The sequence below is a fragment of the Bos indicus genome, chromosome 25 (genome assembly GCF_029378745.1).
Source record: "Bos indicus isolate NIAB-ARS_2022 breed Sahiwal x Tharparkar chromosome 25, NIAB-ARS_B.indTharparkar_mat_pri_1.0, whole genome shotgun sequence".
Taxonomy (NCBI): domain Eukaryota; kingdom Metazoa; phylum Chordata; class Mammalia; order Artiodactyla; family Bovidae; genus Bos; species Bos indicus.
The window spans coordinates 13,939,704-14,416,173 of record NC_091784.1 but is presented as its reverse complement, the minus strand read 5'-3'; the positions used below and the strand labels follow the sequence as shown (position 1 = coordinate 14,416,173).

At 43.8% G+C, this 476,470-nt stretch overlaps 1 protein-coding gene, 2 long non-coding RNA genes, 1 other non-coding gene and 1 pseudogene across 24 annotated transcripts; 2 read left to right on the top strand and 3 right to left on the bottom strand.

Annotated features, from left to right (window-relative positions):
- Nucleotides 1–84,793: 84,793 nt before the first annotated feature.
- LOC109578632 (uncharacterized) lies at nt 84,794–107,841 on the bottom strand. 7 transcript variants are annotated; one of them, XR_011564028.1, is made up of 5 exons: nt 107,558–107,841; nt 94,250–94,293; nt 91,338–91,467; nt 90,715–90,898; nt 84,794–88,642 (listed from the first exon to the last, which is right to left on the bottom strand). It is a non-coding gene; the product is annotated as an uncharacterized lncRNA (long non-coding RNA). The 7 variants fall into 7 exon arrangements; XR_011564029.1 differs by having other exon boundaries at nt 107,750–107,841; XR_011564027.1 differs by having other exon boundaries at nt 91,338–94,293.
- A 25,404-nt stretch (nt 107,842–133,245) lies between these two features.
- TRNAT-CGU (transfer RNA threonine (anticodon CGU)) lies at nt 133,246–133,317 on the bottom strand. Its single transcript has one exon. It is a non-coding gene; the product is annotated as a tRNA-Thr (tRNA).
- Nucleotides 133,318–133,473: 156 nt separating this feature from the next.
- On the top strand, nt 133,474–240,444 carry LOC109578352 (uncharacterized). 4 transcript variants are annotated; one of them, XR_011564022.1, is made up of 5 exons: nt 133,474–133,796; nt 187,008–187,070; nt 195,091–195,240; nt 236,234–236,305; nt 240,333–240,444. It is a non-coding gene; the product is annotated as an uncharacterized lncRNA (long non-coding RNA). The 4 variants fall into 4 exon arrangements; XR_011564021.1 differs by lacking the exons at nt 236,234–236,305; nt 240,333–240,444 and adding an exon at nt 221,036–223,204; XR_011564024.1 differs by lacking the exons at nt 236,234–236,305; nt 240,333–240,444 and adding an exon at nt 221,036–223,204 and having other exon boundaries at nt 133,474–133,802.
- MRTFB (myocardin related transcription factor B) lies at nt 159,104–450,622 on the bottom strand. Of its 12 annotated transcripts, XM_070779690.1 has the most exons (19): nt 450,533–450,622; nt 450,200–450,322; nt 361,471–361,533; nt 308,666–308,709; nt 291,334–291,550; nt 212,646–212,711; nt 206,301–206,356; nt 205,089–205,164; nt 201,003–201,164; nt 199,988–200,166; nt 183,975–184,109; nt 181,820–182,067; nt 176,742–176,874; nt 175,004–175,999; nt 173,473–173,610; nt 171,053–171,211; nt 170,633–170,794; nt 165,434–165,494; nt 159,104–164,545 (listed from the first exon to the last, which is right to left on the bottom strand). In XM_070779690.1, exons 5-19 carry the CDS (start codon nt 291,485–291,487, stop codon nt 164,010–164,012), a joined length of 3,261 nt encoding a protein of 1,086 aa, XP_070635791.1. In that variant the 5' UTR covers nt 291,488–291,550; nt 308,666–308,709; nt 361,471–361,533; nt 450,200–450,322; nt 450,533–450,622; the 3' UTR covers nt 159,104–164,009. The 12 variants fall into 12 exon arrangements, with proteins under 12 accessions (XP_070635791.1, XP_070635788.1, XP_070635793.1 ...); XM_070779687.1 differs by lacking the exon at nt 308,666–308,709; XM_070779692.1 differs by lacking the exons at nt 450,200–450,322; nt 450,533–450,622 and adding an exon at nt 372,191–372,260.
- Nucleotides 372,432–384,866, top strand: LOC109578112 (splicing factor 3B subunit 4 pseudogene; annotated as a pseudogene).
- Nucleotides 450,623–476,470: the final 25,848 nt, after the last annotated feature.

The following is a 476,470-nucleotide window of genomic DNA, read 5'->3' as shown; positions in this document are numbered from 1 at the left end:
AAAGTGTAGAGCCATTTAGAAGCTGCTTGAGATCCCACAACTAATAAGCGGGAGCACTGGACCTGGAACGCCATCCATCTCCCAGAGTCGGACTCTGGGCGGCCACCTGAGACAAGGAGCGGGGATACTTACACAGTGTGGGAGCCTTTCAAACGATGGGGTTTGTGGCTGTTATTCTGGAATCTTCTGAAGCTCGGTCTCCAGTACCTTTAGAAGTGGCTTTCCCCCAGCATCTTTTTATTTTTTTGACTGCGTCAGGTCTTATTTGCAGCAGGAATTGAACCTGCTTCCCCTGCACTGCAAGGTGCATTCCCAACCCCTGGGCCACCAGGGACATCCCTCCCTGGCACCTTCTCTAACCTTGGACTTGACACACCAACACTGGTCTTGGGCACCACCAGCTCCTGCCTGGTTCACAGTCCTTAGGACATTAATGAGGTGACCTCTTACTTCACCCCCACTCTTTTGTGGTGGGAGATCTAGCATTCTAATTTCATTTAAATATTTATGTAATAAGTTTCATAACTTAACATACATAAAACAATAAATTAACAGGTATTTTTTGTGCAATGGTATTTTTGGGGGGGCTTGCCTGGAAAATCCCATGGACGGAAGAGCCTGGTAGGCTACAGTCCATGGGGTCGCAAAGAGTCAGACATGACTGAGAGGCTGTTTCACTTTCACTTTCCCGGTGGCTCAGACAGTAAAGAATCCGCCTGCAATGTGGGAGACCTGGGCTCAGTCCCTGGCTTGGGAAGATCCCCTGGAGGAGGGCATGGCAACCCACTCCAGTATTCTCGCCTAGAGAATCCCCAAGGACAAGAGGAGCCCAGCAGGCTACAGTCCATGGGGTCTCTCGGAGTCGGACATGACTGAGCAACTAAGCACATGCACTGGTTTTGTACACGTTCCATCTCCACTATAAGGTTGCTTCATTTTTCATATACTTATTTCCTACTCGTGTGTCAATAAGTTACACTCCTACTTGTTTTAATTTGACTCATTGGAATTGCTTCTGGAGCGTTCAGACTCCAGGTGTCCCCTGCGAGGTAAGTGTCCCAGTTGTCACTTGCCCACGACACCTACTGCGATGAGTTCTCACATCCTCTTCTCCAAGGACAGGTGGGAGCCAGAGGCACTTGGCAGGGCAGGGGTTCTGAGGGGACAGGGGCACGGAGGGCGGGCCCCGGTGGCTTCTCTGCCCCCACCGTCCCCCTCAGGGGTGAACCTACAGCCTCAGTTCATGCCGGTGCTCGAGGTACCCCAGGGGCTCCGGGGCTCGGCGTCTGGGCTGGGCCCCGCCAGCAGCCAGAGGGAGCGGCCACGGCGGCCTGGTTCCCACTGCGCTGGAGGATGCCCTGCAGAGCCTGGCGGGTGGGGGGGCTGCGATCACAGCGGAACACAGACTCCAGATATTCCCTTTTGGGGCTGCAGAAGGGAAGCCAAACGAAATGTGAAGAGGTGTCTGAAAGCCCGGAGGAAACCAGTAGGCCTTTCCAGAAGTTCTATTTGTGGTAAGAAACCTTGGCATGGGGCAGCCGGCTCGACTGCAAAAATAGACCGAGGTGCCGAGAAACGGCTCAATTCGGGAAGCGATGTCCCTCCGCAGAGGAAGAGCCGCTCCAGGGAGTGGGGGAGGCCCCGTCCATCCCTGCAGCTTCCTTCTGGACCCCAGCACCAAATAGAGAGAGGGAGGGACAGCTAAACACGTGGCCATGAACTCCTGAGTTATCGCCATGTCTTTTCTGTCCTAAATGGGGCCCTTGGAAACACGGGGTAAAAGGATGATTTCATAAAAGCGTCTGGAAGCCAAAGGGGGGGGTCATAGTCCATCCCTATGTCTGCCAGGACCAGCTCCCCATCACTAGGTTCTTCCTCTCCTTTGCCTCCAAAGGAGTGAGACAACTAAGAAAATGGAGTCAGGGACTTGCCTGGCCATCCAGTGGTTAAGACTCCACGCTTCCACTGCAGGGGGCCCATGTTCCACATGCAGTCAGGAAATCAGATCCCACATGCCACACAGTGCAGAAAAAAAAGAAAACAAGAAAGAAAATAGCGTCCAATGTGTGGCACACGATTGAGCGTGGCTAGACAGAAACTGTAGACCTAAGTGATCAAAAACAGTATCCTGAGAAAGGCTGGTCTGAAGACCCTCCTTTAGAACACCAAGCTGACGGCCTAACAGGTGACTGAGATGCAGCTGTGAAAGGAGGCAAAGAGACAGAGTCCTGAGGTTTCCCCCCAACTCTGGAGGTCTGCCATTGCTCTCTGTCTCTTCCGGGGCTCATGTGGCTCCTCTCTTGGGCACAAGCATCCACTCTCTTAAGAGGGCTGCCCTCGCCTCTCACAGCAAGGGGACAGCAACCACACAGCAGCCATCTACCTGCTTCCTGACCCAAAGGTGCTCTGGGTGGTTCTGAGTAACCCCGCCCCAGATTCTCCTGGACTCCTGGCCACCTTAAGGCTGCTGTGAACAGATGCAAATGTGCACAGTCACCCACAGAGCTGTGCTTCTTGGAAAGAGATGTTTTATCTTTTGCCCCAAGTGAAGGAGCTTAGACCCTGTGTCTCCTCACCTGGAACTGGGATGTTGTTATTCAGTCACCCAGTCGTGTCCGATTCTTTGCGACCCCATGGACTGCAGCACAACAGGCCTCTCTGTCCCTCACCATCTCCCAAAGTTTGCCCAAGTTCATGTCCATTGCATCAGTGAGGCCATCCAGCCATCTCATCCTCTGATGCCCTCTTCTCCTTCTGCCTTCAATCTTCCCCAGCATCGGGGAGTTTCCCAATGAAGTCATCTGTTCACATCAGATGACCAAAATACTGGAGTTTCATCCTCAGCATCAGTCCTTCCAAGGAGTATTCAGGGTTGATTTCTCTTAAGATTGACTGTTTTGATCTCCTTGCTGTCCAAGGGACTCTCAGGAGTCTTCTCCAGCACCACAGTTTGAAGGCATCAATTCTTCAGTGTTCTTTACATTCTTTACAGTCCTGCTCTCACAACTACACATGACCACTGGGAAGACCATAAGCCTTGACTGTACGGACCTTTGTTGACAGAGTAATGTCTCTGTTTTTCAACACACTGTCTAGGTTTGTCATAGCTTTCCTGCCAAAAAGCAAAAGTCTTCTCATTTCATGCCTGCAGTCACCATCCACAGTGATTTTAGAGCCCGAGAACTGGGGTACATCAATCAAATCCGCTTGCCCCTCCTCCCCAGAAGACGCGTGGGGTCGGCAACTCCCTCCAGTTTCCTCTCTTTTCAGCCAAGAACTGTCAAGGTCCAGCTGTGGCTTTGCACTTAGCTGCCACTCAGCCCGTTGGAGTTGAAAGGTCAAATGTCATCTGGAATTAGCAGCCCGGCTTACCAGCAGCTCTTCCGTCTTCGGAGAACACGAGGACAGCTGTCAGAAGGCTTAGGCAGGGACTAGGGAGGGAATTCCCGCTCCGCCAACGGAGGAAGCTCACCCATCCTAGAGAGTATATGGCAGAGTCTGCCTCAGGACCTAAGATCTCCATTCAAACACAGCAGGTGGGAGAATGCGGGAGGTTGTCAGGAGGATAGAAAGCAGAGCGGGGAGCGGTGAGAGGCAAGGAGCCCCCAGCCAGGCTCAGGAGCGCCAGTGCACTGAGAGATCCATCTGCAAGCTGGATTCTGTAGGGCTCCTGCGTTTGCGCGTATGCGCAGGAAAACCTTCATCCACACATTTAACAACCCTCACATTACAAACCGGTTGCTTTTTTTCCCTGGAAGCATCCCGTTTCTTTGAGCCGACCATCCCCAGTCGCGTAATTCTAGCAGGATGCCGCCTTTCCCAGCACCACCACCACCACCACCACCCGGAAGGCACGTGACCCAGGCCCAGCCAATCCGAGTGCTCCCTCGCCCTGAGCCAGGCGAATCACTTCCTAGGCAGGTGGAGTTGCCAGAAAGAGGCTTGTGCCTATTCTGCGCTTGGCGATGGAAGCACGTGGTCTGGGGTTGCTGGCAGCCATTCGCCATCCATTGAGAACCCACTTGCAGTGGTAGAGAAGGAGGACCTGGTCTGAGCGAGCACATGGGCAGCAGGACCGTGGTCGTGGATCCCTCTGTGCCCAGTACTAGATCTGCCCTCTTCCTTTCCGGGTATGTAGATCAATAAACCCTCTCCCTCCTATTGCCTGTCTTAGTCTGAGTTACATTTCCGGCACTTGCTCTGACTACTACAGGGAATATTTGGGTACAGGAAGGACCCTGCTGTCTGTGAAAGAGCTTGCTGATATGTAGTGATTGTTGACTTGTGGGAAAAATAAAACAGAAATGTTTAGCTTAACTGGAGAAAGTCAAGCCTTTGCAGTCCCTTGAGTGGCACTCTTTGACCTAAGTGTTCTGTCTACAGCTAGGTTCTGTAGCTGTAGGTTCTACTGTCCTAGGTTCTGGTAAGGGAATGAAAGCAGTAAGTACCTCACCTGTGGAAAAGGCCAAACAGATGTTGAGTTGACAAGCATCACTTCGTGAGCAGAAGGCTGATTTCTCTGGCAGGTCCTGGGGTTTGAAATGGAGTTCATTAGTTAGGGGATGGCCTGTCTTTGCCAGAACCTTCCTTCATACTCTAGTGGGGGTCCGATTAGGATCTTCTCCAGAAGGACGTGGCTTTTTGCCAGAAGGCACCTCAGTCTGTCTGTCCCAAGAGAGTGCTATTACCAAATTCTGCCCATAGCCTGGGGCAGCCTGCTTTCAAACACAGACCATCTGTTACCCAGACTTTCACTCGTTCAGTCCAGCCTTCCCTATCACTTATTCTGAAATTGGGAATATTTCCCAAACCAACAATTGCCCAGTTCACCGTGTTCCTTGCCGAGTGTCCCTACAGGAGAGATGGGGAACATGATGAATAAAACACAAATCTCTGCTCCCCGCCCTAGTAAAAGGCCTGTTTTGCCAGGCTGTTATCACATACCATTCGTGTCTTCCATTTGATTTTATATGATGAAAACTCTAGAAGATGAGTAGGAACTCTAGATGATCTCTTTCTAGAAGCATTGGAAGAAGGATATTTTGTAATGAAACAACTTGGAAGTCAAGCCCAGGCTTGACCACTTACTTGCTTTTGACCTTGTGTAAGTTCTATATACGTAGGAACCTCAGTTTTCTGCTCTGTACTATAGGGACAATAATACTGCCATATTTAAGACTGGGCTGAGGTGTGAGTGACAGAGCTCTGAACTTGGTGACTTAAAACATTCGTGTAAAAGATTCCTGTGGATGGTGGTTGCCGGGAGCTGGAGGAAATGGAGAATGGGGAGTTATTGTTTAATAGGGGTAGTTTCAGATTTACAAGAGGAAATGAGTTATGGGAATGGAGGGTGGTAATGGTTGCACAGCAGTGTGAATGTGATACTACTCAGCTAAATGCTTAAAATGGCTAAGCTGGTAACTGTTATGTCACATGTTCAGTTCAGTTCAGTAGGCTCAGTCGTATCCAGCTCTTTGTGACCCCATGGACGGCAGCATGCCAGGCTTCCCTATCCATCACCAACTCCCGGAGCTTGCTCAAACTCATGTCCATCGAGTTGATGATGCCGTCCAACCGTCTCATCCTCTGTTGTCCCCTTCTCCTCCTACCTTCAGTCTTTCCCAGCATCAGTGTCTTTTCCCAATGAGTTACATGTATTTTGACTCAAAAAATAAAATGAAGTAATTTTTAAATATTTAAATAAAAATTTAAAAAATACATTAACCACCCACTCTCTACCCAAAAATACAAGGTTCCCAAGGCAGGCAGTTAGGGCTAGGTTGGATGAGTCTATGAAGTCTTTTCGCCACAGACCCAGGCTCCTTCAGTTTTCCCACCCTCGTTTCCATTCCAAAGGCCACCTCGTAGTTCAAAATAGCTGCTAGACCTCCAGCCATTATGTTCCAGGTGACAAGAAGAACTACATCCTGACTCCCTTTTTAGGAGCCTTCCCAAAAGTCCACCAAAAGATTTCTGCTTTTATGTCATTGGCTAGAATTTAGTCACATGGCCATATCTGGCTTCAAGAAAGTCTGGGAATGGTGGTTGCGGTAGGAAGCCTCCACTCACGGCCTCTTGGTGGTCCTCCCTTGTGTAATCCCCTCCCCTTGAGTGTAGGCCGGACCGAGTAACTTTCCTCTAATCAATAGAATGTGGAGAAGATGATAGGCTATCACTCCTGAGATTAGGTTACAAAGAAATGGTGACTTCTTTATCGGGTGCCCTCTCTTCTCTTTTACTCTGTGGAAAGCCAGTGCCCATGTCGTGAGCTACCCTGTGGAAAGACGCATGAAGCAAGTAACTGATGTCTCTGGCCAAAAGCTAGTGAGGACTTGTGGCCCTCAGTCCAACAGCCTCATGAGTGAGCTTGGAGGAACGTTCTCCCTGGTGGATATCTTGACTGCAATCTCTTGAGAGACCTGATCCAGAAAACCCACAAAACTGACCCACAGAAGCTGTGAGATAGTAAACGTTTTTGTTTTCTGTTAATTTGGGGCATATTTGTTACACAGGACTAACGAACTAATACAGTTTTCCAGATGGACACATTCCCAGGGTTCTGTGAGTAAGAAGGAAGGAAAGAAGGAATTGGGAGGCAAACAATGGTCACTGTCACCTACCTCACAGGACTATTGCGAGGATGAAATAAGATTAAGTCTACAAAGTGCTGACCTACCGTCTGCCAGCACCCAGGAAGTGCCTAAAGAGAGGTGGTTAGTGAAGGGCCACCATCCAGGGTCTGTTCCCCAGGCTTCTCACCAAACTCTTCTATGTGATTTTCCGGTCTCCCTCTCCGCTATTATAATTCAGAGACCCCTTCCCAAATCCAACCAGTAGAATGACTACTTCTGCAAAACCTAAGATCCTCTAGCCAGCTGGTGGGCTTACATAACAGTGAGATTTTAGAGGGAAAGGGTCTGAGAGCCCCTCAAATCCAGTCTCCCCATTTACAGTGTGAACCAGACACTTGCTTAAGAGATAGGAGTTGTATCCACCCATCCTCCAGAGAGATCCCCCAGCTCTCTGCTCCACCTTCTTTCTGCACCACTGTTGCTGAGGCAGATTTTGAGCATTTAGAGAGTTGCCCAAGATTCTGAGCATTTAGAGAGTTGCCTATAAAAACAATGTACTATTTCAACCGAATTTTCTCTCCCCAACAGGAGTCGAGGTCAGGCATATGAGGTAGTTTTAAGTAAATGAGTGTCATATTTCTTGCTGATTTTCTTTCAGGCAATTGGAAATGATTTCTCTTGTCTGTCTGAGACCTGGCATCCTTGCAGTGCCTTAAGAGCCAGCCTGTCCCTTGTGGGTATAACTGGGAGAAAAATATAGAGAGTGTCCCCCTGGGTCCCCTGGAAATATGTGCACCTAACTGAGGCAAGAATTGTCTTCCCCATGTATGACCACCCTTCTCCCAGGACCTAGGGACTTTGTCACCCTGGAAGACTGTGTACTCCTGAATCATTTTGTATATAATGAAACCCACTTTTTTAGAATGGGTTGAGACCAAGGGTTTTCAGTGAAATCAACCACTGTTCTGCGAGGAAAAAAAGGTTGACAATAAGTGCCAAGACTTTTTTCCCCTTAATCTCCTTCCATCATGATGGAAGGTAAAATATACCAGTACTCTTGCTCCTGGTTTTTATTAGTGAGCTAGGATATACAAGAACATAATAAAATATTCACAGAAGGCTTAACTACATTATTAAAAGCCTTCTTTCCAGTCCTTTGAATTTCATAAAAGCAGCAATTTCTTTAAATCAGTGAGTGAGAGGGAAAATGGGTGCATATGTGGGGTACTATTCTTCTTTAATGCCGGGTTAACATGTTTTTAATAAATTTCAAAAATTGGTAAGTTTCTAGCATGAAGTTGCAGGTGCTTATCTGGGTCATGCTTGTAAATTGCAAAGGACCAATGTCAAAGTTGTGTAAGCAGAGACTGGTCACTAACATCCCATGTGTGCATGTGCTTGTGTGTGCTTAGTCGGTCAGTCGTGTCTGACTCTTTGCTACCCCATGGACTGTAGCCCGCCAAGCTCCACTTTCCATGGGGTTGCCATTTCCTTCTCCAGGGATTTTTCTGACCCAGGGATTGAACCTGTTGTCTCCTGTGTCTATGGCATTGGTAGGCGGATTCTTTACCCCTGAGCCACCTGGGAAGCTCGTAACATCTCTGCTGCTGCTGCCAAGTCACTTCAGTCTTGTCCGACTCTGCGTGACCCCATAGACGGCAGCCCACCAGGCTCCACCGTCCCTGGGATTCTCCAGGCAAGAACACTGGAGTAGGTTGCCATTTCCTTCTCCAATGCATGAAAGTGAAAAGGGAAAGTGAAGTCACTCAGTCGTGTCCAACTCTTAGCAACCCTAAGGACTGCAGCCTACCAGGCTCCTCTGTCCATGGGATTTTCCAGACAAGAGTACTGGAGTGGGGTGTCATTGCCTTCTCCTAACATGTCTAGGAACACCTAACTTGAAAAGTCCAGCTCAATCTTGAGGGATAAAGCACAGAGTGAACAAGAACTCTGCATTTAGAAAGTTGTCACAACAAAATGACCCATAGAGAGTTTGAACACCCTCCCTTGGAAGGGAGAGTCAACAGAGGGATGTGTGTGTGTGTGTGTGTGTGGGTGCACGTGAAAAGGTGAGGCTTTGGGTGGGAGAAGATTGTTAAGGAAAAAATTAATACTCTTATTCTGATAAGGAGCCTGAGCATTTATTACACAGTCTGGAGCTGGGTATGTGTCAAGCTTAAGACTATGCGATGAGTGGTTGACAGCTGTTAAGCTTAGCGACAGAGTTAGGGCTGGTACGTGAGTGATGGTTTTTCTTTACACCACTCTCTGCCATTATGTCTCTGTTGGGAATTTGATATGCTCAAAGTGGCTCAGACGGTAAAGAATCTGCCTGCAATGCAAGAGACCTGGATTTGATCCCTGGATTGGGAAGATCCCCTAGAGAAGGGAATGATTTCCCCCTCCAGTATTCTGGCCTGGAGAATCCCATGGACAGAGGAAGGAGCCTGATGGGCTGCAGAGGGCTACAATCCATGGAGTCACAATGATTCAGACACGACTGAGTGACTTTCACTGTACTTGCCCTTCATGCTCAAAAGATAGAGTTAACTGTTTGCTGACAATGAGCCGCTTTCAGGTATCCACAGGAAACATCATCATTGGGTTTTGGTGACCCTGGCATCAGTATTTAGCTGGGGTGGCACTAGTGGTAAAGAACCTGCCGGCCAATGCAAGAGACGTAAGAGACGCAGGTTTCAATCCCTGGGTTGGGAAGATCCCCTGGAGAAGGAAGTGGCGACCCACTCCAGTATTCTTGCCTGAAGAATCTCTTGGACAGAGGAGCCTGGTGGCCTGCAGGCCATAGGATCACAAAGAGCCAGACACAGCTGAAGCCACTTAGCATGCACAGCTCCCTGGCCTTCACCTTCTCAGGCCTTAGCGGGTAGCCTTGTAACTCTGGAGCTGAAACTGCATGTACAGAGGTCTCTGGTCAAAGGGTGTCTGTGTGGGGACCCCATGAACACCAGGATTCATTGAGGATGGCTTGTCTCTCTGGATACACGGCTCTGTGGGTACCCATCTCTGTCTCAGGGCGATTATGTGTTTGCAGTAAACCATGAATATTCTCGTGAATATGTACAGACCTGAATATATCTTCTGAATATGAGAGTCAGCTGCAACTAGAGAGTAGCCAGGGTCTAGATGGAGGCTATCGTTGCTGGACAGGGCCATCCAGGTTGGGGAAAACCCACTCCCTGGCTCAGGGGGTGGGTCACAGGACTTGCTGTGTGAAGCTGGAGGAAAAACCTGGACCCTCAAGGGAAGGCCTCAGCTTGGGGAAGGCAGGAGGAAAGGGGTAGTTCAGGGCATGTGGTTACTAAAAGCAATGATACGCAGGAAATGATGATTACAGGAGTAGGCTGTTTGGTTACCAAGTCAGTGACTCAAGGACGGAGGTTAGTGATGGGCCATGTCTGGGACTCACCAATGCATCTTTATATTTTTTCTCCTTACACAGTTGGAAGAAAACTTGATTTTTTTTTTTCTGTCATATGCTCAGCACTCAAGAGATTTTTTTCATCCCAGGAGGACATGCTGGTGTTTTAGCAAATTAGGACTTCTCACCTGAAGCTCGTAAAGCTCTAGACAGAATCGTAACAGCTATAAGGGCAGGCACTTAGGCATCTGTGCTGTGAGCTGGGGATTGTTCCAAATGCCTTGTGTGTGTTTAAGAGCCGACTCCAGCCTAAGAACAGGCAGACGGGAGGGATTGGAGGCTGGGTGGGAAGTAGGCAGCCAGCCTTCCTGGTGGGATCCCTTAGCATTAGTTAGATGAATGAGTTTTACTCAGCAAACATAAGTTTGGTTTTGTTTTTTAAACATTTTAATTATTTATTGGCCTTGCTGTATGACAGGTGGGATCTTAGTTCCCTGACCAGGGATCAAACCTGTGCCTCCTGCAGTGGAAACGCAGAGTCCTAACCACTGGACTGCTAGGGAAGTCCCTGAACTTGGGTTTTTATTTTTATTCATGTTTGCATGTATGTGGGCTTCCCTGGTGGCTCAGCAGTAAAGAATTTGCCTGCAATGCAGGAGCCAAAGGAGACATGGTTTCAGTCCTTGGGTTTGGAGGATCCCCTGGAGGAGGGTATGGCGACCCAGTCCAGTATTCTTGCCTGAAGAATCCCATGGACAGAGGAGCCTGGCGGGCTACAGTCCATAGGGTCTCAAGGAGTTGGACGCAAAGAGTTGGACGCATGCATGCATGTATTTATTTATTTTAAAATATTTATTTATTTGGCTGTGCCAGGTCTTAGTTATGGCATGTGTCATGTAGGATCTAGTTCCCCGATCAGGGGTCAAACCTGGGCACCCTGCATTGGAAACAGAGAGACCACCAGGGATAACCCAACATGGGTTTGTTTTTTTTTAATGGAAGGGTTTTTTCCCTTAATGTTTTTCTTTTCATTTATCTATTAGTTTTTTGGCTATGCTGGGTCTTTTTTGCCGCACAGACTTTCTCTAGTTGCAGCTAACGGGCTACTCTCTAGTTGCGGTGCACAAGCTTCTCATTGTGGCAGCTTCTCTTGTTGCAAAGCACAGGCTGTAGGGCTCGTGGACTTCAGCAGTTGCAGCACATGGGCTCAGTAGTTGCAGCTTCCAGCCTCTGGAGCACAGGTTCAGTAGCTTGTGGCCCACAGGCTTACTGCCCAAGGCATGTGGGATCTTCCTGGATCAGGGATCAAACCCATGTCTCCTACATTACCAGGCAGATCCTTTACCACTGAGCCACCAGGGAAGCCCCAACATGGGTTTTTTAAATGTCACTATCCTTAAAGAAAAAAATTATTTTTTCTATTTAAAAAATTTTCCAGTTTTATTGAAATGTAATTGACATATCACATTTTGTGAGCTTAAAGTGTACAGAGTGTTGATTTGATACACTTATGTTGCAAAATATATCAATAACCTCAGATATGCAGATGACACCACCCTTATGGCAGAAAGTGAAATGGAACTCAAAAGCCTCTTGATGAAAGTGAAAGTGGAGAGTGAAAAAGTTGGCTTAAAGCTCAACATTCAGAAAATGAAGATCATGGCGTCCAGTCCCATCACTTCATGGGAAATAGATGGGGAAACAGTGGAAACAGTGTCAGACTTTATTTTTCTGGGCTCCAAAATCACTATAGATGGTGACTGCAGCCATGAAATTAAAAGACGCTTACTCCTTGGAAGGAAAGTTATGACCAACCTAGATAGCATATTGAAAAGCAGAGACATTACTTTGCCAGCAAAGGTTCGTCTAGTCAAGGCTATGGTTTTTCCTGTGGTCATGTATGGATGTGAGAGTTGGACTGTGAAGAAGGCTGAGCGCCGAAGAATTGATGCATTTGAACTATGGTGTTGGAGAAGACTCTTGAGAGTCCCTTGGACTGCAAGGAGATCCAACCAGTCCATTGTGAAGGAGATCAGCCCTGGGATTTCTTTGGAAGGAATGATGCTAAAGCTGAAACTCCAGTACTTTGGCCACCTCGTTGGAAAAGACTCTGATGCTGGGAGGGATTGGGGGCAGAAGGAGAAGGGGACGACAGAGGATGAGATGGCTGGATGGCATCACTGACTCGATGGACTTGAGTCTGAGTGAACTCCGGGAGTTGGTGATGGACAGGGAGGCCTGGCGTGCTGCGATTCATGGGGTCGCAAAGAGTCAGACACGACTGAGCGACTGAACTGAACTGATCTGATCTGATGTTGCAAAATGATTAATTAGCACCTGCATCACATTGTGTAATTCCCATTTGTTTTTTGTGGTGAAGTTTTCTCTCTCAGCAATTTTCATGTACCCAATACGGTATTGTTAACTAAAACCAGCCTGTTGCCCATTAGATCCCCAGAACTTATTCATCTTAGAACTAGAAACATAACCTTTGACTAGCATCTCCTTATTTCCCCCACTTTTCTACCCTCTTTTTCAATGAGTTCAGTTTTTTAAAAAAAACTCCACATATAAGTGACATCTTGAAGTATTTGTCTTTCTGTCTGACTTATTTCACATAGTATAATGCCCTCAAGTGTCTATGTTGTTGCAAATGGGAGTATTTCCTCATTCCACGTGATTGAATAATGTTCCATTGTATATATAAACCGAATCATCTTTTCCCATTCATCTGTTGATGGATGTTTCATTTTTTCCATGCCTTCACAATTCCGACTGATGCTGTAATGAACACTGAAGTGCAGACACTGTTTTCATTTCTTTTGAGTATATGCTCGGAAGTGACATCGCTAGATCCTATGGTAATTCTATTTTTAATTTTTTGAGGAACTTCTGTACTGTTTTCCATAGTGACTGCACCAATTTATATTCCCACCAGCACTACCCAAGGGTTCCCTTTTCTCCACGTCCTCCCCAACACTTGTTATCTCTTAAATTTTGGATGATAGCCATTCTAACATGTGTGAGGTGATATCTCCTTAAGGTTTTGATTTGGATTTCCCTGATGATGAGTGATGTTGAGCACCTTTCAGGTACCTGTGGCCATTTGAATATCTTCTTTGGTAAAATGTCTATTCAGTTACTCTACCCATTTTTTCTTTTTTTTAAATTTTGGCTATTCTGGGTCTCCGTTACGGTACATGGGCTTCTCTAGTTGTGGAGCAGGGGCTCTGGAGCACACAGGCTGTCTGCTTCTGGCACGTGGGTTTAGTTGCTCCACGGCATGTGATCTTAGTTTCCCTACCAGGGATCGAACCTGCATCCCCTTCATTAGAAGGTCGATTCTTAACTGCTAGACTACCAGGACAGTCCCCCTTCCCCCATTTTTAAATTAGATTGTTTTTCATTTGTTTTACTATTGAGTTGTATGAGTTTGTATGTGTTTTGGATATTAACTTCTTATCAGATATATCATTTGTGAATATTTTCTCCCATTTCATAGATTTTTTTTTCCTTTGGTTAATCTTTCTTTGGCTGTACAGAAGCTTTTAAGTTTGATGTAGTCCTACTTACTAATTTTTGCTTTTCTTGCTTGTGCTTTTTGTATCATTTTGAAAAAAAAATCATTGCCAAGAACAGTGTCAAGGAGTTTTCCCCTGTGTTTTCCTCTGGGAATTTTATGGTTTCAGTTCTTATGTTGGTTTTGTGGGCAAGATAGGGATCCAATTTCATTCTCTTCCATGTGGTTATCCAGTTTTCCCAACAGCATTTTTTGAAGAGACTTTCGTTTCTCCACTGAGTATAGTGTTGTCACATGTATGAGAGGGTTTTTCCGGGCTCTTGCTTCTCTTCCACTGGTCTGTGTCTCTTTTTTGCCACTGCCACACTGTTTTGATACTATAGCTTTGTAATGTAGTTTGAAATTAGGAAGTGTTATGCTTCTAGCTTTGTTCTTTCTCAGGATTTCTTTGGCTATTTGGGTCTTTAATGGTCCCATACAAATTTTAAGACTGTTCTCTCTATTTCTGTGGAAAATGCCACTGAAATTGTAACAGAGATTCCATTGGATTTATAGATGGCTTTGGGTAGCATGATCAAAAGGTCACAATTCTTTATGCCTCATAGTCAAATAGAATACCTTATGAGCCACCATCTGTTCAATACCAGGACTTCCCACCTTCACTCCTCAGATTTAGGAGAAAGTTTCAGGAGCAAATGGGGTCAGACATGGACAGAAATGCCCTCCCATCCTAAATTCACACTGCAACTGCTCTGTGCTCTGAGCCCCAAGCATCAAAGGGCATGTGCATCTGTGCATGACTACTGGAAAAACCATGGCTTTGACTATATGGACCTTTGTATGCAAAGTGATGTCTCTGCCTTTTAATATGCTGTCTAGGTTTGTCATAGCTTTACTTCCAAGGAGCAAGAAAAGCTCCTTGGAAAGACTTCCAAGGGTCTTTTAATTTCGTGGCTGCAGTCACCATCTGCAGTGATTTTGGAGCCCAAGAAAATAGAGTCTGTCAGTGTTTCTATTTTTTCCTCCATCTATTTGCCATGCAGTGATGGGACCGGATGCTGTGATCTTAGTTTTTTGAATGTTGAGTTTTAAACCAGCTTTTTCACAACTGAGGGTGGAGGAGGGGCAAATCGTCAAAGGAAACTCCAGGCCCCATTTCCAGGAAGAGGAGGAAAGGAGGCTGGGCAGGCTGCAACATTATGCGCTACGGCGGCGTCCTTCAGCATCTGCTCCTGGCCTGGCCGCTGGGGTCCTTAACCAGTTGCTCCTCCTCTTGCCCAGGTTCCCCTGCTTCACCCCAGTGTAGGCTGGTGTTGAAGGGTGAGGGTGTTCCCGCACTTGGAGCCCAGCCCCTGCACCACCTTCCAGGCAGAACTTATGACTATGACATCATTTGGAAATAGGGTCATTGCAGATATAATCAAGTTAAAGTGGGATCGTCCTGGATTAACACAGGCCCTAAATCCAGAGACAGATGTCTTTATATGACAAGGGAAACTTGGACACGGATACACACAAGGAGGGGGCTGTGTGATGAAGGAGGCAGAGACTAGAGTGATGCTGCCAACAGCCAAGGAACACCAAGCATTGCCAGGAGCACCGGAAGCTGGAAAAGGCAAGGAAGAATTCCTTCCTCGAGCCTTCAGAGGGAGCCTGGCCCCATGGACACCTTGACTTTGGACTTCTAGCCTCCAGAGTTGTGACAGAATAAGCTTCTGTTATTATATATCGTGTTTGACTCTTTGCGACCCCATGGACTGTAGCCTGCCAGGCTCCTCTGTCCATGGAATTCTTCAGGCAAGAATACTGCTGTGGGTTGCCATTTCCTTCTCCAGGGGATCTTCCTGACACAGGGATGGAACCAGGTCTCTGCATTGCAAGCAGATCCTCTACCATCTGAGCCACCAGGGAAGCCCCTTTATTAGAAGCTGCCCAGTTGTGACATGTGTTACAGTAGCAGGAATCTAACAGGGCGTTTCTGAGTCTACATGGTTCTTGTTTCACCCTAAGGACTTCAGATGGGAAGCTGGCCCCCTTCCAGGAAGAGAAGAAATTCTCAACTGATGAAAAACTTTAGCAGGAAAGGCCACATTGTGTCTGCAGCTGGGGCCACTTCAAAAGGAAGCCCCCTCCCCAGCCCACAGGCCAGCCTCTCATCTCCCTCGGAGCGTCGGTGGTCAGCATGGTCCTCACTCCCTTCTCTCTAGCTGCTCCAAGATCGAAAGGCCAGACATGGGTCTGCTGAGCCAGTGGCCTTGGGCAGCTAGAGCTCAGGTGACCAGCAGGTCCCTGTGGGGCCACAGAAGGCTTCCAGAAGCCCCGGAACTGGCCCGGTGTCTCTGCTTGTGGCAGTAGCTGCGATTTGGCGCTCATGGTTTCAACCCCACCCATTCCCGTTTCACATGTTTGTGTTACCAGACTGGCTCCCGAAGGGAATCCGTTTGCTGGGCTCTGACCTGCTTGAGCCTCTGACTGGGTGGAGCTTGTGCCTCGTGGCCCAGTGGGGCATTCACTGTTCCCAACCAACAAAGGGCAGAGTTTCACTCTGCGTCTAGTGGTGCTGTGAGAGCCCGGCAAGACCTGGCTGCAGATGGGTGAAGGGCCTGAGACCCGCTGTTTTGGGAGCAGAATTTCCTCTGCAGGCGCTGGGGAGGCAGGCAATTCTGTGGCCCTGGCTGTGGGGCAGGGGCCCTGGGCTACGGCGGAGGATACAAGCAGGACTAAGAGGGAGTTCAGCTCCTCCAGGCTGCATGCTCAGGGACTTGCCACCTCCGTGTCCCCCCCCCCCTTTTTTTTCCATCAATAAATCCAGAGAAATTGCTTTCATCTGCTCCACCTGTGTGAATAGGATTCCTAATTATATGTTACCTCCTCGGTAAAGTAGCTGTGAGAATTGAATGAGATGATTTGCTCTTTCATTCAACAAATTAATGTTATTATTATTTTTATTAATATTATTTGGAGTTAGGCTTTTTATTTCTTTTGAAAACATTTTTATACTTATTTTGGGCTTTCCAGGTGGCTCAGTGGTAAAGAATCCGCCTGCAGTGCAGGAGACACAGGGGATTCAGGTTTGATTCCTGGGTTGGGAAGATCCCCTGGAGGAGGGCACGGCAACCCACTCCAGTATTCTTGCCTGGAGAATCCCATGGACAGAGGAGCCTGGCGGGCTACAGTCCATGGGGTTGCAAAGGAGTCATACATGACTGAAGGGACAGAGCACGCACATATATATGTTATCTATAATGCATTTTATCTTCTATTTATTTTTAGTTGAGATAAAACTGGTTTATTACATAGTATGTTTCTCATGTCCCACGTGATGTCCCTACTTCTGTGGAGCCTACCGCATGCTTGCCACCAACAGTTTAGTTTCCACAGGTTGCTATACTGTCACTGATCCTCTTTACCTGTTTTGTGCCCTAGCCCTCTCCCCTCTGGTAACCATGGTTTTGGTCTCTAAGTCTACAGGTCTATTTTTCAACAAATATGTTTTGAGCAACTACTAAGTGTCAGGCTCTCTTCCAGATGGCAAAGAAAAGAAGGCAGAAATACTTGCTCTTTGGGGACTGACATTCCAGATCAGGGGGTTTGCAAACTGTGGCCCAAATGTCAGAACTGGCCTGACATGTTTTTGCATAGATTATAAACCAAGACTGGTTATTGCATTTTGAAATGATTGAACAAAAATGTTTTCTAGAGAATTTTATTTTATGTTTTAAAAACTTGTATGCACTTTATTACCTTTGAAAGTCTGAAATGCTTGAATTCGGGAACACGTGCGATCTCCAGGTTTGCAAATAGAGGACTGAGGACCTGTAGCATAGAATCATAGAAAGATTGAAGGCAAGAGAAGAGGGCGGCAGAGGATGAGATGGTTGGATGGCATCACCAACTCAATGGACGTGAACTTGGCCGAACTCTGGGAGATGGTGAGGGACAGGGAGGCCTGGCGTGTTTCAGTCCATGGGGTCGCAAAGAGTTGGACACGACTGAGCAACTTAACAACAGTAAGAAAGCATAGAATTATGAGTAAATGTTCAAGTTGGAAAATGGATGCGTGCTCAGTGGTCAGTCATGTCCAAATGGTTGCGATCTCATAGACTGTAGCCCAAAAGGCTATTCTGTCCATGGGATTTTCTAGGCAAGAATACTGCAGTGGGTTGCTACTTCCTACTCCAGGTATCTAGGATTTTTTTTTAATATGTAAAGATTTTTTGATGTATTTATTTTACTGTGCCGGCTGTTAGTGAGCACGTGGGATCTTTAGTTGCAGCGTGTGAACTTTTAGTTGAGGCATGTGGGTTCAAGTTCCATGACCAGGGATCAAACCCGGGTCCACTGGATTGGGAGCATGGAGTCCCAGCCACTGGACCAGCAGGGTGGTGGTCCCTTAAATGGTGGAAAATTTTAAAAAGTATTGTGACATATGGAAATTACGTGGAATTCAATTTTCAGTGTCCATAAGTAAGGTTTTATCATCACACAGCCACGCCCATTTGTTCTTGTATCATCTGTGGCTGCTTTGGGACTGTAGCCGTCACAACAGACATCACAGGGCCTGCCGAGCTGAAAATGGTTATTCTCAGATCCTTTATGGAGTAAGTTTGTTGGCCCCTCTTCTAGATTCTTGCTGTTCACAAGGCGATCTCTGGACGGCAGCATCAGCACCACCTGGGTGCCTGTTGGAACTCTAGAGCTCCTGAACCAGAGTCTGCAGTTTAACAAGATTCCCTGGGGATCCATGTGCCTGTTAAATATGAGGCATGCTGCCCTAAACTGATGCACATAAAATGCTAAGCACAGGGTTTGGCCCAGTGGTTGAGAATCCACCTGCCAATGCAGGGGACACAGGTTCAATCCCTGGTCTGGGAAGACCCCACGTGCCTTGGGGCAACTAAACCCGTGCCCCACAACTACTGAGCCTGCGTTCTTGAGCCCGAGAGACACAATTACTGAAGCCTGTGCTCCTGGAGCTCGTGCTCTGCAACAAGAGAAGCCACCACAATGAGAAGCCCGAACCCTGCAACTGGAGACCAGCCCCGCTCACTGTGACCAGAGAAAGTCCACAGTGACAAAGACCCAGCACAGCCAAGAGTACATAAGTACAGTATTTAAAAAATGATAAGCACAGGGCCATTTAGCATATGCTCAATAGATCTCTGCTGCGGTAGGTTGATTACCGTCGTAATTCCCAGAACCTGTGGCTATGTCAATTATACAGTCAAAGGGGCGTTGCAGACTTGGTGAAGGGTCTCTAGATGAGGAAGTACACCTGGGTTGTATAAAGCTGGCTTAAAACTCAACATTCAGAAAACTAAGATCATGGCATCTGGTTTCATCACTTCATGGCAAATAAATGGGGAAACAACAGAAACAGAGACTTTATTTTTGTGGGGCTCCAGAATCACTGCAGATGGTGACTGTAGCCATGAAATTAAAAGACTCTTGCGCCTTGGAAGAAAAACTATGACCAACCTAGACAGCATATTAAAAAGCAGAGACGTTACTTTGCCAACAAAGGTCCATCTAGTCAAAGCTATAGTTTTTCTAGTGGTCACGTATGGATGTGAGAGTTGGACTATAAAGAAAGCTGAGCACTGAAGAATTGATGCTTTTGAACTGTGGTGTTGGAGAACTCTTGAGAGTCCCTCCAACAGCAGGGAGATCCAACCATCTCCATCCTAAAGGAAATCAGTCCTGAATATACATTGGAAGGACTGACGCTGAAGCTGAAACTTCAATACTTTAGCCAGCTGATGCGAAGAACCGACTCATTGGAAAAGACCCTGTTGCTGGGAAAGATTGAAGGCAGGAGGAGAAGGGGAGGACAGAGGATGAGATGATTGGATGGCATCACCGACTTGATGGACATGAATTTGAGCAAACTCCGGGAGTTGGTGATGGATAGGGAGGCCTGGCATGCTGCAGTCCACGGGGTCACAAAGAGTCGGATGTGACTGAGCGACTGAACTGAACTGTTGCAGCAGCGATGGGAACACGCGAGAACTACTTTCTGTGCTGTAAGTATTGTCGATGTTACTTGTTGAGTGCTGGCTCAGCCGTCTGCACACTGAGTTGTTTCAGGCAAAGTTTTTTTTGTTTTGTTTTGTTTTTTCTGGCTGCTCTGGGTCTTTGTTGGGGTCCATGGGTTTCTCTAGTTGCAGGGCATCAGGTAAAGGATCGAATCTCTCTGACCCTCAGTTTCCTGCTCCACGGAATGGAGAACATGCTTTTCCTTGCTCAGGGTATGGCGGAGCGTCCATGAGAAGATGTGTGTGAAGGGCCCACAGTGTGGGTGGCCGTAATTATTGACCTTGGTGGCTGGCGACCGACTCTGGGTGACCCCCGTACCCTGTGGGGACTCATGAAGGGGCCTCCCTCCTACAGCAGTGAACCGAGACCCCGAGTGTAACTCCAGGTGGGCCTCACTAAGGAGAACGCAGATGTGTTGGTGGATGTTTAAATGGGGGAGTGTGGAGTCGGATCTCTAGACTGGGTGCTCGGAGGTGATGGCTCTCGGCGCAGCCTGGCTAGGAGAGAGGGGGAGGTGGTTAGTACTTCCTTTTCTGCTCTTGTTTTTCCCTGAAGGGAGTATCTGTGTCTCTTTACTTTTCTCTGTAGCTGCTGCAGACCCACTGGAATTGGCAGAGGGGAGAGGGGGGTTCCTACCTTCCTAGGGCTGGAGCTCACGCTGGCTCCCTGCGGAGGGGGAAAGGGCCATTGAGCCCAGGAGAAGCCCAGCCTCCCAACTTTAGGTCTGCCCTGCACTGAGGCCCTGGCTCCTCTAGGCCTAGTGGGGAGCCAGCACCCCAAAGGCCTGCCCATGGAACCCTGCTTTTTAACCAGCTCTCTCAGGCTTTGCTGCTCTGGGTCCTGGGTTCAGTCCCCCTGATCTGTTTATTCTATTGGATCGGACCTCTCTTGTCTCTGGAGGGGGAAGTTCCTGAAAAGCAAGGGTCTGTTAGAGTCTATGCTGGGGGCCTGGCATGCAGAGAACGTGCTGGACCAGCGAAGGAATGACTGACAGAGCTGAAACTGGCAGAAACAGGCAGGAATCCTGCCAGCCCCCAGGAGAAGCTAGGTGACCAGATGTTCCCCCAGAATCTGAGAGTCACTGAAGTGGCTCTGAAGCTTTGAGGACTGGAGGCAGCATTCTCCTGAAGGCCTACTGTGTGCAGGGCCTGGGTTGGGGTGCTGGCTTTTCTGCTTCCCAGTGTGCATGGGGGGGTTGGGGGTGTTAGTTCCCTACATGTCCCGGACACAAGGCTCAGAGAGGTGACAGTCTGATGCCGGCTAAGCCCTGGAAGATGTTCTGTGGGAAATGAGGGCTTTTCTTAAAGGTTTTGTAGTTTTACTTCTGTTGCTACTTTCCCCCTAACTTTTCATTATGAAACATCTCATACGTATTGTGATAACATTTGTATTGCATTACAAAAAATGTTGTATTACGTTTGTATGTAAATGCATTGTTACAACATCGTTTTGTTAGTTTACTAAACCTGATTGATCACACATCTATCCATTCCTCTGGTTGGATGGCATCATCATGGACTCAATGCACTTGAGTTTGAGCAAACTCTGGGAGATAGTGAAGGACAGGGAAGCCTGGTGTGCTGCAGTCCATGGGGTCGCAAAGAGTCAGACATGATTGAGTGACTGAACAAGAACAAAATCCATTCCTCTAAGCATTCATCAATTCAGCCTGTTTGGGGCGCATGGTTTTACTTTTTATTAGGAGAATTTTCACCGTGTACAAAGTAGGGAGCATAGCATGGCAGACTGCAGTGTGCCCAGTTTCAGCGTCTTCGCATTTGGCCTGTCTTGTTTCTCTCTCCTTCCCTGTCCCTGTTTTTTTTTTTTTTTGAGGTGGGGAGAACACGATATCCTTTTACTTGTAAATCTTTAGATGGAGAGTCCTCTGGTTATCTCTGCAGTCATGGGCTCTAAGAACCCTCCAGCCTGGTGGGCGGAGGCTGCACTGATGGGCCCAGACTGAATGCACGCAGAAACTTGGCCACACTGCAAGTTGGATTGGAGGTCTTCCCACTCCCCCTCCCCACCTCCCTCTCTTGGTGGCTGTATCCGGGGCATGGGATGCCCCCTGAGTGACAGGCAGGTGGCTCCTGGGTCTCAGTAATATTTTTTTTTAAAAAACTTTTAATTGGAGGATGATTCCTTACAAGGTTGTGTTAGTTTCTGCTGTACAACAACAGGAATCTGCTATCGGTATCCACATGTCTCCTCCCTCTTAAACCTCCATCCCACCCCATTAGATTGTCATAGAGCACCGCATGGGTCTCAATATTATTGACGAGGCACTTTTTTGGAAATTCACGTAAAAATTAGCTATTTAAAAGTGAACAGTTCAGCTACCTCTGTCTAGTTCCTGACTTTTTAAAAAATCACCCCCCCCCAAAAAAAAACCCTGTACCCATTAAGCTCCCCAAGGCCCTGGCAACCACTGCCTGTTTTCTGTCTCTTTGGATGGACCCGTTCTGGGTATTTCATGGAAATGGGGTTATGCGACATGTTCCATGTGTCGGGCTGCTTCTTCGCATCACGTTTTCAGGCTTTATCCTCGTCATAGTCTGTGTCAGGGTCTCATCCCCGACCAGCATCCTTTCCTGGGGCCCCTTGGGCAAATATTCTTCCAGAGGCGTCCCCGGAAGCAGGGTTGCTGGGCCACAGCAGTGCATCCTGGCCACCCCCATCCTGCCACCCTCCTGAAGGTCTGTACTACTTAGCATTGAAAGATCATTTCCCAGCACCAAGGTCAGACTCATTATTAACAAACGTTTTCATTTGGGCCAATCTTAGGAGGAAAAAAAAATCTCATCTCGTTATTTCAGTTTACCTTTTCTGATTGCCGGTATGGTTGAGCGTCTTTAGGAGATTTTCCTCTGTAATGGTGGAATTCTAGGTGCCTGCCATAGATGGATAAGGAAGCTGAGATGGTCTGGGAAGCAGGGACCTTCTGGATACCCTCAAATCTCACTGAGTGAGCAATTGCGTGGGTGACCACAAGGCCCTGGGTTGTCCAGGACTGTTCTGTTTTTAGCACTGAAATTCCCATGTTCCATAAATCCCCAAGTTCCAGACAAATGGGATGGATGATCATCTCCATGACTTCCTGTTGCCCCTGAACTTGGACCCTGGACTCCGGGAGGAACAGTGACACAGGGAGCTGGGGAGCTCCTGTTTTGCTAGGGGTGGGGAGTGGAGGGAGAGGAGATCAAACCAGTCAGTCCTAAAGGAAATCAGCCCTGAATCTTCACTGGAAGGACTGCTGCTGAAGGTCCGATATTTTGGCCACCTGATGTGAAGAGCTGACTCATTGGAAAAGACCCTGATGCTAGGAAAGATTGAAGGCATCAGGAAAAAGGGGGTGACAGAGGATGAGATGGTGGGCTGGCATCACGGACTCAATGGACGTGATCTTGAGCAAACTCTGGGAGATGGTGCAGGACAGGGGAAGCCTGGTGTGCTGCAGTTCATGGGATCGCAGAGTCAGAGACTTAGTGACTGAACACCGAGAGCAAGCGGGGAGGAGGAGGAGATGGCTCAGGTGTGCACTGCCTGTTCTGGAATCCTCTAGCAGTGATGTTTTGCACCTAGGGCCAGTGCTGACCTGCCTGGCCGGGGCCTGGCGGCTGAGACAGACGTCTGGGAACAAGAGTTCTGATCCACCCGCCCTGCCTGCTGCTGCCTGACTCACAGAGCTTTTGGGAGACAGACAGCCTGGCTTCTCACCACCTGCCCACGACCCCCGCTCCCCTCCACTTGTGCCTTAAGTGCCCCTCCCTCTGGAACCCCCTTCCAAGGGCAAAGATGACATCACCCTCCCAAGTCAGGTCAGAAGGCAGCTGCTTAGCTGTCTGAGAGACAGGGCCTGCCCCGTGTCTAGAGGCCTGGGGGTGGGCCAGGTTCCTGCCAGCCCAGAAGGACAGCCCTAGTAGAGAAGTGGAGTGGGGTGGGATGAACGCCAGAGGCTCGCTTTTTTTAAATTTAATTTTATCAAAGTGTATTTGATTGACAGTGTTGTGTTCGTTTCTGGTCTATAGCAAAGTGATTCAGTTTTATATATGTATAATATATATATTTTTTCCATTATGATTTATTACAGGATATGGAACATAGCTCCCTATGCTATCCATATGTAGTAGGACCTTGTCTATTTGTTTTATATATGGTCGTTTATAGGCGCTAATCCCAAACTCCTAATTCACCCCTCCCCCTCCCCCCTTGGGTAGCCATAAGGTTTTCTAAGTTTGTGAGTCTGTTTCTATTTTGCAAAGAAGCTCACTTGTATCATAGTTTAGGTTCCCCACATAGGTGATATCATGGTCTTTGGCTTTCTCTGTCTGACTTCACTTAGTATGATAATCTCTCCATCGGTCCATATTCCCACAAATGACACCTGTTTCTTTTTTATGGCTGGGTAATATTCCAATGTATGTATGTGTGTGTGTGCACACACACCACATCTTCTTTATCCATTCATCCGTCAGGGGACTTTAGGTTGCTTCCATGTCTTGGCTATTGTGACTAGTGCTGCTGTGGACATTAGGAGGCGTGTATCTTTCCCAGGTAGAGTTTCTCTGGATATACGCCCAGGAGTGGGATTCCTGGATCGTATGGCAACTCTAGATTTTTAAGGAACCTCCATACTGTTTTCCACAGTGGCTGCACCAATTTCCATTCCCATCAACAGTGTAGGAGGGTTCCTTTTCCTCCACACCCTCTCGAGGATTTATTATTTGTAGACTTGCATGACAGGCTCACTTTTTTGATCTGTCTTTGCATTTGTCCATCTGTCCAAGAGGCATCATTTCCCTGACTCTAATGGCCCATCTGAGACAAGATCTTGAAGATAAGGCAGGATGACCGGGCGGTGTGTGTGCCACTCAGGGGGAGGGAAGAATGTGAACTGTTTGCCCCCAAACAAACCCCCAGATCAGCAGGCCTGGGGGAGGGGCAGACGGCCAAACTGGAACTGAGCTAGGAGGTGGAGGATTTGGGGAGTGGCCGTCTCTGGGGATGTCAGCTACAGATGTCAGCTTAAATATCCTTGTCTGGGGAGTATGGGGAATCTTAGACAAGGGCCGAGTCTTACTATGTACCCTCCTATTCCTTGTGCTTATAACAGGACATGCTGTATTGTAGGGCTCAGCAAATCATTTCTAGACAGATGTATATAAGAATGGGACTAACACATCATGTGATCCTGGGCAAGTCACTTCTCCCCTCTGGGTCTGTTTTATCCTTTGTAGGAGGGACAGTGGGGGGTTCCCTAATTTTCCTAAAGTCCACTATCTTGAGCTGACCCCTCCCACCCCAGCCCATTCTTGGTCTTTGGCCTGCGGAGGCCCCAAGGTGGATTGTGGGCATCCCCCTAGCCTTTAGGGGATGGCATGGCAGTTGCTGCGTCTGGCCTCAGGGCATGCTGCCTGTTGGGGGCAGGGGGCACTGGACCAGCCCTGCGCTCCAGAGAGCTCAGCGCCTCCCCAAGAGGGAGCGCTCACGATGCTGCCTGGCCCCAGCACCACTCCCTGGACAGCTGGAATAAAATCAAAAATCCTGACTGTGGCTGACCCTGCTGAATCTCTAACCCCCCGACCCCTAACCCCTCAGTTCTTTCCTGCCTCAGGGCTGCTGCAATGCTCTTCCACTGCCTAGAGTCCCCTCCTCTAATCTTCCTTTCGCTGCATCCGCTTCACACTGCAGACCTTCACTCAGATGCCAATTTTTCAGTCTTCCCCTGAGAACCCCCCCATTATTCTCCATCCAAGAACCCTGTTCTTTTTCTTCATAAGATTATTACAGCTACATATTATTTGCTCACTTTCTTTTGGGGACAGGCCTGGGTCTGTCTTGTTCCCTATGGTAGCTGGCATAGAGGAGATGCTCTGTAAGTGTGTGTTGAATGAATACATGAACGAGGACCATACCAGTCTTAACTCCCATATCCCCTGTCTCCCAAGTCCTATATCCACGTTTTTGACTTCCTGAGGATTTGATTGGTGCTGGGGCACAGCGATAAACCTTTTATGTAGCAACCCAATGAGAAAGGCATTCCTAGTTCCCATACTTGACAGATGTGATAGCCGAGGCTCAGAGAGGTGAGGCCACAGGCCCCAGGTCACAGAGTACGGAGGATCCGATTGTAGGCGCTCCAGCCTCCAAAGCCCATGCTCTGAATCTCCACCCAGCCATCCTGAGGTGGGTCCCATCCTGGCCCCCAGCCCTCTGCAGAAAGAAGCAGGTGCTGGAGAATTATATGGGGCCCCGGATGTCCCACCTGGACAGTGGCCTCGCTCGGGGTGGATCAGCCTCTGGGCTGTGTCCTGCTGCTCCTCACTGCTTCCCAAATTAGTTCCACGTTCAGCCCGGGGCCTGTGGTTTCCACTTGTTTTCTGTAACTGGAGCTTCCCCGGCGCTTGGCACCGAGATCCAGAACTCGGCATCGGCTCAGCTTCCCGATTTTCTTGGATGTTGAGATGATGTCAGATGATATCACTGGCAGAGAAAAGCCCAGCGAAGGGGTCAGTAGGCAGATCACCCCCACCCCCGCCCCTTACTCAGGTAGGAAGAAGCACCGCGGCATCGGCAGAGCCTCCTTGGCTCGTTTCATCCTGGCAACAGATGATGGAAATTGAGAGCTCAGAGTGGTTGGGTGATTTGCCCAGGGTCACACAGTAAATGAGAAGCAGTGGGCAGTCTGTACAAAACATCCAAGCACTTCCTTCCAGATGCTCTTCAGACAGTGGACAGAACTGGAATGAGGGGACCCGGAGTGGTGAAAACCCAGACCTTGCCTGCTCAGGGCTCTAACTTGAGCAGAAAATGACCGGAATGAGTGCAAACAGTGATCAAAGCAACACCGGCCAACATGAGACAATATGTATTTTTAGACAGTGAGTGAGTCAGCCCTTGATGATTCACAGGCCTGGCTGGGCTTGCAGGGCAGCCCCAGGCCGCCAAGGGCAGGGCAGGAGATCAGCCACACCAGGGACAGGGAGGCTAGAGGGGGCTGAGGGCCACATCGAGGGGCCCCTCCTTGTCATCTGTTCCGTGAAAGGTTGGCTTCTTTGCAAAAGTGCTTGAAAAGAGCTCACGTTAACAGAACTAGAAGGTGACATTAAGAGGCAGCTTCGTGTCACTTTCTAGCCCTCCACACTGGGGTAGGTGCTCGGGAGAAGGCGGCAGAGAACAAAACTGACGAAGCCTGGAACTCCTGCAACTTCTTCATGGGCCATCCAGTCTCTGTCATAGCAGTTCAGCTCTGCTTGTTATTTTTTAAGGGAAAAAGACATTTCATTGAGATTTTGCTACATAAATAGCTACAAAAAGCTGGTAGGACTGACAGGAGCAGCTGCCAGCACTCTCTGCACAGGTCACTAAGGGACCTGTGGGCAGGCAGATTGGGAGGGAGCCTGGTCATGACCAGAGTGGGAGAGGGTGCCCTGGATGCTACTTGGCACAAAGAGTCTGCTACAAGAAAGTGGGAGGGGCTGGCAGTAGGCAATATGTAAACGAATGGGTGTGCCTATAAAGCTTTATTTATAAAAGCCGGAAGTGAGCCAGTGTTGTCCTGGAGGCCGTAGTTATCTGAACCCTGTTCTCGAAGATACCTCCATACACCCCCTGGCTCCCCTTATTTGCCCTCCACTGACTAATAGGGGCTTTCCAGGGAGTACAGTAGTAAAGAATCCACCTGCAATGCAGGAGGCACAGAGACTTGGGTTCAAGTCCTGGGTCAGAAAGATCCCCTGGAGAAGGAAATGGCAATCCACTCCAGTATTCTTGCCTGGAAGAATCCCACGGATGGAGGAGCCTGGTGGGCTGCAGTGCACGGGGTCTCAAAGAGTCAGACACGACTGAGCACAAAACAGCAACAAAAATAGCGTGACTAACAGACCCCTCCCCGCGGTGACTCACCTGAAACCCGGTCTCCTCCCAGGTGGCTTGCTAGTTCTGCAGGTAAAAATGGCCACACTGCTCTACTTTGAGTTAGAAAGTATTCTTGGCTGGCTTCACAAGCCCCCGACACACAGGATTTATGGACATACGGGACTGTGCTCTCCTGGGTGACAACATCTACGTGTCGCTCTGTCCAGCCTAGTGCTTGGGCCGAGGCCAGGGGTAGAAAAGCCTTTACAGAACGGAGACCCCCCAAGGCCGTGCCCAGTCCCATCTGTCTTCTGAAGTGAGAAGCTGGCAACAAACAAAAGAGAAGAGAGGTATGCGACAGACCAGGGCCCTTTCTTGGTCTCTGTCCCCCAGGGAGTCTGGGCAGCCCTAATGTCCCTCCCCACCCCAAGTTCATATGACAAGTCCAGCAGGAGAGAGATGAGGGGCCGTGGCAAGGGCCCCGACTGGGACTCCAGTCCTGTGTGTTGTGGACACACAGGTTTCTCATCTGCAAATTGGATGGAGACAAGGCCCACCTCCCCAGGCTTGCTAAGAGGTGCACGACTTGGCCTCTAAAATTCAAGGTGAAGTGTCCCACCTATTAATTATATGTATGTGGGTGTGTATATTCTCGGATAGACAATCTCCAATATACAGTGGTTCTACTTATGATGGTTCAATTTAAATTTTTTACGTTTTAAAAGAATTGTGTTTGGGGCTGCTTTAGATCTTTGTTGCTGTGTGCGGGCTTTCTCTAGGTGTGGCAAGCGGGGGCTACTCTCTAGCTGTGGTGCCCAGGCTTCTCACTGCTGTGGCTTCCCTTGTTACGGAGCACAGACTCGAGAGGGCAGGCTCAGTAGCCACTCGGCATGTGGAATCTTCCTGCAGCAGGGGTTGAACCCATGTCCCCTGCATTGGCGGGTGAATTCCTAACCACTGGCCCCATTTCTTGCTTTAAACAGTGTGAAAGCCCTGTGCCTTAAGTAAAGACCCGACTTCCAATTCTGAATTTTGATCTTTTCCTGGACGAACTCCTGCCTTGTGATGCTGGGCGGTGGAAGCCATGCGATCACAAGGGTGAATGACCAGTGCCCTTACTGTTGTTCTGTACTTCACTTTCAGTGCTGTACTCAATACATTACATGAGTCACACAAATTGACTATAAAGTGGGCTCTGTTAGGTGCTTTGGCCCAGCCGTGGGCTAATGTGTGTTCTGAGCATGTTCAAGGTAGGTAAGGCTCAACTCTGATGTTTGGAAGATCAGGTTTATTAAGTATGTTTTCCATTTATATTTTCAATTTATGTTGGGTATTTTGGGATGTAATCCCATGGTAAGTCGAGGAAGATCTGTGTGTGTATATATATGCAGAGAAGGCAATGGCACCCCACTCCAGTACTCTTGCCTGGAAAATCCCATGGACGGAGGAGCCTGGTAGGCTGCAGTCCATGGGGTTGCAAAGAGTCGGACATGACTGAGTGATTTCATTTTCACTTTTCACTTTCATGCATTGGAGAAGGAAGTGGCAACCCACTCCAGTGTTCTTGCCTGGAGAATCCCAGGGACCGGGAAGCCTGGTGGGCTGTCGTCTATGGGGTCGCACAGAGAATATATATATGTGTCCATAAATAAGGGATATACATAAAATCTCAGGAAGATACATGTCTTAGTAGCACCGCTGTGCTCAGTCATTGCCCCAAAGCAGCCTCTGGAAAGATGAGCTGCTCTTTCTACAGCTGAAAATCTATAACATTATTGAGAACTTGTTTTGTTCTGAACTAAGCCCTTCAAGAGAAAGTGAAGTGAAAGTGAAAGTCGCTTAGTCGTGTCCGACTCTTTGCAACCCCATGGACTATACAGTCCATGGAATTCTCCAAGCCAGAGTACTGGAGTGGGTAGCCTTTCTCTTCTCCAGGGAATCTTCCCAACCCAGGGATTGAACCCAGGTCTCCCGCATTGCAAGCAGATTTCCTACCAGCTGAGCCAGAAGGTTTTATTTAATTTAATCCTCAGTCGTGTGAGTTTGGTACTGTTCTTTCTGCCATGTTACAGATAAGGTCCAGAGAGGTTCAGTAAATTTCCCAAGGTCACACAGCCAGCAAGAAGGATGCACACCTGGGCAGTTGGACCCTTGTAAACAGCACCCCTCGCCCAGGGCCTAGCAAAGAGTGGGAGTAATTACTAACTGGTGTGTTTTGTCCAGAAGTTGGACCCAGGCCTGGCTGGATGCAAAATGAACTGTACTATGAGAGGTGAATACATTATTATGTCCAAGAAAATTAGCAGAATTTCAATAGCATCCAGTCTACAGTCAGATATTCTCAGTTGTCTCAATCTGTAAAAATATATTTTATAGCTGCTTAAAAAAAATTATTTTTGGTTGCATTGGTTCTCAGCTGCGGCTTGCAGGATCCACAATGCACCATGAGGGGTCTTTCGTTGCGTGCGTGGGGGCTTCTCTACTTGTGGTTCTCAGGCTCCAGAGCACGGGCTCAGCAGGTACGGTACATGGGCCCTATTGTTGTGTGGCATGTGAGATCCCAGTTCCGGAACCAGGGATCAAACTTGTGTCCCCTGCACTGCAAGGCAGATTCTTAACCACTGCACCACCAGGGAAGTCCCTTCATAGCTGCTTTTTTAAAACCAGGATTCTATCCCACCCAGTTCATACCTCACATTTGGTTATGTCTTTTCAATCTTTGCGACTATAGCCCTCCAGGCTCCTATGTCCATGGAAACTTCCAGGCAAAAATACTGGAGCGGGTTGCTATTTCCTACTCCGGGCGGTCTTTTAATCTTTTACTATTTTCATCCTGCCATCTTTCTTTCCCCCATGACTTTGACTTTTAGAAGAATCTAGATCTTTCATCTTACGAAAGTGTTAGTCGCTCAGTCATGTCCGACTCTTTGCAACCCTATGGACTGTAGCCCACCAGGCTCCTCTGTCCATGGAATTCTCTGGGAAAGAATACTGGAGTGGGTAGCCATTTCCTTCTCCAGGGGATCTTCCCAAGCCAGGGGTTGAACTCACGTCTCCTGCATTGCAGGCAGATTCTTTACTGATTCTTTACAGATTCTGAGCCACCAGGGAATCCCATATCATTACCTTATGCTGCTGCTGCTGCTGCTGCTAAGTTGCTTCAGTCATGTCCGACTCTGTGCAGCCCCATAGACAGGAGCCCACCAGGCTCCGCCGTCCCTGGGATTCTCCAGGCAAGAACACTGGAGTGGGTTGTCATTTCCTTCTCCAATGCGTGAAAGTGAAAAGTGAAAATGAAGTCGCTCAGTCGTGTCCGACTCTTTGTGACCCCATGGACTGCAGCCTACCAGGCTCCTCTGTCCATGGGATTTTCCAGGCAAGAGTACTGGAGTGGGGTGCCATTGCCTTCTCCAAATCATCACCTTATAGATGCTCTCAAATTCATATTGTCTAATGATGTGGTCCTGAGGGGCTTCATGCCCCTCTGTCTCCTGTATGTCCTGTCACCTGGAAGACTTAAGCCTAGAGGCTTAACTAGATTCTGATGCAACTGGTTAAGCAAGAATACCCCATGGGTGACGTTTCATGGCATCACAGTGAGGAACTCATACCAGCTGTTTATGTATCACTCAGTGATGCTGAGTTTATTTCTTAATTTTGGTGTTGCCTGCTTGGTTTCTCCATTTTACACTGCATTCTCCCTTGTGCAATAAGCAGCCCATGGGGTGATGATATCTTGGCACTGGGAGAGTATGCTGTCCCCAAATAGCCTTTCACCCAGGGCTTCCACGGCCAGCAGAGATCCTTGCCTGATTATGAATTGGTTACCACATTGGAGTCTGCAAAGTTTATTTTTCTGTCTTTCTTTCTGTGTTTTTAGCTAGTGTTCTTCTATTTGCTTGCTTGCGTGCGTGCTCAGTTGTGTCCAACTCTTTATGACCCCATGGACTCTTCTGTCCAGAGGATTTTCCCCTATGTCCCCACCAGGCTCTTCTGTCCAGAGGATTTTCCAGGCAAGAATACTGGAGTGGGTTGCCATTTACTACTCCAAGGGATCTTCCTAACCCAGGGATCGAACTCGTGTCTCCTGCATCTCTTAACATCTCCCATCTCCTGCATTGGCAGGTGGATCCTTTACCACTGCACCACCTGGGGAGCCTGGTATTCTTCTCTGGGAAGAGCTTTCCCCCACTTTTATTTTTTCAAGTATAGTCAATTTCCATTATTCGTGGTAGTTAGGTTCTGTGGGGTTGCCTCAAACCCTGAACCATCGCTCTTAGAGGAAATATAGGATTAGCTTCCTGAGAGCCTTGGGTCACAATCTTTTGGTCAACCAATCACTATGTAACTTTGTTTTGTGTGTGTTTTTGTTTAAAGTCTTTTTATTCAGTATGTGTTGTTGATTCATTAACATTGAGCTCATGACCAAAAGTGCTGAAACTCATACCTGGATGAAGCTTGTCTCACGCACATTTTCTCTGCAACACACGTCTTAGCCTCTTTTTGGGCTTGGGAGTACTACACAGCACTTTACTATGCCTGGGGCCATTTTCAGCAGCCAAATCATTGACAAAAACCACAAAAATGTGAAGTGGGGGTAAAAACCCTGGCACTCAGACCACAAAAAGGACTTTTGTTTATGGTCTGAGAGCTGAAACAAGGTAGGCAGGGTGTTGCCTTGTTCAACCTTACCTGTGAATATCCATGTCAAATGAATCTTTTTTTTTTTTTTTTAACCACTTGATCCATATCCAAGAAAGACTGTGACTGTTGCTGGATGAGTGAGTGTTGATTTGAGGATTACAAATAGAGTTTAGCGAGCAGACAAACTTGCAAATACTGAATCTGTGAATGACGAGGATACGCACAGTATCAGTGTGAATGCAGAGATATTTATTTATTGAATACCTTGCAGTTCATTATAGTCAGTATTCGTCTCAAAGTTAAGAAGTCCTAGTTTAGCCAAGGGGAGTCCCTTCAAGCTGGCTTTTGTGACCTTTGGTATGATTCTTTTTGTCTTTGGTAGCTTTCTTGCTTTTTGGTACAAGATATAGTAAGGCCATCTGGAATCAGCCATTTCTCCAAAGAGCCTCAGTTAAGAAGAAATGATGTTTAGAAACCACGACCTGAGTATTAGGTGTGCTCATTGCTACTGGGGTGTCCGTGCTCCTAAACCATTTCAGAAAATATATTTGTATATAAAAATCATGTACACATTTGTTGTTCATTTGCTCAGTTGTGTCTGACTCTTTGCAACCCCATGGACTACGGCACACCAGGCTTTCCTGTTCTTCATTATCTGTGGGAGTTTGCTCAGACTCGTGTCCATTGAGTCCATAATGCTATCCAACCAACATCCTCTGTCACCCTCTTCTCCTCCTGCCTTCAGTCTTTCCAAGCACCAGGCTCTTTTCCAATGAGTTGGCTCTTCGCATCAGGTGGTCAAAGTATTGGAGCTTCAGCCTCAGCATGTACGCGTATTGATACATGAATGTGTGTGTGTGTTAATAGCTCAGTTGTGTCTGACTCTTTGTGACCCCATGGACTGTAGCCTGCCAGGCTACTGTGTCCATGGAATTCTCCAGGCAGGAATACGGGAGTGGGTTGCCATTTCCTTCTCCAGGGGATCTTCCCAACCCCAGGATTGAACCCTGGTTGCCTGCATTGCAGGCGGATGCTTTAACATCTGTGCTACTAGGGAAGCCTGATACCTAAATATGTATTGATATTTCTGATTCAGATTTCACGTATCGGAAAGAGTATTTTCTTAATTACTTTTTTATTGTGATAAAATATATATTTGGCTGTGCTGGATCTTACAGCACTCAGAATCTTTTAGTTGCGATACATGAGATCTAGTTCCCTGACCAGGGATCAAACCCTGGTCCCCTTTATTGGGAGCCTGCAGACTACCAGGCGAGTCCCACGTGGGAAAGTATTTATAACAAAATTTGCCATCTTAACCGTTTTTTGCAACTGTCACCCACCATCCCTCATCTCGGAACTTTTCATCATCCTAAACTGAAATTCTGTACCCATTAAACAGTAACTCCCCATTACCTTCTCTGCCTGGCACCTCATAACCAGCATTCTACTTTCTATGAATGTGACTATTCTGGGTACTTCATATAAGGGGAATCATATAATATCTGTCCTTTTGTGTTGGCTTCTTTCAATTAACATAATCTTTCAAATCTCACCCTTGTTATACCATGTGTCAGAGTTTCCTCCCTTTTCAAGGCAGAACACTGTTCCTGTGTATGTTTATGCCGTATTTGGTTTATCCGTTGCTCCATTTATGGAGATTTGGTTTGTTTCCACCTCTTGGCTGTTGAGAGTCATGCTGCTGTGAACATGGGTGGACAAATTCCTATTCATCCTAACAGTTTTTACGTTATATTTGTATTTCTTTTTTCTTACACTGAAAATCTAGACTTCTAATATCCGTGTTTACTTTTTGCTTTATCCTACAATAGGTGTAGAATCGTTTCAAAATTGTAATAGTGGAAACTTCTAAAAATAAACAGTGGACAAAAGCAGATCGGTGGGGGGAGGGGATGAGGAGTGACCACTTAGTGGTCTGAAGGTTTTACTTTGAGGTGACAAAAATGTTTTAGAACAGTAATAGCAATAGTCACACAACATCACAAATACTGAATGTCACTGAATTGTAACCTTTAAAATGGTTAATTTTATGTATTCTAAATTTCATTTCAGGTTTTTTTTTTTTTAATTTCAGGTTTTTAAAAAACATTACTGGATGCTAGCTAAGATTCCTTTGCATTTCTTTTCATCCTTATACTGTGTCACTGTGAGGAAATACAGTCTGATCACTGTATTCAAAAGCTCTGAGAAGCACTTTTCTCATTGTGATTCTGTTATCAATTTGTTACACACGTAGGTTCGTTTGTTTCTATTTTGTTTTCACATTTGGTGTTTTTGCTTTCTTTTTAATTTCATTTCTGGAACATAAAACAATATATGAATGGAGCAAAGTTCAAAAGCCCACTCCCCTCCGGGACCCCTCGTCTCTAATCCCAACCAGCTCCCTTTGAGGGACTGTTTTTGTGAGTTTCTGTTCATTTTCCTTTCTTTTTGCAAAACTGAACATAATAGGTAGATACAGATATTCCTAGAGAAGGAAATGGCAGCCCACTTCAATATTCTTGCTTGGGAAATCCCATGGACTGAGGAGCCTGGCGGGCTACAGTCCATGGGGTCACAAAAGAGTCAGACATAACTTAGCAACTAAACTACAAACAATAGATATTCTTACTTCTTCTCGTCCAACGCAAAAAGTAGGGTACTGTGTTCCATTACATGCTTTATTTCTCCCACTTAAAATTATAAGGAACAATAACATTTTATCAAATTAGTGAATAGTTCTTCTCAAGTTTGTAGGTTGCCTTTCATTTCTGAATCAAGCTCCCCAAGGCTGTCAGAGATGACTGCTATGGGGCTGGAGTTTTGACCGTTGAGTAGAACTTTCTGGGTGGAACAGAGGAAAGCCAGTTGGGAACAGCATGTGGCAAACCAAGGAGGCCTCAGAGGATGGAGCCCAGGACCAAGTCCCTAAGGCTGGAGTAGGGATGAGGGGTGCACCAGTGCTGGGTGCTAGGGAGCCACTGAAGGCTCTAGAGCTGTGGAGTGGCCAGGTGGACCTGGTTTAATGATGGATCCAGGACTGGGAAGGGACAGCTTAGAGGGCTAGCGAAGGCATATCTGAGAAGCGCCAGTGTTTCTCAAAACTCCCTCTGGGCACTTAGATTCAGAGCCGAGGGCAACTCTGGTGTGTCCTGAGGCCTCTCCCCTACCCCTGGGATTGGCCAGGCCACGTCTCCATGTTGTGACTGGCGGTCCTCCTCCACCCCAGGGCCTCCCTGAACCTCCAGAAAGATCTAGACCCAATAAAAATGATGCACCTACTTGTGGGGTCTTGGCCTTCAAGCTCACAGCTCTTTCTCACCCCTTGGCCACAGCCTTGGTGTGTGTCCTGGCTGGGTTTACGGGATCATCCCAATGGGCTGGTGGGCCAGGGGGAACATGTAACCTTGGGCCATTGAGGAGCTGGGGGAGACCTGAGAGCAGCCGTCCAATCCCAGAGACCCTCTTCCAAAGCCTGGGCGGCTCACTGGGTGGGAAGGGATGTGAGCCTGGGTACTCGCCCAGGTCATGGGGAGAATGATGGCAGAGAGAAGCCTCTGGGTGGAGTGGACAGGAGGTGGGTGGCTCCCAGGCCCCAACCCCACCGGTTATTTCAGAGACCATGGAAGGCCTGGGGCAAGGTGGAGACACCAGGGCCCTGCCTGGATTCAGGGACTCCTGTACCTCACTGTCCCAACACTGGTTCCTTGGTGTGCCTGCTCAGCGGAGAATTCCCCCTACCCCTGCCCACCCCAGGCTGGAAGCAAGGCACCCCTTCCGTCTGTGGGGTCTAGGGTCACACAAACCGCTTCCACTCTGGTCTGTGTCCTTCCAGGTGAGCCCCTTCACCCCTCCGAGTCTCTTTCACACCCCCTTCCCTTAAAGTAACCTTTCCCAGGTGGCGCTAATGGTGAAGAATCTGCCTGTCATTGAAGGAGACTTGGGTTCGATCCCTGGCTTGGGGAGATCCCGTGAAGAAGGAAATGGCAACCTGCTCCAGTATTACTGCCTGGAAAAATCCCATGGACAGAGGAGACTGGTGGGCTAAGTCTATGGGATTTCAAAGAGTTGGACACGACTAAGCAACTAAGCACATAAACCCCTTAAAATAAGGGGATCATTTGACATGCTTGACACACAGCCTCCCTCTGTATACAAGGATGTCCACGTGGTTCCCTCCTGCCCTTCATCTTGGCAGAGATGAAGGACCCTGGGCTGCTTGAAGTACCAGAGACTGGGGGCTAGGAGGTCTACACAGAGCTTGCCAGATATTCCAACCAACAGGCGCCCACCATTCCTGTCCCCTTGGGACCCCTCTGCCCTTGACCTTGAAGGTCAAGCCCCCGCACACCCACCCCCCTTCCTTCTGGCCCCAGGAAACAGGAAGCCCCATGTGACCCTGGGCAAATCTCTCCCCCTCCTAGCCTCACTTCCTTCATCTCTGGGCCCAGAGTTGGACCCAGCGGTCTCGAAGGTCCTTCAGTGTACAAATTCCAGAATTCTTTTTTTTTTTTTTTTTTGAATAGTTGTATTCAAATACAGTTTACATACACTTCAGCTATTTAAAAGTACAACTCGGTGGGTTTTGCTATATTTGCAGATATGTACAACCATCACCACTATCAGTGTGAGAACATCTTCAACATCTCAAAAAGAAACCTGGTACCCATGAACTACCAGCCCTCCTAGCCTCCTCCCCCCACCTCCAGACACCACCATCTGCTTTCTGTCCCCTGGAGTTCCCTATCTGGACTTTCACATGAGTGGAATCGTGGAATACGTGGCCTTTTGTATCTTGCTGCTTTAGCTTTTCAAGGTTCATCCATGTCCTGGCCTGCATCAGTATTCTTTTTTTATGGCTGAATGATACTCCATTGTATGGATATACTGCATTTTGTTTGTTCATCTGTTGATGGACCTTTGGGTGGTTTCTGCCGTTTGGCGCCCATGAATAAGGCTGCAGGGACATTCGTGTACAAGTTTCTGTGTGGATGTAAGTTTCTGGTTCTCTTGGGTGCATATCTAGAAGTGAAATTGCTGGGTCATAGGGTAACTCTGGGTTTAACCGTTTGAGGAGCCACCTGACTATTCCACCAAGGGTTCTGTTTAGGTTTTCCCAACTCTTCTGTGAGAGTTTCTGGGTTAAGAAGAAAAGCTGCCCACCGTCCTGCTCTATACCCTAATAGATTGTTCGGGCCTGTTTGTCCACTCACAGCCAGCCCTGCCTCTGGGTCCTGCAGTGACCAGCTCCAACGTTAGGAGGAGATCAGAGTGAAGACAGGATGAGGGTCACAGAAAGTTCTATGTCCATGGCTTTAATCCTTGCCAGAGTCTACCACACTGGCACTGTAATATCATGACCATTTTTTGTTGTGATTTTCTAAAAAAAAATCATTCATTTATTTTATTTTTGGCTGTGCTGGGTCTTTGTTGCTGCCCACGGGCTTCTCATTGTGGTAGCTTCTCTCGTTTTGGCTCACAGGCTCTATGGCACGTGAGCTTCAGGAGTTGGAACGCGTGGGCTTAGTTGCCCTTCGGCATGTGGGATCTTCCCAGAGCAGGAATCAAACCCATGTCACCTGCTTTGGCAGGCAGTTTCCTAACCACTGGACCCCTAGAGAGGTCCCTGGTCATTTTTTGGATTAAAAAAATTGAGACTCTGAGAAATGCTAAAACTCACTGGCTATCAAAAGCTACCTAGTGGACAAGCTGGGATTTGATCCAGTCTGTTTGAGCCCAGGTTCTGAGCACCTAACCAGCAGTCTACACTGCTAACGCCCCTTGTTACTGAGCTGGTGGAGACTGACCTGCTATGCCTCTGGCATAGCATAGTTCCAGGGTTCCTGTTCTGCTCAGAAATCCTGGGGGTGGAGTTCCAATGCTGACGCCCATGACCCTGGGGAACTATTGGGGTGGGGAGGAGCCTGGCCCAGCCCCTTGTCTCAGTTGGCACCTGCGTCAGTTTATGTTGCCCAAGCCTCTGGCTGATGAGCTGTGGTTGCGTTTCCGAGCATGTCACAGTGAGTTGATTCCCCAGTAGCAATGCCCCTCCCCTGCCTAACTCCCCTGGGGTCTGTCCTCAGCAGGAGGGACTGGGGCGAGGGCAGGGTCACCCCAAAAGGGAGGCCCCTTATCCTGCTTTCATGCGTGCTCAGTCGTGTCCAACTCTTTGTGACCCCATGGACGATAGCCCGCCAGGCTCCTCTGACCGTGGGATCCTCCAGGCAAGAATACTGGAGTGGGTTGCCATGCCCTCCTCCAGGGGATCTTCCCAACCCAGGGATAGAGCCCGCATCTCCTACGTCTCCCGTATTGACAGGCGGATTCTTTTACCACAGCATCTCCTGGGAAGCCCTTATCCTGCTTTCAGTTCAGTTCAGTCCAGTTGCTCAGTTGTGTCCAACTCTTTGCAGACAAGGAAACATAGGCAGGCCACTGAGGAGCGCCACACACTCAGAGTCCCCCAGGGGGTCTCCAGATACCTCTCTGGGTCTGGGAGGCCAGCTTTTTTTTAAAGCAGCTTTATTGAAGTTTACTCAACATCCCTCCAAATTCATTTATTTAAAGTGCGCAGTTTGAACTTCCCTGGCAGCCCAATGATTAAGATTGAGCTTCCAATGCAGTGGGTGTAGGGTGGATCTCTGATCAGGGACCTAAGATCCAACATGCCTTGCAGTGTGGCCAAAAAAATAAAATAAAAAATTAATTTTTTTTGAAAGTACAGAGTTCTACAAATTTTAGTAAATTCACAGAGTTGTAGAATCATCACCGCAATCTAATTTTACATTTTCATTGCTTGAAAAAGAAAACTGGTGGCCATTTGCAGTCATTCCCATAGCTACCCCCAGATACAGGCAACCACTAATTTATTTTATGTTTCTATTGATTTACCTTTTCTGAACATTTTATATACATTTTATATAGTTGTTCTTTAGTCGCTAAGTTGTGGCCAACTCTTTTGTGATCCCTAGCCCACCAGGCTCCTCAGTCCATGGGATTCTCCAGGCAAGAATACTGGAGCCATTTCCTTCTCCAGGAGATCTTCCTGATGCAGAGATACAACCCGCATGTCTTGGTATCAGCAGGCGGATTCCTTACCACTGAGCCACCTGGAAAGCTCTACATTTTATATATAACAGTGAAATATATATATATATATACACATACATACACACACACACACATATACATAAAATAGTAAAAAATGGACTTCTTCAGTAAGCATGTTTTTGAGGTTCATCCATGTCGTGGCAGGCATCAGAATCCACTCCTTTTTATGGCTGAGTAATATTCCTTTGTGTGAACAGGCCGTGTTTTGGTTATCCATTCATGAAATGATGGACATTTGGGTGGCTTCCACTTTGGGGCTATTGTGAACATGCTCCTACAAGTTTATGCAGACGTGTGTTTTCATTTCTCTTTCCTTCCATAGATAGCCAGGTGTGAAGTTGCTGGGTCATAGGGTAATTCTCTGGTTCACCTTTTTTTTTCAATCGTGGTATTGAAAATAATGATTTGTAGTGTTGTGCCCATCTCGGCTGTACAGCAGAGTGACTCTGTGCTATACATATAGACATTCTTTTTTTGTAATATTCTTTTCCCTTATAGTTTATTCCAGGATATTGACTGTAGTTCCCTGTCTTATACAGTAGGACCTTGTTGTTGATCTGTTTAACTTTCTGAAGAACAAACTGTATTGCAGAGTGGCTGCTCTATTTTACACAAGGTTTCCAGTTCCTTCTACATCCTTGCCAATGTCTTTATTGTCTGTTTTTTGGTTCTAGCCATCTGAGCGGGTTTGAAGGGTCATCTCCTTGGGGTTTTGATTTGTATTTTTTTTGATGGCTAAGGATGCCGAGCATCTTCTCATGGTCTCATTGGCCTGTTTTTGGAGAACTATCCATTCACAAATGTTGCTCACTTTTAATTAGATGATTTGCTTTCTTCTCATTGAGTTCTAAGAGTCCTTGTTTATTTTTTATTTGTGTTTTTTGCTTTTTGACTGTTTGACATGTGGGATCTTAGTTCCCCACCAGGAATCAAACCTGTGACCCCTGCATTGAAAGTCTTAACCACTGGACCACAGGGGAAGTCCCTGTAAGAGTTCTTTACATAGTTTGGATAAAAGTCGCAGAAGGGCATCAAATGTCTCTGTTTCCAGTGCAGGCCCTGGAGATGGTGAGAACTTGCAATGAGTGTCTATCGGGCCCACTGAGTCAGTTCATTGTGGGACCAGAACCCCAGTTAGCTTATCTGGAGGGGGGGCGGTGCTCAGAGGAAAACCTCAGGGCCCAGGGCCTCTGAGGCCCAGCTGCCTTGGAATTTCAGTCAGTTAGTGGAGGTCTCTTCTTCTGACATCTGCTTAAGATGGGGGACTCCTCATCTCTGACCCCTCACCCCCTCCCTTCTAGTGAGGGAGTCTGTAACCTGGCCTTGTCTACCTCAGAGCCTCCAAGCCTGACCTTGACCCCAGCTTCTATCAGAGGGCCGCCAAGTGGACTTTGTGGTTCATGCCCAACTACCAAACCCCAAGCTGGGAGCCGTCAGCCCTCTAAGGCAACCTTTCCTTCATCCTCTCCCGACCTGACCACTGACCGCCCCTCCCCCCCCACCCCACCAAGTATTAGGAGCTGCTGCTTTGAAGATACTGTTTGTGGGGTTCTCGAGGCAAGAATACTGGTGTGGTTTCTCATTGCCCATGTGAGCCCAGAGGCAACCAGGCCCCGTTTTGCTCACCTGGTACAGACTAGGGGAAAAGAGGGTGTATCGGTCCCCTGAGGTCTGTGGTCCACCCTGACAGCTTTGGGCCTGGGTGCTGAGAACGTGTGACCCTTTGCTGGGGAAAATCTCCCAGCCAAAGGGGCTTTCCAGGGCCCAGGCAGAAGGCTTGGCTTTGGCTCTGGCGCCTGGTGTGGATTGGCCGGGAGCAGCAGCAAGAGGACAGGGAAGCAGTCCCGTCCCAGAGTGATGGCAGCAGAAGTCCCAGGTTTGGATCCCTTCTCTGTCTCTTGGCAGGTGATGCCAAGAGACAGAGTGCACCTCAGTTTTCCTCTTCTGCGAAATGGGTTGTGATCCATCTCACAGTGCTGGCTGTGGCCAAGGAACCAGGGAGTCTGGCTAGCTAAGAGAGAAGCAAGATGGTGGTTCCAGGGTTATCCTCTTCATCACCTGATTCCTCGTCCCTGAGCCCAGCCTGGGCATCACCTCCATCAGCGTCTCCAGGCGGGGTGATGGAGCTCCCCTTTGGGTTTCTGTGGCCCCCTCTTTGGCCCAGGCCCCAGCTCTGGGCATACTGTCTTCCTTCCTTCCTTCCTGGGCTGATCTGGAGCTCCTGAAAGTAAAAGTGTTAGTCGCTCCATTGTGTCCAACTCTTTGCGACCCCATGGACTGTAACCCGCCAGGCTCCTCTATCTGTGGGATTTTTCAGGCAAGAATACTGGAATGGGTCGCCATGCCCTCCTCCAGGGGATCTTCGCAACCCAGGGATCAAACCCAGGTCTCCTGCACTGCAGGCAGATTCTTTACCATCTGAGCCACCAGGGAAGCCCACCTAGGGGCAGGAATATGCCACATTCACCTCTCTGTGCCTAGGTTCTCATCTGGCCCTGGTTTGGGGTGGGTGACTGAGACTGGCTGAGCCAACAACCCCTCCTCCCCTGGTGGCCCTGGGTTCAAGGATTCTGAAAGCTGAGCACAGGTTCTCAGGATGCGTGGTCTTCATCCTTGTCTGAGGGAGCCAGGGACGGTGCCAGGCTGGGCTCAGCGCCAGCAGGGGAAGCTTGCCGTGTTGGCTGCTTGCTCCACTGTCCCTGCCGGTGTGTGGGCGGGGGTTTTCTTACAGCACAGGCCAGCAGGGGCTGGGTGCTCGTGCATGCTGATGCCCTGGGACCTGGGGCCTCTCCCCATCCTGGCTGCGCACTGACGGGGATTTCTCACTCGGGCCAGCCCTGGGTGGCTGGTGGCTCCTCTCTGCCAGACTAGATGCCCAGTGGAATTGCTCTCCAACCCTGGGGTTGGCTGTCATAACTCTTTCCATTCCTAAAAGGAAAGAAATCTGGGAGGAAGGGGACTGACTGGGTCAGGGTACGTACATCCTGGTCCCCGGGGGGCGGGGGTGGCCCAACCTCCCTGTTCGTCCCAAACTCAATGGGTGTCGCAGCACCGGCACGTGATGCTCTGTGCGTTTCTTCACCGGGGCAATTGCGGTCAAATGCATATTAATCACTAACATAATTAATCAACACACCTCCCCCCATCCTGTACCCACCTGTAGTAAGGTAAGGAGTAGGCAAATATTTTTAAAAATGAATTAATTTTATCTTTGGCTGTGCTGAGTCTTGGCTGCACACAGGCTTTCTCTAGTTGTGGCTAGCAGGGTCTCCTCTCTAGTCGCGGTGTTCATGCTTCTCTTGTTGCAGACAGGCTCTAGGCGCCTGGGCTCAGTAGTTGCAACTCCCAGATTCTAGAGCACAGGCTTAATAGCTGTGGTGCTCAGGCTTAGTTGCTCTGAGGCATGTGGGATTTTCCTGGATCAGGGGTTTAACTCATGTCTGCCCTGAATCTGCATTGGCAGGCAGATTCTTTACCACTGGAGCATCAGGGAAATCCATGTGCAGGCATGTTCAAAGGGTAGCACAGTGGCTTATCCCCCAGAAACTGAATTGCCTGGGTTCAAATCCAGCCTTGGACAGTCAGCAACCAGCACCCTGAGCCTCACTTCCTCACCTGTCCTGGCTTTCTCGGGAACATACCGAGTCACAATGTACGTGAAGGCATGCTCAGTGTGGTGCCTGGTCCGTGAGTGCTCAGTAAATGTAGGCACCAGGCAGTGATGCAGGAGCCCCTGCAACGCCCTGGCTCTCTGAGCCCTCTTCCACTGCCTTGATGTGCTGCCTGCCCTGTGGCCGCCCTCCCCCGTGGGTGTGAGATGACAGCCAGTGGCCAGGAGACCACCTGCTTCTTGCTCGCTGTCCTGGGCTGGGGAAAGCATTTCTTCCCACAATTGGCTAATGAGGGTCCTAAGTAGGGTCGCCAGATAAAATACAAGACACCAGGTTATTCAGATCCACAAGGAGTGAATTTTTAGTAAAAGTATATCCCAAATGTTTCCATCGGATATCCTTATGGTAAACAAAATTTATTTGTTGTTGAGTTGAAATTCAAATTTAGCTATATTTTTATTTGCAAAATCCAGTCCTGATTGTCCTTCACTCCCACCCCAGGCCTGGGACCAGCCCTGGGCTAACTGATGTAGGTATGCTGGGCTTGAATTGATTTAAACCAATTAAGGTTTGAGCTGGGGTTGGGAATGGGTGTGGGGTCCATCTCCCCCAACCACTGGGCTGAAGGGGCTGCCGGCGAGGTCACCCTGTTTCCCCACAATTGGGAAGGTGTCAACTACTGTGTGTCCTTCCCCTGCCCACCTAGAGAGAGACTTCTCCTGGAATGAAAAGTTCCAAATTCAGGCAGTGTCTGAATCTCAGCCTCTCCTTGTCCCTCTTTAAACAGAAGGCTCGCCCATTTTACAGATGGAGAGACTGAGGCAGGGAGCCTGAGAAGGGAGGTGGCCAGCTGCATGGCTGTGGCTTTTCTGACAGTGGGGACCCAGTGCCTGTCGACATCTCTTCCTCTGTTACCAACGGGGATATTTGTCAGGGCTGCCATGGTTTTATTCACACTCATCAACCATGAGATTATGAGCACCCACCGCTTCTGTCTAGGAATGAGGAGGACGTTGCTAGTCACTGTGCCTTCTTGGGAGCCCAAGATGGGCTGGGAGCCATCCTGGGAGCTTTTGGGAAGTGAAATTTCCTCTAGGAGGTTTATTCCTTTAAACTCTTGATTAAAAAAAATTATTTACATACTTATTTTTTGGCTGCGCTGGGCCTTCCTTGCTGCATGTGAGCTTTCTCTGGTTGTCACGCGTGGGCTTCTCTTGCTGTGGAGTGCAGATCCTAGGGCTAGCAGGCTCAGCAGTTGTGGTGCATGGGCTTAGTTGCCCCATAGCATCGGAATCTTCCCAGACCTGGGATCAAACCTGTGTCCCTTGCATTGGCAGGTGGCTTCCTAACCACTGGACCACCACGCAAGTGCTGGGAGGGTTATTCCTTCTTGCAGTGGAAGCTCAGGCTTGGGCAATGACCCTCCCAGGGTCCCGTGACTGTGGCTGAAACTCAGGGTTCCTGGCTTCTAATCCAAGTGGGGTTCTTTAGAGTCAACAGCCCAAGATTTCTTCCCAGGAGAGATGTAGGGGTGCTCAGTCCTATAACTCCACATCGTGTGCTGGGTCGAAGGAATGTGCTGGGACTCCCCAGCTTTGGAAAACCTGGAAAGGGGGCCTCCAGGGTCTAGGGGTTGAGGAGGGAGCAACTGAGACCCTCTTCTCAAAAGCTGGGCAGAATGGGGCCTTGTACTCCTGCTGAAGTGTATGATGGTTTTAGGTATACATGGTAAGCCATGTTTTATGTTTATAGTTAATTAGTTTACCATAATGCAATAGGTAAGAGAGAAGTATAAGTAGCCCCTTGGACTGATTTCACTAGATAGTGATAAAATATTTACATTTCAGATAAATAATGCATTTTTAAAAACGGTCCTATTATGGAAGGTATTAGGTAAGTGATGATGGAGGTGATATGTGTGGATATAGCAGACCTTAAAGGCTGGGGAGCCAGTGATGACCTTGGGCAAGCTGGCCTCGGTGGAAGGAGCTGGAAGCCAAAGCCCCCACCCTGGGCATCCTGGCTGTGGCCACAGCTGAGCTCTGCTGATGAGGTTGGGAAGAGTGTCTACCGGTTGGCCTGCCTTGGAGGTCAGAGTAACCGTGAGTGGGGCCCTGTGCCTGCTACATGGTCATGCCCACCTGTCCTGACCAGCAGTTCCCACGGCCCCTGGGGCTTGATCCTCGTGGCATTCATGTGGATCAGGGGCCTAGGGCTCCCCATCCCTAGGCTGGGGCCCTAGCAGAGCAGACTCCCACTGCTGACTTCTGGGGGAACCCCTCAGGGCTGCATCAGCTTTTCTGTGGGTCCCCCACTGCTTGCGTGGACCCCAGGCTGGCCCACATGTGTCCTCTCATCCTCTTGGCAGGACTCCAGGGGGTCAGGTGCTGTGAGCTGTGACCCATTGTGCAGATGTCAGACCAGTGAGTCTGAAGTAGCCTGAAGTTCAGACTGCGGGGGCTGGGTTCCAACTCTGCCACCTGCTCGCCCAGTCTCTTTGATGCCCTCTGCAGATAAAACAAGATAGAAGGGCACATCTAAAAGGTGTTTGTATACAGCAAGCACCTGATAAGTATCTGTTTTCGATGTTGATTGAGCTCTGGACTCCTAACCCTTGACTTTTTGTTTTTCGTTCACACGCATATGAGGAGCATCTCTAGATAACAGGCATCAGGCTTTGGATGGGCAGAGAGCCAGGCCAAGGGTCTCCCATCAAAGTTTCATAACAGAAAAGGCAAAGGGCCCCCAGTCTACCCCCTCCATATGCCCCAGCGGAGAGGAAGGAGAGGAGAAAGGACCAGCTAGAACCCAGGAGGCCTCCTGCTGCAGCCCGAGCTGCTGGGGTGTAGGTAGGTGGCAGCGTGGTTTCCACCCATCCTCTGCTCCTTCCTTGCTCAAGTGATGGAGTGTGATGTCTGGAAGACCAAGAGATGGACTCAGAGACTCTCTGGGTCAAGCAATGTCTTAAAGAAAGGTCAGCCCTGGCAGGGGGAAGGGATCACCCTTGTCCCTGCTTCCCTCTGTGAGTCTGAGGTGCTTCTTCTAGGGGATGGGTCCCCAGGTAAAGGCCAGGAGGAAGGAGAGGGCCTCCATGAGCTGTGTGAAGGCCTGGTGAGCCATCCCTGGACACAGCACGGTGTGCCGTCCTTCCATTGCGGGAACGATATGATAACAGACTCGCCCTTGGCCCCTTCCAGATGTCAGAAGCACGACCAGTGGTGCACAGACAGATGCACCCCTGAGTGGGATCCACTTTTATTTATTTATTCTTGGAATTTTATCAGGGCTTTCCAGGTGGTGCTAGTGATAAAGAACCTGCATGCTAATGCAGGAGATGTAAGAGATGCTGGTTTGATCCCTGGGTTGGGAAGATCCCCTGGAGAAGGAAATGGCAACCCACTCCAGTATTCATGCCTGGAGAACCCCATGGACAGAGGAGCCTGGCAGGCTACAGCCCATGGGGTCACAAAGAGTGGAACACGACTGAAGTGACTTAGCACACGCACATGCATAATTTTATCTGTTTGTTTTTGGCTGTGCTGGGCCTCCATTGCTGCAGGGGCTTTTCTCTAGTAGTGGCGAGTGGGATCCACCCTCTACTTGTGGTGGACGGGCTTCTCATCGCAGCGGCCTCTCTGGTTGTGGAGCCCAGGCTCTAGGGCGTGTTGGCTTCAGTAATTGCAGCTCCCGGGCTCTGGAGCATGGGCACAATAGTTGGGGTGCACGGGCTTAGTTGCCCTGTGGCATGTGGGATCCTCCCAGACCAGCGATTGAACCCTTAGCCCCTGCATGGGCAGGTGATTTCTCTACCATTGAGCTAATAGGGAAGCCCCAGGATTCACTTTTAGAGGCACCATGTTAGAACTGACACTGGGTACAGAGGAGCTAATTCTACCAGGGGGGAGGGTATAGAAAGGGGGCAAGAAAAATTTCAGGGAGGAGGTGTCTGCAGAGGAGTTAGACTTGGGACAAAGCAGTGAAATCAGTCCAAAAGGCTATTTACACTTCCTACCCGCCACCTCCAAGGCTGAGGAAGCAGCCTGTGCAAAGGCCCTGGGGTTTGAAAGAGCCATGACATCAGCCCAGCCGGGTGGCATGAAATTCAACAAACTGCTGTTGCTTTATGATGGAGTAGTGGGCTGCCCTCTGGGGGACGCTAGGCACCGCGTGTCTCCCTGCTCTCAGCACAGGCTGGAAGACCACAGTTTCTGCAGAAAAGGTCTCAGTCCCTTTCTTTGTCTGAGGAACATTATCATCTGGGATCTAAAGAAGAAGACTGAGCCTCTTAGTGCTTCCTGTGTTTGCAAGGCAGCCAGAAGGTCTAAGGGCAGAGGTGGTATCCCCAGTAGGCTGGTCCCTGTGAGCAGAACTGTCTGTGTGCCAGGACTTGCTGCCCCACAGCCTGAGCTTATGGATCACGACACCGCCTCCCCCCACCCCGAGTCACCTCTGGGCCCACCCCCGCAGGACTACCAGAGGCAGCTCCCTGGCCTGGAACTGGGGCTACAACAGGAGGGCTCCAGGCTTCCTGTCAGTTCTTTCCTCCTCTCCTTCCCCCTTTCCTGGGGCACGTGGGGTGGGGAGAGGTTGGGAATGGGTAGGATCTTGTGCCTTTTCTGCTGTGTAACTTTGATGGGAGGCCCTTGGTCTCACTGAGCCTCAGTTTCCTCATCTGCAAAATGGGGACACAGCCACCTGCCTCCCAAGTCTGGCATGAGTGTGAAACGAGGTGCCTGGAGCCCGCAGAGCCGGACTGGGACTCAAGCAGCGGCCTGTGGGGCAGACGCTTCAACCTCCACGGAGGGACTCAAAAAGGGCTCGTCCGTCTGGGATGCAGGGGTGTCCAGGAGGCACGTATTTCAGACCCAGTATTTATGTGCCTCTAAGATTTATTTTTTTTTCCTCAGATGTGAATAATTTCTGAAATTTGAGAGTCTTCCAAATAACGTGCCGGTTTAATGGGCTCTGGCATCGCTTGTGTTTATTGGTGCCTGGATGCTCGTGGGGCACCTGGGGTGCAGAGAAGGACCAGGTGAAGCCCCTGGCTTTGTGGCGTTCACATCCATGATGGGAGGAGAGGGAGAGAAAGGAGTATGTGAACACGATGATGTCAGGGAACTGAGTTCCAGAAAGAAAGAAAATAAGGCAAAGGGAGAGAGGGTATCCAGGGGGAGGCCTTGGGGAGGCCTGTCCTGGAGAGTTTTGAAGGGAAAGCTTCTCTAAGGAGGTGACTTTATAAAGAGTTAACGTATTTATTTTTGACTGTGCTGGGTCTTCACTGCTGCCTGGTGGCTTCTCCAGCTGTGGCGAGCAGGGTGCTCTTCGCTGGGGTGCTCATTGTGGTGGCTTCTCCTATTGGGAAGCATGAGCTCCAGGGCACATGGGCTCAGTAGTTGTGGTGCGTGGGCTTAGCTGCCCCGTGGCATGTGGTATCCTCCTGGACCAGGGATCAAATCCATATGCCCTGCACTGGCAGGTGAATTCTTAACCACTGGACCACCAGGGAGGCCCCCGAGGAGGTGACTTTTGAACTGAGCCCTGCGGGGGGAAAATTAATACAGGGCCCAAAGGTAGACATCCCCGGCTGAAGACATTGCCTGGCCAAAGGCGCTGAGGCACAAAGTAGCTGTGATTTGGCCCCATCGGGAGGCTTGAAGCCAGTGCAGGCGTCACTTTACAAAGGAGTAAGGTTGAGGTCTGCTGAGGGATCTGCTCCTCACCTTCCATGCCCCCAGCTCAAGCCATGGCAAGATCTGTTGGGAAAGCATTCTGGGAACTGGCATGTGCAAAGGTCCTGTGGCAGGAGGGGGCTGGGCCCACTCAGGGGATGAAAGAATGAGGCTGTTGCAGAGTCAAATGAGGGAGGGGTTTGTGTTCAGAGAGGTTGCCAGGGGCAACTCGTCCTGGAGCTGCAGACCTTGGGGGAGAGTTGCGAGTTGAAGCAGTGTATATATTTTTTGTCTAGATGGTGTTATCAGGTCATTAGCAGCTTAGAATGGAGCACACAGGCTTACTTCAGTCCAGCTGTGCTATGTGCTTTCAGTGGGGGCTCTCGGGGGCCCTAGGGAATGAGTCCCCTCACCCTGGGGAGCTCAGGGATGCTGTTCTAAGAGGCGAGGCTCCCAGGGTGATGGGGATGGTGGAGGCAGCTGGAGACCCCTGGCTATGTGCAGGGAGCTATTGGTACTTTAGGAGGACAGGAGAAAGGGGAGAGTGGAGGCCGGCCACCAGGGCTCTGTTCATCTGAGGCTGAGGGGCAGTCAGGCCCAGGCAGGCTTTGTGTGGCCTGTGCAGCACCTAGATTTCTCTGTCTCTCTGTCTCTCTCCATATATATATATGTGTGTGTGTGTGTATATATATAGTGCATTGCAATGTTTAGAAATTAGGATTTAGAACAATCTAGAATTCTGACTCGACTGAACAATGGAAAACTCTGGCAGTCCTGAACCCACATCACCACCCAACAGGTCCCAGCTGGAGCCAAGTGACAGCCACCCAGTGCCGGGGCCTCAGAAGGCCCATTGTCCACAGTCTCCACCACTCCCTATTGCCTCTCACCAGCCTCCTTTCACTCCCTGGTCCCCGGCCTGTCACTGAGGGCATGTGAGTTTATGGTTCTTGCTGGGGGCAGTGCAGAGCCACGTTGTAAGGGGGCGATCATGGAGACCAGAGTGGGGCTTGGAGGAGAAGACGGGTGCTGGGAGTCCAGACTGTTGTGGTCACCACCTCCCCCCCAGCCACCCCCACGCCAGGTGCCAACAAGTCTTGAACCCAGGTGGTGGGCGTGGGATGGAAGGATGGCGCACAAGCCTCTGGCCGAGACGGGTCTCCTGATGACACTCCACGGGTCTGTCTCCTTTTCCCAGGCTGTCTCCATCTCCTGCCCCCTCTCGCCCTCCTAGCTAACCTTTCATCCCACAAGGAACCTCTTCACGTCTGGATCAAACTCTCCATAAACTGTTCCGTAAAACCGTCTGGAAGGTTGTCATCAGCGGTAATTGAAGGCTTTGCACCCCACCCGGGGGCAGCCCCTGCGCAGAAGCGTCCTTTCTGGATGCGGGGGTGGCAGGGAGGCCTCCAAACAGTCCCCGGGGCACCCCTGCATTCGCCCTGCGCCTGCGGGCTCCCTGGCCCTCAGTCATGAGCCGCTGACCAGACTTCCTGGTGACTCAGCACCCTGTGCCGACCGTGGAAACCAGAGCTGCCCAGGGCCTTGCGGAAGGAGCCTGGAGGGCCCGAGATGCCGTTTCTAGTCTGGGGTCTGCCCCCACTCCACCGTGGAGGGGTGGGGAGGGAGGGGCAGGGCGGCAACGTGCCTGGGGCCCCACGGGCCTCAGTGCAGGAGAGCTCTCTGGGTGCTTCTAGCTGCTTCTCTCTCCTCACACACCTGCGCTTGTGTTCTTGCTGGTGTAGCCTTCTTTGTGAGGAAGCACTGCTTCAAGAAAGAAGAAAAAGGACTTCCCAGTGGTTCAGTGGTAAAGAAGGAAAAAAAAGGTTAGTCACTCAGTCGTGTCCAGCTCTTTTGCAACCCCATGGACTGTTGCCTGCCGGGCTCCTCCATCTGTGGAATTCTCCAGGCAAGAATACTGGGGTGGGTTGCCATTCTCTTCTCCAGGGGATCTTGCCGACCCAGGGATCGAACCTGGGTCTCCTGCAGCGGCAGGCAGATTCTTACCGTCTGAGCCACCCAGTGGTAAAGAATCCACCTGCCTATACAGGGGACATGAGTTCGATCCCTGGTTCTGGAAGATTCCACATGCTGCAGGGCAACTAAGCCCGAAGCCACCACAACGAGACACTGCAACTGGAAAAAGCCCTACACGCAGCAATAAGACCCAACACAGCCAAAAAATGAATAAATAATAAATTTAAAAACGGAAAGTCCTAGATGGCTGTAGAATGCAGTGGGGCGCTGGCTGCATGTCAGAGCTCCCCGGGCAGTAGGCCCATTGCACAGAGCGGGCAGCTGAGGCTCTGTTCCACCGTGATGAACAAGCAGGCATTTTCTGGGCTTGACAGGCAAATGTCCTTCCCTCAATCTTGAAGTCCCCGTGCCATCCCCTTACTCCTCCGTGACATGTTATGTTGATGAGACCGGGCTGGGGGCTGCCTCCCTGCCCTTCCTGGTCTGACTGGCCCTTCCTGGTTGGAGTGCTCATTTTTGGCCCAGACTCGCTGGGTCCTCTGGTCATCTTTCCAGCTCAGCTGGTGGCAAGTCTTCAAGTGGGGACAGAAAAGCATTTTCTACCCTGTATTTCTCTCCCAACTCATGCTTTAGCTATGAACCTGCTTTAAAACTTAAAATCATCACCATAAATAAGCTTTATGTACCACGGGCCTGGATCTCCGTGGTTGAATCACAGTCCTCAACCTAATGCCTGTGTGACCTTGGGCAAGGTTTCCCCTCCTCTCTGTGCCTTGGTTTCTCATCTTGCAGGTGGGGGTGGTAACGGTGCCATATCCTGAAGGACTTACTGCACATGGAGTCCTGACTGCAGGCGTGGTGCTCAGTCAGCTCTGTGCCTGGCTGCAGCCATCACATCTGATTTTCACAGAAATGCTGTGAGATCTGTGCTGTCATTGGACTCATTTTCTAGTCAACAAAACTGAGGTTCAAAGCAAGTAGTGACTTCCCCCAAGGTCAAGCTATCATTTTTTTTAATTAAGTTTTTAAAAAATATTTTTAATAATTTTAATTTTAATAATTTGGCTGTGCCAGGTCTTAGTTGCAGCACATGGGCTCTTTAGTTGCAGCATATGAACCCTTAATTGTGGCATGTGGCATCTGGTTCCCTAACCAGGGCTCGAACCTGGGCCCCCTGCAATGGGAGCTTGGCGTCTTAGCCGCTGGACCACCAGGGGAGTCCCCAAGGCATCACTTTTAAAGGTGGAGATAATAGTGGCACGAAAGGGATCAAGCAGGGTTGACTGGCAGAGCCACCCCCCAGGGACACTGAAGGACCACGCCCCTCTCCCCTCCCGTGACAAACCCCCTCCCCAAGCCTCCTCTTGCCTCGAAGCCATCTCCTCCCCAGCACCCAGACTCTGGGGAGAGTCCTGTGATCTAACCCCTTCTTGGGAGTTTTCCTCTCCCAAACACCCTCCTCCATAAGGAACCATCTCAGTCACCATCCACCACCTCCCCCAGCTTCCAGAAAGTTCTCTCTGGGAATTGGGAACAGCCCATGGACCCCTTTGGGCCCCACCCTCCAGATGGCCTGACGAGTGTGCGACCCAGCCTGGCTGGATTCCACAACGGTGGTTAAGCGTTATTTATTTCCTTTAACGCACATGTATACACATACAGCTGTCTGGAACGATTCCTGGGCTCAGAGCGGGTGTGAGTCAGGGCTCTCAGCACACGCCTGCATGCTGATGTCTGGGCCTACGTGAGCCCACCCATGTGTATCAGCATTTTTAATTTAATAGCTTTATTATGGAACATTTCAAAAAATGCACAGAAATAGGGAGGACCAGACAGTGATTCCGGCATCCCCACCCCTCGGCGGCGTCATCAGCAGTGTTTTGCAATCTTGTTTTATCACCTCCTTGTGGGCTCCTTCTCCTGCTTTTTTCCCTTTATGGCTGGAGTATTTGAAAGCCAATTGTAGACATCATACCATGCGTGCCATTAAAAAAAAAAAAAAAAAAACCGCTTCTGAAATAATTCTAGAGTCTGAGGAAATTGCAAAGACAGCACAGTGTGGTCATATGTATTCTTCACTCAGTTGTATGGTTATAGTATCAAAACCTGGAATTGAGATTGGTGTAGAGTATGTATGTGTGTGTGTGTGTGCACATGTGTGTACATGCACAGGCTCGCCTCTGTGCACACATAGTTCTGTGCCATTTTGTCACATGTGTGCATTCGCTTCACCACTCCCACAGTGAAGACTGGAACTACTCCATCATCACAGCATGGTCATACGGGGGGCCACCCCTGGCCCCCTGGCCACCACTAGCATGGTCTCCATCTCTGTAATTCTGTCATTTGAGAATGACAACAGCTGGGCTCACCTAGCTTGTACCCTAGGGAACTGGCATTTTCCCCACACGGCGTAATGCCCCTGAGATCCGTCTGAGTTGTTTTCTGTGTCCCTGGCTCATTCCCTTTTCTGGCTGGGGAGTAACCCACGACGTTCCTGTGCCGCAGTCTGCTTCACCTGTTGAGGGGCATGTGGGCTGTTTCCGGCTTGGGGCTGTTCTGAATGAAGATGCTGCCAGTTTTTGTGTGGCTCTAAGTTTTCATTTCTCTGGGCTAAATGCCCACCCAGGAGTGGGATGGTATAAACATCTGAGTTTATGTTTAGTGTTCGAGAAACGGACAAGCTGTCTTCCCGAGGGGCCATACAGGTCTATAGTTTGGAAGAGAAGCATCCGTTAGGAGACCCAGGGAGGCTGTCCTGGGATCCGGAGCAGCCTGTGTGCTGTGTTTGGTTCCTGTCCCACAGGGGCTATTCAGTCCCCTCTTTCCAGGACAAACAGCCAAAGCCTGGAGCTAGCAAGTGGGAACATCAGAATTTGAATCCAGCCTCATCTGACTCCCAAAGCCTCTGGGGCAGGAACCCTTCCTTGCTGAGTGGCAGGAATCGGTGTGGGAAGTCAGCGTGAGCAACAAGCAGACCAGGGAGGCGGACCTGGCGGGGGTGAGGAGGGAGCAGAGACCCTGGCGAGAGGGGGGTCAGGACCTGCCCACTCCCTCCTTGCCAGGCTGGACCAGCTCCTATCTCTTAACCTTTGCCCTGGCCCTTCCTCTCTCCATCACAGAGGGGGCCATGGATCTGTCACCGGCTGGGTCTCCTCAGCTCCAGTGGGTGGCCCTGCCTTTCCTGCCACCCGGGTCCCTGCTGGAAGGGACTCCCCACCTTCCCCCTGAACCTCTGCTTCCCCTATTGGCCTTAGAAGCTGTGGCTAAAGCAGAGGGACCCATTCTTTGCAATTCATCCTCCCCTGCAACCACCTCTGAGCCTCTCCGCTGTGCTTTCGTGTCATGAAGATGCCATAAGCAGCAAGGATGATGCCGCCTGTAAGGTTTCCCAGGTGTGGTGTCTGGTGCTTGAATATACGATTTCATGTGATCGGCATGACCACCCTGTCAGCAGGCTTTATGACCGTTGAACGCATGCAGAAGGTCCCCCAGGTCAAATGTGGCAGAGCTAGAAGTCAGAACCATGTCCCTTTGACCCAAACCTGGGAATCTCCTGGCTGAGCCCATTAGGACAGTTTGACGCCAGTTCGTCTGAAGGAGTCTTGTCTTTGAAGCCCCGGAAAGGGCCAGCCTGGGGCTCTGAGAGATCTAGACTCTGTCCAGGGGGCCCGCCTGCCCAGCTGTGGGTCCAGGCAGCAGGGGAGGGGCCCTAGGGATGAAGTCTCTGCCCAGCCCAAGGTTCCAGGCCGGCTCTTCTCCTCCGCTGGCTACTTTTTACCTTCCTCACTGTGTGAGCCCAGGAAGGTGACTTAGACTCTCTGAGCCTTGCTATCGCTTCCATATAGGGCAGTTGGCCTTTGCCTCTGGAGCTGGCCCAGCTGCCAACAGCTTCCTAACCTGGAAAGCAGCCAGTGGTCTTAAGAGGGACAAGTGGATTGGCAGGTGAGGGCCCAGCCTGGGTCCCAGCACTCACTCTGACCTTGGGCGAGTCCCTGCAGCCTGAGGGCCTCTGTTTCACACTCAGCCAGCGTGGCTGCCATGACAGGACTGAGCTGACTCACGGGCCGGCTCTTTGTGGACCGTGAGACACAGCACAAGTATGGAGCTTTCCTGGCCGTCAAACCGCAAGTCTAGAGCTCGGTGTTTTCATTTCTGAGCCTGCTTCGCTTTTGTGGCTCCACTTTCATTTTTTAAAGTTGAGTTGAGCAAGTATCTTTCTGATCAGATCACATTTTCTGTGCACTGGCGGAGTCGGGGGACACAACCCACCCCACTCTGGGTGCCTGCTTTGGTTCACTGGCATTTCCTGAGAGCTGTGCGTGCCTGGCTCGGCGCTGGGGATGGAGACAGGAGCCCAGCCATGGTCTCTGGCTGCCAGGGGCCCACAGTCCACTGTGGGGAGAGGGTCAGGAGTCAGGGGGTCAGACCATTATGACTCGAGGCGGGGAGCTCTGCCGGAGACCCTGGCAGGCCAGGTTAAAGGAACGAGGACCTCTCAGGTGACTTCCTTGGACACAGAAGTCTGAGATGGACCATAAAAGATGGAGTGGAAGATGAGCAGGCAAAGAAGTGGAAAAGGGTATTCTAGGCAAAAAGAACAGTGTAAACCAAGTCCTGGAGGTACATAAATGCAGTCGTACCCCTGTCCCCTTCTCTGTGAGTCTCAGGTATGTGAAATTTCCCAGATCAGAGGTCCCCAGCCTCCAGGATCTAATGCCTGGTGATCTGAGGTGGAGCTGATGTAATAATGATGAAGTACACAGTCAATGTAATGCACTTGAATCATCCCAAGATCATCCCCTGCCCTTCCCCACCCAGTCCGTGGAAGAATTGTCTTCCACAAAACCAGTCCCTGGTGCCAAAAAGGTTCAGGACCATTAGCCCCAAGCACCCTCAATGGTGCTCTTTCTGTTGGAGGCTCAGGGTTACCTTGAACCTGGGCTGCTTCTGGCATGCCCAGTTGGCACCTTGGGCCTGCCAAGTGTCTTTCTCCATCCTTAAATATTGACAGCTCCATCTGTCCCTCTCTTCATCTGTCTGTCCACCATCCATTCATGCATCAATCTCTCTGTTCATCCATTAGTCATCTATTCATTCATCCACCTCTCTATCATCTTGTCTGTCCATCCATGCATCTACTCACCCATCTGTTCATCCATCCATCCACGCATGCTTCCATCTGCCTGTTCATCCATCCACCCATTCATCTGTTTATCCACGCATCCATCCATTCACGTATCTGTGCATCCGTCTATCTGTCCAACCATCTATTCATCCAGCCAGCCAATCAGCCATACATTCAACAAGTATGTACTGAGTGCTGACAGCATGCCAGGCCCTGCTGGGCAGAGCCTTCTCTGGGCCAGTTGCAGGGCAGGTGATGAGCAGACGTGAGCTGAGCTTTGCTGCACTCCCTGCCAGGGCCCTGCCCGAGATGGGCACAGACTTGCCCCTGAGTCCCTCCTTCCCCATCCTGGGCTGCCCGGTCTTGTTAGGAGGGAGGCGGCCCTGAGCTCCCTAGCTTGGGAAACGATTCCTGACAGTCAGCTCTTGAGAGCCTCCCCTCCTCGGAGGAAGATGAGGAAATCACCCTGGATCACAGACGGCCATGTACCCCCCATGACGTGAGCTTCCTGCCGCCTGGCTGAGAACCCTGCCCTGGCTGCCTTTCTAGGGATGTTCACTCCGGGGCATGCTGAGTCACAGGTGAAAATGCTCCAGCTTTCTCTCCCCAACCCTGGCCTTTGTGTTTCCAGACAGAACTCCACATGCTCACACTGCCCGTCCAGCATCTCCATAGCCCATCCCAGCTGGCCTCGGAGCCTCACAGCAGTGATGTGACTTAGTTTTCAGTTACATGACTTAAACTACGTCCCCTCTGATGATGCTTGGGAAAGCCAAAACCATCCCTAACTTCGCCGTGGACCCTTCTGGCTTCCTGAGCCCTGAGGTCCTTGACCTTGGCTCCTATCTGGCCACTTAAGAGATCTGGGAAAGAAATGGATTGATTTTTATTTGGCTGCAGTGGGGTCTTTGGTCTTCACTGTGACATCTTTAGCTGTGGCATGTGGGATGGGATGGGATCTAGTTTCCTGATCAGGGATCAAACCCAGGCCCCTTGAATTGGGAGCGTGGAGTCTTAGCCTCTGGAACCACTACGGAAGTCCCGAGATGGGGAAAACTTGAGTCCAGTTTTCAAGTCGAACTATTTGGCACAGAAGTGTGGATGTCTGCCTTGCCCTGTAAACTGAAGGATTGGCCAATGCTTCATCCATGTGCCAGTCTGCTGGGGCTTTGGGGGGCTGGGGCCCAGAAGGACTGCCTGTTCAGGTGGAAGGTAGACGCTCCTGTATCCTGTTTCATGCTGGAGAAGAGCATGGAGAGAGGCAGGACTGAGTGGGTCAAGGCAAAGAGAGACCTTGCCTGCCTTGGGTGACCCCTGGTGTAATGACTTCACAGGGTTGGCAGTCAGTGGCATGGCTTTAATTCAGCTGTGGGTCCCAATCATTTCTTTTGGGAGGGGTGGGTTTCCTTTCAAGGAGTGAGCCTGAGAATAAACCCACCTTGGACCAGGAGCACAGCGTGGGGAAGGTAAGCCTCAGAACAGGGTCAGAAGTGACCTGAGGCTTTGGGGGTGTTGTGGGTCTGGATCTCAGGGGACTGAATTGTGCCCCTCCTTTGAGATGGGAGGTGGGTTCAGAGTAAAGACAGGCGGGTTTCAGAGACGCTCTGAAGATGGGCCTAGTGGTGGTGGGGCTTGGAACAGAATGCCATCTGTGGCTGACAAGGGCTGGAGTGATATACCCAAGCTACTGTCCCTGGGCCCATGGGGCAAAGCCTAACTCAGCAGCTTGGATGAAGTTTCCATCCTGGTGGGATCCTGGTACAGTCACGATAATCTGGATGTGAAATGAAAACCAGACTCTTTGTTATCACAGGCCTTATCATAGGAATATAATTTCTCTGATAAATGCTCATTGATACCCACTTTGTTGGGGGGGGTCTTCAGTTCAATTATTCTTGCCTCAGGGAAAACACAGTTGCAGCCATAGGGAAGGCTTCCTGGAGGAAGTAACACCTTGGTGGGAGTTGTAAAGGATGCAGTGAGCATCTAGGCAGGTGAAGCCCAGAAGAGAAAGGGCCCCAAGAGAAGAGAAACAGTGGGAGAAGGCACGGAGGCGTGGTGGCGCCCAGCCTGTTGGGGACAGAGGACTGAAGTGAGTTGGCCCTGGGGGATGAGGCTGGATCAGAACCGCATTGTTGAGGGTCTTCCCTGGTGATCCAGTGACCAAGACTCTAAGCTCCCAGTGTTGAGGGCCCAGGTTCAACCCCTGGTCAGGGAACTTGAGCTTACATGCCACAGCTAAGACCTGGCACAGCCAAATAAATATTGAACAACAAAACAAAAATGAGACTCAGGAAGTAGGAGCTAGAAGTGTGTCCTGATGCCAGTGGGGAGGAATGAAAGGGTTTTCAGTAAGGGGCTGAGGTGAGTTTTCTAGAGCCCTCAGCTGAATGTGGAGAATAGAGGGGTAGGGGGTTGCTATTACATCGCTGAGACATGGCCATAGGTGGTAAGAGATGAGATGTGGAAGAGGTTTAGAAGGAGCCCTGGGGACCACTGGCTGGAGGTGGATGAAGGACGACGTCTCTTCTCCGGGAGTGGGGGAAGCAGAGCCAAGAACCTTGGCAATGATAGACCAGGAGCCATTCCCTGAAAACGTCTGCCCTGAACACCCTAAGAAGACGTCCCCAGATCACTGGTGTTACATGGTGTAGGGAGGCCGGGAAGAGTTGAGATCTGAAGGATGACGATGAACTGGATGCATGTCGAGGGGAGAGTAGGGGGCACCTGTGGCAGCTGGCACAGCAGGTGCTAAGGCCCTGTGGCTGCAGAGATGGAGGGGGCAAAAGGGGCCTGAGTGGCTGGACATGGGAGCAAGGTACGAGATGAGGTGAGTGGATACAGGAGCCAGGCCGCAGGACATGAGTGAGCCACTGAAGCACTTTGGATGGTGACATCATCTCATATGTGTCTGCAGTGGTCACCAGGCTGCAGGAGGTGAAATTCTTAGATCAGTCCAGGAGCTGGAGCATGTGTCCAGATGAAAGGTGAACTCATGTGACTCCCACAACCAGAAAAAATACTAAACTGCATACATCATAGGCATTCGTTTCCTTGGGCTGCCATGACAAACTGCCATAAACAAGGTGGCCTAAAATAACAAAAACTGGAGGAAATACGGTTCAATGTAAAAACAGAAATTGTTTCGCTCAGAGCTCTGGAGGCTGGACGTCTGAGTTAGGTTGCTGGCAAAACCCTGCCTCCTCTCAAGTTTCCAGGGAAGGACTCTCTGCCTGTCTCTTCTAGCTTCTGGCATTTGCCAGCAGTCCTCGGTGTTCCCAGGTTGTGACTACATCCCTCCCATCTCTGCCTCCTTCATCAGAGCCCAGGCCTTCTTCCCTGGGTCCCTTCTTGTAAAGATCCCATTGATTGGACCCTAATCCACGCCGACCTCATCTTGACTTGATTATATCAGCAAAGTCCTGATTTCTAAGTAAAGCTATGGTATCTGGGCTTAGGACTTCAACACCTGGTTTTTTGGGCAGGGGCACAATCATCCCACTACATCAGAGGATCTTGATTTTGTTTCAAACACACGTGTGGTCACTCACATTCTGTTTCTTTTTTTAAATTAATGAATTTTTGGCTATGCTGGGTCTTCATTGCTTTTGCAGGGGCCTTCTCTAGTTGCAGCGAGCGGGGGCTACTCTTAGTTGTGATGTGAGAGCTTCTCATTGCAGTGACTCTTGTTGCGGAGGACAGGCTCTAGGGTGCACAGGTTCAGTAGTTGCATCTCCGGGGCCCTAGAGCGCTTGGGCTTTGGTAGGTGCAGCGCAGGGGTTTAGTTGCCCTGTAGCATGTGGAACCTTCCCGGGCCGGGGATCGAACCCGTGTCCCCTGCATTGGCAGGTGGATTCTTATCCACGGAGCCACCAGAGAAGTCCCAGTTCTGTTTTTTGATGCAGATGCTTGTTACCCAAGAGTTTTCACTCAAAATTGAGCTATGCATTGATCTGTACACCTTTCTGCACCTGTTCAGTTCAGTCGTGTCTGACTCTTTGCGACCCCATGAATCGCAGCATGCCAGGCCTCCCTGTCCATCACCAACTCCCGGAGTTCAGCCAGACTCACGTCCATCAAGTCAGTGATGCCATTCAGCCATCTCATCCTCTGTGGTCCCCTTCTCCTCCTGCCCCTAATCCCTCCCAGCATCAGAGTCTTTTCCAACGAGGTGGCCAAAGTACTGGAGTTTCAGCTTTAGCATCATTCCTTCCAAAGAAATCCCAGGGCTGATCTCCTTCAGAATGGACTGGATGGATCTCCTTGCAGTCCAAGGGACTCTCAAAAGTCTTCTCCAACACCACAGTTCAAAAGCATCAATTCTTCAGCGCTCAGCCTTCTTCACAGTCCAACTCTCACATCCATACATGACCACAGGAAAAACCATAGCCTTGACTAGACGAACCTTTGTTGGCAAAGTAATGTCTCTGCTTTTCAATATGCTATCTAGGTTGGTCATAACTTTCCTTCCAAGGAGTAAGCGTCTTTTAATTTCATGGCTGCAGTCACCATCAGCAGTGATTTTGGAGCCCCAAAAAATAAAGTCTGACACTGTTTCCCCATCTATTTCCCATGAAGTAATGGGAGCGGATGCCATGATCTTCGTTTTCTGAATGTTGAGCTTTAAGCCACCTTTTTCACTTTCCACTTTCACTTTCATCGAGAGGCTTTTTAGTTCCTCTTCACTTTCTGCCATGAGGGTAGTGTCATCTGCATATCTGAGGTTATTGATATTTCTCCTGGCAATCTTGATTCCAGCTTGTGTTTCTTCCAGTCCAGCGTTTCTCATGATGTACTCTGCATATAAGTTAAATAAGCAGGGTGAGAATATACAGCCTTGACATACTCCTTTTCCTATTTGGAGCCAGTCTGTTGTTCCATGTCCAGTTCTAACTGTTGCTTCCTGACCTGCATACAAATTTCTCAAGAGGCAGATCAGGTGGTCTGGTATTCCCATCTCTTTCAGAATCTTCCAAAGTTTATTGTGATCCACACAGTCAAAGGCTTTGGCATAGTCAATAAAGCAGAAATAGATGTTTTTCTGGAACTCTCTTGCTTTTTCCATGATCCAGTGGATGTTGGTATTCTATTTCAATTAACATATTAACGTGTATGTACATGTTGAAAACAGAGGCTGGCAGCCACTGTCTCATGATGTTAATAGAGGCTTCCCCGAGTGGTGGGTTTTTTGGATTCATTTTCTCCCTGGATGTTCCGATTTTCTGCCATAAGCATATGTTAACTTTATTACATAATAAATAAATAAATCCGTGTGTATCCTAAAAGAAGAGCTAGAAAGGAACCCTTACCAGTCCTTCCCTGAATCCAAAGCTATTGTAGCAGGAGGTGGGGGTTTGAGCGGGGAATTTGGTCTGCCCTTCCAATCTGTTCCAAATAAATATTTTTAGCCCCATTACCCACCCCTTCAAATGTCCTGCTAATGATTTGTGGCTCTGATGATCCAAAGAGACTTTCTGTGGAGCGTGTGGCTTGGCAGTTACCTCACCTGTGTCCTCTTCTGGAGCGAGGACGGAGGTAATAATAGAACTGACCTCATGGGTGGCTGGGAGGCTTCATTGGAATAATGCACGTGAAACCCTCTGCACGGGGCGGGGCTGCCACGAATACCCTCCCGATTAGGAAATGCACAGACCACAGTGGCAGGCATCTCGCTGTCCTAGTTGAGTGGCTCAGCTGGTTAAGGGAAATGATACCTCGTCCCGGAGCACATGGTCATCCTTGGGGGATGGTCAGGGGCTGATGGGGGCTTCCCTTCCCGGCGTGTTTTCGTGTTTTGCTCCCTTTTAACACAGCTTGGTGCTCTTCTCCTGCTGACCTCCTTACCTGTTGCAGCTGTGTGCTAATTAATCGTGTTTAAGGCCATGCGCTGCCGTGACGGTTTAGTCATCATGGGAAGATTTAGAGGAAGCAGGTGGGGAGCGAGTGCTGAGAAGGTGGCTGGACGAGAGGAGCCAGCGCTGGTGGGGCGAGGGGGTGGAGCTGTTTGTGTATTCCCTGGGGCCCGCCCACTGCCCTTGGCCACGCCCCCTGCCCTGGACCACACCGCCGGGGGTGTATCTCACCGGTCTCTGTCCACCCGCTTAGGAGGTTGAGCTGTACCTTGTTTGGAATCTAGTTTCTCCTTTAGCAATATCTGCCCAAATTACAAACGCAGAAACCCTCTCTCCCAGCTGGGCTGTTGCCCAGCAATAATCCTACAGATAAACCGGGACTCATGGGACATTATTTATGTACAAGGTTATCCTTTGCAGCATTGTTTAAAAGCCAGATACTGAAAGCAACCTAAACCCTCCATCAGTGGGGGGCTGATTAACGACACCGGCGCAATCCTATAATGGGATACTGTACTCTGCTGCTATAAAGAACAGTGTGGAACTTTCTCTAAGCTTTATTAGGTGAGAAAAGCAGGGTTCCAAACAGTATATTCCTCTTTGCATAAAAAGGGAGGAGTGAGTATATATTTGTATCAGCTAATATTTGCATAAAGAAACTGTGGCTACCCACTGAATGACTAAAGGTTAACTGTGGAGGTGGGGGGTGAAACTTGGTGGTTGGGGTACACAGAGACGGGAAGGGACATAGATTTGTTCATTGCCTGTTTTCTGGGTGGCTCAGTGGATAAAAAAAACAAATCCAGCTGCAGTGCAGGAGAGGCAGATTTGATCTCTGGGTTGGGAAGATCCCCTGGAGGAGGAAATGGCAACCCACTCCAGTAATCTTGCCTGGGAAATCCTGTGGACAGAGGAGCCTGGTGGGCTATGGTCCACAGGGCCACAAAGAGTCGGTCATGACTTAATGACTAAACAACAACATGTGAACTATCTAGTTTTCAAAATTGCAAATTAAAAAAAAAAAGTAGCATCTTTGAAAGAAAGCATTTTTTGCTTTGTTTTTAAAATATTGATTTAGCTGTTTGGCCATCCCAGGCTCTAGTTGCGGCAACAGGGTCTTTGCTGCAGCATGCCAGGTCTAGTTCTCTGAACCTGACTGATCCTGGGCCCCCTGTGCTGGGAGCCCAGAGTCTCAGCCCCTGGACCACCTGGGAAGTCCCTGAAACAAGCATGTTTTAAAGCAGCAGCTGGGGCTCAGACGTCCCGGTGCGTCTTGCTTCAGCCTCTAGTGGCTGTGTGGCCTTGGGCAGGTTACTCAACCTCTCTGGTTTCAGTTCCTCCACCCATGAAGTGGGAGTAATAACAGTCCCAACCTTGGGCTGTTGGAAGGATTAAATGAGATCAGTGTGCCCAGTGCCTGGCATGCAGTAGGCAAGTAACAAGGGTGGGTAGATGGTGGCAGAGGGTTGGCTTTCTGAAAGCAATGTGATGTGAGCCCCAGAGCTGCTGTGAGCCTTCTCTCTAGTGTCTGTGTCTGGCCTCTGCCGCAGGGGCCCTGGCCTGACAGGAGCCATTTGTTAAGTGCCAGTGGTGTCTCCTGTCTTTCTGTCTGCTCTCTATCTGTGTGCTCAGCGCAGCATGGAGAGATCTCACAGTCTTGAGTCCTGAGTGTGTATCTTCGGGAAGGAAGGGAGAGGAGGGCTGAGCTCAGGCATGTGAGGACCAGTTGGGTTGCTGTGAATGGGGGCCCTGGGTGGTGTGTCCCTTTGGAGCTGGCTCTGGCCTCCTGCCATTGGTGCTACTTCCTGGAAACCGCAAGTGTGCGGAGCCCGGGGTGTCGTCCTTGCGTGGACCCCCATGACTACCCCAGCCCTCATGCTGCATGGATGACACCAACAGAGCTGGGCACCGCCTGCCCAGACTCCAGCCCTGGACACAGAGTGAGCCAGACCCAGCCCTCAGGTCAGAGGCCTTCCCACTCCTGCCCAGGGAGGATTTTTTTCCCCAGATGGTTCTTACCGCCAAAGCTTTGGGGGCTGGTTTCACTGGAGAAACAGCCCCTGAGCCTCACTTTGTTCACCATTGCCCGCCCCCGCCCCTGCCTCCTCCCCATGAAGACAGAGGCTTTCCTCCTTTGGAGGGAAGAGGGACTGGGGGACCCATGCCCTCATCTGTGCATTTGCCTTTACTTAGTGGAGACAGTCCTGAAATCCAAGTCGACGTGGCTTCTGTCATGTGACTTGTGATTAATAGACTTTTTTCTTTTCTTTTCTTTTTTGCCTACTCTGGATCTTCCTTGTGAGCTTCTCTAGTTGTGGCACAGGGGCTTAGTTGCCCCGTGGTGTGTGGAGTCTTTTAGTTCCCTGACCAGGGATTGATCTCCCACCCCCTGCCTTGGAAGAGGGGTTCTTAACCACTGGACCACCAAGGAAGTCCCTAAAATACAGTCTTGAGTGGATGAGTAAGACATAGCTCCAGACTCGGATGTCTGGGAGTTTGAGTTTTGTATAAATTTATTCCATTGCTGTTGGTTCTCCATCCTGCCAGGCTGGCAGGAAGGTTTAGCCTCGGTTTGTCAGGGCTGACCCTCCTGTGAGAGTGGACGCGGACACTGACAGATGCAGATGGTGCGTGCGGAGGGGGCGTCAGGGGTCCCTTGAGATCTCGATGATTGAGGCTGCCTGGGACAGGACCCAATGATCAGGGTCATCCCTTTTCTCTCTTGGGGGTCTCTCTGATGTTCAGGAATCACAGTGTGGGTCTCTTCTTCCCCTACTCAGCATAAGCTTTATGCTAGTACTTCCAGCGTGTTCCTGGTCCAAACATGGCGCCCTGGCCTCCATTCCCTGGAGGCACCGAGGGCGAGAACAGGGGTTGGCAAACTTCCTGTAAAGCGCCAGATAGTAAATGTTTCAAGTTTTACAGCCTGTATAGTCTCTCTGTGGGTCAGAGGCAGCCCCAGACAATACAGAAGCAAATGGGCAGGGCCGTGTCCCAATAAAACTTTATTTACAAACATAGCATGACAGAAGAAACAGTCAACTTGGGAAACCACGTGGAGGCTCCTCAGAAAATTAACAGAAGCACCACGTGGTCCAGCAATTCCACTTCTACATTTTTATCCAGAGGGATTGAATCAGGATCTCGAAGAGCTATGTGTACTCCCGTGTTTATTGCAGCATTCTTCCCAGTAGTCAAGATATGGAAGCTAAGGTCCACCGACAGATGAATAAATTAAGAAAACATGGTATACGCATACAGTGGAATAGCATTCGGCCTTAGGAGAGATGGAGATCTTGCCATTTGTGACATGGATGAAACTGGAATACATGGGAAAGGAAATAAGTCAGTTCCAGAGGGATAAATAGTGTATTTTTCCACTTATATGAGGAATCTAAAATAGTCAAACTCTGGCTTGCCTGCGGGTCTACTGGTTAGGAATCCGCCTGCCAATGCGGGGGACACAGGTTCAGTCCCTGGTCTGGGAAGATCCCATATGCCACAGAGCAACTAAACCCGTGCACTGCAGCTACTGAAGCCCAAGTGCCTGGAGCTCATGTAAACCACTGCAGTGAGAAGCTCAGCGCACCGAAACTAGAGAGCAGCCCCCACTCTCTACAACTAGAGAAAGCCCGCACTCGCAGCAACAAGGACCCAGCACAGCCAAAAAATAAAAAAAGAGTCAAACTCACAGAAGCAGGGTGATAGTGCCAGGGGCTTGGGAGATAGGAAGAGGGGGACTTGCTGTCCAATGAGTATCAAGTTTCAGTCGTGTAAGATGAATAAAGTGTATAGATCTGCTGTACCACAGAGTGCTGTAGTTGACAATACTGTATTGTATACTTAAACATTTTTTAAGAGGTTGATTTCATGTTTTCATGTTAAGTGTTATTTGTTGTCGTTCGGTTGCTAAGTCATGTCTGACTCTTTGCAACCCCATGAACTGCAGCATGCCAGGCTTCCCTATCCTTCGCCATCTCCCAGAGTTTGCTCAAACTCATGTCCTTTGAGTCATTGATGCCATCCAACCATCTCATCCACTGTCGCCCCCTTCTCCTCCTGCCTTCAGTCTTTCCCAGCATCAGGGAAAAGACTGATGCAAAGAGCATCTTTGCATCAGGTGGCCATAGTATTGGAGCTTCAGCTTCAGTATCGGTCCTTCCAATGATTTCCTTTATCAGGATTGATTTCCTTTAGGATTGACTGGTTTGGTCTCCTTGTAGTCCAAGGGGCTCTCAAGAGTCTTCTCCAACACCACAGTTCAAAAGCATCTCGTCTTCAGCATTCAGCCTTCTTTAAGGTCCAACTCTCACATCCGTACACGACTAATGGAAAAACCATAGATTTGACTGTGTGGACCTTTGTCTTACTACATTAAAAAAAAAAAAAAAAAAATCCCAAACCAGACTGTGGCTGGCTGCTCCTGGCCTCAGCATGTGTAAGCCAGAGCCTTAGTGTAAAGACCCAAAAAGTGATGCTGTCACACCTGTCGTACTTCTCCTGGAGGTCAGAGGAAGGGCAGACTCTTCGCTGAGAAAGAAGGAAAAGGAGAAAGTGCCCAGAGGACTGAGACTTTTGTAAATCAAATACTCCCTAATTTACCTTTGAGGGGAAGATACATTTCCCTACGGAGATTTGCCTAATGCTACCTGTGCTTGATGCCTCCGGGGTCAACAGATTTTCAAAAGCTCTTTTGCAACCATCCTGAGTTCTGGTAAGTCCCCAGCACTCCCAGATGTGTAACCGATGTCTCTTGACTAAGGCTGGTCTGGGGTGGGTCCTGGTTACCACTTTCTCCCTGACTCTGAACAAGATGCCCTGCCTCTCTGTGCCTAAGCTGTAAACTGAGGAAATCCACACCACCTCTGCTCAGGGTTGTCCCAAGGCTTCCATGGCACAGTTTGTGAGGTTCTGCACCCAGGGCCTGGCTGAGGTGGGTGTTTAATGAATGCAAATTGACAACCCAGCCTCATGTTCTAATTATCTTGGGCAGAGAGTTAAGGCAAGTGATGAGAGAGATGCTTAGACATAGAAATGGCAGGATTCAGGAAGTGAATTGAAGGCAGGAGAAGAAGGGGATAACAGAGGGTGAGATGGTTGGATGGCATCACTGACTCAGTGGACATGAGTTTGAGCAAGCTCTGGGAGTCGGTGATGGACAGGGAAGCCTGGCACCTTATAGTCCATGGGGTCACAAAGAGTCAGATACAACTGAGCGACTGAACTGAAGGGAGTGAAATCCTTAAGTCCCCCTTCTTTCTGTGTATTGTGGTCTCGCTGTGGAACTTCCCAGAGCCTCAGTTTCTGCCTCTGTGAAATGGGGATGATGAGTAGGATCAACTTGTGGAGGATGTCAGTAAAACTGCCCAGTGCCTTGCAGGCCGTGGGTGCCTGATAACAGGGAACATTTAGTGTTAACCTCTGCTGGATCCCTTCTTCACTGCCTTGTGCTATGTTGACTCATCTGGGTTTCACCAGCAGCCTCTTGGGGACAGGGTCCAGGTCTTGGTTGGAGCAGGGAGGGTGTGCCATCCCTCGGATCACTCAGGGAGAGAGTCTCATGCTGAGGCTTCACTCACCCAGAGCCTGGATGCCAGCATCTGCTGGAATTTATAAGATCATCTCATTTTCATCTCTATTTACACAGCTACTTGCTACCTACAGCGAATAGTCCAGGCTTTCCTCTGTGACAGATGTGTGCTGAGTCCTTTAATAATGTTTTCGGTTTAAAAAAAATGAGTTGGTTTCGGGATTTCCCTGGCAGTCCAGTGGTTAAGGTTCCGTGCTTCCACTGCAGGGGCACAGGTTCGATCCTTGTTCAGGGAACTAAGATCCCACATGCCATGGGGTGAGGCCATAAAAAAAAAGAAGAGTTGATTTCAAGAAAAAATATTAAGCAAAGAAAGAGAACAGGAGGAAAAATCAAACGTGATTCAAGTTGGGGAAGGCCTGGAATAGCATACAGAACAGGCCTGGGTTACAAGGAGCGGATTGGGGCTGGTGAGGTAGGAACCAGATTTCGCAGGGGGAGGGCGTACTTCAAGGACTTCAAAGTGCTTAACATCTCCAGGCCTCAGCTTCCTCATCCGCAAAATGGGGGAGGTGATGATGGTGAGAATTCATTGAGGTCAAGCGCCCGAAAGACTTGGCGTGTCTGACCCTCAGCTATCATTTTGGGGATGGGGAGGGGAGCTGTGACATGATATTCTAGATTGGATGCTGGAACAGGGAAAAAGGCATTCATGGAAAAAACGGGGGAAATCGAATAAAGTACATAGTTATAGTAACACGTTAATGGCTTAGTTTGGACTGAAGTACCACAGTCACGCGAGATGTTAGTGTGAGGGGAAGCCACGTGAAGTGTGTGTGGGACTCTGTGTTCTATCTTTGTGACTCTTCTGTCAATCCAAAATGTTAGTCACTTAGTCGTGTCCAACCCATTTCGACCCCATGGACTGTAGCCCCTCCAGGCTCCTCTGAACATAGGATTCTCCAGGCAAGAAAACTGGAGTCGGTTGTCATTCCCTTCTTGAGGGGAGGGCTTCCCTTGTGGCTCAGCTGGTAAAGAATCTGCCAACAATGCAGAAGACCTGGGTTCAATACCTGGGTTGGGAAGATCCCCTGGAGAAGGGAAAGCCTACCCACTCCAGTATTCTGGCCTGGAGAATTCAATGCAGTGTATAGTCCATGGGGTTGCAAAGAGTCAGACATGACTGAGCGACTTTCACTTTCTCCAGGGGAACCTTTCTGCATTCAATCGAACCCAGATCTCCTGCCTTGAAGGCAGATTTTTTAACCTCTTGAGCCACCAGTCAATCCAAAATGTCTCCTAAATAAAGGTTATTAACAAACATCAAAATGAATGGGGCAAAATGCTATAATCAGAGAAAGAAGATGTGGAGGCCAGCTTGGGAAGTTAGGAAAAGACCTCTCGGAGGAAAGGAAGACTGAGCCGCAGAGAAGAGCATGGTGTTCCTTGAGGAAGGGGCCTCTGTCTCCGGGGGAGGATGCAGGGAAGCCAGCCCTTCCTGGCCTCCTGGTCTTTGCATCTGCTCTTCCCTGACCTGGAGCCGCTCTTACCCCCTTCCCTTAATCTGGCTCAGAGCCAGCATTGCCCCGTCAAGGGTTCTCCTTTGCTTTCCGCCCCCCATACTCTCAGCTTCTCTTTACCAGGGTCACCTTCCTCTGCCTTCTGGGGGCAGGTGGGCAGGGGTGGGACCGGTGAAGCACATGATAAGCTTTGAGAAGTACCATAAGGGGAGGTGGGTCATCGAGGCAGGGACCTAGTGATCAGAGATCACTCAGTGCGTATTGTGGATTAGATTTCTCTAATCTAGTCAAGGACACAGGTCAAGGCCATGACCTGGAGGTCTTAAACCTTAAGCCCCTGGCCCTCTCCTTAAACCTGCTGTGGGATGGTTCTTCCTTTGGTCCCGGCAAATGTTGAGCACCGACTGCATGCAGGTGCCCTGACCGGTCTAGGGATCATGCAGCCGAAAGGCTGGGCGAGTCTCTGTGCTCCCAACCTCCAGCATCTCCCAGGGGACCCTCCGCAGAGCCCATATGGTGATTAGAGAATGAGAGGAAGAGGCGGGGCTCCTTCAAGGTCATCTCAAAGAGAACAAGGCGCTGGGAGACAAGGGCAGCAAGCTGAGGGGGGATCGGGGTCCCCTGAGACAGGCAGGTCTCGATTGAGCTCAGCCCCAAAGTACAGAAGCGGGAGCCAGGCTCAGAGAGGAGTGGGGAGCGGATGGTTCCTGGTGGTTGAAGGCGGCTTTACTCAGACGGTAAAGTGTCTGCCTACAATGCGGGAGACCCGGGTTCGATCCCTGGGTCGGGAAGATCCCCTGGAGAAGGAAATGGCAACCCATTCCAGTATTCTTGCCTGGGCAATCCCATGGACGGAGGAGCCTGGTAGGCTATAGTCCATGGGGCCGCAAAGAGTCGGACACGACTGAGCGACTTCACTTTCTTTCTCTTTCCGGGGAGCGGCTGGGAGGCTGAGCAGGTGAGGGGTCCAGGGTAACTAGGAGAGCAGGGCTCCTCGGAAAGTCAGAGCTTCCCTGGTGGCTCAGTCGGGAAGGAATCCGCCGGCCATGCCGGAGACCTGGGTTCGATCCCTGGGTGGGGAAGATCCCCTGAAAGGGGAATGGCCACCCACTCCAGTATTCTGGCCTGGAGAATCCCATGGACAGAGGAGCCTGGCAGGCTACAGTCCATGGGGTCACAGAGTTGGACACGACTGAGTGACACACACTGGGAGTCAGCCCACAGGACTGTGAGGAAGGAGCCAGGCCACCCCTCAGATCCTCTGGCCAGACCCCAGCCCCAGCCCCGGGCCTCTGGGACGTAAGGAACGAGCCTCCCACTCCATCCTCTGGGAAGCGCTGGCTTGGGGGACAGCCAGCTGTTCATTCTGGAGCAGGGGCCCAGCCCCACATGGGGAGGACTGGGCCCCTCCGTCTTTCCTCTCTTTCTCCCCCAGCCATTTGTCCCTTCTGTGTATGTCTGGGGGATGTTGGTAACTGTGGGTGCCAGGCAAGCTCCCTCCCATCTCACCCTGGGTGGACAGAGAGCACCTGGGGTGTCCCTTCAGGGGACCCCTTGGAGGCACCTGGGGACTCCCAGAGCAGCCTCCCCTCCGAGGGCCTCAGCGGCCCACAGCCCCAGCTGTTCCTGCCCATCACCCCCAAAATAAACCTCCCAGGGAGGCACGGCTGAGCCCACAAGGCCAGTGCCAGGGAGGGAGATCAGAGGGCGGCCCCAAGTGCCATTCAGGGAGAGGCCCCTGGTCTAGGAACCAGAGCCGGGAGGTCTGGGTCTCCCCTAGGACCCAGCTGATGAGCTAGCTAGAGGCAGCGGCATAAAACCCTTGCCCAAAGCGGTCCCCTTGACCTGGCACGTTCCTGCCACACTGTGGCTCAGGTCATGCTTACTGAGGTATCGGAATACTGAAACATTTCCAGACTCAGCAAGTAGCTGTAGCCTGGAGACCTCCCAGAGAACCCCATTGCCCCAGCCACCCTGGCCCCACCCCTGGAGCTCCTGTGACCAGCACCAAGGGCTTACTGCTCAGCGTGGCGGAGGCCACAGGACAAGAGCAGGCACACGCTCTGATTGGCGTCTGTGCGGTCAAGGTCAGACACTTCCAGTCCATCACCTCCCTGCCTACCTCTCTGCTCCTTTGGCGGCTCATGTTTTCGTCTTCCTGGTGAGACCCTGGGTTTATTTTCAGTTCAGTCGCTCAGTCGTGTCCGACTCTTTGCGACCCCATGAACCTCAGCACACCAGGCCTCCCTGTCCATCACCAACTCCTGGAGTTCACCCAAACCCATGTCCATTGAGTCGGTGATGCCATCCAACCATCTCATCCTCTGTTGTTCCCTTTTCCTCCTGCCCTCAAGCATCAGGGTCTTTTCCAATAAGTCAGCTCTTCACATCAGGTGGCCAAAGTATTGGAGTTTCAGCTTCAACATCAGTTCTTCCAATGAACACCCAGGACTGATCTCCTTTAGGATGGACTGGTTGGATCTCCTTGCAGCCTAAGGGACTCTCAAGAGTCTTCTCCAACACCACAGTTCAAAAACATCAATTCTTCGGTGCTCAGCTTTCTTCACAGTCCAACTCTCACATCCATACATGATCACTGGAAAAACCATAGCCTTGACTAGATGGACCTTTGTTGGCAAACTAACGTCTCTGCTTTTTAATATGCTATCTAGGTTGTCATAACTTTCCTTCCAAGGAGTAAGTGTCTTTTAATTTCATGGCTGCAGTCACCATCTGTAGTGATTTTGGAGCCCAGAAAAATAAAGTCTGACATTGTTTCCACTGTTTCCCCATCTATTTGCCATGAAGTGATGGGACAGGATGCCATGATCTTCGTTTTCTGAAGTTGAGCTTTAAGCCAACTTTTTCACTCTCCTCTTTCACTTTCTTTTTTTTTTTTTCCTCTTTCACTTTCATCAAGAGGCTCTTTAGTTCTTCTTCACTTTCTGCCACAAGGGTGGTGTCATCTGCATATCTGAGGTTATTGATATTTCTCCCGGCAAGCTTGATTCCAGCTTGTGCTTCCTCCAGCCCAGCATTTCTCATGATGTACTCTGCATGTAAGTAAAATAAGCAGGGTGACAATATACAGCCTTGACGTACTCCTTTTCCTATTTGGAGCCAGTCTGTTGTTCCATGTCCAGTTCTAACTGTTGCTTCCTGACCTGCATACAGGTTTCTCAAGAAGCAGGTCAGGTGGTCTGGTATTCCCATCTCTTTCAGAATTTTCCACAGTTGATTGTAATCCACACAGTCAAAGGCTTTGGCATAGTCAATAAAGCAGAAATAGATGTTTTTCTGGAACTCTCTTGCTTTTTTGATGATTTTCTCTTGCTTTTTCGAGCGGATGTTGGCAATTTGATCTCTGGTTCCTCTGCCTTTTCTAAAACCAGCTTGAACATCTGGAAGTTCACAGTTCACGTATTGCTGAAGCCTGGTTTGGAGAATTTTGAGCATGACTTTACTAGCGTGTGAGATGAGTGCAATTGTGGGGTAGTTTGAGCATTCTTTGGCATTGCCTTTCTTTGGGATTGGAATGAAAACTGACCTTTTCCAGTCCTGTGGCCACTGCTAAGCTTTCCAAATTTGCTGGCATTTTGAGTGTAGCACTTTCACAGCGTCATCTTTCAGGATTTGAAGTAGCTCCACTGGAATTCCATCACCTCCACTAGCTTTGTTCGTAGTGATGCTTTCTAAGGCCCACTTGACTTCACATTCCAGGGTGTCTGGCTCTAGGTGAGTGATCACAGGTTTATTTTGCTCACCTGCAACTCAGATGTTTTGCTTTACTATTATTTATTTATTTGACTGCGCCGGATCTTAGTCGCAGCACACGGAATCTTTGTAGTTGTGACATGTGGGATCTTGATCCCTGAGCAGGGATTAAGCCAGGGCCCCCTGCTTTGGGAGCATGGAGTCTTAGCCACTGGACCACCAGGGACGTCCCCAGCGTGTGTGTTTTGAATGAATGCTTGCATGACAGTGCGGGCATTAAATACCTCTTCTGCCTCAGGCTTTGCCTCCTGCTGACTCTCCAGGAAGACTTAACCCCCTTTCTAAAGAGCTTCTCCCTCATTTCCCTACAGGAATGTATGCCTACTATTGTAGCAATTCTCATTTGCTAGTTGCTGCTGCTGCTGCTGCTAAGTCGCTTCAGTCGTGTCCGACTCTGTGCGACCCCGTAGATGGCAGCCCACCAGGCTCCTCTGTCCATGGGATTTTCCAGGCAAGAGTACTGGAGTGGGGTGCCATTGCTGCAATTCTCATTTACTAGTAGTAGCTGCCAAACCTTTGTTCGTCTGTTCATCCATCTGACACATCATTTCTGTGGCCCTACTACGTGCCAGCTGCTGCTCTGGGCGCCGACGGTCCCCCAGGGAGGAAAGCGGTCCAGAAGCCAGGATGCAGTGTTTAGAGAGAGGGTAGAGGTGGAGTTACTGTGATGTTCAGTTATCGGCGATGGTGAGGATCAGGAATTGGCCCCCGTGCAGGTGGCTGGCAGGGGAGAAGGATGGCGTGCTGGAGCCGAGAAGATCAAGGACCCCAGAGGATGGTCAGCAAGGATGCTGGTGGAGCGGGGGCAGGGAGAGGGGTGGGCAGGCGCGCTTGGCACCAGCTGCATCCCACCGCCTTGGCTGAATGCTCACGGCCAAGCTGGGCGGGCTGGACATGCTACCACGGCCCCTGTCTTACATGTGTGGGGACCGGGGCGGTGGCGTCCTTGGGGTCACAGCTCAGTCTCTCATTTGTAAATGAGGACTGAAGTCCCCTCCCTGCCTGTGTGCTGTGGCACCTCACGGCGCTACAGGGGCTCAGTCTGCACCGCACCTTTGGGATCCTCAGGTCATAGAACTCTTATCCGGAGGGTTCTCTGACCACGGGGCTCCCCAGGGCGGGCAGGCTCTCTGCTGTCTCCTAATCTCATTAGTGTTGCCACTGGAGCCACCGCCTGTCCCCTGGAGCACTGGCAAAGGATGAGGGTGACATTTGTCTTCATCTCTGCTAGCTTGGAGACAGCCTCCAGCCTCATGTCGGGAAGTGAGGCTCCGTGAAAATCCAGAACTGGGGTCCCCTCCAGGGCCCACCTGTGCTCCTGGTTCTTCCTCCTTCCCCTTTCTCCCTTTTTACAAGCATTATTTATTTGGCTGTCTGCAGTCTTTAGTTGTGGCATGCGGGCTCTCTCGTCGTAGCACACAGGCTTAGTTGTCCCACATCATGTGGGATCTTAGTTCCCCAAGCAGGGATTGAACCTGCATCCCCTGCGTCCCCTGCATTGCAAGGCAGATTCTTAGCCACTGGAACGCCAGGGAAGTCCCTTCCTCAGGTCTTTCTTAAGCTCTGAAAGTAGTATTGTAGAGCTTTCTTTTCCCTGCTGGTGGGTCAAACCATGTCCCTATTGTGGGTCTGAGTGGATGTCTGCCCTGCTAAGGCCATCGGGAACCTAGGGGCTTCTGGAGACAGCAGAATAAAATTGAGGCTGCCCACGATCAGTCACGCAACACACATTCAGCAGCACATTTTTATTGAAGAAAACAGAACTGTGCCCATTGACCTCACTCTAGAGAACCCCTACCATAGAAACGAGGATGTGGATGTTAGGGGGGTCAGGGCAGCATGAATGGCTGAGTGAAGCACTGGAAACATCCTAAATAGCATCAGTGAAGGGGAGTGGGCAATTCCATGCAATACACTGAGGTCTGTCACCAATGCGGAATACTGTTGTATTCCCCTTTTGTTGTTCAGTCGTGTCTGACTCTTTACCACCCCATGGACTGCAGCATACGGGGCTCCCCTGTCCTTCACTATCTCCTGGAGTTTGCTCAGATTTCATGTCCACTGAGTCGGTGAGACTATTTAATCATCTCATTCTCTGCTGCCCCTTTCTCCTCCTGCCTTCAATCTTTCCCAGCATCAGGGTCTTTTCCAATGAACCAAGTCTTCTCATCAGGTGGCCAAAGTAATGGAGCTTCAGCTTCAGCAGCAGTCCTTCCCATGAATATTCAGGACTGATTTCCTTTAGAATTGACTGGTTTGATCTCCTTGCTATCTGAGAAACATTAGGAAGCCACTAAAAAGAGGGAGATGGATTTCTATGGTACTGGCCTGGGGAAATATGGATGGAATGAACTCATAGCTGCACAAATGAGAGCAATAAGTCACACACAGGCAAACGGATGACTCTGCAAAGAGAACAGTTTGGAAGGAAATATAACCACTGTTACCTCCTCCAGGGACACACAGGGTGTGTGCAAAGGGGCTGGCCTTGTGCAACTGGAGTAAAGGCAGAGAAGGAGATCTGTTGTTTTCTTTGCTCACTTCTGCTGTTTGGCTTGTTTCAAGGAATGTATATTGCCCCTCTAGCTTGGAAGGAAAATCGAAAACAACATATCCTTAGAAAGGTACCAGGTTGGGTGCTCTGCTAACAATGAAGTGACCACGTTTATCCGGTGGGTTCTGTGTGTCTGGTGCTGCACTGGCATTCCAAGGCCTTAATGAACACAGCGGGGTGTGTGCACTTATCACCTTGATCTTTCAGATGGGGAAACTGAGGACCAGGGAGGTTGAGTGACTTGCCCACGGGGGCACAGCTGGCAAGCGTCGGAGGTGGTGCCTGGGGACAGAGAGGGATCTTACATCACATTATCCATGTCCCATGTTTGAAGGGCCACAGCGAGTTAGGAGGAAAGTACAGAGTTGCCTGTTTAGGGGTTGAGTGGGAACCCCTGTATCTGTTGCAGAACATGGTTCTGGACGTGCATGGTGTGAAGGAGGCTGGGAACCATGCCCACTGGCTCACCCTCAGGTGGGACAGAGATAGAACCTAATTATATCAAGAGCGAATGGAAATCTCCAGCCATAGGTAGAAACCATGTGGGGAAATGAGGTATGTTGTCAGTACTCTAAGCATAACAACCAGCCCTCGACCAGAGACTGGGCTTCCCTGGTGGCTCAGATGGGAAAGAATCTGCCTGCAATGCAGTAGACCCAGGTTCGATCCCTGGGTAGGGAAGATCCCCTGGAGAAGGGAATGGCCACCCGCTCCAGGATTCTTGCCTGGAGACTCCTGTGGACAGAGGAGCCAGGTGGGCTATTGCCCATGGGGTCACAAAGAGTCGGACACAACTGAGCAACTAACACACACACACTCTGAACAGTGACAACCAGCCCTTGACCAGTGACTGGAGGGAGATGGTGTGTAAATACTCCAGTTCCCTCGCCTCTCTGCTGGGTCCGTTCTGCGGTGTATGTTCACCATCGTCTCCCCAGGCTCTTCAGTGGAAATGAGCCCTGGCTGCCCACAGAAGTAGCGTGCTTTGTGACACATCACCACTGGCTTTCTTTCCTGTCTCCCCTCCTTCTCCCCACCCAGGCTACCTCAGATCTCCCACCAGATTACTTCTACCACCTAAAATTGTTGTTGTTGTATTTTTGGCTGCACTGGGTCTTCATTGCCGCATGCAGGCTTTTCTCTAGTTGTGGTGAGCAGAGGCTTTTCATTGCAGTAGCTTCTCTTCTTGTGGCTCATGGGCTTCAGTGGTTGCAGTTCACGGGTTTAGTTGCTCTGCAGCATGTAGGATCTTAGTTCCCAGACCAGGGATCAAACCCGTGTCCCCTGCACTGGCAGGTGGATTCTTAACCACAGGGCCACCCGGGAAGTCCCACGTCTACCATTCTGATCCTTGTCTCAGCATTTGCTTCTAGGGCAGCTCAAGCTAACATCAGATACTTCTTTTCCCACCTGATCCAATCTCTAAGTTCTATCAAGTTTTTTTTTTTCTGCAACATGTCTCAAATCCCTTCCTCAATTCCACAGCCACTGCCCCAAACAACAGATCTTCCTGGACAGCAGCAGCAGCATCTTTGTTAAGGTCCTTCCTTCCATGACCTCCCTTCAATCCATCATCCACACACAGTAGAGGTAACTATTGAAATCTAAATAAAATCATGTTCCTCTTCTGCTCAAAACTTCCCATGGCTCTCCCAAAACACCTGGAAAAAATTTCCAGTTGTTTCTCATAACTTCTGCTTTATTTTTATTTTTCAAAAAGTCTTCATTGAATTTGTTATAATACTGCTTCTGGGTTTTTATTTTTATTTTTATGTTTTGGTTTTCTGGCCATGAGGTGTGTGGGATTTTAGCTCCCTGACCAGGGATTGAACCTGCGCCCCCTGCATTGGAAGGTGAAGTCTTAACCACTGGACCACCAGGGAAGCCCCATAACTCCTGCTTTAGACTGAGGGTTTGCATCCCCTGAAAATTCATATGTTGAAACCACATCTTCCATCTGATGGTATTTGGATGTGGGTCTTTGGGGAGGTGATTAGGCCATGAGGGTGGAGCCCTTATTGATGGATTCATGCTCTTATAAAAGTGACACCACAGCGTTCTCTCCCTTTCTAGCATCTGAGGACACGGCAAGAACATGGCCCTTAGCACACACCGAATTGGCCAGCCGTGACCTTAGGACACGACTGAGTGACTAACACAGTTCTTGATCTTGGAATTCCCAGCCTCCGGAGCTGCTGGAAATAAATTGAGTTGTATATAAGCCACACAGTCTGTGGTATTTGGGTTCTAGCAGCCCGAAGGGACTAAGACAGCCTCCAAGAGCACAGTTCTGGCCTGGCCCACATTTCCTTCTTTGTCTGCATCCACCCTTCTCCTTACCTGCCCTGCTCCCACTTTGCTAGAAATTCCAGTTCTCCATCTTTCCTCAGGACCTTCGCCCATGCAGTTGCTTCAGTTTGGATTATTTTCCCTGAGATTCTTTGCCTGTCTCTCTACCTTTCTGGTGGACTCAGCTTGACCATCACCTTCTTGGAGAAATCTTTCCTGACCACCTGATGTAAACTTACTTCATTCCATCATTTTCTCTCCTCAGGACCTCTTAGTTTCCTTCACAACATTTTTTACAATTTGTCGTGGCTCGGTTACTGGTTTACTCCTGTCTGTCTTCTTCCCTAAATTTCGAGCTTCCTGGGATCAGAGATTGCGGCTTGCTTCCACAGACACGGCACCTAGCTTAGTGACTGTCCCCTGGCAGGCGTGCGGCAGTTGGTCTCTGTGTAAGTGAAACACATTTGTCAAGGTCCCAAGAACACCTTCCTTCACATGGATGACCCAGAAGGGTCTTTGTAGGGTTCTGTACCTGAGCTGCCCACACTCAGGGGCTGTATCCTCCTGAGCTGTGTGGCCACAGTCCCTGCCTCTGAGAGGCCCAGATTCTGGAAATGGCAGACCCAGGTTCGAATCTCAGCTTGGCTTCTTACAACATGTCTCAGTGAGCCTTGGCTGCATGACAAACACGCCCTAGAACATACTGGCTTAGAACAACAATGTATTGCTTTTCATGATCCTGTGATTGGCTTGGTTGGATTCCTCTGTTGGTTTTGATTGGGTTCCCTTGGCTGGAGGATTAGCCAGACAGGAAGGTCCAGATGTCCTCCCTTAGATGTGTGGCAGCTGGTGCTGGCTGTTGGCTGGGTGGCCTCGGTTGGCCTCTCATATTCCAGTGTGCAAAACCTGCTTCCTTTTGTGGAGGCTTCAGGTCAGCGTTCTGAATCAACAAAGACAGCAGCTGCCAGGCTTCTTGAGGCCTGGGCTAGGGACTCAAACAACATTACTTCTGGCACATTCTAGTAGTCAAAGCAAGTTATAAGAGGAGTGCAGAATAGAATCTGCCTCTTGGTGGAAAGAGCAGCAGGGAATTTCTGGCCATATTTGATCTTCCATGAGAAGTGAAAAGTTACTCAGTCATGTCCAACTCTTTGCAATCCCATGGACTGTAGTTCACCAGGCTCCTCTGTTTATGGGATTTTCCAGGCAAGAACACTGGAATGGGTTGCCATTTTCTTCCCCAGAGGACCTTTCTGACCCAGGGATCAAACCTGCGGCTCCTGCAGTGCAGGCAGATTCTTTACCATCAGTAGGCTATAAAGTCTTAGGCAAGTGACCTAACCTCCCTGTACCCCATTTCCCCACTCTGAACTGGGTCTGTTGGGGTCTATTTTATAGACTTGTTTGTGAGAATTAAACATGACATATGCAAAGTGTTTAGCGCACAGCCTGTCTCACTGAATGTGTCCATTGAATGGGAACTGTTATTATAGTAATTATAATGGGAATTTAGCAAATGTTGGGTGAATGGATAGATAGGTGGATGAACAGGTGGATGGATGGATAGGTAGGTGCGTAGATGGATGGATGAACAGACAAATGGCTTTGGCATTCAAACAGTATATAGTCCTGATGACAGTATGTTCTCATCTGGTGGTAAGAAATCATCTCATTTTATGGAGTTCGGAATAAACAGCAGCTCTTTGCTGCCGAGTTCAAACAGATTTCTAGAGAGACCTGCCATGTTGTTTATTTTACTTTTTGGTCACCTGTATTTGGCAAATGGGGAAGGTCAGGCAATCCTCCGGCAGGTTTGTGCACCCTCTCTCTCTCACACACACATCCCCCCACATCCCCGGCCTTGGTTAAATGTAGCCAAACATTAACAATTGTGACAAACACAGCCAAGCTTCCCACTGGAACGCTGAGCAACAAACCACATGTGGTCGCAGCCCGAGGGGGGTTGTTGACATCTGTTGCCCCAGGCGCTGGCCGGTGTGCATGAGGCTAGGGCAGGCTGTGGTGAGGGGCTCCCTGACTAGCTGTTAGAGCAGAGCCCACAATCTTTGAGGGCTTCAGGGATGGGGCATGTCCCCCTGGAGCCAGAACCTCTCCAGGGCTGCCAAGGGCAAAGGTGGAGGTAATTTTCCTGGAAGAGATGGTTTTTAAGAACATTTTGCCTCTGGGATTGCCCAGGTGAATTGCAAAGGGGACATTTTTTTCCTACCCCAGCCTGACACCAGGTGTGGGAGAGCGGGAAGGACCTGCTGGGGAGGTGCATGACCTTCCATGGGGTCCATGGAAAACCACCACAAACCTGGAGACATAAGACAACAGAAATTTACCAGCTCACCATTCTGAAGGCGAGAAGTCTGAAGTCGAGATGTCAGCAGGGCCATGCTCCCTCCAAGGGCTCTAGGAAAGAATCGGCCCTTGTTTCTTCCAGCAAATTTCCTATAACCTTTGTCATTCATTCCTGGCTTGTAGCTACATCACCACAGTCACTGCCTCCATTGTCACATGGCCTTCTTCCTGTGTGTCTTCTCTTCTTTCTTTTTTTAGACTTTTTTTTAATGTGGATCATTTTTAAAGTCTATATGGAATTTGTTAAAATATTGTTTCTGTTTTATATTTTGTTATTTGGGCCGCCAGCCATGTGGGATCTTAGCTTCCTGACCAGGGATGGAACACATAACTCCTGCATCAGAAGGTGCAGTCTTAACCACAGAACCGCCAGGGACATTCCCTTCTCTCCTTATAAGGATGTCAGTCATTGGATTTAAGGTCCACTCTAATCTAGTATGACCTCATCTTATCTTGATGACATCTGCAAAGACCTGGCTTCCATGCAAGGTCACATTCTGAAGTTCTGAGTGGACATACAGGAGGGAAGCCAGAGGCAGACTTATAGAGATGGGGGAGGCTCAGGGTGCAGAGAGCAAGGGTTCCACACTAAACCAGAAGGCCGTGAGCACAGCAGAACTGCCTTTTTTAAGACTTGGGCAAGTCTGGCCCTGTGACTTGCAGGGGCCCGTCCCAGTCCTTTTCCAGCCAGGCTCCTCCACACAAGGTAGGGAGCCGTGGAGCCAGAGGGATATGCCCACATGGACCCCAACTCCGCATTTCTGTGCCACGTCCTGGGTGTCCGGGACTCTCAAACTCCCTGCCCCAGCAGCGCTGAGCCAGTTCCAAAGCCTGCCCAGGTGTCTCCTCGAGATCTGCCCTGCTGACCTCAAGTGTGTGCACCCCTAAACCCAAGAGGGGCTTGGGACAGGCCTTGGACTTTTAACCTGAGGTGTGATCACAGGTCCCTCAAGGCAGAGTGGAGAGTGGGGAGAGAAGGTGGTGGCTTGTGGAACTCCAAGGAATTTGGGAGAGGTCTGAGTTCAGCCTTGGCCTCCTGGGTTGCAGACTGAGATATAAGATGAAAGCATCTAGGAGCCTCTGGACTCAGACTCGAAGAATTACCTTTGGTCCATTATTTTCTGTATTATGTCACCCGTGTGTATGTTTAACTTTTTGTTGGTCTTCCTTACCAGCATATATGTTTCATGAGAACAGGGATCTTTTCCTTCTCCTCTGTAAAGTGAAATGAAGAATAATCACTGTTTGGGGAATTCCCTGGTTGCCCAGTGGTTAGGTCTCTGCACTTCCACTGCAGGGGGCACGGGTTCAATCCCTGGTCAGGGAACTAAGATCCCTCATGCTGCACAGTGTGGCAATAAATAAAAAAGAGAAGAAAACAAATTTCCAAAAAAATTTTTTAAATAATTCACTGTTTCATAGAGTTGCTGGAGGAGCAAGCCAGAGTGCAGGGTTGGGCCCTCAGCGAGTACACTGTGAGGTTTGCTCAGGCTGCTATTTTTTGTCTCTGGACGCCCAGCACAGTGGACAGGGCCTGGGAGGCGCTTGCAAATCTTTTTTAAATAAACAACAGAGTGGCTAAGAATGCAGGCGACTGTGTCCTTCCCAGATCTGGCCTTGCTGACTTTTTGCCTGAAAGTCAGGTAGGACCAAGGGGTTGTATAAGTCTCAAAACCTCCCCAGAAACAAATGTGGCATCAGATCAATAAACACAGACTATCCCAGCAAGGCTTTATGACCAGATTGGCATTCTGAGCCAATTCCTCTGAATGCCAAGGGGAGCCGTATTTGGAGGAGGGGGCAGGAATGTGTATGAGTGTGTGTATAGGAGAACCGGGGCTTCCCTGGAGGTTCAAACAGTAAAGAATCTGCCTGCAATGCAGGAGACCTGGGTTCGATTCCTGGGTCAGGAAGATCCCCTGGAGAAAGAAATGGGTACCTACCTGCTCCAGTGTTCTTGCTGGGGAAATCCCATGGACAGAGGAGCCTGGTGGGGTACAGTCCATGGGATCCCAAAGAGTTGGACAGGACTGAGTGACTAACACTCTCACTTTGCATAGGAGAACCAGGTGGGAGGCAGTTCTAAAAGGGCAAGACTTTGACAAGTGAGGACAGCTTGGGCAGGGGTGGAGAGTTGGACAGAGGAAGGAGTAAATTGGTTGCTTCCAGGCTTGTGGAGTGGCGGTGGACAAGACTTGGTGAGGCTGGGAGGGGCCAAGGAGAACACCTGGCTTCCAGTTAACCCCACCAGACTGAAGGAGGTGCTACCCCTGAGATGGGGGCCCTGGGGGAAAGTCAGGCTTGGAGGGAGGTTCTCAAATTCAGCTTTGGACAAGTTGAATTTGATGAGCCACCAAGACATCCATTGGACCAGGTTTGAGTCCCTGAGCACCTACTGGCAGGATCATCTGCACCAGGCTCCCTCAGCCCTCTGGGCCTTGGCTTTCTCATCTGCAAAATGGAATACCTCACCAGGTGATTGTGAGGACCCTGTGTGGGAAGATATGAAAATTGCCCACCCCAGAGTCAAGCACCACAAGGAGAAAACATGTGTCAGTGTTATTCACACTCTGTCAGTTAAAAACAACAGATGCACAAGCAGAACTGGCTTGAACACACTAAATAATAATTTCAGTTCAGTTGCTCAGTCGTGTCCCACTGTTTGCGATCCCATGGACTGCAGCACGCCAGGCTCCCCTGTCTTATCACCTACTCCCGGAGCCTACTCAAACTCATGTTCATCGTGTCAGTGATGCCATCCAACCATCTCATCCTCTGTCGTCCCTTGCTTCTGCTTTCAATCTTTCCCAGCATCAGAGTCTTCCAATGAGTCAGTTCTTCACAGCAGGTGGCCAAAGTATTGGAGCTTCTGTTCCTTTAACTAGAATCCAGGAAATAGATCTGAGATCTACAGCTGAATGCAGAACTCAGCATTATCTCAGGGGCTCCTTATCTCCCTCAGGCACTTTCCACCTGTGTTCACCGTGGTCACTAGATCAGCAAGTCCAGTGGCAAGAGGGAGGCTCTTCCTATAGTTTTGGCAAAAAAAAAAAACAAACCCCAAAACACACAAGAATGATTCTGATTGGCTCAGCTTGGCCATGTGCCCATCCCAGAGCCAATCACTGTGGCCAGGCTTGGGTCACATGATTTCCTCTGTCATGCTTCCCCTGTTAGTCAAAGATTTGAAATAGTGCAGGGAAAACCAGTAGACATCCATCATGTTCTGTGTCCAGTGGGAGTTTGGGGATGGAAGGAGATATATATGTAAGTTTCTAGCACAATAGGCAAGACGTGGAGGCAACTTAAATGTCCATGGACAGATGAATGGATAAAGAAAATGTGGTATATGCGATGGAATATTATTCAGCCTTGAAAAGAAGGTAATTCTGATCTACGTGAACACACAGATGAACCCTGGAATGCATGACACAAAGTGAAATGAGCCAGACACAGGACAAATACTACGTGATACCTCTTATATGGAATCTAAAAGAGTCAAACCAGAGAGCTGGAGAGTGGACTGGGGATTGCCGGGGGTGGGAGGCGGGGGGACAGGAAGATGTTGCTCAAGGGCTCCAAAGCTTCAGGTCTGCAAGATGCCTGAGTTCCGGAGATCTGATGTACAGCATGGCACTGACAATTAACAACACTGTATGGTACACTTAAAATTTGCTAAGAGGGTAAAAGAACATAAAGAGGGCAGGAAGAAATTTTTGGAGGTGATGGATATATTTATGGCATAGACTGACTGGTGATACTTTCATGAGTATATATTTATTTGGTGGGGGGGAGGCTTCCCCGGTGGCTCAGTGGTAAAGAAGCCACTTGCAATTTAGGAGCTGCAGGAAATGTGGGTTCAATCCCCAGGGCAGGAAGATCCCCTGGAAGAGGGCATGGCACTCCACTCCAGTATTCTTGCCTGGAGAATCCCATGGACAGAGGAGCCTGGTAGGCCACAGTCCATAGGGTTGCAGAGTCAGACACGACTGAAGTGACTTAGCACAAATTTCATTTACACTGTTGTGTTAATTACTGCTGTACAGCAAAGTGGTTCTGTTATAGATATATATTCTTTTTTAATATTCTTTTCTATTATGGCTGATTATAGGATATTGAATATAGTTCCCTGTGCTATACAGTAGGACTTTGTTTATCCATTCTATATATAAAAGCTTACCTCTGCTAACCCCAACCTCCCACTCCATCTCTCCCCCACACACCCGCCTTGGCAACCACCACTCTGTTCTCTATGTCCCACGGGTGTATGCTGCTGCTGCTGCTGCTAAGTCGCTTCAGTCGTGTCCGACTCTTAGCGACCCCATGGACTGCAGCCTACCAGGCTATGGACTGCAGCCTACCAGGCTCCTCCGTCCATGGGATTCTCCAGGCAAGAGTACTGGAGTGGGGTGCCATTGCCTTCTCCATGCCACGGGTGTATACTTATCTCCAAACTCAAGTTGTATACATTAAATGTAGACAGCTTTTTGTATGTCAACCATACCTCAATACAGTGGTTCTAAAAAATAAAAGTTTCTGGCGCACAGTAGGAACTTAGTTCACGGTGGCTGCTTGTATCAGTGTGCTGGAGGTGAAACACCAGATCCCAGGTGCCCTTGCCATCTACATGTTTTTATTTGGCTGCGTCTGGTCTTTCACTGTGGTGCCCGTGCTCAGTAGTTGTGGCACATGGACTTAGTGAGATCTTAGTTCCCTGACCAGAGATCGAACCTGCACCCCCTGCATTGCAAGGCAGATTCTTAACCACTGGACCACCAGGGAAGTCCCCATCGACCTGTTTTAACATCTTTACAAATGCAGCCTCTGCCCCTGAACAACCCTACATGCAGTGGCTTCTACTCTCCCTCAACCCCCTTGAGCCTTTCACCAAGCTTAAGAGATGGCACGAGAGAGGTCAGACAGGCGAGGTCTGAGGCAGCCCCCAGGCCGTGGCAGGACACCACGCTGTCATCTCTGGTCAGCCATGAACAGACCCTGGGCATTTCTTTCACTGACCCCAAACCTGGCAACCCAGGGACTCTCTATTCCTCCAGGAACAGGGGGATATTCCAGGACTTCTGGTGTGCCCCCAGTAGCCTGCACACCGAGAGAGAGAGGCAGACGAGATCAAGAAAACAGGTTTTGTACAGTTAGAGAAAGACTTTTGATGGTTCATAACATCAGGGAAAAAATTCCAGTACCCCGGGGCAAGCTGCAATGTGGATGCTCCTTTCAGCAGCCTGCCTCTGATTGGAGCCGCCTGGAACCTCCCTGCCAATCAGCATGGGCGCTGGGAAACCTGGAACTTTATAGCTTAGCAACGAGAAATCTGGAGGAACTCTGGAATTAATTTAAGGAAAGGAGAAGGGAGGTGGGGAAACCTAGAAGGAAATTAGTAGCCAAATAATCAGACTTCCTGACTTTATTATTACCTTTGTGGCCAAGGCAAGTCATTTTCAGCATTAATTACAAGCAGAGAGGGAATGGGCCAGCTATCTTGTCTCAAACTCTGCGATGTTTTGTTTTTGTTCTGTTTTTTTTTTTTTTCTTCCTGCACTGGCGCTGGGGTGGGGATGTGAACAGAGCCAAGAAAGAACAGACAAAACAGGTACAATAATTAAAGAAAAACCACACCCCTTCGTCTGCCATAGCTCCCTCCAGGAGCCTTGTTGGCAGTCTCTCTGGAGTCACCTTCTATCATATGACATCGAGGATGTCAGCCTGTCTGAAATGGGAACTGGAGGTCACGGTGGCTCTAGAGGGTTTCTGCAACTTCAGATGGAGGCGCAGTCAGAGGTGGTGATAGCCTGGTCGGTCGGTCCATCTGATGAATGTTTACTGAGCATCATTCATGTGTCACCGTTGAATCAGGGGCTGTAAAACAGAAGTGTGCATTACATACCAGTCCCTGCCTCCCGTGGGTGGGGAGTCTGGCTGGGGTGGGGGAGCCTAGATATTAATAATCAGTTTTAATTTTATAAGGCATGAAACCCCAGTACTTCTGTGGGGACTTGGCGCTGGTTCTCACGTCCTAGAAAACATCCCTTTAGATGCCTCGCTGTGAGACAGAGTGACTGACTCATCCCAGTTGGCTCTGAACTCTCTTGATTTAAGCACCTAAAGTTCCCAGTCCTGGGAAACCCCGAGATGACTGGTCACCCCACCCTGGGACAGGCTGAAATGGGGCAGGAAGCAGCCTCCCTTATGTGGGACTTCCCCAAGCAGCTTGGACACAGGTCAAGCGGCCAGTTTGCTGTGTGGCTTGAAGTAAGTTACTTGGTCTCTCTGGGCCACTGTTTCCTTAACTGCAAAATGGAGTTTGACCTGGTGAGCTTTTCATCTCCTGGAAGTTCTGGTTTCCTGGCCCTGCTGCTGCATCTCAGAACCGAATCAATGCAGAGTGCTGAGCAAAGAAGGCAGGGCCGTGTACCCACAGTGCAGCCCGGGCAAGTATCTCACTTCCTCCATAAAATAGTTGGAAGAATGGTACTTACTTCGTGGAACTATGAGCACTCAGTTAAGTAAAAGTATCCTATGGGTTTGGCATAGCTGGATACTCTCAAGTTGCAAAGTGTGGATATCTTGGTTAACAAAAAGTAAGATTAAGAAGTATGACATTATGATTAAGAGTTATGGGAATTCCCTGGTGGTCCCAGTGATTAGGACTTGGTGCTCTCACTGCCTGGGCCCTGGGTTCGATCCCTCATCGGGGAACTAAGATCCCACAAGCTGCAGGGTCAAAAAAAAAAAAATGAGTTACGGTGTTTCCTAACTAGTGACTGCCAGTTTTCAAAAAAGTTTTTTAAATATGTACTTTATCACAGTACATACTCTTTTTTTTTTTTTTGGCTGCTCTGGGTCTTAGTTGCAGCACTTGGGATTTTCAATGTGGCATGCGAACTTTCAGTTGCAGTATGTGGGATCTAGTTCCCTGACCAGGGATCGAACCCAGCCCCCTGCATTTGGAGCACAGTGTTAACCACTGGACCACCAGGGAAGTCCCTTGTTGTTGTTCAGTTGCTAAGTCGTATCTGACTCTTTCTGACCCCATGAACTGCAGCACGCCAGGCCTCCCTGTCCTTCACCATCTCCCACAGTTTGCTCAAACCCATGTCCATTGAGTTGATGATGCCATCCAGCCATCTCGTCCTCTGTCGTCCCCTTCTCCTCCCGCCCTCAATCTTTCCCAGCATCCGGGTCTTTTCCAATGAGTCAGCTCTTTGTATCAGGTGGTCCAAGTACTGGAGCTTCAGCATCAGTCCTGCCAATGAATATTCAGGACTGATTTCCTTTAGAATTGACTGGTTTCATCTCCTTGCAGTCCAAGGGACTCTCAAGAGTCTTCTCCAACACCACAGTTCGAAAGCATCAATTCTTCGGTGCTCAGCCTTCTTCATGGTCCAACTCTCACATCCATACGTGACTACTGGAAAAGCCATAGATGTGACTATACAGACCTTTGTGCACAAAGTGATGTCTCTGCTTATTAGTATGCTGTTTATGTTGGTCATAGCTCTATCACAGTACATACTCCTGATTGCCTTTCACCTTCAGGTGTCTAGTTCCATGAGGTGGAGACGAGGTCCTTTTTGCCACTGTCTCCCCATAATAAAGATTTGTTGAGTTCACTGAGGTTGTATCAAGCTCATTTTACTGGTGAGAGAATTGAGGCTCGGGGAGGTGAAAAGTCCTGCCAGTAAGTGGAGAAGAACTGAGCCTGGAACTGATTCAGGGTCTTGTTCTCTCCATTTATTGGCCTCTGCTTCCTCAGGGGGCACATAGGGAAGGCCTGAGTGATGGCAAAGGAGTGCAGGAGGCGGATGTGGTGGAGGGAGTAGGGCTGTGAAGATCTGCCTAGGAATTCTCCAAAGGGAGCAGCTATGATGGGCCGAGCGTAACGCCAGCAGCCTGGCTTGATCCTCATGTGGACAGGAACATTTTGGATGCTGCTTTCTCACCTCGCTGGTTGCCATGGCGACACAAGAGGGTGTGCACACATGCATGCACTGAGATGTATCGCAAACCTGCTACCCAGGCTTGCCTCAGATGCCAGCAATGGGTAGGCAGGTCAAACAAATAACACAAGTGCACACAGGTACACGGTACCGTAACCCTAGCTGTGCATCACCCAGCTTCAATAATCACCAAGTCTCAGCCAACCTTGTTCCATCTATAACCCCCCTTCCCCTCCTTCCTCATCCTAGATACTTACAAGCAAATTCCAGATATCTTCTGCAAATATTTTAATGACTCCAAAAATAAGGATTTTTTTTTTACTGCCGTCATCCATACTAAAACGAATAATGCTTTAATAATCAGAAAATATCCACTGTTCCCAATTTTCTGGTTGTCTCATTAACTATCTTCTTTACAGCTGGCTAAAATCATTCATACAAAATGGCTCATACATTGTGGTTGGTTCACACGCCTCTTACCTCTTTCTTGATCTCCTCCCCTCTCTTTTTCTTCTCTTGCAATTTATTTATTGAGAAAACTGAGTTGGTTGTTCTATAGAGTGTGCCAGTCTGGGTTTTGCTTATTGGAAAATCCCATGGACGGAGGAGCCTGGTAGGCTGCAGTCCATGGGGTCGCTGGGAGTCGGACACGACTGAGTGATTTCACTTTCACTTTTCACTTTCATGCATTCGGGAAATAAATGGCAACCCACTCCTGTGTTCTTGCCTGGAGAATCCCAGGGACGGGGGAGCCTTGTGGGCTGCAGTCTATGGGGTCACACAGAGTTGGACACGACTGAAGCGACTTAGCAGCAGCAGCTGGCATTATATCAACATAATATAATACCTGTTCCTCTCTGCTCTATATTTCTTATAAATCAGTAGTTAGATCTAGAAGTCCACTTAGACTCATGTTTGTTTTTTTGTGTGTGTGTATGACTGCTTCCTAGTGGATGCTTCCTATTTCTATTTGAAGACACATAATTTGTGGTTGTCCCCCTTCATGATGTTAGCAACCATTGATGACCGCTGTCTAGATCCATTAGAGGTTGAAAATGGTGGCCTACTAATTCTATTCTTCTGTCTTGGTTAGCTGGAATATGCCTATAAAGAGACCTCTCCTAATCAGCCATTTGGTTCCTGTAAAGTATGGCTCATACCAGAAAGGATACATGCTTGACTCTTTCCTCTTTGACAGTTTTCAAACTAAGAAGCTGGTCCCAGGGAGTTCTCGGGTGGCCTAGTGGTTGGGATCCCAGGCTTTTGCTGCCAGGGCCTGGGTTCAATCCCTGGTCTGGGAACTGAGATTAAAAAAAAAAAACACATCAGTCCCAACATCCTCCAAAGATGACAAATGAGTTTATGTTTTCCTGTTCTTCTAAGTATCATTGTGAACTTACAGGTTTGGACATACATAACCCATTTTCTTCCACTGCAGTTATTATACTTACCGATGCTCAAAATGTCCCATCTTTGGCCAGTGGGAATCTCTTCACATTGTCTTCCTGACTCCTTTCTGACAAGTCCCCTTAAGTCTGTGACAGTTTCTGAGCCACCTGGATGCCAAGCTGTTCAGGCTCATCCTCCACATTTCCTGCCTCAGACCTGGAGTCTGCCCTCTCTCCACACAGCACTTCTAGTTAGAAGTGGGGTTTAGAGACCACAGTGTGGGTGCTTCGAGTGCTCACTGTTCCTGAATTGCCCATTACGTCAAACCTTTTCAGTGGACAGGGACAGGAAACACATGCTTTATTTTGTAAGGCAAAATGTAATACCAGTCTATTATTCTGTAATACCAATACTTCCCATTCGGACTGGGGACTCCAGGTTTTTCACTTCATCTCTACGATCTTACATCCACATCTCTTTTCTTGCATGACCATGCGACAGAGCCTGTTTCTAAAAGCAGAGCTCCCCATTGGATCTCCCATCAAGCAGGAAGCATGTGGGAAAGCACTTAAGTCTTCCCCTCAGAAATGAGCCTGTCTCTGATGAGGAGGTTTAGAAGTGGCTCTGAGAGAAGCCCAAGTTGTGGTCCACAAGGGATCACATTCTCACGGCAAATGAGCCAGCACCTTTCACGATCCTGTGTGTGGAGCCTCACATCTGATTGCTCTTAATTCACAAAGCACCTTTAAGTCACATGAGGAATTATAAAAACCCCTCTCAATCACAATTAAGTCAGAATCTCTGGGGCTGGGACCCTAACACTTTTTTAAAAAGCAGTCCAGGTAATTTTATTTATGTGGCTGTGCAGGGTCTTAGTTGTGGCATGTGGGATCTAGTTCCCTGACTAGGAGTTGAACCCAGTGCCCCCCCGCCCCGCTCCCCGAATCGAGAGGGCAGATCCATGCTTTCCTGGACTACCAGGGAAGTTCCAGTCCGGGTAATTTTTCTTTTAATGTTCAATTCACCAAAATTTTAGAAAGTCAGTATAGTTAACAGATAATAAAACATTGATAAAGGAAATAATTCAGTCTTACAGCTATTTTGCCTATCTGGAGTATAGTCATTAAAATAGCCAGATAGGATATTACATAAGAGTCCAGGTGATTTTAATGTGCAGCCAGGGTTTAGAATCACTGCTCTAGTCCTTCCTTCTCAGCCAAAGGAAGAGAAGGAAACAAGGACTATGGTGGATGCTGCCTTCAAAGCCCATTAGCTTGAGGTTGAAACCTAGCACTGCCTGTCTCTACCTAGGAAACCTCTGGAATGGCGCTGAACAATGGAACTTTCTGCAGTAATCGAAATGATCTATATCTGCACCATCCAATGTGGTGGTCACTAGCCCTGTATAGCTATTAGTGCAACCTAAGCAGTGAAATTTTAGATTAAAACATTTTAAACTAATTTACACAGAAATAGCCACAAGTGACTAGTAGCTATCATCTTGGACACCACCACTCTGGGAAATCACTTAACATCTAGGAGTCTCATCTTTATAAAACAGGGACAAATAAGAATGACTTCCTTGGGCTGTGGTCGGGACTAGAGATAATGTATATTAACTGCCTGGTATACACAAGACATTCAATAAAATGCTGCTTATTTTCCTTATTAACATCAGCCTGTCACTCCTTAAAGAAAGAAAGAAAGGAAAACTTGCCCAGAAAATAAGTGCTCAAAAGTACCGGACTACAGAGACTAAAAATTCTGAGCTGTTCCAGAGAAACTCTCAGAAAATATTTCTTAATTGTAGAAGTTCAATTACAGCGAGAGGTTATCAGTTGCAAGGGCTGTATTTCATTACCGATCTAGCCACAGCTCAATAAATTAAGCAATCACTCAAAATAACATGTTGCTTTAATCCCCTCTTGGAATAAATTCAAGTTGCTTGGTTTTATATTAGCACAGCTCTTGAAAGGCAACTCACATTGGCCTCATTTCTGTTTCTTCAATTCATCAGCCCCTCTCTGGATAAATCTTTGCATCTCCTGACTAGCAGGACAGAGGAGTCCCAGCCGAGCAGACCTCCTTTTATTAAAACCGGAGTGTTTTCCATCATTTGGCCTTTACATGTTCCACGTTTCATTTGCTGAAATTACTGGCAGGTTTATCTGCAACAAAGACAGAAAGAGAGCAAGAGGCAGCAGCCCAGTTCTGAAACACCCCTCTGAGAAGCCCAGCTCGGACGTGCGAAGCAGACGGTGGTGGCTTTTCCACCCTCATCTTCTCCCTGGTGGTTTCTCATCTCACAGTAGAATTTCGTTTCCCCTAGAAACTTGGCACCGGAGGTGTCAGCCCGGGAACATATTTGTTTGTGTAAATTAAAAGGAGAATATGTTTTGACCATATTTAAGTTCTAGCTGTGCTAAAGAAATAAATACTGAGTTGCACAATGCGCCTCACTGCATGGTTCTGGCTCACCTCCCCAGACTCGGTCTTTGTTTATAAAACCTAAACGAGAGCTCTGAGCAGCTCAGTGCCTCAGACAGCTACAGGGAAAACCTCACGGGCTATGCCCACCCCACAGGCCCACATGGAAAGTCCTCTTACCTGAGTTTGAGATCTGACATGCTGCTGTCTTGACAGGATGGGCGAGGGTGTTGGCAACAGACACCCTCACCTGTGCATTGTTGATGGGCGTGTGAATTTCACCACCTTGGTGAATGGCACTGGGCAATAGCTGTAGAAATTTAAAATGTACACATTGACCTGGAAATCCCACGTCTAGGAGTGTATCCAATGGTGTATAGCTGGACAGATACCAGAGAGTATCTATAACATTAAAATCCTGGAGTTAAGTGCTTACAGTAGGGGACAGGTTAAGTGTGGTGCATTGCTAGAAGTCCTTAGAAAGCTTCTGGTAGGTCAGAGGGCTGTCGTGCCTTCAGGATATAAGCTATCCCAGCCCCCCGCCACTGTTCTTAATGTTAGAAGCCAAACAAGTGTGTGCTCTCGAATATGCTTAGAAAATTTATGAAGATTATGCAGACTGCATATGGTGATTACATTTAAAAAGTAAAACTGGAGTTAAGAGGAAAATTGCAAAGGGGCTCCTGTATCTCCCATGTTTCTGTACTGTTTTTCTTACCATATGCATGGTATTATTTTTGAAAATTGGGATAATTAAAAACACAGAAAATGGCGTTTAAAAAATCATTTCCACACTTGACGGGAGCGAGGTAATATGATGATAATACTCTTTTCATCACATATCTGTCAGGCCAATGAAGTGGTGGTGGGAAAGCTTTGCTTTTCTGGTCTTTAAGCAAATAATATAGAGGGCTGAATGGTGACTCCTAGAGTGAGCAAAGGTATGTCCACGTCTCTCCCAGAGCCTTTACAGGTTTCCTTATATGGAAAAGCTGCGGTTAAGTTAAGGGTCTTGAGGTGGAATTTACCCTGGATTATTCAGATAGGCACTAAATGCAATTACAAGCATCCTTTTATGAGAGAAGCAGAGACAGACACACAGGGACGAACACAGGAAGACAGAGGCAGAGATTAGAGTGATGTGGCCACATGCCAAGGAGTACTGGAGCCACCAGAAGCTGGAGGAGGCAAGGAATGGACCTTCCTCTGGAGCACCTGGGCGGGGTGTGTCCCTGCCAAGTTTGGACTCCTAGCCTGCAGAAGTCATAGGTTTAATAATTATAACAATAAGGAAATGATAGATTTTTGTTGTATCAAGCCACTCAGTTTGTAATAACTCACCCTAGGAACCTAACACATCAGCCGACACTCACAGCACCTGTAAAATGCATGAATTGCATTTTTGTTGCTTAGTAAGTCCTGTCTGATTCTTTACGACCCCATGGACTGTAGCCCGCCAGGCTCCTCTGTCCATGGGGATTCTCCAGGCAATAGTGGCACTTCCTTCTCCATATCAACATATGGAATGCAGTTCACCAGTCACAGGGAGCTCTGGATGCTGGGAGAGTGGGTGGGAAAAGCAATCTTCTCAGCAGCTCCACTGAAATCAGTCCTGGATCGGTCCTGCTTAGGTCACACGACCACACCTGAACCATATGAAGTGCATAGGGAGAAACAAATTTGGTAAGGTGGTTTTGGTGAATTCGTGCCACACACGGTTCGTGAGCATCTAATAGGCGCTGCGGACACAGCAGAGAAGAAATTAAAGATAGCTGCCCACCTGGAGCTGACACTTCCGTGAGAGCAAGTAGATAAATAGAGCATGGAGAAAGACCAGTGGTGGTAGAAGGGAACAAGAAAGCACGGAGAAAAGCAGGGATCGAGATGGGGTCTGGGAGAATGCAGTTCACTGGCAACTGCAGTACAGGAAATCGGAGAACTGACTTTGGAGGAGAGGCCTAAAGGAGATGAGGGCATGAGCTGTGTATCCGCCTGGTGCAAGAGTATCTGGCAGAGGAAACACGTATAGAACTTAACACACTGGTTGACCTGAATCAGCAGGAAGGAGCGACCCTCTCTCCCCTTCTTTCCCTGCCTCCCGCACTTGCTGCCCACCTGCTGCATGCCAGCCACTGGAGTGCAGAGATGAGTGAGACCTGGGCTCCAGGCTCAAGGTCACCACTCACAGGCAGAACATGTCATTCCATTAACGTGGTGGGCGTTGGAGCAGAGGCCAGGACAAGCTGCAGGCTCCGTCCTTGGTGGAGAGCCCGGTGAGGAGAAGTGGATGTGTGTTGGGAATGAGGTCACAGAGATGCAGGCAAGCAGAAAGAAGTTGGGACTTGAAGTCCAAGAATAAATGTTGAGCTCTGATTCAGTGGTAAATTAATTGGAAGCAGGCTGGTGGTGGTGGGCAGAGATGGAGAGGGGCCCAGGGGAAATCTCTCATTCCCAAACACAGCAAGGCAAACCTAGGCGGAGAACTGAGTTCTGAGGATAACCTACCCTGCTTAGCTTCACACAGTCCATGAGAAGGAACAAACAGTTCCCAAGTCCTGAATTGGGATGCTCTGGTGCATACAGAAACCAGAGCTGATCTGACTGAGGTATGATGGGGGATTCATTACTCAGGTAACCATGCTGAAGGACGAGAGAGGCTGAGTCACTCTTGGATCCAGGGACAGAATGCAGCGCCAGTCTCTCTGTTTCCTCCCCAAACCCCCATCCCATCCCGTGTTCCTCCCTTCCTCCATGTTGGCCTCAGTCTGTGTGGTCACTAGTAGCTCTGGATGCTGGTGAGTGGGTGGGAAAAGCAATCCTCTCCCCAGCTCTACTTAAAACAATCCTGCCTTGGCCCTGCTTAGGTTACGTGATCACACGTGGACCAAGCACTGCAGCCCAGCTCAGAAGTGGGCTGCTATGATTTTTCATATCGAGTCACGTGTCTACACTTGGACCCATTACTGTAGCTGAGGCTTCAGTGTTATATGCAGCCATCTTTGGCCATATTCCCACTGGGCATACTGTCTCTTACTCGGAGGGGTAGAAAATGCTGGCAGGAAAAAAAACCCAAAAAACCCAGAGCCACTTACCTCTTCCAGAGACTTCTCCTGGCTGTGCTGCTTCCATAGTCACTCTGAGGGGAAGATTGCCACAATTCTGAGTTAGGCCTTGCATTAAGATATGCTGTTTGTAAACCCCATATTTGCAAGGATTTACTCAGACCTGGTGTTGTAATTGTTTCCTGCCATTGTTGCTATATTATTTTAATCAAATATAAAGTGTTTTCTTCCTCTTTGGTTTATGATTTCCTCTCCTGTCCCTAAGTAGGAACTGTGTCTGTCTTGTTGGTTACAGCTCATGCCCCATACTTAGCCTCTTAATTTATAGTTCAGTTCAGTCGCTCAGTCGTGTCCGACTCTTTGCAACCCCATGGACTGCAGCACATCAGGCTTCCCTGTCTGTCACCAACTCCCAGAGCTGGCTCAATCTCATGTCCATCAAGTTGGTGATGCCATCCAACCATCTCATCCTCTGTTGTCCCCTTCTCCTCCTGCCTTCAATATTTCCCAGCATCAGGGTCTTTTCTAATGAGTCAGTTCTTTGCATCAGGTGGCCAAAGTATTGGAGTTTCAGCTTCAGCATCAGTCCTTCCAATGAATATTCAGGACTGATTTCCTTTAGGATTGACTGGTTAGATCTCCTTGCTGTCCAAGGGACTCTCAAGAGTCTTCTCCAACACCACAGTTCAAAAGCATCAATTCTTCAGCGCTCAGCTTTCTTTATGGTCCAACTCTCACACCCATACATGACTACTGGAAAAACCATAGCTTTGACTAGATGGATCTTTGTTGGCAAAGTGATGTCTCTGCTTTTTAATGTGCTGTCTAGGTTGATCATTGCTTTTCTTCCAAGAAGCAAGCATCTTTTAATTTCATGGCTGCATCACCATCTGCAGTGATTTTGGAGCCCCCCAAATTTATAATTTATAGTAATATAGTAAGTACTCAGATAATTGGGCTTCCCTGGTGGCTCAGTGATAAAGAATCTGCCTGCTAATAGAGGAGATGCAGGTTCAATCCCTGGATTGGGAAGATCCTGTGGAAAAGGAAATGGCAACCCACTCCAGTGTTCTTGCCTGGGAAATCCCATGGACAGAGGAGCCTGGTAGGCTACAGTCCATGGGGATCACAAGAGTCAGACAGGACTGAGCGACTGAAGTGTTAGTGTTAGTCACTCAGTCGTATCCGACTCTTTGTGACCCCAATGACTAAACAACAGCTTAAGAAATTGAATGAATGGACATTCACGCATTCATTGAACATCCCACAGAGAACAGGAGGAGCTGCCAGGTCCGTATCTGTTCTCTCCTCAGGGATGCGCGCCCCCCTGCCCCCTGCCCCCGGCCCCCTGCCGCCTGCCGCCTTCTCAGTCATGTTGCATTCCCCTTCATGACAAAGTTCTGTTAAAGCCATGTTGGTGTGATTCTGCCATGAAAAAGAATGATGTTCTGATATGGCTGCAGCATGGACGAACCCTGAGAACATAATGCTGAGTGAAAGAAGCCGGTCACAGAGGGTCACCTTCCGTATGAAATATGTATTTCCTTTGTATGAAAGACCCAGAACAGGTGAATCTATAGAGACAAAGAGGAGATTAGCGATTGTTTAGGAGTGGGGGATGGGGGGGGGTTAGAAGATTCGGTGGGAGTGGTGGGCTGTTAAAGGGGACAGGGTTTTCTTTTTGAAGTGATGAAAATGTTTTAAAATTGATTGTGTTGACTGTCGCACAACTCTGTGAACATACGCAAAGCCATTTGGGGGGTGTACTATTTGAAATGGTTGAATTATGTGGTAAATGAATTCTATCTCAATACAGCTGTTGGGGAAAAAAGTCATGTCTCCCTGCCCAACCCCTTCTCCTGTCAGGAATCCACAGGCTCCAGCCTCCTGCCTTTGGGAAACCTCTCTCCTCCACCCTCTCTCTGCACACACACGCGTGCACACACACTCTTCCCATCTCCCCTTCTCGTTACCTTCTTCTGCCTTAAAACATTTTCCCTCCTGTTGCCATTCTTGCCAACTCCAGAGAAATGCCTTCTCCAAAGAGAAGTTCCTTCCACAGCCAAAGTGCCCCATTGAGGTATTTTCCTAAAACTCTTTTAACACTTTCCTCTTTAAGTTACTCACTTAACAGGTATTAAAATTACAGTTTTAAAGTCCCCATGGCGATCGATCATGGCAGTCACTAGTAAGTCCTAATAGTTGTAAATTCCAAGAGCTTCATAATCCCAAGGAAAGAGAGGCCAACTGACCCTCTCCCAAGGCCCAGCGGGCTCTGTTCTGAGACATGACTGAGTCGCCTCACAGGTAGGGAGAGACGGTGAGGAAGAATGTGGCCAGGGCCAGGTGCTTCCTAACTGGAAGGCAGGTGTTAGGGTCTGGAACGCGGAGGGGAGGTGAACTATACAGTCTGTGGGGCCAAAATTACCCTACTTCCTGATTTTGTAAATAAAGTTTTATTGGAACACGCAGCCAGGACCACTCATTTACTTAATGCTTCTGGCTGTTTTCTTGTTACAACAGCAGAGTGGAGTAGCTCTGACAAGGGACTGTATGACCTGTAAAGTCTAAAATATTTAGTATCTGGCCCTTTCCAGAAGAAGTTTGCTGACGCCTGATCTGGAAGGTTCCAGCTTGAACTCTGGCTCATCACACACTGGGTGTGCGACCTTGGACAAGTCAGTTCCTCTCTCTAAGCTCGCTGCTTCATCAGGAAGCCAGAGGCAGTAACAGTGCCTCCCGATATGTTGCTCGTGCAACAAGACTTCATACATGTGAAGAGTTTAGCTCATATAAAACACTCAGTGTATGCTGGCAGTTACGATATTATTTAGAAATGAGACCAGTAACTTCTACTTCATATGCCGATTATCTGAAGCGATAGAGATCGAGCCTGTGAAAACAGCTCGCCCAAAACACATTAATTATTGTTGTAAATCTCTTAAAGGATTTTCAGATGATTCTTTGCTTGTTAGTAAAACTAAGTTTTTTTTTTTTTTTTTTTAAGGGAGCAAATTTGGAACTGTAAGAATGTAGAAAAACTCTAATTTCTGAGGAAAAGAGGAACTTGAACCGCCCCCCAAATCCAAACTCTCATTTAGCAGTCCAGGAAACTGTACCCCCTGATCCTTGGCTGGGACTTGAACCTGCCCAGAATTACAATATTCTTTTGGCTGAGATGGTATCTTCTCCAATAACTGGTGCTCAGGGATCCAGGCCTATGTTTTCTTTAAACAGTTGTGTTGCCTCTGAAGTCCCCACCAGAGCCTGTTTTAGGTTTTTCTGGCCATACCACGTGGCATGTAGGATCTTAATTCCTGAATCAGAGATGGAACCCACCTGCAGTGGGAGCATGGAGTCTTAACTGCTGGACTGCCAGGGAAGTCCCAGAACCTGTTTAAACAGTAATCTGCTGCAAGGCATTGGCATTCAGGTTTGCCGCCTGGGGAGGGAAGAGACCTTTGCCTCCACACCCTTCAGGGGACTGTCCAGAAGCCAGGGCAGGATGGCCACCACTTTGACCTGCTTTCTTGGTAGTGTCATTTAAATCTGTTTTAGTTCAGGAGATCCAGCGGCCTGCCATTCATTTGCTTCATTTCACAATTATTAACTGAGCAGCTAGTACATGCCAGGCCCTGGGGATTCAGCAATGAATGATTCACCCCCTGCCCTGGGCAGCTGCCCCGCCTTCCTTCTAATGGGGACACCAGACAATCAAACAAAAACTAGGGCAATTTGGCCCCGCAGTAAGTCCTGTATGCACCCCAGGATTTCAGTCCCACACTAAACACGGTAATGATGAACTGGAAAACTGTTCTGGACCATCCATCTGTGAGAGATTGATGGTAGGAGTTAAGAGGGCCGGCTTTGGAGGAAGTCAGATCTGGGCAAGACTGGCTTTGTAATTTGCAAAATGAAAACGTGAACCCCTTATTCCCAAAATTATTCAGAATTTCAATGACAAGAGTGGAGCATTGAACCAGCAGGGCCCACACTGTGAAGCCGACCCCACACCCAGGGTCAGACTGCTTTAAGCTGGACACAGATGTGTCCACGTGGATATGTCCACGTGGACACATCTCTTCACCTGCCTGAGCTTCCGTGTCCTCATCTGAACAAAGAGATGCTAAGGCCTACCTGAGGCTGGTGCGGCTAGAGAGAAGAGGCAGGCAAAGCTCTGAGTGGGGGAGAGTGGGCTCAACAGCATCATGGCTGCTCTCAGCCTGCAGTGATGGCCTCATGTCATCTGTGAGGACAGGGAGTGTTTATGATGCTTAGTTAGTAGACAGTGGCTGAGACTTAGCAGACGGTCGATGCCAGGCGACTGTCTTTAGTTCTTTACGGATATTCATTTCATCCTCCATGCAGCCCTGCTCTGTAGGTACCATTATAGAGACAGAAATTCAGGCCCAAAGAGAAGAAATTTGGTTTGGGTTTCACACCCATCAGTGGAAAAGTCCAGATTCAAATCAGGGACACCTGGCCCCCCAGGTCTGTGTTCTCAACTGACCTATGTGTTCCAGGAGTCGTCACATCCCTGACACATACACGTGCACACACACACACGTACACATGCCCCTTCCCTGAGATGCTGACGTGAAGCGGACTGTGTGGAACTGTCCCCATCATGTGGGATTCTTTCTCTCTTTACTTGCTCTTTTGATTTTGCCGTACCACTCAACCGGGAGCCCTAGGAGGGCAGGCGCCGTCTTGCTTCCCACGGCATCCCTGGCGCCGGGGACCATGCCGAGCACACAGTAGGCCCTCAGGAGGCATGCACCAGTGGAGGCAGCAGGAAGCAGGCGTCCAACCAGAGCACTCTGATGCAGAATCAATAGCGGCAGTTCCAGGAACCTCAAGACTGTGGGCTAAAGAACATGTCTGGGTTGGGGGAGATCTCATGGCTAGAAGAACCATCTCACACCCTGCTGGCTTCTCTCACTTGGGGTTCTCCCACTGGGGCAGGGGTGGGTAAGAGGCATTCACAGGGAATCCCTGGGGCCCAGCCCCCAGCCCCCAGCCCAGCAGGCAGAAGGGCGAGGGCACAGGTTGTGCTCTGGCAGCTGGGCCCCAGCTGTCCGCCAGCCTCTCAGTGCCCGCCCCAGCTGGCCAGCCGGGCCCCGATGCCACCCCCCACCCCATGACACAGCAGAAAGTGAAACCAGACCCGCCCCTGCTGGCTGGGACCCAGTGCCCGCTGTTTCCCCATCCCAGGGGGTGGGCGGGGAGAGGATGGCCGGGCCAGGCAGCAGCCTGTCCAAGGAGTGCCCCTCCAGGCCAAGGGTGCCACTGTGCCCCTGCCCATCCCAGGGTCACTGGTGCCCACCACCTTCTGAGCTGTGCCCTGTTTGTGAGCCATCAGAGCTCCCCAACTGAGTTCTGGATCTTCACACTGCTCTAGGCGGGGTGGGTAACTATTCTCCCCATTTCACAGAGAAAACTGAGGCTCAGAGAGGTGCCCTGGTCAGGAAAGAGGGCACTGGGGTAGCAAGATCCTAAAATAAGAGACCAATCAGAGCTATGGGTGGGTGTAGGGGCAGAGATCCGAAGCGTCTCACTGGTGTTGGCACGCAGGGCAGGAGTTGGTGGGGGGAGACTCGTGGCACCCAGGTTGTCACAGGTGGAGCCCACCACAGGGTGGAAGTGGCATACCAACTCCACAGGTGCGGAAAATCCCTAAGACAAATTCTGAAGAAGTGGACTATGGGGACATCCTAGGTGGCCCAGTGGTTACGACTCCGAGCGCTCACTGCCGAGAGCCCGGGTTCAATTCCTAATCTGGGAGCTAAGATCCCACAAGCCAGGAACAAAAGAAAAAGCATATGAAACTTTACAAAGGATCATCTCGAGTCCTGCCCCATTCTGCCACCTGTACTTGCCTTTGCTTGAATGTTTCCTTGCAAGCAACTCATCCTCTTTATCTTACATGCTTACTGTGCTTGGTCGCTCAGTCGTGTCCAACTCTTTGTGACCCCATGGGTGTAGCCCACCAGGCTCCTCTGTCCATGGGGATTCTCCAGGCAAGAAATTGATGTAAAAAGAAAAAAGTCCTCCTCCCCGGAACCCTAAACTGAAAGCCAACTGCTTGCCACAGTAAAAATCAGCTGTACGAAAGAAATACCTGTTCGAATAATTTACATCTCTAGCCAGGAACCACTTAAAATCCTGTGCCTATCAGACTTGAGAAACTTCTATCCCAGAACGTGGGTTTCCTGTGAGAGGCAATGGAAGTCCATAGAGGCTGAGTCACTTGCCTAGGGGGGGAGACACACTGCAAGAGCTGCAGAGCTGGGGCTGCCTGATTCCAGGATTGCAGAAACCTGTGCGTATGTCGGACCGCAGTCCTGCTCCTGTCTGAGTTGTCTCTGCGTGCACGGCGGGTATTAGTATCAGCACAGACAGCTTCCATGTGTAATGCCTGTCCCCACTTTCCCAGCGCCTTCTGAGCCTATCACTTGAACTCACGATAACACGGCAGATACAAGTGAGAACTCTTTCAGGCTGGAGCACGGGGGTGGTGGTCCCTCCCTTGCCAGGGTAGGAAACCGAGGCAGAGGGTGGGAAAGTGGGCTGATTCGGGGAAGCCGGTGAGCCAGTCATGACTGTCCAGGGCTTCTGCCAAGGTGAGGAGCCCAGAGGCCCTGCTGGAAGGCCCAGGCTAAATGTGAACCAGCCTCGTCAAACAGGTAACACTTGTTTCTTCCCCACCTCCCCCGCCACGAACCCCCACAGCACACGCGGACAGCAGCCGCAGTTGTCCCGTTCCCCAAGCCTCATCTCCGACATTCGGACCCTGGAGGGCAAAAAGCGTGTTTAGCAACCATCTGCGGATGGCATCTTTTTTATTTTCCGTGGTGATCACCAACCAGTTCTCAATGCCACGAGGGGAGCACTCCCAGGGACCAGAAAGAGTTTGGGGTGGGGGCGGGGGGGACATCTTTCTCTCTTCTTTTAGTTGCTGGAGAAACTCAGCTGCCGTGGCTGGCCCAAGGACCCCCGAGGAATACTGCAAGAGCAATAAGGATTTTTAGGGGCATTATGATAGTGGAATGCAAACACATCTGCCCCCAAAAGTCCCTCATTTTCCCTGCGGTAACCAACCAGCTGGGCAGGAAGTGAGGGCTCTTGGAACCCCAAGAGCCAAAACTAAAAAGGAAAAAATGCAGATAGTTACAGCAAACTTGAGACAAGCCGACGCTTTCCCTGGTGCACGGCGGTGGCTCCACCCAGGCTCCCTAAAGGCTAAGAATTGGCTAACTAGGTCTCCACGCAGCGGTTTCCATACAGATGCACCTCCTCCATGTCCAGAAAACCAGGATCTGGGATTTCAGGGCAGGTGATAAGGATCAGTCCCTCAGGTCAAGTGAGTCTAGGGAGCCTGGGGCCATCTCCCCCAGACCATGAATGATTATTATTCCCAACCCTCATTACTAATCTGAGTGAATCTCGGATCCTTCCATTTCTCCTTTCTTTGGGATGTGGAAAGTTATAAACTCGGAAACACGGATGAAAATATTAGCAAGCAGGGATTTGCAGAGCTGTATGAACAAGTGAAGGGTGAGAGCTTGGGTCAGGGAGCCTGGTGGTTATCACTGATGGGGCGAGAGTGGAAAAACCATGGCAAAGGTCCACGGTGCAGACTCAAGAAATCAAGGGCAGGGGCTCCCTGGGATGTGTGATCTCCAAGGGTCTCTGGGGACAGGGCCCTCCCCCTAGCCAGTCAGCACCCGGTCCCCCCTACCCCAGCCTTGAAAGGGTTAACCACTCCATTGTTGCTGACACAGGAGGGGGCGGTTGCTCGCTCAGCAAGCTGGCATATCATACTGGGCCATCGGGGAAGAAGGGGCTGAAAACAGCCTCTGTGAGTTCTGTGAATGGAAGTGGCCTTATCACCATCAGAGCGAAAAACGGGGCGAAAAGCCCTGTGGACACAGAACCCACGACCCAGCTGCTCCCTGGCTCCCTGGCACCGTGTCGCGTGGCCCTGACGCTCTGGCAGGGACTCGGGCATCCGTGGCCATCAGCACCCACCCGGTCAGGCCTGTGAGGGAGCCATCCCACACTTGCCATGTGACAGCCGGCAACCAGGCCCAGATCTCGCCTTTCAAACGGCACCTAAAATATTCTCCGAGTGAACCTGAAGCTAAATATGGCCTGGCCTACGAGTGCCTGGTCTGGACCTTTTAATGCCATTCGAAGACATACAATCAGGAACCCACGGGCCTTTTGGTGGCCTGGAGTCCAGTTACTGAGGCCAAATGGGAGGCCCGTGGGATTGGCTGGCTCGGGGCAGGGTGCACCACCCCCCAGAGGGGGCATCCCGGTGCCAAGGCTTCTTTGCTGCATGTTTTATCCCGCAGGGCCCACCCAGTTCTCTCTCTTTGCCGACCCCCAGAGGGCTGGCTCAGACGCGCAGGGCCCCTCATCTACCCCCCTCGATCCCTCCTGCCCCTCGATGACTTGCCATAGCCTTCTCCCCACTTTCAGGCTGCAGCCTTGTCCTCCTGGCATGGGTTTTCCCTGTACTCGGATTGAAACAAGAGGGCTCAGGACCCCAGGTGGACGGGGCGGCCTCTGGCTGGAGAAGGCACGTGAAAACACAGCCACATGGGGTGGCTTGCACGGTAGCTTCGATGTGTCCCTGCTCTGGGGCTGGCCCCATGCCATGTCCCCCTTGGCCCACCCCGAATGGCAGGATCACAGCCTGGAGGGAGGGCGGAGAGAACACTCAGCGCTCTCGGGCCTGGAACCTACTAGCCTGCTCTGAGCAAAGTTGGGTTCTGCCCTCCACAGAGGCCACCTGATAACTGGGACAGTCAACCCCGAACAGTCTCTGGGGAGGCTATTATCAAGAGCCTAAGCCCCCCTACCTGCCCCCACACACAACCCGACACTGCCCTTCCAGCCAAGAAATGCTGTGTGCCTCCCTGAGGGCCCCAGCAGGAGAGTCCCCCCATGAGCACCTGTCTGGGGCTTGTTTGGGCTCTGGTGGTGGCTCCAAGGCCACGTTCAGGCCTGGGCTGGCGGCGCTCCAGGCTGTTTTTGGGCAGAGATGCCAACAGGTCCAGGCACTGATCTCACAGGTTATTCCAACCAGGGAGTCTGGTTTTCGGCACGTCTCACAGAAAATTTTCACGCCGTGCTGCGCAGCCACCTCGGGGCTCTCCCCTCCCCGTCTGGGCCCAAGACTCCAGCAAACGCTAAGTTTGCCGCCCTCTTCCCAGTGCCTTTCGCCAGTGGCTTTCTTGGGACACCGACACAAGTTTTCATTTTCAAGGTGTGCCCCCCATTTATGCTAGTGCTGCAGCCTTTCCAGAGACACTGAGAAAAGGGGTTTGCTTTGGGGTTCCTTCAACTCAAATGTTTTATATCACGAAGATGATGTAAAACCAGAAACTTGAAACTTTTGTAAATATTTACACAGCCCCCCTACAATGGAGGTTGCTGGGAAAGAGGATTTGTTGGGGGGGCGGATTTTGGACCCCAAATCCACTCCTTCCAAACTGTCTTCTACATGCACCCTTTTGACTGAAAAGTCTTCTTGACCTCTAGGCCTAAAGTCTGTGATCGTTTTTTTCTATGGCATTTGCATAGGTGTTTTTCTTGGGTGCTTACTTTCACCTTGTTCCCCATATGAGAAGCAAAAAGGACTTTGCATTTTCCCAAGTTTGGGATGCTGAGCAAGAAAGAAAATTCCAGAAAGAAAATGGATTATTTTATTGGAGGATGCCCTTTCTGGCAAGTAAGTCTAAGGACCAAGTTTGCCTTCACTTTTCATCAGATCCATTTCTATCCTCATGCCTAAAATAGCTGTATTTACTCTGCAATCGCAATTACAAGAGGCTGAGCTGGTCTACTATTAGGAAGCTGTAAATTTCTTTGGCCAGACTCTTCTTTCTGCTCTTAATCTCAGGGGGGTGGGAGGCTGCAAAGCAACAAATAGAGAAGAGTGCTCCCCTAGGGACTTTTCCAGCTTTCATTGGCTTGAGTCAGAAACTCACTGTTTTATTTTTAAGGAAGTAGGCGTTTCATTGGAGCCCCTCTTCTAAATATTTCACACATACACCGCAGCTACTCTATATTCTTTTCTATGGAAACATTTTTCCCCCTAGGGGAGTCACTATAGCTTGTGTCTTGCTAAGACTGAAATTCAAAGTTGCTATTTTTTGTTTTTGAAATCCACTTGGTGGGGGGGGCGGTGGGGATGACATCTGATTAGTGAAATTTCACACAGGGGAGCAAAAGGAGAAACACTGAAATGTATTCAGCAGTTCCACCTTTGAGCTATTTTTTTTCTTATTGGTTGGGGTAGAGGGGAGGGCAGTGGTCAGAATATGAAAAGAAACTGTGATTCTTTGCCGAATTAATGACCACTTCTCACTGCAAAGTGCTGATTTATAATCTCTTCACCATACTACTATGCCTGTTTCCAGGCTTGGGGCAGGGAGGTGTGTATGTGTTGCGGGGGGCAGTTTACTTAATGTATTCATAATTACATGCACCCTTTCAGAGGGCTGAGTGTAAGCAGGGGCTTTCCTGTTGCAAATACTCGCATTAAAGCAGCCCCCGGCTCACGTTCAGCACTCAATTCAGATTTTCCACACTTAACAATTCAGTCATTTTAACATGCAGCTTCATCACTGCGATTAGAGCTCAGTATCTTGGCGCGACATTTGGTGTTCCGGCCTCGTTAATTCACGTAAAACACCCTATTTGTAGAAGTATCATTAGAGGCTAATTTGGTGAGATGTCCTTATTTAGCAAAGTAAATAGGACCTGACAGTCAGCTCTCTGGCACTACGATGGGGGTGACGATTCAGCAATTCACAACGTGACAATTTCCCATCGCCCAGCCACGCTGGGATTGTGGACTCCTGAAAATTGTGCTGTTTCATCGTGTCCCATAACAAAGGGAAAGAACTCTGAAAAGTAAAGAACTGGTTTTTGCCAAGGCCCCAGGAGCGCACATGTCATCAGTGTCTATGTGACATTTCTATTCAACTCGAATTTTCTATCAGGGACTTTGTGTTCAAAAGTTTTTCAGGTAGCTCCCTTTTCTATGCCCTGCTGTGAACACCTGATTGAAATCCAGGTTTGCAAATAAATAAACTTAAGATATGTGAAAATCCATATAGGTTACAACTGGAGGGTAGGGGTGTGTGTGTGTGTAAATTAACAGAACTTAATAAGGTTTATGGGAGGGACATTTGTACCCCCCATCACCCTTGCCTTAAAGAATTCCCTGATAACACATTATCCGGAGTTCCTTATAAAATAACTAAGATCCAGGGTAACAGAATTGCGAAGATACTGCGATTCCATGTGGGGGCAAGCAGGCAAATCTAATGTAACTGCAATTCACGATTTCAGTGATGTTTTGTTTCGAGGGTGTCAAACCGTTTGACACGACCCATATTATCACTCATTCCCTTAAAATCCTGTCTACTGAAACATCTCAAACCACTGGCAGTGGGGTGGGGTGGGAGGTTACTTTCACCTTCTCATACCCTTCTGGGCCTCCCAAAGAAAGGCCCCTGAAAACAGCAGGCTCAACAAACAGAGAACACATACATACACATACACAAAAATGATCATCTAGACACCGCCTTTTGCTTTTACCAAAAGTAGCAAACTTCCCCCCTTTTCTCCCACCAGAGCTTTTCTCTACCCTCACCACTACCAACCACCTTCGCAGTGCAACTAGCTCTCTCTGCCCTTTCGCTACAGGGGCCGCAGAAGTTTGAATCCCTCGCCGTCTAGAATGACCCCAAAAGCGGGACTTTGTGGGCCAGTTGGATAAAACATAAACTCATCTCGCCCTCAAAACCCCGATTCTGGGACCACAGCCTCCAAAGCCTCCTTTCTCCAGAAAGGTGTCCCCCTCCACAGCTCACACAGCAAGTGGGGCAGGCTGCCTTTGAGGCAGATTTTTGGAGAGTCCTGGATAATTAAAGGAATCATTACTGGGTTTTCCTGAAGGAATGATGGGATAATAGTGGATCTCCCCCAAAGCCAGGACTGCTTGGTAGAAGCGGAGGGTGCTTTCTGCCTGCCCCATGGGGTATCTTTTCCCTCCCTTACCCCCTAGACCCATAGCTGGGCCTGACATCTTCGGAGGAAGACTTTCAGCGTCCAAAACGTCCATCAGCAGAAACGCAAAAGGAGTGCCGGGTGCCTCCTGCGGTCCCACACCCCCTACTCCTTCCCAAATGCGGCTAAAGTTTAGTTGTTTGTGCCCTTAATTGTCTTATTAAAGTCAAATTTGCAACTTGCCCAGACTGGGGGAAGTGATTTCCATCTTAATAGCTCAATTAGCCTCTGGGTTCTGGAAAGGCCACCGGCTACACACACCTTTTCTCCCCATTTTAAACCCCCTCCCTTTTTCACAACTTCTCCTAAAAATAAATTATAAATATGGATGTGTCCTCAGAGGATCTTAGCGGCACATTCCAACGCTCCCCACGGTGGGGCTCAGAAGCAGGAGAAACCAGAAACGCCACCCCCCCCAACCCCAAATCAAAATGACTTTTCCTTTTTCTTCTCCTAACTTTTGCCAGAGCAACTTGGTGTGGTCTCGGGCCCTGCCACCCGGATCCGCACCCCGGAACCTAGTTTTGTTTTTTTTTTAACTCCTGTCCAGCAAAAGCTACAGCCAACAGTGCCATGGCTGCCTGCTCCTCGGAAGGAGGGGGCAGCCAACTTTACTTCGGGGAGGTGGTAACTCTCTGGGGACGATGCTCCCGGCTTCTCTGGTTGTCCCCGGGGCCCGGCCCCCGGAGGCTGGAGCCGGGCCCCTCTGCCTGTGCCAGCGCGGCCCCGGGCGCACGTGGAGCGGCGCGGTGCGGCGGGCGTGGACGGGCGAGCGGGGCGGCCTGCGCTCCGCGTGGCACGGATATCGGGGTCACGCCGCGAGTCAGTTTCCCGAACGGGCTTTCCGGGGTGGGGGCGGGGTGGGAGGCTTCCAAAGCGCCTCATTAATTTCCGAGCCCCGGCATTAGGGCGGTGAGGGGTGCTGCCTCGCCCCCATTCCACCTCCCCGCCTAACACGCCCCTCTCCAGAGCCAGGGAGGGGCGTCGGGAGCGGGGGGGAGCCCAGCCCCGCCGCCTCGGGGGGCGCGCAGTGGCGGCGGATCCCCTCCCAGACGAGCGTCTAGCGCTGCGTCCCGGGAGAGTCGCGCGCTTCCCCCGCCGCCACCTCCCCTCTCGCGTCGCCACCCACCCCCCAGGCAGCCACCCCGCACCCCCTTCCGTCCCGGGGGCCTGGGCACCCACCTGCCGCGGCCCCTGCCCTGGCCCGGGGGAGGGGTGCCATGCAGGAGAAAAAAAGGGGAGACTCACCGCCGCTGCCGCCTCTGGGGGTGCAAGGGGGGCTCCCCGGGCTTGTGCCTTCCAGGGCTCCTGGGAGGCGTGCGCGGGGCGGGGGGCGCCCCGCGGGCCCTGCAGCCTCCGCCTAGATTGGAGCCCAGCCCCAAATCCTTCACCGCGGGTTGTGGGGGGGGACTTCCAGAAAAAAAAAAATACCCTCCTTACCCAGACCAGATCCAAGTGATGGGCGGGGGGCGTAGAAAAGCCCTTTCAGCCGGGAGCGCGGAGCCGACGGGGCTGCACCCGGCCTCCACGGTCCGCTGCCGCCACAAAGCCGCGCCCCCGCCCCCCCTCCCCACCCCAGCCCGGCCCGGCCCCCACCCTCCCCCGCTCCCCACCCCCCACGCCCTATGGCCGGCCCGGGGCGGGGGCTGGGCCAGCCCGGGGTTGGCCGTGCTGGGGAGGCGGCGGCGGCGGCCCAGCCGGCTGGGCCGCTCCTCCCCGGCCCGGGAGAGAGGGCGAGAGCCTGGAAGCCGAGGGCGCCCGCCGGCCCGGGGTGGGGGCTGGGGCGGGGGCCGGGTCTGGAGTGGGGGGGCCTTCCTAGAAACCCTTGCCAAATATAGTCGGCGGATAGGGGCATTCCTCGAAATGCGGCGGCGACGTCAGCCCCGACCTATGGGGGGGCAGAGGCTGGGGTTCTCCAAACTGGGGGGGAACGGGGGAGATGGGAGATCCCCCACTTCCAATACCCCCGCGGCCCGGAGGAGGGAGCCTAGGCTGGGCCTCCCTCCGGGCGGGGGTGGGGGGAGGATAGGATTCCCCCAAATGCGCTCCAGGGATCCCTCAGCCGGGGGTGTCTGAATGGGGATACATCTGCTTAAGATTCAGACCTCGCCCCCAGATCACCACCCACCCCCCCCCACTTTCGGGAACACTCAGTGACCTTGCCAGCCGGCGCTTTCAGCCCTTCCTCTGCTGCTTCTCACTCCCCTATCCCTCGTGAACCAACAGAAGAAGTCGGGGCTGCACCAAGTCTGGCCCCACACCTGGTCACCCACCCCTTGGCGGCCTCCTAACCCCCTCCTGGGAGTCCCCCAGAAGCCCCAGGGTTGAAATTGGACGGACATGCTCTATACCCAAGAACTCCCCCAAATACCAACCCCAAACCTAAAGTTGTGCTTCCCCTCATCCAGTCCAGTCCTGTTGATACTTTCAGAGTCCCAGGCTCTGGGAGATAGTCTCGAAATTGAAGGGTAGGGCATGAGGATACCCTCTCCACCTGGCTAAGATCCGGCGCCTGGTGCTGACCGCCCCCCACTCCGGATAAGCTACTCCCGCTCCATAAGCTTCAGAAGGTTCCAACAGTATGGGGGACCCTCTCCCACAAACTAGCCCCCTCCTCAAGTCTGCCCCCGCGCTGCTGCACCCCTTTCCCAGAACCCTCAGGTCATCCCACGAGTGACCCCTCTTGCCCGAAGAGTATCCACATAACTGAGACATGACTTGTATGTAGCCTTTGGCCGCCCAGCCTCTTTTCACGCAAACGTGACTGGACTGAGCCTCCCAGGATCATAAAAAATGTATTTGCTGTCCTCTGTTGGCGGCTGGGTGTCACACTCGGAAAACACATCACCCAACCCCGTGGACGCTCCCGATGCCATTGGAGGTGGGAGGAGTGGCTCCCAGGGACCCCAGCCAGAGGAAGTGAGCCACACAGACAGCCCGCTCCTCTCCTGCCGCAGCTGCGCCCCTACCCTGCCCCCACCTCCCTGGGAGGTGGCTTGTAGCCTCTGCACTGGACTTTGACCCACTGGCCTTGCAGCTCTCGTCCCTTCTCCCTCGTGAAGGTGTGTTGGGCTCCAACTCCAGAAGTCTGGGGGAGTCGAGCTCAAGGAGAGGCAAGGTGGGGACCTCTGGCTCACCCCCGGCTGGGGGACACCCTCCCAACCCCCACCCCTGCCCCCGTCCCCCCGACCCCCACCATGGGATGGTTTCTCCAATAAGTGCTTGGAGGAGGGTTGAGGGAAAGGGGGACTAAGTCAGACCCCTCTTAAGGCAGAGGACTGGTAATCAATAATCCCCATTTCCTCCTGAGGACCTACTATGTGCCAAGCACATAGTGTATATACTCTCTTACTGAACTCACCCCATTACCTTACCTTGGTCACGCGAGAAGGCTGAGGCTTAGAGGTTGTCCATTGAATTAAGGTTTGCTTGCCCTCTGTCTGCTGAGCACAGAGCTGATGCTGGGACCACACTGGCAAACGGGACAGGTCCCTGCCCTTGAAGAACTCATTATCCCAGGAAGAGACCCAAGTCAGCAGCGGGTTACCGTGCTTCCCTCTTGGTCCAGGACATGAGTGTTGGAGCCCAGCTGCCTGGGGTCAGGGAACACGAGAGACTGAGGCTGGGCTGGGACATCCCACTCAGTGTGCCTCCATTCAGGCTGCATTGTCCTCTGAGTCGGTCCCCTCTTCGGGCTAGAGCCAAAGAGAGGCTTTGTACCCCCTGCTGCTTCTTACCAGTTGCAAGTCCCTGGGCCCAGTTTAGCATCTCCAGGCCTCAGTTTTCTCGTCTGTAAAATAGGACTAAACAACAGTACCAGCGGTATAGGACATTTGGGGGGGAAAAAAATGAGACAAAGTTCATGTAGGAGAATTTGGCAATCAAAATTTCTTTTTCTCTTCTAAATACTTTCTTTTTATTTATCTTGTGTTTAGAGGTCGAAGTATTTTTTAAAATGTTTATGCGGCTGCAGTGGGTCTTAGTTGCTGCATGCAGAATCTTTGATCTTTGTTGTGGCATGCAGTATCTTTTTTAGTTTGGGTCACACGGGTTCTTCAAGTTGCGGCATACGAACTCTTAGTTATGGCATGTGGGATCTAGTTCTCTGACCAGGGATTGAACCCAGGCCCCCTGCGTTGGGAGCACAGAGTCTTAGCCACTGGGCCACTAGGGAAATAGCAGAAGTTGCAGTTTTAAATATATTGATAAAACATAACAAAAGCTTCCTAAGAAGTGGAAACAAAAATTTGCTGAAAAAAACGGGCTTCATTAACATATTGAGACATTTACTTAATACATTCTTTGTTGGAAATTAGTGATATGACTTCTGTAGATGGATTAACATTTCCAGATCACTCTAAATAGGAAGCATTTCAGGTCTTCACCCTCTATACTGAAAGTAGAAAGTCACTCAGTGTCTGAATGCAATACTGACAAACATCAGAAATGGTCACTCGGAGATCCTGCTGACATACTGTTCTGTTCCTTCGTCTAAAGATGTTTCTGTTGAGTAAGTGTCCCTATGCTTCTTTTTTTCTCTTTGCTCTGATCTTCCTGCAGCTTCAGGGTTATATTTCAGATTTCTTCTCTTTTTGCTCTCATTTTGCAGATGGAAGCCAGTTTGCCAAATTCGTTGGTAGTTCAAAATTGAAAACTGGATTTCTCCTGTAATATTAACATTTGATCAAGAAGGACCTCTGAGTGCATTCATCAGATGATTGGTTGTGCCCCGTGTTATTAACGTGGAGGAGGGGATGTCTGTGCTGAGATTGGAAAGAGGAAAAATACTGGGGCAGCGAGAGGGGTGGTGTAGCCCATGGGAAGCGCCTCTGGGGAGCTTGAAGTGGCTCCCAGACTATAGCAGCCTGGCTCAAGGTCCTGGCAGGAGCTCACCCCCAACCCACATCTGTGCCCTGAGCCGCGGGATTCTGGAAGCTCGCCTCATCACTCCCCAGTTCACACCCTGAGCGCTGGATGCAGAAGGAAAAAGCAGGTTCTAATGGGACCAGCAGGGCCCATGGGCAGAGTTTCACCAAAGGCAGCGAGGGCCCTGCCTCTGCCTTGCACTTTAAAAGCACCCTAAAAGATGCCCCCTGGATCCCTTTGAGGCCTGCCCTTGCCTGTTCTGGCTCAACTTCCCATGACTCAAGCTAGTGGCGGGCCTGAAATCCAGTTAAGCACCGGAAGTGCAGCCAGACTCCCAAAAACAACCCGCTCTTGGGCCGGAAGCCCCAGAGGCCGGCTCTGGCCTTCTCCCAGGAAGGAGCCCCACCCGCACCTAGGTTTCTGGCCCAGGGAGGGTGCCAAGGCCCAGGCCAGGAGTGCAGAGAGGCCACATGGATGGAGGGCGAGCCTCCTGGAAAGGCCTGGACTCCTGGCTCCCAGGCCCGGAGAGAGAGAGAGACCGAGCCAGGCACAGGTCTCACCCTGCCTCTTTGTAGGTTTTCCTCTGGGCCTGCAGAAAGGAGGCCATCTCCTGAGACTCCTACAATATCAAAAATGAAAGACTTCCAAAGCAGGCAGACAAAAGTCATTGTGCAATAGATTTTTTAAAAAAATCTTTCTATTACCCTCTTTTTTTAACAAAAATTATTTACTTATTTTTGGCTCTGCTGGGTCCAAACCTGTTGCTGTGCAGGTTTTTTCTCTAGTTGCCACGAGTAGAGGCTACCCTCTAGTTGCAGTATGTCGGTTTCTCATTGTGGTGGCTTCTTGTTGCGGATCACGGGCCCGAGGGCCCACGGGCTCAGTAGTTGTGGCGCATGGGCTTCGTTTCTCCGAGGCCTGTGGGGTCCTCCCCGATCTTGGATTGAGCCTCTGTCTCCTGCATTGGCAGGTGGATTCTTTACCACTGAGCCACGAGGGAAGCCCCTGTACAATAGGTTTTAAACATTTGCATCAAACAGGTGTGGACTTTTAAAAAACAGATACACACAAACAGGATTACAGTTGTAGTAAAGTAGTTACACCAGACATGAAACAGTGGCAGGATTTACAGAAAATATATCCTTAGGTGTGTCCACCAAGGTACATGGGACATGAGTCTGAAGTCTGATCAGGAGGCAACAGTGACCACCCTTGTGACAGCTTCTGGAGATAATGTTCAGAATCTAGCCTAAAATAGCTTTCTGAATACCAGGCCTTAGGCCCAGTGGTCCTTACAAGTTTGGTTCAAAGCCCCTTAAAGCCAGCAGTCCCCACACTCTCACCCTACCCTAGCCTAGGTCCCTGAACAGGTTGCTGAGTGGGTGGGAGCAACTGCAAGGCCTTACGTTTGGCCCTGCCCACCCGCCACAGTGGTGCCTGTGCCCCGTAGGGAACAACAGGAATTGGGGGCAAAGAGCAGGAAAGGGAAACCAGTTTCCATGGCCCTGGCCCTCGGGCTCTGTGATGGCAGATGGAGACATCCTGGCCCACCTGCATTTTCTTTTCTTTCTTTTTCTAATATTTATTTATTTCATTTGGTTGCACTGGGTCTTAGTTGCGACATGTGAACTCTTGTTGTGGCATGTGGGATCTAGTTCCCTGACCAGGAATTGAACCCAGGGCCCTCAACATTAGGAGTGCAGAGTCTTAGCCACTGGACCATGAGGAAAGTCCCCTGCCTGAGTTTTATTAAGGCCACCAAGAGTCACAGGTCCCTGTGGGCCTGTTGTTGTTTAGTTGCTCAGTTGTGTCCAACTCTTTGCGACCCCATGGACTGCAGCACGCTAGGCTTCCCTGTCCTTCACCATCTCCCAGAGTTTGCTCAAATTCAGTGATGTTACCCGACCATCTCATTCTCTGTTGTCCCCTTCTCTTCTTGCCTTCAATCTTTCCCAGCATCAGGATCTTCTCTAATGAGTTGGCTCTTCGCATCAGGTGGCCAAAGTATTGAAACTTCAGCATCAGTCCTTTCAATGAATACTTAGGATTGACTGCTTTGATTTCCTACCTGTCCAAGGGACTCTCAAGAGTCTTCTCCAACACCACAGTTCAAAAGTATCACTTCTTCAGCACTCAGCCTTCTTTATGGTCCAGCTCTCACATCCATACATGACTATTGGAAATACCATAGCTTTGACTATACAGACCTTTGTAGGTGAAGTGATGTCTCTGCTTTTAAATACACACTGTCTAGGTTGGCCATAGCTTTTCTTCCAAGGAGCAAGCATCTTTTAATTTCATGGCTGCAGTCACCATCTGCACTGATCTTAGAGCCCAAGAAATTAAAGTCTGACACTGTTTTCATTGTTTCCCCATCTATTTGCCCTAAAATAATGGGACCGGATGCCATGATCTTAGTTTTTTGAGTTCTAAGCCAGCTTTTTCACTCTCCTCTTTCACCCTCATCAAGAGGCTCTTTAGTTCCTATTTGCTCTCTGCCATGAGGGTGGTGTCAACTGCATATATGAAGTTATTGATGTTTCTCCCAGCAATCTTGATTCCAGCTTGTGCTTCATCCAGCCCAGCATTTCTCGTGATGTACTCTGCATATAAGTTAAATAAGTAGGATGATAATATACAGCCTTAACGTACTCCTTTCCCCATTTTGAACCAGTCTTTTGTAGGCCTGTAGCCTTGTGTTTCTTTATGAAATGGGGAAACATGAGGGCAATCTACTCACTCAGGTCCTGTAGCCCCACCACCCTGACCTGTCTGGCACATTTGTGGTTCAGTTGCTAAGCTTTGCGATCCCATGGGCTGCACACCAGGCTTCCCTGTCCTTCACTATCTCCCAGCATTTGCTCAAATTCATGTCCATTTTGAGTCAGTGATGCCATCCAACCATCTCATCCCCTGTTGCCCCTTTCTCCTGCCCTCAATCTTTGCCAGCATCAGGGTCTTTTCCAATGAGTTGGCTCTTTGTATCGGATGGCCAAAATATTGGAACTTCAGCATCAGTCCTTCCAATGAATATTCAGGGTTGATTTGCTTTAAGATTGACTGATTTCATCTCCTTGCTGTCCAAGGGACTCAGCACCATGGTTTGAAAGCCTCGATTCTTTTGGCGCTCAGCCTTTTTTATGGTCCAACTCTCATGTGGTAGGGCAAAATAAAGATTTGTTAGAAAATGAATAAGAGAAGGAAGGAAAAGTACTGAAAGAGAGGTAGTGAACCTGGAATGTCAAATTTGCTAGGAGGTGGGTAACTTCAGGCCCTGGGTGGACAGAAAGACGAAGTGCCATTGGTGAGACCAAGGGATGCGTGGTTCCTGTTGGGCCGGGAACAAGATCTTCTCCTGCTAAGGGGATCATGACCCCAGTCCTCAAGAGGCTGGTTAAGAGAGGCTTTGTAATGAAAAGAAAAGGTAGAATTATTTGTTTTCATACCTTATTCAAGACTCCACATTGTTTTGCATTGAACAGCCTCAGCCGCATGCAACAAATTCTGATAAATTCTCTTTTCATTTTTATTCTATTACAAGTATTTTCTATTTCCTTGTTATGGCTTCTTAGGTACACCCATCATTTAAAAGTAGACATTTAATTTCCAAATACATGGGATTTTTAAAGTAAAAAAATAAAAAGAGAAGGTAGAAATCAGGCTCTGACTTGGGACAAATCCTTAGTCTTCTTGAATCTGTTTCCTCATTGTCGGCAGTGGGGATATTAAAAGTATTACATTGCATGATTTTCATGAAGTGCTTGTCTGGGTCTGGCAGATACTAAGTGCTCAATAAATTGTAGCAATTATCATTAGCTCTTCAATAGGGGTATTGAAGCAGCCATGGCTGGGATGTAGGAATAGATTTACGAGTGCAAGGGCTTTTCCTTTAAGATGTGATTGGTGTCCCTGCCATCAGCTTCATCCGCGGTCGCCTCTCAGCCCAATGAAGCCAAAGTGGAAGCAGCTCCAGGGTCTGGGTGGGTGGGCCAGCTCTACCCACCTAGACCTGCTCACCCAGAAAGTGTCACCCAGAGTTGGCTTCTTGGAATTTCAACATGGGTGGCCAAATTGTGTCACAAAACTGGAACAATGCTCCACGTCCACCCCAGGTGGAAATGAAAGCATTGACCAACGTCTCCTTTGTAGAATTCTTCTCTGGAACTCACATGACCGTGGACCCAGTACCATCTCTCAGACCAGTAGTGATTTGAAAATAAATGCTGTTGAATTTGGAGTTTTTTTGATGTGAGGTTGCAAATGGCAGCTCACAGGCCAAGCAGGGCCCACAGATGTGTTTCATTTGGCCTACAGAGTCTTTGAGATGCTAATAATAAATTCGATTTGGTGGCCAACATTTTTAAATCAGGAAATTTCATATTTAAAAATCCAGATTTCTAGCTGCTTAAAAAAAAAAACAAACAACTGATGAGCAGAAGATCTGGCAGTTATGGGCCTGACTTCCTGCAAGGGCCACAGTTGGTTGGAGCAGAATAGTGGATAAAAAAGTGTTAGTCCGGAAAGGCCAGCAGCTATAACTAACATCCCCAAGCTTTCAGTGGCTTACCACAATATCAGTTCATTTCTTGCTCATATTGTTACCAAGTCCAAGCTCATACTGCTCGCCAGCAGGCCAATAAATGGAGAGATGAGTTGTTGGGGTAAGAAATAGAGACTTCATTCAGAAAGTCAGTAGACCAAGAAGATGGTGGACTTGTGTCCCAAAGAATCATCTTGCCTGAGTTAGAGTTCCGGCTTCTTTTATACTAAAAGGGGAGGGAGTAAAGTCAAAGGTTTCCTGGTTCCCATCAGCCTCCAGAGGAGATGAGTTAATTTCTTCCTTCCTGTAGTCATTCATAGGCGGGACTGTATGTTTCCTGTGAGCTAAACAAAGGTATTTTAGCTTAATGCTCATTACTTGAGAAACAGGGTTTCCAGAGAAGGGCTATTATGTATAATTTAAGCTTGTAGGCAATATCCCCTTAGGAATTAATTTGTAATAGATTATAAATTCCTTATTACAGTATCACACCAGGAAGTAGGGGTTGGGGGTGTTTTTTAGGCACCCAAGTGTCTCCCACTTTGTGGCTCTGTCTTTAAGGACTTCATTCTTCCTTCGTTGAGCTGGAGGATCAGGAAGGAGGCTATAGGAAAGCAGACCAGGTTTTGACTGCATCAACTGGGAAGTGTCCCACATTGGTAGGAACCAGTCATGAGGCCCAACAGGGACCCAACAGAGCTATGAAATGTGGTGCCTGGCTTGGGACAAGGGGGAAGAGGAGGACACAGAGGCTTATGAGCAGCAGCATCCCCGTTGCAAGCGGCTGCCCTTTCTCCCCTTAGTCATGGGAGTTCTATTCTTCCCATTGTCCTTCTCTGCCTCTCCCCAGCTCAGTCACTGGGCCCAAGGGAAACTGTCATTGGTTGGAGAAGAGTCATGTGCTACAATCCCAACCAATGAGACAAGATGAATTTGGATACAGTGCCTGGAACATCAGGAGCCATATGGGGACCCGCCTTGGGGGCTGAAACCAACACAGGGATGGCAGAAAAGAGAGCCAGAAGGAACCTGTGTGTCTGGTGGCCTGATATGTTACTGTTCAGTTGCCAAGTCATGTCCAACTCTTCAAAACCCCTGTCCCCCACCATCTCTGGGAATTTGCCCAAGTTCATGTCTGTTGCATCAGTGATGCCACCCAACCATCTCATCCTCCGTCACCCCCTTCTCCTTCTGCCTTCAGTCTTTCTTAGCATCAGGGCCTTTTCCAGTGAGTAGGCTGTTTGCATCAGGTGGCCAAAGTATTAGAGCTTCAGCATCAGTCCCTCCAATGAGTATTCAGGGTTGATTTCCTTTAAGATTGACTGGTTTGATCTCCTTGCTGTCCAAGGGACTCTCAAGAGTCTTCTCCAGCTCTATAGTTTGAAAGCATCAGTTCTTCAGTGGCCTGATGGAGCTGCTCAAATAACTAATCCAGAAACATACCCTACTTCTAGATTTCCTGAGAAATGCATAATAAATTATCTTACTGTTTAAGCTAGCTTGAGCCAAGAAATTCCTGTTCCTTATAGAATAAAGTATCCAAACTGATCCACTTAGGTCACCTGCCTGGCTATATATGTTTTCGAGTTTTGACCTCTTGACCTAAAATGCTTTCTTTTTCCAGTTGGAGCTGAGGTCAGTTTGGCCAGCTGACCTTCACATGACCTGAAGTGTTTTACCACTAACGGATGCAATGTGCAATTTTCAGCGCTTTCTGGGACAACTTGGGCTCATCCAGGGTCTGGATCTCTACCTGCTTCTTGGGGATACAGCAATCCTTGGGGGACACTGACCGCAAGATGAGCAGATATGGATCTGAACCCTCGCTCTGCCAGTTTTTAGCTGGGTGAACTTAGACAAGCCCGTGAACCTCTCTCAGCTTCCGTTTCTGGTTGCTATGATCATTGATGGAAGATTCGGTGACTTGTCATGTAAAGGTCCTTCTCCCAGGCTCAGCATCCAGAGAGTTCACAGTAGATGTTGGCTGGTGGTGGGGTCGATATACTCTGAGAGTCTCCGAAGGATCAGATGGCTCGTTGCCAGCTATTGGCTTATTGTCCTACTACCCTCCCTGGGGTCTAGTGGTTAGGATTCAGCGCTTTCACTGGTGCAGCCCAGGTTCGATTCCCCGTTAGGGACCAGGTTACTCTTTTGAGTATTCCCTGTTGACTCAGATAGAGTCCACCTGCCAATTCAGGAGACTCAGATTCGATTCCTGTGTTAGGAAGAACCCCTGGAGAAGGAAATGACAACTCACTCCAGTATTTTGAAGATTCCCGGAGAACATCAAGACAGAGTAGAGCCTGGCAAGCTACAGTCCATGGGGTCTCACAGAGTTGGACATAACTGAGCAACTAACACTCACTCCATTGGCTTATTGGAGAGACCTAGCTCTAACACCCGGAAAAGGCGATGGCACCCCACTCCAGTACTCTTGCCTGGAAAATCCCATGGATGGAGGAGCCTGGTAGGTTGCAGTCCATGGGGTTGCTAAGAGTCAGACATGACTGAGCGACTTCCCTTTCACTTTTCACTTTCATGCATTGGAGAAGGAAATGGCAACCCACTCCAGTGTTCTTGCCTGGAGAATCCCAGGGATGGCGGAACCTGGTGGGCTGCCGTCTATGGGGTCACACAGAGTCAGACACGCCTGAAGTGACTTAGCAGCAGCAGCAGCTCTAACACCCCCTGCTGGCTCAAGTGGTAAAGAATCTGCCTACAATCCGGGAGACCTGGGTTCCATCCTTGGGTTGGGAAGATCCCCTGGAGGAGGGCACGGCAACCCACTCCAATATTCTGGCCTGGAGAATCCCATGGACAGAGGAGCCTGGTGGGCTACAGTCCATGGAATTTCACAGAGTTGGACAGGACTGGGTGACTAAGTACACCCCACTAATGTACAAGGCCTATATGGTAGAACTAGGTTGATTTTAGATCCTGCATGGAGGAGGCTCTGAATAACCATTCCCTTTTCACTTTTCCTATACCTCTTCTGATCTTGTGAAGAAGAAAGTCTTAGTTGGGTTTTTCTCTGTGTTTAATACCCCACTCCAGTACTCTAGCCTGGAAACTCCCATGGATGGAGGAGCCTGGTAGGCTGCAGTCCATGGAGTCGCAAAGAGTCAGACACAACTGAGCGACTTCACTTTCACTTTTCATTTTCATGCATTGGAGAAGGAAATGGCAACCCACTCCAGTGTTCTTGCCTGGAGAATCCCAGGGACGGGGGAGCCTGGTGGGCTGCCGTCTATGGGGTCACACAGAGTTGGACATGACTGAAGTGACTTAGCAGCAGCAGCAACCCTTATTAAGCCCTCTGTTAAGGAAGGGAGCCCAAGCTTCTGGCTTAGAACATTTCATTGGTAGCAGCGTTGATATGCAATGTACCAACACCATTTTGCTTTCATCGCATTTTAAAGTAATTATCATCTATTTGTGGCAAATGGTGCTCTTTTTCCATCTGTGTAACTGAGATAACATGTTTCTTTTGAAATAAAAATCATCCAAGTTATCAAGGTGAGTAAAGTGAAAGGAAAATATTAGCGGAACACCATGTGGGAGGCACAGGATACGGTGGAAATCAAGATGATGGGGTGTGAAAGACTTGAGCTTGGGCCCTCATCAGTTGGGCCCCCAACTTGATTCCACCCTGTGGATCCACGATTGTATACTCTTCCACTTCCCTTGGTGGACACTTAGCTCTTCCCAACAATGTTGCTCTGAGCAACCTGGTGAATGTGAATGAGAATTTCTGCATGGTTTGCATCTCAGAATAGGATTCCTGGGTCTTGCCTACGTGAGGTTTTCAGAAATATGGTGCCCTTTCACCTGGCATGTCCTCTCAAAACTGTGGAGCCTGGGGTTCCAGCAGGAGCAGGGCCTTTCTGGGTAGTCAGAAGCTGGCAGTCATTCCTAACAGGAGTGACGAGAGCTGTGGCTTGTCCCCAAGCCTCTTAACAGAGCCCCTGAGATGACATTCAAACTGGCTTCCTTGGCAAGGAAGGAAGTGGGGAGATCCCAGCATCCTGGTTTGCCCAGGATTGAGAGGTTTCCGGGGATAAAGCTGGGATAGTCCCAGGCGAACAGGGATGGGCGGGGAGTGTCCTTGGCTGTCCTGGGCTGCGGATTTGGGAGGAACAGAGTTGCTGGGTCACATCCATGAGAGTGGTCAGCCTTGTGAAAAGGAAGTATTCTTTTTTTAAATAGCCACAGCCTCTCCCCCAAAGACTCAGAAAAATTCTGTCTTAGCCTTGGGAACAAGGTTTCTCGGTAGGTCTGTCAGGATAACAGGTGAGGGGACAGGTCAAAAGGAACCTGGACAGGTCGGAGATACACCCGCGAGAGACAGTCTGAGGAAGATAACTCATGGTGTGGCGGGCTGGCTGGCTGGTGCTTGGGACAGTCTGGGGAGAGGCCAGGGGCTGCTTCCCACTGAGGTGGGTGGACAGTGGAGAAGCCGCCAGGCGGTGTACTCGGTGGAGTGCTTGCCACGCCCAGCCCCTCTGGTACCTTCTGGGAGCCCACAGTGGACACTGAAATAGCTGGTCAGAGAATTCCCCTGGCGGTCCAGTACTTAAGACTCCATGATTCCACTGCAGGGGGTCTGGGTTTGATCCCTGATCCAGGAACTAAGATCCCGCATGCCAAGTAGTGCAGCCAATAAAGCTGGGCAGTTCCTTTTCAATATTGGATTGCTATTGCCTGGAAATGCCACATTCTGCAAAGATCAGAATAAGCCTGAGCCAGGGCGGGCTGGTTCCAGGGGAGATCTCAGAAACTGCCCAGAGATGAGCCACTCCTATACCTGCCCAGGCTGTTCCAGCCTGGCACCCAACACCAGTGCATCCCCCAGGCCCCAGGGAGAGGGCCTCCTCTCTCTTCCTCTCAGTCATCCCATCTGTGAAGTGGAGATAGTATTTCCCTCACCATCTCTGTGCCAGGCTCTGTGCTAGATGAGATGTGGGTTAGACCGCAGTGGACCCACTTTTTGTTTTTTTAAGTATGAGCTATTTCAGGCCAATCGAAAAGGAGGGGAAATAAGTTAACAAACGCCCATGTGCCTACCACCCAGCTGAATTAATACATAAATCCAGATTCAGCTAAGACCCTTGTGTGACCTTTTTCCATTTCGGTCCATCTTCTGACACCCCCATGGATAACACTGTTCTGAATCTAGACTTCGTCACTCTTGAGCCTGTTTCTATGCTTCTACTACCTCCATAGCCAGAAACAACAAAAAGGGCATTCTTTGCACAATGTTGATTCTGTATGATGGTATCATGGTGAACCATTTTTCTATGTCTGCCTTTTTTGCCCCTTTCTGTGAGTTTTACCCACATCTTATGATGGAAGTATAGTTTATGTGTTTGAACCATTGAACTTGATTCCACCCTGTGGATCCACCATTGCATACTCTTCCACTTCCCTTGAGGGACACAGCTCTTCCCAACAACGCTGCTCTGAGCAACCTGGTGAATGTGAATGAGAATTTCTGCATGGTTTGCATCTCAGAGTAGGATTCCTGGGTCTTGCCTACATGAGGTTTTCAGAAATATGGTGGCCTTTCACCTGGCACATCCTCTCAGGTTCTTCTCTGTCTGCACTGGTCCCTGTTGTCTTGTCCCCAAACCGTTTCATGTGTTCGCATGATCTATCTGGCTCCTGTGGACATCTGGGCTTTCAACTTCTAGGTTCTTAGGAGATATTTGGCATTGTGAGCTGGTAACTGTAGCATCCTGTGATAAGTGCTATCAAAGTGATACACCCAAGGTGCTGGTGGTAGATGTAGGAGACAGCAACTAACTCCAACTAAGAGGCTGAGGAATGAGTCCCAATCATAGTGACGTTAGTAATAGTTCAGGACTTCCCTGGTGGTTCAATGGCCAAGATTCTGAGCTCCCAATGGAGGAGGCCTGGATTCCCTGGTCAGGGACCTAGATACCATATGCTGCAACTAAAAGTCCCCCATGCCACAAATATGACCTGGTGCAGCCAAATAAATAGGTTAAAAAAAGTTAGTAATAGTTAGGCAAGGTTTTGAGGAATGAGTAGGAGTTTTCCAAGATGGGGGTGAAGGAAGAGCATTATAGGCTGAAGGAACAGCATATACACAGAGGACTAAACATCATCAGAGGACTGAACTGAAGGACTGACAGGCTGGTGGGGCAAGAGCAAGGGTGGCAGAAGGGACACCTGGGCCCAGAATGCCATGCTAAGGAGGGAGGGAGGGAGGATTTATCTTGGTGGCAGTGGTGGGCTCCTTGTGAAGGACCAAAAGATGTAAGTGACATGTTCACTGCTATGTCTGAGAGAGGTCAGGGGACCGTGGGAAGAGATGAAGGAAGAGCGAGCCTGAAAGGGGACCAGTTAGGAGTCTCCTGCAAGAGTCCGGAGGCCAGACAGCAAAGGAGAAAGGGGACAGTGAAGCCAGAGCAACACAGATTTGAAGAGAGGTTAAGGCAGTGACTAATGAGATGGTCAGGTGAGGAGGAGGGGTCAGGCAAGGGTTAGGGTAGGCAGAATAATGATCTCCCAAATATTGTCCACATCCTAATCCCTAGAACCTCTGGCTATGTCCTGTTTTGTGGCAAAGGGGATTTCAAAGATGCGATTAAGCCTTTCAACTCTGAAATCCATTAAGTGATTAGCCTGGATTATCCAAGTGGGCCCAATCTAAATCCATGAGCTTTTTTTCTTTTTTTTAAATCTTTATTAAATTTGTTACAATATTGCTTCTGTTTTACATTTTGGTTTTTTGGCCACAAGGCATGTGAGATCTTAGCTTCCTGACCAGGGAGCGAACCTTCACCTTCTGCATTGGAAGGCAAAATTTTAACCACTGGACTGCCAGGGAAGTCCCAAAATCCATGAGCTCTTAAAAGCAGAGAACTTTCTTTGGCTTGCATGAGAAAGAGGCAGAAAGGGAAGTCAGTGAGATTTGAAATAGGAGAAGGATTTGACCCAGATGTGGGGACCCCAAGTGCAGCCACTATGGTGAGACTTGTAGAGCCAAGGAAACAGAGGATTCAGTCCTATATGTGCAAGAAACTGGATTTGGCCAACAACCTGGATAAGCCTCCTTGGAGTAGCTCATCTGGTCAGACAGGCTTTCCTGGTGGCTTAGACAGTAAAAAAAAATCTGCCTTCAGTGCAGGAGACTCAGGTTCCATCTCTGGATCAGGAAGACCCCTTGGAGAAGGAAATGGCACCCCACTCCAGTATTCTTGTCTGGAGAATTCTGTGGACTGAGGAGCCTGGGGGTCTACAGTCCATGGGATCACAAAGAGTCAGACATGACTGAGCGACTAACACTTTGCTTTTGCTTGATTTTGAAAGACCCCCGAGCAGAGGAACCAGCCGAGTCAACCTGGACTCTGACCTACAGAAAGTGTGCTCTTTTAAGCCACTAAGGATGTAGGAACTTGGTACACCAGCAGGAGAAAACAGACACAAGGATAAATCCCAGGTTTCTGGCTGGGCTACTGGGTACATGTCATCGTGAACCACGTGGGAACTCAGACAATCAGATTTTGGTATTCCCTGTCAAACGTTTCCTGCATAATAGTATTACCACTAACGTAGCAGCTGACAACAGCACATGTGCGTTATCTCCCAGATTCGGGGGTCAGAGAATAGGCATGGCACAGCTGCATTCTCTGCAAGGCAACAATCCAGGTGTTGGCTGGGGCTGAGTTCTCAATGCCCAGCCAGGGTCCTTGTCAGTTCAATGTAAGTAAGTACCACAGACTGGGTGGCGTAAACAACAAACATTTATTTCTCACAATTCTGGAGTGTAGGGAAGTCCAAGATCAAGGTATTAGAAGATTCAGTGTCTGGTGAGGGCTCTCGTCCCAGTGTACAGATGGCTGCCTTCTTGCTGAGTCCTCACAGAGCCCAGAGAGAGCTTTTTTTTGAATTAAAAAAATTTTTTTAACACCAAAAACATTTTGTAGTGGGGTGTAGCAAATTCACAATGTTGTGATAGTTTCAGATGAACAACAAAGGGACTCAGCCATACACAAAAATGTATCCATTCTCCCGCAAACTGCACTCCCATCAGGCTGGCACACGACATGGAGCAGAGTTCCGTGAGTAGGTCCTTGTTGGTTATTCATTTTATAAATGGCCGTGCGAACAGGACCATCCCAAAGCCCCTAATTGCCTCTTCTCCCCACTACACACCCCTCACCCCCACCCCAGCAGCCATAACTTTGTTTTCTAAGTCTGTGAGTCTCTTTCTGTTTTGTAAGTAAGTTCATTTGTATTGTTTCATTTTTAGATCCCACATAGAAGGGATGTCATATGAAATTTCTCCTTCTCTGACTGACTTCACTCCGTATCAGATAGAGCGCCTGGTAAGACGTTGATTCTACCATGAGGGTCCCACCCTCGTGACCTAATCGACCCCCAGTCACCTCCCAAAGGCCTCACTTCCAAACACCATCACACAAGGGGTTAGGGCTTCAGTGCGTGAATTTTGGGGGGCTGCAAACATTCAGGCCACAGCACCCAGCGGGGGACTTGCTTCCACATTCATGTGGCTGTTGATGAACTCACATCCTTGCAGCCTGTTGGACTAAGGGCCTCCGTGTTTTCCTGGTTTTGGCGAGAAGGCTTCGGTTTCTTGTCATTTGGGGCTCCCTCCCACGGCCGCCTGTTTCCCCACAACAGCGAGAGAGTCTTCTAGCAAGATGGGTGTTGCCATCTAATGTGACAACAGAGATGTGACATTGTGACACCTCTACTGTAGCCTGTGGGCTGTTGTGGCCCCACTCACATTTCAGAGGAAGGGATTAACACAAGGGTGTTGATCCTAAAAGGAAGGGTAATGGATTTCTTAGAGTCCATTCGCCAGCACGTCTCAAAGGGACGTGTGGACTTTGTTATTGGGGCCTGTTTCGAGAATTATTACAGATATGTATTTTTTTATCCAGCAGGGCCTTGGGTTCAGGGATTCTTTTTAATCCCCCCAGTAAGTACAGATCAGCGCAGCTCACCTGTGTTGGAAGGGCAGGGCAGGGGCCGAAGGGAACACAGCCTCGGGAAAAGCGTGTCGTGCGCCAGCCTGGTGATTCGCTAAGCAAAACTCAAGTGGATGTGACATAAACAACGTCTGTTGCTTCCAGAGGCCTGCCACAATATTTTCTTTTAAGTGCTACTCATGCCTGAAATACACGTCTGGTTTTGAAACGCGGTTCTCGGCTCCTGCTCGGCTACAAACCACTCACTCCCTTATTAAGCGTCCCATTTTTTATTCTTTAATGTAGGTTTTCTCAGCGCATGATGTCAGCCCAGATGGGAGACGTGCCAGGGCAGTGGAGGGGAGGCTCCCCTCGGAGGGGCTCAGAGCGGAGGATGAGAGAACCATGGCGCTGGACGCTCGTTGTCTCCTGCATGCGGCGCCAGCTCTGTGTTAGCGCCTGCGCTCCCCAGAGCCTGCCATCTCTAGCTTCTTTACATTTTCTCTTGTTTCTGTTGAGACTAGTGAATCCAAAGCAACACAGTTTTTCTTTCCAATGCCACGATATGACGGGGAAAATATTAGTTATTTTTCCTGCAATTCCCTTCCGCCTCTTGCCCCACAAATTCATTGTCAATTTACAATGTTATGTTAGTTTCTACTGCATGACAAAATAAACCAGCCATACCTATACAAATATCCTCTCCCTTTAGGATGTTTATTGCAAGATATTGAGTATAGCTCCCTGTGCTATTCAGTAGGTCCTTGTTCTTTACCTACTGTATATGCAGTAGTTATGCTGACTTATTTTGTACAAATGACATTGAGCCTTCTGCCTGGGGTGTGGACATCCTTCACATTCAAAAAACAGTATACACTGCACTACTTGTATTGGTCAGTTGCTTATTTATTTATGGCATCTTGCTGTTTAGTCACTCAGTCATGACCGACTCTTTGCCACCCCATGGACAGCAGCACGCCAGGCCTCCCTGCCCATCACCAACTCCCGGAGCTTGCTTAAACTCATGTCCATTGAGTCGGTGATGCCATTCAACCCTCTCATCCTCTGTCTCCCCCTTCTCCTCCTGCCTTCAATCTTTCCCAGCATCAGGGTCTTTTCCAATGAGTTGGCTCTTCGGTAGCCAAAAGGATTGGAGCTTCAGCCTCAGCATCAGTCCCTCCAGTGAATATTCAGGACTGATTTCCTTTAGGATTGATTGGTTTACATATGTTTAAAAAGTTTTTTATTGAAGTATAGTTAATGTTGTGTTTGTTTCAAGTGTACAGCAAAGTGATTCAGATACATGTGTGTGTGTACATATACATACACACACCTCAGTCAGTTCAGTTCAGTCTCTCAGTCGTGTCTGACTCTTTGCAACCCCATGGACTGCAGCACACCAGGCTTCACTGTCCATCACCAACTCCTGGAGCTTGCTCAAACTCATGTCCATCAAGTTGGTGATGCCATCTAACCAACATATATATATTCTTATTTAAGATTCTTTTCCATTATGATTTATTATAAGATATATTTTTAAATTATTAATTTTTAAATGTTTATTAATTTATATGGCTGTTTTGGGTCTTTGTTGTAGCATGTGGGATCTTCATTGCATTGTGTGGCTCTTTTGCTGTGGCACACGGACTCTCTCGTTGTAGTGCAGACCCAGAGTGCATGGGCTCAGTGGTTGTGGCTTGCAAGCTTAGTTGCTCCTCAGTATGTGGGATCTTAGTTCCCTGACCAGGGGTTGAACCCTGTACCCTGCATTGCAAGGCAGATATCTAACCACTGGACCACCAGGGAAGTTCCTCTTAATTTTTATTGGACTACAGTTGATTTGCAATGTTGTGTTCCTTTCTGAAAGTGAAAGTGAAATGGAAAGTCCCTCAGTCTTGTCCGACTCTTCACAACCCCATGGACTGCATAGCAAAATGGATCAGCCATACCTATTCACGTATCCCCAAACTTTAGGAGGTTTATTGCAAGATATTGAGTAGAGTTCCCTGTGCTCTACAGTAGGCCTTTGGTGTTTACCTGTTGTTTATATAGTAGTTATAGTTATTTATTTTTTCAAAAAAACAGGATGTTACTTACAGTTACACAAGATGAATGACCGCAGTGTTGTACATCAACTGTACTTTAATTAAAAAAATTTTTTAAAGAAAAAATGAATAACTTCTAGATATATTTTGTACAACAGAGTGCCTATAGTTAACAGTACTATAAAGTGTATTTACAAATTTGTTAGGAGGGTAGATCTCACATTCAATGTTCTTATCACATACAAAAAAAAAAAAAAAGCAAAGGGATACAGGAAACTTGAAGATGATGGATGCGTCTGTTACCTTGATTATGGGGCTATGTCCCAGCGGTATGCAAATGTCCAAATGCATCAAGTTGGATATATAAAATATGCACCATTTCAGTTATAACCTCAGTAAAACTGTAAGACAAAAGCCCCAAACCAGATTACCAACTTTCCTCAATTAGCTGTATCTCATTATCGCTTCTTCAAACCAATAAATCAGTCATTTCTTTTTAAAAATTATTTGTTCCTTCCCCGTTAAAATTTTTTTATTACTTACTATTATTTTTGACTGTGCTGGGTCTTTGTTGCTGTGTGTGGTTTTCTCTAGTTGCGATGAGCAGGGGCTACTCTTTAGTTGCGGTGCATAAACTTCTCATGGCTTCTCCTGTTGTGGAGCATGGGCTCTAGGCATGGAGACTCAGTAATTGCTGCTCGCTGGCTCATAGAGCACAGACTCAGTAGTTGTGGCACAGGCTCAGTTGTGGGCTTATTTACTCTGAGGCATGTGGGATCTTCCCTGAGCAGAGATAGCACCTATGTCCCCTGCTTTGGCAGGCAGATTCCTAACCACTGGACCACCAGTCATTTCTTTTAATGTCTGCCCATGATGCTTCCCAGGTGGCTCAATGGTAAAGAATCTGCCTGCCAATGCAGGAGATGCAGGAGACTTGTGTCTGATCCTTGGCTGGGGAAGGTCCCCTAGAGAAAGAAATGGCAACCCACTCCAGTATTCTTGCTGGGGAAATCTCATGAACAGAGAAGCCTGGTGGGCTGCAGTCCACGGGGTTGCAAAGAGTCAAACATGACTTAGTGACTAAAACAACATTATGCCATGAGGCAGATGGCTCACCATTTACTAAACCGTTCTGTCTGGTGAATATTTATGATGTTGTCACCAGAAGAATTGCATGAGAGGGGAAGCCACTGAAAGTGTAGCACTCCAATGTTATGGAGAAATCGAGGCACAGAGAGGTTATGTGCTAGCCTGTGTCTCCCATTGGTTCTTGGAGATGTGGGGGAGGGGATCCGTCTAGTGCTGCTCTTGCTTCTTGCTGCCACGTGGTGTCGCTGTTGAAGATTGCTCCTGTGCAGCCTCTGTTGACAAACAGCCCTCCCTTGCTAACACTAGGATTCTGGCTCCCTCTTTGGCGTCAAAAGTCCTATTGAACCTTTTTCTGCCATTGACTATCATGAGCTATCCTTATAGGTCTCTCTAACTTTAGAAAATGGGAAAGTGGGTTATTGTTGTTCAGTCGTGTCCAACTCTTTGCGGCCTGGTGGACTGCAGCACACCAGGTTTCCCTGTTCTTCGCCATCTCCCGAAGCTTGCTCAAACTCATGTCCATTGAGTCAGTGACGCCATCCAGCCATCTCGTCCCCTTCTCCTCTTGCCTTCAATTTTTCCAGCATCAGGGTCTTTTCTAATGAGTTGGCTCTTCGCATCAGGTAGCCAAAGTATTGGAGTGTCAGCTTTAGCATTAGTCCTTCCAATGAATATTCAGGACTGATTTCCTTTAGGATGGACTGGTTGGATCTCCTCGCAGTCCAAGGTACTCTCAAGAGTCTTCTCCAACACCACAGTTCAAAAGCATCAATTCTTCAATGTTTAGCCTTCTTTATGGTCCAACTCTCACATGAGTACTGGAAAAACCATAGTTTTGACTAGACAGACCTTTGTTGGCAAAGTAATGTCTCTGCTTTTTAATATGCTGTTGAGGTGTGTCATAGCTTTTCTTCCAAGGAGCAAGTGTCTTTTAATTTCATGGCTGCAGTCACCATCTTCAGTGAATTTGGAGCCCAAGAAAATAAAGTCTGTGACTGTTTCCATTGTTTCTCCACCTATTTGCTATGAAGTGATGGGAGTGGAGGCCATGATCTTAGTTTGTTGAATGTTAAGTGTTAAGCCAGCTTTTCACTCTCTTTCTTCATCTTCATCAAGAGGCTCTTTAGTTCCTCTTCACTTTCTACCATAAGGGTAGTATCATCTGCATATCTAAGGTTATTGATATTTCTTCCGGCAGTTTTGATTCCAGCTTGTACTTCATCAATTCCGGCATTTCGCATGATGTACTGTGCATGTAAGTTAAATAAGCAGGGTGAAAATATACAGCCTTGATGTACTCCTTTCCAAATTTAGAACCAGTCCATTTTTCCATTTTTGCCTCTAACTGTTGCTTCTTGACCTGAATACAGGTTTCTCAGGAGGCAGGTAAGGTGGTTTGGTATTCCCATCTCTTTCAGAATTTGCCACAGTTTGTTGTGATCCACAAGTCAAGGCTTTAATGTAGTCAATGAAGCAGAAGTAGATGTTTTTTCTGGAATTCTCTTGCTTTTTCTATGATCCAACAGATGTTGGCTATTTGGTCTCTGGTTCCTCTGCCTTTTCTAAAGCCAGCTTGAACATCTGGAAGTTTTCCATTTATGTACTCTTGAAGCCTGACTTGGAGAATTTTGAGCATTACCTTGGTAACATGTGAAATGAGTGCAACTGTGTGGAAGTTTGAACATTCTTTGGCATTTCCTTTCTTTGGGATTGGAATGAAAACTGACCTTTTCTAGTCCTGTGGCCACTACTAAGTTTTCCATTATTGCTGGCATATTGAGTGCAGCACTTTAACAGCATCATCTTTAGGATTTGAAATAGTTCAGCTGGAATTCCATTACCTCCAATAGCTTTCTTCATATTGATGCTTCCTAAGGCCCACTTGACTTCATACTCCAAGATGTCTGGCTCTAGGTGAGTGATCACACCATCGTGGTTATCTGGGTCATTAAGATCTTTTTGTATAGTTCTGTGTATTCTTGCCATCTCTTCTTAGTATCTTCTGCTTCTGTTAGGTCCATTCCATTTCTGTCCTTTATTGTGCCCTCTTTGCATGAAATGTTCCCTTGGTATCTCTAATTTTCTTGAAGAGATCTCTAATTTAATTTCTACTTTCCCAGAAAGCGCTGGGCTTCTTATGCAAACCCATTTCCTTCCCAGTGGTCCAGTTTGCACAGCAGGGTCTCAGGAGGTCCCTCTAGGGTCAGTGACACCTGCCTCTCTTTCCTCATAATCCCAGCCTTGGGGGTCTTCTATTCTCTTTACATTTCTAAGGGAGATCAGAATATGATCCTTCATAGAACAAAGACCTCTGGCTTCAAAGTGACTTTCAGACATGAAATTCATACAAAAGTTGCTGAGATCCAAATACGACTTTATATATTCATGAATACAAGCAGTTTAAATCAACACAGAACATATTGCTTATTCAGACATAAGGTCTGCTGCCCCCTACTCCTTCTGCCTTCAATCTTTCCCAGCATCAGAGTCTTTTCCAATGAGTCAGCTCTTCACATCAGGTGGCCAAAGTATTGGAGCTTCAGCATCAGTCCTTCCAATGAATATTCAGGGTTGATTCCTTTTAAGATTAACTGGTTTGATCTCCTTGCTGTCCGAGGGACTCTCAATAGATATTTTATGCATTGTGTGTGTGTTTGTGCATAAGTGGAAGCCTACAGTCCATTGGGTAAACTTTCTAAAGTCCTTCTTCACCTGGGGCAGAGAGAGGAGCACCCTCTGCAGGGTGGGGTGGTCTGGGGTGTGGTGGTGGTGGATGAGAGTGAGCTCTTTCCTGGGATGGTGTCACAGAGGAGTGTTGCTTCATTGTTCTGGAGGGAAGGACAGGAAAATCTGTGTGGACCTCTAAGCAGCGCCACAGATACTGGCCTGCCTGTTGGGGGCAGTGTGGTCTTTTAATGGAGAGGACTATTTGGGGATATTTTTAATAGGGAGGAACATAATGTACTTTTGTGTCACTTAAAAAAGAAATGATGAAACACCCCAGTGGAGAGCAGAGAACACTCGAGCATTTATGTGACAATTCTGGATTGTGTAATTTGCCTGCAGCCTAATAGGTTATCTTTGCCTTTGTGGACTTTGGAGGTGATTCTAGGAGGTGATCATCTGGTAGAAAATCCAAGCAGTGTGAAAGTTCACAGGGTGAGAAGTGAAGGAATCCTCTGGACAGCTCCCCCATCCTACTTCCTTCCAGAAAGGTAACAACTGTTAGTGACCCCAAGTTCATGTGCCTGATGAAGAGGGAGGTCAAACAAAGTGAAACATCAGCGTTTAGAGCAGAAGAAGGTTTATTGCAAGGGCTATGCAAGGAGACGCGTGGCTTCTGCCCTTGAGTCCCTCAGGCTCCCTGAAGGGTTTCAGCAAAGCATTTATAAAAAAACTTTTATTTACTTAATTTTGGCTGTGCTGGTCTTGGTTGCCGCATGGGCTTTTTCTCTTGTTGCAGGGCACGGGCTTCTCACTGCGGTGGTTTCTCTTGTTACAGAGCACAGGCTCTAGGAGGTGAGAGTTTCAGTAGCTGTGTCATGGTGGGCTCAGCAGTTGTGACTCCCAGGCTCTGGAAGACAGGCCCACGGGCTTGGTCAGCAGCATGTGGGATCTTCCTGGACCAGGGATCGACCCATGTTCCTTGCATTGGCAGATGGATTCTTTAGTCCCACCAGCAGAGAATTTATAAAGGCCAGGTTGGGGGTTGGGGTGTCCCAGCGTATGTGATCAGCTTGCACACAAACGCTCTGGTTGATGGTGAGGTTACAGGGCGGTGTCACAGGGGTTGACATTATCAATCCTTAAGCTCTAGGAGGCTTGGAGGCTATGTGCTCGGTCATCAAGTACTGTAGTTGACATCTTCCATTTGGTGGAGGTTTTTCACATCTGTAAAATAACTCAGGAAAAGTGCATTAGCTACTATAATCTAGGTACTTCAGGGAGGAGCTAAAGCAGAGGTGTGGGGGAAGGTCTCCCTTCCCCAGGCTCCCTAGTGTCCTGATCAGTTTCAGTACTTTGGTCAGGATCCTTCTTTCCCCCTGTATTCAGTGAGGGGGGCGGTGACCAGCGGGCGTTGGCGTCGCCAAAACACAAGTTAGGCACGCGGAGCTTCAGGCTCCACCTCAGAGCCCCAGAGTCAGACTTGCATTTTCACATCATCCCCAGGTTGAAGTGTGAGAAGCCCTGGTGTTCACTGTTTTATATGTGGTAACTCACATGTTTGTGTTCACGCATACACACGTGCTCCTAGGTTTAGAATGTGGCTATAAAATACCCTTATTTTCGGGGAAATGGTTCTGGATGGGTGGTCCGGGGAACTAGCAGAATCAGGATCACCTGGGGGCTCCTTAGAAATGCAAATGTCAAGCCCCAGCGCAGACTAACACAATGCGGACGCTCTGGGGTGGCGCCCAGGGCTCCGCATTTTAACTTTCCCTCCAGGTGATGCTGATGAATACTGCTAAGTGGGAGAGCTCTGCGGCAGAGGACGACTCAGCCCCAGCCGCTCCTGCCAGGCTCTCCGACCCTCTTCGCATCCATCTCTCCCACCTTCTCGCACTGAGAGAGCCCCCAGAGTCCGGCTCCACCCGGCCCACACCAGGAGCTCCATGAATGCTTTCTTCCGTTAGACATCTCGCGCTGAAAACAGGTTTCCCCAATTTAGGTCAAGCTGGTTTTCAGATTATACAATATGCCAGCTCCTGGAGGGTAGGGGTAATTGCATAATCTTTTTGCATAACCTCTTTAAATGCAGGCGGGCAGCCCCGTGGTGATGCAAAGAAAACAGGTGCCCAACGACGGTAGCTGCGTTGACTGAGGCCGCAACTACAGCCAGTCTCTCGGCCAGTGCTGACCAGAGACCCATTTTACTGGGGGGGCAAAAGGAGGCTCAGAGAGAGAAAGAAAGGTGCAGATTTTCCTGTCGGACCAGCTCCAAGTCTGGGCAGGATTTCCTCCCTCTAATGCAGTGCCTACAATGGATTTCCTTTTAAAAATAGCAAGCCAGACACCAGCTGACTCTGGGTGTGGGCTCAGGAACAGGCAACGGCAGTTCTCTCAGGAGAGTGGATTCAATTGGACTTTAATGTTCAGAAAAATGCTTAGTGGCTCTTGAGCCAAGTGCCATCAGCCGTAGGTTTTTCTGCGCTAAAGTCAGCGCTCGGACCACGGTTTCAATGTGATCCCTGGAGCCCGCGACCCCAGTCCGCCAGGCGCCCCCCACCATCCCGAACTCAGAGGTCAGACCACCCGGACTTGGACCTTCTGCGCGGGAGAGGGAGCCTGAATTTAAACTGAGTGAAAACACTTGGCCCGCTTGGGATCCTGGGCGAGGACCTAAATACCGGGTCCAAGACGGGTAGAAAATCGATCATCGTTGTGATGTCACACCCCTAAAAAGTCTCCCCCTAGAGAGGGAAGATTTAACACCACAGGCACGGACGGGGTTCGAACCCGTGATCTTCGGTTTACGAGACCGACGCCTTACCACTTGGCCACCGCGCCTGCGTTAGAATGGCGGCTCGGCGAGCCTCTATCCTGGCGCCGCTCCCTTGCGCTCGCGCCGCGAGCACGAGCGCGGGCCCAGTGCGCGCGCCCGCCCGGCTCCGCCCCCTCGCCGCTGCCGGCGGGGCGGGGCTCCAGCGTGCGCGCGCCGGCCCCTCCGGCGGGGCTGTCCGGCCGCTCCTGCCTGTCCGAGCCGGGCCCGGGCGGAGTCTGCCGGGTTTTCGCTGGCTCTCCAGACCTGGGGAGACTCGTTTGGAGCTCGGGAGCGGGCGGGACGCTCGCCGGCGTTTCATAGTCTGGGGTTCGAATCCCAGCTCCGCCAGAGAGACTTGGCGACCTTGGATGACCGGTCTCGGGGCCTCAGTTTCCCCTCTCGGGTGAGACACCCAGGAAGCGAAGGAGAGGTTGCTGACCCTTGGGGGCGGTACACCGCTGCCCTGCACGGAGCTGACGCTCAACAAGAGCTGTTGAATGAATGTGTACGTGTAAGTTTTCTGAAGTAAAACTCCCAAACTCCTCCTCCTCTGAGCCCCGGGGATGTGCCTGGCCCCAGTACCAGCAGCAGCACCTGGGAGCCGGTTAGAACTGCAGCTTCACCCCCGCTCGCCCCAGACCTGCCGAATTAGACCAGTTGCTGGAGCCCAGTAATCTGGGCGGTAACAGGCTCTCCAGGTGATGCTGATGCGTGGGAAAGGCTGAGCCCCAATGCTCTGGCCAGTTGATACGCATATTCACGTTTATAGACTCCAACGTGCCCTTTTGTTTTTATTCAAGTGGACTGACTTGACAGTTCTCTGCTCTTTGATTTTCTATGAGTTAATGTGTTAACTAAGACAATGGCTTGCAGTGCATAATATAATCGCGATAGATAATAGCATATATTATTTTTAAAATGAATTAAATTTCTCATACATTAATGTGATATGTACTATTACAATATTGCGTTTTAAATTATATATACTGCATTATATACTATAATATCACTATGCATGGATGGGATGCCATATTCTCTTTAATTACTGCTCGGCTTTCCACCCAGTGACTGTATCATAGTTGATTTAATCAGTTTCTGGGAGTAAGGCTTTGGGTTGTTTGCACCTTATTTCCCGCCGCCCCCCCCCCCCCCCGCCCCGCCCCTGCACAGAACATTCTACTATTCGAGCCTTTGTCGGCCTGGTACCAGTGATGTTTGTAGAGTGTAAGGAGATGTAAATTAAGAATGTCCACAGCCTACAGTGCAGGTGTTTAGGCAAATAGAAATCCTAAAATTGTGTTCACCAAGTTGTTTTAAACAACAGGGTTTGGTCAGGCGACTGGAAAAGGCTCTGACATTTACCCTCGGACACAGGGATAGGAACTCTGAGACTCTGCGCCAGGAGGGCTTGAGGTCTGGGTGCACACCACACTGTAGCTCCTTAATTTAAATTTAAAAAATTGAACATATTCATAATTAAAACATGTATTTCTGAGCATTGCTTTCAAATAGTTGAGGATAAAATTGGTTCCACTGTCGCCATCCATCTTTTTGGTGTTGATTGAGTAGTTGAAATTATTATGCAGAAAGGACGGGGCTTATAAAAAGGGTAAAGAAATTAGCAAATGAGAGAACATCATGTGCGGGCTGAGCCCAGAACTAACTGGCTGGTGGAATGGAAATTAGATTCTAACAGGTGCTTTTTTCAGCTTTGTCCTCCAAGGGGAGGGAGGGTGTTAAACAATAGAGATGCATCTGTATATCTTGATGGGCCGGTGGGATGCCCATGGTACTCAGGGTCTGGGGTGTCCTGAGGGAGGCTGGCCCTCTGACCATCCCTGAGCCCTAAAGTAGAAAACACAGGTCTGAGCCTCTTTATCTCACAGGTGTAAGGAGCACTGAGAAGCCACAGATCTCGGACACCTGGCTGAAGGAGCCATCTGTCCTGGCCCCTGCACAGCTGGGTCTTCAAAAGTATTATTGGGGAAATTAGCATGTGGGTTCCTTTCAGTGTGATTTCTCTGTGGTACTGGAGAACTTCCTTGGACAGCGTCTTCCAACCACGGTGTCAAGACAGTCCTGGTGCTGAACTTCCAATAAGCCCTTCCCTGATCAAGGAGAAACTTTCACCTTCTTAGGTGATAAGGAGTCGTCCACTGTTCACCCTTATGGATGGAACTTAAATCCAGTAAATGTTTCTTGTGCCCTTACAGGGTCCCTGGGACAGGGGGCCTGATGTCACACAAATGACTGTGACCCCATCTTAGGCCTCCCCAGATGCTAGGGGGAGAACTAGGGCTGGCTGAAACAGATGGTGCTTTGAGGAGTCTGGGAAAGTGCCGTTTTAAGTGAGAAAGTGTTGAAATTGATCTGGTGATGAAGCCAGGTGACGTGATGGAATACGTTTGATCTTTTGGGTTTCATCTATGTAACTGAGTTAGCCTAGATCTGAATAATTGATAAGCATCTGCATTTATGTGCTGAAATTTTGTTACCTTTTTCCACTTTAGAAAAAAAGTAGTTCTAAAATCTTTTATTTTCCTGCCCTTCTAATTCTCTGTGCCTCTCCCCAGAGCAGGGATTCTTAATCTGGTACCCATTGCACTCAAGACCAAGAAGTCTTGGTCAGAAGTGTATGTAAAATGTGTGTGTTTCTGGCAAAGGGATGTCACAGTTTTTATTAGGTTTTAAGAAAGGCCTGCTAAGGGTCCTTGAAACCGCCAAGCCTTTTTACTCCTTCCCTCCTCTTCCTATGGTTCATGATTCACCCAGATCGGACTCAGAGGCAGTGGCGTCTAAAATTGATTCACCACAGTTGAGGTTGCTTAAAAAAAATGAAGGTATCTCGAAAATGCTGTCCCCTTCCGGGCAGGACTCCTGCAGCCAGGCTGTTGTCCTGGCCGCCCTCACCCCGCTTGCTGCCCATCTCCGCCCCGCCCCACCCCCCCCCCCACCTCCCAGAGCAAGGGCTCCATCTGCTTCAGCAGTGCTTCAGTGTGTAAGGGGCTCGCACCTGCATTAGCTCCATGGAGCCTTGGTTGTGCCTTGGCATGCTCAGCCCTTGGACCTGCACATCTCGGGAAAATGCAGACAGACAGTGTGGTGGGGCTGAGGTTCTGTCTTTCTCACAACTCCCAGGCCGTGCTGGTGCTGCTGGTCTCTGGGCCTTCACTTTGAGAACCACCGCGCTAAAGTATTCTTGGAGAAATTCATTTTCTTGCAAAAGAGGGTTAAAAAAAACCCAACCGATCAGGCTTGGATATTTAGGTCAGCTGAGGTGATGACAGCAGGGTTTTCTCTGATAACCTAAATCAAGACTTCACCTGAAGAAGGCTCACTTAGCTACTCACAGCATCCCCATGATTCACTGTCAGTGATGGATCGTTTATTTTGTATAGATATTTATTTACTTCTTTGGCTGCACTGGGCCTCAGTAGTAGCACGTGGGATGGTCAGTTTTGGCATGCGAACTCTTAGGACCCCTAGTTGTGGCACGTGGGATCTAGTTCCCCGGCCAGGGATCAAACCCCAGCCCCCTGCTCTGGGAGTGCAGGGTCTTAGCCACTGGACCACCAGGGAAGTCCCAGGGATGGACAGTTTAGAACCCAGACCCAGAGACGGAGGCCACAGCCCCCTTTCATTGCTTTATCTGATAAAATCAGGATTTTAGAGCAGGCTGAGCACCTCAACGGCTTGGTGGGGCTGCGCAGGTTATATTATATGAACCTGTGAACTGAATGGGTGGAGGACACACAGAATAAGGGGTGGGGGGCTGGGGGATGTGCTGTTTTCATTCCTGCCAGAAACACGTGAGTTCCAGTTGAATCACATCTTTCAACTTCTCTATTTACTATTATTATTTTTTTGATTGGCATATAGTTGACTTCAATGTTGTTAATTTCAGGTATATAGCAAAGTGGTTCAGTTATACATACACATACATATATACTTTTTCAGATTCTTTTCTATTATAGCTTATTACAATATACTAAATGTAGTTATTTGTACTATACAGTAGGACCTTGTTTATTTTTATATATAATAGGTTATATCTGCTTTTATATATATTAATATGCATATATATATATATATATAGGCTTCCCAGGTGGCACTAGTGGTAAAGAACCCACCTGTCAATGCAGGAGACATAAGAGACGTGGGTTCAGTTCCTGAGTTGGGAAGATCCCCTGGAGGAGGTCATGGCAACCCACTCCAGTATTCTTGTATGGAGAATCCCATGGACAGAGGTGCTTGGTGAACTAGAGTCCATAGGGTTGCAAAGAGTGGGACGTGACTGAAGCAACTTAGTGTGCATGCCCGTACGTACACACACACACACACACACACACACACACACACACTTTATATCTGCTAGTCCCAAACTCCTCATTTATCCCTACCCCACTTTTCCTCTTTGGTAACCATCAAGTTTGTTTTCTATGACTATGAGTCTAATTCTGTTTTGTATACAAGTTCATTTGTATGATTTTTTTTTGATTCTGTGTATAAACGATATTTGTCTTTCTCTGTCTTCACTCAGTATGGTAATCTCTAAGTCCATCTGTATTTTTCATTTTGGTTACTCTAGTCAGTATATGGTATCTCATTTTACTTTGCGTTTCCCTGATGACTAAAGAAATTAAGCACCTTTTCATGTGCTCATTGGCCATTTGTTACATCATCTTTTGTGAAGCGTCTACTCAGATTCTTTGCCCATTTTTGTAGTTTGTTTGCCTTCCTGTTTTTGAATGACCAGCTTGTTGTATGTTCTGAATATGAGTCGTTTTTCAGATATCTGTATTTTGAGTATTTTCTCCTGCGCTATGGCTTGCATGTTCTTAATAGTCTCTCAAAATGCAGAAGTTTTAATTTTTAAAAAATATCTATTTTTGGCTGCGTCCAGTCTTTGTTCAGCGCGGGGGCTTCTCTCTAGTTGTGGTGAGCCTGCGCGTGGGCTCTGTAGTTGCAGTATGTGGGCTCAGTTGCCCTGTGCCATCTGGGATCTTAGTTCCTCGACCAGGGATCGAAAATGCATCCCTGCGTGGAAAGGCAGATTGTTAACCGCTGGACCTCCGGGGAAGAGCAAAAGTGCAAACATTTTTTGAGTTAATTTTTGTGTATGGTGTGAAAGTGGGCTTGATGTCCACTTGTTGGAACAATTATCCTCTCTCCATGGAATTGTTGTGGTACCCTTGTTAAAATTCATTTGACTGTGAACATGGAGTCTGTTCTTGGAGTTTATGTTCCACTGATTTACATGTCTGTCTGTATACCAGTTACCACAGTCTTTGCATTTTATGATGAGTCCTAAAATCAAGTATTGTAAATCCTCCAACTTTGTTTTTTAACCAAACTGTCTGACTATTCTAGTCATTCATGTCTGTATGATTTTCTATGTACTTTTAAGAATCAGCTCGTCAGTTTCTACAAAATTGCCTGCTGAGATTTTGATTGGGATTGTATTGAAGCTGTAATTGACTTTGAGAGAAATTGATATCTTAACACTATTAGGTCCCCTCATTCTTGAATATTTCAGTTGTTTGCTGCTCCTGTTCAGTTGTTTCCTGTGCCATGTGAGTTTCCTGTGCTTTTCAGTGGAAGAGCAGCTAGAATGTTCGTGGTACCTGTGTCGACCTTCTTTCGTCTCTCCATCCAACCACAGATCCCTGCCACATGGAGGCCTCTGCAGGACGTAGCAAGCTGAGGACTGAAGCAGAGTGGATCACTTGTGTAATATCTGAAAAACTCAGAAGTAAAGCTCTCCTTGGAAAGAGAGTCAGGAGTTGTTTCCACCCCCTTTCACAAATAATGCCAGCCGGTCACAGAGTGGTATAAAGATGAATTCTGCAGAAAAATTACAGCTGAGTGGAATGCCCTGGTATCACCTCATCAAATCCATCTTAGAGCCTCTAACCCTGGGAAATCATGTTTCAACTGGTTCATTCCAGGGTCAGGATAAGATCACGTTGGCAGCTATGAATAATATAAAGTTGGGTTCTTTTTCTTTTCCCTTTTACTTTTCCCCAGATACGCTCTGAGGGCTCAACTAGATTATCTGAGGTATAAATACGAGCATCCAGAGTTGACAATGGTTTTATGTATGTGAAAAGCAGTTTACGGTAACAAAATAAAATCACTATTTCTCATTATTTGTTTTGCATTTGGTAGAGGACTCCCGCCCTCTCAGCGCTCTATCCTCCTCCTCTTTTCCAGGGGGACCACTCTCAGGAGTTTATTTTGGATCTTTCCACATCTTTGTCTTTTTGTATTGATATGCATTCATACGTAGGAAATGCAATGTTTCCCTCATGGCTCAGATGGTAAAGAATCTGCCTGCAATGCCGGAAACCTGGGTTCGATCTTGGTGGGGAAGATCCCCTGGAGTAGGAAATGGCAACCCACTCCAGTATTCTTGCCTGGAGAATTCCATGGACAAAGGAGCCTGGCAGGCTACAGTCCATGGAGTCACAAAGAGTTGGACACAACTGAGTGACTTTCTCTTCACTTCTCCCCCATTTGTTTTAAAAAGTTTTAAATTTATTTATTCGGTCTTACTTGCAGTATGTAGGATATAGTTCCATGATCAGGGATCGAACTGGGGCCCCCTGCATTGGGAGCACAGTCTTAACCGCTGCACCACCAGGGAAGTCCCTCCTTTTAATTGCTGCCTTCTAGTCTGCTGGGGGACTGTAGCTCAGTAATAATAAATCCCCTATTGCTGGCCATCTGTGTTGTTTCCAGGTCTTTCCTCACTGCAAGCAAAGCTGCTCTTGCATCTTTGCCTGTGGCTCCCTGAGCACACGTGTGGAAGCTTCTTGAGCAGAGATGTCAGGGTCATTGCTTTCCTAAGCTAACTTTCTGCTGTACTGTAGCAGCCTCAAGCAGACAGTTCTACGCATTTCTGCTTGCTGGTGAGTGAGCTGGCCATTGGTACTACTGGGCTACGGGCGTGCTATTTGCTCTTACATGAGGCTCTCATTTTCAACTTTGTGTAGTTTGGTTGGGAGGAGGCAGAAACAATCAGCCATACACTTCGTGTGATGTCCTGGCCGAGGTCCGCCCAGTGTGGTGGAGACGCGCTGCGGGTGTGCGCGTGGTGATAACAAATCTAACAAGTTCCTGTGGCTTCCATCTAGTACTGTAAGCTTATAGGAAACATTGTGTGAATGTCCTCAGTGGATTCCTTCACGTATGTTGCCACTTTCTGTAAAGTAGTATCAGCATCTCACATGAATGGTACATGGTTTGTGTTTCTTAGTACTGCAAAGAGTCATTATTTTCCTTTAAGCTTGTTTTGTTTTATTCAGCAGTGCCAGGTCTTAATTGCAGCATGTAGTATCTAGTTCCCTGACTGGGGATTGAACCTGGGTCCCCTGCATTGGGAGGATAGAGTCCACCGGACCACCAGGGAAAGTCCTCCTTTAGGTTTATTCATATTACAGGATATTTCAAAAACTCAAACGTTTACTTAATCAGGAAGTCATTTTGATAGATAGATGGTGCCCTTTTCCTAGGCCTTGTATTTTAAGATCATTGTTGCATAAGTGACACTTGATCTAACGGGTTTCAAAAACATATTTTTTTTAGCCATTGCTAAATTTTGGTGAATTTATGCTTGTTATTGGGGCATCTTCCACATTACCCGCACCCCACCCCCATTTTTAAAGCTAAGCATTGAAGCAGTCTATACATGGTTAAAGACGAAATGTAGCTTAAGAAATTAAAAGTGGCTATTTAAAAATGTCATCTTCCATCATCAGATACCAATTATCCTATCCCCAGCTTTTGGTGTGGGAGGGGATTATTCCCAGGGATGTTCTTGGCAACTTGAAAAGATAAATGGGTGGAAGGAAATGAGAGCAGATGTGCTGATGAACTTACAGAGCAGAACATACCTTTTGCATTTTCCCCTCCTGGTTCTGCTGTAGTGCTGTAAAACCATATGTGCAGACGTAAAAAGCCGGGAGAAAAACATTGAACACGAAAGACGACCTTTTCCCTCGTTCCATTATGGACACATTAGAATTGCTTTTATGGAAACAAGAGTAAGATTTTATCAGAAACGGTTGTTTCTCTCTCCTCTTCCACGGTTCTTAAAAAGCTCTCGCTGTGTTTTCTTGTGATGCTCTCTGTCTCTGCAGCTGTTCGTTGGGTGCCAAGTGTGAATGGTTTCTCTCGTGCTTAGCCCTGTGTGTTTTGCCAGTTGTTGCCGTATATTAGGGAATGCTGTTTAATCCTGTACTAGCTCTAAAGAAAACACAAAACGTTTAGGGAAAGTTTAAACACTATATCCAGACCTCAGCTTATCTCAGATAAAAGCCCTAGTTCCATTCAGGTAAAAACACCCATAGAAATCTAGGGTGGCTTTTTTCTTTTGAATTGGGGTTTTGGTTATTTCCTGTCATCCTTTTGTTAACCGTCTCCCCTACCGTCCAACAACATTATGCTTTCTGTCACTGTCTGTTGGTTTAAATATCCTAGAATTTTATATAAACGGACTCTAAACAGTATGGATTCTTTTCCTTCTTTTTTAAAAAAGAAATTGATTTACGATGTTGTATTAATTACTGTTGTATGTCAGAGTGATTCAGTTTTACATATATATATTCTTTTTGTAAATATTCTTTTCCATATGGTTTATCATAGGATATTAAATATAGTTCTCTGTGCTATTCAGCAGGACCTTGTTGTGTTATGTGTTCCTTTCCTGGATTCCTTCCTTCAGTTTAATTATTTCAAGACCCATCCATGTTGTGCATTATTGAGAGCCAAGAATTTGTTCCTTGTTACTGATGGGTGGTATGGACATTTGAGTTGTTTGCAGTTTGGGGCCATTACAAATAAGGCTGCTATGAACTTTTGTATACAAACCTTTGAAAGGATGTTAAAAAGCTTTCATTTCTCTTGGGTGAACATATAAGAGTGGAATGTCTGTATCACATGTTTATATTTTTAGGAAACTGTTTTCCAGAGTGGTTGTGCCATTTTGCATCCCCATCGGCTGTGTTGGACGGTCCAGCTCCTCCGCGTCCTCACCAACACCTGGTGTGGTCAGTTCTTTTTAATTTAGCTGTTCTGAAAGGTGTGCAGTGGTATCTCACTATTTTAATTTGCATTTCTCTCTAATGATGAATGAAACTGAACATTTTTTCATGTGTTTATTTACTGTTCCTCTGTCTTCTTTGGAGAATTGTCTGTTCATATGCCTTATGCATCTTTTCTTGGGTTGTCTTTTGGCTGTGCCACATGGCTTGTGGGATCTTAGTTCCCTGACCAGGGATTGAACTTGTGGCCCCTGCAGTGGAAGTGCAGAGTCTTAACCCTTTATTATTGAATTTTGAACATTCTTGATATATTCTGGGTACAAATCCTTTATCAGGTATGATTTCCAAATATTTTCTCCCAGTTTGTGGCTCTTTTCCTTCTCTTAACAGTGTTCTTTTAAGGGCAGGAGTTTTAAATTTTGATAAAATCCAATTTATTTGTCCTGTGGATCACTCTTTTCTTCTTGTATCTAGGAAACTTGGTCTAACTCAAACTAACAATTTTTTTGTGGTGGTTGTATGTTTTCCTATAGATGTTTTGTAATTTGAGATTTTACATTTAGTTCTATGACCAACTTAGAGTTAATTTGTATATGATGTGGGCTATGAATGGAAGTTCACTTTTTTGTATATAAATATCAAATTGTTCCAATGTCTTCTGTTGAAAGAATCATTCTTTCTCCATTGAATTGGCATTGCGCCTTTGTTGAAAATAAGTTGTTCACATGTCTCTGTGCTCTATTTTGTTCCACTAATCTATTTTTACACCAGTTCCACACTATCTTAACATATTTTTATAATAAATCTTAAAATCAGGTAGTGTTAGTATTCCACCTCTGCCCTTCCTTTTGGCTATTCTAGTTCCTTTACATTTCAATGTGAATTTTAGAATTTGGTAACAATTTATACAATAAGCCTCTTGGGATTGCATTAAACCTGTAGGTCAATTTGGAGAGAATTTAGCATATTGACACTATTGAATCCTCCAATCCTTGAACATGATCTATTTTCTGATTTATTTAAGTCTTCTTTAATTTTCTCCTTGGAAAATTCTGCTCCTTGGAAGAAAAGCTATGACAAACCTAGACAGACAGCAGAGACATTACTTTGCTGACAAAGGTCCATCTAGTCAAAGCTATGGTTTTTCCAGTAGTCATGTATGGATGTGAGAGTTGGACCATAAAGAAAGCTGATTGTTGAAGAATTCATGCTTTTGAACTGTGGTGTTAGAGAAGACTTTTGAGAGTCCCTTGGACTGCAAAGAGATCAAACCAGTCAATCCTAAAGGAAATCAGTCCTGAATATTCTTTGGAAGGACTGATACTGAAGCTCCAGTACTTTGGCCACCTGATGCAAAGAACTGACTCATTGGGAAAGATCCTGATGCTGGGAAAGACTGAAGGCAGGAGCGGAAGGGGACAACAAGGATGAGATGGTTGGATGGCATCACTGACTCGATGGACATGAGTTTGAGCAAGCTCCACGAGGTGGACAGGGAGGCCTGGTGTGCTGCAGTCCATGGGGTCGCAGAGTCAGACATGACTGAGTGACCAAACTCTTTAATTTTCTCAGCAGTGTTCTTGTTGTTCCCAGTGTACACATCTTTAACATCTTTTGTCTGATTTATTTTTCATATAATATTTTGGAGAGTTTTAGAAATGATACTATTTAAAAATTTCAATTTCTGATTATTTATTACTGGTAAATAGAAGTGTGCTTGAATTCTTTATACTGGCCTAGTATTCTGCCACCTTGTTAAACTCACTTATTTGTAGTCTTTTGGTAGATTCTTTCAGATTTCTATTGGCCATCATGTAGTCTGTGAATAGTAACAGTTTTACTTCTTCCTTTCCAATCTGAATGCCTTTATTTGTTTTTCTTTATTGGTTAGAACTTCTAGTATAATATTGAGTAGAAGTGGCGAGGACACTCTCAGAGGACATTCTTAGTTTATTTCTGATATTCAGGACAAAGCAGTCTTTCAGTATTAGGCATGGTGTTCCCAGTGGGTTTGTCACAGATGCCCTTTATGAGGTTGAGGAAATTCCCTTCTACTCCTAATCAGTGAGGGATTTTTTTTTTTTAAATCAGGAATGAAAGCCAGCTTTTTCAGTTGCTTTTTGTGTCTATTGATATGATCAATTTCATCTTAAACTTTTTTTTAGTTTTATTTGAGACCCCATATAGACACCACATGGACTGTAGACCTCCAGGCTCCTCTGTCCATGGAATTCTCCAAGCAAGAATTTTGGAGTGGGTAGCCATTCCCTTCTCCAGGGGATCTTCCCAGCCAGGGACTGAGCTTGGGTCTCCCACATTGCAGGCAGATTCTTTACTGTCTGAGCCACCAGGGAAGCCCAGTATGGTAAATTACACTGATTTTTAAACATTCAACTGTCACTACATTCCGGACAGACTCTACTTGGTCAGGATATATTATCCTTTTTATACATCGTTGGGTCCAATTTTGTAAAATTTGTTTAGATATTTTGTATGTTCATGAAAGATATCGGTCAATTTTATTTATGTTTCTGGTAATGTCTTTGGTTTCAGCGTCAGGGTAATACTGGCATCATCATATAGAATAAGTTGAGGGGATAATAAGTTGCCGCCTTTTCAGTTTTCTAGTTTGCAGACAACTGGTAATATTTCTTCCTTAAATGATTGGTAGAATTCAATAGGAGAGCTATCTGGGCTTGGGTTTTCCCTTATGAAAAGTTTTTCACTATTAGTTCAACTTCTTTAAATGATATGGAGCTAATCAGGTTATCTATTTCTTAAGTGAATGAAGTGTGACTCTTTCAAGGAATTGTTTGATCTAAGTTGTTGACTTTATTGATAACACTTTTCATATTTCCATATTATCCATTTCACATTTGTAGAATCTGTAGTGACATCACCTCTCTCATTCTTGATATTGGCAATTTGTGCCCTCTTGCTTAATTTTTCTGATTTGTCTGACTTATGGAAGGTTTGTCAAATTTGCTGATCTCCAGGGATCAGTTTCCAATTCTGAGTTTTTCTGTATTGCTGTATTTTCTGTTTATTTCATTGATTTCTGCTCTGGCCTTTATATTTCCTTTTTTTCCATTTTAGGTTTACTTTGCTTTTCTTTTTCTAGTTTTTTTTTTTTTTTTTTTAGAGCGGACGCTGAGGCCACTGATTTGGGAACTTTTTTGTTTTTGTTTTTTCCCCTAATAAAGGCATTCAAAAATTCCCTTAAGGCGCCACAAAAGTACCCTTCGTGTACTGCTTTAGCAGCATATCATACCTTTTGATATATTGTGTTTTTTAAATTTTCATTCAGTTCAAAATACTTTTCTCCCTTGGCTTACTGTTACACAGAAGTATGTTCATTTCTAAATATTTGGGGATTTTTAAAAGATCTTCCTTTTATTAATTCCTAGTTTAATTTCCCTGTGGTTGGGGATCATGTGCCTTTGAAAAGAATGTGTATTCTGTTGCTGGGTGAAGCATTGTACAGTATAAACATCAATAATGTCACACTGACTAATAGTATTGTTTAAATCTTTTTTAAAATAAAATCCTATTGATTTCTTCTTGACTTGTTCTGTCAATTACTGAGAGAGGTTATTGACATCTTTTCCTGTAATTATGGATTTTTCTATCCCTCTGTGAAGTTCTGTAATTTTTTTGTTTCCTGTAGTTTGTTGTTAGGTGCATAAACATTTAGGATTCTTCCGACTTCTTCATGAATTTGTCATTATGAAATGATCTCCTTTTTTAAGTTTATTTTTTAATTGAAGGATAATTGCTTTACAGAATTTTGTTGTTTTCTGTCAAACATCAACATGAATCAGCCATAGGTGTACACATGTCCCCTCCCTCCTGAACATCCCTCCTAGCTCCCTCCCCATCCCACCCTTCTTGGTTGATACCGAGCCCCTGTTTGAGTTCCCTGAGACACAGAGCAAATTCCCATTGGCTGTCTATTTACATATGGTAAGGTAATTCTGTGTTATTCTCTGCATACATGTCACCCTCTCCCCCCTCTTGCTGTGCCCATACATCTATTCTTTGTGTCTGTTTCTCCATTGCTGCCTTGCAAATAAATTAATCAGTACCATCTTCCTAGATTCCACATATATGCGTTAATGTACATTATATATCTTTCTCTTTCTGACTTATTTCACTCTGTATAATAGGCTCTAGTTCATCCACCTTACTAGAACTGACTCAAATGCGTTCCTTTTTAGGGGTGAGTAATATTCCATCGTGTGTATATACTATAAGTTCTTTATCCATTCATCTGTTGATGGACATCTAGGTTGCTTCCATGTTCTAGCTATTGTAAATAGTGCTGCAGTGAACATGGGGGTACACGTATCTTTTTCAATTTTGGTTCTTCAGGGTATATGCCTAGGGGTGGGACTGCTGGATCATATGGTAGTTTTATTCCTAGTTTTTTAAGGAATCTTCATACTGTCTTCTGTAGTGGCTGTATCAATTTACATTCCCACCAACAGTGCAAGAGCGTTCCCTTTTCTCCACACCCTTCCCTTTTCTCCACACTCAGCATTTATTGTTTGTGGACTTTTTGATGACGGCTGTTCTGACCAGTGGTATCTCACTGTGGTTTTGATTTGCATTTCTCTAATACTGAGCTGTGTTGAGCATCTTTTCATGTGTGTGTTAGCTGTCTGTATGTCTTGGGAGAAATGTCTGTTGAGGTCTTTTCCCCACTTTTTGATTGGGTTGTTTGTTTTTCTGGTATTGAGTTGTATGAGCTGCTTGAATATTTTGGAAACTAATCATGGGTCAGTTGTTTCATTTGTTACTATTTTCTCCCCTTCTGAGGGTTGTCTTTTCACCTTATTTATAGTTTCCTTTGCTGTGCAAAAGCTTTTAACTAGGTCCCACTTGTTCACTTTTGTGTTTGTTTCCATTATTCTAGGAGGTGGGTTGAAATGACCTTCTTTATCTCTGATAATATTCTTTGCTCTGAAATCTCTGAAATTTTGTCTTATATAAATATAGCCATTCTAATAATTGATTAGTATTAGCATGGGATACCTTTCCTATATGCTTCTTTTTAATCTTTATCTGTGTCTTTATATTTAAAGTGTTTCTTATAAGCCGCACAGAGTTTGGTTGTGCTTTTTTAGGCATTCTGAAAATCTGTCTTTTAACTGAATTATTTAGACCATTTAAATTTAATGAGACAATTTGATATGAGTAAGTTTAAATTTATCATTTTACTATTTGCTTTCTACTTGTCCCATCTGTTTTTTCCTTCCCTTTTCTGTCTTTTTATACATTTTTGATTCTGTTAGATTTTATAGTTGAATTAATCCCTTTGTTTGACTTATTAGAAATTATTTTTTTTTAAGTTTAGTTGTTTGCTATAGGGCTTCCCTGGCGTCTCAGATGGTAAGGAATCTGCCTGCAACTGAGACCTGGGTTCAATCCCTGGGTTGGAAAGAACCCCTGGAGAAGGGAGTGGCTACCCAGTTCAGCATTCTTGCCTGGAGAATTCCATGGACAGAGAAGCCTGGTGAGCCACAGTCCATGGGGTGACAAAGACATGACTGAGTGACTTTCATAGGATTCACAATATCCATCTTTAATTTATTAGTGTCCACCACTAAGTGGTACTGTACCACTTAACATATAACATAGTTTACAGTAATATGCTCCCGTATCTCTTCCTGACCTTTGTGTTATTGTTCTCACGTGTTTCACTTTTACATATGTTGTAAAGCCCATTTTGTTGTTAATTTTGTTTAAATAGTTAAACTTCAGGAGATTTGAGGAGACACAGACACGGTGTATGTGACCAGTGGTTTGTTCAGTTCAGTTCAGTCGTGTCCAACTCCCTGTGACCCCATGGACTGCAGCATGCCAGGCCTCCCTGTCCATCATCAACTCCTGGAGCTTGCTCAAACTCATGTCCATTGAGTCGGTGATGCCATCCAACCATCTCATCCTTGTTGTCCCCTTCTCCTCCTGCCTTCAATCTTTCCCAGCATCAGGATCTTTTCCAGTGAGTCAGTTATTTGCATCAGGTGGCCAAAGTACTGGAGTTTCAGCTTCAGCATCAGTCCTTCCAATGAATATTCAGGACTGATTTCCTTTAGGATGGACTGATTTGATCTCCTTGCAGTCCAAGGGACTTTCCAGTCTTCTGTAACACTGGAGTTCAAAAGCATCAGTTCTTCTGCACTCAGCTTTCTTTATGGTCCAACTCTTATATCCATACATGACTACTGGAAAAACCACAGCTTTGACTAGACAGACCTTTGTTGGCAAAGTAATGTCTCTGCTTTTTAATATGCTGTCTAGGTTGGTCATAACTTTTCTTCCAAGGAGCAAGCGTCTTTTAATTTCATGGCTGCAGTCACCATCTGCAGCGATTTTGGGGCCCCCCAAAATAAAGTCTCTCACTGGTTCCATTGTTTCCCCATCTATTTGCCACGAAGTGATGGGACCAGATGCCATGATTTTAGTTTTCTGAATGTTGAGTTTTAAGCCAACTCTTTCACTCTCCTCTTTCACTTTCATCAGGAGGTTCCTTAGTTCTCAGCTATAAAAAAAGAATATGTTGCCATTTGTAACAACATGGATGGATTAAGTTAAATAAGTGAAGCATCCTTTGAGAAGAATAGGTGTTAACTTTTCTCTAAATGTTTGGTAGAATTCACCTATGAAGCCATCTGGTCCTGGACTTTTATTGGGAGTTTTTAAATTACTGATTTATTTTCATTACTGGTAATTGATCTGTTCATATTTTCTATTTCTTCCTCATTCAGCTTTGAGAGAGAGTACATTTCTATGTTGTCCATTTTATTGGCCTATAATTGTTTATAGTAGTCTCTTATGACCTTTTGTAGCTCTATGATATTGGTCGTAACTTCTGTTTCACTTCTGATTTTATTGATTTGGGCCCTCTCTTTTTCTTGATGAGCCTGGCTAGAGATTTATCAATTTTGTTTCTTTTCAAAGAACCAATTCTTAATGTCATTGAGCTTTTCTATTTTTTTTTTTTTTTACTCTGTATCTCTGCTCATTATGATTTCTTTCCTTTTATTAACTTTGGGTTTTGTTTGCTCTTTTTTTTTTTCTAGTTGCTTTAGGTGTAAGGTTAGGATGTGTATTTGATATTTTTCTTGTTTCCTGAAGTAAGCTTGTATCATTATGAATTTCCCTCTTAGGACTGCTTTTGCCGCATCCCGTAGAGTTTGGATTGCTATGTTTTCATTTCTGTTTGTCTCCAGGTATGTTTAAATGTGTTCTTAGATCTCTGCAGTGACCCATTGATTGATTGGTTGTATATTGTTTAGCCTTCACATGTTAGTGTGTGTTTTTTTTTTCTTTCATTTTTTTCCCTTGTAGTTGATTTCTAGTTTCATAGTGCTGTGGTCAGAAAAGATGTTTAATATGATTTCAATTTTCTTAAAATTACCAAGGCTTGTTTTGTGTCCTAGTATGTGATCTATCCTGGAGAAAGTACCATGTGCTGGAATTATATTTGTCTTTTTTGACTGGCTTATTTCACTTAACATAAGATCCTCAATGTTCATCCATGTACAGTGCACTGGAATTTCCTTTTTAAAGGGCTGAATAATATTCCATGGTATGTGTATGGTTTTGTTTATCCATTCATTTATCAATGAACACTTGGGTTGCTGCCACCTATTGGCTATTGTGAATAATTCTGCTAAGCATAGGTGTGTATAAATATTTCTTTAGGATGTTGCTTTAAATTCTTTTGGGTATATACCCAGAGTGGAACTGTGGATCACATGTAATCTGTGTTTAATTTGTTTTGAAAGGACTGTCATATTGTTTTACATAGCAGCTGCACCGTTTTACATTCCCATGAATGACTGCACAAGGATCCCAATTTCTTTTCCAAATCTTCACCAGTACCTGTTATTCTGCTTTTCTGAAAGAGTTGGTTGGATGGCATCACTGACTCAATGGACATGAGTTTGAGTAAACGCCAGGAGTTGGTGATGGACAGGGAGGCCTGGCGTGCTGCAGTCCATGGGGTCGCAAAGAGTCAGACATGACTGAGCGACTGAACTGAACTGACTGAATGATTAATGATGTTGAGCATCTTTCCATGAGTTTATTGACCATTAATATACCTTCTTTGGAGAAATGCCCATTTCGGTTGTTTGTCCGTCTTTAAATTGGGCTGTTTTTTTGTCTTTTGTTATTGAATTGCAGACATTCTTGATATATCCTGTCAATGTCTGCTTTATATATTTAGAGTCTGTGATTTTTGCATGTTTGTAATCATTCTATTCTCGGTGAGTTGACCCTTTCATCCATAAAGTCCTTCTTTATCTGTTGCAGTAGTTTTTTTCTTTAAAAATTTAAAGTCTGTTGCATTTGATATTACATCACTACTCCTGTTCTCTTGTGGCTACTGTGTGCATGGAATGACGTTTTCCATCCTTTCACTTTAAACCTGTGCGTTTCCTTAGCTCTGAAGTGAGTCTCTCATAGGCAGCATCAAGTTGGATTCTCTTTTTAAATCCATTCTGCCAGTCTGTGTCTTTTAATTGGGGGAATTTAATCTACTTACATTTAATTATTGATAGGGAATTGCCATTTTATTTGTCCCTCCCTTCCATCTTGCCTTCCTCTGTGTTTACACAGGTTTTGTTTTCAGCAGTGACATGTTTTGATTCCCTTCTCATTTTCTTTTGTGTATATTCTTCGTGTATTTTCTTTGTGTTGTATAAAACACACTGTGATTACGTTTAACATTCTAAGGTTATAAAAATAGTGATTACATTTAACATCCTAAAAGGTTAGGATAATCCATTTAAACTGAGAACTGTTAAACTTTTCTCACATACAAGATTCTACTTCTTTACAGCTCCTCTACACCCACCTTTGTTGCTAATGTCACAAATTACATCATTATTTGTTATGTACCCACTAATATAGGGAGAAGGCAATGGCATCCCACTCCAGTGCTCTTGCCTGGAAAATCCCATGTACGGAGGAGCCTGGTAGGCTGCAGTCCGTGAGGTTGCGAGGTCGCTGAGTCAGACATGACTGAGCAACTTCACTTTCACTTTTCACTTTCATGCATTGGAGAAGGAAATGGCAACCCATTCCAGTGCTCTTGCCTGGAGAATCCCAGGGACGGGGGAGACTGGTGGGCTGCCGTCTATGGGGTCCCACAGAGTCAGACACGACTGAAGCGACTTAGCAGCAGCAGCACTAATATAGACTCAGAGTTAATATGATGCTTTTTTCTTTTAAAGCTTATTATGAATGAATAAAAATTGGAGTTAAGATCTAAAATGACAATATTACATGTTTTTACTTGTCCATATACCAATATTTACCTTTACTAGAGAATCTTATTTTTCATAGGACTTTGAGTTACTGTCCATCATCCTTTCATTTCAACTTGAAGGAGTCCTTTAAGCATTTCTTACAAGACTCGGCTAGTGGTGATAGCTCTTTTAGTTTTTGTTTATCTGGGAATGTCTTAATTTCTTCCTCATTTTTGATGGATACTTTGTTGTATTTAGAATTTTCAGTTGACATTTTTTTCTTTCAGCACTTTTTCATTTTCTCCCCAGCTTTACTGAGGTATAATCAACTGTATATATGTATGGTGTATTTGATACATTTACACAGTTTGAAAGGATAATCCTAGTCAAGCTAATTAACACATTCATTATCTCACATACTGACCATTTTTTTGGAAATGTGATGGAAATATTTAAGATCTACTCTTTTAGCAAATTTCAATACAGTACAGTATTGTTAATGGTTTTCACCATGCTCTACATTAGATCCCCAAAACTTATTCATCTTATACTTGCAAGTTTGTTCTCTTTGATCAATATCTTGCCATTCCTCCCCCCACTCCTGTACCTGATAGTCATCACTACTCTCCGTTTCTGTGAGGTTGGCCTTAATATCATATATTAAGGGATATCATCATAGTATTTGTCATTTTCTGTCTGACTTATTTCACTTACTATAATGCTCTCAAGTTTTATCCATTTTGTTGGAAATGACAGGATTTCCGTCTTTTATAAGGGTGAATAATATTCCTGTGTGTGTGTATCACATTTTCTTTATCTGTTCATATGTCGATGGACAGGGAGGTTGTTTCTGTATCTTGGCTACTGTAAATAATACTTCAATGAACATGAAAGTGAAGCTATCTCTTTTGAAATACTGATTTCATTTCCTCTGGATATGCATCAAGAAGTGGGATGACCATATCATATGGTAGTTCTATTTTTAAGTTTTTGAGGAACCTCCTTACTGTTTTCCATAAAGACTGTACTAATTTACATTTTCACTAACAGCTATGGTTTTTCCTGTGGTCATGTATGGATGTGAGAGTTGGACTGTGAAGAAGGCTGAGTGCCAAAGAACTGATGCTTTTGAATGTGGTGTTGGAGAAGACTCTTGAGAGTCCCTTGGACTGCAAGGAGACCCAACCAGTCCATTCTGAAGGAGATCAGCCCTGGGATTTCTTTGGAAGGAATGATGCTAAAGCTGAAACTCCAGTACTTTGGCCACCTCATGCGAAGAGTTGACTCATTGGAAAAGACTGATGCTGGGAGGGATTGGGGGCAGGAGGAGAAGGGGACGACAGAGGATGAGATGGCTGGATGGCATCACTGACTCGATGGACGTGAGTCTCAGTGAACTCCAGGATTTGGTGATGAACAGGGAGGCCTGGTGTGCTGCGATTCATGGGGTCGCAAAGAGTCAGACACGCCTGAGCGACTGATCTGATCTGATCTGAACAGTTCACAATAGTTGCGTTTTCTCCACATCCTCATCAACACTTGTTATCTTTTGTCTTTTTTTTTTTTTAATTTGTTTTTTTTTTTAATCTTTGGCTGCACTTAATGGCATGTCGGAGAAGGAAATGGCAAGCACTCCAGTGTTATTGCCTGGAGAATCCCAGGGATGGGGAGCCTGGTGGGCTGCCGTCTGTGGGGTCGCACGACTGAAGCAACTTAGCAGCAGTGGCATGTTGGATCTTAGTTCCCCAACCAGGGATCCAACCTGCTTCCCCTGCATTGGAAGCACAGAGTCTTCACCACTAGACCACCAGGGAATTCTCTCTCTCATCTTTTTGATGACAGTTATCCTAATAGGTATGAGTTAATAGCCTACTGTAGTTTTGATTTGCATTTCCCTGATGACTAGTGACGTTGAGCATCTTTTCATATACCTGTTGGCCATTTGTACAGGTATACCTCACAGATATTGCAGGTTCAGTTGCAGACCACTCCTAAGTAAATAGAGTGCATCACATGGATATTTTAATTTCCCAGTGCATATAAAAGTTATGTGTATGCTATACTGTAGTCTGTGTACAATAGCATTATATTTAAAAAATAATGTACATTAAACTTTAAAAATACTTATTGCCAAAAAATCCTAATCATTGAGCCTTCAGCAAGTCATAGTATAAATTCAAAGATCACAAATAATAATGAAAAAGTTTGTATCGAGAGTTCCCAAAATGTGACATACAGACTCAAAAATAGTAAATGCTATTGGGAAAATGGCACTCAATAGACTTGCTTGACAAAGGGTTGCCACAAATATTCATTTGTAAAAAAAAATGCAGTATCTGTGAAGTGCAGTAAAGCGAAGCACAACAACACAAAGTCTGCTTATATGTCTTCTTTGGAAAAAATGTCTATTCATATCCTTTGCCTATTATTAGATGGGTTATTTGTTTTTGATTTTGCTGTTGAGTTGTATGATTTGTGTATTAACTTATCAGATACATAGTTTGTGAATATTTTCTGTTCTGTTGTGTTGCTTTGTCATGTTTTTTGTTTCCTTTGCTGTGCAGCAACTTTGTCGTTTGATAGAGTTCCACTTTCTCTTTTTTCGCTTTTGTTGCTGTGCTTTTGGTATATCTAAAGTCATTGCCAAGACCCATGGTAAAGAGATTTTCCTCTATGTGTTCTTCTTGGAGATTTATTGTTTCAAGACTTACATTTAAGGCTTTAATCCATTTTGAATTAATTTTTGTGTGTGGTGTCAGATGAGGTGAGGGTCCAGTTTCATTCTTTTGCATGTGGATGTTGAGTTTTCCCAGCACCACTTATTGAAGAGACTTTCTTTTCCCCATTGTATACTCTTGGCTCCTTTGTCATACATTAGTTGACCATATAGTTCTGTTATTTTTTTTTTTTTTTGCTGTGTCATGCAGCTGTGGGATGTCAGTTCCTCGCCTGGGGATAGAACCCAGGCTGCAGCAGTGAAAGCCCGTTATCCTAACCACTAGGCCACCAGGGAACTCCCGTACATGTCTGTTTTATGCCAGTACCTTACTGTTTGGATTACTATAGCTTTGGAGTATAGTTTGAAAATAGGAAATGCGATGACACTAGCTTTGTTCTTCTCTCTCAAAATTGTTTTTGCTATTTGGGGGGTCTTATGTAGTTCCATACAAATTTGTGGATTGTTTTATTTCTGTGAAAAAATGTCATTGGAATTTTGATAGGAATTGTATCTGTAGATTGCTTTGGGTAGTATAGACATTTTACTAATATTAATTCTTCCAGTCCGTGAACATGGAATATATTTCCATTTATTGGTGTCTTCAGTTTCTTTCATCAGTGTCTTACAGCTTTCCGTAAACAAGTCTCTCACTTCCTTGGTTAAGTTTATACTGAAGTATTTTATTCTTTTTGATGCAATTCTAAACATTATTTCCTGAATTTCTCTTTCTCATAGTTCATTATTGGCGTACAAAAATGCAACTTATTTTTGTATATTAATTGTATATCCTGCAACTTTACTGAATTTAACAGTCTTTAGGGTTTTTCTATATAACATGTCATCTTCAAATACTGATAGCTGTACTTCTTCCTTTCTAATTTAGATGACTTTTATTTCTTCTTCTTGCCTAATTGCTCTGGTTAGGACTTCCAATGCTATGTTGAACAAGTGGTAAGAGTGGGCAACTTATTGCTCTTTTTTTTTTTTTTTTTTGACATGTGCATACTGTTATATTTATGGCTGTCCTGGGTCTTTGTTGCTGCACACGGGTTTTCTCTAGCTGCATAGAACGGGGGCTACTCTCCAGTTGCGGTATAGGGCTTCTCATTGTGGTGGCTTGTTTTGTTGTGAAGCACAGGTTCTGGGTATACATGCTTCAGTAGCTGCAGCACATGGGCTCAGTAGTTCTGGCTTGGGCTCTGGGGTGCATTGGCTTCAGTAGTTGAGGCACATGAGCTCAGTAGTTCCGGCTTGGGCTCTAGGGTGCACGGGCTTCAGTAGTTGAGGCACGTGGGCTCAGTAGTTCCGGCTTGGGCTCTGGGGTGCACGGGCTTCTGTAACTGTGGCTCAGTAGTTGTGGCGTGAGGGTCCTAGAGCGGGCAGACTTCAGTAGTTGTGGTGCATGGGCTCAGTTGCTCCGAGGCATGTGGGATCTTCCTGGATCAGGGATTGAATCTGTGTTCCTTGCATTGGCAGGCAGATTCTTACCCACTGAGCCACTAGGGAAGTCCTTGTTCCTCATTTTAAAGGAAAGGCTTTCAGTTTTTCTTTCTTGTTGAGTCAATTTTTGGTAGTTGGTATCTTTCAAGGAATTTGTCTATTTTATCTAAGTTAACTGGCATGCAGTTTTTCATGGGATTCCTGTGTAATTCTTTTTTTTTTTAAGCTTATCTTTTTCTAACTCATAGTAAAGAATAAGGGCAAATAAAGAAATCAAGTATCAGTAAATAAGTCTTAATATTTTGCTATATGGCTATAGAATTACTAAAGAAATAAAATATAGAAAAAATTAAAACATTCAGTATTAATTGAAGCCTGCTTTATTTGCAATCTTAACTCCTCTCTTCCAGAAGTATCTTGAATCTTGGTATTGACATAAATCCATATTTTTATACTTTATATAAAAAAGTGAACAGCATTATTGATTTAAAATGTTACTTGAATTATGTAGGCTTCATTTTGCACTCATCCTCAGCACCCTGAGATTCTTTCACATTGATACATTAGATATAGTTCATTTATGTAAATTGCTATGTTTAAATATTTGCAAAATGAAAAACATACAAGTTGTTTTCGATGTTTGTAAACAATGCTTTCGTGTTTATTCTTGCATGTGATTGCCTGTGTGCATGTGTTTCTCAAGGATGAGTATCAAACAGTTGAGCTGCTGAGTCACAGGGTTTGTATCTTCAACTTTACTAGATATCATAAAATCATTCTATAGCTCCTAGGTTTTTGGATATGCTCAAGTGGCTCCACCCAAGTGGCACAGTGGTAAAAAAAAAATCCTGCCTGCCAATGGAGGAGACACACCTTTGATCCCTGGGTTGGGAAGATCCCCTGGAGGAGCAAAGGGCAACCCACTCCAGTATTCTTGCCTAGAAAATCCACGGACAGAGGAGCCTTGCAGGCTACAGTCCATGGGGTCACAAAGAGTCTTGACACGGCTGAGCGACTTGAGCACATACGCATGTGTGCAGGTGGCTCCAGAAGTCCCTGTCCAGGTGGGCAGTTTCGTGAGTCATTGGGCGTGGCCCCGCCATGGGCTTCACTTAAGATACCGGTCCTGTAACCCACGTTCTGATTGGAGCTTACCTAGTACACGCTGTTAACCATCCATGTGAGTAGCTAGCTACTTTGTCAAATGTGTGAGATTGAGGAGACTTGAGACCCCCAGTTGGGGTGAGACTGACATTAGCCAAATCTGCTGTCATCAATTGACTTCGTCATGTATCTGAACAGAAGATGTTGGATTGTGTGTGCCGAATGTACAGAAATGGTTTGGGTTCTGGGATGTTAGAAGCTTGGTCTCAAATCCACATTCTACTTTCTAATTCCAGGCAAGACGTTTCCCTTCTCTGTCTTGAACTGCCACGTCTGTTAAATGGGGACAGTAAGAGTTCCTCCCTCTTAGGCTTATGGTTAAATGAGGTTATATACAAAGTGTTTGGCACAGGGCCTGGCATCTAGCTGCATTTAATACATTTGCTGCTATTTCTATTAACCTGTGTCTCAACTGCATTCCTGTGCCCTGGTGCTGTGTACCAGGGCGTGGGGAGAAGGGTGGGTACATTTACTGGGGTTAGAGCACACAGGGCCATTGTCAGTAGCATCCTCCTCGAATGATCTGTCGCATGGCCGTATCCACAAGGGCAGTCAGATAGCTGATGAGTGGCCTTGCTTTTTGTCTAAGTATACACTGTATGTTTAATTTTAATAACCTGTCATAAAAATTAGCAGAAAAGACAGCCAGGATGTCCAGATGAGTTTCTTTCTGAATCCATCAGAAAGGGAAGCTATTTGTGGAAGGAGGAATGAAGGAACGGTCATTAGGTGACTTGGGATTATGTGACACAGAAAGTTGTTGGTGACACACATGTAGTTTGCATTTTCCTGAAACCGGTCTTCCCTGGACTCAGTGGAGGAGCTGCCATTCACCTCCAGCATCACGTGTGTGGGTGTGTCTGTTTACAAAGGCTTGGGTAGTCGCTTTGATTTGAGAGCAAGTGTGCTGCAGAGGATTGTAGAGATGCTAAATGGTGACTCTTGTCCACACTTTGCAAGGCTTCTGGAGGCCTGTACTTCCCAAAGAAAACAGCATTATCTCCAGAAGAGTCTTCAGCCCTTTGGGGTCTGGGAGCCTTAGATGCCCCGCTGTCGACCCTTCCAGACTTTCTCAGCACTGTTTGTCCCCGCGCCCTTGGTGACCCCCTCTCAGCATTTCTTGACCAGACTCTGTCCTGCAGCCACACTTTGGTGCCAGCCCTCCACCTGGCACAGAGCAGGGCCTCAGCCAAAATCCCGTAACTCTGACCTCGCCCGAGGAGTCTCCTCTGCTGGACTGTCCTTTACATGTCCTAACATCTCTCTCCCCTAAAGCTCCCGGCTCTGTCCCTTGCTCACTCCTGGGAATGCCTGGGGCGCCTTCTGTCCCCTCAGACGTGGTTTTCTCTCCCTGAGGGCAGGATCCTGGCTGGCAACATGGGATGTTACAAGCGTCTCAGTCCCTTGGAAGCATCATCTATTTACTGGGCCGCTGAGGCGGATCTCTTGGTCCCTAAAAGGCCAGACAATGAAATTTCATTGTATGCTGGTGACTAGTGATCTTTCTTTCTCCCTCTCTGAGGGTGGTAAAACACCCGCTTCATAATAAGATACTGATATGAAAGTGATGGCTGCCAATGAAGTTGTACCCATTACTGTTTTATTTCATCAAAACAAAGAGGAAAATATAATACTGTTCTCAAAACTATATTTTAACCATAGGCTTCTGGGTTGAAAATCAAATTACATCTTTCTCAAAGAAATTGAATTCTAAAGACCATTTCTTTTGGTCTATAAAAATGCCTAATATATATGCTTTTGAAACGAGGCTGAACTGAAGGATGACCCGGGTCTTTGAGGAATCCTGTCGGTGGCTCATTTATTAGTGTCAAAGCGAGAGCCGGTTTTCTGCAGGCACGCGTGTGTGCATTCATCCCTGGGCACCAAGGCTTTTGCCAGAGCCCTCACTTGGGATTTCCTCATGCCTGTGGGAGAATGGACATGTCTTTGGTGTAAGTCTTGTTATGGTCGAGTTCAGCCGCTCCCTGCCTGTTTGGACCTGGGGCAGGGGTGCACCGCATGTGTGATTCACGGAGGCTGCCTCCGCAAGCCCGCTGGTCGTGTCTGGTGACTTGGCTGTAAAGCTTGTTCTGGACAAGGGGTCTCCTCCTGGCCCCCTGCCCCCACCCTGCAGCTCCCGTGACCCACAGCACGTGGTCTTTCCTCTGCACAGCGAGAGTCATAGTAAATCAAAATGTTGTTTTTTTTTATTTGAGACACAAAAATGCAAAATTGCTGAGATATCAAACATTTCCCGATCAGCTCCAATACGGCCACTATGTACAGAAGATCAGATGATAAATGTGCACACATATAAAAATACAGTACGCATTACCTATGTACAGCACATGTGCAAAATGTATGGCATTCAAACATGATACGGAATTGATTTCAGGGGTGCAAACAGCAAATACAAAGGCATCATGGTTTTTCTTTTAAAAAACAACATAAAGGCAATACATGAATGGACCCCCGATTGCCATCATTTTTTGTTTATTAAACTACTGCTTTGATAAGCAGGGCTCTGTAGATTGGTATCTTTCTCCTTGTTTTTCATAGAGTGAGATGCTAAGACATAATGTGACAATGAAAATAAGAAGAGAAACACCTATCTCATTGCATTTCTATTGCAAGCAAGAAAACAAGAAAATGAATTTGTATGTAGAAAGGAAAAAACTCTGTATTACTGCTAAATATGTATTATTCTTAACCCAACAAAACAAATCTATACTATTTTACATGAAAACAATAGAGGAATATCTACATCTTTGTGAAAATTATAACCTTAAATGGATAATACCTTTTTGGGACTGATTTTTGAGAGCTCATTAGTCTCAAATTTTAAATAAAAAGTGCCTTCTTTTGGCAAATACTTGGCAATGCCTTTGGTTCCTTTAAAGCAAGTTTGCATTACTAGTAGTTACTCGAGGTTAAGTACTTTTGGTAGCAACTAAACCCTTTCCTAAATGCTTCCTCCTCCTAAGCCAGCAAGTTTCCTTACAGCATGATGTGGAGAGGTAATCGTTACGAGTCTCGGTGATTCTAGAACTTGGTTAAAGCTTTGTCTTAGTGGTTGGCACAGAGCTCTGTTAAAACATGACAGCTGCGTCGAGATCGCCAATGACATGATGTGTTTGATTCCAGACAGCACCTTGCAGGTCTGAGATTGCCACCCTGTTATCACAGGGCCGTGACATTTTCTGATGTGATTCACGGAGCAACATGTTTGCGTGGAGGGGAAGAGCTCGTTTGTAAACATGTGCAGCTTTTGGAATTACAGGCCTCGAATCTGAGAGTTCAGGTAGAGACCCTTTGTAATGATGCATTTCCTCAAATACTGCGAGAAAGGGCGAACGGGGACAGCCGGAGGCCGGCTTATTGCCATGCGGCCACTTCACGGATAAAAACGCAGCCCGGAAAGGTCACTGAAGGAGCAAGTTATCAAAGGTTTGAACTGAGAAGAAGAATGACTACATCTGAGTTGTCATTTTCCAGTTTTGACCGAAACCACGTACAAGATGAGCGGAAACGCAGTGAGGCTGCTCTCCAGATACACACGTCCGCACGTGTGAGCCGCTTCCTGGTGACCCTGACCTTCCAGTTAGTGTTCTCTAAGAGTGTGGGCTGACTGTGTGGCCTCCAGGTGGGGGTCACTTTGCCTGGTGGCAGCGGTCAGGACTGACGTTTACGGTGACAGGTGGTGGCCTGTGGGGCGCTTCTTGTGGGCCTAGCTGTGTGGCCCGGTGGCTCTGCTGATGGATGCTGACAGTTGGTCTCTGGGAAGTTCTCGAGACAGCCCCTGGTGCCACTGCACACCCTCCAGCTGACTCATGGCGGGAGCCACCAGACGCGCCCGGACATGCGTGTGAGTGAGGGGTGTGAACCCAGCCGCAGGCTGGCTGTGGACAGTAACGAGACGGTCCGGCCCTGGCGCGGACAGCTCTTTTGCCAGCTGTGGTGGCCAGTTTCAGCCTGGGATCCTGAAAGGGACTCTGGAGAAAGCTTGTATGGCTAGAATGATCTGGGGTGGAGGAAGCCTGAGTCAGCTTTGGTGACCAAATAGGTGACACACTCCTCATCAGCTGTCACTTGGCGTCCACTGACCTCACAGCTCGTGACGGTGCCTCTACGGGCGGCAGCTGGGGGACCACACCATGTTGCTTTCACCACAATTCTGAGAATGCACATCCATGGATCACAGAACCGTGAAGTTTTTGCAAAAAGGAAATTTAAATAAGATCTCTTTAGTGCCATAAAAATATTCATATAAAACAAACACAAACAGTATCTGAGCACGAAGTTGCATGAACTCAGACTGCATCTATGTACAAATACGTGGCAGATACTATACAGTAGATTGCACATTTCAGGAAAAACACTAGGACGTGAAGCACGCAGTGTCCTATGAGATTTTCTAGTACATGCTTTGCTGAAATGTACAAGATGACCACATATGCCTGGACTTGCCAAGGCTCTGCAGCATCTTCGATGTAACTTTCTGTTCTTCCCATCCTTAATGACGTGACCTGGCACCTATATACACTAGTAAGGTAAGCTCGATACTACTGTGTTTCAGGAGTATTTAGGAAATAAGACTGGACGTGAGATAATGTTTCTAGAAGGTGGCTGTCTGCTGGGCAGTATGGTACTTTGCAGGGTGGTACACAACAGTACCACCCCCTCCCCCCAACTACACACGCACCAGGACGGGAGGGCAGGCGGCAGCCGCGAGCGTCAGTAACTGGACACTCCTTGCTGCCTTCAGGGGAGATGCTGCTGCGTGAAGGTGAAGTGGGCGCTTCAGCGAGTCATCGTCAGGAGAGAGCAGGCTATATATAAGATGGCATTCTGTGCACTGCAGTGTGTGTTTTTGGAGAGCAACCTTCCTGTGGCATGTTTCAAACCTATCTCAGCAAAGCAATAAGGGGAGCTGAGGGCTAAAGAACAATCTATATACACAGTGCAGGATGACAGAGATAGAAAGTTAAGTCAACAAGAGCCAATACCACTAGCTGTTCAGTTGCTTCCTACAGTCCCACTGATATCTGCTGCTAATTTAATAACATATTTCAATCTAAATGAATACGATGCTCAGAGTCTAAGTGTGGGCCAGACAAGCCCCGGACAAAAACTCAGGGCCCAGACCCCCCCTAAGAAAAGCACATTCCCGAGTCAGTAGCCCAGCCCTGGAGACAGGCCTTCTGAGAGGAACCTACTCACGCCCAGGATGCTGACCATCTCGCTGGGCTTGGTCAGAAGGTGGTGCTCTGCTCAATGGTTACGATTTCCCACCTGTTGGATGACCAATCTCTAAGCACCCAAAATACCTACTACAGACCACGCTGCGCCTGACCACCTCTGCCCGAACCATCCAGAAGCACTTTCCAGTTGGGAGGGCTTTCCACTGAGGGCTCCAGGGTGCCGGGCAACTGAACACTGGGAAAATGGACTTTTCTTACAGAGTAAAATTCACAAACTGAGATAAAAATATAAAGTCAGATCAGTTCTTGGGCAAAACACAAAACCTAGAAATGACTCACAGACTCTTTCCAGGTAATGGGTCAGGCTGCCCGTCACTGTGGGAACATTCAACGTTTACCGACCCACAGAAAACCTGACTACGGTTTACCCAAGGTGAGGTGAGAGCACAACGCTCTTATTTAGTAAAAGTCTCAACACTTATAAGTAGATTTCGGGTGGGTTTTTTTTTTTTTTTTCAGTTATTTTATATTTTGTCATATACTTAAATGACTAGCAATTGACTGAAATAATTTTGGAAATCCTGTGACAGTTGGCATTTTAGAAAACTCTGAAACTATCCTACTCGACAAATATGACTTTTTCAATATAAAAAACTACTAATAAAACCTCCAGTTTCTCAACCTTCAGCCTGATGATACAGTGAGAGCTCAGGTATGACATCCAGTTACAAGCCTGGAAAACGGTAACCAGGGATTGGTGACCGAGAAGAAGAAGGCCAGGGCTGGGTCTGCTGGCCGACCTGGTGCCACTGTGCCACCTGAACCGTGCTGGGAATGCCCTTGGGGGACGACAGACTGCTGCCTTCCTTCTCTTGGCAGCTTACCAGCGCAGAAAGATATTTCATGCCAAAGCCTTTTCTTGGTTCTTTGAGATGGACCTGGTTACCTGAAAGTTAGTCAGCAATTCCTTAAATACGGAAATAGACATGGCTCAGGTACTCTAGAAATATTCGAGTTATTAAAACAAGTAGGACCACTGGGTATCCAATTCCTTACTCCAATGTAGGCTGTACAAATCACAATGTCAGAGCATACATACAAGTGTCTAATATACACATTAAAATCAATGTAATCAACCCGGAGGGCTGCTAATAGACTTTTCAGTGTTATCAATACACCTGGACTTCTTAGAGTGGATTGTTTATGACAGTATTTTGTAGACATTGTCTGGTAATGGTGAAAGATCTCCCATTTCAATTTAAATCTGGAGATCCGAAGTAAGATTCCCCCAAATCACAAAATAAACTAGAACACACACAAAAATTACATTGGTTTCTGAATGGAACCAAAAGTCTTCAGCGGGAAGCTGTCACTGAACTGGCTGGTGCTGGCCACTGCCCTTGACCCTGGCTGCATCTTGGGCCGGGCTCAGGCCATTTCTAGGAGATACCCTGTGCAGTGATCGCTCACCTTTCTTTTTGAGTGGAGCTGTCTGCCTTTTATTTAAGGTCTTAAAATGACCACAGAGGTTTAACTGTAGCTGATGACCAGAGGCCCTCATGTTGTCACCCTGCATACCTTATTCTTCGCGTTTTTAATCTAAAGGTACCTTTCGTTCTTGACTGAAGTCTGGAGAAACAGATGAGTCTTCTTGGAGTAGTGTTATTTTCAGAAGGCTCTGTGCTATATTAAATCACAGGCATTCACTGCTGGATGCAATGAAATGTTTTCAACTTGGTTTCCAGCCTCTGACCATCCATCCCATTCCTCTGTGACAACATATTATAATTGCAATGATGCAACTCTGGATCTGTCTCTAAAATCTGACCTTTTTGAAACATCGTCGTTGTCTTCAAACCTCATAAAGTCTGAGACGAGAAATCTGTGCTGTTAGTCCCATGGCAGCGGCAGGTCCTGTGGGTCTAGGAAGTCGGCAGAGAACATGCTGGGAGTGGTGGCGCTGAGCGGTGTGAGTCCCGATGACGTGCCGGGCATGGTAATGTCTAACCACTCCATGTTGTCCAAGTTCGAGTCAGAGAGGTCAAGGGACAGGCAGGGCGTACTTGCAGCAAACTGGGCCTCGGCCGTTTCCATGGGCGAGTGTGAGGGGTCCAGCACGCCTGAGTGGCTCAGCAGGTCGTTCTGGAGGTCCTCGATCAGGGAGAAGGGCTCTCTGTCCTCGCTGCCGCTTTGCAGGGGAGCAATTTCATTAGCTGAAGGTAGGGTTCCATCCAGGAAGGCTTCGAGTTGGTTCTCTAAGCTGGCAGATAGACTGCTCATAGGTTCTAAGGATATGGGTGGTGCCATTTGGACCTGGGGTGGTGGCCGGGACACCACGGTGCTGACCGGCATTGTGGTGATGCTGGCTGTCACTGGTCTCATTTTGGAGATAGGAGAAGGTTCTTCTTTTATAGGGAGGGAAATCTCTGTGTAAAATAATTCATAATTAGCAGTGATTTTGTACTATTTAAACATTTCTATTCATTAGGGCACTTATCTTCTCTTTGTGCAATGACTTATACTTATTTTTAGATATATGTAAGTTTAGGCAGAGAGATCCTTGAATTTTTTTTCTTTTTTTTTTGTGGTTAACATTCCCTTATTCCTATTTAAGATGACAAGACTATAAAAAATCTAAGATGTTCAATCATGTGTAGAAAGTGCTTTGCCTTTGAATTTTAATAAAGCTGCTTGGGCTCAAGCTAGGTAACTTGGTTTTTAAAAAAATTTTATTAATTTTAATTGGAGGCTAATTACTTTACAATATTGTGGTGGTTTTTACCATACACTGACATGAATCAGCCATGGGCATACATGTGTCCCCCCATCCTGAACCCCCCTCCCACCTCCCTCCCCACCCCATCCCTCTGGGTTGTCCCAGAGCACCAGCTTTGAGTGCCCTGCTTCATGCATTGCACTGGGACTGGTCTTCTACTTTACATGTTTCAAGGTAACTTGGTTTTTGCAAAATAACAAACTGGAATGTTTTTATCCCATCACAACAATACACACTTGGAGCAAGTTTTGAAGTTTTTCAATGTGGGATTTAAATATGGTTCTACTGTCTTTTGAGATGGCCTATCTTTTTCAACAGGCATACATCTATTGTCAAATCTATTACATTACTGTGTTATACTGAAACAATGGCTGCTCTGTCTTAATAGCCTAAATTGAATGGATTTAAAAGAATAAAGTGAGGTAGAAGCAGAATAACATGTTTCTCAGTACTTAGCAGATGTGTGGTGGGCTCTAGAGGAAAACCGCCATAGACTCGTGATACGACTCTCTAGGGATCTCATGTGACCTTGACCTACCTCCGCTTTTAATGAGGATGTCAAAGAGGTCGTCCATCTGCTGACTGTGTGCATTGGAAATCTACAACAAAGGAGATATATGTTAGCTTTCTTTTGTACAAACCTGGGAGCATTAGACAACTGGGAGCACTAACAACCTTACAGAACATCCCGTCTAACCCATCCTTCGATAATTTTGAAATTCTGAGGTCTCCTGAGACATGAAGCCCCACCCTGCGTGGCAGAGCTGGTTGGTTAATAGAACGAGAATGGGGTGAATACACTTACATTCTATCACTGTTTGCATTTTGAGAGGCTTCTAACACTTTCTTCTAAAAATGTCTTCATTCATTTGCATTTATGTAAAAATATGTTTAAAGGTTTCCAGCCTTATTGAGAGTTACCTGACACACAATAAACTACACTTACATAAGGCAGACAATTAGATAGGTTCTGACATATGTATACATCCACAAAACTATCGACTCAATCAAGGTAGTGAACATACCCATTTCCCCCGAAGTTTCCTCATGCCCTTTTGCAATACTCCTTTCAGCCCCAGGCAACCTAATGACCTGCTCTCCTTGAACACAGAAGAGTTTAATCTCCTAGAGTTTCGTATCAATGGAGTCATACAGTTTGTGCTTTTTGGCAGAGGGGTAGCGGCGGCTTCTTTCACTTGACATAATGAATTTGAGATTTATCCATGTTGTAGAGTACAGCAGGAAAAGTTCGTTCCTGTTTATTGCTGAGAGTATCCCACTGTATGGAAATGTCAGTTTGTTTGGACTGTCGGCACTCTTTGGCTATTACAAATAAAGTTGCTGTGAACATTTGTGTACAAATCTTTGTATAGACACGTTTTCTTTTTTCTCTTGGGTAAATACCGATGAGTAGAATGCCAGAATCATAGAATAGGTGTATGTTCAACTTTCTAAGAGATGGCCGTTTTCCAAAATGATGTTGTTTTACATTTCCACAGCAATGGATGTTTCTACTTGTTCTCCGTTCTCGCAACACTTGGTGTGGGCAGTCATGGTGGACGCCTGACAGTGAGTAGTGGCGCTGCCTTGTTTCAACGTGCACTTCCCTGATGACCAAGGATGCTGAGCGTCTTTTCATGTGCCTATCTGCCATCTGTGTATCTTTATGGTGAAATGTCTGTCCCAGTCTCTGGCCAGAACTTCTTATGCATACTGTTTGCATGGTATCTTTTTCCAATTATTTCTTTCAACCTTTGTCTTTGTATTTAAAGTATGCCCCTTATGTGTGCATATAGTATTATCTACTGCAGTATTACATCGGTGCAAAAAACTTAGTGGCTTAAAACACTAAGTTTCTAAGGGTCAGGAATTTAGGAGTGGTTTAGGTGGGTAGTTCTAGTGTGGGTTCTTACATGGTGCTGTAGTCAATATTCTGGCCAGGGTACAGCCATCTCACGGCTGAAGAATGTCCTTGTAAAGGTGACTGACTTCGTGAGGACAAGGTTGTTGACGGGAGGCCTCAGGTTCTCTTTACGTGGGCCTCTGCAGGGTGCTGCTGGACTGTCCATGCGGCATGAGAGCTGGCTCTCTCCACAGCCAGAGATCTAAGACAGCGCAAGCTGGGTGGCTTTATGACCCAGTTTCAGAAGCCACACACCATCTTTCCTGCCAGTTCCATTTGTTAGAAGCAAGTCACTAAGTCCAAGTACACAACATGCATTTGGGTCTAGTTTTCCACCTATTCTGATAATTCCTGCATTTTAACAATTATTTATTCTACTAGTATGTTTTACGCAATCATTGATACGGTTAAGTTTGGGTTTATCGTTTTAGTATTTGTTTCTATAATATTTGTCCTGTTTCTTGTTCCTCTTTGCCTGGCCTTTAAAAATATTGATCTTTTGGAATTCTAGCTTAATTTTTCTATTTTTAAAAAGCAATAATTAAGTTGTTACTGTAGATATACAATATATACCCTTAATTTTCCATAGGCTACTTAATGTACCATTTCATATAAAATATAAAACCCCAGTAAACATAAAGATCATTGATTTCCTCCATCTTTTATTAGTTATTTTTAAGTATTATAGCTATATATTTTATAACCCCCTCAAGTTAGTGTAAAATCTTATAATACAGGTTTTGTAGTGATGAATTCTTAATTTTTCCTGGTCTGCAATAAGAAGGAAAGCGAACTGAAGGATATTTCTACTTGACAGAGAATGCCGTGTTGACAGTGTTCTCCGGCTCCCCCACCCCTCCGCCCAAGAACTTTAAAGATGTTGCTCCATTCTTTTCATGCTTCCATGGTTTCTGATGGAAAGTCCACTGTAAATCAAATATAGCTGACCCCTGAACAACACAGCGGTCAGGCGAACTGCCCTCCTCCCTTGAGCAGCTGAAAATCCACGTTATTACAGTTGGCTCTCCCTACCCGTGGCTCCAGCCAACCACAGGTTGTGCAGTGCTGTACTATGCATTTATTGAAATAAATCTGTATATAATCGATCTGTGTGGTTCACACTTGTGGTGTTCAAGGGTCAAGAGCAGTTGTTACCTGTGTATAGTGTATTACTGTGCCCTTGATGCTTTCAAGATCTGCTCTTTAAATCTGGCTTTCAGTAATTTCACTATGATATGACTAGGCCATCTATTTATCCTGCTGGTGTTTATTGAGCATCCTAAAGCTATAAACTTTTTTTCATCATATTCATAAAAAATCTGATCAGTATTTCTTAAAATATTTACCTGCCTCATTCTTTCTGTCCTCTCCTGGGACTACCATCCATAGCCATGTTAGACTGTTTGATATGAAATAATAGGTCTCTGAGACTCTGCTCACCTTTTCCTTAATCTTTTTTTCTGTTATCCAGACTTGACAAGTTCTACTAATTTTTCTTCAAGTTCACTTTTTTTTTAAACATCTGCCACCTCCATTCTGCTAAGACAATCTATAATTTTTTTCATTTCAGACTCTGTAATTTTTAGTTTTAGAATTTCCATTTCATTAAAAAAATCTTTTCTGTATCTTCTTAACATTCTCTTTTTTTCCTACAAGTAAATTCTCTTTTGTATTATTGAGGATAGTTATAATAGTTGTGCAAATTCTGTGACTCAAATCAGCTGGGTGTTATTAGTCTTAGCTGATTGCCTTTTTCCTTTGAGAAAAGGTCACATTTTCCTGATTCTTTGTATATTGCTGTGTTGTGAATGGCTGTCATGGATACCAAGTTGTAGAGACTGTATTCTGTTATTTTTCTCAGATGAGGTTTCTTTTATTTTAGTAGGCAGTTAACTCGGGTTGGACCTGAACCACAAAATGTTTGTTGGGCAGAAGATCCAATCTCAGGTCAGATCTTCTGTCTTTAGCTGATCTGCTATGACTCTAGTCCATGCCTGTGTGGTTTAGGGGTGACCCAGAGATGTGGGCAGACAGAATTTGGGGATCTCCTCTCTCAGTTGAGAGCAACCCAGAAGGGGAAGAACCAGTCTTCTGGATTCCCAAGGCATAAAGGCTGTGGTTTTTCTACCAGTAACCTCACCACTTAGCTTGACCCCAGAATAAAAACAGCAAAAACGGAGCACTCATGCCATGGAACTCCCTCTCAGTGCAGACTTTTCCTGGGGATATGACTCTACCTGTTCACTCTTCAGTGACTTTACTATGACCAGGCTTTATAGCTCTTATTTGTGGGAAACTGAACTGGTAGGGCCCAAGTAAGGCCCTAAGTAGTGGAATTGGAAGTCTAAGTAAATGTATTTTAAAAACCTCATAATCCCTAGTTTAATGCTCAGTGGTGTATAGAGAGGAATGAGATAGCTACTCATCCAAACAGAACCTGACTCCCTTAGTCTGTATGCATGAGCCAGAGACAGACAGAGGGCAGGGATTAAAATCAGCTCTTAGGTTAAGGTGTGAGGATGAGTCTGTGTTGTTACATTGATCAACTAAATGGTATGTAGCAACCCGTATGTGAGAACAGGTTTGGAAGGATTTTCTTGAAAACATGCTCCTTCTGGATGGACCGAGGGGATCACAGTCTAGTCCGGCATCATTTGTTTCAAGTCTTCTTGTGATATCTAAACCGAGTTCTGAAACTCAGCTTTCTCCTCATAAATAAACGCCCCTGCTGAGTCTGGAACTAGAGGAACATCTTACAACTAGAAAAGTTATCTTCCTTTGGTACTAAGTGGATATGAAGAAGCACTGGAAACTGCTTCCTCGAGTCAGCAGTCTGCCCTGGGCACCCTGCTCGCCATCTGTGAGTGTGCCAAAGTGGGCCCTGTTGCTGGTGCTGAGCAGTGTCTGCAGCTACTCGCTGGGGCAACCAAGTAGGTCAAGGTGGCCGTGGCGTGGCTGCTGCTTGCTGGAGAATGCTGAACCCTCGGCCCCACACACCCTCAACCGTACGTGAAGGCCCCACGGAGTCGCACGTGGACTGTGGGGGCAAGGAGAGCGGCATGACCCTGCAGGCGCGTCTGCTGTGGCTGTGTGAGCAGACAGTCTAGCTCTGATCAGCACACCTCCTCGTTCACCGTCAGCATCCACGCAGTGGCATCAGGTCCATTCCCTGCAGCCTCTTATGAGGCCGGGGTTCTTCCTTGACAGTGAGTTGAGTTTTAAGCTGAGACAGGCAGTAAGCCCAGGCGTGTTCAGGGTAAGGTCTGATGCGGTTGTTGTCATCGGGCACCCACCTGAGGCCAGATGCTTTTTACAGACAGGAACTCTGCCTTTTCCCATCTCTGGGATAGATATGGTAGGCCAGGAGGGCCTCTGTCCTTCTAAAGTGCGTCTGCTCAATACACGAGCAGAGCTGCTCATGTGGGCTGGCCTGCTGGAGGTGAGGGAGTGGTGACGAGGGACAGAGTGGATGCAGGTGCTGGGTGCTCTAGAAGGCCATCCAGCTGGGAGGGGGTCAGTTTGATGCTGGCCTGACAGATGGTGGCTTTAGGAAAGGGATCTGTATAACACACATGCCCTGGTCACACATATACACATCTGTCCTTCACACGACCCGCCTCTGGCTCTGAGGGGAAGTTAAAGACAAACACAGAAACTGAGTAAGAGGGAACTGCAGGTTATGTGGCCGCTGAAAACCCTTGGGAGTCTTCGATGTGAATGATATTTTGATTTCAAATAGCATTTAAAAGGCAAGCAAGGCTCCCAGTCATGAAACTTGTGTCTCTTGGGAGGCAAGTCCATCTAGACCAGGGCTTCGAGCTCAGGAGGACCTACCACGATGGAGCCTGGCCTCCTCACCTCTGGGAGGGAAGACTGGGCGCTGCGCGTCTGCTTGATGGCTTCCTCATAGCGGGGAGGGTCTTTCGTCTTGGGGACTGGATTCCCAAACAGAGAGTGCTGGACCACAAACTGCTGGGGCGGAGGGGGCGAGCCGGGCTGCGGCAGACAGAGGAGGAACCAGTTAGCTGGGCTTGGGCAGTAGTCTGTCCCCGACTGGGGGTGCCGGCGGATGGGGCCACCTTCACTGTGCTGACTGCTAAGCTGCCTCGGAGTAAGTGCACCCCAGGACTTTGGTCTCCCCCCTCACCCTGCCACCCCGTTAATGCCGACGCTCACCCGTACAGGCCCGAAGGCCTGGACTCTGGATGAACCTGTGCCCTGTGCGCACTATCGCTGCCCAGGGGGCTGGGTTACCTTGTTGGGAGGGCTGGGGCCGTTCTGCAGGGAGGGCAGCGGGGTGCTTCGGGGCTGAAGGACGCTGTTGTTCGCCTTGTTGATAAAGGGCTGCTGCACCGCTGGAGCAGGTGGTCTCTGATAGGGCAGAACTGTACTGGATGCCGAGCTGGTGAAAACCTGTCATGAATAAATATTTGTTCGTCAGTTTGTCCTTTTGCTTTACCTTATAAAGAAAACCGTGTTTTAGAACAAGGCTTAGCAAATCTTTTCTGTGTAAGCCACAAAATGTACAGTTTAGGGTTTGGGGGGCTGTGTGGCCCCCATCATAACTGCTTTGCCCTGGCCTGCGGCCCAAATGCAGCCTGGATGAGACATCAAATGGGGAGGGGCGCAGCACAGCTTGTTCACAGACAGAGGTGGGCTGGATGTGGCCCACCGGCCCCGGTTCCTCAACATCTGTGGCCTGTCTTGGACGGCAGCGTGTTGTGTGTAGGATTTTCCTCATCTCCTCTCGTGGCTCTTTAGCTCATAACCACCAGGCCCACCTCTCTCTTCCAATCATGCTCCCAGGTGCCAAAGCCACACTTGTCACATTTACACACATCCATTTGGAACATCTTGAATTTAATATGTTCCAAATTAAACCTTCCCCCTTTTCCCACTGCCCCCAGCCTCTGAGGGAAAGTAATTCTTGGTTTTGCCTTTGACACTTAATGGAGGTAAATGGAGCCATCAGTCTGCTCTGCTTTCCGCCCTCAGCGCTCACACATCTCAGACACGCCTCCTGGGCTGGGCCCTGTGGTCTGCTGTCCTGATCCAGGTCCTCACTGTCCATCACTAGAAAACTGCCTCTGTGGTCCAGCTGCGCCTCCCTGCCTGTCAACCCACCTCGACGATGAGTCTCCACACACACATGCACACGTGCCCGCCATCGTGTCCCTCCTACACTCACTGGCTCTCCTGCCCTTGGGCAAAATCTAATCTTTGGCTGGTGGCCCGCCCTTCTTGCTACCAGGCCCCCTTTCCTTCCTAACTGAGAGGCCACAGTCAGTTTTCCACAATTCTTGAACATTTCTCCAAATCACTGCAAAGCCCCATTTAAAGTCTGCCCCCTTCTGAGCAGCTCTCTTCTGCTCAGTTAGGCAGAGGTGAGAATTTCTTCCTGTGGAATTACGAAGTTTGTTGTTTAACTCCTCATCAAGAGCCAAAGGTTTTAGGGCCTTTTGCAAATGTATGGCTAAAATGTTATTTTGTAGCTGTATTTCACAGAACAACTGGTTTGCTCATAAGTATACTTTATACTATTGGTGTTCTGAGAGAGAAAAACTTACCCTCTATATTTGTATTTCTTGGGGCTTCCCTAGTGGCGCAGACTGTAAAGAATCCACTTGTGTGAGTGTGTATCCTTCTAAATAGTACAGCTTTTCTGGGTGATGAGGTCTATAGCTATACTTTCTTATCTGTCTGTATACTCTTTTTCTATCTCTTCCTTAAAAGAAAACTTCAGTCCTACCATCTGAACATTTGCTAAGCTTCTCACTGCATTAGACTGTTATTTGAGTAACTCCTTGCTCACTGCACTCCTCAGAGGATATTCCAAGAGAGCAGGTGTGTTAACGTAACAGTCGCTGTCCCAAGAGGTCACTTCTGTCTGTTCCTCCGGTTGACTTAGCCCAGAGAGTCCACAGCACTCTGGGCACATCACAGGTACACCTAATTATCTAGGCTCTTTTATGCTAAAGATTAAAACTCAGAGACTAATCATTCTCCAGGTTTAAAATAGTAAGACCTATTTTCGAGGACTTAATATTTTTCTGGCAAGGAGATGTGCACATAGCTCCCCCTACTGGATAAGAGGGAGTCTGGGTGACACTTGGGACTGTTCAGCAGAACTCTTAGAGAATTCCTGTAGAGGACAGAGGCCTAGGTCAGCGGCATCACTTTAAAGATGGGGAACCAATACTCAAGAGTCCTGCATAAGGCACAGCACAGAGGAAGTGGTGAGCTAGAATGGCAGCCAGACATAGGCTGCCTGGCTCTTACTGTCTGAGAAGGCAGACTCTTAAAAATATGTAAAGATCTTGCTCAAGATAAACATTTCAAAAACAGTCTTTTTCATCTTCAGGACACTTTTTCATCTTCAGGACACTTTTCCCCTACAAAATGATTATTTTGAAAAGAAACTTGAAAACCGTAGAAAATTCTTTATATGAAGATTGAAAAACTAGTTTGGAAACTTGGAAGAGGAGCTTAACTGCTAAGATGAGCGATCTTTCAGATAGCAGCCTAATGCCGTCTGACCTGAGGCTCACCCGGTGGGAGATGCAGCATAGAAAAGAACAGGAGCTCCCCACGGAAGAGGCGCCTATAAAGATGCTCACTAAATGCTGAGCGGATGGTAACATGTAATAGAGTCTGTCACTGCCAGCGTCACCCACCTTTCTGGCCTGCTGAGGCTGACCGAGCGTGCGTGCTGGGAAGGCGTCTTGCTTCTGAGGCGCCGCCTGGGCCAGGCCTGAGGACAGGGTGGCTGCTGCTATCTGAGGCTGCGTCTGGAGTCCTGTTTGTGGTGGAGTCTAGGAGGAAAGAAAAACCAACTCAAATGTCCAAATCAAGGTTAGAATGAAGAGTTTAGATGTGGAATAACTGGTCACATGGGGCTCACATCTGAAAAAAAAAAAGGTAAAATGTTTATACACACTTCAATTCATTGGTACATAAATTTGAACCCTAACTTGAAACCAGAGAGTTAAACACCAGACCAGTTACTTTCATGCTTTTACTGTTTCATAAGTGGCTGAGATTTTCATCTGAAAGTTTGTGGAAAGTCAAAAGAACTGACAGCAGTTCCATACATAACAGGTCAGGTGTAGTAACTTTAGCAGCAGCAAGGAAATCTGTGAGGCCAGACTGTCCAAATTCCTACTTCTGAGCTGCAGCGTCTGTGCTCCCCAGGGGGACAGCCAGCCATGTGCTGGGTACTCAGAGGCCTAGAATAAAACGCAATTCCTTTTCCTCAAACATCACCTCTCATGGAAGATTTGGACAGGAAAACGAATGCTTAGAAAAGCTATATTATACAGCGGACTTTCAGTTTCACAGACACTCTAAAGATTAAACAGGGGAGCCAGAATTTCAGCACACACCCAGGGCCCTTGGGTCGTGCCTTCTCACCCTGGCGTGGGGGACAAGACTGCTCCTCTCTGGGCGGTCAGGGTAGGGGAGCAGGACTCCAGATGGTTTCTGTGGATTGCGGCCCACCTTTTGTTGAAAAAACCTTCCAAAGTCAAGTTGCACACAATGGCTTCAGGTAATGGTTGGCCTCAAAGGAAACTTCATGCTCACCAGTGTTTTATCCTCTGTCAATACCAGGCTCACTCCTGAGTCTGTGCTCACATTCTCCTTAGTTTCAGCATCTTCACCTTAGTGGTGCCTTTCAGGAACTACACTTAGGAGGCAGAGAGTGGACGTGAGAGCAGGAGCCCTGCAGTCAGAAGGCCTCGACCGCCGGCTCTGACTTTGGACAAACTATTCAACCTTTCAGGGCCTCGCTTTCCTTTCTAGAAGGGGGCTTTCTCACTTGGGTCTTCTAGGGAAAGGGAAGATTAAATGAAGCATGCCAGCTAAAGTGTTATACTTGGTGCTGTGCCTCGAACCCAAGAAGTACCCAGTGACAGTCACTGCCATCATTATGAGAATGGCACTGGTATTCAAACATGTCTCCACATGCGACACTGTGTTCATTAAGGGTGAAAGGCAGCAGGAAGGAAAGGCACCCGTTTGATTTTACTCTGAAAACCGTGCTAGCTGTCCACATCTGCGAACAACCCCTGACACATGCATGCGGTTCCTGCCACCTGGCAGCATGACTGGGATGCATGTATGAAGCAGCTCGGGTCTGTGCTCACCACGAGCCGTTTCTGGGTCAGGCAGGCTGTAAGGCAAGGAGTTAGAAGACATGCTTCACACCTGGAGCTGGAGGCTGCCTGCAGGGAGCTGCACTGAGGTCACACTGGAGCCCTGGATGGACACAGGGAGCAGCAGCTGTGCAGTTTGCGTGGTCAGTAAAGCCTGCGGCTGAGCGACCCCGGCGGGCGGCTGGCCCTGGGAACTCACGTAAAACTGTGGGACGAGGCTCGGTGGCTCGGCCGGGGCCACAGGCACCTCTTGCTTGATCACTATGGCCTTTTTGGCAACAAGAGACTGGCCGGCCACTGGGCCGGGGCCATCGGGGAGCGGGGCCTCGTCCTTGGTGGTGGAAGCAGTGGGGCCCCGCGTCTGGTCGGCCTTGGAGACCGAAGGGGCAGGGGTGCTGGCCGGGGGCGGGGGCTCCAGGGGCCGCTGCTGCTGCTGCCCTCGCTTCTCCACCTCCAGCTGCATCTTCAGAACTTCCACAAGCTTCTGCTCCTGCTCCAGTTTCCGCTTCAGCTCCTCGATCTGCTTCTCCTTCTCCTGGAGCTTGCGGTCCTTCTCGGCTGCGTCCAGCTCCAGGGTGGACAGCGTGCTGCTGGTGGGGCTGAGGCTGTCCTCAGTGCTGGTTGCCCGCAGGGGCGACGAGCACAGGAACTGCGATGGGGACATCATGGTCATGATCTCGGTGAACGTATCAGCCATGCTCGTGTCCTCAGCACTGAGGCTGGACTGTTCGGAAGGTGCAGGTGAGATGGGCAGTGGGGAGCTACCGCTGTCCACGTGGGCCACGCTGCTGCTGCTGGCGGGGGGCAGCTCTGCCTTGAAAGTGGAGCCTGAGCTGGTCACAGAGTTCTGTCGTGTTGTCACTGGCAGGGCCACGGTGACTTCGGGGTTGCTGGGGACGATGGCGGGTGTGGGCACGGCTGTGACGCCACCGGCAGCAGGGCCGCTGCTGTTCACTTCCTGGTAGGGTTTTAGGCGTTCAATGAGGTCCAGTTTGGTGCCTGACACAGGGAGACCCCTTAACTTCAGCTCTGTCTTCAGCTCCGATACCTGGAAGTACAAATCAATCAGATCGCTTTTTTCGGTGTTACGACCTTCTGGCAAATCTATAGCACACCTGTGTGCTGGAAAAGGTGCCTACATCTGTCAGACAGCTCTGTATGACTGCGTGTAAGTGTGACAGTTTGTTTTTTTTTAAACACACAAAAACACAGAATTATAGACATAAAGGACCTGAAAGGCCAGTGACAAAGCAAGGGTTATTAGAGGCTAATTCCTTTGCTACCTCAAAAGATTTACTACCAGAAATGATAACAGTTACATTTACTGTGTAACTGCCATGGGCCAGACAGTGCCAGAAGTACTTTACTCTTTCAGTTAACCTTCACATGAGGTGTAGGTATTATTATTCCCGTTTTACAGATGGGGAGAGAGGGTATGTCACTGGTCCAAGCTATCATAGATAACAGAAGGCTGCATAGGGGTGGAACCCAGTAAAGAGGGTCCTGGAGATGGTGTTCTTAACTGTTACATCTTCCTCTTCTCCCAAACTTCCCAACAAGCAGGGATGAAGGTGCTTGCTCATGGCATCTGCTCAATAAATGGAAATTTATTACTGGTCATTTTAAAGGAAACTTAATGGATGTAAAAAGAAAGTACTTCTGTAATGGTTATCCTCGTGGTGGTAGAGTTGAAGGCCTATTAGAAACTGCCTACATCTGCTGGACAGATCTGGCATAGTTTACAGTTTTGTGGTTCTTACGGGTGAATAAACCCCACTTGCAATGATCACCTTTAGATCATCCAAGCTCGATGGCAGAGGTCCTGGCTTTCTCACAGGAGCAGGTGTATTCTGTCTTGGTGTGTTAGATGTGGTAGTGTTCAAAGCTGGATTCCCACTGTTGTTGTTCTTGTCATTGAGTGGCCTTCAAAAGAAAAAGAAAATCAGATTTTCTAATAAAATGATTTCTGGGGTTGACATTGCTCCTGTTAACAATCTGTGAACTTACAAAGAGAAAACTACCCGGTCATGGGTTGGCTGACTCAATATGGAAGAGATGTCAGTCAAATTAGACCCCATTCAAAATCCCTGCAGGTTTTGTCTGTCTGCTTGGTAAAAATTTAGAAGATGATTCAGAGCTTTATATAGAAATGCAAAGGACCAAAACCGGCCACGGCATCTTTAAAGAAGAAAAGCAAAGCTGGAAGCATCATACTACCAGACAGCAAAATTTATTACAGAGCCAGTTACGAAGATGCTGCTGATGCAAGGACAGGACAACAAATGGGAGAGATCAGAAAATCCAGACACAGATGCTGCATACAAGGACAAAGGTGACACGGCAGTGTGGTGGGAAAGGGTGGTCCTTCCATCAGTGGTAACGGGCCAAACTGGATAGTCAGTCACATGAGAAGAACAGGGCTCTTGATCAGCCCCTAGCCTCATGCCATCCCCAAACCTAAATGTGAACTGGAAAACAAACTTTGAGAAGAAAACTTAGCCTAGTATCTTCATAGCTTTTGATAAGCAAAGATTTCTTAGGACAGAAAAAGCACTCAGATATCTTTCAAAGGGTTAAAAACCAAGCCCCAGGAGAAGATGTTTGTCATAACATACTTCTGACAAATGCCTCATCTAGAATACACACAGAAGTCTTGCAAATTATTGACAGTAAGAAAAAGAAAAACCTAATGGGAAAATCGTGAACAAACACAGCACAAATGGTCAATAAATATATGAACGAATGCTTAACCTCATCAGGTATGAGGAAAATGAAAACCACAGCAAAACAGCACTGCACACCCAGCAGAGCTGCTGCGGTAACATGCAAGACTGACACCACCGAGTACTTGGAACAACCACAGCCCGCATACACAACTGGGAGAAGCAGAGTTAGTACGACTGTTTTGGAGAACAGTTTCATAGTATCTACTAAAGAAACACCATACCCATCTGATCCAACAACTCCATTTCTAGATCAACACCTGACAAAGCCACACGTATGTGAACCAAGAGATGCAGCTTAGGAGATTTACTATGGCATAATTCATCAGAGCCCCAGCTGGAAGCAACCAGCTGTCCCATCAAGAGGATGCTGGGTGGATGAACCATGAAGTAGCAAGAATAAGAATTAACTGCTGCTGTTTGCACGAATAAAGATATGACTCACAAACACATTGAGCAAAACTAATCCATGGATTCCAATCAGGGAAGTCACTAAGGGGGGGATGTGAGCCAATGACAATGGAGCTGACAGTGTTCCTCTTCTTGATGTAGCAGTGTGCTTTGGCATTGGTTTTCACTTATAATTTATGGACTTCTCTAACTTATACTACATTTTTAAAAGCTTATTTAAAAAGTGTTGGTGAATCTGTTATACTTTCGTAATAATTCCCCTAAACTTTTCATGTTGAAGCCAGGTCCTTCCAATGCCTTCTGGCTGTGATACGCTTGGCAACAATGGCATTTTCTTTTCTGGTTGGTTGATACTCATTAGAGAAAGGTGCATGTGGTCACTGACGCTCTACAACCAATTCCATTGCAGCCTCAGGCTTAACTGTCAGTATAAGCTTTGGTACTGAAGCTTGGTACCGAAAAGATGTTGAATTCCATGTCCTGAAACAGGGATCTGAGGTGACGGTGCCTCTGGGGTGAGGTCCATGGCTGGATGAACTTTCTCAAATAAGTTTCTAAGAAGCCTGTGTTTGAAGCCAGTGCTGGCCTTGTCAACAGCTAACTCTTGACTTGCATTTGAGGCTTTTTAAACCTGCCTGAATTATGATGAAATTAAGTACTTGAAGTATTTGATATGAAGTATTTTGAAGTTTGGATGAAATGACAAATATTTAAAAATATATCACTATTCTTTCTAAGAGTCAACTTTTAAAAACCGTATTTTCAAATTATGAAATCATTTTAATCACTGTTTCTCAGCCTTATGTTCATTACTCTCCCCCAGAAAAGCTCTCTAGATAATTTTTCTAATCACTCTCTCTGAAATTTTAATACCATAGATGTACTACATTCTCATTCATGTACATAGGTCTGTGCTTTATTACATAAAAACTGTAAAATGCTTCCAACTTTTGCTCCTTTGTGAATGATATCTTCTCCTTGAGAATGCATAATTTAAATTTTTAAAAATTAATGTATCTTTGGCTGTGCTGGGTCTTCACTGATGCACATGTGCTTCCTCCAGTTGAAGTGGGGGCTCCTCACTGGGGTACTTTCTTGTTGCAGAGCACAGGCTCTAAAGCAAGCGGGCTCAGTAGTAGTGGCGCGCAGGCTAGCTGCCCCACGGCATGTGAGATCTCAGTTCCCACACAGGGATCGAACCTGCGTCCCCTGCCTGGCAGGTGGATTCTTAATCACTGGACCACTGGGGAAGTCCCCATGGTTTAAATTAATTATTTTATTCATGCTGAGATTCTATAATACTCATTAATATGATTAACAGTATAGTGTTTAATTCAGTTTTTAAAACAACAAAAATAAATTGGTTTATTTTTTTCCCAAATCAACAGAGGGGAAAAAGAGAGAGGAGGAGGGTGGATACCTGATGAATGTAATCACTGCGTAGTTGAGGATCCTGAGGTCCAGACACCTGCTGGGACCCTTCCCTTCTGTCAGTAAGTGGCCATGTGGGAACTAAAGCCCCATGTCTCCAGGCTCCTGCTCCTCCCAAGATACCAAAGGGCTTTGTTATCAGTAAAGTTCCACCGCTGTGGGCCCTACACAACTCCCACATTTGGTTTCTTATACTGAATTTTGGTAAAAGGAAACAATGTGTTTGAAAACATCTCCATTCTTAGGATCTGGAGATTAAACAAAACTGGTGTTCCATTTCCATCCAGTGAAATAAACACAGAAATGACAGCTCCTTCCTCCTCTGAGTTCTTGGGTCTTTTTGGATGACGCTTTCTTGGGGCAGGTGGCTTGGTGACTTCAGTGGCAGGAGTGTTTGAGGAGGAGGGAACTAAAGCCTTCATAGAAAGACAAAGAACTTTCGCATTTGGGTGCCCCCCCAACCCCAGCCAGATGTTTTCTTCCCATCTGCAAAGCTGGCCCCACACAATTTCTTACATTACAGAAAGGATTATTTCATGGCTAGACACCCCCTTTTACTGGCTCCTCAGTTACCAGTTCCCTCATCAGGGCTTGGGGGCAGTCCTGTCGGCCCCTCTGAGAGTCGCTGTGAGGAGGGTGCTGCTGAGCACGCGGCCGGGGCACCGAGAGCACCCCTGCTGTCCTCCTCCCTCATGGGGTCCCGCGGTGGCAGGCCGGGGGCCGCCTCCCCGGGCCTGGATGAAGCTGTAAAGCAGCAGTGCTTTGTCTCTGATGCTCGTCCAGTTCTCTGGCCTTCCCTGGGTCCCTTCCAATGTCAACAGCTCTCTCGGGCCTGCCTCCTCTTAAAATAAAAACATGCTACAAACACTCTTTTCTTCCTTCATCTCTGTTGCCCTGATGTTTCAGATTTAAGCACTTCACAGGAAGGTCTGAATGACTAATAGGTCTAATCTTCCTCAAGATATTTGGGTCTTCAAAGAAAAAAGTGAATTGATAATTCTTAGCATATGAGGAGACTATTTCTTACAGAGAAGCTTTTTAGTAAGCCTTAATCCTTTTCTACTCCTAGAAATTACGGGCTCTCCATGGAGGAAGGCTTAGCCTGTGTGTAGAAAACATAGGCTTCTACAGATCACATGATCATAAATTGAGTGGTTGGATCAGAGTATAATTTTTTCCTTGTCATGAGATTTTGGATCTTTTTCTAGAGTTTATTTTCTCCAGTTGACTGTAAATAATTCCTTTTTCCTGAAAAGTGAATGAAATGAAGGACAGAGACTCTGTATTTTTATCTGTTTTCCAGAACAGTGTTCTGAGGATGTGTAACCAGTGATTTCCTCTAGTACATAATCAAAATTAGCTGTGGGTGTCCTGCTGTGAGAATTCAGTTTCAGAAACTATCAGGACTCACTCCCTCTGTCCTTCCTGCTTGGGCTCAAACTTTGGGCACATGTTCCTTCTTCATAGTTGCTGGTCACTGAGACCTTTTATCGTCTTTTGGGACTCCTGCCACCTGCTCCTTCCTTCCCATTCTCAGTGTCCCTTCTTATTCTTGTATCTGCTTTATTGCCAAGCTTCTAACTGGCTTTCCTACTTGCAGACTCCCCTCCAACACTGGCATCAGACTGTTCCTTCTTGCATTTTGATTTTACCTTGTCACCATGGTCTTCTGAAACATCCACCATATCAAGATTAAAGTCTTCCCCCCCAAAAAAGTCTTCCCAACTTCACGTTTCTCTAGACATTGGCTCTGCTCAAATCTGCCTTCTGCTTTAAAAATTAGTCATATATGTTACTCAGGCCATTTTTCTCATCATGCAATATAAACAGGCATTGTTTGCTCTAACGTCCTCTGTATTTGTACTCAGACCATTCCTCTTGGTTTGGAAGGGTCCTTCCCAAGTTTCAGGCCCTTTCCCTCCTGCCTTTTCCATAAAACTTTTCTTGACCGCTCCAGCATTTATGCTCAACTGTCTTTTTAAATTTAAAGTGCTTATACCAGGTTTACACTTCTTTTGCTTTTCTCATAGCATCTAATATTCAAGTAAATAAACAGGGAAATCTTTCCTGGATGAGTAACTGTGAAAAGTTGTTTCTAACTTGAAAAGTTCAGAACCTGTTATAGAGGACAAAAAGTGAACTGGAATGCAGACTTTTCTCACTATGTGGACTTCTGACACTATGAGCTTCGATGACAACAGAATGAAAACAATCGCTGAGAACAAATAAATCATAGCATCCCATCTTCAGACACTAAGGGCTGCTCACAAAAACCACAGTGAACCCAGTTTACGAAGCCGTACTTGAGTGGCGCGGGCAGGATGGTCTGGTAGTTGTAGTGCTGCTGCTGCTGGCTGAGGATCTGCAGCTGCAGGAAGAGCTGCTGCTGCTGGAGCAGCCGGGCGTAGTTGGAGTCCATGTGCGGCTCACTCCTCTCCCCCTTCTGATCTGGCGGGATGTACTGGTGGTACTTCAGCTTCTTCACCCGGGGCTTGGGGTCTTTGCACTTTTTGCTGCGGTGTTTGTCGTTTGGATTCTTGGGATGGCTTTGCTATTTTCGAGAAAAAGAACATTTTAAGAGAAAGCAGTCTATTCTACTGTGTGTATATCTGATTTGAAAAGAAAAAGTAACGCACCTTGAAAATCGGGATTGCCTCTCTGGAAAGCAATATACTAAACACATTTCAGGAGCTGTGAGAACATTCGTGTACTCCTAAGAACTTCTGCTGCGTTGTTCCCTTAGACTAAGGGCAAGATGCTCAGTTCTGCATCATCTATGCAAGTTCAACAAACATTTACTTTGGGTCCTGTGTAGACACTGCCTACTGCTTACATATTATTATCTCCTTGTGAAAAAACAGGCTTCACACTAAACATACAATAGGGAAATGATTAAGTATATTTCACTTAATCACAAATATAACTTAAATCTTTTATATTCTGTAAATATTTTGTGATCATTAAAATCTATGGTGAATATATAAAAGCAGAAAAGTGCTTCTAACTGAGATTAAGCAGAATATAAAGCTACCAATTTCCATGGCAAATACACACAAAAAATGCTGAGTGATATGAACATGAATTTAAAACTTCTTTTCCAAAACATTACATTTTTATTTTGAAAAATGGGGTGTGAGACCCTGTCTTATGGTTAAGAATCAGATGTCTCTTCTGGGTTTTCATCTCCTTCATTTATAAGTTATCAGATCAGTTTCTACTTTTTAATATTCATATTGTAAGATAAATTCATCTTTTTAAAGAATGGTCCACAAGAACACAAAACGAGGTATAGGAAACTGTTTCTGAGATGCTTTAGGTACAAAGACACAGCGGGGGTTGTGGGACAAGGATGCAAGAGCTGATCTTATTGGCTCAGTTGCACAGACACTCTGGAATTTGTGGCTCCGATACCAAGAGATGGAATAGGGTGAAATACACTGATCTGTGCCCTGAAGGCACGGACACCTGGCCACACAGAGGAACCAGCCTGGAGTAGCAAGAGCCTTCTCTCCAGGAAGACCAAGGACAAACAGGTCCTGGGGACAGAGGGGAGTGAGGAACACACCCAGGCTAACTGCCTCCAAGGAGGAGCACTGCAGCTAAGTGAGAGGGAAGGACGAAGGCCAGACAGGGATTCAGAGACAGGGTCCTGACCTTGTTATAGCCTCCTTTCTTTGGGCCTTGGTATCCTCACCTGAAAGGTGCTGAAAGGCCAAGCTAGCTCTCCGAGGTCCTTTTTTAGTTCTAAAAGTTTGGGATCTATGTTCTGCTCGTTTTGGCAAAAGCCACATCTGAAATGATTAAACTATTCCTCAGGTTATAACTCCCCCTCCTTTATCTAGCAGTTCTAAATCCACATTAAAAAACTATTTTGACCAAGTAAAATGCAGGGAACAGTGCCATAAATCTGCAGCTTCTCTGAAGAACAAACCAAGTTGTATCAGGCCAAATCTACTAAACAAACAAACAAAAAAAAGGTATTTTCTTCTTGAAAACCTTTAACCTATCACATAATATATCTCCAATACTGCTGAATTTGACCTTGTGTATAGACGTTTGAAATCACATTACCATTACAGACATCTGTGTGTGAGACTCATGAATCCGAAGTGCTAAAGTCTCTGTTTCTTCCCCATGAGTTTCATCTTACTGGCCTGGGTGGAAGCTGAATTGGGAACTGTTGATAAAATGATTTCTAAACTCTTTCTGCGCTGCTGCAGTCGTTTTATACAGACTGAATTTTATTCTGTTCTTCTGTGACCATCAAATGAGAGGTCATTTGTTAAAGGTGGAGGTTTCAGTTATGAAAGCTGGGGTGAGCCAGTCCTTCTGAGGTTTTGTTTTCAAGGCTTGACTAAAAGGCAGGCTCTGGACACAGCCTCTGTCCTCCGTGCTCAGGGCTAGAGACCACAGTTGAAGGTGACATCGCTGAGGGTTGCACGCATGTAGTGTACCTACCTTCACCAGTGCTGGCCCAGGCTTCGCTGAGGATGTAGTGCTTGGGGGGAGGACGGGTGCTGTGGACCGTGGCGGGGGCTGGTCTGCAGTAGGAGTTTTCAAGAATTCAGGAACTGCTGGGGACACTGGAGTAAACTGGTGGAAAAGGCAGAAAGGAGACAAGTCTGTGAAATCATTAACAGTGAAAACAGAAAAGCTAGAAAAGAAACAGAAAAATATAGTATTATGTCTGAGACCTAGATGGTGGAATAACTTGCTTTACATCCATTGAGCCAACGATTTAGTCTTTGCCCTGACAACAACGAAAAGCTAAAGCTAAATAAGGCTGGATTCACAAAACTCTAGTGTTTTCTCAGAACTATGGTCAGAACCACCATTTTTTGGCAGAAAGAAAGTCCCAAACTCATAAAAATTATCAAAACAGGACATGGTACTCAAAAGGCTTTTTTGCCCTATAGGTCACACTAATCTGGGCTACTTCAGACCTGATGCTTAGTCGTCGTTACTGGCCCATGACTCCCCTTGATCTCACCCTAGGTGCACTGTCAGGCAGCCTCTGGTAAGAAAGCTTCCGCTTCTGGTAGGTCAGATCCATGCACGTGTCCTTAAAGGTGCTAGACAGCTTCTGTTCCCGTTTCCAAACCTGATTAGTGCTCTTGTGAACCACCGCCTCCCAGTTCTTGCAACAGAAGAAAATCTGAAGAATATATACTAATAGGACTGACCTGTGCATTGACAGTCCCCTCACACTTAGAGCAAGAAGTGAATTTGTTGCCTAGGCCAAATTCAGCAATTACTGAATCTCACTTTGGGGTCATATATTAATAAAGGAAGCCATCAGCAGCCCCAAAAAACTATTCCCACCAGCAATCTTCTGTAAGTACAGTGTAAGTATTCATTTACTGGAAAGAGAGAGTACTGTTATAATAAATCAGTTAAATGTTGCATATTGATTACTACTTGGACCTTGCCTTAAGAGAAAATGTCTTTATCATTTCTATTTCCCTGAACAACTCTCAAATTCATAACAACAATCAAAATCAGTTCTCTTGTTGAAGTATTCGGGTTTAAAAATAGCAAATTGTATTTTCCCTCCTTAAAATAAATGACCTGAAAACTCAGAGGGCTATTAGCAGCAAGAAATATGAAGCTTGGCACATACTGCCTCATCTGATCTGAAGTTGCTCAGTCATATCTGACTCTTTGCAATCTCATGGACTGTGTAGCCTGCTAGGCTCTTCTGTCCATGGAATTCTCTAGGCAGGAATGCTGGCGTGGGTTGCCATTCCCTTCTTCAGGGGATCTTCCCAACCCAGGGATCACACCCAAGTCTCCTGCGTCTCCTGCATTGCAGGCAGATTCTTTACTGTCTGGCACATACTAGTTACTCAATAAATATTTGTTTAATGGGTGAATGGAAGTTCCTGGTGGCGTTCCTCATGCTGGGTCACTCCAGGCCCGAAGAGCCTGGGAGATGTGGGTGGGTGCAGTCAGGTGTCCATGCCCGTGTCACTTCTCTCCCTGAACTGTGTTTTCACTTTGTCATTGATTTTCATTCATAAGTAACTATTAGTTAACAGTAAATGTTGACGATACAAGACAACTTTTTAAAGGTGGCCACACTCAATTTCATTTTCAAACAGAAATGAAGGGACTCCTCCATGAGTCTTGACACCTATGTTCCAGGGTGACTTCTGTCCCCAAAGAGCCCTGAGATGGCTGGCTCCTCAGTGAACCTCTGACGTGCAGTGAATGATGATGACCTGCTGATCCCTGCTTTATAGAATGTAGCTTTATGTCACCTATTTCTCTTTCATGTCCTTTTGTTATTTTGGAAACGCGAATACATATCTTTGGGTCAGTTTTCACACAGGGGAAGAACATTCTTTGGCTATTAAATAACTGGCATATGAAGCAGAACCAGATATTTGAATTTTGAAATATATATATATATAGATTTCCTTGCAGATAAATTCTACTAACCTAGTAAGCTGTTTTACCAGTCTAGCCCCTATTGACTGATATGATAGTAATGATTTATTAGACAACAGTCTTAGTAAATGTGGTATCAACTGTAATATTTATGAAAATGTATGGCCTCTATTTCTAGACCTCGTCTGATTGACTTCCGCCTTAATGCTCCCATCTTTTAGCTTTTTTGGCATTTTAGTTTGACTCTGCTATCTAGAAAACCACAGACTCCCTCCTGCATAACTCAACTGAGATAAACTGATTGTTAATTTTACCTAATGGGAAGATAAATTCTGGTTAAAAAGGGAGAAATATCTAAATGCTTCTTTACATATTGCTGGTCTTTTTTATGTGCCTTAGAAAGGAAACCTCCACCTCCGCTACGCTCCCATCTTCCTTCATATATCTAGATGTTGGAATTCCAGTGGCTAGAATTACCCCAAAAGTCTCAATATTACGATTTTTGAAATGAAAGTATTCCAAAAAGGACTAAAAGAATATCCAAGGCATAGAGGATACCACACTTATTTTGTTCCACAGTAAATTGAGCAATATGTTAAAATCTTAATGCTTCATCGACATCAAGATCTAAATTCACCTTACGGACTATTAAAAATTTAATCTCAAAATGATTGAGAATCTTCTCTCCAAAAAAAAAAAAAAAAGTTGCAAACTTTGCCTTGTTTTATTGGATCTGATACACTGTTCTTTTCACAACTTCTGGTCTCGTGACAATGGTTGTAATTTTAACATGAAATATCAGGAAAACATTATTTTTTAATGATGGATATTTACACTCTACATAAAACTCAAAAGAAAGCACTTCAAATATTAAAGACTGGAGAAGGAAATGGCAACCCACTCCAGTATCCTTGCCTGGAAAATCCCATGGACGGAGAAGCCTGGTGGGCTACAGTCCATGGGGTCGCAAAGAGTTGGACTCGACTGAGTGACTTCACTTTCTTTCTCATATTAGAAATCACTATAGAAAAGTTTGCTACAAAAGAAAAAAGTAAGTTCAGAGCAAGTGTTTAAGCTGATTAGAGTTTTATGATGTTTCAGGTATCTGCACTGGCTCCTTCTGAAAAGACGATACACTTGCCAAAGACCAATCATTTTTCTCTGGTGAGTTCCTTTTTCATTAGAATTTCTTTATACAATCTGGAGAGGTAGAAACTAGATATTTAAAAACAAAAGTGTTTTGTACTGTAGACTTTAAATCTACAATAAAAGTGTTTGCAACTTAGGATGTAGCAGAGATCTTAAGAGGACAATATGCAAATAAGAGATTCAACATGCAATTATTCTTTAAAGCCTCAGATAAAATGAGTCAAATACAAATCAAAAATATATGCTTTGTATATTTACCAGATGGATAGTTTATGTAAAATTCCAGCTTTGTTAAAACAGATCACCTTACACTGACCCCTTGTTTCTGTATTACATAGCTGTAAGTTTAAGCATGTCATTTGTAGAAAAAATAGCTGAACATTAAAATCCACTGGCATGGTAGCTTGAGGACGTTCGGGTGGTGCTTGAATACCTGGTAGTAGTGAGGACTGACATGTGTCACTCATTTTAAAAAATCTATTATTTTTAAAAATAATGGTAAAATATATGTAAGATAAAATTTACCAATTAAACCATTTTAAAGTATGTAACTGTATGTCATTAAATACATCCACACTGCTCTGCAGCCATCACTACTATTCGTTTTCAGAACTTTTTCATCATCCCTAACTGAAACTCTGTGCTCATTCAACAACAATATTCCATTCTCCCCTCTCCCCAGCAACCACCATCTACTTTCTATATGTATAAATTTAACTACATTTAGAGTGGAATCATACATCTTTCTTTTCGTGGATGGCTTATTTCACTTAGTATAGTGTCCTCAAGATTAATCCATTTTGTAGCTTGTGTCAGAATTTCCTTCTTTTTTAAAAATTTATTTATTTCTTTTAATTGGGGGCTAATTACTTTACAATATTGTAGTGGTTCTTGCCATACATTGACATGAATCAGCCATGGAGAATTTCCTTCTTTTTAAGGCTGAGTAATACTCCACTGTATGTATACCACATTTTGCTTCTCCATTCATTTGTTGATGGACACATGGGTTACTTCTAATGCTGCTAGGAGCACGGGTGTACAAGCTGATGTTCAAATCCCTGCTTTAGTTCTTTTGGCCATAGACCCATAAATGAAAGTGCTGATAAGGTCATTTTGTTTTTAACTTTTTGAGAAACTGCCATGCCATTTTCTATAGCAATATGCACCATTTATTTCACAATTCCACCAACAGTGAACAAGGGCTCTAATTTTTCCACATCCTTGCCGACAACCTGTTAATTTCTGTTCGTTTTGATATTTGCTATTCTAATGGTATGAGGTGATATCTCATTGTGGTTTTGAGTTGAATCTCTAGCCATTAGTGTTGTTGAATATCATTTCATTTGTTTGTTAGTCTTTATATATCCTCTTTGAAGAAATGTTTATGCAAGTCCTTTGCCCATTTAAAAATCAGTTTTTTTCCCCTGTTATTTGTGAGAGTTCTTTACATATTCTGAATATTAGCCCCTTACTGGATACATGATTTGCAGATTTTTTTTCTCTCATGCTGTGGGTTGCTTTTCACTCTGTTGATAGTGTGCTTTGATGCAGGTTTTAATTTTGATGAAGCCTAATTATCTATTTATTCTTTTGTTGCCTGGTGTCATATTTAAGAAATCAGTCAAATTCAGTGTCATGAGGCTTTCTCCTATTCCTCCCCCTCTCCTCAGAGATTTTAACAGTTCTAGCTCTTATGTTCTGGAGAAGGAAATGGCAGCCCACTCCAGTGTTCTTGCCTGGAGAATCCCAAGGACGGGGGAGCCTGGTGGGCTGCCGTCTATGGGGTCACACAGAATCGGACACGACTGAAGTGACTTAGCAGCAGCAGCAGCAGCAGCAGCTCTTACGTTCAGGTCTTTGATCACTTTGAGTTAATCTTCATATATGGTGTTAGGTAAGGATCCAACTTCACTCTTTTGCATATGGACATCCAGTTTTCTTAACACTGTTTGTTGAAAAGACTGTCCTGTTTCCTTGAGACTGGGTGACCTTGACACTTGATCTTAAAATCATTTGACCATATATGTGAAGACTTATTTCTGGGTTTTCGATGCTGTTCCATTGGTCTATGTGTCTCTTTATGCCTAAACCACACTGTTTTGTGATTGGGATTTTTATAGGCATTGTACTGAATCCATGGATTGCTTTTCGGTAGTACTGACATCAGCACAATGTTAAATTTTCTAATCCATAAGCATGTCTTTACACTTGTGTGTTTGGTTGACTTTTTGCAGTGATTCCTTTCTCATTTCCTATAGATAAACATCCTATAGATATTTTCTTTGTTGTTACCATGTGAATTACATGTAACATCCTAAAGCCATGACATCTAACTTATATTGATACCAATCTCAGTTATATACAAGAACTACTTTTATAGCCACACCTCCCCACTTTGTATTATTATTGTCACAAATTACATTATATATTATGCAGTTATTAACAGATTTATAATTTTTTGTGCATCTGTTGCTTAAATTGCTTAAATCCCATAGAAAATAAAAAGTGGAGTTATATACAGAAATTATAATAACACCATTCCTTATATTTGTCCATGTATTTACTTTTTACCAAAGAACTTCATGTTTCTGAATGGCTTTGAGTTAACTGTCTAGCATCTGTTCATTTCAACTTAAGGACTCTCTAGCATTTCTTACACGGCAAGTGTAATGATAATGAACTCCTTTGATATTTGTCTGGCTTTGTTGTTTTAATTTCTCACTCAGTTATGAAGGACAGTTTGGCTGATATAGAGTTCTTGGTTGACAAATTTTGTTTCAGCAGTTAAATATATCATCCAAATATGTCTTCTGGCCTGCAGTGTTCTTCTGAGAAATCCACTTATATTTTTACTGGGGAATTTCCTCTTATATGCAACAAGTGACTTTTCTTGCTGCTTTTAAGATTCTGCCTTTGACTTTTGATAGTTTGATTATATAATGTGTCTCAGCATGCAACCCACTCCAGTACTCTTGCCTGGAAAATCCCATGGACGGAGGAGCCTGGTAAGCTGCAGTCCATGAGGTCGCTAAGAGTCGGACACGACTGAGCGACTTCACTTTCACTTTTCACTCTCATGCATTGGAGAAGGAAATGGCAACCCACTCCATTGTTCTTGCCTGGAGAATCCCAGGGATGGGGGAGCCTGGTGAGCTGCCGTCTATGGGGTCGCACAGAGTTGGACACGACTGAAGCGACTTAGCAGCAGCAGCAGTATGAATCTCTTTGGGTTTATTCTCTTTGGAGTTCATTGAGCTTCTTGGGTTCCTAAGTCCATTTCTTGCCTCAAATTTGCAAAGTTTTGGGCCATCATTCTTCAATTAATTTCTCTGCCATAATGCCCCAATGGATCAGCTTGATGGTATCTCACATGTCCCTTAGGCTCTGTTTACTTTTTTCATTCTCTTTATCCTTAGACTCCATAATTTCAAATGATCTGTCTTCAAGCTTGCTGTCTGAGTCTGCTGTTGAACCCTCTGATGGACTTTTCAGTTCAGTTAGTGTATTTTTCAGCTCCATGAATTTTTAAAAACAATTTTTGTTGATATTTTCATTTTGTTCATATATTGTTTCCCTGATTTCTTTCAGTTCATTGCTTGTGTTTTCCTTTAGCTTTTTGAGCATGTTTAAGACAGTTATTTAAAGTCTTTGTTTAGGAAGTCTGACATGTTTCTTCAGGGATAGTTTCTAGAGATTATTTTGTTGCTTTGAATGGGCTATATTTCCCTGTTGCTTTGTATGCCTGTTTTTTTCTTTTGGTTTCATCTTTGGTTTAAAATTGGGCATGAGAAAAAACAATCCACCTCTCCCAGTCTTTGCAGACAGTTGTTGAAGACCTTAACTAATTTTATGGGCCTTGCATGTCTTCATTTCCCAGAGTCTCATCATGACTTCTCTGGGCATTAAGAGTTCTATTGTATTCCCTCAGTTTGGAACATCCCCTGGAGAAGGAAATGGCAACTCACTCCTTTGCCTGGGAAATTACAAGGACAGAGGAGCCTAGTGGGCTACTGTCCACGGGGTCACAAAGAATCTGACAAGACTGAGCAACTAACACTTTCATTGCATTCTTTGATCTGTAATCTGCTGCCCTCAGGTGTCTGTGGGTCTGCGGTTACTCTACAGTTTTCACATGATAATGGCTCCTGCCACTACCTTCTATAGCTTCTGCTAGCCTGAGATCCAAATTATGCACTTCAGAAACTAGTTCCTCAACTAGCCCACAACAGGCCAGAATACTGCTAACAAGTTCTGCTCCATACCTTCCATCCTGAGGGAGGGAACTGGGTACTGGGCGACTTCCTCTGTGCCGTGTTAAGGGTGGGAAAGGATGAGTGAAAACACCATGGCATGTTCTATGTTTCTGATGTGGCTTTTTCTTAATTGGGGGTTTGGTTGATGTAGATCTCTGACTGGTTTCCAGAGCTCTATACAATCATTTTAGCCTGTGGTTTACTTACTGCGTCTGTGAGAGAATGAGGGCCTGGACCTTGCTTTGTTGATGTGTATTATCTTTCACAGTGAGATAGTGGTAAGTATGCAGATACATGTGTAATAATCTCAGTGTGAATCTATTCATTTAGTATTTCTGATTTTTTATAGTTCAATTATAACTAATGCTATTAATGATTATAAAATAGAAACACATAGCAGAAGAGTGATTAGTCAGAGGACCAACTATTCTAATCATTAATGAATTTGTTACTTTTGGTGGTAACTTCATAACAATTTCATATACTTTAGGATCAACTTTGGAAAACCTAGAGCCAATGTCCACTTTTTAAAAATACAGTCCTCTTTATAAAGTTGTCACATATTATTTATTATATTCTACAGAATCACATGGGATGTCTATTACAACCTTGGTGTGACCATGTTGGTGATTCACAAGTTGGTTAAAGTACCTCTTAGGGGGTCAGAATGTGAAAGTATAATAAATAATAAAATTACTGTTATTCATTTTTGGTATCTGAACTATGTGAGATTGTATAGTAGACAAAAAAATGTTATGTATGTACTTCTTAGGCAATAGAAATAATAGTTGTCACTATCAATCATAACGGGATAACACAGGATGATATGCTGGAAAAGTATCACACTGTTGGCCTAATTAGAACTAAGTCATTAGTTCAAATCCTATACAGGCCAGACAGATGCTTTTTCATGACATCTGCCCCAGATAATACATGCGAAGTAAGTTGTTCAGTGCCTGAACGACACTTAGGCGCTCAGCAAACGTTGGCCATTATTTTTATCATCTCAATTATATTCAATAAAGATTTATTAATAAACGAGAAAGGCCTATTCTGCATAATGCACTATTTTAGGCACTTTCCTGTTGGTCACAGAACTGAGTCAAGAACTGGGATGGAAAACAATTTCACAGTTAACGTTGGAACTCAGCTCAAAACTCGATGAATAGTGGCAGACTCCTTCCTCATGATATGTAAGTTATAAAAAGCATAATTGGAGTAATAATAGAAATTACAGTCAATGTCTTTGATGTTCTACTCAGGCCTTTATTGATAAATATTTGCAAAGAAAGCTAGTCTAACTTTGATTATTTACTATATGTGCACCTGGGCTTACATATTAGACCTTGCTCATTCTCTTTGTTAGCTTAAACCTAAAATTTCTGTTATCTGGCAAATGGTCATCTACCTGAACATTACTTGAAACAATGGGAAAAAATATTTTACCAAATTCCCTTAAGCTTGTCTTCTTGAAGATACAGAATAAGAGATGAACAAGGTTCCTTTCAGTACTACTATGAATTTGAAAATGAACACAGATCCTGTCAGATCATACTTACAGTTAAACATCTGGGTGTTTATAATAAATGATTATTTAAATGACTTAAGAAACCACTGAGAGAAAAAAAGTCCTCCAGTTAAAAGGACCAGTGTCACAGCTCCTGGTACACACGTGTGGCTTGCTGGTCTTAATTTTCTACAGCTTTCCATTGTTCAAGAGTTGCCTCAGCGTAAAACAGAGCTCTGGTATGTGATGTGTCATTTATTAATATTTTGGCAAATTCCTTTCCAGATGTACTTTGATCAGAATTAAAAGACAAAAGTCCAAGGAAAAGCAGTTTTAGTCTCTTTACAGACCACACAGAAATACATATTTCAAAGAATTTACATTTTGAAGGAAGGATGTAGTGGTATATTGTTCACATTGTGAGGTCATTAGCTTTTTAGCACTGGGATTGTAAAAGTGCCTGAAAAATGTTTTTTGTCTAGATGTTATGTGTTAAAAAATTTTTTTGGAGGAAATGTTTATTTGAATACTTTTCCTGTAGGACTTAAACTTCTGGTATCTGTGTGTTCTGAAAAAGAATTAAGGAGACTATATGTCATGAGACATTTTGCAATAAAGCAAGGCATATGGAAATCTTGAGCCTAATTTTCTCTCAACTAATTATCCATAAGTATAACTTTTAAAGAACCTTAAGGAAATTCCCTGAATAAGTCTTGGACTTTATATGAGGCCAAGTAAGAAAAGAATTGAACAGGAAAATTAGAAAAATGTGTTTAAGCCACAGAATTAAATGTGTAGCATAAAATGATGATCAATCACCATATGAGAAAAACCTGGTTCATTGGTAAACAAGTGAAATCTATGTTAGAGCCACTCAAAAGTATAGTCTGTGGACCTCAGTTACCTGCCAGTGACAAGGACAGAAGTCTTAGGAAAGCTGATGTCACTCCACTTTTACTTTATATTACAAAAGGATTAGTCCATAATACATTGGAAATTAAACTATATAAAAAAACATATTATCCCTTCACTACAGGCAATTTGAGGACCACTGGTCTATAGTAATTAAATTCACCATCAAACTCCTGTACTGAATTTCCTTTTTCTGAATTTCCATTTTAAAGATTAAAAACTCAGAATCTCAAAGAACATCCAAAACAAAATGAGGGCCATCCCTGCTCTCTGGAAACTTGATGTCTAATGAGAAGCAATGTTTTCAGGTATTGATCTGCATGCATGCAAAATTGCTTCAGTCGTGTCTGACTCTGTGCGACCCTAAGGACTGTAGCCTGAGAGGCTCCTCTGTCCATGGGATTCTCTAGGTAAGAATACTGGAATGGGTTGCCATCTCCTCCTCCAGGGGATCTTCCCGACCCACGGATCAAACCCACACCTCTTACGCTGCAGATGTGGCAAGCGGGTTCTTTACCATTCGTGCCACCTGGGAAGTCCCTCAGGTATTGATACTTTCCCTTAAACTATAAATGTGAAAGTAATTATATTTAGGAAGATTAATACATTTTACTTATATATCAAGTGGGATATCTAGACAAATTTTAAAAACAAACATGAGATAACAGTGAAAATAAAGTACAGAATTTCCCAAAGCAAAACATAATTATCACTTCTAGACACAAAAACCACAGACTTTACAGGCATCATAAAATTGGCCTCTGTAGTTGATTAAAAAGCCAAAAACAAATATCTACAACATACTTACAATCCTACTTAAGGATTATCTTTCTCTGACATCAGTATAGTACAGTTAACATGGAGATGCTTATTTAATTACATGAATAAAGTGTATAATATTAAGAATCTTTGTCAGATTCCTTATTTATAAATAGTAAAATACTGAAAGGGAATTTTATAAAGGACACACAATTTAAGAAGGTTTCAAGGTATACAGTGTAGGAATTATGTAATGGGAAAGGTGCCGTAAGCCAGCCCTGACTCTAGGCTCTTTTACTTGAATGTATAAGTAGGAAACGCACCATTCTCTAAAGTGGGTCTCTTTCCAAAGGCACTCGTGACAAATAAAAAGCAGACAGAAGTGGCACTGGAGCAACACTAAAGAGTGTTAGGAAAATTAATGTTTAAGTTCATGAATGACCTCAGGCTTCATGTGTGCTGCCCTGGCAATAAATAGGCTGTATTTATTCTTCAAGAAACACAATTGTTCTCCCTTCTGTTTTTCCTTCAAGGAATTCTGGAATGTCAGCCTACTGGTGGGACTGCCTCTGATTGAAGTTTCTCACTTATAAACTTACAGTTTCTTACAGGTGGAACCGTCATGAAGCTGTTACCAGGCAGATAGCTGAGGTGACAGAAATTCTCTGTTACTAAAAGCTAAGACCATGCTAATAGCTGTCTGATGTCCTGACCTACTCAGACAGAAACAGAGAACAAACAACCCAAATGGGTAAGTAGAACTGTTTTCTAATAGTATTAACTTGCATATTTGACATTCTTTTTAGCCCTATTTTTAAAGCTGAAAACCAGGGTGCAGCCAGTATGTAAGGACAGTAGGGGCTGGTCGCTGACGCTCATTTCTTCCAGGTCAGGTTCCAATGAAGCTGAGGGGCCAGTCACACTTGCCCTGTAAACTCTGACAGGAGAGTATAAAGTGTAGCTCCTCTGACTACCTCTGATGGTTCCAAGTGGGAGACAGGCTGGCATCACAGGATGCAGTACAGGAGACATACATGGGATACAGAAGCAGTATGGGAGACATACTGCTTCTACAAGCTGGCATTAGTCAGTGCTCATGGTGCTGAATTCAACTAAGTACTCTTTCTGTACCAGGCCCTGTGCTAGGTGTTAAAGATACACACCTCTATTTCAGATAATGGTGATAAATGCAGTAAAGAAGATAATGTTGAAACATACAGTCCCTAACAAATAGATATTCATGAATGAGAAGAAATGCTGTAAGAAAATATCCAAACATTTTTAATCACCAAACTTCCATACTGCTCTGAACCGAGGCCTCCCCTGGTGAAAGGGTGAGGCCAGATAATTGCTCAATTCCTGTACAATTTATTAAAATTTCAGTAAGGGAAAAACATGATAAAGAGGAAAAACAAATTATGTGCAGCATGAGAGTTCTTTAAAACCAAAAGAAACACAAATGCTCATTGAGGAAATAAGAAATGTGAATTTCTAATTCAATTATTAAAAAATATTAGATTCTTTTGCATGTACTATATTGAATACTCATATATAATCTGATGCATAGTAGGTGCTGGATAAGTATTTGTTGAATAAATTTAGTATAACCAAAGTCAAGTGGCCAAATGAAACATTCCAGTCTCCAGTGTGCAGAGTTTGAAGTAATGATATTACCTATTTGTGGTACAGACATAGTCACCGTGGAACTCTTTCTTGGAAGGCAGATGAAGTGCCTACCTTTTGCCTAACATAAGGTTTCAAATTCATTTAGTATCTAGTAATTATTCAAAGAGATAATCAGTGCCCACTATGCATGTATTAAAAAACCAGGGTGTAGTGAAAAATAGGAAACAACTGTAGGGATTTCCCAGCTCAGATGGTAAAGAATGTGCCTGCAGTGCAGGAGGCTGGGGTTTGATCCCTGGGTTGGGATGATCCCCTGGAGAAAGGAATGCAACCCACTCTAGTATTCTTGCCTGGAAAATCCCATGGACAGAGGAGCCTGGTGGGCTATAGTCCATGAGATCCCACGAGTCGGACATGAATTAGTGACTAAAACACCACTAACCAACAATGAGGAATTGGTTAATAGAGATACAGTGTATCAGTTCAGTTAAATACTAAGGTATACAAGCAAGGTACACATAAGGTTACCATATGCCACAGCAATTCCACTCCAAGATATATACCCAAGAAAAGTGAAAACATATGTCCACATAAAAACTTGTCTAGTGTTCACAGCACCATTAGTCATAATAGCAAATGTCCACTAACTGATGAAAAAAAAATGTGGTATATCAACACAATGGAATATTACTCTGCCACAACAAGGGATGAGGTACTGATACATGCTACAACATGGATGAACCTTAAAAACATTACACCTAAGCAAAAGAAGCCAATCACAAAAGATGATATACTGTATGATTCCAGAATTTATTACAAAAAAATGTCTGGAATAGGTGAATCCAGACAAAGTATATTGATGGTTGCTTAGGGCCAAATGGAGTGACTGCTGATATGTACAGGCTTCTTTTGGGAAAGATGAAAGTGTTCTGGAATCAGATAGTGTGAGAGTTGCACAAATCTGTGAATATACTAGTAAGCACTGAATTACACACTTTAAAAGGTTGAATTTTCCCAGTGCCTTTTTTTTTAACAGAAATAGAAAAATTCATCCTAACATTAACACAGAATATCAAGGGACCCCAAGTAGCCAAAATCATCTTGAAGAAGAATAAAATTTGAAGATCTCACACTTCCTGATTTCAAAATTTACTATGAAGCTCTAGTAATCAAAATGATACTGACATAAAGACAGAGATACAGGCCAATGCAAAAGAATAGAAAGCATGTAAATACACTCTCTTATATATGACCAAATGATCTTTGACAACAGTGCCAAGACCATTCAGTGGGGATGGAACAATCTTTTCAACAAATGGTGTTGGGGAAAACTGGATATCCACATGCAAAAGAATGAAGTTGGATCTTTATCTTATATACAAAAATGAAAATCAATTAAAGACCTAAATGTAAGACCCCCAAACTATGAGACTCTTAGAAAAAAAACAGGATCCAATCAATCCAAAACAATCTAATTTATGACACCAAATTATGGCAATGATTTCATAGTCTGACACCAAAAACACAGGTCACATAACCAAAAATACACAAAGAGGACTAGATCAAACTTAAAAACGTCTGTTCATTAAAGGTTACTGTCAACAGAGTGAAAAGATGGGAGAGAGTATTTGCAAATCATATATCTGATAAGGGGTTAATATCAAGAACATATAAAGAACTCCTACAACTCAGCAACAGAGAAGCAACCTGATTTTAAAGAGAGCAAAGGATTTGAAAAGGGATTTCTCCAAAGATGATATACAAATGACCAAAGGCATATGAAAAGATGCTCAACATCACTAATGATTAGAGAAACGCAAATCAAAACCACAGTGAGACATCACAATCAATGGGCAGAAGACCTAAATAGACATTTCTCCAAAGATGACATACAGATGGCCAACAAATACATTAAAAGAGACTCAACATCACTAATGGTCAGAGAAAAGCAAATCAAAACTAGAGTGAGGCTATCACCTCACATGAGTCAGAATGGCCACTATCAAAAAATTTACAAATGATAAATGCTGAAGAGGATGTGGAGAAAGAGAACCCTCCTACACTGTTAGTGGGAATGTACACTGATGCAGCCAATATGGAGATCAGTATTGAGGTTCCTTAAAAAACTAAAAATAGAACTACCCTATGACCCAGCAGTACCACTCCTGGGCATATACCCAGAGAAAACCATAATTCAAAAAGATATATGCACCCCAGTGTCCACTGCAGCAGTATTTACAATAGCCAGGACCTGGAAGTCACCTAAATGTCCATCAGCAGAGAAATGGATAAAGATGTGGTACATATATACAATGGACTATTTATTAGCCATAAAAAGGAATGAAATTGTGCCAGGTGCAGAGACATGGATGAATCTAGAGGCTGTCATAAAGAATGAAGCCAGAAAAACAAGTATCTTATATTAACACATATGCATGGAATCCAGAAAAAATGGTAGAGATGATTTGCAAAGTAGAAATAGAGACAAATGTATAGATACCGAGGGGGGGTGGGATGAACTTGGAGGTTGGGACTGACACATGTACGCTACTGTGCATAAAACAGGTAACTAATGAGAAGCTACTGCCCAGGGAACTCTGCTCGGTGCTCTGTGGAGAGGGGATCTAGGTGTACGTATGGCTGAGTCACAGCAGTGTAAACCAACTATACTCCAGTTGAAAAAAGAAAACAGTGAATATACTCGATATCTTAAAATACTATAACGGAAAAGAATCTGAAAATATATATACACATATATATTTATATGTATAACAATCATTTTGCTGTCCACTTGAAACTACACAAAAATGTAAATTAACTATACTTCAATAAAAACAAACACAGTGAGATCACCTCATTCCACTGAAACAGCTACTATGACAAGAACAGAAATTAACAAGTGTTGGTGAGGATGTGGAAAAATAGGAACACATGTGCACTGGTGGCGGTGGTTTAGTGTCTCAGTCGTATCCGACTCTTTGCGACACTATGGACTGTAGCCCACCAGGTTCCTCTGTCCATGGGATTCTCCAGGTAAGAATACTGGAGTGGGTTGCCATTTCCTCCTCCACTGCTGCTGGGAGTGTGAAATGTTGCAACCAGTATGGAGAACAGTATGGTGGTTCCTTAAAAATTAAAAACAGAACTACCATATGATCCAACAATCCCACTTCTGGGTATATGCCCAAAGAACTAAAAGCAGGGTCTCAAAGAGAGATTTTCACACTCGTGTACTCATCATTATTCACAACAGCCAAGAGATGGAGGCAACCCCATGTTCACTAATGAATGGATAAACAAAATGTGGTATATCCATAAAATGGAATATTATGCAGCTTAAAAACTGAGAGAGATCTTGTCACATTTTACAACATAAATGAACCCCAAGGACACTTAAATAATGTAAGCCATATGAGATATTCAAAGTAATCAAATTCATTGAGATTGAAGGAAAGTACTTACCAGGCCTGGGGGGATGGGGAGTTGATGTTTAATGGATTTAGCTTCAGTTTTGTAAGACAAGCTTCTAGAGATCTGCTGCACAACAGTGTGAATACAGACTACAGGCCTGTACACTTAAAGACGACCAAGATGGTTAAAAAGAAAAAAGCGTGAATTTTATGATGTGTGAATTGTAACTCAAAAAAAAGTTACATGAAAAAATTGAGTTACAAAACTGTAAAGTAAAAATGTGTACATAGAACAGAAAGAAAATGTAAGAATCTACTGAAAATGTGAATAGCTGGATTACATGTGAAAAATCTATGCTTTTCTGCACTTTCAGACTTTTTTTCTAGTGAAGATGCATTACCTAGATACATAAAAACAAGGCACTTTCTTGGTTTAGGGGTTAAAAACAAGAAAAGCAATACCTGGGCTGGAGTGTTTGTAGTCACAGGAGATGGCGATTCACTAACTTTTGGCTCACTTGGGGACGCGGCTGACCCCTGCGACTCCTGGCTGGCTGGCTGGTCCGGAGACAAAGCATCACTGCTGTCTTCGTCAAATGAGAAATCGCCCTGAGTTTGGGGATAGTCCTCTTTCCCAACGCCTAAAGAAAGAAGTGATTCTTAATTGATCTTGGCCTTGGAATACTAAGGTTAAAATGAAAAAGGAGAAATATTATTCATTATAAGGACTAAAGAAAGCTGTTTAAAAACAAAGTTGGACATAATGTACTTCTCAGTGGGAGAATACACAACTACCTATGACGAATACCTGGGGGAAAAGACCAAACCTGAGTCAGATCAAGCCTTTGGATCAGACTACTACTGATAGGAGTACAGGAGACAAGAGATTTTTTAACTGACACCTAGGGATGCAAATGCATTCAAAAAACCTAGAGTGTGGAAGTGCTAAAGGACAAAATAAGTTCATTCATCAGCAAGTAAAAAGCAAAGAGAGGAGGAAGAAGATCTGCCCAGGAGACTGACCTAAGAGATACATCAGCTCAAGACAATGTGCGGAGCTTGCTTGGATCCAGCTGTTGAAAAACATTATGAGGCCAAATGGGGCTCTGACTGGGGTATCTGTTGCTAAGTCCCACCTCAGGGAGCAGCGCTGCTGTACTGACACCTTCCCTTTTGGGGCCCATTTCTTTGGAATTGAATGGAATCATAAAATGACTGAATACAGACTGCCTAATTTCCATAAGTCATGGTAACTTAAACCTTTTGTTAGAGGAATATCTGTGCTAACTGGTGCTAATCCTATCATACATAGTATTAATAATAACAATAATAATACTATGGAGATAAGTACGAATGTTGATTTCTAAATCACCCAGAAAACAATAATCATGATTGGTGCTGGCTTTAAAAGTAGATTTTTCTTATCTAAAACTTCCAAGTTTGTCTCTCAGAAAACAGTAAAATTTCAGAGTCTTGCCTATAATTGCTTCCTTAACACTGGAGTCTACAGGAAGGATGTTTTTCTCTACCAGCTCCATAGGACCAGGTCTTTGAGCAATCTTTTCATTCAGATCATCAGCTAGTCGAGCTCTTTTCAACTTCATCTGCGTAGCCTGCAGGGACGGCTCCGCAAATGTTTCTGAAAGAGGAAACACAGGTTTAATTATTACTTGAATTACTGTCTCTATTCCATAAGATGGTGACTGCAGCCATGAAATTAAAAGACGCTTACTCCTTGGAAGGAAAGTTATGACCAACCTAGATAGCATATTCAAAAGCAGAGACATCACTTTGCCAACAAAGGTTCGTCTAGTCAAGGCTATGGTTTTTCCTGTGGTCATGTATGGATGTGACAGTTGGACTGTGAAGAAGGTTGAGCGCCGAAGAATTGATGCTTTTGAACTGTGGTGTTGGAGAAGACTCTTGAGAGTCCCTTGGACTGCAAGGAGATCCAACCAGTCCATTCTGAAGGAGATCAGCCCTGGGATTTCTTTGGAAGGAATGATGCTAAAGCTGAAACTCCAGTACTTTGGCCACCTCATGCGAAGAGTTGACTCATTGGAAAAGACTCTGATGCTGGGAGGGGTTGGGGGCAGGAGGAGAAGGGGACGACAGAGGATGAGATGGCTGGATGGTATCACTGACTCAATGGACGTGAGTCTCAGTGGACTCTGGGAGTTGGTGACGGACAGGGAGGCCTGGTGTGCTGCGATTCATGGGGTCGCAAAGAGTCGGACACGACTGAGTGACTAATCTGAATCTGAATTCCATAATGTTATTTCAGGCCAACTAATTTCAACTGGTGTAAACTTATTTATGGAAAGACAACGACTGCTTGAGAATGCTCCCATCTGCAATTTACATTCTAGTCCTGGAAAGCTTTATATTGTCTACATAATGTGGATGTCCTTGGACTCAAATTAATATGAACTCAAGCCAAAACTGAGGTGCTGCTATTGCTTATTTATGATAGGAGGGTCAAATTCACATCTATTAGGTATTGGGGATACAGAGGATGAACAGAGGAGAGAGATGTGGTCCATGCTCAAGAAGTTTGCAGTTTTAGATTTGGCTTCATTGGAAACTCATTTCTTCAAAGGGGTGACACTGTATCTCAGACTACAAGCTTCTCTGCAGGAGTTGGTGGGAAAAGCTACAAATCATATTCCTGTGCACAGAGTCCTTCATAATAATTAAAATTTGGATTTATTTCTGAATAAATAACCTTGAGACATTCAATTACATAGTAATTAATTGTCATATAGAAGCATCAACTCATGTACCCACAAATGCATAAAGTTGTATAATAGACGTGAAACTACTATAAATATCATAACTCATAAACAGCATAACTTTGCATAATTCCTGTGTTTCTGGTAATGCTCATTAACATTTTATTAAATTGTTCTAAATAATACTTAGTCTGACTGTTGGTGTTAACTCAATATTGCGTTGAAAGTTGCTTGCTCCTTAAATTATTCAGTAGAAGATCTTTTAATGAAACTCCCTGTAAGTAACCTCAGGACTGTCTGATGTTTTTCATTCTGTAGGTTAGATGTCCTAGCTGAGGCCCAAAGCACACTGAGACCCCACGGCCAATAAACTACCCTTCAGCACAGCTGAGCACTTCTCTTTTCACCTTATGTGCTTACCAAAAATTAACCTTGGCTGTCCACAAAACAGTGCGTCACTATTGTGATTGCCATCGTCACTCATAATTTAAATGTTACGGGGAAATCATAAACTTCAAAAATGATTATTTCTTGGAAACCTGAGTTAAATGCTTTGGCATGACTTGATAAAAGCAAGTCATTAAAAAAAAATCACTGTCACATCAGGACAACTAACAACTATAAAAATTTGGGGAAAAACGATAAAATTTAAGAATTTTAAACTCAGACTGCTTTTCAAGTATCTTTACATTTTGATCCACCATGAATGGAAATTGCAGATGATTCCCCTCATGTGAAGTTCTTAGTCCTAAGTCGGCATATTGGTAAATAAATGCATGTTTCTGTAACTTAAAATAACACATGTGCTCATTTCATTTTTATAATTTTCCTGTATAAAACAACTCTGGCCCCAATCTTAGTAGATAAAGCCCTTCTATCTGCACAGGAAGACAAGCGGGGTAAGTAGATCATGTAAATCATTCTGAAGATGCTTTTGTTAAGATGCAGGCAGGACAGTCTCCTGCCTTTGCCTCCCTTCCACTGACACTATCCAAGTGATATCAGGAATGTTTGGGAAGAAGATATTCCAAAAGCGAGTAGTAGAGGCTGGCATTTCAGTATGCTTCTATTCTGGTCTAAGTGCATCTTCATCTCCATGAGGCGGAGGTAAAACTTCAGGAAATAATTTAGACTTCTGCCTGCCAAACATCCAATTCAATCAAAACTGGGATGATGGCAAAATAAGTTGCTGGTGGTTTTAAGGTATTTTTAAAATTATAGATGAGACATTCTTACTTCAAAAATCTCAACTTTAGAATAGACGTCCTAAAGACATCACTTATGGTTTATTCCTATATATAATTAGGCTTTTAAATGCTGAAGAGGCTGATTTTAGAAAAAGCAAATATGATTTCTTTTGATAGTTAAATGCATTTGCCTTAGTTTTAATTATGTTAATAAAGCCTGTTACAGTCAGACGACAAGTTGAAACGGGCAGTGTCATTTCTACAAAAATGTCTCTTACAGGTCAAGATATTTTCAGGCACAGAAGGAGTCATTTACTAAGTTACTTACCAGCAAACTTGCTTCTCTGAAGATTCACTTATCCCTGACAGCTGGTGGCTGCTCCTACCCTACCAATGGAGTTCTGGAAAAGCTTTTTTTAGTCCAGTAGAAGTGGAGAAAGGCATAGACTTCTTGCCTCCCATCCCAGACACGAAGATAGTTACCTAGTCATAGATTATCTGGATTAGAAGAGACTCTACTTGGGGTTTGAGGGACCAGCCTGATACTCGGAACTGCTTTACAACGTTCTCTACACGGTGTCAGTCTGTCTGTATTCCCCATAGGGCACTTTTCACAATCTGTAATTGACTTGTTTTGCCTGCATATAATCTCTCTGCCACTAGACTGTAATAAGCTCCATGAAGGGGGAAATCTGGTGCCTAGCTTGCTGGAGCAAACGAACACCTCTAGTAAGGACAACCATGTCACTTCCTGAAGATTTTATTTGGAGACATCTGACTGACCTTTATGCTGAGCTAAAATCTAATCCTCTGTAATATCAACCGAATTCTAACTCTATCAGTAGGCCAGAGAAAAGAAATCTAATCTTCCTCTTACCTAATAACTGTCTCTAAATGTTTGAGAAGTTGCTGTATCTTCTCAAGGTTTCACACTCTCAAGGCTATCACAAGGTCAGGCTCCTCGTCTTGCTCAACAAATTAAGTCAATGAAGCAAAACAATGGAAGAAAATGTATCTCGGGACTTTATGGTAGAAGTACCACCTTCCAAGAAGGCTTTATCTTTAGAGAGAAAAAGCCACGACCTGAGCCACATGCCTCACCAAAGATGGAATAGAACTGTCCTTACCAGCTTTGTAAAAGATGAGGCTCAGGCATGCAGAAAATGTGGTGGGCTGAGGGGAGTTTGTTTGTGATAATGGTCAGATCAAGCTGGACTGTTGTGGGTAAGCAGCAACAAAGAAAAATGTTAGGTATGGGCTTGCCCCAGGTAGACACAACAGGGTCCAAGTGGTTTAAAATCTAGGGTTAGACTTGTGTCTATCAGACCTTTTATGATGAGTGGGCACACATCACCCACTGGTGAAGAAATCTGGACGGAAAATGTTTTTCCAGAACAGTATGGCAGAGAGACCCATAAGCGCCCTCAGCGGGCAGGGAAGACTCAGTCCATCATCTGGTTATTTGTATAACCCCGTGTATCTAACATAACACTTTTAGCTTGGGGTCTTCATGCTGCTATCCAATTGACAGGATGTCAGCCTGTGGGGTTAAAAGTTATTAAAATTGGAATAAACAGAAATGGTGGAAGTCTCACTTGTTTTCTTGAGAAAATGTAGCAAGATAAGCAGAAACAGAACTTTTACCTTCTAAAATGTGCATCCTGACAAGTTCAGAACGATCTGGTCGACTCCGAATCTTGTGCTTCAAAAAGTTTTCGGTCTTTTAGATAGAGAGAGAAAGAGAAAGTCTTACCATAAATTATTTATGATTTATTGTGTTTTTTTTTTCCCTCAAGGTAACTCCATTTAAATAAATTGTATATGCTCTTGGTCATGATTTTGAGAGAAAGAAAAGAGTAGAAATTAGTTCTGTGAGAAACTATTATCCAATACAGGACTTAAATTGCAGCCTTCAAAATTGTACAGGGATTTGAAGTCTATGTTGACATAAAGTAAGCACTTTATAGACTTTTATTTTAAAACTTGGAAAAGCAGAGGCTCATAATTTTAAAGATGACCTCTGAACAGAGGATTTGAACATATAAGTATCTTAAAAAAAAAGTCTACACTTCAGGTCAAGTAAAAATTCACCTAGATAACACATTTCCTAAAAATTCCAATGTACTGTCTTTGATGAATTCATGTCTTTAACCATATTTTCTTATTCAGAACTGTACTCAATTCTAAACAGTATGGCTTTAAAATGAGTTTTGTAGTTTATATGACTCTAAGAGATCATTACTGCATCCTGGGAAAACTCTTAAGGAATTTGTGGAACATGTTTGTTTTTATATTGCATGATAGAAGTTTCCTATAAATTGAAAAGAACAAATAGTGGCCCTTTAAAGAAAAATAATAAACATCACTTTAATGCAACTATGATGGAGTCATCTCAAAGAATAAAACAGAGCTGAATATGGCAACATTGCTCCTTCAGTCAAATTCCCCAAGTCTTGGTCAAATGTCCCACTAACACAGACCTGGGAGGGAAACCACCCAAGGAAGGATCTGGTGTAAATCCCCTCCTCGGGTTATCCATCTGCAGGGCTAACAACTGGCAGAGATGTTCCATCAGTATTCTAAGACCTTGTTATGCCCAAAGCAAGAAAGAAGTGTGATTTTTCCTTTACATACAAAGCTAGGTTACTAGCTTTAAAGAACAAAATTTGAATGTCCTGTATTTTCTACAAACCTTCAAGATAAAACAACCCCAGGCTACACTGCTCCATATACCATGTATCTTGAAAATACACTCTATTTTCTCTATTGACATATGTAGGAATAAGATTATTACTTGTCCACAGGTATTCTAACACAAAAGAAAGAGGCAGAACATTTTAAATGGAAATCTCTTACTCTGGCTCGTTCCAAGCTTTTTATCTGCTCATGGAATGCCGCGGGGCTCTTCAGAGCTGTGAGAGGAAAAGAAATCATTTCCGTGGTATAGATAGAGGAGTTAATACTTCAGTTACATGTTACAGTGTATTATCATGGTGATATTTCCTCTTAATCTTATTAGTGTGCCTCTACAGTTCCGTTTATTTCCTAGTTCCTTTAGGACAGTTGCAAAATTGAAACCTTAAATGTTTCAGAATTAAAATTATATGTTTCACAAATAAAACAAGTGAACATTTAAAACAGAGTTATAAACATAATGACAACTCATATATTAGGTCAGACTGGTTCCAGCCTGTAGCTGGGGCAAATTACCATTACCAAGGGAACTGTTTGATGGTTCCTCAACAGGTCTTTGCTCTTACGGTCATACAAGCTACTGGACAAAGTCCACAGGTCCTCAGGGCATTTAACGTTGCAGTGCTCTAGCCTTGACCACAAAAACACTCTGCAGTCCGTGTCTTAGAGATCGGAGTTACCACTTACCAAGAACCTACAATGCACTAGTCCCATGCTCTGTGGTCCATCTTACAGTTACGTTGCTGCTGATCACCACAACAGCCTTGTGAGGTTCATATTAGCCCCAGTACAGATGAAAGGCTCAAAGAGGTTCAGTGAAGTTTTGAAGTTATACAGCTAGATGGTCGTCTAAGTGGAATTTAAACCTAGAAATCTGAATTTGGCAGGTTCGTGCTCTTCCTACCATACCACAATGCAACTCACTCTAAAGACACAGTGATTCCTTAATCTGTTAACTGCTAGTACATTAAATGTTCCAGAGTCCCAGAGAGGCAGTACTTATTAAAAGTATTACCTACTACAGTATTTCTATCAATAATCATAATCTTTGAAAAATCGTTAGTGTTTATATCCATCACTTTCTGATCAGTCCCTGCAGTCATCACTGTGGGTAGTCAGGGGACAGGGATGGGATACAGGACTAGGCTTACCTGGGCTGTCACCTCAGAATTGAGCAATCAGTTCTTGGTAACATTCAACTCTGGTACATAATGCACAGCAAAGGATCACAGAAGTCCAGCCCAGACAGATTTGGCTAGGGACCAGTTCCTAAAAGCAGACTGTAGCTGGCTTTGCAGTGATGTTTAAAGCATCATACTTTGATCCTGTTTGACTGGCTCATATCAAGTATGTAGTGGTGAGAAAATCTGGCAGATTATCAAACCAGTTTCTTTAAAAAATTCTTTTATAACCTCTGGCCTTTTTTTGGGGGGGAGGCTTTTCTAATTCATTTATTTTAATTGGAGGATAATTACAACATTGTGATGGTTTTTGCCATACATCAACATGAATCCTCTGCCTTTTTTCTAAAAGAAAACGATTATTTTGGCTGTGCTGAGTCTTCGTTGCTGCATATGGGCTTTCTCTAGTTGCAGTGGGTGGGGCTACTCTTCGCTGCAGTGCTCAGGTTTCTCATTGCTGTGGCTTCTCTTGTTGCGGCTCAAGGGCGCTAGAGCACAGACTCAGTTACTACACAGCTTGTGAGATCTTCTGGACCCAGGATCAAACTCATGTCCCGTGCACTGGCAGGCAGATTCTTAACCACTGGACCACCACGGAAGTCCCTATCAAACCAGTTTCTGATACCTGGTTTTACCAAAACACAAGATTTAAAATATGTAGATAATTAATAGTAGTTCAGAAAAAAAAGGAGACCCCCTGTTAGATTCTTGGGTCAGGAAGATCCACTGGAGAAGGGATAGGCTACCCACTCCAGTATTCTTGGGATTCTCTGGTGGCTGAGATGGTAAAGAATATGCTGGCAATGCAGGAGACCTGGGCTCAATCCCTGGGTTGGGAAGATCCCTGGAGAAGGGAATGGCTACCCACTTCAGTATTCTGGTCTGGAGAGTTCTGTGGACTGTATAGTCCACGGGGTCACAAAGAGTCAGACATGACCGAACGACTTTCATTTTCATTTTAGAATAAAAGTTTTCACTGGGAAAGACATCTTATCACACAGAAAAATCTGTGTGACCCTTATCACAAACTAGAAAAAGCCAACAGCAATGATTGTGAAGACTGGAAAGTGTAAGTGCATTACGTAATTTCTTTCTAGTTTTTTAAGCCAAATGAATTACTTCTTAGGAGAAAATCAAATTTTAGACTAAGGCCCCCAAATAATCCTAACAGCCTATAAAAACAACCATTCTTCTACTCTAAAATATAAAATCACCTCCAAATTTGGTGATTATGTCAGTTAATTTCAGTCGCTTAGTCGTGTCCGACTCGGCAACCCCATGGACTGCAGCGTGCCAGGGTTCCCTGTACATCACCGACTCCCAAAGCTTACTCAAACTCATGTCCATAGAGAGGGTGATGCCATCCAACCATCTCATCCTCTGTTATCCCCTTCTCCTCCTTCAATCTTTCCCAGCATCAGGGTCTTTTCCAATGAGTCAGCTCTTTGCACGAGGTGGCCAAAGTATTGGAGTTTCAGTTTCAGATGAAATAATCAGCTTCCAATGAATAATCAGAACTGATCTCCTTTAGGATGGACTGGTTGGATATCCTTGCAGTACAAGGGACTTTCAAGAGTCTTCTTCAACACCACAGTTCAAAAGCATCAATTCTCCGGTGCTCAGCTTTCTTTATAGTCCAACTCTCACATCCATACATGACTACTGGATAAACCATAGCTTTGACTAGATAGACCTTTGTTGGCAAAGTAATGTCTCTGCTTTTGAATATGCTGTCTAGGTTTGGCATAGCTTTTCTTCCAAGGAGCAAGTGACTTTTAATTTCATGGCTACAGTCACCATCTGCAGTATTTTTGGAGCCCAAGAAAATAAAGTCTGACACTGTTTCCATTGTTTCCCCATCTATTTGCCATGAAGTGATAGGACCAGATGCCATGATCTTAGTTTTCTGAATGTTGAACTTTAAGCCAACTTTTTCACTCTCCTCTTTCACTTTCATCAAGAGGCTCTTAGTTCTTCTTTGCTTTCTGCCATAAGGGTGGTATCATCTGCATATCTGAGGTTATTGATATTTCTCCCAGCAATCTTTGATTCCAGCTTGTGCTTCATCCAGCCCAGCATTTCGCATGATTTACTCTGCATATCAGTTAAATAAGCAGGGTGACAATATACAGCCTTGACGTACTCCTTTCCTGATTTGGAACCGGTCTGTTGTTCCATATCCAGTTCTAACTGTTGTTTCTTGACCTGCATACAGATTTCTCAGGAGGCAGGTAGGATGGGTTGGTATTCCTTCTCTTTTAAGAATTTTCCACAGTTTGTTGTGATCCACATAGTCAAAGGCTTTGGTGTGATCAATAAAGCAGAAATAGATGTTTTTCTGGAACTTTCTTGCTTTTTTGATGATCCAACTGATGTTGACATTTGATCTCTGGTTCCTCTGGCTTTTCTAAATCCAGTCTGAACATCTGGAAGCTCATGGTTCACATACTGTTGAAGCCTGGCTCGGAGAATTTTGAGCATTACTTTGCTAGCATGTGAGATGAGTGCAGTTGTGCAGTAGCTTGAACATTCTTTGGCATTGCCTTTCTTTGGGACTGGAATGAAAACTGACCTTTTCCAGTCCTGTGGCCACTGCTGAGTAATTTGCTGGCCTATTGAGTGCAACACTTTCACAGCACCATCTTTTAGGATTTGAAATAGCTCAACTGGAATTCTATCACCTCTACCAGCTTTGTTCTTAGTGATGCTTCTTAAGGCCAACTTGACTTTGCATTCCAGAATGTCTGGCTCTAGATGAGTGATCACAACAGCATTGTGATCATGGTTATCTGGGTCATGAAGATCTTTTTTGTATAGTTCTCTGTATTCTTGCCACCTCTTCTTAATATCTTCTGCTTCTGTTAGGTCCATACCATTTCTGTCCTTTGCTGTTCCTATCTTTGCATGAGATTTCCCCTTGGTATCTCTAATTTTCTTGAAGAGATCTCTAATCTTTCCCATTCTGTTATTTTCCTCTATTTCTTTGCACTGATCACTAAGGAAGGCTTTCTTATCTCTCCTTGCTATTCTTTGGAACTCTGCATTCAAATGAGTATAACTTTCCTTTTCTCCTTTGCCTTTCACTTCTCTTCTTTTCTCAGCTATTTGTAAGGTCTCCTGACAACCATTTTGCCTTTTTGCATTTCTTTTTCTTGGGGATGGTCTTGATCACTGCCTCCTGTACAATATCACGAACCTCTGTCCACAGTTCTTCAGGTACTCTATCAGATCTAATCCCTTGAATCTGTTTGTCACTTCCACTGTATAATCATAAGGGATTTGATTTAGGTCATACCTGAATGGTCTAGTGGTTTCCCTACTTTCTTTAATTTAAGCCTGAATTTGGCCATAAGAATTTCATGATCTGTGCCGTAGTCAACTTCCAGTCTTGTTTTTGCTGACTGTATAGAGCTTCTTATCTTTGGCTGCAAAGAGTATAATCAATCTGATTTTGGTATTGACCATCTGGTGATGTCCATGTGTACAGTCTTCTCTTGTGTTGTTGGAAGAGGGATGTTTGCTTTGACCAGTGCGTTCTCTTGGCAAAACTCTGTTAGTCTCCGCCCTGCTTCTTTTTGTACTCCAAGGCCAAATTTGCCTGTTACCCCAGTATCTCCTGACTTCCTACTTTTGCATTCCAATCCCCTATAATGAAAAGGACATCTTTTCTGGATGTTAGTTCTAGAAGGTCTTGTAGGTCTTCATAGAACTGTTCAACTTCAGCTTTTTCAGCATTACTAGTTGGGGGATAGACTTGGATTACTGTGATACTGAATGGTTTGCCTTGGAAATGAACAGACCTCACTGTGTCATTTTTGAGATTGCATCCAAGTACTGCATTTTTGGACTCTTGTTGACTATAAGGGCCACTCTATTTTTTCTAAGGGATTCTTGCCCACAGTAGTAGATGTAATGGTCATCTGATTTAAATTCACCCATTCTAGTCCGTTTTGGAGAAGGCAGTGGCAACCCACTCCAGTATTCTTGCCTGGAGAATCCCAGGGACGGGGGAGCCTGGTAGGCTGCCATCTGCGGGGTCACACAGAGTCAGACACGACTGAAGTGACTTAGCAGCAGCGGCTAGTCCATTTTAGTTTACTACTTTCTAAAATGTCAATATTCAGTCTTGCCATCTCCTGTTTGATCACTTCCAATTTACTTTGATTCATGGACCTAACATTCCAGGTTCCTATACAATATTACTCTTTACAGCATCAGACTTTACTTCCATCACCAATCACATCCACAACTGGGTGTAGTTTTTGCTTTGGCTCTGTCTCTTCATTCTTTCTGGAGTTATTTCTCCACTGTTCTCCAGTAACATATTGGGCACCTACCAACCTGGGGAGTTCATCTTTCAGTGTCCTATCTTTTTGCCTTTTCATACTGTTCATGGGGTTCTCAAGGCAAGAATACTGAAGTGGTTTGCCATTCTCTTCTCCAGTGGACCACATTCCGTCAGACCTCTCCACCATGACCCGCCCATCTTGAGTTATCCTATATATCATGGTTCATAGTTTCATGGAGTTAGACAAGGCTGTGGTCCATGTGACCAGTTTGATTAGTTTTCTGTGATTGTGGTTTTCATTCTGTCTGCCCTCTGATGGATAAGAATAAGAGGCTTATGGAAGCTTCCTGATGGGACAGACTGAGGGGGAAACTGGGTCTTATTCTGATGAGCAAGGCCATACTCAGTAAATCTTTAATCTAATTTTCTGTTGATGGGCAGTGCTGTGTTTGGTGATTAAAGGGAAAGAATCACCTTGGACAAATATTCTAAAATTAATCAACTCAAAAATGAAGGGATGAAGCTTAAAGCTACTTGGGAAAATATCTTTACTTGGGCAAGGAAGATTTTATTAATTATAAATAGGATGTTTATTCATCCTGTAATTGAGATGCATAATTATACAGACCATCATCTAGCAAAGATAATTTGAATTAAATAAGGTTTTGAATTAATTTATTATGCTACTTTCGCAAGTATCTTTGGATTCACTTAGATCCAGAGTAATTATTTCAGTTATTTTAAAACTATGGCTGGAATTTGAATTGAAGAACTGGTATTACCCTAATTACAGAAATTTAAAGGTGCTTTTTGATAATATAAAATCCAAGTCCATCTTTTAAGTTGCATCTGGTTTCCAGAATGTACTTTAAATGATTCTATCAGCAATGCTGATGCCTGGTTTTTCCTTGTAAATTCACTGAATAATTGTATATGGATTAAATGGACAACACTGAAAGCAGAGTGTGATGCAGCTTCTTCTCAGACATGCCCGTGTTGTTACATCACATTAGAATGACGAGGACGCGTCAGCCTTACGTGGCATGATGCCCTGGTCCACTAGTTGCTCTCTCGTCCTCCTTTGTTGCAGCCTCAGCTGGAGCACTGTAAAAAGGAAATAATCATCATTGGAGTTTACATGCAACCGTAGGGTCCAGAGGAGGTATAATTAAGCTTAATTAATCTTCTATTTCAGAATTGAATAGGGATATTACCTGGCACCATTCAACCCGTCAAAAAACAAAAACAAAAACAAAAAACCCGTTTGTGATTTCTGCCCGTTGGGTGACCTCTGAAGTTCTTTCGGCATATTTTTTGCTTAGTCAGTTAATAATTTTAAGTTAATGATTAAAGCTAGTATTTTTTTTATAAATAAAATCACATCATACTTAGCAAATAAACAAAAATAGTTGGCTTACACATTGTCTTACTAATCTTACTAATGTAAGATTCCCTAGTTTTTTTAAAAATAAGTTAATAGCAAAAATGTATTTTAAGGAAAGATTAATGTATCTGGAGGAACTTACTTCATCTGGAATAAATCTTAAATAGCTTTAAAGAAGGCCAACTTCATAATAAAAATTAGACTTATAAGATACTACTAATGATCCAAGGGAAAATTTCTGAATTAAGACCTTTAAGTTTAATAATCTGTGTACAAACATAACAGTGTACCTCATTCTAGAAGTTCTAAGAAAGCCATAAATCAACTGATACCTAATCATTTTAATTAAAAGAGTAAATGAATCACTAAATGTGTAGAAAACAAGGTACATATCACAAAATGGGGAAATCTTGTTGGCCAAATTTAATAATATATATATATTTTCCCCGAGATTTCTCAGGCAGATTCCTTTCATAGCATCTCTGTTTCTATCCGGAAAGTGAACTGATTTCAAAAAAGAGTAACAAATGCAGTAACTATGAAAAACATTTTCCTTGGTTTACCCTACATTCAATTTTAAGTTTCCACATTTAATTTTTATTTCAGACCATGGGTGAAAACCAAGGTTAGGATTATTAAGGGCACACTTTAGGGGTGTCAATATGCAAAAAAAGAAAAAAATTACCTGTGTGTATTTCTTAAACGGTAGGGAAGGAAGACAGTTGTTTTTTTTTTTTTTTTTTAAAAAGCAAGTGTGTGATGAGCCTGTTTGGACCAGGCTCAAATGAAATGCCCATAATGGTTCCGCTTGCAGTTAACCCCAAGGCCTGATCTGTGGGAGCTGCAGCCCTCACGTCACAGCCTTGCTTTTTGCTTGTGCTGAACTGCAGAGCACAGCCCACTCTTACATATACTTCAAAAAGGGATGTGACTGTAAAATGTCTTTTAAATATATTTTTGTATTCATTGCTAAATATAAATGTCATTCTTTACTCAATACCAAAAAAAAATTTTTATCTACTTCTTTTGGGGGCCATAGGACCACAAAACTTCACTGACATCTTATTTAGAACTGAAGCAATTGAGATAAGGTTCTATTACACACAGCAAAGAAAAAATTAATGAGTCAAAAAATATATGCACATGGTTCTCATATTAGAATGTTTTGCAATTCTCTGAATCAATTATGCTCTAACGTGAAGATCTTTTCCCTGATAACTTACAGTTTATTGAGAATAGTATGTTCCCACTGTACCTCACTAGGAACAAAAATAACCAGAGAGATGACCTGTGGATCTGAAAGCACCCAAATGTCTGCATACTCTGACATTCTTTTGTGAATGCCGAAGTTAATGCTTGTCTGAAATCAGGGTGGTCATATTCAAGAGGCAGAATCCCAAGAAAAGAATACTGAGAAGAGAAAAGGGTCAGAACACTCTCTAGTTCAAAGGCTGACACTTCTGGAACATGGTGGTCCCTGTCTGTTGGAGAGTCCCCAGCAGTAGTATTTTTCCTTCCTCGTGAGGGAGTCTTCAAAGAAAGGAGTAAAATAGAAAGGGTAAAGAAAACATCAACAGCCCCCTTGTTTGGTTTAAAACAAACAAACAAAGCATCATACTAGTGAGACAAATGTGTCAAACACGATACATAGTTTTAGGCAAATGGCATCTTGGAATGAGGGTGGACATGCATACTTTATTAAACATATCCCTATTATTGATCATGTAGGTTGTTTCCAATTTTTGCAACTCCCATAGCTAATGCTATGGTGGATTTTTTTGGTAAAGTTTATTCCTAATTTTCAGTTATTTCCTTAATTCCTAAAAGGAGGAATATCTTTATGTGGTCCATATAAGGCGTGGCCATAAAGCAAGCAGACTTTTGCAAACCATCATCTTTGAAATTATAGTAGACACGTGAAAACATGAATACAGACTACTTCATATCTGCTGCATTTAGAGAAAAATGTTCTAACTAATTTGTGAATTTTTCCAAGATGATGTGGGTTATTACCTCTTAGGGTTAACATTCATGTTTCCTACTACATTTCAACAAAGAGAAAAATGCATATAATTTTGAAAATTCTTGGTGTTATTCCTTGTTACAACAGACAAAAAACAATACTGTGTCAACATATGTGGTTTTTGTTTGTTTATTTTAGCTGTGCTGGGTATTTGTTGTGGCTGGTGGGCTTTATTGCCTAACAGCACATGGGATCTTAGTTCTCTGGCCAGGGATTGAACTCGCATTCCCTGTGTTGAAAGGTGGATTCTCAACCACTGGACCACCATGGAAGTCCCAACATAAATGTTTTGAACTTGCTCTTTTTTATATACAAGAAAAGTAAAAACTTTATTTTAACCACCATTCTGAAAAATGAAAGGTAGCTTATCTAATAGCCAAGAGGAAATGTCATTCTTCTTCACCATCAGAAATAGCTCAGATAGTAAAAAGTATCATCTTTTAGTTCCTTTCTCCTGAATCTTAAATGGATTAAATCACTTCTAGAACAAGATTTTAAGATTAATTTCCAATATTTAAAAACAAAAACAAAACCCTTAATGTCTTTCATATAATATTTATACCCCCTTCAAATGTTTAGCTGCTTTCTGAGCCAAGATGATTATCTCTATTCTCTTTTGTTTCTATAATTAGAATGTTTGAAATGTTTCCATAATATGACATAATTAAGGTGCCTTTCACTCTAAAGAAAAAAAACTCATATTAGCAGCATTTTAAACAACATACAGCAGTTTAGCATGAGTTGAATGAGCCAAAACAAAGCACAGGTTTTGGCCAGGGGACTTGCAAGGGGACATCTGAGGACTGTATATTACAGAAACAAGGCAGAAATGACACTTTCTGGGAAGCAGTATAGCAGGCAGCCATGGTCTTAGAAATTCTTTATAAACAGCTAGTTTCAATTATGGGGTATGAAGGAGGGTGGGATGAGTAGGTGTGGGGAGAGATGAGTGCTTGTCTGCAAGGCAGAGAGAAGATTTAATGTATGTTATTTAATCACAAGACACAGGACAGAATAAACTACAGAATTATGAGGGGAGAAAAAACACAGGCAAACCCTGAGCCAGTCAAATGAAGGCTGGGTAAATCGACGGCAAAAGCAAAGATGGGAAACTAAAGAATACTCTAGTGTTGACTATGTATTGACTCTGAAGATAATATTAGGTAAAAAACAGACCTGGTTCCAGTTTTTTTTAAATTATTTTTTAAGATGTTTGACTAGTTAAGAGAATGAAGTAGTTGGACTTTGGCAAAAATTTATTATGCATTGTTAAATGTATTTAGGTGCCTGGTCCTAGAATAACAAAACAATTTAGAAAAACCACATCTTCATATTATCTTTTGAACTTAGATACAGGAGGGGTTAACTGGCCTCTAAATAAGACCCTGGAGGAGGAAATGGCAACCCACTCCAGTATTCTTGCCTGGGAAATCCCATGGACAGAGGAGCCTGGAGGGCTACAGTCCATGAGGTTAGTTCTGTAAAGATTCCCATATTTTTAGTGCTTTACTGTGAATGGGTATTTTGTAGTCACAGAGTAAGCAGTCACATCTTGAATGCTTTCCTTCTAAGCCTGGGATTCAGGAATGTATCAATATATGTACCAATAATTTCTCTATTTAAAAACTCATGTTTTGTAAGAATATTTCTATTAAAATAAAAGTGAAACATGCACATAAAAAGGGGCATTAAAAAAAGTAAAAGATGTTTTCTCAGATCAGTCTCTGTAGGCAAAAGAAGCAAAAGCTTTTTCACAGCAAAGGAAATCATAAACAAAATGAAAACCCAGTCTATTGCACTGGCAGAAAGTATTTGCAAATGACACTACTGACAATACCCAAAATATACAAACAGATCATACTGTAGCTCAATATTAAAAAAAAAAAAAAAAATCAAACACCCCAATCAGAAAATGGGCAGAAGACCGAAACAGACATTTCTTCAAAGAAGATATACAGATGGCTAAGAGGTACATGAAAAAGAGGTGCAATATGCTAATTATTAGAGAAATGAAAATCAAAACCACAATGACCTCACACTGATCAGAATGGCCATCATCAAAAAGTTTACAAATAATAAATGTTGGAGAAGGTATAGAGAGAAGGCAGCCCTTGTACACTGTTTGTGAGAATGTAAATTGGTGCAGTTGCTATGGAAAACAGAATGGAGGTTCCTTAAAAAGCCAAAAACAGAGTTACTATATAATCCAGCAATCCCAGTCCTGCATATGTATCCAGAAAAAATGAAAACACTATTTCAAAAAGACCCATGGACCCCAGCTTACTATTTACAACAGCCAAGACATGGAAACAACCCAAGTGACAATCAAGATGACTGATTTAAGAAGATGTGGTATATATATAAGATTAACAGATACAAACTACTATAAGAAACACATAAGCAATAAAGATTTACTGTATAGCACAGGGAACTACATTCAATGTCTTGTAATAACTTTTAATGGAGAATAATCTAAAAATATGACTCATTTTGTGATACACCTGAAACTAACACAATATTGTAAGTCAACCATACTTCAATTAAAAAAAAAGTGAAAGCTAGTCCATCCTACCAGAGACCTCCAGTCCTCCTCCAAAGAGGTAACCACTGTTAAATTTCTATGGTTCTAGAGAATGTTTTGTGAATATTCTGGCAATGTTAAATATAGACTATGCAAAGGAATTACATGGGATGGGATCATGCCATTCACACAGTTTGATATTTACTTAAAAAAAAAAAAAAAACCAACATGGAATCTAGGTCATTCTTCTTAATGGCTATAGCTAACATGTGGATGTATCAATCGTATACTCTTAAGTCCCAGATTTCCTGCTATTATTGTTATTAACAGTGCTGCAATGATTTTCTTCATTTTGTGGCATCCCATATGTTTGTGCTTGTGTATAAACACTTAAATACAAATACACACATCTGAAATCTTGATAGAGTCACTTTGCAATCTGAATGGTTACACCAATCTATTTCCCCATTTACAAGATAAAAGAGGACCTTTCTGTTCATCCCTTCCCCACAGTATACATCATCAGGCCGTAAAGTAATTTTTAAATTCAGAAACAAAGATCACTTACTCTTAGCCACAACTACCAACAATATCATGCCAAAGTAACAGTAACATTTGATATAACTAGTGACCAGTAAGGGAACAAGAGTGATCAAAAGCATCAGTGAGGCTGATGGGGCTGGTTTTTGACTGAATGCAGAGATATTTACAGTGGGTGTCAGAACTGGTTAAGTTCTCGCTTGTAAACCATATATTGATTTATAAATTTGGTAGAATTTTTTTCATATTCCAGGATAGAAACCTAGTAAGCATAACGCTTCTCATTTTTTTTCCTTCAACTCCAACACAGCTGAGAGATGTAATGGAGAGATTTGATACATACTTAGAACAAAATCAACACTATGTGGTAAAGGACTGGATGTTGTGTTTGAAGGAGAAAAGATGAAGATGGTGCCTGGGATTCTGGCTTAAGAACCTGGGTAGACCATTAACTGAGATAAAGAACACACGGTGGCCATTTAGGGAGCTCAGTCTTGGATATGCCTGAATTAGAAGTGGAGATGGCAAAGTGACAATTGGTTCCACGGTTCCAGACTTCGAAGGTAGGTCTTGGCAGGAGACTAAAATTTGGAAGTTGTCACTTATGTAGTATTTGAAGCCTAGTTTGCCAAGGTAGAGAATAGAATATAGGAAGAGGAAGCAAGAAGCAAACCCAGGAGCAAGCTCCTTGGAAATGCAACTTAAAGCCCACTTTTATAGGTCAGATGGAGGTGAAAGTCCAAAAAAGGAAACAAGCGGAAGATGCCCAAGGAAGAGGAGGAGCCTGGAGAGTGTGTGTAAAAGTGTTTCCAGAAGGCACTCATGACCAACTGGGCCCAATGCTGCTGCTGCTGATACATGGAGGAGCTGGTCTGTGGAGTGATAAATGGAAATGGGACTCAAAGAGGTTAGGCAGGAAGGAGGGGTGAGTGTGAGAATGACAGTAATGGAAGAAATGCTTTCAAGACGTTGAGCAGCAAGGTGGGAGGGAGGTGAAGGCTTGAGAGGTGTGTAACTTAAGCTTGGAACATACCTGAACAGGTTTATAAGTGATAAAGAGCAAGAGGGAAAGGGGGTGGGGTTGGGGAGGGAGAGAACGGAAATGAATGAATATGAATGAGAACAAGAGAGAGAGTAAGAGGCAGCAGGGTTCCTGAAGCGGGGTGGGATTCAGAGAAAAGAAGAACGTCACTTCCCCCGTGACAGGAGGGCACAGAGAATTGCTTGTCGCTGCAGGTGGGCTTACAGATTTGGGCTGGCATGTCCAGCAAAGTTTCAAATGATGGCTTTTAATTTCTCAGAGGAGGAGGAGGAAAGATCATCTGTTCAAAATGAGATGCATATGAAGGAAAAGTCAGTTGGAGGCCAGTGAAGAAGGTCTGAAATACTCATTGCAGACTGTGAAGAACAAGTTGGAAAAGAAAAACATGGTTATTTTTCCCTAAAATGCTCCAACTCATAATGTAACAGCTTAGGGGAGAGAAGTCAGTCCAGAAACAAGCAAGTCACTCAATGGCTCTGAACTATATCATTTTTTATCAGAGAAAAAGACCACAGATACAAAATTAGAACATTTGGCAGTTCTTTCTCAAGCTCATCACATAAAATTTTTAAGTTAAGAACAGTTGCAGCCCAGCAATTCCACTTCTAGGTGAACTGAAAACGGGTTCTCAAACACACACATACACACTCATGTTCATAGCAGCACTAGTCACAACAGCCAAAAGGTGAGCACAGTCCTGATGTCAACAGCACATGAACGGACCAGCAAATCTAGCCTATCCAAACAGTGGAATACTAGTCAGCTGTAAAAGAAGGGAAGCACTGTACGTGTGACAACATGGATGAATTCGAAAAATATTTCACTAAGTAAAAGAAGCCAGATGGCAATAGGTCGAATATTTTATGATTTCATGCTGCTGCTGCTGCTAAGTCACTTCAGTTGTGTCCAACTCTGTGTGACCCCAGAGACGGCAGCCCACCAGGCTCCCCCGTCCCTGGGATTCTCCAGGCAAGAACACTGGAGTGGGTTGCATTTCCTTCTCCAATGCAGGAAAGTGAAAAGTGAAAAGTGAAGTCGTGTCCAACTCTTAGCGACTCCATGGACTACCAGGCTCCTCCGTCCATGGGATTTTCCAGGCAAGAGTACTCGAGTGGGGTGCCATCGCCTTCTCCATAGATGTGAAATATCCAGAACTGGTAAATACAAAGAGACAGCTACTCTGGTGACTGCCTGAAACTGGCGGGAAGTAACTGCTTCATGACCACAGGGTGTTCCCTTGGACTAATGAAAACATTTTGGAAGTAGATAGAGGTGTCGCACAACCCCGTGAATACGTTAAATGCCCCTGAAATCGTTCACTTTAAAATAGTTACTTTTATGTTAAGCGAATTTTATCTCAACAGAAAAAATGGAACAGTTGGCAGAACAACAGACCTTAAGAAACCAATTACTCGATAATCAAATTTCTTAATTCCCACCCATGGCTGGCTAGCCTCCCTCACCATCATAATTCCATTAACCATCAATGGTGACTTTGTCTTCTAATGATTTGATGACTACAATAACAACTATATATTACACTGCATTCCCTGCCACACCAAATTCTAGGTTTTGTTGTTCTGGGTGGGGCCTCTAACTCCCCTTCTAGACTTTGTCCTTATATTCTATAGCACCTTTTACAGTGCTCGCCATATAGAAACTTTAATAAATAAATGTGTTTTACTTAATGTTGCATGATGTACTTACAGCATATAACTGAGTTACTATTTTTTATAGAAAGAGAATTCTAGCCAAATTTAAGAATAATACCAAGAGGATTTTGTATGTGGCAAGTGATTATCATGGGACAGAACTAACACTTGTCTTGCTTAGTTGTATGAATTTAAGGCTTCAGACATTTTGGAATTGATGTTGGTGACATCTAATTATATTTAAATCTAATTATATTGTTTTGAAGGTAAAAGACGACTGAAAAAGGGAAGGCTAAGGGCAAAGGAGTAAAGAAGAGCCTGGAAAACTGGTAGACAGTAATTTCACCTCCATTTACAATTAATGTGAAATTCAGCTTGTATTAGAGAAGTGTAAAAGTCAATCCTAAAGGAAACCAACTTTGACTATTCACTGGAAGGGCGGTACTGAAGCTGAAGCTCCAGTACTTTGGCCACCTGAAGCTCCAATACTTTGGCCACTGGAAGAGACCCTGATGCTGAGAAAGACTGAGGGCAAGAGGAGAAGGGCTGACAGAAGATGAGAGGGTTGGATGGCATCACGGACTCAAACTCGAGAGAAATAATGAAGGACAGGGAAGCCTGGCATGCTGCAGTTGTAAGAGTCAGACATGACTTAGCAGCTGAACAGTAACAACAAAAAGCACTTAAGTACTCTCATAGATGGTAAAAAGAAGCAACCGAAGATTACAGACCTTTTGTTGTATTTTCATGGGTCTAATTTGCCAGTTATAAAATAAAGTTATTCTTCAAGTTGTTTAAAATAAAGGAATACAAAAAGGCCAGAAATAAAATGGTGGTTTGTCTTGTAAGAGTCATGCTATCTGCACTGATTAAGCAAACTCCAACCACCACCTCCTGTCTGAAGCAAAATCAGAGTGACAGTATACACATAAATCTAAACCTCTGATACTACCAAGTACAAACAGCATTTTAAGCAGGAATTTTTATATCATGATTATTTTCCATTTAGAAAAAGGAAAGACAACATTGTTAATTAAAAAAAAAACCATGCAAGTAAGTGTTTGAAAGATAACCTTAGGATTTCTCTGGTGGTCCAGTGTTAAGAATCTGCCTGCCAATGAAGAGGACATGGGTTTGATCCCTGGTCCAGGAAGATCCCACATGCCTCAGAGCAGCTAAGCCCTGTGCCACAACTACTGGGCCTGTGCTCCAGAGGACGAGCCACGATATCGCACCAGTGTGCTGCGACTACTGAAGCCTGGCTGCCTGGAGCCCGTGCTCTGCAAGAAGAGAAGCCACTGCAGTAAGAAGCCTGCACGTCGCAACTAGAGAGGAGCCGGCGCTCGAATGCAACTAAAGAAAGCCCACTCACAGCAATGAAGACCTAGTGCAGCCCAAACAAACAAATACATAAAAAAGAAAGTTAGCCTTAGACTGCCTCAGACAGAAATACAGCCTTTCATCCAAAAGTCTACTGCACCCTTACGAAGTCCACTGGGGCTGAGGGATGTGGGAGAAGAGGAAGGTGGTACAAACTGTGGAATAGGTCACAGTCAAGAATGCAGCATTTACTCTCTATTAGAAATGAAAGAGCAAAAATGAAGTAAAAACTAAACATGCAAGCAGTCCAGGCTGACGCACTGTAGGTTTCCTGCATTAATCTGCAGCATGAGGTCAGGAAGACAATATTTTCAACACTCAGCCTTGGAAATTTACAGGCACTTTGATAACTCTGTGGTTGGCTGCTGCTTCTGTTTCCATGGAAACAGGCTGCTAAAAATGGGGCATGTTTCTTTAAACTGATCATACCTTCACACAAATTCCCCTCTCCTTTTTGTCAAAAGTTGGAATGAATTTAAAGTATGCTTCTCATGCTATGACAACGGGATGTCAAGGCAGGGAACCTGGTACAGAACGGCAGGGACAACATTAGCCTGTGGCAGACATACAGAAAGATATTATATGTACCTATGTGCATTTAAAGAAATCTCACTTGGTTAAAAAGTGGAAATAAAGGACACAGTGGGAAAATGGAAGTATACCACAAATAACAGGCACTTCTAAAGTAAAATCATCTGCTTAATTGGTTATCACCAGCACTGTAAAGAGGCTTAAAAAAACTTGATTTTCCAGACAATTTTTAACCTGTAGGACCATGCTCATTCTGCACCCATTATATGCCTAGATGATTCTTAACCCTCCATGGTTCCAAAAAAAATAATGTTTATTTTTCTTATTTGGGGTTAATCGAAGATTCTGTCTCCCTGCTACATTAGACTCTCAGTGTGCAGCTCTAGGTAGAGGTGCTGACAGCTGAGAGCTCTTTCCTAATCCCTCTAAAATGGGAAAATGTACGCTGTACAAAAGATTCTGCAATGTCTTAGTGTAAACTCCTTAGGCAGCCTCTCTGAATAAAAAGACAATTAACAACAAAACAGGAAAACAGTAGATATTATTTACCTCCAGTTTTTCCCAGAATAGTAAGCACACGCTCCTCTCTTGATCCTGGCTCAATATCTTGGTTTTTATTCCCATTTTGTGGATTCAGGAATGGGACACACACAAACATCACACACAGCTGAACAAGGCTTGGACAATATGGGTTTGAATTATACAGGTCCATTTATGTGTGATTTTTTTCCAATAAATATAGTACTTGTATTATAGTACTTTCATTTTACAGATCTTTAGTTAACTAAGTGGTGGAAGGGGGGTGTCTGTGTTCAATCAGAGATCACGATATGTGGAATCAAAAGAATCAGGGACTGAGTCCTGCCTCTGCCTAAACTGTTTCAGTTCCTGCTCTTGGTTGACTCATTTATCAACTCCATTGTTTCTGAGGCAGAGATAGCAGTACTCCCATTTTTGACTGCGTGCAGCGTGGGGGCTCGCCATTCCTGACTCGCATGCTGTTCAAGGGTATGCCTACCTGCCTACACAAACACACACATGCACGCCAATTTGCCCACAAAGGCAGGAGAGCAGAGAACTGTCACAAATTGCGTGTGGCCCTGATGTCACAGCAACTGCACGCGATGATGCAGGTCAAAGGATGAGCTGCAGCTGTTCAGGCCAATGGGGTGGGCTGGGGTGGGAGAGGCCTTCTGGGAGAGAACAGCTGAGGAGGGACAAGTAAGACAGAGGCTGGGCTCCACTTGCTGAAGGGACCGGAGTGTGGGCGGAGATCAGCGGGACGGCTCTCTCTACATGAGGAAAGATTCCTGTTAAGATTCTGTTTGAGGAAAGGGACTTGGACAAGGGTGGGGGCTGCGGTGAAACACAGCTATTGACAAACGAAGTATTTCTGAGGCAGGACTGACAGATTCAGCAACCAGATCTGGTGACAGGCTGTGAAGAGGAGGTCAAGGAAGGTGTCAGGGATCCCTCCTATTCAGGTTCCCGCCATAAGCCTATGGGTGGACAGAGGCGCTGCTAACCGAGACAGGAGACCCTGGAGGAAGTGAGCCTCAGGAATGGTGATGAGTGAAGGCCCAAAGCATGAGAGAGACGCCTGGCACTCGGAGTCTTCGATCCTCACTTGTTTGGACCTAAGCACACAGAGGTTTCCTCTATCTCTTTTACATGTGTGTGTGTGTGTGTCTCTGTGTGTATTTTAACTTCTATGTTATCACTCACTTTCCTGCCTTCCAGGCTCTGAGCTCCTTGAACGCCATAGCTTACAGAGGTTTATAACCTCTGGCATGATGCTATGAAGAAGCACTCAAATTTCTGCTAAAAAAATGATTTATGATTTTATGATTTCCAATAAAAAGTTAAATTATATAATTTCCTCTCACAGGTAGCATATACCCATTTTAAAAAGACACTGAATTACATCTGGGAAGAGGAATCTTTTACTTTTTCCCTCCATATCTGTATATTATTTGAATTTAAGAACCTATCTTACACTTCAAATTTAGTAAAAAAAAAAAAAAAAAATTAATTTAGTGATATCTCACTTGTACAACACTTTTAATTATGTAGAACACTGGCAGAAAATAAAAAAAGAAGAAACTCCCCAAGAAGCAAAAATAGATGTTGCAAAGTTTACGTGCTTTATTTCTAGAAGAAGGCTAGCTAGCATGCGCTATTTCACTTCCTATTTGTCTGCTTCTCCTAGTACGACAATAAATTTTAGTTGCATTAACAACAGAATCAGGATTCCACTATTACCTCTTATTTGTTGCTTACTTTTCAAGATTACAAGCAGCAAATCAAAAAGGCAGAATGCGGCAGATGACAAAGATCAAATAATAAAGATTCGATGAATCTAGCAATGATCCAGAGATCATTCTCTGTGTAGGCAAATGGTTTTATACACCTCACCAATGACTTAAGGCCCCAATGCCTTATGTTCTAGGGTAGCCATTAATTTATAACTGAATTTTAAATTATATCTGAAGGTAATAATTCAAACGATTACATTGTTTAAAAAGGCAGGGAGGGATATAATATCCTCCAAATACTTAATGCATAATAGTAATATATCCGTGAGAGGCAGGACACTGGAGGTGAGGCATAAGAATTATTCAAACAGTGACACTATCTCTAAGAAACAGTATGGTCTCACAGTGAAGACAGTACAGACACCTGTCACAGTAGCAAAAGGTGACATGCCATAAACAGATGCAGAGCCAGTCACTGGGAGGATATGACAGAGAAGAAATTAACTTTAGGTGACAGGTTCAGATGACTTTCTTTAGGAAATGGCACAGGGATTGGGTTTTAAGACACTGTGAACCTGCAAACCTGGGATGAGCAGTCTCCCAACAGAATCTCCAGTGGTGATGGAAATGGTTTATAAGCTGCATGGTTCTTAACCACAAGTGGCAACTGAGTAGTTGAAATGTGGATAATGATTTTACTTCATTTTTAATGATTTTAAATTTAAATGAGGCTAACGTGCAGTGCAGGTACAGTATGTGTAACTCCTGTCACTCAGAAGAGTTCTGGTGCTTTGATAAAGGTGTTTATTTAATGTTTTTCCCAGGCTCAACTACTCAGAACATCTCACATGTGCTTTTTTCCACACACAGACCTCCTATGGCCATGTCCCAGGGCACCATGTTAATCCACCTCTCTGTCTATGATGCAATCTTCCACAAACTCCACAAACTTTATCCTGACTGCTATTCCCAGTCTGTGACGGAACTGGGAATCTGGTTCCCTAAACCTATAATTCCTCCCCTCAACATCCACAGCTGAGCCACACAATGAAAGCAGTCCAGATCCCCGAATCACTTCTTAGAGGACCACTGACTAGGAGAGCTGCCTAACCCACCTGGGACTAGGTTTCAAGCAAAAAATGCACTTTCATTAGTTAAAACATTGAGTTTGGGGGCTGTCTGTCAGAGCATGTAGTTTAGCCAAAGTAAGTAACATACAAATCAGTTTTCTTTTTTTGGTTATTTTATTTTCACCATTAGAAAGCTCTGTATATTGAACATCAATTCTTCCTCTTTCAATTAATTTAATACCATTTTGTCTTTGATAAATATGGGATATCACTAACTAGCTGGTAGCACTGGCATAATGATTTACTATCTCGATAATGCTTCATATTAAGCCACTTATCTGAATTAAATCATCTCAATTTATTGGAATTTCCCTCAAGTTTTGTGATTATTAATTTGTAAGTTGTCAAGTCAGTGATTTGTAACATCCTTTAGTTGTTAGAACCAGAAATTAAATTAAATCTCATCTACATTGAGCACTATTAGAAAATATTCTGAACTTTTCATGGATAAATCAAAAGTTGATATTCCTTACTGCTGCTTTGAGAAAAGAAACTAGTCTAAGGAAAATGTCCTATTTTGAATCTGATAAGAATTTATGACATTTATTGCTATTTCTCATCTAAAGTAGAAAACAATTACATTCTCCAACTATACCCATAGGTAGGTATTTATCAAAAAACCTTATGTAAGCATTAACAAAACTGTGAGGAGATGTGCTTTATAATCCAAACAATTTTCTAATATGTGGTGACAACTATTCACAGGCAGTTGACACTTGGAACATTTTTCTCATAAAGTTTCAACAGGTATTACTAAATTTTCTTGTTAATGTGTCACATAAACTTTGAAACCCATGATTACCTGCTTTCCCCCTTATAATAATTTCAGCTAACTAGCACTGTCAACAACAATAGGAATTCTAATATGTTCCCAAATAAGTAAGAGCTAGAGCAACTGCTTGAGAAGCAGAGCAGACTGCCCACCCCTTGCAGCAGACACCATCACCCAGCTGTGGCTAGATGATTAGAACTGAATGAATCAAAATCTATCCTTCCTTCATTACCTGAAAACATTTGATTCAGGCATTTAAAAAAATCACAGAAGTTGTTCTTTCAAACAAATGCAAAACCTAACTTTGCCAAAAATGAACATGAACACCAAATACGGTTCATGTGAAAGATAATAAATATTTCAAATTAGTATCCCTCAACATGAGGCATAAACCATAGACGTGACTGATGGTCCGAAATTTGTCTTTTGACAAGAGGGCATTGGACCTAATTAGCCTCCAGGGCATTTTAGTGTTTGAACACTGCTGCCACATCGGTCAACTTTCACGGATTCATAAAACTGATGCATGACCCGGGACCTAGAAGCAGACGGAACTCAGCAGCGGCCTGTTGCCCGAGTCTGACAAGCTGACTGGTGGTGCTCATCTGCAGACAGTGACTGTGACACATTGAATTCCAGGGGTTCAAACCTGCATAGGAATCTAGCCATTTTCACAAAGCCAGGTAAACAGAAGCTTTCTGCATAATTCCTCCTAGTTTTTTCTGTTCTACTTAAAATTCAGGTCTAATCCTCTTTCGGTATCACTACCTTTGAGGTAACAGATCACCTTTGATATCTAATTTTTTTTGTTTGGTTGTTATTTTTGCCCTCCGCCCCATCTCTAGCAAAAAATTAGCAGAAGTACAGTCTGTTAAGATAGAAAGCAAAGCATAGTCAGTGCAGCTGTGGTGAGACAGATTCATTTTATCATCCAATCATTTCTGTGGAGCGTTTAAAAACATGAAAGTTCTCTTCCCGTATACCTCTCTAAACCGATGAATTTACATGAAAGTAATAGACTGGTGTGCTGCAGTCCATGGGGTCACAAAGAGTTGGGTGTGATTGGGCGACTGAACAACAATAGATATAAACACTTCTCTACTTTGTCAATATATACAGGATTTTAAAAATTAAATTTTAAGTAGAAGGGAAAGGCAACAAAGGGTGAAAAAATAAGAGGGATGGTTACGCTGGCATTAAACTAGGCATCTCATAAAAACACTGCCAAGTAGGTACTGTTTATCTTCACTGTGCAAAGGTGGACACTGAGGCTCAGAGCAGTGAGCTTGTCCAGGGTCACAGAGCTAGAAAATGGGATTTGCTCCCGAGTAGACCTCACTTTAGGGTCTGTGCTCTCGCTCTGCGACATTATACTGTGGTACATGTATAAATTTGTATAAATTCAAAGCATGGTCACAGTGGTTAGGGAAAGAATTGGTACATCTCAAGGCAATTTTGTTGTTCCTGTTGATAATTCTCCTACGCTGTTTATTTTTAATTCTTTCTCTCTCTGCTCCTTATCATACTGCTATTGTGACATCTTTTTATTTCTCCAATTCCATTTTCCTCTACTTTCCCAGTTTTTAGCATAAAAACAGTTAAAAATGTATGGTGCTAATAGGAGCTTAACACTAGAACCTGACTTATACGATACATAATTAATCCCTTTTTTAAGTTAATGATTTTAAAAATGTAGGTTCCCCTCAGTGAGACACTAGAACGTGTCCTAAAAACTTCACTGGTATCGATTTTATGAGAAATCTACAAGACGATTTCCAGCCAGGAGCAGAGGCAACCCCATTGTCTGGCTCCTGGCAACAGCTATTTATACTTCATTGTGTGTCTGTTTCCATCTAGATGGTTTTTTTTTTTCCTACCAGTACCCAAAAGTTCAACTCCAATAAGAAACAACCAGTTTCTTCTTATCTTTTAAATATGCAACAATCTATCATCATATTCTCATAGTTCTAAATGTATGAAAAAAAGAAAGGCGGAATATCATTTTGAAAGAAGCTCAAACTGCAGCTGGGGAAGATAACTACATTTACTGTTTGGGTCTCCAGAAGACGAGGAAGAGCCAGTGGAGAGGTGAGAGGGTGGCTGGTGGCAGGAGCTGAAGGCAGATAAAATGAAGAGAGGTTACTGTGGGGGTTTTTTCCTCCTGAAGAATACTAGAAACAAATTTCAAATTAAACAACAATTGGTGGGGGGGGGGTGATTTTCAAATCTCAAATTCAGGAAAAACTTATTCTCAGAAGATTCTGAATCTCTTACTCCATGGCCCTCGGTCTCCAGCTGCCAAGAGTAAAGCACACTGGGCACTGGCCTCGCCACACTGGTGTGCCAGGACACAGGACAGCAGTGCCCAGGCCTTTGGACATTTTCTTAAGCAGGGAGGTACCTGTGCAGTGGCCGCTAACAATAACTGACAGCATTCATAAGCGTATTCTATGCTTTGCTAAAAAAACCACAAGACTACGCACTGTGCTTTAAAAAAAAAAAAAAGATGCAATGTGCATTATAACCAGATAAACTAATCATTTAAAGATATAACTACGAAAGAGTTAGCTACATTTCTGGTTTTAAACAATAAAAGTCATACACATGTTAATTGGAAAAAAAACCAAAACCATTTTCCTGGAATTATGTGTTTTGTCAACCTAAAAGGAGCAGGGTTCTGAGTAAGACCGAAAAGGAAATGGCCTCTCCTAAAGTGGGGGTGAGGAGCACAGAAAAATGGGAGAACATGAGAAAATAGACAAAATGAACCTGGACGCATCTTACTGAAATGAGGACTGGCTTCTTAAGTCACCTTACTGTATTACTGCCAAATCCCTAGAGTTCCATCAGTTAATGAATCTTCAGAAAGAGCTACCGAGAACAGCATTACGCTTTCATTTCAAAGAACTTAGAGTGTATAAGGTACATGAGTGGACGGAGGGCAGACACACGGCGTGGGAAGGAGACACACACGCTCAGCCTGGTTCACGGGAGGGTAAATGTGACCATTTTGCCCCTCTGCCCACAGACAGACTGACCTTCCTTGAGACTTTTCTGGTGGCTCCCTTCAAGGCATTCCTTTTCTTTGAGTGGCTCAAAATCGCCAGCAGTTAAAATCTCCGGGAAGCCCTGTTGCTGCTTCTTGGAGCTATCGATCATGGTGAGAGGCTCTTGGAGACAGGCAGCATCCAGCAGAGGAAAAGCTCAATCTGCCGACCAGCAGAGGCCGGCACTGGGAATCCTCTGGCCCCTGCCGGGTGCCGGCCGCCGGCCACCTCCTCACAATACCCCGATCCCTGGGCAGTTATATCTTTAAGCAGCTGAAGGCAGCCGTTACCCTTTCGTTCCCAGCTTGACCTGCAAATCCACTCCTGCTGCTGGAAGCCCGAAACTCTCTCCCACGTTGGGAGGCAGAGCCACGGAGGCACGATGCTGAAATCCCACCCCTTTTCCCAGCCAGCCCCCTTTCCCTTGCCATTCCAGCCTCCCCCGCACCCGGGACTTCAATCTGCAGTTTGATGGTCCGCATCATCTGACAAACACTGACTCAAGCAGTTAAAAATAAATCCCCTAGTTGTTAAAAGAGAAGACTTTGCTGATACCTAAGAAGACAAATTGCTGCCTGTGGTCTCTCTCCGGCTCTCTATAAACACAGCCGCAGGCTATGGAAATACTTTCTATCAGCCAGCCAAGCACATCCATTACTCATTAAGTTCTCCAGCTAAACAAACGGTGGTCTAGGGCATCTGAAGGAAGAGGGTCTTATCACAGCAGACGCAACACAGTGAATAAACATGCTTCTAGCATATCTGGATAAAAACAGAGGCATGTCACCACCAACTGCTCTCGTGGGGTGCTTTTTCCGCGTCCGGCTCTCCCGGCACAGCCACTGCCAGTGCTCCCTGTCGCAGGGAAATGCCCGTAACTGCAGCTTTCTGCTTTCGCCAGTGCAGACCCAGGCGGCAGTTTTCCTTTGTGCCACTAGTCGGCTGAGAGAGTTAACATCGCCATGATTGTGGGAAGGAAAAATCTCCTCCCCTGTATTGAAGGCAGACACAGAGAGCTTCTAGTTCATAACATATTCCACCAGCAACCAGCCACGTTTAATTTCACACTAGCTATCAACAATGGGTACCTCTCCCCCGGGTCACTGGCTTCCACTAGGCAGAGGGATGCTGCCTGAAGGAAATCTGCAGGGAAGGCAACTCCAGGCAAAGTCAAAACGCCTGCTTTTACACACACCAAACACCTATCTATCCAGAGCTGGAGCCAAAAGAATCTCATTTTCACGGTTTGAAGTCAGCTCCTATGAAAAGAGCTCCCATAAAACCCATTAGAAATTTTAAGAGCAGGAGACTGGTCCTCTTCCATGAGCAATCTGTTTTTGTTTTGTTTACTTTTTAAGTAGTCAACATCTAACAGTGCCTGGAATAGAAGGAGGGAGTTCTCAACAAATACTTGTTGCGTGACTGAGTGAATGAATGAAGGCAGAAAATCATATTCAGAGCTCTTCTGGTGAAACTCAGAGTTCTGAAGAAGTCCTAGATCAATGACCAAGAGTCACTAATTTCTAGATGAACAACTACATGCTCTTTAAAGGAAGCACATCTTCTCTTTAAAAGAAACCACACACATACACTTTGTGCATATGACATGACCCCTTTCTGGCAAGAAGAAAGGCTTACATTTTTACAGCCTGGAAAAATGAATATTCTCTTCCTCATTTAACAGAGATGGGGGACTGGATCAAGATTCTTTCCTTTGTCCCTGGTTTCAGGGCTCGCGTGCCCTAAATCCATGCTGTTCTACAAAGATGGGTATCTACCCTTCTTCAGCGTCTCTCGAGAATGGGATTACACAACATGTGGCATGCTTCTTGTCAACTGAAATTCCTTCGGAGGCAATTTAAGCCCAGCGTTGGTAGTCTAAACCCATGCAGGAACACACAGCGACGAACTTAACACAATTCTCAAACATGCCCTCAAATGCTCTGCTACTACTTCTAATGCTAAGGCCTCCATTCTTCTAAATTAACTGTTTAATGGAGTTACGCCTTTAAATGGAGAAGGAAATGGCAACCCACTCCAGTATCCTTGCCTGGAAAATGCCATGGACAGAGAAGCCTGGTAGGCTACAGTCCATGGGGTCGCAAAGTCGGACACGACTGAGTGACTTCACTTCACACCTTTAAAGGAGTAAGAAAAAAACAACAACAACACGTTTTTGGCAGACATTCTTTGGGCCAGTTCAAAGAAAGTTTTGCAAAGATTATCTCATTTAACCCCCAATAGTCCTTTGCAATCACTATGATTATTTGTACATTCTAGACATTTTATAGACCAAGACCAAAGTCTTGTAAGCTTGTAAGCAGCCAATCTGAAATTCAACCAACACTGGCACTACAGTGCCTGCTGTCTTCTAAAACATGCTCTGTTTCTAGGCTTTAGTTTGATCTTGGGACAGGTTTAACAGCAGAGACCATTACTGGTTATTGCCTTTGAGTAATTCTACTCCTGGTGAGGGAGAATGAAGGCAACATAATCATACTAGAGTGTTTTGATGAATCAATTTAACTTCTCTTGAAATACTAACAGCAGCCAACTTTGCTGAGTGCTTACAATGAGCCACAGTCTCAGTGCTTGTCATATATTATCACATTCATTCTGTTGACATACCTGTGATTTCAATGTTGGTATCCTAGTTTACAGCCTTTCCAGGTGGCTCAGTGATAAAAAAAACCTGTCTGCCAATGCAGGGGACACATATACGAGCCCTGGGTCAGGAAGATCCCTTGGAGAAGGAAATGGCAACCCACTCCAGTATTCTTGCCTGGAGAATCCCATGGGCAGAAGAGGAGCCTGGTGGGCTACAGTCCATGGGGTTGCAAACAGTCAGACACAACTGAACGTGCATGCATATATATCGATCCTAATTTACAGGTGTGAAAACTGAGGCCTAGAAAAATCAAATATTTTGTCAGAGTCATGTATCTTGTAAATGATGGCCACGGTTCCAAATAGGCAGCTTTGCAGGTTCACATTCTTAACTGCACTCCAAAGGAACAACAAAAACAATAAAGCCCAACACTCTCTTTTGCAGGGATGCTACTTTTAAAATTGTACTCAACTGTTTTTTTGGCCCCAGGTTTAGAAGCCTGAGTATATTCAAAGCTCCATCAGCCATTTAAAAATTCTTTATTGGCCATGTTTGTGTGTGTATTTAGTATGTTAAAACAGAAAACAGTCTTAGGGATCATCTGCAAACTTATTATTTTTTATCTGATAAATATAAAAGATCTCAAAATAAGGAAATATTTTCTGGCTGTAGATTTGTATTAAAAGTCTGCCTCTGTAGTTTTGAAAGGGAATAATAATTTCTCTAGTAGTGAGTAGGCCTGAAAGGACATTTATTTTGCTATTTTAAAAAATCTGAAATAATTTCAAATTCAAAGAGCCCTATTTCCATGAACCATCTGCGAGGAGGCTCTGACACAATAGCTCTTTACCCTACGTGCTCTGGTCTGTAATTCCTACAAACAAGGCTAATTCTCCAAAGGAACCACAATATGACCATCAATATCAGGAAATTAATGCCGACATATCACTGCCACCTACGGACTCCATTCACATTCTGCCAGTTGTCAGGACATCCTTTATAGTAGAAGGACCCAAGCCAGGATTACATATGGCACAGAGTCTGAGTCTCTTTAGTTTTCTTCCATCTTGAACAGTTCTTCCATCTTTCTCAATGTTTCTTTCTTGACTTTTGAAGATTACAGGGTGGTTACTTGGTAGAGTTACTCTCAGTTCTTTTGATGTGTCTTCAAGATTAGATACAAGTCATAACAGGAGTATTTTTGGCAGGAATACCATAGAAGCAGTGTGTTCTTTCCATCCCACTAGGTGGTAGGGGACAAATTCAGTTTCTCTGATAGCTGATGGTGTTTATCTTGATTGATTTGTTAAAGTGGCAACGGCCAGCTTTCTTCACTGAAAAATTAATTTTTCTCTTGGTAATTAATGATTTCACGGGGCTGAGTTATTTATTACTAGCATGACTGACAAATGATGGTTTTGAAAATTCTATCATTCCTTCTACATTTATTAGTGGTGCATCCTATTGTAAGAAAAAATTCTCTTTATTCAGTTTATGTTATCTATTTATAACAGTAAGGACTCAGCTATTCAAATTTTATTCAATGGGTTATAAAATGTTCCAATCATTCCTTATTTTGATGCTCAAATAATTTCAGATTTGGCCCATGGGAATCCCCTTGAGCTGGCTTCAGTTTCTTACTGTTCTGATTTCATTGTTCTTTGAACACTTTCTTACTTTTTGGTATTAAGATGTTCCAAGCTCACCTTTTACTTTTCCTGCTCTGTTGAGAAACTAAGGTGTGAATTCTGGGTGTGCTCAATGCTATTTGGGTGTCATTATTCCCAGGCCTTTTCTGAGTCAGACGTAGGATTTATGTCTGAGTTTATGTGTATCTGTGTGTGTAAGCATAAATGTATTTATGTGTCTCACTATTAACAGATGTAAATATAGACCTATATTTAAGTATGCACATCTATTTATTTATTTATATATATTGAAAACCATGAGTTCACCCCAATGCCTCCACTTCCAATCCAACCCCACTGGGTCAACTCAGTTTCCTTCTTTTCTATATTTGTAGGGTCCTCCTCCTATAGTGAGGATCTTGTCCCATGGGTCTCTGCCACCCCACTCATGGATACCCCATTCACCCCATTCACGGCTGTGGCCAAACCCCAGGGAGGTATGTCTCCCCACCCACAGGCTCTGAAGCCCTGCACTGGACTTCTGCCCCCACTCCCACAGGGCAGCTGCCTTGCTCAGCCCCACTTAATGTCTTTCCGATCAAATCAGGGCTGGTGAGAGGAAGGAGACTTGCTTTCCTGCCCGGTAAGAAGGGACCACAGTTGTCACGTGGACTGCTTTCCAATACATCTGCCCTGTTCTTTACTAAATGTGCTATATCATCAGCATGTGGCACTTGGCTCTATTGTCACAAGTGGCTTTTAACTTCAAATGATAAGTGACTTAATTCACTTTGGCTATGATAAATCTGCTTCCACAGTGTTTGTGTCTATACTCAAAAGAGTTGTTTTAGTATGAAAGAGAATACCATAAATCAAGTCAATTTTCCCACTACCCCAAGCATAGATATTTAATAAGCGTGAGAAAAGCTGTATGGCTTGAGACTAGGAACAATCCAAGAAAGGCTTCCGGGAATCAGAACAGAAACAAACGTGGCTCAAGGGACCTACACAAAAACTTGGCAGAGTCAACATACGCTTATAAAACTGCTGACGAAAAAGACCATCAGTGTGATGATGCTATGCTTCAATAAGGAAAAACCTGAGGGTGTTAATGTTCCCCCAACGTAAAACACATTCAAAAGTAATGAGTAAAGTAATTAGCAGCAGAACGCAAGGAGACCGCTAAAGACTGCGTGTACTTCTGCAGCATTCTGGGCCCCGGGATTGAGGAGGATGCTCGTCTTCTTGTCTTCCACCTCCTGGTTCTTTGGAACAGGTACGCAGGGGGCCATTCACTGAATCACATGTGGGCACTCTGGGGCTTCTTTTGCACAGTCTGAGCACAGTATCATGACATTTGTAGAGACACAGTCAGTCAGGTTGGAACCATTTAGGGAGGAAAAGTTTCAGTCCAGATGACACCTATGTTTTTTCCCTCAAGATACCATATTTTCAGTGAGATGCATATACAATCCCTAATTTTCTCCTTTTTAACATTATAAATACCACAATAAAATATCACATTTTAGATGATTATTAAATGGTAAATCCCAATGATTTCATAATTATTAAGCCCAAGTAGATAATCCTGATAACTTAAAATATTTTTTGTAAACAAGGATAGTTAAGAGTGCTGCCTGTGAAATCAGGCAACATATCTTAAAAGTTGTTCATTTTTACCACTGTTTAAATCCATGGACACTGTATCCATTGCATATACAAAGAGATTATAGAAATGACTGTTCACAAGGATACGTTTTTCTGACATTTCCAAGATAATAAGATTTTGAAAGAATATCAGTGATTTGAAGAACTAAGTACGGTAGCATAACTCAACACTGCAAGGGCCAAAAAGTGAAGTCACTAAGTCGTGTCTGACTCTTTGCGACCCCTTAGACCGTAGCCTACCAGGCTCCTCTGTCCATGGGATTTTCCAGGCAATAGTACTGGAGTGGGTTGCCATTTCCTTCTCTAGGGGATCTTCCCAACCCAGGGCTCAAACCCGGGTCTCCCGTATTACAGACAGACGCTTTACCGTCTGAGCCACCAGGGGCCAAACAGCCTAATAATCACTGGGTTTGTAATCTGTGCCTATCATACTCTTCCATCCTAGAAAGCAGCCAGGACTGGCATGAACGGCACTTCCCTCCTGTGTTTGTTTTATCCTCTCTGAAGATGTGGCCAGGTTTGTCACGACTGGAACTGTACCAGTAACACTTTGCTGACTAACATCTGCTTAAGCTGAGGGGAGATAACCTTCTGTGGGGCAGGGCAACTGGGGGTTTCCTCGCTCTTTCCAGGTGAGTCCTCACGGGACAGTGGCACCACCCAATGGCAGTATTCTGACTGCATCTCAGAGACTGGGGCCCTTTGCCTCCTCCTGCCCAAATCCTTCATCAGGATAATCAAGAGAGGACAGGATATACTTTATCAGATTTAATAAAGTCATCCAAATCCTTTCTCTACTTCTAAGTCTGAGAGTTACTTTATAAACATACAGATAGACAACTGGCTGAAGATTCACAACCAAGAGTGTTCTTAGGTTGTATTTCTTCAAAGCAGACCTCCTTACACTGAGTTATGGAATGTAAGGGAGAATGAGATGACGACAGCTTTGAGGGTTTAGCAGAGATGGAAGGGGGAGTGAGAAGAGGATCAGGCCCTGTGAAGGCCAGATGGTCACGACCTGTGTGGGGCCGAGGTCCGCGCCTGCGACAAAGAGACTGATGAGCACAGTGTTTCTCGATCTTTTCCACATTTTAGCTCCTGACCCTTTTAAATATAAGTTTTCCTAATCACTTTTCCTTGAAACTTTAACACCACAGATTCACTGTATACATTTATATGCTCTATGTATATCTGTACATTAGTGAAAATTGCTTAGTCGTGTCCAACTCTTTGTGACGCCATGGCCTACCCAGTCTATGGAATTCTCCAGGCGAGAATACTGGAGTGTGAAGTTTTTCCCTTCTCCAGGGGATCTTCCGAACACAGGGGCTTAACCCAAGTCTTCCACATTGCAGGCAGATTCTTTAGCAGTGGAGCCAAAAGAATATTGGAGTGGGTAGCCTATCCCTTTTCTAACGGATCTTCCCAACCCAGGAATCAAACTGGGGTCTCCTGCATTGCAGGTGGATTCTTTTCCAACTGAGCTATCAGGGAAGCCCCTGTACATTATATATTATCTGTACATTATATATTAAAAAATACTTTTTTTTGGCCCATCTTCCAAGAGCCATTTTTCACTTCTGTTGAGAATGCTTAATGTATGAGAAAAAAAGCCAGTTTTTCCTTTTTGTTGAGGGAAAAAAACAAGTAATAAGAATAACAATAAGAATGAACTGTGTGCAGGAAACCCTCAATGAGAGAATAACAAATGTTCACCATCTGTGACAATGGTTTTTAGATCACAAGTAAATTTAGCAGGACTTTGAGGGTCTTTATGACCCTCAGCAGCTCTGAGGGAAACGCATATTGATATTTGGTTTATTAAAAAAAAGTGCAGTTTAGCTATGAAATGATGTGTTTTCAAGTTGCTCTGCTGGTGAACACATATCCTTAATCCTGGTTTCCTCACTCCAACATTCTTTTTTACCAAAAGTGAAACCTTGTGGGTTTTTTCTTTTTACTAAATTTACGTGTAATTTTTCAGAGGCATATATTAAGAAAAATTGGTAATTTGATTTCAGGAGGAGGATAAGATCACATATGGATTTTATGAAGGTTAGAGGCAGGATGGTTTTGGGGAAGGAACACGACTTCAGAGTTAAACAAAATTCGGCTGTTGAAATCTGCGAGATCTTAGAAAAGTGGTAACATCATTGTGCTGGGGCTGCCTCATCTATAGAAGTGCATTAACGATGATAACAGCAGTAGCTGTTTTCTGTGATTATAAAAATCAGGGGAAAATGCATATAAAATTCCTAGGACAGGCACGATAGGCACTTGCCAAACGGTGGAGTCTTTTGGGGCTCACTTTTGGAATGATCTCCTTTGTCTGCTTCCCCCATGGCTCCTTGTCTGCTAAGTGTAGGGTTTCTCCAGCAAAAACACACACATACCCACACACACCCCCCAGCAAACCACCCTGCCCCCTCCAACACACACCCCAGCAACCACCACACCACATTCTGTTTTCCAACCCCACCCTCTGAGGCTGCAGCAGGATGCAGATAAAGTTCATCATTTTTTGGTTTGGCACTTAATACCTTCTGGTGTCCTTCCACTATTTGAGATTTCATGTATTAGATTAAATTTGAAAGGTTTTTATACATGCAGCGAACACTGCTGATATTTTTCCACTTAACTGGAATAATGAAATCGAAAACCCACTCCAGGTGTCTAATCTCAGCCAAGTCGTGAGCCACCGGCTCTGAGAAGTGAGTAGAACAAACCCTGGGACATAGTTTTAGGAATCCAAGTTGTCTTCTTGGATGAGTCCTTTGTGGAAAATGTAAAAATTTCGTGTTTTCATTTTGTTAACCCTGAGAAAAGAATCAAGTGTTGCCATGTAAGAATGAAAAGTAAAGAGAGCTGGACCTTGCGGTGATGACACGATCAGGCCTAGAGAAGGCAGAATGCTGGCAGCCTGCAGTGGTCTGACAGAGGCGCGGGGGGAGAAGTGGGCTGCTGTGCAAGCAGGCAGCGCAGGCTCCCAGCTCCTGCCAGGGTGCTGGGGCACCGCGGCCTCATGTCCAGCAGCAGTCACATTTATGCAAAAATGCACGTGTCACAGTAAATTAATACCGATTTGAATTTCATTAGCTTTGCAGATTTCTGTAAATAACATACAGAAGTGTTCTTGTTTTGTAGCTGTGCAAGTGCTACTAAGCACAAGGAGTTTTAAACTTCTTTTACAGTTGTACCTAATTCTGAAACACTACACTAGTAAAAATTAAGTCATCTACTAACTGTTCTTAAAGGGTCAGTACATTTCTTAAGTTTGTGAACCGCTGCTTCACCATGTAACTCAAATGGGGAGAAGGGGCCCACGTTCTCTGTGGCTTGGCTTCCACAGCATTATCCTGAGGTGAGAAGGAAGCATTTGTCTTTGTTTATCTAATTTGAATGGGGATCCTATTTTGCCATCTTGGGAGTCATGATAAAAAGCGGTAATGACACCAAGAAGGGCTTGAGAAATTAAGGAAGCAGGAGGACTCTCCAAATTCAATATAAAACCATGCCATGCCCTCACGCCTGCTCCAAGATGTTCCCTTTATCTCTTATTGACTCTGAATTGTCTGCACCACTGTTCCAGAGCGTCTCCATTTTCCTCAAGGCCACACTACCTAACTACCCTTACACCTTTGTCAGCAAGTAACTTGGGCTACTAGATTTATGAATATTACGGGCTTCAGACATATGCTGCGCTTCACCTTACCACTCCCATCCCACCTCCTGTCTTTGAGGAAAAAGCAATCTTTTTTTCTAGCAGAGGAGAAACCAGACACTTTATTTAGGATTTCATTTCTCTCCCACCTACTTACAAAACTGTGATCAGTGAATGGAACTTCTCCTTGACGATCTGTTGTGCCCACTGAGACTTCACTGGCATCACCCATCAATGCTAAACACCCACCACTGCACGAGGAACACATATACCCTATCTCGGATTTAGGCAATTCTTGCTTTCTGAATAGCAGATCCTAAATAAGTTTTCCCTCGGCAGCTAAAACACCCTTGATGTTAAGATTATATGCTATACTCAGGATGAAATCATCTCTAATTTTATAAGATAGGCTTTTCTGGAAAAACAAAGATTTTTTTTTTTTTTTAAAGACAAGCAATGGGCTTAGCCTAGACCTCACATAATCTAGCTCCAAACAATGCACTTAAAAACCAATGCTTGCTGTCTCACTCATCTGCACAGTCCCAGTGCCTGGCTCACTGACTGCTCCATCGATGCTGCTTGGATAAATAAAACAATGTCACTCAACTGACCCACATTCATCCAGGCCTCTCCCTACCAACCTAATTCAGCCTCCACTTCTTAGCTTGGCATTCAAAGCCATCACCACTTTGTTTCTCACTTTCCTAAGTAGCATTATTAACCCTGAACACGCTCCTGTGCTTCAGCTGAATCAAACTGCTTATACCCCGACAGGCTCTGAGACTTCCTTGTCTTTGCTCAAGCTTTTCCATCTGAAATTCTGACATCTGCCCATGGAGACTGTACCCGAGCAGGAACTAACTCCAGTATTAATCTCTTTCAGAAGCTTTTCAGGATGTCTCTCAACACCACCAAAGAGTCATATCTGAAGACTCATGATACCTATCATGGGAGGACTCCGCCTTCGTGAATAAAAAAGATGATGATGTTGGTCACTCTTGTTTGTATATCATTTATTGTGCACCGAAGCACTGCATTTCCACATGGTGCTAAGCATTTCACATACCCCCACTCAGTGTACTCTTTCCAATAACTCTGGCTACTGCTGCTGCTACTGCTGCTAAGTTGCTTCAGTTGTATCCAACTCTGTGTGACCCCATAGATGGCAGCCCACCAGGCTCCCCCGTCCCTGGGATTCTCCAGGCAAGAACACTGGAGTGGGTTGCCATTTCCTTCTCCAATGCATGAAAGTGAAAAGTGAAAGGGAAGTCACTCAGTCGTGTCCGACTCTTAGCGACCCCATGGGCTGCAGCCCACCAGGCTCCTCTGTCCATGGGATTTTCCAGGCAAGTGTACTGGAGTGGGGTGCCATTGCCTTCTCTGCTGGCTACTACTGTCTCTTTTTTATACTGAAGCATGGAGAGGTGAAGTAACTTGTCCAGCTACAAAGCTTGTAAGGAGTAGAGGAGAGATCTGTAACCTAGGCAGTACATATGCAGACTACTAGCTTTTCTCAGTGAGGTCTGCAAGAGAATTAAGCCCTAATGCACAAAGGCATCCACTGTATGAAACTAACTTCTCTCCTGTTGTCTAAAACGGTATGAGCTATGTCATCCTTGGGAGAACTGAGTAAAGACTCACTCTAATCACATCTGTAGGGATTAATTTTCTCACATAAACTTGGCTGAAAACAAATTTTTTTAAGCCAAAAATTTAATTAGAAAAGTAAAAACTGTTCTGCAGGTCTTAATCCTTGACAATCAAGTGTATTCATGAACAGCAAGTATCTCCATGTAAACAGTTCTCGTTGGAAGAGCCGGAGGGAACTCCTCTGGGGCAGCGGGTGCTCCGCCGGGCTTTCTCTCAGCACATCTGGATGCTCTTCCCATTCTTGATACCCCTTGCCCCATTTTAGCAAACTTTCCCGTCTTTAAAAGCTGCAACTGGATCTCACTCACCTTTTTGTCCCTATGAGATCTATCCCAATGTTTAAACCACGTCACATGGTCACATTTCTCTCTAACTCTTACACTCAGTAGTCCAGGCTAGTTGACAAGCATCTTCCTTACAGGAAACTAACAACGGAAACTACCTGTTCTGTCTTGGTTGTGTCTGACAGGAATTTAAAAATCAAGATTACCGAGGTATAAAGACAGTCAAATACGTCCAATGAAAGTGTGTGATTTGATGAGTTTTATACAGGTGAAGCCGCGGTCCCACTTGAGGTATGGAACGCTGTCATCACTTCCAAAATTTCTTCTTGCGCCTCTGCAGTACATCCTTCTGCTTCAGGAATCACTGATCTGCTCTCTATCACTATGGGATAGTTCGTATTTCCAGAATTGCAAGAAAATGAAATCTTATACCATGTGGTCTCCTGTGTTTGAGTTCTTACACTAAGCATAACAATTCTGAGAGTCATCCACGGTGCTGCACACATCAGCAGTTGGTTCCTTTCTATTACCGAGCAATAATTTACTGTATGGATAGACTGCATTTTGTTTATCCATTCATCTGTCAGTGGACATTTGGGTAGTCTTCAGCTTTGAGATACTATGACTAATTCTGTCATGAACATTTTTTTTAATAAACCTTTGTGTAGGTAATTATTCTCCTTTCATTTGAATAAAGGCTTGGTCATATAGTAGGTGTATGCTTAGCTTTCAAAACTATGGTTTCTTCAACAGAACTTTATTCATAGCTTTATCTGTAATAGTTAGAAATTGCAAATAACCATCAATACATAGGTAAATGAATAAGTAAATTTTGGTGTATCCATACAATGGAATACTAACCATCAATAAAAAAGAATAACAACAATATGGATAAATCTCAAAATTACTAGGCTGAAGCAAAGAAGACAAACAAAAAAAGAACACATGTATACATGATTCCATTTACAAAAAAAATTCTAGAAAATGCAAACTAACGTATAGAGGCAAAAAAGCAGATCAGTGGTTGCCTGAAGACTGGTGGAAAGAAGAAAGATTACAAAGTGGCATGAGGAAGTTTTTAAGGGTGATGAAAATGCTGTCCTGATTACAGTGAAATGAAAATTTCTCAAGTTGAATACTTTAAATCTGTGCAATTTATTGTATTTAGTTAGATTTCAATAAATTTGTTGTTGTTATTTTATAAAGGCAATGGCACTTGTGAAAACAGACGAATTCCTTTATGTAACACAACAACTCTGAAACAGTCTCTCTACTATTTGCAAAATTTTAATGCAATAGAAGATTATTTACCTGGGTGTCTGAACTCTGAAAACAACTGAACAGCAGAATTATCCTAGAGAATCTTAAAACAAAAAACCAACAAACCAATGAAATAAATAAGTCTCATGTATAATAACTGCATGATACCTCACACATGTGGTGCTGGTGTGACCTGGTGCACTGTGATGCGCCCACAGGATTTTGGTGGACTGAGGTGTGTTACAGATGAAGATGGTGAAGTGGGAATGATCCTGAACATAGAAAATATAAAACTCAAGTAAAAAATGTTTTATGTGACAAAGGATATCTTTTACTGCTAAAAGCCATGATCAACAATGAGACGATAATCACTGTGACTGTGTATAATACAAAACAAACATAACTACTGTTATAAAACAAAAAGGACAGGAGATGCAATGTGACACAGACAAAACATGCAAATAACAGGAGACTTTAATCTCCCAACCTCAGGAAAAGACAGATTAGGCAGACAAAAAATAAGTAAGGGTATATAAGGCCAAACAGCATCATCAGTAAGATCTCACTGCTATATAGTCAACTTCACACCCAATGACAGTGAAGACACCGTCACAGAACACATGGACTGTTCAAAAGACAATCACATATTAGGTCACAAAAACACTTGAGTGAATTCCCTAACATGAAAAATACTATAAACAACATTCTGATGTCAGTGTAATAATGCTAAAAATTATTCATAAAGTAAAAAATTAAAAAGGCTTATCTACTTGGAAATTAATAACGTCTTCTAATTAGTTCACAGAAAAGAGGAAAACCACAAAATGAAATGAAAGTTGTTTTAAAAAGGACAGTTCTTTGGGTATAGTCAGAAATTATGGCACATATTTAAAGCAGTGAGCAGAAAAAATTTCAAATCCATAAATCATAGTATCAATACAAATTAACGAATGAAAATAAATTATGTGCCTTAGAGAAAAAAAAAGAATAAAGAAAACAAAGAACGGGAACCCACGTGACCCATGAGATGATATCATAAGGTTCTGTGCAGCTGGAGTTTCAGTAGGGTAGAGATAGAACAAGGCATAAAACATAACTGCAAATATAATGCTTGAAAATTTCCCAAATCTGATGAAATACATAAATTTTCAGATTTAAGAAACCTGGCAAACTCCAAGTAGGGTGAATTCAAACACATACAGAAACCAATAGCCTTCAGATATATAAACAAGTGGTTAGAGACCATAATAGTAGAGAAAACTTCATTAATAATAGCAAAAAGACAAAAACTCTGAATTAGCTTAATAAGCAATTTGCAAAAATTAGAAAAAACCTTTAAGTAGGCTTGAACACACAGACAGTCCTTGTTCATGGATAAGATAATACCACATCATAAAAATGTTTGCTTTCACTAAGTAAATTTACACATTTAATGCAATTTCAATGAAAATATCACAAGGCTTTTTAATGGAGCTAGACAAGTTGATATCTAAGTACATCTGGAAAAAGTAAAAACACCCGAGGGGAACTGGGAAAACACACACACACAAAGGCCACACAGAGGAGGGAGAAAGAGTCTGATTAGATAAAAATAAGCTCCAAGAAGATAAGGAATGAAAACGCTAAAAAAAAATCAACCCCTGAGTACTTTAAATATTGATGACCCTTGGACATAATGAAAAGTTTTCTATGACTTTGTATCCAAATACAATAAAAAGAAAAGTGATAAATTTTGGCCATGTGCAAAACACAACAAAAATACTGAAGAGGAAGAGCTAATTGCTTCAATACATAGTTCTTTAAAAATTAAAGTTTAAAAACCTGACAGAGAAATGAACAGAAAATTCACATTCTTCTAAAAAAAAAAAAGATTGTAAAATGGCTGTTACACATATGAAAAGATGTTCAAACTTACTTATAATTAGAGAAATGCAATTAAAATTACATCAAAATACCAGATGGCAAAAAAGTATGACAACACATTCTGTAGGTGTGGCTGTGGGGAAATAAACATTCTCACACATTGTTAATTGGAATGGAAACTGGTACAGCCCTTTGAAAGAGGAATTTAGCAATATCTAACAAAACTACAAAAGCATTTACCTTTGACTCAGCAATTCCATATCTAGGAATTTACCTTAATTATATACCTCCAACATTATAAAATGGTAGCTGAAGGTCCATGTTATTTATTTGAAAAATAGTTGAGTGCATTTATTGTGTTTGTATTCAAATTTGGGTGTTCCCTCATCCTTGCAGATTTTATTCTTTTGAGTATGTGCTATATTAACAAGGTTCTGAAAGTCAAAACTATACCAAAAGCAATGTTCTCAGAAATGTGCTGCTGCCTGCTTCTCTCTCGCATCCCACTGTCATCCCCTAAATCTTAACCACGAAAGGTGATTAATCTCACTAGGTTCTAGTTTACCCTTCCTTTCATTTTTTTCTCTCCTGAATCAGCTGTAAGTATGCTGCTGCTGCTGCTAAGCTGCTTCAGTCACGTCCAACTCTGTGCGACCCCAGACTGCAGCCGACCAGGCTCCTCCGTCCTGGGATTCTCCAGGCAAGAGTACTGGAGTGGGTTGCCATTTCCTTCTCCAGAGCTATAAGTACACATTTTATTACTTTCCCTTCTCTTTTAAATAAGAAGTAACACTGCTACTGTTTCATTGTTTGCTTTTTTCCCCCACTTAAACTCTGAAGATCTTCTGGTATCAGTTCATGGAGCTCTTCCTTGGTCCTTTTTACAGCCGTGTCATATTCATGATGTGGATGTACCACAGTTTATTCAGCCATTCTCCTGTGTGTGGGCATTTAAGTTGTTTCCAATCTTAAGCAGTTACAAACAAATTGCTGTAGTAAATAACTTCTGGCATATGGGCTTCCCTGGTGGCTCAGGTGGCAGAGAATCCCCTGCAATGTGGGAGACCTGAGTTCAATCCCTGGGTTGAAGGAAAATCCCCTGGAGAAGGGAATGGCTATCCACTCCAGTATTCTGGCCTGGAGAATTCCATGGACTGTATAGTCCATGGGGTCACATAGTTTTGACTTTACTTCAGTCACTCAGTCGTGTCCAACTCTTTGTGACCCCATGGACTCTGCAGCACACCAGGCCTCCTTGTCCATCACCAACTCCTGGAGTTTCATGTCCATTGAGTCAGTGATGCCATCCAACCATCTCATCGTCTATCATCCCCTTCTCCTCCCGCCCTCAATCTTTCCCAGCATCAGGGTCCTTACAAATGAGTCAGCTCTTTGCATCAGGTGGCCAAAGTGTTGGAGTTTCAGCTTCAACATCAGTCCTACCAATGAATATTCAGGATTGATCTCCTTTAGGATGGACTGGTTGGATCTCCTTGCAGTCCAAGGGACTCTCAAGAGTCTTCTCCAACACCACAGTTCAAAAGCATCAATTCTTTGGCGCTCAGCTTTCTTTATTCTCCAACTCTCACATTCATACATGACTACTGGAAAAACCATAGCCTTAACTAGACGGACCTTTGTTGGCAAAGTAATGTCTCTGCTTTTGAATATGCTATCTAGGTTGGTCATAACTTTCCTTCCAAGGAGTAAGCATCTTTTAATTTCATGGCTGCAGTCACCATCTGCAGTGATTTTGGAGCTCAAAAAAATAAAAGTCTGACACTGTTTCCCCATCTGTTTGCCACGAAGTAATAGGACCAGATGCCATGATCTTAGTTTTCTGAATGTTGAGCTTTAAAAGCCAACTTTTTTCACTCTCTTCTTTCACTTTCATCAAGATGCTCTTAGTTCTTCACTTTCTGCCATAAGGATGGTGTCATCTGCATATCTGAGGTTATTGATATTTCTCCCAGCAATCTTGATTCCAGCTTGTGCTTCTTCCAGCCCAGCGTTTCTCATGATGTACTTTGCATATAAGTTAAATAAGCAGGGTGACAATATACAGCCTTGATGTACTCCTTTTCCTATTTGGAACCAGTCTGTTGGTCCATGTCCAGTTCTAACCGTTGCTTCCTAACCTGCATACAGGTTCCTCAAGAGGCGGGTCAGGTGGTCTTATATTCCCATGTCTTTCAGAATTTTCCACAGTTTATTGTGATCCATATAGTCAAAGGCTTTGGCATAGTCAATAAAGCAGAAATAGATTTTTTTCTGTTTGTTAATACATCAGATAGTCAAAAAAATAAATTAATGAAATCTGCAAGGATGCAGGAACACCCAAATTTGAATACAAATGCAATAAATGCACTAAACTATATTTTGAATAAATAACATGGGCCCTTAGCTCACCTCCTCCCATGGGCACAACAGAATTACAAACAAAATTACTATTTACAAATTACAACTGTTTAAAGTATCTATCCATGACAATGACCTAAAGAAGCAAAAGATCTTCAACAACTAAAGATACAAAGAAGGAAACACAACATAAGGAGGAGAGGTGGCGGTGACCCCTGGGGAGGTGACCCACAGACAGGAGGATAATCACAATGCAGAGGTTGTCCGCAAGGAGTACTGGGTCTGCACTGTTTCCCAGCCTGGGGGTCCTGCACTGGGAAGAAGAGACCCCAGAACACTTGGCTTTGAAGGAAACAGTGACTTTACTTTCAAAGAGTGCTCACAAAATCTCACACACTCCAAGATCCAGGGCAGAAAGAGGAATCTGAAAAGAGCTTGAGTCAGACCTACTTGCTGATCCTAGAAAGCCCCTCAGAGAGGCATGAGGCAACGGGGCTCATCCTGCGGGTACAGACACAACAACAGCCGTTCCAGGGAATTCATTCTTCCCTGAGGACACCGGTGCTGGTAAGCACCATTCTGGAGTCCTCCCTGTAGGTTATTACACTAGGACTTGGCCCTGGCCACCAGGAGGACCAACTCCAGGACCTCCAGGCCCCATAACCAGAGACCCCAGGATCTTGGCCTACCAGTGAGCCAGCACTAGCTCTAGGACCTGGCCTTGCCTATCAGTGGGTTGGCACAAGCTCCTGGGCCCAGCCTCACCCATGAGTGGGTGGGGACCAGCCCTAGGAACCTCCTGGGCACTGGTTCTGCCAGCAGCCTATGCCAGCAGCTATGGGACACCTTAGGCCTTTCAACCAGCTGCCTTGGGATCCAGCCCCATCTCCAGCACTAGCCCTGGGCCCAGGCTGCCCACCTGGGCAGATGACACCACATCCAGGAAGCCTAGGCCCTGCAGCCAGCCACCGTGTGACCCAGCCCTGCCCACCAGCACCAGGGCTCCTTGGACTGTGCATCCAGCCATGTCAGGACGCGGTCCCACTTATCAGTGCCTGGCAGCCTCCATACCAGGCAAGGCCAGACAAGCGATCAGGTCAGGGGCCAATCACCTCTACCATCATGCCTATACTGTTTGACTCGCCACAACAGAAGGGCCCATGAAGCCCACATAGAGGGCCCTAGGGCATGTAGCTGTAAAGGATATCTCTTACTTAATGTCACTTCTCCAAGATCAGATAATGTAACCAACCTACCAAACATTGACACAAATAACAAAATTAGGCCAAAAGAGGCAACAGAGGAATGTGCTACAAATGAAGGAACAAGACAAAACTCCAGAAGAACTAAGCAAGATTGAGACAAACAATCTATCTGATAGGCAGTAAAGGGTAACGCTCATGTTGTTACTGTTAAGTCGCTTCAGTCGTGTCCGACTCTGTGTGACCCCATAGACGGCAGCCCACCAGGCTCTGCCGTCCCTGGGATTCTCCAGGCAAGAACACTGGAGTGGGTTGCCATTTCCTTTCCTTCTCCAGTGCATGAAAGTGAAAAGTGAAAGTGAAGTCGCTCAGTCGTGTCCAACTCTTAGCGACCCCATGGACTGCAGCCTACCAGGCTTCTCCGTCCATGGGATTTTCCAAGCAAGAAGAGTACTGGAGTGGGTTGCCAGTACTCATGCTGCTGCTGCTAAGTCGCTTCAGTCATGTCCAACTCTGTGCGACCCCATGGATGGCAGCCCACCAGGCTCCCCCGTCCCTGAGATTCTCCAGGCAAGAACACTGGAGTGGGTTGCCATTTCCTTCTCCAATGCATGAAAGTGAAAAGTGAAAATGAAGTCGCTCAGTCATGTCCGACTCTATCGACCCCACAGAGTGCAGCCTACCAGGCTCCTCCGTCCAAGGGATTTTCCAGGCAAGAGTACTGGAGTGGGGTGCCATTGCCTTCTCCGCCAGTACTCATAAGGATGCTCAAAAAACTTGAGACAAAAATGGATGAACGCAATGAGAAGTTTAACAGAGTTAGAAATTATAAAGAAGAACAAAATAGAGCTGAAGAATATAATAACTGAAATAAAAAAATACACTAGAAGGAATCCACAGATTAGATGCCACAGAGGAATGGATCAAGAAACTATAAGACTGAACAGGAGAAATCATGCAAGCTGAACAAAGTGGGGAAAAATGAGTTCAGTTTGAGAGACCTCTGAGACATCAAATGTCCTAACAGTCACATTATTGGAGTACCAGAAAGAGAAGACAGAAAGAAAGGGGCAGAGACACAGTTGAAGATATAACAGCTGAAAACTTCTATAATCTGGTAAAAGAAATAGATGTCTAGGTCCAAAATACACAAACAATTCCAAATAAGATCAACTCAAAGAAGTCAATTCAAAGACACACTGTAATTAAAACGGCAAAAGTTAAATAAGAAGAGAGAATATTAAACATAGAAAGGGGAAAGCCACTTGTTATCTACAAGAGAACTCCCCAAATGCTAACAGCTGACTTCTCAGCAGAAACTCTATAGGCAAGAAGGGAGTGGCATGATATGTTTAAAGTGGTGAAAGCGGAATACCTACAACCAAGAATACTCCACCTGGCATAGCTATCATTCAGATTTGAAGGAGAGATCAAGAGTTTTACAGACAAGCAAAAGCCGAGTTCAGCACCATGAAACTGGCTCTGCAAGAAAGGGACTTATCTAAGCAGAAAAGCCACAACTGGAAATACGAAAATTACAAAAGAAAAAAATCTCACTGGTAAAGGGATATATACAGTAAAGGCAGAACATCAGGCACTTTATAAAGTTAGCTGGAAGGTTAAGACAGAAGTTGTGAAATCATCTATATCCACAATAAGCAGAGACATATGAAGCAAAAAGATGTAAAATATGAGGTAAAAAACACTAAGTGTGGGTGGTGGTGGTGGGGAATAAAAATGCAGGGCTGTTAAAATGAGTTTGAAATTAAAAAATAAGCAACAACAACAAAAGAGATAAACAGCTTAAAATAATTGTATGTGTGTATATACATATACAACTTCACGGTTAAGCATAATTAAAATCTATAATAGATGTGCTGTGCTTAGTCGCTCAGTGTCTGACTTTGTGACCCCCTGGACTGCAGTATGCCAGGTTCCTCTGTCAATGGGGATTCTCCAAGTAAGAATACTGGAGTGGGTGGCCATGCCCTCCTCCTATAACAGATACACACACAAAAGAGAAAAGAATCTGAGCATAATGCTAAGCAGTCATCAAATCACAAGAGAACAAAAGAAAAAAGGAACCAAAAAAGAACTACAAAAAAGACCACAACCCCCAAAACAATTAACACAATGGCAAATAGCATATACATCAATAATTACTTTAAATGTAAATGGGCTAAATGCTCCAATCAAAAGACACAGAACACTGAATGGCTAAAAAAACAAGACACACACACACATATATAAACTGCCTACAAGAGACTTCAGATCTAAAGACAATCAGAGAGAAGTGAGGGAATGGGGAAAGGTATTCCATGGAAGTGAAAACGAAGACAGCAGGGATAGTGATATTTATATAAAAAAAAAATAGACTTTAAAACAAAGACTGTAACAAGAGACAAATAAGGATGTTACATATGATCAAGGGATCAATCCAAGAAGAAGTTATAAAAAAATTGTAAAAATATCGCACCCCAAATAGGAGAACTTATTCATGAGGCAAACATTAACAGACATAAAGGGAGAAAATGACAGTAAAACAACAGTAGGGACTTCAACACCCCCACTTGCATCAATGGACAGACCATCATGACAGAATATCAATAAGGAAGCACTTGCCTAAAACACACATTAATGACCAAATGTACTTTAACAGATACAGGTGTAGAACAGTCCACCCAAAGCAGCAGAATGTACATTCACTCCATGTGCACATGGGCCACTCTCCAGGTTGTATCACATGCTGAGCCACAAACACGCACTGGCAAATTTAAGAAAGCTGAAATCACAGTAAGCATCTTTTCTGACCACAAACACTATGAGACTAGAAATCAATTACAAGAAAAACTGCAAAAACACAACAAACACACACACATACTAACCCGTGGAGGCTAAACAATATGCCACTAAACCACCAAATGGATCACTGAAGAAATCAAACAGGAATTTAAAAATATCTCGGAGACAAAGGAAAACAGAAACTTAACAGTCCAAAATCTACAGGATGAGAAAAGCAGTTCTAAGAAGGACATTTATAGCAATACAAGCCTACCTCAGAACAAGAAAAATCTCAAACACACCATCTTAACCTTACACCTAAAGGAACTAGAAAAAAACAATCAAAACCCAAAGTTAGCACAAGACAAGACAAGAAATAAATGAAAAAGACAAAACACCCCAAATGAAAAATAGAAAAGATCAATGCAACTAAGAGCTGGTTCTTTGAGAAGATAAACAAAAGTGATAAACTTTCATCCAGTCTCATTAAAAAAAAAAAAAAAGAGAGGAGACCTAGATCAATAAAATCAAATAAAAAAGGAGAAATTATAATCAACATCACAAATATAAAAAGGATCATATGAAATGACTATGAAGAATTACATGCCAATAAAATGAACAACCTAGAAGAAATATATGTACAAACTCCTAGACATACACCATCTCCCAAGAAGGAATATAGAAGAAAAAAAAGTATGCAGATTGATTTCCAGGAAAGAAAATAAATCAGTAATAACAAAACTCCCAACAAATAAAAGTCTAGGACCAGACAGTTTCACAGGTGAATTCTACCAAACATTTAAAGAAGAGTTAATACCTACTCTCCTGAAATTATTCTAAAAATACTGCAAAGGAAGGATTGCTTCTGAACTCATTTTACCAGGCCAGAATCACCTCAATACCAAAACTAGATGAATGTAACACACACACACACACACACATTATAGGCCAACATCACTCATGATCACAGATGTAAAACTCTCAACAAAATATTACCAAACTGAATTTAACAATACATTAAAAAGGACCATACCGTGATTAAGTGGAATTTATTCCAGGGATGTAAGGATGGTTCAGTATCACAAATCAATCAATGAGATACACCACATTAACAAACTGAAGAATAAAAATCATGATCTTCTCAACCGATGCAGAAAAAACTACTGACAAAATTCAACATCCATTCATGGTAAAAACTCAACAGAGTGGGTACAAAGGGAATATAACTAAACATCATAAAAGCTATATTTGATAAGCCCACAGCTAACCTTATACTCAATGGTGAAAAGCTGAAAGCCTTTCTTGTAAGATCAAGAATAAGACAAGGATGCCCACTCTCACTACGTTTATTCAACACAGTATTGAAAAAGTTCTACCCACATCAATCAGATAAGGGAAAAAAAATAAATAAAAAAAATCCAAACTGGAAAGGAAAAAGTAAAACCATCACTGTTTGCAGATGACATGATACCATATACAGGAAATCCTAGAAATGCCATCAAAAAACCACTAGAGCTCCATCAATCAATTTGGTAAAGTTGTTGGATACAAAATTAATACAAATAAGTTTGATGCATTTCTATACACTAAAAACAAGCTATCAGAAAGAAATAAAGAAAACAATCCCATACCTAGGAATAAATCTAAGGAGGTAAAAGACCTGTACTCAGAAAATGATAAAGAAACTGAAAGAAATTTAAGAAGACACAAATCAATGGCAAGATATACTGTGCTCATGAATTAGAAAAATTAGTATTGTTAAAATGACCACTACCCAAGGCAATCCACCCAAGGCAATCCACAGATTCAATGAAATTCCTATCAAAATACCAATGGCATTTTTCACAGAACTCGGACAACTACTTCTAAAAATCTGTACGGAAACACAAAAAACCCTGAATAGACAAAACAATCTAAAGAAAGAACAAAATTGGAGGTATCGTACTCCCTATTCAAACTGTACTACAGAGATGCAGTAATCAAAACATTAGAGTACTGGCACAAAAACACACAGATCAATGACAGAACAGACAGCCCAGAAATGAGCTCACATTTATATGTCAATTAAACTACCACAAGGAGGCTAGAATACAGAAAGGGGGAAGACAGCCTCTTCAATGAATGGTGTTGGGGAAACTGGACAGAGGCATGCAAAAGAATCAACCTGGACTGCTTTCTTACACTATATACAAAAATAAATTCAAAATGGACTAAAGATTTAAATGTTAGACCTGAAACTATAAAATTAGAAGAAAATATATGCAGTCTGCTCTTTGACATAGGTCTTGGTAATATTTCTGGACATGTCTCCTTAGGCAAGGGCAACAGGAGCAAAAGTAAACAAGAGGGGCTAACATCAAGCCAAAAAGCTTTTGTACAACAAAGGGAACTTTCAACAAAATAAAAATTCTGCCTATGGAATGGGAGAAGATACTTGCAAATGATGTATCTGATTAGGGGTTAATATCCAAAATATACAAAGAATTCATACAATTCAACATTAAAACAAACAACCCAGCGAATGCCCTGACAGTCCAGAGGTTCCAATGCAGGGGGCACAGGTTTGATTCCTGGTTGGGGAATAAGATACTATGTGTCACACAGCATGGCAAAAAGATACAACAACAACAACAACAACAAAATAACCCAAGAAAAACATGGACAGAGGACCTGAATATATGTTTTTTCCCAAAGAACATATGTAGTGGCCAACAGACACATGAAAAGATACTCAACACTCCTTATCAGGAGAGAAATGGAAATCAAAGCCATAATGAGATTATCACCACCCATTTGTCCAGAATGGCTATTATCAAAACAAAAACAAAAACAGTAAGTGTTGGTGCTGCTGCTGCTGCTGCTGCTAAGTCGCTTCAGTCGTGTCCGACTCTGTGCGACCCCATATACGGCAGCCCACCGGGCTCCCCCGTCCCTGGGATTCTCCAGGCAAGAACACTGGAGTGGGTTGCCTTTTCCTTCTCCAATGCATGAAAGTGAAAAGTGAAAGTGAAGTCGCTTAGTCGTGTCCGACTCTAGCGACCCCATGGACTGCAGCCTACCAGGCTCCTCTGTCCATGGGATTTTCCAGGCAAGAGTACTGGAGTGGGGTGCCATCGCCTTCTCCGACTAAGAGGTATTAACTCCCTATTACAAAATGAATGAGTCACAGGCGTGGAAGGTAAAGTGTAGGGAATGGAGTCAATAATTACGTAACATTTTGTATGGTGGCAAATGGTTATTACACTTTGTACAGTGATCACTTTGAAACATACGGAAATACTGAATTACTATATTGTGCTCCAGGAACTAACCTAGTGGTGTAGGTCAATTATACTTCAAAAACGAACTCATAGAAAAAGAGACCAGATTTGTGATTAACAGAGGTCAGGGTAGGGGAAGAGCACTGGATGAAGGTAGTCTAAAGGCACAAAGTTCGACTTGTAAGATAAATAAGAACTAGGGATGTAACGTGCAACATGATAAATATAATTAGCACTGCTCTATGTTATACATGGAACTTAAGAGAGTAATTCCTCAGAGTTCAAGAGGAAAAACTTTTTTTCTATTTCTCTCATTTTGTTATCTATATGGGATGATAGATGTTTACTAAACTTATCGTGCTTATACATTTCATGATGTATGTAATTCAAATCATCATGCTGAACAGCTTAAACTTACACTGTGAATTTATTTTTTACAGTGGTATGAGTTAGTGATTTTGAAACTCTGTGAATTTAAGAATTAAATATATAAGAAAACATATTGCAGATGATGGGAGGAGGGTCTCACTGTCGGAGAATGGTGTTAACAATATGGAAACGGGGAGTTCTCTGGTGGTGCAATGGATAGGAATCTGTCTGCCAACTCAGGGGGCACAGGTTCAATCCCTGGTCTGGGAAGATCCTACATGCTGTGGGGCGGCTGGGCCCATGCACCACAACTACTGAGCCTGCATGCTTTGGAGCCCATGCATCACAACTACTAAAGCCCGTGCACCTACAGCCTGTGCTCTCAAACAGAGAAGCCACCTCAGTGAGAAGCCTGCGCACTGCAACTAGGGAGTAGCCCCCATTCGCCACAACTAAAGAGAAAGCCCTCACAGCAGCGAAGACCCAGCACAGCCAAAAATAAACTAATTTTTTAATGAAAGTTCTTAAAAAAAAGTCAATATGGAAAGGGAGAAGACTAAACTGAACCTGTGATGCTGGTGGGAACAGGGACAGCAGTGGGGATGCCTAATTTTTAATATATACGGTGACAGACAAGATGGGACTCAGTTTAGTTCAGTTCAGTTGCTCAGTCGTGTCTAACTCTTTGCGACCCCGTGAATCGCAGCACACCAGGCCTCCCTGTCCATCACCAACTCCTGGAGTTCACTCAGACTCACGTCCATTGAGTTAGTGATGCCATCCAGCCATCTCATCCTCTGTTGTCCCCTTCTCCTCCTGCCCTCAATCCCTCCCAGCATCAGTCTTTTCCAATGAGTCAACTCTTTGCATGAGGTGGCCAAAGTACTGGAGTTTCAACTTTAGCATCATTCCTTCCAAAGAAATCCCAGGGCTGATCTCCTTCAGAATGGACTGGTTGGATCTCCTTGCAGTCCAAGGGACTCTCAAGAGTCTTCTCCAACACCACAGTTCAAAAGCATCAATTCTTCGGCACACAGCCTTCTTCAGTCCAACTCTCACATCCATACATGACCACAGGAAAAACCATAGCCTTGACTAGACGGACCTTTGTTGGCAAAGTAATGTCTCTACTTTTCAATGTGCTATCTAGGTTGGTCATAACTTTCCTTCCAAGGAGTAAGTGTCTTTTAATTTCATCACTGCAATCACCATCTGCAGTGATTTTGGAGCTCAAAAAAATAAAGTCTGACACTGTTTCCACTGTTTTTCCATCTATTTCCCATGAAGTGATGGGACCAGATGCCATGATCTTCGTTTTCTGAATGTTGAGCTTTAAGCCAACTTTTCACTCTCCACTTTCACTTTCATCAAGAGGCTTTTAGTTCCTCTTCACTTTCGGCCATAATGGTGGTATCATCCGCATATCTGAGGTTTTTGATATTTCTCCTGGCAATCTTGATTCCAGCTTGTGCTTCTTCCAGCCCAGCGTTTCTCATGATGTACTCTGCATAGAAGTTAAATAAGCAGGGTGACTCAGGTTGGCGCAAATGTAACTGTGGTTTTGGACCATGATTTTAAATCATTATAACTAGGCTTAAACACATCTTTATTAATCAAAATAGGAACCATTACAATCAACACATTTTTGCCAATGAGAAATAAGTTTGCTTATTCCTGTAGTGTAAAAATCCGTGTATGGGGACTCAACAAACTCTTAGAAATAATTTTCTGCCTTCTTCTGGTTGTGGAAGCCATTTCCCTGCAAAAAGTTGTTGAGATGCTTGAAGAAGTTGGTTGGTGAGAGAGCAGGTGAATATAGTGGATGAGGCAAAACTTTGTAGTCCAATTTGTTCAACTTGTGCTATGTGTGGTGGTGAAATGTGTGGTCAGGCGTTGTGGAGAATTGGGTCCTTTCTCTGACCAATGCCGGTTGCAGGCATTGCAGTTCTTGGCACATCTCATGGATTTGCTGAGCATACTTCTCAAATGTAATGGTTTCCCCAGGATTCAGAAAGCTGTAGTGGATAAGACAGGCAGCAGACCACCAAGCAGTGATCATGACCTTTTTTGGTGCAAGTGTGGCTGTGGGAGGTCCTTTGGAGCATCTTCTTAGTCCAACCACTGAGCTGGTCGATGTAAAATCCACTTTTTGTTGCGTATCACAATCTGATCAAGAAATGGTTTGCTGTTGTTGCACAGAATAACAGAAGACCATACTTCAAAATGATTCTTCTAAACTGCAGTCATCTCATGAGGCACTCACTTATACAACTTTCTCACCTTTCCAATTTGCTTCAAGTGTCAAACGACCATAGAATGGTCGACACTGAGTTCTTTGGAAACTTCTCATGTAGTTGTAAGAGGATCACCTTCAATGATCCTCTCAACTGGTCATTGTCAACTTCTGATTGTCAATCTTCAAGATTCTGGTCTCCTTTACAAAACTTCTAGAAAACCACTGAACTGTATATTCGTTAACAGTTCCTGGGGCAAATGCATTGTTGACGTTTCAAGTTGTCTCCACCACTTTACGACCCGTTTTGAACTCAAATAAGAAAATTTCTCGAAACTGCTTTTTGCCTAACATCATTTCCCTAAAGTAAATATAAAATAAGCAGTAAGTAGTAATAAGTCATTAACAAAAAAACATAAAGTGAGAAATGTGTATTAAAATGATGCATAACGTAACCACATATTTTAAAATGCACTCAGAAAAATAAATAAATAAATAAAATGCACTCAGGTATTAAACGGCAATTTCAACAATGCAAAAACCATAATTACTTTTGCACCAGCTTAATATTAATTACAAAATTACAAAAAGAAAGCTGAGAAGACAGAGCATCATTTCTGTGATCTTCCGGCCAAAGGGGAACAACCTGGTCTAATCATGAGGAGTCAAAAGAGATGAACCCAGATGGAGTGTCATTCCACAAAATAATTGACCTGTATTCTTCAAAAACTTTATAAAAGACAAAAAAAGAAAAAGTAGAGGACTACAGAAAAGATTCCATTTTTAAAGGAGACTAAGAGACCAGACAACTAAATGCAACATGTGATCCTGGACTGTATTGTGAAACAGGGAAAATTCACCTTATTTCTTTTGCTACAAAGGATACTACTGGAATGACTGGCTTGATTTGAATAAGGTCTGGGATTGGTCAATAGTGCTGTATCAATGTTAGTTTCTGATTTAAATAATTGTACTTTGTTTAAATGAGAATATCTTTACTTTTAGGAAACACACACCTAACTGTTTACAGGTAAAAAAGCAACACATCTGCAACCTACTCTCACATGTTCAGGGAAACACATTATGCATAGATACAGAAAGAGAATGAAAAAGCAAGTTTAATTAAGACATTAACATTTGAGGAGTCTGGATGGAGGGTATAAAGGATTTGTATTTTTTTGGTAACTTTAAATCAGAAATTATTTCAAAATAAAGTTTAAAAACAGCCCACTGTACATGTTAGGGCTGTGCATTTCAGTGTATGCAACACAAAACATGACTCAACTTTAAAAAATTTTAATGACAAAAATTTTTCAAATAGATAAAATGCTGTGAATACTGTCAAACACTGCCAATAAAAGTATACATTGGTATTATGTTTCTAGAGAGTCCCTGGAAATATGTTAAAGAAACCAGAAAGAGATCTAAATTCTTTGGCCCTGTAATTCAATATTTATGACTTTATTCTAAAGAAATATTCTGGAATAAATATAGAAGTAAAACGACTTATGTGCAATGCTATTCATCTTAGCATTAACTATAGCAGCAAAGCCCAGGACATGATCTTCAAAGTTAATCAATAAGGAGTGATTAAATTATGGCAAATATATAACAATAAATTGTACAGCCACTGAAATAATGGCTTCAAAATAAAAAAAATAATTATTGGCTGTTTACAGTGAGCCAACACTGAGTTGGACACAACACAGAATCGGACACGACTGAGCGACGAACACTACCACACACCACAGTGAGCCAAAGAAGTAAAATGTTGATTTCATTTTCACAGGAATATTTAATAACATGGGAGAATGTATACTGTGAAGATGAGGGGAGAAAAGGGGGCCATACAAATGGATACTCAGTATGGTCTCCATTTTGTTTTTCTAAAAATTCTATGAATGAAAAAAAAAGTTTAGGAGAAAATACTAAGCGATAGGACTTACTAATTTTATTAATACATGCTATGCTTTTTATCCTCCCAAATTTCAAAAGTGGTCTAAAATGATTATGTATTATATTTATGATTGAAAAAACTAAGCCTTATTAACAAAATATCTTTTATATTAAAATATCTTGAATTGGTTATCTAAGCTGCTTCCTCATAATAGCAGTCTGTATGTAATTCACTTAAATTTTAAGGTACTGTAATTCTAGATAAGCAAATAGAGACTTCTATAAACAGGAGCAAGACAACCATTGAAAAAATACTTATTACAGTTATAAAGAACTTCTACAGATTCTAAATGGGAAAGAAATGAGTGTTTTATTTCATCAGACCTGTCAGCAAATCATTGTATTCTGACTCTTTGCAAAATAGGTATTTTCTTACCTCATATAATTCTGATATTGTTCTAGGAAATGACTCATATATTAAACACTATCATCATTCTCTGTGATTTTGGCAAATAAATTATGCCTGATATTTCTTTAAAAACATTAAAAATGAATCCACTTGAGAAGAATTAACAAGATTTTAAAAAAATGCTTCCATTATAAATTATGGAGGATTGCACCCAGCTTGAGTGTCTGAGGGGCAGATGACACCCCTGCCACCAACCCCACAGCCACAATTCAGTAAAGCAGGCTAGGAATGCTAATTAGAGGAAAAATATTTTAATGAGAAGGCTAAAATATAAGAACAAGCATCCCAGAATTTTGAGCTACAAAATTAATTTACAACAAGAGAACTTTTACCATTTCACAAATTGAAACTCTCTTGTTTACAGTGTAAACATATTTTGACGAACATCAAAGAGAGAAGATGACATTTTAGGCATACCATATTTGTTGTTGTTGTTCAGTCTCTAAGTCATATCCGACTCTGTGACCCCATGGACTACAGCATGTCAAGCTCCCCTGTCCTTCACTATCTCCTGGGGTTTGCTTGAATTCATGTCTATTAAGTAGGTGATGTTATCTAACCATCTCATCCTCTGCTGCCCCCTTCTCCTTTTGCCTTTGATCTTTCCCAACATCAAAGTCTTTTCCAATGAGTTGGCTCTTCCCATCAGGTGGTCAAAGTACTGGAGCTTCAACTTCAGCATCAGTCCTTCCAATGAATATTCAGGGTTGATTTCCTTTAGGATTGAATGGTTTGATCTCCCTGCAGCCCAACAGACTCTCAAGAGTCTTCTCTAGCACCACAATTTGAAAGCATCAATTCTTCAGCGTTCAGCCTTCTTTATGGTCCAACTATCACATCTGTACATGACCACTGGAAAAACCATAGCTTTAACTATACGGACCTTTGCTGGCAAAGTGATATCTCTGCTTTTCAATACACTGTCTTGGTTGGTCATAGCTTTTCTTCCAAGGAGCAAGAGTCTTTTAGTTTTGTGGCTGCAGTCACCATCCACAGAGATTTTGGAGCCCAAGAAAATAAAATCTGTCATTGTTTCCACTTTTTCCTCATCTGTTTGCCATGAAGTAATGGGAACAGATGCCAGGATCTTCGCTTTTGAATGTTGGATTATAAGCCAGTTTTTTCACTTTCCTCTTTGACCTTCAACAAGAGGCTTTTTATTTTCTCTTCACTTTCTGCCATTAGGGTGGTATTATCTGCATATCAGAAGTTGTTGATATTTTTCCCAGCAATCTTGATCCTAGCTTTGGATTCATCCAGTCTGGCATTTCGCATGATGTACTCTACATATAGGTGTCCAATATGCTACTGGGAAGAGTGGAGAGCAATTACTAATAGCTCCAGAAAGAATGAAGAGGCAGGGCCAAAGCAGAAATGAGACTCAGCTGTGGATGTGTCTGATGGCGAAAGGAGTCTTATGCTGTAAAGAACAATAAATATTGCACAGAAACCCAGCAAGTGAGGTCCATGAATCAAGATAAATTAGAGGTGGTCAAGCAGGAGATGGCAAGAGTGAACACCAACATCTTTAGGAATCAGTGAACTAAAATGGATGGGAATGGGTGAATTTAATTCAGATGACTATTATATCTACTACTGTGGGCAAGAATCCCTTAGGAGAAATGGAGTGGCCCTTATATTCAACAAGAGAGTCCGAAATGCAACACCTGGGGGCCATCTCAAAAACAACAGAATGATCTCAGTTCGTTTCCAAGGCAACCACTCAACATCACAGTAATTCAAGTCTATACCCCAACCACTAATGCCGAAGAAGCTGAAGTTGACCAGTTCTATGAAGACCCACAAGCCCTTCTACAACTAACACCAAAAGAAGATGTCCTTTTCACCATATAGGGCATAATGTATAAATGAGACTAAATCTCTAATTCCTTTATTCCTGTAAACAGAAACAATTCAATGATAATAATCATTACAGACATTTACTGAGGACTGACTGTATATAAGACACTATGGGGCTTCCTTCCCTGGTGGCTCAGTGGTAAAGAATCCTCCTGCCAATGCCAGGAAACATGGGTTTGATCCTTTGTCTGGGAAGATCCTACATGCCACAGAGTAACTAAGCCCATGTGCCACAACTACTGAATCTGTGCTCTAAAGCCCTGGAACTGCAACTCCGGAGCTCATGGGCTGCAACCACTGAAGCCTGCACACCCTAAAGCCTGGGCTCCACAACCAGAGAAGCCACTGCAACGAGAAGCCGAGGCTCAGCACTAGAGTAGCCCCTGCTCTCCACAAGCAGAGAAAAGCCTGCACAGCAACGAAGACCCAGCACAACCAAAAATAAATAAATAATTTCAGAAAGACATAATGCTAAGAACTCCATTTCATTTCATTCCCTCAAACCACCATAACAGATAATGATATTTATGTTACTTTTATCCCAACTTACAGATGAAGAAACCAAAACAGTGGTAAGGTAATTGGCTGGGATTCTTAAACTCAGAGCTGTCTGCACCCAAATTCCCTGGTCTCAGCCAGGATACATCTGAAGACTTTACATGACCTAATTAATTAAGGAATACATTAACTAATGGAGTTAAAATGTATTTTAACCATTTTAAAAGTGGTAGTATATTACTATATACAAACATTTTAATCTATGGCAAAAAAACAAAAATCAAAACAATTTAAATGTCTAAGAGTGAGGATCTGGTTAACTGGACTATATCTGATGCACTTATTTGACAGGATATGCAGTGATTAAACTGATGTTTATAAAATAAAATATTAAAAATTACCAAAAACGTATGAAAATGAACAAACCCAGGAAACAAATTTATATAAATGACACCACATTTTAAGACCAAACTAGCCTCCACTAAAAAATTTAACTGTGCTACCTGAGTACATTTGAGTATTTAAGAGTGGTATCTGAGTGGGAATACATATTAACTGGTTTCTCCCGTTCTTTCTCACCAATTGTCATAGTACATACCACTGCCATTTTTATAATGAATCACTTCAGTTCAATTCAGTTGCTCAGTCGTGTCCGACTCTTTGCAACCCCATGAATTGCAGCACGCCAGGCCTCCCTGTCTATCACCAACTCCTGGAGTTCACTCAAACTCAGTGCATTGAGTTGGTGATGCCATCCAGCCATCTCATCCTCTATCGCCCCTTCTCCTCCTGCCCCCAATCCCTCCCAGCATCAGAGTCTTTTCCAATGAGTCAACTCTTCGCATGAGGTGGCCAAAGTACTGGAGTTTCAGCTTTAGCATCCTTCCTTCCAAAGAACACCAAGGGCTGATCTCCTTCAGAATGGACTGGTTGGATCTCCTTGCAGTCCAAGGGACTCTCAAGAGTCTTCTCCAACACCACAGTTCAAAAGCATCAATTCTTCGGCGCTCAGCTTTCTTCACAGTCCAACTCTCACATCCATACATGACCACTGGAAAACCATAGCCTTGACTAGACGGACCTTTGTTGGCAAAGTAATGTCTCTGCTTTTGAATATGCTACCTGGGTTGGTCATAACTTTCCTTCCAAGGAGTAAGTGTCTTTTAATTTCATGGCTTCAGTCACCATCTGCAGTGATTTTGGAGCCCCCAAAAATAAAGTCTGACACTGTTTCCACTGTTTCTCCATCTATTTCCCATGAAGTGATGGGACCAGATGCCATGATCTTAGTTTTCTGAATGCTGAACTTTAAGCCGACTTTTTTCACTCTCCTCTTTCACTTTCAACAAGAGGCTCTTCAGTTCCTCTTGACTTCCTGCCGTAAGGGTGGTGTCATCTGCATATCTGAGGTTATTGATATTTCTCCCGGCAATCTTGATTCCAGCTTGTGCTTCCTCCAGCCCAGCGTTTCTCATGATGTACTCTGCATATAGGTTACATAAGCAGGGTGACAATACACAGCCTTGACATACTCCTTTTCCTATTTGGAACAGGTCTGTTGTTCCATGTCCAGTTCTAACTGTTGCTTCCTGACCTGCATACAGGTTTCTCAAGAGGCAGGTCAGGTGGTCTAGCATTCCCATCTCTTTCAGAATCTTCCAAAGTTTATTGTGATCCACACAGTCAAAGGCTTTGGCATAGTCAATAAAGCAGAAATAGATGTTTTTCTGGAACTCTCTTGCTTTTTTGATGACCCAGCAGATGTTGGCAATTTGATCTCTGGTTCCTCTGCCTTTTCTACAACCAGCTTGAACATCTGGAAGTTCACGGTTCACATATTGCTGAAGCCTGGCTTGGAGAATTTTGAGCATTACTTTACTAGTGTGTGAGATGAGTTCAACTGTGCGGTAGTTTGAGCATTCTTTGGCATTGCCTTTCTTTGGGATTGGAATGAAAACTGACCTTTTCCAGTCCTGTGGCCACTGCTGAGTTTTCCAAATGTGCTGGCATATTGATTGCAGCACTTTCACAGCATCCTCTTTCAGGATTTGAAATAGCTCCACTGGAATTCCATCACCTCCACTAACTTTGTTTGTAGTGATGCTTTCTAAGACTCATTTGACTTCACATTCCAGGATGTCTGGCTCTAGGTGAGTGATCACACCATCGTGATTATCTGGGTCTTGAAGATCCTTTCTATACAGTTCTTCTGTGTATTCTTGCCACCTCTTCTTAATATCTTCTTAATATCTTAGGTCCATACCATTTCTGTCCTTTATTGAGCCCATCTTTGCATGAAATGTTCCCTTGGTATCTCTAATTTTCTTGAAGAGATCTCTAGTCTTTCCCATTCTGTTGTTTTCCTGTATTTCTTTGCATTGATCGCTGAGGAAAGCTTTCTTATCTCTCCTTGCTATTCTTTGGAACTCTGCATTCAGATGTTTATATCTTTCCTTTTCTCCTTTGCTTTTCACTTCTCTTCTTTTCACAGCTATTTGTAAGGCCTCCCCAGACAGCCATTTTGCTTTTTTGCATTTCTTTTCCACGGGGATGGTCTTGCTCCCTGTCTCCTGTACAATGTCACGAACCTCATTCCATAGTTCATCAGGCACTCTATCTATCAGATCTAGGCCCTTAAATCTATTTCTCACTTCCACTGTATAATCATAAGGGATTTGATTTAGGTCATACCTGAATGGTCTAGTGGTTTTCCCTACTTTCTTCAATTTCAGTCTGAATTTGGCAATAAGGAGTTCATGATCTGAGCCACAGTCAGCTCCTGGTCTTGTTTTTGCTGACTGTATAGAGCTTCTCCATCTTTGGCTGCAAAGAATATAATCAATCTGATTTCAGTGTTGACCATCTGGTGATGTCCACGTGTAGAGTCTTCTCTTGTGTTGTTGAAAGAGGGTGTCTGCTATCGCCAGTGCATTCTCTTGGCAAAACTCTATTAGCCTTTGCCCTGCTTCATTCCGTATTCTAAGGCCAAATTTGCCTGTTACCCCAGGTGTTTCTTGACTTCCTACTTTTGCATTCCAGTCCCCTATAATGAAAAGGACATCTTTTTTGGGTGTTAGTTCTAAAAGGTCTTGTAGGTCTTCACAGAACCGTTCAGCTTCTTCAGTGTTACTGGTAGGGGCACAGACTTGGATTACTGTGATACTGAATGGTTTGCCTTGGAAACGAACAGAGATCATTCTGTCGTTTTTGAGATTGCATCCAAGTACTGCATTTCAGACTCTTTTGTTGACCATGATGGCTACTCCATTTCTTCTGAGGGATTACTGCCCGCAGTAGTAGAGATACAATGGTCATCTGAGTTAAATTCACCCATTCCAGTCTATTTGAGTTCGCTGATTCCTAGAATGTCGACGTTCACTCTTGCCATCTCCTGTTTGACCTCTTCCAATTTGCCTTGATTCATGGAACTAACATTCCAGGTTCCTATGCAATATTGCTCTTTATAGCATTGGACCTTGCTTCTATCACCAGTCACATCCAAACCTGGGTATTGTTTTTGCTTTGGCTCCATCCCTTCATTTTTTCTGGAGTTATTTCTCCACTGATCTCCGGTAGCATATTGGGCACCTACCAACCTGGGGAGTTCCTCTTTCAGTATCCTATCGTTTTGCCTTTTCATACTGTTCAAGTGGTTCTCAAGGCAAGAATACTGAAGTGGTATTATAATGAATAGTCAAACTATTTTGAAAAGCACTAATAAGTAGCCAAGCAGTGTGCGTGTGCACACGCGTGCACACACAAACCAAAGAAAATGCAAAGCCAAGAATGAGAAGTGCAAACAATGACTGACAATAAGAACACTTCCCTTAAAAACTGATACCGGCTTTTTAGTTATGAAAGGTCACAATGGTTTCTTTTCCAGTGTTGTGCTTGTTGTGCTTTAAATTTTCCCCCTAGATACTATTTTTAGAAACATGAAGTAGTTTTTTTTTTTTTTTAAACCTTAGAGAACACTACTTACATGTGAACTTAAGAAGAGTTAGGAAGTTTCAAAGAGAAGGGTGAGAACTTCTCACAGAGAAAAGATAAACGGGAAAGAAAATAGGAAATAGGGCAAATTTACCAAAGGCGCTGTCAAGCAGAAACATTTTCTTAAGTCACAATGTTAGAGACTATTTATACACAGAATACAAATATAAACAAAAAAGAGGCAAATAAGAAGTGGGAATACTAGATGTACTATGAACATTTTACACATACACATAAGCATAAATTTAATAAGGAAGGATAAGAAACCTTGGGAAACACCATGACCAAGTACATCTCTGTTTTTATTAGACTACACACAATTTTCAAACGAACCAATATAAAAAGACTGGGAAACCAGAATATTCTAGAAAAAAATCTTAAAATAACAGGGCAAATTCTTGAACACAGAGATCTGTAAAGCACTAAATTGTGTATAATTAAATACATACAGCTCAGAATGATATTAATGTTCCCAGTAATCAACAATTCTTTTTCAAAATGAGGCTCATTACCACTTCACCATGTTCATAATAGCATAGAACTTCACAAGCATCACACAATCTGAACAGATGAATATCCTCTAGGGCTCAAGCAGGAACTTTTCATTCCCAGAGTCTGGAGCTGGTGCTGTGAGCCAGAGTGGGGGAAAAAGGTAGGTTTCTTCAAGTATATGCTAGCTCAGTGACAGAAATTTTCAGTCACAAATGGCAATATATATATATATATATGCACTTAAGCACTGAAACAAATTCAAGATAAAAGTATACTGCTTAGCAATAACACACAAGCCCTCTTTTTAGCATTTTGAAAATAATATTTTCAAAAATATATGATGAAAATTAAGCCAACTTTCTTCAGTGTTTTTATATTTGGTTGATCTGTTTCCATAGCAAACACAACCCCAATAACACTTACCAATGGCTGTGGAATGAACTAAACTCAAGGATTGCTTCTTTCCCCCTTTGTAACCCTGGCATTTAGCACATCATCCCACACTTAATAAATCTGCTACATGAATAAACAATAATTATAAAACCAATTAGGTCAAAATGCATCCACTGACAAGGATGGTAATTAACAGCAATCTATTCTTTTTTCTTTAAGATATCCATACACACTTAAGTGGCCATTAACATACAGGCACAAATAAACTCATTCTTAGAGGCTTCTAGCAGTTTCAACAAAATACATCTTAATCTGAATTGATGCACAATGAATTGTCTTTAAAATGGGTTTTCAACTTATGCTTGACAGAAACATAAATTAATACATAACTTTCCACCTCAGTGACAACTAGTTAAGAAAGGGTTATCAAAAGTCTACAAAATCATAGCAAAGTGGAATAGAAAGCAGCGTTTAGGTCATAAGTCGAAGTACAAACAAAATGAAATTTGAGGACTATTTCACTGGCAACATTGTTAGAAATAAATTTATGCATAAGGTCTTTACAATAAAAACTAGAAAACTTTGCTGAGAGAAATGAAGGAACAACTAAGTGGATAGCTACTATACTGATGGACTAGAATTAAGCCCAAATTAATCTATAGATTCAACACAATCTCAATCATATTCCTGCTAGATACTTTTTTCTTTTAAAACAAGCTGATTCTAAAACAGAAATGGAATGTAAAGGAACTAGGATATCCAGAGCAATATTATAGAAGGAGAACAAAGTTGGAGGAGTTACCTTACCTGATTTCATGACTGACTGTAAAGCTATAGTCATCAGGACAGGACTGGCAAAAGGATTAAGAAATAGATCAATGGCACTGAATGAAGCACTCAGACACAGATCCACATTTAAATGATGACTGGATTTTAAACAAAGATGCCAAAGCATCCCCATTAGGAATGGAAGACTTCTCAAGAGTCATTGCTGAAACAACCTGAAATCTACTGGGAAAAGATGTCTCACCCCGGCCTCATCCTGGACATCAAAGTCCATGTGAAGTGCACTATGGACATAAACATAAAATCAAAAATGATACAACTTGTAGAAGAGCATAAAGGAAAATACTTCCATGGCTTGGGGTCAGCAAAGGTCTCTGAGGACAGAGAAAACAAACATCATAAAAAACTGAAAAACTAGACTTCATCAAAAATAAAGCCTTTTGCTCATCAAAACACATTTTAAGAAAATGAAAAAGCCACAGACTGGGAGAACATATTTGCAAAACACATATTTCACACATACTAAGCATATATAAAGAATTCCAACAATCTCATAATAACAAGACAAACAACCAGGTTAAAAATGGACAGATGTGCTTCAGGAAGTACTATTGTGCTTTAAGTCATAATTAGAATCAGGCCTAAGCAGGGCTGACTGTCATCTCAGAGCACACCTGGCCTGAGACAGGCAGTGGACGGCGGTGAAGGAAAGTGGGAAGGAGAGGCATGAACAATTTGTTCTCAAAACAAGGACATTTTAAACAGATTCTGAGCTCCAAGTTGATATGCACAGATGCCTCCAATTTATTTTGAAACATGTGAAAAAAAGACTGATGGTTGGAAGAAGACCGATGAGTACACAAGAGATAAAACAGGCACGGAGAAATACTAATGGCAGAACTTGGGTGGTGTATGTATGAGTACACTATAAAACTCTCAGAAAAATGCACAAAAGGTTTGGAAAAAACCTCTCACACACACAGCCAATAAGTACACTGAAAACTGATCAATATCATTAGCTATCATAAAACTGCAAATTAACACCACCATGAGACACTGCTGCATTCTCACTGGAATGCTTAAAAAGACTAACTTTGCCATATGTTGGTGAGGATGTGGCCCAACTAGAACTCTCATACATTTTTGGGGGTGCAAAATGTACAGCCACTTTTGAAAAAGGTATACTTTTTTATAAAATGTAGTAAATATCCAGCAATTTTCTCCCACATATATAAAGAAATAAATATTTATACAAGAATATTCATAGCAGCTTTATTCATAACAGCCCCAAACTGGAAACAGCTCAGGTGTCCATTAAAAGGAAAACGGATAAACAACTTTTGTGGCACAGGCTGGAACATTACTAAGCAAGAAAAAGAATGAAGTACTGATACATACTGTGAATCCCAAGTGCAAAAAGTCTTAAAAAGAGTACCTATTTTATGATTTCATTTATACAAAATGCCCCAAAAGACAAACTTCATCTGTGGTGAACAAAGCCAGAACAGTGATTGTCTCTGAGGGGCTGGGGTGAAGACTGACTGGGAAGAGGCATGAAGAAACTTTCTAGGGTGATGGCAACACTCTGTATCCTGACTGGTTAGGGTCTGGGATACTATGCGTATAAAAAACCTCACCTAATGGTGTACTTTGCTGCTGCTGTTGTTTGGTCACTAAGCTGTGTCTGACTCTCTTTGACTCCTTGGACTGCAGCCTGCCAGGCTCCTGTTCATGGAATTTCCCAGGCAAGAATACTGGAGTGGGTTGTCATATCCTTCTCTAGGGCATCTTTCCGACCCAGGGATCAAACCCATGTCTCCTGCTTGACAGGCGGATTCTTTATCACGGAGCCATAATGGTGTACTTTAGATTTGTGCATTTCATCACACCCATGTATAAATATGTATTTTGCACCAGAAAATGCAAATCACTACTGAACTTTTCATAATGATGCTCGTTCTGAAGTGTTTAGAGTTGAAGTGTACTAAGATCCACAGTTATTTTTTAAGTACATGAAAAATGTGATAGGATTGGTAAATGAACAGAGGATATACAGAAAAATGTTAATATAGAATTTAGGTATTTGTTATATTTCGTATATAATTCTTCCAGCTTTTCAGGATTACTGAAGTTTTTCAAAATAAAGTGTTGGCCAACAGCCAAATAAAAACCTTAGGGTATCTTTTAATTTCCACAATCAGAGAATATGCCATCCTATTCTTGTTAATTTTTGACATGCATACTTGGAAACAGCTGCTCTGTTGCACAGAAAGCAAATATTATCACATTTCTTTCTTCAAAGTTATTATGCTCTACTTCTTAACTTCAACTATGGGGAAGGAGAAATAGAAACAAATGGCTCTAACTGCAGAAAAACTAAGCCTCCTGTCATTTAAAAGCAAAGCATTCAAAGAAGGTTAAATTACAAAGTAGTACCTAAAAAACCAGTTAACACTGAATGTTTTATATAACAAAGTATACCAGAACTGAGAAGACTCACAAACTCAGGTTTAATACTCAAGGCAGAGACTGTTAACCATTTCATGGTTTAGAATGACCAACAGCAGTTGACTCTGAGTCATGTAGTTGGATGAAAGGTGTTTTACGGTACAGGACAAGAAGTAGGAGTGTTAGAAGATGGTGCCACACAAACAAGGCTGTGCAGTCGAGAGGGGAGAACATGTACAAGAAGGCAGACAGAACAACCTGCACAACAGAGAGTCCCAAGAGTGGCAGACAAGGTACAGGAGAGAGCCAGCGGTTCAGCAGAGCTTGGAGCGCAGGGTACGGGAGGGCACAAGAGACGGTGGGATGCCTAGGCAAGGGCTGGGCCATAAAAGGACTTGAGAGTCCATAAGGCGTCTGGGATTTATCCTAAAGACAATGTGGAGTCACTTGGCCGTGGGCAAGGGTGTTCACACCTGTGTGTGGAAACATGGTCTGGCAGCTATGAGGCAGGGAGGACGAACAGACAACTAGCAGCTAACTGCAAGCTCTCCAAGGCAGCAAAGACGGAGGAGGAGGAACAGATCAGAAGTCATTTTCCTGTGGTTTCTCAGACAGGCCTTCTACTGACCACATGATCTATCCTCAAATGGTGGTGGTGATTAGACTTTAGGGCACTAATTAAATTATCTATACTGACAACTTACTCATACTAGATACATCCTTAACGTAAAGGAAACTCAATATTGGGACAAAAGATCAGCAAGTACCATACAAACTATATTTGGAGCCAAGGGAGCAACAGTCTGATCTTTTTTAGACTGGAAAAAAATGCTAAAATCTCAAACCTGAAACTTGAAAAGAAAAGAAGACATAATTCAAAATCTTATTTTTGTCTTCAGTTTTCTTCTTTTTCATACAGAAATCAATCCTAAATTTCAACTAAAAATGATTAAACCCTTAAAATCTGACCCAGAGAGTCAACTCTTGGAAAGGACCCTAATGGTGGGAAAGATGGAAGGTAGAGGATGAGATGGTTAGATAGCATCACCAACTCAATGGACATGAATTTGAGCAAACTCCAGGAAATAGTGAAGGAAAAAAAGCTTGGCATGCTACAGTTCATGGAGTCACAAAGAGTCAGACACAACTTAGCAACAGAGCAACAACTCTAAAAATGGGAAAGATGCCCATAACTAAGTCCCATAGCTAATTCATTGAAGGCATCAAGATCTGGGTTGAGACAAATCTCAACCTGCCACTTCCAAGCATTTAACTTTGGGAAATTTCCAAATATTAATAAGGTAATAGTAAGGCAGAAAGTGAAGAGGAACTAAAGAGACTCTTGATGAAGGTGAAGGAGAGAGTGAAAGAGCCAGCTTAAGACTAAATATTAAAAAAACTAAGATCATGGCATCCGGCTCCATTACTCCATGGCAAATAGAAGGGGAAAACGAAGTAGTGACAGATTTCCTTTGCCTTGTTCCAAAATCAGTGCAGATGGTGACTGCAGCCATGAAATCAGAAAACGATTGCTTCTTGGCAGGAAAGCAATGACAAACCTAGACAGTGTGTTGAAAAGCAGAGACAGGACTCTGCCAACAAAGGTCCGTATAGTCAAGGCTATGGTCTTCCCAGTGGTCATGTATGGTTGTGAGAGCTGGACCACAGAGAAGGCAGAACGCCGAAGAATTGATGCCTTCGAACTGTGGTGCTGGAGAAAGCTCCTGAAAACCCCTTGGACATCAAGGAGATCAAACCAGTCAATCTTAAGGGAGATCAACCCCGAATATTCACTAGAAGAACTGATGCTGAAGCTGAAGCTCCAGTATTTTGGTCATTTGATGCACCCAGACAACTCAATGGAAAAGTCCTTGATGCTGGGAAAGATTGAGGGCAGAAGAAGAGGGTGTCAGAGGATGAGATGGCTGGACGGCATCACCGAAGCAGAGAACATGAATTTGGGCAAACTCCCGGAGATGGTGAGGGACAGGGAGGCCTGGCTTGATGCAGTCTATGGGGTCGCAGGCCACAAAGAGTCAGATATGACTGGGCAACTGAACAACAACAGCAGTAAGGTAAGTCCCTTATTTGTAGAATAGGAGAGAGAACTCTTACCTCTCTAGCACAACTGCAGGGAGGATTTAATGAGGTACTTAATGAAGTAATGCAAGTACAACACCCAGTACAGTGCCCCCATTGTAAGAAGCTGCCAATAAACACGGGCGCCTATTCCATTCTTCTTACCTACGATTTCCAGTGAAAATAACCAAGAGAAAAGAAGATAAAAGTTTGCTTTTGCAAGTACAATATAAATATGTGTGAACTACTTGGAAAATGTTTTTTACATGGGCTTTATCTCTCAATAAACAACATTACTGAAAAGTAAATGCCTACATTAAATTAAAATCTAGCTTGGGCTTAGATAAATTGATAGATAATGCTAAATATTAGGAAATGTGTTAACAGAAATCAAGGCTGTAATGACTACTGATTTCCCTGAAAATTGAAATATTTCTTTTCCTTGGGAAGTGAACCACCTCTGTAAGAAGTTTCTTCAAAATGGTCATGCTTGATTTGTTCCCAACTGAGTTCCAAGAAAATCTATCCAAATGATATGAAAGTATAAAAAATGGTACACTATGAAATGTTACCTATTTCAATAACAATATATAATAATGAGCAAGGAATAATAATGAAAAAAAGCAAAAGGATAAGTGTGAGTAGAGGAGAAGAACAGAAAGAAAAGAGTCTTATCTGAGTATCCTTTTTATACTGTTCTGTGGACCATGGTCATTTTTTGCATGTTTAAAAAAATGAAATTAAATCAATAAGAGTTGGCAACAAATTAAAATTTTATACAAGCAAAAAGAAATGAACCTAATTATCTATCAAACTGATAAAATCACAAAAGAAGGAAAAGAATCTAAGAAACTTTTAAACACAGTCATAACAATCCACCTTCAATGGAATATATAACAACAAAACAAACTACAAAGAAATTTAGGATTTTATGTTTGTTGTTAGTACACGTACTGGAGTGTAATCCTGAAATCAGTTGATACATGTAGGACTGAGCTAGTGAGTAAATAAATATTTCAGGAATCAAGGAGAAAGAATATATAAGTAAGAATGGGAGAAAAGAGAGGAAGAAGCCAATGGTATTAAGACTGAAGTTAGGTTTAGGATTTTTATTTTTTAACTTTTAATTTTAATGTAATATACATACAAAAAACGTGCATATAAGTGTACAATCTGCTGAGTGTCAACAAACTGAACACACCCATGCAACAAGCACTAGGAAACCAAACATTTCTCATACCCTCAGACTCCTGCTTTCTGTTTCCCATTTCCTTGTCCAACAGCAAGGATAACTGCTACCCTGGTTTCTAACATCACAGACTAGTTTTGCCTGTTTTTGTACTTTATATAAGTGGAATTATATAGTATGTACTCTTCTGTGGCTGGCTGCCTTCACACAATATTAATTTTGTGAGGTTGTGCATGTTCTTACATGCAGCTGTAGCCTGTTCATTCTCGCGGCTATTTTCCACTGTGTGACACATCACAATTAGAATATTCGACTGCAAATGGGCATTGGGAGAGTTTCCAGTCTTTTCCTATAACCAGTAGTGCTACTATGAACATTCCAGTACACTGAACCATTGCTGAATGGTTCAGTCTACATTCCAGTAGACTGAAACTGCTGATAGTACCTACAAAAAAATGGCAATTTCATATCATTCAAATTAATACATCATCTTCCAAAGAACATATGTATATATTCCTGTTGAGTAAATACTAGAAGTGGAATTGCTGACAGTTCGGGTTAAGCAAACAGTTTTCTAAAATGGTTTAATACCAGTTTACATGTCCACCAATTGCTCTATATCCTTGATGTAACTGATGTTTTCTTTCTCCATGCGTCCATTCTAGCTGCCATAATTCTTCACTGTGGTTTTCATTTGCATAGCTCTCAGTTCAGTTCAGTTCAGTTGCTCAGTCGTGTCCGACTTTTTGCAACCCCATGAATTGCAGCACGCCAAGCCCTCCCTGTCCATCACCAACTCCCAATTCACTCAAACTCACATCCATTGAGTCGGTGATGCCACCCAGCCATCTCATCCTCTGTTATCCCCTTCTCCTCCTGCCCCCAATCCCTCCCAGCATCAGAGTCTTTTCCAATAAGTCAACTCTTCGCGTGAGGTGGGCAAAGTACTAGAGTTTCAGCTTTAGCATCATTCCTTCCTAATAAATCCATATCCATATCTATGTATACCATTTGTATTTCTCTTTTGTGAAGTCTGTGTTGAGGCTTTTGCCCATTTAATCATACTGGCTTATAGGAGACCTTTATATATCCTGGAGAGGAATCTTGTTAAATATATGTATTATGAATTATTTCTTCCCACTCCGTGGGTTGCCTTTTCTCTTTCAATGATGTCTTTAGGTGCGGAAGAGTAATCCATATAATTACAGCACAGTCTATCAGATTTTTCATTTATGAATAGTGCTATTTGTGTCCTATTTAAGATATTTTGATCATCCTAAGGTTATGGAGAATTTCTTCCCCCAAAAGGTTTATTGCTTTACCTTTCAGAGCTGAAATTTTCTGTGTACAATATAAATTCCAGATTAATTTCTTTCCACTGGATATTTAACTAACCTGCAACCATTTGTTTAAAAAGATGATTTTTTCCTCACTGCATGTATTATTCATGGCACTTTTGTAACAAATCAGGTAACAGAATATTGTCTGATTTCTCTATTATTGGTCAGGTTGTTTATCTGTCTAAACTACTATAATGTTATAGGAGATCTTAATATCTGGTAATGTAAATTCTCTGGTTTTGTTTACCTTTTTCAAAGAAAGAGTATAAAGTGAAATATGACATGAGAAGGGAATACTGAACATGACTGTGAGTTTTTTGTTATTTGTATGAATGTCCACATGAGTGAACTTCCCAGAACCCATTACACATGCTGGTAAGCTGACATGGGAGGCAGTCTGGACAGACTCAAAGAGGTTGATGGTGACTATAGAATGTTTTAATCTTCAACAAGTTTTTAGGTAAATCTGCTCAAGTAAAATCTTAAAATTTTAGCTTAAAATTAATTTAGCTTTATACACGGTTACATGCATACCTTTTGTGGGAGATCAAACCAGTCAATCCTAGGGGAAATCAGTCTTAAATATTCATTGGAAGGGGGGATGCTGAAGCTGAAACTCCGATATCTTGGCCAACTGATGCGAACAGCTGACTCACTGGAAAAGACTCTGATGCCGGGAAAGACTGAAGGCAGAAGGGGACAAGAGACGATGAGATGGCTGGATGGCATCACTGACTCAATGGACATGAGTTTGAGCAAGCTCCGGGAGTTGGTGATAGACAGGGAAGCCTGATGTGCTGCAGTCCATGGGGTTGCAAAGAGTCTGACATGACTGAGTGACTGAACTGAACTGGTGGCTCAGTCAGTAAAGAAATCTCCCTGCAATGCAGGAGACCTGGGTTTGATGCCTAGGTTGGGAAGATCCCCTGTATAAGGGGAGAATTCCATGGACAGAGGAATGTGGTGGTCTACAGATCAAGGGGTCGCAAAAAGTTGGACATGACTTAGCAAGTATACCTTCTGTAACTACTTTCTTTATATACAAAGTTAAGAATGATAGTTTATCTTAAAAATACCTTTATTTTTAACTGTCTTTCTTCTAAATAAAACTTGTGCTGTGCTTAGTTGCTCAGTCATGTCCAACTCTTTGTGACCTCATGGAACTGTGGCCCACCAGGCTCCTATGTTCATGGGGATTCTCCATGTAAGAACATTGGAGTGGGATGCCATACACTCTAGCTTTCCTATTGTAACAGTGCTCTTTATAACCTGTTCAGTTCAGTTGCTCAGTCATGTCTGACTCTTTGCGACCCCACGAACCGCAGCACACCAGGCCTCCCTGTCCATCACCAACTCCTGGAGTCTACCCAAACCCATATCCATTGAGTCGGTGATGCCATCCAACCATCTCATCCTCTGTTGTTCCCTTCTCCCCCTGCCATCAATCTTTCCCAGCATTAGGGTATTTTCAAATGAGTCAACTCTTTGCATCAGGTGGCCAAAGTATTGGAGTTTCAGCTTCAACATCAGTGCTTCCAATGAACACCCAGGACTGATCTCCTTTAGGATGGACTGGTTGCATCTCCTTGCAGTCCAAGACACTCTGAAGAGTCTTCTCTAACACCACAGTTCAACATCAATTCTTCAGCGCTCAGCTTTCTTTACAGTCCAACTCTCACATCCGTACATGACGTAAGGTCGGATCTTTACAACTTTCTTTTTAGCTGCTTACCTGTGCGTTATTTAAGCCCTCTGACTCTCAGTTTACTGGTCTTATAAAATGGGAACAATTAAAACGTACCAAATAAGGTAAAATGTCTACCTATTCTGGGAAGAAAACCTCTCTTTACTGTCAGAATTCAGCACTTTAGCTTGACTGTTTACCATTTTGGGTTCCAGGCCCACTGTGTGAGCAAGGGGGAAGAGTGCAGTGACGTGTAGAAGAAGCATGTGGAAGAATACACACAGTGCCTCGGTGGAGGTGGAGTAAAACTATAAACTGACTGGTTATAGCACAGAAGGGAGGGAGGCCAACAAGTGTTCTGTTTCTCTGACACAGCGTACAAGAAGGTCAGATTGTCATCATTTAATTTACATGATTATATTCCTTAAAAAAGCAAAGGTAAGGAATAACACCTGATAAAGAGTATACAGCAAAAAAAAAAAAAAGAGTATGCAGCTTAAAAATAAAAATTCCAGCATAAAAACAATCTGCATTAGCATATTTAAATAACTTAAAACATTATTTCAAATAATTATGTTTTCAAACATTTGGGACAACAAAATGGAGTTGCATACATGAAACTTACTTGACAAATGGAAAAGACATCTGGAGAGGAAAGCTCACTGTTAGTACTCTGAAGTGATTCTGATGATAGAGGGAGAGTTTGGGTGAAAGGCTTTCCTCAGGGTCATTAACATTTTGTCTCATTCTCTTTAAAATGATTATATAAGAAGTAGAAAAAATAGCATTTGTTGCCAATGGTACTGTGAAATGGCAAACTTCAGCTGGTGACAGACGGATCAGGGACAACAAAGGCATGACTTTTATCAATCTTTGAGTTTCTGGGCTCAGGGATTCTCTGAAGTTAATTATTTACAAAGCAATTCTTAAGGCACCACTCTTAACTTTATTTTGGATAGCTCCACCCAAACTGTCTCTCAAGATACAGAAAAACGAAGCAAAACTCAAGTAAAAATTAAAAAAAAAAACTTATTTGATTAAAAAAAAGTATTATATATTCTAAAGTACATATTACATATGAGTATATATACATATATACATATGAGTATATATTGACGATTCTAATTTTCAAAAATGTAATAGTCTTTTTACTTTCCTGGTATTAAGTACTATCTTATATATTTGGTTTCTACCTGTGGTCAACAGGTCACCTGGACAAAGTAAGAGTGACAACCAACCCCAGCAGCTCTTCAGGGCAGATGGACAAGGGCAGCACCCTGCCTTGTTCATCTGGGTCTCTGGGGCCAGCTTTGACACATAAGCCTCAGTCCCTCCACCCACTCCCAACTCCTCCCTTCTGTTCTCTGTCTCCTAACCCCTCAGGCTTCCCAGGGACTGTGAGACAGCCACACGGGCCACAGATGGGCAGCAAGCGTGGCCCTGTGAACAGAGGTGGGAGCCTTCCACCGCTGAGCCCCAGGGAAATGCAGGAAGGATTGACTACGGGGAGCCAGACTACAGAGATTTGGATTAAACTGTGTTTCTGTGATTCCTAGACGATAGTGTGCTTTATTTCTATTTATACCTTACCACCACGATAAAGTTCTTTATCAACATAAATTCTCCTTTAAAGTTCTGATTGTCAACAAAGGATGAGGGTCTATGATGTGTTGTGAAGATTCAACATGAAGTTTGGCTAGCTCTAAGTAGAATCTCACTCATGTTTACATAACCATGAGCTATCAAATCACTTTGATATTACCCATTAAACAGCATACTGCCAAGCTGAATCAAATTAGAATACTGAGGCAAAAAGAGTTTTTCTAAATTTCAATATTTTAAGGAGAAAATAATATGTAATCATTTCTTTATTAACAAAGAATGAATTCTGCCATCAATGAAAACTTTTTTCCTTGAGGTGCCCAAATTTTAATGATTCTTTATTTTTTTAAATTGAGGTATAGTTCATTTACACTATTATAGTAGTTTTCAGGTGTATAACACAGTGATCCAAAATTTTTCCAGATGATACTCCATTTATAGTTTTCATAAAATATTGGCTATAGTCCCTGTGCTATACAATATATCCTTATAGCTTATTTAGTTTACAAGTAGTACGTATCTCTTTCTCTCCTACCCCTATCTTGCCCCTCCTCACTGGTAACCACTAGCTTATTCTCTGTATCTATGAGCCTGTTTCTTTTCTGTTATATTTACTAGTTTTATTTTTTAGATTCCACATATAAGTGATAACATAAAGTCTTTGTCTTTCTCGGTCTTATTTTGTTAAGCACAATACCCTCCAGATCCATCCATGTTTGTGAAAATGCAAATTTTCATTCTCTTTTGTGGCCAAGTAGTATTTCACTACATATAATCACATCTTCTATATCCATTCATCTGTTGATGGACACTTACATAGGTTCTATATCTTTGCTATTGTAAATAATGCTGCTATGAACACTGGTGTTCAGGTAAAAAGGTGATTTCTTGAACCAAATGAATAACTGTGTCACTGGCTCCTTGTTATCTAAGAAGCTCTAACATATATCTTTACGATAACCTTGCTAACTGACCGTTCATGCCAAGAGCAGAAGCTGGAAAGCTACTTGTCATGAGAACCAACCGAAACTCACACTTAGTTTTTAACCAAAAATCTGGTTTCATTCATTCAGTGATCAAACAGCCAGGAGCACCCTGGTGTGTCCAATAAGGCTGGAATGTTTGGTGGGATCCGAAAATAAAATGACACTGCAGCTGCAGTCTAATCAGAAAGCCAGGTTACCTGTATCCAAAGAGGAAACATGCCTCACGGGAAAAGCACCGGCCTTGAGTTAAAATCCCAATTCCCAACTTCATCTTCAGCTATTATGGAATAACAGAACTACTCTTAACCTCTCACTGTAAGAAACTAGGTAGCCCGACTGGACAAAATACATGAAACGACTGCTCTCCTACATGGAGCACGCAACTTAGGACTGTGGCCCCCAGGAGTAGGGAAACAAAGGAGATGGGCCTTACAGTTACCCTAGCTTTCTGTTTGGAGGCAATCTCTAGACTGAAACTCAAACACACTTGCTGAACTGAGACAGAGATGAGAGCTTTGGGAGGCTAAGGCAGCCAGAAGCTGCAGTGCAGAAAAGGAGGGACCTATGCTGCGGAGGTGGCAAGAATACACAGAAGAACTGTACAAAAAGGATCTTCAAGACCCAGATAATCATGATGGTGTGATCACTCACCTAGAGCCAAAGATTCTGGAATGTGAAGTAAGTGGGCCTTTGAAAGCATCACTATGAACAAAGCTAGTGGAGGCGATGGAATTCCAGTGGAGCTATTTCAAATCTTGAAAGATGATGCTGTGAAAGTGCTGCACTCAATATGCCAGCACATTTGGAAAACTCAGCAGTGGCCACAGGACTGGAAAAGGTCCGTTTTCATTCCAATCCCAAAGAAAGGCAATGCCAAAGAATGCTCAAACTATTATATAATTGCACTCATCTCACACGCTAGCAAAGTAATGCTCAAAATTCTCCAAGCCAGGCTTCAACAATACGTGATCCATGAACTTCCAGATGTTCAAGCTGGTTTTAGAAAAGGCAAAGGAACCAGAGATCAAACTGCCAACATCCGCTGGATCATCAAAAAAGCAAGAGAGTTCCAGAAAAACATCTATTTCTGCTTTATTGATTATGCCAAAGCCTTTGACTGTGTGGATCACAATCAACTGTGGAAAATTCTGAAGGAGATGGGAATACCAGACCACCTGACCTGCCTCTTGAGAAACCTATATACAGGTGAGGAAGCAACAGTTAGAACTGGACATGGAACAACAGACTGGTTCCAAATAGGAAAAGGAGTACGTCAAGGCTGCATGTTGTCACCCTGCTTATTTAACTTATATGCAGAGTACGTCATGAGAAACGCTGGGCTGGAAGAAGCACAAGCTGGAATCAAGATTGCTGGGAGAAATATCAATAACCTCAGATATGCAGATGACACCACCCGTATGGCAGGAAGTCAAGAGGAACTAAAAAGCCTCTTGATGAAAGTGAAAGAGGAGAGTGAAAAAGTTGGCTTAAAGCTCAACATTCAGAAAATGAAGATCATAGCATCTGGTCCCATCACTCCAAGGCAAATAGATGGGGAAACAGTGGAAACAGTGTCAGACTTTATTTTTTGAGGCTCCAAAATCACTGCAGATGCTGACTGCAGCCATGAAATTAAAAGACGCTTACTCCTTGGAAGGAAAGTTATGACTAACCTACACAGCATATTGAAAAGCAGAGATATTACTTTGCCAACAAAGGTCTGTCTATTCAAGGCTATGGTTTTTCCAGTGGTTATGTATGGATGTGAGAGTTGGACTGTGAAGAAAGCTGAGCGCCGAAGAATTGATGCTTTTGAACTGTGGTGTTGGAGAAGACTCTTGAGAGTCCCTTGGACTGCAAGGAGATCCAACCAGCATATTCACTGGAAGGACTGACGTTGAAGTTGAAACTCCAATACTTTGGCCAACTGATGCAAAGAGCTGACTCATTTGAAAAGACCCTAATCCTGGGAAAGATTGAGGGAGGAGGAGAAGGGGATGGCAGAGGATGAGATGGTTGGGTGGCATCACCAACTCAATGGACATGAGTTTGGGTAAACTCTGGGAGTTGATAATGCACAGGGAGGCCTGGCATGCTGCAGTCCATGGGGCTGCAAAGAGTTGGACACAACTGAGTGACTGAACTGATCTCCAATAAAAAATTACAAGGCTACCTGCAAAGAGGCAAGAAAACACTTCTTGAACATGAGAAAAATGTATCAATAAAAACAAACCCAGAAATGACAGAAAAAAGGAACTATTTACACTGACAACCATGTGCAAATATTTAAAGCAAAAAGGGAATATAATGAAAACAGAAATGGACAATGCAAAAAGGAACCTCTAGAGATAAAAATATAATAGCTAAGATAAACATTTTACTGGATAGCATTAATAACATGTTAGACCTGCATTAGAAAAGATCAGCAAACTCAGGGGAATAAAGAAGCACAACTAATAAGATGATGTAAAAATAATAATGAAATGAAATACTAAAAAAAAAAAAAAAAATAACTTAAAACAAACAGGCAAGAAGAGAGGAATAAAGAACAGAATGGACAAACATTCAGTTCAGTTCAGTTCAGTTCTACATACAACAAAATGATAGATTCAAACTCAATTGCGGTAGGTAGCCTCTAAGACAATCCTCAATGATCCCAACCTTTTGATATTTATGGTCTTAAATAATCCTCTCCCCTTGAGCAATCTGCTTCTAATCAATAGAATACTGGAGTGGATAGCCTTTCCCTTCTCCAGGGGATCTTCCCAACCCAGGGATCGAACCTAGGTCTCCCGCATTGCAGCAGATTCTTTACCAGGTGAGCCACAAGGGAAGCCCAAGAATACTGGAGTGGGTAGCCTATCCCTTTTCCAGCGGATCTTCCAGATCTGGGAATCGAACTGGGGTCTCCTGCATTGCAGGCGGATTCTTTACCAACTGAGCTATCAGGGAAGCCCATCAATATACCAGGACAATGTTAAGGAAATGTTGCAAAAAATTATCATTTTTGTCTTGCTAGCATTATTCTTACTGACTTTGATAAAATAAGCTGCCATGCTGGAGAGGCCCATGTGGCAAGAACTGAGGGTGGCCTCCAGCCAACAGCCAGCAAGGAACGGAGGCACTTAGTCCAACAGCCCTCAAGGTACTGAATCTTGCCAAGAACAACTTAACTAAGGTTAGAAGTGGATCATTCCCCAGTTGAACCTTCAGATGAACCAGAGCCTTGCCTGAAACCTGACTACAGGCTTGTGAAGCAGAGGTACCAAGTTAAGCTGTGCCTGAATTCCTGATCCACAGAAACTGTTCAGATCATAAATGTGTCCTGTGTGAAGCTGTTAAGGTATGAAGCAGTTTAAGGTCATATATCAATTTACTTCCTGTGTTTCATTTTTTTTTCCATTTTAAAGTTGTTTAAAACATTTTACAATCCTACAACAGACTCAGATATCATATCATAAGCAATTTTTGATTGTGCATTAAAGGATTAACTCACTGAAAAGAAACATGCACAGGAGGAAACCAATCACACAAAGTCCCCCAATAAACCCGATCCTTCATATGTGAAACGCTGTTCACCCCTGGAATTTCATACATGCCACTTAGACTTCAGACTGGGACAACCGTGAGGCTATAGCATTTAAGGTCAACTATAAACCAAATAAACCTAATTACCCATTTCCTTAAGTTGTCCAGCCTTCAAATCTCTTGGGTTCTGCCCTTCTCATTTATGTTTACCACTATTTTTTAAAAGAAATGCCTCATAATGCACAATATATTAACAGAATTCAGATTAATTAAAAAACAATTTACAGATCTGTCCCCCCACTCTATGACCTTGAAGCATCATTTAAACAACTGCCATCAAACCAAGAACATTATACATCACTAGATCTCTTTCTGTTTTCACATATTTCAAAAGTCATTGTGAGACAAGTCACTATATACATATTTTTAATACATACATTCGTTTTTTAAAAGATCATTTCTGAAGTTAATGAATTTTGCTGTTAAATAATTGGGCTCATAAATGAAAGAATTTTAATTTAGAGATGTGATTATGACATAGATTTCCTGGAATCAAAACAAAAAAGAAAAAAATTTAAGAGACAACTCAGAGCAAGAACTCTCTTTAAACATAACAAATAACTGTTTTATTACTTCAAAATACCAAAAGTCTTCTGTACAGTACTTATCATATACCATCAGACGGCTTGAAAGAGTCTCGGCAATCATATCTACTGTCTTAATCTCTTCAGAACAACTACGTAAGAAGAAGAAAAATCTATAAATCAGTCTTTGATGACAGAGGGTTTGTTTAGGAGTTTACCAAATGGAATGACCCTACTGGAATTCCTTCAAGCGGCCTGTGAAAATGTCAGAACGGAGTCTGTTTTGGAGGTCACAGTCCCTAGAGAGCTCTGAGTTTTGGCCTGTTTGTCTTTTCACATGCTTTAATATTTGAAAGTCATTCCTTGCAGACACTGACTGATGCCCAGGGAATGCTAGGATTGTGGGAACTGGCAGTACCAACAAGAGAGACAAACTTCATGGGAAACGCGTGCCTACTACATTCGCCTGCTTAGCTCCCACAACATAAGTGCTCTTCAAATGTCATGTAGGTACACAGCGAAACATTCAAAAACTGCATGTCATTTTGACATTTTTAAAAAGAAATATGTATGCAAATGGGGGCCAAAATTACTGGGACTATTGCAAGAAACAGTAAGGTATCAAACACCATGGTGGAACCCTGAAAAACTATTTCCCAAGTATGAATTTATCAAAATATACACAATAATAATGAATAGTTATAAAGTGCTAATTATATGACCATGTTGTTCTAAATACTTGACTTATATGAACTTATTCAACCCCCACAGCAACCCCCATAAGGCAGGTACTATATGGTCCCCATTTTACAGAGGAGGAAACTGAGGCAAAAAGCAGACAATTAATTCATCTCAGTGATACACAGCTAGTAATGGTGAACCAGACGGGATGGCTCCAGAGTTGGTGCCCTGACCTACTGTGCATGCTTCGCTGCTTATTTCACGGTATTTTACTTTAACATCAAGCATGCAATGCTGGGTGCCTATGGCGTGTACTCAGTACTTACACTGTGTCATGTACATGGAGTTATCATCAGTGCTTTACTTCATTCAAGCCTCCAGTAACCTGGGCTGCACACCTAACCTGACTCCTATTCACACATGACAGACACACGCTTGTGTGCCCTCAGACCAGACATCTAGTGCCACAGAGCAGGCTTATCTCTGCACTCGCTCTTTTAAATTAGGTTCTTCTTCCTCCCAGTTATCTGAGAGAATCATCTCTAAATTAATTTCTTTAGCTAAGGGAACTACTTTGAAAGATCTATGAGTCTAACAATTTTATGAGAATTTCCTACTGAACTGCCAACACTGTACCGAAGCCTAAGATCTAAGAATTATTTATGGTAAGAGACACAATGTTCATTCAATCAATATTTTCTAATAATAAAAAGTAAACCCATTTCTACTCTTGAAATACAAATTTCTTTTAATATTTTGGGAAAGCTGAGCATTCTGATATGGCAAACTTTTCTCTTATATAGTATATGACGGCTGCTCTAATCGATACACTTCTAAACTGCTGTGTCAGGAACAAGGATTGTCAAAGAACGTCTCCTATTTTGTAGCTATAAATCTCAATTCTGCAGAGTACTGACAAATTCTAACATTTGTCAGTTTTTAAACTTAACTTATAAGAACCAAAGGCAAAAGGCTGTGATCAGACTTTACTAAACACAGAGGTCATACATCAAAAATTTAAGTTAATCAAATAGATACCCAACGATTAGCATTTTCTTAATAAAAACAACAACATAAGCAACCAGAAAAGGACATGAATGATTCAGGCTTAATATAAAGTTAAAATATTGTCTTTTAATTGAGTCTGATCCTGTTATAAAAATGTTAACACATACCTGCCAACCCTTGAAAACCATGAATAGAATGACACTGCATATTCCACATTAGATGTAATCTTTTTAGGATAACACAAATTGAGCCAATTTCTCTTTCCCTTTAAACATGGGGGGAGGGGAGTCTGACTAACTGAATGAGCTGGCATGTATGTTTAATAATACATCTATGAGGAACATATTAAAAACAGTGACATCACTAATTCATATCTATGGAAAATTTCATTGGTTAACTGAGATGGAAGTTATCTTCCATTCTTTCTGTTTCTGCTGCCCAATGAACAGCACAAGGCGAAAGTGATAGATGAGATATAAGAACACATGATGTAACGAGGAAGGGCAGCCAGAGAAAGACACATGGGCTGAAAGCTACCATATGAATATTACAATTACAACGGGCATAACCGCAACACAGAGAGCTCGAGACTTACCCATGCTCACAGACTGAGTCAGCAGAGGAGACTGGAGTCCTGACTCCCAAAAGACTATACTTCCTGTTAATAATAGTGAGGGCAGCAGGTGAGGGTAGCCAGCAGTATGGATTAATTTAAAGGAGTTAGATAAACACTGGATAGGATATTTGCTAATTAGTCTGGGTGATTATTAACTATAAATCAAAGAGAAAATTACAGCTCATTTGCTACTCCAACATATTTGTCCTTTTGCTTTCTTTCACAATAATACTTCTTTACTGATGCCTTAAAATAAAATATAATAACAAAGAAAAAAATCATAGGTCACTTTTTTCTAGTATACTCTGTATATTTATTGGGTTATGGTAGAGAGCAGGCATCCCTTATCTACCCCTTCTCTACCTTTGTAGCTAGAGGAGGTCCTATGGTTGGATTAGGGGTCAGACCTAAGTGAGAAGAGCCCTGACTTAATTTCAACAAAGTCTCTCAGCCCAGCAAAAGGTCTGATTATAAACTATTCAATTCCAAGTAGCCTTGAAAGGCCTAAGTAGATAGGGAATTATAACTGAGTAACATTTATTAACTAATCATTCATATTACATATGTTCTTTTTAAAAATTGCATTCTGAGGGACAGGAGAGAGACTGTTTCTTAATAAATTGATTTCAGTTTATTCACTGCTCCAGTGACTAATATACATCATATGGTGGACTCTAGTTTTACAAAAATTACCAAACCTATATAATAAAAAATGTACTTATATGACTCTAGAAAAGTCTTATAAAAATCTTACATAAATGTGGTTTAAGATAATGAAGTCTCATACTGGATTAAACTGCTAATTACTATTATGTTCCAAAGCTTACTTATAATAAATGTTAACTGTTGACATTTCAAAGGAATTTCTGCAAGAGGACACAATTTTTAAGACTGGAAGAATAACTCAAAATGAGGCTTCAAGAGCACTGTAACTGGGGCCTGTGGTTTTGTTGATGTGTTTCTGAAACTGTAGTAAGCCTCACCCATCCCCTCGGTGATAATGATAACTAAAGCACTCCTAAGTTAGTGTTCTGACACTGCCGGCTACAAAGGGAGGCCATGAGTTCACGTCCAGCCTCCACCCTCCCTCCACATATGCTTTGTCTGGGTGTGTCCAGCAATGCACTGAAGCAAACCAAACTCTCAGTAACAGCAAAACTATCCAAATAAGAAGTCCACAGTAGAAAAAGGAAGGTGGACAGGGTTACAGGTGCTTATTTATACTGTAAAACAAAACATGCTATTTAATAGGAGACCATAAAGACCACTGTGGACGAGACAACCTCACCCTTAAGCTACTTACATGGCTTCCTTTTCATTTTGAAGGCTCCAAGAAATTGTCACAAACAAAAAGAATGAGAGCTGCCACAATTAATCAAGAATTTCATTTGCAGCTGCCCAGAAGTTTGTAGCTAATTTTAAAACTTTTAATTGTGTTTAGTTTAATTCCTAAAGACTAATTTTAAAAATATAATAAAAACTAAGGAAAATTACAGTTACAGAGTACATATTTCTCTTAGTCCAAGTACTCCTCAGTAACTCTTGAGAGTCAGAAAAGAAATCTACTATCTAAATGTATCAGAATGTTTATCAATATCCTTGAGAATTATTTCAAATATTGAAGAACCTAAATATGTTAATTATAAAGTCAATGACAAAACAATTTTACATAAAATTATTCATTTCTATTACCTCTAGTTATAGAAAGGGAAAGCAAGAATCCCACAGTTTCACATCTTGGCTATTCAGCATCCAATTATTTCATTCCCAGTTGTGACACTATGAGAATTTCATGTCTCGCTGTTTGCTCCAGAGAAAAATAGAACTATCTTCTCTTTCACCAACCTTTACTAGTCCATATCAGCTGGTGCATATTCTACAAAACAGGGTTTTACACAAGACAAATCCTGAGCACCTTTGTGCTCTTCCAAACACCTAGACTGACAGTAAAGTCTAAAGGTTAATGAGGTGTGGGGAATTGTTTTCAAAGTAAAACCCATAGAAAAGATCAGCTGTGAACATACACAGCTTACTTTCTATGGTACAAGGCGCACAATTTCCTTTGCTGGGCTCCATGCCAAGTTCAGACTGTTTGCCTCTGTATTATACACCTCTATTGGATCCAATGTAAAGAGCCACCTTGAATTCCCTGCATGTAAGAAACTTTGGAATAAATTATTTTCTCTCTAATAAGTGGTCATCTGGAACAGAACAAGTGAAGTCTAAAACTGTTCAGTGTGACGTATTTAACAGACGGAAAATCTTTAAAAAGTTTTCAAGATGGGCCCACAAGCTCAAAGACCTAATAAGTGCAGTAACCAATGATACCAAAGTTTAAAGAAAGAATAACAAATAAGTCACTCTTCTCTATGAAGGCCTAAAACACAGTGACTACTCAGTAGTACATACAGTTTCAAAAAGCCCGCTAATACGGAAAGGGAAAGGTGGCAGATACCCATTTTCCCAGTACGTGACATGGACAGCTGGCCTGTGGGATGTCTACAGTCATGTTAACATGATGAGATCTTCAGAGACGTGCAAAGAAGCACCAAAATCAGGAACTCTTTATGAGGGGGGAATCTATGTCAACTTACTGGTTTACTCTGTGATAATGCTGGTAGTGAGCTAAAAGCTTAAGTTCACCAACCAGCACACTTATCAGTCTTAAATGACCTCATGAATGAAAAGCTTCTTCCTCATGGTCTCATCTAAGCGTGGGCACAGACAAAGAGCTGTAGCTCTTTCAGGCATGTTGTTTCCATCTATTCTGCCCTTCCCTGCTTTTATAAGTGAAATTCACCTTAGAGCACCTAAGGCTTTCTTTTATAAACAATAAAAGAACTAACTTTCCCTTTGACTGAAATCCCTCTTTTTCTCAGTGTTAACCATCTAAAGGAATGTTGACACGGAAACGTGAAAATGGATCTATTATGTATATATTATGTCAAAACAAAGCTCAGTTTTCCTGTGTATGCAGACTCTGAGAGACAGTAAAAGACAGGGGAGTCTGGCATGCTGCAGTCCATGGGGTCGCAAGAAGATGGACATGACTTAGCAACTGAACAACATGCATTCTTTTAGAAAGGTACGTTATTTAGTAAAAGTATATCTACCTTCCTTTATGGAAGACTGTCCTGTTGGGAAGAGTTAATTGCCTAAACGGTACACTTACTGCTGAAATGCCATTACCTTGAGAAATATTTTGCCCACGTTCAAGGGTAAAGGAAAGCCCTAGCTTACCTTTACTAAACATCTTTCATATTTACCCCAGCAGTGGGAATATTCTGTCACTCCACCACCACTGCCAATGTAAGTTTTAATCAAAAATAAGGGAAGACCCTAGACTCATTACTGTACTTAAGTATCAACTTCATTTTCCTTATAAAGTTTATTTACAAACTATTTAGTGATACAATCTGTCTACATACCACCAACCCCAAATTGAAATATCTTCATTTCCTCTCCAAAAGAAAGTAATTCTAACAAGCAAAATTCAAAAGCTTAGCAAACAACAATAAAACATAATCACACACACAAAAAATCTATATTTGATTATTTCAAAATATCTAAACATACTGTGCTATGTATGCTAAAGTCGCTTGAGTCGTTTCCGACTCTTTGCAACGCTATGGACTGTAGCCTGCCAGGCTCCTCTGTCCATGGGATTCTCTAGGCAAAAATACTGGAATGGGTTGCCATGCCCTCCTCCAGGGGATCTTCCCAACCCAGGGATCGAAGCCGCATCTCTTATGTCTCCTGCATTGGCAGGCGGGTTCTTTACCACTAGCGCCACCTGGGAAGCCCAATATAGTACTTTCTATTAATTAATTTTGAGGCTAACATCTACATTTTGTACACGGTATGATTTAAAGACAGCATTAAGAAGACCTAAAAAGATGAAGAATAAACATTAAAAAATCACCAAGGTAAGAATGTTACAGTTTTTCTACCTATAGATTGTTTGATGTTGTTCTACTCTCTTCACATTCCCATATCCAAAAACCTGTATTTTTGACAGCTGTACAACAATTCATTTATGTCTTGGAAGGTATATGCAAATTAGGCTAACATTTCATAAGCTTGAAATTAGAGTATAATATGCCTGAATATAAGGTAAGATTTTTAACTTTCTGAAGGAGACTGTCTATATTTGAGTCCTTACACAGTGTATAATGAGATGCTCTTTCATTTACTTAATCTTGAACAAAAAAGTACTTGACGAAAACACGTTAGCTTAAAAATCAACTTCCCTAGAAGCTGGTTTTAGTCTGTTTATAGAAATGTTTTAATAGAATCAGGAAAAAAAAGGAAGAAAAGAACCAACACATTATTTCCAGATAACCTTAAAATGAAGTGTTGGCTGTTGTTACAAAGAAAGATTTTCAGACACTGCTTTTAAAAAGGTAGTCAAATACCATTCTCTCAGAAAGGACACAAGTAAGAGCAATTAATTCTGGAGAAGTAACTGCGTAGCTGACGGGCAAGACTGGGAGGGTAACTGACTTTTCACTGTGTAGTCACTGGTATCCCCTACATTTTAAACCAGTTACATGTATTACCCACTCAGAAAAAAAAAAAAAAAAGATGATTAAATTCTATAACAGAAATTACAGCCTCATAAAATGTTATGACCAATTGCAAATCAAACATGAGTGATTACAAACACAACACTGTAGGACACATGAAAAACAGCCCCACTGTTCTGGGAATGGTACTTGCGGTTTAGACATAAAACCTTCAGTGTCAGATCGTGCATGTATCTAAAAACCGGTGTAACTCAAACAAGAGAGACACAAATGAAGATACACCCTGGATTTCAGTGCTGCACGAATGATGCAGGGGGGTTCCTACTGATGATAAAAACACCACACAGACACACAGAGTTTAGGCAAGATGATTTTATGAAATATGAGTGTGGACAAAACAAATCCTCTATATTATTGCACTGCTTCATAATATGTGGTGTTAATTATATACATGTAACTAAATTAACAAATTCAAATTTTTACCATTTCATCTCCCTCACTCTAAAACTTTATAAGGGGAAAACCAGCTCATATCTGGGGCTTACCTTATGTTCAGGCATAAATATTCAAGAGAACACTCTTGCAAGGGAATGCAGCAAGCTGTATCAAGTAAAATTCCCACAAAGCAAAAACTTTCCCCTTACACCTCCCTCCTCTGCTACATATGACTATTTTCTTGAGCAACTGTATATTATTGAAATTTTATACAAGTTCAATTCATTTTGGTTTTTTTTTGAGGGAAATAATTTGAATATGATACTGGTCTAAGTATACTGTGTAAATGTGGTCAATTTATCATGTTTCAGTAAATGTGGTTATATTCTACCCTACTGTCTAAGACAAAGCTAGGCTCCCAAATGATTGAAGGTTCTAAAGCCATTACCACCTAACCATAGCCTCCAGACGGCTTTGACAGGCCTGAGCAAGATGCTGCTTTATACCAAGTGCACAGACAAGGGTTGTGCCCAATACCCATCAGATATCTTGTTAGAAGGGAGAATAAGGACACCCCACCCAAAACCAGGTACTGAAGAGCTGAGAATAGCAGTGTCTTAAACCCATTTTCCTGAATAAGATAAGGCAATTATTTGAAAAGGATCAGGAAACACTTAGAACCCAGAAAGATATAACAAGATACATAAGGAAGTGCTCCACAGGGCAAGTTTTATTTCTTCTGGCTTTTAATTAAAATACACATTTGAGAATGGAAGATTCATGAGAACTATGGAAGTGTGGCAAATCCAGTTGAAATTCTTAATTCTGCCCTTTGATATATATGCTTAGTGAGTTTGTAAATTTTAACACTTTGTTAGTTTTTATGTTTTAAGTATTATAAAATAGATGTATCTCATCTATCTCTATTCATTTTTGTTAAAAACTGACAGTATTGTGCCTTCTGGAGACTCCAGAAAGTCTCTGATTAATCAAGAGAATTTTCTGAACAGGTAACAAAGAACAGAAACTATTCATTTTGTATACAAGTATGAGCCAGCTGAAGACTGAGAATATGGCCATATCCTATCCTCATTAATATAAAAAATACTCAAGAAATTCTTGTTTTCTTAGTGATCACTGAGAGCACAAATGCTGGCAATTCTACAGTTAAGGTGCAGCACACTGGAGACAGGGAACATGGCAGGACAATCTAGTCCAGTCTGGTCTATTCTCCCTGGAGTCAGCACAGAAAGCTGCTTTCCAATGCTATGCTAGCCTGAGACCTTCTGCTTGTGCTAAAGTGGTTGAACCTAAAGCTTATTTCCAAAGATAATGTTACTACCAGAGATGCTGGGGAAATGATTAAAGAATTGAATGGCACGTGAAACCCTGGCTGCTACTCAAAACCAGCCGGCACCCCTCTGAGCTTCTCTCCTCAGGAACAGGCTGCCCAGTGGAACTGACCAACAAATTACTACCAGAGGGATACACTGGCTCACAAAAAGGCAAGCTCCGAAGCACACGCTGAACTCACCATTCTTCCTTTCGTTAAGAGGAGGCAGGTGCTGACTGGACTGCAAGGAGAGTTCCTGGAATTCGTGGGCAACGGCTTCACTTTGAGGACTTGGAGCGAGATGGGCTAAAGGTCCCAGCTCATCCTCGGTGTCCAGTGCCCCTGTGTGATCCATTGTGTCCCGGCCACCGGCAGCAGCGGGTATGAGACGCCTCTTAAACGTGGTCTGCTGGAGAGACTGACAAAATAAAGAACGTGTGAATAGATGGTACATTTCTTTTTCTGATTTGCACAGAAGTATTAAAATGGGAACCCTGAGTTCTCGTCGTTTCATTGTTGTGTGGCAACTGCCATTCATTTACCCTCTTTGGATTCAGGTTCCTTGTCCAACATACAGGAATATATACCTCCCATTTAAAAACATGTTTACCTAGGTAAATATATACTGAAAGGTATTTTGTATACTTTTATCTATGCATCAACGGAGTTAATACTTAAGTCCACATTCCCAGCAACCAGCAATATTTCAGATAAAAGACTCCTCCATCAGCCTACGTCTCAGAGTGAGAACAGAGAACACAACTCTCAGCCAACCCACAATAGACATACAGTTCACATCAAAGAGACAAACTAAGTCAGTGAGATTTGGGATTATTTACTATCACAGCATAACCTGGCTCATTCTGACTAATACAGAAACTGGGTAACAGAAGTACTGAAGCCACAATTAAAACCCTAAATATGTGACACTGGCTTAGGGGCTGGGCAGCAGGCAAAAAGAAAACTGTATAGAAAGCTGAAAGCTAAAAGGATGATGGTCCGTATCAAGTGATGGCAAAGCATCTGACAGGCTGCTGCTTAGCAGCATCCTGTATCAGTGTGTTCATCCACTCTCCTACTGATGGACATCTGAGTTAATTCCAGTTTTTGACTCTTACAAATTAAGATGCTATCAATGTTCTTATATGTATAGATGCTTTCACTTCTTTTGGATAAATAGCAGTGAAACGGCTAGATTGTATGGCAGCTGCATGTATAAATTTTAAAGAAACTAACAAACTGTTTTTCAAAATAGCTGTGCCACTGTGCATTCCTACCAGCAGTGAGGAGAATTCTAGTTGGTCTACATCCTTGCCAACACTTGATTATGGCCAGTTTTAAAAACTTTAGCTTTTTAATTGGTGTGTAGTGGTATCTTGTTTTAATTTGCATTTCCCTAATGATGTTGAGTATATTTCAATGTGCTTATTTGGCATCTGTATATCTTCTTGAGGTAAGTATCTGAACAAATCTTCAGTTAATTTTAAATAGGTGGTTTTATTTTCTTATTATTGTTTCAAGAACTCTTTACATATTCTGGACAAAAGTTCTTTATCAGACATGTGACTTGTAAACATAGGCATACTTTGTTTTATTGTGCTTTACTTTATTCCACTTTGCAGATACTACATTTAAAAACAAAAAAACAAATCTTGAAAGTTTATGACAACCCTGCATCAGGCAAGTCTACTGGCGCCATTTTTCCAACAACATTTGCTCACTTTGTGGTGCTGGGTAATTCTTGAAACATTTCAAACTTTTTTATCATTAAATTTGTTATGGTGATCTGTGGTCAGTGATCTTCAATATTACTGTTGAAACTATTCTGGGGTGCCACATAAGATGGCCACCTCCACTGATAAATGTTATACATTCTGATGGCTTTAGCAATGGCCATTACCCGGTCTCTTTCTCTCTCTCTTTGTCTGGTTTATCATAGCTTTCCTTTCAAGGAGTAAGAGTTTCATGGCTGCAGTCACCATCCTCAGTGATGCTGGAACCCAAGAATATAAAATCTGTCACTGTTTCCACTTTTCACCGTCTATTTGCCATGAAGTGATGGGACTAGATGCCATGATCTTAGTTTTTTGAATGCTGAATTTTAAGTCAGTTTTTCACTCTCCTCTTTCACCTTCATCAAGAGGCTCTTCACTTTCTGCCATTAGAGTGGTGTCATCTGTATATCTGAGGTTATTGATATTTCTCCCAGCAGTCTTGATTGCCGCTTGTGATTCACCCAGCCTGGTATTTTGCATTGATGTACTCTGTACTGAAGTTCAATAAGCAGGATGACAATATTCAGCCTTGACATACTCCTTTTCCAATTTCGAACCAGTCTGTTGCTCCATGTAGGGTTCTAACTGTTCCCTCTTGACCTGCATACAGGTTTCTCAGGAGCAGGTCTTTTTTTAGAATTCCTTTGCTTTTTCTACAGGAAAATCCAACGAATGTTGGCAATTTGATCTCTAATTCCTCTGCCTTTTCTAACTTCAGTTTGTACATCTGGAAGTTTTTGGTTCACATACTGCTGGAGCCTAGCTTGAAGGATTTTAAGCATTACCTTGCTACCAAGTGAAATGAGCACAACTCTACGGCAGTTTCAACAGTCTTTGGCATTGCTCTTCTTTTGGACTGGAATGAAAACTGACCTTTTCCAGTCCTGTGGAAAATACTTATTACTAAAATATGCTACTAGCAATTGCCATCTGTTCTTCCCCAGCAGTATACTGGACACCTTCCAACGTGTGAAGACCATCTTCTGATATTATCTTTTTGTCTTTTCACACTGTTCATGGGGTTCTCCAAGCAAGAACACTGGAGTGGGTTGCCACTTCCTCCTACAGTGGACGCTTTGCCAGAACTCTTCATTGTGACTCATCCATCTTGGGTGGCCCTGAATGGCATGGCTCAGAGTTTCATTGAGTTATGCAAGCCCCTTCGCCACAACAAGGCTGTGATCTATGAAGGTGTCCTTGAAAGGAAAGCTATGACAAAACCTAGACCTTGTATTAAAAAGCAGAGATATTGCTTTGCTGGCAAAGATCTGTATAGTCAAAGTTATGGTTTTTCCAGTAGTCATATACAGATGTGACAGCTGGATTATAAAGAATGCTGAACACTGAAGAATTGATCCTTTCGAACTGTGGTGTTGGAGAAGACTCTTGAGAGTCCATTAGACAGCAAGGAGATCAAACCAGTCAATCCTAAAGGAAATCAATCCTGAATATTCATTGGAAGGACTGATGATGAAGCTCCAATACTTTGGCCACCTGATGTGAAGAGCTGACTCACTGGAAAAGACCCTGATGCTGGGAAAGATTGAGGGCAGGAAGAGAAGGGGACGACAGAAGATGAGATGTTGGATGGCATCACTGACTCAATGGACATGAGTCTGAGCAAACTCCAGGAAACAGTAAAAGACAAGGAAGGCTGGTGTACTGAAGTCCGTGGGGTGGCAGAGTCAGACGTGACTTAGAGACTGAACAACAACAACATTTTTAATGAAGATATATCAATTGTCTTTTCACTCATAATGCTCTTGCACATGTAGTGGACTACGGTATGGTATAAACTTTTATATACATTGGGAAACCCAAATTTGTATGACTTGTTGTTCGCGGTATTTGCTTTACTGCAGTGGTCTGGAACTAAACCTGCAGTGTGGTTGAGGTATGCCTGTACTCTCCCCTGGTCTATGGCTTATCTTTGTGTGTTCTTAACAGTGCTTGGTAGAGAACAGATGTTTTTTAACTTTATGAAGCCAAATTTATCAATTTTTTCTTTTATGTATCACATAAAAATCTTTGATTAACCCAAGATCACAAAGATGATCTCCTATGTTTTCTTCTAGATGTTTTATAGTTTAATAGTTTACATTTAAGTCCATGATCCACTTTGAGTTAACTTTTATATCTGCTACAATATATGAATTATAACTTTTTGTTTCTGGCATAGGTATCTTTTTGTTCCAGCGCCATTTGTTGAAAAGGTTATCTTTTCTCCATTGAACTGTCTCTGCACCTTTGTTGCAAGCCAATTGACCGTGGACATGCAGATCCACCTCTTGACACACTGTATATTAAAAGAGTTTCCAAAAAGGAGAGACCCATAGAGGAGGAGGTTCTAAATTCTGTGTATTAACTGCCCACTTCTCTGGCTGACGCCTAAATTATGCACATGCAGGACAAACTCCTAACTCCTTTTATTAAAGCAAAAAGGAAAGAGCTGAGATTTTACCTGCTGCTCACCACTGGAAAGATAAGAGTTTGCAAAAGTGAGTTTAGCAAAGTTAACGGCCTGCTAAAATAAAATAAGGCTCTAAGAGGGAACCTTATTCTAGAGAATCCAGAGTCTCCACAACTGTCCACCCAGAATTCCATACCCAACAAAAATACCCTTTAATAATGAAGGCAAAATCGTCACCAGGAGACACACACTACAAGAAATGCTAAAAGAACTTCTTAAGGCTGAAGGGAAGTAACACCACATAGAAACTTGGATCTTAGGAATGAAAAGCATCAGAGGTGGTAAACGTGTAGATAAATATACTAGTTTTTTCCTCTTGATTTCCTTAATATTAGCTTTCTAAGTAAAAATTATAACACTGTGTTATTGGGTTTATAATGTATGTAGATGTAACATATATGACAATTATAGTATAAAAGATGGGGGAGGGATAATCACATTACAACATTTTTATATTTCTATATACATTATAAGGAAGTTGTATGATTTTAATTTGAAACAGACTGAGAAGTTAAGGTTGTATATTATAATTTCTGGAAAAACATTTAAAAATAAAAAACCCAGTTTTAGCCAATAGGAATATTTAAAAAGGAATTCTATATAATACTCACTTAATTTAAGAAAGAACAGAAAAACAAGAAAGAGATGGGACAAACAAAAGCAAACAGTAAAACAGGAGACCTAAATTCAACTTTATCAATAATGATATTAAATGTAAATGAACTAATAAATACAATGATTAAGAGGAAGATTGACAGAATGGATTTTTCAAAGTCTAAAAATGTAGAAATGTCACTTTTAAATATGAAAACATAAATAGGGTGGAAGTATATAGATAGAAAAAGACAGGTCATACAACAAAATGCCCAGAAAGGCTGGAATAACTACATTCACATCAATTAAAGCCAATCTCAAAAGGACGTGTTAGGGGATTCAGGAAAACACATCTACACCCATGGATGATTCATGCAAATGTATGGCAAAATCCACTACAATATTGTAAAGTAATTAGCCTCCAATTAAAATAAATAAATTAAAAAATATATAAAGAAAGTTTTTAAAAAAGGATGTGTTAGGTAGGTGAATTTGCATATAAAATGACTTATTTTGCTATGGAATAATAAAATGACTCAGATTTTTTCCAAATTATGAATTTTCATTCCAAATTATTTATTCATATAATAAGATCTGTTAATAGCAAATTAATTCTAAGACACAAGTACCATAATGCCCTTTTAATGGCAAGATGTACAAACTCTGAACATCAGCACTAATGATTTGGAAAATTCTTTAAACATACAGTTTTAAAATATTTTCATGCACTATTATCTGTTCCTCATATTAAACTTTTTTTTTTCAAACTTATTATATCTTGACATTATGCTCACCTTAAACTCCCACACATTCCTCCAAATTAAGAAAATTATAAGTTAAGAAAATCTTAATAAAATGTAGCAAAAGAAAGTGTTCAAAATTTTTAACTTAATATTCATGAACATTTTTGATGGAGTACATATTCTTTCTATTCTGAAATTCTACTACCAAATTTGCAGGATGTCATCTAGTATCTACTTAAATGCTTGATAATTTTCTTTTGAAATTGAAATCCAATATCATACATAAAGAAACATTCTCTGTCCAATAGTATCTAATTGAGATATGAAAGAAACGGCCTTAGAATGAATTCTTTCATTGGGTCATAATCATTAATAGTTATGAAAGTAAAGCAATCATTCCACTTTAATAAGACAAACTGTGATAAAATATTAATTTGTCTAGAACTGACAGAATGAATGAGCATGGAGTTTCTATCTGACATATCCTAATACATAACTTTATTCCAAAATGAAACTAATTCAACATTTATCCAATACCAGGTCAAAGCACACAAAACACTAGCAAGATCAAGCTGGGATATGGCTTCTGCTCTCAAAAGCCAAACCTCTTCATTGTCAGATACTACACCAGAGACAGAATATAATACAGGAAAAAAACAAGAGGCATTACTCTCATTTGTTCATCTATTGATTCACTCAAATCTTTTTTTCTCAATGGAGTCAAAATAACACCAATAATGATCTTATTAATATAGTTTAAAGATGCTGGGCTAAGGTAGTTCCCCAATCAAATATGTTTTGAATCAAGCAAAGTCCAAAGTCAAGTATCTCTTCACTGTACCTTATTGCTCATAATGACTAATTCAAATGAAAGATTATAAGTAGTATATAATCACTGCTATATAAAAGAAATGCAAAATAATAAAGGGTTCAAAGAATATCAAACTTCAGAAGTTTAATATATAATCAGCCAAATGCAGACAGGTAGAATATCCAAATACACTCAACAACAGAAAAATGTTTTAGTGACAGCAAACTGCTGTCCCTGCCCTTTAAAGCCCCCAAATTACAAACGTTAGGGAAACACTGGCTAATAGATAGCAAACATAAATTTCTAAACTCAAATAAGATAAAACTTAGACCAAGAAGTTCAAAGACAAAGTTGACCAAAAAGTAATCTCTGCATTAGAAGAGTATTTACTATGAGGTCTTATGATCAAACAAATTGAAATTTTCGTATCAAATGACTTCTGAGAAACACAATTTTGAGTCACTGTACTGGTTAAGTTAGTGGTAGCAACCCTGGGTTATTTTATGCTATCAATTTTTCCTTCAAAGCTCCTGGTGGCAATTTGCTAAACATACAATGTTAAGAGCTCAAGATTTATCTACAAATATAAGAAAATATATATACAGCTGCTGTCAACTGTATATGTGAAGATGCTTTCTAAATATTATTCTGCTGTTTCTTATATTTACAAATATAAGAACATATATATACAGTTGCTATCAACTGTATATGTGAAGATGTTTTCTAAATATTATGCTGCTGTTTCTATACTGTTAAATTCCTTAACATTAAACGTTAAATTCCTTAATGTTCTCAAGAATTTAGGATCAAGTCTGTTTACATTTTTGTGTAAGTAACACTCACCTTCCAGTTTTATAACCGAGGAAAAAAAGAATCACAAAAAAGAACATTTTATCCCATCTGTCCATGGTCACTTTTAGCAATTAGGATGAAACCAGAAAATCAGAGTTCTAAAAGCACATCTTTCAATACAAATATTACTTCACTACATATTGTTTTCATTAACTCTTACCATGAAAAGTATTTTGTTCCCTTATTTTTTCTAATTTAATTCCTGTTTTGATCACTTGAATGCATTTATATTTTCAGACTATACAAGTTTGCAGAATAACGGAACATTTTAGCTGAAAGGTATCTTAGAATCTGTCTAGTATAAGTGCTTTTCAATCTTCTTCACAATATGATAATCATTTGAGTAACTTAAAATTCCTAATAGGTAGGATAAAGGAGAGGATCTCTAGAGATTTTGATACAACCGCTCGAATAGAGTGATTCTAATGTGCAGCCAGTGCTGACAATCACTGATCTAGTGGAACTCCCTAATTTTAAAGACAGGATAAATCATTTGCCCAATGAGTGAGACGAGAGGTCAAAAGCAAATTATTATAGCATGTGTAAAAAACAATAGAATATAAGTAGGTACTAAGTGCTGTGGAAACCAAAAGAATTAAATGTCTAATTGTATTTGGGTAAGTCAGGAAAGTCTCCCAGGGTGAAGAGGACTTTGCAGACACAGAAGTTCTTTTCTCACTAGTAAGAGTGCAATGGCATGAATAGCTATCACCTAATACCAAAACGTCTGACAGGGCCAGTACAGAAAGAGCAAAACATGGAGAAGCAAAGACAAGGCTGTGCAAAGACAAGCGAGTTAAAGCACAACTGTCAAGAAACGTGGATTCTGAGAAACAGTGATATGATCAGATGTGTATTTTAGAAAGATCATTCTGGCACAAGTATGCTACTGATAAAAATCTCACGGAATAACCAGTGTTGGCAAGGATGTAGAGATCCCTTGTTCACTGTCGGTGAGTGTGTAAACTGGTGCAGCCACTATGGAAGACAGCATGGAGGCTCCTGAGAAACTAAAAACAGAGCTACCATATGATCCAACAATTCCACTACTGGGTATGCATCTGAAGAAAATGAAAACACTTATTTGAAAAGATACATGTACACCAATGTTCACAGCGGCACTATTTACAGTAGCCAAGGTATGGAAGCAGCCTAGGGACCAATCAACAGACAAGTGGATAAAAATGCAGTATATGTATAGAATGGAGTATTACTCAGCCACAAAACAGAATGGAAAATGTCATTTGCAACAACATGGATGGACCTAGAGAGTATTACACTTGGTGAAGTAACTCAGACAAAGAAAGACAAAAATTGTATGTTACCACTTATGGATGGAATCTGAAAAATAAAACAAATGAACACAAGAAAACTGAAACAGACTCACAGATACAGGTTAGGAGTGGGGGGAGGGGCAAGACAGGAGTCAGGGATTAAAAGATAAAAACTACTACTACTACAAGAAAATAAGCTACAAGGATATGTTGTACAGCACGGGGAATACTGCCAATATTGGATAATTACTATAAATGAAGTACGGGCTTCACTTGTAGGTCAGATGGCAAAGAATCTGCCAGCAGTGCAGGACTGGCCAGGGTTCGATCCCTGGGTGGGGAAGATCCCCTGGAGAAAGGAATGGCAACCCACTCCAGTATTCTTGCCTAGAGAGTTCTATGGATGGACCATGGGGTCGCAAAAAGTCAGACACGACTGAGCAACTAACACACATAAATGAAGTATAATCTATAAATATTGTGAATCACAATGTTTGTTGTACATCTAAAACTAATACTGTAAATCAATATTTACCTCAATAAAAAAGCAAATAAAATGATTACTGATTAGTTCAAGATGTTAAGAAAAAAAAAATCTCAGGCTGAAAGACTGATGGACTAGGTTAAGACAGTGGAAATAAAGAAAGGGGAATAAATTTTAAAAATACTTCAGAGACAAAATGTCAAGGCTTCATAACGAGCTCATACGAAAAGTAAGGGAGAATAAAGAATTGAGGGCGGCTGATTTGGAGAGCTGGAAAAGCTGGCAAGCAGGAATGAGTGTTCACCGTGAGAAACCGCAGGCCCCTCCGAGGGCACTTTGGAAAAAGGGTGTGGCTGAAGAAAGAGCTATTTGACTTGAAGTAAATCCGTTAACCAGTGATCCACCTCGTGGCTTCCCTGGTGGCTGCGCCGGTAAAATGTCTGCCTACAACGTGGGAGACCCGGGTTCAATCCCTGGGTCGGGAAGATCCCCTGGAGAAGGAAGTGGCAACCCACTCCATTACTCTTGCTTGGAAAATCCCAGGGACAGAGGAGCCTGGTAGGCTACAGTCCATGGGGTTGCAAAGAGTCGGACATGACTGAGCGACTTTACTTTCACTCATGACTGAGCGACTTCACTTTCACTCATGACTGAGAGACTTCACTTTTACTTTCTTTACTTAGTGAAGTAAATCACTGGGCTTCCCTGATAGTTCAGTCCGTAATAATCTGCCTGTAGTACTGGAGACCTGGGTTTGATCCCTGGGTCAGGACGATTTCCTGGAGAAGGAAATGGCAACCCACTCCAGTATTCTTGTCTGGAAAAGACTATGGATAGAGAAGCCTGGCAGGCATGTCCATGGGGTCACAAGAGTCAGACACAACTTAACAACTACACCACCACCATCACTTAACCTCTCAGGGATCTGGTTTTCTAATTCTGAAAATGACAAAACGAAGGAAAGGGAAGAATATCTACTACATTTCTACTCAGTCTGAAACTAAGTTTGCTCTACACTCTCCTTAATTTTGCTCTCACACCCTCCCTGTGGGTAGGTTATTACTCTCACTTTACAGATGAGGAAATCAAAGCTTGGAAAAATGAAGCAAATGGACAGACTCGCATAAAGGCCAGGATTCCAACTTTAAAGCCCATATACCTTGCACAATAACACGACATTTACGTGCCAAAGTGCAGTAAGTTGGAGCAAATAATTGGGAGAGACAGATGTTGTGGGAGAAGGCAGTGGTGCAGAGGAGGGAAAGGCAGCTGTGGAATGCTCCACGTGCACCGTTCTTTACACACACACTGAAGGTCCAGAGCCTCAGGCACTGTGCTGGGCACCTGGGTTCCGTGACCTCTGTGCGTAGACCTTGTCGAGCACGCAGTTATGACACATCAGCGCTGGAAAGAAGCCAGTGGCCTCATCTGCTTCAGGGCGGATGAAGGAAACTCTCTCCTCTTACTGTTCCACTTTAGCAAACCCTGAAGGTGTAGCCGGAATTAAACTTTAGAGAAGAAAATGAAATCTAAAGCTGTAGATGTACTGCACATAAACAAGACATGTTTTTGACATCAGGTTATAACTTTTTCAAATAAACAACTTCTAGGCAGGGTTTTCATTTGTAGCAGTTGAAGTTTTATGTGCAGCTATTAAATACATAGCAGAAATGTACTACAAATATACTGAACACTGACAATACACTGTATAGAAAAGGTTACATAACTGCTCTTCTGTGCTTCAAGTGGCTGTTGTAGCTGTAAAAATGCCAACATGGTGATTTATTTTTTAACTTGTTTACTGCAGACATGTTTCAAATGAACAGAACATGGAGCAAAGTGCATACTTAACACTCTCCAAATGCATTCTGAAGTACTGTACCTAACATTTATGTAAAGAGTGTTTCTGAAATATTCATTATAATCTATAAATAAAAATTTGAATTAGCAAAAGTTTAAAATACATGTGGCTTTTAAATCACTATATAAAAAGACAGAAAAAGCTAGAAAATTTTATTTGTTCCACAAGTAAAACAGCCAAAACCCAAATCTTTTTAGCTTGAACAATTACATTTTCCAAGTTGATCCAAAATGAATGATTCTCAGAGAATAAGAACTGATTGGAGGATTAATTTTAAGCTGAAATGATTCCCACATTTATCAAACACTAGGTTAAAAACAAACTCTAGTTTTGTTGAACCATAAATTGGCATTTGATTTAAAAGCTAAAAGTAAACATTTATAAACAGATTAAACAAATGTTTTACTTAACAGATAAAAAATATATACTGTACTCCTATTTCTAAGTTCTATAAGGCAGGGAGAGGAGTTGTGAGGGGAAGGAAGAAGAGAAGAGAGAAAGAGAAAAACAGAAAGAAAGGGGACGAGTAAGGGCCCCTCCTCCTTTTAGGAGGGTGGTCTTTTTTTTTGCTGTTTTCTAAGCTCTTTACTCTTTCTGATATCAGAAATCAGTAGAATTTGAATTTCAATTTAAGCAAAGATATTAAACAAAGTATTGCAAAATATTAATACATGAAAAAAGATGAAGCTTAATTTACTTATCCAAGCTATCTTGACTAGTTAAGTAGCATAGCTGGGAACCACGAGTCCTCTGTACAAGTCCTCTAACTTATAATCCAGTACTCAGAAGAGCAACCCTCTTGTCTGAGGCAACCACACTAGATACTGGGTAAAATGAAAAACTCAGTTAACAGAGGAATCATTACAACTGATATACATAAATTGTCAGACATTTTCTTTAAGTCGGAGTGCAGAAAGAAAGACCCATGTGTTTGCCAGTCTTCCAATATAGAGTCAAGGCCGTCTCTCTGTAGATGTCAGCTCTCTGGCATAAACCACCACTGTCTATGACTCCTAGTTTCCATTTATTTAAAGTAGAACAAAAATTTAAAGGATTTTGAGCACAGTGTGTGTCTATATTTTTACAGTTCTGAAGCCAATTTAGTTTCTTGCCCACACTCAATTTAAAAGTATTAAGTAACATGGCTTTGTGGTCCCAGACATTTAACATTTTTGCATGCACAGTTCATCAGTTTACATAATATTTGGTTAAACTACATAATTATGATTACTACTACTACTGGAATAAACATATTTAAGAATAAACACAGCTGACTTTGGTTAGCACATAACTTAATAATTAGTGAGGGCAGAAATCCATCACTAGACTTCAGTGTCACCTCCTCAACATGCCCATTCAGTGTGTCCAGGAGTGGGAGAAGGCTGCCCATCCCACAAGCTGAGCAAGAGGAAGATGGATAAGGCAGGTTCAACCACGAAACATTTTTAAATTGATGTTGATGCCAAGGGCACCTCATACTGGAAACTTGGTCTTTTCAAGGTTTCAGGAATCTGTTAATACAAATTACTTCTTAGATATTACTTCATCACTGTCTAACTTTATGCAAAATGTGTTAATACTGCACTCTGAGACAACAGTTCAGAGTACAAACCAAATGAAAGCTAATATTCAGAGTTTTGCAACAGCACTCTAGCAGATGGTATAATTTTACCTAAGTTTCTAATGCCATTAGTTAAATACAAAATAATCTATTCTCACTGTAGCGTGGTCCTTTCAAAATTGTTGTGAATTCTCTCCATTAAACACTTTAGCATACAATATAAAACTGCAATTTCAAACAGCTGTGAAACAACAGTTGTAGATAAGTGGTTTTTGTTGTTGTGATATAATTCACATACTATAAAATCCATCATTTTAATGTGTACAATTTTAAGATCTTCAGCAGTCACAGGTGTGCAACCATCACTATCTAATTTCAGAACATCTCATGATATCTAAAAGAGACCCCACCCCCATTAGTTCAGTTCAGTCACTCAGTCGTGTCCGACTCTTTGCGACCCCATGAATAGCAGCACGCCAGGCCTCCCTGTCCATCACCAGCTCCCGGAGTTCACCCAGACTCATGTCTATCAAGTCAATGATGCCATCCAGCCATCTCATCCTCTATCGTCCCCTTCTCCTCCTGCCCCCAATCCCTCCCAGCATCAGAGTCTTTTCCATGAGTCAACTCTTCACATGAGGTGGCCAAGTACTGGAGTTTCAGCTTTAGCATCATTCCTTCCAAAGAAATCCCAGGGCTGATCTCCTTCAGAATGGACTGGTTGGATCTCCTTGCAGTCCAAGGGACTCTCAAGAGTCTTCTCCAACACCACAGTTCAAAAGCATCAATTCTTCGGTGCTCAGCTTTCTTCACAGTCCAATTCTCACATCCATACATGACACAGGAAAAACCATAGCCTTGACTAGACAAACCTCTGTTGGCAAGGTAATGTCTCTGCTTTTGAATATGCTATCTAGGTTGGTCATAACTTGCCTTCCAAGTAGTAAGCATCTTCTAATTTCATGGCTGCAGTCACCATCTACAGTGATTTTCAAGCCCCCAAAAATAAAGTCTGACACTGTTTCCACTGTTTCCCCATCTATTTCCCATGAAGTGATGGCACCGGATGCCGTGATCTTCGTTTTCTGAATGTTGAGCTTTAAGCCAACTTTTTCACTCTCCACTTTCACTTTCATCAAGAGGCTTTCTAGTTCCTCTTCACTTTCTGCCATCACCTCCTAAATCCCCATTTTCCCCCAGCCTTTGGTACCACTTTCTTGTCTCTGTGTACTTGCCTATATTCTAGACATTTCATTTAAACAGTTTTACTTCCTTTCTAATCTAGATGCCTTTTATTTCTTTTCTTGCATTATTTCCCTGGCTAGACACTGTACAATGCTGAGCAGAAGTGGCAAGAGCGGACGTCCTTTCTTGTTCCTAATCCAAGTGCGGGGGCGTTCAGTCTCTCACCATTAGTATGCTGCTGGCTGCAGGTGTTTCACAGATGCCCTTTATCAGGCTGGAAACACTCTCTTGTATTCCTAGTGTTTGGGGTGTTTTTAACACAAAACGATGTTAGATTTTGTCAAATGCTTTTTCTGTATTTATTAAGATAATTGTGGGTCCCTCCCTCTTTATTCTGCTATATAGTGTATAACATTGACTTTAGATGTTAAATAAATTTTTCATTCTTGTGATAAATCCCACTTGTCATGGTACATGATCCTTTTTATAAGCTGCTGGACTTGGGTTGCTATAACCTTTATTTACAAGGGGGATAGTCTGTGATTTTCTTTTCATGTGCTCTCTTTGTCTGGTTTTGGTATCAATGTAATATCAGCCTCAAATAATGAGTTAAATATTCCCTTATCTTCTATTTTTTGGAAGAGTTTACGAAAAATTGGAGTTAATTCTTTAAACTGGTGAAGCCATCTGGTTCTGGGTTTTCCTTTTTGGCAAGTTGTATCACCACTAATTCAATTTATTTGCTACAGGTCTACTCAGATTTTCTAATTCATCATGAATCAGTTCTGGCAATTTGCATCTTTCTAAAAATTGGTCCATTTCATCTGAGTTACCTAATTTGTTGACATTTCACTGTTCACAGTATCCCCTTAAAATTCTTTTTATTTCGTAATGTTAGTAGTAATGTTCCCACTTTCATTCCTGATTCTGGTAATTTGAATTTTTCCTCTTTTTTTCTTAGTCTAAGTAAAGGTTTGTCCCTTTTTCCAAAAAACTCTAATCAAAACCCTTGGTTTCACTGATTTTTCCTATTATTTATTTTCTCTATTATTTATTTCTATTCTAAATTTTATTACTTCCTTCCTCCTGTCTGCCTTAGGTTTAGTTTGTTCTTCTTCTCTGGTTTTATTAAGATGGAAAGCTAGGTTGTTGATTTAGTTCTTTTGATAAGATATTCTTATCTAAAAAAGTTATCTAGAAAACTAGGGAGGAAAATTAGAAAACTAGAAAAGAAAGTTATCTAGAAAAGTTCTAAACTTTTCACAAAGTGATATAATATGCATCTTAATGCACAGTAACCACACTCATAAATTTTAAAAAACACTTATTATTATGTTCAAACTAGTTAAGGTTAAACATTCCCAGAATCATTTCTACAACACTGGAGTATAATTTCAGACACTACAACCATACTACCTTATGGATACCCTGACTTCTTTAGAACATACCCGATAAGGAAAACATCTTATTCCTCCACAAACAGTCCTTTTTCACCTCAGAATTCTATCACAAGCTCCTTTCTTGTACTGAAAGGAAACCATCACTGTGGCAGGTTGTATTTTCAAAAGGAAGACATGACACTATCTTCATTCCTACATCTTCTTATTACAACGTGACTCTGGCATTCCTCCTATCAAAAGGTGAGGCCTAAGCTGCTTCTGCTTGTATTTAGGCTAGTCTGTGCTATAGGGTAAAGGGTGTTACATGACTTATAAGATTAGGTCATAATAGATCTGCCTAGGTCTCAGAATATTCATCTTTGGAGCTGCTGAGATGCCCTGAGGCTGCTACATGGTGAGGAAGCCAAAACTAGCCCATGAAGAACACATACCAGCCCTGAGATGAGGTGAAGAGACAGAAATGCCTGGGTAGCCCCCCTATTTCAGTCACCTCCCTTGCTGTTGTATTCTCAGCCACTGTCTGACTGCAACCAAACCGGAGACGAAACCACAATTGCCCTCCTCAAATCCCTTACCCATAGAAGATAATAAGTAACTACTGTGGGTTTCAGCCAGGAAGTTTCGGGTGATATGTTACATAACAATTGTAACTTGAATACTTACTCTGGGTAACATGTACTCCTTAATCCAGGGTCTATACTTGGCACCAGGAAGAGAAAATTCAATTAATTTTTGAACAGTGGAAATACTAAAAAATTCATAGCTCATTCTCAGTGTTCTGTGAGCTTACTATCAATTCATTTGACAGTGTTAATATTTTTAATAAAAAAAAATTTTTATTGGGACAATGTTATTTTAAATCACAGTTTCACTTTTCTGGTCATACTAGCATGAACTAATTAAAAGATAGCTTATCTACATTTTAATTATGAGACCCAGAACTGAATCCAGTTTTCCAATGATGGTACACATGAACTGCTAAAAAATGAAGGAAGACTATTTCACTCACTGGTGAGGCTTTTATTAATTTGCTGTGGATTTATACATATGAACCTTTAACAAAATCCTTTTATGCAGGGAATGGTATACTACAGGATATCAGTTCAGAGTTAAGGTTCTGGAGTTAGATATGAAGACAAAATTCAGCAATATCACTAAGAAGCTATATAACCTTGAGCAAGGTGTATTAACTCAATAAAGCTTCATTCTTTCACTTATAAACAGGTCACAGGACCCTAGTTTAAATTAATGAGATTATGACAAAGTTTAAATGTCAGCATATAAGTAGCTACTATTATAATGGTTTCTCCAATCATCTTCTTCCTATTTAACTGATTTTTTGCTTGTTTTAATTCCAGGTCAGAGCCTCACAATTATCTCTATTAAAAAAGCTCTTCTTATACTTATTGCTTCATTTATTATCTTTTAAACAAATAACCATTAATAGAAGATGTAATGGAAGAAAACACCCATCAACAATAGCAATGAAAAAGATAAAATATCTAGAAATAAATGTAACTGGGAATGTACAGAATCTTTATAAGGAACTAATTTTAACACATTACTGAAGACCTGCAATGAAGACTTGAAGAAGTATATTATATTCTTGGACAGGAAGACAATATCACATAGATGTCTATTCTGCCTAATTCAACTTATAAAATTTAAATGATTGAAATAAAAGTACAAAAAGGATCATTTTTCCTTTGAAGTGGAGTAGGGAAACTGGGCAAGCTAATGCTAAAGCCCTTAAGGAAAAGAAAAGAAAAAAAAAAAAAAGCAGAAGTTGCCTGGAAAACCACTGAAAGAGAGGCAAGAGTGCTACTAGCCTTAGCAAATACGCAAATACATTATGAAACCTCAATAATTAGAACAGTATGACATTAGTGTCTGAAGTGAGAGACAGAAAGACATGATACAGAAGAGAAGGTCTAAACATTGATACATCTATGCATGGAAATTCAGTATTGGAACTGCAAATTAAGAGCTTAAGAGATGGACTTTTTGAAGAAAGGGGGGAGAAAAACTTAACATAGTTCAGCAGGATAAATTGCTCATGAATCAGAGATTTAATGGTTAAAATGAGAGATCATAAAGGTTATAGAAGAAAATTTATTTCTTTGCCATTGCCGTTTCTTTGCCAATGCCATTGCCCCTCCATTGTCTTGGGAGTGGGGGAGACCTATTACCCCAACTCCTGAAGCCACAGAAAAAGATGAATAAATTATATAATTATATATGGTGGCTCAGACGGTAAAGAATCTGCCTGCAATGGGGAAGACCTGGGTTCAATCCCTGGGTTGGGAAGATCTCCTGGAGGAGGGCGTGGCAATCTACTCCAGCATTCCTGCCTAGAGAATCCCATGGACAGAGGAGCCTGGCTGTCTTCAGTCCATGGGGTGGCAAAGAGTCAGACATGACTGAACAACTAAACATATGCATATGTATTTATATGTATATTCATATCAACATCTACATGCCAGGAAAACCATAAACAAGATCAAAGTGATCAAAATGACATACCAGGAAGTCTGTATTTGCAACTTGTCACACAAAGGAATAAGCTCCTATAAACAGAAAAGATCAATAATCGAAATTTTTTAATGAGCAAAGGATATGAGTAAAGCTCACAGAAAAGGAATGTTCTTTTAAAATATGACAAGATGTCCAACCCTCCTCACAAAGAAAGAAATGTTAAAACTACCACAGGAAACCATTTTCATTTAGACTGGCAAAATTCTGAAAGTTTAATAACACAGATTGGTGAAATTGAGCCTTACCTTATAAATTAGAAGGTATAATTCTAATTTATGGAATAAATATACCTTTATAAAGTGATATAACCTTTACGGATAAAATTTGTCAACACCTATTAAGATTACAAATACACAAACTCTTTGATCCAGCAATTTATCTTCTGGGAATTTACATGTTCAAGATGAAACTGTAGGTGGGCCTTTCAGAAAGGCAGAGAAAAGAGCTCAGAAAGTCCTCTCCCCAAAGGCAATGACAAAACAAGACAACACTGCCAAAAATAACCTTTTTAAAACTCCAGAAACTAACCAAAGGCATATAACAAGTGCAGAAATATTTATTCAATAAAAAAACCTACTGTATCTTCGTTTAAAAAAAAAATTCTGTGGCATTTTGCAAATCACATATCAGGTAATGAACTGCTTGATCCAGTATATAAAGGACTCTTAAAATTCAAAATACAAGACAAAAATTCCAATTTAAAAATGGGCAAAACATTTGAATAAGCATTTCATTAAAGAGGATATACAAATTCTGATAAACACATGAAAATATGCTCAGTATCATCAGTCACTTGCACAGGGAAGTGCAATTAAAACCACAATGAGACAGCCCTTGACACCCACTAGAATGGCTATAACAAAAAAGACAATCAGAAGTGTTGGAAAGGGTGCGGAGAAACCAGAACCTTCACATAGTACTGGTGAGAATGTAAAATGATACAGCTACTTTGAAAAACCACTTGGTATTTTCTTAAAGTGTTAAATAAAATTTCATAATGATCAAGCAATTCCACTCCTAGTTATCTATCCAAAAGAAATGAAAACATAAAATCTACACAAAAATTTGTAAACATACATTCATAGCAGCATTGTTCATAGTAACTCAAAACCATAAACTTAAATGTCCATTAATTAGTGAATAGATTAACCAAATGTGATATACATTCTAGTGGAATATTATTCAGCCACCAAAAAGAAAGCAACACTGATATAATACGAACAAAACTAAAAAACATTATGCTACATGAAAGAAGACAGATGCCAAAGACGACATGTTGCATGATTCCATTTACATGAAATTTCCAGAAAAAGCAAATCTGCAGAGGCAGAAAACAGACTAGTGGTTTTCCAGGGTTGGAGGTGGGAAGAGGGATTAACTGTAAATGGGCAAAGGTTTCTTTCTGGTGTGATGAAATGTAAAATCAGATTATAGTGATGGCTGCCTGATTCTGTAAATTTACCAAAATCCATTAAATTTTACACATTTAAATGAGTTAATCTTAAGGTATGTAAATGATACCTCAATAAGGCTGCTTTTAAAAAGATACTATAATCTGCGTATGAATGCTTATAGGAGCTTTATTCATAAGTCTAAAAAACTGGAAACAATCCAAAGCCCTTCGGTTTGGATAGAATAAAACACTGTGGTGCATGCATATCATACGATACCACTGAGCAATAACAGGGATGAGCAACATCCTCTGTAACAAGAAGGCTGAACCTCAGATGCATTACGTTAAGTCGAAGAAGCCGCCCTCAGAGGCTTCGGTACAGGGACACTGTGGGAAAGTACAGAGAGCAGATCCCTGGCTGGCAGAGGTGGGGTTGATAACAAACAGGAAGCCAAGGGAGTTTTGGGGAGATGAAACTGTTGTGTATCTTGATTATGGGTGTGGTTACACAACCCTATATATTTGTCAAAAATCAGAACTGTATGTCAAAAACAGTGACTGTGGGACTTGCCTGGTGGTCCAGTGGCTAAGAATCTGCCTGTCAATACAGGGGACATGGGTTCAATTCCTTGTCCAGGAACTAAGATCTCACGTGCTTTGGAGAAACTAATAAGCCCATGAGCTTCAATGAGCCCGAGTGCAGCAACTACTGAAGTCCAAGCACACAGAGCCTGTGCTGTGCAGCATGAAAAGCCTCACAATGAGAAGCCCACAGACTGCAACTACAGAGTAGCCCCTGCTTGTTGCAACTAGAAAAAGTCCAAGTGCAGCAACGAAGACCCAGGGCAGTCCTAATAAATACTTTTAAAAAAAAGTGTTATCATGTGAATATTAAAAATAAATTTAAAACAATGATATTGTATTTGTTGCATATGATTTTCAATAGCAACCAATTAGAAACAACTCCAGTCATGGTCGGAGAAGGCAATGGCACCCCACTCCAGTACTCTTGCCTGGAAAATCCCAGGGACGGGGGAGCCTGGTGGGCTGCCGTCTACGGGGTCGCACAGAGTCGGACACGACTGAGCGACTTGACTTTCACTTTTCACTTTCATGCACTGGAGAAGGAAATGGCACCCCACTCCAGTGCTCTTGCCTGGAGAATCCCAGGGACGGGGGAGCCTGGTGGGCTGCCGTCTACGGGGTCGCACAGAGTCGGACACGACTGAAGCGACTTAGCAGCAGCAGCCAGTCATGGTCAATAAGAAATGAGTTAAATTATTGTACACCCAAACAAAATATTACTGCTACACCGTTATAAGAAAGAACGAGGAAGCTCTCACAATACTGACATGGAAAGATATATGATTTGTTGGTAAGTGAAACAATGAACTAGAAAAAGAGAAAAAGAAGAATATACACATATTCATTTTGCTAAACTGAAACTCTGAATAAAGACACAAGAAAGCAGTAGGACCATTTCCAACTGCGTGAGTGTGAACGGCATGTGCAACAGGGTGCCTGCGGTCAGAGGGGAGAGCAAATGCTAGTGCTGTTTGATTATTATCTTTGAACTTTGTTGTTGGTTAGTTGCTAAGTTGTATCTGGCTTTTTTGCGAGCCCATGGACTGTAGCCTGTCAGACTCCTCTGTCTGTGGGATTTCCCAGGCAAGAATACTGGAGTGGGTTGCCATTTCCTTCTCCAGGGATGTATGAAGACATGAATGGTAAAAAAAGAAACAAATTAACACAAAAATCAGTTTCTGAATATTGTTCCATCTTCCAATATATACACACTCAGTGCTGTGCCATCTGAAATTTGTCTATTGCATATTCATCTTAGTCAATGATTAAAATCAAAACTGAAGAGAACTAGGGAAATCCTTGCAATAAATTAATAAAAATCTTTCTTAAACTGATGTTAATCCATTACTACACGCTATCCTAACTTCATGAGTTATGTGAAGCACAACTGTGGGCGAGTTACTTAACTTCCCTAAACCTCTTTGTAAAATGGGTGTAAATGATATCTCTCTTCAGTTCAGTTCAGTTGCTCAGTTGTGTCTGATTCTCCACAACCCCATGGACTGCAGCACGCCAGGCCTCCCTGTCCATCACCAACTCCCAGAGTTGACTCAAAATCTGTCCACTGAGTCGGGGTGCAAATTAAATGTGGCAGTACCCGTCAAGTGCTTGGAATCAAGGTTGGCACTGAGCAGGTATTCAGTAATTGCACATTGGCTTTGTTTTTAGGTATGGCTGGTTCCTGGCAGATGTATTCACCTAACTGTCACAGTGTTCAGCCCACATTTCACGAGAGACCTTGTCACACGAGACCTGTGATGGTGAAAGCTGCTTGGGTTCAAATTTCAGCTCTGAAATTTTCTAGCTGGTGGGCAAACCACTTAAACTTCCAAAGCCTTGGGATCTTTAGTTAAAAATAGGGTGACAAAGGTACTTATGTCACAGGATTAAAAGGACAATTGAATGGATTTGAGGTGCAGAGCAGAGCTTTGAGCACATATTAAGTAGTCAACAAATATTAGCAACTCCTGGTCTCCCAATGCAATTATTATGGGAATTTTGTAAAAACTTCATGTTAAACCTCATTTCTAGCTTGTCTTGACCTTCTAGTACTTCAAACTTCCAAGCAAAAAAGAGTTTATTCCTACCACATGTTGTGACACACATACAAAAACATTCTGATGAATAAATGATAATATGCTTTTTAAATTTCCCTAATAGGCATACACAAGCTAGCTCTAAAAGTAATGGAGGTTGAAATCAATATTCATATTCTGTACTGTTTCCTATAATATTTGGGATTTAACAGGTTTTAGATTTCTAGATATTTGGCAATATAACATGGCTATATATATGGGTTGTTCTGAAAAAATAAAAAACTAGGTACTCAAACTAATTTCAGTGATTTTAAGAATTTACCAAGTTTTTTTTAAAGTACAATTAATAAAACAAAAACACTCTATATACTTTTTATTTCTTATAACCTTGTTATCTCTTCAGCTTTTTCCTAAAGTAGCCAGAAAAGTTCAGGATTTTGAATTTAGGTCTTGAAAGTAATTATTTAGGGTTACAATTTCTGTACTGGAAATGACTAAACCAATGAAGGGGAAGGAGCTCAGGTTTCTGTGTTTCATAAGACCTTTGTTTTTCAAGCAGCATCATTTTAATTATTTCCTGTAAATACATCAATGTCCTTAAGAAAAATATTTTTCAGATAAAGACTAAAAACCTTTAATCATCATTTGGAACATGATGGAAATGACCTCAGCATATTATAAACCTTCTAAAACAGATTTAGTGCATGAAAACTCATTTGCCAAATGAGAAAAGCAACTAGTTACATGGGATTACTAATCAAATTATTTTAAGAAGAAAAAGACTATCAGATGAGCAACAACAGAGTATTTTTAGAGAATTCTAGGAGATCCTGGCTGACATAACCATTCTCTCTTTGCCAAGCCAGGATTTCCATTAAACTTTGGGTAGGAATTAAGACTTCATTTCAAATGAGAGAGAGCCCCAAGTATTTATCCCCAGTGGAATTCTGACCATGAAGCAAAGATGGCCTTTCCAGAAGGGCTGGGCAGAGGGTGATGTAAGTCAGAGAGTGTGCCCATGTAGCCATTCACACACTTGCCCCTCAGGTAGGCTAGAGGCAGCCCCAACCACCAACCTATCCAAGGTGTCATGCAGAGGGCAGACACCCCTGTTAGCATGACATCCAGCTCCCTCTCCTTAGACAAAGCACTAGTAAAGCCTGTCAGCCTTAAATGGTCTTTGAGGCTGCAGGCAAGTGACTCCAGACAGGTCTTTATATGATCTCCTAGGCAATTCCACCAGGTGACTGGAACAGGGAATTCCAACAGGACAAAACAAAACGCAGATTTCTCAGTTTTTAACAACTCAACCCCATGCACATCACTGAAGTACTCAACACACTTGTCTGCAGCCTCACGTGCAGTACTTGGGTGCAATCTCAAAAACAACAGAATCATCTCGGTTCGTTTCCAAGGCAACCATTCAATATCACAGTAATATTGTGATATTGAAGAAGCTGAACGGTTCTTTGAAGACCTTCTAGAACCAACACCAAAAAAAAATGTCCTTTCATCACAGGAGACTGGAGTGCAAAAGTAGGAAGTCAAGAGATACCTGCGAGTAACAGCCAAGTTTGGCCTTGGAGTACAAAATGAAGCAGGGCAAAGACTAACAGAGTTTTGTCAAGAGAACACACTGATCTTAGCAAACACCCTCTTTGAACAACACAAGCAAAGACTCTACACATGGACATCACCAGATGTTCAACACCGAAATCGGATAGATTATATCTTTTGCAGCCGAAGACAGAGAAGCTCTATGGAGTCAGCAAAAACAAGACCTGGAGCTGACCATGGCTCAGATTATGAGCTCTTTATGGCAAAAATCAGGCTTAAATTGAAGAAAATAGGGTAAACCACCAAGCCATTCAGGTTTGACCTAAATCAAATGCTTTATGATTATACAGTGGAGGTGACAAATAGATTCAAGTGATTAGATCTGATAGAGTTCCTGAAGAACTATGGATGGAGGTTCATAATACTGTACAGGAGGTGGTAACCAAAACCATCCCAAAGAAAAAGAAATGCAAGAAAGCAAACTGGTGGTTTGAGGAGGCTTTACAAACAGTTGAGGAAAGAAAAGAAGCAAAAAGCAAGGGAGAAAGGGAAAGATATACCCATCTGAACGCAGAGTTCCAGAGAAGAGTAAGGAGAGATAAGGCCTTCCTAAATGAACAATGCAAACAAGTAGAGGAAAACAATAGAATGAGAAAGACTAGAAATCTCTTCAAGAAAATTGGAGGTATCAAAGAAACATTTCATGCAAGGATGGACAAGATAAAGGACAGAAACAGTAAGGACCTAACAGAATCAGAAAAGATAAGAAGAGGTGGCAAGAAAACACGAAGAACTATACAAAAAATAACTAGGAATAATCACAATGGTGTGGTCCCTCACCTAGAGCCAGACATCCTGGAGTATGAAGTCAAGTGGGCTTTAGGAAGCATTACCACAAACAAAGCTAGTGAAGGTAATGAAATTTAAAAACTTAAAAGATGAGCTATTTAAAAACCTAAAAGATGATGCCGTTAAAGTGCTGCACTCAATATGTCAGCAAGTTTGGAAAACTTAGCAGTGGCCACAGAACTGGAAAAGGTCAGTTTTCATTCCAATCCCAAAGAAGGGCAAACTACTGTATAATTGTGCTCATTTTGGATGCTAGTAAGGTTATTCTCAAAATCCTTCAAGTTAGGCTTCAGCAGTACATGAATGGAGAACTTCCAGATGTAAGCTAGATTTAGAAAAGGCAGAGAAACCAGAGATCAAATTGCCAACATTCGTTTGATCATATCAGAAAGCAAGGGAATTCCAGAAAAACATCTACTTCTGCTTCACTGACTACGCTAAAGCCTTTGACTGTGTGCATCACAACAAACTATGGAAAATTCTTAAAGAAATGGGAATACCAGACCAACTTACCTGTCTCCTGAGAAACCTGTAGGTGGGTCAAGAAGCAACGGTTAAAATCTTAAATGCAACAAGTCATTGGTTCAAATTAGGAAAGGAGTGTGACAAGGCTGTGTACTGTCACCCTATTTAACTTATATTTGAGAGTACATCATGCAAAATGCCACATTGATGAATCACAAGCTGGAATCAAGACTGCCGGGAGAAATATCAACAACCTTGTATATGCAGATGATACCACTCTAATGGCAGACAATGAAGAGGAACTAAAAAGGTGAAGATGAGGATGAAAGAGGAGATTGAAAAAACTGGTTTAAAACTTAACATTCAAAAAACTGAGATCACGGCATCCGGTCCCATCAATTCATGGCAAACAGAAGGGGAAAAAGTGGAAGCAGTGACAGGTTTTACTTTTTTGCGCTCCAAAATCACTGTGAATGGTGACTGCAGTCATGAAATTAAAAGACACTTGCTCCTTGGAAGAAAAGCTATGTCTAACCTTATTGGGGGCCAGAGTGAGGTACTCTGCCCATGGCAAAGGTCATGAGGAAGGAGGCTCGACATACGCAAAGGCGGGATCAAGCCTCAGGAGTACCCCTGGAAATCCTCGAGCATCTACCCCCATAACCACAGCCTGTCTACTTTACTACTTTGTGCTCTCACCTACACCTCTGACTTTACGGGGGGCTGTCCCCCACCACCTCTTTCGGAGAAGGAGTTAACTTAGAGCTCCAGTTAATAAAAACTCCTGGGCATGACAAGAGTGTTTTAACCTACAAACTCCTCTGAAGGTTCTCTAGCCTGCCTGACAGGCTCGTCTGGCCACATGTGATTGCTCACAGCCTCCCAACCGTGAGAGGCACGAGATGCTTTAACCTTCTAAAAACAGGTTCCTTAGAAAAGTTAGAAAACTATAAGTGTTAAGTATAGTGGGCTGATTAGAAATTGTATTGGTGAAGGGTTTTTCATTTGTTGAGCCAATGTTTGTTGCTAAGTCTCCATATCCCCTGCCCTTACACACATTAATGAATATATAGAAGAAATAAGTATTAACCTTTGATATTAATCACGTTAGACCTTAGGCTAAGTAAATTCTTTCCTTAACTAAAACCCTCTACACCCTCACCCTATAGGAATGTAACTTTATTTGGGTGGCGTCTGTTTTAAGAATAATCACCCCTGGAGAAATAAGTGTCCTGGTTGACTGACCACTGTCACAAGGAGAGGGTCATAAATTGTCAGCAGGCCCCCTGGCCAGAAGATGATGTAACACCTCTATGACCTCTGTATACATTTGTATGAAGCACCTAACTTTGATAAAAGTCAGGACTGCTGACCCCCTGTGACTTTTGCATAACATCTCAGTGTATAAAAGTAGACCATGGAAAATAAAGAATTGGGATCAGTTTCTCGAAATACTGGTCTCCCCATGTCGCTCTCTCTCTCACTCGAGCTGAGTCTCCATCTGGAGCGTGGAACCCGCCATGCTTACTAATTATGCCTGGGCTTCTAAGATCCGACCGGGGAGGCCTCAGTGTCTCCTCTCCTTTGGGAGAACGGAAGGACGCCTGCGGCCTACGTAAGTGGTGCAGACTTCTTGTCTTGAAGTTTTATTGGTCTCCCGCGTAAACCAAGCTACTCAGCCTCTTTTCTCCACTGAATTTTCCCACTGAGCTATCCTCATTCTATTACTCTTTACATCTTTAATTAATATCTAATTGAAGCTATTGTATCCTGATCCTCGCCAACGTCGTCCCCGCTTCGAATACCCTGGATCAGCTGGGGCTGGACCCCGGCATAACCTAGACAAAGTATTAAAAAGCAAAGATTCCACTTTGCCAACAAATGTTCATATAGTCAAGGCTATGGTTTTTCCAGTAGTCATGTATGGGTGTGAGAGTTGGACTATAAAGAAAGCTGAGCTCTGAAGAATTGATGCTTTTGAACTGTGGTGTTAGAGAAGACTCTTGAGACTCTTGAACTGCAAGGAGATCCAACCAGTCCATCCTAAAGGAAATCAGTCCTGAATATTCATTAAGGACTGACGCTGAAGCTGAAAACTCCAATTCGTTGGCCACCTGATGCGAAGAACTGACTCATTTGAAAAGACCCTGATGCTGGGAAAGATTGAGGGCAGGAGAAGGGAATGACAGAGGATGAGACGGTTGGATAGCATCACCAACTCAATGGACATGAGTTTGAGTAAACTCTGGGAGTTGGTGATGGACCTGGTGTGCTGCAGTCCATGGGGTCGCAAAGAGTTGGACATGACTGAGCAACTGAATACTTCAATAAAATTAAACATTCAGCTCTGCAGTCACACCAGTCACATTTCAGGTGCTCAACAGACACACATGACTCATTACTACTGGCCTAGCCACACGGAACAGAACATCCCCATCACTGCCCAACGTGCTCCTGGGCAGTGCTACTCTGTATTCTTTGGCATTGTATAAATTTCTTTATAGCAAGAGAAAAAAAAGATATTTTTTCAAAGGAAAAAAGATATTCCCACTTTGGGAGGGGAAAAAAAACAGGTTTTGGTCCCCCCCTCCCCCCATTCTGTATCTCTTTTAATAAGTTATTTTTTGAACACTGTAGAAGCACCAGAAGCTTTGTGTTGTTTAATTGCTAAGCCGTGTCCAACTTTTTGCAACCCCATGAACTGCAGCACACCAGGTTTCCCTGTCCTTCACTATCTCCCAGAGTTTGCTAAAACTCTTGTTCATTGAGTCAGTAATGCCATCCAACCATCTCATCCTTTGTCACCCTCTTCTCCAGCCTTCAATCTTGCCCAGCATCAGGGTCTTTTCCTATGAGTTGGTTCTTCACATCAAGTAGCCAAAGTAATGGAGCTTCAGCTTCAGCATCAGTCCTTCCCATGAACACCCAGGACTGATCTTCTTTAGGATGGACTGGTTGGATCTCCTTGCAGTCCAAGGGACTCTCAAGAGTCTTCTCCAACACCACAGTTCAAAAGCATCAATTCTTGGGTGCTCAAGCCTTCTTTATGGTCCAACTCTCATATCCATAATGACCTTTATTCGGCCAATTTTCTCTAAGCTATTTAATTCTTACCAATTCAGTTCTACTTAACAAGATTTCAGATGCCACCAAAAAAAGGAAGACAATGTCATAATTTGAAGCATCGTGATATTGCTCTCGCTCTGTAACATCTAAAAAAGGTCATGTTACTCATTCTCAGTAGAAGCAAACACAGTTGACAGAAACCCTCTGCAGTTTAGACAAACATTTAAATTGAAGGTTTTCTTCAAAAGAATAATAGCATTTAAAAATAGTATTCATTTTTTTCCTGATTCAATTCAGTACAAAGTATAGAAGAAAAACAAGCCTAAAGCTTTAAAAAAAAGTGCCATTTTAACTGAAAAAGAAAATGGCAATGCTAAGAACAAGTCTTGAAATGAAGGCTGTAACACCAAAGCAATGAATGCTCATAATAACCAGTTCCTCAGGGCTTTCTCAGGTAAGAGAAGTTTGAAGCATCTAGTGAGATTTTAAGAGAATAACATTTTAAATGAAAAGTTAATGAAAAGGTCTCCAGAGAAAAAAATAAGGCACATATATAAGTTCGTAAGGAATATACAGGTAAAACCACATACAGGAGACTCCAAGTCCCCTTTGAAAAACCATTAACTACTGATGGAAAATCGCAACCCCAGTCCCTCCTGGAATCCTTATCAGCATCCAGTGACCCATGAGGTCCCACGGGAGATCTAACCTGTGCCCTAAAGTCCTCCTCAAAACCCTCCACAGCATCACATCCATCTACTTTCCTAATGCAACCACCAGACCCGAAATTCCAATCACAGCCATCAGTGAAGGTTCTTACTACGGGGCCATCCATAATATATACAGAGAGAAAGCCACAGTAACTAGGACAGTGTAGAACTGCCACAAGGATGCACTACAGACTGACGGAGCAGAGCCCATGTGCGCTGAGCAAACTAGAAACAGGATAGAGTGGCATCACAAACCAGCTGGGGGAAATAAACTCTGCAATCAAAGACACAGACTCGTGCAACTGTTTCGATTCACATGGAAAACCGTTCCCTATCTCATTAGTTCAGTTCAGTTCAGTTGCTCAGTTGTGTCCGACTCTTTGCGACCCCATGAATCACAGCACGCCAGGCCTCCATGTCCATCACCAACTCCCGGAGTTCACCCAAACTCATGTGCATCGAGTCAGTGATGCCATCCAGCCATCTCATCCTCTGTCGTCCCCTTCTCCTCCTGCCCCCAATCCCTCCCAGAATCAGGGTTGTCCCAATGAGTCAACTCTTCTCATGAGGTGGCCAAAGTATTGCAGTTTCAGCTTTAGCATCAGTCCTTCCAGTGAACACCCAGGACTGATCTCCTTTAGGATGGACTCGTTGGACCTCCTTGCAGTCCAAGGGACTCTCAAGAGTCTTCTCCAACACCACAGTTCAAAAGCATCAATTCTTCGGCGCTCAGCCTTCTTCACAGTCCAACTCTCACACCCATACATGACCACTGGAAAAACAATAGCCTTGACTAGATGGACCTTTGTTGACAAAGTAATGTCTCTGCTTTTTTTTTTTTTTTTTTTTGTCTCTGCTTTTTAATATGCTATCTAGGTTGGTCATAACTTTCCTTCCAAGGAGTAAGCGACTTTTAATTTCATGGCTGCAATCAGCATCTGCAGTGATTTCGGAGCCCAAAATAATAAAGTCTGACACTGTTTCCACTGTTTCCCCATCTATTTCCCATGAAGTGGTGGGACCGGATGCCATGATCTTCGTTTCCTGAATGTTGAGCTTTAAGCCAACTTTTTCACTCTCCACTTTCACTTTCATCAAGAGGCTTTTTAGTTCCTCTTCACTTTCTGCCATAAGGGTGGTGTCATCTGCATATCTGAGGTTATTGATATTTCTCCCGGCAATCTTGATTCCAGCTTGTGCTTCTTCCAGCCCAGCGTTTCTCATGATGTACTCTACATATAAGTTAAATAAGCAGGGTGACAATATACAGCCTTGACAAACTCCTTTTCCTATTTGGAACCAGTCAGTTGTTCCATGTCCAGTTCTAACTGTTGCTTCCTGACCTGCATACAGGTTTCTCAAGAGGCAGGTCAGGTGGTCTGGTATTCCCATCTCTTGAAGAATTTTCCACAGTTGATTGTGATCCACACAGTCAAAGGCTTTGGCATAGTCAATAAAGCAGAAATAGATGTTTTTCTGGAACTCTCTTGCTTTTTCAATGATCCAGCGGATGTTGGCAATTTGATCTCTGGTTCCTCTGCCTCTTCTAAAACCAGCTTGAACATCTGGAAGTTCACAGTTCACGTATTGCTGAAGCCTGGCTTGGAGAATTTTGAGCATTACTTTACTAGCGTGTGAGATGAGTGCAATTGTGCAGTAGTTTGAGCATTCTTTGGCATTGCCTTTCTTTGGGATTGGAATGAAAACTGACCTTTTCCAGTCCTGTGGCCACTGCTGAGTTTTCCAAATGTGCTGGCATATTGAGTGCAGCACTTTCACAGTATCCTCTTTCAGGATTTGAAATAGCTCCACTGGAATTCCATCACCTCCACTAGCTTTGTTCGTAGTGATGCTTTCTAAGGGCCACTTGACTTCACATTCCAGGATGTCTGGCTCTAGGTCAGTGATCAGACCATCATGATTATCTGGGTCATGAAGATCTTTTTTGTACAGTTCTTCTGTGTATTCTTGCCACCTCTTCTTAATATCTTCTGCTTCTGTTAGGTCCATGCTATTTCTGTCGTTTATCGAGCCCATCTTTGCATGAAATGTTCCCTTGGTATCTCAAATTTTCTTGAAGAGATCCCTAGTCTTTCCCATTCTGTTGTTTTCCTCTATTTCTTTGCACTGATCGCTGAGGAAGGCTTTCTTATCTCTCCTTGCTATTCTTTGGAACTCTGCATTCAGATGTTTATATCTTTCCTTTTCTCCTTTGCTTTTCGCTTCTCTTCTTTTCACAGCTATTTGTAAGGCCTCCCGAGACAACCATTTTGCTTTTTTGCATTTCTTTTCCATGGGGATGGTCTTGATACCTGTCTCCTAACCCTATCTCATACCCACACACAAATAAATTTCATGTGTATTAGACTTACACTGAAGAGCAGAACTCTTGGAAGAAAATATGGTAGGATCTCTTTATGATCCCAAAGTACTCAGAGTACAGAGAGATTTATTAAATATGGTATTAAAGGGCACCAACCATAAATGAACAGACTAATAGGTATGACTTGACTAAAATGTAAAACTTAAACACAACAAAGCACACCAGAAATGAAGTGGAAAGATAAGCTACTGGCAGAACATATTTGAAATGCAAAAATACCAACTAAGATAAATAGAATACACAAATAATTAAAGATATAAGGGGGGGGGGGGCGGAAAGCAACCCAATAGAAAGCCATACCAGTCACAAAAGATGTAACTGAAACAGCCAAATAAACATAAGAAATGATGCTCACACACACCAGAAATCAAGGAAATGCACAACTTGAAATTAGGAAACCTTCGAAAACCTGGCAATACCAGGGATTAGCAAGGATACAAAACAACAGGAACTCTCAGAGGGTGCTGCTGAGGGCTGAAGTTTGTACAACACTGGAGAATGATCTGGCAACAGCTAGCGAAGTCAAGGAGGCACATGCCCTGTGCACCAGCAATTCCACCTCTAGCTACAAACTTTAGAGAAGCTCTTAAATGCGTACAAGGTAGTATGTTCACAGTAACGTCACTTGGTAGCAAAGCATGAAAATAACCAAATTTCCACTGACAGAGAAGGAACAAACTATAGTCTAATCCTAGAATACATAGAGCAAAAAGGAAGAATTACCGGTACACACTCCTACACAGATACATCTCAAAGGTAAATGAAAAAGCAAGTTGCAGAAATACATACAGAGTATGATGATACCATACTGTACAAAGTTCAAGATCCACAAACATTGTTGATTAACACATATGTATGTAATTAAGAAGAAAGCTAAGCATGGGAATGATACACACCCACTGTAGGACGATGGTTCTCTGCAGAAGGAAGGTGGGGAAATAGCAGCTGGGAGGTTACACAGGGGACATCAAATATATGCGCAATATTTTATTTTATACAATTTTAAGCTTTTAATGTAAAGCAGTGGTAGTAAAATGATATGATTTGACTAAAACGGTTCAAAGATCATATTATTCTCTATATTTTTCTGTATTCATGAACTATTTCAAAGCATAAAGTAACTGTATTTTAAAGAAATATTAAGAGAAACAGACATCGACATTTATCAAAATGGTTGTCTCCTGGTATTGAGCCTCTTGCCATGCCCTCCTCCAGGGGATCTTCCCAACCCAGGGATTGAACCCAGATCTCCCACGTTGCGGGCAGATACTTTACCATCTGAGCCACCAGGGAAGCCAGGAATATTGAAGTGGGTAGCCTATCACTTCTCCAGGGGATCTTCCCAACCCAGGAATCAAACCAGGGTCTCCTGCATTCCCCAGGCAGATTATCAGCTGAGCTACTAGGGAAGCCCATGCCGGGAAAGACCCTGATGCTGGGAAAGATTGAGGGCAGGAGGAGAAGGGGATGACAGAGGACGAGATAGTTGGGTGGCATCACCGACTCGATGGACGTGAGTTTGAGCAAACTCTGGGAGATGGTGAAGGACAGGGAGGCCTGGTGTGCCGCGGTTCATGGTGCTGCAGAGAGTCAGACATGACTGAATAACTGAACAACAACATTAGCCTCTAGCCATGAATGGCTTTTCTTCTTTCTTTCCAGGTCTTCTGTATTTTATAAGTTTCTTCCCCCCAAACCCAGATACTTCTAGTCCAATTTACTCTATCTTACTCCCAAACCAGCACTGTACTTTGTTGCTCCTTTGGTACAGAACTTGACATTGTAGTATGCACTGTCCCCTCTACCGGAATATGGGTTCTTGGAGGACCCACCACACACACATTCTCTTTTTCACATAAATTATGTACTGAATGCCTACTATGCACCAGATACTATGCCAGGAGCTACAGAAAGATAAATGAACAAAACATACACCGTTCCTTCCTCCATAGAGTTTAATCTCAAAGAATAGAAACACTAAATAAAGAAAAAAATAATTAAAATTGTGAGGAATACTATGAAGGAAAAGAAGAGGTGCCATGGGACGACATAATGGAAAGGCCTAACAATCTACACGGGAAAGGAGAAATAGGGACATGCCAGGAAGGGAGGGGTGGAAGGGCCTCTGGACAGTGTCTTTCCCACCAGCCTAAAGCAACAGGACAGGGTCGCTTCTGACCCGTATCTGTGCCCATGATTTTCATGGTGCTTTAACAAATGCTTCCTGGTTGATTCTAAGACACCTCTGAGCAATCAGCTCTAAGGCAGGAAAGAAGTCCTTAGGGGATGGCCGAAAAGGCAAAAGAAGTGGTCATTTGAAGAGGCCAAACAGAGCATGAGTCCACTGTGTAGTAACTCAACTCCTCACAAAGCACTTGCTATATTCTGTCCATGGGACTTTCCAGGCAATAGTACTGGAGTAGATTGCCATTTCCTTCTCTTCTCTCATCCTCCTCATGTGAAAGGCTAACCTTTCTTTTCATTCTCCCACCCATCCCCTTCCTTGCCCAGTACCTTCATCCTCATTTACCCAATTCAATACATTTAAGTGGACTATGTGTGACAAGCTAAGTTTATGAAGATCCACGTAAGCATAACCTCTGCCTAAAAGAGCTTTCCTTCTAGACAAGTGGATCAACTTAGGGTGACTGTGTCCCCCAGGGGACATTTAACAATGTCTGAAGGCATTTTTGATTGTCACAATGGGGCAGAGGGCAGTGGGGCATTACTGGTCTCTACAGGGATGATGCTGAACATCCTATATGATGATTACAATGACAGCCCCCCAGCCCCAAACAAAGAATTATCTGGCCCAAATGTCAGTAACGCCAAGGTAGAGAAACCTGGTAGAGGCTACAGGGAACCACGTCTAGAAGCTGACTGCTCGAGCAGAACAAATGTCAGCAGACGATGGCCAGAGGCCAGGTGGGTCAGGTGCCAGAGGCCTCAGAGAGTACTAAACGCCAGGCCTTGGGTGTATTAAAAGAAAAACAGTCAGTCATGCAGCAGTCGAGAAACGGGCTCCAGAGAATCAGCAATGTAACCACACCACAATGCAACAGGAATACAAGGTGTTCCACACCAAGGCGAGGAGGGTCCTAGTCTAGAACCAGGGGTAGAAAGGTTTCCTGGGAAGAGACATCTAATTCAAAACACGAAAAATAATGAGTTAGGATGGAATGGAAGGACGGAAGCAGGATCAAGCAGCTTCCAGATGGGAGGTACAGCCAGTAGGCAGGGCACGATGGAGGGGAAGAAAAGGGTTGGCCTGACGGAAACATGGGGAGTTGCTGTGGAAGGGCTAGAGAAGTCAATGGGCCCAGATCACGCTGACCTTGTGTGATGTGTTTAGAAATGCAGACTGTAGGGCAATAAAAAGCCACTGAAAGGACTGACACAGAGGAGGGATATGAACAAAACTTGTTTTAGGACAATCGCCTAGGAGAATGAACTGCCAGGGAACTGAGCAGAAGGGAGCTCCTGTGACAGAGCTGTGGCTTGACCTCACAGTGGTTCTGAGGATAGAGGGAGGCACTTAAGAGATGCTCGGACACAGGTTGTGATGTGTACCAATCAGAGTTCTCCAACCAGTTATTGAGGAGCTCTCAAATTCCAAAAGCCAAGTTTTCTGCAATTCATCTGTGGCCCAACCTAACTAGAATTATGTGGCAGCAAAACCAGAACCTGAACTGACTTGCAGTTATTTATAGTACATTTATCCCATTTATATGAATGCTTCAAGTCAGAGGATTAATGTTTGATTCAAGACTCTGCCCCAGACCTCACTGTGTGGCATATTCACTTTCTAAAATTCAAAGAAGTCTGTATTCCAAAATGCAGTTGGGCCCCACGGTTTAAGATAAGGGACTGTGGACCTATACAAGGTGCTGAATAAATTTTCGTCAAACTACATGAAATTAGGCAAAGCAGGTCACTATAATTTGTTCGGAGTATTTTTCTAACAACAGTATGAAACTTCCAGATACCACATATACACATACACAATTCATTTTATGGAATGTTGCCTTAAAACACCCTAGAAATCTGGCAAGCGACCCTAGCAGACTCACAGTAGTGGGATTTGGGGAAAGAACTTCAAAAAATTATTTCACAGAAATGTATTTACTTCATAACTCCCCAATGTGGGACTGCCACACAGAAGAAAAATAGGTATAATCAGTAGAAACAGATCTTCATGTTTAGTAGAATAATTCCAAGTAAAGTCAGTCAGGAGTTCAGAGAGAATTGAGGTCACCTTCCTAATCGCTGTTCGCACAGCCACAAACACATTAGCACCCTGACTGACGTTTCTTGGTAAAGGAGACCAGGCTGCTTTGCAATTGTGTTGTGTCAAGTGGGCACAGGCTACAGCTGCGGTGGCAAGGGGGACGTCACTCTCATTCATTCCTTCCTTCATTCAACACCCGTCTGTGAAGAGGTTTCTGTGCGCCCGGCCCTGTTTATTCCAGATGAGGATGCAGCAAGCGTAAGGCAGACAAATGTGACCCTGCAGAGGTTGCGGATTTTACAGGGGCACACAGACAGGAAGCACATAATTACAATCAGGTGTAAACAGCTAGGACGGGAAAGCATGACGACAGCATACAGCAGTGGGGCCAAATGCAGCAGCAAGAAAAGAATCTAAAAAGGCCTCTCTAAGCAAGTGACACTGAAGACTACAAGATCATTTTAAATTATTGATCTAAAGGGACTAGGAGGAGAATAAGAAACTGAAGCAAACCAGAAAATTGTAGGAAACCAGAGACCAGGTTTAATTCAGTGAAGTTCAGAGCCAGCAGAAACAGGGAAAATTGAAGCCTGAGTGTAGACTCGAAAGAAGCTATTACCCTGAAGAAATCCTACTGGAAACTGGACTATGCTTTCTGATGTTCTGGAAAGTACTTTGCATCTAAAAATAGAACAAATGTGGGAAGCGGGGTTTAAAATACTTAAACATTTATTTTATGCTTGTTTAGAGGAAAACAACCCTTCTATGTAATAAAATACACCAAAAATGTACTCAAACAGATAAACTGAATAGTTGTATATTGAAACATTTAGAACACTTATAATGAGTTTAAATAATAAATTAGGTCATCAGCAATATGCTGCCAACTTTGTAAAGCAGTATGGTCTGGCAGGGTATTTTTAAATAATAAATTTACCAGAAACATAATTGAGATATTCAGATATCAATTGAGAAGACTTTGGCAACATTAAAGTTTCCAACCACTAATGCATCAGTATAAATCATATGCTATATTTTGAACCTATGACAGCTTGAAAAGCAGATGCTAATATTCTACCCCAAAAGACCCAAAGGAACTAGCCATCCATAGTAGCTATTTTTACCGACAGACTCATTATGTCATGCCAGAGTAACGTGTTAGCACATTTTAGTTCTGTGTAATATTTTTTATCCTAAAAAAATTGAGAGATTTACTAAAGGAGCTTCAGTTCAGTTCAGTCGCTCAGCCGTGTCTGACTCTTTGCCACCCCATGAATTGCAGCACGCCAGGCCTCCCTGTCCATCACCAACTCCCAGAGTTCACTCAAACTCATGTCCATCGAGTTGGTGATGCCATCCAGCCATCTCATCTTCTGTTGTCCCCTTCTCCTCCTGCCCCCAATCCCTCCCAGCATCAGAGTCTTTTCCAATGAGTCAACTCTTTGCATGAGGTGGCCAAAGTACTGGAGTTTCAGCTTTAGCATCACTCCTTCCAAAGAACACCCAGGACTGATCTCCTTTAGGATGGACTCGTTGGATCTCCTTGCAGTCCAAGGGACTCTCAAGAGTCTTCTCCAACACCACAGTTCAAAAGCATCAATTCTTCGGCGCTCAGCTTTCTTCACAGTCCAACTCTCACATCCACATGACTACTGGAAAAACTAAAGGAGCTTACATTTGACTAAATGCACCTGTGAAAATCTGGGCAGGGGGGAACCAAGCTTGATATAAGAGAAAGCAGTAATATTTCACAACTGTTACTCAGCTTCTTTGCAGATACCCCTTTTTTTTTTCCTACACCCTCTCCTCCCCAATTTTTGAAGATCATCTATTGACCACCCAGACACTCCTAAATTCTTCACTGACTGGATCTGATTTGTAGTTTTTCTTTCTCGGTAATCTCTGCCATCATGCCCAGTAATTCAATTTCCTCTGTAACAGGAACCTTCCCATTCTCTCCAACCTCCCACAAGAACAATCACATCCTAGACCCACCTCAGAACCTGAATTCTGGAAGAGCTTCCTGTGAATACATCATTTCCTTCTTCCTCAAGCCTCTGGTACCTGTCCCATCTCTCCTCCTTCCTTCCATCCATCCTACATTCAACTACTATTCACTATCTGCCTTTCGCCAAGTTCTGTTCTAGGTACAGGGTGGAAAGGAGCATCACAAATTAAAATATAATAGCACATATGAACTCTCTGCCATAATTTGTTATTACAAGACATAAGAAGTTTGGAGTCTTGTTGTTCATTTTTCAGTCACTTAAGGTGCGTCTGCCTCTGTGACCCCATGAACTGCAGCACACCAGGCTTCCCTGTTCTCTACTATCTCCTGGAGTTTGCTCAAACTCATGTCCACTGAGTCAGTGCTATTCCAGATGCCATCATGGAACAAAGAAGAAAGTAAGTTAGTTAAATATCTCCTGTCAAATGGTAATAAGTGCTGTAGAGAAAAACAGAAAGGCAGGGAAGGGCGGTTGACTGTCTGGCAAGAGGTCACCATTTCAAAGAGGGTGTCAGAAATGCTAAGAGAAGGAGACACCTGAATGACCCAGCCCTGGAGAAGAAGGTCGAAGTAAAAAAAAGTGCCCTGAGTAAGATGGGGATGAGAACAGTGGCTTCTTCTGGGAAACCTCAGCTCTGGCCTCTGGGCTGAGAGCAGAAGCAGACCAGGCTCTTACCTGGCCCCCCTGCAGCTTTCTCAAGTAGTGCCGGGCTTGCCTCGCACAGCCCTGCTGCTCCTGGGCTGGAACTGAGGTGCACCATCCTGCTTATCACTGTGGTTCCCAAACCTTTCTCTCCCTCCTCCCTAGGTCCCTCGGCTTTGAATGTCATATCCTGAGACTCTGTCACGACTGCTGAGGCTGTGATCCAACATCTCCTCACTCTTCCTCAGCCACCTGCCCCCACGATCACTCACCAGACCAGGACGTAGCCTTCAGCACCGCAATTCCCTGCACCTACCCCCTGGCCACTGCCTCCCAGACTCCCAGCTCACTTTCTTTCTAATTCTGAATCCAACAATCCATTCACCTCCTGGGGTCTCCACACCACTGACCCACCACCTTCTTACTGCCCTTCGTTCCTTGATGGTCTCTCCCCTCCTCTACTCCACAGTCAGTCTCTCAACTCCAATGAGGAGATCCTCAATGCTGTTTAAACTCATGCTACCCCGACTCTAGCCCTGAACACGGAAAAATGACGGGGGTGGGGAGCCAAAAGCTAGCAGAGCAATGCCTTCGAAGTGAGCGGAGAACTGTGCGCAGGGTTTGGGTGGGGGGGCGGTGGGGAGGAAAGGCCAGGTGCGCGTTGCGCAGGAAAGGCTTGAGGACATTCTCTTCTGGCTGCTTCTCAGTGAATGGGAGCGAGGCCATCAAGTGAGTGTGAGGCAAGGAAAGAAGTGTTCAAGGACTGAAAGGAGAAACTGCAGAGTGAGAGGATGAACCGATGCGGCCTGTCTCTGAGGCCACAGCCCTTCCTGTGCTAAGCTCACCAGCCCATCTGCCCTCACTTGCCTCTGCACCCAGCTTAGAACGGGGCAGAGGGGAGCGGTGGGATACCCCCCCATTCAACAACTGCAAGACGCAAGTCAGGGTTTCCCCACTGAACAGATTCAGAAAACTGAAATGAGCCCACCACAAACTCATTAATTCATTTCAACTGGATTCTTAATGTTTTTCAGTAAATCCTTTATTTACCTCTGATAAGGCCCATCCAAAGCCCACGGCAAGCGGTGGTTTTCTACTTTCTTTCAGTCTCCAGCATCACCCTCCCCCCGTCACTCGGAGCAGATGAACGTGGCTTCTATTTTATTGAGGGCAAAGGCCACTTGATGTGAGCGAGCTTCTTTAAAACTTCCTGTCTCCATGACTCAAAACCTGTGTGTGTTTAATATCTACTGTCCTTCCGGGCCTGGCCCCCAAATGTTCTTTCCTTCATGCTACAGCTAACCCACCTCTCCCCACCACAAGCTACGCCACCTTATTCAGATATCCCCCTTTCGAGCATCTTGAATTTGCTAAAAGTATAGGTTATGAAAAGAAAAAAGTATTCCAGATGAAAGAAGCAAAATGAACAAGTTAAATAAGCAGGAAAGAGCATGGAATACTTATGAAAACAGTGCTAAAACCAGTCTTTTACACAGCATGGTGTGTTGGAAAGTGGTAGAAGTCACAAAGTTAGATGGATAGGGTGGGACAAGATTACAGAGAATCTTACCACAGAGTGTCAGGCTGATGACTTCTGAACAAGAAAATGCTTGTGACGAAAGTAGGATTTAAGGGAGATAAGACTCACAGCGTGGGATGAGGGGGGATGAGAAAGGACGGATTTACATTTGGGGATGGAAGGATGGGGGATGAAAGGCAAGAGAGGAAGGCAAACATTCCTGATGCGCATGGTGAGAGCCTGGTCAAAGGTGAAGGCAATGAGAAGGAAGAAAGGAAAGGAAAAAAGACATTTCCCAGAAAGAAATGAACTGAACCTGGTGAATGGACCACATACTGTCAAACAATTTCAACCCCAACTCCAGGAGAGGGGTTGGGTGTAACTCCTCACAAGATGGAAGACAGGACGCTGCACTGTGAAGTTCTCAGAATCAGAGCAGTGGGGGCCAGGAGGGGCTGGGACCTCAGAGCACAGGATTCAGCTCCCTCACTTTACAAATGAGGAAGTAGAGGCCCAAGGAAGTGAAGTGATTGGTCTTAAGTCCCAAAACCAGTCGCTGCAAGGGTTGGGACGGGACCCCTGTCTCCTGTTCACCTCTGCAGTGCCTTCCACAACAGCCCGATTTGCCCAGAGACCCTCAGGGCCACACTTCAGTGACAAAAACTGCACTGTGGAACTGGCCGCCTGAGCCTGGCCTCCGCACGTATCTGGTCCAGGAGAGCTAGCTCTTAACCATCAGAGCTTCAAAGCTGCTGGACTGCCTCCATCCAGGACCTTCCTGAAGATAAGCCTGCCTTGTCCTTTCATGGGGAGCCCAGCTCAGGCGCAGTTTTGAAGTTTCTAGTAAGTCTCAGGGCAACAGAGTAACCAAGACACAAGTCCTGCCCTAAGGGTCATTAAACTGATCTGGAAATTAAAGGGTAAACCATACTGACCCTTATTGTTTCCTTCTTCCCCTCCTATTCTGACTCAGTAACAGAATTTCAGATGCTGTTTGCCTCATCTGTGATGGAAATCTTGTATGATTCCTTGGCAAAGACCGGAATTTGTGTTTGTATTCCTCATACTGTCAGCTCACAGAACTCTGCTGATAACAAAATGCAGCCACTAGTATTTCTAGCAAGGCTTCTACATATTTTCCCAATTAGAAAATAGTGGAGTTTCTAGGTAATTTGCTAGTGAACTTTGAGCCTTGACAGAAGTTAACATGAATAGAGCTTCCAGTATTTTATGAAAACCAAGCACAATTATTTACACTAAAAAAATATGGACAAGTTGGCTATCTCATTTCTTCTATGTCAAGAAAAATTTTAACAAGCTACCATGGACTTCAGCAAGCTGTCCACATTAACAGAGATATTTAGAGTAGTCTGTCCTGAACTAACTGAAGTCAATAGATAACTCTGAATAATTTTATAGCAGAAGTATTTAGTATTGTTTATTTTTTCTCCTCTTGCCATTCCACAGAATTGCAACAACAAATTTTTTTAAAAGAAATTAAAAAAAGCTATAAAACATGCCAAATCCTTCTCTGGGAAAACAGTGACAATTTTATGTTTTCAAGGACAGATTTTCCAAGTACCAGTCCCTGCAGTGATGACAGTACTGTGATTAACATGTACACAATTCAGGCATCAAACCTGACCCCTTGGTTTATACTTTCTTCTGATTTAATTTCCTATGGTGGTGGTTTAGTCGCTAAGTCATGTCGGACTCTTGCGATTTTGTGGACTGTAGCCTACCAGGCTCCTTTGTCCATGGGATTTTCCAGGCAAGAACACTGGGGTGATTTGCCATTTCCTCCTCCAGGGGATCTTCTCGACCCAGGGATCAAACCTGGGTCTCCTGCATTGCAGGCTGATTCCTTACCTACTGAGCTACCAGGGAAGCCCAAGGTGAGCTGCCGAAACCCTGGAATGTCCTATACTATTCGTTACTGAATTTATTTTTTTTCCACATGCTTTGAGAATCTCAAAAGCTGAAACTGAGTACACATGATTGCTTCGCAGCTTCAAGACATTCCCTTTGTGACTAAGAGGCAGGTGCTGTTCAGTTTATCTTCAGGCACGTAAACTAAGCCCTTGAACTTGGAGTGAGGAAACGCATTCAGCTTGAAGTTTAGAAAGGAAGGAACTGCACAGCAGCTTCCTTTACAACAGCCCGCTTTTTCAGCTTCCTGTATGAAAATAATTTTGTATTTTTATAGAAATTGCAAAGGAACAATGAAGAAATTATATTTAAGCCTTTAGACAGTTAAGCTTCAAATCCTTTAAAGAGAAACAATTTCTTCCAATAATTTTTATATTTAAAACAAGCCAGGAACAGAAGAGACTAATAAAATAGTAACGTGGTACAAAGTTTAAAATGGATTATACATATTTCAGATTAGGATAAGGAGTTCATGTCTTCTTACAGTAAATAACAGACATTAAGACTTTTGGCTTTAAAAGTCCCAAAGAACGTGATGCTACTGTAGTACTTGATAGATATGACAGTACAAAGCTTTTCTTTGTTGGTGTAGCTGCTGCTATTGCTATGAAGCTGTTTTGACTGAAACACACAAACACACACACACCAAGTTTATTATTAAACACGGCTTTTCAGACTCTGAGCTAGAGATCACTGAGTAGTCGCTTTAAAAATAAAATGCATTTGAAACCTTGAATCTCAGGGGAGAGAGAAGCTCGCTCCTCGGGATTCAGGCCTTGAACACTGACTCCCAAATTTCCATGAAGTGGCCCAGTCACCCACGGAGCCTTGTTTCCATGGCCATCTCTCTCACACGGATTTCATCAGCTCACACATGCTGTTGTTCAATCACCCAGTCATGTCTGACTCTCAGAGACCCCATGGACTGCAGCACACCAGGTCTCCCTGTCCCTCACCATCTCCTGGAGTTTGCCCAAGTTCATGTCCATTGCATCAGTGATGCCCTCCAGCCATCTCTTCTGTCGCCCTCTTCTCCTCCTGCCCTCAAGTACGTAGCCAGAAAGGTGTGCGTAAGGACCATCGGCTCTAAGATCCCTCTGTGCCTAAGTCTAATAGGTTACTACTATACATTTAGGAATTTTTATCAAGGGCTATTAAGTGAATGAAAGTCATTTAGTTGTGTCCAACTCTTTGTGACCCTATGGACTATACAGTCCATGGAATTCCCCAGGCCAGAATACTGAAGTGGGTTCCCTTCTCTAGGGGATCTTGCCAACCCAGGGATCGAACCCAGGTCTCCCATATTACAGGTGGATTCTTTACCAGCTGAGCCACCAGGGAAGCTGTTAAGTGAATTGAAGCTTATAATGAAATTCAACCTCCCATTCTCACAGTATTATTTCCTGAAGAGTAGCCTTTCATCTTATACAAATATTCAAGACTCAAGTATATTAGAGAATTCCAAACACTTGGGACTGTGTAGGAGACAGCAATACAGCCACTCGACACTGTAGATACTACGGTTCCCTGGATACTCTTTAAGCTGTCCCGGCCGTACCCCTTCACTGCACCCAACATCAGGCCCAGCAACTGCTGCAAATCCAGGGCTCAGAGAAGCACGCGGCCCTGGTGGAGGAGACCAAGCCTGGTGGACAGCAGCTTGACTCCCTGTAAGCTCCCATGCGGAAGCGCTGCAGTCTGCTGCTGCACCCTGGCCCCCGTGAAGTAAAGGGGGGCCTGGGAGAGAGGCAGGCGGGGCAGATGCCTGGAATGAGAGATCAGGGCATCCCATCCCTGCCTGGAATCAGACACTTGAGAGGACCACAAAGGAAAATGTGTCTTGGGAGTCTGCCCAACGTCCCCTGCTGTGCCCTCTTCCTGGTGCACTTTGCCACTGACCTTTCTGCACCTTCCTCTCCGGTAGCTGCATTCTGCTAACTTATCTGTTTACCTTTGTCTTTTCACCAGTCTGTAAGATTCTAAGGTCACTGAGGTAAGGAACTGCTCATCTTTTCGTCTCTGTGTTTATCCCTCGTTTCTAGCACAGCAGATGGTGCAAGCAGTTTGTTCTGGAACTTTTTGTCGGAGAGTTGTTAGAGACCAAAATGAAATCTGTCTTCTGGTGTGTTCACCCCCCTCAACTGCACCCACCTCCTATTCTATAGTTAGCGCTCATTCCTATACCTGATCAAAAACTATTCTCAGCAAAGGATATAATAAATCCCTTCATTCTAAAAGAAACATGACAGATACGTGGTTGACCTCCTAAGGGGTCCTGCAAAATGAGGAGGTTTCAATTACACAGATGTGAACAGGAAAGAGAACCCAGGTGGCAGCTTTGGATCACACACGGGGGCAACTGCTTCCCTCTTACATCTAGTGCGTCCACCACGCAGAGATTTTCTGTTTGGCTTTTTTTTTCCCGAGTCATCAGTCATTTTGATTCTGCCTAATTCCTATTTCTACCCCCTGGGCTCTCTCTGGTAACTATGCCTGAAAGTGTTAGTCGCTCAGTCATGTCTGACTCTTCTCGACCCCATGACCAGGCTCCTCTGTCCATGGGATTTCCCAGGCAAGAATACGGGCGTGGGGTGCTATTCCTTCTGGACCCTCTGGAAAAGTAACCGGGCTACACACGCACTGAGGGCTCTGTTCCAGACCATCACAATAAAGCAAGCATCATCATAAAGTGAGTTTCATGAATCTTCTGGCCCCGGTACAGATAAAATTTATGTTTACTCTATACTGTAGTCTATTTTTTTTTATACTGTAGTCTATTAAGTGCACAGTAGCATTATGTCTAAAAAACAATCAGTTCAGTTCAGTTGCTCAGTCGTGTCCAACTCTTTGCAACCCCATGGACTGCAGCACACCAGGCTTCCCTGTCCATCACCAATGGGCATACCTTAATTTAAAAATGTTTTATTGCTTAAAAAAAAAAAAAAACCGCTAACGATCATCTCAGCATTCATTGAGTAAAATAACATCAAAGGTGACAGATCACAAGTCAGCAAAACAAATATAACAGTAATGAAAAAGTATGAAATACTGTGAGAATTACCAAAATACAACACAGAGACCTACGTGAGCAAACGCTGTTGGAAAAGTAGCAACAGTGGACTTGTTCGATGCAGGCTGGACACAGACCTTCAGTGGTAAAAACATGCAGGATTTTCAAAGTGAATGAAGCGCAGCAAAACGGAAGAGGCCTGTACTCTAACACTCGGGGTGTGTGCACAGGCCGCCACGCAGCACAGTTGAGTGCGCACTTGCTTTAGCTCAGGTTTGCCCGTTTTCATTGTCAACTAAGTTGTAAGCTGCCGAAGGACAGGAGCTGGCACACTTCCCCAACATCGAGTCCCAGCCCAGTGCTGAGCACACAGTCAGTACTCAACAGGACACACAGTGAGACACCCAAAAGACAAGCAAGCATAACATGTTTTACAAATACAGACCCCTCACTGTTACAAAAAACATTCAAGATTACCAGGAGGCTAGAATGAACAATGATAAAGCTAATGCTGTTAAAAAAGCCAATTCACATTTACTCAGAGCTTACTAAATGTCAAACTTTGAACCAGGCCCTTCACCAATAGTCTCTCATTTCATCCTCACGAGGACTGGAGAAGTTAAATATCTCAGAGTGGCACAGTCAAGTGGGCAGCTGGCAAGGTGACTCCACAGTCTACACTCAACTGGCTCATGAATTTAAAAATTTAAGATTCCCCAAATATTTCCCAATAGTACAGCTATGGAGATATATAGTGACTAAAAACAACAACCAAAAACTCCTCACCTCTTAGCCCCTATCCAGGCAGTTCCATTGTGGGCACAGTGTTCATCTCAACTCCCTGTCTACCAGGAAATTTCACACATCCTCAAAGTCACCTCACATGTTCCCTCCCAGTGCACTCTGCACACACCAGCATTCTATCACTGGTCCAGCTCGGGTCCACATGGCTGATCACTGTTTCCCTACAAGAATCTGAGCTCCTCAAGGCTAAGAGCCTTGTCTTCCCGTCTGTGTACCCAGGTCTCTTGGGTACACCTAGGACCTTCCATACAGCAAGTGCGTGGTCAGTGTTTGTTCTTGACCCAGGCGTAGGAGCAGCATTAAGAGTCTTAGTCTGCAACATCTATCTTTCACAGCAGATTTGTATAGAGGATCTACATCACAAATTCCAACTCAATAATTAAATGTGTTTCCATAGCAACTAGCAAAGTGCTTCTTATGATACCGGAAAAGGCAAGTTCTGACTTAAGGTTCAACTCACTGAAATAGTTCACAATTATTTGCTTTTGTTCTTAGTATGAAGAGACAGAATGACAGCATTTAACTTTCTGTAACTTCCTCTCTAAAAACACTCTAGCTTTACCACTAACGATAAATCGAAATTTAATTTTTCAAACATAACTAGACCATAATTTCCATTAACAAAAGGACAGAATCTTATTACTTAACAAATCTAAAATGTCTACTCAAGAACAATACACCTAATCAGGTCATAGCTGTATGTCAGACTCCCATAGCCCAAAAGATATAAATTGTGACATTTTATTTTTAAAGTAATAAATGCCACTCCTTCCTGACAACTGCCTTTTTATAAAATATGTCATGGACAATTCTGTATATAGAGAGATTAGAGGAGAGGCCCCTCTGGGCTAATTTGAAACATGGCCTCCATGAGACAATGGGGCATGGTGCTGGTGGTAGGATAAGACGACCTTCTCAAGGCCTCTCCGAGCTCAGCATTTCAACTCAAAGGAAAGGAAAAATGGGTGCAATTTTCATTCTTAATGAGGCTGCTTACTTTCTGAAAGTTTGCTGATTTCTATAATATTAAATTTCAATGTCTGAGCATTCATTCACATCTCATTTTTTTTCTTTTTTTTTAAAAATACAAGGTCCCTTCCTCCTGGCACCTACTACCTTTACCCCTTATTATCTGACCAACAAAAGCACTGGTGCCACTGTGACGGCCCAAAGTCCTTAAAGGAAACAAAGTAGAAATGTGAAACACCTCAGCTCCAGGGTGGGCTAACCACACTCAACTATAGTTTCTACATCATGGAGGCCACGAAATATAGTGATCACCTATCCTAACTAGGAAAGCTGCCCAGTGAATGGGACAGCTATGCAAAAAAATGGACTGTGGAGTCTAAGTTCATGAGTTAATTAAATCTTAAAGGAAAAGCTCATTTAAGCGTCTTTAAGATTATGGGATTCACTGGTAGCTCAGCTGGGAAAGAATCCACCTGCAATGCAGGGTGGGTTCGATCCCTGGATTGGGAAGATCCCCTGGAGAAGAGAAAGGCTACCCTCTGTAGTATTCCGGCCTGGAGAATTCCAGGGACTATATAGTCCATGGGGTCACAGAGTCAGACATGACTGAGTGATTTTCACTTTCACTTAAAGATTACATTTAAAAATCTGTATTTTTCAGACTTCACCACTGGAAATAATTCTGTGTTAACAAAAACAATTTTCATTTTTGTTTTGTTTTTATTCTTTTTGACAAATTGGATGCTCTTCGGTTTGTAATTGTTGGTGAAAGTCCAACAATTTAGTTTTTAACAAAGACTTCAAATAGCTGATACATTTAAAAGCTAAGATTCAGTTAGCTGAATAGACTAATAGAACTTCACTACGTTGTCCTGCTGAAAAATAAAGACATCCACCTACTCAATGCACTTCATTCATCATGTTCGCTCATCAGGGTGCTGCTGCATCTGACAAACATGAATTTCGGGAATAAATTAGGAGGCTGTGTCATATAGCTCTCTGAAGTATCCATCAGAATCTCTACGAAATGGTGAAAAGGAAAGAATGAGAAAATATGCTCAGCCCAGATAATTTGCACAAACTAGGCCTTTATAGGTTCCTCTTGATCCGAATAAACAGACAATGCCCAGTATCCATTAACAGATGAATGGATAAAGATGGAGTTGCAATCAGGCATTTTGCTGGGTGCTGGGGTATGGACATGATCAATTCCCTGACTTTAAATTTTTTTAGGAAGACAGACAATGCATGGACATTCAGTTATGTTTGTCCAATTAAAAAAGACCTGTAATTCTAAAAGTGGATAAAGAGAGAATGAGATAATGCCATTTGCAGCAACATGAATGCAAGTAGAGATTGTCATACTAAGTGAAGTCAGAAACAGAAAGATAAATACCACATGATGTCACTTATATCTAAAACATGGCAGGAATGAACCTATATACGAAACAGAAGCAGACTCAGACACAGAGGACAGACTTGCGACTGCCAAGGGGAAAGGGAGACAGGGGAAGGGAAGGATTGGGAGTCTGGGGTTAGTAGACGAAAACTATTACATACAGGATGGGTAAACAACAAGGTCCGACTGTATACCACGGAGAACTATATTCAATATCCTGGATAAACCATAGTGGAAAAGAATATAAAGAAGAATGTATATATGTATATAACTGAGTCACTTTGCTGCATAGCAGAAATTAACACATTTTAAATCAACTATATGTCAATTAAAAAAATAAAGTAGATGGAGTGGATGAGATGGAATCACTTTCAGACACAAGAACTCTAAGGAGCTTCTTATCTGCATGACCCTTAATTATTTCCTCTATCCTTGAGAAGAGGAAAATGGGTCCCCTACCCAAAATAGTATTAAACATCTGAGTGATAACTCATTCAGTTTTTCATTTAAACCACAACCAGAAGAAAAGTACCATTAAGCTAAACTCATGGCTATACAGAGTACAAAAGAGGGAAGCTGTGTTAGAATCCAGGTGTCTGACTCAGGAGTCTGGGTTCCGGTCCTGACACTATCAAAACTAGCTGCTTAATCCCACTGCTATTTTCTGCTCTACAAACTTATGGAATGGAAAATTTTTCAATTTTGAGAAGCAACCAGTTAAAGGAGTAGCTTGTGCTTCCAACCATAATTTAAAAAAAGAAAAAAAAAACAGGCTCAGGTTCACATTGCTTTTTTTTTTTAAGAGAAAATAAAATAATACACATAATTCTTGGCCCTCGTGGCCACTTGAAAATAACTCCACTTTCTTCCCTTTTGTTTCTTCCCTACATTTGACCACAAGTTCTATTAGTGCCTCCCAGCAAACAGCTGTTATGTATTTTTCAAAATCCCTAAATATAGGACCTTGATTCAGATTGGAGAACTCAACCTTGTAATATGGACTCTGAGATGTTACTACATTATGCTGGTTTCACTCCATTTATAAAATAACTATAGAATTATGGCTTTTTAATGATAAAATTACTTTTAAAAAAGTTATAACCTGTTAAATAAGGAATAGTTTGAGAAATATGCGTTACTAAGTTCGCAGTGAGATACCGATGTAAATCTTTTTAACAATCCCCTCACATTCCGCCCCCAGGTTTTCCTCCTATTCAACACACTCTTGTCAGCAACACCTGCCACCACTGTTACAGCCAGAGTTACCATGACCACTGCAAACAGTCTTAATAGAAATAAAAAGCAGATCTGTCGATTAACCCCAAGGGAGTATTAGGTATATACAGAGTTACTCTTGGAATATTCTAACTCATTTTTTGAAATACAGCAACCAAGAGGGAGATTGGCAACCAATGCAGAATAAACTGTCGGAACTAATACTTTGCATTTGGTCTTACAGATTTATCCTAGACCTCGACAGAATAAAACTCCTGGGACATCAAAGTCGCCAGAGAGGCCTTCTTACTCTCCACAGGTTCATCTCTCTTCTTGTATGTTCCCACTGCATTTTTACTTGTCTCTATCACAGCATTTACGACATTAAGAAAATGGATAGAGGGCTGTGCATTTTAACTGTTGTCTCAACTTCTCTGAGCCTAAATATCCTCAATCATCTTGGGAAGGAAACAACCTAAATCAAGACCTTAAAGAACCAGATTGTATAAAATTACAAAAATTTAGCAAAAAAGAAAAATAATTAAAATTACACATACACACAGTATGGAGAAGGAAGGAAAAGAATGGGGATTACAGCGGAAAATCAATGACACTTCTAAAAAGAGAAATAAAGGAAACAGAAGCTGATTCTTTGGGTAAATAAATTTGATAAGCCTCCAAATGGACTGATCAGGAAAAAAAGAAATAAGACACAAATTACATATCAATATAAGGAACGACAGAGGTGATATCACCATACACTCTAGATATGAAAAAGATTATGTGAGACTACAATAAAAACTTTTATGGCAATAAATTTGACAGATGAAATGGACAAACTCTTTGAAAAATACAAAATACCAAAACCCACTCAAAAAGAAACAGATAACCTGAATAGAACCAGATCTATTTTTTTTGCCCTGAATCTATTTCTAAAATTTAATTTATAGTTTAAAATCCTCCCTCAAAGAAAACTCTGGATCCAGATGGCCTTATTCATGAACTCTTAACAAACACTAAAGGAAAAGAAAATTACCAATTCTTTCAGAAAACTGAACAGGAGGAAATAATTTCCAATTTATTCTATGAAGTCAGCATTAACCTAATACTGAAGATAAGCAGACATTACAAGAAGCTATTATGTCCCTCATGAACACAGATGCAAAAATTGCAAACAAAATTTTAGCAAATCAAACCCAGCAATATATAAAAAGGATAATATATCATGACCTCATGGGATTTATCCAAGGAATGCAGGGCTGGTTTACAATCTGAAATATATTCAATGTAATTTACCATATTAACAAACTAATAAAAATTATACAATTATCCCAATAAATGCAGAAACATACCTAACAAAATCCATTCCTGAGAAAACTCTTAACAAACTAAGAAGAGAATTTCCTCAATCTCATAAAGAGAATCCCAAAAAAACTACAGCTAACATCACACTTAATGATGAAAAACTGAATAATTTCCCTCTAAGACGAGGAATAACAATAATTTATATAGAGAATGTAACAGACCCTAGAAAATAAGTGAGTTTAGCACAGTTGCAGGATATAAGATCTACTGGGCTGGCCAAAAAGTTCCTTCAGTTCAAGTAAAAATAAAACACATTTTTCATTTTCACTAAGAACTTTATTGAACAACATATTCATCATTTTGTTCTATTACCTTCTGCCATTTTCCAGGCAACTTCATAATTTCATCTTCCCAAAACATTTCATATTTTTGAGTAAAGAACTGTTTCAGGTGCCTTTTACAGTCTTCCAAGGAACTGAAATTTTTCCCATTAGGAGAATTTTGTAAAGACCAAAATAAATGGACATCCAAAGGTGCAATGTCTGGTGAATATGGCAGATGACTCAGAACTTACCAACCAAGTTGTAATCGCAGTTTTTGCCTGGTCATCAAAGAAACATGTGGTCTTGCATTATCCTGAGGGAGGATCATGCGTTTTCTGTTGACTAATTCTGGATGCTTCTCTTCGAGTGCTGCTTTCAGTTGGTCTAACTGGGAGCAGCACTTGTTGGATCTGCTTGGTTTTCCAGAAGGAGTTCATAATAGAGAACTCCCTTCCAATCCCACCATATACACAAGATCACCTTCTTTGGATGAAGACCGGTCTTTGATGTGGTTGGTGCCGGTTCATTTTGCTTGTCCCGTCATCTTCCATTCCACATTATTGTACAGTATTCACTTTTCATTGCCCATCACAATTTGTTTTAAAAATGGAACATTTTCATTACATTTTAGTAAAGACTCACATGTGGAAATTCAGTCAAGGAGGTTTTTTCGTTTTTGTTTGTTTAACTTACGTGGAACCCAAACATCAAAGTGATTAACATAACCAAGCCAATGCAAATGATTTTCAACACTTGATACAGATATTTCGAGTATGTCAGCTGTCTCCAGAAGGGTGTAACACAGACTGTTCTCAATTAATGTCTTGATTTGATCATTATTAACTTCAACTGGCCTACTTGAATGCAGAGCATCATTCAGTGAGAAATCTCCAGCATGAAACCACAAACCACTTTTGACACTTTCAATCACAGCATCTTCTCCATATGCTATAATGGTTTTTTTTGCATTTCAGTTGTTTTTACCTTTCTTGAAATAATAAAGCATAACACACCAAAAATGTTGCTTTTTTTCCTTCCATCTTCAATACTAAAATGACTACACAAAAATTCACCAATTTAAGTTTTTTTTTAATGCACACTGATGATAGCTATCAAAATACAATCTAAGAAAATTGTTTTGTATGAAGTTAAAGACAATTAAGCATTACCAGAGTCATCTTATGGAAAAAACTCAATGAATCTTTTGGCTATCCCAATATATACATATCAAATTGTATTTTCATAAATTGTACTGTATTTCTGAATTGTAATGAATAATTTTATACTGACATTTTTAAAAATACCACTTATAATAAGGCCAAAATACACAAAATAAGCCTAAATCTGGCAAAAGATATGCAAGATCTGTACTTTAAAACACTGCTGAGAGCAGTTAATGACATAAAGGAGAGAAATAAAACATCTTCATGGGCTGGAAGACTTAATACTGTTCTAAGAAGTCAATGCTCTCCAAACTGACATACGAATGCAAGCATGCTAGGCTGCTTCAGTAGTGTCCAACTCTTTGAGACCCTAAGGACTGTAGCACACGAGGGCTCCTCTGTCCATGGGATTCTCCAGTCAAGAGTACTAGAGTGTGTTGCTGTGTCCTCCCCCAGGGGATCTTCCTGACCCAGTAATCGAACCCGCATCTCTTATGTCTCCTACATTGGCATGCAGGTTCTTTACCACTAGTGCCATCTCTGTTTTTTGTTGTTCACTTAGTCTTGTTCAACTCTTTGCAATCCAATGAACAGCAGCACACCAGGCTTCCCTGTCCTTCACTATCTTCTGGAGTTTGCTCAAACTCATGTCCACTGAGTCAGTGATGCCATCCAACCATCTCATCCTCTGTCGTCCCCTTCTTCTCCTGCCCTCAATCTTTCCCAGCATCAGGGTCTTTTCCAATGAGTTGGCTCTTCACATCAGTTGGCCAAAGTACTGAAGCTTCAGCTTCAGCGTCAGTCTTTGAATGAATATTCAGGGTTGATTTCCTTTATGATTGACTGGTTTGATCTTGCTATCCAAGTGACTCTCAAGAGTCTTCTCCAGCACCACAGTTCAATACTTCAGCATTTAGCCTTCTTTATGGTCCAACTCTCACATCTCACACAACTACTGGAAAAACCATAGTTTTGACTATACAGACCATTGTTGGTAAAGTGATGTTTCTCCTTTTTAACATGCTGTCTAGGTTTGTCATAGCTTTTCTTCCAAGGAGCAATTATCTTTTAATTTCATGGCTGTAATCACCATCTTCAGTGATTTTGGAGCCCAAGAAAATAAAGTCTGTCACTGTTTCCATTTTTCATTTTGGGAAGTCCAAATTGACATACAGATTCAGTACAATCCCGAACAAAGTCTCAAAGGCTGTTTTGTATATGTTGATAGGCTGATGCTAAGTTTTATATGGATAGCCAAAACAACTCTGAAAAAAATGTACAAAGTTGGAGGACTAATACTACCAAATTTCAAGCCTGAGTATGCTGCTGCTGCTGCTAAGTTGCTTCAGTCGTGTCTGACTCTGTGCGACCCCATGGACTGCAGCCTACTAGGGCTTCTCCGTCCATGGGATTCTCCAGGCAAGAACACTGGAGTGGGTTGCCATTTCCTTCTCCAATGCATGAAAGTGGAAAGTGAAGTCGCTCAGTTGTGTATGACTCTTGGCGACCCCATGGACTGCAGCCTACCAGGCTCCTCCATCCATGGGATTTTCCAGGCAAGAGTACTGGAGTGGGGTGCCACTGTCTTCTCCATAAGACAGCATCAGTTCAGTTCAGTTCAGTCGCTATGTCGTGTCCAACTCTTTGCGACCCCATGAATCGCAGCACGCCAGGCCTTCCTGTCCATCACCAACTCCCGGAGTTCACTCAAACTCATGACTATCGAGTCAGTGATGCCATCCAGCCATCTCATCCTCTGCCATCCCCTTTTCCTCCTGCCCCCAATCCCTCCCAGCATCAGAGTCTTTTCCAATGAGTCAACTCTTCGCATGAGGTGGCCAAAGTACTGGAGTTTCAGCTTCAGCATCAGTCCTTCCAAAGAACACCCAGGACCAATCTCCTTTAGAATGGACTGGTTGGATCTCCCTGCAGTCCAAGGGACTCTCAAGAGTCTTCTCCAACACCACAGTTCAAAAGCATCAATTCTTTGGTGCTCCACTTTCTTCACAGTCCAACTCTCACATCCATACATGACCACTGGAAAAACCATAGCCTTGATTAGAGGGACCTTTGTTGGCAAAGTAATGTCTCTGCTTTTAAATATGCTATCTAGGTTGGTCATAACTTTTCTTCTAAGGAGTAAGTGTCTTTTAATTTCATGGCTGCAGTCACCATCTGCAGTGATTTTGGAGCCCCAAAAAATAAAGTCTGACACTGTTTCCCCATCTATTTCCCATGAAGTGATGGGACCAGATAGTAGAAGCATAATGGCAGACAAAAGACGAATGGAACAAAACAGACTCCAAAATAGACCACAAGTGACTTTTGACTAAGGTGCAAAGGCAATTCAGTGAAGAGAGAATGGTCACTTCAACAGATGGTGCTGGAACAACCAGATATCCATATGCAAAAAATACGAACTCTGATCACACTTTGTATCACATGCAAAAATCAAGTCAAAATGGATCATATCCCTAAATGTAAAAGCCTAAAACTACGAAACTTCTACAAGACAACAGGAGAAAATCTCTATGATCAAGGATTAGGTAAAGATTTCTTAAATATGATACCAAAAGCATAACCCATAAATTAGAAAAACTGATAAACTGAACGTCAAACTTAAGAACTTTTGCTCTTTGAAAGACACCGTTAAGAAAATAAAAAGACAAATCAGACTTGGAGAAAATATTTGCAGATCATTTATCTAATAAAGAATCTATATATAGAATATACAAAGAACTCTCAAAACTCAGCAATAAGAAAACAAAAAATATAATCAATGAATAATAGAGCTGACCTTTCACAGAGAAATGGCAAATTAGCACATAAAAAAGTACTCAACACATTAGTCATTAGGAAAATGCAAATTAAAAGCACAATGAGATAATACCACGACACATTTATTAGAATGACTAGAATTAAAAAGACTGACCATATTAACTGCTGACAGAGATGTGGAGTAACTGGAACTCTCATGCACTGCTGGTGATAAATGTAAAAGGACATGACACCTTGAAAAACAATTTGATGGTTTTAAAATACTTGAACATAACCTACCACAGGATAGAGCCATCCCACTCCTAGGTATCTGCCTAAGAGAAAAGAAAGCACATGTCCATACAAAGACTTGTATATAAACTTTCAGATCAGCTTTATTTATAATAGCCTGTACTGGAAACACCCAGATGACCATCAACAGTGAATACATACACAAACTGTGGAGTATCTGTATTTCTCAGGAATAAAGGAAAAAACTACTGATACACTCAGCAACATGAACGAACCTTGAAATAGTTACACTGAGTGAAAGAAGCTAGGCAAAAATGAGTACAGAGTACATAAATCCACTTACATAAAACCTAGAACAGGCAAACTAATCTACAGCAACAGGTCAGTGGCGGCATGGAGATACAAGCAGAAGGGTGTGAGGGTGGCATTACCAAGAGCACAGAGAAGCTTTCGCCGGCCATGGGTACTTTCAATGTTCTTACTGTGGTGATGGTTTCAAGGGTGTCTGTGTTTGTCAGAACAGATGAAATCGTACACTTTAAACACATGCCATTTACTGCAGGTCAATTACGCCTCAATAAAGCTGGAGAAAAAATAGCTGCTTATATTTTACAATATCCATTCTAAATTGCCCCTTTTTCATTAGCATATTGAAAATCTTTCATTGTAGTGAAGCAATTGATATAACTGCCTCAAATACATCTTTTCTTTTGACCTTTACTCTATATAAACACAACTGTAAAAGTAAATTACTATTGGACGGAAAAGTGAACAGACTGGTCTCTCTGGATTACACGGCGGTCTGTTTATTGGCTTCAAACAAAGCCCAAATGTTTAGCTAAACTACAGTACTGAATGCTTGGTCACTCAATTTTGAAAATATTATAACCGCAAGCTAGCCTAGAGCAATTCATTAATTCAAATAAACATTTACTGCACATGTACTCTGTCTGTCATTGTTGTACGTTCTGGGTTTCAGGCAGCACGGTCAGCAGCAAATTACAAAGCCATTCTGCATCTAGTCTGTAAGATTTTAGTCACTGCACTTAAATAATACAACTAAAGAATATCAATGGAAACAGGATGATTCTTCTTCTAATATAAAGTTAAAATAATAAATGCCAGTGATAAGATGAATAAAGAATTATACACTGACAGCTTAAAATTCCAGAACAAAGGTATCTTTTGAAACCTAAGTGAATTCAGGACAAATGTTAAAAAAAAAAAAAAAAGTACTTCCATACACAGAGTGGAACTTGTCATCTCTAAGAGATTCTGGCAGTTTAGAAGTATAAAAAGATGTGAAAAACACATAGCAAGACCCATAATTAATTAATTAATTAACTATCTATAACAACTAGGCAGCTTTAAGTCAAGTCCCTGTTAGTGTCAGACGAGATACTGCACCATAGCGCATTCTCTTCTGCTGATTTTAGAGAATGCCGTGTCAATTGGACCAAAGCTGGTACTCACATCTGACAGAAGACATAAGCTTATTTATTCATCAAAAACAGAACTCAATAGGTCCACACCTCTTGCCATTAATATATACGACAGTTTACAGCTTATCAAGGGCATCCATTTGAAAATCTATACTATATTTTCTCTTGTGCAGTGGTGCTCCTCGTTTAGGATTTTTTTAATAAAAGAATCCAATGAACTCATGCAATGGACAAAAAAATTCAATAAACATCCCTTGTTAGAGAAAACCGTTGATGTACTGTGTTTCAGATTTCCCTAGAAACTGTTATTCCTTTCCTAAAAATTTTAAGCTGTCTTTGAACTATCATGTTTTCTGTTCTCAAAGGAACAATTTTATCAGGTGATAAGCTTTTAGTAAATTCTGACTGACATTGATTCTGTCACATGTTCTAAACACATCATATCCAAACTCACATCCACATTAAACACCGCTAATCTCCTAAACAGACTTCCCTGGTGGCTCCTAAATATTCGGTAACCACGGCATTCCAGACCACAAGTTCTGTGAGCACAGTTTGTGAATATTTTCATTCCTGTAGAGAAGCAATGACCATTAAAATGAAAGACGAAAAACCAACCAGCATATTCTGTAATTTTAACTTTTCATTTTTGTTTTTCAGATTTGTAAAAATGAAAATAAAAATTTTTAAGGTAAACAGGTAAGACATGTCCAAAAAAGGAGAGACATTCAACAGCTTAGAGTAAACAAGGTTTTCATTATGAAGCTTTTCCAACTCGCCTCCAATATTTTCTTTAATTTAAAAGGTAGAATGACAGCTGTCACAGTGGAGTCCACTAAAGCTGAGAGCCGAATCTGTGCTTCTTCACAGCATCTCCTCCGTCCATTACTGCTGCCTTGTTAATGTCCGTCACCTAACACCTACTGACGATTTATAACAGCCAGGCACTGTGCTAACCACTTCAGATGCAGCCATTTCCACTTGCCCTCATGGCAATTCTGTGATGAGGCATTTCACAGACTGGTAGAGCACCAATGACCTTAAGAACCTGCCCAAGATGACAGAGCTATTCCCCATGATGAAGAGAAGAAACCGTAAACTCCTTAGCAGGGAGTCTCCCAGCCAGGCCCCCACAGGGACCACACGTGTCTGAGAACGGGGACTGTTACAACCTTGAGCACTGGTGGTTTATTCTTAGTGTGATTGTTATTCTCTAACTCACTTTAATCGGACTATGTCTTAACACGGAAGAGAGAACAACACTGTTGACAGGACTAGGTATATAGGATAATTTCTCTTCCTCGCTTTGGCTTTTGGGTACCCTTCATTATCATAATCTTGGCAAGTCAGGCAAGGTCTTTCCTCTAAGATGAAAAGACTGCCTTAAAGTTATGAGGTAGAGTAGCTGCCAGTGTGATTATTACTTTTGACCATGTGTATGGTGGTGTCAAACATTTTAAATTGCACCCGTGTTTTTCACGTAAGTAAATAATACAGTATAAAGTATTAACAAATAGGATATACAGACAAGTAATTTATCCTTCATTCCTCCCCAGACTCGACCTTTCATTCATGACAGCCTGAACAACGGTTTCAAATGGAGCTCCTCGAGCTTGTGTGAGGGCCAGTCCAGACCTCTACTGTCATCTGAAGATGAGCTGTTGTATATACAAGGTTTCATGAAACACATCTGTAAAAGAAGCCTACAAACCACACACTTCCACCCTTAAAAGCATTTCTGCACACTATTTCACTACTTCGGAGATGCAGAATAAAACTTATTAAATTCAGGTGTGACAAACACAGAAGCACGTGCTGGTTGAAAAGTGTCTGCGTTCTCTGTCTAGTGAGAAAGACTGTTTACTGAGAGCATAATCAAGATTCATCAGCTACTTAAACTACAGAAACCACAGCTAAAGTCCATTAGAAATGTCAGTTTACATACAGAGTATGCATATATTATTTAGAATCACCAGTCTTTACAACTGCTAAGCAACACATTAGCCTAAATTCTACACACACTTAATCAGAGGTGCATTTCAATTGTTTTAAACTTTCCATAACTCAGACAAATCCTTCCTTAATTAGACTAAATCTGGGTAAAGGTAAACTATTTGGATGTTCCTCCTCCCCCATTATTTAATGTTCCTTTTATAATTATTTTTCAGTTCAGTCGCTCAGCTGTGTCCGACTCTTAGCAACCCCATGGACTGCAATATGCCAGGCTTCCCTGTCCATCACCAACTCCCAGAGCTTGCTCAAACTTAGGTCCATCGAGTCGGTGATGCCATCCAACCATCTCATCCTCTGTCATCCCCTTCTCCTCCTGCCTTCAGTCTTTCCCAGCATCAGGGTCTTTTCCAATGAGTCAGTTCTTTGCATCAGGTGGCCAAAGTACTGGAGTTTCAGCTTTAGCATCAGTCCTTCCAATGAATATTCAGGACTCATTTCCTTTAGGAAGGACTGCTTGGATCTCCTCGCAGTCCAAGGGACTCTCAAGAGTCTTCTCCAACACCACAGTTCAAAAGCATCAATTCTTTGGCATTCAGCTCTCTTTATAATCCAACTCTCACATCCATACATCACTACTGGAAAAACCATAGCTTTGATTAAGTGGATCTTTGTTGGCAAAGTAATGTCTCTGCTTTTTAATATGCTGTCTAGGTTGGTCATAGTTTTTCTTCCAAGGAGCAAGCATCTTTTAATTTCATGGCTGCAGTCACCATCTGCAGTGATTTTGGAGCACCCCAAAACAAAGTCTCTCACTGTTTCCATTGTTTCCCCATCTATTTCCCATGAAGTGATGGGACCTGATGCCATGATCTTCATTTTTTGAACACTGGGTTTTAAGCCAACTTTTTCACTCTCCTTTTCACTTTCATCATGAATGATACAGTAATAAAATTATATGACAAAGTAATATTATCATATATGATAAAATTATATTTATTAGTTACCAAAAAAATCCAAGAACTAAGGAGTGGAGATGCGGCATATGTGAAAGCGATGCAACAGAGGAGTGGCCCTGATGAGCCCCGGGCCCAGCGGCACGAGCGAGTCAGGCCTCTTCCCAAGGGCCACTGTGCACCACCATCCGTAAGGGCTGCTGACGAACCCCTCTGACATCTAGGCTGTGAACTTTTCTATTTTGAATGATTCTACCTCTGAAAAATTAACTAGAAAAGAATGAAGGTAAGAAGCTCTTGATGAAAATCATTTCAGAATACAGAATAAGCTAAACTATATTAGAGGTATTTAAAGTTTTTTTTTTCTCCAGGAGCCTCCAGAAATCAACCTTCTTTCATTTCAGCTCTAACTGATTTCAAAAAGGATACAGTTTGCTGGGGTCTGGGGTCTCAGCATGGAGATTTTCCCATTTATAACTTAACTAGCTTACGCAGGAGTCAAACTCATAATTTTGACTTTATCATTAAGAACTGAAATGTATTCTCTTTCCCAGTCTTGAAGGAGCCTTGGTAAAATTCAGAAGGCACAAAGTCTTAGTCTATCAGATATGTGTTGAACCTATTTGAAAGAATAAGCATTAATCTATAAACCAAAAGAAAATCATCTGTGTCATATTTTAAACATATATCTTAACAGTAATTTAAAAAGCTGGAATGCTATAATCTATGCAATTTGAATTTTTAGAAATGCTCCTTTAAATTAACTTGCTAAAAGACACTTGCCTGCACTGGGAGTCAGGCAAATTTAGTTAAAGTTCTTTGGCAAAAAATTAAACAAACAAATATGGCTCACATTTCTACTAGGAGGGTAAGAAAGGAATCTAGGCAATAAACAAAGACACTTAAAATACATGCAATTTACTATAATATCTTGTCATATGGCAAGGTGGTAGGATGAGAGCGTTTAGCCCTAAAAGTAATACAATTCTATTTATGCACTAAAATGAAAAAAAGCACAAAAACCAAAAAACCATCTTTCCCAAGTGTCAACGTAACATTACTACTTTACATAAACAACACCCTATTTTTCTAATATTTAAATAATAAAAATTATACCATATCCAAGCTACCTGTGATTTGGTTTTCTTGAATATAGAGGAAAGACAGAGCTGGCAGCACATTCACCTCAAAATTAAAGGGTAAAAAACCAAAGTCAAATTCCATTTCTAGACTAGTGTTCCAAAAGCTATTAAGAGATAGGAATCAGGAGTCAGATTTCAAGATGCCAAAATCTGAAACCTGCAATTCTTTTTTTTAATATATAAAAGATGAAAATAAGTTAACATCTGCTATTCAGAATACAAAATTTAGGTCTTGCTGTGAACTCAGTTCTTACTTTTAAGGTGAACTTCCAGTCCTTTCCATTCACAAATAGGACTTGATTTATTAAGTTCCCTGCTTTGTATCTCCAGAGTTGATCAAAGCACATTTTCTTAGTACAATCTGTATTGTTCCAAGTGTTTTTATAAACATCTTTTGTGAGAGCTTACAGGAGTGATCTGAAATCATATCCAAGGTTTCATCCTATGAGTCAGTTATTCTTAAACGGAAACAGAATCTGTCTTTATCACCTTTATTTCCCTACCTATCACAAATCTAATTTTAGTCACGAAATTTAAAAAACTAATTAGCAGGATTGTCAGTAGATAATTACTGATAATATTTGGCATGGCAAAGAAAAAAGGCATAATTTCATTACCTGGACATGAAAATTTCAGGTCTACACAGTATCTGAACTTTCATAACAGTTCCTTAGCCACTATGTCCACTACATAGCCCTACACTGATAACTCCCAAATCTATATTTCCTGTCCTCGACTGAGATCCAAACTGTACACTCAGCTGCCTGCTGAACGTGTTCACCTGAATCATTCACACAGATATTCACTGAATACCTGTTATGTGTCAAGTATACTATGCTGGGCTCTGGAAGTTCAGAATGAAGAAAACAAGACAGTTCCTGTCCTCATGAGACTTTTAATTGTGAAGAAAGCCAAACCAGTCAAATAATCATAAAAATATGTAACATACAAATTGTGATTAGTTCCAGGCCCCAGTCTAAGCTGGTCTAAACCTGAACTCATGGCACTCCGGTCTGCCTGCTCCCTGAACTTGCGTTCTCGGTGGCAATGGCGCCATCACAGGCTACTAGAGACACACAAGTGGGAGCACTCTTCCTCCCCAGATCTCCTCCGTCTCAGTACTCCCCGAGCATGTGTGCAGGGTTGGCTCTGCCCACAACAACCTTCCTCTTTTTGGGAACTCCCAACGTGATGGTGGTAGACAGCTTTCAAAGACCCCCATGCCTGGTGAAGGCAAAAAACTCAAAGCCAAGAGAGCCCCTGGGATTTTAAAAATGAGCTGGGAGAGAGGAGCTTTTTCTTCCTCTTGGCAGGAGAGTAAGAAGACAGCCCCTGCCCTATGCAGAAGCCCAAGGGCCCAGAGTTGGGAGAAAGAGTCCCTGTGATGATGAGACCTCTTCCAATCCCCGAGGACCCTGGGTTGTTCTGGTTTCTGCAGCATTTCATATCTTTTACAACCTTCTCCAAGAACCTTCCAATTAATTCCTCTTTTAACTTAAGATAGTTTAAACTTAAGGAGGATTTCTGTTACTTGTAGCCAGGATTCCTGACTGATAGCTCCTAAACATTTCCAGCCTGGGTCTTATCCAACTCTGCCACAAATACCCTAGTTCAGGTCCTCACTGACTCTTACTGGACTAACGCAACAGCCTAATGGGACTCTGGTCTCCAGTCCTGCCCCCGCAGGCAGCATCCATAACACAGTGGCCAGAGTGACTATATCACGCTCCCCCTGCTGGAGAGTGGCTCCAGAATCAACAGGGACAAAATCTAAACTCCTTAACAGGACACACCCAGCTCTCTACAATCAATCTTCCTCTGCAGCCACGCACCTGTTACTCCTCGCCTCACATTTTATGCTCTGACTGTATGGAATTACTTGGGCTTTAGCTTAGAGACAGACATACACCCTCCCCGCCCAATGCTAAACTGACTGGTAAGCAGGAAATTTTCCTTTCTGAAAACCTGGAAAACCTGAAGAAAGTAAAGTGGTTTTGTTTAGGTTCACATCTAGGCATCGAAGTTGTCACATCCATTTCTACATGTTATTACACTAAGAATTCTAAATACCATGGCTACAAGATGCTTGGTCTAGACACTCGCTGTATACAGTAGCAAGAAACTGGAGGAGAAAATCAAAGACCCTAACAAAAAGTTCTGATTGCCACCCTGATTGCCATTGTGTTCGGATTGAGCACAACTCTTCTGAATATACTGAAATCTACTGAGTTACAGGCTTTAAATGGGTGAACTTCATGGTACATGAATTATATCTCAATAGAGCTGCTTCAAGTATCCACTCTTCAGTGAGGCACTCTCACCCAGATATAGAAGAGTACTCCTTCCTCCCTTCCATGGGTCTCCACTGTCTGTGGATACTTCTAGCTTGGCATGTGAGCTCTAGTTCTTTGAGGATAGAGCCATGGCCCAGTCACCTCCGGATCCCCAAGCCTAGTCTAGGGCTTAGTACATACAAGACACTGAAAATGTTCACAGAATGTCCCATGCATTCTGAGCTAGGCAGAACATTGAAAGACATTTTTTCTAACTTAAAAAATGCACACTGAGTTTTAGGTTAGGAAACTTGGTCTTCTCACCTTGTAAGAGAATATTTGAAAATATGAAAGATGTTTAAATACCTCTATCCATTGTATAGTTAACAGCTGATCATTTAATTTTGCAGCAACTTTTAAAATCAGATGTATAGAAATAAGGTGCAATTTTTTTTTAACTTGCAGAAAATTTCAAACAGAGGCAAGACAACATAAGCAACCAAAGAAAAACAGAAGTTTGGTCTTCTCAAAAATTAAAAAATTTCTTCAAAGAACATTCTTTTTAAAAAGTGAAAAGACAATCCACAGAAAGGGAGGAAAATTTTACAATTCATATCTCTGATAAAGACCTATGTGGAGGGCAGAGGGGTGCAAAGAAATCTAGAATACACAAAAACATTATAACTCAACAATAAAAAGACAATCCCGTTTTTAAAATGGGAAAAGAACGTGAATAGGCATTTCTCTAAAAAATATACAAGTGACCAAGAAGCTCATGAAAAAATATTGAACATCATTAGCCATTAGGGCAGAGAAGGCGATGGCACCCCACTCCAGTACTCTTCCCTGGAAAATCCCATGGATGAACGAGCCTGGTAGGCTGCAGTCCATGGGGTTGCTAAGAGTGGGGCACAACTGAGCGACTTCCCTTTCCCTTTTCACTTTCATGCATTGGAGAAAGAAATGGCAAACCACTCCAGAGTTCTTGCCTGGAGAATTCCAGGGACGGGGGAGCCTGGTGGGCTGCCATCTAAGGGGTCGCATAGAGTGAGACACGACTGAAGCGACTTAGCAGCAGCAGCAGCCATTAGGGAAAATGCAAATCAAAATTACCACGAGAGACCACTTCACACCCACTGGGATGGTTACTATGAAAAACAAAACAAAAAATAACAAGTGTTGGCCAGGATGGAATCCTCTAACACTGCTGATGGGAACGTAAAATAGTACAGCCACTTTGGAAAACAGTTTGGCAGTCCCTCAAAAAGTTAAATATAGAGTTACCATGAAAGGCAGCAATTCTACCCTTAGGTATATATCCATGAGAAACGACAGCAGATGTCCACCCAAAAAACTTAGACATGAATGTTCTCAGTAGCATTCACAACTTCCAAAACCTGGAAACCACCTAAGTGGCCATCAACGGATGAATAAACAAAATGTTATCTATGCTGTAGAATATTATTTAGCAACAAAAAAGAATGAATTCTTACATATGCTATGACACAGACAAACCTCAAAAGCATGCTAAGTGAAAGAAGTCAGACACAAAAGGTCACACGTACTGTATAATTCCATTTATATGACACACTCTGAATTCAGAGACACACAAAGTAGAACGGTGGTTGCCAGAGACTAAAGAGAGGGAAGAATGGAAAGTGACTGCTACTCAGTCTGGGGTTTCTTTTTGGGGTGATGGAAGTGTTCTGGAATGAGACTGGGGATCCATGCATAACTCTGTGAATACAGAAAGATCTACTGAATTTTATGTTTTAAATGGGTGAACTTTATGGTATGTGAATTACATGTCAATAGAGCTGTTATGAAAAAAAATTACTACACAAAATCATATAGTGACACCTCCATGCAGGGGCCTGACTGAATCACTTTGCCTACTACAGGATAACCTGTCGTAAACACACACATACACACACAAACACACAATCTGTTCAAATGAGGAAATGATTTATTTTCCTACCACCAAATCCCCACAGCGACCAATCATAAAATCAAATTCAAAGTAGAAGAAGAAAAGAACAAAAGAGCACACAAACTGCAATTTGCTGGCAGGTATAAAATGGAATTAACCAAAAACTGCACAAAGAAAAATGTTTATCAGAACCACTCGCTTCCCTTTGATTACACAGATTTAAACAAGTTCAAGTCCTTTTTAACTGATGAGAAAATGTGCCAGCTTCTTTATTAACACAGAGCAAGGAAAAACAAGTATTCTCTCCTATAACAAAATTAACATCCCACAGAAGGTCTGTTTGTACTTGGCCGTCATGAACCTTTCATCTCAGAGCACTGCTAAATTAAACAAGCCTATGTTGTATTGAACACAATGAGCCAGACACCTTGGCAGGCTCCTAAAATTCGCCAGTTAATGCTGAAGAACATTAGAAACAGACAGGAGGGTAAGAACGAGGGTGATGGTGCTGATAAAGCGGCTGTATCCTCGTTCCGCCCAACATTTCACTCATCTACGATAATGGAAACACTCTAAGAACTGTGACAAGAAAAGCCAGAGAGATCTGGATTCAAGTTATTGTTTTGTTTTTAATGTACTAGCTGAGTGCCCAAGGACAAATCTCATAACCAAGCCTTCTATTCTCTAAAACTGGAGTGACTGAATCTAGCCTCTGAGAGTCATTAGAGAACAAACTCAAAGAATACACACCGAAGGTGCAGCCCAACACTCAATATGTACATCCCCACCATAAAAACCCTCACTGCTCTCAACTCTTCAACGCAAATATTGATTCTGGAGCTTGCATCACAACAGAAGTAACTGACACCAGTCATTCTTTTCTACCCCAAGGACATCTAAGCAACCAAAAGATCCTATGAAAATTCTCTATTAAATTATTCCCCCTCCCATATAACTGAAAGTAAGAAAGCCATCAATAAAGTCTGCTTTAAATGTATTAAATCGGGGCATGACACAAAGCATTCATTCACCTAAGAGGTATTTAAAAGCAATGAACTGAGAGAGACATACCAAAAGAAACACTTACTATTAGAGACAAATGCCTGTTTTTCAGTGCAATAATTGGTAACCTTTCCATAAAGATTGATGAAATCTGATTATAATTCCCAAGTGTCAGTAATCAGTTCTTAAAGAAAAAGAAAAAGGAAGTGGGATGGTTTCAAGCACTGCAGAAAAGACGTAGGCGGATACCCTTCCTACTGACAGCTATTACCATTAACATTTGAGAGATGGCTGCCAGAAGATTCAGACAAAAAACTTTGTTACATTAAAACAGACTGAAATCTACTTACAACAAAACTTACTGGGTTTAACAGACACAAACATAAGCCACACCATGAATTAGGTGTCCTCTCTGAACAAACAGGCACAGAGGTAAAGCTCGTGTGGAATTCTCGTGTTTGTCATTACACCACTACCTCACACTTGCGTGGCGGAAGTCTACTTAGAGACTCTGCATCCAGACTCTGCAGTGAGACCACGGGGTCGCAAAGAGTCGGACAGGACTGAGGGACTGAACTGAAGTGAATTGAGACTCTGCAGTGGTAGATGGTAGACTCCCTCCGCCCAGCTCCAGACCAAGTTCTCTCACAGCACAAAGCGTCCAGGGTCTCAAGGGGGATGGGATGTTAAGAGGCTGGAGAGGCCTACCCCTGGGGAGCTCCACCAAACACCACGTTCATTATGGAACTTGTAGCCCAAAGCTTCTGTTCTCTACCCCTCTTCCCCAAACCCTCCCCCTAAGACTCCGAATTTAATAAAATCTCTGTGAGGGACTAACTCACTGTAAATGCTACAGAAGGAGGGCCAAGTGTTGCCCTTGCTGGGGAGATGTTCTCTATACCACACATCAGCACTTACTCTGCCCTCCTGTTGCGGTTCAGTACTCTCACCCTGACCATGAAACAGTTTCATGTTAATATTCTACCACCACAAATCCTGTATATGAAGACAGAACTTCTCTTCTTTCCAACTTTCCAATCAAATAACCACTTACACTGCCAGTCTAAACTTTAAGCTTTATGCCTAAAATAGGAAGAAACTGTTGCAAATGCATAAAATCCAACCCATTAAGTGCATAAGAATGTCTTAAAATCTGTTTAAATACAGTATAAAAATTTTTACAAACGCAGCTCAGAGGAGAAATAAATGATAGTCTTAAGTTTAATTAAGACTCCAGTTTAACTGCTACTAGTAATGCCTCACTTTTCAGAAGTATTTTTAGAATTAGAGTTTTAAAGCATGCAATTAAAGAAAGTAAGTCATCAGTGAAATGAAAGCTATAATATAAGGAACTTCCTATACTACTGGAGAAGAGAGATATAATAACATAGAACTTCACTTATTTTAGAAAACAAATACAGGATCATACCATTAGCCACAATAAGATAGAGGGTAAAGTCCAGAAAATATAATTAATTTAGACCTTACTAAATGAAGACTCAATAATTTCCTTTCAAGCCTGCCTAGATTTATTAATAACTTTAGATTTATTAAGGAAGGAGCTGCTAAGAAAGTTAAAGTACAAATAAATTGCTAGGGGATTATTTAATAAATTAAAAAAATTTTACATGCAAATAGCTGCTGCTAAAATACTAATTAAAGCTAGCACATGCATTCTTTAGAATCCCATACTCCAGTGGAAACAAAGTGTATGAAACAAGAATCCTCAACATTGCCTAAATCTATTAGATAATTGTTCCATTCTCTCTGTTTATTTTGGCTGTGAAAAACTGGTTGTGAGTCAGAAACGCTTAATAGGCAGGATACTGGACAAAGATTTACACATTCTTCTTAATGGCTGGCAATCCATTTCTCTACTTTTAACAAATGCTGAACTACACAATTAAAATATACCTCAATTTCTCTCCATTATAATTTACTTTATCTTTGTCTTCAAATAACTCAAAGATATTCCCATCTGTATAATATGAAACATATCGTAAATAGTAGATCAAGTACTTTACCTATTTTAGACAGTTACTTTCCCCTTAACAGCAACAAACGAAAAAGCAGATTTAAAATGCAGTTGTATGTGGAATTCTGCGAAGAAATTGGACAGAATCCAAATCAACAGTCCAAACAAAACATCACAAGAGGTTACGGTAGCAAATGTCACAATTATATACATCTAGATTTAGGTGCATTTAAACATCACAGGTGCTAGTTTTCTTCTCCAAGAAATTAAATTTCTTAATTAAAATTGAAGGCACATCTCATTTGCATCTTAATTCTAACTTAACAATGATGATACTGACCAATCATTAATTCCTACAAAAATGATTTGAGTATCTGCCATGTGCGTGCCAGGTATCACAGCAGTTGCTGGATATAAGCTGGTGCATAAAACACACTAGGTCCAAGCCTCAACAATGTTAACTTGGAGTGAAAAGAAAAGCACTCACATGAAAGGCAATCTATAAGAAGATGCATTCTATATCAAGGAAAAAGATGAATTTTAACTGGCTTTCAATTAAGTCAAAAAAGAAACAGTAAGCCGATGACAAAGTACATGTTTGTTTCATGTGAGACCTTCCTTAGGCAACTTTTATTTGAAATAAAATCTAAAATAAACATAAAATTAGAGCTCATATTCATATCAGAAACTGGCAAAATCCTCTGGACAGATGAAACTCAACATTGGCATTCATATGTATACATGTGAATGCATAGTCACCTAACTCAGTAATATTAGTTAGTCGCCAATAGTAGAAAATTCTTAGAGAGATGGGAACATAAGACCACCTTACCTGCCTCTTAAGAAACCTGTATGCAGGTCAAGAAGCAACAATTAGAACCAGACATGGAACAATAGACTGGTTCAAAATTGGAAAAGGAGAACATAAAGGCTGTATACTGTCACCCTGCTTATTTACCTTATATTTGAAGTACATCATGTGAAATGCTGGGTTGGATGAATCACAAGCTAGAATCAAGACTGCTGGGAGAAATATCAACAACTTCAGACATGCAGATGACACTAAAGACTCCTGAAGAGGGTGAAAGAGAGTGAAAAAGCTGGCTTAAAACTCAACATTCAAAAAACTAAAATCATGGCATCTGATCCCATCACTTCACGGCAAACAGATGGAGAAAAAGTGGAAACAGCGGCAGGTTTTATTTTCTTGGGTTCCAAATCACTGTGGATGGTGACTGCAACCACAAAATTAAAAGATGCTTATTCTTTGGAAAAAAAAGCCATGACAAACCTAGATAGCATATTAAGAAGCAGAAACATCACTTTGCTGACAAAGGTCCGTATAGTCAGAGCTATAGTTTATCCAATAGTCATGTCAGATGTGAGAGTTGGATCATAAAGGCTGAGCTCCAAAGAACTGATGCTTTTGAACTGTCATGCTGGAGAAGACTCTTGAGAGTCCCTTGAGCAGCAAGAAGATCAAACCAGTCAATCCTAAAGGAAATCAACCCTGAATATTCACTGGCAAGACTGACACTGTAGCTGAAGCTCCGATACTTTAGTCACCTGATGTGAAGAGCCAACTTACTGAAAAAGATCCTGATGCTGGGAAACACTAAAGGCAGAAGGGAAGACAGAGAATGAGATGGTTGGATGGCATCACCGACTAAATGGACATGAGCTTGAGCAAACTCCAGGAGATAGTGAAGGACAGGGAAGCCTGGTGTGCTGCAGTCCATGGGGTCACAAAGAGTCGGACACAACTTAGTGACTGAACAACAACAATTTAAAAATATTTATACTGAATTAATCAGGGTAATGGGCTTCCCTGATAGCTCAGTTGGTAAAGAATTCACCTGCAACGCAGGAGACCCCAGTTCGGTTCCTGAGTCAGGAAGATCCCCTGTAGAAGGGATAGGTTACCCACTCCAGTATTCTTGGGCTTCCCTTGTGGCTCAGCTGGTAAAGAATCTGCCTGCAATGCGGGAGACCTGGGTTCGATCCCTGGGTTGGGAAGACCCCTGGAGAAGGGAAAGGCTACCCACTCCAGTATCCTGGCCTGGGTTGCAGTGTTGGACACCACTGAGCGACTTTCACTTTCAATCAGGGTAATAGACCTAAAAACAAAGATCTCAACATATTCCAACATTTTCATCACATTTAAAGTCCAAGAGTGTTTCACATACACACAAGAATCACATGTATGTTTTTAACAAGGAAATTTTTTATGTAAATAAGGCTATCAGATGAAAGAGGTCTTTAAACATGAAAGGTTTACTCCAGTCAGAAACCCTGCTATCTTGCTTCCCTGGTGGCCCAATGGCAAAGAATCCACCTGCTAGTGCAGGAGACACAGGTTCAGTCCCTGATCTGGGAAGATAACACATGCCACAACTACTGAAGGCCACGCCCCTATAACCAGTGCTCCACAGGACAAGCCACTGCCCCGAGAAGCCCGCACACTGCATTGAAGAGTAGCCCCTGCTAGAAAAGCCCGAGTGCAGCAACAAAGATCAGCACAGCCCAAAACAAACAAATACAATTAAAAACAAGAAAGCCCTGCTATCTCAAAAAGACACCATTTTTTCCTCCTATTGGACGGGTAAGCATTAAACACATGAACAAAACTCAGTGTGGGTAAGGACATGGAAAACAGGACTCTGGTAAATTTCAGTTGGGAAGGGGCCTTTATTTACAGAGGGCAGTTTAGCCACAAGTACCTACATTTAAAATGCGTATCATCTTTGACCCAGTAGTTACACTTCAAAGAAGATAAATGAACAAGCATATAATGATGTAGGTACAGGGTTGTCTGACACACTATTATCCACTAGAAACCATCCAAACAGTCATCAAATGAATGATTCAATTAAAGTATGGTGCCTCTAAACAATCAAATATTGTCAGTAAAATGACTGTATACAATTATACATGTCTTTTACAATTCATGTGCAAAGATACATAGAATATACTGTTGTATTAAATAAAAGACCAATTTACTTAAAGATTTATATGTAAAAACTTCTATATTCATAAATTTCTAAATGGAGTTTCATCAAAATAACAATGGCAGTCATTTCTGGGTGGCAGGAGTTAGGTGTCATTAATGGAAGTTTTTTCTCACTACTGCAAGAAAAAAAACAACACATTTTCATTTAAGAAAATGAAGTGTTGCAATCTCACCAAGTGGCTTCAAATCCCTTCAGCTCCCTACTTTAAAATCAAAAGTTTTCACTGAACATTGCAAGTATGTATAATCACCAAACAGCTTATGGATTTCCACCTGTGAGATCTCCTGCTCAGCACCAGGCTTTAAAACAAGGAGATAACGGAAATTTATTAAAGATTCAAATCAAAGAAGTAAGGAAGCCAAATGACCTTAATCAGAAGCCCACATTTCTGGCAACCACCTTAAGAACCCCAGGTTCTATCAACTGACACACTCCTAAAACAACAATCTCCCTCTTGTATCTTCAGAAACCAGGTATGGAGGGAAATTTTTTTTTAATAAGAGACATTTTCTTAAAAAAAAAAATTAAATCATAAAAAACTTACCTCAGTAAAAATGTTTAATTATTTTCCTGTCTCACATTCTTTCTTAGCACCTTTACTGGGAACCTAGAGAGAAAAAAAGTTAAAATTACTTTTTATTCAACATCTACGGCATGCCAGGCAGGGTGGTCAGAGAAAGTATCTCGGAGAACATCAAGTCTGAGAGGAATCAGAATGAATAAAATAGAAGTTACTAAAATGGGAAGATTGGGCAGAAAAGTGAGCAGGTTCAAGTGGAATTGAATAACTTTCCCTAAATGGTTCAAGAACCTATACCTAACTATAGTCAACCTCACAGCAGGTGAAAAGCTGGGTTGCTAGATTAAGAACACCTGCCTGAGCCTCAGCACTACCACGTCCTTGCTTGTCTGCTCCTGAGCAAGTCCATAAGCCCCTGTGCCTGGGTTTCCCCGAGTACCTAATAATAGGACTCAACTCCTAAGTCGGCTGAGGGTTATGATAGATTATCCACATCACGGACTTTAAAACAGTTTCTGGGACATAATAAAATGTTCGATGAACGTTAGTTTTCACTATCGTTCAGTTCAGTTGCTCAGTCGTGTCCACTCTTTGTGACTCCATGAATCACAGCACGCCAGGCCTCCCTGTCCATCACCAACTCCCGGAGTTCACTCAGACTCAGGTCCACTGAGTCAGTGATGCCATCCAGCCATCTCATCCTCCATTGATCCCTTCTCCTCCTGCCCCCAATCCCTCCAGCATCAGAGTCTTTTCCAATGAGTCAACTCTTCATATGAGGTGGCCAAAGTACTGGAGTTTCAGCTTTAGCATCATTCCTTCCAAAGAAATCCCAGGGCTGATCTCCTTCAGAATGGACTGGTTGGATCTCCTTGCAGTCCAAGGGACTCTCAAGAGTCTTCTCCAACACCACAGTTCAAAAGCATCAATTCTTCAGCGCTCAGCCTTCTTCATAGTCCAACTCTCACATCCATACATGACCATTGGAAAAACCATAGCCTTGACTAGACGGACCTTTATTGGCAAAGTAATGTCTCTGCTTTTAAATATGCTATCTAGGTTGGTCATAACTTTTCTTCCAAGGAACAAGCGTCTTTTAATTTCATGGCTGCAGTCACCATCTGCAGTGATTTTGGAGCCCCCAAAAATAAAGTCTGACACTGTTCCCACTGTTTCCCCATCTATTTTTCATGAAGTGATGGGACCAGATGCCATAATCTTCGTTTTCTGAATGTTGAGCTTTAAGCCAAATTTTTCACTCTCCTCTTTCACCTTCATCAAGAGGCTTTTTAGTTCCTCTTCACTTTCTGCCATAAGGGTGGTGTCCATCTGCATATCTGAGGTTATTGATATTTCTCCTGGCAATTTTGATTCCAGCTTGTGCTTCATTCAACCCAGCGTTTCTCATGATGTACTCTGCATAGAAGTTAAATAAGCAGGCTGACAATATACAGCCTTGACGTACTGCTTTTCCTATTTGGAACCAGTCTGTTGTTCCATGTCTAACTGTTGCTTCCTGACCTGCATTCAGGTTTCTCAAGAGGCAGGTCAGGTGGTCTGGTATTCCCATCTCCTTCAGAATTTTCCACAGTTTACTGTGATCCACAGAGTCAAAGGCGTTGGCATAGTCAATAAAGCAGAAATAGATGTTTTTCTGGAACTCTCTTGCTTTTTCAATGATCCAGCGGATGTTGGCAATTTGGTCTCTGGTTCCTCTGCCTTTTCTAAAACCAGCCTGAACATCTGGAAGTTCACAGTTCACATATTGCTGAAGCCTGGCTTGGAGAATTTTGAGCATTACTTTACTAGCATGTGAGATGAGTGCAATTGTGCAATAGTTTGAGCATTCTTTGGCATTGCCTTTCTTTGGGAATGGAATGAAAACTGACCTTTTCCAGTCCTGTGGCCACTGCTGAGTTTTCCAAATGTGCTGGCATATTGAGTGCAGCACTTTCACAGCATCCTCTTTCAGGATTTGAAATAGCTCCACTGGAATTCCATCACCTCCACTAGCTTTGTTCGTAGTGATGCTTTCTAAGGGCCACTTGACTTCACATTCCAGGATGTCTGGCTCTAGGTGAGTGATCAGACCATCATGATTATCTGGGTCGTGAAGATCTTTTTTGTACAGTTCTTCTGTGTATTCTTGCCACCTCTTCTTAATATCTTCTGCTTCTGTTAGGTCCAAACCATTTCTGTCCTTTATCGAGCCCATCTTTGCATGAAATGTTCCCTTGGTATCTCTAATTTTCTTGAAGAGATCTCTAGTCTTTCCCATTCTGTTGTTTTCCTCTATTTCTTTGCATTGATCGCTGAGGAAGGCTTTCTTATCTCTTCTTGCTATTCTTTGGAACACTGCATTCAGATGCTTATATCTTTTCTTTTCTCCTTTGCTTTTCACTTCTCTTCTCTTCACAGCTATTTGTAAGGCCACCCCAGACAGCCATTTTGCTTTTTTTGCATTTCTTTTCCACGGGGATGGTCTTGATCCCTGTCTCCTGTACAATGTCACGAACCTCAGCCCATAGTTCATCAGGCACTCTATCAGATCTAGTCCCTTAAATCTATTTCTCACTTCCACTGTATAATCATAAGGGATTTGATTTAGGTCATACCTGAATGGTCTAATGGTTTTCCCTACTTTACTATAATTATTGAGAAATGGCATAATCCTTATCTTCAACGTGCTTACAATGTAGTGGGTGACAGAATTACCCAGGCATATGACACAAGGCAGGTTCAATTCAGTCGCTCAGTCGTATCTGACTCTTTGCAACCCCATGGACAGCAGCACGCCCGGCTTCTCTGTCCTTCACCAACTCCCGGAGCCTGCTCAAACTCATGTCCATCGAGTCAAAGAAAGATCTAAATCAATTAGTCATTAACTTATTTAAAAACATCTGAGTGTCTGCTCTTTTCCAGGTATTCTGCATTCTTTGGTGGACGTGACACTTTCTCTCCTCATAGCTTCCAGTCTATCAGGACTAAGCTATAGGACAGATGAGCAACACAAGGAGACAGATCCTGTTTTTAATTGGGTGCGGGGCAGCATGTGTTTGACCTGGCAGAATTAGGTAGCAAAACATCCTAAGTGGAAGGGATGGCATTATAGGAAACGTGGGACCTTTGGGGAAGGCTACGCAGCCTCTGGTCAGGGAGCATCCGAGAGGGCAACCAGCAGCAAGGTCAGAGAGAGAGGCAGGAGGGGCCTCAAATGCTGGGTCGAGTTTGTTCTTTTCTCAAGGACACTGATTATCCTGCTCGGAGTGAATCACAGCTTATTTTTAATTTCAAGTCTGCTATTGTTTTATTACTTTTCTTCACAATGTCTTTCTCTTTTACAGGTGAGAGGGGAAAGAGGAAGAAAAAAAGAGAACAGCAACCTCAATCCAAGCTGCTGTTGGCAGTGACAGTGGTAGAAGAGGCACTAAGTGATGAACTTCACATTCTTCTTAATTCTCCAAATGTTCTTACCAAGCCAGAATTGTTCCTGTTACTAATTAGGAAGCCGAGGCTCAGAGGAGTCAAACAGATCCCCAGATGTCCACTGAGCTCATAAATGCAGCTATAGAATTTAACTGCAAGCCTGACTTCCAAGGCTTTCTTTCTCTTCAGACAAAAAAAGGATAAGGGATTCCGCAGAATTTGATGCTCGTTAAAAACTAATTAGAATTTCAAGGTATATCACCTTCTGTACTTACACAGAAATAAATAGCCTTCATACAATCAAAACCACTTAAAAAAGATAAAGACTTCACTTATAAAAACATACACATATGTATATATAGGCATATATATAAATATGAAATGAAAATGAAAGTTAGTCACTTAGTCATGTCTGTCTCTTCGTGATCCTATGGACTGTAGCCCACTGGGCTCTTCTGTCCATGGAATTCTCCAGGCAAGAATATTGGAGTGGGTTGCCATTTCCTTCTCCAATTCACATAAATATACACACATATAATACATTTAATAAGAAATGGGAAAAACCTGTATGAGAAAAATGTGTGCTCTAGAAGTCAGGAGTAAAATCAAACAAATGAAAAAAATACATCATGGTCTTGGAATGGAAAATTCAATATCAGAAAGATATCAATTCTCCCTATGTTAGTTCATAAATTTAACATGATCTCAACTTTTTTAAAGTGTGTTTTTCTTTTCTGGAACTGACAAATGATTCTAAAGTTCACATGGAAAAATAAACAAGCAAGAATGGCCAGGAAAATGAAGGGCAACAGGACAAACTAGTTTTACAGGCATTAAGACATCTTATAAATCCAATAATGTGTGCTTGTGCGGGAACAGAAAGACTTAATGGAACTGACCAGAAAGCCAAGAGAGGTCTCCCAATATATTTGGAAATCTGGACTATAATGTTCTGAAACAAATCGCTAAAAATTAGTGGTAGCCATATGGATAAAGCTGAATCTATATATCACCCCTGAATACCAGAATAAATTCTAAACGGATCAAAGATTTAAGCTTAAAAATGAAACCATAAAGGGAAAAAAATCCTTAAAGAAAAGAAACATGGGCAAAATCCAAATTCTTGGAGGCCTTTTCATGACTCAAAATCCATAAAATATTAACTGCTTAAAATTTAAAGAAAAAACTTTAAAGCCTTCTCTATACCAAAATACATTAAAGTAAACTTTTGAAAAATGACAAGCTTGAGGAAACTGGAATTTGCATCACAAAGGTCTATTTTATAAATTCCTAGAAATTGTTAAGAAAAAAATTCAAAAGAAAAATGTGCAAAGGGCATGAACAAATAGTTCACAGAAAAGAAACAGCCTTAAAAAGAATACATTTGAATCAGTTCTAATGAGGTGGATGAAACTGGAGCCTATTATACAAAGTGAAGTAAGCCAGAAAGAAAAACACCAATACAGTATACTAACGCATATATATGGAATTTAGAAAGATAGTAACAATAACCCTGTATGCGAGACAGCAAAAGAGACACAGATGTATAGAACAGTCTTTTGGACTCTGTGGGAGAGGGCGAGGGTGGGATGATTGGGACAATGGCATTGAAACATATATAATATCATATGTGAAACGAATCACCAGTCCAGGTTCGATGCAGGATACAGGATGCTCGGGGTTGGTGCACTGGGATGACCCAGAGGGATGGTAAGCGGAGGGAGGTGGGAGGGGGGTTCAGGATGGGGAACACGTGTACACCCGTGGCGGATGCATGTTGATGTATGGCAAAACCAATACAATATTGTAAAGTAAAAAAAGAAAGAAAGAGCCTTTAAGCATGTGAAAAGATGCTCAGCCTCCTTCATGATCAAAGTAATGCACATTAAAACCACAATGAGTTACTTTCCACCTTATTGGACTGATACGAATCCAAAGGCTGGTAAATCAGCCTATTACAAGAGGCTGTGGAGACAGATACCTGCAAGGGTTCAAAATGGTACAACCCTGAAGGTGGGCAGCATTTATCAAAATGTATAAACGCACTGCTCACGGACCCAGCAATCCCACTTCCAGAAAGGTATCCCACAGATACACTTCACATATATGAACTGACGTGTGCACAACGTTATTCACCACAGGCTGTGACTGGAAGACTGGAAAACATTCAACTATCCATCAATGGGGGTTAACTTCAATAAACTATGGCACAGGCCACACAATAGTATATCCTGCATCTGTTAATAAATGTTTTCTATATACTAGTGTGGAAAGATGCTAAAGGTACACTACTGGAAAAAAAAAAAAAAAAACAGGGTCAGAATAATTTATGTAGCATCCTACATATAAAAGGAGTGGGTATATACAGTATACTAGTATTTGCTTGTATCTACACAAAGAAACAACAGACATCTATAGGAAACAAATAGAAAACATTCTGTAAGGCTGGAGACAGCATGTTAAACCAAAACAATACTGGAAATTAGACTCCTCAAAATAGATTTTTTTAGTTTTTGAATCACATGAACATTTTATATATACAAAAAGAATTTTAAAGTGTTAAAAATGTACTTCATAGGAGAAAGAGAAAGAGAACTACTTATCACCTAGAGTCAAAATCCAACACACATTAAAAGGGAATGTTTTCCCAAATTAGGAGTTTGAGATTAACAGATACACACTTTTATACATAAGATAAACAACAAGGGCCTACTGTATAGCACAGGGAACCATATTCAATATCTTATAATAACCTAAAATGGAAAAGAATCTGAAAAAGAATACATATGTGTGGGTGTGTATATATATATATGTATGTATGTATAACTGAATCACTTCGCTGTACACCTGAAACTAACACAACATTGTAAAGCACTACATTTCAATTTAAAAAATAATAAAAATAAAATAATTTTTCTATGAATTAGATGTTAACAAGCAAATTTAGTGTGACCATCACTAAAAATCACACAAGACAATTTTTAAGTTTTTCTTTAATCAAGCTAAAGCACATTTTAGTAATCTCTAAAAGCACTATTTGGAGGACAAGAAATCAGAAAAAAGAACAGAAAAAGTATAACGAGGATGCTTTCGCCTAGTGGTTCTCAAAGTATGGTCCCTGGGCCAGCAGCATCAGCATTATCTGAGAACCTGTTAAAAGTGCAAATTCTCAAACCCCAGTCCAGACCCACTGAATTAGAAACTCTGGGAGTGGTAGGGAGCAGTTCTGGTGATAAGCACCCCAGTCTGAGAGTCAGTGATCTGGCCAAGTGCTCGATATACATCTTCATGCATCACTTGAGGAGAATCTTATTAAAAAGCAGATTCTGGTTCAGTAGTCTGGGGTGAGCCCCAGAGCTGGCATTTCAAACAAGCTCCAGGAGGCTGCGAGTGTGCAGCTGGTTGAGGGAGCATACTTACAAAGAAAAGCTCAAATCCACCTGGAAGAAGGTATGCAGTCTTCAGTGGTTGAGTTTCCTATGAAACCTGCCCTCAGTAGGGTCCTTACACAGATTTCTAGGCTGGGGGACACCACGTAGCCTCCCATATAAATTCTGTCTTTAACACAGAATAAATACACTCAGTGAAAAAAGTCAAAGTTGCTCAGTCGTGTCCGACTTCTTTGCAAGCCCACAGATTGTAGCCAGTCATCCTCCTCTGTTCGTGGAATTCTCCAGGCACGAATACTGGAGTGGGTTGCCATTCCCTGTTTCAGGGGATCTTCCTGACCCAGGGATTGAACCCAGGTCTCCTGCATTGCAGACAGATTCTTTACCATCTGAGCCACTATATCTTATTAAAATAACAGTGAATTGTTGAAATTCAACTTAAGGATGTCTCATTTGAGACAACTTTCATTTATAAGTGGACGTAGGAATCTTTCAGAATGGGGGAAGAAAAAAGAAGGCACGTTCATACATCCACCTGGTTATACTGTCTGATTACCTTTACTTCAAACATTAGCCACACCATCTTCTCTCCATGAAAAATGATCAAGCAGTTTGTTTCCTTCTAAACATATTTTCAGATGGTTCTTATACTTACAAACACTAATTCTCCATTTGCTTTACATGGGGGAGAAATGTTTATAGGAATCTTCCAAGTAAAGAATTCTAATTTAGATGGAAGAACCTGGAACTGGTATGTATCTGCATTTTGCAAGTCATTCTTTGGACAAAGGTTTTGGTGTTAAACATGAATCAAAGTGCTGACATTTCCACATATCCCTACCTCACTGCATCTAGGACACCATCATTTCCATACACACTATTATTCAGTGTAACACTAAGAACAAAAGCTGCCAATGAAGCCCTGACATGTCAATTTAAGACAAGAGTCTATCTCAGACATGCATCTTAAAAATCAATGAAATGGCTTAATTATAAATCTCAGAGATATGTACATAATAAATTATGCATTTTCATCTATAGAAGCATGGATTTTTGTTCACTCAACAATTTGTCCCCATACCTAAAACAGTGAAAAGTTCCAACACGCACATAATATGACTCGGTTCATTTTTGTCGGTTCATTTTTGTACAGGAGTATTTTTTTAAAAGGTAGTGATTAAAAAAGACAAAAAAGGAGTGACCTCTTTTTACCCTGAAACATAATACTGCTTGTGCAAAGTAATAAAAAGTAATCATTCTTAATTTGGATAATTTTCCCATCTGGAAGGATTCAATGTATCTATCTCTAGGCAATTTAAAATACATCCTTCTATTCTGACAACAACCTTACATGTTTGTTTCCATAGCACCTTTCAAAAGTAACAAGCAAATGAACAACAAACATCTTCCAGCAAAGAAGTCAGTTTATCTATCCAACAGAAAGGAAAAATAAACTTCCTGTGTGGATTTAACAAAAGTTGAAGAAATTCATCTTGTTACACTATAGCTGTATAAGAGCTGGAGTTGAACTATCTTAACTCAATTTGCATTTTCCCCATGGCAGTAAGACTAACTCAGTTTCAAATGAAATCAGAATTTCTAACGAATCCTATCAGGAGCACAGAGGACAATGTAACTATAGTTCATTTTAATTTTCACTCTTGTTCAATATGTATTGGCCAAATTCTCTAACATGGATATTAGTAAGCAGAAAGAAAGAATGGCTTCCCCGATGGCTCAACAGTAAAGAATCCGCTTGCAATGCAGGAGCCGCAAGAGACACGGGTTGGATCCCTGGGTGGGGAAGATCCCCTGGAACAGGGCACGGCTACCCACTCCAGTATTCTTGCCTGCAGAATCCCATGGACAGAGGAGCCTGGCGGGCTACAGTCCATATTGTCACAAAGAGTCGGATATGACTACAGTGACTTAGCACACATGCAGAAAGAACAGGGGAAAAAATGTTCCCAACAAAAACTGTCAGTTAAATTCTGCCCTCTTCCCTGCTATAACTGAGTTTACAATTTAGAGTCACTCTCAATGGAGCTAGACCTTGAGACATGTGAGGTCCTCTGACATGCTTAGTTACCAAAGTGACTGGGGTACACCACTAGCATTTACAGCTTGGGAGCCAAGATGCTCCAACTTCTCACAATGCATGGGCTAGATCCACATAATGAAGATTTATCCTGGTCCTGAGACTGTTCAATGACCAGCCAGATTAATCACCTTAACTGGCCTTACTTCAGAACATAATACTAAATACTTTACAAGAAATTATGGAAAAACCCTAGGAATTTAAGAGAAGGTAGCTAAAGCAAGTTAAGACTGAATGACTAGGGTCTGAAAATTAGTGACTATTTCCACACACCAAGCATTAACTCAACATACAATTGCAGTGTCACGACACTGAGCTTATCTACCCTATGTGAGATACTGCCACCGAATCAAACAAAAACCCTTCAATCTAGCTAATATTTTATTATCAGAGAGAAGCAGTAGGAATCCAGCATGTTGCCTCAAAGCAGCAGTACTTCAAAGCTTGCGGCACAAAAGATGCCCTACAATGTTGTTTGAAGTCTGGCATTCACGGAAGGGCTATATTAGTATTATTTCTATGTTGACTGAGATCGTCTGTACTTTGTCTTGTCCTGTTACTCCTAACTCAATCTAGGCGTGAATCTTCATAATCCTAAATAAGTTACTCCAATACTTAAGGTGTCCTCCACTCCCGTGTCTACCTAGACCTCTAATCTTTCCTTTCCTTGTATGAAATAGCTACTGACATTTTTACCTCTCTTCAACCCAAGCTTATTTACTAGAAACAGGTAGGAGCACTCCAGTCTGCAGCACAGCAGTAACGTGCTAGACGTGATGTGGCAATGCATGTCATGTATTGTTCTTTTATTTCTAACATTTAAATCGGAGCATCACAGTGGTTTTCAATTACGTACGTAGGTAGCTTTTTCGTCTGATGAATTTCATTGGAGCTGTAAAGGGGGCTTTACAAACAGTTGCTGCAAAGGGGAGGGGCCTTGGTTCTGACAAAGTTGAGCACTACCGCTCCAAAGACTGGAATCACGTGCCGAACAAAAAAACAAAAAAGTTTCCTTTGCTTAAAGCAAGCCCTGGGCTCCAATATTCCACTTCCATTCGATCGGACATCCTATCCCAGACACACACTGCTGCTTTTAAGCCCACTTCTGCCCTCACACAGGGCCAAAGAAAAGTTTTTGTCCATTTCGGAAACAGGGACCCTTTCGGGAAGCTGACAAAGGCCGAGGACTCTCCTCCAAGAAACTGCTGTGCCATGCTGCATTCAATTAGGAGGAGAGAGGGGCCCCCCCAGACACACCCTCTGCAGCTCAATCGGAACCTGAGAATCCGAGCCCTAAAACCCCGCGAGTGGGGGCGGGGAGAAGGATGGGAGGCAAGGACGGGGCGGGGCGCTGGAGTCGCCGTGCCCGGGTGTGAACCCCGACTCCACCGCGTCCCAGCGGCGTGACCCTGGGCAGGGCGCTTCACCTCTGCGTGCAGCCCCGAGCGGAACCGCTTAAGTGCCGGCAGACGATTAAGGCTCACTGAACGGTGTTGCCGCACCCGGCAGCGCCGCGTCCTCCCGCGCCAACGCGCCGCCGGGGGAAACTGAGGCGCGCCCCGCGGTCGCACCCGCGAGCGGACGCGGGCTACGAGGGGACTGGCCCGGCCGCCCCGCGGCCCCGGCCCGGCCGCCCCGCCCCGCCGCGCCCGCTCCGGTCCCGGGACAGCGCGGACCGGGCGACTCCGCTGCAGCCGCGGGGCCGACGGAGGTGGCCGCCCAGAACGCGGGCCGCCCGCCCGCCCGGCCGGGTCCCCCGCCTGGCCCTCGGTCTCCGCCGCTCTCACCCGCTCCTCAGCCCAAACGGCAGCCGCCGCCGCCCGCAGCTCACCTCCCGGGCCGCCGCCGCCGCTGCCGCTGCCGCCGCCGCCGCCGCCGCCGCGCGCGATCTCGCGAGACTTCGCTCCCCCCGGTGCTCCCCCGCCCTCCCCGCGCCGCGCGCGGACCCCGGCCTGGAAACTGCTGGACTCCTTCCTCGGGAGCGGCCCCGTCGCCTCCGGGTTAAGTCTAGGCGGGCTCGCGTCCTGGTCCCTGCGTCCGTCCCGCCCACCTCCGTGAAGGTGAAGGGTTAAATGCCAGGTGCGGGTCGGCCTCCTCCTCACCTGGCCGGCCGGGTGCGCGTGCGCATGCGCGCGCCCCGGGCCCTGGACCTTCGAGCCTTTGCAAAAGCTCTGACCAGAGTGACAACAGTGATCCCTGCAGCCAGTGTTGGAATGCGTCCTGGGTACCGAGTACTTTTAAAACTTCCTGGGTCCTCACAAGTTCCACCATGAAGTGGGTATTATCATGCTCTCCTTTCTAGAGGCGATAAAACGGAGGCTTGGCCAGGTTAAGAACTACCTCTGGGTCACGCAGCTTGGAGTGGGCATCCGGGGTTGTCTGTTACTCAAACCAAAGCCCTGATTTCCCGCCTCCATGACGATCCCCAGGCCCTGTCCCTGTTCCTTCTTCCGCTGAGGGCGCCAAATCTCAGCCCTTCTTTACTTCCCTCCCACGGTTCAAGCTCTCCTAGGAGGGCAGTTGCTACAGTCCCTCTGGTTTTATAAAGCTGCAGTCAGGAAAATGCTTCTCTCTCATTACCCAAACTTCCTAAGGCCTCCCTGTGCCAGACCGTGTCTCCTCTTTAGACTGGTGGCGTTTTGATGATAGCACGGTAGGATGGGACACAAGACATAGAACCAGAATGTATTTACATGGATGTTAGGGGGCTCCGAGAAAGGTGTGACTTCTTCCTGGGATAAAATCTTAACCTTATATAATTGTTTCTAAAAAAAGACGGGCTAGCAATTATTGAGGGCATTTCAAGGTCACTACCAATATTCTTCTGAATCAGATCATAAGAAAATGGAGACTCAAGGAGATGAAGAAATTGGCTCAAGTCTCCACTGTAAGATGAGGTTTGAACCTGAATCTTAGTCCAGAACCCAGTACTGCCTCGCACTAAAGTCCCATGAACTAGCAAGTCTGGGCCAACAAGCTGCTGTAAAATCGAAAGCCTTGGAGGTTCTAGCTATTCCTTTACCTTGCATGAGGGTCTGCAGGGGCTTGCCCAGCCCACCTGACAGTCAAATCTATCTCAGCAAACGCTGGCCTGCCCACCCTGCAAGCCTGCCCAGTCCCTCTGAAAATAACACTGCTTCCTGCTTATATGCAGAGTACATCATGAGAAACGCTGGGCTGGAGGAAGCACAAGCTGGAATCACGATTGCTGGGAGAAATATCAATAACCTCAGATATGCAGATAACACCACCCTTACGGCAGAAAGTGAAGAGGAACTAAAAAGCCTCTTGATGAAAGTGAAAGAGGAGAGTGAAAAAGTTGGCTTAAAGCTCAACATTCAGAAAACTAAGATCATGGCATCCGGTCCCATCACTTAATGGCAAATAGATGGGGAAACAGTGGAAACAGTGTCAGACTTTATTTTTGGGGGCTCCAAAATCACTGCAGATGGTGACTGCAGCCATGAAATTAAAAGATGCTTACTTCTTGGAAGGAAAGTTGTGACCAACCTAGATAGCGTATTAAAAAGCAGAGATATTACTTCGCCCACAAAGGTCCGTCTAGTCAAGGCTATGGTTTTTCCAGTGGTCATGTATGGATGTGAGAGTTGGACTGTGAAGAAAGCTGAGTGCCAAAGAATTGATGCTTTTGAACTGTGGTGTTGAAGACTCTTGAGAGTCCCTTGGACTGCAAGGCGATCCAACCAGTCCATCCTAAAGGAGATCAGTCCTGGGTGTTCTTTGGAAAGACTGATGCTGAAGCTGAAACTCCAGTACTTTGGCCACCTCATGTGAAGAGTTGACTCATTGGAAAAGACTCTGATGCTGGGAGGGATTGGGGGCAGGAGGAGAAGGGGACAACGGAGGATGAGATGGCTGGATGGCATCACTGACGCGATGCACATGAGTTTGAGTGAACTCCGGGAGTTGGTGATAGACAGGGAGGCCTGGCGTGCTGTGATTCATGGGGTCGCAAAGAGTTGGACACGAATGAGCGACTGAACTGAACTGAACTGCAGGCCAGAGGTTATAGATACCCTCCAGGTTCAAACATCACCAAATCCACCTGATGAATGAAATGAATGAAAGAGAGGAAGGGAAATCACAGACCATGGGCAGTGACAAGTTACCAAGCACTGTACCAGGTGCTGTCCATTCATTAGGTAATTTCCACTGGGAGGGAGTTATGTGTTCCCATTTTGCAGATAAGGAAACAAGGGCCTAAGGGTACATACAGGTGCTAAGTGGGAGGGCTGGGGTTCCCACCAAGTCAGTCTATCCCAGGCCAATAAACTTTGGCCTCAGTGACCAACAAGTTTCTCTCCAGACTCAAAAGCCTGTATCTTCATACAGCTGAAAAGTTAGATATCTCCTAAGATCAAGACTCCAATCTCAGATACCATTTATATAAAATAAAGATGTAAATAGGCTGTTGGGAATATGCACCCAGTTAATATATGTGAAGCATGTGCAAAAAGTGCCTTAAGCACTCAGTAAATTATAGCTATTATTACATTGGTAGGCTGTTTATTTTATTCTTTCCCCATCTCCCAATATAAATTCCAAATCAATTTGGAGGATATGGCCTTATCTGCTCAGCCATGGGAATAAAATTAGTTTCTAACACACCTGAAACAATTCCACTGGATGAAATTACCCCCACCCTTCCTCCTGATGGTGGAAAGAGACCCGAAGACTCTCCTGGAGCTTTGATGTGCTCTCCCCTCCCAGTTTCCTGGGTGACTGGCAACCTGTTTTATAAAAGCCTCCCCTTATACAGGAAAAGCCACCCAAATATTTTTAAGTTGTTAGCAAAATAAAAAAAGAAATGTTTAAGCTGAAACTTGGTAAGAGAATTTTGTGAGGTTGGGGGTTAATATAAGTACTATGATGTCATGAGGAAAGTTTGTATAGGAATTGAAGCTGCCACCACCCTCAGCCACAGTACCCTAGGTTAGGTTTCTACCCTGATACAAGACACGTCACAGGTTCCCATCAATGACAACAGCTCAGCTCACCCCGAACTGATCCTCAAAGGGCAGGGATGGATGTAACAGGATCCGTGGAGGGCATTACAGATGGACCAAAAAATTCTGGGTGATTCTAAAATATTTACACCTCTAAGGGTTTAACCTGTGGTTTCCAGAAAGCACTATTAAAACGTTTTTGATTCAAGAGTAACTTTATAAATGCCCATAATGGGATTTGTTTCATGCTCATTCACTCAATAAAAACGTAAGCACTTAAGTGCCAATTACTGTGTTAGTAGCTGTGAGCAAGACACAGTCCAGGTTCTCATCACATTGATGGCCTAGAGGGAAGAGGGATGTTAATTTAATAACGGAACCAATAAATGTTGAAATATTATGTGATAAATAGAATGAAAAAGAAGAGCAAATGACCGGGGGGCGGGGGTGGGGGGAAAGCCTCAATGGAAGGGTAGGAAAGAACTTGAATTTGAGTTCTGGAGGGTGCATTAGCATGAACTAGGCAAAGAGGAAAGAAGAGAACAAGGAATAGGAGATAGGGATGGCTCAGCAAGGAATAGAAGAGGGTGGGAAACTGGGAGATTAGGGTGGACTGGGGCCATATGAAGTATCTCAGGGACTTCACTGGCGGTCCAGTAGCTAAGACTCCATGCTCCCAATGCAGGGGCCCTGGGTTCGATCTCTGGTCAGAGAACTAGATCCTTCGTGGCACAACTAAGAGACATGCTGCAACTAGAGATTCCGCATGCCCCAACAAAGGCCCAGCACAGCCAAATAAATGAATATATATATATATATTTTTTTTTTAAAAAGGCATCTCAGGCAGGTACATACTCTGAGCACATGGGGACAGTGGAGAGAAGAGAACCCAACTGGAGATGAGAGCGTGTCATGGACAATGCCATTGGTTTCCACATACCCATCCTTCCCCATTGGGCAATCCAAGCTCATTACCTCCAGCCAATCTGTATTTGAGGAAATCTCACATCATATGAATACATCCCACCACCGGAGTGTAGAAATCAGGATGCAAATATCCTGCTTCCCTCGCAAGCAGGACAAGGGGTATGACACAGGCTCTGCTGGCCAGAGGTATCATGTGAAGCTGAGCCTCATTTCTGTTGATGTGACTGGTGGCCAAAGTGACTGGCTTTGGGGTGGCAGTTGCAGGGCCGAGCTCCCAATGGAGAAGCCACATGAGAGCTGATGGCAGTGGTGGTCGTGGTGACGGCAAATTCAGGCGGGCTCACGGGTTGCTGATTGGGCCAGGCATGCAGTGTGGTTTGGGGCATTTTTCCTAGAAGCTTAGCCTCAATTTCTTTCCTCCAGCCCTCCCAATGATTCTGTGGGAGACCTAACATCCTTTATTACATTCCCCTTTCTGCTTAAATCAGTCAGCATTTCCACCAAGAACGCTGACCTCTCACAGCCCGAAGCTGGCTGGAGCCAATGAGACTTGGAGAGAGACTCGCTGGGGCCGTGGTGAGAGGAACCTTCTCTGTTGGAAGAAAGAGCCCCAGGAAACCAGCTCGATCTTGATAGCATTCCTTAGGCAGGTTGGCAGGGAGTCCATCGGACCCATTCATGTAGTCACCTATGTCTTAGAATGTATGGCCATTTGGAATCTATGGCTGGTTTACCCACAACAGAAGCGAGAGCTGGGGAAGTGGTTAATTGAGAATAAAGGAGTCATAGGAACAGTCTCCGTGGTGTTGTCAGGAGATTGACCTTCACTACCTTCATTGGTAATGACGACCTTCATTTGACCTTCATTAGACCTCCCAAGATCTAAGGGAAACAAAATGACCTAATGTTAACTGTCCAGTCCTCTACAAAAGCTCTTTTTAGTAACAGGTCAAAAGGTATATAATAAGATGTCTTGGGCATGTGGGTCTCTTCTGGTTGTCTGTGCCAGAAGCTGTCTCTGTTACTTTCTGACTTTAAATAAAACTGTTAAACTGCTGAAAAGACCCAAGCTACTGTGTTCCTTTGATCCCAGAGTGAATTCTTCCCTTTGAAGATCACGAACCTGTAGCCGACACTCCCTGCCTGGCTTGGAATCTCAGTTGCCATCAAGGGTTTCCACAACTGAGGGATACGATAAGGTCTGCTTGGCACAGCAGAGAAACCAAAAGATCTGGATCCTTGACTACATCACCAAGCTGCTAGACTGATATCAGACCTGTAAGGCCCTGGACATCTCCTTCTCTGTGCTAATGGTGCTCATCACAGTTGGGTCCAACTCTTTGCAACCCCATGGACTGTAGCCCACCAGGTTCTTCTGTCTGTGGAATTTCCCAGGCAAGAATACTGAAACCGGTTGCCATTTCCTACTCCAGGGGATCTTCCCAATCCTGGTATAGAAACTGCAGCTCCTGCGTTGGTGGGCAGATTCTTTACCACTGAGCCACCTGGGTAAGCCCCTCCCTGAGCTAATGCATGATGTCAAATCAACCTGAGTTGGCTTCTCTGTGAATGCAGCCCAAACATTCACAATGATGCAGGAAGAAAGAAGCAACTTATGGAGAATAGCGGAGAAGGCAATGGCACCCCACTCCAGTACTCTTGCCTGGAAAATCCCATGGATGGAGGAGCCTGGTAGGCTGCAGTCCATGGGGTCGCTAAGAGTCGAACACGACTGAGCGACTTCACTTTCACTTTTCACTTTCATGCATTGGAGAAGGAAATGGCAACCCACTCCAGTATTCTTGCCTGGAGATTCCCAGGGACGAGGGAGCCTGGTGGGCTGCCGTCTATGGGGTCGCCCAGAGTTGGACAGGACTGAAGTGACTTAGCAGCAGGAGCATGGAGAATAGACATGCATCTTTTCTGGGTCTGTCAGGAACCACCCAAATCCAGGGAACCTTTGTCTACCAGCCTCCTTCACCCCCACCCAATATCAGTCCCACTCAGGCGAGCCCTGAGTGAGAGTGAGTAAAAGTCGCTCAGAAGTGTCTGACTCTTTGCGACCCAGTGGACTATACAGTCCATGGAATTCTCCACGCCAGAATACTGGAGTGGGTAGCTGTTCCCTTCTACAGGGGATCTTCCCAACACAGGGATCGAACCCGGGTCTCCCACATTGCAGGCAGATTCTTTACTAGCTGAGCCACCAACCTGGCCCCAAACACTTCATTCCAGGAAACACATTCTTACATTGCCCTTCCCAGCCTTGGACTGTCTCTCTGAAGGGCACCAAGTGGTTCTGTCACTTGCCCAGCTCACACATCTGGTAAGTGGCAGAGCTGAAGGTCTGGAGGCAAGCCAGATCCCAGACTTTTAACCACTATGTTTAATGCCATACCCCATCCAGTCTCATTCCATTAAAAAAAAAAAGAGTGTGGCCTTGAGCCAGGAAAAAAAAAAAAAAACAGATGAAGAGCCCAAGTTCAGCTCCATATTTGCTATATGGCCTTGAGCAAGCTTCTTAATACTTACTTTCAGATGTAAATGAAGTTAATGATGCCAACCTCATAGAATCTGGCAGTCATCTGTATGACTCACCCACGACCTCTGGCTCCCCACCTTCTGGGCACACAGTGGAACCCACTTCCTGGACCCCTGGGTTGGAGTCACATGAGTAGTCCCAGCCAAAGAATGTGAATGGCGGGAATATGTGTCACTTCTGGCATGGTGTTCTGTTGAGCAGAGCCCCCAGCCTGTCCATCATGGACACATGATGTGAGCAAAAACCAAACTATTATTGTTGGCAGTTGAAAAGACCCTGATACTGGGAAAGATTGAGGGCAGGAGGAGAAGGGGATAACCGAGGATGACATGGTTGGATGGCATCACCGACACAATGGACATGGGTTTGGGTGGACTCTGGGAGTTGGTGATGGACAGGGAGGCCTGGCGTGCTGTGGTTCATGGGGTCGCAAAGAGTCGGACACGACTGTGCGACTGAACTGAACTGAACTGATGTTTGTCAAAGCACATACTAGCCTATACTGATCGATACATACAGTACAGTCATTTTCTCATTTGCTCAAGAAACACTTCTCTGTTGTGGTTCAAACCCCAAATGGACAAGAAAGAAAGCATAGGCAGCAGTCCTGAAGGTTCTAGTGCAATACATCTGAGAGGGGGCCCAGTCCTCTGCTTTTATCCCCCCAGTGATTCTGATGCCCTGGCAAGTCTGAGACCCTTGCGTTACTATTGCCCCACCGTATGATAGTAGAGTAGGGCGGGGTCCTCACCCTTGAGGGCCACACAGACTAGAGATGACAGCTACAGACAGAAAAGTTAACAATGCAAATATGGTTTTGTGACCTGAAATCTGTAACATTAAATGAGTATATTTAGGAACTCTCTGAACTAGGGGGGCTTCCTTGGTGGCTCAGTAGGTAAAGAATCCAGTTGCAGTGCAGGAGATGCAGGAGACCTGGGTTCAATCCCTGGGTCAGGAAGATCCTCTGGAGAAGGAAATGGCAATCTACTCCAGTATTCTTGCCTGGCAAATCCCATGGACAGAGAAGCCTGGAGGGCTACAGTCCATGGGGTCACAAAGAGTCAGACACAACTCAGTGACTAAACCACCGTGAACTAGACAGTTGTCTGTGTAATAGAAAGTAAGTGTGCATCCTGGCAAATTCATCCATCAATGGTGTGACCCAAGATGGGGGTACTTGGACTCCCTATTTCCTCATCCTAATATATACGGTATTATTTGTCTCCGTTTATTTGCTTATTTGTTTTCCAAATATGAACATCGAAACTCAGATGTTCTAAAACATTGCCCATGTCACACAGCTAGTAACAAGGCTGAACTGGAATCAACACCCAGGTTCTTCTGTATCTAGACCCCGCCTTCTTAAACGCTGGTGTAGCTGGTTCACGCAAGGCCTCTGCCTGTCTCTCCAGCTATAGCTCTTCATCTAGAACTCTCTTCCCCTTCCCCTAGAACCCTAGCTTCTAGCCACACCAAACTACTTGCCATGCTAACCCAACTCTGTATTTCACACCTTGGTGGTCTGGCTCCTGCTGGTGCCTCTGCCTGGCTTGCCTTTCCTCTCTTCCAACCACCCTGTCTCCCAATACTGGCCAACTCTTTGCATCCTCAGTTTGAAGGACCCAGCCTCCACGCTTGACCACCCCCTACAGCATGGCACTACATATGGCCCTGCAAGTGCCTCCTCCATTTGATTGCAGCCTGTGGAAGGAGGACCCTTCACTTCCTTTCCCGAGGCTGTCTGATTAGCATTGTGGGCCCTTGTGCTAAAGCTTCAGCCACAACCACCTGAATACCTAGCTCAGGGAAATCAAAGCCCTGCAGCTTACAAGCCAGGCCAAAGAAGACCACACAGCAAAGTATTTCAGGAAGCAGGTTTGGGGTTCTAAACTAGCCACTTTGTAGTGTTGTGACTGCAATCCCCATCTGTAATATCTTGTGAGCCTCAGTTTCTCAGATGAAAATTGGGACTGACAGTACCTGCCTCGCATAGTTGTGAGAATTCAATGAGATACAATGTGTACAGTAAATTTATGCACAACTGGGCTTCCCTGGTGGTCCAGTGGTTAAGAACCTGCCTGCCAACGCAGCGGACTCGGGTTCGATGCCTGGTCTGGGAAGATCCCATGTGCCACAGGGCAATTAAGGCCCTGCACCACAACTTCTGAGCCCGTGCTTTAGAGCCTGTGAGCCAAACCTACTGAGCTAGAGCGCCTTAGAGCCCTTGCTCCACGACAAGGGAAGCCACCACAATGAGAAGCTTGAGCACCGTAACTAGAGAAAGCCCCCATGCAGCAATGAAGACCCAGCACAGCCAAAACTTTAAAAAATAATAGTAATAAACAAAATTTTAAAATGTACACATACCGCCTGGCTCATAAGGAAGAACTGGATTAATTTCCAGTCAATTTCATATTGTTACCATTGTCGTCATCATCTCCTTGTTACTACTATTACTACAACTCAGCATGCCCCCATGCCTATCATTGTTAATATTATTGCTCACCACATCCTCCTCCGTTCCCAACAGCCCTAAGTGTCTTTGCTGAGCATTCCTTCCAAGAACAGACAGTAACCTTAGAATTCTTGAAAGCGATTCTTCATTGTCCCATTGATGGTTCAGTGCCCGCAATGACTTAGCATCCAGGGCACCCTCTGCTTAGTCAACTCTTGAGGAAGTCTATGGCTGCCAGTACCTTTTCATCCAGGCTTCCTGGATATAGGTAAGAAAATATGGGCTAGACTGAGGCTCTCTCTCACTGACTTGACATCATCCCCCTCTGGGTTCATTCCAGGTTCGTTTCGGGTTAGACCAGACCGCTGCAAAGGTGTTCCCTCCTCTGGCCGTGAGATTGGCAGAATCCCAGTCAAATAGGCCTGTGGGCTTCTGTAATTGTTGATAACACCAAAAGGAATAATACTTCCAACAGGCTTTTGTTTTTCCCCAGAGGGAGCTAAAAGAGTCAGGCTCTTGAGTTTCAAATAAAAAAGTGCTTCATATGCCATCAGAGAGAGCCACCCTTGCTCTTCCTACATGTTCGGAGGGTGGAGGGCAAAACACGGGTTTTCAGCAAAGAATTCCTTGAGGTTTCATGCTGAACAACTCCAGGCTGTTATGAAAGGACGGAAAAACAGAACATTCCCCCACACCCGACGTGTAACAGGAACAGAGAACGGAAGAGGAAAACCAAACCTCAGACAAGAAAATTTTTAAAAATGTAAAGTTGGCTTTTCTGATTGAGAAGGTTCTGAAGACCCAGCCATGAATGGTTTCTGCTGGGATTTGCATGTAAGTGAAAATTCACAAAGTCTGTGAAAGTGGAAATACAGATTAAGAAGTCAGAGGGAAAGGGGACAGCATTGTGTGTTGGGAGGGGCAGGGGTCAGAAATCAGTGAGGAGGTAAGAGGGCTGCCCACAAGAGGCAAAGGGTTTGCAGGAGCAAGGACGGGGGTCAGGGTAGGAGGACCACAAGGTGAGCGTTTTCTCCAGAGAGGGAAAAAAAATAGGCAAACTTTTTTTTTTTTCCTCTCCAGAACCATGTTGATATACAGCTGCTTGAATAAAATTTGCATTCCCATCTGACTCATTTCATAGGAACAATGAGGTCACATTCCAGAGCCTCCTGCACCCCACTGCTGATAAAGTGTGTAATTAGCGCTTTTTGCATTAAAAAGGACCATGAATTCTACTGGGTTCTCTTGGAGGTCAGCCCTGGGATTTCTTTGGAAGGAATGATGCTAAAGCTGAAACTCCAGTACTTTGGCCACCTCATGTGAAGAGTTGACTCATTGGAAAAGATTCTGATGCTGGGAGGGATTTGGGGCAAGAGGAGAAGGGGACGACAGAGGATGAGATGGCTGGATGGCATCACTGACTCGATGGACATGAGTCTGAGTGAACTCTGGGAGTTGGTGATGGACAGGGAGGCCTGGCGTGCTGCGATTCATGGGGTCGCGGAGAGTCGGACACGACTGAGCGACTGATCTGATTTGATCTGATCTCTTGGTCTAGCTTCTGACAGCAACATCTAGCATTCAGTATTGTATTCTCACATCGGTCATTTCCAGGGGAGAAAAGAAGAGCGCAGGGATGAAAAGGGAACATTTTACACAATTTATCAAGCTCCTTGATTACAAAAAACAAATGAAGTTACAACTCAAGAAAGTTACAAATAAGGAGGGAGACATGAATGACCCTGCAGTGATGAATTGAAATCAGTAGTATCAGTATGAACTAAAGTTTAAAAAAATAGATACAAATATAAATATAGAAGTGTGTGTTCCTGGATTAGTATACATAATATATCTCCAAACTCTGAACACTGAAAAGACCTAGAAGCAAAGAATCCCCAGTAGCAATGAGCACACTTACCACCCAGATCTTGGTTTCTAAACACCATTCTTCAATGAAAGGAACCAGGGCTCCTTGGAGAAGTGGTGGATTCCAAAGCTGGAGGAAGGGAAATACAAGACCAGCCTGGAACACCATGTATTGCCAGAAAATAGAGAATTGCTCAAAAAAAAAAAAAAAAAAAAAAAGGCTGGGGCCTTATTAAGGATATAGGAGCTCTCAGTGGTCAAAGCTGGAATGATCGGAGCAACAAAATAATGATAGTATTGGATTATAAGCCATAGAATAAAATAAATACCCATGAGTCCATACTGATGGAAGGAAGGGAGTCTTACCTTAAAGATGAATTACAATTAATAAATGTAGAAGGAATGAGGGAGATAAAAAACCACCACTAGAATACCACAGTAATAGTCAGGGGTGGGATCACTGCCTGGAAATGGTGGGAGCGTTTTTGCCATGGCGGTCGGCCGATCTCTGAGTGGAACCAGGATGCCGCTGTGTACGTGGGGGGCCCCGATGAGAAGGTTAGAGAACCACTGCTGTGGGAACTATTTCTCCAGGCAGGGCTAGTAGTGAACACGAATATGGCAAAGGATAGCGTCACTGTGGGGCAGCACCAAGGCTACGGCTTTGTGGAATTCTTGAGTGAGAAAAATGCTGACTATGCCATTAAGATCATGAACATGATCAAACGCTATGGGAAGCCAACAAGGGTGAATAAGGCATCAGCTCACAGCAAAAAGCTGGATGTGGGAGCCAACATTTTCATTGGGAACCTGGACCCACAGATTGGTAAGTTGCTTTATGATACCTTTAGCACCTTTGGGGTCATCTTACAAACCCCCAGGATTATGCGGAACCCTGACACAGGCAACTCCAAAGGTTATGCCTTTATTCATTTTGTCTCATGTGATGTTGTGGATGCAGCGATTAAGGCCATGAACAGGCAGTACCTCTGTAACCACCTAATCACTGTGTCCCACGCATTCAAGAAGGACTCCAAGGGCGAGCGTCATGGCTCAGGCACTGAACAACTTCTGGCAGCACAGAACCCACTCTCCCAGGCTGACCGCCCTCGTCAGCTGTTTGCAGATGCAACCCCTCCTCTGTCTGCTCCCAATCCTGTGATATTATCATTGGGGTCTGGGCTTCCTCCACCAGGCATGCTTCCTCCTTCCCAGTACTGCCTCCTGGAGCCCTTCCACCTGAGATACCCCCAGCCATGCCACCACCACCTATGCCTGCTGGGGCTGGAGGACATGGCCCCCAGTCAGCGGGAACCCCAGGAGCTGGATATCCTGGACACAGACACTCACATCCTCACCCATTCCTACTGGGTGGGATGCCCCATCCAGAGATGTCTTAGAGGCAGCTGGCCCACCATGGCCCTCATGGCTTAGGGCACCCCCACACTGGGCCCCCTGGCTCTGGGGGGCAGCCACCACCTTGACCACCATCTGGAATGCCTCATCCTGGACCTGCTCCAGTGGGCAAGGACCCCCAGCCCCGAGGGCCTCTGTTTGGTTCTCCCATGGGTCACTCAGGTCCTATGCCTCTGCATGGTATGCGTGGACCTCCTCCACTGATGGATACATTGGCCCTCCACGACCTCCACCCTACAGCTACCAGCGGGGAACCTTCCTTCCACCCAGACCCACTCCCCAGCCTCTAGTTCCCCCTTGAGGCCCACTACAAGGCCCTCTCCCTCAGTGATTTCTCATTGTCTTTCCTCCTGTTGTAGCCTCCCAATATCTATTCACTTTCTTGGACCAATCAGAGTGGCTATAGCTTCAAGGGGCTAAGGCACTAATCCCTCTCAGGCTTTGCTTTTGTAAGTATAATTTTTTTCACAGGAGGTTTTGTTTCATTTTTTTTCTTTTCCTCTATGTTGGCCCTAAGTGTTTTGCAAATACCCAGAGAAAATTAAACTAAACTCCTTGTTAAAAAAAAAAAAAAGAATACCACAGTAATAATTTCCTCAGGTAAAGTCCACAGACGGATACTAAAATTTAACCAGGCAAAAGTGTGAGGAGAAACAGGATGGTCTCAAAGTATTTCCCTCCAAATATTTACTAATTACAAAGGATGAGAAGGAGATAAACACACTAAAAATGGAGAAGAACCCCAAGCAGAGGGGACACCATGTACAAAACCCTGAGCGGGCAGAGAGCTTGGGTGTTTGAGGAGATGGGGCACCGACCACCAGGACTTGGAAGAGAATCCGAAGTTGATTTGGAAGAGAACCCTAAATCCACGGCATCCTCCGTCACTGCAACTACCACTGCGTTTCACATTGGTCCTCCCAACACCCCTTCTCAATGCTGGTGAATAAAACCATCAGCACCTCTACCACCAGGCCAACCCCCGCCCCCACAAAATGTGACAACAGAGTATAATCATGTGCTGTGCATGTCTCCCCTGCTTCCCAAATTCATACACTGAAACTGACCCTCAGTGGGATGCTGTTAGGGAGTGGGCCTTTGGGAGGTGACTAGGTCATGAGGGTGGAGCCCCCATGGAGGTGATTAGTGCCCTGATAACAAAGACCCTGTTATGCTCCCCCACGCCTTTCACCACGTGAGGGCACAGTGAGAAATCCGTGTCTGTGAATCTGGAAGTGGGCTGTCACCAGACACTGAATCAGCCAGCACCTTGATCTTGGACTTCCAGACTTCTGAACTGTGAGCAGTAAATGTTTGGGAGCCTCCCAGTTTATGGTATTTTTGTTATAGTGGCCAGAACAGACAAAGACAGTATAGTAAGGTTGTGTGAGGGCATGGGACATATTTCACATCAGTGGTGAAATCAATCTCTCTGCTGCTCTTTTCCTTCACAAAATCTGATCTGAGAGGAAGAGGCCAGATTGGAAGGTCTGTTCCTTAGCAGAGCATGTCTGCGAGAGAAGAGACACATGAGGCAACATCCAGAGCAGAGCTGGAGATTAGGAAGCTAAGAAGAAGCTGTTCTTTTAAAGAAAAAAAAAAAGTGAAGGGACTTCCCTGTTGGTCTAGTGGTTAAGACTCTGCGCTTCCAATGCAGGGGACATGGGTTATATTCCTGGTCAGGAAACTAAGATCCCACATGCCACACAGCACAGCCGAAAAAAAAAAAAAAAAATAGAGAAGAATATTGGGGGTGGGATGGGAGGAAAAAGAGGGGAAGAGAAGGATGTTCAGGGGACTTGGATGGAAGACACCGGGTACACATTTATCAGTTGTTTGTATTGAAAACTGCTTCCACATCCCAAGACCCTTGTAAAGTCTACCACACACTCAGATCTGTGTCTGGATACATGTCTGTGTGTCCATCATGCGTGTAGCTGTATGTGTGTCTAGACTACCTGAGTCTATGTGTATCTCTATGACTGTGCTTAGGCGTGTCTCTTTCTATGTGCCTCGGATTGTGCTTGTGTGTGCTTTTGTGTGTGTGTGAATGCTGGAAATCAAAGCAAGGGGCTGAGTGCCTGCAGAGTGAAGACAAAGGATTTGCCACAAGACCCAGAGGGAGAACGAAAAGTCTGCTGTGACAGGAGGCAGTTGAGGCCCAGGTGACAGTGTCAGGCCCTGAGAATCCGATGACATCTTTGTGAGGACACTGGAATTGCTCTGGGATTTGGAATGTGGGTGGGGGTGGCAAGTCAGGTCAGTACTGTCTAGAGAGTTCAGACGGCAGGACAACCTACCTCCAAATCGACACCTGGCGTGTCAGGTGTTATTTCCACTTTGCAGCTGAGAAAACCAAGTCTCACCACAATTACTTTCATGGCACCAAAGAACCTCCGGAGGCCTCTGGGTGGTTCACCCAGGGCTGGAAACCCTGGAATCACTGAGGGAGGAGAGCACTCCACTGTCAGTCCTTCTGCAGAAGAAGTCTCTAGCTGGTAGTCCTTTAACACCTGGGCAACACCTACTAATATTTTTGTAAAGAACATTTTTTCCTTTACTAATCAATCAATGGGTACCCAGAACATCACAGCCTCATCAGGCACACTGACCGAGAACACACTCTCAAAGCTCTACATAACTAACTTCTCCAGAAACGTGATGTCACAACATTAGAACACCACCCTAATCCTAGCACCATTTTTGAGTTAATTTGTCTGTCTTATCAACATAAATATGATGGCAGGGGAAGTGTCAATTTCCCGTTTGGTAGACATCTTAATCTTTGTTACCTATTTTGGAAGTGAAATAGGAAGTGTCCAACTTATTAGAAATTAACATTGAAGCCCTTTTGAGGTTTTAAAAAATTTGAGAATGTTGTGATGTTGGAGGTACATCCAGGAGAGATGCTTCGTTTGTCTCCTTGCTTTTAAGTTTTTAAAAAATATTTATTTATTTGGCTGTGCCAGGTCGCAGTTGTGGCACGTGGGATCTTCAGTTGCTCGTGGCATGCACACTCTTAGTTGGGGCATCTGGGATCTAGCTCCTGACCAGGGAGTGGATCCAGGTCCCCTGCATTGGGAATGTAGAGTCTTAGCCACTGGACCATCAGAGAAGTCCCTGCTTTTAGTTTTTATTTTGCAAAAATCCAAACCTATAGCACAGTTGCAAGAACAGTAAAATAGACTCTCCTAGACTCTTCATCTACATTTATCACCATTTACATTTGTGTCATTTATGCTTTCTCTCTCTGTGTATGTGTGTGTTGGTCGCTCAGTCATGTCCAACTCTTTGTGACCGCGTGGACTGTGGCCCACCAGGCTCTTCCGTCCATGGAATTCTCCAGGCAAGTATACTGGAGTGGGTAGCCATTCCCTTCTCCAGGGGAACTTCCTGACCCAGGGATTGAACTTGGATCTCCTGCATGGCAGGCAGATCTTTACCATCTGAGCCACCAGGGAAGCCCATATGTATGTGTATATATGCACACACATACATATACACATATATATATACACACACAAATATGCACATACACACACCTTTTAAAAAAACATTTGAGAATAAATTGCCAATGTTATGACCTTTTGTGTGTGTGTGTGATCTTTTATTCATAAATATTTCATATATCTCCTAAGAATAAGAACATTCCCTTACCTAACAAGTATCTAAAATACAGTCCATAGTCAAAGTTAGTGAATTGTCCTAGTAAAGTTATTTCTATAATTTCTGATGTTTGGGTCCTGGATCCATCCCAGAATTATATACCTTTATCTGTTATTTCTCTTAACTCCCATTTAATCTGAGACAGTTCCTTGATCTTTCATGACTTGGACCAAACTCTGCCCCTACTTATTTTTTATTACATCTCTGTGTGTGGGACCTTAGCTTCCCAACCAGGGATCTAACCCACATACCCTGCAGTGAAGCACAGAGTCCTAGCCACTAGACCGACAGGGAATTCCCCAAACTCCCGTTTCAACAAAAGAGAAAACGCAGAGCCTTGACTAGCAACAATGTCCACCTACGATGTAATCAATATTTGTTTTCTGAGTATTTTTCTTTCTGGCTATCTTCTATATACGGCCAGTGACACTGGTTTCTTACTTGTATAGTAATACATGGTTTCTCTAAATGTTTTTTTTTTTTTTTTTTATTAAAGTCAACTAATGTAAAAGGAAAGATTAAAGAAATAATAGAATAGGTATGTAGATCGAGTCCGAGCTTCCTCAACCTCAGCACTGTTGGCATTTGGGGCTGGAAAACTCTATATTGTGGAATGGTGAGCAGCACCCCCGGTCTCTACCCACTGGCCGCCAGAAACAAATCCCACCCTCCCTCTGGCTGTGACAACCACACATACCTCCAGACATTGCCAAAGGCCCCCTGGAAGGCAAACTCACTGGCGAAGAGCCATTCCTCCAGCCCAGATCACAAGAGCAGAGTGTGAGAGGCAGAAGTTTGGGAACCCTGGAGTATAGTGGTTGCCTCTATCCCATTCAGCTCAGATGATGTTTACCAAGTGCTGGCCTTGACCTACGTGCTGGGGGCACAGAGATGACACAGTCCAGCTCTCCAGCAGCTGCTGTGAAGTCAGAAGTGGGCAGAAGAGGTCCAAGAGGCAGAAAAAGTAAACCCAAGAAGAGGGAGCTGGGGAAAACTATACCATCACTAGAATTAAGTCTCCTTAGGCCTCGTGACTCTCACAACAGTTCTTCTGCCCCAGTAATTGAAGACAATCAGATCATTTCAGCCCCCTGATTAAAGGTTCCAGTAACTTCCCATCACATATAGAGTAAGATCCAAACTCCTTAAAGGACCTAAGAGACTCTGTGTGATCTAACTCCTGGCTTCCTATTCGCCCTTCATTTGCCTTGCTTCCCAGGATTCTCCTGCTCCAGCCTCTCCAGACTTTTCTCTCTCCCAAGATCGCACCATGCTCATTTCCAAATAAGACTCTTTGCTTTGCGCTGTCCTCAGATCTTTGCAGTGTTGGCCCCTAGTTATCAGCTTTCTGTTCATATGTCCCTTGCTCTGACCAGGAGCCCTCCCTCTCACTGTCCTGTTTGATTTCTTTTGTGCCACGTCCTGCATCATACATTGGTGGTTGGCTGACCTGACTTGCACTGGCAGCATCCTTCTCCTTAGTGACCATCCAGGTGGAGCTGGCCATCTCACCCAGATCTGGGCAATGAGAGATGCAGGTACTGCCCCTCTCCCATCTTCCTGCTGAATCACGGGGGTGATGACTGGAGCTGTTCAGCCATTCTGTGACCATGAAGGAAAGACCAGGCAAATATTGAATTCTTGAGCCAAATAACCAGTACCAACAATCTCTTACTATCTTTTCCAGGGAGAAAAATAAATCCCTAGGGTTTACACCACTGTATTGGGTTATCTGGTGCAAGTGTTAGTCACTTGCTCGTGTACAACCCTTTGTGACTCCATGGACTGTAGCCCACCAGACTCCTCTGTCCATGGAATTCTCCAGGCAAGAATACTGGAGTGGGTAACACACTCCCTTCTCTAGGGGATAGTCCTGACCCAGGGATAGAACCTGATCTCCCGCATTGCAGGCAGATTCTTTACTGTCTGAGCCACCAGGGAACCCACTGGGTTATCTGGTACCTGCAGTCAAAAGCATCATAGCTGAAACAATTGTCTGAAACGATTGTGTCGACTTTGCTGTTTTCTTTTTGACTCTAAGTACCAAGAGACAGAAGTTCATGTCTCCTCCCATTCACTACTACATCTTCAGCCCCTAGGCACAGTGCCTGACTTGTGATATATTTTAAAAACTATTAAGCTACTTGTTCCTTCACATATAAAATAGGGACAGTCATAATACCTTGAAAGACTGTAAGGATTAACTGGGTCCAAACGCATATAATGTTCAGAGCAGGGCCTGGCACGTAATCATCGCTCAAAGGATTCCAATTATTTGTTGACTTAATGAACTAATTAATGTACTGAAGAAAGGATTCCTTCTCGATATGCTTTTGCAGCACTGTCCTTTGGCTTCCTCCTCTTCAAATGAAAGCTGTGTTTAGTTGGTGCTGACAAGTCAGGTTATTGATTAAGAAACATGACCGTGGCGGTTGGAAGAAATTCACACCATTTACTGTGAGCAACTGGATTAGCACCTTTAGGGGGTGGTGTGGGAGAGAGACATTGGCACACAAAACGGTAGAGTGCATAAAGCCTGGCATATTCCAAAGTTCAGGCCAGGAAATGCTGGAAATGAAATCTAAGATGAGAGTTTGCTGTTGTACACCGTGGGAAGAACAGAGCTGGGCTTTGCCACCAGTGCTCAAGCAAAGCCACTCAGAGGTCAGTTGGAGGTTCTGCGCACAGAGATTCAACATAACCAAAGGGGTTCGTTCATTCATTCACTCGCACAACAAAATGCTTCTTAAGCACCTACTCTGTGCCCTGTAGTGAGGGATCTGGCAAGGAAACAATGAGACCTGCCTTGCCTGCAGTGATGACAACAGGGTGTTTCCAAAAGACCCCACAATGTTTCTTCCCTAATTACCTTGTAACCATGTAGTGGCCAGTCCAAATTTCGGGTCCCCTGAATGCAGTGCATGACCAGTATAACCACTACCTAGCACTTTTCAGTGCTAAGCACTATGCTGAGACCACTTTACTAAGCACAGCAAAACTCATTTGCTAGAAACCTACTGAACACCCACTTTCTTCTTCCCTAGTAATTAAAAAACCCCTCATTTTTATTCAGAGTAACAACAAAGAGCACATATCCTCAAATAAAATTGGCACCCAACTTTTGCTATTAGCACCCAAACACACATCCTAATGAATACGAGGCATTCTTTTGTTTACTTCTCACAAGTCAGTGAAGTAGGAGTTAATATTATCCCTTTTATACAGTGGAGCAAACTGAGGTTCAGAGAGTTTAAGTGATTTCCCGAAGGTTATACAGTTTTCAGCTCATGGGGTAGAATGTCAACCTGGTCAGTTTGATTCTAGAACCTATGCACTCTGTACTTTTAAAATCTATTTCCATGTGTACAGATAGCATCGCTCAGTCGTGTCCGACTCTGCGACCCCATAGACTGTAGCCTACCAGGCTCCTCCGTCCATGGGATTTTCCAGGCAAGAGTACTGGAGTGGGTTGCCATTTCCTTCTCTAGAGGATCTTCCCAACCCAGGGATGGAACCCAGGTCTCCTGCACTGTAGACAGACGCTTTACCATCTGAGCCACCAGGGAAGCCTAGCATGTATATACATCTCCCATTTAACCCTCCCAAGACCCTTGGTAGGTAGAGTAACAGGTGAAAGTCGCTTAGTCGTGTCTGACTCTTTGCAACCCCATGGACTATACTGTCCATGGAATTCTCCAGGCCAGAATACTGGAGTAGGTAGCCTTTCCCTTCTCCAGGGGATCTTCCCAATTCAGGGATCAAACCCAGGTCTCCTGCATTGCAGGCAGATTCTTTACCAGCTGAGCCACAAGGGAAGCCCAGAGTAACAGGTAAGATTTTCAATTATCTACTGACTTACATCTCCTATCAGTCAACTGGCTTCCTTCCTTGAGCCACTCGCCTGTCTACTCCTAAGGGTCACCCTCTTCCAATCCAGTGGAGTGCAGACTGTAGAAGAGGGACAGAGGCCAGAAGCCATCAGCTGTGCTGGAATGTCCATTTAGGCAGGACCCATATGAGAGGATTGTTAGATAGGGTGCAGAAAAAGCCCAGAGCAGAAGAATTTTGCTTCATTTCTCATATATAGAGAGAAGAAGCAACATTTCCCATATGACTTTGAGAAGAGATGACATTAAAACAAAATCACTACACCCTATTGGTTAGGTAGAGGGAAGGTTTGAATTTTGCATCCAGAAAGTTCCACGTGTCCTGTGGGGGGATTCAGAAAATAGCTGACAGTTCTCTTGGGTGAGATTGATAGGAGTTGCCATGGGAGAGATGAAGTGGCTCCAAGACTGAGAGTTACCAGGTGACCAGAGAAGACCAGGGGCACACAGGTGTGGCAACCAGACCCCAGATGGAAATTCAGCACCAGAAAGGGCTGGGGTAGGGCTGGACACACACCTTGAGTGCACTGAGCTGACCGCCAAATGTCCCAATCCTGGCCTGCTGGGAGAGTGACCAGCAAAATGGGAATAAAAGATGCTACCTCGCAGGATTATGAGCATAAATGGAGGGTCAGAGCCAGGAAGGAGCATAACAAAGGTCACACACGAAACATGGGCCCTCAAAACTCAGCCGCCTTTCCCCCTTCTGTCTTGTCATGGATGCTGCCATGAAGGATGCCTGGAGCCACTGGGACTTCGATGGCATCTCAGTGACAGGAAAGGAACAGACAGACTTCATTTGAATGAACTTGGACCTGACTTCCTGCTGGTGTCACCAATCAGTATGGATTGAGAATTAGTAGATTGATTAACACAATAAATGAATGAGTGAATGAATAGCGAAAGTCTTTGCTGGAAACTATGGGAATCCCGGACCACCTGACTTGCCTCTTAAGAAACCTGTATGCAGGTCAGCAAGCAACAGTTAGAACTGGACATGGAACAACAGACTGGTTCCAAATAGGAAAAGGAGTACGTCAAGGCTGTATATTGTCACCCTGCTTATTTAACTTCTATGCAGAGTACATCATGAGAAACACTGGGCTGGAGGAAGCACAAGCTGGAATCAAGATTGATGGGAGAAATATCAATAACCTCAGATATGCAGATGACACTACCATTATGGCAGAAAATGAAGAAGAACTAAAGAGCGTCTTGATGAAAGTGAAAGAGGAGAGTGAAAAAGTTGGCTTAAAGCTCAACATTCAGAAAACGAAGATCATGGCATCCGGTCCCATCACTTCATGGCAAATAGATGGGGAAACAGTGGAAACAGTGGCTGATTTTATTTTTCTGGGCTCCAAAATCACTGCAGATGGTGATTGCAGCCATGAAATTAAAAGACGCTTATTCCTTGGAAGGAAAGTTATGAACAACCTAGATAGCATATTCAAAAGCAGAGACATTACTTTGTCAACAAAGGTCCATCTAGTCAAGGCTATGGTTTTTCCAGTGGTCATGTATGGATGTGAGAGTTGGATTGTGAAGAAAGCGGAGTGCCAAAGAATTGATGCTTTTGAACTGTGGTGTTGGAGAAGACTCTTGAGAGTCCCTTGGACTGCAAGGACATCCAATCAGTCCATCCTAAAAGAGATCAGTCCTGGGTGTTCATTGGAGGGACTGATGTTGAAGCTGAAACTCCAATACTTTGGCCACCTCATGCAAAGAGCTGACTCATTTGAAAAGACCCTGATGCTGGGAAAGATTGAGGGCAGGAGGAGAAGGGGACAACAGAGGATGAGATGTTTGGATGGCATCACTGACTGAATGGACATGAGTTTGGGTGGACTCTGGGAGTTGGTGATGGACAAGGAGGCCTGGCGTGCTGCAGTTTATGGGGTCGCAAAGAGTTGGACACGACTGAGTGACTGAACTGAGCTGATGGGAGTCATGGAAACCTTTAAGATGTTATCTTTAGGGATTTCCCTGATGGTCCAGTGATTAAGCATCACCTGCCAATGCAGGAGATATGAGTTCAAAACCTAGTTCAATCCCTAGTCGGGGAGCAAAGATTCCACATGCTGCAGGGCAACTAAGCCCCTGCGGTGCAACTACTGAAGTCTGCTTACTCTAGAGCCCATGCTCCACAGCTAGAGAAAGCCCCCGCACCATAATGAAGAAACAGTACAGCCAAAAAAAGAAAAGATAGTGTCTTTAGAGACAGTCATATGCATTGAAAACATATTATAGGAAAGAAGAAACAGTTAAGTGTAGGTTTCTTTTTCCAGCACAGAGCTGTGGGGGCTTAAAGAAAGGAGGTCAGCCATTGCTGGAGCGGATAGGAAAGGCCTTCCATGGACATTCCACTAACTGATGTCATATGAGGCTCTGGCATGCTTTTGGCAGGATCACCTAAATAGCAGAGGGAGTCACTTTTTGGGCTCAGTTCAGATGTTACCTACTCCAGGAAGACCTCCCTGATACCCCCAGCTTGTTAGGCACCTCCTCTGTGCTCCTGTCTATCACTGCACTATTATACTAAGCTGTGGTTTTCTCAGTTGAAGGTGAATTCTTAGAGACAAGGTTCTGTTTCCCTTCATCTCTCCGTGTCCTTAAAACCTAGAGTCTGGCCCCAGGCGGGTACTCAGGAAATAACAAGAGCCATTTAGTGAGTGCTTTCCAAGTACAAAGCACTAACGTGCTTTAGAGGCCAATGTCCTTGACTCGCAATAACCCCAGGAGCCAGGGTGGCCTTCTCTTGCCCTTGACAGGTAAGAAAGTGGAGGCTCAGAGGAGCTAAGAAGCTTTCTGTCTCTTCCTCATTCTGCACCCTTCTTTGCCAGAGTGCCTGGCCTAAATACTTGAGGTCTGGGGAACAGAATGGAAGCTCAGAGTGACGGGGCAGTCTGGCTGGGTGGGTGGCTGGCTGGGTGGGTAGGAAGATGGAACAATGAATGGAAGATGGAACAATGAAGAAGGAGCACATGTTAGCAATTGGCATCTGTGCTGGCCAGACACCAGGCGTCCTCCCAGACCACCCGGGAGAGCTGCCTGGCGGCCTCCACGAGGAGTGTGAGCCACGTGCCCCACAGGCGCCATCTGCTCACTGATTTGGAACAAATGGGTGCAAGGGAGTGTGTGCTGTTAGATACGTGGTGCTTCTGGCAGAAAGAATTCGGGGGAGAAAACAACTTCGAAATCACAAACATATGGAAGTGTGTGGAGGTGAGCTGATGTGGAAGCCAGTGATGCAGAAATATCAGCACCAAGAGCCAAGAGGGGAGAGAAGTCCAGCACCCGGTTACACGGCCAATTTTTAAAATAAAGTAAAAACAAAATAAAAATAAAGTAAGGTAAATTAAAATAAAGTAATATAAAATAAAGGTAAATTAAAATACAAACAAGGTAAGGTAAGATAAAAGTAAGGCATCCTAGGTGGTACAGTGGTAAAGAATCTGCCTGCCATTGCAGGAGATGCAAGAGACTGGGGTTAGATCTCTGGGTTTGGAAGATCCCCTGGAGCAGGAAATGGAAACCCACTCCAGTATTCTTGCCTGGGCAATTCTATGGATCAGGAGCCTTGCAGGCTACAGTCCATGGAGTCGCAAAGAGTCAGACTCGACTGAGCACGCGCGCACACACAAATACAAAATAAACTAAAATTAAATTAAAATAAATTAAAAGTAAGGTAAAGAAAAATAAATGAAGGTAAAATAAAATAAAACAAAACAGAGCCACAGTTTTGCTTTTCGAGGGAGCCTCAGACAGACTCCAGAAGTCCCCAGGGGACCTGTGCCTTTGTGGCCTTTCCTGGCCACGCTCCGGGCTACCCGTAAATCTGACCTTCTTCACGGCCAGGAGGCCTCAAGAGCCTGGAGACTCACCGGAGCAAACAACTTCACAAAAACAATCTGTCCCATAAACAAAGTCGGTGGAAAGCGGCCAGCCTCACACAATGGAGCTAATCTTCTGGGCACACATTTCCCGTCCAGGGTATTAGCTGAGACACCGCTTCCTCCTAGGTGGAGGTAACGCCACTCGGCCTGGGGATCCAAGAACAATACTGCTCTGTAGATTCCCCCCTTGTCAGAGGCAGAACAGGCAGGAATTCAGAAACAAGGAGCTGCTCGTCCCCCTTCCTTTCTTTTCTTAAAGAAGCACGGCAGGTTTAAAGGCAGGTCACAGACTGAGAAGAGCATGGAACTATGGACCCACCACGCTGGGCTCCGGCTCAGCTTCACTACCGACTAGCCCTGGGCTTTAGGGCAAGTGACTTAATCTCCCAGAACTATATTTTCTCCACTGCTTAAGTGGGATTATGTAAAATGTCCAGCTTCTCTCAACTCAGGAAGGTATAAAATTAAAATGTCGAATGGTCACCATCAAAAAAAACAGAAAATAACATGTGTTGGTGAAGATGTAGAGAATTTGAAACACTTGGGCACTGTTGAGGGGAATGTAACATGGAGAACAGAATGGACGTTCCATAAAATATTAATATTAAAAATAAAATTATTGTGAGATCCAGCAGTCCCACTTCTGGGTATATATCCAAAAGAATTAAAATAAGAGATATGTATATGTCTATGTTCACAGCAGCATTATTCACAATAGCCTGTAGGTGGAAGCAATCCACATATCCATCTGCGGATGAAAGGACAAACAAAACTTAGTATATCCACACAACGGAATATTATTCAGCCTCAAAAAATAAGGAAAACCTGTCATATGCTACAACAAGGATGAAACCTGAGGACCTCTGCTAGGGAAATAAACCAGTTATAAAAAGACAAATACTGTGTACTTCCACCTAAATGAGTTATCTAAAGCAGCCAAACTCAAAACAACAGAGTAGAATGGCAGGTACCAGGGGCTGGGAGGAGGGAGAAAAGGAAGCTATTGGCCAACTGAGTAGAGTTTCAGTTTTGCAAGGTGAAATTCAAGTTCTAGACAGCTGTTGCACAGTTATGTGAAGAGAACTAACATGGCCAAACTGTACACAAAATAATTAAGGTGGTGAATTTTATGTTATGTGTTTCTTGTGTGTGTGTGTTACTTGCTCAGTCGTGTCTGACTCTTTGTGACCCCTGGGCTATAGCCCGCCAGGCTCCTCTGTCCATGGGATTCTCCAGGCAAGAGTACTGGAGTGGGTAGCCATTTTCTTCTCCAGGGGATCTTCCTGACCCAGGGGGATTGAACCTGGGTCTCCTGCATTGCAAACAGATTCTTTACCACTGAGTCACCAGGGAAGCCTTATGTGTTTCTTATCATAACTAAAACATTGAGATACCATTTCTCTATCCATTAGATTGGCAAAAATTAAAAAAAAAAAAGTCTGGGGGACTTCCCTGGTGGTCCAGTGGTGAAGAATCTGCCTTCCAATACAGGGACATGAGTTTGATCCCTAATAGGGGAACTAAGATCCCACACGCTTCAGAGTGACTAAACCCATGGAGCTCGCGTGTTCTAGAGCCTGTTTGCCACAGCAAAGACTCAGTGCAGCCCAAATTTTTTAAAAAATGAAAATGTCTGGCAACATCAAGAGTTAGTAATATCGTGAGGCAGTGGAAATACTTTTGTGAGGGAGTGTCATTCAGTAAAATCAGTTTAACTGTTGTAAAGGGCAATTGGCCACATTTAGCAAAATATGAAACACACATATGCTACACTTCACCAATTTCTCTTCTCATTATCTATCCTAAGACATGTATAAAGATGTTTTAGCCATTGTTACAAAAGCAAAAAATTGGAAGCAATCTAAATGGCTGTTAATAGGGGAGTGGATAAATGAAAACGCACCTGGTAATTTAAGGGAATGAACAAGATCTATTTAGGGCAATACAGATTGACCTCAAGCAATTATCGATGGGGGAAAAAAAGCAGATTATATATTTACGTATATTAATAATATGTGTGTGTTAGTTGCTCAGTCATGTCTGATTCTGTGTGACCTCATGGACTGTAGCTTGCCAGGCTCCTCTGTCCATGGAATTCTCCAGGGAAGAATTCTCCAAGGTTGCCATTCTCTTCTCCAGGGGATCTTTCTGATCCAGGGATCAAACTCGGGTTGCCTGCAGGTGGACTGTTCACTGTTTGAGCCACCAGGGAAGCCTCCGCATTAATAGCACATCACTTATAATTTAAATGAACACAAAACATCAATATCTATTTTCTCTGTATACAGATATAGATAAGGTAACCAGGACTGTGTCAGTCTCCGAGCTAGCCCTCAGTGATCCCTGGCTGCTGGGACTCATGCCCTTGTGTGGTTCCTTCCCACAAGAAATAGGGCGGGCTTGTGCCCCGTTCATCCCACAGTCTCCTAATAGGACACTGTGGAAATGACAGTGGATGGCTTCTGCGGCTAGGACACCAGACACTGTGGCTTTTTCCTTGCTCTCTTGTTTTCTCTATTGCTCATTCTGGAGGAAGCCAGCCGCCATGCGGTGAGGATGCTCAAGCGGCCACATGACAAGCAACGGAGGGCTCCCTGCAATAGCCAGTGACAAGTTGATTCACCTTCAAGATGTATATCCACCAGTGACAGTCACGCCTTTAGGCAATGGCTTATGAGAAACCTTGAACTTGAACTTCTCAGCTAGCTTGTTTCTTAATTCCTGACTTATAGAAACTATAATGTAATAAATGTGAGTTGTTTTAACCCACTAAGTTTGAGGGTAGCTTGTTACACAGTGACAGGTAGCTAATACAGATATGGTCTCACGCCTATGGCTTTGTGCCTGAGGCCTGCTTTCTGTTTGTTCTGGCAAGTGTCAGAAAGGCATTAGAGGCACAGTAGTACTGAGCCAGATACTTTCTTCCTTAAGTAATCAGAACAATTGATTGTTCTTTAAGGCTTATTTCTGCATTTGATATAAAGTTAATTCAACCAGCAGCAGGAGTTCATAGTTTGGGAAACACTGATCTGGTCTGTGATGGGCTTAATTGGGCCCCCTACCCAAATTCATATGTTAAAATCCTAACCCCCAATATCTCAGCATGTACTATGTGTGGAGATGGGGTCTTTAAAGAGGTAATCGAGTTAAAATGAGGTTCTTAGGGTGGGCTCTAATCCAGTATGACTGGTGTCCTTACAAAAAGGTTAGGACACAGACACACAGAGAGGGACAACCATGGGAAGACACAGGGAGAAGATGGCCATCTACAAGCCAAGGAGAGAACTCTCACCAGGACCTGACCATGATGGCACCCTGATCTTGGACTTCCAGACTCCAGAATAGTGAGAAAATAAATTTCTGGGGGCTTCCCTGGTGGCTCAGTGATAAAGAATCTATCTGGCAATGCAGGAGACATCAGTTTGATCCCTGGTCTGGGAGGATCCCACATGCCACAGAGCAACTAAGCTGGGGCACAACTATTGAGCTGGCACTCTAGAACCCAGGAGCTGCAACGACTGAAGCCCACGAGCCCTAGAGCCGGTAGCCCGCTACAAGAGAAGCCACCACGAGAAGCCCACAACCCACCACTAGCAGTACCCCGGCCCTCCACAACCAGAAAAAAGCTTGAGCAGCAATGAAGACCAAGCATAGCCAAAGATAAATAGAATTATTTAAAATTTTTTTTCTGTTGTTTAAGCTTTCTATTGATGGTACTTTGTTTAGTAGCCCTAGCACACTGAAACACAGTCTAACATATTTGCTTTACAAATAATGACCCTCGATCTAAAGAGTGGAAGTGACTTGACCAACGTCACAGAGAGAATACAAAGCAGAACAGCAATGAGAGCCCATATCTCCTAACTGGAGTCCATGGGTTCTTCCAAAAAGTGAGAATTCTCAGAAAATGCTTGTTGGCATCATTTGAGCTCCATGTTCATGATGAACCCACTGCTCTCAGTCTCTGTCACCTCTGCCTCATGGGCTGCAATTTCCAATAACCAGTTCTAGTTCGACTTTCTCATTCCAGGTTCACCTCCCATCAGAAGAGCAGCCAGTTGGAGAATTGTACTGTTTTCCAGGAAGTGATGATGACAAGCTTTAGAGCACCCAACGTGAAGATGGTGGCCAGAAGGTTATGAACTTTCAGAATTCAGAAAAGTATATTAAGAGGTAATAAAAAAAAAGGTCTCACCTCTATGGAAAGAGAAACTCTCAATAGAAGACACCCCTCCCCCACATAAAAATCTCCTTCCTGCACACACATTTCCAATTACCTCTGGACAACACCATCTGGGGGCTCCCCAACAGCTAAAACTTGACAAGCTCAACATGAAATCAGCTTCCCTTGAAATATCTGTCTACCACAGCCCTGACTTTCATTTCATGTCATTACCATAACAATAACAGTCATCTGCCACCTCCTGAGCGCCAGCAACATGTCAGGTAATTTACACGAATCATCCATCACTCAGACTCAATCACGGGAAGTGGGGATCATCACTGCCCTTCTGCAGACGAGGTCACCCAGGCTTCCAACGATGACGTGGTCGCTCATCTCCTGAGGGGCAGAGCTGGGACAGAGCCATGCCCGTCTGACTCCAAGGCAAAAGCGGTGGCCCACCAGCCACATCTGGCCTGCAGATGTGTTTTGTTTGGTCTCAGCAGTGGGCTTTTGTTGCTTTTTTGTTTTTAATCTTAATTAGTTGCTAGCATGAAAACGTCAGGACATTTCACATAAAAAGCCAGATTTCTGGAATCTCCAGAAAAAAGTAAGAGAGAGAAAGAGAAAGATGATTTGTTAGCGTAAGCTTGAGGCAATCATTAACTTCTCTGGACTCAGTAGGCGCAGTAAAAAGGAGGCAGCTGCTACTCAGCACTAGAGAGTGTTTGGAGGTGGGGTAGGGGCTGGCCCGGCGTGTCAGGATACTAGGAATGGCCAATGTCTTCTGTCCACTCCTGAGGGACCAGGAACATGCTCAGTGGAGCTGGGATTCTGTCCCTGCCCAGACTCTGAAACAGTTAGCCTGTGAAACCCCAGGCTATGAGATGTAGGTAATCCAGGGACCAGTTACCTAGGAATTGGTCTCTGTCCCCTGCTAGACTGTGAGGATAGCATTCAGGACTCATCCTTTCTCTGTCTCCCCAGGAGTGGTCCCATACATATTTATTATATCACACTGAATAAGAGTTGGTGACCAAGGTAAAGTTAGTTTATAGCCTGCTTGCTTCTCTGTTCACTACTAGAAGTGGCAAAGAATTAGGGTAAAATAAAATAATACACACATAAACCCTCTGATCTACAAATTCCTCTCTGATGCATTTACCTAAAAAACACATTCACCTGCATGCAGAAATCACACATGTCCGAAGACACTCATAGCAGTATAAGAGCAGAAGAATGGATGCTGGTCAAATATCTTTGGGCATGACTATCAACCAGATGCTTATGTGGGGGATGGTGATGCGGTGAGTGGAGCACAGACGCTGAGTCAAGATTCCAAGTGTGTGTGGCCTCAGGAAGGTCACCACAGAGCCTCAGTTTCCTCATCAGGAAAGTGGGTCGGGATAGTACCTACATCATGGAGTCACTGAGCATTAGTATATGATGAATATTTAGGAAAGTGTCTGGCGCACATATTAGTAACATGATTTAAGTGTATTGGGGCATCTCAGGTGGCACTAGCAGTAAAGAATCTGCCTGCCAATGCAGGAGACATAAGAGACGCAGGTTCAATCCCTAGGTTGTGAAGATCCCCAGGAGGAGGAAATGGCAACGTGCTCCAGTATTCTTGCCAGGATAATTCCATGGACAGAGGAACCTGGAGGGTTACAGTCGATGGGGCTGTAAAGAGTCAGACATGAATGAGTGACTGAGCATACTAGAATAGAATAATAACAAAGCGTGTTAGGAGATGTGATAGAAGTTATACCAGCATTACTGTTGCTCCATAGTCATCAAAAGGCAAAACGCAGACCCTCATTTTGCACTAAGTCTATATAAACTGCCTATTTAACAAATACCTACATTTTCAAGAAAGAAGGACAGGAAGGATGCTGTGGAGCAGATCAGTTGGAATAAAAGTAGATTTGGGGGTCAGAAGATTCATTCCAGGGATCTGCCACCTCTCTCCCTTCCCCTCACCGAAACAGGCTGATTATGGGTTGAATTGTGTCCCCCTAAAGAGGCTGAGGTCCTAATCCCCAGTTCCTGTGAATATGACCTTATTTGGGAATAGTCTGCTGATCTTCCCTGGTGGCTCAGATGGTAAAGAGTCTGCCAGCAATGCAGGAGACCTGAGTTCAATCCCTGGGTTGGGAAGATCCCCTGGAGAAGGAAATAGCTACGCACTCCAGTATTCTTGCTTGGGAAATCCCATGGTCAGAGGAGCCTGGCGGGTTACAGTCCACAGGGTTGGAAACAGTCAGATAAGGCTTAGTGATTAAACAGCAACAAACACAGGTAAGGTGCAGTGGGACGTGATGACAGTGGGCCCCAATTCCCTGAGACAGGTGTCCTTGTGAAAAGGGGGTTTAGACACAGAGACCGAAACACACAGAGGGAAGACCACAGGAGGACACAGGAAGTGCATGTCTATAAACCAAGGGCCACGTGTGGCTACCAGAGCAGAAAGAGGCCTGGGACACGTTTCCTTCCCAGCCTTGGAAGAAACCAACCCTACCAACACCTTGACCTTGGACCTGTAGCCTCCAGAAGGTAAGACAGCACATTTCTGTTGTTTAAGTCACGGTTGGTGGTACTGGGCCACAGTAGCACTCAGCGACTAAGATAAGGCCTGAATGGCAAGGCCCTGGTCTGGGCCATCTCTGCCCTTGTGGTTCCTGGCGAGAAGAGGGGAAGGGCAGGACCAGCTGTTAGTGCCCAAACACCCACACATCAGGGAAGAGGAATACGGGGCATCTTCCCCTTCATCCCCTTGTCTGTCCCCTGAGTCCCGGCAGATTTCCCTTTTAACCACTTTGTGCTCCATCATGATTTTTGATGCCTATTTTAAGAACACGAGGGCTTGAGGGGCCACCCGGTCCAGAGCTTTCCAACTGTCAGTCATTCTCCAACAACAACTTTCCTGACAAGCCCACTTAGCATTGGCCCCTTACTGCACATTTCTACCTGCTTCAAAAACAAATTTAAATACTTCCTTTACACTCGTCTTAAATATAATAGTCATTTAATCGTGGATCTGATGTGCTAGTTACTTTTCTAATGCACATTAAAGTATGTAACTACTGAAATGATAAATGTTGTTTCATGTACCAAAGATTGCGAAGCATCAACCTTATCTAACCCTAGCCTTTATCCCTTTAATTTTTTTCCTAGGTGACCCAAAGAGAGGCCCAGGACCCCAGGTGCCTTGCTCTGTCCTGCAGGCACCCTGATGCCCCGCACCAAACATTTCACCTCATCAGAGGCTTGTCTTTGCATCCTGTCCTCACAAGCCAGCCCCCTGTTCCTTGGATGTTTCTTTTTAAGTTTACTTTATTGACGTATAGTTGATTTACAATGCTGTGTTTAGTCTCAGGTATACGGCAGAGTGATTCATATACATCCAAAGGGAAGTGTTAGTCGCTCAGTCATGTCTGACTTTTTGATCCCATGGACTGTAGCCCACCAGGCTCCTCTGTCCATAGAATTATATATATATATGTATGTATGTATATACCTACTTTTTCATAATCTTTTCCATTATGGTTTATTACAGGATATTGAGTATAGTTCCCTGTGCTCTACAGTAGGACACTGCTGTTTATCCTTTCTATGTATAATAGTTTGCATCTGCTAACCCCAAACTTCCCATCCATCATCACTCCCCTTGGCAACTACAAATCTGTTCTCTGTGAGTCTGTTTCTGTTTTGTGGAAGTTCATTTGTGTCGTCTTTTAGATCCCACGTAGAAGTAATATCCTATGGTATTTGTCTTTGTCTAACTTACGTCACTTAGTACGATCATCTCTAGATCCATCCGTGTTGTTGCAGATGGAATTATTTCATTCCTTTTTATGATCGAGTAGTATTCCAGTCCATGGGGTCCCAAAGAGTCGGACACGACTGAGCGTCTTCCCTTTCACTTTTCACTTTCATGCTTTGGAGAAGGAAATGGCAACGCACTCCAGTGTTCTTGCCTGGAGAATCCCAGGGATGGGAGAGCCTGGTGGGCTGCCGTCTCTGGGGTCGCACAGAGTCGGACACGACTGAAGTGACTTAGCAGCAGCAGCAGCAGTATTCCATTGTGTGTGTGTATATGTGTGTGTGTGTGCATGTATGTGTGTATATACACACATATACACACATACATGCCACATCTCTTTATCCATTCATCTCTTGATGGACACTTAGGTTGCTCCCATGTTTTGGCTAATGTAAATAGGGCTCCTATGAACATATGCATGTATCTTTTTTGAATTACAGTTTTGTCAGGATATATGGCCAGAGTGGGATTGCAGGCTCATATGGCCCCTGGATGTTTCTTAATGTACAGGTTTCTCAACTGGGGGCTACTAGCATTTGGAGCAGGGCAATTCTTTGTGTCTTTCCTGTGGGACACATCCCATCTCCAGGCCCCTTCCATTTCATGCCAGCCATGGTTCTATCGTCATGACAACCAGACCCCCCCACCCACCCACATATCCAAGGCCCTCAGTTGAGAACCACTCTAGGGGAGTCTCGCAGTCAAAACTATCCAGTTCCTGGTCCCTCCCTCACGATCCCCAGCCTCAGAGCCTCACCATTACTGAGAAGCCAATGTGCACTGCCCAGCGTGACATAACCTTAGACAATCAGCTCTAACCCCTGTGGCAGGGGAGCTACTGAGTGCGTGGGTGCTTCCATTTCATTTCCCCTTCTGTAGAGTGACACTGAGCCTGCCTGTCGGGAGGATGGAGTGAGTTAATACACGCAGAGCCTCTAAACAGTGTCTGACATTGAGCCTCTAAACAGGAAGCATCAGAGGTCAGCTTAATACCCACGCGCTTTCATTGTCTGCCAGGTTTCAGCTGTGTACCTAGCGCGTTTTACATCATCCTCGAAGCAGATCTCTGAAGTTCATATTATGATCCCATTTCACAGGCGATAAAATGAAGGCATAGAGTGATGTACTCGGCAGCTTTCCCTTCCCAGGAAACAAGCGGTGGAATTGGGAACTGCACCCTGTTTTATCGACTAGCAATGGGTGAGAGAAGGGGAGAGCACCAGCGGGAGCTAGGAAACCAGGTTTCGGGAGCTATTTGGCTCCTGTCTGTGCAGGAGGGACCTTCCCAATTCTCTGTGGACCTCAGTTTCCTCATCAGAAAATAAGAGCTCTAGACTGGACGCTTTCAGAGGCTCTTGCTGTCTCCTATGACCCAGGGAAACCCAGGCAGTGGGGCTAGGGTGAAGTCAGTGGGCTGTGAAGGCAGCAGAAACCTGCCTTCCAGACACCAAGTTCCCTCCTCCCTGTGCCTGCAGAGAGCTGATCACAGGCGGGCTTCCCCTGCTCACCCTCCCCTCCCCAGGCTCAGGCATCTGAGGACACTGAGGGTGTTATCTGGCCCAGAACGCTGGGGCCCAGTTTCCGGGGAGTGACGCGGGTGAGGCTGCAGGTAACCCAGATAGCCACTTTCTGTGTGGTCCCCAGAGAAGGCTGCCCATGGGACAGCCTGCAGGGACAGCGGCCTCAGCTCCCCTGATATGGTTGGCCATTGATTCCTCATGACAGCCCCCGGGGTGGAAGAGGAGGCGGTGCCTACAGCTCCAAACACCTGCAAATTCTGTAATGTCATCCCCTACCCGTGAGTGTATGCAAAACCATGCAGACAATGGGGACGATGGAGAATTATCATCCCTGTCAGTAACTGGGAACCCCCAGGTGCAGGGCACGGCGCCAAGTGCTGTACACGCCGTAATTTTTCTTTTTAAAAATTTAATGCTCGCACAGACCTCTGAGTTGAGGGCCTCAGTTCCTACTTTCAAATAGGGAAACTAACTCTAAGACCTTAAATAAGGTGCCTGAGGGACTTCCCTGTTGGTCTGGTGGCTAAGACTCTGTGCTCCCAATGCTGGGGGCATGGGTTTGATCCCTGGTCAGGGAACTAGATCTCACATGTGGCAACTAAGAGTTCACATGCCACAGCTAAAGATCCTGAATGTGGCAACTAAGACCCAGTGCAGCCAAATAAAGAAATAAATAAAATAAATATTAAAAAATATAAGGTGCCTGAGGGTTGATAAAGAGCAGAGGCAGGAAAGGAATCTTGAAAGCTTGACACACCACCAGTACACAGCATCCTGACACCCTCTCCAAAGGCCTGACCTGTAAAGGCTCCCATGTCCCTTTAAGATTGTTGTAACTTATCTGCATCTGGATACAGAGAGAAGTCAGTGCAGTGGATCAGTGGGAAGAATAAACCTCCCCAGAAGGCCAGGCCCACTCTCTCCACTGGCACCTGCTGCATATTCCAAACAGGAAGGTGAAAGACATCATCTTTCCTGGAAACGAAGAACCCCTGCCCAGCTCTCAGTCCTTGACTGGAATAATCTCAATGTCCACATAAGAGTCTGGCAAGTGAAGGAGATGCTATTCCCAATTTACAGATGGAAACATTGAGGCTTAATGAGATAGTGACCTGTTTTGAGAGCATCCAACTAGGAAGTTGCAATGGGGATGGAAACCCAGGCCTAAGAGGCTTCAAGCAGGGCAGTACAATTTGAAGAGCTGCAGGCAGGCAGTTCAAAGCAGCCTAAAGCCCAAGCTTGTGCCGGGAAAAGAGGCTCTATCTCCGCAGGGCCATCCGCCCAACCAAATGGCCAGAAAGGAGCCCTGGGAAGACAGCGTCCCCCTGCCAGGCCTGGGCCTGCTCTCTGCCCACCTGCTCATTGCTCTTCCAGGAATCCTCGACTCTGTCACTCAGTGTCACAGACATCCATCTCTGGCTCTAGGAAACCCAAGCCTCCCTGTGCCTGCCCAGCCAGGATCCCAGGACACAGGGTCTGGGGGAGGGGAAGCAAGGAGCTCCTTTTTCTACCCTCAGAGTCAAACGAGGACACATATCACACTAAGCTTCTGCATTTATTCCCCAGTCACTTGTTAAGTCTTGCAACTTGCTATGCATTGCGGTCAAAAGTGAAAGTGAAGTTGCTCAGTTGTGACTGACTCTTTGCTACCCTATGGACTGTAGCCCGCCAGGCTTCACCATCCATGGGATTTTCCTGGCAAGAACACTGGAGTGGGTTGCCATTTCCTTCTCCAGGGGCTCTTCCTGACCCAGGGATCAAACTCGGGTCTCCCACATCGCAGGAAGACTCTTACCATCTGAGCCACCGGGAATCCCCCAAGCACTGTGGTTAAGAGGTGGGGGAAAGAATAGTACACCAGACAGGGCTGCTTCATAAAGGTGCTCCTTCCCTTTCGATGGCTGTATACTGCTCTCTCACTGTCCCCAGACTTTTACGAGTAAGGCCATCTAAAGTTTAAAAAATTTTAATTTGGAAATAATTTTAGACTGATAGGAAGTTGCAAAATGAACAGTATTCTCATATACTTCCACCCAGATTTCTCCAGTGATGGCACCTTACATCATCAGGTATATTTTCAAAACCTGGAAATTGACAGTGGTCCAATAGTAAATTAAACTACAGAAACTTATTAAACCACAATAGTAAATTAAGCTCAGAACTTGCTCAGATTTCAGCAGCTTTTCAAAGCAATCCTTTTCACTTTTTAGTATCAATTTCACCCCATATTCATGTAACCATATTCATATTCATGTAACCATATTCATATTCATGTAACCACCAACACGATCAAAATAAAGAATCGTTTGATCGCTGCAAAGAAACTCCCTTATTCTGTCCTTTTGTAATTAGACTCTCCCTGAGCCTAACCTCTGGCAACCACTGATCTGTTCTCCATCTCTATAATGTTGTCATTTCAAGATATTATTGTTGCTGTTCAGTCGTTAAGTCATGTCCAACTTCAACCCCAGGGACTGCAGCACGCCAGGCTTCTCTGTCCTCCACTATCTCTCAGTTTGCTCAAACTCATGTCCATTAAGAAGGCTGAGTGCAAAGAATCGATACTTTTGAATTGTGGTGCTGGAGGAGACTCTTGAGAGTCCCTTGGATAGCAAGGAGATTGAACAAGTCAGTCCTAAAGGAAATCAATCCTGAATATTCATTGGAAGGACTGATGCAGAAGCTGAAGCTCCAGTACTTGGGCCACCTGATGTGAAGAGCTGACTCACTGGAAAACCCCGATGCGGGGAAAGATTGAGGGCAGGAGGAGAAGAGGGCAACAGAGGATGAGATGGTTGGATAATGTCACTGATTCAACGGACATGAGTTTGAACAAACTCCAGGAGATAGTGACGGACGGGGAAGCCTGGCGTGCTGCAGTACATGGGGTCGCAAAGAATCGGACACAACTTAGTGACTGAACAACAACAATATAAAATATAGCATATAACCTTTGGAGATTGATCTATTTCCCTCTGCTCCCTGCCCACCTCAAGTGTATCATACATTTGAGATCCATTCACATTGTTGGATACCTCAGTGATGAATTCCTGGGGACCTTCCTGGTGGTCCAGTGGTTCAGAATCTGCCTTGCAGTGCAGGGGATATGGGTTCAGTCCCTGGTCAGGGAACTAAGATTCCACATGCCTCAGAGTAACTAGCTCACGTGCCATAATGAAAGATCCTGTAGGATACCAGGAAGATCCTGCATCCTGCAACTAAGACCTGACGCAGCCGAGGATATAAACTAATTAAAAATAATTAATTCCTTTTCATGGTTGACTAGTAGTTGGTTGATTCATTTGCCTGTTGAAGGATATTGGGTTGTTTCTGTTTGGGGCGATTACAAATAAAGCTGCTACGAACAAAGGAAGCGCTCTACATTTTCATCAGCACTTGGTACGTTGGTATTTGAGCCTTTCTGATACGTGTGCAGTCATATTTCACTGTAGCTTTATTTGCATTTCCCTAATGGCCATATCTTTTTATGTGATTACTTGCCATCTGTATTTTCTCTTTAGAGCTTCCCTGGTGGCTCAGATATAAAGAATCTGCCTGGAATTCAGAAGACCCAGTTTTGAACCCCAGGTCAGGAAGATCCTTTGGAGAAGGGCATGGTAACCCACTCCACTATTCTTGTCTGGAGAATTCCATGGACTGAGGAATCTGGTGGGCTACAATCCATGGGGTTGAAACGTGTCAGACATGACTAAGCAACTAACACTTTACACTTTTCTTTTATTTTTCCCTTAGTGAACAGTCTCTTCGCATCTTTTGCCCATTTTCTAATTGGATTAAGGTTTTTGTTTTTTTTTTTGCTGTTGAGTCTTCAAAGTTTTGTTTTGTTTTTTTTTTTGTCTATTCTGGATCTAAGTACTTTATATACTCTGGATCCAAAATTTTGCAAATATTTTCTCGCAGTCTGTGGCTGTCTTTTCATTCTCATAACTGGTTCTTTCATAAAACTAAAGTTTTAAATTTTTAGAAAATCCAACTTGACAATATTTGTGCTTTTGGTCATATATCTAGAACTCTTAGCCTAACACTAGATCACAAAAGTTGTCTCCTATATTTTCTTGCAAGTTTTAGAGTTTCGTGCTTTATGTTTAGAAATATGATCCATTTTAATTTTTGTACAAAATGTGAGTCTTGGATCAAACTTTTGCCTATGGATGGCCAATTCCTTTTGCTTCTTTGTCAAAACACAGTTGGGCATAGTTGTGTGGTCTACTACTGAAATCTCTCTTTGGATCCATTCATTTATCTATCTTGCTAATACAACACAATTTCAGTTACTTTATACAAGCCTTAGCATCAGCGTAAGCCTATAACCTCCTGCATTCTCCTTCTTTTTCTATATTGTTTTAGCTATTCTAGTTCCTTTGCCTTTTCACATAAATTTTAGTCATCACTGTCTATATCTACAAAAAACACTGCTGGGATTCTGAGAAAAAATGTGTTCAACTTATAAATCATCTATACTTTGTCGAATATTTTAATCTATGAACATGTTGTCTATTTATTTAGGTCTTTTTACATTTCTTTCATCAATATTTAAAAACTTTTAGCATATAGTTTCTGTACATGCTTTGTTGGATTTATACCAAAGTAGTTTATTAATATTGCTTGGAGCAATTGTAAATGGCAGTGTATTTTAAATTTTGGACCCAGTGGCTCATTGCTATCATTGCTAGCAATAAAAAAATGATTTTTGTGTGTTGATCTTGCATCATAACCTGTAACCTTGTTATGCACAAGAGTTGTTGTAGGAGGTTTTTTTTTTTTAAGTATCTTATTGCTATTCAGTGCTGGGTGTTCTTTGGAAGGAATGATGTTAAAGCTGAAACTCCAGTACTTTGGTCACCTCATGTGAAGAGTTGACTCATTGGAAAAGACTCTGATGCTGGGAGGGATTGGGGGCAGGAGGAGAAGGGGACGACAGACGATGAGATGGCTGGATGGCATCACCGACTTGATGGACGTGAGTCTGGGTGAACTCCGGGAGTTGGTGATGGACAGGGAGGCCTGGCATGCTGTGATTCATGGGGTCGCAAAGAGTCGGACAGGACTGAGTGACTGAACTGAACTGAACTGAATTGCTATTCCAGGAATCCCCAACTCTGTCCTCTAGGATTGAAGAACTTCATCTCTGACTTCATGAAACCTGAGCCTCCCTGCGCCTGCCCAGCTAGGACCCAAGGACACAGGCCTGGAAGAGGGGAAGCAAGGAGTACAAAGTCCAGGATGTGGGCTGCCTTTCCTACATTCAGAGTCAGATTAGGACAGACACTGCACTAAGCTTAGTCATTTATTCTGTTCTTGCTATGTGCAAGGTGCCTTGAAAAGCACCAGAGAAACACAAGTAAACAAGACAAAACTGGCCCATAGAGACCTACGTCTTCCTTTTTATGGTTGTATACTACGCCAGAGTTATCTCAAAACTTTTGTGATCAAGAACCCTGAAATCCTTTTTTATATATTAAGATACGAGCTATTATATGAATCTGTAGTATTCATTACAAGAACAGAAAAGCTGTTCAGCATAATGATTAACCCCACTTATTTGGGAGTCAGATTGCCTAGGTTCAAATTGAGGTCCATTGGGTAACCTTGAGGGAGTTACTTCATTCTGTGCGTCTCACTTTCTTCATTTATATGGTAGGAATAATAACGGTACTGACCTCACAAAGTTATTGTGAAAATTAAATGAGTAAATAGGGTCTGACTCATTGCAAGTTTGTTCTTATTAATACATGTTAAGTACAAATTAAAAACATAAAATTTAGGGAATTCCCTGGTGATCCAGTGGTTAGGACTCTGTGTTTTCACTGCCAAGGGCCTGGATTTGATGCCTGGTTAAGGAACCAAGATCCCACAAGCTGCAGTGTGGCCAAGAAAAATAAATTTTTTTAAATTAAAAAACCCCATGAAATTACGCTACGTTTTACTCATTTATTTTTTCCTGTTTATTCCTCTTTTAATCTTAGGTTGTCCTGGTTTTGCTCTTCTGAAGGATGCAGACACGAGCATCCTCTGTGGCTCCTTTGGTATGTGTGCCAGCGTGGCTCTAAGATGTCTTCTGAGAAGTGAAACTGCTGAGGCATAAGAAGTGCCCATTTTTAATTTTAACACCCACAGCCAGGCTGCCCTCCACAGCGGCCATATCAATTTACAGTGTCTGGGCATTTCCATTTTTCACACCTACAGCAACACTCGATACTGTCAGGCTTTGGGCTCCTTCTCTCTAGGGAGGAGAGAAAGGACCATGAGGAAACACAGTTTCCAAAGTAGACATTAGCTTTATCCCCAGTGTTTCCACTTGTTTATAAAATGTATTCTTGATGACTTAATATATATTACAAATTAACCATAAGCAACTCCCCCCAACACAATAGCACTGGAGTTTAAATCCAGTGCCAGTAATAAACAGTGACCAAACATACAGACAGAAAGTATGGCTGCAGATGGTTAAAAAAAAAAGGGGGGGCTGAAGGACACCAGCAGGATATGGTGATGTGGTTGCTGATGACAGGGTGAAAAATTGTGATGATAGGAGCTGCCACTGCGTGTCGGATCCAGTTCCAAGCTCTTTTCACACGTAAACTCATGTATTCCTTGTATTGTAACTCCCACATGGGGCGGATACTACTGTCTCTCCATTTTACAGATGGTGAAGCTGAAGCATGCAGCTTAAAAACTTGCCCAGGGTCACACAGAAAACAGAGGGGCCAGGATTTAAGCACAAGCAATCTGGCTCCAGATCCCAGACTGTTAATCAGCTCTCCCAAAGCTGCCCCTTCCTGCTGGAGAATTACTGAAGGTGAAAGAGGGGGCCCCACACAACAGAAGAATAACTCCATGTGATATAATAGGCTTCCCTGGTGGCTCAGATGGTAAAGAAAGTGCCTGCAATGCATGAGACCCAGGTTCGATCCCTGCGTTGGGAAGAGCCCCTGGAGAAGGGAATGGCTACCCATTCAAGTGATATAATAATAACAACCATGACATACATGTACACTGAATTGATTAAATGCTTTTACACATGTAGTTTTATTTAAACTGAAATTGTAAAATGGGGTGATGATAGGGTTGTTGTTAAGACTCGGCTCTCATCTCTCTTCTAACAGAGGTAGAAGTTGGAACTTAGGGTCTTAACAGGTTTGCTCATAGTTACAATAAGTGTCAGAGTGTGTGTGTGTGCTCAGTTGTGTCCGACTCTTTGTGACCCCATGGACTGTAACCTGCCAGGCTCCTCTGAACATGGGATTCTCCAGGCAAGAAACTGGAATGGGTTGCCATTTCCTCCTCCAGGGGATCTTCCTCATCCAGAGATTGAACCCCTGTCTCTTGTGTCTCTTGCATTGGCAGGCAGGTTCTTTACTGGGACACCACCTGGGAAACCCAAAGTATCAAAGCAAGGGTGCAAATTCCATTACTCTGCCTCCTTGCTGAGCGTGGTGGACAGAATGGCCCCACCCCCAAAGATATCCACACTATAACTCCTAGAACCTGTGAAGAGTTTATATTACATGGCAAAAGTGACTTTGCAGCTGTGATTAAGGTTATAGAGTTTAAAACAGGGAGATTATCCTAGATTTTCTGGGTGGGCCCAATATAATCATATGATTTTTAAAAGTCTCTAGAATCAGAGAACTTTCTCTGATTGGAGGCAGAGAGATGTGGCAGCGGAAGTCAGAGATTCAAAGCATGAGAGTCATCCCAGTGCTGCTGGAGTGAGGACACCTAGAAAGCATGAGAAGAAATACGGGCAACCTCTAGTCACAAAGACCAGCCCCCATATGGCAACAGGAACCTAAGTCCTACAACCACAGAGAACTGAATTCAGCCAACAGCCTAAATGATACAATAAACAGATATTAAGTAACTGCAGTTGTGGTAACATGTTAGAGTAGCAATAGAAGACTAAATAGCCAGTTAGTGTCAGCAGGCTTCAGGCAATTTGCAGGGCCTGAGCACTTACCTTGGTCTAAAGCTATCTCTTCTAGGGACTTCCCTGATGGTCTAGTGGTTGAGAATCTGCCTTCCAGTGCAGGGGACATGGGTTTGATCTCTGCTCAGGAACTAAGATCAAGCATGCCGTGTAACTACCAAGCCCACATGCCACAACTAGCGAGCTCTTGTGCCGCAACAGAAGATCCTGCATGCCGCAACTAAGATCCGACACAGCCAAATAAATAAATAAAATGTCTCTTCTATGGACCTGCCACACTGACCGACACTCCTGTTGTTAGGAGCACATCTTGAAATCAAGGCATTTGTTTTCCTTTAAAAGTTGTGTGGAGTGCACTGGGACGACCCAGAGGGATGGTACAGGGAGAGGGGAGGGAGGAGGGTTCAGGAAGGGGAACACGTGTATACCTGTGGCGGATTCATGTTGATGTTTGGCAAAACCAATACAATATTGTAAAGTTAAAAAAAAAAAAAAAGGTCGTGTGGAAAAGCACCAGCGCTATCTGAGACAAAGTAATACATTATTAGTCTATCACTAATTAACATGTGTCAGTTGTGTTTGACTCTTTGGGACCCCATGGACCGTGGCCCACCAGGCTCCTGTCCATGGGATTGCATAGGCAAGAATACCAGAGTGGGTTGCCATGCCCTCCTCCAGAGGATCTTCCTGACCCAGGAACTGGACCTGTGTCTCTTTTATCTCCTGCATTGGCAGGCAGGTTCTTTACCACTAGCGTCACCTGGAAACTCCAATTTTTTTCTCTTTTCATCGCATTGCACAGCATGTGGGATCTAGTTCCCTAACCAGTGATGGAATTCGTGCCTCCTGCATGACGGCGCAGAGTCTTCATCACTGGACCACCAGGGAGTCCAGGGAGTCCAGACCACCCTTCCAGGTGGCACCTACGGGTAGAGAACCCACCTGCCAATGCAGGAGACATAAGAGACACAGGTTTGATTTCTGGGAAGATCCTGTGGAGGAGGGCATAGCAACCCACTCCAGTATTCTTGACTGGAAAATTCCATGGACAGAGGAGCCTGGTGGGCTATGGTCCATAGGGTTTATTTAAAGAGTCAGACATGACTGAAGCAACTTAGCACACAGAGGCTTTTCTTGCTCTAGAACACGAAAACAGGCATGTTTTGGTGCATAGACCACAGATTCCAAACAGAAAAGGATTCTGCACTAAAGGGAAGATCTAGGTAGGAAAGAGAAGTGGGAGGATCCTGTATGACATGCAGGGACTAAAGGCTCATTAGAGACAGGAAGGAGAGTCACCTCCAATATAACTTATCTGGAGCCACCACGGTCCTGTGGTATCCTGCCTTATTGCCTTTGCATCTGCTGTTCCCTATGTCAAGAATGCCTTTTCCTCAGCTCTTCTTGGTGCTGGCTTCCTCTCATCATCCAGGGTCAGCTCATCAAAAAAGCCTTCCACACCACTCAGCTAAAGCAGTGTTTTCTTCCCCTAGTCACTCTGATCCTCTCCATGGCCCCTCTGAAATGATCTTCTTTGCATTTTAAGGTGCTTATGGTTCCCACCCCAACTAGGCTATAAGATCCAAAAATGCTAGGACTTGGCCTCTTTTGGGGTGTCCCCAGCACTGAAACAATAGCTGAAACATGATGGGTGTTCAGCAAATATTAGCTGAATGAATGGAAGACTAAAATGCAAGGTGGTGTCTGCCATATGCAATAACAGATAAAAAGATGAGATTCTATAAGGGTAGAGAGGAGGATGGAAGAGAATTAATTGCAAAGGACCAGGATGTTTTCATGGTATTTGACAAAGAAAGGATTTGGTCCACAGGAAGGTGAACTAACAGAACCAAGTCTTAGCAAGGGGGTCAACCTAGTTTGACCAGAGTGAAGAGTGAAGTATGTTAAGGTTAAGCTTCAGGGTTTATCTTTGGCATATGAACTGCCAAGGCCCTAGCAAGGAGATCACATGAGTGTACATTTCTGTAAAATTTGCAAGAATATGATAGTTTACTGCTGCTGCTGCTAAGTCACTTCAGTCATGTCCGACTCTGTGTGACCCCATATGATAGTTTAATCTCAATCAAGACCAATGTCTCCTTCCATTTGACTTCCCTTCTGCCTCACCTATCTTACTTCCTCTTGTGTTGGGGGGTACTGGGGTTTCCCTGGGTATTGTTTGGATCTAGTTAAGGGAAGTTGAGTTGGGGATACATTTAGTTTGGGTTGAATGGGCTATATTTATGCAGTTCACAGTCACTTCCTCATATAGTTAAGTAATTGCTAAAACAAGAGGAGTGGATGGTGAGGGAAAAGATCAGAGGACAGAATCTTAAGGATCATCCCCATTTAATCAGAAGAAAGGAACTAGCATTATTTGCCAGGCATTATGCTAAGGGCTGGCTGTTTACTCTCTTGTTTAATTTTCAAACAACCTTATAAGGCAAGAATATTGTACTTTTCTCATGGACACAAAACTGACACTCAGAGCGTTTAGGATTGAACCCGGATTTCTTCTGCTCTAAAGCCCATGTCATTCCCATTCAAGAAGAACAAGATGAGAGAGAAGCGCTTTCGGGAAGGGACAAGGAAGCTGGTCGGGGAGAGGATGTGAGTAGGAATCAGGCAATGGCAGAGCCAGAGATGGAAAACGCAAAGGACTGCAGGGTTGGGTAGTTTAGCAAATAAGTGTGTGTGCGTGCTCAGCTATGTCCGACTCTTTGCGACCCCATGAAATGTAGCCCACCAGGCTCCTCTGTCCATGGGATTTTTCTAGGCGGGAATACTGGAGTGGGTTGCCTTTTCTTTCTCCAGAGGGTCTTTTCGACCCAGGGATTGAACCCGCATCTCTTGGGTCTCCCGAAGACGTTGGCAGTTGGCTTCTTTGAGTGAGGTTGTTTAAAAAGCATAACTCACAAGCATAGTTTTTACTTACACAGATTGATTTTTGTTTTTGTTTTTTTTTTAAAATATATAGCCTCTTTGGGATTTCCTTGGTGGGCCAGTGGTTAAGCATCTACCTTACAATGAAGAGGACTCGGGTTCGATCCCTGGTCTGGGAACTAAGATCCCACATGCCAAGGAGCAACTAAGCCCGTGCACCACAATTACTGAAGCTTCCATGACACAATTCGAGAGTCTGCACGCTGCAACAAGAGATACAGAGCGCTGCAACTAAGACCTGAGGCAGTCAAACAGATAAATATTAAAAAAAAATAAAAATATCCAGCTTCTTTGGTCTAGCTTTCATCTTCCCAGATACAAGAATAATTTCTTGACTATAAGGAACATGTCAGTATATGTGTGATGATCCTGGGTTATGGATTCTTGGTTTCAGTGCTGAGGATGAATTGGGATCATGGAAAATTGAACTAGTCAAGCTACTCAGCTCCAGCTCATGATGTCAGTGAAAATGTGGACCCAGGATCATCACATCTGATTTTCCATGAGAAACTGAAAAATCAGATTTTTGTGTGAACTCTTAATTTCTAAATGTTGTCAATGAGTTTATTTCTTAAAAGAATAAGGTGTAGCCCACAAGACATATATATATGAGTCAGACACAGAACCATGTCTGTTCTAGAATTAATGAGCTCAGTAAGAATAATAAACAATGAAACTAAAATACTGATGATAATCAACATGAGGATAATATATGCCAAGTACTGTTTTAAATACTTGACCTGAATGAACTCATTTAATCTTTACCATAACCCTGCAAAGTTAAATATTATTATCCCCCCCCCCCCGCCTTTTTTTTATCATTTGGCAAAACTGAGGCTCAGAGAGACTCGAGTGCATGTAGCCAGAGGGTATGGGACCGTGATTTACAAAAAACTCTGACTCTGGAGAGACAGAGGAGCCTGGCAGACTGCAGTCCATGGGGTCGCAAAGAGTCAGACTAGTCTCAGAGACTAAATAACAGCAATAGTGATCTGACTCTGGCGCCTGGGTTCTTCCTCCCTAAAGCTGGTTAAGGAGAGACCTCTGGCTTCCCCACTCAAGAACAGGTTATTATCCTGGGGATCAAGGGTGGGGTATAGAAGGCACATGGACTCTTGGAATTATTCGCAAATTTGTATGTGGATACAAGAGGGTGTTTTCAATGGAGAGGAATCCCACAGCTTTCATAAAGTTACCAAACAGACTCAAAAAGGGGAGGAGTGGCTGATTTAGGACTGTGTGTGACTTTGGGCCAGAGAAGCCAGGTCCACGTACTAAGGTGCAGAAGCTGGAAGGCCAGAGGTTAAAAAGAGAGTCAGCTGCAGATGGTGGGTGTAGGCTTTTCTAGAATACTGATGGGGAAGGGAGAGAAGGTGAGGAGAGTAACTTTTAGAGAAAGCAGGGGTAAGGGAGGTTTATTTTTTAAACATTAGCACTGTTTACTGTTTAACTGTGCAGTCTTTCTCAATACTACATATCATGCCTTTCTTTAGTTGCTTTTTTTTTTTAACATGAATGTGTTTATTTTTAAAATTTCATTGAAGTACAGTTGCTTTATGATGTTGTGTTAATTTCTGCTGTCAGTTCAGTTCAGTCACTCAGTGGTGTCCGACTCTTTGTGACCCCATGAATCACAGCCCGCCAGGCCTCCCTGTCCATCACCAACTCCCGGAGTTCACTCAGACTCACGTCCATCGAGTCAGTGATGCCATCCAGCCATCTCATCGTCTGTCGTCCCCTTCTCCTCCTGCCCCCAATCCCTCCCAGCATCAGAGTCTTTTCCAATGAGTCAACTCTTCACATGAGGTGGCCAAAGTACTGGAGTTTCAGCTTTAGCATCATTCCTTCCAAAGAAATCCCAGGGCTGATCTCCTTCAGAATGGACTGGTTGGATCTCCTTGCAGTCCAAGGGACTCTCAAGAGTCTTCTCCAACACCACAGTTCAAAAGCATCAATTCTTCAGCACTCAGTTTTCTTCACAGTCCAACTCTCATATCCATACATGACCACTGGAAAAACCATAGCCTTGACTAGATGGACCTTTGTTGGCAAAGTAATGTCTCTGCTTTTGAATATGCTATCTAGGTTGGTCATAACTTTCCTTCCAAGGAGTAAGCGTCTTTTAATTTCATGGCTGCAGTCACCATCTGCAGTGATTTTGGAGCCCCAAAAAATAAAGTCTGACATTGTTTCCACTGTTTCCCCATCTACTTCCCATGAAGTGATGGGACCGGATGCCATGATCTTCGTTTTCTGAATGTTGAACTTTAAGCCAACTTTTTCACTCTCAGCAAAGTAAATCAGCCACATACACATACATATATCCCTTCTCTTTTAGGTTTCCTTCCCCTTTAGGTCGCCACAGAGCACCGAGTAGAGTTCCCTGTGCTGTGTAGCAGGTTCTCATCAGTTATCTCTCTTATAAGTGCTCAGTCGTGTTCAACTCTTTGCAACCCTTTGGACTGTAGCCTGCCAGGCTCCTCTGTCCATGGCATTTTTCAGGAAAGAAATACTGGAGTAGGTTGCCATTTCCTCCTCCAGGGGATCTTCCTGACCCAGGGATCAAATCTGCGTCTCCTGTGTCTCCTGCATTGCAGGTGGATTCTTTACTGGCTGTGTCACTGGGGATGCCCATCTATTTTAAACATAGTATCAATAGTGAAAGTGAAAGTCACTCAGTCGCATCCTGAGTGGTTGCTTTGCAACCCCATAGCCTATACACTCCATTGAATTCTCCAGGCCAGAATACTGGAGTGGATAGCCTTCCCCTTCTCCAGGGGATCTTCCCAACCCAGGGATTGAACCCAGGTCTCCCCACAGCAGGCAGATTCTTTACCAGCTGAGCCACCAGAGAAGCCCAGTGCATATATGTTAATCCCAATCTCCCAGTTCATCTCACACCCCCTTCCCCCCTTGGAGTCCATACGTTTGTTCTCTACATCTGTATGGACCTAGAGTCTGTCATACAGAGTGAAGTCAGTCCGAAAGATATAAACAAATATCGTATATATGTGAGATCTAGAAAAATGGTACAGATGAACCTATTTGCAAAGGAGAAAAAGATTCAAAAGCTAAAGGAATCCTGGGCATTCTGTCTTCTGAGGAAGGGAGCCAGAGTAGAACAAGAGATTGAGGGAGTCACAGCTCTCCCCAGAGCAAGGACATTTTGGAAAAGAGCCATTCTTGGCTCCCAAGCTTGAGCATCCGAGAAGGCTGGTTTGTGAAACAGGGTTTCACAAAGGGGGCGTACCTTCCTTCCTGTTCTCTGGCCCCTCCCCAGCAGTAAAGCTGGAGAGCTTTCCCCACCTGCCCACCCCACCCTGCTCTCCCACGAGCCTCCTGCCAGCAGCCCCCTCCTGCTCCCGAGCTGGGCTCAGTGTGCCCCAGAGAATCTCCTAGTATATGTCTCTTCCACAACCATCCAGCTTCTGCTTCTAAGACTGGGAAATGCTAACTGCCTCTCTGCATTCTCCAAGAAAAACAGCCTCTCCCTCTCCCTTGTACGTGGTCTGGTCTTCTGGTATAATTATCACTCGGATTCACTTGGTCTCAAGAATATCCTAGCACCATGTCTAACAGGAAAGGACTGTGTGATCATCTCTTGTTGGGACAGAAATCTTCTAATGTACATCCTGGCAACAGCTTAGGAGGACTGCATCCATTCAATTTGTTCCTCTATCCAAGCTATATACAGAGTCCCTGCCTGCACTGTGCTAGGGGCTGCGGGTGAACAAAACAAGTAGATTTCTCTGCCCTTGTGGAACTGAGAGTCCTGTAGTGGAGACAATTTTTACAACATATATTATGATGAGTAGGTAGGTGGATTTAAGAGGATAAGATCCTATGAGTGTACACCATGGACTGAATGTGTGTGTCTCTCTCAAAATTCCTATGTTGAAACCTCACACCCACTGTGATGGTATTTGGACGTGGAGCTTTGGGGAGGTAATTATGTCTTGAGGGTGAAGCCCTCGTGAATGGAATTAGCGTCCTTATAAAAGAGAACCCAGAGAGCTCCCTCACCCACTTCTGCTATATGAGGACACATTGAGAAGGCAGCTGTCTACGAGCCAGGAAGTGGGTCCTCACTAGACACCAAATCTGTTGGCACCTTGACCTTGGACTTCCCAGCCTCCAGAACTGTGAGAAATACATTTCTGTTGCTTAAACTGCACAGTCTCTGGTATTTTTGTTATAGTAGCTTTAACGGACTAAGGCCGTGTATACCTCAGGACAGAAGTCAGCATTTGCTTTTCTTTTTCTTTTTCTGGCTGCAGGATCTTAATTCCCCAACCAAGGATTAAATTTGTGCTCCCTGCAGTGGAAGCATGGAGTCTTAACCACTGGACCACCAGGGAAGTCCTAGCATTTGCTTTTCTGAGAATACTGTTTTTGAGGTGAGACATGAAGAATTCAAAGTTGTGTGTGCTGCGTACCAAGTCGCTTCAGTCATGTCCAGCTCTTTGCGACCCCATGGACTGTAGCCCACCAGGTTCCTCTGTCCATGGGATTCTCCAGGCAAGAATACTGGAGTGGGTTGCTGTGCCCTTCTCCAGGGCATCTTCCTGACCCAGGGATTGAACCCGTGTCTCTTACATCTATCTGCACTGGCAGGTGGGTTCTTCACCAGTAGCTCCACCTGGGAAGCCTGGATTCAACATTAAATTGGTATTAAGGGAGAAGAGCGGGCTTCCTTGGTGGCTCAGATAGTAAAGAATCCGCCTACCATGCAGGAGACCTGGGTTTGATCCACGGTGAGTGGAGAAAACACACCCTCAATTTGAGGGAGGAGTAAGCCCATGAGAAGCATGTGCCATCACAGCTGTACACACAGGCCCTGGGGGAACACAGAAGTGGCACATAACTGTGAGCTGGGGCAGTGGTGACACTTAGCAGCATTAGGAAGTTTAAGGGACAATTTCTTGTGCTTTTGGCTGCACCTCTTACATATAGTGCCTGGGTCTGGGGAATTTTCCACCTTAAGAGTCTCAATACCTAAAGCTGGAAGCCAGAAACTCACCTTCCTAGACTCCTTTGAAGGTAAGATGAAGGTACCCTGCTGGGTGAAGGGATTCTAACAGCTGAGGATGTCAATTTCCCCAAAGTCTGAGAGGGAGGTATCTTCAGCTGGAGGGGAAACAAGCCCTAAAATTGTTGTGATGTTCCTGATACTGGTGTGTGCACTCAGTTGTGTCTGACTCTACAGACCCCATGGACTGTAACCCGCCAGGCTACTCTGTCCATGGGATTTCCAAGGCAAGAGTACTGGAGTGGGTTACCATTTCCTACTCCAGGGGACCTTCCTGACCCAGAGATGGAACCTACTTCTTCTGCATTGGCAGGTGGATACTTTACCACTGTGCCACCGGGAAAGCCTATTCTTGACACTACCAGAAGCTTATTGAGCATCTGCCACTCCAAAAAGAAAATTAGGGTTTGGGGACAGGTAATGAGGACAGGGAGGCCTGGCGTGCTGCAGTCCATGGGGTCACAAAGAGGTGGACGTGACTGAGCGACTGAACTGAACTGAATTGAATGAGGCTGTAGGAACAAGCAGAGACATTACTTTGCCAACTAAGGTCTGTCTAGTCAAGGCTATGGTTTTTCCAGTGGTCATGTATGGATGTGAGAGTTGGACTGTGAAGAAGGCTGAGTGCCGAAGAATTGATGCTTTTGAACTGTGGTGTTGGAGAAGACTCTTGAGAGTCCCTTGGACTGCAAGGAGATCCAACCAGTCCATCCTAAAGGAGATCAGTCCTGGGCGTTCTTTGGAAGGACTGATGCTGAAGCTGAAACTCCAGTACTTTGGCCACCTCATGTGAAGAGTTGACTCATTGGAAAAGACTCTGATGCTGGGAGGGATTGGGGGCAGGAGGAGAAGGGGATGACAGAGGATGAGATGGTTGGATGGCATCACCAACTTGATGGATGTGAGTCTGGGTGAACTCTGGGAGTTGGTGATGGACAGGGAGGCCTGGCGTGCTGCAATTCATGGGGTCGCAAAGAGTCGGACATGACTGAGCGACTGAACTGAACTGTAGGAACAAGAATGTTGGGTATTGTGGAGAGAGTATCTTGTTCTTGTGAGGGTGGTACCCACATCTCCTCAGACCCTTAAACCATCTCTTGAGAAGAAAGAACATACTTTTGAGAAGCAGAAGCCCTGGGCTGGAGACCACACACAACCTGTTAATTGTGTAGCCTAGAGCACAGTCACTTCAGTTTTCTGATCCTTGGTTTTCTCATCTGTAAAGTGGATAATACATGCTTATATGGCATAACACCTGTGAAAATCCTTTGAAAGTGCTGGAAAAATGTGATAGGTGGCTCTCACCATCTTTGGTGCTAAAATAAATGCAAAAAAATGGAAATTAAGATGAATAATTTCAGTGGATCATTCCTGGGCATCTGTCTGGACAAAGCTATAACTTGAAAAGATACATGCACCCCAGTGTTCATATTTACATGAATTATTTACAATAATTTACGTATTTTTTACATTATTTACAATAGCATTATTTACAATAGTCAAGACATGGAAGCAACCTCAATGTCCATCAACAGATGAATGGATAAAGAAGATGTGGTGTCAATACACAATGGAATACTACTCAGGCATCAAAAAGAATGAAAAATGCTGTGTGCAGCAACACGGATGCCACTAGAGATTATCATACAAAGTGAAGTCAGAAAAAGAAAGACAAATGCCATATGATATTACTTATGTGTAGAACCTAAAATATGACATAATTGAACTTATCTATGAAACCGACAGAGGGCAGACTTGTGGTTGTCAAGGGAAAGGGGGCAGAGGGGGATGGATTGGGAGCTTGGGTTTAGCAGGTGCAAACTATTATATATAACATGGATAAACAACAATATCCTACTGTATAGCACAGGGGACTATACCCAATATCCCGTGGTAAACCATAACAGACAAGAATATGAAAAAGAACACATATATATGAATCACTTTGCCACACCCTAGAAACTCTCACAACATTGCAAATCAACTATACTTCAATAAGATACATTTTAAAAAATATTGCCATGGGTCAGTGGGTTCAGATGGGACTTGAGGCTGGAAACAGTGAACGTTAAGAGAGGAACAGGGGATTTCCCTGGTGGTCCACCGGTTAAGAATCCACCTGCTAATGCAGGGGACGTGGGTTCATCCCTGGTCTGGGAAGATTGCACACGCCACAGAGCAGCTGAGCCCATGCTCCACAACTACTGAGTCCACGGGCTGCTGTCACAGCGGGAGCCCACGTGCCCAGAGCCGGCGCCCCACCAGCTCTCAATCTCAGGGCAATGAGAGACCCACACAGCACACGGAAGAGAATCCCCCACTCACTGAAGCCAGGCTTTGAAAGCCTGCACACAGCAACAAAGACACAGTGCAGCCAAAAATAAATTAAAATAAATAAAAAAAATTTTAAGAAGGAACAGCTCTTAACAAGGATGTTATGAATAGTGTGGTCAGTCAGGACTCTGTTTTCGTTGCAAGTGACACATAACTCATACCGAAGTGGCTTCAGAAAAAAACAATAATACAACTTACATCTCATATCATCAAGAAGTTCAATGATTCAGGCACAGTTGGGTGCAAGGACTCCAATATTAAAATCACAACTCTGTCTCTATCTCTTGTTCCACTTCAAGCTGTCCATCCCCAGACAAATTCTCTCTTCCTGCTGACATGAGGTCTTCAGCAGCTTCAGCCCCATATGAAGCTAGGTTTTGATTTATGGGAAAGGAATATGGGGGCATCTCAGGAATTCTTGTAAAACTGTTTCATCTCATTGGCCCAATCTGAATGCCATACTCCTACCTGAGCCAATACCTTATGGGAGGGGGGATATGATGATCTAATCGGCCAATTCTGAGTCACATGACCACATCTGGAGCCAATCAAGACCATTTGACTCACATGGACCGGGAATGGGAGAGGGTGGTTTACACATATAAAAAGAGTTTACACATATAAAAAGAGCAGGTGAATGGATAAGAAAGCTGTGGTACATATATACATATAATGGAGTATTACTCAGCCATTAAAAAGAATACATTTGAATCAGTTCTAATGAGGTGGATGAAACTGGAGCCTATTATACAGAGTGAAGTAAGCCAGAAAGAAAAACACCAATGCAGTATACTAATGCATATATATGGAATTTAGAAAGATGGTAACAATAACCCTGTATACGAGACAGCAAAAGAGACACTGATGTATAGAACAGTCTTTTGGACTTTGTGGGAGAGGGAAAGGGTGGGAAGATTTGGGAGAATGGCATTGAAACGTATATAATATCATATATGAAATGAGTCACCAGTCCAGGTTCGATGCACAATACTGGATGCTTGGGGCTGGTGCACTGGGACGACCCATGAGGGATGGTATGGGGAGGGAGGAGGGAGGAGGGTTCAGGATGGGGAACACGTGTATACCTGTGGTGGATTCATGTTGATACATGGCAAAACCAATACAATATTGTAAAGTTAAAAAATAAAATAAATAAATAAATAAAGGGGGGGGGGGAAGAGTGATGAAAACAGCCACTCAAAACCATCATGGATAGTTACCCACAGAGTATTTACTATGCTTTGAAAAATGTAAATGGGACCCATCTTTAGAAAAACAAAATCATTAAAAATGCTGCAAACACTGCAAGTTCCCCTTCTTATTTCTGGCTGGGAGGAGCCTTAATCCAGGGGCTTCTAACTGCTATTGGTCGTGAAGGTGACTTGAAATCTTGCTTTCTGAACTGACGTTTTTCATCTCATAAATCTTCTAACTTCGCACAGAGCTCTTACATCTGCTCCTTTATTCGATCTAAATTTAACAACACTCCTGTGAGTCAGAGAAGTTAAGTAACATGCTTAAAATCACACAGCCATTCCAGAATTCTTGCTTCCTAACTGATAAACAGACCACTGGGTCTCCCCATTCTGATCGTTGTTGCTAAAAAGAGATACTGGGAAGATAAGAGAGGGGAGGGGTAGAAATATGGACTAGTTTAAATATGAAAGATTCTGAAGGCAGGAGATGAACCCGATAGACTCGGGCCCTGTATGTATAAGCTCCAAGTTTGGTGTGGGCACAGACAAAGAAGCAGACCCTACTGTTCCCTGTGTTTATCACATGGGTAAGCACAGAGACGTCTGGGAGATCCAGCCAATTTTGATGGTGACGGCATTCTTCAAGGGAAGACGGGAACAAGAAAGTCTGCATCTTTAAGGATCGCATAACCCTCACTTTAATTATTAACTTGCTGCATTATTAACTGACCAGGTGTGTGTGGCAGAAAACCAAGGGTCAGAACTCCACGGCCACGATTCATTCCTGGTGGAAACTCTAGGACCTTCTGAAACCTTCTTAGGGCACATTTAGAACCCTGAATTCTGATGACTGATGGCGACCTTCCTTCCAGAAAAGGGAACAATTCGTTTGCAGTTTAGGCTTCAGCTAAGATGATAGCTCTGGGCTCCCCCAGTGGCTCAGCGGTAAAGAATCCATGGGCAATGCAGCAGCTGCAGGAGACACCAGTTTGATCCCTCGGTTGGGAAGATCCCCTGGAGGAGGGCATGGCAACCCACTCCAGTATTCTTGCCTGGAGAATCCCATGGATGGAGGAGTCTGGCGGGCTACAATCCATAGGGTCGCAAAGAGTTGGACACGACTGAAGCAACTTAGCATGCATGCAGGATTATAGCTCTAGGTATTTCCTCCCAGGGTCCTGAGTGCCTAGTGTTGTCCCCCATTAGGCCTAATGTTGTCCCAGGTCCCCCATCTTTCCTGGTCTCTTTCTGGACAATAATGGCAGCCTTGGGAAAAGAAGAAGGGGAGGAAGTTAGGAGGAGGGGGTTGAATGGCACAGACCTAAATTATATTAGGGAAGAGAGGAAAATAGAGTGCTTTTTGCTGAATTGCCTTTCACAAGACACTGGCGAAACAGAGCTTGAAGCAGCTATTCCCAGGGATGAATGTGCACCTAGGCTGCTTTCAGATATTCGAGTTTTCATTCATTCCCAAATGTCAATCACACAGGTACATCTTCAAAATTTTGGCTTCATTCCACCTGCACTTTTGCATTTTTTACCTAAAACAATACACTTGAACTTAAATTTTTTAAAGGAAATTTTCTACCCCCACCACAAATGGGGAGCCACGACTACTATTTTGAAAAAAATGATGCCACCATTCAGAAAACCAAGCAAAGTCATTAAATCCTAGTTGGTCTTGGTTGCTGTCCTTAGTTCTAAGCCCAGAGATATTCTGTTAAAAAAGAAAAGAGGGGAGCTTCCCTGGCAGTTCAGTGGTTAAGACTCCACTTTTCCAATGGTTAAGGAACTAAGATCCTATATGTCCCATGGTGTAGCAAAAAGAAAACAATGAGAGGGGATAGTAAGGAGAAGGGGTGGTAGTATGGGTGAGGAGGGGAATAGCAAGTATAAAAGATGCTATTTTTGGTGGTTGTTCAGTCGCTGAGTCATGTCCAACTCTTTGTGACCCCATGGACTGCAGCATGCCAACCTTCTCTGTCTTTCTCTATGCTCAAATTCATGTTCACTGAGTTGGTGATACCAACCAAACATCTCATCCTCTGTCGCCCCCTTCTCCTCCTGCCTTCAATCCTTCCCAGCACCAGGGTCTTTTCCAATGAGTCAGCTCTTTGCATCAGGTGGCCAAAGTATTGGAGCTTCAGCTGCAGCATCAGTCCTTCCAGTGAATATTCAGGGTTGATTTCCTTTAAGATTGGCTGGTTTGATCTCTTTGTTGCCCAAGGTACTCTCAAGAGTCTTCTCCAGCACCACAGTTTGAGAGTATCAATTCTTCTGCATTCAGCCTTCTTTATGGTCCAGCTCACATCCATACATCACTACTGGAAAAACCATAGTTTGACTATACCTCTGTCAGGAAAGTGATATTTCTGCTTTTTAATATGCTGTCTAGGTTTGTCATAGCTTTCCTTCCAAGGAGTAATTGTCTTTTAATTTCATGGCTGCAGTCACTGTCAGCAGTGATTTTGGAGCCCAAGAAAAGAAAATCTGTCACTGCTTCCACTTTTCTCCTTCTATTTGCCATGAAGTGATGGGACCAGATCCCATGGTCTGAGCTTTTTGAATGTTTAGCTTTAAGCCAGCTTTTTCATTCTCCTCTTTTACTATCATCAAGAGGCTTTTTAATTCCTCTTCACTTTCTGCCATTAGATTGGTATCATCTGCATATCTGAGGTTGGTATTTCTCCCGAAATCTTGATTCCAACTTGTGATTCATCCAGCCTGGCATTTCACATGATGTACACCCCATATAATGATGGGTAATGATACACAGCCTTGTCATATTCCTTTCCCAATTTTGAACTAGTCAGTTGTTTCATGTAAGGTTCTAACTGTTGCTTCTTGACCTGCATACACGTTTCTTGGGAGACAGGTAAGGTGGCCTGGTATTCCCATCTCTTCAAGAATTTTCCAGTTTGTTGTGATACACACAGTCAAAGGCTTTAGTGTAGTCAATTAAGCAGAAGTAGATGTTTTTCTGGAATTCCCCTTGCTTTCTCAATGATCCAGTGCATGTTGGCAATTTGATTCTGGTTCCTCTGCTTTTGCTAAGCCCCATTTTTACATCTGGAAGTTCTTGACTCACATACTGCTGAAGCCTAGCTAGAAGGATTTTGAGCATAACCTTGCTAGCATGTGAAATGAGCACAGTTGCACAGTAGTTTAAACATTCTTTGGCATTGCCCTTCTTTGGGATTGGAATGAAAACTGACCTTTTCCAGTCCTGTGGTCACTGTTGAGTTTTCCAAAGTTGTTGACATATTGAGTGCAGGACTTTCATAGCGTCATCTTTTAGGATTTGAAATAGCTCAGCTGGAATTCCATCACCTCCACTAGCTTTGTTTGCAATAATGCTTCCTAAGGACCACTTGATTTTACACTCTAGGATGTCCAGCTCTAGGTGAGCGACCACACCATTGTGATCATCTGGGTCATTAAGACCCTTTTTGTATAGTTCTGCTGTGTGTTCTTGCCACCTCTTCTTAATCTTTTCTGCTTCTGTTAGATCCTTACTGTTCTTTTTCTTAATTGTGCCCATCCTTGCATGAAATGTTCCTTTGATACCTCCAATTTTCTTGAAGAGATCTCTAACCTTTCCTGTTCTATTGTTTTCTTCTATCTCCTTGCATTGTTCACTTAAGAAGGCTTTCTTATCTCTCCTTGCTGTCCTCTGGAACTTTGCATTCAATTGGGTATGTCTTTCCCTTTCTCTCTTGCCTTTCGCTTCTTTTCCTTTCTCAGCTATTTATAAGGCCTCCTCAGACAACCACTTTGCCTTCTTGCATTTCTTTTTCTTTGGATGGTTCTAGTCACTGCCTCCTGTACAATGTTATGAACCTCCGTCCTCAGTTCTTCAGGCACTCTGTTTATCAGATCTAATCCTCTGAATCTATTCATCAGCTAGTTGCACTAATACCAAACTTGGATCCTTGATAGTATCAGAGGTACTGTGATGTTGGGAAGGCAATGACTTTCTCATCAAATGCTTCACTCTTACTTCATTCTCCACCTGGATTGGGGAATACCATGATTTATTGAACAAATATTTATCAAGTTGCAGGCTAAGTGTTCTTAGCCCCAGAGGAAGAGGGATGTGTGAGAAGATATATAGGGCTGGGAAAATCCCCACTGGGGAGAAAAACAAGGCCACGGAAAATAAAATAATTTCAAATTGGGTTGAGAACCACTAAACAAACAAACAAATAAAACAAGGACAAGGGTTATAATAGTGAATTGGAAACATGGGATGTACCAGGGTGGACTTCACATTCCCGAGCCAAGGTCAGAAGGCAGTTTGGTTTTTGACTGATTAAGAGCTGAGCTTCCAGTAGAAAACTCACGTTCCAGATTGGATTCTTAGGAGTGGGAAAGTGGTTGGTGGCTGTAACTGGATTCCCCAGGCATAATCTCAAGGACACTAGAGAGGCCTGCTCTTTGCCCCCGATTCAATTGGAAAGCAAAGCAGATGTTGTCTTAATAGTTTTCCAGCCCAATGGCCAAGAGAAAACAAAATATGTCACACATGTGGTTATGTTTAAAGGCAAGAGTAAAACACATGTCCAGCCAACGCTGGATGTTGCCAGAGCAAGGGATTCCATCTGTAATCGCAACTGAGTTAATCTAATTAACTGCAAATGAAGATGCCTGTTTTCAAGTTCAGCCAAAGCGGTCACAAGGATACAGGATTTACAGTGTTTTCCCCTCTTTTCTCTTTGTAAAGCACCCCCTCAACCTGCCATCCTGTTTTTAAACAGCAAAGTGCCGGTGACATGACATGAGGGTTTGTGTTTGCTGTTTGGGCTTGATCATCACACAGGCTAAGGTTCACTTCCCTTAAGACCCTAGATCTGAGAGAAAAAAAGAGAAAATTGGTACAACTGCTTTTGATCACAAAACATTGATCTATATTGGGTCCCCAAGATGGAGACTGTACAATCCACCAACACATTCCATTCATGGAAGCCCTGCCTCCAAGTCCTTGCAGAGAGCCCAGGCTTACATCCAAACAGCCTGTGTCTCTGGGATTCACTTAAAGGGCTCTGGACATGGGTGTTGTCGGACTCTTAAAAGCAGTTCCTGAAATCTCAGGCTTTACACTGGTCTAGTAAGCGCTGGTGATTCCCAGGGGAGTGAGGAGTGGGAGGTGGCAAGGATGAAAGGCTGACTGTAGCTCCGCTTTTGAGGCCTCTTGAATCAGCTCTGAAGGTTGGAGAGACTGGGGGAGGATCATGGATTAAGCTCATTCCATTTAAAAGAGCTCACTCAGCTATAAGGAAAAAGCCAGATGATGACAGAACTAGGTTTATAAACTGCAGGCAGATCAGGCCCCCATTCCCTACAAGATTAACGCTCCAGGGTCATCACACTTTAGGTTCCCAGAGGCAGAAAGGTTAGGGGAGGGGGCTTTGTGCTCAGGCAGCCCTGGGTGTAAATTCCAGCTCTGTCACCTACTTACCACATGTTGAAACCTGTGTAAACTGTTTTTGTTGGGGGAGGGATGGGGTTTGTTTTTATTTTAAAAGAAAAGCAATTCCTCTGGAAACTTAACAAAGGAAGGGAATATTTCACACTCAGAGAATAGACATCAGGATACAAAATTATGAGTGATTTGACTCCAGACCCGGCCCCTCTCTGAGACCCTGTTTCCTCATGTATGAAATGGGGGGACTTCCCTGGTGGTCCAGTGGCTAAGATTCTATGCTTCCAATGCAGGGGGCCTAGGTTCGATCTCTGATTGGGGAACTAGATCCCACATGCCCCAACAAAGAGTTTGCATGCTGCAACTAAGATCCAATACCGCCAAATAAATAAAAGGTAAGTATGAAATGACCCCACCCACCTCTCAGAACCGCTCTGAGGATGGGAGATGATGCACATGGAAACGTCAAGGTCAGTGCCTGGCTTGTCGTCTGCATCTAACTTTCAGTGGCCTCGGCTTCTCTGTGCCACTCTGCACCTCCCCCAGATCTGCCCTCTTCTTTCCCTTTGCTGGTTTCCTTTGTGGCTGCCTGCCCCCTACCCAGGCAATCTATGATGTCATCCAACCCTGATGTTTCCCGTTCTTCCTGAGGTCATCTGCTGTTTAGGGACCACTCTGGGGGACGGCCATCAGAGCAAGCTGTGGCCCCGTCTCTGCAAATGGCAATTCCCAAGTGTGTTCCGTGTAATCATAACCAATGCCTGTGAACATTCCTTAAGAGAATTAAAACACAAAATGGAATTCTGGGGTCGTATCATTTTGCAAAATGCTTAGAGATTCACAGTGCACATCAGCGCATTAAAGGAATCCTTCAGCAAATAAACTCATTTAACTTACTGTCACTCTCCCACTTTATGTGACCTTGTGGCAGCCTATTATCCCTAGTCTTTTCTCTAAGTGCTTTCCTTTACATTCTCTCAGTTCATCCCCCCAATAACTGCCCCCTCCTTTACAGATGAGGAAATAGGGGTCAGAGAGGTTAAATGATTCGCCCGATGGTCCAGCTGGGTAGCCCCGGAACCAGCTGCGTTCTCTCTGAGTCAAGGCTCTTTTCTCCACATCTGGAAGAAATGGCTTAATATATTCCTTTCCTGCTAAATAGCCATAGAATCTATAAATCAGTGGATGGGCTCCTAGGATTACATTGCCCAACAGTTTCATTTTCTTGGCAATGAGATAACCAGGAAGGGGAAGCAATTTTTCCCAAGAATTAGGAGTGGCAGAGCCAGAACTGGCACTGAGCCAACTAACCTCCAAGCTTACACCCAGGGTTCACACGTCTGGTTCACACTCCTCAGCCATCTTTCATTCTATCTTTCCTTCCTGCAGGGCTAGAGCAATGCTGCCCAATAGGCCTTTCTGAAATGATGATGGAGATGTTCCATACTGTCAGCTACGAACTCCATGTGGCTACTGATCACTTGAAATGGATCTAGTACAAATGAGGAACTGAATTTTAAAATTTTATTTAATTGGAAGATAATTACATTTTAATACTGTGTTGGTTTCTGTCATATATCCATCAACATGAATCAGCCATAGGTATACATATGTCCCTTCCCTCTTGAACCTCCCTCCAAGGAACTGAATTTTTAATACTACTTAATTTTAATTAACTTACATATAAATAGTCACATGTTGCTAGTGGGTGCCATATTGGAGAGGGCAACTCTAGAGACCAGAAACCATAGTGAGTCTATAGACCTAACCCATGCAGTTACTATATAAGTAGAAGATCTTTGTGATAAAAATCAAGTCTAAACTACTTGGACTTATTATGGGCAACATTCAGTTTCATTTAATGTCAGGGCGCAACGTGGGACACCTTTGCTCAAATATATTCCTCCCTTCCTTGTCAATATACTGCCCATCTTTCTAATATAGGTTCAAAGGCATCCCTTTCAGGAAGCCTTTGATGATTTATTTTTTCTGTCATCAAGCAGAATGAAGAAATTCTTCTATGGACTTCCACACTTCCTATACTTGTCCCTAGATGGATGAGAGAGGAGAATTTCTGTTTTGCTGAAAGCCATTTTGTGAGTAAGTGGATGAGCGAGGAGAGAGTTTGCCTGTGGGGAGAGAGTTGTAGCAGAGGCGCTAGGGGAATGGTGTGAGAGAGATGAGCAAGACTTCATTAAAGGAGATAAGTGATATGTAACTTAGCCTTCTCCTCTCTCTCTCCTATAAAATCTTTAGCAAATGTAGACGTTACAAATTACAGTGACATACGGATAAATCTCACGATGATGAGAGGAAAAAACAAATCACATGCTTCACAATACAAACATTCAACAAACTAGATATTGAAGGGAATTTCCTCAGCCAGTTAAAGGGTATCTGTGGAAAAACCCAGAGCTAACACCATACTTAATGGTGAAAGGCTGAATGCTTCCTCCTAAGATCAAGAATAAGACAAGGATTTCTGCTCTTGCCAATTCTACTCAACATTGTACTGGAAATTCTAGCCAGGACAATTATTCAGGCACCCAATTTTCAGGAAAAAAGGCATCCAGATTGGAAAGGGAGAAGTAGAACTATATTTGCAAGATGACACAATCCTGTGCATAGAAGATCCTAACGAATCCACCAAAAAAACTATTTGAGTTATTAAACAAGTTCAACACGGTTGCAGGATAAAAGATCAATATGCAGTAAGCAGTTATATTCCTTCTATACATTGACAATGAGCAAATTGAGAATGAAATTAAGAAAACAGTTTTATTTGTAATAGCATAAAATAATAAATGCTTAGAAATAATTTTAACCAAAGAATAAGACTTTTGAACTGAAAAGCTACTATATACTGTAGAAAGAAATTAAAGAAGAACTAAACAAATGGAAAGACGCCTCATGTTCATAGACTGAAGATTTCATACTGTCATGATGGCAGTACTCCTCAAATTGATCTATAAATTCAAAGCAATCCCTATCAAAATATCAGCTAAGGTCCTATGAAATTGACAAGTTGATCCTAAAAGGCGTATGGAAATTCAAGGGATCCAGAAGAGTAAAAACAATATTGAAAAAAAAAAAAAAAAGAACAAAGTTGGAAGACTCTTACTTCCTGATTTTAAAACTTATTACAAAGCTTATCAAAAATCCAGAAAGTGGAACTGGTATCATAATAGACATATAAACCAACAGAATAAAACTGAGAATCCAAAAATAAAGCCACTCACTGTCAGTTGATTGTTTTACAAGGGAGCCTGGGCAACTGGATTCAACCAACAGTGTGGGACAACTGGATAGCCACATGCTAAAGAATGAAGTCGGACCCTTAACTTACACCATGAAAGTGAAAGTGTTAGTAAATAAAGAAACTGTGATGGACACTTTTGATGCCCCACGCAGACCTGTTTTCACAAGCCACTGTACCCATAGCTGCTAGGAGTATTGACTGCTGATGACTCTCAGTTGATCCTTGCTGGTTCCCTGGCCTCAAAAGTGAAGGTGTTAGTAGCTCAACGGTGTCCGACTCTTTGCAGCCCCATGGACTATAGCCCACCAAGCTCCTCTGTCCACGGAATTCTCCAGGTAAGAAGACTGGGGTGGGTAGCTATTCTTTTCTCCAAGGGATCTTCCTGACCCAGGGATTGAACCCAGGTCTCCTACATTGCAGGCAAATTCTTTACCATCTGAGCCATCAGGGAAGCCCAATTCACACAATAAACAGAAACTAATAAAAGTGGATCAAAGACCTAAATATAAGAGCTGAAGCTATAAAACTCATAGAAAAAACATAGAGTAAATCTTCATGACCTTGGAATAGGCAATGGATTCTCAGATATAACAACCAAAGCACATACAACCAAAGACAAAGTTGATAAATTGGACTTCATCAAAATGACAAACTTTTGTATTTCAAAGACAATATCAAGAAAGTGAAGACAATCCACAGAATGTGAGAAAAATTTTGCAAGTCATATATCTAATAAGAGACTTATATCTAGAGTATATAAGGAAGTATTACAATAATTAAAAGACAGCCCAGTTACAAAATGTGCAAAGGATCTGAGTAGACATTTCTTCAAAGAAGGTAAATGAATGGCCAATAAACACATGAAAAGATGCACAACATCATTAGCTACCAGGGAAATGCAAATCAAAAGTACCATGAGATACCAGTTCACATCCCCTAGGATGACTATAATTAAAAAGACAGGCAATAACAAGTGTTGGTGAGGATACAGAGAAATTGGAACACTTGTGCACTGCCAGTGGGAATACAAAATGATTCAGCCACTTTTTGAAAACAGTTTGGCAGTTTCTCCAAAAGTTAGGCATAGAGCTACCACAGTGCTCAACAATGCCACTCCTGGGCATTGGATTGACCAGAAAGTTCATTTGGGTTTTTTATTAAGCAAAAACCTGAATGAAATTTTTGGCCAATCCAATACATAGAAAAGAAATGAAAAGATGCCCCCACAAAAATTTATGCATGAATGTCCATAGCAACATTATTCATAATGGTCACCCAAATGGTGGAAAACACCCAAATGTCCATCTGCTGATAGATGAAAAAAAATTATAAAATGTGGCATATCCATACAATGGAATATTATTTATCACCAATAAAAACTGATGCATGCTACAACATGGAATGAACCTTGAAAACATTAGGCTAAGGGAAAGAAGTCAGACACAAAAGGCCAGAGATTCCATTTACGGAATGTCCAGAAAGGGCAAATCTATAGAGATAGGGGATTAGTGGTTGCCAAGGTCTGAGAGGGGATGGGGAGATAGGGGTTCATGGTTAAGGGGGTGGCAGTATTTTGTTGTAACTTAAGTTGACTCTGGTGATAGACACACAGCTTATGAATATACTAAACATTTGTACATGGATACATTGAACTGTACATCATAAATGAGTGTATGGTATCAATAAAGCTGATTACAAAAAGCAAGTTGCAGATGGATACATAACATGATATCATTTATTTGTGAAAATACAGACATGTGCAAACCACACTCTTCTTTTAGGAAAATGTACAAATGCAGAGAAAACATAAAGATGTGTATGTGAATGAGAAACACGCAAATTCAGGACGGTAGTCACTGCCAGGGAGGGACAGTTAGTGGATGAGGGATATGCAGGGTGCTTCTACTGTATTTGTAACATTGATTTCTTAAGCTTGGCAATTGGGTGTTTCTGATATTATTCCATATACTTCTTTTTGGTTAGTTTGTTTTTTAAACTTTTTGTTTTGTGTTGAGGTATAGTTAATTGTGTTGTGAGAGTTTCAGGTGAGCAGTGAAGGGATTTAGGTGTCTATTCTCTTCTAAACTCCCTTCCCATTCAGGCTGCCACATAACATTGAGCAGAGTCCATGTGCTACACAGTAGGTTCTTGTTGGTTATCCATTTTAATATAGCAATATGTACATGCTTATCCTTAACTCCCTAACTACGCCTTCCCCTCACCCTTCCCCCTGCTGCTGCTACTGCTGCTAAGTCGCTTCAGTTGTGTCCGACTCTGTGCGACCCCATAGACGGCAGCCCACCAGGCTCCCCCATCCCTGGGATTCTCCAGGCAAGAACTCTGGAGTGGGTTGCCATTTCCTTCTCCAATGCATGAAAGTGAAAAGTGAAAGTGAAGTCGCTCAGTCATGTCCGACTCTAGCGACCCCATGGACTGCAGCCTACCAGGCTCCTCCATCCATGGGATTCTCCAGGCAAGAGTACTGGAGTGGGGTGTCATTGCCTTCTCCGCACCCTTCCCCCTAGCAACCATAAATTCATTATCTAAGTCTGTGAGTCTCCTTCTGTTTTGAAAGTTCATTTGTATCATTTCTTTTTATATTCCACATATAAAGGATGTCATACATATTTCTCCTCTTTCTGACTTACTTCACTCAGGATGACAATCTCCAGGTCCGTTCATGTTACTGCTAATGGCATTATTTCATTCATTCTTTTTAACAGCTGAGAGTCCCTTGGACTGCAAGGAGATCAAACCAGTCCATCCTAAAAGAAATCAGTCCTGAATATTCATTGGAAGGACTGATGCTGAAGCTGAAACTCCAATACTTTGGCTACCTGATGTGAAGAGCTAATTCATTGGAAAAGACCCTGATGCTGGGAAAGATTGAGGGCAGGAGGAGAAGGGGACGACAGAGGATGAGATGGTTGGATGGCATCACTGACTCGATGGACATGAGTTTGAGTAAACTCCGGGAGTTGGTGATGGACAGGGAGGCCTGGCATGCTGCAATCCATGGGGTCACAAAGAGTCAGACACGACTGAGTGACTGAACTGAACTGAATATTCCATTGTACATATGCTTGTTTGCTTAAATCCTTTGTAAACAACTTTCATAGACATTCTCCAGCATTTTGCAAGTTGACCATGTACGTCTGATGCAGTGAGGTGGGAGGCTGGTCTCAGGAGCCCTGGACTAGGTGAGCACAGGGCTGGACCGAAGAGAGCTGGGCCCATACTTGGTAGACACTTTTAAAAAATGCAGTCAAACAGGTTCCATCCCTGGAGCATTCTGGCTGGCATTTCTGCAGCAAAGAGCTGGAGCTCTGCAGCCAGTCAGTCCCTGTTTGAGTGTCTGCTCTGCCGCCAGTAGGGTCTTGACCTTATGCAAATTACTTGACCTCTCTGAACTTTACCTCTCCAACTGATCGATAGGAAAAATACCATCTACTCCTCAGAACTGGTGCAGATGGAACACACAGGCCTGCACAAGGTACCCAGCTGCCCCCTGCTCTGGCTGAGGCTCCCCTCTGAGCCCCACTCACCTCCCATGTGTTCCGTCCTTCAGGCCTTTGCAGGGTGTGTGATCAGCCGTCAGTCAAAAATCGCTGAATGGAACCGACTTTGAGAGCCAGGCTTCCTTTCTCTCTTGCTCACTACTTTGAAAAGTTTCACTTCACTGCTCTTAAAAATGAAGACATGTATAAATAAGCTGGTTGTGTCATTCTCCCCGGGTCACTGTTGTACTCCCAGCTGTTGATCATCCATTCCCAGAGGCTCACAGGACAGGGCCAATCCCTGGGAGGCCGAAGGAGGGGATGAAGGTGTGTGTGTGTGGTTGTCTGGAATCTTCTCCCGTACAGCCGGGTGGGCTCTGTCAGCCCATCTTGGAGGCTGGACTGTTGGATGTCTTGGTCCAGGCCCTTGGCAGGTAAAACCCAAGTGCATCTCAACCCTCCTTGCCAGCATCAGCTCAGCACTGCAGGGACAGCGGGGCCTCACAAAGGAGGCCTGAGGGCCAGGCAGGCAGGAGGGATCTGGGCTGTGCCAGGAGCTGAACTGGCTGGCCGGTCACTCTGGTTTTTCGTAGGAGCTGCTGGGGAATGGCTTCCATGGAGGTGAGTCCAGCCACTGAACACAACCTGGGGAGCGTGTTCTTAGAGCTCTGGGCTTGAAGCTTCTGCCTCCAAATGTCCATTTCAGCCAGAGACCTGGCACAGGGTCATGCCTTGATCGCTCTGGGACTCAGCTGTTTGGTGTGCAGACGGTTGCAGCCTCTGTACCTGGGTCTCAACCATCTGCGGTCTGTGGCTGAAGGGAAAGGGGAGCAGGGTGGCAGGGTCACAGGGTGGGGGGGGCCTGGTGGGTGGTGTCCTGGCCAGCATGGAGAGCCTGGTCACTCCCCCTCCCCTGAACATCACCCACACAGATCAGTGCATAGGCCCTGCTTCCTCCACTTCCGATTGACCTGCAGTTACCCCCACTGTGATTTGCTGGGGTCACGACTTAGCCTGGAAAATGCTGCATCGCTGCAGCTCTCCCATGATCCTTTGGGACCACATCTGTCCAGTGACCGACCCTTACTAACCTATGGTCACGGGCCAGGATGGAATGGGACGGGTGGCTTTGGGAAACAAGGGAAAAGGGACAGTTCGTCCTTCCCACTCCCGATCATTGCTCTGGGGTCCAACTGGGCTACTCTCCCCCCTAGATGAGGGCCCTCCAGAGGCTAGGCTCCTGGGCTGCCACCAAGGCCTTCACTTCTCTGAGGGGCTCTTGGGAGTTACAGCTTGCCACCCACAGCCACAGGCCTTCCTCCTGCCCCTCTTACACTCTACTGCCAAAACCATCCACCTGCAACCTGAATGGGGCTGTGTCACAGAAGTGTTAGTTGCTCAGTCGTGTCCAGCTCTTTGCAACCCCATGGACTGTAGCCCACCAGGCTCCTCTGTCTATGGGATTTCCCAGGCAAGAATACTGGAATGGGTTGCCATTCCCCTCTCCAGGGGATCTTCCTGACCCATGAATTGAACCCAGCTCTCCTGCATTGCAGGCAGATTCTTTGCCATCTGAGCCACCAGGGAAGCCCCTTGCTGTGTCACAGACCTGCCTTAAAAAACTTGCTTGGCTCCGTCCATGGACTGGGGGCTCCTAGATGGGTTTTTGCTTGGCCTATATTGCGGTTTTTAAAAACTTGGAAGTTTTGCATGAAAAGCTGGCTTTTCCAACTTTTCTTGAGACACCGAGTCCTATTCCTGCATAAGTACAGCTGGCTGGAGCTGAGCACAGTGCCCCCCCAGGCAGGTGTTCCTTGGGGCAGAGTCTCCACCACTCTCTATTGTCTCACAGCCAGCATCCTTCCTTATTACATCACCTGCCTGGTACCTGTATGCTCCTGGGTTGCCCATCTAGTCTCCAGGCAAAGGCTGGGGGTGGGGGGCACTAGATGGCATGACTTCTGTCTGTTTTCCTGCTTACCCTTCCACTTCCTCCCTCCCCTGAGCCCTACCCCCTAGAACACTGGCCGCCCCAATCTCTCTGCTCACCAAACAAGCCAGGTACCAACAGAACAGGACTGGGAAACCTGGTGTGCTGCAGTCCATGGGGTTGCAAAGAATCTGAGTGAACATCGAAGCAACAACCAACGTAACTCTGCCCCCCTGTAGTTTTTGCTATTTGTACTTCTTTATCTTCATTTGGCAGATATATACTGAGCGTCTATTATATATGGAGGATCTGGGCAAGGTACCAGGATAGAGAGATAATAAAATCCAGTGTATCAGTCTCAATTCTCCAGCAAAAATTGGGAGCGAACTAATAAGACAGATAGATAGATGGATGGATGGATAGATAGGAACTTAGTATAAGGAACTTGCTCATGCAATTATTATTTTTTTTAAAGTCGCTCAGTCGTGTCTGACTCTTTGTGACTCCATGGTCTATACAGTCCATGGAATTCTCCAGGCCAGAATACTGGAGTCAGTAGCCTTTCCCTTCTCCAGGGGATATGCCCAACCCAGGGATCAAACCCAGGTCTCCCACATTGCAGGCAGATTCTTTACCAGCTAAGCTGCAAGGGAAGCCCAAGAATACTGGAGTGGATGGCCTATCTTTTTCCCAGGGGATCTTCCTGACCCAGGAACCACACCGGGGTCTCCTGCATGCAATTATGAGGCCAAGATGTTCCAGATTAGCAGTCAGCAAGCTGGAGACCCAGAAGAGCCAATGGCACACGTTCAAGTCCAAGTTTGAAGACAGAAGACCAACAACTCAGCTTCAAGACAGTCAGGCAGAGAGAGGGAATTCTTTCTTACTCAACTCTTTTCTATTCAAGTCTCCAATGGATTGTGAAGCCCCTCCCCCAAATTGGAGAAGTCAATCTGCTTTATTCAGTCTCCTGATTCCAATGTTAACTTTATCCGGAATCACCAGCACAGACACACCTTAGGATTGTGTTTGATTGAATGCCTGGGCTCGCCATGACCCAGTTAAGTTGAATAAAACTACCCATTACAGCCCACCCCTGTTCTCCTGGAGCCTACAACTCAGCAGAGTATTCAGAGAGAAAAGAAGGCATTTCAGACGAAGCAGTAAGTGCCAGAGGAGGTCTCCCTTTTTATTTCAAGCTTCACCTCAAATAGTATGCCCTCCCAATTTTTCCTGATCTCCCCCCTACAATCAGTCACTCTCTCTTGGATGCTTCCAGACATTTCTCTCAGGAGAGATGATTTTTTCTCTCTTTTTACAATTAAAAAAATACATTAAAACGTACAGAAAATATGGCAAAGTCCCATGTACGGACCACCCATCCTTAAAAGACAAAGCATTGCAGATACAGCACAGCCTAAGGTGGCCAAGCTGTCCGCATCTGCCCAGTTTTTCCTGATTTTAGTACTGAAAGTTCTGGATCCTGGGATCCCTAAGTCTTGAGCAAACCAGGATGGGTCACCCTAGAGTGGCTCTGCTCTACCCTCACCTCCGTGCATACCCCTTCCTCAAAATCACAACCCTCCCACACTCCCCATCAGAGGAAACCACTAATTTATTAAAACTGAGGGCTACCATTTATGTGTCTTTCTTTATTCTTTAATCGATCCCTAAATGATATTGGAGTGCTATTTTGTACATGCTCACACCCAAACACACACACCCCCAGGTTGGGTCCAGATAACTGGATGACCGTTTTCTGATGGGTGGTGGCAATATGAGCGTGGGAAGCAGTGCGTGAAACTTCTTGCAACTTCGAAGGCACAAACTTGCAGGGCAATAAACCACACAGCGTAGAAACCAGCAAGGGGAGAGGGAAGTGGGGGAGGGATGGTGTGGGAGAGAAGGGGGATGAGAGCAGGAGCCAGAGGAGGGAGACAGGCTGTCAGAAGAGGATCAGAGAGAGAGGACTCAGGTAGGGAAGGTCTTCAAGGGAAGAGAGATGGGGAAGGGATGTTTGGAGAGGTGGCTGCCAACTTCCTCTTTGGATGCTCCTGTGACATCTTCAGGAAAACCTATAGCCATTACCCACATGTAGGGGTAGATGGATGCTGCCAGGGGGCCCTGGGAAGAGGTACCAGAGCACCACCGCTGACGGATGGATGAGCTGCACACAGGGTCAGCTGATAGACTCCTAGGGCTTCCCATGAGCGCCAGTGGCTTGTGCCTGCGTCCCACAATTAGCTCCTGGAGGGATCCTGACAAATGGTAAGTGTTTGGTGTTATTGGTGGAAGGAGGAAGGGAGGGAGGGATGGAGGGAGGAAGGAAGGAAGACAAGGAAAGAAAGGAAGGAAGGAAAGGAAGGATGGAAGGGACGACGGAAGGAAGGAAGAAGGGAAGGGTCCAGCGAGGGTCTTTCCAGCGAGGCTGGAAGAGTGCGAGCTGTTGCGCTGCTGTGGCCCTCGAAGCTGGGAGACGTTCAGGGACTGTTCTCTGATTTCTGAGCCCCGCAGGAAGGCAGGGAAGAGCTGATGTGGGGGTGGAGGGTGGGGAGAGACAAAGGCGCGGAGCAGAGGGAAGTGGAAAGGGGCGGAGGCGGGCTGCTTAGCAACCACAGAAGATTTAGGGAAGTGGCAGGACCATTTCTCCCGGTGCCTCTAAGGGAGGATTTTTTTTTTCTTTTAATATATATATAAAGGAACTGTTCACACGCCCACGCTGGCTGGTTGTGTCGTGACGGCTCTGAGTTGGGGTCCTCTGGAAGTCAGAGCTGTCGGAGGGAGGCTGGTGGCCACGTGTGCGGTGGGAAAAGCCACAGGAACCGGCGGAACATTCTCTGGCCCCTGAAGGGAAGGGAAGGAAGGCTCGCAGGAGGGTGTGGGGACACAGCCTTGCTCTCCTCCCAGCTTTCATCCGACTCCTCCAGCCGCCCCTCCTTCTAGGCTTCAACATTATGACACGAAGGTTTCCGGGGACTTTTCTTTCCATTTTTCCCCCCCAGGACCCTAGGAACAGCCCTGCTTCAGCTCCTGCCTCCCCACTGAGAATTCTCTGTTGGTTTTCTTTCTTAATTTGATTTTCTCTGGCTCAGAACCGAGATCAAAAGAAGAAATTCTTTCCAGCCTTTTAGGAATAATTCCCAGAATCTCCCATTGGAAATGCATACATAATTACCAAAGTTATTTTTTCAAAAAATCATTCGTACTCTCTTATCCTCTTCTTTTCCATCACTGCTGCAGGCTTGCGGAGGAGCAGGGAGAGGGGAAAGTTCGAGAGTGCCTTTGGGGTTGCAGATTGACCAGCATTGAATATTAGACAAAGCAGGAGGCCTGGCCCATTCCCTGGCAATGAGAATTTTCCATGTGTCAGCAAGGAACACGAATAACACTTCTAAAGTGATAAACACCATGGAATTACCTAGTGGGAAGTTATTCCCTTTCTAATTTGTTTTAATTGTCTTAATTTCACCAAGTCTCGAGCTGGTGCTGGCTGGGTCCTTAACGCCTTTCTGATACTCGCTAACCTTCCTTTTAACAGCAAACCTCAAGCTTGGAGCAGTGAGAGCAACTGGCTGCAACGGAGTAACAGTGTTGCTCCGCATCATGTTTATTTTGGGGGCGCCGTTAGGGGAGCTTTGCATTGATGGCTGGTTCCTTTTTAGAAGAAAAATAAACAGGTAGTAAATCACAGTGGAGGTGGAACAGGATTAATGATGGAGGCTTTTGGAACGGCCCCCAGGTTGTCTGTCTCCCATCCGGGATGCTGGATTTGCAGTTGGTAGGCTGAAGCTCAGGGAAAGGATCCTGTTTGAGGTCAGCTGGTCCAGTCAGTCAGCAGCTGGCACTGAGGGAGCCTCAGATGAGAGCTTTCAGTTTTGGTTGGAGCCAGTCCGCCTGGTTTTGGAGCCCAGCTGTAGTTTGTTCTGTTCCATAGGATTAAAGAAGTCCACTTATTAACGTCCACTTTGGGATACCAGGCTGTCAAGTGTGGGCAATTGCCAGTCACCAGATACGTGATTCTCCTTTGGACACCACTGCTCTCTCCTCTCGGACCTGGGCTTCGAGTGGAGCAGAGCCACCCCGGCTCCAGGGCTGGGAGGCCATCCGGGCTTGTCTCCCTCTGGGCAACTCATTCCTCTGACCATAATGGTTCAGGGACGGGCAGTGAGATGCACAGAGATTTTTGCTGGGAATGTTGGGGCTGGCTCTTTCCTGCTGGCCTTGATTCTAAGAAGATGAGCCAGGAGCTTCTACAGCCATTTCTGCCACAAGAAGAAGGGAGGGAGCCAACAGTGAGGGAACGAAGCTGAGAGACTGGGAGAGCGAGAAACCTGATCCTGATGGTATCGCTTCCATCCCTGGATCCAGCTGTGCCTGAAGCTAGCCTGTACCCTTGGCCGCCTTTACAGCTCCCCTCTGAGCCAACAAATTCCTCTTTCATGTCATCCAGTCAGGATCGTAGTTTCGGTCACTTGCAACCACAGGAGGCTTAACTGATGAAATGGCTCATGCAAATCCTTGGCCACTGAGAGAAAAAGAACTCAAAGGGTATGCTCTATGGACGTGGGTGAGTGGCACTGTCACTCTACACAAATGTCAGCACAGGAAGGGCTGTCATTGTACTATGGAGCTCCAAATTTCAGATCCTCGTGTGAGTGTCTGGCAGGCAATGCCTTGTTTAATCCTTGTAACAGTCCTGGTGCGTATAAATATTTTTATCGTCATTTTATAGATGAGAAGATTGAAGTTCAGGAAGCCTCCTTGCATCTTAGTGTGTGATCAAAGCTTGTTCCTCAGGACTTCGGTGGTCGTCCAGTGGTTGGGAATCAGCCTGCCAACGCAGGGAACATGGGTTTGATCCCTGGTCCGGGTATATCCCACATGCCATGGAGTAGCTAAGCCTGTGCGACACAACTGCTGAAGCCCACGCATTCTAGAGCCCGAGCTCCTCCACAAGAGAAGCCACCCAATGAGAAACCCACTCTCCTCCGTAACTAGCGAGTAGTGCCCACTTGCTGCAATTAGAGAAGGCCTGCATGCTGCAACAAAGATCCAGCCCAGACAAAAAATTAAATTAAATAAATATTTTTTTAAAAGCTTATTCCTTAAATTGGGGGATTGAGATTGACATACACACAGTGCTAAATATAAAATAGATAACTAATAAGGACCTACAGTATATCACAGGGAACTCTATTCAGTACTCTGTAATGATCTATATGGGAACAGAATCTAAAAAAGAGTGGATACCTGCATATGTGTAACAGCAAAAAAGAACATGACGTTGCAAACAAGCTATATTGCAATAAAAAAAAAAAAAATCTAAAAAAGTCCTCTGTAGTCCCAGCCACCCCTCCACAGTAAACAGTTTTCTCAATGGAATGGACAAAACCCTGAGACTGCGTGATTGGGAGGGAACCAAGGGGGCGGTGCCAACAGGCAGCATGGAACGCTGCTTCACGCTTATGTTACAGGTGATGTGAACGCTCCCCATCTTGTACCCAGCCTCCATGGCTGTACAGGGAGGGCTGGAGCTGCAGAAAGGGAGTCAAATTCTTTTTATCCGTGACCACCGATGGACACGCAGAAGCCCTGGGTTTAGATCAGAACACATGTGGACTCACTGGCTGGATGACTGGGGCACTTCATCATTCCCACCCTCCCTACTTTTCTCGTCAGGAAAATGGAGATCCTGGCCCCCCGGTTCGCTTGTCCCACCCAGCTACTGGAGCATCAAATGAAGGCAAAGGCATGAAAGACTATTTGCAAAATAACAAGCAGGGCTGCAGGAAGAAGGGGGTCACTTGACCTCCCAGAGGTGGATGGGCAGGTGTGGACAGGTGAAAACCAACCACCCACATCTCCTCCTTCCTGTCCAGGGCTGGAGGGAGGCAAGCTGTGCGGTGACCTGAAAGGAACCTTTCTGTCCCCAAAGCAGAGAGAGATAAGAGCTGTGAAGCAAGAGAAGCGAGCGCTGCTACAGGCGCTTGGGGGTTTATTTTTACCCTCTTATCTATATCCTGAAATGTCAAGCGTGGAGCCACCTCGCTGCCCAGCCCCCCACCATCCCCAGCCACTACACGTGGCAACACAGCCTGGAAACAGGCCCCTTCTCCTCCTCTGTTTCTCTGCCTCTCCAAGAGAGTCACGGTGCTATGGTGACAGGAGGCATGGAAACCCTGAAATAGAGAAGTGGGAGGAGAGACCTTTTATTTGGGTTCTGGAACAGGCTCACTTCCTCCTAGAGGCTTGGGGTGCAGAGGAGGCCCTTGGCACTGTCGGGTACCTATTCTAAGGTTTCCTTATAGATGGGCCCTTTATGTTGCAAGACATAGAAATCCTTATTTAAATTGGGTTATATAATAAAGAACATTTAATTGGCTGAGGCCACTAAAAAGACCAGCATTAGGTCAAGCTTCAGGTGAGGCTTGATCCAGGGACTTGATGCCATCACAAGGACTTCTTTCTCTCCTCTTGGTTCTGCCTTCTGTGGTGTTGGCTTCCTCTTCAGGCACCCTGCTGGGCTTCCCCACAACCTCTAGCAGTTCCAGAATCTTCCTGCATGGTCACAAATGGTTGCAGCGGTTCTAGACCTCATATCCATAGACTGGTGCTCCTAAGGAAGAGAGAGGAAATTCTTTTTGCCAGCAGGGGCCATGAAATGTCTTCCTGTGTTTCATTGGCTCTGGCTGGGTTCTGTGCCCATCCCTGAGTCAATCCCTTGGGTGCCGGGGTGGGATGTGAAGAAAACACTGATTAGACTGAGACAAAACCAGATTGCCAAGAACAGGGAAGCAACAATTTCCCAAAGGAGGTTTCAGGCACTGACCCCAAAAGGTGATGGAATGGATACTGAACAACAAGCAAGAGGCTGTTTCATGGTTTGTTCACTTTGTACTTTCATCCTCTCCTGCCCAGGAAAGCCTCTGAGATTAGGGGTGACTGTTTTTATCCAGAAACAGGCCAACATTAATCTCTTCTGTTTCCATCTATGGGTTTCTGTGCGGTTCTGAGTTCTAAGACTTCAAGGTCTTTCACTTTCAAAATTTCACTAAGGCAACAGAAATCTTCCTCAGGTAGGTACATAGGTACAGGCTGAAATGCCATCCATTTACCTACCAAATGCTGCCTCTGAATTCAAACTAAAATTCACACTCCACACCCTGGCTTACCCACCACTCACCCCCTTGATACACGTTCAGCCACAGAAACTTCTTTTCTTAAAAATATTTATTTATCTGGCTGTGATGGGATCTTTAGTTGCAGCATATGGAATCTAGTTTCCTGACCAGGGATGAAAGCTGGGCCACCTGCATTGGGAGCGAGGAATCTTAACCACTGGGCCACCAGGGGAGTCCCTAGCCACATTCAGTTCCTATTCCTCCTTAAACAAACCAATCTTTCTTGTGCCACAGATCTTTCCTATTTGTCCTTTCTCTCCAGTTAGAATGCTCTTCCCTTAAAACTTTTCACAGTTGGCTCCATCTCATCATTCAGGTTCTGCTCAAATGTCACGATTTCTGAGAGGTCTTCTCTGCCCAGCCTAGCATATAAAACTATCTGAAATTCTCCTGTCCCTGATGGTTTGAGTAGCTCTCTCCTTCACTAGTTGTAAGCTCTGCAGGTTGTACTGGTCCTGTTGATATGCATACCTTCCTGGTTCTGTGTCTGGCACAGTGTAGGTGCTCAATAAATATTTTGGGACCAATGAATGAAAATTCTTTTTCTGAACCCTTGGAAACTTTTAGAGGTAAAGGCACATTCTTATATTTTTTTCTTGGCTTTAACTTTGTGTTGTTGTTCAGTCACTCGGGGGCTTCCCTGATAGCTCAGTTGGTCAAGAATCTGCCTGCAATGCAGGAGACTCCAGTTCAGTTCCTGGGTCAGGAAGATCTGCTGAAGAAGGGATTGGCTACCCACTCCAGTATTCTTGGGCTTCCCTGGTGGCTCAGCTGGTTAAGAATCTGACTACAATGCAGGAGACCTGGGTTCAATCCTTGTGTTGGGAACATACCCTGGAGAAGGGAAAGGCTACCCACTCCAGTGTTCTGGCCTGGAGAATTCCATGGACAGCCTATGGGGTTGCAAAGAGTTGGACACGGCTGAATGACTTTCACTTTCACTTTCAGTTGCTCAGTCAGGTCTGACTCTTTGCAACCCCATGGACTGCAGTACAACAGGCTTCCCTGTCCTTCAGTATCTCCTGGAGTTTGCTCAAAGTCATGTCCATTGCCTCAGTGATGCCATCCAACCATATCATCCTGTTCACCCACTTCTCCTCCTGTCCTCAATCTTTCCCAGCATCAGGGTCTTTTCCAGTGAGTCAGCTCTTCTCATCAGGTGGCCCAAGTATTGGACCTTCAGTTTCAGCATCAGTCCTTCCAGTGAGTATTCAGGGTTGATTTCAGGGGACTCTCGAGAGTCTTCTCCAGCACCACAGTTTGAAAGCATCAGTTCTTCAGTGTTCACCCTTCTTTATGGTCCAACTCTCACATTCCTACATGACTACTGGAAAAACTATAGCTTTGACTATACAGACCTTTGTTGGCAAAGTGATGTCTCTGCCTTTTAATACATTGTCTAGGTTTGTCATAGCTTTTCTTCTAAGGAACAAATATCTTAATGTTATGGCTGCAGTCACCATCCGCAGTGATTTTGGAGCTCAAGAAAATAAAATCTGCCACCATGTCCACTTTTCCCCATCTATTTGCCATGAAGCAATGAGACTGGATGCCAGATGTTAGTTTTTTCCATGTTGAGTTTTAAGCCAGCTTTTTTACTCTCCTCTTTAACCCTCATCAAGAGGCTTTTAAAATTTGGTTCCTACCAAAACGCTCGGCATAAAAGAAATAATATATACTACTTTTCAAATAAAGAGCTTACTGCTGAAAGGATTCACTCAAAGTTGCACCAAAATGAATCCAGAAAGATACCTGGGGGTGCCAACTGCTTCTGTGACAAGTTCCACTTCCAAAGCCGGTGTATGTGAACATTTGAAGCCATAAAACTGCAGAGGGGAATGTGTGGCCATCTTCCCATCCAGATCTCTAAGTATAGTGGGCAGACTACCATTCACAAGTAAGACCATGAAAACATGTGATGATGATACTCTTTACTCCTTGACCCAATGAGACAGAGTGAGAAGAACGTCCCATAAGAAAAAGATTTCACCCTGTCTCTAGCAGACCCATAAGTCAATGTCAGAACTTCAGCAAGCTGATGCCTCGAAAGGAATCCCCATGCTCTCCATGGACACAAACTCTCCCTAAGGTAACTGAGACCTACCGGCCTGTGACAGTCCTCAGGACAGCCAGGTGACAGTGTGTATGACCCAGAGCAGCTAATGGAAACTCGAAGACACACTTCCTATAGATAGATATCATTGTTTCACTATTCCACAGACAACTCACCATCTGGGGCAATTCAAGGATCCTTAGTCATTGCTAATTCACTGCTCACCAACCCTCAGAGTCGATCCCTCTCTTAGGCTCTGAACTTGGCTCATGGGACCCTGAATTTCACCTTATAGCAGTGGTACCCAACCTTTTTGGCAGCAGGGACCAGTTTTGTGGAAGACAATTCTTCCACAGACTGGACAAGAGGGGGTGGCTTCAGGATGATTCAAGTGCATTATGTCAAGTGCATTATGTCCTTTATTTCTATTATCACTACATTGTGACATATAATGAAATAATTATATAATTCATCATAATGCAGAATCTGAGGGAGCCCTGAACAACTAGATGGTCCCATCTGGGGATGATGGGAGACGGCGGCAGTCACTTCCAGGGCCAGCATTATTGCCTTCGCTCTACCTTAGGTCATCAGGCATTAGATTCTCATAAGGAGTGTGCAACCTTGATGCCTCGCATGCGCAGTTCACAGTAGGGTTTGTGCTCCTATGAGAATCTAATGCCGCCACTGATTTGACAGGAGGTGGCTGCTGCGGCTGCTAAGTCGCTTCAGTCGTGTCCGACTCTGTGAGACCCCAGAGACGGCAGCCCACCAGGCTCCCCCATCCCTGGGATTCTCCAGGCAAGAACACTGGAGTGGGTTGCCATTTCCTTCTCCAATGCATGAAAGTGAAAAGTGAAAGTGAAGTTGCTCAGTCGTGTCCGACTCTTCGAGATCCCATGGACTGCAGCCCACCAGGCTCCTTCGTCCATGGGATTTTCTAGGCAAGAGTACTGGAGTGGGGTGCCATTGCCTTCTCAGGACAGGAGGTGGAGTCAAGTGGTGATGCGAGTGATGGGGAGTGACTGTAAGTAAAAATTAAGTTTCACTCAATCGCCCACTACTCATGTTCTGCTGTGTGGCCAGGTTCCTAATGGGCCACAGACCGGTACCAGGGGTTGGGGATCCCTGCTCTATAGAACTCACAAACATTTATAATAATAATAAAGAATCCATATTTCAATAATAATCTGATTAATATACATCTTCCCCACTGGACTCCAAACATCTTAAGGCCAGGGAGAGATCTCGAGCTCACTATGATACCTAGGCATTCTAGCTGTGCCTAACATGTAGACCATGCCTCCCATGTCTTTCTGAATGGAGGAATGGACAAATGAATGGAGCTCAGGCCTGCTGGGAAGACATCTCACAGTCAGACTGACTCAGTTGGAAGGGAGCAGATGCCAAATTTTTTCAGAGTAAATCACACCTTGTCATCTCATGACTACCTTGTCTTCCTCATCAAGGCATCTCCTGTGCCTAGAATAGCATCTGGCATGGAGAAGTGAATCAACAGATACTGGGAGAAGAAGCACATGAATGGACACTTCCCTGAGAAGCTTGGTTATCTTCTTAAGATAAAGTCCTGGAAAGGCAGGATGTTATTCTGTGATGTTACTAGACATTGAATATTTAGGTGTCAATGTCCTGCATTAGACCCAAAGATACCATTGAGGTCATTCCCTTCAAACTCAGTGGGTCTGGTTCTAGGAGTTGCTAAACCAGCAGGTCAGCATGGGGACAGGGGGACTGCAAACCAAACTATTTTTTCTTGAGACGCTCTATTGGACTGACCTATACCACCTTCAGGGGTTACATACTTCAAGTTCAAGTGCATTATGGCTCTTGGTTCTCATCACACACCCTGAAAAAAAAAAAAAAAAAAACACACCCAGTGATGGTACTGTACCTTGTGAGACAGTCTGGCCCCAGGCCCTGCTACCAGGTCGGGAGGGTATGGAAAGGGGTCCTCTTTCTCCACGGCCACATCTTCCTTACTGAGGGATCTGAGTCCAAATGGGTCTCTTTGTGTCTGAAGTTTAAGCAACCAGGGGTGCAAATATCAGGTTAGGGTCCCTCCTTTGAGGGGGAGAGAGGTCAAGATCGGCTCTTCGATCACTAACCCAAAATCAAACATCAAAAACCTCCCCCAAAACCATGATGAAAAAGCACCATCAAGCCCAACTTCCGAGCACGCCTGGGTCTCCAGCCCACCCCAGCCCAGCGAACGGAAGTGGCTCACCTCTGAGTTAGAGAACCCCTTTCAGAACCAGAAGGAAAGAGAAAGGGATTTACAGGTTCGTCACAGAGTTGTAGGCTCTGGCTGGCCCCCAGAATGAGTTCATTATTTATTCTTAGAGACGGGACTCGAATTAAACAAACAGTGCCTATAAATAGAGTGGGATACACTCAGCTTGGTGTCACTGAAAGGTCCTTTTCACAGGGACAGACGCACTAAATGGATGTTCTCAGGTTACCCTGCTGGTACTACGTGGGGAAGGGTTGCTCTTTTTCTTTGTAAGCATGGTTCAAGAGGAGGGGGGAAAAACAACAGGCAAGTCAGACCTTGGGAATCGGCCCTGTTTCCGTCTTCCTCATCACCTTTTCTAAACGCTCATTGCCGTTATAACTGAGAAGGAGCTCCCAAGGAAGGATGTCGTTCTATAAACACTCTGGCTGGGCAGATTGGCAGGTCCCTCTGGGAATGGATCCTGGGGCAGGCTGTATTTGACAGAGTGTTCTGCTCTTTAAGATTAGATTGCAAACTCCTTAAGGGAAGGGACCAAGTGCTAAGATTTCTTCTTGATTTCTCCTATTCTGCCAAGTACAGGGATGACTAGGGTTTCAGATCTTCAGCTGTGAATTAAAAAGGACCCTCTTTAAGCATGGCCAGCTTCATGGTGGGAAGTATGTGTTCCAGGCCTGATGGAGCTCTGCTTGGAGTCACACTGAGCGTATGCTTGAAAGGGAATCACTTCTCCCTGAGAGAACTGTGGGGGTGGAAACTTCTGGAATAACTGTGAATAGACATCAAGCAATGAGGCCACAAAGTCAAGTCACTATTGTAACAACAAGAGCTACAGTGGATTCCCAGGTGGCACTAGTGGTAAACAACCCGCCTGCCAATATGGGAGACATAGAGATATAGGTTCGATCCCTGGGTCAGGAAGGTCCCCTGGAGGAGGGCATGGCAACCCACTCCACTATTCTTGCCTGGAGAATCCCATGGACAGAGGAGCCTGGCATGCTAAAGTACATAGGGTCGCAAAGAGTTGGATATGACGGACATGACTTAGCATGCATGCACCATGGATTCAGCATTTGTCCAGGTCTTCAAGATATTATTCTGTTTTACATTTATTCGTGAAAGCTCATGTAGGGACTTCCCTGGTGGTTCAGCAGTTAAGAATCTGCCTTGCAACACAGGGGATGAGGGTTCAACCCCTGATCGGGAAACTAAGGTCCCAAATGCCGTGGGGCAACTAAGCCCAAGCGCCACAACTACTGAGCCTTCACGCCACAACTAGAGAATCTATGCACCATGACGAAGGATCCCGCATGATGCATCAAAAATCTCACATGCCACAACTAAGACCTGATATAGCCAAACAAATATTTTTTGAAAAAAAGCTCATGTAATCTTTCCAAAAACCCTACCCCCATGATTATTTCAATTTTACAGATGAAAGAAATGAAGCACCCAGAGATTATGGACCCTGTTCCAGGTCACACAGCTGGGAAATCAAGATAGGAAGTCAGGCAGTTTAGCTCCAGAGCCTGGTCTCCTGCAGTAGAAACTGAGCTTTTGGAGTAACCATTTATTGCTGCACATGCCTGGTGCAGGCCCAAGCCCATAACACCCCATCAACAGGAGACCTGGGACAGGCCAATGACAGCGAATCTCAGGACTTCTGCCGGGAACGGTAGGATGAAAATGATAAGCTGAATTTCCCTCTGGAGGGGAGGGCAGCCTCAGGAGGTCCCATGGCCATCCTGCCACTCCTGGGGAAGCCTTGCTGAGAATGAAAACAGCACTAAGCAAGAGCCAAGCTGAAGAACAGATCCTGCTGACATCCTGTGAACCTTGATCCAGCTGGACCTGATGCCGGAACCTACTCCTCAACTTTGCACTTTCATGAGCCATGTTTTCCCTTTGCTGGTGAAGCCCGTCAGAGTTGATTTTCTATTACTTGTTGTTGAAAGATCCCTCACTGAGACAGGCTGGCCCATAAGAAAACATCGTTTGGGCAAAGTAACCCCCCAGCCCCATTCCTAAGTAAGAGCTCATCCTGCACTCCCCTTTCTCGCATTCGGGCTCTTCCAGAAACAGACGCCATCCTAAGACTACACGCGTGCTCAATGGCCCCATTTTCTGCTTACTGAAATCCCAAATACTGCTTTCCTACTGAGGCTTCCTCCGACTTGTCCTTCACAATTACCTACTGCCTCACTTGGTTGCCATGATACGGAGCTTCTACACTTACTTAGCCCTTATTTTTATTTTGCCTTGCAATACAGTTAGCTATTTAGAAATCATTCATTAACATTTATTGAAAGCTTCCTACGTGTCATATCCTCAGTTTAAGTGCTAGGGATTCAGGCGGAATAATATCAGCATATATCTGAGTTCTGTCCATGTGCCCTGCACTGTTCTTAGCACTTTACATGCATCTGTTATATCACTGCACCTCCTAAAAAACCCCACAGGGGAAGGACAGACAATATCTCCACTTTATATGTAAAAGAATGGCTAAGTAGGAAGTTACAGAGAGACATCGAGATCAAACAGATAGGAAATTGCAATGGGAGTCTCCAGACGAGGATGTAGATTTTCACAGCCAGTACTTTCAAATTAGGTTCACAATTCTAATCCCTCCGATTTCTCAAATCCCTAATCCACAAAGAGGATAAAAAAGAATCAATAGGCATTAAGAGAGAATTTTAGGATGATTTTTTCTTGGGTGGGAGGGGCGAATCCCATGCTGTCATTCACCTCCTAATAAACACACACGCAGAAGGTGGGGCGGGGGCGGTTAACCAGTTCCTGCGCCTCAGGTCTCGCGAGAGCAGCTTCTCGAGGTTCTACGCAGAGTTTGCTGGGCGGCCCTTGTATCTAGGGAGGTGGAGGTGACCCCCTGAGCAATCCACAGGATGAAGGAGGGCTAGAAAGCCAAGCAGAGAGGGAGGTTTTCCTAATGACTTTCAATGGACCTCACATGAGCGAGCTGACTGATGGATTTTGTCTCAGGGTGGCTGAGAAGGGCAACCAGTCCTCCTCAGGAGAGGCTGGAGATGAATCACCAGATTCTGGTGAAGTGGCTTGGTGGTAGGAGTTCTATTAAGCCATGCTGGGAACTCTTCCATACCCATGACCATGATCTGGCCACGACCCTGTGTGGTACTTGAGCAAACCCAGAGGAGACAATGTTATACTTTGATTCTAAAAGCCAAAGTAAGTACATGTATATTTTGTTATATGATACTTCACAGATACTGAATTTTTTAAAAAATATGGATTGAAGGTTTATGGCAATCCTGTGTTGAACAAGTCTATCAGCGAAATTTTTCCAACAGTATTTGTTCACTTTGGGTTTTTGTCATATCATGGTAATTTTCATGATACTTTAAATGCTCCACCAGCAAAAAGATTATGACTCAAATGATGGTTATCATTTTTGGCAAAAAAAGTATTTTAAAATTATATATGTATGTAAATTATGTATGCATATTTATTAGACATAATGTTATTGCACACTTAATAGACTACGTGTCTGACTCTTTGCAACCCGATGGACTGTAAGCCCGTCAGGCTCCTCTTTCCATGGGATTGTCCAGGCAAGAATACTGGAGTGGGTTGCCATTTCCTCCTCCAGATGATCTTCCGATGCAGAGATTGAACCCACATCTCCTGCATTGCAGGCAGAGTCTTTACTGTCTGAGCCACCAGGAAAGCCCCTAATAGACTTACAGTAGAGTGTAAACATAACTTTTATATGCATTGGGAAACCAACAATTTCCTGGGACTTGCTTTATTGTGATATTTGCTTTATTGTGGTCATCTGGCACTGAACCCACGACATCTCCGAGGTCTGTCTGTACCTTCCTCCCCCACCCCTCTTTGTCCTGCATGTCCCCTCTTCTACCCCCTTGTCTGTGTTTGGTGGGGGAAGATGGTGTCTATTTCTCTCTTCCCCAAAGGCCAGCAGCCCATGATGGTGGGTTGCAGATGGAAGAAGAGGAAAAAGAGGCTCATCTTTAATGATAGTTTTAGGTATTATTAATAATTGGATGAGATTTTGGAAATGAGACTAATTTGTGACTCAGGAATCATAGAACTTAAAAAAAAACAAACTGAGTGAAAGGAAGGTCCCCACCTAAACTGACATCCCGTGCCAAGATAAGGACTTAACCCCCTGAATTGTAAAGAGACAAGAAGAGGTAAGACCAAAGTTGCCTCTGTGATCTCACCCCCTAAGTTCTCTAGACAGAAGGCCAGGCAGGTCAAGTGACCCACTCAGGGTCCCAGAGCCAGTGAAAAAGACAGAACCATGTTCTTATTGCTAAGCTAGTTCTGCCCTCCAAGAAACAACTGCCTCTTCTGTTCCTCACTGGCTTATTTTTATCCCGTTCTTCCATTCATCCTATTCTTATCTTATTCATCATCTTCTTGAATTCCCTTCTCCTTCCTCAACTTATAAATGACCCTGGACCCATGTTGACAGAAGCAGGGCTTCTGTAGGTAAGGTTATCCAAGGATAACTTCAATCACGTGATTGAAGTCATCAATCATTCCATAAATACCAAGGACCTACTGTATAGCACAGGGAACTATATTCAATATCTTATAATAACTGTAATAGAAAATAATCTGAAAAGAATATATATACATATAATATACATATCTGAATCACTTTGCTGTACACAAAACTAACACCATATTGTAAATCAACTATAGCTCAATTAAATTAAAAAAAAATGACTATGATTCAAAGAACAGCAAATTCCTAAGCGCCAAATCTGGAGAGTTTCCTGTTTCCATCTGCTGAAAGCTTTGATGGTGATTATGATGATATTGGTATTATTGACACAGTCACTGAGACTCATAAGTTCCAGGTCCCAGAGTGAGTGCTTTTTGCATGCTTTCTGATTAAATCCTAGCCACCCTGTGCAATGAATCCTCCTGAGTGTTAGCCCCACTTACCCAGGAGGGCCCTGAGGCTTGGAGGAGCACCTTACAAGGATGCATAGGCAGCCAGCAGAGCCAGATTCCAAACTATGTGATCTGGGAGCTGTGCTCCTAGCGAGTCCCTAGAACCTCACAGCTGCCCTTCCTGCATGGCTAGGAGTTGCCTTCAGGGAGTTTCCTGCCATTATGCCCTGTTCTCTAAAATGTGTATGTACCTGCTCAGTGGGGTCCAACTCTTTTGCAACCATAGGGTGGGCTGTAGCCCACCAGGCTCCTCTATCCATTGAATTTCTCCAGACAAGAATACTGGAATGGGTTGTCATTCCCTTCTCCAGGGGATCTTCCCAACCTAAGGGTTGAACCCAGGTCTCCTGCATTGCATTCAAATTCTTTACCATCTAAGCCACTACGGAGGCCAGAGATGTCTCAAAAGACTATTTATCATTAATACTATCTAGAAGAAAACTTCAGCACAATAGTTCAGAACACAGGCTTGGGAGTCAGATTCCTTTGTTCAATTATTAGCTACGCATCCTCCAACCAAATCGAGTTTTGGTTACCTAATGTGTAAAATGGTGATGTAGCATCTTCCTTTAGGTATTTATCAAAGTTATTTATTTGCAAATATTCCAACTCCTCTTCACCTCTAGTTCAGTTCAGTTCAGTCGCTCAGTTGTGTCCAACTTTTTGCAACCCCATGAACCGCAGCATGACAGGCCTCCCTGTCCATCACCAACTCCTGGAGTCCACCCAAACCCATGTCCATTGTGTTGGTGATGCCATCCAACCTTCTCATCCTCTGTTGTCCCCTTCTCTTCCTGCCCTCAATCTTTCCCAGCATCAGGGTCTTTTCAAATGAGTCAGCTCTTCGCATCAGGTGGCCAAAGTACTGGAGCTTCAGCTTCAGCATCAGTCCTTCCAATGAACACCCAGGACTGATCTCCTTTAGAATGGACTGGTTGGATCTCCTTGCAGTCCAAGGGACTCTCAAGAGTCTTCTCCAACACCACAGTTCAAAAGCATCAATTCTTCAGCGCTCAGCTTTCTTCATAGTCCAACACTCACATCCATACATGACCACTGGAAAAACCATAGCCTTGACTAGACGGACCTTTGTTGGCAAAGTAATGTCTCTGCTTTTTAATATTCTGTCTAGGTTGGTCATAACTTTCCTTCCAAGGAGTAAGTCTTTTAATTTCATGGCTGCAATCACCATCTGCAGTGATTTTGAAGCCCAGAAAAATAAAGTCAGCCACTGTTTCCACTGTTTCTCCATCTATTTTCCATGAAGTAATGGGACCAGATGCAATGATCTTAGTTTTCTGAATGTTGAGCTTTAAGCCAACTTTTTCACTCTCCTCTTTCACTTTCATCAAGAGGCTCTGTATTTTTCTTCACTTTCTGCCATAAGGGTGGTGTCATCTGCATATCTGAAGTTATTGATATTTCTCCCAGCAATCTTGATTCCAGCTTGTGCTTCATCCAGCCCTGTGTTTCTCATGATGTACTCTGCATATAAGTTAAATAAGCAGGATAACAATATACACCCTTGACGTACTCCTTTTCCTATTTGGAACCAGTCTGTTGTTCTATGTACAGTTCTAACTGTTGCTTCTTGACCTGCATACAGGTTTCTCAAGAAGCATGTCAGGTGGTCTGGTATTCCCATCTCTTTCAGAATTTTCCACAGTTTATTGTGATCCACACAGTCAAAGGCTTTGGCATAATCAATAAAGCAGAAATAGATGTTTTTCTGGAACTCTCTTGCTTTTTTGATGATCCAGCGGATGTTGGCAATTTGATCTGTGGTTCCTCTGCCTTTTCTAAAACCAGCTTGAACATCTGGAAGTTCACGGTTCACATATTGCTGAAGCCTGGCTTGGAGAATTTTGAGTGTTACTTTACTAGCGTGTGAGATGAGTACAACTGTGCGGTAGTTTGAGCATTCTTTGACACTGCCTTTCTTTGGGTTTGGAATGAAAACCGACCTTTTCCAGTCCTGTGGCCACTGCTGAGTTTCCCAAATTTGCTGACATATTGAGTGCAGCACTTTCACAGCATCATCTTTCAGGATTTGAAATAGCTCAACTGGAATTCCATTACCTCCACTAGCTTTGTTTGTAGTGATGCTTCCTAAGGCCCACCTGACTTCACATTCCAGGATGTCCGGCTGTAGGTGAGTGTGAATGTTCACACCTTCGTGATTATATGGGTCATGAAGATCTTTTTTGTACAGTTCTTCCGTGTATTCTTGCCACCTCTTCTTAATATCTTCTGCTTCTGTTAGGTCCATACCATTTCTGTCCTTTATTGTGCCCATCTTTGCATGAAATGTTCCCTTGGTATCTCTAATTTTCTTGAAGAGACCTCTAGTCTTTCCCATTCTGTTGTTTTCCTCTATTTCTTTGCATTGTTTGCTGAGGAAGGCTTTCTTATCTCTCCTTGCTATTCTTTGGAACTCTGCATTCAAATGGGTATAACTTTCCTTTTCTCCTTTGCCTTTCGACTCTCTTCTTTTCACAGCTATTTGTAAGGCCTCTTCAGACAGCTATTTTGCTTTTTTTGCATGTCTTTTTCTTGGGGATGGTCTTGCTCCCTGTCTCCTGTACAATGTCATGAACCTCTGTCCATTGTTCATCAAAGACCCTCAAGGATCCAGGCTACTGGAAAGGCATGAAGTTAAAAAACAAACTGTGTATCAATTCTGTTTTTTTTTTTTTTGCCACACTGCACAGCATATGGCATCTTGTTCCCCAACCAGTGATCAAACCCACATTCCCTGCATTGGAGTCTCGGAGTCTTAACCACTGGACCACCAGGCAAGTCCCTGCACGTCAATTTTTTTTTTTTTTTTTAGATTTCCATGTGCTATACAATAGGTGCTTATTGGATGCACATCAATTCTTATCATCTCACTTCACCTCTAAACACATAATAAAATTATTATTATACTTTTCATCCCCTTTGAAGTTAATCAGAGCCATGTAATTTGCTGGTTAGCAAAATAGGAATGAAAGCAACTTCTCACTACCAGAGGGAATAGATATTGAATTAGAAATGGAATTGATATGCAGTTTGTTTTTTAACTTCATGCGTTTCCAGTGGCCTGGGTCCCTGAGGGTCTTTGATGAACACAGCCCCTCCTCCCACTTCAAGTCACCACTGAACACGTAACAGGAAGGAGAAATACACCTTTGTTGTCTTGAGCCAATGAAGTTTGAGGACTGTTTCTTACCAAGCATAACCTCGCCGATCCTAATACAGGGTTGGTGGGAGGATTAGATTTAACAGAATGAAGCTCCATTAAGATACCTCTGTACACATACAAGAATGGCTATAAATTAAAAGACCGACAAAAGCAAGTATTCGAAAAGATGTGCAGAAACTAGAAGCCTCATATGTTGCTGGTGGGAATGAAAAATGGTGCAGCCGCTTTGGAAAACAGTCTGACAGTTTCTTAAAAACTTAAACATAAGCTTACTATACAACCCAGCAACTCAACTCTTTATCTTCCTCAAAGAAATGAAAACATATCTCCACACAAAGACTCGTATGTGAATGTTCACAGCAGCATTATTTTATATCACAATAGCCAAGAAGTTGGAACAATGAAATGTCTGTCATACACAAAATGTGGTATATCCATGCAATGGAATGCTATTCAGCAATAAAAAAGGAACAAAATACAAATAATCCCAACATGATGTTTGACTTATGATTTTTCAGTTTTACAATGGTGCATAAGTGATATGCACATATGCATTCTTTAGAAATTATTCTTTGAATTTTACAGTATGATGCTTGACCATAGCTTCTGGTCAACCATGTGACTGCAGAAGTGAACAACGAATACACTTACAACTGTTCTTCACCCAGACAACCATCCGACTGTTCACTTTCAGTATGGTGGAGTGCTCAGTCCCAAAGTCATGTCCGACTCTGAGACTCCATGGTCTGTAGCCTGCCAGCCTCCTCTGTCCATGGCATTCTCCAGGCAGGAATACTGGAGTGGGTGGTCATTTCCTTCTCCAGGGGATCTTCCCTACCCAGGGGTTGAACCCAAGTCTCCTGCCTTGGCAGGCAGATTCTTTACCACTGAGCCACCTGAGAAGCCTTTGGCTTAGCTACTGTATTTGAAAACTTTTTCCAATTTCACCAAGTAAACTTGGAAATGCCCAACTGAAGTGGGAGCTCCTGGTAAGCTTGTGATGTTTTTGTCTTGTGATGTTTCTTGAAAAAAATAAAAACTAAAGAATAAAGCACATATTTACTCATTTATATTCCTTATCCCCCTCCTCACAAAAGAAAAGCTAAAGATTTTAATGTGGCAGTTAAAATTTTAATCAAAACACCCTGGTTAATGCCTTAATAGAAATTCAAATTCATAAAACTAGTAAATACATAAACCTAGTCCTGTTTCCTTCTACTTGGGAGGACAGTTTAGGGGCAGGGGAAGACTGTTTGGTTTAAGTAACATAATCCATTTCCAGTCTTAATGATTCTGTTTAGGAAAGAGCATGGGATCTGGGGGTGGGGGCAGACAACGAGGTACAAGACCACCTTGTGCCATCTTCCTGATTGCCGGATGCAGGCAGGTTAAGCCTCCTAACTCCAGACTCACCATTAACCCCATTGCACAAGTGGGAAAACTATCAACTCACAGGGTTTTGTTAGGGGCTGAGAGTGAGAGGGCTTCCTGAACTCTAGAGCACTACAGGATACTTATCTTTTTTCATCCATACTCCACCTGGTATAGATCACAGAGCCATGAATACAACACAGGATAAACAGCCGCGGGCCACCACAGTCAGTTCACCAGAAGTCATTTACATGGCAAGACATAAGCAGGCCTTGTGCTGACACTGTGCAAGGCAGTCCTGGCAGCTTCCATGGGGCAATTAATAGTATTCACTGTATTACACGAGCTAGTCAACTGTACTATACTTTACCTACTTTACTTAAAATAGGCTTGGTGTTAGACTATTTGCCTGGCTGTTGAGGAATATAAGTGTTCTGAGCACGTTTAAGGCTTGCTATGATTGTTAGTAGATTCAGTGTATTAAGTGAACTTTCCGCTTATGATACATTCAGTTTACAGTGGGTTTATTGGGAGGTAGCTCCATTGTAAAGTCGAGGAAGACGTGTGCTGAGATATGCTACCATGCAGACAAACCTCAAAAGCATTGCACTAAGTAAAAGAAGCCAAATGCAAAAGACTATGTAGTGTATGATTTGATTTCCATCAAATGTGCAGAAAAGAGAAATTTGTAGAGAAAGGAAGTCCTGAGGTTGCCTGGGCCCGAGTGTGGGAGTGGGGACCGACTGTACACAGGTGTAAGAGAGCGTTGGCAAGGAATGGGATAGCCTAAAACTGGATTGTGATCACGATTGCACATTTTTATGTATTTACTGAAAATCATTTAATTGTATACTTACAATGGGTCAATATTATGGTGTGGGACTTCCCTGGAGGTACAGTGGATAAGAATCCACCTGCCAATGCAGGGGACACAGGTTCGATTCCTGGGCTGGGAAGATTCCACATGTTGTGGAGCAACTAAGCCTGAGAGCCACAATTACTGAGCCTGCGTGATGCAACTGCTGAGCCCACACGCTGCAACTACTGGAACCTGTGCACCTGGAGCCTGTGCTCCACAGCAAGAGGAGCCACCGCAATGAGAAGCCTGCGCGCCGCAACTAGAGAGGAGCCCCAACTCACTGAAATGAGACAAAGCCCACGTGCAGCAACAAAGACCCAGGCAGTCAAAAATAAATAAACGAAAAATTAAAAAATCCTATGATATGAAAATTCTACCCCAAAAGAGCTGTTAAGAAAAAACTAAGCATCATATCTAGCACGTGGGGAAGGCTCAGTAAATGTTTGTTATTATTCCTCATTTTAGGGGTGAAATGCTAGGACTGAGGCTCTGCACTGAATTGATTACAAGTGAAGATCTGCATTCAGTGGTCTGGCAATTGGGGTTTGGCAGGGATCAGCTTCCCTCATCAGAGAAGGCAATGGCACCCCACTCCAGTACTCTTGCCTGGAAAATCCCATGAATGGAAGAGCCTGGTGGGCTGCAGTCCATGGGGTCTCGAAGAGTCTGACACGACTGAGTGACTTCGCTTTCACTTTTCACTTTCCACTTTCACGCATTGGAGAAAGAAATGGCAACCCACTCCAGAGTTCTTGCCTGGAGAATCCCAGGGACGGCAGAGCCTGGTGGGCTACCATCTATGGGGTCGCACAGAGTTGGACATGACTGAAGCGACTTAGCAGCAGCAGCAGCAGCAGCAGCTTCCCTCATAGCTCAGTTGGTAAAGAATCCACCTGCAATGCAGGAAAGCCTGGTTCGATTCCTGGGTTGGGAAGATCCACCAGAGAAAGAATAGGCAACCCACTCCAGTATTCTTGGGCTTCCCCGGTGGCTCAGCTGGTAAAGAATCCACCTGCAGTGTGGGAGACCTGGGTTCAATCCCTGGGTTGAGAAGATCCCCTAGAGAAGCGAAAGGCTACCCACTCCAGTATTCTGGCCTCGAAAATTCCATGAACTGTATAGTCCATGGGGTCATAAAAAGTCGGACACTACTGAGTGACTTTCACTTTCCTTCCGGGACTCCAATTCTCACATCCCCCAATTTTATATGTCCTCTATGTTGATCACCACCTGTAACAGACCAGTGGAAATTTACATTGTATCCTGTACCAAGTTTCTGGGCTTCCCAGGTCCCGCTAGTGATAAAGAACCTGTCTGTCAATGCAGGAGACATAAGAGACACAGGTTCAATTCTTGGGTCAGGAAGATCTCCTGAAGGAGGAAATAGCACCCCACTCCAGCATTCTTGCCTGGAAAATTCCATGGACAGAGGAGCCTGGTGGGCTACAGTTCAAAACATCACAAAAGAGTGGAGTGACTTAGCATGCACACACGTACCAAGTTCCACTTGGTAATCAGAGGTCATGGTCAGGTATCCTAACCATAGTCCATTTTGTTCTCTGTTGACATTCCAGGGCGCCTTGAACCTGAGCCTTCTCAAGATATTACAGGCAGACTTAACTTGGTGTGGCTATAAAAATGTTGCACTTCCCACTGTATCTGTATCCTCAAACCTATACTGTCAATGATGATCTATATTTTCAATCAGCTTTCCATGTCGGCTCCCTTTTATCTTTATCTTAATGCTCTTCAATGAGTCCTTGTGTGAGCCTTGCAGAGTCAGGAGTTGAGTAGAGAATGCTTCAAAGTTAAGGTTGGAAATGGGGAAGGACAGGAAATCTCCCTGTCACATGCAGTTGTCTGTCAAGCCCTGCTGTAGCATTCAGAGACTGGCTGATGCAATTCCAAACAACTGCCACTTAGGCCTTAGGGCCCCCTGACTAAGACAAAACTGATTCAGAGAGGCCTTGAATTCTAGTGGGTTAAAGTTTGAAGGGTCACAGTTACAGTATCACTGATGGAAAGACAGAGTCCAGCCCTTTAGTAGTCTGTTCAGGAGGCTTTAACAAAATATTACAGACTGGGTGGGCTTCTTGTTCAGTCGCTCAGTTGTGTCTGACTCTTTGCGACACCATGGATTGCAGCACGCCAGGCTTCCCTGTCCTTAACCATCTCCTGGAGCTTGCTCAAACTCATGTCCATTAAGTTAGTGATGCCATCCAACCATCCTCTGTCATCCCCTTCTCCGCTTGCTTTCAATCTTTCCCAGCATCAGGGTCTTTCCTAATGAGTCAGCTCTTTGCATCAGGTGGCCAAAGTATTGGCGTTTCAGCTTTAGCTTCAGCATCAGTCCTTCCAATGAATATTCGGGATTGATTTCCTTTAGGATTCCCTGATTTGACCTCCTTGCTGTCCAAGGGACTCTCAAGAGTCTTCTCTAGCACCACAGTTCAAAAGCATCAATCCTTCAGTGCTTAGCCTTCTTTATAGTCCAACTCTCACATCCATACCTGACAACTGGAAAAACTATAGCTTTGACTATATGGACCTTTGTTGGCAAAGTAATGTCTCTGCTTTTTAATATGCTGTCTAGGATGGTTATAGCTTTTCTCACAAGGAGCAAGCGTCTTTTAATTTCATGGCTGCAGTCACCATCTGCAGTGATTTTGGAGCCCAAGAAAATAAAGTCTGTCACAGTTTCCATTATTTCCCTATCTATTTGCCATGAAGTGATGGACTCGATGCCATGATCTTTGTTCTTTAAATGGTGAGTTTTAAGCCAACTTTTTCACTCTCTTCTTTCCCTTTCATCAAGAGGCTCTTTAGTTCCTCTTTACTTTTCTGTCATTAGGGTGCTATCATATGCATATCTGAGGTTATTGATATTTCTCCTGGCAATCTTGATTCCAGCTTGTGTTTCATCCAGCCCAGCATTTTGCATGATGTACTCTGCATAGAAGTTAAATAAGCAGGTGATAATATACAGCCTTGATGTATTACTTTCCCAATTTGGAACCAGTCGTTGTTCCATGTCCTGTTCTAATTGTTGCTTCCTGACCTGCATACAGGTTTCTCAGGAGGCAGGTAAAGTGGTCTGGTATTCCCATCTCTTGAAGAATTTTCCACAGTTTGTTGTGATCCACACTGTCAAAGGCTTTAGCGTAGTCACTGAAGCATAAGTAGATGTTTTTCTGGAATTCTCTTGCCTTTCCTATGATCTAACAGATGTTGGCAATTTGATCTCTGGTTCCTCTGCCTTTTCTAAATTCAGCTTGAACATCTGGGATTTCTTGGTTCATGTACTGTTGAAGCCTGGCTTGAAGAATTTTGAGCATTACTTTGCTAGCATCTGAAATGAGTGCGATTGTGCAGTAGTTTGAACATTCTTTGGCATTGCCTTTCTTTGGGATTGCAATGAAGACAGACAAGTCCTGTGGCCACTGCTGAGTTTTCCAAATCTTTTGGCATATTTGTGGGCAGACTGGGTGGCTAGTAAGTAACAAAAATTTATTGCTCACAATCCTGAAGGCTGGGAAGCCCAAGTAAAAGTGCTGGCAGGTTCTGTGTCTGTGAGGACCCACTTCTTAGTTCACAGATTGTCATTTCACTATATCCTAATGTGATGGAAACAGTGAGGGAGCTCTGTGGGGTCTCTTTGTAAGGGCACTAATTCCATTCATGAGGGCTCCACCCTCATGACTAGTCACCTCCCAAAGGCCCCATCTCCTAATACCATCACAGTGGAGGTTGTTGCAAACTACGATTTTAAGGGGATATAAACATTCAGTCATATGTCAAGGCTATATATTGTCACCCTGCTTATTTAAATTATATACAGAGTACATCATGTGAAATGCCAGGCTGGGTGACTCACGAGCTGGAATCAAGATTGCCAGGAGAAATATCAATAACCTCAGATACGCAGATGACACCATACTTATGGCAGAAAGTGAAGAGGAACTAAAGAGCTTTTTGACAAAAGTGAAAGAGGAGCACGAAAAAGCTGGTTTAAAACTGAACATTTAAAGAACAAAGATCATGGCATCCAGTCCCACCACTTCATGGCAAATACATGGGGAAATAATGGAAACTGTGACAGACTTTATTTTCCTGAGCTCTAAAATCACTGCAGATGGTGACTGCAGACATGAAATTAAAATATGCTTACTCCTTGGAAAAAAGCTATGACTAACCTAGACAGCATATCAAAAAGCAGAGACATCACTTTTCAGACAAAGGTCCATATCGTCAAAACTGTGATTCTTTGAATCACATATGTGAATACATGATTCAGTAGTCATGTATGGGTGTGAGAGTTGGACCATAAAGAAGGCTGAGCAATGAAGAACTGATGCTTTTGAACTGTGGTACTGGATAAGACTCTTGAGAGTCCTTTGGCAGCAAGGAGATCAAACCATTCAATCCTAAAGGAAATCGACCCTGAATATCCATTGGAAGTACTGATGCTGAAGCTCCAGTACTTTGGCCACCTGAGGCAAAGAGCCAGCTCATCAGAAAAGACCCTGATGCTGGGAAAGATTGAGGGTAGGAGGAGAAGGGGATGACAGAGAGATGGTTGGATGGCATCACTGACCCAATGGACATGAATCTGAGCAAACTCCAGGAGATAGTCAGGGACAGGGAAGCCTGGTGTCCTGTAGTCCACGGGGTTGCAAAGAGTTTGACATGACTTAGCAACCGAACAACAGCAATATCACAAACATTCAGTCTCTAGCAACTAGAGACCACCATGGCCCTCTAGTTAGCATTCAGCAGGAAGCAAAAGTAGAAAAGAGATGAGGTAGTAGCATCATCTGAACAACTAGTGCTTTGGACCCATAGTCAGATCCCTAACAGAGAAATACGTTTTTGGTCTTTTCTATGTCCAGGCCCTCACTCCTCACTATAACATTCTCACAGTGCATCCAGCTCGCTGGCTACTCACTGGAGAAAAGATAAAGGTTAAGTGATTTTACTATTAAATAAAAATGGAAAAAAAAGGGCAATTAACTAAAACAACTAAGATAAAAACTAATAAATCTAGAGATAGTAGAAGGAAAGAATGAAAGATAAAAGCAGACATAAGCAAATTGGAAAAAAGAAAAACAATAGGATTGGTACGATAAATCAAAGAACTAACTCTTTTAAGAGACCAATAAAAGAGACAATCCTCTGGCAGGGTTACATAGAAAAAAAAAAAAAAAAACTAGTAAATAGTTTTAGAAATACAAAAAGAATGAGAAACAAAGACATGAAAGAAGATTAAAGTTAAAAGCATGCTTTATTTAAATTTATGCTAATAAAATACTAACCAAAATAAGACAATAAAATCCACTCAAGATGAGGTCGAAAAATTCAAGGAGGCAAAAAGTTGAATAAAGAAGAAGCTGATAAAGAACTCTCCACGACTTTGCTGAGATGTGAACTCAGACGATTTGGATGGGGTTAGGAGTGGCAGAATCCCCTGGGCAGAGGAGCCTGGTAGGCTATCGTCTGTGGGGGTCACAAAGAGTCGGACACAACTGAGCAACTAACATTTTCACTTTTTCTAACACTTTTTAAAGGAAGAATTTCTATAGGATCGAGTTGTTTCCAGAACATAAAAAACTTTATAAGTGTCTTAAATAATTTTACAAACCAACCTACCCCTGGTAACCTAACCTGGTAATAGAAAGGGAGTATATAGAAATACTACATGCTAAAGTGTTTAAGAGCTGTTAAGTTAAGCTAACTGTGCTTAAAAACTATTGCACTTCTACTTTGATAGATATATTATTTTTGGCTGTGCTGGGTCTTTGTTGCAGGGTGCAGGCTTTCTCGAGTTGTGGCAAGCCGGCTTCTCTTGTTGTGGTGCATGGGCTTAGTGGCATGTGGGATCTTAGTTCCCTGACCAGGAACCAAACCCCAGAAGTAATGCCTCTCCCTTCCTGCTAAGTAGTGGCATATGATTTACCCAAGAAAACAAGTAGGGGACAGAGGTGGAGGTGGGTAAAGGCAATAGGTGAGTTTTGCTGCAAAAACAAAACAGAACGAAACTTTTCCCTTCCTATTTTGTAACCCTTAAATAAGACAGAAAGTGGAATACCACTGTATAATAAAAGAATAATATGACTAAATGTAGCTTAGTTCCACAAATCACAAATGCAAGGGTGGCTCAATATTAGAAGATGTTTGGATTCATCCCATTCATCCATCAAGAAGAACAATGAATCACCTAACAGAATTCAACTTTCTTCCTTCCTGTAATAATCCTGTTAAATTGGAGACAGACAGAGGCTTCATGTGAAAAATAATAAATTAGGAGTCTACAAAGGTCAAATGATGAATGCATTTTTACTAAAGTAGGGTGACGCAAGAATGCCTGGTGTTCCAACTCAATAGATTCCTAAATTCTGGAAGTTCTAGCTGAAGTGTGTCATACTCTGAGCCTGGGTTGAACCTGACCATCAGATATTCTATATTTGACTTGCCTGTTGTTTAAAACATTTGATTTCATTTTCAACATTTAAAAGGCTTATAGATTTCACATTTTAAAAACACCTGATCTTTGGTATATCTTTAAAAACATCTGACCATCGATCAACATGAGGCCTATTTCTCAAATGGCAGAGAATGGCTGAAGCTGATTAAGAACTTCTCCCTCTAGGCAAGACTTGTGCTCTGCCATTTGCCAGAGCCTCACTGGGCCCAATTCGCTCATTTATGTTACTTCCCTGAGTCCCATGGACATCTGAATTCCTGAATCCTTGCAGAAGGCAAAAAATAGAAAAAAGGATGTAAACATTGAAAAGGAGACAAAACTATCATTTTAGGGGAATGAAGTGATGAGCTACCTGCAATAGCCAAAAGAATCAATGAAAAACCCTTAAAATGAATGACAGTTCAATAAGATGGCCTGCTGCTGCTAAGTCGCTTCAGTCGTGTCCGACTCTGTGTGATCCCATAGACGGCAGCCCACCAGGCTCCCCCGTCCCTGGGATTCTCCAGGCAAGAACACTGGAGTGGGTTGCCATTTCCTTCTCCAATGCATGAAAGTGAAAAGTGAAAGTGAAGTTGCTCAGTCATGTCCAACTCTTCGCGACCCCATGGACTACAGCCTACCAGGCTCCCCTGCCCATGGGATTTTCCAGGCAAGAGTAATGGAGTGGGGCGCCATTGCCTTCTCCAAATAAGATGGCCAGTTACCAAATCAATAAAAATTTATATGGCAGGGACTTCCCTGATGGTCCAGTAGTTAAGACTCTGTGTGCTCAATTCAGGGGGCCCGGGTTTGACCCCTGGTCAGGGAACTAGATCCCACATGCCACAACTAAGAGCCTACTTGTGGCAAAAAAAAGATTCTGTGTGCCACAACTAAAGATCCTGCACTCAGCAACAAAGATCCTATGTGCCACAACTAAGACCTGGAGCAGAAAAAAAGAAAACTCATCCAGGGGCTGGGGGTGGAAAGAGAGTTTAGTTACCATTTGCAATAACAACAAATACCTTTGAGCTCACTTGGCAAGAAATGTGCAGCATTTATATGAATCAAACTATGAGATGCTACTGAAGAACATAAAAAATGATTTCAACACAAGAGAAGTAAAGCACACCATTTTCTTAAAATTGTTGTAAGGATGTCCATTTTTACCAAAAGAACATAAATGCAATACAACTCCAATGAAAAATCTAAACATAATTCTTTTGGGGAAACTTGACCAAGAGAGTCTTAAATGTTCATCTGGAGGAATAAATGTTTGAGGATAGCCAGCTAGCCAATAAAAATGTCAAAGAGTCTAATAATAGGGAAGCATCTGTTCAACAAATAATTAAAATTTATTATAAAATGATTAAACTTATATGATGATAGGAACAATCAGCAGAAAGAGAATTAAAAGCATAGAAATATACCCAAATGTACACATAAACCCAGTATAAGTAAGTCCTACTTCACATCAGCAGGTAAAGAAAACATCTTTTGTAGAGCTGTCATATGACCCAGCACCCCGAATCCTGGGCGTATACCCAGACAAAACTATAATTTGAAAAGACACATGTACCTTATGTTCATAGGAGCACTATTCAAAACAGTCAAGACATGGAAACAGTGTCGACAGATGAATGGATAAAGAAGATGTGGCACATATACATGCAATGGAATATTACTCAGCCAGAAAAAGAATGAAGTAACGCCATCTGCAGCCACATGGATGGACCTAGAGATGATCATACTAAATGAAGGCAGAGAGAGAAAGACTAATACCATATAATGTCACTTATATGTCAGATCTAAAATATGACACAAATGACCTTATTTACCAAAGAGCAACAGACTCACAGATTAGAGAACAAACTTATGGTTACTGGGTGGAAGCATGGGAGGAAGGGATAGTTTGGGAATTTGGAATGGACGTGTACACACTGCTTTATTTAAAATGAATAATGTAATTCTTACAAGTATATAAGAGAAAGAAAATTGGGTCAAAAAAGGGGAGATGACACCAATAGGCAATTCATACAAAGTGCTGGGTGGAGTGGGGAGGGAGAGAGAAAAACAAATGGCTGAGAAAAACAGATGAAAAAATTTACTCTCAATAGTAATTGAAGAAATACAAATTAAAATAGTGACATGACATTGAACTTGGGATACTGTTAATAAAAGTCACAACAATGCTATTCTTAGAGAGCCTGTGGGAGGCTGGGTTCTCATATCCTGCTGATGCGAATATAAATTGACAAAACCTTTTTGGAGAGCTGGATATGTCAAAAAGTAAAAACACGTTCTTACCCTTTGATTAGGAATTCCCATGTGTCAGAATTTATCCTGAGAACATTATCATGGATGTGCACAAAGGCTTAGTGTAGAAGAGATGCATGTCACCATTCCTTCTAATGAAGACAATTGGAAATGGAAGGGTCAACAATACAGAACCGGTTTGAAAAAGTCCAGGCCTGACATGAGTGTGTGAGAGCGACTCAGATTGGTCAGCGTCTCTCATGCACATTTGACGACTATTTTAGATTCCACCCACACAAGGAAATACTCTGTACCACTGAAATAATGTGGAAGAAGATTCATTATATAGAAAAACTGTATATGATAGCATCTATGGGAAGATTCCACTTTAACTGGATGGAATCACTGACTCGATGGACGTGAGTCTGAGTGAACTCCGGGAGTTGGTGATGGACAGGGAGGCCTGGTGTGCTTCGATTCATGGGGTTGCAAAGAGTCAGACACGACTGAGAGACTGAACTGAACTGAACTGAATAGGTAAACAGAGACAGGAAACAACCTAGGATACAGGTCAAAATGCCAGAAATGATATCTCTGGTTAGTAAAATTAGATATAGTTTTTTTGCCTACTCTTATTATTATATTTTATATTATATTTTATTTATATTTTATTTTATTATTTATTTTATTATATTATTTTTTATATATTTAATATATATAATATATTTTATATATTATATATATATTTATACATATATATTTATATAATTATATTGATTATATTTTTATTATTTATTATGTATTAATTATATAATTAATAATTATTTAATAATAATTATTAATTATATATTAATTATAGTATAATTTATTATATTATTATATAATATAAATATTTTATTTATATTATATTTTATTATATTATTATATTTTCTGGGCTTCCCAATATCAAGAATCTTTGACCAACTCAAATGACTGGCAATGAGAGGGTGGCTGGATAAACTATGGGATGCTCATATAATAAAATATTATAGAGGAGCCCAAACAAATGAAAGACAGCAATGTGCAATAATAAGTGAATCTTAACAGCATAGTTTCTAAAAAATTACATATAGCATGATATCTTTTCTATAAAATTAGGAACATATATACACATAAATAGACACATACACTTTTCTGAATGCATATAACATACATATAAAACAGTGAGACTAGATAAAAAGAAGGGCATACTGAACAGACATCAGGACCAGGGTCCACTTTGGCTTGGGAGAAGCAGGTAAATAGAGTAGGGGTAGATCTACATGGTTAGATGCAGGTTATAATCTTACTGTCAAGGTTCTAGCTTTTTTGGTTAAAAAAAAGTTTGTTTTGTTTTTTAAAAACCCTGCTCTCCCACTGCAGGAGGCGCAGGTTGGATCCTTGGTCTGGGAACTAAAATCCCACATGCCACATGGTGTGGCCAAAAAAATCAAATCAAATAATGGAGCATATATGAAAAAAAGTAATTAAAGCAGGTCATGCACGGATCAATCGGAGAAGGCAATGGCACCCCACTCCAGTACTCCTGCCTGGAAAATCCCATGGACGGAGGAGCCTGGTAGGCTGCAGTCCATGGGGTCGCTGAGGGTCGGACACGACTGAGTGACTTCACTTTCACTTTTCACTTTCATGCATTGGAGAAGGAAATGGCAACCCACTCCAGTGTTCTTGCCTGGAGAATCCCAGGGATGGGGGAGCCTGGTGGGTTGCCGTCTATGGGGTCCCACAGAGTCGGACACGACTGAAGTGACTTAGCAGCAGCAGCAGCAGCAGCACGGATCAATGGTGATGCATTTCATGAACCAAGGATATTAATAAATTATGCACTTCTGTGTATCAGGCATCCAATAAGAAAGAAAAACCTATGTTAAATGAAAGTTAGAACATGATAAAGGAAACACAATTATTAACTAGAGGAAACATAGGGAGCTGGAGTCTGGACGACAGATTGAAGATTCAGTCTGAAGGCATACATCAAAAGTTTGGAGCGCCTACTGCAAACTATATGCAAAGGTATCATCTAAAACTGCACTAAGAAGTAAGTTAAACAGACCTACCTGGGGCTTGTCTTTGTTTTTATACAAGTTCTCTTCCATTTCAAAAGCATCCTCTGATACCACTCAGTGAAACCAGGGAATAGCCCCAAGACCCTCAGCAACTGAAGACATTGGTTCCTCGGCTTTTTTCAAGACAACTAAGCTCTCACGTCAGCTGGAAAGACTCGTCTCCTGCTATCTTATTCCTACAAGGCATTAAATGTGAAATAAGGCCTTGCTGGGCAGTTTGCCACAAAGTCTACTTTTACAGCCTCGGTAACCTATGCTCATGGCATCTCAGAACTCTGCAATGCATATCACAGTGCTTGGAAGGTTTGGTCATTTCCAGCAATGAGTATGTGTGTGTTTAATCTAAGTAATACTCTCCTGTCATTCCATTATTACAAATACAAAAGCTGGCTCTGCTTTTAGGGTTCTTTTAAGATCTGGGGAAGAAAAAAAAAAAACAACAACCTGTAACTCCAGCCTCTGGGCCGTATTCTACTTACTGTCTGTCACATAGTAGGTGCTTCCTGAGTGTTTTGCTGAGTTCACTGGCACTGTTTTCCCAATAATGATGTTGAAGACCCTGGCTTTCAAGAGTAAACACTTGTTCAGTGAGTCATCCTTTCTACAGATCCTGTTTATACAGGCACACCTTGTTTTACTGTGCCTCACAGATATTGCAGGGTTTTTTTTACATATTGAAAGTCTGTGGCAACCCTGTGTCAATCATGTCTACTGGCATTTTCCCAACAGCATCTGCTCACTTCATGCCTTGGTGTCACATTTTGGTAATTCTGGCAATATTTCTAGATCTTTCTTTATAATATTTGTTATGGTGGTCTGTGATCCACGGTCTTTGATGTTACTGCCATGACTTATAGAAGGCTCAGGTGATGGTGAGCATATTTCAGCAATAAAGTATTCTTTAATTAAAGTACATATATCATTTTTTAGACATTATGCTATTGGACACTTAACAGACCACAGTACAGTATAAACATAACCTTTAACCCCAAATTCATGTGACTTGCTTTATTATGATACTTGCTTTATTGAGGTGGTCTGGAACTAAACCTATGGTATTTTGAAGGCATGTCTATATAGCAAGAAGCAATCTAAAAAGGATGAATATATTTATGGGGAAGGTATGTCAGAAGAATAGTTGAAATTTGGGACTGTCTTTGGATGTTAAGGACACATTGCTGTTGTATGTGAGATCAGCCACTATGACCAGGACACACCTTCAGAGTAAGTTCAGAATCCAGGGAGTCAGAAAATAACATACACACACACACACACACACACACACACACACAGAGTTAGTGACAGAGAGATGAAGAGATTACGACAAAGCCCTCCTACATTAATGACCCTCTTGTACAGATGACAGTCAAATTTTCCAAATCATTTTGTTTTGTCCATCGAATTTGGTCACCAAAAGACAGCAGCAGACAGGCGGAACAATGAAAGAAATAATTAAAACCTTACCCGAAAGGTTATCAGCCAGAAGCAGGAATTATCGAGAGAATCTCTCTAGGTGGAGGATGGAAAAGTCACTTTTCCTGTCCACCACGGGTGTGTTATCTGAAAGGAGAAAAATATCACATACTTTTCAGAAGAAGCTCATGGGCCAGCCCACGCAGAAACTCATATTCATATTTTCCCAATTGAGGTCGATCACATCTAAAAACATCTGGACCGCCCCTCCCTTCACTGTGGCTCTTGATTAGCCCCACCTGCCAAGCCACTTGGTTCTTTTTTGCCATCTAAGCACATATGTGTTCATTTTCCCCTAAATTAACTTGCTCGTGGGTTTGCTGGGGTCCAAGTGTTAAGTCATTTCACGTGTGTGGCACCGCCCATCCGCGCAGTACAAGTGGGTGCAGTTACGCTGTTGGCTTGACCTGACTTGTATTTGCTGAAATGGAAAGGCACCCGGGGCATAAACAGATGTCTCCAGTCTCAAGGCTGCTAGGGAGCGGGTGGAGGCAGGCACAGGGAAGGGCCTTCTTTTTGTCTTTGCTCCCCAGCATTTGTTGCTCTCCAAATTTGTTGCCGGTCTGTGCTTTACCTATTCCTGCAGTCATGTGTCAGTTAAAAAAAAAAAAAAAAAGAAAAAAAAGCTCACCTACCAAATACACTCCAGGAGTGTGGGATCAGCACACCAGTGTTAGGTGTGTGCACTTCATCTGTGTTTGCACCCAAACACAAAGCAACAGGGGCTTCCCTGGTGGCTCAGATGGCAAAGAATCTGTCTGCAGTGCTGGAGGCCTGGGTTTGATCCCTGGGTAGGAAGATCCCCAGGAGAGGGGAATGGCAACCCACTCTAGTACTCTTGCCTGGAGATATTCCATGGACCAAGGAGCCTGATGGGCTATAGTCCATGGAGTCACAAAGAATCCGCCACGACTGAGCGACTAACACTTTCACTTTTCACAAAGCCACAGATGGGTATGGATGAGACAGTGAGGGTGGACACCAAGAGCTTCAGGATAAATCACCATAAAAATGGGTTGGCCGGTTTTTTTTTTTTTTTTTTTTTATTCCACCAAAGTGTTAACTGTGTTTATTTCTTAAAAAATATTTGTGGTATAATTTACATACAATAAACAGCACATAGGGAAATTGTATTTCCTGAATGATAACTGGCAACGTTTATGTTGTGACATCATCACTGTAAGAGTTTGGACATTTCCATCAACTCCAAATGAGTTTCCATGTATGCATGGCCAGTTTTTCAGTTTGGAAACCTTTTTGGTTTTGAGGGAATTGGAGCTCATCTAGGAGTCCAGGGCTTACCATGGGGTCACTGATAATGTTGAAGAAATCAACAGCAACCTCACCTAGTTCCCGACACCCCTACCCCGACTCCCGCCTCCGCCCCAAATCCACTGCTTCCGCAGGAAAAACAATCCCTCTGACCAACAAAAGACTTGGGACTTCCAGCATGACTCACCCTCAGTCCTGGGGCGCATACTCGGCTTCTGATAAGAGGCAGTCAATCTGTCCTCCGTTTGTTTATAATGAGTCATGCTGGAAATCAGGCAGCTCCTTTCCCGCCCCCCCGCCTCCCATGTCAGGATTGGGCAAGAATTAGAGGCAGATACACCACCATTCAAGTGCAGTCATCCTTAAAGTGTCCGGTGACTCAATGGGGCCCCCTACTGGTGGAGACAGGGAGGGCCACGTCGTGGAGCGAAGGTCTGTCTTTCTCACACTTGAAGGCCAGATCTTACCGACTTGCAGATTGATAAGAGAAGTAGGAAAACGCAACCGAGTTTTCTGTGCATCCTGCCCACTACCCCCAACTATTAGCGGCAGAGTGGAGCGTGAGTCACAACTTGCAGCCGGTGTATACACTGGAGCGATTAGCCACATAATTGCTTCAGTGATGAACCTTCCCCCAGCTGCAACCCGCCTCCCTCGCCGAGAATTCTGCCAACAGTCTCAGTGGCAGGAATACTGAAGGCCGAGGTTTACAAAGCGGGAGTTGTGATTCTTCTAGCTAGTGCCCTCTTGGCCCCGATTTAAAATTCCTGCACACGAATCTGAGGGGAGCAGGGGAGAGGTTTCAACTAGAATTGATGTCATGATCAAGCCAACGTAAAATAGATTGATCTGCTGCTTCAAGGTACTGAGGCAAAGCGCTCTGTTTGGAGAACAAATCACCATAGCAACTCAGCCGCCCCAGTTACAGTAGGCGCGCAGGACGACCAAAATAAAAATCCTTACCAAGTCTCAGGATTGGCTCGTGAGAGCTGCTCAACAGACTTTCAGTTTCCAGACAGCATGAGCCAGCATGTATTTCGGTTTCCTAAACTGCTGAAAGGGACGCTTTAAATAATAATAGAACTATCCGGCCAGGTTACAAACAGAGGGGTTCTGGGCTGTCCCTACTTTCAGCTTAACACACAAGCAGACCTCAGTGCCAAGCAGCAGCATTTGTCGTTGAAACAGACTTTGGAAAAGGGCTCATTGTTACTTATTGTGGCTTGCCAGTTCTGTTCCAAGTTGGGGGTACATGGTACTCTAAACGCTGATTTTTAAGAAGAGCCAAATCTGTATGAAAACAGGTTTTCTGTAGGTGTGAAAGGAAGAAAGGCAAAACCACTCTTTCTTTCCTCCACCCCCAGGATCCCAAGCACTGGGCTTGGAGTCCATTAATTATCTGCCTTCTCTCCAGCATCTGCCTTCTCTCTCTTGGCTTTGTTCCTTCTGATCACCAACAGACAAAACCACCTTGGCCATGGTACTTGCCCATTCTCCTCTTCATCCACACTGCCCAGGGCTTCCTTTGGCCTCTCAGTCTGGTACCTGTCCAGAGCTCCCTGCAACCACCATCCGGGATGCCCAGTGTTCTCTGCCTGCTGCACACCCAGGCAATAAGCATTCCTACTGCTCCACTCCTAATCCCAAGGGCCATTCCCTTGAAGTTCTCTCCTGCCTTTGATTCTGGTTGCTGCATGATTCAGAATCTTCTTTTTGTAGTCTGTCTCCTCTGTTGTCTCACCTCCTAAATTTAGGCACTTTTTAAGTCCTATCTGTTTCATAGTTGCTTTAACCATTTATCTGATCTCTTCAATTCTCATTTCTAAGCAAATATCTACTACATTTTCAGCTGAGACTGTTTGCTTATAGATTATATCAAAACCAACCCTATCAAAACTGAATTTAATCTTCCCAACACAATTGGATCCTTCTCCAGGCTCTGTTAACAGCGCCATCATTTCCTAAGGCTTAAAGGTTAGGTGTTATTCAG

Bases quoted from the DNA above. Each gene is read 5' to 3' on its own strand.
- MRTFB (XM_070779690.1), bottom strand. From the start codon at position 291,487: ATGGATCACACAGGGGCACTGGACACCGAGGATGAGCTGGGACCTTTA. The intron at 184,110-199,987 runs GTATTGCTTTTC...CTTTTCCACCAG, and splicing joins CTACAAACACTCCAGCCCAG to TTTACTCCAGTGTCCCCAGC. The intron at 176,875-181,819 runs GTACGGCTTCGT...TTTCTTTTGAAG, and splicing joins ATCCTGCCCGCGCCACTCAA to GCCACTCAATGACAAGAACA.